Source organism: Rhipicephalus microplus, chromosome 8, assembly GCF_043290135.1.
Source record: "Rhipicephalus microplus isolate Deutch F79 chromosome 8, USDA_Rmic, whole genome shotgun sequence".
Lineage (NCBI taxonomy): Eukaryota > Metazoa > Arthropoda > Arachnida > Ixodida > Ixodidae > Rhipicephalus > Rhipicephalus microplus.
In genome coordinates this window covers 81,005,967-81,514,016 of record NC_134707.1, presented here as the reverse complement: position 1 = coordinate 81,514,016, position 508,050 = coordinate 81,005,967, and the positions used below count along the sequence as shown (strand labels likewise).

The window sequence follows — 508,050 nt, the reverse complement described above, 5'->3', positions numbered from 1 at the left end:
GGGACCAACTGGAACATCTTGCTAACCTGTTGGCTTCCACTTGGTCCCAGCTGTATACAGCCATGGTTCCAGTTAAAGTCAACTGAAACCGTGGAGTCTTTTCACCTGGAAAGGAAAGAATGTAGAAAGTGATGCATCGAAAGACAGAAAAAACAAAGAGAAAAGATAACACAGAGAAAATAACAAAAAAAAGGCGAGCTCTCAATAAGAAAGAGACAGGAAAAGAGAGAAAGAAGGAGGCACACACACCGAACTTTTCTCGCCCCCATTTTTGAGGGCTCCTCGTTTTTTCCATATGCATCACTTTTAAAAATACTATTACCTGGCTAAATTTTCGCTCCTATGCACAGATCGACTGAATTTATGGCGCCCTCAGATTTAGCCTAATTGCTTGTTGTCACATCCTGTCCCAAAATTCTCATGCCTCTTGTGCCAGAAAACAGCTTTGCGATGCAAATCACTATCGTGCGGGTGAGGAGCTGGATCATGCGCATATCATAATGTAAGCCTGATCGCACGAAGTAACGGTAACAACTTAGCAGTACGCCATGCATAATAGAAGCATTGAGTGGGCCCTTAAGTTATGTCGTGTTAACTGCAGAAGTGGAAGATGTGCTTTGCCAGCATATTCTTCAACTATGAGCCATGCACTACAGCTGTGTTTTGTATGAATATAAAAGAGAGTACCGCTTGAAATGTTAAGTACACTGACTATACGATTAAAAGTATGGTAATCAGCATTCCTAAGAGTTACATTTTCTTGTAGAAAACTGACACATACCTATGTCAAGATTCGTGCTGAAAGTATGTCTTGTCCAAGGATATATTTGAAAAATTCAGCAGATTCCACGTAGCTTAGGAATTGACGTTATGCGAAGACCCCGGAGGCATGCTTAGCATGACCATGTAATTTTTTCATAGTGGCACGTCATGAAGTTACGCCAAATATACATCCAAGTATTGCATGCACAGACATACACTGAAGAGTTCCAAGTGTTTATATAACCAGTTGTTTGTACTTGTGCGATGATGAAAACATGAACTTGGGCGTTAGGAACACCAGAAGCAATAAGCTGATATGAAGCGCTGGGGCTAGCGAGGATGGTAGCCCTGGACGCTGCTACATAAGTAAACTTCAGCGCATGGACCTAGCAACAATCGACGTTAACCCGACGTCACAGCTGCATCATAGGTGTACATATGTAATATATATAAAATTGGATAGTTAGCATGGCAACCCTTCAACAACAATTACATTTCATGAGCATATTAAAGTATTGAGCTATCTGAAAAGTAGGTCCGAGATCTGACATGGATTTGAGGTAGAATATGCTTGATTGCCACGCAGAATGCTTGGGTTCGATTACTGCTGGGACCTTGACATTTAGTCTTGGCATTCGTCGTGTTAGCACTGCCGATGTAAGGCTTTTTAGATGCGAAGCATATCTTTGACTCACATGTGCAACGCTGTACGTACGTCCGCGCGAATGCAGCGCGGCGCGTTTTTCTCGCCACAGGTATTGGAGCGGTGCCAAGTAGGTCAAGTCGCAGCTGCGCGTTAACGTCTCGCCCGCAGCAGCTGCCGGCTCCTCCACCCACTCGCAACACACATCTCTCTTGCTTCACTCTTTCCACCGCCCGTAACACTCGACTGCACGTCAAGTGGAAACACTCTTTCAGCTCGTTATCTGCGATGAAACGTACACGAAACCCAACCCGCCTCTCATGTTTTTGCGTTTCAAACAAACTGTAGTGACAAATACGGGCTCTAAGAACGACGAAGAAGACGTTTGTTGTGGCGGAGGCTCGTGCTGCTGCAGCTGCTGCTGAAACCGCTGGTTGCTGTCTCGGTGCTGTTAGGCCCAATAAACGGTTGCTCTACCCCGGCGAGCGTCTAGCAGTATCCTTACATTTGGTGGAGATGCTGGTTGTCTCAAACTAGAACTCCGTTCCCAGACTCTACCTCAGCCCCTCGCCTCGTCAATGCCTGACAACATGACCCAGCCCCCTGCAGTGATAATCCCATCTGTCACCTGTGCCGGAATGCCACGACAGCGAGATCCAGTGATTTTCAACGCGACCGACGACCAAGACACCGAAGACTGGCTGTCGCAGTATGAAGCGGTGAGCGCCCACAATAAGTGGGATGACACAGACAAGCTCGCTTACCTCAATTTCTATCTCACGGGTGTGGCAGAACTGTGGTTTAACAACCACAAAGCGGAAATACCCTCTTGGCCTACCTTAAAGACGCGCTTCGCAGAAGTCTTTGGCCGACCCGCTTTTCGCAATCTCCGCGCCGAACAGCGCCTGCGCTGCCGCGCACAGCGCTCAGGCGAGACCTTTACCTCATATATTGAGAATGTTTTGGACCTCTGCCGTCGTATTGATTCAGAAATGTCTGACACTGACAAAATACGGCACATCATGAAAGGTATCGAGGACAACGCCTTTCACATGCTCGTTGCGAAAAACCCACAAACCGTCGCCCAGCTTATTCAGCACTGTCAGAGTTTCGACGAGCTGCGGAGAGAGCGGATTTCTACTCGACGTCCAAACCTCGATACGACCTCTACATCTGGGTTAACCATTGGCGCCGTTTCCTCCGAACAAACCACGTTAATGCAGCAAAACCAGCAGTTTGTCCGAGAAGAAGTTTCGCGCTAATTGTCTCGTGTGCCGTACGTCCCGACCAGTGAGCACATGCTGACCCCAACGCTCCGCAAGGCAATCAAAGAGCAAGTTTCTGACGCCCTGTATCCCATCCTCCGCCTATCTCCGCCCCTCTCACTTACGCTGAAGCCGCCAGACGATCACCGCCGTCGCTACCAACCGTCATGAATCTTGCTAGACAGCCCCGTCCCCTCTACGCAGCAAGTCCTCCTACCCGTCGCCACCCACATCCTGTTCGCCACCCCACACCACCATCAACAAACCCTTGACGCACTCCAGACAATAGGCCAATTTGCTATTTCTGCCAGATTCCTGGTAATGTAGCACGCTACTGCCGTCGTCGGGATTACAACCCAACTGCTGGTGAGGCGACTTACGACTCCTATCGTCCAGAGCCACTACAGCCGTCTTCGTTCCACCCCACGTCATATCAGTCGCCGCCACGTCACCGCGGCTTCGACAGGAATCGGTCGCCCTCACCACGGCGCCGCTCTATTTCTCCGATGCTTCCTCGATCACCACCCGCCCAAACGGAAAACTGACCATCGCAGTTCCCGAGGCAAGAGCTGCGCATATATCGAAACCTTCAAGGCCTCCGTTTTTACCTGCTAATGAAATAACTGTGCATATTGATGGTGTACCTGCGAAAGCGCTCGTTGATACTGGTGCTGCCGTGTCTGTGTTAAGTGGTGAACTGTGCCGCAAGTTGAAGAAGCTTACGCTGCCACTTACCGATGTCTCTCTCCGCACGGCCACTGCGCATCACATCCAACCTTCTGCGGCGTGCACAGCTCGACTGGTCAACCAAAATATTTTGTATGTAGTCGAATTCGTTGTGTTTTCACCATGCATGTTCACACGATATCATCTTAGGCTGGGACTTCCTCTGCACTCATCATGCCGTCGTTCACTGGGCGCGTGCCGAACTAGAGTTGTCGGCGATGTGTGAACTGCCCCTGTGTGAAGCACCGACGTCTGAAGGACCTTGTTTCAAGCTGCTATCTTCCCGTGTCACCATAGCCGCGGACACTCACATCCCTCCTCTATCCTGTGTTCATGTACCACTCTTCTGCGACGACGCACCCTCTGTCACCGCCCTCTTTACCCCCCCCCCCCCCCGACACCTTCGCCTCTCGCAAAAGCTTCCTTCTCCCATTCGCAGTTGTCACCGTAAAAAACTCACGTGGCTCCATTTATATAACGAGCTCGCTTCCTTCCCCGGTCATATTATTCCGTGGCGAACTCCTCGGTCACCTTGAGGAAATCGATCCAGTCACCTACCTGATGACTTGTCATCATCTCACTTAAACACCATTACCTCTGATACCACCCCATTTCATCTCCGGAGGTTTTTTCCTCATCCATTAACCCTAAACTTCCCGTTGCTCAGCGCACCCAACTCCTGGTTTTACTCGATCGCTTCAAGATGTCATTTGACCATAGCCAACCTTCTTTGGGTCGCACGTCTGCCATCGTTCACAAAATCGGCACCGGTAGCCATGCACCTTTGCGCCAGCGCCCATATCAAGTTTCTCACGCTGAACGCCGCGCCATTGATGATCAGGTGAACGATATGCTTCGACGTGGTGTGATAAAACCTTCAAACAGCCCTTGGGCCTCTCCGGTTGTACTGGTGAAAAAAAAAAAGACGGCGGCATCAGATTTTGCGTTGATTACAGGCGTCTTAACAAGATCACCAGAAAAGATGTTTATCCGCTGCCCAGAATCGATAACGCCCTCGATTGCCTGCAAGGAGCAGAGTTCTTTTCTTCTTTAGATCTTCGATCCGGCTACTGGCAGGTCCCCATGAATGAAGCCGACCGCTCCAAGACTGCGTTTGTAACGCCTGACGGATTGTACGAGTTTAACGTCATGCCATTCGGCCTCTGTAATGCGCCTGCCACCTTCGAGTGTCTCATGGACAACATCCTTAAAGGCTTTAAATGGAACACATGCCTGTGCTATTTGGATGACGTCGTCGTTTTTTCGAAGGACTGCAACTCCCACCTCAGCCGTCTAGCAAGCGTCCTGACTTGTCTTTCGAACGCTGGACTGCAGCTGAATTGGAAGAAATGCCACTTCGCTGCCCGCCAGCTTACCATCTTAGGGCATGTTGTTAGCAAGCATGGTGTCCGTCCTGATCCAGCCAAGCTTCGCGCTGTCGCCGACTTTCCCAGGTCGGCTACACTAAAAGAACTCCGCAGCTTCATCGGGCTCTGCTCATATTTTCGCCGTTTTGTGCGCAATTTCGCCACCATAATCGCACCCCTGACGCAGCTACTTGCCGACAACCAAGACCTCTCGGCGTGGTCCCCAGCATGCGACGAAGCGTTTGCGTCTTTACGCCATCTTCTGACATCCCCACCTATCCTACGCCACTTTGATCCAGATGCTCCAACTGAAATCCATACGGACGCTAGTGGAGTTGGCCTCGGCGCTATTCTTGCTCAGCGTAAATCTGGCTTCGATGAGTATGTTGTGTCCTACGCTAGTCGCACCCTCACTAAAGCGGAAAAGAACTATACAGTCACCGAGAAAGAATGCCTTGCCATTGTTTGGGCAATCACTAAATTCCGACCTTACGTATATGGCCGCCCATTTGATGTCGTGACTGATCACCACGCATTGTGTTGGTTGTCGTCATTAAAAGACCCATCTGGTCGCCTAGCTCGCTGGGCACTACGTCTCCAAGATTACAATATTCGTGTAATTTATCGGTCAGGCCACAAGCATTTGGACGCCGACGCTCTTTCTCGCTCGCCCCTTCCCCACGATTATGTTGCAGCGTCTGTTTCCAGCTGCGAATGTTCCTCACTTGAACAGGCCGACATGTCCGCTGAGCAACGCCAGGATCCATGGATAGCGTCTCTCTTGGAGTACCTGTCTCAGACGTCTCCACGTACCGACAACCGTTTACTTCGACGAACTGCTCGCCATTTTACCATCCGTGACAGTCTTCTGTACCGGCGAAACTACCTATCTGATGGCCGCAAATGGTTGCTGGTAAATGCCTCACCACCTACGTTCTGACGTCTGTGCCTCCTTCCACGCGGATCCGCAATGCGCCCACGCAGGTGTAGTGAAGACGTATGCTCACCTACGAATTTGATATTACTGGCGCGGAATGTACCGCTTTGTTAGGCAGTACGTCCGTTCATGTTCCTTGTGCCAACGCCGGAAGAGCTCCCCTCGCACAACCACAGGGCCACTCCAGCCACTGCCTTGTCCTTCTGGGCCTTTCAGCCGCATTGGAATCGACTTGTACGGTCCCCTACCATACACACCAAATGGAAACCACTGGGTCATCGTAGCCGTGGACCACCTTACGCGCTACGCCGAAACTTCGGCGCTTCCCGAGGCCACTGCGCGTAAAGTCGGCGTGTTCATTCTGCACAACCTCGTCCTTCGGCATGGTGCACCCCGCGAGCTTCTTAGTGACCGTGGGCGTTCTTTCTTGTCGGAAGCTGTAGAAGCCCTCCTACGTGAATGCAACATCGTGCACCGAACGACGACCGCATACCACCCCCAAACCAACGGGATGACTGAGCGATTTAATCGCACGCTGGGTGACATGCTCTCCATGTATGTTTCTGATGACCATACGAACTGGGACCGCATACTGCCATTCGTTACTTACGCTTACAATAGCGCAATTCAATCGACAACTGGATTCTCCCCACTCTTCCTTTTTTATGGTCGAGAACCTTCATCGTTCTGGGACACTATCCTATACCGCCCAGACCCTTCAGAATCGATAACTTTGGCCAAAGCCGCCACATATGCCGAACAATATCGGCAGCTAGCACGTTAGCTAACAACGCAAGATCAGGCTCAACAGAAGCACTCGCATGACCGACGCTCATCCCCTTCGTCATACGCGCCTGGGGCAATCGTGTGGCTCCGCGTGCCATCGTCTGCCCCAGGCCTTTGCTCAAAGTTCATACCCAAGTATGACGGTCCATACCGGATCCTGCGCCAGACTTCACCAGTCAACTACATAGTTGAACCTATTCAGCCACCTACAGATCAACGGCGCCGCGGGCGCGAGACTGTGCACGTCGAGCGTCTAAAACCTCACTACGACCCACCAGTCCTGTCTGTGCCATAGGTCGCCAGGATGGCTTCTTCCGCACCGGGGAGTCAATGTAGTGACAAATACGGGCTCTATAAGGACGACGAAGAAGACGTTTGTTGCGGCGGAGGCTCGTGCTGCTGCAGCTGCTGCTGAAACCGCTGGTTGCTGTCTCGGTGCTGTTAGGCCCAATAAACGGTTGCTCTACCCCGGCGTGCGTCTAGCAGTATTCTTACAAAACGTTTACTCGAGTAAATGTTACACCCAGTTTCGCTTCAAGCCGTTCTTCCAGCACTCGCGTCGACGCCCGTTTCAACTGGGTCAACGCTGTGCGCACCACTGCTGCTTCGCATCCCAGCAGGGTTAACTTCGGGAAATGTTTCATAATTTTGTAATGCTCACTCGTCAAAATTTTCCACGTGTGTTCTCGTCATTCCTGGGTAGATGCAAAAAAATTAAGTGTCAATTACTTGTGGCACATACCCGCCCGCGGGTATGTGTCGCTATTTGGCAAAAAGTGTTTGACGACGCACGTGACAGGATTGTGACCTTATTCATTTCTTAACCAGCACGTCGTATTCGTCAAACTATGGAACCCTCCTATACTAATTTTGGTTCACGCGAAGTTAAGGAGGTGATCACGAGAGCACCCAGACGTAAGCGGCTAGATAGATAGATAGATAGATAGATAGATAGATAGATAGACAGACAGATAGATAGATAGATAGATAGATAGATAGATAGATACGCTCAAAGTCACCGAAGTTCGCTAAATAATGCTTCGCATTTAAAACTCGATAGCAAATACTCGAACTCAAACTCGATGCCGGGTACCCCTAGCTGTAATGCCGGGTACCCCTAGCTGCCCGTAGCACGCGCACGCTATCGCGTTCCTTTGTACTCACCGCCGGAGAATACAAAAGAACGCAAGGGCTCACGTACGCAAGCTGCTTGGAGCCCCCGCACTGAAACTTTGTATTGATAGCCTATTTCGCTCCTGCAAGGGCTGTGTGCCGCAAGGAAAACATGAAGGTGCAAAAGTCCTGCGGCTAGCTCTTACCTCGAATTTTCAGTGACACCCAACGCAACGCTGGCTTTTATTTAATGCTGACGTCGCATCGATACCAGAATTTGCCATGAAAAATTACCAAGGAAGCACCGGACGACCCTGCCCAGCTGCACAGCCATTCCCGTTTAAGGAGTTTTTTAACGCTCATTTAGGAACCAAATATACTGCATCCTGTCTATGGTCGGTGGAGCTATCGGTATGTGTACGTTGCATGCTCACAAACCCGCGTTAGTCTTGCTACAACACGTTCGCGTGCACACGCTACAATAAGGTCCCTAGATGAAACAAGTTTCTTAGGTAGCGACACCCTCCCTTTTCCTCCTCGCTTATTTGCCTGAAGCGCCCCCTAGAAGGTTTCAAACTTTCATCTAAAAGCGAATGTTTGGGTTCTGTTGCTACGGTGAATAGATGTAAATGAAACAAAATGGAACGAAATAAGACGTAGAATAAACAGTTACCTTTATGAACATAAAGAGCACAACACAAGAGCAAGCGGGATGTGCGTTACTCAACCGGCAACGTTGGGCAGTTGTCTACTTTACACCACTAGCCATGGCGTCTCGCGTAGTACATTTTAGTTCCACGGCCGCAGTATTTCGTCCAGTTCTAACTAGTCCACTTCTCCGATTGTGTTTTGTTCGTGCTGTGACACAGTGGACGTGCTTCTTGCTGGATCCTGTAAGTGGCCACAGGGCGTGACGTTGTGACGATTCATTACAACCGGCTTGTGCACATGCAAGAAAAAAAAAACTACGACCAGACTGGTACGAGCACTCGTCTAGCAGCACTGCGACGACGTTTTTTTTTAAATGTGCCCATTTGGACATTCGTGATGCCAAGTGATTCTGATGCGGTGCTGGGAACTTCCTGAAAAGTGAGAGTTCTACTGGTGAGGTGTCTCGAAGCAGCGCGTTTCGGCTCAAGCGGGAACTGGCCAAGAGTGAAATGTTTCTGAAGGTGCGTTGGTTACAACCTACAGCTGTTCTGTATATGTGCATACCCACATGTATTTGTACCAACTGGCATGCACTAGACACGCATTAGACGCGCGCCTGGCGTTTCAATAAAAACCGACAAGTGAACTCGCTTCGCAGATCTGCGTCGACATACGTTGACGGAGTTGCACGAAAGCATTCGCGTGAAATGGTTCATAGTTGCACTTCATGGTGCGCTTCATCTCGGAAAGCACGAGGTAAGTTGAGGAGAGCGAAACCATTTTCTGTTGTTTACGGCAACGCAGCATTGCTGAAAAACGCAGATGTTGCATTGAACAAGCATGGCGAAATAATCTTGGTCGACTTAGCGCACACCGAAACGCTCCTCCTCTTCAGTTTATGTTCTGGCTACGATTTTGTCTTTGGTCACGGCGAGAATCCGGCTGGAGCCATATGCGCATGCGTAGTCGTTTTGAACCTTTTGCATAATAATAAATAACACCACCAGCCATTTGCAAGATCACGTGCAAGTAATGCACCAATTAAAGACGCGGATATCAGAGAAAAACAGGAGTAATCGAGAGAGTGAGGAGGACGGCTCGAGAACAATGAGTGACGCTACCTTGTTTCATCTAGGGACCTTACGCTACAACAGTGCAATACGCTCCCACGCGCTGCAAGCAAGGGTGCAAGCCGAGCAGACGAAACTTCAACGGCCGCAGCCCGGTAGCGGTTTTTGCTGCGCCTTCCCATACTGCCTTCCGCCCGACTTTGGTGCGTGCGCAGAAAGCATAAGGGCAAAAGCTCTCATTTCGAAACTTTGCTGCCTAGCACTGTGCCCTTGTTGTTCAGTGGTGGTCATTTGCGCGGTTGACTGTGCGGATCATTCTAACCGTTGACAGCCGGCGGATTCTGCTACCGTATCGTGTTGGAGTTTGCATGTGATCTTCCAGCTGTGCCTGTCAGTTCTGTTGCACTTTTTGCATTGTAGTTTGTTCGCATTTATTTTCTGTCTATGTGCTTGAAGTGTTCGTGTGCGGCTGCTGAAAAGCCAACCCTAACATGACCCGTGCACTCGTTGCCGGAGGCTCAATGTTGAAGGACCTCGCAGGGTCTTTCGAATTGAGCTCCAGGACACATGTCGAGGTTCGCTCATTCAGCGGTGTGTGGATCGAGAAATTGTTCTCCATAATTGCTCATTCTCTGGAAGATGTGCACATGGTCGTTCTTCACGTTGGCACTAACAATGTCGGCTAAGAACCCCTCGCGCTGATTGCCAGGTTCCGATCACTGATCTCCAGAATTCTCGATGTCAATCCATCAATCCGTGTGGAAGTGTCTGCAATTCCGCCGAGACAAGCGAGTTTGCGCAAGTGCCAGTGGGCGCTGTCTGTCGGAAAATTGGGGGCGTTCAACACGTATGACGGGGAGACGAATCCCACTTTGCAGGCGCTGTGCCACAAGAACGGCTACGGTTTCGTGGACGGCACACGCGAGTTGATGGGGATGCTGAAGCCTGAAGGCGTGCACCCGACGAAACGTGGTAGCCAGGTAAGCAATTAATGTGGATGTTACATAGGCGCTAGCTGCCTAGTCGGTAGCAGCTGCGGACGATCAAAGTTACGGGTTAGCGACAAGTCAACGACACATATTGCAATTGTTGCATTTAGAAGGGACGAATTCAAACCTCCAAGAAAACGCAGGCGTGCTTGCAGCATTACAGTGCACGTGCTTCATCGCAAGTGCCCGCGGAAGATAAAATTAGGCGAAATTAGGCGTTTGTAGCTGTGATAGCCGTCCTACGTATCATTTCCGTGCAGTGTGGTACCACGCGGCGAAGGCCACGTAGACGTGGACGTTAGAAAATTTTGTTGGCGGCATTCTGCCACGGCCTTTTTCGTTTTTTCCCCGAGTTAAATCGTTATGTCGGCACTGCAGATCAACGGACGACCTTTGAACATAAGTTACATGCTTAGACTATCGAAATCGAGCAGCTGCCTGTTGGTCATGTTTTGCACATGTAAAGCCCTCCGAAATGATTTGATTAGAGTGAAATGACGCGTACAGTGGGACTATTTGCGACTTTGGCAACCAATGATATAAGCGGGTTTTACTCTGTTCATTACTACGAGAGGCGCAAACAGGTAAGCATACTGGTGCAGCCATTGTTTCTGGTGCACAGCCCTTATGCAACAGCAGCTTCCTTACTCGGAATTGCAGAATAAGCAAGCTGACAAGAACTACCAAGGAGGCCAGTGAGGTTACCTCTCTTATGTGCATTATCTCTGCCATGAGTTGACAAGCGTCTGGTGTGAATGTGAATTCTCTATTGTGCGTCACAGGAAAGAATAATACTACTATTACTGTTATTGGTATAAACACAGGTCATATTTCATCAAACCCATTTTAGCTTATTTTATACTCTTAATTGAAATACTGAAAATTAGATGTCTGATATGTCTTACTTGTTTGCGAAACGGGGCAGTAATTTGATATATAAAGTGAAAATTCTGCAAGTCATCCATGTAAATGGGTCGTTATACACCGAACGTCCCAGCCATTTTAGCGACCATCTCAAATATATTCGAAAAAAAAAAGAAATCTTGCTGATTCACTGCATTGGAAGCAGTGAACTGGTAGAATTTTTTGAGAGAAAAATTTTTTTAGTCACGTGGCTGCCTTCTGAGTTTCCTGAAAATGTCGCTAGGGTGTTGTTTGTGAAATTTTTTTTTAAAGTACGGGCTTCTTTCTATACCAAATTAGGTCTACACATTAAACAAAGGTGCTTGTGCATGGTGTTTGAAGCTCAGTAATATCAGTGCAATTTCAGAAACGCATACGCCTCCAAAATTTTAGCCAAAATGTCTTATGCTTGCTGTTTTTTTATTGCGATACTGAAGTTTCCCACATGCGGATAAATTTAAAAAAAACCATAAATTTCACAAAATTGTCATTGTTGTCTGTATTCAGATGCAATTTGCACCTTGCTTTGGTAAATTGAAAGTCACCTTTATATTTAAATCAAAAGCAAATAAGCACTTTTGAAATGCCAAAACTGATCATTAAAGCTTTTGTTTTAAGAAAGAAAATAATTTTGGAACTTTCCTATTGACGACAATGTTGAATATCAAAGCTGCAGCAGTCGTATGACCAGATGTGAAGATGGGCTCCAATGGGAAAGTTCAAAAAATTACTTTCTGCCTTAAAAAAATGTAATGATGAAATTTGCATATGAAATAAATGCTTATTTGCTTTTGATTTAGGTATAAAGGTGACCTAATTATAGCACCAGAAGGTGCAAATCGAGTTTCAATATGGACAAAAAGGACGACTTGGAAAATTTGTGTTTTTTTTCTTGTAAAGTTTAGCTGCTTGAAAGGTTTGAAAATATTTTTCCTAAAAATATACCTTTTGTCGACAAAGTATTCACTACTCAGGTATTCCTACAAACTGCAGTATTGCAATAAAAAACTGCAAACATAAGACATTTTTTTTATTTACAGGTACCTTACAGGCCCTTGGTTAGGGCATTGACTAAGGGGGGCTAACGAAGACATGTACAGCAAGTAAAAGGGCGAAAGGTGCCAAAACGTAAGCTCGAGACATGAGTAACAAACAAGAAATAAGTAAGTATAAATTGACATCATACATCGTTACCAAAAAACTAGAAAGATGCAGTTCATGGCACGCAGCAGTTAGGAAGTGTACAATACGTGTAAGTTAAATTGGCACAGATTGTGGTATAATACACTGGGAAAATCATGAAAGCGCTTGCAGGAAGTGTGAACAGTTCGTCCTAAGCAAACAAAAATAAAGCACAAAAAATATGGGGGCAATAAGCGCATTAGAAAAAAACTTTTTTGCACAGCATTATGAATGTCATATACATACAAGAACGAAGCTGTGAACATAAAAATATCAACCAAAATGTAAGACCAATTTGTTGCGGAAGGAAACAGGGTTAGTGTCAGATACCAAGTTATCGGGAAGATCATTCCACAACGTGATGGCACGAGGCAAAGCGGATGCGTTAAAAGAGTTCGTTTTGCCGTACATGCGCGAGAAACTAAGCCGGTTGTGTAGTCTAGTTGATAAATAGGAGGGTCGTTCAATTGGAAGTCTGGTCATTTTAGTGCTATTGACGTATTTATGAAAGAGGCATAAAAGAGAAATATTGCGGCGAGTGGATAATAATTGAAGTGAATAATCCATTTTAAGTTGTGTTACGCTGCAGCAGAAATTATAATTACGAGAAATGAATCGGACTGCCCTATTTTGAACTGCCTCGATCATGTTGGTTAAGTAATTTTGGTGGGGGGACCAGATTGGTGAGACAAATTCAAGTTGAGGTCGAACAAAAGTTTCGTAAGCTAGTTTTCGGACGTTAACGGGGGAGGAATGTAAGTTACGGCGTAGGTATCCCAGTGATCTCGAGGCATTTGCGCAGATGTTAGTGATGTGAGAGGACCACGAAAGATTTTGTGTGAAGTGTAGGCCCAAATATTTGTGTGTGGAAACATGCGAGAGCGGGTCATTATTTATACGGTATGAAAACATGGAGGGGTCATGCTTACGGCTAAATGAGATGGTTTTGCATTTTGATGCGTTTAGGACCATTTGCCACGTCTCACACCATTTCATAATTACATCAAGGTTTTTCTGTAGTGCGTAATGATCGTTAACATTTTTGATAGGGTGGTAGATTATGCAGTCATCGGCAAATATTTGTATGAATGATGTGACGCCATCAGGCAAGTCGTTTATAAATATAAGAAATAGCAGCGGGGCGAGCACGCTGCCCTGTGGCACCCCGGAAGTTACATCGCATATTGACGACGCATCGTTATTGATGACAGTGAACTGTTTCCGCAGAGAAAAAAATTTCGAAGCCATGATAAGGTTAGTGAGTCTAATTGAAGAGCAGATAGCTTTGAGATTAGGCGGCAGTGGGGCACACGGTCAAACGCTTTCGAAAAGTCAAGAAAAATGCAGTCTATTTGGAGGTTATTATTCATGTTCGAGTGAAGGTCAGTCGTGAATTCTAGCAGTTGTGTCTCGCATGACCAACCTTTCCTAAACCCATGTTGATTGCGGAAAAGAACTGGTTAGACTCAAGATGGTTGTAAATGTGCGAAGCGATAATGTGTTCTAATAGCTTGCAGCAAATGGATGTAAGTGAGATTGGATGGTAATTTTGGGGTAGATGTTGGTCTCCAGACTTGAAAACAATGGGGTAACTTTTGCAATTTTCCAGTCGTCAGGTATCTGCCCAGACTCTAAAGATTGTTGAAAAATATAGCACAGAATGTTACTGGTAATGGAAATTGTGTTTTTTAGTACTTTTGAGTTAATATTATCAGCCCCAGCGGAGCTAGACAGCTTCAGCTTAGTTATCAGACATTCTATACCTTTAGCTGTAATTTTGATAGGTTTCATGTACTGGTAATCATAATCGGGCACGTTAGGTAATGTGGATTGGTCTTCCCGAGTAAACATTGAGGCAAAAAAAGAGTTAAAAGCAGAACAACACTGGCTGTTAGAAAGAGGTTCGTGATTCTCATCATGTAAGGTAATGTGGTTAGCATCCCGATTGCGAGATATTTCACGCCAGAATTTTTTTGGGTTTATTTTTAGGAGGGAGCCCAGGTCTGTTGAAAAATATTTAAGTTTAGCAGAACGTAAAGCTGCGCAGTAGGTGTCTAAACACTGCTTATACTTATCCCACGCACTGGCTGTGCGCAGGCGTTTAGCATTTCGGTAGAGACGTTTCTTTTTATTTCTTAGTTGGTTGAGTGACTTAGCGAACCAGGCATTACACTTGTCATTAGATATCGAAATCAAGGGAATGTATTTATTAATCAAGACGGTCATTTTGTCATGGAAAAGTACCCAGTTGTCGTGGACCGAGCGATTGCAAAACGAGGTCAAGAATACCTGGTTAAAGAATATTTCAAGTTCATTGTTGATTTTGGCATAGTTAGCTTTATTATAGTCGCGAATGTTTTTGGTAGTTTTGCCGGAAAACGTTACAGGAAGATCAAGGGTTACTTCAAGAAGTCTGTGATCGCTAAGACCTTCTCGGTAAAGGACTTCCACGACTGTATCAGGGGCTGAGGTCAGTATTAAATCTAAAATATTGTTTCCACGGGTGGGTTTATTGACCACCTGTACAAGATTAAAGTCAAGCGTTAGGCTGATAAACTGGGATGATGTGTTGCAAGGGGAGAATAGAAGGTTCCAATCAATCTGGGGAAGGTGAAGTCTTTAAAAAGAAAGATAGTTTTAGTATGGCACAAGTTAATGGCATCAGTAATACTTTCCCTCAATTCAGCTATGAAACCACTATTGGAATCAGGAGGGCGGTAACAGTTTCCTATCAGAACAACGTTAGTAGGGCTTGTTTTTCAAGCAACCCAAATTATCTCAAGGGCCGATTTTGTGTCGACAACGTAAGAACAAACTGTTTTTCTGATGCCCAAAAGAACACCACCACCTTTTTTATCAGCGCGGTCTTTACGATAGATATTAAAAGTGTTAAAATTTGGTAAAACCTCGTCATCGTTAATATCAGGTTGCAACCACGTCTCAGTAAGCACGAGGACGTCAGATTCGTTGTCATCTAGCAGCGAACCTATTTCTTCTTTTTTAGGCAGTAAACTACGTATGTTTGTAAACGTAAAAGATAATGAAGTTTTGTTAGAAAGGGGGTTATCTTGGAGACACTCTTCCGCGCACGTGTAGCTGCGGTTGTTGATATAGCGCTTTGTAAGAGGCGGAGGATATAAGAGCTATCTTGTCGACAGTACCACTTCGTTCGTAATACTATCAACCACATACGTTTTTTTGTCCATGTGTAAAGTGTCGACGGCTAAGTAGAATCTGGTGTTCTGAGCTTTGGCAAAGTCGTACAATTTTTTTCTTATTTACCTGGTTGTAAAGACGGCTATTTCGGCTATATTCTTGTAGGCGTACGCGCCAGTAATATTGCACTAATATTACTAAGCTTCAAACACCTTACACAGGCACCTTTGTTAACGTGTAGACCAATGTTGGTATAGAAAAAAGGAGCGGTACTTTTAAAATGAACTTTTCACAAACAACACCCAAATGGCATTCCAGGAAACTCCGAAAGCGGCCACGTGACGAAATATTTTTTCTCTCAAAAATTTTAGCAGTTCACTGTTTTCAATGCAGTGAATGAGCACAATCTTTTTTCGAATACATGGAAGATGGTCGCCAAAATGGCTGGGACATTTGGCATAGAATGGCCCAATTGCGATTCTTTGATTTTTTCTGCATGCATATTGTTTCGGCACTAGATATACCACCTGGAAGAGGTAAAAGGTGTATTAATGCCGATGTGCTGAAGAGAAAGTCAAACTAGACCAACAACAGGGAAGGGACTGCTATTTATTTGGAGCAAGTGTGTAAGAATGGGTTACAAGAAATTCCTGTTGTGGGATGCTGTGTGACACATCACAAGAAACTAATACAGGGGAGTCCACATAGCACCAAAATTAAATGATGAGAATCAGAGAGATGAATCAACTTTCATTGAGCCCAACTATTATGGTGGTGCACACGGGCAACAGACGAGGTGGTTGACTGATTACAGGACCCATCCTGTAATCAGTCAGTTCTCAGCAGATCCTGGCCCTTGTTCGTCAGTGCAAGCCGGGCTGGTAGGAGGGGGCTGGATATCAAGGTCTCCCATGCCAAAGAGGTTAGATATTGAGGGTGTTAGGGAAAGGGAAGGAAGGGGGGTCTTGAATTCTGAGTACTCTGCCAAGATATGTGGCAGGAAGCCTTTTTCTTTTTTGTAAAACGGACAGAGCGTGGCATGTTTTGAAGGGCACATGCGGTTCATTTCATTAAGTTAACCTTAGGGTGCATAAAGACTTTACAGAAGGAGTAGGGTTATACAAAAACAAAAAAGGCAACAAACGCAACATAGCAATACAACATATTAATGAAAGTATATGCTCAAACAAATTAAGTTACAATAGGCTGAAGACGTAATCCGTTAGTGCAGCCTTGAATGATGACGCATCCTCCATGTAGGCGATAGAGGGCGGAAGGCGGTTCCACTCAGTGCTCGTTTTTGCTAAAAAGGAGTCTCAAAAAGTTAATGCAGTAAAAAGGAATGAAAATCTTGAGTGAAAAAGGAATGAAGATGCAATAATTTGTATGAAGATGCCGAGATGAGTTCCTGTTTAAGTGAACATTTATGGTAGCTGATCTTTTGAAAACGAAATACATAAGAAATTTTTCTTCGAAGTTTCAAATTTGTTAGTCCAAGGTCTGATTTCGTCAGTGAAATGCTAGCTGAGTGGAAATCGTGTGAGTGTGTGAAACACGCTGAATGTTTCTGAACTGATGTAATTATAGTTGTTAATAATTTTGACGAGATCCCACAGATGAGCAGCATATTCCAGCTGGGTTTAATTAATGTTTTGTAGAGTAGTAATCTTAAATGACATGAAGCTTCAGAACAACTTCTGCAAATGTACCAGAGAGACGTAGGCGTATCAGCAGAGGGGGGGGGGGGCAAGGGGGCACGAGCCTTACCATTAAGAAAACTTGGGGGCTGAGCCCCCTACTTTCAACAGTGGTCACTCATTGCTAATGGTGAGACTGTGTCTTTAAAAGCAATGGTGGAAGTCTCATTCAGTGTGGAAAAAAGTATAGAATACCGCAGCGGCGCTTACACCAGTTGGCAAGGTTACCTGGCTGCGAATGTCGCATTTTGTATTTCTAATAATGAAACTACAACTAGCACTCTTTGCCTTAACACAAGGAACCCCCTACCCCGCCTTCAAGTGCGCGAAGCCACAATAGGTGAGGCCTCGAGTTTTGTGGTGAATAACAAGCAGATACGATTAAAGATAACCAAGCAGTAAACAGAAAAATAAACACTAAGTTAGGCTGCAATAAAAAAACTCGCAGTGTTTTTTCATGGATTCACCCAAGACGACTTGAAGGGGAAAGCAGTTATTGTTTTTTTTATTCAGTCGGCTTATTGGTCCTTTTCTTACTCATCCGAAGGTTTTCTGCACCTAAATTGGCTTTTCACTGGTTCTATGAGCGGAGGCATTCCAAACATTCAGTACTTCACCTGGTTTTTCTCCGTCTCCGTGATTGGTGGGCCGATCACACAGGCAGTGCAATGCGACGATGTCGTGTGATGACGTGATCATTAGGTCATCATGATGACTTTACACATTATGTGTAAAGTCATCATGATGATCGTTACCGAATGTGTAAGGTGTGTGACCGTACACATTCTGTGATCTGTGATGTCACAATGACGTCCTATAGTGACGCGATGACGTTGACGTCACCGCCACGGGATGCCATAGCCACCGACTGAAAATTTTTGTTTTTAGGCGAGAACTGTAGGTGCGTCATAAAACGTTAGACTTGACCGTTTGCGCCCTGCGTCGACGACGTCGAATGATCCGAAAAATCATTACGTGGTGATGACAACATATATGGCGTCAAACACCTCCAAGAATTGCGACATCATTAAAACGTCATGCGACTTCGCGTGATCACGTCATCGCGTGATATCCGAGATTGATAAAGGTGGTCTGATCATGGAGGCAATGCAAAACCTCATTATGTGCAGCATTTGTTAGAAGGGTGGTGTGGATGGTGGTGATCGTGGGCCTTGGCATGGGCCTCGGCATGGGGTTCAAAAGGAGCACTTACCCTACTCAAGGCACGCCAGCACTTGCCCAAGCTACACCAGTGCTCTCCGCCAACCGCAATGCAAGACAGGTTCTCACTCATGGTATCAACCTGCTGACACCCATGGACTGGTGGGGTAGACTCTGCAGATCGAATGACTATAAAAACGAGATGGTGTTCATCTTCGTGTCGTCTTAAATGAATGCGCAAGGGACCCTGTGATTCTATAATGAGGCATATAACAGGGTCGCCTCTATAGCTTCGCGTATTACATGGTATGCAGCGGTAAAACCCCAGCTCCGTAATCACAGTGAGTGAGAACTCAAATATCTTGACAAAGGTCAAAATTAGCTGCAGCATCACCAAAAATTCAAGTCCCAAAGTATCACTGAGCAATGAAACGAAACATCCGGTCTTATGACACCCACGTCTCTGTTCTCTGTTGCTCTGTTCGTGTACGTCTTATGACACCCACGAACAGAGCAAGTTTGTCCGCCGTTTTTCTTCTTCTTGCGCATGTTCTGCGATGATTCTGGATATTTGTGGCGAGCACTACTACCTAGTTGGCGAGCATGAAAGTCAGAGCATTCAGAAGTAGCAGTTTCTTCACAAGAGCAGCACCTTACGCCAGCCAAGACCACTCGCAGTACGCGAAGAAAGCAGGCGAAAGCGGGAAAGCGTCGTCTGCTCAGCCCACCCGGCGCTCCGCTTTCCCATAATGCTCCAGCCATGATCCGCCAGGGGAAGGCGCGGCACTGCAGTTTCCAGAAAGGTCCATTCAATCATATGTATTGCACACTATTGTCGTATATGTGCCCACTCAAGCCACAGGCGATCGCTCAAGTTTTTGAATACTGTTCACTCTCTTTCACCACTTCACAAAGGCATGCATATTTCAAAGGTCATTGAGCTCAACGATTACTAGAAGTGCTCCTGCTGCTGTGTAATCAAGAATAAGTGCTTTCTAAACCTCCTTTTTCAACTTTTGCAAAAACACATTTCTCAAGTTTTTCTGCCCCACAAAGAATTTTAGAATGACATCTTTTGGTCCATGTTATTCAGTGAGATAACTTTCTGCAGGCGTTATTTATTCAAAAAATAATGCAAACCGTTATACTATATGCACCTTGCTTTTAAAAACTAAGTGTTTTGAGGAAGAGTTAATAAGTTGTCATGCCTATAGGTCAATAAAATGAACTGTGTATATAACGGAGGCCAGAAAGTTATAATTTTTGTGGTATATTTTAGAGATCATGAGCATCCTAGCATGTTGCAACCTTTTTAGACGCTTAAGTATACAAATGTATGAAACCTTTTAAAGGGGCCCTAAAGGCATACTGTAGGTGCACTGTTTGTTCAGTGCTAAGAAAATGCCTTGTTTAAAAAGAAGCTATATATTAAGTGGTCAGCATGCTACAACTGGTATTTAAACAACTTTCCAAGTAGGTGTTTTTGACATTTTGTCCCTTAGGTGGCGTGAAATACAGTAGTAGCAGGCGTGGTAGAAGGAAAGTTTAGCTATTATGAGCAGACACCAGTCAGCAGCTTCGGAAAAGCTTCTGTGGCACAGGTAGGTAATTTGAGAGAACTTTCACAGCCTCCCCCCCCCCCCCCCCCGTTTTTGGGGGATGATTGAAGCTAGCCATGAGTCTTGTCAGATTTTGGCACACGTTAAAGAACCCCAGGTGGTAGAAATTTCCGGAGCCCTCCACTACGGCGTCTCTCATAATCATATGCTGGTTTTGAGACGTTAAACCTTACAGATAAAAAATAAGCATTTCATACCAGATTTTAATGCGCTGAAATAATCTTTTCTACTGTGGACAGTTTCAGTAATTACTTTTTCTGGGACTCGACCTTGTCATTTCATAGAGTTACAGAGTTGGCAGAATATTGCATGGGTGCCTCGAGCCTTATCATACATTTACTTCTTTCTTGGTGAACTAAGTCCTGTAGATAATACTGACGTTTAAGCATTCTTATTTCACCCATCATTCAAATGGGAGAAATTTTTTTGCCTTCAACGTCCCTTTCAGATAAAGAAGATTTCTTCCTTTGTGATTGAATTCCTGACTTCATTTTCTAAGCTGTGCTATGTGGAAACACATACTTCGGCAAAATGAAAGCTAATGGCGGCAGCTGGTGAAAATTTACTTTTCCAACTGTAAATGAATTTTATGTGTTTGTATTACAGTGTAAGATGTTCTTAATGCATTACCAATAGTTCATATTCTGAACATTCCCTAGAAAACAGCATCATTTCTAGTACAAGTCTAAATGTTTGCTATGGCAAAGCTTGATTCCAGTAAACAGGCTGCAGTTTGAGGCAGCAGTTCAGCATGGCCTGTATAAGTTTCATACTGTCTAAGTCTCTGGACGGAGCCTGACCGCTACAGAGCGCGTTGTCGGGTGGCAGATAGAGAAACGTTCCATGATGTGAAGTTGCACAAAGCTGCTTCTTATCATGGTACAGGCAGTTGTGCCCGCGGACCAACAGGCATATAGTCATGGTTCAAAGTAGTAACAACCATATTTTTGCTGCTGTTAGTGGCCAGTGGTTTTTACACATCACCTGAATTTAAGTCAGTGCATATACTTAGACATTGTGATGTGCGTGTAACATCAGTGCAGTGCTCATGTTGGTTGCCAGTCACGAGACCATAACAAGGACCTGCTGCCAGCCATCATGTCCTGGTCCTGACTTGCCTTTGGGAGGCTGACTCGGCCGTCTAGGTTAGCGAGCGGGTTTCTGCTTCTGGTCACCAGCCACAATGATGCAGTGACCAGCCATCATGGTGCATGCATGGGTAGATCTGTATAATATAAAGTGTTAATGCAGGCTTGTTAATACATCGTGAACTTGCTATAAACAGCACTACAACTAGACAAAGAAAGAAGAAACAGAAGCTGCAAGGGACATCCTGTCTCTTGCAGCTCTATCTATCAGATGTTCTGAGCCCTCTGCTCACATTTGGAGGTTGTTTTCTCACTATGACTGAAGCGCTTCTGTCCATGACTTATGGGTGAACTGGTCTTCTCATCTACTTCAGCCAACAAATACACCTGCAAAGAGTGAGTCTGCTACTGTGGATGACACCAGCATTGAAACTACTAGCGATTGTTTTTGTTTCAAATGTTCAACAAAACTTCACCTAATTACGAAGCTTTGCTTGTCTTAGTAGTTTGGTAATGGGTGCAGTTTCAGTGTGGTTTTTGCTTTTATTTAAAATTACTTTCGTTTTAAGTGTTTAAAACTTGTGTGTGAAAAACTGGCTCATCCTTTCCTGAAACGAGACCCTGCCTCAGTAAAACAATCCTGCATTGCAGGCATGATGGCTGAATGGCTGCAGTTGCTTCAATGCTGCCCAAGGATGTAGTGTTGATGTTTGAGAGCAGCAGCCATAGGCTGGTAGAAAAAGTGGAACTTATATAAACTCACTTAAGAAAAAAGTTTCACCATGGAAACTCACTCGGACTCAAATTCACTGAAATTTAGCTCAACAGAACTAATTGGGACTCGCTAAACTGTTTGTAAACTACCCTCACTCAGTCTCAAACTTACCAACATATTACTCAGTTCAGCATGCTCAGACTAGCGATTTGACCTGTGTCTGAGTGAGCGAACAGCTGTCACTAGTCGCAATCCAATAAGAATATTTTTATAAAATATGCAGCTCACATCAGAAACTTTTGCCATGAATGTCCCATGAGCGAGTTTGTGAAGGGAGGTCTTGGCGACCCCCTTATCTCCTAACTTGCGCCTCTGTTCAATACCCGCATGAACGGTTGTGTGTTGACGTATGCTTGAACAGACTCGATTACCAATGTAAGCAAATATGACGTCGATAGTAATGCTGATAGGCGGGTATATAGATACATAGGTTAGAAATAAAAGGTGGTGCTCACTAAGGCTCACCCAAGAAATGCACGTTGAGCTTAGGGCTCACCTCCTCAGACTCGCAAATATTTTACTCACTTGGACTCAAGCTCATTATAATTTTCCTTAGCCAGACTCACTCAAACTCAAACACATGTAATATTACTCAGCTGTACTCACTCAAACTCACGGCTCTATTATAGTCCAAGTGAGCCTGGCCCCAGAAACGTCCAACGTGCCATGCTCGAATCAGCCAATCGCTGATACAATGGCTGTGATGGGTAATTTTCGAGCTTGTAGCGCAATTTGTCGAGTGAAAGGAAAGCAATCTTTAGGTGAATTTGAACAATTATTGAGAAATTCTGGCCTCGTGCTGCACAACAATACTTGGCTCACGTGTTCTCGGGAGTCTTGACTACCGATTGGCCGCGTTTTCCGACCATATACAATAAGAGTTGCAGTGCCCCTTAAACTCTGAAGAGGTTTTGCGGCAGTGCGAATTCCCTTGGAAAGGTGCTTTCACGGCATAGCACTCTATGCTCTAGTGAAATTACCTTTACAGGAGGTTATGTGCAGATCAATGTTAACTATTTGTTCATTGCAAATACTTCAAAATTTTCAATAACTTAAAATCGAGTCGAAGCGAGCTTGAATACAGTACTGTTCCTTCAAATATTTGAAGCATTTGAATATTTGCACAAGCCTGCTTTTTTTAGTTAATATATTTGTCTTTTTTGCTCTCTCTGTGCAATTGGTTTCTCCCCTTCTTTTTCTCTCTTTCTCCTCTTTCTAACGGTTCTCCAATCTTCTTTTTCACTCTCTCCTTTGCATCCTCCCTTGCCTTTCCCACCCCCTATACTATTTAAGGCTATGCTTTCTTATGTCACCGTGCGTAAAAACCTGAAGAGTTATAATATTATGCTCACTTTTCAATTGTACGTTCGCTGGTTTGAATATTGCCTCGAGTAAGCAAAAAAAAAAAAAAAAACCAAGAAGTATTCTTGTTTTCTTTCCTTTTGCTGCTAAAAAGTGGTTCATTGCAGATAGGGTCCGTCTTCTAAAGCTGCACAGGCTCGGAGGTGCCAGTTAGCTTGCTAGTATCCATTCAAATGTTATGACTGGCAGTGCAAGGACCCAGTCTGCAATAGACGCTTATTGGCGTACCTGCCAAATGTGCTACGCGTCTAGTAGAAACGCATGAGGTGTCTGGGTGTGCTGCAGGGAACACGCATCAGCGTTGCTGGTACAGACAGTTCGCGTTTGAGGAGAAGCGCATGCACGAACCAAGGATATAAAAAGTGCGTCGCGTGTGCGCTCAGGGCTTTCTCTGTGGCCTTCGTTACGGCCAGTCCTGTCTCCTGTAAAAGCGCATCTCTACGCTTTGTGTTTTTTTACACCTGTAAATATGTAAATAAATCGTGTGTTTCTGTCATCAAGAAGCCTCTCAAAGGTGTCTCCTTTCCCGGCACCTGGGTGAAAACCTGTGCCCCTAACCTCAGTCACATCAAGGTGTGCTTCCCAAAAGTATCGCTGTTGTATGTATTGTGTGCTCACAAATGACAACAATGAAGGCATGGCTAAACTTGTTGCTGGCTTATCATCAGCCTTCTTGCAATATGTGCCTGTTTCAGATATATGAAGGCTAGGTTTTCTTTTTTTTTCAAGTCCTAATTCGTTCGAGATCAAACTACAGCGAATTCAAGACGCTCATGTTTGGAACATTTAAGCAGACTTTCCAGCTGCCCCTCTGCATAGTTGGCACTGCAATTGAGGCATCTGTTTTGGCCTTGTACAACTTTTTTTTATGCCCCCCCCCCCCCCCTCCCCACATTGAAGACAGCCAAGTCAATTCTGTATGCCACTCACTGTCTGTAGATTGTTGTCTACACAACCTGCTTCAATATTTCTATACTGTTTTTACACTTTGCTGTCATTAGGGTTGCTACCTCTTCTCAAACAAAAAACAGGCCCTTCAATGAGGGAAAGAGGGAGAGCCGAGGATACCAGGAGATTAATGTCCAACAATAGACACCATGTCAGGTCTTTGGCATACAGTACCATTTCTAATAATATTGCTTTCTTTGAGTCAAATAAACCTCATGTAAAAGCAAAAATGGCTCACTGAGCTAACCTACTAGTCCAATTGCTGGCATAAAAAATATCCATAGTTAGAATAATGCTTCATTTCTCTCACTTAAAATAGAAACATTGGGGGACCTTTAAGCTTTGCTTTTAAGAATTGAACACGATAACGATACCCTGGCCCTAGATCATCCTTCAAGCACTTAGTGCATGAAATCTTTTCGAACTTGGTATGCACTCACTATGTGGTCTGAAGGAAATGTGTGCAGCAAAACGTGTGCGTTTTGTTATGGCTGGCCACCTTTTAACTATGAAGTCCTTGAGATAATCGCATGTTCTGAAGCCTGATTACAATGCACGCTTGTATCAAGCAATATTACCGTGATATTACATATTGAATTGTGAAGGCTGTATACAGGACACATGTGTTTGCAAAGCCTAACGTTATTTTCACGGCATTTTCAAGCAGAGGAAGTTATTTTCCCTGAATTTCCAAGCAGATGTGTAGCTGTGCGATAGAACGCCTGCTTGCCATGCAAACGGCTTGGGCTCAATCCTCCCGCAAACTGGAAAATTTTTTATTACTTATTTTATTTGCATCTTTCTTGATTTTCCGGTTGCTCACAAGGTTCATCACTCACAATCAACGACGCCCATGAGATTTTTAAAACTATCGCATTAAAACTGGCATAAAAGGGTAACAATGTATGACTGATTGAATAAGCTTTTACAGCCAAATCACATTGGTGTGATGTTGAAATCCCTAGGTTCATTGTTAGACTACCAGATATTATGGCTTTCACTTTTATGTCTGTTTAAGGGTACAGCAATTAACTGGTCAGAAAGTGTGGATAGATCTTTATTTATTTGGAAACATGCAGAAGTATGATAAAATCATGCTTTCTTTCTTTTGAGCAATTCGAGTTGTATATGTATTTTGAAACGGCGTTTGAAAATCACAGCAGCTGTGCCATTGCACCACTTTGTGGCAAAAGCTTAGTATCGAGTTCTGGAGAATTTCTGCACGTTGCCTGCTGCAGCTCAGACAATTGTTAATCTGGCTTAAAATTATATATATATATATATATATATATATATATATATATATATATATATATATATATATATATATATATATATATATATATATATATATATATATATATATATATATATATATATATATATATATATATATATACATATATATTTGCTCATGATGCAGTTTAACTTACGCTTCGTGGGTTCATCGATATTTTTCACATATTAAGAAAAATGTGTAGAACTTCATGCCTAAACTAGTGTGACACAATCTTCACTAAAATATGACCATCAATTTATGAGAAAAAAGTGGGACGCATGTGGCTCATCGACCCGTGAAGCATCTTTGAATAAGTGGGGCAACACCTGTCACATTGTTTCAAGCTGCAATTCTGCTGCCAAATTTCTTGCCCAAAAAGGCCCAATGGAAGCAATACAGAGCAACACTTCTAAAGCTGTGGGAAAAACATTGCAGTGAACCTTAATTTCAGATGTTCTACACAATTCTGCGCCTCTGCCTGTGGCGTTGAGTCTAGCAGCTCTGTCCAAAGGTCTTCACATACACAAACCCTTTCAGCTTGTGTCTGTCTTGCGGGTAGGTGTAGATAATATTGAAACTCAACGAAGAGAAGGAGTAAACAGCAGACACAAAAGAGTGCACGCATTCATAAGAAAATAAAGAAAAAGGAGAATATTGCTTTTCATTCACATTCAACGAAGCTGTGCCTACGCATGTCTTGTCTTGTTTCTGCAACGGATAAGGGCGAACATCTCAGTTAAGCCTTCATTTTCGCACATAATTAAAATTGTGGTAATGAATCATGGCAAGCCACTTCAACGTGGTGTCAATGAACTGAATGCAAGTGCGTTTACAAATGCCGCCAGGTGTGACTTATTTGCTTTTCTCATATATCTTGCATGATTTGATGATCTTGAATATTTGTGTTCTCTTTGGCTTCCTGGCTGTATGAAGCAGCAATTTTGCCATATTTTTCCATTGGCCCGAAATTTCAGCAACAGTGTCTTAGCCACAGCTTTTGATCTCATTGCCTCTCCTTATAATGGTAAAAAAATATGAAAGAATGTGCTGTTTTGTGACGTCCATCAAACATGAAAAAACAGTTATGCGTGTATGCTATGTTGCTGGGCTATGCCAGAAACTGCTCCATTTTTCATTCGAGTGCACTTCCACAACGATTTTAGGCAGATATAATTTTGCAATTTATAAAGATAATCCATAGCAGCACGCTAAAATTATCTAAAAATTCTGAACAGAAGATTACCATAAATTTGGAACTTTAGCTACCTGGTTCGCAATATTACACAGGCTGAAAAAGTATTAACAGAACAAAATGATTTTAAACTCAACGTATCACTGATACCATGCATTGTAAACGGGCTATATATAGTTTCTCAGTTTCTCTAATGTTTCTGGTACACCACAGCTGGAAGGCATTGTGCTGATGGCATCGTAAAGTGGCAGAGAAAGTTTTACTGAGGAAAAAGAGGGATGCATTTATCCTATTAACCCCCAAAAGGTTAAGAAATTGATGCTCAGCAGTGGAGCTTCCTCCACAGCAAAAAAAAAAAAAAACCTGCATTGAACCACAGTGCATGCACGCACCATCTCTTCAGCATTTCGCTCATGCACTCTGTCATGGCAGAATTTGGTACCAATACAGTGAACAGCTGTAGGCCACTGTTTGCAACATGTGTTGCATATAAGACTCCATCAGCAACAACGTTAGGTGAAAACTGTTTCATTGCCTTTTTTGTGTTGCCAATGCGTGATTAAACACTCTGAATTACGAGCTTTCTAGTGACACAAAAAAGTGTACATTAAATAATTGGTTGGCTGTAGGAAATAATCAGGCCATCGAAAGTTACAGAGCCGTTAAGAAAGGGTAAGTATTCATTGGTACAAGCACATTCCTGGAGCTAAGTAGACAGCTGCGCATCCATTTTAATATCATAATGGCACTCAGAGGACGGCGATAATATAATAAATCAATTTCATTTGCAAGTTTCAATGCACTGCACATTTAAAGATTATGCTGCACATAACAAATGTCTGTATGGAGTATAACTATCCCCGACATAGAGAAAAGTATTTTAGTATCTGTATTCCGGAATACTTTTTTTTTGTCTTTTTGCAAAAGTATCGCAGAAATATTATGTCGCAGCAGTTACAAATTTAACTCAGTATCTGTATTTTATGCTTCCAAACCACACATTTCGATATCTGTATTCCAGAATACTTTTTCGGGCATCTCTACCCAGTCCTGAGCACAGATCTACATGGCCTACAATAAGCTGCCAATTTGAGACGTGATTACAGCATCTGATAACATTAGCTCATGCTCTTCTAAGCGCACGTTTATGTAACTCGCCATTTCACCTACATATTCGCAGCCGCAAGACAGTGGAATCCCATAAACCACGCCAGTAGTGCAAGTAGCATATCTGTAAACATGATCGAAGACACATTTGTTCCCTTTCCCTGGCTGCTGACACAACGCTCTATCCACCAAAGTACACACATTATGGACTTTATTACGTGCTGAGAATGACATGTTTATGCCATAACGAGCACCAACATTTTTTAAACCATGCGCTATCCTGTGTGTGTATGGGATAACTGCCTGCCTCTTTTTCTTGCTCATTTCTTGCTCACTAGAATCACAATGATGAAGCTTGAAATAAGTTGAGCTTTGAAATAAGTTTTTCTGACAAGGAGCAAATCACGTCATTCGGAAAGCCAGAATTTGCAAGGCAAGCAACTTGTGAATAAAATGCATGTGCCATAAGGTGCTCGCGTAACTTCTGAAGAGCGGCATCCAGCACAGTTGACGCAATGGCTCCCTGTATGATTTTGAGTGGCCAGAATTAAAATTCAGAATTGGCTTTATGAATCTAGGTTGGTATTGCTACAATTGTGATATTTGACGAAAGCCTGTCTTAAATCGAGAAACTATAGCTCATCAATTTCCTGCAACTCCAAAGTGACATGCTGACATCCCGTTTTCCTTAAAATCTTCCTTTATATTAGCAACCAGTACAGAGCAAACGTTAATGTCCAGTAGATCTAAGAAGTCAAGGACATATCAATCAGGGTGTGATGATAACCAATTGAAATGCTTTTGAAGCTGCCCGTCTACATACCCAATAAAAATAGAACTAATTACAGGTATATTCACAATATTCATAAGTCAATGCAAATGACAGATTTTTGGACAAAATTATTTCCCTTCCAAGACATAACGATAGAATTTAGGTAGCCTTCATGAGCTCTAAAAATGACGCAATAGAAATGCCACACTGGCACTGAAACAACAACTCATCGTTATATTCTCTCATGCACTGCTTTATACACTTCAAACCTTCACATTGGGAAAAACAATAATATAAATAAGTCTATACCGAATGTTTTGCGGCACAAAGTAGGTTGTTCACTTAGTAATAAGATGACAGATTCTGAGATGGAAATTCTTGGCAGATCACAAGTTTTCAAACCCTCCAATTTTCTTTGAATATACTCTGAAACATTTATTTACCAAGTGTCTTTTTGTGAAACAACAGCTCTTAGTGGCAACATGAATCTTCACAGAAATAAAAACTGATAGTTCTTGCCTTTTTGATTTTTTCACACTTGCCGCTACGCGTTCCCAATTAAGCGTTAGTAACAGGGCATGAACTTATTCATTCAGACGCCCGCTTTTTGCATCAACACTTTTTTTTTCATATATACCCTAAAGACCCATTCGAGCATTAGGGGGTTTTAGTTATACAATAAATTTGCAAGCCCCGCCATGGTGGCCTAGTGGCTAAAGTGTTCGGCTGCTGACGCGTAGGTCGCGGCATGGAATGCCGGCTGCGGCGGCCGCATTCCCGATGGAGGCGGAAATGTTGTAGGTCCGTGTGCTCAGATTTGGGTGCACGTTAAAGAACCCCAGGTGGTCGAAATTTTTGGAGTCCTCCACTACGGCGTCTCTCATAATCATATGGTGGTTTTGGGACGCTAAACCCCACAAATCAATCAAATCATCAATAAATTTGCAAATTGGAACATTGTCATTATAAAATTAAAATGGTAAACAAAGTAAAATACAGTTCCATAGACAAAGATGCAAAAGGTGAAAAAAAATGTGGCAGGAATGAAAACTCAGGGAGAGAGACACAGCTATAGTACGAAAAAATATATATACAGAAAATTGCCATGAAAAAAATTGGCCCCGTATCTGCATATTTGACTGAAAATGTCGTCGAAAGACTATCGTCTTTCGCCTGAAAAGAGTGAATAGAATGAAACATTCATTTGATGTTTTGCACGGGAAAACTGGTTAATGGGATCCTGGAGGTGTTGCGTGAGACATGAGCGCCATCTGGCGGTAATCTCAGAAAACGAAAGGATGGCCTTTGTTATAGAGAGCACGCAGTATGCGTGCAATCTTGGAGGCCATATTTCGTAGATTTCAAGATAGGTGGCACATAGTATCGTCTTAGCAAAGCGTAGGAAACTCGCGTTTTCGTGCGAAGCGTCGCATTGTCATCTGCAGTGCTTTGAATTACTTATTTATGCCTTTTCTATTATAAAGAAACACAGTGCAGAATATCGACGTGTTGATATTGTGCCTCAAATATGCTCAATGTTTGCTTTTTATTGACAATCGTACAAGTATGAACGCAGAAAGTTGAGCAATACTGGTGGATGCTGTGGATGTGGTCGTACTTGAGCCTTTTGCTGACAGACAGACCAAAATTTTTGCGTTGAAGTATCCCAAGATAGACTATTATCTTTGGGGAAAGAATACATTTACAATGAAAGAAGAGTAAAAATAAGCACATACATCTACTTACAAACTCACACAGATAGGTAAGTCATATGTGCAAGAAAATATTGAATGGGTTTACAAAAGCGGCATGATCAATGAATCAAGCGATGTCGCGCGGCAGTGTGTTCCAGTGATGTATGGCTCGTAGTAATGGTGAGTGTTGATACATAATTGTGCGTGCCAAAAAAGGCTGCATTTTGAATTCGTGATCAATATGTTTAGAAGTATTATGAGGTGTGTTTGTGCAAGCTTCACGTGGGCAGATTTACTATGATAAAATGTATGAAAATGCAACAGCAGTGACGCCGTGTGCGTTTTTCAAGAAGGGATAATGAAAGTGAGCATGTAATATCTGTAGTGCTGCAGTTACGAGAATACTACTTGGCCATAAATCCTGCTGCTTCATTTTGTATTCACTTTAGTTAATCGATGAGATATGATTGATGTGGGTTCTAGATGATGAATGCTATCTTTGAACGGACAAGTGTAGTGTACGCTAGCATTTTAGTGGTATAGTTCACCAAGTAAAGGTTTCTTTTAATAAATACAAGTGCTTTTGACACCTTACTAGTATTGATGCGCTTATTCTAAGATAAGTCAGAAGATAAATGAATTCCAAGATATTTAAACAGGGATACTTTTTCAATAGAGACAGCTTGAATTTCAGATTGACTCATGTCTGTTTTATGTGCTCTTGTAAATGTGATGGCCTTTGTTTTGGAAGTGTTAATTTGCATTTGCCACTGGTAACACCAAAATGCGACTTTATTAAGGTCCAACTATATTGACTCGTTAGCTTGGGTGCTGTCAATTTTTCTATAAATGATGTAGTTATATGTAAATAATCTGGTAGTAGATGATAAACCATGTCCGATGTCATTGATGTAAATGAGAAACAAAAATGGTCCCAGGATTGATCCCTGGGGAACACCAGACTTTACATGTGAAAGTGAAGATGCGTGTCTATTCAGATAAATTGATTGGTTGCAGTTGCTCAGAAAAGGATTTATTCAGCTTTTTTCCAAACCAGTGGCTACCTTATCATTATACATAGAGCCATCAAGAGTTAAAAAGAAGCCTTCCTTGTCAGCAACCAAAACATGCAACTTAGCTTACAGATGCGTCTCAGACAGCATGAACACCATTGTGAGGAGTGACCATGTATGTACAACAAAGACAAGCTGAAAAAGCCAGTAGACTTTTTTTGTGAAGCTAAGTTGCGTGTTTTGGTTACCTTTGTGGTACCTTCGTTTACGTACTCTTCTATGAATATAATGCTAAAAAAGTACTCATAGATTTATCAACACCATCTGAAGAAAATGAAATGAGAAGAGAGTTTGCTACTCTTGAAAAATCTGCGATAAGTGCATAGCGGAGGACGTTTGCAGCTGCATCGCCAATAATAATAATAGCAGTAACATTATAAAAGACATGACATAGCCCAGCTAACCTCTTATGATGGCAGTTCTAACATAAGCACCTAACTAAAAGGCCTTCAAGCCAAGCCGAAATCGTGGCCACGACAAATATGCAGAAATTTACCGATGTGGGATATGCTGTGCTTGGAAAGTGAGATACGGTATGTGATATGTACAAGGAACATACATCAAAATAGTGCATGTACCAACATGGAAACAAAGGAATGCTTTGGTCAATGGGAAGAACAAGCTGCCGAGTGGAAATTTTCGTAGCCTTGTTAACACTGTAGTCTGCCACGAGTGTTACATGTCAGTCTATGAGACCTGTGATTTCAATGAAAGAGTTAAACAACACGCATATGAAGTCACCAAATCATGGGTGGCCTTGAATGCCTTCGCTGAACATGTGGAATATACAGGCTTTCAAATTGACTGGTGAAGCAACCGTGTTCTGGTCGAAGAAAACAAGCTTGCATCATGCCGGCACCTGGAATCCCAGCACATGCACACAGATGCACGTATCCTCAATAAGATTTATGGAACGCTAACCATATACTTTTGGTGCTTACATCACGCATCTAGTCATACTTAAATACGATGTATTATTCTCATGGCTGTCATTCAGAACAATATCGGGTGCCCAAACGTCAATAAACTGTGCTATTTTGGGCGGTGTATCTTTTTCTTTGTACACTAAGAAGAAACGGTTATGCATTCTCTTTTTCTCAGGCCTCTTCTAGCTGTTCACTAAGCTGCAGTCGAAAGAGTGACCTTTTTATATTGATCAAGGGTAATGCTTATTTTTGTGATGGTGGCAAAGCCTGCCGTCAGTTTCCATGAATTGGCCAGGTTTTACCAAAGTTCCCCCAGTTTTCCAGCAAGGCCCCGATTCCCCGACTTTTCCAAATTGGTAGACACCCTGCACAAATAAAGATAGATGGCAGTTAAATCGCGTCCTCTGTTTCTTGTCTTAGGCGAGTGTCATTCTGCACTTCATTACTTTGGACGTATTTGTTGTTGAGCTGGTTGGTATAACATTATTAGGGGAAATTATAGACGATGCGAATGTGTGGTGCGGTGTAAATATTTTCTGTAGTTCAGTTGGAAGTGACGCTCTTTCCCTGAGCTTTTTAATTTTTCCTGTGGTGCTTAGAATATAGAATTTTCTCTCTTAGCTTAATTACCTCCCTGAAGCTATGCACCCTCTTGCCCATTATCAAACATCGTTAAACGATTGTATGAGGCATTGTTGATTCAAAATAACCTTAGAGTATATGCTAGAGCTCCTGCAGGATCACCGGCTGAATGTGACAACCAGTTCACCATTTATAGGGCACGAAGTACTGACATTTTTAATATATCTGTTTGCACAGTGCTTCATTGGAGTCATGCAAGCTTAAAATATGGTGCTACCACAAAGAAATTTTTCTTCCTGCACTGTGACCAATGGGAAAACTATGTAGACAATAACGAAAAGAGATCACAGCTAGGCTTAGCGGTGCGATGTCTGCCTCAATAAATTGTGCAATAAATTAATGCAAGTGTGCTTATATCACCTTGGTGTTGAAAGTTTATTACAACGTTTGATATCAACATCTGCTCGCTCCATCATGGTGTTCCTGAATGTGTACACAGTCTTACCTCGGAGACAGCATTGTCATAACTAATTTCACTGTCACAATCTTGAACAGATGTGAGACAAGCATGCGCCAGTACAGAGAACACAAGAGAAGTGGTCACTGCTTACATGTTCAAGGTCCTATGCACGCACACTGGGCTATGATTTTGCAGTGTCTTACATTTTGAGAGGAGTATACATCGTGATGGCTGGAGCCAACTCGGTGGGACCAGGTAGACTGTCACAATGTTCATATTGTTGATTGAGACAACTGTTTGGTACAAAAAAAGGGCACCGTGGAAAAAAAATATTTTTAGGCTAATGTAAGGGCTTGTGGTAAGGAGACACTCAAAAGGTATATGGTGCACTATCTTGCAATAGAGAAGCAACATTTATACCGGCTAAACATTGGCCATACAAGCTTGTGGCTAGAGAAGGATGATGTCCAGAAGATACCCTCCTGAAATGTAAACCTGCACCGTCCTCCCTTGCCCTTCTTGGTGCACTGGAAGTTTTGCCCTATAGGTACTGGTTCCTTCAGTGGGTACTCTTGAAGGGCTTGTGAATAAGCTCTCTCTTACCACCTGCTTAATCCAAGGGCCAATCCTGCTGTTGGAACTTGTTTGCTTGGCAGGAATTTCTAACAGGAAAAGAAGCTCCAATCGTTACACAAATAAAGCTACAGCATTGCAAGAATACTATAATATTATGTACATTGCGAGAATACTATGATGTTATGTACTCCCACATACAACTCACTAAAATGTCACCAATTACCTCTCTGGTGAGCCTGATTATGCCTTAAGACAGCATGTAAGTTTCTTGATCCTCTACTTTTTAATCAGTACATGAACCTTGAAAAAACAAGATCGTCACGTGCAGTGCATAAAACCAGTGCTTATGAAGTGCAATAATGCCATCGGAAGCATGAGTAAAAGTAAATTCACGCTGCTAGAAAGCAAATTCAGCATGAAGCCTGTAAATGTACTCTTAACAAAGTCTTCTCGACAACTTCATTACTTCTATTTCTGCAATTTGCATAATCCTGTTTCATGCATACCTTGCTGTCAACCATAAAAAATTATTGACCTCTGAGGTGTTACACAAGTGACCATACTCATTTAACATACCTGTAAGCCTCAGTGCTATGATAATAAAATTGAAGACTTTAATGAAGTAATGCTCTCTGCTACTCACCCCTGAAAAAAAATTTAGCGTCCCGTTTAAACCTGTTTTTTAAAGACTTAACAGGCACAGTGACGTGACTCATGAAAGGCATTTCCGGAGCTTGTGGAGCAACTAAAATCTCCTTGGAGCAGCATAAAAGCCACCTGAAGCTTTTAAGCTAGAGCTGTTGCACCACATGTCACAGGGAATCAGGTCATGAAGCATGCACGCATGCACGTTCACTTGGACATCTGCTCAACATAAACGTAGGCTTTTTGCTTTTCTGCAGACACCTCCAATTTATATCAAGCTACCTAGCACTTTCCGGGAATTCACATGGTATTTGTAAATGACTCTGGCTTTCAGTGATAGATAGTTTAGCTACAATATTGAAGCACGGACTAGTAAGACTTTTTATGCATTCTATTTACTTACCAAAAAAAAAGGAGGTCTGATTATGTTAATGCTTTTATTAGTACAACCTAATCGTTCAACGTGTGGAGAAGTGTTTGCTGTCATCGTTTATGTACAGAATTGTTAGGTTCCTGATTAATGAACGGTTCATAAAAAAAGGGTTTTGTAACTGGTCCTTACTGCCCATTATTTATTATGGCTCGACAAAATTTAGACTTATGGGGGAGTAAGTAGTTACACTTGGCAAACTGTTTGACATGTACAGTCCTCGAGATCAAGAAGCCCAGCCGAGACATATCGGAATAGTGGAACACCATGCCTTCTAGGAGAAGTAACAGTGATTGTACAGCATGCGGTACTGGTGATGAAGTTTGCCCACTGTATGGACTTAAAACTTAACCACCCAGTATGAAATATTTTGAAAATAAACTGTAACAAATAGGACCACAAATTAAAAAAAATATCTAAATGGTCAGTTTGATATGCAGGTACTAAATTACTGTATTTTAATACATTCAGTCAAGCAAGACTGTTGTCCAAGCACAACTAGCTCATTATTACTTTTACCTGACATTAAACACAACAGTTAGAAACCATTTGACTGAAGTCACGTGGTAGCTTTTGTAGTATAAGCGGGTTCGAATTGTTAAGAAACTTTGTGTCCAGCAACTTTTTCAACTACATTGCACATCCACGTCCACTGTGATGACATCTCCAAATCGCAACGGGTAACGTATGGGTTTCAAGCGCATGCCATAAACTTGCTTCCTGAGAGAACACAACAACGAAAAATGCACGCATGCTTGACACAAATAATGAAATTTTTGAAAAAGATGTAGGAGGTTTTGCCTCTTGGTGCAGATCCCTACAGGCACTTACCTAATTACCACCACATTTTGCCAACAAGCAGACCATGTAAGACGTTCGAACATGCACTATCATGTCGGGTCATAACCAGTTTCCTCAAACCAGTTCTGGCACGACATATGTTTCACATTTATTTCTTGTAAACTGTGCGTGTAATTGTGCGTGTATATTTCTAAGTTTCTAAAATATGAGTGGCAATTGAATTGTGAATGGTAATCTACACCCAGCCTTAGTATATATTTCTATTATAATCATTTTGAATTTGAGGCATGGCACAAATTTTGAAGTACGACTGAAGCCTCTTGAATGCATGTTTCGTTTATTTGAAGGTGCCATGCAACCTATTGGAATTAATCCTGCAATGAACTAAAATATGAATGCCCTGCGAATTGCCTGCCACAAAATGTATTTTACTAGGTAAATTGTTCTGGGCTTGGTACACAAGCTGAAGATGATGACAATACTGACTGCCGCATCGTCACTGATTAGGCAGAGGATAGCGCGTGTACAATTTAGGTGCACACACGAGGCCCAATATCAGTGCTACATTTCCAATTTACACACGAGCACGCGCAATATGTATGCTTTACCGCAATACATTGCGTGCACTTCACCGCAAGACACAACTGCCTTGCGGCACTGCTTACTTTCAAGAAGACGCTTAAGGTGGCAATTTTGAGCGGAGATTTATAGTGCTCCCAGCATATTTTTAATTTTATTTCCTTTTTTCTTTGTATCCACCCACAAGAACAGACATAGCTTAGAAAACCGGTTATCGTCATCGGCGACAGCATATTTAAGCCACTTGGAAAATAACGTCGTGCGAACGCCTGCTAATATTCCATCGCTTCCAACTTGTGCATTTCGTATCTGTCTCACGCAGATACGCAAGACGAAGCTTCAATGAAAGTTTTGGCACAAGCATACACTTCACCCAAGCGACACATTGATCCTTGCGCAACACACGCACTTACCAGACATACACGAACGGCATACATCCGCAAGTAGCATAACACACGGTGTTCATGATCGGGCAAGTCGTTACCACATGCTTATAGACAGTAATACAGAATGAGACCACGTATCCATGCGCAGAGGTGGTTCTCGTGAATGCATACGGCTCTCGGCCAAGCAAAGACCACGGACAAATAACCACCGCATGGTAAAGATCCTCACAAGTTAGTGAGGAACCTTACGGTAGACCTTTCGTTCCCACCACCTAAACGTCCCCCAAAAATGTCCAACAGAGTGATTCTGTCGCCGTCTATCCATACATTTTAAGCCAAGTCAAGCTGGTTTTAGGCGGCTTTTGGGTGAACCGGGCGTGTTGGCCCTCAAAAGGTTCGTGCCACCCGGTGGCAGCAGACGTGGCCCCTTTCTAGTCGTTTCGAGAAGTTTATACGACGTTTCGAGTTTCTTGGGTTCTTTGATAGCTTTGCTGCATTTTTAAGTCAGTAAGCTAGCCATAATAACTGCAGTGGGCAGACGACATGGTGCTAATGAATACATGTGGAGGGGCTAAGCACCCTTCCTATTGGCTGAGGGGCCTGTAGCGTCCACAGTGCTGCAGAGAACGTCTGAAGCGTAGTGTTGTTGTAAGGACAAAGATGTCACACGGCAAATATCATGACCCCTCACCGGTTATCCTGTGGAAGGGACTACTCGACCTGGACAGGCCCTGCGGAGCAGTGAGGTTAAACGAAATAGGCTGGCTTTGCGAGGAATATCCAACATGGAACTCAGTGATCCACGCGCTCGACTTGTAGTTGGCCGAGACAGCGCCAGGAACGCTGCGTCTGCGCTTCCATCCAATCTCGCGGAAAGAAGAGATTGTGACCACCACTCGTGAGGTGTCGATTGTGCTCTCGTCGCTCTTGGGTATACACCTTTGCATCCAATAGGTGCACTTGGAATGCGTCATTAGTACTAACACTCCCGCACCACAGCCTCTCTTCCCAATCTCCATGCGGCGTCGTTCTTCGAGGCGGGCTTCTTGCAACCTTCGCACGTTGTGCATCAGCGAAGGTAGCCGTTTGTTATTCCGGTACTGTCCAGCAAAAGCCAGCATTCACCTAGATCTGCGGGTCATGGACGCTCTCACAGGCCTTGAAACGCTGTGCGTCGATGTGGGCCGGTTCAGCCAGTGTTTCGCAGCCGAACTCTATGCTCTCCTGGAGCGCAATCGGAACACACTGAAAAATGTTGAAATCGCCGAGTTTCCACCGGCGCAGAACCAACTCAAAATGGTCGAACATCTGGCAGCCTGCAAGTTTCTGGCACTGAAGTCGTCACAGCTCTCTTATTCAACGCCAGACGTCGCCGGAGTGGTGAGCCTCTTGCGTCGTTCGACTTCCTTGAAAGAACTACCCGTGAAGTTGGTCCTACCACGGCAACTTGTTCTCATCGCCAAAGCTCTTGAAGTTAATTGCTGTCTGACGAGGCTTTCGCTGCACGTTATGATGCGTGAGTCAATCGAAGAATTGTTCGGAGCGCTTGAAGGCAATGAACACTTGAAGGAACTTTTTTTGACCAGCATCCAATTTCAAGATCTTAACAGCATCGGTATGTGAGCCGTGGCGCCTTTGTTGAAGAACAAGTGTCTGCAGACACTATGCATGAGAGCATTCAATTTGCCTGTCAGTAAGGTGGGCCATTGGTCAAGAGCCTTGTAAAAAAATGAGACATCACGACTTCTCTCCATAGACTGCGAGAGCATTCCAATCAGTGCCGTTTCAACGTTGTGCAGTACTCTACGGCTTAACAAGAGGCTCAGAGCATTGGAGCTTTTGCAATATCCGTCACTGGAGGGGTCAGAAGAGGAAAGGCGCGTACAGTTTTTTTTTATTAATCGCCGTACACCGTTGCTGCCATAGTTTCGTCTGGGGGGGGGGGAGGGAGGGGGCAAACATATGTGTCGAGCCGTGGGGGAGAGAGGGGGGAGCTGTGGTGTGACTTGGGTTAAGGCAAGTGTCTTTTTTGCGCATCCCTGTCGACGCCGACGTCGCTGTTTTGTTGTGGGATTGATCACTTTGATGTACGAATGCGAATTGCCTATCTGACTTGAATGCACGCTTGCATCGGATCGTACCGGAAGCGAAGTCTCAAGAATTTAAGTGATGTAAGACACATTATTTAGAAATACAAACTTATTTGGTACGTCACGCGCAAGTGAAGTTTTCGCAGCGTTAAACGAATTATTAGCGAATCATATGATGACATGACGGCGTGTCCCTGTCTTGTCTCTTTTCCTTGTAAATGTTTGATGGTTTACTTACACTGGTGTTGGAAGGTGCACTGCCAATCATGACTAAGCCATATCGTGATCAAGTTGCTCAACAGTGATTGACTCCGTTCTACGGACTGCGCGAGAAGAAGACAATCTCAATTGGCAAATTTGATGTGGAACAGGCATGATCGCGGTCTAAGCGGACACTTTTATGCGAGCCTCGCTTATTCTAAGGCCCACGTATATGTAGCATCCTGATATAGTGCAAGCACGGCCGCTGGATAACAATGAAGGTGATTTTTTTATCCAGTGGTCGTGGTGCCAGACAAAGCATAGATTTTGCGTTTTAGATGAGAAGCAGCTTATGGCGGAGCTCAATTCGGTGTGTGGCGGGACCACCCTTACTGCGCATGCGCCAACTCTTCCCCTCTCCTCGTTGGAGCGCAAGGAGTGGGCAGACTCTCACCTCGCCTCACGCGAGGCGACAGGGAGAGTTGGCACATGCGCAATGGGGGGGAGCGGACGGTAGCCGAGGGTGCTCTCCTCGGTGGAGCTGGGAGGAGGTGGTGGGGAGAAGGCGGTGGAGCAATGCCTCCCCTTCGTTACTCCTCTGCCGTTTATCTCTCCACCGCAGCTGAGCGCTCGCACATAATTCTGCGCCCGCTCGCACCGTTGCACTCTTCCAGTAGCCCCCAGAATTTTGCGGCACACACACGGTAATACACACAAATTGGGGGGGGGGGGGGCGTCGCATAAGCGCTACGCAACCCATGTACAACTGCACATACACGGAAACATACGAATGACAACAACAAATCAAAACACAAGTGAACACCAGCGCTGCTTCGCATCCCACATGGTTCCCTTTAGTTGGGGTGGTGTAATATCTTCGACGAGCGCGTCTCGCCGAGACGTGGTCAGCTTGGGTGCAGAACAATGGCAAAACCATTTGGAAGCACCTTGACGCTCCGCGGATTTCGCAGCAGAGCGAGATATGCGCTTAGAGTCCTACTGCTGGCACGATCTTTCAGCACACGCCCACTACAGTTACCTCTACGTGTTTGTGCGCAAATGACGTCACGCGCATTGCCGTTGAGCATGCAGTCCGGACAGTCTCTGAGCATGCGCTCAGGAACTGTCCGGCAACAGGCTGATCTTTCATGCAGAATGCTGCGTGCAAGCTTCCACCACCATCCCCTAATCTCTATATGCACCTGAGTGAAGGAACGAGGCTTACCTAAACCGTGCCATGGACTTTGTCCTTGAGCGACAGAAAGACAGGCACTGCGTGGAGTGCTTCGAACTGTTCCGCGGCTGTTCCTGATTGATTAGCAATCTGATGGAAGTCGCAGAGATGTCGTAAGCCGAGGCGCAAGTTCTTGTGTTTGCAGCCGAGAACCGTTGGCAGGAGAAAGACCTGAAACTCGCCGGTGTCGTTCAGCGTTCCGTTGTTTGCTGGCCTGCTTACGTCACATAAATTGACGCGCTGAACTGGGAGTGCTGGCGTGCCATTGCACGCTACCTAAAAGTATCCGACATTTGTTTTGAGTAGCCTTGAAGGTGTATCAATTCCTAATAATAAAGAGAGTGCTGATATTGCTGACTGATTCGATTGATTGATATGTTCAATTTAACGTCCCAAAACCACCATATGATTATGAGAGACGTCGTAGTGGAGGGTTTCGGAATTTTCGACCGCCTGGGGTTCGTTAACGTGCACCGAATCTGAGCATGCTGACCATACTAAGAAATGAAGCATGCTAGCGGGTAAAAGTTGTTCATGCTATAACGTTACGTTGTCTCGCAGTTTCGGAAATACACCTTGGTACAGTTTTAGTTTAGTGTAAGCTTAATGACTGGTCTTAAAGGGACAGACGACTTTTTCTCGAGCAGATTTTACGCTATATCGTTGTTTGCTTGTTTCACAGAAATTCCGGTGGCAATGTCGGCGTCGTTGGTTTTCAGCGAAATATCTTCTTCATGACCAAAAAAGAGAGAAAGATGCAAGTAAAATTAGAACGATTTCTTTATTTACACTGTGTTTTGAACCGAGTCAGACCTCGTGGCAGAAAGGTGTTCTACCACAGATCAGCTACGTCATTGCTTAAAGCTGCTTTGGTAAAAAAAATTAAAAAAAGTATGGATGTCATGTAGTCAAATGAGTCCCCTTAACACGTTCCATATTGTGCGGCATAGTCCTATGATCGCACCAGGAGTCAAAACGTACTACAACGTCAAATGAATGCCGAACAGCAGCAAGCCTTAATTCGCAATGGTTAAGTGCGTGCCGTACCATTGACAGGCGCGCGCACCCTGTTCGGCAGCTCTGCGCATATATGAATGCCTAGCTGCTCGTGGTGACAAATGACGGCTCTATGTACCCCTATATACATCACTATATACCATTACGAAGGCTTGCCGCAAGGAGGATTAAAAAAAAATGCCTGGAGTGGAATTGACTGCGCAGAAGTGAAGCTGTTCCTCTGGCAAGATGGTGGCTGTGACAGCCATCTTACTAGGGGCATGATAATTTATCACCACTCAGCGATTTAAAACGAAGCGTTTCCTTTGCAGACCCAACGAGTTTAATGCCAGAACTTTTTCGGACCACATAGTGCTCTAAGTGCGTCTTAGTGTTACTAGTTTTCCTTTTGAGCCTCTAATTGGAGGCAAAGTTCTTCGAAGATTCAGTCATCCATACTAGTTTCTATGTGTCATTTCGTCGAGAACAACTATCTTTTAATACAGAACTAACACAGTATTTACGCAACATATCAAAGTTACTTGATCTTTAAGTGGGCGTTATCAAAAAAGAGCAAGTTTCCGCCATCTTGGCAGCGCAAAACGGTGGCTTCACTTCTGGCAAGGCATTGCTGGAGCTTCAACTCCAGCAATTTTTATTTAATCCTCCTTGGCTTGTCGCTGCTTGGGTTTTATTTGACGCTGGTAGTACAGGCACTCTCGGAATAATACGAAACATCGAATACGCAGCCACGGTCTACCTAGCAAGCAAGTTTATCTTCCCAATGCAACTGATGATATATGGTGTTTTTTGGCGCAAGGGCCATTTGATGGCCAAAGAGCGCCAGTTCATGAGACAGGAATGTGGACAATGGTTGTGATTAGCGGCTGTATAGGGGCCATAAAATTCCTCGCAGTAAAGCGGGTAAAAACATACAAGTAATAAAATCATGACCATGCCGTGAAAAGTGTGTGTGGTGTGAATAGGTGACAAAAGTTGGTGATAATGAAAAACAATGGTGGACATGTATGGCATTAGCACAAGTACCTCACACGTTAGTACCCTTGCGTGCAAGGGCCGTGAGGCAAGTGCTTTTCTGTGTAGCCACCGCAGCAAAAACCTCTCTAGAGAGGTCGTGCTACGGTATGCCCGGGTATATAATATGAAAATTATAAATTTCCTTTAAAAACGCTAATAATGATTTGTGACTAAAAAGCGGTTCCCTACCGACGAACATTGCAGGGTGTAAAGGTATATGTTGTCGGTAGGATAGTGGGAAGTGTTGTCTTCTTAGAGTGTCTAAATGTTTACATTGAATTAAAACGTGAAGAACTGTTAATGTCTCACCACATTTATCACACAATGGTGGATCACCACCGGATAAAAGATGTGTGTGTGTCGTGTATGTGTGTCCTATCCTGAGTCTTGTTAGTGTTACCTCTGTTAGACGTGATTTTGATACTGGTGGCCAATGGCCAAGGTGTGGCTTGATAACGTGTAGTTTGTTTTGTGTGTGTGTATCCCACTTGCTCTGCCAGTAGTCCCTGAGTTTTCGTTTGAGAGAAGGCTTAAGATCAAGGGCCGGGATTGATGTCGGTGTAATGGCGGTGCTTTCGTGGGCGGATGCAGCAAGCTGATCCGCCATCACGTTGCCTTGAATCTCACGGTGCCCTGGCACCCAGCACACAACAACATGTCTGTTGAGTGTGTAGAGGGTGCATAAAATGGAGTAAAGTGAAACGAGGACAGGGTTTTTTTGTTTTTTAAGACTGTGCAGAGCCGTTACCACACTGAGGGAGTCTGTATAAATTACTGCTTTTTGTATTTGTGATTGTTTGATGTGTTTAGCTGCCACAAGTATCGCGTAAGCTTCCGCTGTGAAGATACTTGTGCGTGGATGTAGAGGGCCAGCATCCGAAAAGGATGGGCCGACAGCAGCGTAGGACACAGAGGAGTTGGTCTTGGAGGCATCTGTAAAAAACTTAGGACGTGTGTATTTGTGTTGAAGTTCCAAGAAGTATGTTCGAATATGGGCAATAGGCGCATGTTTAGTAACTTCTAAAAAAGACACATCGCAATCTATAGTCTGCCACTGCCACGGTGGCGGGTATGCTACAGGAGCAATTAAACTGTGTTCGAGTGACACTCCAGTGTCCTCAGCTAGACCCTTCAGGCGAACTGAGAAGGGCTGCCTCATTGAAGGCCTGTTTTGAAAAAGAATGGAGCTCGACAAGTCATTAATTGTAGAGTATGAGGGGTGCCTCTTGTCTGCTTTCACCTTAAGGAAATATACAAAGGACATGTAGGTTCTTTGCAGATGAAGCGACCACTCATTTGACTCAACGTAAAGGCTTTCTACGGGGCTGGTGCGAAAAGCACCCGTAGAAAGGCGGATGCCCGAATGGTGCACGGGATCCAGCATCTTCAAAGCACTTTGAGTCGCTGACTGATAAACAATGGCCCCATAATCTAAGCGGGTGCGAATAAGGCTTCTATACAGGTCCATGAGGCATTTCCTGTCACTACCCCACGTAGTACGTGACAACACTTTTATAACATTCATGGCTTTTAAACATTTTGTTTTTAAATACTTTATGTGGGGTACGAAGGTCAGCTTGTTGTCCCAGATTAAGCCTAAGAATTTATGCTCGGCTTTGACGGACAGACGTTGCCCGTTCAGTTGAATGTCGGGTTCCGAGTGCATGCCTCTCTTTCGAGAGAACAAGACACACGTGCTTTTTTGTGGGTTAAGTCGAAATCCGTTTTCATCTGCCCATTTGGAGACCTTATTTAAACCAAGCTGAACCTGCCGCTCACACATGGCCAAGTTGCATGACTTGAAGCCAAGCTGAACGTCGTCAACATATGTACAATAGAACATATTGCGAGGAATGGACAAGTGCAAAAAATTGATTTTGATAATAAAAAGTGTGCAACTAAGCACGCCACCTTGTGGCACGCCTGTTTCCTGGACAAATGTTTGGGAGAGCACACTGCCCAGACGGACACGGAATGTCCGGTTTGACAGGTAACTTTCGATTATATGAAACATTCTTCCGCGCACACCAAGGTGGGACAGGTCTTTTAGAATTCCGTAACGCCATGTAGTATCATAAGCCTTTTCGATATTGAGGAACACAGAGAGAAAATATTGTTTATGGACGAACGCGTCTCTGATCTGTGCCTCGATACGAACAAGGTGGTCTGTGGTGGATCTACTTTCTCGAAACCCGCACTGAAATGGGTCGAGCAAATTATTTGTTTCAAGAAAATGTACTAGTCGGCAGTTTATCATTTTTTCAAAGACTTTGCACAAGCAGCTTGTAAGTGCTATAGGCCTATAACTCGAGGGTAAAGAAGGGTCCTTGCCCTCTTTCAAAATGGGAATAACAATAGCCTCTTTCCAGACGGTAGGAATAGTGCCAGAAGACCAAATAGCATTGTACAAACAAAGTAAGGTTTTTCGGGTTTCGTTTGGTAGGTTTTTTAACATTTCATACATCACACGGTCAGAACCTGGGGCAGAAGCACTGCAGGAGTTTAGAGATGTTCGGAGCTCAGCTAAACTGAAAGCTTGATTGTATGCTTCGTATCCAGTGGATTTGTGTTCGAGTTTCTGATTTTCTATTCTTGTTCTGTATTTTTGGAAAGTGTCTGTATAGTGGGACGAGCTGGATACCCGTTCAAAGTGTGCACCGAGGAAGTTTGCCTGATCTTCCAAGGTATCACCTTGAGTGTTTACGAGTGGAAGTGTGTGTACTTGTTTTCCTGCTATCCTACCAACCATGTTCCAGACTTTTGCCTCCTGTGTGTATGAATTGATCCCCGACAAAAACTTCTGCCAGCTTTCTCTTCTGGCCTGCCGACGCGTTCTCCTTCCTTGAGACTTTATTTTCTTGAACGTGTCAAGATTTTCCGCTGTTGGCGAGTTGCGCAGCAATCTCCATGCCCTGTTTTGTTCCTTTCGCGCATTACGACAGTCCGTGTTCCACCATGGAACGTGTCGTTTGTCGGGCATTCCAGATGTTTGCGGTATGCACCTGGCTGCTGCGTCAGTTAGAAAAGCTGTGAAATACTGCACAGCTTCATCTATGTTTAACCTACATATGTCTGTCCAACTCAAACGTGTAGTATTATGGAACTGTTCCCAGTCTGCTTTGTTTATCAGCCATTTGGGAACGTGTAGAGGACCTTCATATGTTGTTTGTGAACTCAGCACTACAGGAAAATGGTCACTACCATATAGATTATTTATGGTTTTCCATTTGAGTAGGGGTAGGAGTGAAGGTGATATGATGCTGAGGTCGATAGACGAGTAAGTTTTGTTGGCAACATTATAGTATGTTGGCTCTTTCCTATTCAACAAACAGGCACCGGAAGAGAAGAGAAATTGTTCAATGAGACGACCTCGTGCATCAGAGCGAGAATCGCCCCACAGTCCACTATGTGCATTTAGGTCCCCAAGAAGCAAATAGGGTTCAGGCAGTTCATCTATTAAAGACTGAAATTCACGTCTTTCAAGACGGTGGTGGGGAGGTACATACAAAGAGCAGATGGTGACGAGTTTGTTTAAAAGTACCGCTCGAACAGCCACCGCCTCAAGGGATGTCTGGAGTGGTAAATGTGTACACGCTACTCCTTGGTTAATAATGATGGCTACGCCACCGGATGACGCCACAGCATCATCTCGGTCCTTTCGGTAGATGACGTAAGCACGTAAAAAATTTGTAATGGAGGATTTCAGATGTGTTTCCTGTACACACAGCACTTGAGGTGAGTGTTTGTATAAAAGCTCTTGGACGTCGTCGAGGTTTTTAAGCAGGCCTCTGACGTTCCAATGTATAATTTGTGTTTCCATATTGGAAGTAAAGTAGTGCTGTGTGTACGTTAAGGGAGTGACTTGTTTAAGCTGAAAGGTCGAGCTCAGGTAGCAGGGCTATTATCAGGCCCTGTTATGAGCTTTTTAGTTTTCTTGGCGCGCTCCAGAGAGCCGCGCCGCTCTTTTGGCACCAGAGGTGCCGCCGTATCCATTGCCTCCTCGGAGGCACTGGATGCCCGCTCATGCGAGCTGGTTTTTCGTAGCTTGGGCCTCGCCTGGCGAGGTGAGGCCTTGAGACCCGAGGACCCTGGAGTCCCTGGTCTCTGATCGATAGTAGGCGGAGTAGACTCAACTACTGCCGCCTTGGGGGCAGGCGCCACAGCCAATGGCTCGCTCTGCGCAGGCCGAAGGAGTGGCGAGGGCTGGTGCGACACTGCCCCCTGGCGCGCCGCATCAGCATATGTGGGGCCATAAAATGGCGAAACTCTTTTTCTTGCTTCTTTAAATGTAATGTTTTCTTTTATCTTTAAAGTGATGATCTCTTTTTCTTTTTTCCAGAAAGAACAGGAACGCGAGTACGCGGCATGATTACCACCACAGTTCACGCAGTGTGCAGGTGCTTCGCAGTTGTCGGAGGCATGGCCCACGACTCCACATAGAGCACAAGTTTTCCGGCCACGACAGCTTTGCGAGCCGTGGCCATATCTCTGACATTGGAAGCAACGGCGGGGGTTGGGAATATATGGCCTCACGGATGTCTTTGTATACCCAGTCTGAATGGTTTCCGGCAAATCGCTCGAAGCAAAGGTCAGTACTAAGTGTTTGGTTGGTATTTCTTTTTGATCTCTTCTTATCTTAATACGCTGTACGTTTGTCACGTTCTGGCACTTCCATCCTTCCAGAAGTTCAGCTTCGGTCAGCTCAAGCAAATCTGCGTCCGATACGACCCCGCGAGATGAGTTCATGGACCTGTGTGGCGTAATACTGATGGGTGTGTCTCCAAACGTTGTGAGTGTGTTCAGTTTATCGAATTGGTCTTTGTCACGTATCTCCAGAAGTAGATCTCCGCTGGCCATTTTGGTAACCTTGTACCCAGCACCGAGAGTTTCGGTTAAGCATCTAGCCACTATGAAGGGGGATACAGTTCTGGCTTGCTTGTTAGTTTTTTCACAGTGTATAACTTGGAAACGAGGAAACAATTGTCTTGGCTGGTTGAAAAAATTGATGTCTTCGGTGCGTACCCGCTTTGAGGAGGCACGATCACTAAGTAAAGGAAATCCTTTCTGCATGCTAATTGTATGTTGTTCAGCAGCGTTGGCGGCCACCCACCACGGAGCCCAACGAGGGGACGCTGCAAGTTTGCGGATGCTAAAAGCTTGCAGACGTCAGCCGTACAACCCTGCTATAACCCAATGCGCATAGGCCAAGGTAGGCTATTTGCACAGGGTTAACCCTTGCCGCCGAGAAAATTGGAAGTAAGCAGAAAAGAGAAGTAGACAGGAAAGCTAAAAAAGTAAGAAAGACGAAGATGTAGGGAGAGAGAGATAGGAAAAGGCGACTGCCGATTTCCCCTGGGTGGGTCAGCCCAGGGGTGCCGTCTACGTGAAGCCGGGGCCAAAGGGGTGTGTTGCCTCTGCCAGGGGGCCTTAAAGGTCCAATCACCCATCGTCGGCTCAACCCCCAGGATCCCCTTTTCCCCGGACACGGCAAAGCCACGCACGGCTAGGCGTGGGAGGGAGCCGAAACTCCCCCGTTAGCTCGGGTCCGTGGTGTCGCTACACACCAAACGCCTACTTGCGCAGGCGCCCCTGCGGGGCCCAATGCAACTATATTGGAGTTTTCTCGTTCTCATAGGGCAGCGATAGATGTTCTTCAGCGATACGAGAGCGATGGCTGGATTATAGAGTTTCCTAAAATTAACTAGAGGGGACTTTGGCACTGTGATCATTCAGCTACCATGGGAATGATGGGTAGTACACAGATTTGCCTAGTCTTCGTACTTGCGGGCGAAGAATCGTACTTGCGGGTGAAGAATCGTACTTGCGGCTTGGTTTATCCCTGGTCTCCGATTAGTTTCGAAGGAAAGAACGAACCTTTTTGAATTGCGTGACCCGATTCGAAATGATAAGCCTAAAAGTTTAAGGTGGTGAAGCGCGACTACTGAACATTTCTTGATTTTTTGTTTCGTGAGAAAACAGCTCCAAGCCACACGGAACCAGAAGCAGGCCCTGAAAGTGCTTGAAAACAGCCACGTGATTACACGACAGGAGGCGACCTTGCAACGTCTTGAAGATCAGATTTACATGTGGGGTTTGACGTCCCAAAACCATCATATGATTAAGAGAGTAGCCCTATAGTGGAGGCTCCGGAAATTTCGACTACCGGGGGTTCTTTAACGTGCACCCCAATCTGAGCACACGGGCTCACAGCATTTTCGCCTCCATCCAAAATGCAGCTGGGATTTGATCCCGCGACCTGCGGGTCAGCAGCGGAGTACCTCAGCCACTAGACCAACACGGAGGACCATCTTTAAGATCAGGTTCTCGCACAATTACAACAAAAAGGAGTGCGCTTTTATATCGTACCGGGTGGTTTTTTGCTATCTGCTGCAAAACACACACAATTCAAATATCCAAGCATTGCTATTTTTTTAGCAGTCTAAATACTTGCATACATTTGGTTAATTCTGCAGTTCGTCTTTGGTGCTGCTGGCTGCGGAAACTTTTCGCAAGTGCCATTAGCCGGTGCGTTCACCACTGACCTACAGCCTCGGAAGTGTCCAGCGATGTCACTTCACCTGGATTAGAGTGGCTGCATTCCTGCCGGCACGACCAGCTTCAAGGTCTCCTGCCTTATCTTGCTCTACCTCAACTCGTGGCAGCTGCAGGAACATCGACAGCCCCACCTACGCCTCGTTTAAAACCGAGTGCTGCCCAGTCGCCGCTCAATGGGCATGGAAGCATCATAACGATGGGAGGCTCACCTACGCTGTTGTTCATTCTGCAAGTTAGTTACCAGTCCCAACTACCTTGCCATTGTTTTAAATTGGATGATCCGTTTCTAGTCTTGCTTCCATGCCCTGAAGCCTTGTTTGAACCTTTTTGCTCGCTGATACTGCTTTTGTGTGGGGATGTTGAGTGCAACCCGGGTCCTAATGAATCATCGGCTGCTCTTGCGGAAGTTCTTAAAACTGTCAAATATTTAAATGAGCGATCAATCAGAATGGAAACAGTACAAAAATCAGTTGCTGAAACAGCGTGTGAGCTAAAAGACCAGCAGAAAAACACTTTTCAAGCCACATCTGATATAAAGGCACGGTTAGAGGCTGTTGAAGGCCAGACTTCACTTCTTCAGCAATGTCGGGCCGATTTCAGTGAGCTACATGATGAATTTAATCGACTTGAGTCGAAAGCCTGCGCGCTGCGCCATCGGCTAGACGACGCAGAGGATCGTTCTCGACGAGTTAATCTAGTTTTTTATGGCATAACAGATGTTGAAAACGAGGCGTATACTGAATCTGAAGCTAAAGTTTTGAGCGTCATTAATGATAAACTGAATCTGAGCCTTAACAGCGATAGCATTATACGCACTCACAGGCTCGGTTGGTTTATGAAAATGAAAACACGGCCGATCATTATCAAATTTGCTGCATACAAGCAAAAAAAAAAACGGTTCTTGCTAAGTGTTCCTTGCTTAAAAATAGTGGCTTCGCTCACAGTGAGGATTTTCTGCCGCGCCACGCGCGAAATTAAAAAAAAATTCAAGAGCATGCCAAAAGCCTGCGTACGCCATATAAACTTGGGTACAAAAAACTGCATGTTGGTGGTAAATCCTTTGGCTACAATGACATAGATGACACCATTGTTGAGATCGGTATCTCGAAAGTTGCATCGAATTCGCATGGTACATCATCTCGAGCACTCCGCTCTGGCCGCCTTCTTCAGCATAAAGATCGCTAGGGACACGGGAGGGGAAATGGTGCTACTCGCTCGAGATTAGAATTTTCTATTTTATTTACTAAGATTCGTAGTATCTACCGCAAAAAGAATGAGTTATGTACAGTAATTAACGACATGAAAGCCGATCTCATCGCACTAACTGAAGCATGGCTTAGCAGCAAGATATTTAACACCGAATTGTTTCATTGTGAAAAAAGGTATGTAGTCTACCGCAGTGACCGCTCTGACAGAGAGAGGGGGGGGGGTGGAGTTTTGCTGGCCGTGGACGAGCGTTTTGATTGCTACTGCATACCAATTGTTCCGAACATTGAATCTGTGAGGTGCTGTTTGAATGTAAATTTCAAGAAAGTAATTGTTGGCGTCTGCTATCGCTCCCCATCAAGTGATGCATAATTTTGTGATAGCTTGCACGACTGCTTAAATCAAGTCACGGTTCGTTATCCCATTGCACAACTCATACTAAAGGGGGACTTCAACTACCCGAATATTGATTGGTTGCACGCATGCCCATTTACCAACCCACCGGCAACTGAGGCCAACCAGTTTATCACCACCTTTATGGATTTTGGTTTTAACACAAATCGTCACCTCACCCACACGTGTCACTCATACTTCTTCCCTCATAGACCTAGTACTAACGTCATCAGAGACTTTCACGTCACCCGTATTGCACATGTCTGACCTGAGCGACCATAATATTTTGCATTTCACGTTCGATTTGTCGCATGCACTATCAGTAAAACAGTCCAAGAACATCAGAGACTACAACAAGAGTAACTATCTAGCCATTAATAATGAACTGTGCTCCTTTTTAGACATTTTCTCACCAGGTTATCTTGGGCGCTCAGTAGAAACTAATTGGTGTTTGTTCCGTAATAAAGTGTCTGAACTAATTCATCTCCATATCCCTCTTCGCCGGGTGTACTCCAATAACAAAGCTCCATGGTATAACAGATACTTAAACCAACTTTCTAACAGGAAAAAATACTTTTTAGAATCACTAAGTATTCACTTAAGCCGGCCAACTGGACAAAATACAAGACAGCCTCTTTAGCATATTCGCGAGCGCTAAAGGATACTAAATCCTCGTTCTTCAATGTAACCCTGCCGAACATCCTGAAGACTAACTCTAAACGTTTCTGGAGTATAATGAAACCACTTAGCACCAGTAAAGTATCATTGCTTACACCCACCGGCGATCCTGTTCCCGACCATCTTTGTTCTACTGTGATAAATGATACATTCATTAAGTCGTTTTTTTCATCTAATTATACCTAACGTCCTGAGCTTCAGTCGTACAATCATTTTGTGATTTGTTTGACCCGCATGGCATCGTCACGATTATCGACAACCTGAAACTAACGTCTTCTGATGATATTGATGGAATAGTAAATTTTTAAAGAATACCAAAGAATACAGTTCCATCATCCTGAAACGCATATTTTCATTATTGTATATGATGATGTACTATCTGAAGGCTGGAGAACTGCTGCGATTATTCCAGTACATAAAGGCGGTGATAAACAATGTCCATCTAACTATCGTCCTATATCTCTCACATGTGTACCATGCAAAATAATGGAACATATTTTCTCATCTTGTTAATTTTCTAGAGGATAATAGCTTCTTCTCTTCAACTCAGCATGGCTTTCGAATGATTTTTTCTTGTGATACTCAACTAATTTCTTTTACTATTGATTTGCATTTATCTTTGGACTCTGCTTCTTTAACTGACTGTATATTTCTTGATTTTGCTAAAGCGTTTGATAAAGTTAAACATTCCCTGCTCTTATATGAACTAAGTGTTCTAAAATTTGACCCTGCAGTTTTTAACTGGATTCGTGCATTCCTTTTTTCTCGTGTTTAATTTGTCAGCACTAGCGATGTTAATTCTTCCACTGCACCGGTTTATTCTGGGGTTCCTCAAGGATCAGTACTTGGCCCCTGCTATTTCTAATCTATATAAATGACTTACCTTCTACTGTTACTTCCAAAATTTGTTTGTTCGCTGACGACTGTGTGATTTACCGTAAAATATCTAACGACGATGATATTCATTCTCCGCAGGCTGATCTCAATAACATACTTCATTGGTGTCATATTTGGAAAATGGAACTAAACATTAAAAAATGCAAGTCTATGAGGATTTCTCGGTCGAGTACAACTTGTCCAACTTAATTTCTTCACAGTCACCCCCTTGAAGCTGTAACATCTTACCGGTACCTCGGCGTCCACATAACTAACACTTTGTCCTGGAAATCACATACAGAACATGTAGCGTCCAAAGGTAATAAAACACTGGGTTACCTTCGAAGAAACTTCTTTCTTGCTCCAACGTCTCTAAAGTTATTACTATATACCACATACGTCCGTCCTCAAATGGAATACGCTTCATCTGTTTGGGACTCCTGTCAGGTTACATTATCACACATGTTGGAATCCGTTAAAAATCGCTCATCTCATTTTATTTTGGCTAACTACCATCGTTCAGCTAGTGTCACTCAAATGAAGGCATCTCTAAACCTCATCCCACTAGTTACCCGCCAAAAGTGCACTCGCATTTGCCTGTTTCATAAAATATTTTATCATAATCCAAAACTCCGTTCCCGTTTTATCCATGCTGCTCCCTTCATTTCTCTTCGCCGTGATTACCAACAAAAAGTCACAGTCCCCCATTGCAATACAGTAACATATGCCCAATCATATCTCCCAAGAACTTGTAAGGAATGGAATTCCCTGCCTGCATCAATAACAAGCATCAATGAATCAATTCAATTTAAGAATGTCCTTATAACAATGATTACCTAATTACCCCCTGTATGTTTGTTGAACAGTTTATTTGTATTGCTTTGTGCCTTCACCATGAAATAAAAATAATTAGTGTTATCATTTGCTTTATTATGATGCGAGATGTTAGGAGCATTCATTTTTTTACCCCAGTTAGTGACAATATTTTTATTCCATTTGCTTTGTATTCCTTCTTTTTTCATTGTTGTGCATGACCTTCCCCCCTGAAATGTACTGTGTACCCTGAGGGTAAACTAAAATAAATAAAAATACATTTTCCAAAAAGGTCAAGCGTTCATTCTCGGTATTCGGCGTGTAAACAAGCACTCGCCGCGAATGACAGAAGTCAACAAGCTCTTTCCCTTTTGACATGAAACAACTCTCTCTTCTATTATGTCCAAATTATTTCTAACGAGAACAAAGTGCTTGATTGGGCTGGTTGGTGCAGCATAGTAGACGAAGAATGAAGAAAAGTGCTTAACAGCGAGAACGACAGGAGGGGATAGCACAGACGAGACGGCGCTGAACCAACTGCAGTATATAGGAAACACGATCTGCGCACAACAACGCAACATAAGCAAAATCACACATGCATGCGCCATACGGCATCCATTATTAAGAACCGGTCACATCAGTGGGCCCCAGATAACCAATTTCGCAGCCATGAAGAAAAGGTGATGGTACGCTGACACAGGAAGCACCAAGTTGTTGAATGTGGAAGGCGTCACATTTTCTCGCGCTCGCGCCGATTTCTATATCGCTCCATGACCGCACACTTGTCAAGAATTGGCTGACAACCACACTTTTTACAATGGTGCGCGAAGTGGCTAGGAACGGAGCCTTTTAGAGAGTAAACGTGCTCCCTCAACCAATCATTAATACATCAACCCGTTTGGCCAATGTAACAGATCCCACAAGTAAATAGCACCTTGTAGACAATAGCTAAAACACATTCAACATAGCTTGTAGCGTGTTTCATAGTGCATACTTCTTTTTTAGGTCGTTCGCTGTTGGCCCTGCGACATAGCCCAGCAAGCTTGCCGCGCGCGCACAACACAACTCTTACATATATTTTGCCAGTGACCTTCTTTAGCCTGCGGGAAATCTCGTGTACAGGCTTGGCCACGTCTGTGTATAGCGCGCGAGCAGCCGGCCTTGCTCTGTGGTGCGACACCTTGCGGCCGTTGCGGATTGTGATGTCGCATGCACCATAGCATGCACGGCCTTACAGACATGGAGGCCTGCTCTACACGAGTGAGAACGGTGGAAGGTGTGCCTGTTTAGCCGAAGATCCGTGATCCTTCGGGGAGCTTTCGTGAAATATATTACATAAGACGAAGCGCGTTTCGACTGATAGAATGCGCCCACTGCATCGACGATGCAAGCTTTGTGGCTGTTTTGAAGCATGCGATCATACGAAGATGTGATAATGCCAAGAGGTGTGCAAAAACAAAAAAGAAGTCTAGACGGCCATAGAACCAAAACGGCCCCGAAGAGTGCGTCCTTTTGCAGCGTGTGTTATCAGTCGAAACACGCTTCTTATGAAATGGATATAATGAAAGCACCCTGAGTAAGCGCGGATTTTTTGTTAAACAAGCGCACCTGCCAACATGGTCCCCCGACTGATTGATGATTGATTTGTGAGGTTTAACGTCCCAAAACCACCATATGATTATGAGAGACGCCGTAGTGGAGGGCTCCGGAGATTTCGACCACCTGGGGTTCTTTAACGTGCACCCAGATCTGAGCACACGGGCTTACAACATTTCCGCCTCCATCGGAAATGCAGCCGCCGAAGCCGGGATTTGAACCCGCAACCTGCGGATCAGCAGCCGAGTACCTTAGCCACTAGACCACCGCGGCGGGGCAACGTGGTCACCCGTGCAGAGCAGGACTGCACGTCTGTAGAGCACGCGACGGCACAACCCACAAAGCAAGGCCGGCTGCTCGTGCGCTATACATAGGCATGTCCGCTGCTGTACGTATGGAATAACAGCCGTGGTAACGAAAACGGCACAATACGCTGATGTTCCTACAACGAGCGCTGCATTGTATCAATCATGGAACTGCAGCACAATGCGGTCCGTCTGCTCTTCAAGTTCTCATTTTTGTTTCCCGCACTTCCGTTATGTCAATGCCTGTTAGGAAGAAGTGACCAAGCTAATAGAGAGCTTTAGAATACCGTTTGCAAGCGCTGCGGGCTTAGGGGGCGCCATATGAGATTTAGAATAGCGTTTGCCCTACTGTGATCCTCAACGCACGATCGCAGCGACACCGTAGCCTCGAAACCAGCGCTTGCGGGCCACATGCGGGCCGCCATCACCACCCGTAGTTTCGAAACCAGCGCTTGCGGGCCACATGCGGCCCACCATTACCACACGCAATTTCGGATTTTTCGCGTGCGGTCCGCGAACGCGAACGCCGGCTTGCGTACGGCGCATGCGCAGTGGCAGCGACCGCACCACAAGGGCTCGCGGTGCGCTATTCTAAAACTCCCTAGTATTGCCGCTTTCCGGAATGCAGCTCTCGAACATTTAACATCGCAAAACCAAGTGCAGCGCCGTTCGCCATTGTGACGTTTTTTTTTATGAGAACGAACGGACAGCACGGCACACACCTCGTATACTTGTGCTGTTACCACTACGATGGCTTCTTTTGCTGGAGGTTTATGCAGCCTTACTTAGCCTCATTGAGAAGGTGCAGTTCACGTACCTGTACGTAGCTCCGCATACCTACTTCAAGGGCAGGCTGGTCCTCACTGTGACCTCGGGACGTATCGCGAAGCACAATGGCTCTCGGTTACTTAGGCAGTGGTTTTCCGCCTTTCCATCCCGTGGTAGGTTCGGATTTGGCCTAAACGAGGACCGACGAAAGGTCACCGCCTTTGACGGCGGTCTCTCCAATTAGGCCGGGTTTAGGATTTCACCCGCATCCATCGTTGCGTCGCAATTTCACATGGTGACCGCGTGGCCACATGGTCGTCCCCTTCGATGCGACCTGTGTCGTCGCCTGCAGTCTTTCTTTCCTGGTGTTCTTCCTCTTTTTTACTTTCTTGCTTCTTCACCAGCAGAATTAGCTTTGCCGCTACACGCCCCCATCCTTCGGCAGCACTTCGCTCGCGGCTTTCTCGGCGTGTGCTTCTTCCATGACTAGTTCTGCGGTGTCTTTTCCTCGAGTCAGTTCAGCGATACTTGCGTACGTCTACACGCACTCCCCAATCTCCCCGATTCTATGTATCGCGTGCTTACAGGAGGTTTTCAGAAGCCTAGAATGGGAACAGTTAGGGATAAGAGTTAATGGAGAGTACCTTAGTAACCTGCGTTTTGCTGATGACATTGCATTGCCGAGTAACTCAGGGGACGAATCGCAACTCATGATTACGGAGTTAGACAAGGAGAGCAGAAAAGTGGGTCTTAAAATGAATCTGCAGAAAACGAAAGTAATGTACAACAACATCGGAAAAGAGCAGCGCTTCGAGATAGGTAATAGTGCACTTCAAGTTGTAAAAGACTATGTCTACTTAGGGCAGGTAATAACCGCGGAGCCGAACCACGAGATTGAAGTAACTAGAAGAATAAGAATGGGGTGGAGCACATTTGGCAAGCACTCTCAAATTATGACAGGTAGGTTGCCACTATCCCTCAAGAGGAAGGTATATAACAGCTGTATCTTGCCGGTACTTAGCTACGGAGCAAAAACCTGGAGACTTACAAAGAGGGTTCAGCTTAATTTGAGGACGACGCAGCGAGCAATGGAAAGAAAAATGGCAGGTGTAACCTTAAGAGACAAGAAGAGAGCAGAGTGGATCAGGGAACAAACGGGGCTTAAGGATATCATAGCTGAAATCAAGAAGAAGAAATGAACATGGCCCGGGCATGTAGCGCGTAGACAGGATAACCGCTGGTCGTTAAGGGTAACTAACTGGATTCCAAGAAAAGGCAAGCGGGTTAGGAGGAGACAGAAGGTTAGGTGGGCAGACGAGATTAAGAAGTTTGCGGGTATAAATTTGCAGCAGCAAGCACAGGACCGGGTTAACTGGCGTAACATGGGAGAGGCCTTTGTCCTACAGTGAACGTAGTTAGGCTGATGATGATGATGATGACACGCACTCACTTTCTTCGGACCCGAGGTGGCGGCGATGTGTGCGACGTGAAACCCTACACTCACGCCGAATGTTGCCTTTGCTGAGACGGCGCAGAGACTCTGGCGGTCGTCCTGGAGCAAAATGCCATATCTTCGGTGACGCTCAGCTGGCGCGGAAGGTCTGCAACCTTGGTGCCACCGTGGAGCTTCAGCCGCACTATGCACGTCGTCGACCCTTTGTCCCGAATTTCCTGAGTCCTCTAGTTCTCATTTAGGACGGCTGTCGCCTTTCCATACCGGGCTAGCGTTACATGCACGTCTTCATCCGACACACTGAGCAAAAAACAGTGAAAATTGTCACGTACAGACAGAATCAGACCTGTTTAGAGCAGTCGGCTGCGGACTGCGCAAGCGCCGCGTACCGCAGTAGCTGGGTTAGAGATATGTTGGATAGAAGCGCCAAAAGCCCGCATGCGTGGCACCGTTGCTGGGAACCATTTCTGTTATTGGCCTATCGATTTGTACGAGCGAAGGTGGACAGAAACGGCGCGTATTTTTTGCCTGCTTCGGGGTGTGTAGCCGCCGCCGCAGCTGAGAAATGAAACACGCTTCCACTCATGCATTTCTATCTGACTGAAGTCGAACGATTGTTAGCGTTCAAATCATTTCTATATTTTCTCGCTATCTAGCATACGAAAAGTGCGCAGCAACTTGACGACGCTTAACGCCACAAATAGACCAAGATATGAAACGCCAGAATCAGTAAGGTAAGCATAACTTTCGGGGAGGCAGATTAAAAGCCTGAACCTGGTTATCTGGTGTTTACCATTCCAATGTTCGTGCGGTTTTATGAATTAAAATGTAAAATCTTTAGGTTAGGAAACAGATGTTAACCATAAAGCATGTAGTTTTTTTACCCATTTTGAATAAGAGCATCTATGGTCACAGACAAAGCGAATGATATTTTACCGCATAGACTTTTGAATTAAAAGACTAATTTTAGAATATAGCTTCGGGATAATACAGCTAAACTCTGCAACAATTTCGATTAGACTATTCAGTATGTCGTTAAAATTTATCCTCTTGAGATGCTCTAAAATACGCATTGTGCGAAACAAAGATGGATGCAATGATGCAGCACGATGCTTAACATTACCCAAACCTTTAGTATAGTTCTGGGCTGTATTGATTCAATTTTTTTATAAAACTGGAGGCCCTGATGCTAAAAGTCTTTTCTACCAGCAGGATAGCGCTTTCATTTGCAAATACTCTATGTTTAGCTTGTTGAAAACATACTGTTGTTTCAAAGAGCTGAATGAGGAAAACAAAGTTGGACCTTTGATAAATCCCCCTGAGTGGGTATGAGCCATGACTGTGGAATCATCATCATCATAAAGCTTTATTCTCCTGCCGCAGGAAAATTCCAGATGGTCATCGATTCGCTATCCTGAAAATGTATCGGGCAGTTACTTTGACGAATGAAATAGCGCTGCTCACATGATTCAGCTGGGTGTGTGGCTCATATGATTTATTGAATCTGTGAAGAGAAAAGTAAGTGAAACTAAAATAACAGTTCATTCAATTCGATGAAGTGAAAGTAAAAAAGGCACGAGTGCATCACTGAAATGCACGCACTCAATAAATAAGGTTCGGTTTTCTACTTTCTGGGTAGAAAACCGTAGAGGGAGTTCACATATTCAGGAAGCAGTTGAATTCTCTCCCACTCCTTTTAAATAGCTGCCCAGAGTTCGTCGACTGTAGCAATGGTTAAGCCGGACTGTCTGCTCATTTTTTTTTCATAAGGCCCAAAACATTTTCAATTATGTTTATGTCTGTGCTTCGTGCCGGTCGTTCAAATGAGCGTACGCCCAAGTCATCCAGCAACTCTGACACGCCTGGCTGTGTGTACGGACGCCCCATCTTGCTGTAGCCAAAAGAGGCCACCGGGAAATGGCCCATAAAGCCCGTACGGCAGCGAAGTATACTGAAAGATGTCCATGCAAACATCGGACATCACTGGGCCTGCTATACGGTGAAGTGGTCCGCGAGGCCTATGTGGCTGACAGCACCCCACGCATGGACGCTTGTGCGAACACTGAAACGGACATTCCATATGTATCGATCCTCGAACCTGCAGCACAAAAGTTAAAATCCTCTTTACCGAAACAGCGAAGAGCACACAAATTAATCGAACCCTGTCGGCAGCGAGCAGAGTAACATAGACTGTTACGATCACACTGATGAAGCGAACTTAATGTGGCTTTATTGGCTGCACTGCACTGGTTCTCCTCGTAGATTCCACATCTGTAGCCCCATACGACCGCCTTTAATGTTTTCACATTGTAGTGCAAGGTGAAGGCTCAGCTGTAATCCAAGTAATCAAGTCACACTATTTCGCAAACGGGTTGCGGCTTATGCTACTTGACTAGGTCCGACGTAATTTAGCAAACGAATTGCAGAGCAGCATGTTGGCGGCTAGTAAGTTTGCATAAAATACATAATCATAACGATATAATAGACTCAAAAAACAAAGAAATAGCCGAATGCACAAAGCAAATGACAACTAACCACAGTTAGAGCATGCAAGAAATACAGCAAGTAACTGTGCATCATACTGGTGACGGAAAGCGGAAATTTCGTAGCTGCATCTTGTTTACATAACAAGAAAATAAAAGTTCATGACGATAGCAGCCCCTGCTGCGCTTTTCTCCACTTCGGATCCTGTTCTCAACGTCCCACCAGGTGCAAAACGATGCTTTGTCGGTAAATATATATACTTCACGCCAGTTGCTGGTATTGCACGACTCGCACACGGAGGCGAATTCAAGTCGAGCTATTCTGTGCGATTCTTCCAGCAGAGGTTTTTGGGACGCTAGCCTGCTATGAATTCTAGCTTCGTGGAGGCTCCGCCTTATTGTTGGCAGGCTGACACTTCTCAAGCCGAACTCATCCCTGATTTCTTTCGCACTTTGAAAGGGGTCTGCTGCTGATGCGGCCACAATCAGTGTCTTCTTCATGCGACGTAGTCCTTGCAAGGCGACTCCGTGAAGCGTCTTCAATGCGACCTGTTTCTCGGTACGTCTTCAAGATTCCGCTCACAGTTCCCATCAGAGGTCTTGTAGCATCAAGAATAGCTCTATGGATAATTGTGCATCCCATTATGGCGATCGATCGCCGCTCTTCCTTAGTTAGCCGTGGAGCCATCGCAAAAAAAAGCGTCTTTGCGTCAGTCATCATTTGCGTTTGTAACTCCATGTGCTCATAAGTGTTGACGTCACCGCTCACTGGAACGCCGATACTTCTGTTCAATCACGCGCGGTTGTCAAATCTATCGCGGACATATCTGTGTGCATCCACGCTTATCACTAACAGCGGGGGTTCCACAGGCAATAGCACGCAAAGAAAAAGGAATAGAAAGTAACCCAGATTACTGAATTTCTCTTGCGTCACAAGTCACAGGCTGCTCATCGCATTTAGCCCGCAAGTATACGTGCCACACGCGGGCTTTTGGCGCTTGCATTCAACCAATCTTGAACCCAGCGACAGCCGGCACGTGGCACTTGCGCAGTCCGAAGCCGGCCGCTCGACTACTCTCGACAGGTCTGATTCCGTCTGTACAGCGGCGAGCACTGTTGCAACGAAGACGGCTCAACGTGGCAGCGCTTTGCGGAGCGCCATTGCAGCCGGTGCGGCCGCGCATCGAATCCAAGTGGCGCAGGCGCACACGAGTGTGCCACTCTTGCTGCAGTACAGACAAGCGTAACCGGCGCTTGGCTACTATGAATTTGCACTTCCAAGCGATGTAGCCGACGACGTAAAGCAGCTCCCGTGTGTGCAGGTGCGCATGCGTCGCGACGCTTTGATGTGCGGCCATGCGCTCGTGTGTTCACCCTGTCAGTGCCCACCGCCGTACAGCCACGGCCACGTCTGTGTGGAGCACGCGAGCAGCCAGTTGTTGCTCGGCGGTGCAAAAACTTGAGACAGTTTCAGGCTCTGAAGTGGTGTATCAGGAGCAGGCGTGTTCTATTTGTGAGGCTGACCACACCAGAGACTGATACTGCCTCAAGGTTTCACCCCACAGAGCAAAAACCGGCTGCTTGCGTGCACTACACAGATGTTGCCGCGACCAAACATCACTGGCCTTTCACTTTCATTTCGCCACAGGCCCCAGCTTTCTGTATATCTTACGTGATATTGTATGTCACTGTCGAGACATGACTAACCTGTGACGCCCGAAAGGCTGTATACGAGCAGCAGTGACACACGTGCCAGCGTAACCCGGAAATATTCATCTCGGTGAGGTCTTGCTTTCACGTGCCTATGCAAAAATAAAGTATTCAAAACAGCATTACCTCGAAACACTAGCGTAGCCAAATAACTTCATAGCCGCCGCAGCCTCGCTAATAATTACTTTTATCGCGGCTTTTGCCATCTCCTAAAAGCACGTGATAAACACGTCTGCAGCCTTCAGCAGTCTGAAGTCCAATACAACTAATTGCTCCACTGGGCAAAGCAGTTACGCTGAGGAGCAAGCTGATAACTTCTGTAAAAAAATATTTTTCAACCAGGCAGTCGACAGGTGTAAAAACCCCATGACCTAATTGTAAAACTGATTAAAAGTTATTGCCAGGGTGGGGCTGACACATAAGTACCGTGCGCCAACCAATTGCGCCACTAGGAAATACAGTTGCACGTAGCAGCGGTGCCTTTAGGCATGTTGTCAGCACATAACTCCAGTAAACAAATGTTTTTCGGCCAGAATTGACTATACAACCTCATGCCTAAATCTGAAAATTAACAAAATGTTCATTCCCCAGGTGAGGCTCGAACTCAAAACCCCGGCATAGCTCACGAAAACTGTCGTATAAGTACCGTGCGCTAAAATCGCGCCACTGGGGAATACGGTCGCACGAAGGAGCGGTGCCTTAAAGAATGTTCCCTGCACATAACTCCAGTAAACAAATGCTTTCGAGCCAGGAAGTCGACAGAATTAAAGATACAAGCTCATGGCTAAATCTGAAAACTAATAAAAATTCATTTCCCAGATGAGGCTCGAACTCACAACCCCGGCGTAGCTCACGAGAACTGTCGTATAAGTACCGTGTGCTAACCAATTGCGCCACTGGGGAATACAGTTGCACGAAGGAGCGGTGCCTTAAAGAATGTTCCCTGCACATAACTCCAGTAAACAAATGCTTTCGAGCCAGGAAGTCGACAGAATTAAAGATACAAGCTCATGGCTAAATCTGAAAACTAATAAAAATTCATTTCCCAGATGAGGCTCGAACTCACAACCCCGGCGTAGCTCACGAGAACTGTTGTATAAGTACCGTGTGCTAACCAATTGCGCCACTCGGGAATACGGTCGCACGAAGCAGCGGTGCTTTAAAGAATGTTCCCTGCACATAACTCCAGTAAACAAATGCTTTCGAGCCAGGAAGTCAACAGAATTGAGTATACAACCTCATGGCTAAATCTGAAAACTAATAAAAAGTTCATTCCCCAGGTGAGGCTCGAACTCACAACCCCGGCGTAGCTCACGAGAACTGTCGTAAAAGTACCGTGTGCTAACCAATTGCGCCACTGGAGAATACGGTCGCACGAAGGAGCGGTGCCTTAAAGAATGTTCCTGCACATAACTCCAGTAAACAAATGCTTTCGAGCCAGGAAGTCGACAGAATTGAGTATACAACCTCATAGATAAATCTGAAAACTAATAAAAAGTTCATTCCCCAGGTGAGGCTCGAACTCACAACCCCGGCATAGCTCAGGAGAACTGTCGTATAAGTACCGTGCGCTAACCAATTGCGCCACTGGGGAACACGGGCGCACGAAGAAGCGGTGCCTTAAAAAATGTTCCCTGCACATAACTCCAGTAAACAAATGCTTTGGAGCCAGGAAGTCGACAGAATTAAGGATACAACCTCATGGCTAAATCTGAAAACTAATAGAAGTTCATTCCCCAGGTGAGGCTCGAACTCACAACCCCGGCGTAGCTCACGAGAACTGTCGTAAAAGTACCGTGTGCTAACCAATTGCGCCACTGGAGAATACGGTCGCACGAAGGAGCGGTGCCTTAAAGAATGTTCCTGCACATAACTCCAGTAAACAAATGCTTTCGAGCCAGGAAGTCAACAGAATTGAGTATACAACCTCATGTCTAAATCTGAAAACTAATAAAAAGTTCATTCCCCAGGTGAGGCTCGAACTCACAACCCCGGCGTAGCTCACGAGAACTGTCGTAAAAGTACCGTGTGCTAACCAATTGCGCCACTGGAGAATACGGTCGCACGAAGGAGCGGTGCCTTAAAGAATGTTCCTGCACATAACTCCAGTAAACAAATGCTTTCGAGCCAGGAAGTCGACAGAATTAAGGATACAACCTCATGGCTAAATCTGAAAACTAATAGAAGTTCATTCCCCAGGTGAGGCTCGAACTCACAACCCCGGCGTAGCTCACGAGAACTGTCGTAAAAGTACCGTGTGCTAACCAATTGCGCCACTGGAGAATACGGTCGCACGAAGGAGCGGTGCCTTAAAGAATGTTCCTGCACATAACTCCAGTAAACAAATGCTTTCGAGCCAGGAAGTCGACAGAATTGAGTATAAAACCTCATGGCTAAATCTGAAAACTAATAAAAAGTTCATTCCCCAGGTAAGGCTCGAACTCACAACCCCAGCATAGCTCACGAGAACGGTCGTAGAAGTACCGTGCACTAAGCAATTGCGCCACTGGATTTTTTTCTTTATTCAGCGTTAAGTACATCTTATACACACATTAATACAAACAATTTCGGAAGAAGTACAAACAAGCATTTAAAAACGCCAAACACACTTTGCTTGGTGTAATATCATCAAAAACGTTTAGGCGCGACAAGTTTATTCAATACAGGTAGCCTCTCTGGTTGCTCATCTCCTGCATTTATCATATCTCTTATATAGGCTATGCTTTCAATGAAGTATTCTCTGGCAGAGCGAGCATTAACATCAAGATGACGATATGCCATGCATGCTCTCCAGATAGCGTGCATACTTAACATAAACATATCATACGGTATGCCAGTGCCACTATAAACACGTAGAAAACGGATTCCATAAGGCGTTAAAGGTAGTTTTTTTTAAGTTGTTTGCAGAATGTTCCAAAGAAAAGTAGCGTCCAAACAATCTAAAAAAGTGATCAATGCTCTCTGGCTTGTAACATAAAAGACAAATAACAGACCATGGAACAGATAAACCTTTTTCCTGTAGCCATGATTTTACAGGAAGCGTGCCAGTGTGTAGTTGAAAGAATAATGTCTTTGTTGATGGTCGTACCCCCACTATTTTAACCCTTTTCAGAACGTTTTTGCCAGGAGCTTTTCCGTACATCGTACGGTACATGAGCACAGGTAGCATTACGTCAGTAAGGTCCTTGTATAGTTGTCTTTTGGTCACCCACTTAGATACTGTAAAGAAAACCGTACTTTTAGCATATTGAAAGCAGACATCTCTTCGCGCAGATAACCATGAATGCCTATGCGCCGAGCACATTAGTAAGATACAATACATTCGGGTAGATAACAGCATAATCTAAGTTGAAGCATGGTATGCAGGAAAAGATGCTTCTTATCACGTAAAAAAATAAACCTTGAAACTATTTGCTTGACAAATAAGTGAACTAGTCCCAGCCCATCCACCCTCACTGAGCGGAAAAGATATGTACGGCTCGGGCGTTCCCACTTGGAGGCCCAAACAAAAGTGGCAAAAACTCTGTGTACCTTTTTTATGCTTCAGCGGTTCATGCACAGCCCTTGAAGTACATATCAAATTTCGGCCGCTAGAAATATATTTCAGACCGTTGACCTCGCGAATATCGAAAGGTTTTTCCCTCCCCATTCGTTCAATTTCTTTCTCAAGTTTTCTGTCTCTTCTTTCCAATATTCAGTGGGATCATTATAACTCTGCAATTGCACGCCAAGGTACTTCGTCGGCACGGAGCTCCACTTCACCTTTTCGAAGACGTCAGGCTTTTTGTCCCAGGTTCCATGCCAAAAACCTGCACTCTTGTCTCAATCTAAGGCACTGCCTGACCCCTTGCAGTACTTGTCTGCTACGCCAACTGCTTCACTAATGCTTTCCCTGTCCTTGCAAAACACAGCGACATCGCCTGTGTATGTCAATATTTTGACCTCAGTCGTCATCAACCGAAAGCCACGTATTCTTTCATTGCTACCTATGTTCAAACAAAAGGGCTCCAAATACAAGGCAAATAACAATGTGGAAATTGGACATCCCTGACGAGCACTCCTCGCAACTGGAAAGTTTTCCGCGACTTCCTTGTTGATAACAAGGCTAGCAAAGCAGTTTCTATACGGCATTTTTACGCCATCTAATATAACACTTTCAACATTTACACGTTCCAATATTGAAAATAGTACTGCATGCACAACACGGTCAAAAGCCTTTTCCAGATCTCGTTGCAACATCGCTACTTGGCTGTCCCATACATCGCAGCACTCGAGAGTGCTCCTCGCGGTGTGGATGTTGGTGCCAATTGTTCGACCCTTAATTCCACTTGTTTGGTGCGGTCCTACTAATACCTTTAACACACTTTGTAATCTCTTTGTAAGCACCTTCATAAAAATCTTATAGTCTGTGTTAGTGAGGCTTATAGGGCGATAAGCGCTCACCGATAAGACCTTTACCGGGTCACCACTCTTCGGGATAAGTACAATATGTGACCTTCGAAAGGACGGCGGGATTTCCTTCACTTCATAAGCCTCTGCAACGAGGCCACAAAGTACCCCCGACAGCTCATCTCTGAATGTTTTGTAAAAGACTGCACCTAGTCCATCTGGGCCGGGCGTTTTATCTTCAGACAATTCGTCAATGGCCTTTTCTATTTCACCAACTGAAATTGGCTGCTCCAGGCGTTCGGTTGTCTCCTTATCTAGTGTAGGCATTATTGACAAGAACTCGCCGTCCAAGGATTTTTCTCTTTTGCCGCTGCTGCCCAGCAATCCTTTGTAATAATTGACAAACGCTTGTTTTATCAATTGTTTGTTCGTGGTGGTCACCTCCCCATATCTTAAGCATTTCATTTCATTGCAGCACGCGTAGCGCTTTTCTTCGCTTAGCGAGCGTTTCGTCAGTGTTTCGCCTATCCAGAAGCGCTCTGCTCGTGCGCGTATAACTGCTTCTCTGTACTTTCCTATATCCGCTTTTTCGAGCTGGTTTTTTACTTCTCTTATTTCTTTAACTAAGGTGCCTGGTCGCGTGCTCTCAAGTGACAACAAGAGTTCGAGTTGGCCGTGTAGTTCCTTTTCATTTGTCTTTTCCTTGTAACGCACAGTGCATGATCTTTGAATTGCAGCAATTTTAACTTCTTGCTTGAACTCTTCCCATGCAGCGACCAATCGCCTCGACTCAGTCAAGAGTATTTTATCCATAAGCGTTTTAACCCTGTCCACGAAGACTTCATGATTGATTTGTGGGGTTTAACGTGCCAAAACTACCATATGATTATGAGAGACGCCGTTGTGGAGGGCTCCGGAAATTTCGACCACCTGGGGTTCTTTAACGTGCACCCAAATCTGAGCACACAGGCCTACAACATTTCCGCCTCCATCGGAAATGCAGCGCACGAAGACTTCATCGCTAAGTAATTCATTGTTCATTTTCCACAACTTCCACGGATAGATTGACTTTTTCTTCTTCACACCTATCGTAAACATTACGGCGCTATGGTCACTGAAGGCTACCGGCTTATGCTTATAACTGTTACATAGCGGCGCAAGTGCTTGTGATACGTACGCTCTGCCTAATCGGGCACAACAATCGTGCTGGAAATGCGTGTACCAAAGGCCATTTTTATTTACCATTGCCTACATCTTCCAACTCCCTATCTTGCATAAGCTCTGACAACAACAAGGCACTTTGATCACGTGTGGTTAGCCTTTTGCTCCTATCTTCTCTGAAACACACACAGTTGAAATCGCCCAGAAGTATCACATTTCTTTCACATTTTAAGTACTCTTAGACCCGTGCAAAGAAGGGTAACCGCTCAGTTGCGCTGTTCGGTGCATATACACAAATAATACGTCATTTCACACCAAACCCAACAAAATCACACGAGACAAGGCGGACATTATCGGTAGTATGAACGCATTCTTAAACTAACCCTAAACAATTGCGCAAGAAGAAGGTGCACCCCCCCTCCCCCCCGAGGTACCAACAGAGTGACAAATACAAACATTATAGCGGGGCCTAAAAGGTTCGACCATACAGTCCGCTGGTTCTTTGCTTTCGACCTTCGTTTCCTGTACCGCTACAATATCGAGGTTGTTCTCAAGAAAGAGGCGTTTAACCTGATACTGCTTTCGTCGAGACCGTAGGCCACGCACATTTAAGGTAGCCACACGTAACTCTGTTTCATGCTGTGAAGGCCGTGCGAAGGATAGTGCGGACTGCATGGTTCTTACCTCACCACGTGATACAACCCTGGCTTTCGTTGTTGAATTTGTGGGTATACACGAACAACTCGTGCCCCCTCCACATGCTTTACATAATGATGAAGCCATCTTTGTCACAGTCTTTTTCACCTACTGATGTTGGTTCCTCGTTGAAAGTTTCTCCCCCGTGACTACAAGGGTGGTTTGCGCGGTGGACGCCCGCCCGCCGCGACGTTCAGCTTTAACCTGGAGCTGAGTCACCTGTGTGCATGTGTTTTGGCTGCTGGCTTACTTCCAATCGTTTTCTGTTGTCCTGCGTCTTTTTCAGTGTTTTCCTCGCGCGAACGCTTTGCACATGCCACCCAAATAGTGATGTTTATGACTTCAGGCTGTTCGGTCGACGTCGCGGTATTGTCATTCTTCTCGTCGCGCTTTTTGCCTGACGGTACGATGCTAAAATCCTTGCTCTGTTGTCTGATACGTCCGGTTTGCACCTTCTGAGCTGCTTCGCATTCATCGTCCTTGGAACCCTTAGAGAGGGGCGTGAACACCGGACCCTCAATCTTGCTGCCAGCGACGTCTTCTGCTTCAACTTCGTCTATTAGATATTCCGCGACGCGATCACCAGCCACAGGCGCAGCGACGCTGGCGTAGGTCTGGCCACATTCGCTGTTTTCGTGCCCGTAGCATTTGCACCGGCCGCAGCGAGGTACACGACAGTCCCGGCGTATATGGCCCGTTCGTCGGCACCGTAAGCAAAGTGGCGCCCGTTCTTGCACAACCAAAAGCGTGTTTACGCCACCCAATAGGAGCTGGTGTGGCAAGTCTTCGACGGTCACACAACTTTCAGCTGCAGGTTTACTATCCTGGTCGAGGATACTTTGTCAGCAATTCCATGGACGCGCCATCGTTCTTTCGTCACTTCGGTCACTTTTCCATAATTTACTAGCGTGGTGCGCACGTCTTCGTCCGGTACATAATGTAGTAGCCAATAAAGGCTTAGGCGCACGTCTTGTTTGTTCGGGTCAATGACGATGCACGCTTGCCCTTCATCTTTACGTCGCCAAGTGCTAACATGTTCTTTGTGGCTTGTGCTGTACTGAAAGTCACAGCCCAGACGTGATTTATTTGGAATGCGCCTAAGGCAACTACCTCAGGCAGAATACCCAGGTACACCAAAGCATCGCACACATCTTCAGCACGATAAGGTCTTGCCTTGATATCTCCGTGTAGAAAAATAGTATTCCGAACCCACGCACCAGTAGGCAATTGCGGCAGTACGACTTCGTAATCCTGTTCTTCATCGGCAACAATCCTGTTTCCACGGCCCATCTGGGGCGCTGTAACCGCCCCTACGGAGCACATGATGCACACGTCCGTACACTGTGCTGACCGGAAGTGGAATGCCAATTGCGCCACTGGGGAATATCGCACGTAGGAGCGGTGCCTTGAAGAATGTTCCCTGCACATAACTCCAGTAAACAAATGTTTTCGAGCCAGGAAGTCGACAAACTTAAGAATACAACCTCATGGCTAAATCTTAAAGCTAATAAGAAGTTCATTAACAGCTGAGGCTCGAACTCACTACCCCGGCATTGCTCACGAGAACTGTCGTATAAGTACGGTGCGCTAACCAATTGCGCCACTGGGGAATGCAGTTGCACGTAGGAGCGGTGCCTTAAAGAATATTCTCTGCACATAACTACAGTAAACAGATGTTTTTGAGCCAGGCAGTCGACAGAATTGAGTATAGAACATCATGACTAAATCTTAAAACTAATATCAAATTCGTTCCCCAGGTGAGGCTCGAACTCACAATCCCGGCATTGCATACGAAAACTGTCGTATAAGTACCGTGAGCTAACTAATTGCACCACTGAATTTTTTCTTTTTTGATTTTAATAACTACATGCAAAAGAATTACGCACAAAATATATACACCTATTAAAACACCAGCATCAGCTTGGCCATTGCACGTGGTTTAAAAAGGCTTCACAGAAGCCTATTGGTCGAATACAGGTAACCACTCGGGTGGTTCAGGCTGCGCTTTAAACAGTCTCGTATATACAGCATACTCTCAACAAAATAGTCTCTTGCTGAATGAGCGTCTATACGATTATGTCGAACATCCATTGTTGTCTTCCACATACTATGCATGCAAAGCTACATTAATATGTCACTCGGCACTGCCCCTGCAGCTGTACACGGAAGAAAACGGATTCCGAAAGCGTTTATAGGTATAGATCTTTTTTTAGAGTCCGTTGTTGTACGTCCCACAAAAAACAGCATCATGGCAATCAAGAAAGATATGATTTATCGTTTCTGGTTTGCCGCAGATTAGACAGTTGACGGACCACGGTAGAAAAAACCCTTTACAGTACAGGGAGAGTGCCGGTATGCACTTGAAAGAAGAATGTTTTCACAGCAGGTCTGACTGGCATTCTCTTAACACGCTTTAACACGTCACGCTCAGAACCTAGCTTGTACGGAGCTCGATAGACAGGCACTGGTAAGAAGAAATCAAGCAGGTCATGATACAGTTTCTTTTTAGGCACGCCGGACAAGTATTCGTACGAAAATCTTTCCTTGAGCAGGCGTGTAGCCGTAACTACTTCTCGCAAATAAGGACTGAGTGGCGCATCTTCGAAAGAAAAGGATGACACGACAAAATCAGGTAAGGGGTTCTGCAGTCTTGCTTGGATCACTGCTCTCAAGAAATTATGAGTCTGATCTCGAACAAACATAAATTTGCTCACCAACTGCTTGAATAACAAATGTAAAAGCCCCGGACCACCATATTTTATCATATGAAGTGAATTTCACCGGCTCGTGCGCTCCCACTGCGATCCCCATATAAAGGTCGCGAATACTCGGTACATTTATTGGGCTGAAGTACGCGTCACGGTTAACACCTGTAATACACAGACCACTTTTGACACCAAAAATACATTGCACATGGAAGTTCTGGCGAACATTAAAAAAGTGCGTCTACACCACTTATCAGTACAATTTCTAATGCGTTTATTTTCCTCAGACCAATACTCAGTAGCGTTGCGGTAATGATCCAAAGGCACGCCAAGGTACTTTCCCGGCATGATTTTCCAATTCATGTTACAATAAACTTTAGGTGTGCTTTGCCACTGACCATGCAAAAAGTCCAGGCATTTTGGCCAACTACTTGCACTACCCGTTGCTGCACAAACTTTCCTAGCTATTCGTACAACTTCTTGCACACGTTCTTTGTCACTGCAAAACACTGCAATGTCATCAGCATAAGCTAAAAGTTTAATTTCACTGCTGAGAAACGTATACACCCTTATACTTGGTGTTGCAAGTAATCGCAAACCAAATGGCTCCAAGTAAAGCGCAAAAAGGAGTGGCGACAAAACAAAACCTTACTTCGCGCTCGAGCGCACAGGAATTGGAGCACTTACTTCTATGTTGATTAACAAATTCGCCGTAGAGTCGTGATACATTAATCTAACACCTTCGGTAATGACAGTTCCTTCATTCACATGTTCTAGGAATAAAAACAAAACTTCATGTACAACTTTATCGAACGCTTTATGCAGATCTTCCTGAATCATGGTCACGTGCATGATCATGCTTTGCGTCACAGCATTCTAAAATACTTCTGGCTACGTGTATGTTTGTGAATATGGTTCGGCTCTTAATAACACATGTCTGATGCGGGCCGACAAGAGATGTGACAATGCTTTGAAGCCGTCTTGCTAGAACCTTCATGTATATTTTATAGTCGGTGTTGCTTATACTCATAGGTCGGTAGGATTCCACTGAAAGTAGCTTTGCGGGGTCATCAGTTTTGGGGATTAATACTACGTGTGCTGTCCTAAAAATGAGGTGTTAGCTTCTTCTCGTAGCATTTTTTTGATAACTCGTTGTAAGGCCAGTGACATTTCTGTCTTGAAGCATTTGTATACGGCAGCACCCAGCCCATCTGGCCCTGGTGACTTGCCGTTACTCAGGTTATCTATAGCTGCTTCAATTTCTGCCACAGTGATTTCTACTTCTAGTAGCTCCCGCTCAGAGTCTCCTAATCTCAGCATAAGGGCCAGAAAGTCCTCTTTGTATTGTTTGGGGTTATTAATTGTATTGCTGAGAAGTTTCATATACACTCAACAAAGGCGTGGCTTATCTTTTCGCGGTCCCGGGTAATGTGATTGCGGTATCGAATTTCAGTTATCCCTTTGTCTGCTGCATGTTTCTTTTCTTCACTGAGCACTCACTTAGTGGGCGTTTCGCCCACCCACAGCCCTTCAGTGCGAGCTCTTATCATTGCTCCACGGTACTTTTCTTCGTCGATGAATTCTGGCTTTGCTTTCACCTCCTTTATTTCTTTTTTATATTTTCCCAGCTCTTCATTTTCTACGCCCAACATGTAGTCCAGTTCGCTTTGTGAGTGCTTTTCTTGTTGCCTTTCCTTATTACGTAATACATAGGCTCTCTCTATCACAACCATCTTTATATCACACTTAATTTGCTCCCAAACAGCTATGAAGTTATTGGTCTCCAAACAAACAGCATTTGAAAGGCATTCTTGGGTTTTTGTGATAAATATTTTATCTTGCAGCAGTTTTTCATTCAATTTCCATAGAATCTAATTAAACTTCACGGCCTTACGTTTTTCGCCAATGTTGACCTTGATCAGACAATAATCGCTAAAGCTAAGATGTTGAGTTTCGTAAGGTGAGCATAGTGGTACCAACTTTGCCGACAAACATAATCTGGCTAACCTCGCGTGCGAATGACCTTGAAAGGGCGCGTACCGTACTTCACCTCTTCACGTCATTACATAGCCGATATCTTCCAGTTCTCTCTCATTCACTGTTGTATTCAACAGCTCAGCGCTTCTATCGCACATACTGATGCTCGTTGTTTTATCTTCAGCTCTACAGACACAATTGAAATCTCCCAGAAACAGAACATTCCTCTCTGTTTTCAAAAGCCCTTCAACCGCTCTGAAAAAACTTTCCCTTTTGTGCGATCTGTTTGGTGCATGAACACACTTAGCGTGCCAAGAGATTCCAGAAAAAATGAGATCGCACACAACCAGCCGACCGCTATCGCAGGTAGACACATTTTCAACAACCGCGCTACAACTTCGTATAAAAACGACGCAGCCTCCTGACCACCCAACAGCATGACAAACGCACGTAGAGCGAAAAATTTGAACCATTTGCTCCGTTTGTTTTTCACTTTCCATTTTAGTTTCTTGTACAGGTCTATGTCGTTTTCCAACAAAATGGACTAATCTGGCATTGCCTCCTGCGCGAACAGAGTCCTCGTGAGTTACACGTCACAACGTGAATACCAGTTTTAAAGTTAGTCGCCACATCATGAACGTTGTTTGGCCTGGTGTCGTTCTCACGTCGCTACAGCGGTTATGCTCAGCGTAGAAGGCGTCGGAACGCCTCCTCCGCTACGGGGGAGGTGACGTTTGAGTGCCCCAGCGGTCAGGCGGCAGGTTTGGTCTTGACTTGAAGGTAGGCCACCGACAAATCACCGTCTTTGTGAGGGGATCCCCGGCGGTCGATGAGTCAACATTTGTTGTACTGTCCAGTGTTTCACGAGCTCGCTTTAAAGCGATGTTTCCGGCCTCGGTCATCAAGTCATCCGTTGCTCTCAGGCCGTCCTCTCGCGCAGCTCTAGATGACGTGCTCGCTGCTGTAGCGTCGTCGTCTACTGTTGCCGTGTCTATATTTGTTCCTGGCGCAGCACAGTGCTTGTCGCCTTCTTCGGTCACTTCAAGTGCGGCCCTAGAAGAATGTCAAGGGGGCGTCGCAGAGCCTTTCGCACTGCCGTCTTCCCTGCTCGCTTCTTCGGCATCCATGGCATCGATTATGTGTTCATCCACCTTGTCTTTTCGGCCTGGACCGATAATGCTTGCGTATGACCTCACGCATTGAGCGTCATTGTGGCCTTAGCGACAACAGCGCGGCACGCGGCAATCCCATCCAATGTGACCTATGTCCCGACTTTGGAGGCAGAGTGGTGCTCTGCCCGGGATGACGACGAGCGCGTTGTCTTCCGAAACTCGTAGTTGGTGTGGCAGGTCGTCCACGGAAACGCCCGCGTGTAGCCTCAGCGTAACCGATCGAGTGGTTGATTCTTTGTCATTTTAACCCTGCATCTTCCCCTTTCCTCTGCTTACTTCGGTCACTTTCCCGTAAGGCGCTAAGGCGACTCGCACATCTTCGTCCGGCACGCCGTGAAGAAGCAGGTACAACTTCTGCCGCACACCTCGATCACGGGGGTCAACCACCATACAGTAATAGCCTTTCACGTTGAATGACTCCGCCGCCAGCATCTCCTTTTTGCCCTCATCTTCCTTGAACGTCCCTGCCTAAACGTGATTCTATTGGTATGCCCCAAGGGCAACCACTTTGGGCAACAACGAAAGACGAGCAGAGCTATCTAGGACATGCTTCACTCGATATGGCCTGGCTTTTACCTTTCCGTTCAATAAAACGGTGTGCAAAACAGAATCACCCGATGCCAACTGAGCCAGAAAATCCTGGAAATATTCGCTTGGCTTTTCGGCCCCCCTGATACCACGGCCCACACGGGCCGCTGAAACCACCCCTACACGGGAGCACATGATAGCACGTCCATGCACTGTCGTGGCCGAAAGTGGAATCCAATTGCGCCACTGATGAATGCGGTTGCCCCTAGGAGGTTGCCTTTAGGACTGTTGTCTATACACAACTTCAGTAAACAAATATTTTCCAGCCAGACAGTCGCCAGCATTGAGTATACATTCTCGTGACCAAATATGAAAATTAACAAAAAAATTCATCCCCAGGTGAGGCTCGAACTCACAACCCCGGCATAGCTCACGAGAACTGTTGTTTATGTACCGTGCTGTAACCAATTGCGCCACTGTGGAAAACTGTTGCATGTAGGAGCGGAGCCTTGAAGAATGTTCCCTGCACATACATCCAGCAAACAAATGTTTTCGAGCTAGTAATCGCTTGCATTGAGTATACAATTTACCTCATGAATAATGATGAAAACTAATAAAAATTTCATTCCCCAGGTGAGGCTCGAACTCACACCCCCGGCATAGCTTACGATAACTGTCGTATAAGTCCCGATCACTAACCAACTGAGCCACTGGGGAACACGGTCGCACGTAGGAATGTTGCCTTAAAGAATGTTCCCTGCATATACCTCCAGTAAACAAATGTTTTCGAGCCAGGAAGTCGCCAGTATGAGTACACAACCTCATGACTAAATATGAAAACTAATAAAAAATTCATTCCCCAGGTGAGCCTCGAACTCACAACACAGGCATAGCTCACGATAACTCTCGTATCAGTACCGTGCGCTAACCAATTGCGCCACTGGGAGTACGGTTGCGCGTAGGAGTGTTTCCTTTAGTACTGTTGTCTACACACAACTCCAGTAAACAAATGTTTTTGAGCCAGGCAGTTGCAAGCATTGAGTATACAATTAACATCAAGACTGATTATGAAAACTAATAAAAATTTCATTACCAAGTGGGGCTCGAACTCGCAACCCCGGCAAAGCTCTCGAGAACTATCGTATAAGTACCGTGCGCTAACCAATAGCGTCACTGGAGAATATGATTGCACGTAGGAGCGGTGCAACAATGAATGTTCTCTGTACATACCCCCAGTAAACAAATATTTCGAGCCAGGAAGTCGCCAGTATGAGTACAAGACCTCATGACCAAATACAAAACCTAATAAACATTTCATTCCCCAGGTGATGCTCGAACTCACCACCCAGGCATAGCTCACGATAACTCTCGTATAAGTTCCGTGCGCTAACCAATTGCGCCACTTGGGAACACGGTCGCACGTAGGAGTGGTGCCTTAAAGAATGTTCCCTGCACATACCTCCAGTAAAGAAATGTTTTCGAGCCAGGAAGTCACCAGCATTGAGTGTACAATTAACCTCATGAGTAGTTATGAAAAGTAATAAAAATTTCATTCCCCAGGTGGGGCTCCAACTCACAACTCAGGCATAGCTCACGAAAACTGTCGTATAAGTACCGCGCGCTAACCAATTGCGCCACTTGGGAACAAGGTCGCACGCAGGAGCAGTGCCTTAAAGAATGTTCCCTTCACATACCTCCAGTAAACAAATGTTTTCGGGACAGGAAGTCGCCAGCACTGAGTATACAAACTCATGACTAAATATGAAAACTAATAAAAAATTGTTTCCCCAGGTAAGGCTTGAACTCACATCCCCGGCACAGCTCACGCGAACTGTCGTATAAGTACCGTACGCTAACCAATCGCGCCTCTGGGGACTATGGTTGCACATAGGAGCATTGCCTTAAAGAATGTTCCCTGCACGTACATTTAGTAAACAAATGTATTCCAGCCAGGAAGTCGCCAGCATTGAGTATAAAACCTTATGACTAATGACGAAATCTAATAAATATTTCATTCCCCAGGTGAGACTCGAACTTACAACGCCATCATAGCTCACGATAACTGTCGTATAAGTCCCGATCGCTAACCAATTGCGCCACTGGGAAATACGGTTGCTCAAAAGAGCAGGACCATAAAGAATGCTCCCTGCACATACCTCCAGTAAACAAATGTTTTCCAACCAGGAAGTCGCCAGCTTTGAGTATACAATTAACCTCATGAGTAGTTATGAAAAGTAATAAAAATTACATTTCCTAGGTGGGGCTCCAACTCAGAACCCCGGCATAGCTCAAGAGAACTGTCGAGTAAGTAACGTGCGCTAAGCAATTGCGCCACTGTGGAACACGGTCGCACGTAGGAGTGGTGCCTTCAAGAATGTTCTCGCACATACCCCAATAAACAAATGTTGTCGGGACAGGAAGTCGCCAGCATTGAGTATACAACCTCATGACAAATAATAAGAACTAGTAAAAATTTCATTCCCTAGGTGAGGCTCGAACTCACAACCCAGGCATAGCTCACGTTAACTGTAGTATAAGTATGGTACGCTAACCAATTGCGCCACTGGGGAATACGGTTGCACGTAAAAGTGTTTCCTTTAGTACTGTTGTCTTCACACAACTCCAGTAAACAAGTATTTTCGAGCCAGGAAGTCGCCAGCATTGAGTATACAATCAACCTCATGACTAATGAAAAAACTAATAAAAATTTCATTCCCCAGGTGGGGCTCGACCTCACAACCCCGGCATAGCTCACGATAACTGTCGCATAAGCCCCGTTCGCTAACCAATTGAGCCACTAGGGGATACGGTGGCACCTAGGAGCAGTGCCTTAAAAATGTTCCCTGCACATACCTCCAGTAAACAAATGTTTTCGAGCCAGGAAGTCGCCAGCGTTGAGTATACATTTAACCCCATGACAAAATATTAAAACTAATAAAAGTTTAATTCGCCAGGAGAGGCTCGAACTCATAACCCCGGCATAGCTTACGATAATTGTCGTATAAGTAGCGTGCGCTAAACAATTGCGCCACTGGGTAATAGGGTTGCACGTAGAAGTGTTTGCTTTAGGAGTGTTGTCTACACACAACTCCAGTAAAGAAAAGTTTTCGAGCCAGGCAGTCGCCAGTATTGAGTATACAATTAACTCATGACTATATTTGAAAGCTAATAAAACTCCTTCCCAGTTGAGGCTCGAACTCGCAACTCAGGCATAGCTCACGAGAACTGTCGTATAAAAACCGTGCGCTAACCAATTGCGCCAATGGAGAACACGGTCGCACGTAGGAGCAGTGCTTTAAGATTGTTCCCTGCACATACCTCCAGTAAACAAATGTTTTCGAGCCAGGAGGTCGCCAGCATTGAGTGTACAACCTCATGACTAATGATGAAAACTAATAAAAATTTCATTCCCAAGTGGGGCTTGAACTCAGAACCCTGGCATAGCTCTCGAGAACTGTCGTATAAGTACCGTGTGCTAACCAATTGCGTCACTGTGGAATACGGTGTCACGTAGGAGCGGTGCAAAAATGAATGTTCCCTGTACATACCCCAAGTAAACAAATGTTTTCGAGCCAGGAAGTCGCCAGTATGAGTACAAGACCTCATGACTAAATACAAAAACTAATAAAAAGTTCATTCCCCTGGTGAGGCTCGAACTTAAAACCCACACATAGCTCAAGAAAACTGTCGTATAAGTACGGTGCGCTAACCAATTGCGCCACAGGCGAATACAGTTGCACATAGGAGTGTTTCCTTTAGTATTGTTGTTTACACACAACTCCAGTAAACGAATGTTTTCGAGCCAGGCAGTTGCCAGCATTGAGTTTACAACCTCATGACTAAATATGAGAACTAATAAAAAGTTCATTCCGCAGGTGAGGCTCGAACTCAAAACCCCGGCATAGCTCACGAGAACTGTCGTGTAAGTACCGTCCGCTAAGAAATTGCGCCACTGGGGAACATGATCGCACGTAGGAGTGGTGCCTTCAAGAACGTTTCCTGCACATACCCCCCAGAAAACAAATGTTTTCGGGGCAGGAAGTGGCCAGCATTGAGTATACAACCACATGACAAATAATGAAAACTTATAAAAATTTCATTCCCCAGGTGAGGCTCAAACTCAAAACCCCGGCATAGCTCACGAGAACTGTCGTGTAAGTACCGTGCGCTAACCGATTGCGCCACTGGGGAACACGGTCACACGTAGTAGCGGTGCTTTAAAGAATGGTCCCTGCACATACCTCCAGTAAACAAATGTTTTCGAACCAGCAAGTCGCCAGCATTGAGTATACAATTAACCTCATGCCTAATAATGAAAACTAATAAAAATTTCATTCCCCAGGGAGGCTCGAACTCACAACCCAGGCATAGCTCACGATAATTGTCGTATAAATACGGTGCGCTAACCAATGGCGCCACTGGGGAATACTGTTGCACGTAGGAGTGTTTCCTTTAGTTTTGTTGTCTACACACCACTCCAGTAAACAAAAGTTTTAGAGGCAGGCAGTCGCCAGCATTGAGTATACAAATAACCTCATGACTAAATATGAAAACTAATAAAAATTTTATTCCCAAGGGTGGCTCGAACTCACAAGCACGCCATAGCTAACTAAAACTGTCGTATAAGTATTCTGCGCTAAGCAATTGTGCCGCTGGGGAACAAGGTCGCATGACGGAGCGGTGCCTTAAAGAATGATCCCTGAACATACCTCCAGTAAACAAATGTTTTCGGGACAAGTCGCCAGCTTTGAGTATACAATTAACCTCATGAATAATTATGAAAACTAATAAAAATTTAATTCCCAAGGTGAGGCTCGAACTCAAAACTCCGGCATAGCTCACGAGAACTCTCGTATAAGTATGGTGCGCAAACCAATTGCTCCATTAGGGAATACGGTTGCACGTAGGCGTGTTTCCTTTAGTACTGTTGTCTACACACAACTCCAGTAAACAAGTGTTTTCGAGCCAGGGTGTCGCCAGGATGAGTACACAACCTCATGACTAGATATGAAAAATTATAAAAAACTTATTCCTCAGGTCAGGCTCGAACTCACAGCCCAGGCATGGCTCACGATAACTGTCGTATAAGAAGGGTGCGATAACCAATTGCGCCAATGGGGAATACGGTTGCACGTAAAAGTGTTTCCTTTAGTACTTTTGTCTACACATCACTCCAGTAAACAAGCGTTTTCGAGCCAGGCAGTCGCAAGCATTGAGTATACAATTAACCTCATGACTAATAATGAAAAATAATAAAAATTTCATTCCCCAGGCGAGGCTCGAACTCACAACCAAGGCATAGCTAACGATAACTGTCGTATAAGTACCGTGCGCTAACCAATCGCGCCACTGGGGAACACGGTCGCACGTAGGAGTGGTGCCTTAAAGAATGTTCTCTGCTTATACCTCCAGTAAACAAATGTTGTCGAATCAGGAAGTCACCAGCATTGAGTACACAATTAACCTCGTGACTAAATATTAAAACTAATAAAAGTTTAATTCGCCAGCAGAGGCTAAAACTCACAACCCCGGCATAGCTTACGATAACTGTCGTATAAGTACCGTGCACTAACCGATTGCGCCACTGGAGAACGCGGTCGCACTTAAGAACGGTGCCTTAAAGAATGTTCCCTGCACATACCTCCAGTAAACAAATGTTTTCGAGCCAGGGTGTCACCAGTATGAGTACACAACCTCATGACTAAATATGAAAACTAATAAAAAACTCATTCCCCAGGTGAGGCTCGAACTCACAACCCCGGCATAGCTCCCAAGAACTGTCGTATAAGTACCGTGCGCCAAACAATTGCGTCACTGGGGAATATGGTTGCACGTAGGAGCGCTTCAAGAATGATGTTCGCTGCACATACCTCCAGTAAACAAATGTTTTCGAGCCAGGAACTCCCCAAAATGAGTACACAACCTCATGACTAAACATAAAAACTAATAAAAAGTTTATTCCCCAGGTGATGTTCGAACTCACAACCCAGGCATAGCTCACGATAACTGCCGTATAAGTACGGTGCGCTAACCAATCGCGCCACTGGGGTATTGTGTTTCTCGTAGGAGTGTTTCCTTTAGTACTGTTGTCTACACTCAACTTCAGTAAACAAATGTTTTCGATCTAGGCAGTCGCCAGCATTGAGTATACAATTAACCACATGATTAAATATGCGTACTAATAAAAATTTCATTCTCTAGGTGAGACTCGAACACACAACCCCAGCATAGCTCACGAGAACTGTCGTATAAGTACCGTGCGCTAAGCAATATCGCCACGGGGAACACGGTCGCACGTGGGAGCGGTGCCTTGAAGAATGTTCCCTGCACATACCTTCAGTAAACAAATGTTTTTGGGACAAGAAGTCGCCAGCATTGAGTATACAACCTCAAGACTAATTATGAAAACTAATAAAGATTTCATTCCCCAGGTGAGGCTTGAACTCACAATCCCGGCATAGCTCACGAAATCTGTCGTATAAGTACGGTGCGCTAACTGATTGCGCCACTGGAAACACGGTCGCACGTTGGACTGTTTTCTTTAGTACTGTTGTCTACACACAACTTCAGTAAACAATTGTTTTCGAACCAGGCAGTCGCCAGCATTGAGTATACAATTAACCACATGATTAAATATGCGTACTAATAAAATTTTCATTCTCTAGGTGAGACTCGAACACACAACCCCAGCATAGCTAACGAGAACTGTCGTATAAGTACCATGCGCTAAGCAATTGCGCCACTGGGGAACAAGGTCGCAAGTAGGAGCGGTGCCTTAAAGAATGTTCCCTGCACATACCCCCAGTAAACAAATGTTTTCGGGACAGGAAGTCGCCAGCATTGAGTATACAACCTCATGACAAATGATGAAAACTAATAAAAATTTCATTCCCCAGGTGAGGCTTGAACTCACAACCCCGGCATAGCTCACGATAACTGTCATATAAGTACCGTGCGCTAACCAATTGCGCCACTGGGGAATACGGTCACACGTAGGAGCGCTGCCTTAAAGAATCTTCCCTGCACATACCTCCAGTTAACAAGTATTTTCGAGCCAGGCAGTCGCCAGCATTGAGTATACAATTAACCTCATGACTAAATAGGAAAACTAATAAACATTTCATTTCCCAGGTGAAGCTCGAAGTCTCAACCCCCGCATAGCTCACGATAACTGTCGTATAAGTACCGTGCGCTAACCAATTGAGCCACTGGGGAATACAGTGGCACAAAGGAGCAGTGCCTTAAAAATGTTCCCTGCACATACCTCCAGTAAACAAATGTTTTCGAGGCAGGAAGTCGCCAGCATTGAGTATATAATTAACCTCATGGCTAAATATTAAATCTAATAAAAGTTTCATTCGACAGAAGAGACTCGAACTCACAACCCAAGCATAGCTTACGATAACTGTCGTATAAGTACCGTGCGCTAAATAATTGCGCCACTGGCGAATAGGGTTGCACGTAGAAGTGTTTCCTTTAGGAGTGTTTTCTACACACATCTCCAGTAAAGAAAAGTTTTCGAGCCAGGCAGTCGCCAGTATTGAGTATACAATTAACCTCATGACTAAATTTGAAATCTAATAAAAATCTCATTCCCCAATTGAGGCTCGAACTCGCCACTCAGGCATAGCTCACGAGAACTGTCATATAAAAATCGTGCGCTAACCAATTGCCCCACTCGGGAATACGGTCGCACGTAGGAGCAGTGCTTTAAGAATGTTACCTGCACATACCTCCAGTAAACAAATCTTTTCGAGCCAGGAAGTCGCCAGCATTGAGTATACAACCTCATGACTAATGATGAAAACTAATAAAATTTCTTTCCCCAGGTGAGGCTCGAACTCACAACCCAGGCATTGCTAACGATAATTGTCGTATAAATACGGTGCGCTAACCAATTGCGACACTGGGGATTACGGTTGCACATAGGAGTGTTTCATTTAGTTTTGTTGTCTACACACAACTGCAGTAAACAAATGTTATCGAGCCAGGCAGTCGCCAGCATTGAGTATACAATTAACCTCTTGACTAAATATGAAAACTAATAAAAACTTAATTTCCCAGGCATGGCTCGAACTCACAACCCAGGCATAGCTCACGAGAATTGTCGTATAAGTACCGTGCGCTAACCAATTGTGCCACTGGGGAACACAGTCACACGTAGGAGCGGTGCCTTAAGGAATGTTCCCTGCACAAACCTCCAGTAAACAAATGTTTTCGAAACAGCAAGTCGCCAGCTTTGAGTATACAAATAACCTCATGACTGATTATGGAAACTAATAATAATTTCATTCCCCAGGTGAAGCTCGAACTCACAATCAAGGCTTAGGGCACGTTAACTGTCGTATAAGTATGGTGCGCTAACCAATTGCTCCATTGGGGAATACGGTTGCACGTAGGCGTGTGTCCTTTATACTGTTGTCTACACACAACTCCAGTAAACAAGTGTTTTCGAGTAAGGCAGTCACCAGCATTGAGTATACAATACCTCATGACTAAATATTAAAACTAATAAAAAATTCATCTCAGGTGAGGGTCGAACTCACAACCCAGGCATGGCTCACGATAACTGTCGTATAAGAAAGATGCGATAACCAATTGCGCCACTGGGGAATACGGCTGCACGTAAAAGTGTTTCCTTTAGTACTGTTGTCTACACACAACTCCAGTAAACAAGTGTTTTCGAGCCAGGAAGTCGCCAGCATTAACTATACAATTAACCTCTTGACTAAATATTAAAAGTAATAAAAGGTTATTTGCCAGGAGAGGCTCGAACTCACAACCCCGGCATAGCTTACGATAACTGTCGTATAAGTACCGTGCGCTAAACAATTGAGCCACTGAAGAATAGGGTTGCACGTAGAAGTGTTTCCTTTAGGAGTATTGTCTACACACAACTCAAGTAAAGAAAATTTTCGAGCCAGGCAGTCGCCAGTATTGAGTATACAATTAACCTCATGACTAAATTTGAAAGCTAATAAAAATTTAATTCTCCAGTATAGGCTCGTACTCGCAACTCAGGCATAGCTTACAAGAACTGTCGTATTAAAATCGTGCGCTAACCAATTGCGTCACTGGGGAACACGGTCGCACGTAGGAGCAGTGCTATAAAAATGTTCCCTGCAGATATCTCCAGTAAACAAATGTTTTCGAGCCAGAAAGTCGCCAGCATTGAGTATACAACATCAAGACTAATGATGAAAACTAATAAAAATTTCATTCCCAAGTGGGGCTCGAACTCAGAACCCTGGCATAGCTCTCGAGAACTGTCGTATAAGTACCGTGTGCTAACCAATTGCGTCACTGGGGAATATGGCTGCACGTAGGAGCGGTGCAAGATTGAATGTTCCCTGTACATACCCCCAGTAAACAAATGTTTTCGAGCCAGGAAGTCGCCAGTATAAGACCTCATGAATAAATACAAAAAGTAATAAAAAGTTCATTCTCCTGGTGAGGCTCGAAGTTACAACCCAGGCATAGCTCAAGGAAACCGTCGTATAAGTACGGTGCGCTAACCAATTGCGCCACTGGGGAATACGGTTGTCCGTAGGAGTGTTTCCTTTAGTACTGTTGTCTACACAGAACTCCCGTAAACAAATGTTTTCGAGCCAGGCAGTCGCCAGACTGAGTATACAACCTCATGGCTAAATATGAAAACTAATAAAAAGTTCATTCCGCAGGTGAGGCTCGAACTCACAACCTCGGCATGGCTCACGAGAACTGTCGTGTAAGTACCGTGCGCTAAGCAATTGCGCCACTGGGGAACACAGTCGCACGTAGGAGTGGTGCCTTCAAGAATGTTCCCTGCACATACCTCCAGTAAACAAATGTTTTGGGGACAGGAAGTCGCCAGCATTGAGTATACAACCTCATGACAAATGAGGAAAACTAATAAAGATTTCATTCCCCAGTTGAGGCTCGAACTCACAACCCTGGCATAGCTCACGATAACTGTCGTATAAGTTCCGTGCGCTAACCAATTGCGCCTTTGGGGAACATGGTCACACGTAGGAGCGGTGCCTTAAAGAATGTTCCGTGCACATACCTCCAGTAAACAAATGTTTTCGAACCAGGAAGTCGCCAGCTTTGAGTATACAATTAACTTCATGACTAATTATGGAAACTAATAAAAATTTCATTCCCAAGGTGAGGCTCGAACTCACAACCCAGGCTTAGCTCACGTTAACTGTCGTATAAGTGTGGTGCAATAACCAATTGCGCCTTTGGGGAATACGGTTGCACGTAAGAGTGTTTCCTTTAGTACTGTTGTCTACACACAACTCCAGTAAACAAGCGTTTTCGAACCAGGCAGTTGCCAGCATATAGTATACAATTAACCTCATGACTAAATATGAAAACTAATAAAACTTTTTTCGCCAGGGAGGCTCGAACTCACAAGCACGCCATAGCTAACGAAAACTGTCGTACAAGTACCATGCGCTAAGCAATTGTGCCACTGGGGAACAAGGTCGCACGTAGGAGCGGTGCCTTAAAGAATGATCCCTGAACATACCCTCAGTAAACAAATGTTTTCGGGACAACAAGTCGCTAGCTTTGTGTATGCAATTAACCTCATGATTAATTATGAAAACTAATAAAAATTTCATTCCCAAAGTGAGGCTCGAACTCACAACTCCGGCATAGTTCACGAGAAGTGTCGTATAAGTACCATGCACTAACCCATTGCGCCACTGGGGAACGTGGTCGCACGTAGGAACGGTGCCTTAAAGAATGTTCCCTGCACATACCTCCAGTCAACAAATGTTTTCGAGCCATGGTGTCGCCAGTACGAGTACACAACCTCATGACTAAATATGAAAACTAATAAAAATTTCATTCCCCAGGTGAGGCTCGAACTCACAACCCAGGCATGATTCACGATAACTGTCGTATAAGAAGGGTGCGATAACTAATTTCGCCAATGGGGAATACAGTTGCACATAGGAGTGTTTCCTTTAGTACTGTTGTCTACACACAACTCAACTCCAGTAAACAAATGTTTTCGAGCTAGACAGTCGCCAGCATTGAGTATACAATTAACCTCAAGAATGAATATGAATACTAATAAAAATTTCATTCCCCAAGTGAGGCTCTTACACACAACCCCGGCATAGCTCACGAGAACTATCGTATAAGCATCGTGCGCTACCCAATTGCGCCACTGGCGAATACGGTTGCAAGTTGGAGTGTTTCCTTTAGTACTGTTGTCTACATACAACTCTAGTAAACAAGTGTTTTTGAGCCAGGCAGTCGCCAGCATCGAGTGTACAATTAACCTCATGACTAAATATGAAGACTAATAAATATTTCGTTCCCCTGGTGAGGCTCGAACTCACAACTCGGCATAGCTCCCGAGAACTGTGGTATAAGTACCGTGGGATAACCAATTGCGCCACTGGGAATATGGTTGCACGTAGGAGCGGTGCCTTAAAGAATGTTCCCTGCACATACCTCCAGTAAACAAATGTTTTCGAACCAGGAAGACGCCAGCTTTGAGCATACAAACAACCTGATGTATAATTATGAAAACTAATAAAAATTTCATTCTGAGGTGAGCTCGAACTCACAACCCCGGCATAGCTCACAATAACTGTCGTTTAAGTACGGTGCGCTAACCAATTGCGCCACTGGGGAACACGGTCGCACTTAGGAGTGGTGCCTTAAAGAATGTGCCCTGCACATACGCCCAGTAAACAAACGTTTTCGAGCCAGGAAGTCCCCAGTATGAGTACACAACCTCATGACTAAATATGAAAACTTATAAAAATTTCCTTCCCCACGTGAGGGTCGAACTCGCAACGCAGGCATAGTTCACGATAACTGTCGTATAAGTACGGTGCGCTAACCAATTGCGCTACTGGGGAATACAGTTGTATGTAGGAGTGTTTCCGTAAGTAAAGTTGTGTGCACACAACTCCATTAAACAAATGTTTTCGAGCCAGGCCGTCGCCAGCATTGAGTATACAAATAACCTAAAGACTAAATATGAAAACTAATAAAAATTTTATTCCCCAGGGAGGCTCGAACTCATAAGCACGCCATAGCTGACGAGAATTGTCGTATAAGTACCGTGCGCTAAGCAATTGCGCCACTGTGGAACATGGTCGCACGTAGGAGCGGTGCCTTAAAGAATGTTCCCTGCACATACCTCTAGTAAACAAATGTTTTCGGGACATGAAGTCGCCAGCATTCAGTATACAACCTCATGATAAATGATGAAAACTAATAAAATTTTCATTGTCCAGGTGAGGCTCGAATTCACAACCCCGGCATAGCTCACGATAACTGTCGTATAAGTACCGTGCGCTAGCCAATTGCGCCACTGGGGAACACGGTCACACGTAGGAGCGCTGCCTTAAAGAATGTTCCCTGCACATACCTCGAGTAAACAAACGTTTTCAAACCAGGAAGTCGCCAGCTTTGAGTGTACAATTAACATCATGACTAATATGGAAACTAATAAAAATTTCATTCCCCAGGTGAGGCTCGAACTCACAACCCAGGCTTAGCTCACGTTAACTGTGGTATAAGTATGGTGCGCTAACCAATTGCTGCATTGGAAAATACGGTTGCACGTAGGCGTGTTTCCTTTAGTACTGTTGTCTACACACAACTCCAGTAAACAAGTGTTTTCGAGCCAGGCAGACGCCAGCATTGAGTATACAATTAACCTCATGCCTAATAATGAAAACCAATAAAAATTTCATTCCCCAGGTGAGGCTCGAACTCACAACCCAGGCATAGCTCACGATAATTGTCGTATAAGTACGGTGCGCTAACCGATTGCACCACTGGGGAATAGGGTCGCACGTAGGAATGAGCCTTAAAGAATGTTCCGTGCACATACCTCCAGTAAACAAATGTTTTCGAGCCAGGAAGTCGCCAGCATTGAGTATACAATCAACCTCATGACTAATGAAAAATCTAATAAAAATTTCATTCCTCAGGTGAGGCTCGAGCTCACAACCCCGCCATAGCTCACGATAACTGTCGTATAAGCCCCGTGCGCTAACCAATTGAGCCACTGGGGAATACGGTGGCAAATAGAAGTAATGGCCTAAAAATGTTCCCTGCACATACCTTCAGTAAACAAATGTTTTCGAGCCAGGAAATCGCCAGCCTTGAGTATACAATTAACCTCATGACTAAATAATAAAACTAATAAAAGTTTATTTCGCCAGGAGAGGCTCGAACTCACAACCCCGGCATAGCTTACGATAACTGTTGTATAAGTACCATGCACTAACGAATTGCGCCACTGGAAAACGCGGTCGCACGTAAGAACGGTGCCTAAAAGAATGTTCCCTGCACATACCTCCAGTAAACAAATGTTTTCGAGCCAGGGTGTCGCCAGTATGAGTACACAACCTCATGACTGAATATGAAAACTATTAAAAAAATTATGGCATATTCACGGTGTGAATGATGATGAATGGGCGAAGCTCCGGAAGGATTCATCGGTAAACTGTAAATCTTCCGTGTAATTCGCCCAGTCGATCATCATGTAAAAACCTGAGAAACGCTGTGTGTGTACACAAATCAACTTTATTTGTTCTTAGACGATGGATGGCTTGCGATGTCCCTTCATTATGACGGCTTTATGGTCTGTGAAATGAAGGGAGAGTGGTTTCTGTATGGGTTGCAGTGGGCAATTTGCAAATACTAGGTCTATGCATGTTCCTCGGATTGTGGTAGGTTTCATATGGTCAAACGATATACGTCTGAGTGCATATCTAGAAGCCATATGTTGGATAAGCCAATTATTGTCTACGATAGCCACGTTAAAGTCTCCAAGTAGTACAAATGGTCCATTCTTGTATTTGTTCTCATAATTTCGTAACGCAGTGTCTATGAATGTCTTGATGTTCCCGGTCGACAGGTTGGGTGCGAGGTACATGGTCATGAGGACGATTCCAGAGTCAAAGAGTTTGATGGCTGCATATTCTCCGTTTTGGCTTTGACTCGTGAGTAGTAGTCTGAGATCTTCAGCCATTTCCGTTTGCCTCACGTAGATGGCGACACCACCTGCAGGACGTTCTGATTCATCGGTACACACGACGGGAACGTATCCTTTGATGAACAATCTTGTCACGTTCCACGTCTCGGTAAAGCACAGCACGTCGCCTGCATAACATCTTGCATCTTTTCATCATCAGCTACAAGTACCACCATCTAATAAACAATACAAGAACTAAACGAGAGGTGGCTACATACAAGAGACGGTACCGCCTTCTAGTGAACACTGCAAAAACTAAACTAGAGGTGGCTACATACAGGGGACGGTACCGCCATCTAGTGAACACTGCAAGAACTAAACAAGAGGTGGCTACATACAGGCTACAGGGGACGCACAGCCCACGCCCTAAGGAGCTTCGCCCCTACAAACTCATTCCCCAGGTGAGGCTCGAACTCACAACCCAGGCATGGCTCACGATAACTGTCGTATAAGAAGGGTGCGATAACAAATTGCGCAACTGGGGAATAGGGTTGCACGTAGAAGTGTTTCCTTTAGTACTGTTGTCTACACACAACTCCAGTAAAGAAACGTTTTCGAGCCAGGCAGTCGCCAGTATTGAGTATACAATTAACCTCATGACTAAATTTAAAAGCTAATAAAAATTTCATTCCCCCGTTGAGGCTCGAACTCACAACCCTGGCATAGCTCAAGATTACTGTCGTATAAGTTTCGTGCGCTAACCGATTGCGCCACTGGGGAGCATGGTCACACGTAGGAGTGGTGCCTTAAAGAATGTTCCCTGCACATACCTCCTGTAAAGAAATGTTTTCGAACCAGGAAGTCGCCAGCTTTGAGTATACAATTAACCTCATGACTAATTATGAAAACTAATAAAAATTCAATCCCCAGGTGAGGCTCGAACTCACAACCCCGGCATAGCTCACGAGAACTGTCGTATAAGTACCGTGCGCTAACCCATTGCGCCACTGGGGAATACGGATGCACGTAGGAGTGTTTCCTTTAGTACTGTTGTCTACAACTCCAGTAAACAAATGTTTTCGAGCCAGGCAGTCGCCAGCATTGAGTATACAACCTCATGACTAAATATGAAAACAAATAAAAATTTCATTCTGCAGGTGAGGCTCGAACTCACAACCCCGGCATAGCTCACGAAAACTGTCGTATAAGCACCGTGCGCTAAGCAATTGTGCCACTGGGGAACAAGGCCGCACGTAGGAGCGGTGCCTTAAAGAATGATCCCCGAACATACCTCCAGTAAACAAATGTTTTCGGGACAACAAGTCGCCAGCTTTGAGTATACAATTAACCTCATGATTAATTACGAAAACTAATAAAAATTTATTCTAAGGTGAGCTTGAACTTACAACCCCGGCATAGCTGTCGAGAAGTGTCGTTTAAGTTCCGTGCGCTAACAAATTGCGTCACTGCGGAATATGGTTGCACGTAGGAGCGGTGCAAGAATAGATGTTCCCTGCACATACCTCCAGTAAACAAATGTTTTCGAGCCAGTAAGTCCCCAGTGTGAGTAAACAACCTCATGACTAAATATAAAAACTAATAAAAGTTTCAATTCCCAGGTGAGGCTCGAACTCACAACCCAGACATAGCTCACAATAACTGTCGTTTAAGTACGGTGCACTAACCAATTGCGCCACTGGGGAACACGGTCACACTTAGGAGCGGTGCCTTAAAGAATGTTCCCTGCACATACGTCCAGTGAACAAATGTTTTCGAGCCAGGAAGTCCCCAGTGTGAGTACACAACCTCATGACTAAATATGAAAACTAATAAAATTTTTCTTGCCCAGGTGAGGCTTGAACTCACAACCCAGGCATAGTTCACGATAACTGTCGTATAAGTACGGTGCGCTAACCAATTGCGCCACTGGGGAACACGGTCGCACGTAGGAGCGGTGCCTTAAAGAATGTTCCCTGCACATACCTTCAGTAAACAAATGTTTTCGAGCCAGGAAGTCGCCAGCAATGAGTATACAATCAACCTCATGACTAATAATGAAAACTAATAAAAAATTCATTCCCAAGGTGAGGCTCGAACTCGCAAAGCAGGCATAGCTCACGATAACTGTCGTATAAGTACCGTGCGCTAACCAATTGCGCCACTGGGGAACACGGTCGCACGTAAAAGTGGTGCCTTAAAGAATGTTCCCTGCACATACCTCCAGTAAACAAATGTTTTCGAGCCAGGAAGTCGCCAGCATTGAGTATACAATACACTTCATGACTAATGAAAAAAACTAATAAAAATTTCATTCCCCATGTGAGGCTCGAGCTCACAACCCCGCCATAGCTCACGATAACTGTCGCATAAGCCCCGTGCGCTAACCAATTGAGCCACTGGGAAATACGGTGGCACTTAGGAGTAGTGGCTTAAAAAAGTTCCCTGCACATACCTTTAGTAAGCATATGTTTTCGAGCCAGGAAATCGCCAGCATTGAGTATAAAATTAACCTTATGACTAAATAATAAAACTAATAAAAGTTTTATTCGCCAGGAGAGGCTCGAACTCACAACCCCTGCATAGCTTACGATAACTGTCGTATTAGTACCGTGCACTAACCAATTGCGCCACTGGAGAACGCGGTTGCACGTAAGAACGGTGCCCTAAAAAATGTTCCCTGCACATACCTCCAGTAAACAAATGTTTTCGAGCCAGGGTGTCGCCAGTAGGAGTACACAACCTCATGACTAAATATGAAAACTAATAAAAAACTCATTCCGCAGGTGAGGCTCGAACTCACAACCCAGGCATGGCTTACGATAACTGTCGTATAAGAAGGGTGCGATAACCAATTGCGCCACTGGGGAATAGGGTTGCACGTAGAAGTGTTTCCTTTAGTACTGTTGTCTACACACATCTCCAGTAAAGAAACGTTTTCGAGCCAGGCAGTTGCAGTAATTGAGTATACAATTAACCTCATGACTAAAATTGAAAGCTAATAAAAATTTCATTCCACAGTTGAGGCTCGAACTCGCAACTCAGGAAGGCTCGCGAGAACTGTCGTATAAAAACCATGCGCTAACCACTTCCGCCACTGGGGAACACCTTCGCACGTAGGAGCAGTGCTTTAAGAATGTTCCCTGAGCATACCTCCAGTAAACAAATGTTTTCAAGCCAAGAAGTCGCCAGCATTGAGTATATAACCTCATCACTAATGATGAAAACTAATAAAAATTTCATTCCCAAGTGGGGCTCGAACTCACAACCCATGCCTAGCTCTCGAGAACTGTCGTATAAGTACCGTGCGTTAAGCAATTGCGCCACTGGGGAACATGGTCGCAAGTAGGAGCGGTGCCTTAAAGAATGCTCCCTGCACATAGCCCCAGTAAACAAATGTTCTCGGCACAGTATGTCACCAGCATTGAGTATACAACCTCATGACAAATGATGAAAACTAATAAAATTTCATTCCCCAGTTGAGGATCGAACTCACAAATCTGGCATAGCTCACGATTACTGTCGTATAAGTTTCGTGTTCTAACCAATTGCGCCACTGGGGAATATGGTCACACGTAGGAGCGGTGCCTTAAAGAATGTTCCCTGCACATACGTCCAGTAAACAAATGTTTTCGAGCCAGGAAGTTCTCAGTATGAGTACACAACCTCATGACTAAATATGAAAACTAATAAAATTCACCTTCTCCATGTGAGGCTCGAACTCACAACCCAGGGCTAGTTCACGATAACTGTCGTATAAGTACGGTGCGCTAATCAATTGCGCCACTGGGGTATAGTGTTGCACGTAGGAGTGTTTTCTTTAGGACTGTTGTCTACACACACCTCCAGTAAACAAAGGTTTTCGAGCCAGGCAGTCGCCAGCATCGAGTATACAATTAACCTCATACGAAAACTAATGAAAATTTTATTCCCCAGGGAGGCTCGAACTCACAACCACGCCAAAGCTCACGAGAAATGTCGTATAAGTACCGTGCGCTAAGCAATTGCGCCACTGGGATTACGATTGCACGTAGGAGTGGTGCCTTAAAGAATGTTCCCTGCAAATACCTCCAGTAATGAAATGTTTTTGGGACAAGAGTCGCCAGCATTGAGTAAACAACCTCATGACTAAATATGAAAACTAATAAAAATTTCATTCCCAAGGTGATGCTCGAACTCACAGCAAAGGCATAACTCACGATAACTGTCGTATAAGTACGGTGCGCTAATCAATTGCGCCACTGGGGTATAGTGTTGCACGTAGGAGTGTTTTTTTTCGTACCGTTGTCTACACACAACTCCAGTAAACAAATGTTTTCGAGCTAGGTAGTCGCCAGCATTGAGTATACAATTAACCACATGACTAAATATGAATACTAATAAAAATTTCATTCTCCAGGTGAGACTCGAACACACAACCCCGGCATAGCTCACGAGAACTGTCGTATAAGTATCATGCGCCAACAAATTGCCCCACTGGGGAACACGGTCGCACTTATGAGCGGTGCCTTAAACAATGTTTTCTGAACATGTCTCCAGTAAACAAATGTTTTCGGGAAAGAAGCCGCCAGCATTGAGTATACAAAATCATGAATAATTATGAAAATTTATAAACATTTCATTACCCAGGTGAGGCTCGAACTCAAAATCTAGGCATAGTTCACGATAACTGTCGTATAAGTAGGGTGCGCTAACCAATTGCGCCACTGGGGAATAGCGTTGCACGTAGGAGTGTTTCCTTTATTACTGTTGCCTACACACAACTCCACCAAACAAATGCTTTCTAGCCAGGAAGCTCTCAGTATCAGTACACGACCTCAAGACTAACTATGAATACTAATAAAATTTAATTCCCCAGGTGAGGCTCGTACACACAACCCCGGCATTGCTCACGAGAACTGTCGTATAAGCATCGTGCGCTAACCAATTGCGCCACTGGGGAAGACGGTCGCACTTAGGAGCGGTGCCTTAAAGAATGTTTTCTGCACATACCTCCAGTAAACAAATGTTTTCGGGACAAGAAGTCACCAGCTTTGAGTATACAAATAACTCATGACTACTTATGAAAACTAATTAACTTTCATGCCCCTGGTGGTGCTCGAACTCAAAACCCCGGCATAGCTCCGGAGAACTGTGGTATAAGTACCGTGCGCTAACTAATTGCGCCACTGGGAATACGGTTGCACGTAGGAGCGGTGCCTTAAAGAAGGTTCCCTGCACATACTTCCAGTAATGAAATGTTTTTGGGACAAGAGTCGCCAGCATTGAGTAAAGAACCTCATGACTGAATATAAAAACTAATAAAAATTTCATTCCCCAGGTGATGCTCGAACTCACAGCCCAGGCATAGCTGACGATAACTGTCGTATAAGTACGGTGCGCTAACCAATCTCGCCACTGGGGTATAGTGTTGCACGTAGGAGTGTTTCCTTTATTACTGTTGTCTACACACAACTCCCGTAAATAAATGTTTTCGAGCAAGGCAGTCGCTAGCATTGGGTATACAATTAACCACATGACTAAATATGAATACTAATAAAAATTTCATTGTCCAGGTGAGACTCGAACACACAACCCCGGCATAGCTCACGAGAACTTTCGTATAAGTATCATGCGCTAACAAATTGCGCCACTAGGGAACACGGTCGCACTTAGGAGCGGTGCCTTAAAGAATGTTTTCTGCAGATATCTCCAGTAAACAAATGTTTCGGGACAAGAAGTCGCCAGCATTGAGTATACAACATTATGAATAATTTTCAAAACTAAAAAACATTTCATTACCCAGGTGAGGCTCGAACTCAAAATCCGGGCATAGTTCACGATAACTGTCGTATAAGTAGGGTGCGCTAACCAATTGCGCCACTGGGGAATACAGTTGCACGTCGGAGTGTTTCCTTTAGTACTGTTGTCTACACACAACTTCAGTAAACAAAGGTTTTCGAGCCAGGCAGTCGCCAGCATTGAGTATACAGTTAACCTCATACGAAAACTAATGAAAATTGTATTCGCCAGGGAGGCTCGAACACACAACCACGCCAAAGCACATGAGGAATGTCGTAAAAGTACCGTGCGCTAAGCAATTGCGCCACTGGGAATACGGTTCCACAAAGGAGCGGTGCCTTAAAGAATGTTCCCTGCAAATACCTCCAGTAATGAAATGTTTTCGGGGCAAGAGTCGCCAGCATTGAGTAAAGAACCTCATGACTAAATATGAAAACTAATAAAAATTTCATTCCCCAGGTGATGCTCGAACTCACAGCCCAGGCATAGCTCACGATAACTGTCGTATAAGTACGGTGCGCTAACCAATCGCGCCACTGAGGTATAGTGTTGCACGTAGGAGTGTTTCCTTTATTACTGTTGTCTACACACAACTCCTGTAAACAAATGTTTTCGAGCTAGGCAGTCGCCAGCATTGAGTATACAATTAACCACATGACAAAATATGAATACTAATAAAAATTTCATTCTCCAGGTGAGCCTCGAACACACAACCCCGGCATAGCTCACGAGAACTGTCGTATAAGTATCATGCGCTAACAAATTGCGCCACTGGGGAATACGGTCGCACTTATGAGCGGTGCGTTAAAAAATGTTTTCTGCACATATCTGCAGTAAACAAATGTTTTCGGGAAAGAAGTCGCCAGCATTGAGTATACAACATCATGACTAATTATGAAAACTTATAAACATTTCATTACCCAGGTGAGGCTCGAACTCAATATCCGGGCATAGTTCACGATAACTGTCGTATAAGTAGGGTGCGCTAACCAATTGCGCCACTGGGGAATAGCGTTGCACGTAGGAGTGTTTCCTTTAATACTGTTGCCTACACACAACTCCACCAAACAAATGCTTTCGAGCCAGGAAGCTCTCAGTATGAGTACACGACCTCAAGACTAAATATGAATACTAATAAAATTTAATTCCCCAGGTGAGGCTCGTACACACAACCCCGGCATTGCTCACGAGAACTGTCGTATAAGCATCGTGCGCTAACCAATTGCGCCACTGGGGAAGACGGTCGCACGTAGGAGCGGTGCCTTAAAGAATGTTTTCTGCACATACCTCCAGTAAACAAATGTTTTCGGGACAAGAAGTCACCAGCTTTGAGTATACAAATAACTCATGACTACTTATGAAAACTAATGAAACTTTCATGTCCCTGGTGGTGCTCGAACTCACAACCCCGGCATAGCTCCGGAGAACTGTGGTATAAATACCGTGCGCTAACTAATTGCGCCACAGGGATTACGGTTGCACGTAGGAGCGGTGCCTTAAAGAATGTTCCCTGCACATACTTCCAGTAATGAAATGTTTTTGGGACAAGAGTCGCCAGCATTGAGTAAAGAACCTCATGACTGAATATGAAAACTAATAAAAATTTCATTCCCCAGGTGATGCTCGAACTCACAGCCCAGGCATAGCTCACGATAACTGTCGTATAAGTACGGTGCACTAACCAATTGCGCCACTGGGGAATAGAGTCGCACGTAGGAGTGTTTTATTTAGTACGGTTGTCTACACACAACTCCAGTAAACAAATGTTTTCGAGCCAGGGAGTCGCCAGCATTGAGTATACCATTAACCTCATGACTAAATATGAAAACTGATAAAAGTTTTATTGCCTAGGGAGGCTCGAACTCACAAGCACGCCATAGCTTACGAGAACTGTCGTATAAGTACCATGCGCTAAGCAATATCGCCACTGGGGAACACGGTCGCACGTAGGAGCGGTGCCTTAAAGAATGTTCCCCGCACATACCTCCAGTAAACAAATGTTTTCGGGACAAGAAGTCGCAAGCATTGAGTATACAACCTCATGACTAAATATGAAAACTAATAAAAATTTCATTCCCCAGGTGAGGCTAGAACACACGACCCCGGCATAGCTCGCGAGAACTGTCGTATAAGTACCGTGCACTAACCAATTGCCCCATTGGGGAATACGGTTGCACGTAGGAGTGTTTCCTTTAGTACTGTTGTCTACACACAACCTAACTCCATTAAACAAATGTTTTCGAGCCAGGCAGTCGCCAGCATTCAGTATACAATTAACCTCATGACTAAATACGAAAAGTAATGAAAATTTTAATCCCCAGGGAGGCTCGAACTCACAACCACGCCAAAGCTCACGAAAACTGTCGCATAAGTACCGTGCGCTAACCAATTGCGCCACTGAGGAACACGGTCGCACGTAGGAGCGGTGCTTTAAAGAATGTTCCTGCACATACTTCCAGTAAAAATTTTTTTGGGATAGGAAGTCGCCAACAATGAGTATACAACCTTACGACTAATTATGAAAACTAATAAAAATTTTATTCCCCAGGTGAGGCTCGAACTCACAACCCCGGCATAGCTCACGAAAACTGTCTATAAGTACTGTGCGCTAACCAATTGTGCCACTGGGGAACGCGGTTGCACTTTGGAGCGGTGCCTTAAAGAATTTTTTCTGCACACGCCTCCTGTAAACAAATGTTTTCGAGCTAGGCAGTCGCCAGCATTGAGTGTACAATTAACCACATGACTAAGTATGAATACTAATAAAAATTTCATTCTCCAGGTGAGACTCGAACACACAACCCCGGCATAGCTCACGAGAACTTTCGTATAAGTACCATGCGCTAACAAATTGCGCCACTGGGGAACACGGTCGCAATTAGGAGCGGTGACCTAAAGAATGTTCCTGCACGTACATTCAGTAAACAAATGTTTTCGGGACAGGAAGTCGCCAGCATTGAGTATATAACCTCATGACTAACTAAGAAAACTAAGAAAAATTTCATTCCCCAGGTGAGGCTCGATCTCACAACTCCGGCATAGCTCACAAAAACTGTCGTATAAGTCCTGTGCACTAACCAATGTCGCCACTGGGGAATACGGGTGCACAAAGTAGCAGGGCCTTAAAGAATGTTCCCTGCACATATTTCCAGTAAACAAATGTTTTCGAAACAGGAAGTCGCCAGCTTGGAGTATACAATTAACCTGATGACTAATTATGAAAACTAAAAAAATTTCATTCCACAGGTGAGGCTCGAAATCACAACCCCGGCATAGCTCACGAAAACTGTCGCATAAGTACCGTGCGCTAACCAATTGCGCCACTGAGGAACACGGTCGCACGTAGGAGCGGTGCTTTAAAGAATGTTCCTGCACATACTTCCAGTAAAAATTTTTTTGGGATAGGAAGTCGCCAACAATGAGTATACAACCTTACGACTAATTATGAAAACTAATAAAAATTTTATTCCCCAGGTGAGGCTCGAACTCACAACCCCGGCATAGCTCACGAAAACTGTCTATAAGTACTGTGCGCTAACCAATTGTGCCACTGGGGAACGCGGTTGCACTTTGGAGCGGTGCCTTAAAGAATTTTTTCTGCACACGCCTCCAGTAAACAAATGTTTTCGAACCAGGAAGTTGCCAGCTTTGAGTTTACAACTAACCTCATGACTAATTAAGAAAACTAATAAAAATTTCATTCCCCAGGTGAGGCTCGAACTCACAACCCCGGCATAGCTCACGAAAACTGTCGTATAAGTACCGTGCGCTAACCAATTGCGCCACTGGGGAACACGGTCGCATAGGAGCGGTGCTTTAAAGAATGTTCCCTGCACATACCTCCAGTAAAAAAAATATTTTCGAGCCAGGAAGTCGCCAGTATGAGTACACAACCTCATTACTAAATATAAAAACTAATAAAAATTTCATTCCCGAGGTGAGGCTGGAACTCACAACCCAGGCATAGCTCACGAGAGCTGTCGTATAAGTATCGTGCGCTAAGCAATTGCGCCACTGGGGAACACGGTCGATCTTAGGAGCGGTGCCTTAGAGATTGTTTCCTGCACGTACCTCCAGTAAAAAAAAATGTTTTGGGACAGGAAGTCGCCAACAATGTGTATACAACTTCACGACTAATTATGAAAACTAATGAAAATTTCATTCCCCAGGTGAGGCTCGAACTCACAATCCCGGCATAGCTCACGAAAACTGTCTATAAGTACTGTGCGCTAACCAACTGTGCCACTGGGGGACGCGGTCACACGTAGGAGCGGTGCTTTAAAGAATGTTTCCAGCACATACTTCCAGTAAACAAATGTTTTCGAGCCAGAACATTGCCAGTTTGAGTACACAACCTCATGACTAAATATGAAAACTAATAAAAATTCATTCCACAGGTGAGGCTCGAACTCACAACCCCGGCATAGCTCACGAGAACTGTCGTATAAGTACCGTGCGCTAACCAATCGCGCCACTGGGGAACACGGTCGCATAGGAGCGGTGCTTTAAAGAATGTTCCCTGCACATACCTCCAGTAAAAAAAACATTTTCGAGCCAGGAAGTCGCCAGTATGAGTACACAACCTCATTACTAAATATAAAAACTAATAAAAATTTCATTCCCGAGGTGAGGCTGGAACTCACAACCCAGGCATAGTTCACGATAACTGTCGTATAAGTACGGTGCACTAACCAGTTGTGCCACTGGGAAATATGGTTGCACGTAGGAGTGTTTCCTTTAGTACTGTTGTCTAACACAACTCCAGTAAACAAATGTTTTCGAGCCAGGCAGTCGCCAGCATTGAGTATACAAATAACCTCAGGACTAAATACGAAAAGTAAAGAAAATTTTATTCTCCAGGTGAGACTCGAACACACAACCCCGGCATAGCTCACGAGAACTGTAGTATAAGTATCATGCGCTAACCAATTGCGCCACTTGGGAACACGGTCGCACTTAGGAGCGGTGCCTTAAAGAATGTTCCTGCACGTACATTCAGTAAACAAATGTTTTCGGGACAGGAAGTCGCCAGCTTGAGTATACAACCTCATGACTAACTAAGAAAACTAATAAAAATTTCATTCCCCAGGTGAGGCTCGATCTCACAACCCCGGCATAGCTCACAAAAACTGTCGTATAAGTCCTGTGCACTAACCAATGTCGCCACTGGGGAATACGGGTGCACAAAGTAGCAGGGCCTTAAAGAATGTTCCCTGCACATACCTCCAGTAAACAAATGTTTTCGAAACAGGAAGTCGCCAGCTTGGAGTATACAATTAACCTGATGACTAATTATGAAAAAGAAAATTTCATTCCACAGGTGAGGCTCGAACTCACAACCCCGGCACAGCTCACGAAAACTGTCGCATAAGTACCGCGCGCTAACCAACTGCGCCACTGAGGAACACGGTCGCACGTAGGAGCGGTGCTTTAAAGAATGTTCCTGCACATACCTCCAGTAAAAATTTTTTGGGATAGGAAGTCGCCAACAATGAGTATACAACCTCACGACTAATTATGAAAACTAATAAAAACTTTATTCCCCAGGTGAGGCTCGAACTCACAACCCCGGCATAGCTCACGAAAACTGTCTATAAGTACTGTGCGCTAACCAATTGTGCCACTGGGGAACGCGGTTGCACTTTGGAGCGGTGCCTTAAAGAATGTTTTCTGCACACGCCTCCAGTAAACAAATGTTTTCGAACGAGGAAGTTGCCAGCTTTGAGTTTACAACTAACCTCATGACTAATTATGAAAACTAATAAAAATAATATAATAAATTGTGCCACTGGGGAACAGGAGCGGTGCTTTAAAGAATGTTCCCTGCACATACTTCCAGTAAACAAATGTTTTTGAGCCAGGAAGTCACCAGTATGAGTACACTACCTCATGACTAAATATAAAAACTAATAAAAATTTCATTCCCCAGGTGAGGCTCGAACTCACAACCAAGGCATAGTTCACGATAACTGTCGTATAAGTACGGTGCGCTAACCAGTTGTGCCACTGGGAAAGATGGTTGCACGTAGGAGTGTTTCCTTTAGTACTGTTGTCTAACACAACTCCAGTAAACAAATGTTTTCGAGCCAGGCAGTCGCCAGCATTGAGTATACAATAAGGCTCATGACTAAATGTGGAAACTAATAAAAATTTTATTCCCCAGGGAGGCTAGAACTCACAACCACCCGATAGCTCATGAGAACTGTCGTATAACTACCGTACGCTAATCAATTGCGCCACTGGGGAACACGGTCGATCGTAGGAGCGGTGCCTTAAAGAATGTTCCCTGCACATACCTCCAGTAAACAAATGTCTTCGAACCAGGAAGTCGCGAGCTCTGAGTATACAAATGACTCCTGACTAATTATGAAAATAAATGAATCTTTCATGTCCCAGGTGGTGCTCGAACTCACAACCCGGGCATAGCTCACGAAAACTGTCGTATAAGTACCGTGCGCTAACCAATTGCGCCACTGGGGAACACGGTCGCAAGTAGGAGCGGTGCCTTAAAGAATGTTCCCTGCACATACCCCCAGTAAACAAATGTTTTCGAGCCAGGAAGTCGCCAGTATGAGTACACAACCTAACGAATAAATATAAAACTGATAAAAATTTCATTCCCCAGGTGAGGCTCGAACTCACAACCCAGGCAGAGCTCACGATAACTGTCGTATAAGTGCGGTGCGATAACCAATTGCGCCAATGGGGAATACGGTTGCACGTGGGAGTGTCTCCATTAGTACTGTTGTCTACACACAACTGCAATAAACAAATGTGTTCAAGCCGGGCAGTCGCCAGCATTGAGTATACAATTAACCTCATGACTAAATATGAAAACTAATGGAAATTTTATTCCCCAGGGAGGCTTGAACTCACAAGCATGCCATAGCTAACGAGAACTGTCGTATAAGTACCGTGCGCTAAGCAATTGCGCCACTGGGGAACAAGGTCGCAAGTAACAGCGGTGCCTCAAGAGTGTTCCCTGCACATACCTCCAGTAAACAAATGTTTTCGGGACAGGAAGTCGCCAGTATTCAGTATACAATCTCATGACTAATGATGATAACTAATAAAAATTTCATTCCCCAGGTGAGGCTTGAACTCACAACCTCGGCATAGCTTACGAAAACTGTCGTATAAGTACCGTGCGCTAACCAATTGGGCCACTTGGAAATACTGTTGCTCAAAGGAGCAGGGCCTTAAAGAATGTTTCCTGCTCATAACTCCAGTAAACAAATGTTTTCGAACCAGGAAGTCGCCAGCTTTGAGTACAGAAGTAACTCATCACTAATTATGAAAACTAATGCATCTTTCATGTCCCAGGTGGTGCTCGAACTCACAACCCTGGCATAGCTTTCGAGAACTGTCGTATAAGTACCGTGCGCTAACCGATTGCGTCACTGAGAAATATGGTTGCACGTAGGAGCGGTGCAAGAATGAACGTTCCCTGCACATAATTTTTATTTTTTTATTCAGGTTACCCCTAAAGGCCCTCTAGAAGAGGGTATTACATAGGGGGGGGGGAGGCCAATACAACATGGTTTACAGCAAAATACAGTGAAACCTGACAACCGCAACAAAGCGCAAACCACGAATATGGGCCGCAATTGCAAGGCGTTATACAATAGTTAAAAAACGAAAGAAAACAAAACAACAAAAGCAACGTATCTACAGTAAACAAATGTTTTCGAGTGCGGAATTCGCCAGTATGAGTACAAAACCTCATGACTAAATTTAGAACTAATAAAAACTTCATTCCCCAGGGGAGGCTCAAGCTCGCAACCCAGGCATAGCTCACGATATCTGTCGTAATATACGGTGCGCTAACCAATTGCGCCACTGTCGAATACGGTTGCACGTTGGAGTGTTTCCTTTAGTACTGTTGTCTACACACAACTCCATTGAACAAGTGTTTTTGAGCCAGGCAGTCGCCAGCATTGAGTATACAATTAACCTCATGACTAAATATGAAAAATAATAAATATTTCGTTCCCAAGTGAGGCTCGAACTCACAACCCCGGAATAGCTCCCGAGAACTTTGGTTTAAGTACCGTGCGCTAACCAATTGCGCCCCTTGGAATACGGTTGCACGTAGAAGCGGTGCCTTAAAAAAAGTTCCCTGCACATACCTCCAGTAAACAAATGTATTCGGGACAAGAGTCACCCGCATTGAGTATACAACCTCATGACTAATTATGAAAACTAATAAAAATTTCATTCCCCAGGTGAAGCTCTAACCCGCAACCCCGGCAAAGCTCACGAAAACAGCCGTACAAGAACCGTGCGCTATCCAATCGTGCCACTGGGGAACACTGTCGCACGTAGAAGCGGTGTTTAAAGAATGTTCCCTGCACGTACCTCCAGTGAAGAAATGTTTTCGAGCCAGGAAGTGGTCAGTATGAGTACACAACCTCATCACTGAATATAAAAACTAATAAAAATTTCATTCCCCAGGTGAGGCTCGAACTCACAACTCCGGAATAGCTCACGAAAACTGTCTATAAGTACTGTGCGCTAACCAAATGTGGCACTGGGGAACGCGGTCGCACTTTGGAGCGGTACCTTAAATAATGTTTTCTGCACACGCCTCCAGTAAACAAATGTTTTCGAACCAGGAAGTCGCCAGCTTTGAGTGTAACACTAACCCCATGACTAATTATGAAAACTAATAAAAATTTCATTCCCCAGGTGATGCTCGAACTCACAACCCCGGCTTAGCTCACGAAAACTGTCGTATAAGTACCGTGCGCTGACCAATTGCGCCACTGGGGAACACGGTCGCACGTAGGAGCGGTGCTTTAAAGAATGTTCCCTGCACATACTTCCAGTAAACAAATCTTTTTGAGCCAGAAAGTCGCCAGTTTGAGTACACAACCACATGACTAATTATGAAAACTAATAAAAAATTCATTCCACAGGTGAGGCTCAAACTCACAACCCCGGCATAGCTCACGAGATCTGTCGTATAAGTACCGTGCGCTAACCAATCGCGCCACTGGGGAACACGGTCCCACGTAGGAGCGGTGCTTTAAAGAATGTTCCCTTCACATACCTCCAGTAAAGAAATGTTTTCGAGCCAGGAAGTCACCAGTATGAGTACACTACCTCATGACTAAATATAAAAACTAATAAAAATTTTATCCCCCAGGTGAGGCTCGAACTCACAACCCAGGCATAGTTCACGATAACTGTCGTTGAAGTACGGTGCGTTAACCAGTTGTGCCACTGGGAAATATGGTTGCACGTAGGAGTGTCTCCATTAGTACTGTTGTCTACACACAACTGCAATAAACAAATGTGTTCAAGCCAGGCAGTCGCCAGCATTGAGTATACAATTAACCTCATGACTAAATATGAAAACTAATGGAAATTTTATTCCCCAGGGAGGCTTGAACTCACAAGCACGCCATAGCTAACGAGAACTGTCGTATAAGTACCGTGCGCTAAGCAATTGCGCCACTGGGGAACAAGGTCGCAAGTAGGAGCGGTGCCTAAAGAGTGTTCCCTGCACATACCTCCAGTAAAGAAATGTTTTCGGGACAGGAAGTCGCCAGTATTCAGTATACAATCTCATGACTAATGATGATAACTAATAAACATTTCATTCCCCAGGTGAGGCTCGAACTCACAACCTCAGCATAGCTTACGAAAACTGTCGTATAAGTACCTTGCGCTAACCAATAGTGCCACTTGGAAATACTGTTGCTCAAAGAAGCAGGGCCTTAAAGAATGTTCCCTTCTCATAACTCCAGTAAACAAATGTCTTCGAACCAGGAAGTCGCCAGCTTTGAGTACAGAAGTAACTCATCACTAATTATGAAAACTAATGCATCTTTCATGTCCCAGGTGGTGCTCGAACTCACAACCCTGGCATAGCTTTCGAGAACTGTCGTATAAGTACCGTGCGCTAACCGATTGCGTCACTGAGAAATATGGTTGCACGTAGGAGCGGTGCAAGAATGAATGTTCCCTGCACATACTTTTTATTTTTTTATTCAGGTTACCCCTAAAGGCCCTCTAGAAGAGGGTATTACATAGGGGGGGAGGCCAATACAACATGGTTTACAGCAAAATACAGTGCAACCTGACAACCGCAACAAAGCGCAAACCACGAATATGGGCAGCAATAGCAAGGCGTTATACAATAGTTAAAAAACGAAAGAAAACAAAACAACAAAAGCAACGTATCTCCAGTAAACAAATGTTTTCGAGTGAGGAAGTCGGCAGTATGAGTACAAAACCTCATGACTAAATTTAGAACTAATAAAAACTTCATTCCCCAGGGGAGGCTCAAGCTCGCAACCCAGGCATAGCTCACGATATCTGTCGTACAATACGGTGCGCTAACCAATTGCGCCACTGTCGAATACGGTTGCACGTAGGAGTGTTTCCTTTAGTACTGTTGTCTACACACAACTCCATCGAACAAGTGTTTTTGTGCCAGGCAGTCGCCAGCATTGAGTATACAATTAACCTCATGACTAAATATGAAAACTAATAAATATTTCGTTCCCAAGTGAGGCTCGAACTCACAACCCCGGAATAGCTCCCGAGAACTGTGGTTTAAGTACCGTGCGCTAACCAATTGCGTCCCTTGGAATACGGTTGCACGTTGAAGCGATGCCTTAAAAAAGTTCCCTGCACATACCTCCAGTAAACAAATGTATTCGGGACAAGAGTCGCCCGCATTGAGTATACAACCGCATGACTAATTATTAAAACTAATAAATGTTTCATTCCCCAGGTTAGCCACGAAATTAAAACCCAAGCATAGTTCATGATAACTGTCGTATAAGTACGGGGCGCTAACCAATTGCGCCACTGGAAATACAGTTGCACGTAGGAGTGTTTCCGTTAGTACTGTTGTCTACACACAACTCCAGTAAACAAATTTTTTAGTGCCAGGCAGTCGCCAGCATTGAATATACAACTAACCACATGACTAAATATGAAAACTAATGAAAATTTTATTCCCCAGGGAGGCTTGAACTCACAAGCACGCCATAGCTCACGAGAACAGTCGTATAAGTACCGTGCGCTAAGCCTTTGCCCCACTGGGGAACAAGGTCGCACGTAGGAGCGGTGCCTTAAAAAATGTTCCCTGCACATACCTCCAGTAAACAATTGTTTTCAAGCCAGGAAGTCGCCAGTATGAGTACAGAACCTCAAGACTAAATATGAAAACAAATAAAAATTTCATTTCCCAGGTGAGGCTCGAACTCGAAACCCCGGCATAGCTCACGACTACTGTCGTATAAGTACCGTGCGCTAAGCAAATTGCGCCACTGGGGAACAAAGTCGCACGTAAGAGCGGTACCTTAAAGAATGTTCCCTGCACATACCTCCAGTAAACAAATGTTTTCGGGACAACAAGTCGCCAGCTTTGAGTATACAATTAACCTCACGACAAATTATGAAAACTAATAAAAATTTAATACCCGAAGGTGAGGCTCAAACTCAGAACCCCGGCATAGCTCACGAGAACTGTCGTATAAGTACCGTGCACTAACCAATTGCGCCACTGGGGAACGCGGTCGCTCAAACTCAGAACCCCGGCATAGCTCACGAGAACTGTCGTATAAGTACCGTGGACTAACCAATTGCGCCACTGGAGAACGCGGTCGCACGTAGGAACGGTGCCTTAAAGAATGTTCCCTGCACATACTTCCAGTAAACAAACGTTTTCGAGCCAGGAAGTCGCGTGTATGAGTACACAACCTCATGAATAAATATAAAAACTAATAAATCTTTCATTCCCCAGGTGAGGCTCGAACTCACAAACCCGGCATAGCTCACGAAAACTGTCGTATAAGTACCATGCGCTAACCATTTGCGCCACTGGGAACGCGGCCGCACGTAGGAGCGGTGCCTTAAAGAATGTTCCTGCACATACCTCCAGTAAAAAATTTTTTGGGATAGGAAGTCGCCAACAATGAGTATACAACCTAACGACTAATTATGAAAACTAATAAACATTTTATTCCCCAGGTGAGGCTCGAACTCACAACCCCGGCATAGCTCACGAAAACTGTCTATAAGTACTGTGCTCTAACCAATTGTGCCACGGGGGAACGCGGTTGCACTTTGGAGCGGTGCCTTAAAGAATGTTTTTTGCACACGCCTCCAGTAAACAAATGTTTTCGAACCAGGAAGTTGGCAGCTTTGAGTTTACAACTAACATCATGACTAATTATGAAAACTAATAAAAATTTCATTCCCCAGGGGAGGCTCGAACTCACAAACCCAGCATAGCTCTCGTGAACTGTCGTAAAAGTACCGTGCGCTAACCAATTGCGCCACTGGGGAACACGGTCGCACGTAGGAGCGGTGCTTTAAAGAATGTTCCCTTCACATACCTCCAGTAAAGAAATGTTTTCGCGCCAGGAAGTCACCAGTATGAGTACACTACCTCATGACTAAATATAAAAACTAATAAAAATTTCACTCCCCAGGTGAGGCTCGAACTCGAAACCCAAGCATAGTTCATGATAACTGTCGTATAAATACGGTGCGCCAACCAATTGCGCCACTGGAAATACGGTTGCACGTAGGAGTGTTTACTTTAGTACTGTTGTCTACACACAACTCCAGCAAACAAATGTTTTCGAGCTAGGCAGTCGCCTGCATTGAGTATACAATTAACCTCATGACTAAATACGAAAACTAATGAAAATTTTATTCCCCAGGGAGGCTTGAACTCACAAGCACGCCATAGCTCACGAGAACAGTCGTATAAGTACCGTGCGCTAAGCCTTTGCCCCACTGGGGAACAAGGTCGCACGTAGGAGCGGTGCCTTAAAAAATGTTCCCTGCACATACCTCCAGTAAACAATTGTTTTCAAGCCAGGAAGTCGCCAGTATGAGTACAGAACCTATAGACTAAATATGAAAACAAATAAAAATTTCATTTCCCAGGTGAGGCTCGAACTCGAAACCCCGGCATAGCTCACGATTACTGTCGTCTAAGTACCGTGCGCTAACCAATTGCTCCACTGGGAAACGCGGTCGCACGTAGGAGCGGTGCCTTAAAGAATGTTCCCTGCACATACCTCCAGTAAACAAATGTTTTCGAGCCAGAAAGTCGCCAGTATGCGTACACAACCTCATGACTAAGTATGAAAACAAATAAAAATTTCATTCCCCAGGTGAAGCTCGAACTCACAACCACGCCTTAGCTCACGATAACTTTCGTACAAGTACGGTGCGCTAACCAATTGCACCACTGGCGAATACGGTTGCACGTTGGAGTGTTTCCATTAGTACTGTTGTCTACACACAACTCCTTTAAACAAGTGTTTTCGAGCCAGGCAGTCGCCAGCATTGAGTATACAATCAACCTCAAGACTAAATATGAAAACTAATAAAAATTTTGTTCCCCAGATGAGGCTCGAACTTGCAACCCCGGCATAGCTCCCGAGAACTGTGGTATAAGTACCGTGCGCTAACCAAATGGGCCAGTGGGAATACGGTTGCGCATAGGAGCGGTGCCTTAAAGAATGTTGCCTGCACATACCCCCAGTAAACTAATGTTTTCGTGACAAGAGTCGCCAGCATTCAGTATACAACCTCATGAAGAATTATGAAAACTAATAGAAATTTCATTCCCCAGGTGAGGCTTGAACTCACAACTCCGGCATAGCTCACGAAAACTGTCGTATAAGCATCGTGCGCTAACCAATTGCGCCACTTGAGAACACGGTCGCACTCAGGAACGGTGCCTTAAAGATTGTTCCCTGCACATACCTCCAGTAAACAAATGTTTTCGAACCAGGAAGTCGCCAGCATTAGGTATACAATTAACCTCATGACTAATTATGAAAACTAATAAAAATTTCATTCGCCATGTGAGGCTCGAACTCACAACCCCGGCATAGCTCACGAGAACTGTCGTATAAGTATTGTGCGCTAACCAATTGCGCCACTGGGGAACACGGTCACACGTAGGAGCGGTGCCCTAAAGAATGTTCCCTGCACATACCTCCAGTAAACAAATGTTTTCGAGCCAGGAATTCGCCAGTATGAGTACACAGCCTCATGACGAAATATGAAAACTAATAAAAATTTCATTCCCAGGTGGGGCTCGTACTCACAACCCAGGCATAGCTCACGATAACTGTCGTATAAGTACGGTGCGCTAACCAATGGCGCCACTGGGGAATAGTGTTGCACGTGGGAGTGTTTCCTTTAGTACTGTTGCCAGCACACAACTCCAGCAAACAAGTGTTTTCGAGCTAGGCAGTCGCCAGCATTGAGTATACAATCAACCTCAAGACTAAAGATGAAAACTAATAAAAAGTTCATTCCCCAGGTGAGGCTTGAACTCACAACCTCGGCATAGCTCGCGAAAACTGTCGTATACGCATCTTGCGCTAACCAATTGCGCCACTGGAAAACACGGTCGCACTTAGGAGCGGTGCCTTAAAGAATGTTGCCTGCACATACCCCCAGTAAACTAATGTTTTCGGGACAAGAGTCGCCAGCATTCAGTATACAACCTCATGACTAATGATGAAAACTAATAAAAAATTCATTCCCCCGGTGAGACTCAAACTCACAACCCCGTCATAGCTCACGATAACTGTCGTATAAGTACCGTGCGCTAACCAATTGCGCCACTGGGGAACACGGTCGCACGTAGGAGCGGTGCTTTATAGAATGTTCCCTACACACACCTCCAGTAAACAAATGACTTCGAACCAGGAAGTCGTCAGCTTTGAGTTTACAATTAACCTCATGACTAAATATGAAAACTAATAAACATTTCATTCCCAAGGTGAGGCTTGAACTCACAACCCCGGCATAGCTCACGAGAACTGTCGTATAAATACCGTGCGCTAACCGATATCGCCACTGGGGAACACGGTCGCACGTTGGAGTGTTTCCATTAGTACTGTTGTCTACACACAACACCAGTAAACAAGTGTTTTCGAGCCAGACAGTCGCCAGCATTGAGTATACAATTAACCTCAAGACTAAATATGAAAACTAATACAAATTTCGTTCTCCAGGTGAAAATTGAACTCACAACCCCAGCATAGCGCCCGAGAACTGTGGTATAGGTACCGTGCGCTAACCAATTGCGCCACTGGGAATACGGCTGCGCGTAGGAGCGGTACACTAAAGAATGTTCCCTGCACATACCTCCAGTAAAAAAATGTTTTCGGGACAAGAGTCGCCAGCATTGAGTATACAACCTCATGTATAATTATGAAAACTAATAAAGCTTTCATTCCCAAGGTGAGGCTCGAAATCACAACCCCGGCATAGCTCACGAAAACTCTTGTATAAGTACCGTGCGCTAACCAATTGCGCCACTGGGGAATACAGTCACTCGTAGGAGTGGTGCCTTAAAGAATGTTCCCTGCACACACCTCCACTAAACAAATGTTTTCGAGCCAGGAATTCGCCAGCATGAGTACACAACCTCATGTATAAATATGAAAACTAATAAAAATTTCATTCCGCAGGTGAGGCTCGAACTCACAACCCTGGGATAGTTCACGATAACTGTCGTATAGGTACAGTGCGCTAACCAATTGCGCCACTGGGGAATACAGTTGCACGTAGGAGGGTTTCCTTTTGTTGTGTTGTCTACACACAACTCCAGTAAACAAGTGTTTTCGAGCCAGGCAGCCGCGAACATTGAGTATACAGATAACCTCTTGACGAAATGTGAAAACTAGTGAAAACTTTATTCCCCAGAGAGGTTCGAACTCACAAGCACGCCATAGCTCACGAGAAATATCGTATAGGTACCGTGCGCTAAGCAATTGCGCCACTGGGGAACATAGTCGCAAGTAGGAGCGGTGCCTTAAAGAATGTTCCCTGCACATACCTCCAGTAAACAAATGTTTTTTGGACAGGAAGTCGCCAGCATTGAGTATACAACCTCATGACAAATGAAGAAATATAATTAAAATTTCATTCCCTACGTGAGGCTCGATATGACAACCCCGGCATAGCTCACGATAACTGTCGTATAATCCCGTACGCTAACCAATAGCGCCACCGGGGAATACGGTTGCACAAAGGAGCAGGGCGTAAAAGAATGTTTTCTGCACGTACCTACAGTAAACAAATGTTTTCGAACCAGGAAGTCGCCAGCTTTGAGTATACAATCAACCTCATGACTAATTATGAAAACTAATAAAAATTTCATTCCCCAGGTGAGGCTCGAACTCACCACCCCGGCATAGCTCACGAAAACTGTAGTATAAGTACCGTGCGCTAACCAATTGCGCCACTGGGGAACACGGTCGCACGTAGAAGCGGTGCATTAAAGAATGTTTCCTGCACATACCTTCAGTAAACAAATGTTTCCGAGCCAGGAAGTCGCCAGTATGAGTACACAACCTCATTAATAAATATAAGAGCTAATAAAAAGTTCATTCCACAGATGAGGGTCGAACTCACAACCCAGGCATAGTTCACGATAACGGTCGTGTAAGTACGGTACGCTAACCAATTGTGTCACTGGGGAATGCGGTTGCACGTAGGAGTGTTTCCTTTAGTACTGTTGTCTACACACAACTCAAGCAAACAAATGTTATCGAGCTAGGCAGTCGCCAGCATTGAGTATACAATTAACCTCATGACTAAAAATGAATACTAATAAAAATTTCATTCCCCAGGTGAGGCTCGAACACACAACCCTGGCATAGCGCACGAGAACTGTCGTATAAGTATCGTACGCTGACCCATTGCGCCACTGGGGAACACGGTTGTACTTAGGAGCGGTGCCTTAAAGAGTGTTTTCTGCACATACCTCCAGTAAACAAAACTTTTCAGGAAAAGAAGTCGCCAGCGTTGAGTATACAACCTCATGACTAATGATGAAAACCAATAAAAATTTCATTCCCCAGGTGAGACTCAAACTCACAACCCCGTCATAGCTCACGGTAACTGTCGTATAAGTGCCGTGCGCTAACCAATTGCGCCACTGGGAAACACGGTCACACGTAGGAGCGGTGCCTTATAGAATGTTTCCTGCACACACCTCCAGTAAACAAATGATTTCGAACCAGAAAGTCGTCAGCTTTGAGTTTACAATAACCTCATGACTACTTATGAAAACTAATAAAAATTTCATTCCCCAGGTGAGGCTTGAACTCACAACCCCGGCATAGCTCACGATAACTGTCGATAAAATACGGCGCGCTAACCAATTGCGCCACTTGGGAATAGTTTTGCACGTAGGAGTGTTTCCTTTAGTACTGTTGTCTACACACAACTCAAGCAAACAAGTGTTATCGAGCTAGGCAGTCGTCAGCATTGACTATAAAATTAACCTCATGACTAAAAATGAATACTAATAAAAATTTCATTCCCCAGGTGAGGCTCGAACACACAACCCTGGCATAGCGCACGAGAACTATCGTATAAGTATCGTACGCTGACCCATTGCGCAACTGGGGAACACGGTCGTACTTAGGAGCGGTGCCTTAAAGAGTGTTTTCTGCACATACCTCCAGTAAACAAATGTTTTCGAGCCAGGAAGTCGCCAGCATTGAGTATACAACCTCATGACAAATGATGAAAACTAATAAAAATTTCATTCCCCAGGTGAGGCTCGATCTGAGAACCACGGCACAGCTCACGATAACTTTGGTATAATCCCATGCGCTAACCAATTGCGCCACTGGAGAATACGGTTGCACAAAGGAGCATGGCGTTAAAGAATGTTTTCTGCACATACCTCCAGTAAACAAATGTTTTCGAACCAGGAAGTCGCCAGCTTTGAGTTCAATTAACGTGATGACTAATGATGAAAACTAAAAAAAATTTCATTCCCAGTTGGGGCTCGAACTCACAACCCCAGCATAGCTCTCCAGAACTGTCGTATAAGTCACGTGCGCTAACCAATTACGTCACTGGGGAATATGGTTGCACGTAGGAGCGGTGCAAGAATGGCTGTTCCCTGCACATACCTCCAGTAAACAAATGCTTTCGAGCCAGGAAGTCCCCAGTATGAGTACACAACCTCATGACTAAATATAAAAACTAAAGGAAATTTCAATCCCAGGTGAGGCTCGAACTCACAACCCAGGCATAACTCACGATAAATGTCGATAAAATACGGTGCGCTAACCAATTGCGCCACTTGGGAATAGTTTTGCACGTAGGAGTGTTTCCTTTAGTACTGTTGTCTACACACAACTCAAGCAAACAAATGTTATCGAGCTAGGCAGTCGCCAGCATTCACTATAACATTAACCTCATGAATAAAAATGAATACTAATAAAAATTTCATTCCCCAGGTGAGGCTTGAACACACAACCCTGGCATAGCGCACGAGAATTGTCGTATAAGTATCGTACGTTGACCCATTTAGCAACTCGAGAACACGGTCGTACTTAGGAGCTGTACCTTAAAGAGTGTTTTCTGCACATACCTCCAGTAAACAAAAGTTTTCAGGACAAGAAGTCGCCAGCGTTGAGTATACAACCTAATGACTAATGATGAAAACTAATAAAAATTTCATTCCCCAGGTGAGACTCAAACTCACAACCCCGTCATAGCTCACGATAACTGTCGTGTAAGTACTGTGCGCAAACCAATTGCGCCCCTGGGGAACATTGTCGCACGTAGAAGTGGTGCCTTATAGAATGTTCCCTGCACACACCTCCAGTAAACAAATGATTTCGAAGCAGGAAGTCGTCAGCTTTGAGTTTACAATTTACCTCATGACTAATTATGAAAACTAATAAAAATTTCATTCCCCAGCTGGACTTGAACTCACAACCCCAGCATAGCTCACGAGAACTGTCGTATAAATACCGTGCGCTAACCGATATCGCCACTGGGGAACACGGTCGCACGTTGGAGTGTTTCCATTAGTACTGTTGTCTACACACAACTCCAGTAAACAAGTGTTTTCGTACCAGGCAGTCATCAGCATTGAGTATACAACTAACCTCATGACTAAATATGAAAACTAGTAAAAACTTTATTCCCCAGGGAGGCTCGAACTCACAACCCTGGGATAGTTCACGATAACTGTCGTATAAGTACAGTGCGCTAACCAATAGCGCCACAGGGGAATACAGTTGCACGTAGGAGGGTTTCTTTTACTTGTGTTGTCTACACACAACTGCAGTAAACAAGTTTTTTCAAGCCAGGCAGCCGCGAGCATTGAGTATACAATTAACCTCTTGACAAAATATGAAAACTAGTAAAAACTTTATTCCCCAGGGAGGCTCAAACTCACAAGCACGCCATAGCTCACGAAAACTGTCGTATAAGTACCGTGCGCAAACCAATCGCACCACTGGGGAACACAGTCGCACGTAGGAGCGGTGCCTCAAAAGAACGTTCCCTGCACACACCTCCAGTAAACAAATGTGTTCGAGCAAGGAAGTCGCCAGTATGAGTACACAACCTCATGTATAAGTATGCCCGCAGGGGCGCCTGCGTAAGTAGGCGTTTGGTGTGTAGCGACACCACGGACCCGAGCTAACGAGGGAGTTTTGACTCCCTCCCACGCCTAGCCGTGCGTGGCTTTGCCTTGTCCGGGGAAAAGGGGATCCTGGGGGTTGAGCCGACGCTGGGTGATTGGACCTATAAGGCCCCCCGGCAGAAGCGACACACCCCTTTGGACCCGGCTTCACGTAGACGACACCCCTGGGCTGACCCACCCAGGGGAAATCGGCAGTCGCCTTTTCCTATCTCTCTCTCCCTACATGTTCGTCTTTATCTCTTACTGTTTATCTGTCCTGTCTTCTACTCTCTTCCGTTTACTTCCAAACTTCCTGGCGGCTAGGGTTAACCCTGTGCAAATAGCCTACCTTGGTCTAGGCGCATTGGGTTATAGTGGCGTTGTACGGCTGGCGTCTGCAGGTTTCAGCATCCGCAAACTTGTAGCGTCCCCTCGTTGGGCTCCGTGGTGGGTGGCCGCCAACGCTGCTGAACAAAAATAAGACAGGCATGCACAGAGCATTCCCCTTACTATCTGATCGTACCGGCTTAAAGCGGGTACGCACCGATGATATAAACTTTTTTAACCAGCCTAAAGAAACATATCCTCACTATCATGTTATCCACTGTGAAAAAACTGAAAAGCAAGCCAGAACCGTCTCTCCTTTCCTGGTTTCTAGGTGTCTTACCGAAACTCTTGGCACAGGATACAAGGTAACCAAAATGGCTAGTGGAGACATTCTCCTCGAAATCCGTGACAAAGAACAATTTGAAAAGCTAGACCGTCTTTCAGATTTCGGTGGCATACCAATAACCATAACACCACATAGATCGATGAACACAACTCGCGGAGTGGTATCTGACATGAACTTACTTGACTTGACTGAGACTGAACTTTTGGAGGGGTGGAAGAGCCAAAATGTCACTAATGTACAGAGAATCATCATCAGAAGAGATAATAAGGAAACACCGACAAAACACTTAATACTTACATTTGCATCCAGTAAACTACCGGAATTAATTCAAACAGGGTACACAAAGACATCTATCAGGCCGTACATACCAAACCATCGTTGTTGCTTCCAATGCCAGAGGTATGGCCATGGCTCTAAAACCTGTCGTGGTCGCCAGACTTGTGCACAATGTGGAGTCTTAGGCCACGTGTCTGAGAACTGCAAACAACCGCCACACTGTGTAAACTGCGAAGGAAACCATGCCGCATATTCACGCTCCTGCACATACTGGAAAAAAGAAAAAGAAATAATTACGTTGAAGGTGAAGTAGAACATTACATTTAAGGAAGCACGGCGAAGAGTCGCTCCATTCTATGGACCTACATACGCTGATGCGGCGCGTCAGGGGGCACCGCCGCACCAGCCCTCGCCACCCCTCCGGCCCGCGCATACCGAGCCGGCGGTTGTGGCACCTGCCCCCAAGGCGGCTGTAGCCCAGGCTACACCGCCTACTCCCAAACAGAGACCGGAGACTCCAGGGTCCCCGGGTCTCAAGGCCTCACCTCACCAGGCGAGGCCCGAAATTCGTACAAACAGCCCGCACGTGCGGGCATCCAGTGCCTCCGAGGAGGCAATGGATACGTCGGCACCCTTGGGCCCGAAAGAGCGGCGTGGCTCCTTGGAGCGCGTCAAGAAAACAAAAAAAAAGCAGATAACAGGGCCTGGTGATGGCCCTGTTAGGTGAACTCAAACTCCCCGTCTAAACAGCCACTTGCTTATCGTACACACAGCACTATTTCACATTGACCATGAACACTCAAATTATACAATGGAACGTCAGGGGCCTTCTCAGAAACCTTGACGACATCCAAGAACTCTTACATGAACACTCGCCAAAAGTGCTGTGTGTACAAGAAACACACCTTAATTTAAAACACACAAATTTTCTTCGTAAATACGTTATTTTCCGAAAAGACCGTGTTGATGCTATGACATCATCCGGAGGTGTTGCTATCATAGTGAATCAAGGAATAGCATGCACACACTTACAACTCCAAACACCCCTTGAGGCAGTGGCTGTTCGAGCGGTTCTCTTTGATAAACTGATCCCAATCTGCACTATTTACATTCTTCCTGGTTTTCAGCTGCAAAAACGCGATTTACACTCTCTAATTGATGAACTTCCGGAGCCTTATGTTCTCCTTGGAGACTTTAATGCGCATAGCAGACTATGGGGTGACTCTCGGTATGACGCGCGAGGTCGACTGATCGAACAGTTCCTTATCTCGTCGAGCGCGTGTCTCCTAAATCGAAAAGAATCAACCTATTATAACCTCGCTAATAACACCTACTCCTCCATAGACCTGAGCATAGTATCTCCATCTCTTGTGCCTCTACTCCAGTGGAAAGTCGTCAGTAATCTGTACGGAAGTGACCACTTCCCCGTAGTTTTGAGCACAACGACAGTAATCGAGTGTCCACCAGGTGTTCCCAAGTGGCTCATAAACAGAGCCGACTGGGAACAGTTTCATACTATCGCTTGTCTAGGTTGGAATGACATCTGTACTTTGAACATTGATGTTGCTGTCAACTACTTCACAGCCTTTTTGATTGATGCTGCAACAAAATGCATCCCACAAACAAATGGACACCCTGGAAAACGATGTGTGCCATGGTGGAACTCTGAATGCCGAAACGCGCGCAAACAGCAAAACAGAGCTTGGAGGCTGCTTCGGAACTCACCGACAGCCGAAAATCTTGAAACCTTAAAGAAAATAAAGTCTCAAGGCAGAAGAACGCGTCGGCAGGCCAGAAGAGAAAGCTGGCAGAAGTTTTTGTCAGGGATCAATTCTTACACACAAGAGGCCAAAGTCTGGGACATGGTCGGTAGGATAGCAGGGAAACAAGTACACACACATCCACTCGTAAACACTCAAGGTGATACCTTGGAAGATCAGGCAAACTTCCTCGGGGCACATTTCGAACGGGTATCTAGCTCGTCCCACTATACTGACACTTTCCAAAAATACAGAACAAGAATAGAAAAGCAGAAACTCGAACACAAATCCACTAGTTACGAGACATATAACCAAGCTTTCAGTCTAGCGGAGCTCCGAACATCTCTAAACTCCTGCAGTACTTCTGCCCCAGGTTCTGACCGTGTGATGTATGAAATGTTAAAAAACCTACCAAACGAAACCCGAAAAACCTTACTTTGTTTGTACAATGCTATTTCGTCTTCTGGCACTATTCCTACCTCCTGGAAAGAGGCTATTGTTATTCCCATTTTGAAAGAGGGCAAGAACCCCTCTTTACCCTCGAGTTATAGGCCTATAGCACTTACAAGCTGCTTGTGCAAAGTCTTCGAAAAAATGATAAACTGCCGACTTGTACATTTTCTTGAAACAAATAATTTGCTCGACCCATTTCAGTGCGGGTTTCGAGAAAGTAGATCCACCACAGACCACCTTGTTCGTATCGAGGCACAGATCAGAGACGCGTTCGTCCATAAACAATATTTTCTCTCCGTGTTCCTCGATATCGAAAAGGCTTATGATACTACATGGCGTTACGGAATTCTAAGAGACCTGTCCCACCTTGGTGTGTGCGGAAGAATGTTACATATAATCGAAAGTTACCTGTCAAACCGGACATTCCGGGTCCGTCTGGGCAGTGTGCTCTCCCAAACATTTGTCCAGGAAACAGGCGTGCCACAAGGTGGTGTGCTTAGTTGCACAATTTTTATTATTAAAATGAATTCTTTGCACTTGTCCACTCCCCGCAATATGTTCTATTGTACATATGTCGACGACGTTCAGCTTGGCTTCAAGTCATGCAACTTGGCCATGTGTGAGCGGCAGGTTCAGCTGGGTTTAAATAAGATCTCCAAATGGGCAGATGAAAACGGATTTCGACTTAACCCACAAAAAAGCACGTGTGCCTTGTTCTCTCGAAAGATAGGCATGCACTCGGAACCCGACATTCTACTGAACGGGCAACAACTGTCCGTGAAAGCCGAGCATAAATTCTTAGGCTTAATCTTGGACAACAACTTGGCCTTCGTACCCCACATAAAGTATTTAAAAACAAAATGTTTAAAAGCCATGAATGTTATAAAAGTGTTGTCACGTACTACGTGGGGTAGTGACAGGAAATGCCTCATGAACCTGTATAGAAGCCTTATTCGCACCCGCTTAGATTATGGGGCCATTGTTTATCAGTCAACGACTCAAAGTGCTTTGAAGATGCTGGATCCCGTGCACCATTCGGGCATCCGCCTTTCTACGGGTGCTTTTCGCACCAGCCCCGTAGAAAGCCTTTACGTTGAGTCAAATGAGTGGTCGCTTCATCTGAAAAGAACCTACATGTCCTTTGTATATCTTCTTAAGGTGAAAGCAGACAAGAGGCACCCCTCATACTCTACTAATAATGACTTGTAGATCTCCATTCTTTTTTAAAACAGGTCTTCAATGAGGCAGCCCTTCTCACTTCGCCTGAAGGGTCTAGCTGAGGACACTGGAGTGTCACTCGAACACAGTTTAATGGCCCCTGTAGCATACCCGCCACCGTGGCAGTGGCAGACTATAGAATGCGATGTGTCTTTTTTAGAAGTTACTAAACATGCGCCTATTGCCCATATTCGAACATAATTCTTGGAACTTCAACACAAATACACACGTCCTGAGTTTTTTACAGATGCCTCTAAGTCTAACTCCTCTGTGTCCTACGCTGCTGTTGGCCCTTCCTTTTCGGATGCTGGCCCTCTACATCCAGGCACAAGTATCTTCACAGCGGAAGCTTACGCGATACTTGTGGCAGCTAAACACATCAAACAATCACAAATACAAAAAGCAGTAATTTATACAGACTCCCTCAGTGTGGTAACGGCTCTGCACAGTCTTAAAAAAACAAAAAAACCCTGTCTCATTTCACTTTACTCCATTTTATGCACCCTCTACACACTCAACAGACATGTTGTTGTGTGCTGGGTGCCAGGGCACCGTGAGATTCAAGGCAACGTGATGGCGGATCAGCTTGCTGCATCCGCCCACGAAAGCACCGCCATTACACCGACATCAATCCCGGCCCTTGATCTTAAGCCGTCTCTCAAACGAAAACTCAGGGACTACTGGCAGAGCAAGTGGGATACACACACACAAAACAAACTACACGTTATCAAGCCACACCTTGGCCATTGGCCACCAGTATCAAAATCAAGTCTAACAGAGGTAACACTAACAAGACTCAGGATAGGACACATATACACGACACACACACATCTTTCGTCCGGTGGTGATCCACCATTGTGTGATAAATGTGGTGAGGCATTAACAGTTCTTCACGTTTTAATTCAATGTAAACATTTAGACGCTCTAAGAAGACAACACTTCCCACTATCCTACCGACAACATATACCTTTACACCCTGCAATGTTCGGCGGTAGGGAACCGCTTTTTAGTCACAAATCATTAGTAGCGTTTTTAAAGGAAATTCATTATTTTCATATCATATACCCGGGCATACCGTAGCACGACCTCTCTAGAGAGGTTGTTGCTGCGGTGGCTACACAGGAAAGCACTTGCCTCACGGCCCTTGCACGCAAGGGTACTAACGTGTGAGGTACTTGTGCTTATGCCATACATGTCCACCATCGTTTTTCATTATCACCAACTTTTGTCACCTATTCACACCACACACACCTTTCACGGCATGGTCATGATTTTACTACTTGTATGTTTTTACCCGCTTTACTGCGAGGAATTTTATGGCCCTTATACAGCCGCTAATCACAACCATTGTCCACATTCCTGTCTCATGAACTGGCGCTCTTTGGCCATCAAATGGCCCTTGCGCCAAAAACACCATATATCATCATCATCATCATCATCATCATGTATAAATATGAAAAAATATAAAAATTTCATTCCCCAGGTGAGGCTCGAACTCACAACCCAGGCATAGCTCACGATAACTGTCGTATAAGTACGGTGCGATAACCAATTGTGCCAATGGTGAATACGGTTGCACGTAGGAGTGTTTCCTTTAGTACTGTTGTCTACACACAACTCCAGTAAACAAGTGGTTTCGAGCCAGGCAGTCACCAGCATTGAGTATACAATTAACATCATGACTAAATAAGAAAACTAATGAAAATTTTAATCCCCAGGGAGGCTCGAACTCACAACCACACCATAGCTCACGAGAAATGTCGTATAAGCACCGTGCGCTAAGCAATTGCGCCACTGGGGAACGCGGTAGCAAGTAGGAGCGGAGCCTTAAAAATGTTTTCTGCACATACCTTCAGTAAAGAAATGTTTTCGGGACAGGAAGTCTCCAGCATTCAGTATACAACCTCATAACTAATGATGAAATATAATAAAAATTTCATTCCACAGGTGAGGCTTGATCTGACAACCCCGGCATAGCTCACGATAACTGTCGTATTCTCCCGTGCGCTAACCAATCGCGCCACTGGGGAATACGGTTGCACAAAAAATCAGGGCCTTAAAGAATGTTCCCTGCACATCCCTCCAGTAAACAAATGTTTTTGAGCAAGCAAGTCGCCAGTATGAGTACACAACCTCATGACTAAATATGAAAACTAATAAAAATTTCATTAACCAGCTGAGACTCAAACTCACAACCCCGTCATAGCTCACGATAATTGTCGTATAAGTACCGTGCGCTAACCAATTGCGCCACTGGGGAACACGGTCGCACGTAGGACCGGTGCCTTATAGAATGTTCCCAGCACACACCTCCAGTAAACAAATGATTTCGAACCAGGGAGTCGTCAGCTTTGAGTTTACAATTAACCTCATGACCAATTATGAAAACTAATAAAAGTTTGATTCCCCAGGTGTGGCTTGAACTCACAACCCCGGCATAGCTCACGAAAACTGTCGTATAAGTACCGTGCGCTAACCAATTGCGCCACTGGGGAACACGGTCGCACGTAGGAGCGGTGCTTTAAAGAATGTTCCCTCCACATACCTTCAGTAAGCAAATGTTTTCGAGCCAGGAAGTCGCCAGTATGAGTACAAAACCTCATGAATAAATATAAGAGCTAATAAAAAGTTCATTCCACAGGTGAGGGTCGAACTCACAACCCAGGCATAGTTCACGATAACGTTCGTGTAAGTACGGTACGCTAACCAATTGTGTCACTGGGGAATGTGGTTGCACGTAGGAGTGTTTCCTTTAGTACTGTTGTCTACACACAACTCCAGTGTACAAATGTTTTCAAGCCAGGAAGTCGCCAGCATTGAGTATACAATTAAACTCATGACTAAATATCAAAACTAATAAAAATTTCATTCCCCAGGTGAGGCTCGAACTCACAACCCAGGCATAGCTCACGATAACTGTCGTACAAGTACGGTGCGCTAACCAATTGCGCCACTGGCGAATACGGTTGCAAGTTGGAGTGTTTCCATTAGTACTGTTTTGTACACACTACTCCAGTAAACAAGTGTTTTTGAGCCAGGCAGTCGCCAACATTGAGTATACAACTAACCTCATAACTAAATATGAAAACTAATACAACTATTATTCCCCAGGTGAGGCTCGAACTCACAACCCCGGCATAGCTCACGAAAACTGCCGTATAAGTACCGTGCGCTAAGCAATTGCGCCACTGGGGAACACGGTCGCACGTAGGAGCGGTGCCTTAAAGAATTTTCCCTGCACATACCTCCAGTAAACAAATGTTTTCGAGCCAGGAAGTCGCCAGGGTGAGTACACAACCTCAAGTATAAATATGAAAAAATATAAAAATTTCATTCCCCAGGTGAGGCTCGAACTCACAACCCAGGCATAGTTCACGATAACTGTCGTATAAGTACGGTGCGCTAACCATTTGTGCAATTGGGGAATACAGTTGCACGTAGGAGTGTTTCTTTCTGTTGTGTTGTCTACACACAACTCTAGTAAACAAGTGTTTTCGAGCCAGGCAGTCACCAGCATTGAGTACACAATTAACCTCATGTATAAATATGAAAACTAATAAAAACTTTATTCTTCAGGGAGGCTCGAACTCTCAAGCACGCCATAGCTCAAGAGAACTGTCGTATAAGTACCGTGCGCTAAGAATTTGCGCCACTGGGGAACACGGTCGCACGTAGTAGCGGTGCCTTAAAGAATGTTCCCTGCACATACCTCCAGTAAACAAATGTTTTCGGGACAAGAGGTCGCCAGCTTTGAGTATACAATTAACCTCATTAATAATTATGAAAGCCAATAAAAATTTCATTTCCCAGGTGAGGCTCGAACTCATAACCCCGGCATAGCTCACGATAACTGTCGTGTATGTACCGTGCGCTAACCAATTGCGCCCCTGGGGAATGCGGTCGCACGTAGGAGCGGAGCCTTAAAGAATGTTCCCTGCACACAACTCCAGTAAACAAATGGTTTCGAGCCAGGCAGTCGCCAGCATTGAGTATACAATTACCTCATGACTAAATATGAAAACTAATGAAAATTTCATTCCCCATGTGAGGCTCGATCTGACAACCCCGGCATAGCTCACGATAACTATCGTATGCTCCCGTGCGCTAACCAATTATGCCACTGCGAAATACGGTTGCACAAAGGAGCAGGGCCTTAAAGAATGTTCCCGGCACATACCTCAAGTAAACAAATGTTTTCGAACCAGGAAGTCGCCAGCTTTGACTATACAATTAACGTGATGACTAATTATGAAAACTAAAAAAATTCATTCCCAGCTGGTGCTCGAACTCACAACCCCGGCTCAGCTCACGATAACTGTCGTATAAGTACGGTGCGCTAACCAATTGCGCAACTGGGGAATATAGTTGCAAGTAGGAGTGTTCCCTTTAGTACTGTTGTCTACACACAACTCCAGCAAACAAATGTTATCAAGCTAGGCAGTCGCCAGCAATGAGTATACAATTAACATCATGACTAATGATGAAAACTAATAAAAAATTCATTCCCAGGTGGGGCTCGAACTCACAACCCCGGCATAGCTCTCGAGTACTGTCGTATAAGTACCATGCGATAACCGATTGCGTCACTGGGGAATATGGTTGCACTTAGGACGGGTGCAAGAATGGATGTTCCCTGCGCATACCTCCAGTAAACAAATGCTTTCGAGCCAGGAAGTCCCCAGTATGAGTACACAACCTCATGACTAAATATAAAAACTGATAAAAATTTCATTTTCCAGGTGAGGCTCGAACTCACAACCTAGGCATAGCTCACGATAACTGACGTATAAGTACGGTGCGCTAACCAACTGCGCCACTGAAGAATAGCTTTGCACGTAGGAGTGTTTCCTTTAGTACTGTTGCCTACACACAACTCCAGCAAACAAATGTTTTCGAGCTAGGCAGTCGCCAGCATTGAGTATACAATTAACCTCAAGACTAAATATGAATACTAATAAAAATTTGATTTCCCAGGTAAGGCTCGTACACACAACCCCGGCATAGCTCATGAGAACTGTCGTATAAGCATCGTGCGCTAACCAATTGCGCCACTGGAGAACACGGTCGCACTTAGGAGCGGTGCCTTAAAATATGTTCCCTGCACATACCTTCAGTAAACAAATGTTTTCGAACCAGGAAGTCGCCTGCTTTGAGTATACAATTAACCACTTGACTAATTATGAAAACTTATAAAAATTTCATTCCCCAGGTGAGGCTCGAACTCACAACCCCGGCATAGCTCACGAAAACTGTCGTATAAGTACCATGCGCTAAGCAATTGCGCCACAGGGGAACACGGTCGCACGTAGGAGCGGTGCCTTAAAGAATGTTCCCTGCACATACCTCCAGTAAACAAATGTTTTCGAGCCAGGAAGTCGTCAGTATGAGTACACAACCTCATGACTAAATATGACAACAAATAAAAGTTTCATTCCCCAGGTGAGGCTCGAACTCACAACCCAGGCATAGCTCACGATAACTGTCGTACAAGTATGGTGCGCTAACCTATTGCGCCACTGGCGAATACGGTTGCTCGTTGGAGTATTTTCATTAGTACTGTTGTCTACACGCAACTCTAGTAAAAAGTGTTTTCGAGCCAGGCCGCCGCCAGCATTCAGTATACAATTAACCGCATGACTAAATATGAAAAGTAATAAAAATTTTGTTCCCCAGGTGAGGCTCGAACTCACAACCACGGCATAGCTCCCGAGAACTGTGGTATAAGTACCGTGCGCTAACCATTTGCGCCACTGGGAATACGGTTGCACGTAGGAGCGGTGCCTTAAAGAATGTTCCCTGCACATACATCCAGTAAACAAATGTTTTCGGGACAAGAGTCGCCAGCAGTGAGTATACAACCTCATGACTAATTATGAAAACTAATAAAAATTTCATTCCCCAGGTGAGGCTCGAACTCACAACCCCGGCTTAGCTCACGAAAACTGTCGTATCAGTACCGTGCGATAACCAATTGCGCCACTGGGGAACATGGTCGCACGTAGGAGCGGTGCCTTAAAGAATGTTCCCTGCACATACCTTCAGTAAACAAATGTTTTCGAGCCAGGAAGTCGCCAGCATTGAGTATACAACCTCATGACAAATGATGAAAACTAATAAAAATTTCATTCGCCAGGTGAGGCTCGATCTGACAACCCCGGCATAGCTCACGAAAACTGTCGTATAAGTACCATGCGCTAACCAATTGCGCCACAAGGGAACACGGTCGCACGTAGGAGCGGTGCCTTAAAGAATGTTCCCTGCACATACCTCCAGTAAACAAATGTTTTCGAGCCAGGAAGTCGTCAGTATGAGTACACAACCTCATGACTAATTATGAAAACTAATAAAAACTCATTCCCAAGTGAGGCTCGAACTCACAACCCCGGCTTAGCTCACGAAAACTGTCGTATCAGTACCGTGCGCTAACCAATTGCGCCACTGGGGAACATGGTCGAACGTAGGAGCGGTGCCTTAAAGAATGTTCCCTGCGCATACCTTCAGTAAACAAATATTTTCGAGCCAGGAAGTCGCCAGCATTGAGTATACAACCTCATGACAAATGATGAAAACTAATAAAAATTTCATTCGCCAGGTGAGGCTCGATCTGACAACCCCGGCATAGTTCACGGTAACTGTCGTATAATCCCGTGCGCTAACCAATTGCGCCACTGGGGAATACGGTTGCGCAAAGGAGCAGGGCGTTAAAGAATGTTTTCTGCACATACCTCCAGTAAACAAACGTTTTCGAACTAGGAAGTCGCCAGCTTTGAGTATGCAATTAACGTGATGACTAATTATGAAAACTAAAAAAACTTCATTCCCAGTTGGGGCTCGAACTCACAACCCCGGCATAGCTCTCGAGAACTGTCGTATAAGTACCGTTCGCTAACCAATTACGTCACTGGGGAATATGGTTGCACGGAGGAGCGGTGCAAGAAAGGCTTTTCCCAGTACATACCTCCAGTAAACAAATGCTTTCGAGCCAGCAAGTCCCCAGTATGAGTACACAACCTCATGACTAAATATAAAAACTAATAAAAATTTCAATCCCAGGTGAGGCTCGAACTCACAACCCAGACACAGCTCACGATAACTGTCGTATAAGTACGGTGCGCTAACTAATTGCGCCACTGGGGAATAGTTTTGCACGTAGGAGTGTTTCCTTTAGTACTGTTGTCTACACACAACTCCAGTAAACAAGCGTTTTCGAGCCAGGAAGCCGCCAGCATTGAGTATACAATTAACCTCTAGCTAGAGATGAATACTAATAAAAATTTCATTCCCCAGGTGAATTTTGAACACACAACCCCGGCATAGCTCACGAGAACTGTCGTATAAGTATCGTACGCTGACCCATTGCGCCACTGAGGAACACGGTCGCACTTAGCAACGGTGCCTCAAAGAGTGTTTCCTGCTCACACCTCCAGTAAACAAACGTTTTCAGGACAAGAAGTCGCCAGAATTGAGTATACAACCTCATGACTAATGATGAAAACTAATAAAAATTTCATTCCCCAGGTGAGACTCAAACTCACAACCCATCATAGCTCACGATAACTGTCGTATAAGTACCGTGCTCTAACCAATTGCTCCACAGGGAAACACGGTCGCACGTAGGAGCGGTGCCTTAAAGAATGTTCCCTGCACATACCTCAAGTAAACAAATGATTTCAAACCAGGAAGTCGTCAGCTTTGAGTTTCCAATTAACCTCATGACTAAGTATGAAAACTAATAAAAATTTCATTCCCCAGGTGAGGCTCGTACTCACAACCCCGGCATAGCTCATAGGAACTGTCGTATAAATACCGTGCGCTAACCGATATCGCCACTGAGGAGCACGGTCTCACTTAGGAACGGTGCATTAAAGAGTGTTTTCAGCTCATACCTCCAGTAAACAAAAGTTTTCAGGACAAGAAGTCGCCAGAATTGAGTATACAACCTCATGACTAATGATGAAAACTAATAAAAATTTCATTCCCCAGGTGAGACTCAAACACACAACCCCGGCATAGCTCACGAGAACTGTCGTATAAGTATCGTACGCTGACCCATTGCGCCACTGAGGAACACGGTCGCACTTAGCAACGGTGCCTTAAAGAGTGTTTTCTGCTCATACCTCCAGTAAACAAATGTTTTCAGGACAAGAAGTCACGAGAATTGAGTATACAACCTCATGACTAATGACGAAAACTAATAAAAATTTCATTCCCAAGGTGAGACTCAAACTCACAACCCCGGCATAGCTCACGATAACTGTCGTATGCTCCCGTACGCTAACCAATTGCGCCACTGCGGAATACGGTTGCACAAAGCAGGGCCTTAAAGAATGTTCCCTGCACATACCTCAACTAAACAAATGTTTTCGATCCAGGAAGTCGCCAGCTTTGAGTATACAATTAACGTGATGACTAATTATGAAAACTAAAAAAAAATTCATTCCAGTAGGGGCTCAAACTCTCAACCCCGGCTTAGCTCACGATAACTGTCGTATAAGTACGGTGCGCCAACCAATTGCGCCTCTGGGGAATAGCGCTGCACGTAGGAGTGTTTCCTTTAGTACTGTTGTCTACACACAACTCCAGCAAACAAATGTTATCAAGCTAGGCAGTCGCCAGCAATGAGTATACAATTAACCTCATGACTAAATATGTATACTAACAAAAATTTCATTCCCCAGGTGACACTCGAATACACAACCCCGGCATAGCTCACGAGAACTGTCGTATAAGTATCGTCCGCTAACCAATTGCGCCATTGGGGAACACGGTCGCACTTAAGAGCGGTGCCTTCAAGAATGTTTTCTGCACAAACCTCCAGTGAACAAATGTTTTCGGGACAAGAAGTCGCCAGCTTTGAGTATACATCGTCATGACTAATTAATAAAACTAATAAAAATTCCATTCCCCAGGTGAGGCTCGAACTCACAACCCAGGCATAGTTCATGATAACTGTCGTATAAGTACGGTGCGCTAACCCATTGCGGTACTGGGGAATAAAGTTGCAGGTATGGGAGTGTTTCCTTTAGTACTGTTGTCTACAGACAACTCCAGTAAACAAATGTTTTCGTGCCAGGCAGTCGCCAGTATTGAGTATACAATTAACCCCATGATTAAATATGAATACTAATAAAAATTTCGTTCCCCTGGTGAGGCTCGAACTGACAACTCCAGCATAGCTTATGAGAACTGTCGTATAAATACCGTGCGCTTACCGATTGCGCCACTGGGGAACACGGTCGCACGTAGGAGCGGTGCTTCAAAGAATGTTCCCTGCACATACCTCCAGTACACAAATGTTTCCGAGCCAGGAAGTGGCCAGTATGAGTACAAAACCTTGACTAAATATGAAAACTAATGAAAATTTCATTCCGCAGGTGAGGCTCGAACTCACAACCCAGGCATAGCTCACGATAAGTCTCGTATAAGTACGGTGCGAAAACCAATTGCGCCAATGGGTAATACGGTTGCACGTAGGAGTGTTTTCTTCAGTACTGTTGTCTACACAAAACTCCAGTAAACAAATGTTTTCGAGCGAGGCAGACGCCAGCATTGAGTATACAATTAACCTCATGATAAATATGAAAACTAATGAAACTTTTATTCCCCAGAAAGGCTCGAACTCACAACCACGCCATAGCTCACGAGAAATATCGTATAAGTGCCGTGTGCTAAGCAATTGCGCCACTGGGGAACATGGTCGCAAGTAGGAGCGGTGCCTTAAAGAATGTTCCCTGCACATACCTCCAGTAAACAAATGTTTTCGGGACAGGAAGTCGCCAGCATTGAGTATACAACCTCATGACAATTGATGACAACTAATAACAATTTCATTCCCCAGGTGAGGCTCGAACTCACAACCCCGGCATAGTTCACGAAAACTGTCGTATAAGTACCGTGCGCTAACCAATTGTGCCACTGGGGAACACGGTCACACGTAGGAGCGGTGCCTTAAAGAATGTTCCCTGCACATACCTCTGGTAAACAAATGTTTTCGAGCCAGGAAGTCGCCAAGGTGAGTACACGACTTCATGTATAATAATGAAAAAAATATAAAAATTTCATTCCCCAGGTGAAGCTCTAACTCACAACCCAGGCATAGTTCACGATAACTGTCGTATAAGTACGGTTCGCTCACCAATTGTGCCACTGGGGAATACAGTTGCACGTAGGAGTGTTTCCTTTAGTTGTGTTGTCTACACACAACTCTAGTAAACAAGTGTTTTCGAGCCAGGCAGTCACCAGCATTGAGTATACAATTAACCTCAAGACTAAATATGAAAACTAATAAAAACTTTATTCCCCAGGGAAGCTCGAACTCACAAGCACACCATAGCTCACGAGAACTGTCGTATAAGTACCGTGTGCTAAGCAATTGCGCCACTGGGAAACACGGTTGCACGTAGGAGCGGCGCCTCAAAGAATGTTCCCTGCGCATACCTCCAGTAAACAAATGTTTTCGGGACAGGAAGTCGCCAGCATTGAGTATACAACCTCATGAATAATGAGAAAAACTAATAAAAATATCATTCCCCAAATGAGGCTCGAACTCACAACCCCGGCATAGCTCCCGAGAGCTGTCGTATAAGTACCTTGCGCTAACCAATTGCGCCACTGGGGAACATGGTTGCATGTAGGAGTGGTGCAATAATGAACGTTCCCTGCACACACCTCCAGTAAACAAATGTTTTCGAGCCAGGAAGTCGCCAGTATGAGTACACAACCTCATGACTAAATATGACAACTAATAAAAGTTTCATTCCCCAGGTGAGGCTCGAACTCACAACCCAGGCACAGCTCACGATAACTGTCGTACAAGTATGGTGCACTAACCTATTGCGCCACTGGCGAATACGGTTGCTCGTTGGAGAATTTTTTGATTAGTACTGTTGTCTACACGCAACTCTAGTAAAAAGTGTTTTCGAGCCAGGCCGCCGCCAGCATTCAGTATACAATTAACCGCATGACTAAATATGAAAAGTAATAAAAATTTCGTTCCCCAGGTGAGGCTCGAACTCACAACCCCGGCATAGCTCCCGAGAACTGTGGTATAAGTACCGTGCGCTAACCATTTGCGCCACTGGGAATACGGTTGCACGTAGGAGCGGTGCCTTAAAGAATGTTCCCTGCACATACATTCAGTAAACAAATGTTTTCGGGACAAGAGTCGCCAGCAGTGAGTATACAACCTCATGACTAATTTTGAAAACTAATAAAAATTTCATTCCCGAGGTGAGGCTCGAACTCACAGCTCCGGCATAGCTCACGAGAAATGTATAAGTACCGTGCGCTAAGCAATTGCACCACTGGGGAACACGGTCGCAAGTAGGAGCGGCGCCTTAAAGAATGTTCCCTGCACATTTCTCTAGTAAACAAATGTTTTCGGGACAGGAAGTCGCCAGCATTGAGTATACAACCTCATGACTAATGATGAAAACTAATAAAAATTTCATTCCCCAGTTGAGGCTTGATCTCACAACACCGGCATAGCTCACGATAATTGTCGTATAAGTCCCGTGCGCTAACCACTTGCGCCACTAGGGAATACGGTTGCACGTAGGAGTTTTTCCTTTAGTACTGTTGTCTACACACAACTCCAGTAAACAAATGTTTTCGAGCCAGGCAGTCGCCAGCATTTAGTATACAATTAACCTCATGACTAAGTATGAAAACTAATAAAACTTTTATTCCCCAGGGAGGCTCGAACTCAGAACCATGCCATAGCTCACGAGAACTATCGTATAAGTACTGTGCGCAAAGCAATTGCGCTATTGGGGAACACGGTCGCTCGTAGGAGCGGTGCCTTAAAGAATGTACCCTGCACATACCTCCAGTAAACAAATGTTTTCGGGACAGGAAGTCGCCAGCATTGAGTATACAACCTCATGAATAATGATGAAAACTAATAAAAATTTCATTCCCCTAGTGGGGCTCGAACTCACAACCCCGGCATAGCTCACGAGAACTGTCGTATAAGTACCGTGGACTAACCAATTGCACCACTGGGGAATAAGGTTGCATGTAGGAGTGGTGCAATATTGAATATTTCCTGCACGTACCTCCAGTAAACAAAAGTTTTCGAGCCAGTAAGTCGCCAGCATGAGTACGAAACCTCATGACTAAATATGAAAACTAATAAAAAACTTCATTCCCCAGGTGAGGCTCGAAGTTAGAACCCCGGCATAGCTCACGAGAACTGTCGTATAAGTACCGTGCGCTAACCAATTGCACCACTGGGGAATACGGTTCCTTTTTTTTCTTTATTGCCTGCTTAGACCTACACATAGAAACACAAATACAGTCAGGGATCAAAAGCAATTATGCAAGGCGCATAAGACATAGATACATAAATGGGCATGGGTAAAAGGAGCAACCAAACTTTGGCTGGCGTGTGATGGCTAAAATCGGCTCATGTTTATGAGTTGCTCGATCCTCGATACCCATTCAGGTATCAGGTCTATAGATTTATGTGCTTGCCCACTGATTCGCGGAAGTACTCGTGTGCGGATCTTGTATCTATATCTACATGTCGTGCGGCCATGCAGGCCTTCCAAATGCAGTGCAAACCCAGTACCATAACAGCGTCGAATGGGACACCTTGATTGATTGATATGTGGGGTTTAACGTCCCAAAACCACTTTATGATTATGAGAGACGCCGTAGTGGAGGGCTCCGGAAATTTAGACCACCTGGGGGTTTTTAAAAATGGGACACCTTCTTCGTTGTCCACAGTTAGAAAACGAATTCCTTGTGGGTCTAATGGGAGGTCTTTCTTTAGCGTTCTTTGCAATACATCCTACAAGAACAAGCCTTCCCAGCATTCTAAGAGACCCGCAGGTCGCGGGTTCAAATCCCGGCTGCGGCGGCTGCATTTCCGATGGAGGCGGAAATGTTGTAGGCCCGTGTGCTCAGATTTGGGTGCACGTTAAAGAACCCCAGGTGGTCTAAATTTCCGGAGCCCTCCACTACGGCGTCTCTCATAATCATATGGTGGTTTTGGGACGTTAAACCCCACATATCAATCAATCAATCAATCAATCAATCAATCAATCAATCAATCAATCAATCAATCAATCAATCAATCAATCAATCAATCAATCAATCAATCAATCAATCAATCAATCAAGCATTCTAAGAAGACGTGCTCAATGGTTTCGGGCTTTTTACATAAGAAACAGTGCACACCTCATGGTACATACATTCCTTTTTCCTGTAGCCATGTTTTTACCTTTAGTGTACCGGTGTGCAATCTGAAGAAAAAGGACTTGGCTCCTGGAGCTACATACATATGTTTGACACGCTTCAGGACATCACTTCCAGTCTTGGTACTATATATTGTGCGATACAAAGGCACGGGGAGTAGTATATTCTCAAGATATTTGTATAGCTTCCTTGGTTTCACTCCCGCCATATATTCATATGAGAATCGAGCACGCAGGAACTTATAAGCCGTCACAGCCTCCTTCAAAAAAACCGAAAACACCACCTTCAATACATTCGGTGGATACCACAAAGTTCGGCACATGTTTGCTAAGTCTGGGCTGTAATACCGTGCGCAAAAAGGGTCCTTCACATCCCTGAGGAAGCAGAACTGGTTCACTATTTGCCTCAGGGGTAAGTGCGACAGGCCAAGACCTCCATCACGTACACGTCGGAACAAGTTTATGCGGCTCATCCTTTCCCAAACCGATCCCCAAACAAAAACAGCCAGAATTCTGTGGAGCTTTTGTATGTTAATGCGTGGGCAGTGCAAAACACTCAACACGTACCACAGTTTGGTAATGAAAAACGCATTACACACCATGGTACGTGCAAACATAGACCATTTCGAGCCTTTTGTTCTCTTAATCCTTGCGCGCATTTGCGCAACTTGGTTCTGCCAGTATGATTCTCTGTCATGGTAAAACTCTAAAGGGGCGCCTAAGTATTTCGTTGTAGTGGAAACCCATTGCATGTTAACAAAGGTACTGGGTGTCATTGTCCAAGCTCCATGCCAGATTCCGAGGCTCTTGCCCCAGTTAACTGCACTGCCACTAGTACCACAATAACGCTTCACGATTTTCACAGTTTTCATGATACTGGCGTGGTCCCCACAAAACACCGCGATGTCGTCCGCATAAGCGAGTAGATTTACCTCCACTTGCTGCATTTTAAAGCCATTGATACAGTTAGCCTGTATTACGCTGAGGCACAAGAGCTCGATATATAAAGCGAAAAGTAACGGCGATAGTGGGCATCCCTGGCGCACCGACCGCTGCACTTCGATAAGCTCTCCTACTGACTTATTTATTATCAGCCTTGTCGTGCAACCCCTGTACGCTATTGCGACACCTTCCAGAATAACAGATGCTACGTTCACGTACTTCAGAATGGCAAATAGTATGGCGTGTGGCACCCGGTCGAACACCTTATCCAGATCCAATTGGAGAATTGCGACCTTCTTGCACAATAATTCACAACACTCGAGTGTGCTTCTCGCCGTATGAATGTTTGTGAAAATGGTCCGTTCCTTGATACCGCACGTCTGGTGTGGTGCAACTATATCTTGCACTATTGTTTGCAGTCTTTTAGTCAACACTTTCATGAATATCTTATAGTCGACGTTCGCTAAGCTGATAGGGCGATATGCTGTTACCCGCTTTAATGTGTCGCGATCATCTGTTTTCGGGATAAGAACTGTGTGTGTGGACAGGAAAGAAGGTGGTAGTCGTTTGCGCTCATATGCATTGTCTAAAACTGCAGCCAGTATAGGGGCTACTTCGTACTTGAACGCCTTGTGAAAAACGGCTCCTAGCCCGTCGAGCCCGGGAGATTTCCCACGTTTCAAATCGTCTATCGCACCTGCAACCTCATCGGCCATAACACGGCGCTCTAACATTTCCTTTCAGCTATCGTCAATATTTGGCATTAAAGGCATGAATGCCGTCACGAAACCCTCCGCGTCCACCGGGCAACGCGCGAACAGCTTTCTGTAGAACGTTGTGAACACGTGTTCGATCCCACTCTGTTCATTTAAGATAACACCGTCTTGTTCAACTTCGTAAATCTCGTTCCGGCGGGCCCACTTTCTTTTCTTTGCGAGGGCTCTTTTAGTTGGTGCCTCGCCTGTTATCGTTGCTTCTACTCTAGCTCGCACCAACGCCCCCTGATAGCATTCGATATCGGCCTGGTCAAGTTTTTGCTTCAGTGTGTTAATGTCGTCTTTGAACGTCCCAGGCGGTAGGCTTTCTTTGTATGTTAGCATTTGCAAGCTTTGCCGCAGGTTTTCCTCGTACTTATTCTTTTTGTGCTCTATAGCGCTTGCTCCTTCAAGTGCCTTCAATTTAGCTGTTTGCTTAAATGTTTCCCATTTCTCAGATATTGTTGTGTTTGTCTGGTTCTTTATCTCTTCGAGCAGGGCTAACACTTTCTCACAGAAAACACCATCCTCCAAAACTTTAGCATTAAGTTTCCATAATTCCCACGCAAACTTATTTCGGTTTTTCGCTTTGTCAATAACGTCGAACATGACTAGACAACGGCCACTAAATGCTACCGACTGCACACGATATTCTAGCTCAAGTGCTATCGATTCAGCCGGAGCGTACACTCTGTCCAGTCGGGCGTGGCTGGCTGCTTGGAAATGCGTGAAGCACACAATGCGGTCGTAATCTAAGCATTGTGCCACGTCCTCAAGCTCATATTCATCAATTATTTCGCGAAGCACAGCCGTGCTGGCGTCTCTATACGCTGTACCACTTGATTTATCACGCGCTGCCAGTACACAATTGAAGTCCCCCATCAGTACCAGGTTCCTTTCGACGTTGCAGTAATTTCTGATACTCTCGAAGAAATGTCTTCGTTCGTTGAGTAAATTAGGACCATAAAGGCATATCACTCGCCATTCAACTGAACCATAACGAAAATCACACAAAACCATGCACCCAGCCAAGTCTGACCTCACACCCTTCACTTCAAGGCCCGGGTGTTGGCACACAAAAAGAACGCACCCCGCGGATAGCCCTATGGCGTGACTCACACCCACGTACTACATTGACATGAAAGGTAGCGCCATACTCTTGGTCTCATCATCACTTCCAATTTTGGTTTCTTGTATGGCAATGATGTCTAAATCATGTTCGATCACCAGTCTATACAACGGTCGTTGTTTTCTGCTCGCCGCAAGCCCTCGAACATTGATTGTAGCAAATCGCAAGGGTTTATCGGGCAGCGCCATTGGAATAATTTATAATACAGACCCGTAGTATGGGCCTATGCTCCTGTCGACACATGACCTTGGGGCCGGCAACATTGGTTGGGGTTTCCACAGCTTACTGCTACGTGACTGGTGGCGGTGGCGACGGCATCGTCGTCGCCGTCGGCCTCCGCTCCTGTGGGATGTTCAGCCGTGGCCGCACTATCAGTCGACGTACAGGGGCTGTTTTTGCTAGAGGTTCACCGGGACGGCTTGGGTCGGTAGACTCACTCTCTCCCTCGGCGCCTTCGTGTGATCACTCATTCGTCGTGGTGCCCTCCTTGGAAATGTTCATTTCCTCTACTGCTTCCCTGTTGACCACCTCTGTCATGTTGCTTTTGTCTTCCTGCGTCTGCAGTGCTTCCGTGGAATCATTTTTCATCAACGATGTATCTTCGGCTTTGAGATTCGTCGACTTTACGTGAGCTCTCTCACCTGACATTTGCTCAGCTGGCACGCTGTCCATCGTGGCACTTTCTGCCTCCACTCTCGCTGCTGCCTCAAAATCGGCTTCGTCCATAAGGAGCTCCGACGTGTCGTCGCTCCCCACGGGCCCTGCAACACTGGCGTAGGTACGCACGCATTGCGACTCGTTGTGTCGAAAGCGACGACACAATGTGCACCGTGGTACATCACAGTCCCGACGAATGTGCCCGGTGCACTGGCAACGAAGGCATAGCGGTGCCCTTCCCGGCACCACCACAAGAGCCAGCTCACCAGCAATCCTTATTTGATGGGGCACATCCACTGGCTTGACTCCCGCCTTAAGTGTCATCGTATTATTTCGCGTCATTGACGCCTTGTCAGCCACACCACTGACCTTACACCGTTCCTTGATAATGTCCGTCACTCTGCCATAGTTCAGGAAGGCCGCTCGCACGTCGTCGTCCGGTACAGTAGGCAAGAGCCAGTGCAGCTTCAACCGAAGCTCCTGGTTCGATGGATCGATGAGGACGCAACGCTGGCCCTTTACTTTCACTTCCGCTTTTTCCAGCAGCCTCTTCGCACCTTCGGCACATTTGAACGTGATGCCCAAACGTGGTTCATTTGATACGCCCCCAAGGCCGTAACCACGAGGAGCAGTTTCAAATTACTCAGCGTATTTCTGAAGTATTCTGTGCGGTAAGGCCGTGCCCTCACATCCGCATGCACAAAAATATTCAAAACCATACGTCCTGAAGGCAGACTAGTGAGAACAACGCGATACTCGTTATCCGAGACAGCTAACACCCTGTTTCCGCTGCGAGCAACGGCCGCTGATACCGCTCCGACAGAGCCCATTTCAAATGCGTCCGCTTGCTACAGCGGCCGGAAGTGGAATCGAGGAATACGGTTGCACCTGAAGCAGTGCCTTAAAAAAATGTTACCTGCACATACCTCCAATAAACAAAAGTTTTCGAGCCAGGAAGTCGCCAGCATTGAGTATACAATGACCTTAATGACTGAATATCAAAACTGATGAAAGTTTATTCACCAGGTGAGGCTAGAACTCGCACCCCCGCATAATAACTGTCGTATAAGTACTGTGCGCTAAGAAATTGCGCCACAGGGGAATACGGTTGCACGTAGGAGCGGTGAAATAATTAGTGTTCCCTGCACATACCTTCAGTAAACAAATGTTTTCGAGCCAGGAAGTCGCCAGCATTGAGTACACAACATCATGACTAAATATGAAAAGTAATAAAAATTTCATTCCACAGGTGAGCGTCGAACTCGCAACTGCGGCATAGCTCCCGAGAACTGTCGTATATGTACCTTACGCTAACCAATTGCGCCACTGGGGAATACGGTGGCACATAGCAGCAGCGCCTTAAAAATGTTCCCGCACATACCTCCAGTAAACAAATGTTTTCGAGCCAGGAAGTCGCCAGCATTGAGTATACCATTAACCTCATGACTAAATATGAAAACTAATAAAAGTTTAATTCGCCAGGTGAGGATCTAACTTCCAACCCCAGCATAGCTCACGAAAACTGTCGTATAAGTACCGTGCGCTAACCAATTGCGCCACTGGGGGACACGGTCACACGTAGGAGTCTTTCCTTTAGAACTGTTGTCTGCGCAGAACTCCAGCAAACAAATGTTTTCGAGCCAGGCAGTCGCCAGCATTGAGTATACAATTAACCTCGTGACTAAATATGAAAACTAATAAAATTCTCATTCCCCAGGTGAGGCTCGAACTCACAACCCCGGCATAGCTCACGAGAACTCGTATAAAAGTACCGTGCGCTAACCGATTGCGCGACTGGGGAACACGGTCGCACGTAGGAGCCTTTCCTTTAGGACTGTTGTCTGCGCAAAACTCCAGTAAACAAATGTTTCCGAGCCAGGCAGTCGCCAGCATTCAGTATACAATGAACCTCATGACTAAATATGAAAACTAATAAAAATCTCTTTCCCCAGGTGAGGCTCGAACTCACAACCCGGCATAGCTCACGAGAACTGTCGTATAAGTACCGTGCACTAACCAATTGCGCCACTGGGGAACGCGGTTGCACGTAAGAGTGGTTCCTTTAGGACTGTTGTCTACACACACCTCCAGTAAACAAATGTTTTCGAGCCAGGCAGTCGCCAGCATTGAGTATACAATTAACCTCATGACTAAATAGGAAAACTAATTAAAATTTCATTCCCAAGGTGAGGCTCGAACTCTCAACCCACGCATAGCTCACGAGAACTGTCGTATGAGTACCGTGCGCTAACCAATTGCGCCACTGGGGAACACGGTTGCACGTAAGAGGGTTTCTTTTACGACTGTTGTCTCCACACAACTCCAGTAAACAAATGTTTCCGAGCCAGGCAGTCGCCAGCATTGAGTATACATTATACCTCAAGGCTAAATATGAAAACTAATGAAAATTCCATTCCCCAGGTGAGGCTCAAACTGACAACCCCGGCATAGTTCACGAGAACTTTCGTAAAGGTACCGTGCGCTAACCAATTGCGCCACTGGGGAACACGGTCACACGTAGGAGTCTTTCCTTTAGGACTGTTGTCTGCGCAAAACTCAAGTAAACAAATGTTTTCGAGCCAGGCAGTCGCCAGCATTGAGTATACAATTTACCGCATGACTAAATATGAAAACTAATAAAAATTTCATTCCCCAGGTTAGGCTCAAACTCACAACCCCGGCATAGTTCACGAGAACTTTCGTAAAGGTACCGTGCGCTAACCAATTGCGCCACTGGGGAACACGGTCACACGTAGGAGTCTTTCCTTTAGGACTGTTGTCTACACACACCTCCAGTAAACAAATGTTTTCGAGCCAGTCAGTCGCAAGCATTTAGTATACAATTACACTCATGACTAAATATGAAATCTAATAGAAATTTGATTCTATTGGTGAGGCTCGAACTCACAACCCCGGCATAGCTCACGAAAACTGTCGTATAAGTATCGTGTGCTAAATTATTGCGCCACTGGGGAACACGGTCGCACGTAGGACTCTTTCCTTTAGGACTGTTGTCTACACACAACTCCAGTAAACAAATGTTTTCGAGCCAGGCAGTCACCAATTGAGTATACAATTAACCTCATGACTAAATATGAAAACTAATAAAAATTTCATTCCCCAGGTGAGGCTCGAACTCACAACCCCGGCATAGCTCACGAGAACTGTCGTATAAGTACCGTGCACTAACCAATTGCGCCACTGGGGAACGCGGTTGCACGTAAGAGTGGTTCCTTTAGGACTGTTGTCTACACACACCTCCAGTAAACAAATGTTTTCGAGCCAGTCAGTCGCAAGCATTTAGTATACAATTACACTCATGACTAAATATGAAATCTAATAGAAATTTGATTCCATAGGTGAGGCTCGAACTCACAACCCCGGCATAGCTCACGAAAACTATCGTATAAGTATCGTGTGCTAACTTATTGCGCCACTGGGGAACACGGTCGCACGTAGGACTCTTTCCTTTAGGACTGTTGTCTACACACAACTCCAGTAAACAAATGTTTTCAAGCCAGGCAGTCACCAGCATTGAGTATACAATTAACCGCATGACTAAATATGAAAACTAATAAAAATTTCATTCCCCAGGTGAGGCTCGAACTCAAAACCCCGGCATAGCTCACGAGAACTGTCGTACAGGTACCGTGCGCTAACCAATTGCGCCACTGGGGAACATGGTTGCACGTAAGAGTGTTTCCTTTAGGACTGTTGTCTACACACACCTCCAGTAAACAAATGTTTTCGAGCCAGTCAGTCGCAAGCATTTAGTATACAATTACACTCATGACTAAATATGAAATCTAATAGAAATTTGATTCCATAGGTGAGGCTCGAACTCACAACCCCGGCATAGCTCACGAAAACTGTCGTATAAGTATCGTGTGCTAACTTATTGCGCCACTGGGGAACACGGTCGCACGTAGGACTCTTTCCTTTAGGACTGTTGTCTACACACAACTCCAGTAAACAAATCTTTTCGAGCCAGGCAGTCGCCAGCATTGAGTATACAATTAACCTCATGACTAAATATGAAAACTATTAAAAATTTCATTCCCCAGGGGAGGCTCGAACTCACAACACCGGCATAGCTCACGAGAACTGTCGTATAAGTACCGTGCACTAACCAATTGCGCCACTGGGGAACGCGGTTGCACGTGAGAGTGGTTCCTTTAGGACTGTTGTCTACACACACCTCCAGTAAACAAATGTTTTCGAGCCAGGCAGTCGCCAGCATTGAGTATACAATTAACCTCAAGCTAAATAGGAAAACTAATTAAAATTTCATTCCCCAGGTGAGGCTCGAACTCTCAACCCGCGCATAGCTCACGAGAACTGTCGTATAGGTACCGTGCGCTAACCAATTGCGCCACTGGGGAACACGGTTGCACGTAAGAGGGTTTCCTTTACGACTGTTGTCTCCACACAACTCCAGTAAACAAATGTTTCCGAGCCAGGCAGTCGCCAGCATTGAGTATACAATTAACCTCATAGCTAAATATGAAAACTAATGAAAATTCCATTCCCCAGGTGAGGCTCAAACTCACAACCCCGGCATAGTTCACGAGAACTTTCGTAAAGGTACCGTGCGCTAACCAATTGCGCCACTGTGGAACACGGTCGCACGTAGGAGTCTTTTCTTTAAGACTGTTGTCTACACACAACTCCAGTAAGCAAATGTTTTCGGGCCAGGCAGTCGCCAGCATTCAGTATACAATTACCTCATGGCTAAATATGAAAACTAATAAAATTTCACTCCCCAGGCGAGGCTCAAACTCACAACCCCGGCATAGCTCACGAGAACTGTCGTATAAGTACCGTGCGCTAACCAATTGCGCCACTGGGGAACACGGTCGCACGTAGGAGTCTTTCCTTTAGGACTGTTGTCTGCGCAAAACTCCAGTAAACAAATTTTTTCGAGCCACGCAGTCGCCAGCATTGAGTATACAATTAACCTCATGACTAAATATGAAAACTAACAAAAATTTCATTCCACAGGTGAGTCTCGAACTCACAACCTCGGCATAGCTGACGAGAACTGTCGTATAAGTACCGTGCGCTAACCAATTGCGCCACTGTGGAACACGGTCGTACGTAGGAGTCTTTCCTTTAAGACTGTTGTCTACACACAGCTCCAGTAAACAAATGTTTTCGAGCCAGGCAGTCACCAGCATTGAGTATACAATTAACCGCATGACTAAATATGAAAACTAATAAAAATTTCATTCCCCAGGTGAGGCTCGAACTCAAAACCCCGGCATAGCTCACGAGAACTGTCGTATAAGTACCGTGCGCTAACCAATTGCGCCACTGGGGAACACGGTTGCACGTAAGAGGGTCTCCTTTACGACTGTTGTCTCCACACAACTCCAGTAAACAAATGTTTCCGAGCCAGGCAGTCGCCAGCATTAAGTATAACACTAACCTCAAGGCTAATTATGAAAACTAATGAAAATTTCATTCCCCAGGTGAGGCTCAAACTCACAACCCCGGCATAGCTCACGAGAACTTTCGTGAAGGTACCGTGCGCTAACCGATTGCGCCACTGGGGAACACGGTCGCACGTAGGAGTCTTTCCTTTAAGACTGTTGTCTACACACAACTCCAGTAAACAAATGTTTTCGAGCCAGGCAGTCACCAGCATTGAGTATACAATTAACCGCATGACTAAATATGAAAACTAATAAAAATTTCATTCCCCAGGTGAGGCTCGAACTCAAAACCCCGGCATAGCTCACGAGAACGGTCGTATAAGTACCGTGCGCTGACAAATTGCGCCACTGGGGAACATGGTTGCACGTAAGAGTGTTTCCTTTAGGACTGTTGTCTACACAAACCTCCAGTAAACAAATGTTTTCGAGCCAGGCAGTCGTCAGCATTTCGTATACAATATACCTCATGACTAAATATGAAAACTAATAAAATTTTTATTCCCAAGGTGAGGCTCGGACCCACAACCCCGGCATAGCTCACGAGAACTTTCGTATAAGTACCGTGCCCTAACCAATTGCGCCACTGTGGAACATGGTTGCACGTAAGAGTGTTTCCTTTAGGACTGTTGTCTACACACACCTCCAGTAAACACATGTTTTCGAGCCAGGCAGTCGCCAGCAGTGAGTATACAATTAACCTCGAGACTAAATATGAAAACTAATAAAAATTTTATTCCCCAGGTGCGGCTCGAACTCAGAACCCCGGCATAGCTCACGAGAACTGTCGTATAAGTACCGTGCGCTAACAAATAGCGCCACTGGGGAACACGGTTGCACGTAAGAGTGTTTCCTTTACAACTGTTGTCAACACACTCCTCCAGTAAACAAATGTTTTCGAGCCAGGTAGTCGCCAGCATTGAGTATACTATTAACCTCATGACTAAATCTGAAAACTAATAAAAATGTCATTACCCAGGCGGGGCTCGAACTCACAACCCCGGGATAGCTCACGAGAACTGTCGTATAAGTACCGTGCGCCAACCAATTGCGCCACTGGGGAACACGGTTGCACGTAAGAGTGTTTCTTTTAGGACTGTTGTCTCCACACAACTCCAGTAAAGAAATGTTTTCGAGCCAGGCAGTTGCCAGCACTGAGTATACAATTAACCTCATGTTTAAATATGAAAACTAATGAAAATTTCATTCCCCAGCTGAGGCTCGAACTCACAACCCCGGCATAGCTCACGAGAACTGTCCTATAAATTCAGCGCTAACCAATTGCGCCACTGGGGAACACGGTTGCACGTAAAAGTGTTTCCTTTAGGACTGTTGTCTACACACAACTCAAGTAAACAAATTTTTTCGAGCCAGGCAGTCACCAGCATTGAGTATACATTTAACCTCATGACTAAATATGAAAACTAATAAAAATTTAATTCCACAGGTGAGTCTCGAACTCACAACCTCGGCATAGCTGACGAGAATTGTCGTGTAAATACCGTGCGCTAACCAATTGCGCCACTCGGGAACACGGTTGCACGTAAAAGTGTTTCCTTTAGGACTGTTGTCTACACACACCTCCTGTAAGCAAATGTTTTCGAGCCAGGCAGTCGCCAGCATTGAGTATACAATTAACCTCATGACTAATAATGAAAAGTAATAAAAATTTCATTCCCCAGGTGAGGCTCGAACTCACAACCCCGGCATAGCTCACGAGAACTGTCGTATAAGTACCGTGCGCTAACCAATTGCGCCACTGGGGAACACGGTTGCACGTAAGAGTGTTTTCTTTAGGACTGTTGTCTACACACACCTCCAGAAAACAAATGTTTTCGAGCCAGGCAGTCGCCAGCATTGAGTATACAATTAACCTCATGACTAAATATGAAAACTAATAAAAATTTCATTCCCAAGGTGAGGCTCGAACTCACAACCCCGGCATAGCTCACGAGAACTGTCGTATAAGTACCGTGCGCTAACCAATTCCGCCACTGGGGAACACGGTTGCACGTAAGAGTGTTTCCTTTAGGACTGTTGTCTCCACACAACTCCAGTAAACAAATGTTTCCGAGCCAGACAGTCGCCAGCATTGAGTATACAATTAACCTCAAGGCTAAATATGAAAACTAATGAAAATTCCATTTCCCAGGTGAGGCTCAAACTCACAACCCCGGAATGCTCACGAGAACTTTCGTAAAGGTACCGTGCGCTAACCGATTGCGCCACTGGGGAACACAGTCACACGTAGGAGTCTTTCCTTTAGGACTGTTGTCTGCGCAAAACTCCAGTAAACAAACGTTTTCGAGCCAGGCAGTCGCCAGAATTCAGTATACAATGAACCTCACGACTAAATATGAAAACTAATAAAAATTTCATTCCCCAGGTGAGGCTCGAACTCACAACCCCGGCATAGCTCACGAGAACTGTCGTATAAGTACCGTGCGCTAACCAATTGCGCCACTGGGGAACACGGTCGCACGTAGAAGTCTTTCCTTTAAGACTGTTGTCTACACACAACTCCAGTAAACAAATGTTTTCGAGCCAGCAGTCGTCAGCATTTAGTATACAATTAACCTCATGACTAAATATGAAATCTAATAAAAATTTGATTCCGTAGGTGAGTCTCGAACTCACAACCCCGGCATAGCTCACGAGAACTGCCGTATAAGTACAGTGCGCTAACCAATTGCGCCACTGGGGAACACGGTTGCACGTAAGAGTGTTTCCTTTAGGACTGTTGTCTACACACACCTCCAGTACACAAATGTTTTCGAGCCAGGCAGTCGCCAGCTTTGAGTATACAATTAACCTCATGACTAAATATGAAAACTAATAAAAATTTTATTCCCCAGGTGAGGCTCGAACTCACAACACCGGCATAGCTCACGAGAACTGTCGTATAAGTACCGTGCGCTAACCAATAGCGCCACTGGGGAACACGGTGTCACGTAAGAGTGTTTCCTTTACAACTGTTGTCTACACACTTCTCCAGTAAACAAATGTTTTGGAGCCAGGCAGTCGCCAGCATTGAGTATACTATTAACCTCATGACTAAATATGAAAACTAATAAAAATGTCATTACCCAGGCGGGGCTCGAACTCACAACCCCAGGATAGCTCACGAGAACTGTCGTATAAGTACCGTGCGCTAACCAATTGCGCCACTGGAGAACACGGTTGCACGCAAGAGTGTTTCTTTTAGGACTGTTGTCTCCACACAACTCCAGTAAAGAAATGTTTTCGAGCCAGGCAGTTGCCAGCATTGAGTATAAAATTAACCTCATGACTAAATATGAAAACTAATGAAAATTTCATTCCCCAGGTGAGGCTCGAACTCACAACCCCGGCTTAGCTCACGAGAACTGTCCTATAAATTCAGCGCTAACCAATTGCGCCACTGGGGAACACGGTTGCACGTAAAAGTGTTTCCTTTAGGACTGTTGTCTACACACTCCTCCAGTAAACAAATGTTTTCGAGCCAGGCAGTCGCCAGCATTGAGTATACTATTAACCTCATGACTAAATATGAAAACTAATAAAAATTTTATTCCCCAGGTGAGGCTCGAACTCACAGCCCCGGCATAGCTCACGAGAACTGTCGTATAAGTACCGTGCGCTAACCAATAGCGCCACTGGGGAACACGGTTGCACGTAAGAGTGTTTCCTTTACAACTGTTGTCTACACACTCCTCCAGTAAACAAATGTTTTCGAGCCAGGCATTCGCCAGCATTGAGTATACTATTAACCTCATGACTAAATCTGAAAACTAATAAAAATGTCATTACCCAGGCGGGGCTCGAACTCACAACCCAGAGATAGCTCACGAGAACTGTCGTATAAGTACCGTGCGCTAACCAATTGCGCCACTGGGGAACACGGTTGCACGTAAGAGTGTTTCTTTTAGGACATTTGTCTCCACACAACTCCAGTAAAGAAATGCTTTCGAGCCAGGCAGTTGCCAGCATTGAGTATACAATTAAACTCATTTCTAAATATGAAAACTAATGAAAATTTCATTCCCCACGTGAGGCTCGAACTCACAACCCCGGCATAGCTCACGAGAACTGTCCTATAAATTCAGCGCTAACCAATTGCGCCACTGGGGAACACGGTTGCACGTAAAAGTGTTTCCTTTAGGACTGTTGTCTGCACACAACTCAAGTAAACAAATTTTTTCGAGCCAGGCAGTCGCCAGCATTGAGTATACATTTAACCTCATGACTAAATATGAAAACTAATAAAAATTTCATTCCCCAGGTGAGGCTCGAACTCACAACCTCGGCATAGCTCACGAGAACTGTCGTATAAGTACCGTGCGCTAACCAATTCCGCCACTGGGGAACACGGTTGCACGTAAGAGTGTTTCCTTTAGGACTGTTGTCTACACACACCTCCAGTAAACAAATGTTTTCGAGCCAGGCAGTCGCCAGCCTTGAGTATACAATTAACCTCATGACTAAATATGAAAACTAATAAAAATTTCATTCCCCAGGTGAGGCTTGAACTCACAACCCCGGCATAGCTCACGAGAACTGTCGTATAAGTACCGTGCGCTAACCAACGGCACCACTGGGGAACACGGTTGCACATAAGAGTGTTTCCTTTAGGACTGTTGTCTACACACAACTCCAGTAAACAAATGTTTTTGGGCCAGGCTGTCGCCAGCATTGAGTATACAATTAACCTCATGACTAAATATGAAAACTAATAAAAATTTCATTCCCCAGGTGAGGCTCGAAATCACAACCCCGGCATGGCTCACGAGAACTGTCGTATAAGTACCGTGCGCTGACCAATTGCGCCACTGGGGAACACGGTCGCACGTAGGAGTCTTTCCTTTAAGACTGTTGTCTACACACAACTCCAGTAAACAAATGTTTTCGAGCCAGCAGTCGTCAGCATTTTGTATACAATTAACCTCATGACTAAATATGAAATCTAATAAAAATTTGATTCCGTAGGTGAGTCTCGAACTCACAACCTCGGCATAGCTGACGAGAACTGTCGTATAAGTACCGTGCGCTAACCAATTGCGCCACTGGGGAACACGGTCGCACGTAGGAGTCTTTTCTTTAGGACTGTTGTCTACACACAACTCCAGTAAACAAATGTTTTCGAGCTAGGCAGTCGCCAGCATTGAGTATACAATTAACCTCATGACTAAATATGAAAACTAATGAAAATTTCATTCCCCAGGTGAGGCTCGAACTCTCAACCCGCGCATAGCTCACGAGAACTGTCGTATAAGTACCGTGCGCTAACCAATTGCGCCACTGGGGAACACGGTTGCACGTAAGAGGGTTTCCTTTACGACTGTTGTCTCCACACAACTCCAGTAAACAAATGTTTCCGAGCCAGGCAGTCGCCAGCATTGAGTGTACAATTAACCTCAAGGCTAAATATGAAAACTAATGAAAATTCCATTCCCCAGGTGAGGCTCAAACTCACAACCCCGGCATAGCTCACGAGAACTTTCGTAAAGGTACCGTGCGCTAACCGATTGCGCCACTGGGGAACACAGTCACACGTAGGAGTCTTTCCTTTAGGACTGTTGTCTGCGCAAAACTCCAGTAAACAAATGTTTTCGAGCCAGGCAGTCACCAGCATTGAGTATACAATTAACCGCATGACTAAATATGAAAACTAATAAAAATTTCATTCCACAGGTGAGGCTCGAACTCAAAACCCCGGCATAGCTCACGAGAACTGTCGTATAAGTACCGTGCGCTAACCAATTACGCCACTGGGGAACACGGTCGCACGTAGGAGTCTTTCCTTTAGGACTGTTGTGTACACACAACTCCAGTTAACAAATGTTTTCGAGCCAGGCAGTCGCCAGCATTGAGTATACAATATACCTCAAGACTAAGTATGAAAACTAATAAAAATTTTATTCCCAAGGTGAGGCTCGAACCCACAACCCCGGCATAGCTCACGAGAACTTTCGTATAAGTACCGTGCCCTAACCAATTGCGCCACTGTGGAACATGGTTGCACGTAAGAGTGTTTCCTTTAGGACTGTTGTCTACACACACCTCCAGTAAACACATGTTTTCGAGCAAGGCAGTCGCCAGCATTGAGTATACAATTAACCTCATGACTAAATATGAAAACTAATAAAAATTTTATTCCCCAGGTGAGGCTCGAACTCACAACCCCGGCATAGCTCACGAGAACTGTCGTATAAGTACCGGCGCTAACCAATAGCGCCACTGGGGAACACGGTTGCACGTAAGAGTGTTTCCTTTACAACTGTTGTCAACACACTCCTCCAGTAAACAAAGGTTTTCGAGCCAGGCAGTCGCCAGCATTGAGTATACTATTAACCTCATGACTAAATCTGAAAACTAATAAAAATGTCATTACCCAGGCGGGGCTCGAACTCACAACCCCGGGATAGCTCACGAGAACTGTCGTATAAGTACCGTGCGCTAACCAATTGCGCCACTGGGGAACACGGTTGCACGTAAGAGTGTTTCTTTTAGGACTGTTGTCTCCACACAACTCCAGTAAAGAAATGTTTTCGAGCCAGGCAGTTGCCAGCATTGAGTATACAATTACCCTATGACTAAATATGAAAACTAATGAAAATTTCATTCCCCAGGTGAGGCTCGAACTCACAACCCCGGCATAGCTCACGAGAACTGTCCTATAAATTCAGCGCTAACCAATTGCGCCACTGGGGAACACGGTTGCACGTAAAAGTGTTTCCTTTAGGACTGTTGTCTACACACAACTCAAGTAAACAAATTTTTTCGAGCCAGGCAGTCGCCAGCATTGAGTATACATTTAACCTCATGACTAAATATGAAAACTAATAAAAATTTAATTCCACAGGTGAGTCTCGAACTCACAACCTCGGCATAGCTGACAAGAATTGTCGTATAAATACCGTGCGCTAACCCAATGCGCCACTTGAGAACACGGTCGCACGTAGGAGTCTTTTCTTTAGGACTGTTGTCTACACACAACTCCAGTAAAAAATGTTTTCGAGCCAGGCAGTCGCCAGCATTGAGTATACAATTAACCTCATGACTAAATATGAAAACTAATGAAAATTTCATTCCCCAGGTGAGGCTCGAACTCTCAACCCGCGCATAGCTCACGAGAACTGTCGTATAAGTACCGTGCGCTAACCAATTGCGCCACTGGGGAACACGGTTGCACGTAAGAGGGTTTCCTTTACGACTGTTGTCTCCACACAACTCCAGTAAACAAATGTTTCCGAGCCAGGCAGTCGCCAGCATTGAGTATACAATTAACCTCAAGGCTAAATATGAAAACTAATGAAAATTCCATTCCCCAGGTGAGGCTCAAACTCACAACCCCGGCATAGCTCACGAGAACTTTCGTAAAGGTACCGTGCGCTAACCGATTGCGCCACTGGGGAACACAGTCACACGTAGGAGTCTTTCCTTTAGGACTGTTTGCGCAAAACTCCCGTAAACAAACGTTTTCGAGCCAGGCAGTCGCCAGCATTCAGTATACAATGAACCTCACGACTAAATATGAAAACTACTAAAAATTTCATTCCCCAGGTGAGGCTCGAACTCACAACCCCGGCATAACTCACGAGAACTGTCGTATAAGTACCGTGCGCTAACCAATTGCGCCACTGGGGAACACGGTCGCACGTAGGAGTCTTTTCTTTAGGACTGTTGTCTACACACAACTCCAGTAAACAAATGTTTTCGAGCTAGGCAGTCGCCAGCATTGAGTATAAAATTAACCTCATGACTAAATATGAAAACTAATGAAAATTTCATTCCCCAGGTGAGGCTCGAACTCTCAACCCACGCATAGCTCACGAGAACTGTCGTATAAGTACCGTGCGCTAACCAATTGCGCCACTGGGGAACACGGTTGCACGTAAGAGGGTTTCCTTTACGACTGTTGTCTCCACACACCTCCAGTAAACACATGTTTTCGAGCAAGGCAGTCGCCAGCATTGAGTATACAATTAACCTCATGACTAAATATGAAAACTAATAAAAATTTTATTCCCCAGGTGAGGCTCGAACTCACAACCCCAGCATAGCTCACGAGAACTGTCGTATAAGTACCGGCGCTAACCAATAGCGCCACTGGGGAACACGGTTGCACGTAAGAGTGTTTCCTTTACAACTGTTGTCAACACACTCCTCCAGTAAACAAAGGTTTTCGAGCCAGGCAGTCGCCAGCATTGAGTATACTATTAACCTCATGACTAAAACTGAAAACTAATAAAAATGTCATTACCCAGGCGGGGCTCGAACTCACAACCCCGGGATAGCTCACGAGAACTGTCGTATAAGTACCGTGCGCTAACCAATTGCGCCACTGGGGAACACGGTTGCACGTAAGAGTGTTTCTTTTAGGACTGTTGTCTCCACACAACTCCAGTAAAGAAATGTTTTCGAGCCAGGCAGTTGCCAGCATTGAGTATACAATTAACCTCATGACTAAATATGAAAAGTAATGAAAATTTCATTCCCCAGGTGAGGCTCGAACTCACAACCCCGGCATAGCTCACGAGAACTGTCCTATAAATTCAGCGCTAACCAATTGCGCCACTGGGGAACACGGTTGCACGTAAAAGTGTTTCCTTTAGGACTGTTGTCTACACACAACTCAAGTAAACAAATTTTTTCGAGCCAGGCAGTCGCCAGCATTGAGTATACATTTAACCTCATGACTAAATATGAAAACTAATAAAAATTTAATTCCACAGGTGAGTCTCGAACTCACAACCTCGGCATAGCTGACAAGAATTGTCGTATAAATACCGTGCGCTAACCCAATGCGCCACTTGGGAACACGGTCGCACGTAGGAGTCTTTTCTTTAGGACTGTTGTCTACACACAACTCCAGTAAAAAATGTTTTCGAGCCAGGCAGTCGCCAGCATTGAGTATACAATTAACCTCATGACTAAATATGAAAACTAATGAAAATTTCATTCCCCAGGTGAGGCTCGAACTCTCAACCCGCGCATAGCTCACGAGAACTGTCGTATAAGTACCGTGCGCTAACCAATTGCGCCACTGGGGAACACGGTTGCACGTAAGAGGGTTTCCTTTACGACTGTTGTCTCCACACAACTTCAGTAAACAAATGTTTCCGAGCCAGGCAGTCGCCAGCATTGAGTATACAATTAACCTCAAGGCTAAATATGAAAACTAATGAAAATTCCATTCCCCAGGTGAGGCTCAAACTCACAACCCCGGCATAGCTCACGAGAACTTTCGTAAAGGTACCGTGCGCTAACCGATTGCGCCACTGGGGAACACAGTCACACGTAGGAGTCTTTCCTTTAGGACTGTTTGCGCAAAACTCCAGTAAACAAACGTTTTCGAGCCAGGCAGTCGCCAGCATTCAGTATACAATGAACCTCACGACTAAATATGAAAACTACTAAAAATTTCATTCCCCAGGTGAGGCTCGAACTCACAACCCCGGCATAACTCACGAGAACTGTCGTATAAGTACCGTGCGCTAACCAATTGCGCCACTGGGGAACACGGTCGCACGTAGGAGTCTTTTCTTTAGGACTGTTGTCTACACACAACTCCAGTAAACAAATGTTTTCGAGCTAGGCAGTCGCCAGCATTGAGTATAAAATTAACCTCATGACTAAATATGAAAACTAAAGAAAATTTCATTCCCCAGGTGAGGCTCGAACTCTCAACCCACGCATAGCTCACGAGAACTGTCGTATAAGTACCGTGCGCTAACCAATTGCGCCACTGGGGAACACGGTTGCACGTAAGAGGGTTTCCTTTACGACTGTTGTCTCCACACACCTCCAGTAAACACATGTTTTCGAGCAAGGCAGTCGCAAAAATTGAGTATACAATTAACCTCATGACTAAATATGAAAACTAATAAAAATTTTATTTCCCAGGTGAGGCTCGAACTCACAACCCCAGCATAGCTCACGAGAACTGTCGTATAAGTACCGGCGCTAACCAATAGCGCCACTGGGGAACACGGTTGCACGTAAGAGTGTTTCCTTTACAACTGTTGTCAACACACTCCTCCAGTAAACAAAGGTTTTCGAGCCAGGCAGTCGCCAGCATTGAGTATACTATTAACCTCATGACTAAATCTGAAAACTAATAAAAATGTCATTACCCAGGCGGGGCTCGAACTCACAACCCCGGGATAGCTCACGAGAACTGTCGTATAAGTACCGTGCGCTAACCAATTGCGCCACTGGGGAACACGGTTGCACGTAAGAGTGTTTCTTTTAGGACTGTTGTCTCCACACAACTCCAGTAAAGAAATGTTTTCGAGCCAGGCAGTTGCCAGCATTGAGTATACAATTAACCTCATGACTAAATATGAAAAGTAATGAAAATTTCATTCCCCAGGTGAGGCTCGAACTCACAACCCCGGCATAGCTCACGAGAACTGTCCTATAAATTCAGCGCTAACCAATTGCGCCACTGGGGAACACGGTTGCACGTAAAAGTGTTTCCTTTAGGACTGTTGTCTACACACAACTCAAGTAAACAATTTTTTTCGAGCCAGGCAGTCGCCAGCATTGAGTATACATTTAACCTCATGACTAAATATGAAAACTAATAAAAATTTAATTCCACAGGTGAGTTTCGAACTCACAACCTCGGCATAGCTGACGAGAATTGTCGTATAAATACCGTGCGCTAACCCAATGCGCCACTTGGGAACACGGTCGCACGTAGGAGTCTTTTCTTTAGGACTGTTGTCTACACACAACTCCAGTAAACAAATGTTTTCGAGCTAGGAAGTCGCCAGCATTGAGTATACAATTAACCTCATGTATAACTATGAAAACTAATAAAAATTTCATTCCCCAGGTGGGGCTCGAACTCACAACCCCGGCATAGCTCACGAGAACTGTCGTATAAGTACCGTGCGCTAACCAATTGCGCCACTGGGGAACACGGTTGCACGTAAGAGTGTTTTCTTTAGGACTGTTGTCTACACACACCTCCAGTAAACAAATGTTTTCGAGCCAGGCAGTCACCAGCATTGAGTATACAAATAACCTCATGACTAATAATGAAAACTAATAAAAATTTCATTCCCCAGGTGAGGCTCGAACTCACAACCCCGGCATAGCTCACGAGAACTGTCGTATAAGTACCGTGCGCTAACCAATTGCGCCACTGGGGAACACGGTTGCACATAAGAGTGTTTCCTTTAGGACTGTTGTCTACACACAACTCCTGTAAACAAATGTTTTCGGGCCAGGCTGTCGCCAGCATTGAGTATACAATTAACCTCATGACTAAATATGAAAACTAATAAAAATTTCATTCCCCAGGTGAGGCTCGAAATCACAACCCCGGCATAGCTCACGAGAACTGTCGTATAAGTACCGTGCACTAACCAATTGCGCCACTGGGGAACACGGTTGCACGTAAGAGTGTTTCCTTTAGGACTGTTGTCTACACACACCTCCAGTAAACAAATGTATTCGAGCCAGGCAGTCGCCAGAATTTAGTATACAATTAACCTCATGACTAAATATGAAATCTAATAAAAATTTGATTCTATAGGTGAGGCTCGAACTCACAACCCCGGCATAGCTCACGAGAACTGTCGTATAAGTACCGTGCACTAACCAATTGCGCCACTGGGGAACGCGGTTGCACGTAAGAGTGTTTCCTTTACGACTGTTGTCTACACACATCTCCAGTAAACAAATGTTTTCGAGCCAGGCAGTCGCCAGCATTGAGTATACAATTAACCTCATGGCTAAATAGGAAAAATAATAAAAAATTTATTCCCCAGGTGAGGCTCGAACTCTCAACCCGCGCATAGCTCACGAGAACTGTCGTATAAGTACCGTGCGCTAACCAATTGCGCCACTGGGGAACACAGTTGCACGTAAGAGGGTTTCCTTTACGACTGTTGTCTCCACACAACTCCAGTAAACAAATGTTTCCGAGCCAGACAGTCGCCAGCATTGAGTATACAATTAACCTCAAGGCTAAATATGAAAACTAATGAAAATTCCATTCCCCAGGTGAGGCTCAAACTCACAACCCCAGAATGCTCACGAGAACTTTCGTAAAGGTACCGTGCGCTAACCGATTGCGCCACAGGGGAACACAGTCACACGTAGGAGTCTTTCCTTTAGGACTGTTGTCTGCGCAAAACTCCAGTAAACAAACGTTTTCGAGCCAGGCAGTCGCCAGAATTCAGTATACAATGAACCTCACGACTAAATATAAAAACTAATAAAAATTTCATTCCCCAGGTGAGGCTCGAACTCACAACCCCGGCATAGCTCACGAGAACTGTCGTATAAGTACCGTGCGCTAACCAATTGCGCCACTGGGGAACACGGTCGCACGTAGAAGTCTTTCCTTTAAGACTGTTGTCTACACACAACTCCAGTAAACAAATGTTTTCGAGCCAGCAGTCGTCAGCATTTAGTATACAATTAACCTCATGACTAAATATGAAATCTAATAAAAATTTGATTCCGTAGGTGAGTCTCGAACTCACAACCCCGGCATAGCTCACGAGAACTGCCGTATAAGTACAGTGCGCTGACAAATTGCGCCACTGGGGAACATGGTTGCACGTAAGAGTGTTTCCTTTAGGACTGTTGTCTACACACACCTCCAGTAAACAAATGTTCTCGAGCCAGGCAGTCGTCAGCATTTAGTATACAATTAACCTCATGACGAAATATGAAATATAATAAAAATTTGATTCCATAGGTGAGGCTCGAACTCACAACCCCGGCATAGCTCACGAGAACTGTCGTATAAGTACCGTGTGCTAACTAATTGCGCCACTGGGGAACACGGTCGCACGTAGGAGTCTTTCCTTTAGGACTGTTGTCTACACACAACTCCAATAAACAAATGTTTTCGAGCCACGCAGTCGCCAGCATTGAGTATACAATTAACCTCACGAATAAATATGAAAACTAATCAAAATTTCATTCCCCAGGTGAGGCTCGAACTCACAACCCCGGCATAGCTCACGAGAACTGTCGTATAAGTACCGTGCACTAACCAATTGCGCCATTGGGAACACGGTCGCACGTAGGAGTCTTTCCTTTAAAACTGTTGTCTACACACAACTCCAGTAAACAAATGTTTTCGAGCCAGGCAGTCACCAGCATTGAGTATACAATTAACCGCATGACTAAATATGAAAACTAATAAAAATTCCATTCCCTAGGTGAGGCTCGAATTCAAAACCCCGGCATAGCTCACGAGAACTGTCGTATAAGTACCGTGTGCTAACTAATTGCGCCACTGGGGAACACGGTCGCACATAGGAGTCTTTCCTTTAGGACTGTTGTCTACACACAACTCCAATAAACAAATGTTTTCGAGCCACGCAGTCGCCAGCATTGAGTATACAATTAACCTCACGACTAAATATGAAAACTAATAAAAATTTCATTCCCCAGGTGAGGCTCGAACTCACAACCCCGGCATAGCTCACGAGAACTGTCGTATAAGTACCGTGCACTAACCAATTGCGCCATTGGGAACACGGTCGCACGTAGGAGTCTTTCCTTTAAAACTGTTGTCTACACACAACTCCAGTAAACAAATGTTTTCTAGCCAGGCAGTCACCAGCATTGAGTATACAATTAACCGCATGACTAAATATGAAAACTAATAAAAATTCCATTCCCCAGGTGAGGCTCGAACTCAAAAGCCCGGCATAGCTCACGAGAACTGTCGTATAAGTACCGTGCGCTAACCAATTGCGCCACTGGGGAACATGGTTGCACGTAAGAGTGTTTCCCTTAGGACTGTTGTCTACACAACTTCCAGTAAACAAATGTTTTCGAGCCAGGCAGTCGTCAGCATTTAGTATACAATTAACCTCATGACGCAATATGAAATCTAATAAAAATTTGATTCCATAGGTGAGGCTCGAAGTCACAACCCCGGCATAGCTCACGAGAACTGTCGTATAAGTACCGTGCGCTAACCAATTACGCCACTGGGGAACACGGTCGCACGTAGGAGTCTTTCCTTTAGGACTGTTGTCTACACACAACTCCAGTAAATAAATGTTTTCGAGCCAGGCAGTCGCCGGCATTGAGTATACAATCACCTCATGACTAAATTTGAAAACTAATAAAAATTTCATTTCCCAGGTGAAGCTCGAAGTCTCAACCCCCGCATAGCTCACGAGAACTGTCGTATAAGTACCGTGCGCTAACCAATTACGCCACTGGGGAACACGGTCGCACGTAGGAGTCTTTTTTTAGGACTGTTGTGTACACACAACTCCAGTAAGCAAATGTTTTCGAGCCAGGCAGTCGCCAGCATTGAGTATACAATATACCTCATGACTAAATATGAAAACTAATAAAAATTTTATTCCCAAGGTGAGGCTCGAACCCACAACCCCGGCATAGCTCACGAGAACTTTCGTATAAGTACCGTGCCCTAACCAATTGCGCCACTGTGGAACATGGTTGCACGTAAGAGTGTTTCCTTTAGGACTGTTGTCTACACACACCTCCAGTAAACACATGTTTTCGAGCCAGGCAGTCGCCAGCATTGAGTATACAAATAACCTCATGACTAAATATGAAAACTAATAAAAATTTTATTCCCCAGGTGAGGCTCGAACTCACAACCCCGGCATAGCTCACGAGAACTGTCGTATAAGTACTGGCGCTAACCAATAGCGCCACTGGGGAACACGGTTGCACGTAAGAGTGTTTCCTTTACAACTGTTGTCAACACACTCCTCCAGTAAACAAACGTTTTCGAGCCAGGCAGTCGCCAGCATTGAGTATACTATTAACCTCATGACTAAATCTGAAAACTAATAAAAATGTCATTACCCAGGCGGGGCTCGAACTCACAACCCCGGGATAGCTCACGAGAACTGTCGTATAAGTACCGTGCGCTAACCAATTGCGCCACTGGGGAACACGGTTGCACGTAAGAGTGTTTCTTTTAGGACTGTTGTCTCCACACAACTCCAGTAAAGAAATGTTTTCGAGCCAGGCAGTTGCCAGCATTGAGTATACAATTAACCTCATGACTAAATATGAAAACTAATGAAAATTTCATTCCCCAGGTGAGGCTCGAAATCACAACCCCGGCATAGCTCACGAGAACAGTCGTATAAGTACCGTGCGCTAACCTATTGCGCCACTGGGGAACACGCTTGCACGTAAGAGTGTTTCCTTTAGGACTGTTGTCTACACACACTTCCAGTAAACAAATGTTTTCGAGCCAGGCAGTCGCCAGAATTTAGTATACAATTAACCTCATGACTAAATATGAAATCTAATAAAATTTTGATTCTATAGGTGAGGCTCGAACTCACAACCCCGGCATAGCTCACGAGAACTGTCGTATAAGTACCGTGCACTAACCAATTGCGCCACTGGGGAACGCGGTTGCACGTAAGAGTGTTTCCTTTACGACTGTTGTCTACACACATCTCCAGTAAACAAATGTTTTCGAGCCAGGCAGTCGCCAGCATTGAGTATACAATTAACCTCATGGCTAAATAGGAAAACTAATAAAAAATTTATTCCCCAGGTGAGGCTCGAACTCTCAACCCGCGCATAGCTCACGAGAACTGTCGTATAAGTACCGTGCGCTAACCAATTGCGCCACTGGGGAACACAGTTGCACGTAAGAGGGTTTCCTTTACGACTGTTGTCTCCACACAACTCCAGTAAACAAATGTTTCCGAGCCAGACAGTCGCCAGCATTGAGTATACAATTAACCTCAAGGCTAAATATGAAAACTAATGAAAATTCCATTCCCCAGGTGAGGCTCAAACTCACAACCCCGGAATGCTCACGAGAACTCTCGTAAAGGTACCGTGCGCTAACCGATTGCGCCACTGGGGAACACAGTCACACGTAGGAGTCTTTCCTTTAGGACTGTTGTCTGCGCAAAACTCCAGTAAACAAACGTTTTCGAGCCAGGCAGTCGCCAGAATTCAGTATACAATGAACCTCACGACTAAATATGAAAACTAATAAAAATTTCATTCCCCAGGTGAGGCTCGAACTCACAACCCCGGCATAGCTCACGAGAACTGTCGTATAAGTACCGTGCGCTAACCAATTGCGCCACTGGGGAACACGGTTGCACGTAAGAGTGTTTCCTTTACAACTGTTGTCTACACACTTCTCCAGTAAACAAATGTTTTCGAGCCAGGCAGTCGCCAGCATTGAGTATACTATTAACCTCATGACTAAATATGAAAACTTATAAAAATGTCATTACCCAGGCGGGGCTCGAACTCACAACCCCGGGATAGCTCACGAGAACTGTCGTATAAGTACCGTGCGCTAACCAATTGCGCCACTGGGGAACACGGTTGCACGCAAGAGTGTTTCTTTTAGGACTGTTGTCTCCACACAACTCCAGTAAAGAATTGTTTTCGAGCCAGGCAGTTGCCAGCATTGAGTATACAATTAACCTCATGACTAAATATGAAAACTAATGAAAATTTCATTCCCTAGGTGAGGCTCGAACTCACAACCCCGGCATAGCTCACGAGAACTGTCCTATAAATTCAGCGCTAACCAATTGCGCCACTGGGGAACACGGTTGCACGTAAAAGTGTTTCCTTTAGGACTGTTGTCTACACACTCCTCCAGTAAACAAATGTTTTCGAGCCAGGCAGTCGCCAGCATTGAGTATACTATTAACCTCATGACTAAATATGAAAACTAATAAAAATTTTATTCCCCAGGTGAGGCTCGAACTCACAACCCCGGCATAGCTCACGAGAACCGTCCTATAGATTCAGCGCTAACCAATTGCGCCACTGGGGAACACGGTTGCACGTAAAAGTGTTTCCTTTAGGACTGTTGTCTACACACAACTCAAGTAAACAAATTTTTTCGAGCCAGGCAGTCGCCAGCATTGAGTATACAATTAACCTCATGACTAAATATAAAAACTAATGAAAATTTCATTCCCCAGGTGAGGCTCGAAATCACAACCCCGGCATAGCTCACGAGAACTGTCGTATAAGTACCGTGCACTAACCAATTGCGCCACTGGGGAACACGGTTGCACATAAGAGTGTTTCCTTTAGGACTGTTGTCTACACACACCTCCAGTAAACAAATGTTTTCGAGCCAGGCAGTCGCCAGAATTTAGTATACAATTAACCTCATGACTAAATATGAAATCTAAAAAAATTTGATTCTATAGGTGAGGCTCGAACTCACAACCCCGGCATAGCTCACGAGAACTGTCGTATAAGTACCGTGCACTAACCAATTGCGCCACTGGGGAACGCGGTTGCACGTAAGAGTGTTTCCTTTACGACTGTTGTCTACACACATCTCCAGTAAACAAACGTTTTCGAGCCAGGCAGTCGCCAGCATTGAGTATACTATTAGCCTCATGACTAAATCTGAAAACTAATAAAAATGTCATTACCCAGGCGGGGCTCGAACTCAAAACCCCGGGATAGCTCACGAGAACTGTCGTATAAGTACCGTGCGCTAACCAATTGCGCCACTGGGGAACACGGTTGCACGCAAGAGTGTTTCTTTTAGGACTGTTGTCTCCACACAACTCCAGTAAAGAATTGTTTTCGAGCCAGGCAGTTGCCAGCATTGAGTATACAATTAACCTCATGACTAAATATGAAAACTAATGAAAATTTCATTCCCTAGGTGAGGCTCGAACTCACAACCCCGGCATAGCTCACGAGAACTGTCCTATAAATTCAGCGCTAACCAATTGCGCCACTGGGGAACACGGTTGCACGTAAAAGTGTTTCCTTTAGGACTGTTGTCTACACACTCCTCCAGTAAACAAATGTTTTCGAGCCAGGCAGTCGCCAGCATTGAGTATACTATTAACCTCATGACTAAATATGAAAACTAATAAAAATTTTATTCCCCAGGTGAGGCTCGAACTCACAACCCCGGCATAGCTCACGAGAACCGTCCTATAGATTCAGCGCTAACCAATTGCGCCACTGGGGAACACGGTTGCACGTAAAAGTGTTTCCTTTAGGACTGTTGTCTACACACAACTCAAGTAAACAAATTTTTTCGAGCCAGGCAGTCGCCAGCATTGAGTATACAATTGACCTCATGACTAAATATAAAAACTAATGAAAATTTCATTCCCCAGGTGAGGCTCGAAATCACAACCCCGGCATAGCTCACGAGAACTGTCGTATAAGTATCGTGCACTAACCAATTGCGCCACTGGGGAACACGGTTGCACATAAGAGTGTTTCCTTTAGGACTGTTGTCTACACACACCTCCAGTAAACAAATGTTTTCGAGCCAGGCAGTCGCCAGAATTTAGTATACAATTAACCTCATGACTAAATATGAAATCTAAGAAAATTTGATTCTATAGGTGAGGCTCGAACTCACAACCCCGGCATAGCTCACGAGAACTGTCGTATAAGTACCGTGCACTAACCAATTGCGCCACTGGGGAACGCGGTTGCACGTAAGAGTGTTTCCTTTACGACTGTTGTCTACACACATCTCCAGTAAACAAACGTTTTCGAGCCAGGAAGTCGCCAGCATTGAGTATACTATTAACCTCATGACTAAATCTGAAAACTAATAAAAATGTCATTACCCAGGCGGGGCTCGAACTCACAACCCCGGGATAGCTCACGAGAACTGTCGTATAAGTACCGTGCGCTAACCAATTGCGCCACTGGGGAACACGGTTGCACGTAAGAGTGTTTCTTTTAGGACTGTTGTCTCCACACAACTCCAGTAAAGAAATGTTTTCGAGCCAGGCAGTTGCCAGCATTGAGTATACAATTAACCTCATGACTAAATATGAAAACTAATGAAAACTTCATTCCCCAGGTGAGGCTCGAAATCACAACCCCGGCAAACCTCACGAGAACTGTCGTATAAGTACCGTGCACTAACCAATTGCGCCACTGGGGAACACGGTTGCACGTAAGAGTGTTTCCTTTAGGACTGTTGTCTACACACACCTCCAGTAAACAAATGTTTTCGAGCCAGGCAGTCTCCAGAATTTAGTATACAATTAACCTCATGACTAAATATGAAATCTAATAAAAATTTGATTCTATAGGTGGTACTCGAACTCACAACCCCGGCATTGCTCACGAGAACTGTCGTATAAGTACCGTGCACTAACCAATTGCGCCACTGGGGAACGCGGTTGCACGTAAGAGTGTTTCCTTTACGACTGTTGTCTACACACATCTCCAGTAAACAAATGTTTTCGAGCCAGGCAGTCGCCAGCATTGAGTATACAATTAACCTCATGTCTAAATAGGAAAACTAATAAAAAATTTATTCCCCAGGTGAGGCTCGAACTCTCAACCCGCGCATAGCTCACGAGAACTGTCGTATAAGTACCGTGCGCTAACCAATTGCGCCACTGGGGAACACAGTTGCACGTAAGAGGGTTTCCTTTACGACTGTTGTCTCCATACAACTCCAGTAAACAAATGTTTCCGAGCCAGACAGTCGCCAGCATTGAGTATACAATTAACCTCAAGGCTAAATATGAAAACTAATGAAAATTCCATTCCCCAGGTGAGGCTCAAACTCACAACCCCGGAATGCTCACGAGAACTCTCGTAAAGGTACCGTGCGCTAACCGATTGCGCCACTGGGGAACACAGTCACACGTAGGAGTCTTTCCTTTAGGACTGTTGTCTGCGCAAAACTCCAGTAAACAAACGTTTTCGAGCCAGGCAGTCGCCAGAATTCAGTATACAATGAACCTCACGACTAAATATGAAAACTAATAAAAATTTCATTCCCCAGGTGAAGCTCGAACTCACAACCCCGGCATAGCTCACGAGAACTGTCGTATAAGTACCGTGCGCTAACCAATTGCGCCACTGGGGAACACGGTCGCACGTAGAAGTCTTTCCTTTAAGACTGTTGTCTACACACAACTCCAGTAAACAAATGTTTTCGAGCCAGCAGTCGTCAGCATTTAGTATACAATTAACCTCATGACTAAATATGAAATCTAATAAAAATTTGATTCCGTAGGTGAGTCTCGAACTCACAACCCCGGCATAGCTCACGAGAACTGCCGTATAAGTACAGTGCGCTAACCAATTGCGCCACTGGGGAACACGGTTGCACGTAAGAGTGTTTCCTTTAGGACTGTTGTCTACACACACCTCCAGTAAACAAACGTTTTCGAGGCAGGCTGTCGCCAGCTTTGAGTATACAATTAACCTCATGACTAAATATGAAAACTAATAAAAATTTTATTCCCCTGGTGAGGCTCGAACTCACAACCCCGGCATAGCTCACGAGAACTGTCGTATAACTACCGTGCGCTAACCAATAGCGCCACTGGGGAACACGGTTGCACGTAAGAGTGTTTCCTTTACAACTGTTGTCTACACACTTCTCCAGTAAACAAATGTTTTCGAGCCAGGCAGTCGCCAGCATTGAGTATACTATTAACCTCATGACTAAATCTGAAAACTAATAAAAATTTCATTCCCTAGGTGAGGCTCGAACTCACAACCCCGGCATAGCTCACGAGAACTGTCCTATAAATTCAGCGCTAACCAATTGCGCCACTGGGGAACACGGTTGCACGTAAAAGTGTTTCCTTTAGGACTGTTGTCTACACACTCCTCCAGTAAACAAATGTTTTCGAGCCAGGCAGTCGCCAGCATTGAGTATACTATTAACCTCATGACTAAATATGAAAACTAATAAAAATTTTATTCCCCAGGTGAGGCTCGAACTCACAACCCCGGCATAGCTCACGAGAACTGTCGTATAAGTACCGTGCGCTAACCAATAGCGCCACTGGGGAACACGGTTGCACGTAAGAGTGTTTCCTTTACAACTGTTGTCTACACACTCCTCCAGTAAACAAATGTTTTCGAGCCAGGCATTCGCCAGCATTGAGTATACTATTAAACTCATGACTAAATCTGAAAACTAATAAAAATGTCATTACCCAGGCGGGGCTCGAACTCACAACCCCGGGATAGCTCACGAGAACTGTCGTATAAGTACCGTGCGCTAACCAATTGCGCCACTGGGGAACACGGTTGCACGTAAGAGTGTTTCTTTTAGGACTGTTGTCTCCACACAACTCAAGTAAAAAAATGTTTTCGAGACAGGTAGTTGCCAGCATTGAGTATACAATTAACCTCATGACTAAATATGAAAACTAATGAAAATTTCATTTTCCAGGTGAGGCTCGAACTCACAACCCCGGCATAGCTCACGAGAACCGTCCTATAAATTCAGCGCTAACCAATTGCGCCACTGGGGAACACGGTTGCACGTAAAAGTGTTTCCTTTAGGACTGTTGTCTACACACAACTCAAGTAAACAAATTTTTTCGAGCCAGGCAGTCGCCAGCATTGAGTATACAATTAACCTCATGACTAAATATAAAAACTAATGGAAATTTCATTCCCCAGGTGAGGCTCGAAATCACAACCCCGGCATAGCTCACGAGAACTGTCGTATAAGTACCGTGCACTAACCAATTGCGCCACTGGGGAACACGGTTGCACGTAAGAGTGTTTCCTTTAGGACTGTTGTCTACACACACCTCCAGTAAACAAATGTTTTCGAGCCAGGCAGTCGCCAGAATTTAGTATACAATTAACCTCATGACTAAATATGAAATCTAAAAAAATTTGATTCTATAGGTGAGGCTCGAACTCACAACCCCGGCATAGCTCACGAGAACTGTCGTATAAGTACCGTGCACTAACCAATTGCGCCACTGGGGAACGCGGTTGCACGTAAGAGTGTTTCCTTTACGACTGTTGTCTACACACATCTCCAGTAAACAAACGTTTTCGAGCCAGGCAGTCGCCAGCATTGAGTATACTATTAACCTCATGACTAAATCTGAAAACTAATGAAAATTTCATTCCCCAGGTGAGGCTCGAAATCACAACCCCGGCATAGCTCACGAGAACTGTCGTATAAGTACCGTGCACTAACCAATTGCGCCACTGGGGAACACGGTTGCACGTAAGAGTGTTTCCTTTAGGACTGTTGTCTACACACACCTCCAGTAAACAAATGTTTTCGAGCCAGGCAGTCTCCAGAATTTAGTATACAATTAACCTCATGACTAAATATGAAATCTAATAAAAATTTGATTCTATAGGTGGTACTCGAACTCACAACCCCGGCATTGCTCACGAGAACTGTCGTATAAGTACCGTGCACTAACCAATTGCGCCACTGGGGAACGCGGTTGCACGTAAGAGTGTTTCCTTTACGACTGTTGTCTACACACATCTCCAGTAAACAAATGTTTTGGAGCCAGGCAGTCGCCAGCATTGAGTATACAATTAACCTCATGGCTAAATAGGAAAACTAATAAAAAATTTATTCCCCAGGTGAGGCTCGAACTCTCAACCCGCGCATAGCTCACGAAAACTGTCGTATAAGTACCGTGCGCTAACCAATTGCGCCACTGGGGAACACAGTTGCACGTAAGAGGGTTTCCTTTACGACTGTTGTCTCCACACAACTCCAGTAAACAAATGTTTCCGAGCCAGACAGTCGCCAGCAATGAGTATACAATTAACCTCAAGGCTAAATATGAAAACTAATGAAAATTCCATTCCCCAGGTGAGGCTCAAACTCACAACTCCGGAATGCTCACGAGAACTCTCGTAAAGGTACCGTGCGCTAACCGATGGCGCCACTGGGGAACACAGTCACACGTAGGAGTCTTTCCTTTAGGACTGTTGTCTGCGCAAAACTCCAGTAAACAAACGTTTTCGAGCCAGGCAGTCGCCAGAATTCAGTATACAATGAACCTCACGACTAAATACTAAAACTAATAAAAATTTCATTCCCCAGGTGAGGCTCGAACTCACAACCCCGGCATAGCTCACGAGAACTGTCGTATAAGTACCGTGCGCTAACCAATTGCGCCACTGGGGAACACGGTCGCACGTAGAAGTCTTTCCTTTAAGACTGTTGTCTACACACAACTCCAGTAAACAAATGTTTTCGAGCCAGCAGTCGTCGGCATTTAGTATACAATTAACCTCATGACTAAATATGAAATCTAATAAAAATTTGATTCCGTAGGTGAGTCTCGAACTCACAACCCCGGCATAGCTCACGAGAACTGCCGTATAAGTACAGTGCGCTAACCAATTGCGCCACTGGGGAACACCGTTGCACGTAAGAGTGTTTCCTTTAGGACTGTTGTCTACACACACCTCCAGTAAACAAATGTTTTCGAGGCAGGCAGTCGCCAGCTTTGAGTATACAATTAACCTCATGACTAAATATGAAAACTAATAAAAATTTTATTCCCCTGGTGAGGCTCGAACTCACAACCCCGGCATAGCTCACGAGAACTGTCGTATAACTACCGTGCGCTAACCAATAGCGCCACTGGGGAACACGGTTGCACGTAAGAGTGTTTCCTTTACAACTGTTGTCTACACACTTCTCCAGTAAACAAATGTTTTCGAGCCAGGCAGTCGGCAGGATTGAGTATACTATTAACCTCATGACTAAATATGAAAACTAATAAAAATGTCATTACCCAGGCGGGGCTCGAACTCACAACCCCGGGATAGCTCACGAGAACTGTCGTATAAGTACCGTGCGCTAACCAATTGCGCCACTGGGGAACACAGTTGCACGTAAGAGGGTTTCCTTTACGACTGTTGTCTCCACACAACTCCTGTAAACAAATGTTTCCGAGCCAGACAGTCGCCAGCATTGAGTATACAATTAACCTCAAGGCTAAATATGAAAACTAATGAAAATTCCATTCCCCAGGTGAGGCTCAAACTCACAACCCCGGAATGCTCACGAGAACTCTCGTAAAGGTACCGTGCGCTAACCGATTGCGCCACTGGGGAACACAGTCACACGTAGGAGTCTTTCCTTTAGGACTGTTGTCTGCGCAAAACTCCAGTAAACAAACGTTTTCGAGCCAGGCAGTCGCCAGAATTCAGTATACAATGAACCTCACGACTAAATATGAAAACTAATAAAAACTTCATTCCCCAGGTGAGGCTCGAACTCACAACCCCGGCATAGCTCACGAGAACTGTCGTATAAGTACCGTGCGCTAACCAATTGCGCCACTGGGGAACACGGTCGCACGTAGAAGTCTTTCCTTTAAGACTGTTGTCTACACACAACTCCAGTAAACAAATGTTTTCGAGCCAGCAGTCGTCAGCATTTAGTATACAATTAACCTCATGACTAAATATGAAATCTAATAAAAATTTGATTCCGTAGGTGAGTCTCGAACTCACAACCCCGGCATAGCTCACGAGAACTGCCGTATAAGTACAGTGCGCTAACCAATTGCGCCACTGGGGAACACGGTTGCACGTAAGAGTGTTTCCTTTAGGACTGTTGTCTACACACACCTCCAGTAAACAAATGTTTTCGAGGCAGGCAGTCGCCAGCTTTGAGTATACAATTAACCTCATGACTAAATATGAAAACTAATAAAAATTTTATTCCCCTGGTGAGGCTCGAACTCACAACCCCGGCATAGCTCACGAGAAATGTCGTATAACTACCGTGCGCTAACCAATAGCGCCACTGGGGAACACGGTTGCACGTAAGAGTGTTTCCTTTACAACTGTTGTCTACACACTTCTCCAGTAAACAAATGTTTTCGAGCCAGGCAGTCGCCAGGATTGAGTATACTATTAAACTCATGACTAAATATGAAAACTAATAAAAATGTCATTACCCAGGCGGGGCTCGAACTCACAACCCCGGGATAGCTCACGAGAACTGTCGTATAAGTACCGTGCGCTAACCAATTGCGCCACTGGGGAACACGGTTGCACGCAAGAGTGTTTCTTTTAGGACTGTTGTCTCCACAAAACTCCAGTAAAGAATTGTTTTCGAGCCAGGCAGTTGCCAGCATTGAGTATACAATTAACCTCATGACTAAATATGAAAACTATTGAAAATTTCATTCCCTAGGTGAGGCTCGAACTCACAACCCCGGCATAGCTCACGAGAACTGTCCTATAAATTCAGCGCTAACCAATTGCGCCACTGGGGAACACGGTTGCACGTAAAAGTGTTTCTTTTAGGACTGTTGTCTACACACTCCTCCAGTAAACAAATGTTTTCGACCCAGGCAGTCGCCAGCATTGAGTATACTATTAACCTCATGACTAAATATGAAAACTAATAAAAATTTTATTCCCCAGGTGAGGCTCGAACTCACAACCCCGGCATAGCTCACGAGAACTGTCGTATAAGTACCGTGCGCTAACCAATAGCGCCACTGGGGAACACGGTTGCACGTAAGAGTGTTTCCTTTACAACTGTTGTCTACACACTCCTCCAGTAAACAAATGTTTTCGAGCCAGGCATTCGCCAGCATTGAGTATACTATTAACCTCATGACTAAATCTGAAAACTAATAAAAATGTCATTACCCAGGCGGGGCTCGAACTCACAACCCCGGGATAGCTCACGAGAACTGTCGTATAAGTACCGTGCGCTAACCAATTGCGCCACTGGGGAACACGGTTGCACGTAAGAGTGTTTCTTTTAGGACTGTTGTCTCTACACAACTCAAGTAAAGAAATGTTTTCGAGCCAGGTAGTTGCCAGCATTGAGTATACAATTAACCTCATGACTAAATATGAAAACTAATGAAAATTTCATTCCCCAGGTGAGGCTCGAACTCACAACCCCGGCATAGCTCACGAGAACCGTCCTATAAATTCAGCGCTAACCAATTGCGCCACTGGGGAACACGGTTGCACGTAAAAGTGTTTCCTTTAGGACTGTTGTCTACACACAACTCAAGTAAACAAATTTTTTCGAGCCAGGCAGTCGCCAGCATTGAGTATACAATTAACCTCATGACTAAATATGAAAACTAATAAAAATTTCATTCCCCAGGTGAGGCTCGAACTCACAACCCCGGCATAGCTCACGAGAACTGTCGTATAAGTACCGTGCGCTAACCAATTGCGCCACTGGGGAACACGGTCGCACGTAGAAGTCTTTCCTTTAAGACTGTTGTCTACACACAACTCCAGTAAACAAATGTTTTCGAGCCAGCAGTCGTCAGCATTTAGTATACAATTAACCTCATGACTAAATATGAAATCTAATAAAAATTTGATTCCTTAGGTGAGTCTCGAACTCACAACCCCGGCATAGCTCACGAGAACTGCCGTATAAGTACAGTGCGCTAACCAATTGCGCCACTGGGGAACACGGTTTCATGTAAGAGTGTTTCCTTTAGGACTGTTGTCTACACACTCCTCCAGTAAACAAATATTTTCGAGCCAGGCATTCGCCAGCATTGAGTATACTATTAACCTCATGACTAAATCTGAAAACTAATAAAAATGTCATTTCCCAGGCGGGGCTCGAACTCACAACCCCGGGATAGCTCACGAGAACTGTCGTATAAGTACCGTGCGCTAACCAATTGCGCCACTGGGGAACACGGTTGCACGTAAGAGTGTTTCTTTAAGGACTGTTGTCTCCACACAACTCAAGTAAAGAAATGTTTTCGAGCCAGGTAGTTGCCAGCATTGAGTATACAATTAACCTCATGACTAAATATGAAAACTAATGAAAATTTCATTCCCCAGGTGAGGCTCGAACTCACAACCCCGGCATAGCTCACGAGAACTGTCCTATAAATTCAGCGTTAACCAATTGCGCCACTGGGGAACACGGTTGCACGTAAAAGTGTTTCCTTTAGGACTGTTGTCTACACACAACTCAAGTAAACAAATTTTTTCGAGCCAGGCAGTCGCCAGCATTGAGTATACATTTAACCTCATGACTAAATATGAAAACTAATAAAAATTTCATTCCCCAGGTGAGGCTCAAACTCACACCCTCGGCATAGCTCACGAGAACTGTCGTATAAGTACCGTGCGCTAACCAATTGCGCCACTGGGGAACACGGTTGCACGTAAGAGTGTTTCCTTTAGGACTGTTGTCTACACACACCCAGTAAACAAATGTTTTCGAGCCAGGCAGTCGCCAGCATTGAGTATACAATTAACCTCATGACTAAATATGAAAACTAATAAAAATTTCATTCCCCAGGTGAGGCTCGAACTCACAAGCCCGGCATAGCTCACGGGAACTGTCGTATAAGTACCGTGCGCTAACCAACGGCACCACTGGGGAAAACGGTTGCACATAAGAGTATTTCCTTTAGGACTGTTGTCTACACACAACTCCAGTAAACAAATGTTTTCGGGCCAGGCTGTCGCCAGCATTGAGTATACAATTAACCTTATGACTAAATATGAAAACTAATAAAAATTTCATTCCCCAGGTGAGGCTCGAAATCACAACCCCGGCATGGCTCACGAGAACTGTCGTATAAGTACCGTGCGCTGACCAATTGCGCCACTGGGGAACACGGTTACACGTAAGAGTGTTTCCTTTAGGACTGTTGTCTACACACACCTCCAGTAAACAAATGTTTTCGAGCCAGGCAGTCGCCAGAATTTGGTATACAATTAACCTCATGACTAAATATGAAATCTAATAAAAATTTGATTCTATAGGTGAGGCTCGAACTCACAACCCCGGCATAGCTCACGAGAACTGTCGTATAAGTACCGTGCACTAACCAATTGCGCCACTGGGGAACGCGGTTGCACGTAAGAGTGTTTCCTTTACGACTGTTGTCTACACACATCTCCAGTAAACAAATGTTTTCGAGCCAGGCGGTCGCCAGCATTGAGTATACAATTAACCTCATGGCTAAATAGGAAAACTAATAAAAATTTCATTCCCCAGGTGAGGCTCGAACTCTCAACCCGCGCATAGCTCACGAGAACTGTCGTATAAGTACCGTGCGCTAACCAATTGCGCCACTGGGGAACACGGTTGCACGTAAGAGGGTTTCCTTTACGACTGTTGTCTCCACACAACTCCAGTAAACAAATGTTTCCGAGCCAGGCAGTCGCCAGCATTGAGTATACAATTAACCTAAAGGCTAAATATGAAAACTAATGAAAATTCCATTCCCCAGGTGAGGCTCAAACTCACAACCCCGGCATAGCTCACGAGAACTTTCGTAAAGGTACCGTGCGCTAACCGATTGCGCCACTGGGGAACACAGTCACACGTAGGAGTCTTTCCATTAGGGCTGTTGTCTGCGCAAAACACCAGTAAACAAACGTTTTCGAGCCAGGCAGTCGCCAGCATTCAGTATACAATGAACCTCACGACTAAATATGAAAACTAATAAAAATTTCATTCCCCAGGTGAGGCTCGAACTCACAACCCCGGCATAGCTCACGAGAACTGTCGTATAAGTACCGTGCGCTAACCAATAGCGCCACTGGGGAACACGGTCGCACGTAGGAGTCTTTCCTTTAAGACTGTTGTCTACAGACAACTCCAGTAAACAAATGTTTTCGAGCCAGGCAGTCACCAGCATTGAGTATACAATTAACCGCATGACCAAATATGAAAACTAATAAAAATTTCATACCCCAGGTGAGGCTCGAACTCACAACCCCGGCATAGCTCACGAGAACTGTCGTATAAGTACCGTGCGCTAACCAAATGCGCCACTGGGGAACACGGTTTCACGTAAGAGTGTTTACTTTAGGACTGTTGTCTACACACACCTCCAGTAAACAAATGTTTTCGAGCCAGCAGTCGTCGGCATTTAGTATACAATTAACCTCATGACTAAATATGAAATCTAATAAAAATTTGATTCCGTAGGTGAGTCTCGAACTCACAACCCCGGCATAGCTCACGAGAACTGCCGTATAAGTACAGTGCGCTAACCAATTGCGCCACTGGGGAACACGGTTGCACGTAAGAGTGTTTCCTTTAGGACTGTTGTCTACACACACCTCCAGTAAACAAATGTTTTCGAGGCAGGCAGTCGCCAGCTTTGAGTATACAATTAACCTCATGACTAAATATGAAAACTAATAAAAATTTTATTCCCCTGGTGAGGCTCGAACTCACAACCCCGGCATAGCTCACGAGAACTGTCGTATAACTACCGTGCGCTAACCAATAGCGCCACTGGGGAACACGGTTGCACGTAAGAGTGTTTCCTTTACAACTGTTGTCTACACACTTCTCCAGTAAACAAATGTTTTCGAGCCAGGCAGTCGCCAGGATTGAGTATACTATTAACCTCATGACTAAATATGAAAACTAATAAAAATGTCATTACCCAGGCGGGGCTCGAACTCACAACCCCGGGATAGCTCACGAGAACTGTCGTATAAGTACCGTGCGCTAACCAATTGCGCCACTGGGGAACACGGTTGCACGCAAGAGTGTTTCTTTTAGGACTGTTGTCTCCACACAACTCCAGTAAAGAATTGTTTTCGAGCCAGGCAGTTGTCAGCATTGAGTATACAATTAACCTCATGACTAAATATGAAAACTAATGAAAATTTCATTCCCTAGGTGAGGCTCGAACTCACAACCCCGGCATAGCTCACGAGAACTGTCCTATAAATTCAGCGCTAACCAATTGCGCCACTGGGGAACACGGTTTCACGTAAGAGTGTTTCCTTTAGGACTGTTGTCTACACACTCCTCCAGTAAACAAATATTTTCGAGCCAGGCATTCGCCAGCATTGAGTATACTATTAACCTCATGACTAAATCTGAAAACTAATAAAAATGTCATTACCCAGGCGGGGCTCGAACTCACAACCCCGGGATAGCTCACGAGAACTGTCGTATAAGTACCGTGCGCTAACCAATTGCGCCACTGGGGAACACGGTTGCACGTAAGAGTGTTTCTTTAAGGACTGTTGTCTCCACACAACTCAAGTAAAGAAATGTTTTCGAGCCAGGTAGTTGCCAGCATTGAGTATACAATTAACCTCATGACTAAATATGAAAACTAATGAAAATTTCATTCCCCAGGTGAGGCTCGAACTCACAACCCCGGCATAGCTCACGAGAACTGTCCTATAAATTCAGCGTTAACCAATTGCGCCACTGGGGAACACGGTTGCACGTAAAAGTGTTTCCTTTAGGACTGTTGTCTACACACAACTCAAGTAAACAAATTTTTTCGAGCCAGGCAGTCGCCAGCATTGAGTATACATTTAACCTCATGACTAAATTCGAAAACTAATAAAAATTTCATTCCCCAGGTGAGGCTCAAACTCACACCCTCGGCATAGCTCACGAGAACTGTCGTATAAGTACCGTGCGCTAACCAATTGCGCCACTGGGGAACACGGTTGCACGTAAGAGTGTTTCCTTTAGGACTGTTGTCTACACACACCCAGTAAACAAATGTTTTCGAGCCAGGCAGTCGCCAGCATTGAGTATACAATTAACCTCATGACTAAATATGAAAACTAATAAAAATTTCATTCCCCAGGTGAGGCTCGAACTCACAAGCCCGGCATAGCTCACGAGAACTGTCGTTTAAGTACCGTGCGCTAACCAACGGCACCACTGGGGAAAACGGTTGCACATAAGAGTATTTCCTTTAGGACTGTTGTCTACACACAACTCCAGTAAACAAATGTTTTCGGGCCAGGCTGTCGCCAGCATTGAGTATACAATTAACCTCATGACTAAATATGAAAACTAATAAAAATTTCATTCCCCAGGTGAGGCTCGAAATCACAACCCCGGCATGGCTCACGAGAACTGTCGTATAAGTACCGTGCGCTGACCAATTGCGCCACTGGGGAACACGGTTGCACGTAAGAGTGTTTCCTTTAGGACTGTTGTCTACACACACCTCCAGTAAACAAATGTTTTCGAGCCAGGCAGTCGCCAGAATTTGGTATACAATTAACCTCATGACTAAATATGAAATCTAATAAAAATTTGATTCTATAGGTGAGGCTCGAACTCACAACCCCGGCATAGCTCACGAGAACTGTCGTATAAGTACCGTGCACTAACCAATTGCGCCACTGGGGAACGCGGTTGCACGTAAGAGTGTTTCCTTTACGACTGTTGTCTACACACATCTCCAGTAAACAAATGTTTTCGAGCCAGGCGGTCGCCAGCATTGAGTATACAATTAACCTCATGGCTAAATAGGAAAACTAATAAAAATTTCATTCCCCAGGTGAGGCTCGAACTCTCAACCCGCGCATAGCTCACGAGAACTGTCGTATAAGTACCGTGCGCTAACCAATTGCGCCACTGGGGAACACGGTTGCACGTAAGAGGGTTTCCTTTACGACTGTTGTCTCCACACAACTCCAGTAAACAAATGTTTCCGAGCCAGGCAGTCGCCAGCATTGAGTATACAATTAACCTAAAGGCTAAATATGAAAACTAATGAAAATTCCATTCCCCAGGTGAGGCTCAAACTCACAACCCCGGCATAGCTCACGAGAACTTTCGTAAAGGTACCGTGCGCTAACCGATTGCGCCACTGGGGAACACAGTCACACGTAGGAGTCTTTCCATTAGGGCTGTTGTCTGCGCAAAACACCAGTAAACAAACGTTTTCGAGCCAGGCAGTCGCCAGCATTCAGTATACAATGAACCTCACGACTAAATATGAAAACTAATAAAAATTTCATTCCCCAGGTGAGGCTCGAACTCACAACCCCGGCATAGCTCACGAGAACTGTCGTATAAGTACCGTGCGCTAACCAATAGCGCCACTGGGGAACACGGTCGCACGTAGGAGTCTTTCCTTTAAGACTGTTGTCTACACACAACTCCAGTAAACAAATGTTTTCGAGCCAGGCAGTCACCAGCATTGAGTATACAATTAACCGCATGACCAAATATGAAAACTAATAAAAATTTCATTCCCCAGGTGAGGCTCGAACTCACAACCCCGGCATAGCTCACGAGAACTGTCGTATAAGTACCGTGCGCTAACCAATTGCGCCACTGGGGAACACGGTCGCACGTAGAAGTCTTTCCTTTAAGACTGTTGTCTACACACAACTCCAGTAAACAAATGTTTTCGAGCCAGCAGTCGTCAGCATTTAGTATACAATTAACCTCATGACTAAATATGAAATCTAATAAAAATTTGATTCCTTAGGTGAGTCTCGAACTCACAACCCCGGCATAGCTCACGAGAACTGCCGTATAAGTACAGTGCGCTAACCAATTGCGCCACTGGGGAACACGGTTTCATGTAAGAGTGTTTCCTTTAGGACTGTTGTCTACACACTCCTCCAGTAAACAAATATTTTCGAGCCAGGCATTCGCCAGCATTGAGTATACTATTAACCTCATGACTAAATCTGAAAACTAATAAAAATGTCATTTCCCAGGCGGGGCTCGAACTCACAACCCCGGGATAGCTCACGAGAACTGTCGTATAAGTACCGTGCGCTAACCAATTGCGCCACTGGGGAACACGGTTGCACGTAAGAGTGTTTCTTTAAGGACTGTTGTCTCCACACAACTCAAGTAAAGAAATGTTTTCGAGCCAGGTAGTTGCCAGCATTGAGTATACAATTAACCTCATGACTAAATATGAAAACTAATGAAAATTTCATTCCCCAGGTGAGGCTCGAACTCACAACCCCGGCATAGCTCACGAGAACTGTCCTATAAATTCAGCGTTAACCAATTGCGCCACTGGGGAACACGGTTGCACGTAAAAGTGTTTCCTTTAGGACTGTTGTCTACACACAACTCAAGTAAACAAATTTTTTCGAGCCAGGCAGTCGCCAGCATTGAGTATACATTTAACCTCATGACTAAATATGAAAACTAATAAAAATTTCATTCCCCAGGTGAGGCTCAAACTCACACCCTCGGCATAGCTCACGAGAACTGTCGTATAAGTACCGTGCGCTAACCAATTGCGCCACTGGGGAACACGGTTGCACGTAAGAGTGTTTCCTTTAGGACTGTTGTCTACACACACCCAGTAAACAAATGTTTTCGAGCCAGGCAGTCGCCAGCATTGAGTATACAATTAACCTCATGACTAAATATGAAAACTAATAAAAATTTCATTCCCCAGGTGAGGCTCGAACTCACAAGCCCGGCATAGCTCACGGGAACTGTCGTATAAGTACCGTGCGCTAACCAACGGCACCACTGGGGAAAACGGTTGCACATAAGAGTATTTCCTTTAGGACTGTTGTCTACACACAACTCCAGTAAACAAATGTTTTCGGGCCAGGCTGTCGCCAGCATTGAGTATACAATTAACCTTATGACTAAATATGAAAACTAATAAAAATTTCATTCCCCAGGTGAGGCTCGAAATCACAACCCCGGCATGGCTCACGAGAACTGTCGTATAAGTACCGTGCGCTGACCAATTGCGCCACTGGGGAACACGGTTACACGTAAGAGTGTTTCCTTTAGGACTGTTGTCTACACACACCTCCAGTAAACAAATGTTTTCGAGCCAGGCAGTCGCCAGAATTTGGTATACAATTAACCTCATGACTAAATATGAAATCTAATAAAAATTTGATTCTATAGGTGAGGCTCGAACTCACAACCCCGGCATAGCTCACGAGAACTGTCGTATAAGTACCGTGCACTAACCAATTGCGCCACTGGGGAACGCGGTTGCACGTAAGAGTGTTTCCTTTACGACTGTTGTCTACACACATCTCCAGTAAACAAATGTTTTCGAGCCAGGCGGTCGCCAGCATTGAGTATACAATTAACCTCATGGCTAAATAGGAAAACTAATAAAAATTTCATTCCCCAGGTGAGGCTCGAACTCTCAACCCGCGCATAGCTCACGAGAACTGTCGTATAAGTACCGTGCGCTAACCAATTGCGCCACTGGGGAACACGGTTGCACGTAAGAGGGTTTCCTTTACGACTGTTGTCTCCACACAACTCCAGTAAACAAATGTTTCCGAGCCAGGCAGTCGCCAGCATTGAGTATACAATTAACCTAAAGGCTAAATATGAAAACTAATGAAAATTCCATTCCCCAGGTGAGGCTCAAACTCACAACCCCGGCATAGCTCACGAGAACTTTCGTAAAGGTACCGTGCGCTAACCGATTGCGCCACTGGGGAACACAGTCACACGTAGGAGTCTTTCCATTAGGGCTGTTGTCTGCGCAAAACACCAGTAAACAAACGTTTTCGAGCCAGGCAGTCGCCAGCATTCAGTATACAATGAACCTCACGACTAAATATGAAAACTAATAAAAATTTCATTCCCCAGGTGAGGCTCGAACTCACAACCCCGGCATAGCTCACGAGAACTGTCGTATAAGTACCGTGCGCTAACCAATAGCGCCACTGGGGAACACGGTCGCACGTAGGAGTCTTTCCTTTAAGACTGTTGTCTACAGACAACTCCAGTAAACAAATGTTTTCGAGCCAGGCAGTCACCAGCATTGAGTATACAATTAACCGCATGACCAAATATGAAAACTAATAAAAATTTCATACCCCAGGTGAGGCTCGAACTCACAACCCCGGCATAGCTCACGAGAACTGTCGTATAAGTACCGTGCGCTAACCAAATGCGCCACTGGGGAACACGGTTTCACGTAAGAGTGTTTACTTTAGGACTGTTGTCTACACACACCTCCAGTAAACAAATGTTTTCGAGCCAGCAGTCGTCGGCATTTAGTATACAATTAACCTCATGACTAAATATGAAATCTAATAAAAATTTGATTCCGTAGGTGAGTCTCGAACTCACAACCCCGGCATAGCTCACGAGAACTGCCGTATAAGTACAGTGCGCTAACCAATTGCGCCACTGGGGAACACGGTTGCACGTAAGAGTGTTTCCTTTAGGACTGTTGTCTACACACACCTCCAGTAAACAAATGTTTTCGAGGCAGGCAGTCGCCAGCTTTGAGTATACAATTAACCTCATGACTAAATATGAAAACTAATAAAAATTTTATTCCCCTGGTGAGGCTCGAACTCACAACCCCGGCATAGCTCACGAGAACTGTCGTATAACTACCGTGCGCTAACCAATAGCGCCACTGGGGAACACGGTTGCACGTAAGAGTGTTTCCTTTACAACTGTTGTCTACACACTTCTCCAGTAAACAAATGTTTTCGAGCCAGGCAGTCGCCAGGATTGAGTATACTATTAACCTCATGACTAAATATGAAAACTAATAAAAATGTCATTACCCAGGCGGGGCTCGAACTCACAACCCCGGGATAGCTCACGAGAACTGTCGTATAAGTACCGTGCGCTAACCAATTGCGCCACTGGGGAACACGGTTGCACGCAAGAGTGTTTCTTTTAGGACTGTTGTCTCCACACAACTCCAGTAAAGAATTGTTTTCGAGCCAGGCAGTTGTCAGCATTGAGTATACAATTAACCTCATGACTAAATATGAAAACTAATGAAAATTTCATTCCCTAGGTGAGGCTCGAACTCACAACCCCGGCATAGCTCACGAGAACTGTCCTATAAATTCAGCGCTAACCAATTGCGCCACTGGGGAACACGGTTTCACGTAAGAGTGTTTCCTTTAGGACTGTTGTCTACACACTCCTCCAGTAAACAAATATTTTCGAGCCAGGCATTCGCCAGCATTGAGTATACTATTAACCTCATGACTAAATCTGAAAACTAATAAAAATGTCATTACCCAGGCGGGGCTCGAACTCACAACCCCGGGATAGCTCACGAGAACTGTCGTATAAGTACCGTGCGCTAACCAATTGCGCCACTGGGGAACACGGTTGCACGTAAGAGTGTTTCTTTAAGGACTGTTGTCTCCACACAACTCAAGTAAAGAAATGTTTTCGAGCCAGGTAGTTGCCAGCATTGAGTATACAATTAACCTCATGACTAAATATGAAAACTAATGAAAATTTCATTCCCCAGGTGAGGCTCGAACTCACAACCCCGGCATAGCTCACGAGAACTGTCCTATAAATTCAGCGTTAACCAATTGCGCCACTGGGGAACACGGTTGCACGTAAAAGTGTTTCCTTTAGGACTGTTGTCTACACACAACTCAAGTAAACAAATTTTTTCGAGCCAGGCAGTCGCCAGCATTGAGTATACATTTAACCTCATGACTAAATTCGAAAACTAATAAAAATTTCATTCCCCAGGTGAGGCTCAAACTCACACCCTCGGCATAGCTCACGAGAACTGTCGTATAAGTACCGTGCGCTAACCAATTGCGCCACTGGGGAACACGGTTGCACGTAAGAGTGTTTCCTTTAGGACTGTTGTCTACACACACCCAGTAAACAAATGTTTTCGAGCCAGGCAGTCGCCAGCATTGAGTATACAATTAACCTCATGACTAAATATGAAAACTAATAAAAATTTCATTCCCCAGGTGAGGCTCGAACTCACAAGCCCGGCATAGCTCACGAGAACTGTCGTTTAAGTACCGTGCGCTAACCAACGGCACCACTGGGGAAAACGGTTGCACATAAGAGTATTTCCTTTAGGACTGTTGTCTACACACAACTCCAGTAAACAAATGTTTTCGGGCCAGGCTGTCGCCAGCATTGAGTATACAATTAACCTCATGACTAAATATGAAAACTAATAAAAATTTCATTCCCCAGGTGAGGCTCGAAATCACAACCCCGGCATGGCTCACGAGAACTGTCGTATAAGTACCGTGCGCTGACCAATTGCGCCACTGGGGAACACGGTTGCACGTAAGAGTGTTTCCTTTAGGACTGTTGTCTACACACACCTCCAGTAAACAAATGTTTTCGAGCCAGGCAGTCGCCAGAATTTGGTATACAATTAACCTCATGACTAAATATGAAATCTAATAAAAATTTGATTCTATAGGTGAGGCTCGAACTCACAACCCCGGCATAGCTCACGAGAACTGTCGTATAAGTACCGTGCACTAACCAATTGCGCCACTGGGGAACGCGGTTGCACGTAAGAGTGTTTCCTTTACGACTGTTGTCTACACACATCTCCAGTAAACAAATGTTTTCGAGCCAGGCGGTCGCCAGCATTGAGTATACAATTAACCTCATGGCTAAATAGGAAAACTAATAAAAATTTCATTCCCCAGGTGAGGCTCGAACTCTCAACCCGCGCATAGCTCACGAGAACTGTCGTATAAGTACCGTGCGCTAACCAATTGCGCCACTGGGGAACACGGTTGCACGTAAGAGGGTTTCCTTTACGACTGTTGTCTCCACACAACTCCAGTAAACAAATGTTTCCGAGCCAGGCAGTCGCCAGCATTGAGTATACAATTAACCTAAAGGCTAAATATGAAAACTAATGAAAATTCCATTCCCCAGGTGAGGCTCAAACTCACAACCCCGGCATAGCTCACGAGAACTTTCGTAAAGGTACCGTGCGCTAACCGATTGCGCCACTGGGGAACACAGTCACACGTAGGAGTCTTTCCATTAGGGCTGTTGTCTGCGCAAAACACCAGTAAACAAACGTTTTCGAGCCAGGCAGTCGCCAGCATTCAGTATACAATGAACCTCACGACTAAATATGAAAACTAATAAAAATTTCATTCCCCAGGTGAGGCTCGAACTCACAACCCCGGCATAGCTCACGAGAACTGTCGTATAAGTACCGTGCGCTAACCAATAGCGCCACTGGGGAACACGGTCGCACGTAGGAGTCTTTCCTTTAAGACTGTTGTCTACACACAACTCCAGTAAACAAATGTTTTCGAGCCAGGCAGTCACCAGCATTGAGTATACAATTAACCGCATGACCAAATATGAAAACTAATAAAAATTTCATACCCCAGGTGAGGCTCGAACTCACAACCCCGGCATAGCTCACGAGAACTGTCGTATAAGTACCGTGCGCTAACCAAATGCGCCACTGGGGAACACGGTTTCACGTAAGAGTGTTTACTTTAGGACTGTTGTCTACACACACCTCCAGTAAACAAATGTTTTCGAGCCAGCAGTCGTCGGCATTTAGTATACAATTAACCTCATGACTAAATATGAAATCTAATAAAAATTTGATTCCGTAGGTGAGTCTCGAACTCACAACCCCGGCATAGCTCACGAGAACTGCCGTATAAGTACAGTGCGCTAACCAATTGCGCCACTGGGGAACACGGTTGCACGTAAGAGTGTTTCCTTTAGGACTGTTGTCTACACACACCTCCAGTAAACAAATGTTTTCGAGGCAGGCAGTCGCCAGCTTTGAGTATACAATTAACCTCATGGCTAAATATGAAAACTAATAAAAATTTTATTCCCCTGGTGAGGCTCGAACTCACAACCCCGGCATAGCTCACGAGAACTGTCGTATAACTACCGTGCGCTAACCAATAGCGCCACTGGGGAACACGGTTGCACGTAAGAGTGTTTCCTTTACAACTGTTGTCTACACACTTCTCCAGTAAACAAATGTTTTCGAGCCAGGCAGTCGCCAGGATTGAGTATACTATTAACCTCATGACTAAATATGAAAACTAATAAAAATGTCATTACCCAGGCGGGGCTCGAACTCACAACCCCGGGATAGCTCACGAGAACTGTCGTATAAGTACCGTGCGCTAACCAATTGCGCCACTGGGGAACACGGTTGCACGCAAGAGTGTTTCTTTTAGGACTGTTGTCTCCACACAACTCCAGTAAAGAATTGTTTTCGAGCCAGGCAGTTGCCAGCATTGAGTATACAATTAACCTCATGACTAAATATGAAAACTAATGAAAATTTCATTCCCTAGGTGAGGCTCGAACTCACAACCCTGGCATAGCTCACGAGAACTGTCCTATAAATTCAGCGCTAACCAATTGCGCCACTGGGGAACACGGTTGCACGTAAAAGTGTTTCCTTTAGGACTGTTGTCTACACACTCCTCCAGTAAACAAATGTTTTCGAGCCAGGCAGTCGCCAGCATTGAGTATACTATTAACCTCATGACTAAATATGAAAACTAATAAAAATTTTATTCCCCAGGTGAGGCTCGAACTCACAACCCCGGCATAGCTCACGAGAACTGTCGTATAACTACCGTGCGCTAACCAATAGCGCCACTGGGGAACACGGTTGCACGTAAGAGTGTTTCCTTTACAACTGTTGTCTACACACTTCTCCAGTAAACAAATGTTTTCGAGCCAGGCAGTCGCCAGGATTGAGTATACTATTAACCTCATGACTAAATATGAAAACTAATAAAAATGTCATTACCCAGGCGGGGCTCGAACTCACAACCCCGGGATAGCTCACGAGAACTGTCGTATAAGTACCGTGCGCTAACCAATTGCGCCACTGGGGAACACGGTTGCACGCAAGAGTGTTTCTTTTAGGACTGTTGTCTCCACACAACTCCAGTAAAGAATTGTTTTCGAGCCAGGCAGTTGCCAGCATTGAGTATACAATTAACCTCATGACTAAATATGAAAACTAATGAAAATTTCATTCCCTAGGTGAGGCTCGAACTCACAACCCTGGCATAGCTCACGAGAACTGTCCTATAAATTCAGCGCTAACCAATTGCGCCACTGGGGAACACGGTTGCACGTAAAAGTGTTTCCTTTAGGACTGTTGTCTACACACTCCTCCAGTAAACAAATGTTTTCGAGCCAGGCAGTCGCCAGCATTGAGTATACTATTAACCTCATGACTAAATATGAAAACTAATAAAAATTTTATTCCCCAGGTGAGGCTCGAACTCACAACCCCGGCATAGCTCACGAGAACTGTCGTATAAGTACCGTGCGCTAACCAATAGCGCCACTGGGGAACCCGGTTGCACGTAAGAGTGTTTCCTTTACAACTGTTGTCTACACACTCCTCCAGTAAACAAATGTTTTCGAGCCAGGCATTCGCCAGCATTGAGTATACTATTAACCTCATGACTAAATCTGAAAACTAATAAAAATGTCATTACCCAGGCGGGGCTCGAACTCACAACCCCGGGATAGCTCACGAGAACTGTCGTATAAGTACCGTGCGCTAACCAATTGCGCCACTGGGGAACACGGTTGCACGTAAGAGTGTTTCTTTTAGGACTGTTGTCTCCACACAACTCAAGTAAAGAAATGTTTTCGAGCCAGGTAGTTGCCAGCATTGAGTATACAATTAACCTCATGACTAAATATGAAAACTAATGAAAATTTCATTCCCCAGGTGAGGCTCGAACTCACAACCCCGGCATAGCTCACGAGAACCGTCCTATAAATTCAGCGCTAACCAATTGCGCCACTGGGGAACACGGTTGCACGTAAAAGTGTTTCCTTTAGGACTGTTGTCTACACACAACTCAAGTAAACAAATTTTTTCGAGCCAGGCAGTCGCCAGCATTGAGTATACTATTAACCTCATGACTAAATATGAAAACAATTAAAATGTCATTACCCAGGCGGGGCTCGAACTCACAACCCCGGGATAGCTCACGAGAACTGTCGTATAAGTACCGTGCGCTAACCAATTGCGCCACTGGGGAACACGGTTGCACGCAAGAGTGTTTCTTTTAGGACTGTTGTCTCCACACAACTCCAGTAAAGAATTGTTTTCGAGCCAGGCAGTTGCCAGCATTGAGTATACAATTAACCTCATGACTAAATATGAAAACTAATGAAAATTTCATTCCCTAGGTGAGGCTCGAACTCACCACCCCGGCATAGCTCACGAGAACTGTCGTATAAGTACCGTGCGCTAACCAATTGCGCCACTGGGGAACACGGTTGCACGTAAGAGTGTTTCCTTTAGGACTGTTGTCTACACACACCTCCAGTAAACAAATGTTTTCGAGCCAGGCAGTCGCCAGAATTTAGTATACAATTAACCTCATGACTAAATATGAAATCTAATAAAAATTTGATTCTATAGGTGAGGCTCGAACTCACAACCCCGGCATAGCTCACGAGAACTGTCGTATAAGTACCGTGCACTAACCAATTGCGCCACTGGGGAACGCGGTTGCACGTAAGAGTGTTTCCTTTACGACTGTTGTCTACACACATCTCCAGTAAACAAATGTTTTCGAGCCAGGCAGTCGCCAGCATTGAGTATACAATTAACCTCATGGCTAAATAGGAAAACTAATAAAAAATTTATTCCCCAGGTGAGGCTCGAACTCTCAACCCGCGCATAGCTCACGAGAACTGTCGTATAAGTACCGTGCGCTAACCAATTGCGCCACTGGGGAACACAGTTGCACGTAAGAGGGTTTCCTTTACGACTGTTGTCTCCACACAACTCCAGTAAACAAATGTTTCCGAGCCAGACAGTCGCCAGCATTGAGTATACAATTAACCTCAAGGCTAAATATGAAAACTAATGAAAATTCCATTCCCCAGGTGAGGCTCAAACTCACAACCTCAGAATGCTCACGAGAACTCTCGTAAAGGTACCGTGCGCTAACCGATTGCGCCACTGGGGAACACAGTCACACGTAGGAGTCTTTCCTTTAGGACTGTTGTCTGCGCAAAACTCTAGTAAACAAACGTTTTCGAGCCAGGCAGTCGCCAGAATTCAGTATACAATGAACCTCACGACTAAATATGAAAACTAATAAAAATTTCATTCCCCAGGTGAGGCTCGAACTCACAACCCCGGCATAGCTCACGAGAACTGTCGTATAAGTACCGTGCGCTAACCAATTGCGCCACTGGGGAACACGGTCGCACGTAGAAGTCTTTCCTTTAAGACTGTTGTCTACACACAACTCCAGTAAACAAATGTTTTCGAGCCAGCAGTCGTCAGCATTTAGTATACAATTAACCTCATGACTAAATATGAAATCTAATAAAAATTTGATTCCGTAGGTGAGTCTCGAACTCACAACCCCGGCATAGCTCACGAGAACTGCCGTATAAGTACAGTGCGCTAACCAATTGCGCCACTGGGGAACACGGTTGCACGTAAGAGTGTTTCCTTTAGGACTGTTGTCTACACACACCTCCAGTAAACAAATGTTTTCGAGGCAGGCAGTCGCCAGCTTTGAGTATACAATTAACCTCATGACTAAATATGAAAACTAATAAAAATTTTATTCCCCTGGTGAGGCTCGAACTCACAACCCCGGCATAGCTCACGAGAACTGTCGTATAACTACCGTGCGCTAACCAATAGCGCCACTGGGGAACACGGTTGCACGTAAGAGTGTTTCCTTTACAACTGTTGTCTACACACTTCTCCAGTAAACAAATGTTTTCGAGCCAGGCAGTCGCCAGCATTGAGTATACTATTAACCTCATGACTAAATATGAAAACTAATAAAAATGTCATTACCCAGGCGGGGCTCGAACTCACAACCCCGGGATAGCTCACGAGAACTGTCGTATAAGTACCGTGCGCTAACCAATTGCGCCACTGGGGAACACGGTTGCACGCAAGAGTGTTTCTTTTAGGACTGTTGTCTCCACACAACTCCAGTAAAGAATTGTTTTCGAGCCAGGCAGTTGCCAGCATTGAGTATACAATTAACCTCATGACTAAATATGAAAACTAATGAAAATTTCATTCCCTAGGTGAGGCTCGAACTCACAACCCCGGCATAGCTCACGAGAACTGTCGTATAAGTACCGTGCGCTAACCAATAGCGCCACTGGGGAACACGGTTGCACGTAAGAGTGTTTCCTTTACAACTGTTGTCTACACACTCCTCCAGTAAACAAATGTTTTCGAGCCAGGCATTCGCCAGCATTGAGTATACTATTAACCTCATGACTAAATCTGAAAACTAATAAAAATGTCATTACCCAGGCGGGGCTCGAACTCACAACCCCGGGATAGCTCACGAGAACTGTCGTATAAGTACCGTGCGCTAACCAATTGCGCCACTGGGGAACACGGTTGCACGTAAGAGTGTTTCTTTTAGGAATGTTGTCTCCACACAACTCAAGTAAAGAAATGTTTTCGAGCCAGGTAGTTGCCAGCATTGAGTATACAATTAACCTCATGACTAAATATGAAAACTAATGAAAATTTCATTCCCCAGGTGAGGCTCGAACTCACAACCCCGGCATAGCTCACGAGAACCGTCCTATAAATTCAGCGCTAACCAATTGCGCCACTGGGGAACACGGTTGCACGTAAAAGTGTTTCCTTTAGGACTGTTGTCTACACACAACTCAAGTAAACAAATTTTTTCGAGCCAGGCAGTCGCCAGCATTGAGTATACAATTAACCTCATGACTAAATATAAAAACTAATGAAAATTTCATTCCCCAGGTGAGGCTCGAAATCACAACCCCGGCATAGCTCACGAGAACTGTCGTATAAGTACCGTGCACTAACCAATTGCGCCACTGGGGAACACGGTTGCACGTAAGAGTGTTTCCTTTAGGACTGTTGTCTACACACACCTCCAGTAAACAAATGTTTTCGAGCCAGGCAGTCGCCAGAATTTAGTATACAATTAACGTCATGACTAAATATGAAATCTAAAAAAATTTGATTCTATAGGTGAGGCTCGAACTCACAACCCCGGCATAGCTCACGAGAACTGTCGTATAAGTACCGTGCACTAACCAATTGCGCCACTGGGGAACGCGGTTGCACGTAAGAGTGTTTCCTTTACGACTGTTGTCTACACACATCTCCAGTAAACAAACGTTTTCGAGCCAGGCAGTCGCCAGCATTAAGTATACTATTAACCTCATGACTAAATCTGAAAACTAATAAAAATGTCATTACCCAGGCGGGGCTCAAACTCACAACCCCGGGATAGCTCACGAGAACTGTCGTATAAGTACCGTGCGCTAACCAATTGCGCCACTGGGGAACACGGTTGCACGTAAGAGTGTTTCTTTTAGGACTGTTGTCTCCACACAACTCCAGTAAAGAAATGTTTTCGAGCCAGGCAGTTGCCAGCATTGAGTATACAATTAACCTCATGACTAAATATGAAAACTAATGAAAATTTCATTCCCCAGGTGAGGCTCGAAATCACAACCCCGGCATAGCTCACGAGAACTGTCGTATAAGTACCGTGCACTAACCAATTGCGCCACTGGGGAACACGGTTGCACGTAAGAGTGTTTCCTTTAGGACTGTTGTCTACACACACCTCCAGTAAACAAATGTTTTCGAGCCAGGCAGTCTCCAGAATTTAGTATACAATTAACCTCATGACTAAATATGAAATCTAATAAAAATTTGATTCTATAGGTGGTACTCGAACTCACAACCCCGGCATTGCTCACGAGAACTGTCGTATAAGTACCGTGCACTAACCAATTGCGCCACTGGGGAACGCGGTTGCACGGAAGAGTGTTTCCTTTACGACTGTTGTCTACACACATCTCCAGTAAACAAATGTTTTCGAGCCAGGCAGTCGCCAGCATTGAGTATACAATTAACCTCATGGCTAAATAGGAAAACTAATAAAAAATTTATTCCCCAGGTGAGGCTCGAACTCTCAACCCGCGCATAGCTCACGAGAACTGTCGTATAAGTACCGTGCGCTAACCAATTGCGCCACTGGGGAACACAGTTGCACGTAAGAGGGTTTCCTTTACGACTGTTGTCTCCACACAACTCCTGTAAACAAATGTTTCCGAGCCAGACAGTCGCCAGCATTGAGTATACAATTAACCTCAAGGCTAAATATGAAAACTAATGAAAATTCCATTCCCCAGGTGAGGCTCAAACTCACAACCCCGGAATGCTCACGAGAACTCTCGTAAAGGTACCGTGCGCTAACCGATTGCGCCACTGGGGAACACAGTCACACGTAGGAGTCTTTCCTTTAGGACTGTTGTCTGCGCAAAACTCCAGTAAACAAACGTTTTCGAGCCAGGCAGTCGCCAGAATTCAGTATACAATGAACCTCACGACTAAATATGAAAACTAATAAAAATTTCATTCCCCAGGTGAGGCTCGAACTCACAACCCCGGCATAACTCACGAGAACTGTCGTATAAGTACCGTGCGCTAACCAATTGCGCCACTGGGGAACACGGTCGCACGTAGAAGTCTTTCCTTTAAGACTGTTGTCTACACACAACTCCAGTAAACAAATGTTTTCGAGCCAGCAGTCGTCAGCATTTAGTATACAATTAACCTCATGACTAAATATGAAATCTAATAAAAACTTGATTCCGTAGGTGAGTCTCGAACTCACAACCCCGGCATAGCTCACGAGAACTGCCGTATAAGTACAGTGCGCTAACCAATTGCGCCACTGGGGAACACGGTTGCACGTAAGAGTGTTTCCTTAAGGACTGTTGTCTACACACACCTCCAGTAAACAAATGTTTTCGAGGCAGGCAGTCGCCAGCTTTGAGTATACAATTAACCTCATGACTAAATATGAAAACTAATAAAAATTTTATTCCCCTGGTGAGGCTCGAACTCACAACCCCGGCATAGCTCACGAGAAATGTCGTATAACTACCGTGCGCTAACCAATAGCGCCACTGGGGAACACGGTTGCACGTAAGAGTGTTTCCTCTACAACTGTTGTCTACACACTTCTCCAGTAAACAAATGTTTTCGAGCCAGGCAGTCGCCAGGATTGAGTATACTATTAAAATCATGACTAAATATGAAAACTAATAAAAATGTCATTACCCAGGCGGGGCTCGAACTCACAACCCCGGGATAGCTCACGAGAACTGTCGTATAAGTACCGTGCGCTAACCAATTGCGCCACTGGGGAACACGGTTGCACGCAAGAGTGTTTCTTTTAGGACTGTTGTCTCCACACAACTCCAGTAAAGAATTGTTTTCGAGCCAGGCAGTTGCCAGCATTGAGTATACAATTAACCTCATGACTAAATATGAAAACTATTGAAAATTTCATTCCCTAGGTGAGGCTCGAACTCACAACCCCGGCATAGCTCACGAGAACTGTCCTATAAATTCAGCGCTAACCAATTGCGCCACTGGGGAACACGGTTGCACGTAAAAGTGTTTCCTTTAGGACTGTTGTCTACACACTCCTCCAGTAAACAAATGTTTTCGAGCCAGGCAGTCGCCAGCATTGAGTATACTATTAACCTCATGACTACATATGAAAACTAATAAAAATTTTATTCCCCAGGTGAGGCTCGAACTCACAACCCCGGCATAGCTCACGAGAACTGTCGTATAAGTACCGTGCGCTAACCAATAGCGCCACTGGGGAACACGGTTGCACGTAAGAGTGTTTCCTTTACAACTGTTGTCTACACACTCCTCCAGTGAACAAATGTTTTCGAGCCACGCAGTCGCCAGCATTGAGTATACAATTAACCTCATGGCTAAATAGGAAAACTAATAAAAAATTTATTCCCCAGGTGAGGCTCGAACTCTCGACCCGCGCATAGCTCACGAGAACTGTCGTATAAGTACCGTGCGCTAACCAATTGCGCCACTGGGGAACACAGTTGCACGTAAGAGGGTTTCCTTTACGACTGTTGTCTCCACACAACTCCAGTAAACAAATGTTTCCGAGCCAGACAGTCGCCAGCATTGAGTATACAATTAACCTCAAGGCTAAATATGAAAACTAATGAAAATTCCATTCCCCAGGTGAGGCTCAAACTCACAACCCCGGAATGCTCACGAGAACTTTCGTAAAGGTACCGTGCGCTAACCGATTGCGCCACTGGGGATCACAGTCACACGTAGGAGTCTTTCCTTTAGGACTGTTGTCTGCGCAAAACTCCAGTAAACAAACGTTTTCGAGCCAGGCAGTCGCCAGAATTCAGTATACAATGAACCTCACGACTAAATATAAAAACTAATGAAAATTTCATTCCCCAGGTGAGGCTCGAAATCACAACCCCGGCATAGCTCACGAGAACTGTCGTATAAGTACCGTGCACTAACCAATTGCGCCACTGGGGAACACGGTTGCACGTAAGAGTGTTTCCTTTAGGACTGTTGTCTACACACACCTCCAGTGAACAAATGTTTTCGAGCCAGGCATTCGCCAGCATTGAGTATACTATTAACCTCATGACTAAATCTGAAAACTAATAAAAATGTCATTACCCAGGCGGGGCTCGAACTCACAACCCCGGGATAGCTCACGAGAACTGTCGTATAAGTACCGTGCGCTAACCAATTGCGCCACTGGGGAACACGGTTGCACGTAAGAGTGTTTCTTTAAGGACTGTTGTCTCCACACAACTCAAGTAAAGAAATGTTTTCGAGCCAGGTAGTTGCCAGCATTGAGTATACAATTAACCTCATGACTAAATATGAAAACTAATGAAAATTTCATTCCCCAGGTGAGGCTCGAACTCACAACCCCGGCATAGCTCACGAGAACTGCCCTATAAATTCAGCGTTAACCAATTGCGCCACTGGGGAACACGGTTGCACGTAAAAGTGTTTCCTTTAGGACTGTTGTCTACACACAACTCAAGTAAACAAATTTTTTCGAGCCAGGCAGTCGCCAGCATTGAGTATACATTTAACCTCATGACTAAATATGAAAACTAATAAAAATTTCATTCCCCAGGTGAGGCTCAAACTCACACCCTCGGCATAGCTCACGAGAACTGTCGTATAAGTACCGTGCGCTAACCAATTGCGCCACTGGGGAACACGGTTGCACGTAAGAGTGTTTCCTTTAGGACTGTTGTCTACACACACCCAGTAAACAAATGTTTTCGAGCCAGGCAGTCGCCAGCATTGAGTATACAATTAACCTCATGACTAAATATGAAAACTAATAAAAATTTCATTCCCCAGGTGAGGCTCGAACTCACAAGCCCGGCATAGCTCACGAGAACTGTCGTATAAGTACCGTGCGCTAACCAACGGCACCACTGGGGAAAACGGTTGCACATAAGAGTATTTCCTTTAGGACTGTTGTCTACACACAACTCCAGTAAACAAATGTTTTCGGGCCAGGCTGTCGCCAGCATTGAGTATACAATTAACCTCATGACTAAATATGAAAACTAATAAAAATTTCATTCCCCAGGTGAGGCTCGAAATCACAACCCCGGCATGGCTCACGAGAACTGTCGTATAAGTACCGTGCGCTGACCAATTGCGCCACTGGGGAACACGGTTGCACGTAAGAGTGTTTCCTTTAGGACTGTTGTCTACACACACCTCCAGTAAACAAATGTTTTCGAGCCAGGCAGTCGCCAGAATTTGGTATACAATTAACCTCATGACTAAATATGAAATCTAATAAAAATTTGATTCTATAGGTGAGGCTCGAACTCACAACCCCGGCATAGCTCACGAGAACTGTCGTATAAGTACCGTGCACTAACCAATTGCGCCACTGGGGAACGCGGTTGCACGTAAGAGTGTTTCCTTTAGGACTGTTGTCTACACACACCTCCAGTAAACAAATGTTTTCGAGGCAGGCAGTCGCCAGCTTTGAGTATACAATTAACCTCATGACTAAATATGAAAACTAATAAAAATTTTATTCCCCTGGTGAGGCTCGAACTCACAACCCCGGCATAGCTCACGAGAAATGTCGTATAACTACCGTGCGCTAACCAATAGCGCCACTGGGGAACACGGTTGCACGTAAGAGTGTTTCCTCTACAACTGTTGTCTACACACTTCTCCAGTAAACAAATGTTTTCGAGCCAGGCAGTCGCCAGGATTGAGTATACTATTAAAATCATGACTAAATATGAAAACTAATAAAAATGTCATTACCCAGGCGGGGCTCGAACTCACAACCCCGGGATAGCTCACGAGAACTGTCGTATAAGTACCGTGCGCTAACCAATTGCGCCACTGGGGAACACGGTTGCACGCAAGAGTGTTTCTTTTAGGACTGTTGTCTCCACACAACTCCAGTAAAGAATTGTTTTCGAGCCAGGCAGTTGCCAGCATTGAGTATACAATTAACCTCATGACTAAATATGAAAACTATTGAAAATTTCATTCCCTAGGTGAGGCTCGAACTCACAACCCCGGCATAGCTCACGAGAACTGTCCTATAAATTCAGCGCTAACCAATTGCGCCACTGGGGAACACGGTTGCACGTAAAAGTGTTTCCTTTAGGACTGTTGTCTACACACTCCTCCAGTAAACAAATGTTTTCGAGCCAGGCAGTCGCCAGCATTCAGTATACTATTAACCTCATGACTAAATATGAAAACTAATAAAAATTTTATTCCCCAGGTGAGGCTCGAACTCACAACCCCGGCATAGCTCACGAGAACTGTCGTATAAGTACCGTGCGCTAACCAATAGCGCCACTGGGGAACACGGTTGCACGTAAGAGTGTTTCCTTTACAACTGTTGTCTACACACTCCTCCAGTGAACAAATGTTTTCGAGCCAGGCATTCGCCAGCATTGAGTATACTATTAACCTCATGACTAAATCTGAAAACTAATAAAAATGTCATTACCCAGGCGGGGCTCGAACTCACAACCCCGGGATAGCTCACGAGAACTGTCGTATAAGTACCGTGCGCTAACCAATTGCGCCACTGGGGAACACGGTTGCACGTAAGAGTGTTTCTTTTAGGACTGTTGTCTCCACACAACTCAAGTAAAGAAATGTTTTCGAGCCAGGTAGTTGCCAGCATTGAGTATACAATTAACCTCATGACTAAATATGAAAACTAATGAAAATTTCATTCCCCAGGTGAGGCTCGAACTCACAACCCCGGCATAGCTCACGAGAACCGTCCTATAAATTCAGCGCTAACCAATTGCGCCACTGGGGAACACGGTTGCACGTAAAAGTGTTTCCTTTAGGACTGTTGTCTACACACAACTCAAGTAAACAAATTTTTTCGAGCCAGGCAGTCGCCAGCATTGAGTATACAATTAACCTCATGACTAAATATAAAAACTAATGAAAATTTCATTCCCCAGGTGAGGCTCGAAATCACAACCCCGGCATAGCTCACGAGAACTGTCGTATAAGTACCGTGCACTAACCAATTGCGCCACTGGGGAACACGGTTGCACGTAAGAGTGTTTCCTTTAGGACTGTTGTCTACACACACCTCCAGTAAACAAATGTTTTCGAGCCAGGCAGTCTCCAGAATTTAGTATACAATTAACCTCATGACTAAATATGAAATCTAATAAAAATTTGATTCTATAGGTGGTACTCGAACTCACAACCCCGGCATTGCTCACGAGAACTGTCGTATAAGTACCGTGCACTAACCAATTGCGCCACTGGGGAACGCGGTTCCACGTAAGAGTGTTTCCTTTACGACTGTTGTCTACACACATCTCCAGTAAACAAATGTTTTCGAGCCAGGCTGTCGCCAGCATTGAGTATACAATTAACCTCATGACTAAATATGAAAACTAATAAAAATTTCATTCCCCAGGTGAGGCTCGAAATCACAACCCCGGCATGGCTCACGAGAACTGTCGTATAAGTACCGTGCGCTGACCAATTGCGCCACTGGGGAACACGGTTGCACGTAAGAGTGTTTTCTTTAGGACTGTTGTCTACACACACCTCCAGTAAACAAATGTTTTCGAGCCAGGCAGTCGCCAGAATTTGGTATACAATTAACCTCATGACTAAATATGAAATCTAATAAAAATTTGATTCTATAGGTGAGGCTCGAACTCACAACCCCGGCATAGCTCACGAGAACTGTCGTATAAGTACCGTGCACTAACCAATTGCGCCACTGGGGAACGCGGTTGCACGTAAGAGTGTTTCCTTTACGACTGTTGTCTACACACATCTCCAGTAAACAAATGTTTTCGAGCCAGGCGGTCGCCAGCATTGAGTATACAATTAACCTCATGGCTAAATAGGAAAACTAATAAAAATTTCATTCCCCAGGTGAGGCTCGAACTCTCAACCCGCGCATAGCTCACGAGAACTGTCGTATAAGTACCGTGCGCTAACCAATTGCGCCACTGGGGAACACGGTTGCACGTAAGAGGGTTTCCTTTACGACTGTTGTCTCCACACAACTCCAGTAAACAAATGTTTCCGAGCCAGGCAGTCGCCAGCATTGAGTATACAATTAACCTCATGACTAAATATGAAATCTAATAAAAATTTGATTCTATAGGTGGTACTCGAACTCACAACCCCGGCATTGCTCACGAGAACTGTCGTATAAGTACCGTGCGCTAACCAATTGCGCCACTGGGGAACACAGTTGCACGTAAGAGGGTTTCCTTTACGACTGTTGTCTCCACACAACTCCTGTAAACAAATGTTTCCGAGCCAGACAGTCGCCAGCATTGAGTATACAATTAACCTCAAGGCTAAATATGAAAACTAATGAAAATTCCATTCCCCAGGTGAGGCTCAAACTCACAACCCCGGAATGCTCACGAGAACTTTCGTAAAGGTACCGTGCGCTAACCGATTGCGCCACTGGGGAACACAGTCACACGTAGGAGTCTTTCCTTTAGGACTGTTGTCTGCGCAAAACTCCAGTAAACAAACGTTTTCGAGCCAGGCAGTCGCCAGAATTCAGTATACAATGAACCTCACGACTAAATATGAAAACTAATAAAAATTTCATTCCCCAGGTGAGGCTCGAACTCACAACCCCGGCATAGCTCACGAGAACTGTCGTATAAGTACCGTGCGCTAACCAATTGCGCCACTGGGGAACACGGTCGCACGTAGAAGTCTTTCCTTTAAGACTGTTGTCTACACACAACTCCAGTAAACAAATGTTTTCGAGCCAGCAGTCGTCAGCATTTAGTATACAATTAACCTCATGACTAAATATGAAATCTAATAAAAATTTGATTCCTTAGGTGAGTCTCGAACTCACAACCCCGGCATAGCTCACGAGAACTGCCGTATAAGTACAGTGCGCTAACCAATTGCGCCACTGGGGAACACAGTTTCACGTAAGAGTGTTTCCTTTAGGACTGTTGTCTACACACTCCTCCAGTAAACAAATATTTTCGAGCCAGGCATTCGCCAGCATTGAGTATACTATTAACCTCATGACTAAATCTGAAAACTAATAAAAATGTCATTACCCAGGCGGGGCTCGAACTCACAACCCCGGGATAGCTCACGAGAACTGTCGTATAAGTACCGTGCGCTAACCAATTGCGCCACTGGGGAACACGGTTGCACGTAAGAGTGTTTCTTTAAGGACTGTTGTCTCCACACAACTCAAGTAAAGAAATGTTTTCGAGCCAGGTAGTTGCCAGCATTGAGTATACAATTAACCTCATGACTAAATATGAAAACTAATGAAAATTTCATTCCCCAGGTGAGGCTCGAACTCACAACCCCGGCATAGCTCACGAGAACTGTCCTATAAATTCAGCGTTAACCAATTGCGCCACTGGGGAACACGGTTGCACGTAAAAGTGTTTCCTTTAGGACTGTTGTCTACACACAACTCAAGTAAACAAATTTTTTCGAGCCAGGCAGTCGCCAGCATTGAGTATACATTTAACCTCATGACTAAATATGAAAACTAATAAAAATTTCATTCCCCAGGTGAGGCTCAAACTCACACCCTCGGCATAGCTCACGAGAACTGTCGTATAAGTACCGTGCGCTAACCAATTGCGCCACTGGGGAACACGGTTGCACGTAAGAGTGTTTCCTTTAGGACTGTTGTCTACACACACCCAGTAAACAAATGTTTTCGAGCCAGGCAGTCGCCAGCATTGAGTATACAATTAACCTCATGACTAAATATGAAAACTAATAAAAATTTCATTCCCCAGGTGAGGCTCGAACTCACAAGCCCGGCATAGCTCACGAGAACTGTCGTATAAGTACCGTGCGCTAACCAACGGCACCACTGGGGAAAACGGTTGCACATAAGAGTATTTCCTTTAGGACTGTTGTCTACACACAACTCCAGTAAACAAATGTTTTCGGGCCAGGCTGTCGCCAGCATTGAGTATACAATTAACCTCATGACTAAATATGAAAACTAATAAAAATTTCATTCCCCAGGTGAGGCTCGAAATCACAACCCCGGCATGGCTCACGAGAACTGTCGTATAAGTACCGTGCGCTGACCAATTGCGCCACTGGGGAACACGGTTGCACGTAAGAGTGTTTCCTTTAGGACTGTTGTCTACACACACCTCCAGTAAACAAATGTTTTCGAGCCAGGCAGTCGCCAGAATTTGGTATACAATTAACCTCATGACTAAATATGAAATCTAATAAAAATTTGATTCTATAGGTGAGGCTCGAACTCACAACCCCGGCATAGCTCACGAGAACTGTCGTATAAGTACCGTGCACTAACCAATTGCGCCACTGGGGAACGCGGTTGCACGTAAGAGTGTTTCCTTTACGACTGTTGTCTACACACATCTCCAGTAAACAAATGTTTTCGAGCCAGGCGGTCGCCAGCATTGAGTATACAATTAACCTCATGGCTAAATAGGAAAACTAATAAAAATTTCATTCCCCAGGTGAGGCTCGAACTCTCAACCCGCGCATAGCTCACGAGAACTGTCGTATAAGTACCGTGCGCTAACCAATTGCGCCACTGGGGAACACGGTTGCACGTAAGAGGGTTTCCTTTACGACTGTTGTCTCCACACAACTCCAGTAAACAAATGTTTCCGAGCCAGGCAGTCGCCAGCATTGAGTATACAATTAACCTAAAGGCTAAATATGAAAACTAATGAAAATTCCATTCCCCAGGTGAGGCTCAAACTCACAACCCCGGCATAGCTCACGAGAACTTTCGTAAAGGTACCGTGCGCTAACCGATTGCGCCACTGGGGAACACAGTCACACGTAGGAGTCTTTCCATTAGGGCTGTTGTCTGCGCAAAACACCAGTAAACAAACGTTTTCGAGCCAGGCAGTCGCCAGCATTCAGTATACAATGAACCTCACGACTAAATATGAAAACTAATAAAAATTTCATTCCCCAGGTGAGGCTCGAACTCACAACCCCGGCATAGCTCACGAGAACTGTCGTATAAGTACCGTGCGCTAACCAATAGCGCCACTGGGGAACACGGTCGCACGTAGGAGTCTTTCCTTTAAGACTGTTGTCTACACACAACTCCAGTAAACAAATGTTTTCGAGCCAGGCAGTCACCAGCATTGAGTATACAATTAACCGCATGACCAAATATGAAAACTAATAAAAATTTCATACCCCAGGTGAGGCTCGAACTCACAACCCCGGCATAGCTCACGAGAACTGTCGTATAAGTACCGTGCGCTAACCAAATGCGCCACTGGGGAACACGGTTTCACGTAAGAGTGTTTACTTTAGGACTGTTGTCTACACACACCTCCAGTAAACAAATGTTTTCGAGCCAGCAGTCGTCAGCATTTAGTATACAATTAACCTCATGACTAAATATGAAATCTAATAAAAATTTGATTCCGTAGGTGAGTCTCGAACTCACAACCTCGGCATAGCTGACGAGAACTGCCGTATAAGTACCGTGCGCTAACCAATTGCGCCACTGGGGAACACGGTCGCACGTAGGAGTCTTTTCTTTAGGACTGTTGTCTACACACAACTTCAGTAAACAAATGTTTTCGAGCTAGGCAGTCGCCAGCATTGAGTATACAATTAACCTCATGACTAAATATGAATACTAATAAAAATTACATTCCCCAGGTGAGGCTCGAACTTACAACCCCGGCATAGCTCACGAGAACTGCCGTATAAGTACAGTGCGCTAACCAATTGCGCCACTGGGGAACACGGTTGCACGTAAGAGTGTTTCCTTTAGGACTGTTGTCTACACACACCTCCAGTAAACAAATGTTTTCGAGCCAGGCAGTCGCCAGCTTTGAGTATACAATTAACCTCATGACTAAATAGGAAAACTAATAAAAATTTCATTCCCCAGGTGAGGCTCGAACTCTCAACCCACGCATAGCTCACGAGAACTGTCGTATAAGTACCGTGCGCTAACCAATCGCGCCACTGGGGAACACGGTTGCACGTAAGAGGGTTTCCTTTACGACTGTTGTCTCCACACAACTCCAGTAAACAAATGTTTCCGAGCCAGGCAGTCGCCAGCATTAAGTATACAATTAACATCAAGGCTAAATATGAAAACTAATGAAAATTCCATTCCCCAGGTGAGGCTCAAACTCACAACCCTGGCATAGCTCACGAGAACTTTCGTAAAGGTACCGTGCGCTAACCGATTGCGCCACTGGGGAACATGGTCGCACGTAGGAGTCTTTCCTTTAAGACTGTTGTCTACACACAACTCCAGTAAACAAATGTTTTCGAGCCAGCAGTCGTCAGCATTTAGTATACAATTAACCTCATGACTAAACATGAAATCTAATAAAAATTTGATTCCGTAGGTGAGTCTCGAACTCACAACCCCGGCATAGCTCACGAGAACTGCCGTATAAGTACAGTGCGCTAACCAATTGCGCCACTGGGGAACACGGTTGCACGTAAGAGTGTTTCCTTTAGGACTGTTGTCTACACACACCTCCAGTAAACAAATGTTTTCGAGGCAGGCAGTCGCCAGCATTGAGTATACTATTAACCTCATGACTAAATATGAAAACTAATAAAAATTTTATTCCCCAGGTGAGGCTCGAACTCACAACCCCGGCATAGCTCACGAGAACTGTCGTATAAGTACCGTGCGCTAACCAATAGCGCCACTGGGGAACACGGTTGCACGTAAGAGTGTTTCCTTTACAACTGTTGTCTACACACTCCTCCAGTAAACAAATGTTTTCGAGCCAGGCATTCGCCAGCATTGAGTATACTATTAACCTCATGACTAAATCTGAAAACTAATAAAAATGTCATTACCCAGGTGAGGCTCGAACTCACAACCCCGGCATAGCTCACGAGAACTGTCCTATAAATTCAGCGCTAACCAATTGCGCCACTGGGGAACACGGTTGCACGTAAAAGTGTTTCCTTTAGGACTGTTGTCTACACACAACTCAAGTAAACAAATTTTTTCGAGCCAGGCAGTCGCCAGCATTGAGTATACATTTAACCTCATGACTAAATATGAAAACTAATAAAAATTTCATTCCCCAGGTGAGGCTCGAACTCACAACCCCGGCATAGCTCACGAGAACTGTCCTATAAATTCAGCGCTAACCAATTGCGCCACTGGGGAACACGGTTGCACGTAAAAGTGTTTCCTTTAGGACTGTTGTCTACACACAACTCAAGTAAACAAATTTTTTCGAGCCAGGCAGTCGCCAGCATTGAGTATACATTTAACCTCATGACTAAATATGAAAACTAATAAAAATTTCATTCCCCAGGTGAGGCTCAAACTCACAACCTCGGCATAGCTCACGAGAACTGTCGTATAAGTACCGTGCGCTAACCAATTGCGCCACTGGGGAACACGGTTGCACGTAAGAGTGTTTCCTTTAGGACTGTTGTCTACACACACCTCCAGTAAACAAATGTTTTCGAGCCAGGCAGTCGCCAGCATTGAGTATACAATTAACCTCAAGACTAAATATGAAAACTAATAAAAATTTCATTCCCCAGGTGAGGCTCGAACTCACAAGCCCGGCATAGCTCACGAGAACTGTCGTATAAGTACCGTGCGCTAACCAATGGCACCACTGGGGAAAACGGTTGCACATAAGAGTATTTCCTTTAGGACTGTTGTCTACACACAACTCCAGTAAACAAATGTTTTCGGGCCAGGCTGTCGCCAGCATTGAGTATACAATTAACCTCATGACTAAATATGAAAACTAATAAAAATTTCATTCCTCAGGTGAGGCTCGAAATCACAACCCCGGCATGGCTCACGAGAACTGTCGTATAAGTACCGTGCGCTGACCAATTGCGCCACTGGGGAACACGGTTGCACGTAAGAGTGTTTCCTTTAGGACTGTTGTCTACACACACCTCCAGTAAACAAATGTTTTCGAGCCAGGCAGTCGCCAGAATTTAGTATACAATTAACCTCATGACTAATTATGAAATCTAATAAAAATTTGATTCTATAGGTGAGGCTCGAACTCACAACCCCGGCATAGCTCACGAAAACTGTCGTATAAGTACCGTGCACTAACCAATTGCGCCACTGGGAAACGCGGTTGCACGTAAGAGTGTTTCCTTTACGACTGTTGTCTACACACATCTCCAGTAAACAAATGTTTTCGAGCCAGGCGGTCGCCAGCATTGAGTATACAATTAACCTCATGGCTAAATAGGAAAACTAATAAAAATTTCATTCCCCAGGTGAGGCTCGAAGTCTCAACCCGCGCATAGCTCACGAGAACTGTCGTATAAGTACCGTGCGCTAACCAATTGCGCCACTGGGGAACACGGTTGCACGTAAGAGGGTTTCCTTTACGACTGTTGTCTCCACACAACTCCAGTAAACAAATGTTTCCGAGCCAGGCAGTCGCCAGCATTGAGTATACAATTAACCTCAAGGCTAAATATGAAAACTAATGAAAATTCCATTCCCCAGGTGAGGCTCAAACTCACAACCCCGGCATAGCTCACGAGAACTTTCGTAAAGGTACCGTGCGCTAACCGATTGCGCCACTGGGGAACACAGTCACACGTAGGAGTCTTTCCTTTAGGGCTGTTGTCTGCGCAAAACACCAGTAAACAAACGTTTTCGAGCCAGGCAGTCGCCAGCATTCAGTATACAATGAACCTCACGACTAAATATGAAAACTAATAAAAATTTCATTCCCCAGGTGAGGCTCGAACTCACAACCCCGGCATAGCTCACGAGAACTGTCGTATAAGTACCGTGCGCTAACCAATAGCGCCACTGGGGAACACGGTCGCACGTAGGAGTCTTTCCTTTAAGACTGTTGTCTACACACAACTCCAGTAAACAAATGTTTTCGAGCCAGGCAGTCACCAGCATTGAGTATACAATTAACCGCATGACCAAATATGAAAACTAATAAAAATTTCATACCCCAGGTGAGGCTCGAACTCACAACCCCGGCATAGCTCACGAGAACTGTTGTATAAGTACCGTGCGCTAACCAAATGCGCCACTGGGGAACACGGTTTCACGTAAGAGTGTTTACTTTAGGACTGTTGTCTACACACACCTCCAGTAAACAAATGTTTTCGAGCCAGCAGTCGTCAGCATTTAGTATACAATTAACCTCATGACTAAATATGAAATCTAATAAAAATTTGATTCCGTAGGTGAGTCTCGAACTCACAACCTCGGCATAGCTGACGAGAACTGTCGTATAAGTACCGTGCGCTAACCAATTGCGCCACTGGGGAACACGGTCGAACGTAGGAGTCTATTCTTTAGGACTGTTGTCTACACACAACTCCAGTAAACAAATGTTTTCGAGCTAGGCAGTCGCCAGCATTGAGTATACAATTAACCTCATGACTAAATATGAATACTAATAAAAATTTCATTCCCCAGGTGAGGCTCGAACTCACAACCCCGGCATAGCTCACGAGAACTGCCGTATAAGTACAGTGCGCTAACCAATTGCGCCACTGGGGAACACGGTTGCACGTAAGAGTGTTTCCTTTAGGACTGTTGTCTACACACACCTCCAGTAAACAAATGTTTTCGAGCCAGGCAGTCGCCAGCTTTGAGTATACAATTAACCTCATGACTAAATAGGAAAACTAATAAAAATTTCATTCCCCAGGTGAGGCTCGAACTCTCAACCCACGCAAAGCTCACGAGAACTGTCGTATAAGTACCGTGCGCTAACCAATCGCGCCACTGGGGAACACGGTTGCACGTAAGAGGGTTTCCTTTACGACTGTTGTCTCAACACAACTCCAGTAAACAAATGTTTCCGAGCCAGGCAGTCGCCAGCATTAGGTATACAATTAACATCAAGGCTAAATATGAAAACTAATGAAAATTCCATTCCCCAGGTGAGGCTCAAACTCACAACCCCGGCATAGCTCACGAGAACTGTCGTATAAGTACCGTGCGCTAACCAATTGCGCCACTGGGGAACACGGTTTCACGTAAGAGTGTTTCCTTTAGGACTGTTGTCTACACACACCTCCAGTAAACAAATGTTTTCGAGCCAGCAGTCGTCAGCATTTAGTATACAATTAACCTCATGACTAAATATGAAATCTAATAAAAATTTGATTCCATAAGTGAGTCTCGAACTCACAACCTCGGCATAGCTGACGAGAACTGTCGTATAAGTACCGTGCGCTAACCAATTGCGCCACTGGGGAACACGGTCGCACGTAGGAGTCTTTTTTTTAGCACTGTTGTCTACACACAACTCCAGTAAACAAATGTTTTCGAGCTAGGCAGTCGCCAGCATTGAGTATACAATTAACCCCATGACTAAATATGAAAACTAATAAAAATTTCATTCCCCAGGTGAAGCTCGAACTCACAACCCCGGCATAGCTCACGAGAACTGCCGTATAAGTATAGTGCGCTAACCAATTGCGCCACTGGGGAACACGGTTGCACGTAAGAGTGTTTCCTTTAGGACTGTTGTCTACACACACCTCCAGTAAACAAGTTTTTTCGAGCCAGGTAGTCGCCAGCTTTGAGTATACAATTAACCTCATGACTAAATAGGAAAACTAATAAAAATTTCCCCAGGTGAGGCTCGAACTCTCAACCCACGCATAGCTCACGAGAACTGTCGTATAAGTACCGTGCGCTAACCAATTGCGCCACTGGGGAACACGGTTGCACGTAAGAGGGTTCCCTTTACGACTGTTGTCTCCACACAACTCCAGTAAACAAATGTTTCCGAGCCAGGCAGTCGCCAGCATTAAGTATACAATTAACCTCAAGGCTAAATATGAAAACTAATGAAAATTCTATTCCCCAGGTGAGGCTCAAACTCACAACCCCGGCATAGCTCACGAGAACTTTCGTAAAGGTACCGTGCGCTACCCGATTGCGCCACTGGGGAACACGGTCACACGTAGGAGTCTTTCCTTTAGGACTGTTGTCTGCGCAAAACTCCAGTAAACAAACGTTTTCGAGCCAGGCAGTCGCCAGCATTCTGTATACAATGAACCTCACGACTAAATATGAAAACTAATGAAAATTCCATTCCCCAGGTGAGGCTCAAACTCACAACCCCGGCATAGCTCACGAGAACTTTCGTAAAGGTACCGTGCGCTAACCGATTGCGCCACTGGGGAACACGGTCGCACGTAGGAGTCTTTCCTTTAAGACTGTTGTCTACACACAACTCCAGTGAACAAATGTTTTCGAGCCAGGCAGTCGCCAGCTTTGAATATACAATTAACCTCATGACTAAATAGGAAAACTAATAAAAATTTCATTCCCCAGGTGAGGCTCAAACTCACAACCCCGGCCTAGCTCCCGAGAACTTTCGTAAAGGTACCGTGCGCTAACCGATTGCGCCACTGGGGAACACAGTCACACGTAGGAGTCTTTCCTTTAGGGCTGTTGTCTGCGCAAAACACCAGTAAACAAACGTTTTCGAGCCAGGCAGTCGCCAGCATTCAGTATACAATGAACCTCACGACTAAATATGAAAACTAATAAAAATTTCATTCCCCAGGTGAGGCTCGAACTCACAACCCCGGCATAGCTCACGAGAACTGTCGTATAAGTACCGTGCGCTAACCAATAGCGCCACTGGGGAACACGGTCGCACGTAGGAGTCTTTCCTTTAAGACTGTTGTCTACACACAACTCCAGTAAACAAATGTTTTCGAGCCAGGCAGTCACCAGCATTGAGTATACAATTAACCGCATGACCAAATATGAAAACTAATAAAAATTTCATACCCCAGGTGAGGCTCGAACTCACAACCCCAGCATAGCTCACGAGAACTGTTGTATAAGTACCGTGCGCTAACCAAATGCGCCACTGGGGAACACGGTTTCACGTAAGAGTGTTTACTTTAGGACTGTTGTCTACACACACCTCCAGTAAACAAATGTTTTCGAGCCAGCAGTCGTCAGCATTTAGTATACAATTAACCTCATGACTAAATATGAAATCTAATAAAAATTTGATTCCGTAGGTGAGTCTCGAACTCACAACCTCGGCATAGCTGACGAGAACTGTCGTATAAGTACCGTGCGCTAACCAATTGCGCCACTGGGGAACACGGTCGAACGTAGGAGTCTATTCTTTAGGACTGTTGTCTACACACAACTCCAGTAAACAAATGTTTTCGAGCTAGGCAGTCGCCAGCATTGAGTATACAATTAACCTCATGACTAAATATGAATACTAATAAAAATTTCATTCCCCAGGTGAGGCTCGAACTCACAACCCCGGCATAGCTCACGAGAACTGCCGTATAAGTACAGTGCGCTAACCAATTGCGCCACTGGGGAACACGGTTGCACGTAAGAGTGTTTCCTTTAGGACTGTTGTCTACACACACCTCCAGTAAACAAATGTTTTCGAGCCAGGCAGTCGCCAGCTTTGAGTATACAATTAACCTCATGACTAAATAGGAAAACTAATAAAAATTTCATTCCCCAGGTGAGGCTCGAACTCTCAACCCACGCATAGCTCACGAGAACTGTCGTATAAGTACCGTGCGCTAACCAATCGCGCCACTGGGGAACACGGTTGCACGTAAGAGGGTTTCCTTTACGACTGTTGTCTCCACACAACTCCAGTAAACAAATGTTTTCGAGCTAGGCAGTCGCCAGCATTGAGTATACAATTAACCTCATGACTAAATATGAATACTAATAAAAATTCCATTCCCCAGGTGAGGCTCAAACTCACAACCCTGGCATAGCTCACGAGAACTTTCGTAAAGGTACCGTGCGCTAACCGATTGCGCCACTGGGGAACATGGTCGCACGTAGGAGTCTTTCCTTTGAGACTGTTGTCTACACACAACTCCAGTAAACAAATGTTTCCGAGCCAGGCAGTCACCAGCATTGAGTATACAATTAACCGCATGACTAAATAAAAAAACTAATAAAAATTTCATTCCCCAGGTGAGGCTCGAACTCACAACTCCGGCATAGCTCACGAGAACTGTCGTATAAGTACCGTGCGCTAACCAATTGCGCCACTGGGGAACACGGTTTCACGTAAGAGTGTTTCCTTTAGGACTGTTGTCTACACACACCTCCAGTAAACAAATGTTTTCGAGCCAGCAGTCGTCAGCATTTAGTATACAATTAACCTCATGACTAAATATGAAATCTAATAAAAATTTGATTCCATAAGTGAGTCTCGAACTCACAACCTCGGCATAGCTGACGAGAACTGTCGTATAAGTACCGTGCGCTAACCAATTGCGCCACTGGGGAACACGGTCGCACGTAGGAGTCTTTTTTTAGCACTGTTGTCTACACACAACTCCAGTAAACAAATGTTTTCGAGCTAGGCAGTCGCCAGCATTGAGTATACAATTAACCCCATGACTAAATATGAAAACTAATAAAAATTTCATTCCCCAGGTGAAGCTCGAACTCACAACCCCGGCATAGCTCACGAGAACTGCCGTATAAGTACAGTGCGCTAACCAATTGCGCCACTGGGGAACATGGTTGCACGTAAGAGTGTTTCCTTTAGGACTGTTGTCTACACACACCTCCAGTAAACAAGTTTTTTCGAGCCAGGTAGTCGCCAGCTTTGAGTATACAATTAACCTCATGACTAAATAGGAAAACTAATAAAAATTTCCCCAGGTGAGGCTCGAACTCTCAACCCACGCATAGCTCACGAGAACTGTCGTATAAGTACCGTGCGCTAACCAATGGCGCCACTGGGGAACACGGTTGCACGTAAGAGGGTTCCCTTTACGACTGTTGTCTCCACACAACTCCAGTAAACAAATGTTTCCGAGCCAGGCAGTCGCCAGCATTAAGTATACAATTAACCTCAAGGCTAAATATGAAAACTAATGAAAATTCTATTCCCCAGGTGAGGCTCAAACTCACAACCCCGGCATAGCTCACGAGAACTTTCGTAAAGGTACCGTGCGCTACCCGATTGCGCCACTGGGGAACACGGTCACACGTAGGAGTCTTTCCTTTAGGACTGTTGTCTGCGCAAAACTCCAGTAAACAAACGTTTTCGAGCCAGGCAGTCGCCAGCATTCTGTATACAATGAACCTCACGACTAAATATGAAAACTAATGAAAATTCCATTCCCCAGGTGAGGCTCAAACTCACAACCCCGGCATAGCTCACGAGAACTTTCGTAAAGGTACCGTGCGCTAACCGATTGCGCCACTGGGGAACACGGTCGCACGTAGGAGTCTTTCCTTTAAGACTGTTGTCTACACACAACTCCAGTGAACAAATGTTTTCGAGCCAGGCAGTCGCCAGCTTTGAATATACAATTAACCTCATGACTAAATAGGAAAACTAATAAAAATTTCATTCCCCAGGTGAGGCTCGAACTCTCAACCCACGCATAGCTCACGAGAACTGTCGTATAAGTACCGTGCGCTAACCAATTGCGCCACTGGGGAACACGGTTGCACGTAAGAGGGTTTCCTTTACGAGTGTTGTCTCCACACAACTCCAGTAAACAAATGTTTCCGAGCCAGGCAGTCGCCAGCATTAAGTATACAATTAACCTCAAGGCTAAATATGAAAACTAATGAAAATTCCATTCCCCAGGTGAGGCTCAAACTCACAACCCCGGCATAGCTCACGAGAACTTTCATAAAGGTACCGTGCGCTAACCGATTGCGCCACTGGGGAACACGGTCACACGTAGGAGTCTTTCGTTTAGGACTGTTGTCTGCGCAAAACTCCAGTAAACAAACGTTTTCGAGCCAGGCAGTCGCCAGCGTTCAGTATACAATGAACCTCACGACTTATTATGAAAACTAATGAAAATTTCATTCCCCAGGTGAGGCTAAACTCACAACCCCGGCATAGCTCACGAGAACTTTCGTAAAGGTACCGTGCGCTAACCGATTGCGCCACTGGGGAACACGGTCGCACGTAGGAGTCTTTCCTTTAAGACTGTTGTCTACACACCACTCCAGTAAACAATTGTTTCCGAGCCAGGCAGTCGCCAGCATTGAGTATACAATTAACCTCAAGGCTAAATATGAAAACTAATGAAAATTCCATTCCCCAGGTGAGGCTCAAACTCACAACCCCGGCATAGCTCACGAGAACTTTCGTAAAGGTACCGTGCGCTAACCGATTGCGCCACTGGGGAACACGGTCACACGTAGGAGTCTTTCCTTTAGGACTGTTGTCTGCGCAAAACTCCAGTAAACAAACGCTTTCAAGCCAGGCAGTCGCCAGCATTCAGTATACAATGAACCTCACGACTAAATATGAAAACTAATAAAAATTTCATTCCCCAGGTGAGGCTCGAACTCACAACCCCGGCATAGCTCACGAGAACTGTCGTATAAGTACCGTGCGCTAACCAATTGCGCCACTGGGGAACACGGTCGCACGTAGGAGTCTTTCCTTTAAGACTGTTGTCTACACACAACTCCAGTAAAAAAATGTTTTCGAGCCAGGCAGTCACCAGCATTGAGTATACAATTAACCGCATGACTAAATATGAAAACTAATAAAAATTTCATTCCCCAGGTGAGGCTCGAACTCACAACCCCGGCATAGCTCACGAGAACTGCCGTATAAGTATACTGCGCTAACCAATTTCGCCACTGGGGAACACGGTTGCACGAAAGAGTGTTTCCTTTAGGACTGTTGTCTACACACACCTCCAGTAAACAACTTTTTTCGAGCCAGGCAGTCGCCAGCTTTGAGTATACAATTAACCTCATGACTAAATAGGAAAACTAATAAAAATTTCCCCAGGTGAGGCTCGAACTCTCAACCCACGCATAGCTCACGAGAACTGTCGTATAAGTACCGTGCGCTAACCAATCGCGCCACTGGGGAACACGGTTGCACGTAAGAGGGTTTCCTTTACGACTGTTGTCTCCACACAACTCCAGTAAACAAATGTTTCCGAGCCAGGCAGTCGCCAGCATTAAGTATACAATTAACATCAAGGCTAAATATGAAAACTAATGAAAATTCCATTCCCCAGGTGAGGCTCAAACTCACAACCCCGGCATAGCTCACGAGAACTTTCGTAAAGGTACAGTGCGCTAACCGATTGCGCCACTGGGGAACATGGTCACACGTAGGAGTCTTTCGTTCAGGACTGTTGTCTGCGCAAAACTCCAGTAAACAAACGTTTTCGAGCCAGGCAGTCGCCAGCGTTCAGTATACAATGAACCTCACGACTAAATACGAAAACTAATGAAAATTCCATTCCCCAGGTGAGGCTCAAACTCACAACCCTGGCATAGCTCACGAGAACTTTCGTAAAGGTACCGTGCGCTAACCGATTGCGCCACTGGGGAACATGGTCGCACGTAGGAGTCTTTCCTTTGAGACTGTTGTCTACACACAACTCCAGTAAACAAATGTTTCCGAGCCAGGCAGTCACCAGCATTGAGTATACAATTACCCGATTGACTAAATAAAAAAACTAATAAAAACTTCATTCCCCAGGTGAGGCTCGAACTCACAACTCCGGCATAGCTCACGAGAACTGTCGTATAAGTACCGTGCGCTAAGCAATTGCGCCACTGGGGAACACGGTTTCACGTAAGAGTGTTTCCTTTAGGACTGTTGTTTACACACACCTCCAGTAAACAAATGTTTTCGAGCCAGCAGTCGTCAGCATTCAGTATACAATTACCTCATGACTAAATATAAAATCTAATAAAAATTTGATTCCATAACTGAGTCTCGAACTCACAACCTCGGCATAGCTGACGAGAACTGTCGTATAAGTACCGTGCGCTAACCAATTGCGCCACTGGGGAACACGGTTGCACGTAGGAGTCTTTTTTTTAGCACTGTTGTCTACACACAACTCCAGTAAACAAATGTTTTCGAGCTAGGCAGTCGCCAGCATTGAGTATACAATTAACCCCATGACTAAATATGAAAACTAATAAAAATTTCATTCCCCAGGTGAAGCTCGAACTCACAACCCCGGCATAGCTCACGAGAACTGCCGTATAAGTATAGTGCGCTAACCAATTGCACCACTGGGGAACACGGTTGCACGTAAGAGTGTTTCCTTTAGGACTGTTGTCTACACACACCTCCAGTAAACAACTTTTTTCGAGCCAGGTAGTCGCCAGCTTTGAGTATACAATTAACCTCATGACTAAATAGGAAAACTAATAAAAATTTCCCCAGGTGAGGCTCGAACTCTCAACCCACGCATAGCTCACGAGAACTGTCGTATAAGTACCGTGCGCTAACCAATTGCGCCACTGGGGAACACGGTTGCACGTAAGAGGGTTCCCTTTACGACTGTTGTCTCCACACAACTCCAGTAAACAAATGTTTCCGAGCCAGGCAGTCGCCAGCATTAAGTATACAATTAACCTCAAGGCTAAATATGAAAACTAATGAAAATTCCATTCCCCAGGTGAGGCTCAAACTCACAACCCCGGCATAGCTCACAAGAACTTTCGTAAAGGTACCGTGCGCTACCCGATTGCGCCACTGGGGAACACGGTCACACGTAGGAGTCTTTCCTTTAGGACTGTTGTCTGCGCAAAACTCCAGTAAACAAACGTTTTTGAGCCAGGCAGTCGCGAGCATTCTGTATACAATGAACCTCACGACTAAATATGAAAACTAATGAAAATTTCATTCCCCAGGTGAGGCTAAAACTCACAACCCCGGCATAGCTCACGAGAACTTTCGTAAAGGTACCGTGCGCTAACCGATTGCGCCACTGGGGAACACGGTCGCACGTAGGAGTCTTTCCTTTAAGACTGTTGTCTACACACAACTCCAGTGAACAAATGTTTTCGAGCCAGGCAGTCGCCAGCTTTGAATATACAATTAACCTCATGACTAAATAGGAAAACTAATAAAAATTTCATTCCCCAGGTGAGGCTCGAACTCTCAACCCACGCATAGCTCACGAGAACTGTCGTATAAGTACCGTGCGCTAACCAATTGCGCCACTGGGGAACACGGTTGCACGTAAGAGGGTTTCCTTTACGAGTGTTGTCGCCACACAACTCCAGTAAACAAACGTTTCCGAGCCAGGCAGTCGCCAGCATTAAGTATACAATTAACCTCAAGGCTAAATATGAAAACTAATGAAAATTTCTTTCCCCAGGTGAGGCTCAAACTCACAACCCCGGCATAGCTCACGAGAACTTTCATAAAGGTACCGTGCGCTAACCGATTGCGCCACTGGGGAACACGGTCACACGTAGGAGTCTTTCGTTTAGGACTGTTGTCTGCGCAAAACTCCAGTAAACAAACGTTTTCGAGCCAGGCAGTCGCCAGCGTTCAGTATACAATGAACCTCACGACTAATTATGAAAACTAATGAAAATTTCATTCCCCAGGTGAGGCTAAACGCACAACCCCGGCATAGCTCACGAGAACTTTCGTAAAGGTACCGTGCGCTAACCGATTGCGCCACTGGGGAACACGGTCGCACGTAGGAGTCTTTCCTTTGAGACTGTTGTCTACACACAACTCCAGTAAACAATTGTTTCCGAGCCAGGCAGTCGCCAGCATTGAGTATACAATTAACCTCAAGGCTAAATATGAAAACTAATGAAAATTCCATTCCCCAGGTGAGGCTCAAACTCACAACCCCGGCATAGCTCACGAGAACTTTCGTAAAGGTACCGTGCGCTAACCGATTGCGCCACTGGGGAACACGGTCACACGTAGGAGTTTTTCCTTTAGGACTGTTGTCTGCGCAAAACTCCAGTAAACAAACGTTTTCAAGCCAGGCAGTCGCCAGCATTCAGTATACAATGAACCTCACGACTAAATATGAAAACTAATAAAAATATCATTCCCCAGGTGAGGCTCGAACTCACAACCCCGGCATAGCTCACGAGAACTGTCGTATAAGTACCGTGCGCTAACCAATTGCGCCACTGGGGAACACGGTCGCACGTAGGAGTCTTTCCTTTAAGACTGTTGTCTACACACAACTCCAGTAAAAAATGTTTTCGAGCCAGGCAGTCACCAGCATTGAGTATACAATTAACCGCATGACTAAATATGAAAACTAATAAAAATTTCATTCCCCAGGTGAGGCTCGAACTCACAACCCCGGCATAGCTCACGAGAACTGCCGTATAAGTATACTGCGCTAACCAATTTCGCCACTGGGGAACACGGTTGCACGTAAGAGTGTTTCCTTTAGGACTGTTGTCTACACACACCTCCAGTAAACAACTTTTTTCGAGCCAGGCAGTCGCCAGCTTTGAGTATACAATTAAGCTCATGACTAAATATGAAAACTAATAAAAATTTCCCCAGGTGAGGCTCGAACTCTCAACCCACGCATAGCTCACGAGAACTGTCGTATAAGTACCGTGCGCTAACCAATTGCGCCACTGGGGAACACGGTTGCACGTAAGAGGGTTTCCTTTACGACTGTTGCCTCCACACAACTCCAGTAAACAAATGTTTCCGAGCCAGGCAGTCGCCAGCATTAAATACACAATTAACCTCAAGGCTAAATATGAAAACTAATGAAAATTTCATTCCCCAGGTGAGGCTCAAACTCACAACCCCGGCATAGCTCACGAGAACTTTCGTAAAGGTACCGTGCGCTACCCGATTGCGCCACTGGGGAACACGGTCACACGTAGGAGTCTTTCCTTTAGGATTGTTGTCTGGGCAAAACTCCAGTAAACAAACGTTTTCGAGCCAGGCAGTCGCCAGCGTTCAGTATACAATGAACCTCACGACTTATTATGAAAACTAATGAAAATTTCATTCCCCAGGTGAGGCTAAACTCACAACCCCGGCATAGCTCACGAGAACTTTCGTAAAGGTACCGTGCGCTAACCGATTGCGCCACTGGGGAACACGGTCGCACGTAGGAGTCTTTCCTTTAAGACTGTTGTCTACACACCACTCCAGTAAACAATTGTTTCCGAGCCAGGCAGTCGCCAGCATTGAGTATACAATTAACCTCAAGGCTAAATATGAAAACTAATGAAAATTCCATTCCCCAGGTGAGGCTCAAACTCACAACCCCGGCATAGCTCACGAGAACTTTCGTAAAGGTACCGTGCGCTAACCGATTGCGCCACTGGGGAACACGGTCACACGTAGGAGTCTTTCCTTTAGGACTGTTGTCTGCGCAAAACTCCAGTAAACAAACGCTTTCAAGCCAGGCAGTCGCCAGCATTCAGTATACAATGAACCTCACGACTAAATATGAAAACTAATAAAAATTTCATTCCCCAGGTGAGGCTCGAACTCACAACCCCGGCATAGCTCACGAGAACTGTCGTATAAGTACCGTGCGCTAACCAATTGCGCCACTGGGGAACACGGTCGCACGTAGGAGTCTTTCCTTTAAGACTGTTGTCTACACACAACTCCAGTAAAAAAATGTTTTCGAGCCAGGCAGTCACCAGCATTGAGTATACAATTAACCGCATGACTAAATATGAAAACTAATAAAAATTTCATTCCCCAGGTGAGGCTCGAACTCACAACCCCGGCATAGCTCACGAGAACTGCCGTATAAGTATACTGCGCTAACCAATTTCGCCACTGGGGAACACGGTTGCACGAAAGAGTGTTTCCTTTAGGACTGTTGTCTACACACACCTCCAGTAAACAACTTTTTTCGAGCCAGGCAGTCGCCAGCTTTGAGTATACAATTAACCTCATGACTAAATAGGAAAACTAATAAAAATTTCCCCAGGTGAGGCTCGAACTCTCAACCCACGCATAGCTCACGAGAACTGTCGTATAAGTACCGTGCGCTAACCAATCGCGCCACTGGGGAACACGGTTGCACGTAAGAGGGTTTCCTTTACGACTGTTGTCTCCACACAACTCCAGTAAACAAATGTTTCCGAGCCAGGCAGTCGCCAGCATTAAGTATACAATTAACATCAAGGCTAAATATGAAAACTAATGAAAATTCCATTCCCCAGGTGAGGCTCAAACTCACAACCCCGGCATAGCTCACGAGAACTTTCGTAAAGGTACAGTGCGCTAACCGATTGCGCCACTGGGGAACATGGTCACACGTAGGAGTCTTTCGTTCAGGACTGTTGTCTGCGCAAAACTCCAGTAAACAAACGTTTTCGAGCCAGGCAGTCGCCAGCGTTCAGTATACAATGAACCTCACGACTAAATACGAAAACTAATGAAAATTCCATTCCCCAGGTGAGGCTCAAACTCACAACCCTGGCATAGCTCACGAGAACTTTCGTAAAGGTACCGTGCGCTAACCGATTGCGCCACTGGGGAACATGGTCGCACGTAGGAGTCTTTCCTTTGAGACTGTTGTCTACACACAACTCCAGTAAACAAATGTTTCCGAGCCAGGCAGTCACCAGCATTGAGTATACAATTACCCGATTGACTAAATAAAAAAACTAATAAAAACTTCATTCCCCAGGTGAGGCTCGAACTCACAACTCCGGCATAGCTCACGAGAACTGTCGTATAAGTACCGTGCGCTAAGCAATTGCGCCACTGGGGAACACGGTTTCACGTAAGAGTGTTTCCTTTAGGACTGTTGTTTACACACACCTCCAGTAAACAAATGTTTTCGAGCCAGCAGTCGTCAGCATTCAGTATACAATTACCTCATGACTAAATATAAAATCTAATAAAAATTTGATTCCATAACTGAGTCTCGAACTCACAACCTCGGCATAGCTGACGAGAACTGTCGTATAAGTACCGTGCGCTAACCAATTGCGCCACTGGGGAACACGGTTGCACGTAGGAGTCTTTTTTTTAGCACTGTTGTCTACACACAACTCCAGTAAACAAATGTTTTCGAGCTAGGCAGTCGCCAGCATTGAGTATACAATTAACCCCATGACTAAATATGAAAACTAATAAAAATTTCATTCCCCAGGTGAAGCTCGAACTCACAACCCCGGCATAGCTCACGAGAACTGCCGTATAAGTATAGTGCGCTAACCAATTGCACCACTGGGGAACACGGTTGCACGTAAGAGTGTTTCCTTTAGGACTGTTGTCTACACACACCTCCAGTAAACAACTTTTTTCGAGCCAGGTAGTCGCCAGCTTTGAGTATACAATTAACCTCATGACTAAATAGGAAAACTAATAAAAATTTCCCCAGGTGAGGCTCGAACTCTCAACCCACGCATAGCTCACGAGAACTGTCGTATAAGTACCGTGCACTAACCAATTGCGCCACTGGGGAACACGGTTGCACGTAAGAGGGTTCCCTTTACGACTGTTGTCTCCACACAACTCCAGTAAACAAATGTTTCCGAGCCAGGCAGTCGCCAGCATTAAGTATACAATTAACCTCAAGGCTAAATATGAAAACTAATGAAAATTCCATTCCCCAGGTGAGGCTCAAACTCACAACCCCGGCATAGCTCACAAGAACTTTCGTAAAGGTACCGTGCGCTACCCGATTGCGCCACTGGGGAACACGGTCACACGTAGGAGTCTTTCCTTTAGGACTGTTGTCTGCGCAAAACTCCAGTAAACAAACGTTTTTGAGCCAGGCAGTCGCGAGCATTCTGTATACAATGAACCTCACGACTAAATATGAAAACTAATGAAAATTTCATTCCCCAGGTGAGGCTAAAACTCACAACCCCGGCATAGCTCACGAGAACTTTCGTAAAGGTACCGTGCGCTAACCGATTGCGCCACTGGGGAACACGGTCGCACGTAGGAGTCTTTCCTTTAAGACTGTTGTCTACACACAACTCCAGTGAACAAATGTTTTCGAGCCAGGCAGTCGCCAGCTTTGAATATACAATTAACCTCATGACTAAATAGGAAAACTAATAAAAATTTCATTCCCCAGGTGAGGCTCGAACTCTCAACCCACGCATAGCTCACGAGAACTGTCGTATAAGTACCGTGCGCTAACCAATTGCGCCACTGGGGAACACGGTTGCACGTAAGAGGGTTTCCTTTACGAGTGTTGTCGCCACACAACTCCAGTAAACAAACGTTTCCGAGCCAGGCAGTCGCCAGCATTAAGTATACAATTAACCTCAAGGCTAAATATGAAAACTAATGAAAATTTCTTTCCCCAGGTGAGGCTCAAACTCACAACCCCGGCATAGCTCACGAGAACTTTCATAAAGGTACCGTGCGCTAACCGATTGCGCCACTGGGGAACACGGTCACACGTAGGAGTCTTTCGTTTAGGACTGTTGTCTGCGCAAAACTCCAGTAAACAAACGTTTTCGAGCCAGGCAGTCGCCAGCGTTCAGTATACAATGAACCTCACGACTAATTATGAAAACTAATGAAAATTTCATTCCCCAGGTGAGGCTAAACGCACAACCCCGGCATAGCTCACGAGAACTTTCGTAAAGGTACCGTGCGCTAACCGATTGCGCCACTGGGGAACACGGTCGCACGTAGGAGTCTTTCCTTTGAGACTGTTGTCTACACACAACTCCAGTAAACAATTGTTTCCGAGCCAGGCAGTCGCCAGCATTGAGTATACAATTAACCTCAAGGCTAAATATGAAAACTAATGAAAATTCCATTCCCCAGGTGAGGCTCAAACTCACAACCCCGGCATAGCTCACGAGAACTTTCGTAAAGGTACCGTGCGCTAACCGATTGCGCCACTGGGGAACACGGTCACACGTAGGAGTTTTTCCTTTAGGACTGTTGTCTGCGCAAAACTCCAGTAAACAAACGTTTTCAAGCCAGGCAGTCGCCAGCATTCAGTATACAATGAACCTCACGACTAAATATGAAAACTAATAAAAATATCATTCCCCAGGTGAGGCTCGAACTCACAACCCCGGCATAGCTCACGAGAACTGTCGTATAAGTACCGTGCGCTAACCAATTGCGCCACTGGGGAACACGGTCGCACGTAGGAGTCTTTCCTTTAAGACTGTTGTCTACACACAACTCCAGTAAAAAATGTTTTCGAGCCAGGCAGTCACCAGCATTGAGTATACAATTAACCGCATGACTAAATATGAAAACTAATAAAAATTTCATTCCCCAGGTGAGGCTCGAACTCACAACCCCGGCATAGCTCACGAGAACTGCCGTATAAGTATACTGCGCTAACCAATTTCGCCACTGGGGAACACGGTTGCACGTAAGAGTGTTTCCTTTAGGACTGTTGTCTACACACACCTCCAGTAAACAACTTTTTTCGAGCCAGGCAGTCGCCAGCTTTGAGTATACAATTAAGCTCATGACTAAATATGAAAACTAATAAAAATTTCCCCAGGTGAGGCTCGAACTCTCAACCCACGCATAGCTCACGAGAACTGTCGTATAAGTACCGTGCGCTAACCAATTGCGCCACTGGGGAACACGGTTGCACGTAAGAGGGTTTCCTTTACGACTGTTGCCTCCACACAACTCCAGTAAACAAATGTTTCCGAGCCAGGCAGTCGCCAGCATTAAATACACAATTAACCTCAAGGCTAAATATGAAAACTAATGAAAATTTCATTCCCCAGGTGAGGCTCAAACTCACAACCCCGGCATAGCTCACGAGAACTTTCGTAAAGGTACCGTGCGCTACCCGATTGCGCCACTGGGGAACACGGTCACACGTAGGAGTCTTTCCTTTAGGATTGTTGTCTGGGCAAAACTCCAGTAAACAAACGTTTTCGAGCCAGGCAGTCGCCAGCATTCTGTATACAATGAACCTCACGACTAAATATGAAAACTAATGAAAATTCCATTCCCCAGGTGAGGCTCAAACTCACAACCTCGGCATAGCTCACGAGAACTTTCGTAAAGGTACCGTGCGCTAACCGATTGCGCCACTGGGGAACACGGTCGCACGTAGGAGTCTTTCCTTTAAGACTGTTGTCTACACACAACTCCAGCAAACAAATGTTTTCAAGCCAGGGAGTCGCCAGCATTGAGTATACAATTAACCTCATGACTAAATATGAAAACTAATAAAAATTTCATTCCCCAGGTGAGGCTCGAACTCACAAGCCCGGCATAGCTCACGAGAACTGTCGTATAAGTACCGTGCGCTAACCAATTGCGCCACTGGGGAACGCGGTTGCACGTAAGAGTGTTTCTTTTAGGACTGTTGTCTACACACACCTCAAGTAAACAAATGTTTTCGAGCCAGGCTGTCGCCAGCATTGAGTATACAATTAACCTCATGACTAAATAGGAAAACTAATAAAAATTTCATTCCCCAGGTGAGGTTCGAACTCTCAATCCCCGCATAGCTCAGGAGAACTGTCGTATAAGTACCGTGCGCTAACCAATTGCGCCACTGTGGAACATGGTTGCACGTAGGAGTGTTTCATTTAGGACTGTTGTCTACACACACCTCCAGTAAACAAATGTTTTCGAGCCAGGCAGTCGCCAGCATTGAGTATACAATTAACCTCATGACTAAATATGAAAACTAATAAAAATTTTATTCCCCAGGTGAGGTTCGAACTCACAACCCCGGCATAGCTCACGAGAACTGTCGTATAAATACCGTACGCTAACCAATAGCGCCACTGGGGAACACGGTTGCACGTAAGAGTGTTTTTTTACAACTGTTTTCTACACACTCCTCCAGTAAACAAATGTTTTCGAGCCAGACAGTCACCAGAATTGAGTATACAATTAACCTCATGACAAAATATGAAAACTAATAAAAATGTCATTCCCCAGGTGGGGCTCGAACTCAAAACCCCGGGATAGCTCACGAGAACTGTCGTATAAGTACCGTGCGCTACCCAAATTCCGCCACTGGGGAACACGGTTGCACGTAAGAGTGTTTCCTTTAGGACTGTTGTCTACACACAACTCCAGTAAACAAATGTTTTCGGGCGAGGCATTCGCCAGCATTGAGTATACAATTAACCTCATGACTAAATATGAAAACTAATGAAAATTTCATTCCCCAGGTGAGGCTCGAACTCACAACCCCGGCATAACTCACGAGAACTGTCGTATAAATTCAGCGCTAACCAATTGCGCCACTGGGGAACACGGTTGCACGTAAAAGTGTTTCCTTTAGGACTGTTGTCTACACACAACTCCAGTAAACAAATTTTTCGGGCCAGGCAGTCGCCAGCATTGAGTATACAATTACCTCATGGCTAAATATGAAAACTAATAAAAATTTCACTCCCCAAGCGAGGCTCAAACTCACAACTCCGGCATAGCTCACGAGAACTGTCGTGTAAGTACCGTGCGCTAACCAATTGCGCCACTGGGGAACACGGTCGCACGTAGGAGTCTTTCCTTTAGGACTGTTGTCTGCGCAAAACTCCAGTAAAATTTTTTCGAGCCAGGCTGTCGCCAGCATTGAGTATACATTCAACCTCATGACTAAATATGAAAACTAATAAAAATTTCATTCCACAGGTGAGTCTCGAACTCACAACCTCGGCATAGCTGACGAGAACTGTCGTATAAGTACCGTGCGCTAACCAATTGCGCCACTGGGGAACACGGTCGCACGTAGGAGTCTTTTCTTTAGGACTGTTGTCTACACACAACTCCAGTAAACAAACGTTTTCGAGCTAGGCAGTCGCCAGCATTGAGTATAAAATTAACCTCATGTATAAATATGAAAACTAACAAAAATTTCATTCCCCATGTGAGGCTCAAACTCACAACCCCGCCATAGCTCACGAGAACTGTCGTATAAGTACCGTGCGCTAACCAATTGCGCCACTCGGGAACAGGGTTGCACGTAAAAGTTTCCATTAGGACTGTTGTCTACACACACCTCCAGTAAGCAAATGTTTACGAGTCAGGCAGTCGCCAGCATTGAGTATACAATTAACCTCATGACTAATAATGAAAACTAATAAAAATTTCATTCCCCAGGTGAGGCTCGAACTCACAACCCCGGCATAGCTCACGAGAACTGTCGTATAAGTACCGTGCGCTAACCAATTGCGCCACTGGGAAACACGGTTGCACGTAAGAGTGTTTCCTTTAGGACTGTTGCCTACACACACCTACAGTAAACAAATGTTTTCGAGCCAGGCAGTCGCCAGCATTGAGTATACAATTAACCTCATGACTAAATATGAAAACTAATAAAAATTTCATTCCCCAGGTGAGGCTTGAACTCACAACCCCGGCATAGCTCACGAGAACTGTCGTATAAGTACTGTGCGCTAACCAATTGCGCCACTGGGGAACACGGTTGCACATAAGAGTGTTTCCTTTAGGACTGTTGTCTACACACAACTCCAGTAAATAAATGTTTTCGGGCCAGGCTGTCGCCAGCATTGAGTATACAATTAACCTCATGACTAAATATGAAAACTAATAAAAATTTCATTCCCCAGGTGAGGCTCGAAATCAAAACCTCGGCATAGCTTACGAGAACTGTCGTGTAAGTACCGTGCGCTAACCAATTGCGCCACTGGGGAACACGGTCACACGTAGGAGTCTTTCCTTTAGGACTGTTGTCTGCGCAAAACTCCAGTAAAATTTTTTCGAGCCAGGCAGTCGCCAGCATTGAGTATACATTCAACCTCATGACTAAATATGAAAACTAATAAAAATTTCATTCCCCAGGTGAGGCTCGAACTCACAACCCCGGCATAGCTCACGAGAACTGTCGTATAAGTACTGTGCGCTAACCAATTGCGCCACTAGGGAACACGGTTGCACATAAGAGTGTTTCCTTTAGGACTGTTGTCTACACACAACTCCAGTAAATAAATGTTTTCGGGCCAGGCTGTCGCCAGCATTGAGTATACAATTAACCTCATGACTAAATATGAAAACTAATAAAAATTTCATTCCCCAGGTGAGCCTCGAAATCAAAACCCCGGCATAGCTCACGAGAACTGTCGTGTAAGTACCGTGCGCTAACCAATTGCGCCACTGGGGAACACGGTCGCACGTAAGAGTCTTACCTTTAGGACTGTTGTCTGCGCAAAACTCCAGTAAAATTTTTTCGAGCCAGGCAGTCGCCAGCATTGAGTATACATTCAACCTCATGACTAAATATGAAAACTAATAAAAATTTCATTCCACAGGTGAGTCTCGAACTCACAACCTCGGCATAGCTGACGAGAACTGTCGTATAAGTACCGTGCGCTAACCAATTGCGCCACTGGGGAACAGGGTCGCACGTAGGAGTCTTTTCTTTAGCACTGTTGTCTACACACAACTCCAGTAAACAAATGTTTTCGAGCTAGGCAGTCGCCAGCATTGAGTATACAATTAACACTCATGACTAAATATGAAAACTAATAAAAATTTCATTCCCCAGGTGAGGCTCGAACTCACAACCTCGGCATCGCTCACGAGAACTGCCGTATAAGTATACTGCGCTAACCAATTTCGCCACTGGGGAACACGGTTGCACGTAAGAGTGTTTCCTTTAGGACTGTTGTCTATACACACCTCCAGTAAACAACTTTTTTCGAGCCAGGCAGTCGCCAGCTTTGAGTATACAATTAACCTCATGACTAAATATGAAATCTAATAAAAATTTAATTCCATAGGTGAGGCTCGAACTCACAACCCCGGCATAGCTCACGAGAACTGTCGTATAAGTATCGTGCGCTAACCAATTGCGCCACTCGGGAACAGGGTTGCACGTAAAAGTTTCCATTAGGACTGTTGTCTACACACACCTCCAGTAAGCAAATGTTTACGAGTCAGGCAGTCGCCAGCATTGAGTATACAATTAACCTCATGACTAATAATGAAAACTAATAAAAATTTCATTCCCCAGGTGAGGCTCGAACTCACAACCCCGGCATAGCTCACGAGAACTGTCGTATAAGTACCGTGCGCTAACCAATTGCGCCACTGGGAAACACGGTTGCACGTAAGAGTGTTTCCTTTAGGACTGTTGCCTACACACACCTACAGTAAACAAATGTTTTCGAGCCAGGCAGTCGCCAGCATTGAGTATACAATTAACCTCATGACTAAATATGAAAACTAATAAAAATTTCATTCCCCAGGTGAGGCTTGAACTCACAACCCCGGCATAGCTCACGAGAACTGTCGTATAAGTACTGTGCGCTAACCAATTGCGCCACTGGGGAACACGGTTGCACATAAGAGTGTTTCCTTTAGGACTGTTGTCTACACACAACTCCAGTAAATAAATGTTTTCGGGCCAGGCTGTCGCCAGCATTGAGTATACAATTAACCTCATGACTAAATATGAAAACTAATAAAAATTTCATTCCCCAGGTGAGGCTCGAAATCAAAACCTCGGCATAGCTTACGAGAACTGTCGTGTAAGTACCGTGCGCTAACCAATTGCGCCACTGGGGAACACGGTCACACGTAGGAGTCTTTCCTTTAGGACTGTTGTCTGCGCAAAACTCCAGTAAAATTTTTTCGAGCCAGGCAGTCGCCAGCATTGAGTATACATTCAACCTCATGACTAAATATGAAAACTAATAAAAATTTCATTCCCCAGGTGAGGCTCGAACTCACAACCCCGGCATAGCTCACGAGAACTGTCGTATAAGTACTGTGCGCTAACCAATTGCGCCACTAGGGAACACGGTTGCACATAAGAGTGTTTCCTTTAGGACTGTTGTCTACACACAACTCCAGTAAATAAATGTTTTCGGGCCAGGCTGTCGCCAGCATTGAGTATACAATTAACCTCATGACTAAATATGAAAACTAATAAAAATTTCATTCCCCAGGTGAGCCTCGAAATCAAAACCCCGGCATAGCTCACGAGAACTGTCGTGTAAGTACCGTGCGCTAACCAATTGCGCCACTGGGGAACACGGTCGCACGTAAGAGTCTTACCTTTAGGACTGTTGTCTGCGCAAAACTCCAGTAAAATTTTTTCGAGCCAGGCAGTCGCCAGCATTGAGTATACATTCAACCTCATGACTAAATATGAAAACTAATAAAAATTTCATTCCACAGGTGAGTCTCGAACTCACAACCTCGGCATAGCTGACGAGAACTGTCGTATAAGTACCGTGCGCTAACCAATTGCGCCACTGGGGAACAGGGTCGCACGTAGGAGTCTTTTCTTTAGCACTGTTGTCTACACACAACTCCAGTAAACAAATGTTTTCGAGCTAGGCAGTCGCCAGCATTGAGTATACAATTAACACTCATGACTAAATATGAAAACTAATAAAAATTTCATTCCCCAGGTGAGGCTCGAACTCACAACCTCGGCATCGCTCACGAGAACTGCCGTATAAGTATACTGCGCTAACCAATTTCGCCACTGGGGAACACGGTTGCACGTAAGAGTGTTTCCTTTAGGACTGTTGTCTATACACACCTCCAGTAAACAACTTTTTTCGAGCCAGGCAGTCGCCAGCTTTGAGTATACAATTAACCTCATGACTAAATATGAAATCTAATAAAAATTTAATTCCATAGGTGAGGCTCGAACTCACAACCCCGGCATAGCTCACGAGAACTGTCGTATAAGTACCGGGTGCTAACTAATTGCGCCACTGGGGAACACTGTCGCACGTAGGAGTCTTTCCTTTAGGACTGTTGTCTACACACAACTCCAGTAAACAAATGTTTTCAAGCCAGGCAGTCGCCAGCATTGAGTACACAATTAACCTCATGACTAAATATGAAAACTAATATAAATTTCATTCCCCAGGTGAGGCTCGAACTCACAAGCCCGGCATAGCTCACGAGAACTGTCGTATAAGTACCGTGCGCAAACCAATTGCGCCACTGGGGAACGCGGTTGCACGTAAGAGTGTTTCTTTTAGGACTGTTGTCTACACACACCTCAAGTAAACAAATGTTTTCGAGCCAGGCAGTCGCCAGCATTGAGTATACAATTAACCTCATGACTAAATAGAAAAACTAATAAAAATTTCATTCCCCAGGTGAGGTTCGAACTCTCAATCCCCGCATAGCTCAGGAGAACTGTCGTATAAGCACCGTGCGCTAACCAATTGCGCCACTGTGGAACATGGTTGCACGTAGGAGTGTTTCATTTAGGACTGTTGTCTACACACACCTCCAGTAAACAAATGTTTTCGAGCCAGGCAGTCGCCAGCATTGAGTATACAATAAACCTCATGACTAAATATGAAAACTAATAAAAATTTTATTCCCCAGGTGAGGTTCGAACTCACAACCCCGGCATAGCTCACGAGAACTGTCGTATAAGTACCGTGCGCTAACCAATAGCGCCACTGGGGAACACGGTTGCACGTCAGAGTGTTTTTTTACAACTGTTTTCTACACACTCCTCCAGTAAACAAATGTTTTCGAGCCAGAGAGTCGCCAGAATTGAGTATACAATTAACCTCATGACAAAATATGAAAACTAATAAAAATGTCATTCCCCAGGTGGGGCTCGAACTCAAAACCCCGGGATAGCTCACGAGAACTGTCGTATAAGTACCGTGCGCTACCCAAATTCGGCCACTGGGGAACACGGTTGCACGTAAGAGTCTTTCCTTTAAGACTGTTGTCTACACACAACTCCAGTAAACAAATGTTTTCGAGCCAGGCAGTCGTCAGCATTTAGTATACAATTAACCTCAAGACTAAATATGAAAACTAATGAAAATTTCATTCCCCAGGTGAGGCTCGAACTCACAACCCCGGCATAGCTCACGAGAACTGTCCTATAAATTCAGCGCTAACCAATTGCGCCACTGGGGAACACGGTTGCACGTAAAAGTGTTTCCTTTAGGACTGTTGTCTACACACAACTCCAGTAAAGAAATGTTTTCGAGCCAGGCAGTCGCCAGCATCGAGTATACAATTACCTCATGGCTAAATATGAAAACTAATAAAAATTTCACTCCCCAGACGAGGCTCAAACTCACAACCCCGGCATAGCTCACGAGAACTGTCGTGTAAGTACCGTGCGCTAACCAATTGCGCCACTGGGGAACACGGTCGCACGTAGGAGTCTTTCCTTTAGAACTGTTGTCTGCGCAAAACTCAAGTAAAATTTTTTCGAGCCAGGCAGCCGCCAGCATTGAGTATACATTCAACCTCAAGACTAAATAGGAAAACTAATAAAAATTTCATTCCATATGTGAGTCTCGAACTCACAACCTCGGCATAGCTGACGAGAACTGTCGTATAAGTACCGTGCGCTAACCTATTGCGCCACTGGGGAACACGGTCGCACGTAGGAGTATTTTTTTACAACTGTTTTCTACACACTCCTCCAGTAAACAAATGTTTTCGAGCCAGACAGTCGCCAGCATTGAGTATACAATTAACCTCATGAAAAAATATGAAAACTAATAAAAATGTCATTTCCCAGGTGGGGCTCGAACTCAAAACCCCGGGATAGCTCACGAGAACTGTCGTATAAGTACCGTGCGCTAACCGATTGCGCCACTGGGGAACACGGTTGCACGTAAGAGGGTTTCCTTTACGACTGTTGTCTCCACACAACTCCAGTAAACAAATGTTTCCGAGCCAGCAGTCGTCAGCATTTAGTATACAATTAACCTCATGACTAAATATGAAAACTAATGAAAATTTCATTCCCCAGGTGAGGCTCGAACTCACAACCCCGGCATAGCTCACGAGAACTGTCCTATAAATTCAGCGCTAAACAATTGCGCCACTGGGGAACACGGTTGCACGTAAAAGTGTTTCCTTTAGGACTGTTGTCTACACACAACTCCAGTAAACAAATGTTTCCGAGCCAGCAGTCGTCAGCATTTAGTATACAATTAACCTCATGACTAAATATGAAAACTAATGAAAATTTCATTCCCCAGGTGAGGTTCGAACTCACAACCCCGGCATAGCTCACGAGAACAGCCGTATAAGTATAGTGCGCTAACCAATTGCGCCACTGGGGAACACGGTTGCACGTAAGAGTATTTTTTACAACTGTTTTCTACACACTCCTCCAGTAAACAAATGTTTTCGAGCCAGACAGTCGCCAGCATTGAGTATACAATTACCTCATGGCTAAATATGAAAACTAATAAAAATTTCACTCCCCAGGCGAGGCTCAAACTCACAACCCCGGCATAGCTCACGAGAACTGTCGTGTAAGTACCGTGCGCTAACCAATTGCGCCACTGGGGAACAAGGTCGCACGTAGGAGTCTTTCCTTTAGGACTGTTGTCTGCGCAAAACTCCAGTAAAATTTTTTCGAGCCAGGCAGTCGCCCGCATTGAGTATACATTCAACCTCATGACTAAATATGAAAACTAATAAAAATTTCATTCCACAGGTGAGTCTCGAACTAGCAACCTCGGCATAGCTGACGAGAACTGTCGTATAAGTACCGTGTGCTAACCCATTGCGCCACTGGTGAACACGGTCGCACGTAGGAGTCTTTTCTTTAGGACTGTTGTCTACACACAACTCCAGTAAACAAACGTTTTCGAGCTAGGCAGTCGCCAGCATTGAGTATACAATTAACCTCATGTATAAATATGAAAACTAATAAAAATTTCATTCCCCATGTGAGGCTCGAACTCACAACCCCGCCATAGCTCACGAGAACTGTCGTATAAGTACCGTGCGCTAACCAATTGCGCCACTGGGGAACACGGTTGCACGTAAGAGTGTTTCCTTTAGGACTATTGTCTACACACACCTCCAGTAAACAAATGTTTTCGAGCCAGGCAGTCGCCAGCATTGAGTATACAATTAACCTCATGACTAATAATGAAAACTAATAAAAATTTCATTCCCCAGGTGAGGCTCGAACTCACAACCCCGGCATAGCTCACGAGAACTGTCGTATAAGTACCGTGCGCTAACCAATTGCGCCACTCGGGAACACGGTTGCACGTAAAAGTGTTTCCTTTAGGACTGTTGTCTACACACACCTCCAGTAAGCAAATGTTTTCGAGTCAGGCAGTCGCCAGCATTGAGTATACAATTAACCTCATGACTAATAATGAAAACTAATAAAAATTTCATTCCCCAGGTGAGGCTCGAACTCACAACCCCGGCATAGCTCACGAGAACTGTCGTATAAGTACCCTGCGCTAACCAATTGCGCCACTGGGGAACACGGTTGCACGTAAAAGTGTTTCCTTTAGGACTGTTGCCTACACACACCTACAGTAAACAAATGTTTTCGAGCCAGGCAGTCGCCAGCATTGAGTATACAATTAACCTCAAGACTAAATATGAAAACTAATAAAAATTTCATTCCCCAGGTGAGGCTTGAACTCACAACCCCAGCATAGCTCACGAGAACTGTCGTATAAGTACTGTGCGCTAACCAATTGCGCCACTGGGGAACACGGTTGCACGTAAAAGTGTTTCCTTTAGGACTGTTGTCTACACACACCTCCCGTAAACAACTTTTTTCGAGCCAGGCAGTCGCCAGCTTTGAGTATACAATTAACCTCATGACTAAATAGGAAAACTAATAAAAATTTCCCCAGGTGAGGCTCGAACTCTCAACCCACGCATAGCTCACGAGAACTGTCGTATAAGTACCGTGCGCTAACCAATTACGCCACTGGGGAACACGGTTGCACGTAAGAGGGTTTCCTTTACGACTGTTGTCTCCACACAACTCCAGTAAACAAATTTTTTCGAGCCAGGCAGTCGCCAGCATTAAGTATACCATTACCTCAAGGCTAAATATGAAAACTAATGAAAATTCCCTTCCCCAGGTGAGGCTCAAACTCACAACCCCGGCATAGCTCACGAGAACTTTCGTAAAGGTACCGTGCACTAACCGATTGCGCCACTGGGGAACACGGTCACACGTAGGAGTCTTTCCTTTAGGACTGTTGTCTACACACAACTCCAGTAAACAAATGTTTTCGAGCCAGGCAGTCGTCAGCATTTAGTATACAATTAACCTCATGACTAAATAAGAAATCTAATAAAAATTTAATTCCATAGGTGAGGCTCGAACTCACAACCCCGGCATAGCTCACGAGAACTGTCCTATAAATATAAGCGCTAACCAATTGCGCCACTGGGGAACACGGTTGCACGTAAAAGTGTTTCCTTTAGGACTTTTGTCTACACACAACTCCAGTAAAGAAATGTTTTCGGGCGAGGCAGTCGCCAGCATTGAGTATACAATTACCTCATGGCTAAATATGAAAACTAATAAAAATTTCACTCCCCAGACGAGGCTCAAACTCACAACCCCGGCATAGCTCACGAGAACTGTCGTGTAAGTACCGTGCGCTAACCAATTGCGCCACTGGGGAACACGGTCGCACGTAGGAGTCTTTCCTTTAGAACTGTTGTCTGCGCAAAACTCAAGTAAAATTTTTTCGAGCCAGGCAGCCGCCAGCATTGAGTATACATTCAACCTCAAGACTAAATATGAAATCTAATAAAAATTTCATTCCATAAGTGAGTCTCGAACTCACAACCTCGGCATAGCTGACGAGAACTGTCGTATAAGTACCGTGCGCTAACCAATTGCGCCACTGGGGAACACGGTCGCACGTAGGAGTCTTTTCTTTAGCACTGTTGTCTACACACAACTCCAGTAAACAAATGTTTTCAAGCTAGGCAGTCGCCAGCATTGAGTATACAATTAACCTCATGACTAAATATGAAAACTAATAAAAATTTCATTCCCCAGGTGAGGCTCTAACTCACAACCCCGGCATAGCTCACGAGAACAGCCGTATAAGTATAGTGCGCTAACCAATTGCGCCACTGGGGAACACGGTTGCACGTAAGAGGGTTTCCTTTACGACTGTTGTCTGCGCAAAACTCAAGTAAACAAACGTTTTCGAGCCAGGCAGTCGCCAGCATTCTGTATACAATGAACCTCACGACTAAATATGAAAACTAATGAAAACTCCATTCTTCAGGTGAGGCTCAAACTCACAACCCCGGCATAGCTCACGAGAACTTTCGTAAAGGTACCGTGCGCTAACCGATTGCGCCACTGGGGAACACGGTCGCACGTAGCAGTCTTTCCTTTAAGACTGTTGTCTACACACAACTCCAGTGAACAAATGTTTTCGAGCCAGGCAGTCGCCAGCTTTGAGTATACAATTAACCTCATGACTAAATAGGAAAACTAATAAAAATTTCATTCCCCAGGTGAGGCTCGAACTCTCAACCCACGCATAGCTCACGAGAACTGTCGTATAAGTACCGTGCGCTAACCAATTGCGCCACTGGGGAACACGGTTGCACGTAAGAGGGTTTCCTTTACGACTGTTGTCTCCACACAACTCCAGTAAACAAATGTTTCCGAGCCAGGCAGTCGCCAGCATTGAGTATACAATTAACCTCAAGGCTAAATATGAAAACTAATGAAAATTCCATTCCCCAGGTGAGGCTCAAACTCACAACCCCGGCATAGCTCACGAGAACTTTCGTAAAGGTACCGTGCGCTAACCGATTGCGCCACTGGGGAACACGGTCACACGTAGGAGTCTTTCCTTTAGGACTGTTGTCTGCGCAAAACTCCAGTAAACAAACGTTTTCGAGCCAGGCAGTCGCCAGCATTCAGTATACAATGAACCTCACGACTAAATATGAAAACTAATAAAAATTTCATTCCCCAGGTGAGGCTCGAACTCACAACCCCGGCATAGCTCACGAGAACTGTCGTATAAGTACCGTGCGCTAACCAATTGCGCGACTGGGGAACACGGTCGCACGTAGGAGTCTTTCCTTTAAGACTGTTGTCTACACACAACTCCAGTAAACAAATGTTTTCGAGCCAGGCAGTCACCAGCATTGAGTATACAATTAACCGCATGACTAAATATGAAAACTAATAAAAATTTCATTCCCCAGGTGAGGCTCGAACTCACAACCCCGGCATAGCTCACGAGAACTGTCGTATAAGTACCGTGCGCTAACCAATTGCGCCATTGGGGAACACAGTCGCACGTAGGAGTCTTTTCTTTAGCACTGTTGTCTACACACAACTCCAGTAAACAAATGTTTTCAAGCTAGGCAGTCGCCAGCATTTAGTATACAATAACCCTCATGACTAAATATGAAAACTAATAAAAATTTCATTCCCCAGGTGATGCTCGAACTCACAACCCCGGCATAGCTCACGAGAACTGCCGTATAAGTATAGTGCGCTAACCTATTGCGCCACTGGGGAACACGGTTGCACGTAAAAGTGTTTCCTTTAGGACTGTTGTCTACACACACCTCGAGTAAACAACTTTTTTCGAGCCAGGCAGTCGCCAGCTTTGAGTATACAATTAACCTCATGACTAAATAGGAAAACTAATAAAAATTTCCCCAGGTGAGGCTCGAACTCTCAACCCACGCATAGCTCACGAAAACTGTCGTATAAGTACCGTGCGCTAACCAATTGCGCCACTGGGGAACACGGTTGCACGTAATAGGGTTTCCTTTACGACTGTTGTCTCCACACAACTCCAGTAAACAAATGTTTCCGAGCCAGGCAGTCGCCAGCATTAAGTATACAATTAACCTCAAGGCTAAATATGAAAACTAATGAAAATTCCATTCCCCAGGTGAGGCTCAAACTCACAACCCCGGCATAGCTCACGAGAACTTTCGTAAAGGTACCGTGCGCTACCCGATTGCGCCACTGGGGAACACGGTCACACGTAGGAGTCTTTCCTTTAGGACTGTTGTCTGCGCAAAATTCCAGTAAACAAACGTTTTCGAGCCAGGCAGTCGCCAGCATTCTGTATACAATGAACCTCACGACTAAATATGAAAACTAATGAAAATTCCATTCCCCAGGTGAGGCTCAAACTCACAACCCCGGCATAGCTCACGAGAACTTTCGTAAAGGTACCGTGCGCTAACCGATTGCGCCACTGGGGAACACGGTCGCACGTAGGAGTCTTTCCTTTAAGACTGTTGTCTACACACAACTCCAGTGAACAAATGTTTTCGAGCCAGGCAGTCGTCAGCATTTAGTATACAATTAACCTCATGACTAAATATGAAATCTAATAAAAATTTAATTCCCCAGGTGAGGCTCGAACTCACAAGCCCAGCATAGCTCACGAGAACTGTCGTATAAGTACCGTGCGCTAACCAATTGCGCCACTGGGGAAGGCGGTTTTACGTAAGAGTGTTTCTTTTAGGACTGTTGTCTACACACACCTCCAGTAAACAAATGTTTTCGAGCCAGGCAGTCGCCAGCATTGAGTATACAATTAACCTCATGACTAAATAGGAAAACTAATAAAAATTTCATTCCCCAGGTGAGGTTCGAACTCTCAATCCCCGCATAGCTCAGGAGAACTGTCGTATAAGTACCGTGCGCTAACCAATTGCGCCACTGTGGAACATGGTTGCACGTAAGAGTGTTTCCTTTAGGACTGTTGTCTACACACACCTCCAGTAAACAAATGTTTTCGAGCCAGGCAGTCGCCAGCATTGAGTATACAATTAACCTCATGACTAAATATGAAAACTAATAAAAATTTTATTCCCCAGGTGAGGTTCAAACTCACAACCCCGGCATAGCTCACGAGAACTGTCGTATAAGTACCGTGCGCTAACCAATAGCGCCACTGGGGAACACGGTTGCACGTAAGAGTGTTTTTTACAACTGTTTTCTACACACTCCTCCAGTAAACAAATGTTTTCGAGACAGACAGTCGCCAGCATTGAGTATACAATTAACCTCATGACAAAATATGAAAACTAATAAAAATGTCATTTCCCAGGTGGGGCTCGAACTCAAAACCCCGGGATAGCTCACGAGAACTGTCGTATAAGTAACGTGCGCTACCCAAATTCCGTCACTGGGGAACACGGTTGCACGTAAGAGTGTTTCCTTTAGGACTGTTGTCTACACACAACTCCAGTAAACAAATGTTTTCGGGCGAGGCATTCGCCAGCATTTAGTATACAATTAACCTCATGACTAAATATGAAAACTAATGAAAATTTCATTCCCCAGGTGAGGCTCGAACTCACAACCCCGGCATAGCTCACGAGAACTGTCCTATAAATTCAGCGCTAAACAATTGCGCCACTGGAGAACACGGTTGCACGTAAAAGTGTTTCCTTTAGGACTGTTGTCTACACACAACTCCAGTAAACAAATGTTTTCAGGCCAGGCAGTCGCCAGCATTGAGTATACAATTACCTCATGGCTAAATATGAAAACTAATAAAAATTTCACTCCCCAGGCGAGGCTCAAACTCACAAGCTCAGCATAGCTCACGAGAACTGTCGTATAAGTACCGTGCGCTAACCAATTGCGCCACTGGGGAACGCGGTTGCACGTAAGAGTGTTTCTTTTAGGACTGTTGTCTACACACACCTCCAGTAAACAAATGTTTTCGAGCCAGGCAGTCGCCAGCATTGAGTATACAATTAACCTCATGACTAAATAGGAAAACTAATAAAAATTTCATTCCCCAGGTGAGGTTCGAACTCTCAATCCCCGCATAGCACAGGAGAACTGTCGTATAAGTACCGTGCGCTAACCAATTGCGCCACTGTGGAACATGGTTGCACGTAAGAGTGTTTCCTTTAGGACTGTTGTCTACACACACCTCCAGTAAACCAAAGTTTTCGAGCCAGGCAGTCGCCAGCATTGAGTATACAATTAACCTCATGACTAAATATGAAAACTAATAAAAATTTTATTCCCCAGGTGAGGTTCGAACTCACAACCCCGGCATAGCTCACGAGAACTTTCGTAAAGGTACCGTGCGCTACCCGATTGCGCCACTGGGGAACACGGTCACACGTAGGAGTCTTTCCTTTAGGACTGTTGTCTGCGCAAAACTCCAGTAAACAAACGTTTTCGAGCCAGGCAGTCGCCAGCATTCTGTATACAATGAACCTCACGACTAAATATGAAAACTAATGAAAATTCCATTCCCCAGGTGAGGCTCAAACTCACAACCCCGGCATAGCTCACGAGAACTTTCGTAAAGGTACCGTGCGCTAACCGATTGCGCCACTGGGGAACACGGTCGCACGTAGGAGTCTTTCCTTTAAGACTGTTGTCTACACACAACTCCAGTGAACAAATGTTTTCGAGCCAGGCAGTCGTCAGCATTTAGTATACAATTAACCTCATGACTAAATATGAAATCTAATAAAAATTTAATTCCATAGGTGAGGCTCGAACTCACAACCCCGGCATAGCTCACGAGAACTGTCGTATAAGTACCGGGTGCTAACTAATCGCGCCACTGGGGAACACGGTCGCACGTAGGAGTCTTTCCTTCAGGACTGTTGTCTACACACAACTCCAGTAAACAAATGTTTTCGAGCCAGGCAGTCGCCAGCATTGAGTATACAATTAACCTCATGACTAAATATGAAAACTAATAAAAATTTCATTCCCCAGGTGAGGCTCGAACTCACAAGCCCAGCATAGCTCACGAGAACTGTCGTATAAGTACCGTGCGCTAACCAATTGCGCCACTGGGGAACGCGGTTGCACGTAAGAGTGTTTCTTTTAGGACTGTTGTCTACACACACCTCCAGTAAACAAATGTTTTCGAGCCAGGCAGTCGCCAGCATTGAGTATACAATTAACCTCATGACTAAATAGGAAAACTAATAAAAATTTCATTCCCCAGGTGAGGTTCGAACTCTCAATCCCCGCATAGCTCAAGAGAACTGTCGTATAAGTACCGTGCGCTAACCAATTGCGCCACTGTGGAACATGGTTGCACGTAAGAGTGTTTCCTTTAGGACTGTTGTCTACACACACCTCCAGTAAACAAATGTTTTCGAGCCAGGCAGTCGCCAGCATTGAGTATACAATTAACCTCATGACTAAATATGAAAACTAATAAAAATTTTATTCCCCAGATGAGGTTCAAACTCACAACCCCGGCATAGCTCACGAGAACTGTCGTATAAGTACCGTGCACTAACCAATAGCGCCACTGGGGAACACGGTTGCACGTAAGAGTGTTTTTTACAACTGTTTTCTACACACTCCTCCAGTAAACAAATGTTTTCGAGCCAGACAGTCGCCAGCATTGAGTATACAATTAACCTCATGACAAAATATGAAAACTAATAAAAATGTCATTTCCCAGGTGGGGCTCGAACTCAAAACCCCGGGATAGCTCACGAGAACTGTCGTATAAGTAACGTGCGCTACCCAAATTCCGCCACTGGGGAACACGGTTGCACGTAAGAGTGTTTCCTTTAGGACTGTTGTGTACACACAACTCCAGTAAACAAATGTTTTCGGGCGAGGCATTCGCCAGCATTGAGTATACAATTAACCTCATGACTAAATATGAAAACTAATGAAAATTTCATTCCCCAGGTGAGGCTCGAACTCACAACCCCGGCATAGCTCACGAGAACTGTCCTATAAATTCAGCGCTAAACAATTGCGCCACTGGAGAACACGGTTGCACGTAAAAGTGTTTCCTTTAGGACTGTTGTCTACACACAACTCCAGTAAACAAATGTTTTCAGGCCAGGCAGTCGCCAGCATTGAGTATACAATTACCTCATGGCTAAATATGAAAACTAATAAAAATTTCACTCCCCAGGCGAGGCTCAAACTCACAAGCTCGGCATAGCTCACGAGAACTGTCGTATAAGTACCGTGCGCTAACCAATTGCGCCACTGGGGAACGCGGTTGCACGTAAGAGTGTTTCTTTTAGGACTGTTGTCTACACACACCTCCAGTAAACAAATGTTTTCGAGCCAGGCAGTCGCCAGCATTGAGTATACAATTAACCTCATGACTAAATAGGAAAACTAATAAAAATTTCATTCCCCAGGTGAGGTTCGAACTCTCAATCCCCGCATAGCACAGGAGAACTGTCGTATAAGTACCGTGCGCTAACCAATTGCGCCACTGTGGAACATGGTTGCACGTAAGAGTGTTTCCTTTAGGACTGTTGTCTACACACACCTCCAGTAAACCAATGTTTTCGAGCCAGGCAGGCGCCAGCATTGAGTATACAATTAACCTCATGACTAAATATGAAAACTAATAAAAATTTTATTCCCCAGGTGAGGTTCGAACTCACAACCCCGGCATAGCTCACGAGAACTGTCGTATAAGTACCGTGCGCTAACCAATAGCGCCACAGGGGAACACGGTTGCACGTAAGAGTATTTTTTTACAACTGTTTTCTACACACTCCTCCAGTAAACAAATGTTTTCGAGCCAGACAGTCGCCAGCATTGAGTATAGAATTAACCTCATGACAAAATATGAAAACTAATAAAAATGTCATTTCCCAGGTGGGGCTCGAACTCAAAATTCCGGGATAGCTCACGAGAACTGTCGTATAAGTACCGTGCGCTACCCAAATTCCGCCACTGGGGAACACGGTTGCACGTAAGAGTGTTTCCTTTAGGACTGTTGTCTACACACAACTCCAGTAAACAAATGTTTTCGGGCGAGGCATTCGCCAGCATTGAGTATACAATTAACCTCATGACTAAATATGAAAACTAATGAAAATTTCATTCCCCAGGTGAGGCTCGAACTCACAACCCCGGCATAGCTCACGAGAACTGTCCTATAAATTCAGCGCTAAACAATTGCGCCACTGGGGAACACGGTTGCACGTAAAAGTGTTTCCTTTAGGACTGTTGTCTACACACAACTCCAGTAAACAAATGTTTTCGGGCCAGGCAGTCGCCAGCATTGAGTATACAATTACCTCATGGCTAAATATGAAAACTAATAAAAACTTCATTCCCCAGGTGAGGCTCGAACTCACAACCCCGGCATAGCTCACGAGAACTGTCGTATAAGTACCGTGCGCTAACCAATTGCGCCACTGGGGAACACAGTTGCACGTAAAAGTGTTTCCTTTAGGACTGTGTCCTACACACACCTACAGTAAACAAATGTTTTCGAGCCAGGCAGTCGCCAGCATTGAGTATACAATTAACCTCAAGACTAAATATGAAAACTAATAAAAATTTCATTCCCCAGGTGAGGCTTGAACTCACAACCCCAGCATAGCTCACGAGAACTGTCGTATAAGTACTGTGCGCTAACCAATTGCGCCACTGGGGAACACGGTCACATAAGAGTGTTTCCTTTAGGACTGTTGTCTACACACAACTCCAGTAAATAAATGTTTTCGGGCCAGGCTGTCGCCAGCATTGAGTATACAATTAACCTCATGACTAAATATGAAAACTAATAAAAATTTCATTCCCCAGGTGAGGCTCGAAATCACAACACCGGCATAGCTCACGAGAACTGTCGTGTAAGTACCGTGCGCTAACCAATTGCGCCACTGGGGAACACGGTCGCACGTAGGAGTCTTTCCTTTAGGACTGTTGTCTGCGCAAAACTCCAGTAAAATTTTTTCGAGTCAGGCAGTCGCCAGCATTGAGTATACATTCAACCTCATGACTAAATATGAAAACTAATAAAAATTTCATTCCACAGGTGAGTCTCGAACTCACAACCTCGGCATAGCTGACGAGAACTGTCGTATAGGTACCGTGCGCTAACCAATTGCGCCACTGGGGAACACGGTCGCACGTAGTAGTCTTTTCTTTAGGACTGTTGTCTACACACAACTCCAGTAAACAAACGTTTTCGAGCCAGGCAGTCGCCAGCATTGAGTATACAATTACCTCATGGCTAAATATGAAAACTAATAAAAATTTCATTTCCCAGGTGAGGCTCGAACTCACAACCCCGGCATTGCTGACGAGAACTGTCGTATAAGTACCGTGTGCTAACCCATTGCGCCACTGGTGAACACGGTCGCACGTAGGAGTCTTTTCTTTAGGACTGTTGTCTACACACAACTCCAGTAAACAAACGTTTTCGAGCTAGGCAGTCGCCAGCATTGAGTATACAATTAACCTCATGTATAAATATGAAAACTAATAAAAATTTCATTCCCCATGTGAGGCTCGAACTCACAACCCCGCCATAGCTCACGAGAACTGTCGTATAAGTACCGTGCGCTAACCAATTGCGCCACTGGGGAACACGGTTGCACGTAAGAGTGTTTCCTTTAGGACTATTGTCTACACACACCTCCAGTAAACAAATGTTTTCGAGCCAGGCAGTCGCCAGCATTGAGTATACAATTAACCTCATGACTAATAATGAAAACTAATAAAAATTTCATTCCCCAGGTGAGGCTCGAACTCACAACCCCGGCATAGCTCACGAGAACTGTCGTATAAGTACCGTGCGCTAACCAATTGCGCCACTCGGGAACACGGTTGCACGTAAAAGTGTTTCCTTTAGGACTGTTGTCTACACACACCTCCAGTAAGCAAATGTTTTCGAGTCAGGCAGTCGCCAGCATTGAGTATACAATTAACCTCATGACTAATAATGAAAACTAATAAAAATTTCATTCCCCAGGTGAGGCTCGAACTCACAACCCCGGCATAGCTCACGAGAACTGTCGTATAAGTACCCTGCGCTAACCAATTGCGCCACTGGGGAACACGGTTGCACGTAAAAGTGTTTCCTTTAGGACTGTTGTCTACACACAACTCCAGTAAACAAATGTTTTCGAGCTAGGCAGTCGCCAGCATTGAGTATACAATTAACCTCATGACTAAATATGAAAACTAATAAAAATTTCATTCCCCAGGTGAGGCTCGAACTCACAACCCCGGCATAGCTCACGAGAACTGCCGTATAAGTACAGTGCGCTAACCAATTGCGCCACTGGGGAACGCGGTTGCACGTAAGAGTGTTTCCTTTAGGACTGTTGTCAACACACAACTCCAGTAAACAAATGTTTTCGAGCTAGGCAGTCGCCAGCATTGAGTATACAATTAACCTCATGACTAAATATGAAAACTAATAAAAATTTCATTTCCCAGGTGAGGCTCGAACTCACAACCCTGGCATTGCTCACGAGAACTGCCGTATAAGTACAGTGCGCTAACCAATTGCGCCACTGGGGAACACGGTTGCACGTAAGAGTGTTTCCTTTAGGACTGTTGTCTACACACACCTCCCGTAAACAACTTTTTTCGAGCCAGGCAGTCGCCAGCTTTGAGTATACAAATAACCTCATGACTAAATAGGAAAACTAATAAAAATTTCCCCAGGTGAGGCTGGAACTCTCAACTCACGCATAGCTCACGAGAACTGTCGTATAAGTACCGTGCGCTAACCAATTACGCCACTGGGGAACACGGTTGCACGTAAGAGGGTTTCCTTTACGACTGTTGTCTCCACACAACTCCAGTAAACAAATTTTTTCGAGCCAGGCAGTCGCCAGCATTAAGTATACCATTACCTCAAGGCTAAATATGAAAACTAATGAAAATTCCCTTCCCCAGGTGAGGCTCAAACTCACAACCCCGGCATAGCTCACGAGAACTTTCGTAAAGGTACCGTGCACTAACCGATTGCGCCACTGGGGAACACGGTCACACGTAGGAGTCTTTCCTTTAGGACTGTTGTCTACACACAACTCCAGTAAACAAATGTTTTCGAGCCAGGCAGTCGTCAGCATTTAGTATACAATTAACCTCATGACTAAATAAGAAATCTAATAAAAATTTATTTCATAGGTGAGGCTCGAACTCACAACCCCGGCATAGCTCACGAGAACTGTCCTATAAATTCAGCGCTAACCAATTGCGCCACTGGGGAACACGGTTGCACGTAAAAGTGTTTCCTTTAGGACTGTTGTCTACACACAACTCCAGTAAAGAAATGTTTTCGGGCCAGGCAGTCGCCAGCATTGAGTATACAATTACCTCATGGCTAAATTTGAAAACTAATAAAAATTTCACTCCCCAGACGAGGCTCAAACTCACAACCCCGGCATAGCTCACGAGAACTGTCGTGTAAGTACCGTGCGCTAACCAATTGCGCCACTGGGGAACACGGTCGCACGTAGGAGTCTTTCCTTTAGAACTGTTGTCTGCGCAAAACTCAAGTAAAATTTTTTCGAGCCAGGCAGCCGCCAGCATTGAGTATACATTCAACCTCAAGACTAAATATGAAATCTAATAAAAATTTCATTCCATAAGTGAGTCTCGAACTCACAACCTCGGCATAGCTGACGAAAACTGTCGTATAAGTACCGTGCGCTAACCAATCGCGCCACTGGGGAACACGGTCGCACGTAGGAGTCTTTTCTTTAGCACTGTTGTCTACACACAACTCCAGTAAACAAATGTTTTCAAGCTAGGCAGTCGCCAGCATTGAGTATACAATTAACCTCATGACTAAATATGAAAACTAATAAAAATTTCATTCCCCAGGTGAGGCTCTAACTCACAACCCCTGGCATAGCTCACGAGAACAGCCGTATAAGTATAGTGCGCTAACCAATTGCGCCACTGGGGAACACGGTTGCACGTAAGAGGGTTTCCTTTACGACTGTTGTCTGCGCAAAACTCAAGTAAACAAACGTTTTCGAGCCAGGCAGTCGCCAGCATTCTGTATACAATGAACCTCACGACTAAATATGAAAACTAATGAAAACTCCATTCTTCAGGTGAGGCTCAAACTCACAACCCCGGCATAGCTCACGAGAACTTTCGTAAAGGTACCGTGCGCTAACCGATTGCGCCACTGGGGAACACGGTCGCACGTAGGAGTCTTTCCTTTAAGACTGTTGTCTACACACAACTCCAGTGAACAAATGTTTTCGAGCCAGGCAGTCGCCAGCTTTGAGTATACAATTAACCTCATGACTAAATAGGAAAACTAATAAAAATTTCATTCCCCAGGTGAGGCTCGAACTCTCAACCCACGCATAGCTCACGAGAACTGTCGTATAAGTACCGTGCGCTAACCAATTGCGCCACTGGGGAACACGGTTGCACGTAAGAGGGTTTCCTTTACGACTGTTGTCTCCACACAACTCCAGTAAACAAATGTTTCCGAGCCAGGCAGTCGCCAGCATTGAGTATACAATTAACCTCAAGGCTAAATATGAAAACTAATGAAAATTCCATTCCCCAGGGGAGGCTCAAACTCACAACCCCGGCATAGCTCACGAGAACTTTCGTAAAGGTACCGTGCGCTAACCGATTGCGCCACTGGGGAACACGGTCACACGTAGGAGTCTTTCCTTTAGGACTGTTGTCTGCGCAAAACTCCAGTAAACAAACGTTTTCGAGCCAGGCAGTCGCCAGCATTCAGTATACAATGAACCTCACGACTAAATATGAAAACTAATAAAAATTTCATTCCCCAGGTGAGGCTCGAACTCACAAACCCGGCATAGCTCACGAGAACTGTCGTATAAGTACCGTGCGCTAAACAATTGCGCGACTGGGGAACACGGTCGCACGTAGGAGTCTTTCCTTTAAGACTGTTGTCTACACACAACTCCAGTAAACAAATGTTTTCGAGCCAGGCAGTCACCAGCATTGAGTATACAATTAACCGCATGACTAAATATGAAAACTAATAAAAATTTCATTCCCCAGGTGAGGCTCGAACTCACAACCCCGGCATAGCTCACGAGAACTGTCGTATAAGTACCGTGCGCTAACCAATTGCGCCACTGGGGAACACGGTTTCACGTAAGAGTGTTTCCTTTAGGACAGTTGTCTACACACACCTCCAGTAAACAAATGTTTTCGAGCCAGCAGTCGTCAGCATTTAGTATACAATTAACCTCATGACTAAATATGAAATCTAATAAAAATTTGATTTCATAAGTGAGTCTCGAACTCACAACCTCGGCATAGCTCACGAGAACTGTCGTATAAGTACCGTGCGCTAACCAATTGCGCCATTGGGGAACACGGTCGCACGTAGGAGTCTTTTCTTTAGCACTGTTGTCTACACACAACTCCAGTAAACAAATGTTTTCGAGCTAGGCAGTCGCCAGCATTTAGTATACAATTAACCTCATGACTAAATATGAAAACTAATAAAAATTTCATTCCCCAGGTGATGCTCGAACTCACAACCCCGGCATAGCTCACGAGAACTGCCGTATAAGTATAGTGCGCTAACCAATTGCGCCACTGGGGAACACGGTTGCACGTAAAAGTGTTTCCTTTAGGACTGTTGTCTACACACACCTCGAGTAAACAACTTTTTTCGAGCCAGGCAGTCGCCAGCTTTGAGTATACAATTAACCTCATGACTAAATAGGAAAACTAATAAAAATTTCCCCAGGTGAGGCTCGAACTCTCAACCCACGCATAGCTCACGAAAATTGTCGTATAAGTACCGTGCGCTAACCAATTGCGCCACTGAGGAACACGGTTGCACGTAAGAGGGTTTCCTTTAGGACTGTTGTCTGCGCAAAACTCCAGTAAACAAACGTTTTCGAGCCAGGCAGTCGCCAGCATTAAGTATACAATTAACCTCAAGGCTAAATATGAAAACTAATGAAAATTCCATTCCCCAGGTGAGGCTCAAACTCACAACCCCGGCATAGCTCACGAGAACTTTCGTAAAGGTACCGTGCGCTACCCGATTGCGCCACTGGGGAACACGGTCACACGTAGGAGTCTTTCCTTTAAGACTGTTGTCTACACACAACTCCAGTGAACAAATGTTTTCGAGCCAGGCAGTCGTCAGCATTTAGTATACAATTAACCTCATGACTAGATATGAAATCTAATAAAAATTTAATTCCATAGGTGAGGCTCGAACTCACAAGCCCAGCATAGCTCACGAGAACTGTCGTATAAGTACCGTGCGCTAACCAATTGCGCCACTGGGGAACGCGGTTGCACGTAAGAGTGTTTCTTTTAGGACTGTTGTCTACACACACCTCCAGTAAACAAATGTTTTCGAGCCAGGCAGTCGCCAGCATTGAGTATACAATTAACCTCATGACTAAATAGGAAAACTAATAAAAATTTCATTCCCCAGGTGAGGTTCGAACTCTCAATCCCCGCATAGCTCAGGAGAACTGTCGTATAAGTACCGTGCGCTAACCAATTGCGCCACTGTGGAACATGGTTGCACGTAAGAGTGTTTCCTTTAGGACTGTTGTCTACACACACCTCCAGTAAACAAATGTTTTCGAGCCAGGCAGTCGCCAGCATTGAGTATACAATTAACCTCATGACTAAATATGAAAACTAATAAAAATTTTATTCCCCAGGTGAAGTTCAAACTCACAACCCCGGCATAGCTCACGAGAACTGTCGTGTAAATACCGTGCGCTAACCAATAGCGCCACTGGGGAACACGGTTGCACGTAAGAGTGTTTTTTACAACTGTTTTCTACACACTCCTCCAGTAAACAAATGTTTTCGAGCCAGACAGTCGCCAGCATTGAGTATACAATTAACTTCATGACAAAATATGAAAACTAATAAAAATGTCATTTCCCAGGTGGGGCTCGAACTCAAAACCCCGGGATAGCTCACGAGAACTGTCGTATAAGTAACGTGCGCTACCCAAATTCCGCCACTGGGGAACACGGTTGCACGTAAGAGTGTTTCCTTTAGGACTGTTGTCTACACACAACTCCAGTAAACAAATGTTTTCGGGCGAGGCATTTGCCAGCATTGAGTATACAATTAACCTCATGACTAAATATGAAAACTAATGAAAATTTCATTCCCCAGGTGAGGCTCGAACTCACAACCCCGGCATAGCTCACGAGAACTGTCCTATAAATTCAGCGCTAAACAATTGCGCCACTGGAGAACACGGTTGCACGTAAAAGTGTTTCCTTTAGGACTGTTGTCTACACACAACTCCAGTAAACAAATGTTTTCAGGCCAGGCAGTCGCCAGCATTGAGTATAAAATTACCTCATGGCTAAATATGAAAACTAATAAAAATTTCACTCCCCAGGCGAGGCTCAAACTCACAAGCCCGGCATAGCTCACGAGAACTGTCGTATAAGTACCGTGCGCTAACCAATTGCGCCACTGGGGAACGCGGTTGCACGTAAGAGTGTTTCTTTTAGGACTGTTGTCTACACACACCTCCAGTAAACAAATGTTTTCGAGCCAGGCAGTCGCCAGCATTGAGTATACAATTAACCTCATGACTAAATAGGAAAACTAATAAAAATTTCATTCCCCAGGTGAGGTTCGAACTCTCAATCCCCGCATAGCACAGGAGAACTGTCGTATAAGTACCGTGCGCTAACCAATTGCGCCACTGTGGAACATGGTTGCACGTAAGAGTGTTTCCTTTAGGACTGTTGTCTACACACACCTCCAGTAAACCAATGTTTTCGAGCCAGGCAGTCGCCAGCATTGAGTATACAATTAACCTCATGACTAAATATGAAAACTAATAAAAATTTTATTCCCCAGGTGAGGTTCGAACTCACAACCCCGGCATAGCTCACGAGAACTGTCGTATAAGTACCGTGCGCTAACCAATAGCGCCACTGGGGAACACGGTTGCACGTAAGAGTATTTTTTTACAACTGTTTTCTACACACTCCTCCAGTAAACAAATGTTTTCGAGCCAGACAGACGCCAGCATTGAGTATAGAATTAACCTCATGACAAAATATGAAAACTAATAAAAATGTCATTTCCCAGGTGGGGCTCGAACTCAAAATCCCGGGATAGCTCACGAGAACTGTCGTATAAGTACCGTGCGCTACCCAAATTCCGCCACTGGGGAACACGGTTGCACGTAAGAGTGTTTCCTTTAGGACTGTTGTCTACACATAACTCCAGTAAACAAATGTTTTCGGGCGAGGCATTCGCCAGCATTGAGTATACAATTAACCTCATGACTAAATATGAAAACTAATGAAAATTTCATTCCCCAGGTGAGGCTCGAACTCACAACCCCGGCATAGCTCACGAGAACTGTCCTATAAATTCAGCGCTAAACAATTGCGCCACTGGGGAACACGGTTGCACGTAAAAGTGTTTCCTTTAGGACTGTTGTCTACACACAACTCCAGTAAACAAATGTTTTCGGGGCCAGGCAGTCGCCAGCATTGAGTATACAATTACCTCATGGCTAAATATGAAAACTAATAAAAACTTCACTCCCCAGGCGAGGCTCAAACTCACAACCCCGGCATAGCTCACGAGAACTGTCGTGTAAGTACCGTGCGCTAACCAATTGCGCCACTGGGGAACAAGGTCGCACGTAGGAGTCTTTCCTTTAGGACTGTTGTCTGCGCAAAACTTCAGTAAAATTTTTTCGAGCCAGGCAGTCGCCAGCATTGAGTATACGTTCAACCTCATGACTAAATATGAAAACTAATAAAAATTTCATTCCACAGGTGAGTCTCGAACTAGCAACCTCGGCATAGCTGACGAGAACTGTCGTATAAGTACCGTGTGCTAACCAATTGCGCCACTGGGGAACACGGTCGCACGTAGGAGTCTTTTCTTTAGGACTGTTGTCTACACACAACTCCAGTAAACAAACGTTTTCGAGCTAGGCAGTCGCCAGCATTGAGTATACAATTAACCTGATGTATAAATATGAAAACTAATAAAAATTTCATTCCCCATGTGAGGCTCGAACTCACAACCCCGGCATAGCTCACGAGAACTGTCGTATAAGTACCGTGCGCTAACCAATAGCGCCACTGGGGAACACGGTTGCACGTAAGAGTATTTTTTTACAACTGTTTTCTACACACTCCTCCAGTAAACAAATGTTTTCGAGCCAGACAGTCGCCAGCATTGAGTATACAATTAACCTCATGACAAAATATGAAAACTAATAAAAATGTCATTTCCCAGGTGGGGCTCGAACTCAAAACCCCGGGATAGCTCACGAGAACTGTCGTATAAGTACCGTGCGCTACCCAAATTCCGCCACTGGGGAACACGGTTGCACGTAAGAGTGTTTCCTTTAGGACGGTTGTCTACACACAACTCCAGTAAACAAATGTTTTCGGGCGAGGCATTCGCCAGCATTGAGTATACAATTAACCTCATGACTAAATATGAAAACTAATGAAAATTTCATTCCCCAGGTGAGGCTCGAACTCACAACCCCGGCATAGCTCACGAGAACTGTCCTATAAATTCAGCGCTAAACAATTGCGCCACTGGGGAACACGGTTGCACGTAAAAGTGTTTCCTTTAGGACTGTTGTCTACACACAACTCCAGTAAACAAATGATTTCGGGCCAGGCAGTCGCCAGCATTGAGTATACAATTACCTCATGGCTAAATATGAAAACTAATAAAAATTTCACTCCCCAGGCGAGGCTCAAACTCACAACCCCGGCATAGCTCACGAGAACTGTCGTGTAAGTACCGTGCGCTAACCAATTGCGCCACTGGGGAACAAGGTCGCACGTAGGAGTCTTTCCTTTAGGACTGTTGTCTGCGCAAAACTTCAGTAAAATTTTTTCGAGCCAGGCAGTCGCCAGCATTGAGTATACATTCAACCTCATGACTAAATATGAAAACTAATAAAAATTTCATTCCACAGGTGAGTTTCGAACTAGCAACCTCGGCATAGCTGACGAGAACTGTCGTATAAGTACCGTGTGCTAACCAATTGCGCCACTGGGGAACAAGGTCGCACGTAGGAGTCTTTTCTTTAGGACTGTTGTCTACACACAACTCCAGTAAACAAACGTTTTCGAGCTAGGCAGTCGCCAGCATTGAGTATACAATTAACCTCATGTATAAATATGAAAACTAATAAAAATTTCATTCCCCATGTGAGGCTCGAACTCACAACCCCGCCATAGCTCACGAGAACTGTCGTATAAGTACCGTGCGCTAACCAATTGCGCCACTGGGGAACACGGTTGCACGTAAGAGTGTTTCCTTTAGGACTATTGTCTACACACACCTCAAGTAAACAAATGTTTTCGAGCCAGGCAGTCGCCAGCATTGAGTATACAATTAACCTCATGACTAGTAATGAAAACTAATAAAAATTTCATTCCCCAGGTGAGGCTCGAACTCACAACCCCGGCATAGCTCACGAGAACTGTCGTATAAGTACCGTGCGCTAACCAATTGCGCCACTCGGGAACACGGTTGCACGTAAAAGTGTTTCCTTTAGGACTGTTGTCTACACACACCTCCAGTAAGCAAATGTTTTCGAGTCAGGCAGTCGCCAGCATTGAGTATACAATTAACCTCATGACTAATAATGAAAACTAATAAAATTTTCATTCCCCAGGTGAGGCTCGAACTCACAACCCCGGCATAGCTCACGAGAACTGTCGTATAAGTACCGTGCGCTAACCAATTGCGCCACTGGGGAACACAGTTGCACGTAAAAGTGTTTCCTTTAGGACTGTTGCCTACACACACCTACAGTAAACAAATGTTTTCGAGCCAGGCAGTCGCCAGCATTGAGTATACAATTAACCTCAAGACTAAATATGAAAACTAATAAAAATTTCATTCCCCAGGTGAGGCTTGAACTCACAACCCCAGCATAGCTCACGAGAACTGTCGTATAAGTACTGTGCGCTAACCAATTGCGCCACTGGGGAACACGGTCACATAAGAGTGTTTCCTTTAGGACTGTTGTCTACACACAACTCCAGTAAATAAATGTTTTCGGGCCAGGCTGTCGCCAGCATTGAGTATACAATTAACCTCATGACTAAATATGAAAACTAATAAAAATTTCATTCCCCAGGTGAGGCTCGAAATCACAACACCGGCATAGCTCACGAGAACTGTCGTGTAAGTACTGTGCGCTAACCAATTGCGCCACTGGGGAACACGGTCGCACGTAGGAGTATTTCCTTTAGGACTGTTGTCTGCGCAAAACTCCAGTAAAATTTTTTCGAGTCAGGCAGTCGCCAGCATTGAGTATACATTCAACCTCATGACTAAATATGAAAACTAATAAAAATTTCATTCCACAGGTGAGTCTCGAACTCACAACCTCGGCATAGCTGACGAGAACTGTCGTATAGGTACCGTGCGCTAACCAATTGCGCCACTGGGGAACACGGTCGCACGTAGTAGTCTTTTCTTTAGGACTGTTGTCTACACACAACTCCAGTAAACAAACGTTTTCGAGCCAGGCAGTCACCAGCATTGAGTATACAATTAACCTCATGACTAATATTGAAAACTAATAAAAATTTCATTCCTCAGGTGAGGCTCGAACTCACAACCCCGGCATAGCTCACGAGAACTGTCGTATAAGTACCGTGCGCTAACCAATTGCGCCACTCGGGAACACGGTTGCACGTAAAAGTGTTTCCTTTAGGACTGTTGTCTACACACACCTCCAGTAAGCAAATGTTTTCGAGTCAGGCAGTCGCCAGCATTGAGTATACAATTAACCTCATGACTAATAATGAAAACTAATAAAAATTTCATTCCCCAGGTGAGGCTCGAACTCACAACCTCGGCATAGCTCACGAGAACTGTCGTATAAGTACCGTGCGCTAACCAATTGCGCCACTGGGGAACACGGTTGCACGTAAGTGTGTTTCCTTTAGGACTGTTGCCTACATGCACCTACAGTAAACAAATGTTTTCGAGCCAGGCAGTCGCCAGCATTGAGTATACAATTAACCTCATGACTAAATATGAAAACTAAAAAAAATTTCATTCCCCAGAAGAGGCTCGAACTCACAACCCTGGCATAGCTCACGAGAACTGTCGTATAAGTGCCGTGCGCTAACCAATTGCGCCACTGGGGAACACGGTTGCACATAAGAGTGTTTCCTTTAGGACTGTTGTCTACACACAACTCCAGTAAATAAATGTTTTCGGGCCAGGCTGTCGCCAGCATTGAGTATACAATTAACCTCATGACTAAATATGAAAACTAATAAAAATTTCATTCCCCAGGTGAGGCTCGAAATCACAACCCCGGCATAGCTCACGAGAACTGTCGTATAAGTACCGTGCGCTAACCAATTGCGCCACTGGCGAACACGGTTGCACGTAAGAGTGCTTCCTTTAGGACTGTTGTCTACACACACCTCCAGTAAACAAATGTTTTCGAGCCAGGCGGTCGCCAGAATTTAGTATACAATTAACCTCATGACTAAATATGAAATCTAATAAAAATTTGATTCTATAGGTGAGGCTCGAACTCGCAACCCCGGCATGGCTCACGAGAACTGTCGTATAAGTACCGTGCGCTAACCAATTGCGCCACTGGGGAACACGGTTTCACGTAAGAGTGTTTCCTTTAGGACTGTTGTCTACACACACCTCCAGTAAACAAATGTTTTCGAGCCAGCAGTCGTCAGCATTTAGTATACAATTAACCTCATGACTAAATATGAAATCTAATAAAAATTTGATTTCATAAGTGAGTCTCGAACTCACAACCCCGGCATAGCTCACGAGAACTGTCCTATAAATTCAGCGCTAACCAATTGCGCCACTGGGGAACACGGTTGCACGTAAAAGTGTTTCCTTTAGGACTGTTGTCTACACACAACTCCAGTAAACAAATGTTTTCGGGCCAGGCAGTCACCAGCATTGAGTATACAATTACCTCATGGCTAAATAGGAAATCTAATAAACATTTCCCCATGTGAGGCTCGAACTCTCAACCCACGCATAGCTCACGAGAACTGTCGTATAAGTACCGTGCGCTAACCAATTGCGCCACTGGGGAACACGGTTGCACGTAAGAGGGTTTCCTTTACGACTGTTGTCTCCACACAACTCCAGTAAACAAATTTTTTCGAGCCAGGCAGTCGCCAGCATTAAGTATACAATTACCCTCAAGGCTAAATATGAAAACTAATGAAAATTCCATTCCCCAGGTGAGGCTCAAACTCACAACCCCGGCATAGCTCACGAGAACTTTCGTAAAGGTACCGTGCACTAACCGATTGCGCCACTGGGGAACACGGTCACACGTAGGAGTCTTTCCTTTAGGACTGTTGTCTGCGCAAAACTCCAGTAGACAAACGTTTTCGAGCCAGGCAGTCGCCAGCATTCTGTATACAATGACCCTCACGACTAAATATGAAAACTAATGAAAATTCCATTCCCCAGGTGAGGCTCAAATTCACAACCCCGGCATAGCTCACGAGAACTTTCGTAAAGGTACCGTGCGCTAACCGATTGCGCCACTGGGGAACACGGTCGCACGTAGGAGTCTTTCCTTTAAGACTGTTGTCTACACACAACTCCAGTAAACAAATGTTTTCGAGCCAGGCAGTCGTCAGCATTTAGTATACAATTAACCTCATGACTAAATATGAAATCTAATAAAAATTTAATTCCATAGGTGAGGCTCGAACTCACAACCCCGGCATAGCTCACGAGAACTGTCCTATAAATTCAGCGCTAACCAATTGCGCCACTGGGGAACACGGTTGCACGTAAAAGTGTTTCCTTTAGGACTGTTGTCTACACACAACTCCAGTAAACAAATGTTTTCGGGCCAGGCAGTCACCAGCATTGAGTATACAATTACCTCATGGCTAAATATGAAAACTAATAAAACTTTCACTCCCCAGACGAGGCTCAAACTCACAACCCCGGCATAGCTCACGAGAACTGTCGTGTAAGTACCGTGCGCTAACCAATTGCGCCACTGGGGAACACGGTCGCACGTAGGAGTCTTTCCTTTAGAACTGTTGTCTGCGCAAAACTCAAGTAAAATTTTTTCGAGCCAGGCAGTCGCCAGCATTGAGTATACTTTCAACCTCATGACTAAATACGAAAACTAATAAAAATTTCATTCCACAGGTGAGTCTCGAACTCACAACCTCGGCATAGCTGACGAGAACTGTCGTATAAGTACCGTGCGCTAACCAATTGCGCCACTGGGGAACACGGTCACACGTAGGAGTCTTTTCTTTAGGACTGTTGTCTACACACAACTCCAGTAAACAAACGTTTTCGAGCTAGGCAGTCACCAGCATTGAGTATACAATTAACCTCATGTATAAATTTGAAAACTAATAAAAAATTCATTCCCCAGGTGAGGCTCGAACTCACAACCCCGGCATAGCTCACGAGAACTGTCGTATAAGTACCGTGCGTTAACCAATTGCGCCACTGGGGAACACGGTTGCACGTAAGAGTGTTTCCTTTAGGACTGTTACCTACACACACCTACAGTAAACAAATGTTTTCGAGCCAGGCAGTCGCCAGCATTGAGTATACAATTAACCTCATGACTAAATATGAAAAATAATAAAAATTTCATTCGCCAGGTGAGGCTCGAACTCACAATCCCGGCATAGCTCACGAGAACTGTCGTATAAGTACCGTGCGCTAACCAATTGCGCCACTGGGGAACACGGTTGCACGTATGAGTGTTTCCTTTAGGACTGTTGTCTACACACACCTCCAGTAAACAAATGTTTTCGAGCCAGGCGGTCGCCAAAATTTAGTATACAATTAACGTCATGACTAAATATGAAAGCTAATAAAAATTTGATTCTATAGGTGAGGCTCGAACTCACAACCCCGGCATAGCTCACGAGAACTGTCGTATAAGTACCGTGCATTAACCAATTGCGCCACTGGGGAACGCGGTTGCACGTAAGAGTGTTTCCTTTAGGACTGTTGCCTACACCCACCTACAGTAAACAAATGTTTTCGAGCCAGGCAGTCGCCAGCATTGAGTATACAATTAACCGCATGACTAAATATGAAAACTAATAAAAATTTCATTCCCCAGGTGAGGCTCGAACTCTCAACCCCCGCATAGCTCACGAGAACTGTCGTATAAGTACCGTGCGCTAACCAATTACGCCACTGGGGAACACGGTCGCACGTAGGAGTCTTTCCTTTAGGACTGTTGTGTACACACAACTCCAGTAAACAAATGTTTTCGAGCCAGGCAGTCGCCAGCATTGAGTATACAATTAACCTCATGACTAATAATGAAAACGAATAAAAATTTCATTCCCCAGGTGAGGCTCGAACTCAACACCCCGGCATAGCTCACGAGAACTGTCGTATAAGTACCGTGCGCTAACCAATTGCGCCACTGGGGAACACAGTTGCACGTAAGAGTGTTTCCTTTAGGACTGTTGCCTAGACACACCTACAGTAAACAAATGTTTTCGAGCCAGGCAGTCGCCAGCGTTGAGTATACAATTAACCTCATGACTAAATATGAAAACTAATAAAAATTTCATTCCCCAGGTGAGGCTCGAAATCACAACCCCGGCATAGCTCACGAGAACTGTCGTATAAGTACCGTGCACTAACCAATTGCGCCACTGGGGAACGCGGTTGCACGTAAGAGTGTTTCCTTTAGGACTGTTGTCTACACACACCTCCAGTAAACAAATGTTTTCGAGCCAGGCAGTCGCCAGCATTGAGTATACTATTAACCTCATGACTAAATAGGAAAACTAATAAAAATTTCATTCCCCAGGTGAGGCTCGAACTCTCAACCCGCGCATAGCTCACGAGAACTGTCGTATAAGTACCGTGCGCTAACCAATTGCGCTACTGGGGAACACGGTTGCACGTAAGAGGGTTTCCTTTACGACTGTTGTCTCCACACAACTTCAGTAAACAAATGTTTCCGAGCCAGGCAGTCGCCAGCATATAGTATACAATTAACCTCAAGGCTAAATATGAAAACTAATGAAAATTCCATTCCCCAGGTGAGGCTCAAAATCACAACCCCGGCATAGCTCACGAGAACTTTCGTAAAGGTACCGTGTGCTAACCGATTGCGCCACTGGGGAACGCGGTTGCACGTAAGAGTGTTTCCTTTAGGACTGTTGTCTACACACACCTCCAATAAACAAATGTTTTCGAACCAGGCAGTCGCCAGCATTGAGTATACAAAAAACCTCATGACTAATAATGAAAACTAATAAAAATTTCATTCCCCAGGTGAGGCTCGAACTCACAACCCCGGCATAGCTCACGAGAACTGTCGTATAAGTACCGTGCGCTAACCAATTGCGCCAATGGGGAACACGGTTGCACGTAAGAGTGTTTCCTTTAGGACTGTTGCCTACACACAGCTACAGTAAACAAATGTTTTCGAGCCAGGCAGTCGCCAGCATTGAGTATACAATTAACCTCAAGACTAAATATGAAAACTAATAAAAATTTCATTCCCCAGGTGAGGCTTGAACTCTCAACCCCCGCATAGCTCACGAGAACTGTCGTATAAGTACCGTGCGCTAACCAATTGTGCCACTCGGGAACACGGTTGCACGTAAAAGTGTTTCCTTTAGGACTGTTGTCTACACACACCTCCAGTAGTCGCCAGCATTGAGTATACAATTAACCTCATGACTAATTATGAAAACTAATAAAAATTTCATTCCCCAGGTGAGGCTCGAACTCACAACCCCGGCATAGCTTACGAGAACTGTCGTATAAGTACCGTGCGCTAACCAATTGCGCCACTGGGGAACACGGTCGCACGTAGGAGTCTTTTCTTTAGGACTGTTGTCTACACACAACTCCAGTAAACAAATGTTTTCGAGCTAGGCAGTCGCCAGCATTAAGTATACAATTAACCTCATGTAAAAATATGAAAACTAATAAAAACTTCATTCCCCAGGTGAGGCTCGAACTCACAACCCCGGCATAGCTCACGAGAACTGTCGTATACGTACCGTGCGCTAACTATTTGCGCCACTGGGGAACACGTTTGCACGTAAGAGGGTTTCCTTTACGACTGTTGTCTCCACACAACTCCAGTAAACAAATGTTTCCGAGCCAGGCAGTTGCCAGCATTGAGTATATAATTAACCTCATGACTAAATAGGAAAACCAATCAAAATTTCATTCCCCGGGTGAGGCTCGAACTCTCAACCCCCGCATAGCTCACGAGAACTGTCGTATAAGTACCGTGCGCTAACCAGTTACGCCACTCGGGAACACGGTCGCACATAGGAGTCTTTCCTTTAGGACTGTTGTGTACATACAACTCCAGTAAACAAATGTTTTCGAGCCAGGCAGTCGCCAGAATTTAGTATACAATTAACCTCATGACTAAATATGAAATCTAATAAAAATTTCATTCTATAGGTGAGGCTCGAACTCACAACCCCGGCATAGCTCACGAGAACTGTCGTATAAGTACCGTGCACTAACCAATTGCGCCACTGGGGAACGCGGTTGCACGTAAGAGTGTTTCCTTTAGGACTGTTGTCTACACACACCTCCAGTAAACAAATGTTTTCGAGCCAGGCAGTCGCCAGCATTGAGTATACAATTAACCTCATGACTAAATAGGAAAACTAATAAAAATTTCATTCCCCAGGGGAGGCTCGAAGTCACAACCCCGGCATAGCTCACGAGAACTGTCGTATAAGTACCGTTCGCTAACCAATTGCGCCACTGGGGAACACGGTTGCATGTAAGAGTGTTTTTTTTAGGACTGTTGTCTACACACACCTCCAGTAAACAAATGTTTTCGAGCCAGGCAGTCGCCAGCATTGAGTATATAATTAACCTCATGACTAAATAGGAAAACCAATCAAAATTTCATTCCCCGGGTGAGGCTCGAACTCTCAACCCCCGCATAGCTCACGAGAACTGTCGTATAAGTACCGTGCGCTAACCAGTTACGCCACTCGGGAACACGGTCGCACATAGGAGTCTTTCCTTGAGGACTGTTGTGTACATACAACTCCAGTAAACAAATGTTTTCGAGCCAGGCAGTCGCAAGCATTGAGTATAGAATATACCTCATGACTAAATATGAAAACTAATAAACATTTCATTCCCCAGGTGAGGCTCGAACTCACAACTCCGGCATAGCTCACGAGAACTGTCGTATAAGTACCGTGCGCTAACCGATTGCTCCACTGGGGAACACGGTTGCACGTAAGAGTGTTTCCTTTAGGACTGTTGTCTACACACAACTCCAGTAAACAAATGTTTTGGGGCCAGGCTGTCGCCAGCATTGAGTATACAATTAACCTCATGACTAAATATGAAAACTAATAAAAATTTCATTCCCCAGGTGAGGCTCGAAATCACAACCCCGGCATAGCTCACGAGAACTGTCATATAAGTACCGTGCGCTAACCAATTGCGCCACTGGGGAACACGGTTGCACGTAAGAGTGTTTCCTTTAGAACTGTTGTCTACACACACCTCCAGTAAACAAATGTTTTCGAGCCAGGCAGTCGCCAGAATTTAGTATACAATTAACCTCATGACTAAATATGAAATCTAATAAAAATTTGATTCTATAGGTGAGGCTCGAACTCACAACCCCGGCATGGCTCACGAGAACTGTCGTATAAGTACCGTGCACTAACCAATTGCGCCACTGGGGAACGCGGTTGCACGTAAGACTGTTTCGTTTAGGACTGTTGTCTACACACACCTCCAGTAAACAAATGTTTTCGAGCCAGGCAGTCGCCAGCATTGAGTATACAATTGACCTCATGACTAAATAGGAAAACTAATAAAAGTTTCGTTCCCCAGGTGAGGCTCGAACTCTCAACCAGCGCATAGCTCACGAGAACTGTCGTATAAGTACCGTGCGCTAACTATTTGCGCCACTGGGGAACACGTTTGCACGTAAGAGGGTTTCCTTTACGACTGTTGTCTCCACACAACTCCAGTAAACAAATGTTTCCGAGCCAGGCAGTTGCCAGCATTGAGTATACAATTACCCTCAAGGCTAATTATGAAAACTAATGAACATTCCATTCCCCAGGTGAGGCTCAAACTCACAACCCGCGCATAGCTCACGAGAACTGTCGTATAAGTACCGTGGAAAACCAATTGCGCCACTGGGGAACACGGTTGCACGTAAGAGTGTTTCCTTTAGGACTGTTGTCTACACACACCTCCAGTAAACAAATGTTTTCGAGCCAGGCAGTCGCCAGCATTGAGTATACAATTAACCTTATGACTAAATAGGAAAACTAATAAAAATTTCATTCCCCAGGTGAGGCTCGAAGTCACAACCCCGGCATAGCTCACGAGAACTGTCGTATAAGTACCGTTCGCTAACCAATTGCGCCACTGGGGAACACGGTTGCATGTAAGAGTGTTTTTTTAGGACTGTTGTCTACACACACCTCCAGTAAACAAATGTTTTCGAGCCAGGCAGTCGCCAGCATTGAGTATATAATTAACCTCATGACTAAATAGGAAAACCAATCAAAATTTCATTCCCCGGGTGAGGCTCGAACTCACAACCTCGGCATAGCTCACGAGAACTGTCGTATAAGTACCGTGCGCTAACCAATTGCGCCACTGGGGAACACGGTTGCACGTAAGTGTGTTTCCTTTAGGACTGTTGCCTACATGCACCTACAGTAAACAAATGTTTTCGAGCCAGGCAGTCGCCAGCATTGAGTATACAATTAACCTCATGACTAAATATGAAAACTAAAAAAAATTTCATTCCCCAGAAGAGGCTCGAACTCACAACCCTGGCATAGCTCACGAGAACTGTCGTATAAGTGCCGTGCGCTAACCAATTGCGCCACTGGGGAACACGGTTGCACATAAGAGTGTTTCCTTTAGGACTGTTGTCTACACACAACTCCAGTAAATAAATGTTTTCGGGCCAGGCTGTCGCCAGCATTGAGTATACAATTAACCTCATGACTAAATATGAAAACTAATAAAAATTTCATTCCCCAGGTGAGGCTCGAAATCACAACCCCGGCATAGCTCACGAGAACTGTCGTATAAGTACCGTGCGCTAACCAATTGCGCCACTGGCGAACACGGTTGCACGTAAGAGTGCTTCCTTTAGGACTGTTGTCTACACACACCTCCAGTAAACAAATGTTTTCGAGCCAGGCGGTCGCCAGAATTTAGTATACAATTAACCTCATGACTAAATATGAAATCTAATAAAAATTTGATTCTATAGGTGAGGCTAGAACTCGCAACCCCGGCATGGCTCACGAGAACTGTCGTATAAGTACCGTGCGCTAACCAATTGCGCCACTGGGGAACACGGTTTCACGTAAGAGTGTTTCCTTTAGGACTGTTGTCTACACACACCTCCAGTAAACAAATGTTTTCGAGCCAGCAGTCGTCAGCATTTAGTATACAATTAACCTCATGACTAAATATGAAATCTAATAAAAATTTGATTTCATAAGTGAGTCTCGAACTCACAACCCCGGCATAGCTCACGAGAACTGTCCTATAAATTCAGCGCTAACCAATTGCGCCACTGGGGAACACGGTTGCACGTAAAAGTGTTTCCTTTAGGACTGTTGTCTACACACAACTCCAGTAAACAAATGTTTTCGGGCCAGGCAGTCACCAGCATTGAGTATACAATTACCTCATGGCTAAATAGGAAATCTAATAAACATTTCCCCATGTGAGGCTCGAACTCTCAACCCACGCATAGCTCACGAGAACTGTCGTATAAGTACCGTGCGCTAACCAATTGCGCCACTGGGGAACACGGTTGCACGTAAGAGGGTTTCCTTTACGACTGTTGTCTCCACACAACTCCAGTAAACAAATTTTTTCGAGCCAGGCAGTCGCCAGCATTAAGTATACAATTACCCTCAAGGCTAAATATGAAAACTAATGAAAATTCCATTCCCCAGGTGAGGCTCAAACTCACAACCCCGGCATAGCTCACGAGAACTTTCGTAAAGGTACCGTGCACTAACCGATTGCGCCACTGGGGAACACGGTCACACGTAGGAGTCTTTCCTTTAGGACTGTTGTCTGCGCAAAACTCCAGTAGACAAACGTTTTCGAGCCAGGCAGTCGCCAGCATTCTGTATACAATGACCCTCACGACTAAATATGAAAACTAATGAAAATTCCATTCCCCAGGTGAGGCTCAAATTCACAACCCCGGCATAGCTCACGAGAACTTTCGTAAAGGTACCGTGCGCTAACCGATTGCGCCACTGGGGAACACGGTCGCACGTAGGAGTCTTTCCTTTAAGACTGTTGTCTACACACAACTCCAGTAAACAAATGTTTTCGAGCCAGGCAGTCGTCAGCATTTAGTATACAATTAACCTCATGACTAAATATGAAATCTAATAAAAATTTAATTCCATAGGTGAGGCTCGAACTCACAACCCCGGCATAGGTCACGAGAACTGTCCTATAAATTCAGCGCTAACCAATTGCGCCACTGGGGAACACGGTTGCACGTAAAAGTGTTTCCTTTAGGACTGTTGTCTACACACAACTCCAGTAAACAAATGTTTTCGGGCCAGGCAGTCACCAGCATTGAGTATACAATTACCTCATGGCTAAATATGAAAACTAATAAAACTTTCACTCCCCAGACGAGGCTCAAACTCACAACCCCGGCATAGCTCACGAGAACTGTCGTGTAAGTACCGTGCGCTAACCAATTGCGCCACTGGGGAACACGGTCGCACGTAGGAGTCTTTCCTTTAGAACTGTTGTCTGCGCAAAACTCAAGTAAAATTTTTTCGAGCCAGGCAGTCGCCAGCATTGAGTATACTTTCAACCTCATGACTAAATACGAAAACTAATAAAAATTTCATTCCACAGGTGAGTCTCGAACTCACAACCTCGGCATAGCTGACGAGAACTGTCGTATAAGTACCGTGCGCTAACCAATTGCGCCACTAGGGAACACGGTCACACGTAGGAGTCTTTTCTTTAGGACTGTTGTCTACACACAACTCCAGTAAACAAACGTTTTCGAGCTAGGCAGTCACCAGCATTGAGTATACAATTAACCTCAAGTATAAATTTGAAAACTAATAAAAAATTCATTCCCCAGGTGAGGCTCGAACTCACAACCCCGGCATAGCTCACGAGAACTGTCGTATAAGTACCGTGCGTTAACCAATTGCGCCACTGGGGAACACGGTTGCACGTAAGAGTGTTTCCTTTAGGACTGTTACCTACACACACCTACAGTAAACAAATGTTTTCGAGCCAGGCAGTCGCCAGCATTGAGTATACAATTAACCTCATGACTAAATATGAAAACTAATAAAAATTTCATTCGCCAGGTGAGGCTCGAACTCACAATCCCGGCATAGCTCACGAGAACTGTCGTATAAGTACCGTGCGCTAACCAATTGCGCCACTGGGGAACACGGTTGCACGTATGAGTGTTTCCTTTAGGACTGTTGTCTACACACACCTCCAGTAAACAAATGTTTTCGAGCCAGGCGGTCGCCAAAATTTAGTATACAATTAACGTCATGACTAAATATGAAAGCTAATAAAAATTTGATTCTATAGGTGAGGCTCGAACTCACAACCCCGGCATAGCTCACGAGAACTGTCGTATAAGTACCGTGCATTAACCAATTGCGCCACTGGGGAACGCGGTTGCACGTAAGAGTGTTTCCTTTAGGACTGTTGCCTACACCCACCTACAGTAAACAAATGTTTTCGAGCCAGGCAGTCGCCAGCATTGAGTATACAATTAACCGCATGACTAAATATGAAAACTAATAAAAATTTCATTCCCCAGGTGAGGCTCGAACTCTCAACCCCCGCATAGCTCACGAGAACTGTCGTATAAGTACCGTGCGCTAACCAATTACGCCACTGGGGAACACGGTCGCACGTAGGAGTCTTTCCTTTAGGACTGTTGTGTACACACAACTCCAGTAAACAAATGTTTTCGAGCCAGGCAGTCGCCAGCATTGAGTATACAATTAACCTCATGACTAATAATGAAAACGAATAAAAATTTCATTCCCCAGGTGAGGCTCGAACTCAACACCCCGGCATAGCTCACGAGAACTGTCGTATAAGTACCGTGCGCTAACCAATTGCGCCACTGGGGAACACAGTTGCACGTAAGAGTGTTTCCTTTAGGACTGTTGTCTACACACACCTCCAGTAAACAAATGTTTTCGAGCGAGGCAGTCGCCAGCATTGAGTATACTATTAACCTCATGACTAAATAGGAAAACTAATAAAAATTTCATTCCCCAGGTGAGGCTCGAACTCTCAACCCGCGCATAGCTCACGAGAACTGTCGTATAAGTACCGTGCGCTAACCAATTGCGCTACTGGGGAACACGGTTGCACGTAAGAGGGTTTCCTTTACGACTGTTGTCTCCACACAACTTCAGTAAACAAATGTTTCCGAGCCAGGCAGTCGCCAGCATATAGTATACAATTAACCTCAAGGCTAAATATGAAAACTAATGAAAATTCCATTCCCCAGGTGAGGCTCAAAATCACAACCCCGGCATAGCTCACGAGAACTTTCGTAAAGGTACCGTGTGCTAACCGATTGCGCCACTGGGGAACGCGGTTGCACGTAAGAGTGTTTCCTTTAGGACTGTTGTCTACACACACCTCCAATAAACAAATGTTTTCGAGCCAGGCAGTCGCCAGCATTGAGTATACAAAAAACCTCATGACTAATAATGAAAACTAATAAAAATTTCATTCCCCAGGTGAGGCTCGAACTCACAACCCCGGCATAGCTCACGAGAACAGTCGTATAAGTACCGTGCGCTAACCAATTGCGCCAATGGGGAACACGGTTGCACGTAAGAGTGTTTCCTTTAGGACTGTTGCCTACACACAGCTACAGTAAACAAATGTTTTCGAGCCAGGCAGTCGCCAGCATTGAGTATACAATTAACCTCAAGACTATATATGAAAACTAATAAAAATTTCATTCCCCAGGTGAGGCTTGAACTCTCAACCCCCGCATAGCTCACGAGAACTGTCGTATAAGTACCGTGCGCTAACCAATTGTGCCACTCGGGAACACGGTTGCACGTAAAAGTGTTTCCTTTAGGACTGTTGTCTACACACACCTCCAGTAGTCGCCAGCATTGAGTATACAATTAACCTCATGACTAATTATGAAAACTAATAAAAATTTCATTCCCCAGGTGAGGCTCGAACTCACAACCCCGGCATAGCTTACGAGAACTGTCGTATAAGTACCGTGCGCTAACCAATTGCGCCACTGGGGAACACGGTCGCACGTAGGAGTCTTTTCTTTAGGACTGTTGTCTACACACAACTCCAGTAAACAAATGTTTTCGAGCTAGGCAGTCGCCAGCATTAAGTATACAATTAACCTCATGTAAAAATATGAAAACTAATAAAAACTTCATTCCCCAGGTGAGGCTCGAACTCACAACCCCGGCATAGCTCACGAGAACTGTCGTATACGTACCGTGCGCTAACTATTTGCGCCACTGGGGAACACGTTTGCACGTAAGAGGGTTTCCTTTACGACTGTTGTCTCCACACAACTCCAGTAAACAAATGTTTCCGAGCCAGGCAGTTGCCAGCATTGAGTATATAATTAACCTCATGACTAAATAGGAAAACCAATCAAAATTTCATTCCCCGGGTGAGGCTCGAACTCTCAACCCCCGCATAGCTCACGAGAACTGTCGTATAAGTACCGTGCGCTAACCAGTTACGCCACTCGGGAACACGGTCGCACATAGGAGTCTTTCCTTTAGGACTGTTGTGTACATACAACTCCAGTAAACAAATGTTTTCGAGCCAGGCAGTCGCCAGAATTTAGTATACAATTAACCTCATGACTAAATATGAAATCTAATAAAAATTTCATTCTATAGGTGAGGCTCGAACTCACAACCCCGGCATAGCTCACGAGAACTGTCGTATAAGTACCGTGCTCTAACCAATTGCGCCACTGGGGAACGCGGTTGCACGTAAGAGTGTTTCCTTTAGGACTGTTGTCTACACACACCTCCAGTAAACAAATGTTTTCGAGCCAGGCAGTCGCCAGCATTGAGTATACAATTAACCTCATGACTAAATAGGAAAACTAATAAAAATTTCATTCCCCAGGTGAGGCTCGAAGTCACAACCCCGGCATAGCTCACGAGAACTGTCGTATAAGTACCGTTCGCTAACCAATTGCGCCACTGGGGAACACGGTTGCATGTAAGAGTGTTTTTTTTAGGACTGTTGTCTACACACACCTCCAGTAAACAAATGTTTTCGAGCCAGGCAGTCGCCAGCATTGAGTATATAATTAACCTCATGACTAAATAGGAAAACCAATCAAAATTTCATTCCCCGGGTGAGGCTCGAACTCTCAACCCCCGCATAGCTCACGAGAACTGTCGTATAAGTACCGTGCGCTAACCAGTTACGCCACTCGGGAACACGGTCGCACATAGGAGTCTTTCCTTTAGGACTGTTGTGTACATACAACTCCAGTAAACAAATGTTTTCGAGCCAGGCAGTCGCAAGCATTGAGTATAGAATATACCTCATGACTAAATATGAAAACTAATAAAAATTTCATTCCCCAGGTGAGGCTCGAACTCACAACTCCGGCATAGCTCACGAGAACTGTCGTATAAGTACCGTGCGCTAACCGATTGCTCCACTGGGGAACACGGTTGCACGTAAGAGTGTTTCCTTTAGGACTGTTGTCTACACACAACTCCAGTAAACAAATGTTTTGGGGCCAGGCTGTCGCCAGCATTGAGTATACAATTAACCTCATGACTAAATATGAAAACTAATAAAAATTTCATTCCCCAGGTGAGGCTCGAAATCACAACCCCGGCATAGCTCACGAGAACTGTCATATAAGTACCGTGCGCTAACCAATTGCGCCACTGGGGAACACGGTTGCACGTAAGAGTGTTTCCTTTAGAACTGTTGTCTACACACACCTCCAGTAAACAAATGTTTTCGAGCCAGGCAGTCGCCAGAATTTAGTATACAATTAACCTCATGACTAAATATGAAATCTAATAAAAATTTGATTCTATAGGTGAGGCTCGAACTCACAACCCCGGCATGGCTCACGAGAACTGTCGTATAAGTACCGTGCACTAACCAATTGCGCCACTGGGGAACGCGGTTGCACGTAAGACTGTTTCGTTTAGGACTGTTGTCTACACACACCTCCAGTAAACAAATGTTTTCGAGCCAGGCAGTCGCCAGCATTGAGTATACAATTGACCTCATGACTAAATAGGAAAACTAATAAAAGTTTCGTTCCCCAGGTGAGGCTCGAACTCTCAACCAGCGCATAGCTCACGAGAACTGTCGTATAATTACCGTGCGCTAACTATTTGCGCCACTGGGGAACACGTTTGCACGTAAGAGGGTTTCCTTTACGACTGTTGTCTCCACACAACTCCAGTAAACAAATGTTTCCGAGCCAGGCAGTTGCCAGCATTGAGTATACAATTACCCTCAAGGCTAATTATGAAAACTAATGAACATTCCATTCCCCAGGTGAGGCTCAAACTCACAACCCGCGCATAGCTCACGAGAACTGTCGTATAAGTACCGTGGAAAACCAATTGCGCCACTGGGGAACACGGTTGCACGTAAGAGTGTTTCCTTTAGGACTGTTGTCTACACACACCTCCAGTAAACAAATGTTTTCGAGCCAGGCAGTCGCCAGCATTGAGTATACAATTTATCTCATGACTAAATATGAAAACTAATAAAAATTTCACTCCCCAGGTGAGGCTCGAACTCACAACCCCGGCATAGCTCACGAGAACAGTCGTATAAGTACCGTGCGCTAACCAATTGCGCCACTGGGGAACATGGTTGCACATAAGAGTGTTTCCTTTAGGACTGTTGTCTACACACAACTCCAGTAAACAAATGTTTTCGGGCCAAGCTGTCCCCAGCATTGAGTATACAATTAACCTCATGACTAATTATGAAAACTAATAAAAATTTCATTCCCCAGGTGAGGCTCGAAATCACAACCCCGGCATAGCTCACGAGAACTGTCGTATAAGTACCGTGCGCTAACCAATTGTGCCACTGGGGAACACGGTTGCACGTAAGAGTGTTTCCTTTAGGACTGTTGTCTACACACACCTCCAGTAAACAAATGTTTTCGAGCCAGGCAGTCGCCAGAATTTAGTATACAATTAACCTCATGACTAAATATGAAATCTAATAAAAATTTGATTCTATAGGTGAGGCTCCAACTCACAACCCCGGCATAGCTCACGAGAACTGTCGTATAAGTGCCGTGCTCTAACCAATTGCGCCACTGGGGAACGCGGTTGCACGTAAGAGTGTTTCGTTTAGGACTGTTGTCTACACACACCTCCAGTAAACAAATGTTTTCGAGCCAGGCAGTCGCCAGCATTGAGTATACAATTAACCTCATGACTAAATAGGAAAACTAATAAAAATTCCATTCCCCAGGTGAGGCTCGAACTCTCAACCCGCCCATAGCTCACGAGAACTGTCGTATAAGTACCGTGCGCTAACCAATTGCGCCACTGGGGAACACGTTTGCACGTAGGAGTCTTTCCTTTAGGACTCTTGTCTGCGCAAAACTCCAGTAAACAAACGTTTTCGAGCCAGGCAGTCGCCAGCATTCAGTATACAATGAACTTGACGACTAAATATGAAAACTAACAAAAATTTCATTCCCCAGGTGAGGCTCGAACTCACAACCCCGGCATAGCTCACGAGAACTGTCGTATAAGTACCGTGCGCTAACCAATTGCGCCACTGGGGAAGACGGTCGCACGTAGGAGTCTTTCCTTTAGGACTGTTGTGTACACACAACTCCAGTAAACAAATGTTTTCAGGCTAGGCTGTCACCAGCATTAAGTATACAATTACCTCATGGCTAAATATGAAAACTAATAAAAATTTCACTCCCCAGGCGAAGCTCAAACTCACAACCCCGGCATAGCTCACGAGAACTTTCGTAAAGGTACCGTGCGCTAACCGATTGCGCCACTGGGGAACACGGTCACACGTAGGAGTCTTTCCTTTAGGACTGTTGTCTACACACAACTCCAGTAAACAAATGTTTTCGAGCCAGGCAGTCACCAGCATTGAGTATACAATTAAACGCATGACTAAATAGGAAAACTGATAAAAATTTCATTCCCCGGGTGAGGCTCGAACTCTCAACCCCCGCATAGCTCACGAGAACTGTCGTATAAGTACCGTGCGCTAACCAATTACGCCACTGGGGAACAAGGTCGTACGTAGGAGTCTTTCCTTTAGGACTGTTGTGTACACACAACTCCAGTAAACAAATGTTTTCGAGCCAGGCAGTCGCCAGCATAGAGTATACAATATACCTCATGTATAAATATGAAAACTAATAAAAATTTCATTCCCCAGGTGAGGCTCGAACTCACAACCCGGGCATAGCTCACGAGAACTGTCGTATAAGTACCGTGCGCTAACCAGTTACGCCACTCGGGAACACGGTCGCACATAGGAGTCTTTCCTTTAGGACTGTTGTGTACATACAACTCCAGTAAACAAATGTTTTCGAGCCAGGCAGTCGCAAGCATTGAGTATAGAATATACCTCATGACTAAATATGAAAACTAATAAAAATTTCATTCCCCAGGTGAGGCTCGAACTCACAACTCCGGCATAGCTCACGAGAACTGTCGTATAAGTACCGTGCGCTAACCGATTGCTCCACTGGGGAACACGGTTGCACGTAAGAGTGTTTCCTTTAGGACTGTTGTCTACACACAACTCCAGTAAACAAATGTTTTGGGGCCAGGCTGTCGCCAGCATTGAGTATACAATTAACCTCATGACTAAATATGAAAACTAATAAAAATTTCATTCCCCAGGTGAGGCTCGAAATCACAACCCCGGCATAGCTCACGAGAACTGTCATATAAGTACCGTGCGCTAACCAATTGCGCCACTGGGGAACACGGTTGCACGTAAGAGTGTTTCCTTTAGAACTGTTGTCTACACACACCTCCAGTAAACAAATGTTTTCGAGCCAGGCAGTCGCCAGAATTTAGTATACAATTAACCTCATGACTAAATATGAAATCTAATAAAAATTTGATTCTATAGGTGAGGCTCGAACTCACAACCCCGGCATGGCTCACGAGAACTGTCGTATAAGTACCGTGCACTAACCAATTGCGCCACTGGGGAACGCGGTTGCACGTAAGACTGTTTCGTTTAGGACTGTTGTCTACACACACCTCCAGTAAACAAATGTTTTCGAGCCAGGCAGTCGCCAGCATTGAGTATACAATTGACCTCATGACTAAATAGGAAAACTAATAAAAGTTTCGTTCCCCAGGTGAGGCTCGAACTCTCAACCAGCGCATAGCTCACGAGAACTGTCGTATAATTACCGTGCGCTAACTATTTGCGCCACTGGGGAACACGTTTGCACGTAAGAGGGTTTCCTTTACGACTGTTGTCTCCACACAACTCCAGTAAACAAATGTTTCCGAGCCAGGCAGTTGCCAGCATTGAGTATACAATTACCCTCAAGGCTAATTATGAAAACTAATGAACATTCCATTCCCCAGGTGAGGCTCAAACTCACAACCCGCGCATAGCTCACGAGAACTGTCGTATAAGTACCGTGGAAAACCAATTGCGCCACTGGGGAACACGGTTGCACGTAAGAGTGTTTCCTTTAGGACTGTTGTCTACACACACCTCCAGTAAACAAATGTTTTCGAGCCAGGCAGTCGCCAGCATTGAGTATACAATTTATCTCATGACTAAATATGAAAACTAATAAAAATTTCACTCCCCAGGTGAGGCTCGAACTCACAACCCCGGCATAGCTCACGAGAACAGTCGTATAAGTACCGTGCGCTAACCAATTGCGCCACTGGGGAACATGGTTGCACATAAGAGTGTTTCCTTTAGGACTGTTGTCTACACACAACTCCAGTAAACAAATGTTTTCGGGCCAAGCTGTCCCCAGCATTGAGTATACAATTAACCTCATGACTAATTATGAAAACTAATAAAAATTTCATTCCCCAGGTGAGGCTCGAAATCACAACCCCGGCATAGCTCACGAGAACTGTCGTATAAGTACCGTGCGCTAACCAATTGTGCCACTGGGGAACACGGTTGCACGTAAGAGTGTTTCCTTTAGGACTGTTGTCTACACACACCTCCAGTAAACAAATGTTTTCGAGCCAGGCAGTCGCCAGAATTTAGTATACAATTAACCTCATGACTAAATATGAAATCTAATAAAAATTTGATTCTATAGGTGAGGCTCCAACTCACAACCCCGGCATAGCTCACGAGAACTGTCGTATAAGTGCCGTGCTCTAACCAATTGCGCCACTGGGGAACGCGGTTGCACGTAAGAGTGTTTCGTTTAGGACTGTTGTCTACACACACCTCCAGTAAACAAATGTTTTCGAGCCAGGCAGTCGCCAGCATTGAGTATACAATATACCTCATGTATAAATATGAAAACTAATAAAAATTTCATTCCCCAGGTGAGGCTCGAACTCACAACCCGGGCATAGCTCACGAGAACTGTCGTATAAGTACCGTGCGCTAACCGATTGCGCCACTGGGGAACACGGTCACAAGTAGGAGTCTTTCCTTTAGGACTGTTGTCTACACACAACTCCAGTAAACAAATGTTTTCGAGCCAGGCAGTCACCAGCATTGAGTATACAATTAAACGCATGACTAAATAGGAAAACTGATAAAAATTTCATTCCCCGGGTGAGGCTCGAACTCTCAACCCCCGCATAGCTCACGAGAACTGTCGTATAAGTACCGTGCGCTAACCAATTACGCCACTGGGGAACAAGGTCGTACGTAGGAGTCTTTCCTTTAGGACTGTTGTGTACACACAACTCCAGTAAACAAATGTTTTCGAGCCAGGCAGTCGCCAGCATTGAGTATACAATATACCTCATGTATAAATATGAAAACTAATAAAAATTTCATTCCCCAGGTGAGGCTCGAACTCACAACCCGGGCATAGCTCACGAGAACTGTCGTATAAGTACCGTGCGCTAACCAATTGCGCCACTGTGGAACATGGTTGCACGTAAGAGTGTTTCCTTTAGGACTGTTGTCTACACACACCTCCAGTAAACAAATGTTTTCGAGCCAGGCAGTCGCCAGCATTGAGTATACAATTAACCTCATGACTAAATATGAAAACTAATAAAAATTTTATTCCCCAGGTGAGGCTCGAACTCACAACCCCGGCATAGCTCACGAGAACTGTCGTATAAGTACCGTGCGCTAACTAATAGCGCCACTGGGGAACACGGTTGCACGTAAGAGTGTTTCCTTTACAACTGTTGTCTACACACTCCTCCAGTAAACAAATGTTTTCGAGCCAGGCAGTCGCCAGCATTGAGTATACAATTAACCTCATGACTAAATATGAAAACCAATAAAAATGTTATTCCCCAGGTGGGGCTACGAACTCACAACCCCGGGATAGCTAACGAGAACTGTCGTATAAGTACCGTGCGCTAACCAATTGCGCCACTGGAGAACACGGTTGCACGTAAGAGTGTTTCCTTTAGGACTGTTGTCTCCACACAACTCTAGTAAACAAATGTTTTCGAGCCAGGCAGTCGCCAGCATTGAGTATACAATTAACCTCATGACTAAATAGGAAAACTAATGAAAATTTCATTCCCCAGGTGAGGCTCGAACTCACAACCCCAGCATGGCTCACGAGAACTGTCCTATAAATACAGCGCTAACCAATTGCGCCACTGGGGAACACGGTTGCTTGTAAAAATGTTTCCTTTAGGACTGTTGTCTACACACAACTCCAGTAAACAAATGTTTTCAGGCTAGGCAGTTGCCAGCATTGAGTATACAATTACCTCATGGCTAAATATGAAAATTAATAAAAATTTCACTCCCCAGGCGAGGCTCAAACTCACAACCCCGGCATAGCTCACAAGAACTGTCGTGTAAGTACCGTGCGCTAACCAATTGCGCCACTGCGGAACACGGTCGCACGTAGGAGTCTTTCCTTTAGGACTGTTGTCTGCGCAAAACTCCAGTAAACAAATTTTTTCGAGCCAGGCAGTCGCCAGCATTGAGTATACAATTAACCTCATGACTAAATATGAAAACTAATAAGAATTTCATTCTACAGGCGAGTCTCGAACTCACAACCTCGGCATAGCTGACGAGAACTGTCGTATAAGTACCGTGCGCTAACCAATTGCGCCACTGGGGAACACGGTCGCACGTAGGAGTCTTTTCTTTAGGACTGTTGTCTACACACAACTCCAGTAAACAAATGTTTTCGAGCTAGGCAGTCACCAGCATTAGGTATACAATTAACCTCATGTAAAAATATGAAAACTGATAAAAGCTTCATTCCCCAGGTGAGGCTCGAACTCACAACCCCGGCATAGCTCACGAGAACTGTCGTATACGTACCGTGCGCTAACCAATTGCGCCACTGGGGAACACGGTTGCACGTAAGAGTGTTTCCTTTAGGACTGTTGTCTGCACACACCTCCAGTAAACAAATGTTTTCGAGCCAGGCAGTCGCCAGCATTAAGTATACAATTAACCTCATGACTAATAATGAAAACTAATAAAAATTTCATTCCCCAGGTGAGGCTCGAACTCACAACCCCGGCATAGCTCACGAGAACTGTCGTATAAGTACAGTGCGCTAACCAATTGCGCCACTGGGGAACACGGTTGCACGTAAGAGTGTTACCTTTAGGACTGTTGTCTACACACACCTCCAGTAAACAAATGTATCGAGCCAGGTAGTCGCCAGCATTGAGTATACAATTAACCCCATGACTAATAATGAAAACTAATAAAAATTTCATTCCCCAGGTGAGGCTCGAACTCACAACCCCGGCATAGCTCACTAGAACTGTCGTATAAGTACCGTGCGCTCACCAATTGCGCCACTGCGAACACGGTTTCACGTAAGAGTGTTTCCTTTAGGACTGTTGTCGACACACACCTCCAGTAAGCAAATGTTTCGAGCCAGGCAGTCGCCAGCATTGAGTATACAATTAACCTCATGACTAATAATGAAAACTAATAAAAATTTCATTTCCCAGGTGAGGCTCGAACTCACAACCCCGGCATAGCTCACGAGAACTGTCGTATAAGTACCGTGCGCTAACCAATTTCGCCACTGCGAACACGGTTTCACGTAAGAGTGTTTCCTTTAGGACTGTTGTCTACACACACCTCCAGTAAACAAATGTTTTCGAGCCAGGCAGTCGCCAGCATTGAGTATACAATTAACCTCATGACTAATAATGAAAACTAATAAAAATTTCATTCCCCAGGTGAGGCTCGAAATCACAACCCCGGCATAGCTCACGAGAACTGTCGTATAAGTACCGTGCGCTAACCAATTGCGCCACTGGGGAACACGGTTGCACGTAAGAGTGTTTCCTTTAGGACTGTTCTCTACACACACCTCCAGTAAACAAATGTTTTCGAGCCAGGCAGTCGCCAGCATTGAGTATACAATTAACCTCATGACTAAATATGAAAACCAATAAAATTTTCATTCCCCAGGTGAGGCTCGAACTCACAACGTTGCATAGCTCACGAGAACTGTCGTATAAGTACCGTGCGCTAACCAATTGCGCCACTGGGGAACACGGTTTCACGTTAGAGTGTTTCCTTTACGACTGTTGTCTACACACACCTCCAGTAAACAAATGTTTTCGAGCCAGGCAGTCGCCAGCATTGCGTATACAGTTGACCTTATGACTAAATATGAAAACTAATAAAAATTTCATTACCCAGGTGATGCTCGAACTCACAACCCCGGGATAGCTCACGAGAACTGTCGTATAAGTATGGTGCGCTAACCAATTGCGCCACTGGGGAACACGGTTGCACGTAAGAGTGTTTCCTTTAGGACTGTTGTCTACACACACCTCCAGTAAACAAATGTTTTCGAGCCAGGCAGTCGCCAGCATTGAGTATACAATTAACCTCATGACTAAATATGAAAACTGATAAAAATTTCATTCCCCAGGTGAGGCTCGAACTCACAACCCCGGCATAGCTCACGAGAACTGTCGTATACGTACCGTGCGCTAACCAATTGCGCCACTGGGGAACACGGTTGCACGTAAAAGTGTTTCCTTTAGGATTGTTGTCTACACACACCTCCAGTAAGCAAATGTTTTCGAGCCAGGCAGTCGCCAGCATTGAGTATACAATTAACCTCATGACTAAATATGAAAACTAATAAAAATTTCAATCCCCAGGTGAGGCTTGAACTCACAACCCCGGCATAGCTCACGAGAACTGTCGTATAAGTACCGTGCGCTAACCACTTGCACCACTGTGGAACATGGTTGCACGTAAGAGTGTTTCCTTTAGGACTGTTGTCTACACACACCTCCAGTAAACAAATGTTTTCGAGCCAGGCAGTCGCCAGCATTGAGTATACAATTAACCTCAAGACTAAATATGAAAACTAATAAAAATTTAATTCCCCTGGTGAGGCTCGAACTCACAACCCCGGCATAGCTCACGAGAACTGTCGTATAAGTACCGTGCGCTAACTAATGGCGCCACTGGGGAACACGGTTGCACGTAAGGGTGTTTCCTTTACAACTGTTGTCTACACACTCCTCCAGTAAACAAATGTTTTCGAGCCAGGCAGTCGCCAGTATTCAGTATACAATTAACCTCATGACTAAATATGAAAACCAATAAAAATGTTATTCCCCAGGTGGGGCTACGAACTCACAACCCCGGGATAGCTCACGAGAACTGTCGTATAAGTACCGTGCGCAAACCAATTGCGCCACTGGAGAACACGGTTGCACGTAAGAGTGTTTCCTTTAGGACTGTTGTCTCCACACAATTCTAGTAAACAAATGTTTTCGAGCCAGGCAGTCGCCAGCATTGAGTATACAATTACCTCATGTAAAATTATGAAAACTAATAAAAACTTCATTCCCCAGGTGAGGCTCGAACTCACAACCCCGGCATAGCTCACGAGAACTGTCGTATACGTACCGTGCGCTAACCAATTGCGCCACTGGGGAACACGGTTGCACGTAAAAGTGTTTCCTTTAGGACTGTTGTCTACACACACCTCCAGTAAGCAAATGTTTTCCAGCCAGGCAGTCGCCAGCATTGAGTATACAATTAACCTCATGACTAATAATGAAAACTAATAAAAATTTCATTTCCCAGGTGAGGCTCGAACTCACAACCCCGGCATAGCTCACGAGAACTGTCGTATAAGTACCGTGCGCTAACCAATTACGCCACTGCGAACACGGTTTCACGTAATAGTGTTTCCTTTAGGACTGTTGTCTACACACACCTCCAGTAAACAAATGTTTTCGAGCCAGGCAGTCGCCAGCATTGAGTATACAATTAACCTCATGACTAATATTGAAAACTAATAAAAATTTCATTCCCCAGGTGAGGCTCGAACTCACAACCCCGGCATAGCTCACGAGAACTGTCGTATAAGTACCGTGCGCTAACTAATAGCGCCACTGGGGAACACGGTTGCACGTAAGAGTGTTTCCTTTACAACTGTTGTCTACACACTCCTCCAGTAAACAAATGTTTTCGAGCCAGGCAGTCGCCAGCATTGAGTATACAATTAACCTCATGACTAAATATGAAAACCAATAAAAATGTTATTCCCCAGGTGGGGCTACGAACTCACAACCCCGGGATAGCTAACGAGAACTGTCGTATAAGTACCGTGCGCTAACCAATTGCGCCACTGGAGAACACGGTTGCACGTAAGAGTGTTTCCTTTAGGACTGTTGTCTCCACACAACTCTAGTAAACAAATGTTTTCGAGCCAGGCAGTCGCCAGCATTGAGTATACAATTACCTCATGTAAAATTATGAAAACTAATAAAAACTTCATTCCCCAGGTGAGGCTCGAACTCACAACCCCGGCATAGCTCACGAGAACTGTCGTATACGTACCGTGCGCTAACCAATTGCGCCACTGGGGAACACGGTTGCTTGTAAAAGTGTTTCCTTTAGGACTGTTGTCTACACACAACTCCAGTAAACAAATGTTTTCAGGCTAGGCAGTTGCCAGCATTGAGTATACAATTACCTCATGGCTAAATATGAAAACTAATAAAAATTTCACTCCCCAGGCGAGGCTCAAACTCACAACCCTGGCATAGCTCACAAGAACTGTCGTGTAAGTACCGTGCGCTAACCAATTGCGCCACTGCGGAACACGGTCGCACGTAGGAGTCTTTCCTTTAGGACTGTTGTCTGCGCAAAACTCCAGTAAACAAATTTTTTCGAGCCAGGCAGTCGCCAGCATTGAGTATACAATTAACCTCATGACTAAATATGAAAACTAATAAAAATTTCATTCCACAGGCGAGTCTCGAACTCACAACCTCGGCATAGCTGACGAGAACTGTCGTATAAGTACCGTGCGCTAACCAATTGCGCCACTGGGGAACACGGTCGCACGTAGGAGTCTTTTCTTTAGGACTGTTGTCTACACACAACTCCAGTAAACAAATGTTTTCGAGCTAGGCAGTCGCCAGCATTAAGTATACAATTAACCTCATGTAAAAATATGAAAACTAATAAAAACTTCATTCCCCAGGTGAGGCTCGAACTCACAACCCCGGCATAGCTCACGAGAACTGTCGTATACGTACCGTGCGCTAACCAATTGCGCCACTGGGGAACACGGTTGCACGTAAGAGTGTTTCCTTTAGGACTGTTGTCTGCACACACCTCCAGTAAGCAAATGTTTCGAGCCAGGCAGTCGCCAGCATTGAGTATACAATTAACCTCATGACTAATAATGAAAACTAATAAAAATTTCATTTCCCAGGTGAGGCTCGAACTCACAACCCCGGCATAGCTCACGAGAACTGTCGTATAAGTACCGTGCGCTAACCAATTGCGCCACTGCGAACACGGTTTCACGTAAGAGTGTTTCCTTTAGGACTGTTGTCTACACACACCTCCAGTAAACAAATGTTTTCGAGCCAGGCAGTCGCCAGCATTGAGTATACAATTAACCTCATGACTAATAATGAAAACTAATAAAAATTTCATTCCCCAGGTGAGGCTCGAAATCACAACCCCGGCATAGCTCACGAGAACTGTCGCATAAGTACCGTGCGCTAACCAATTGCGCCACTGGGGAACACGGTTGCACGTAAGAGTGTTTCCTTTAGGACTGTTCTCTACACACACCTCCAGTAAACAAATGTTTTCGAGCCAGGCAGTCGCCAGCATTGAGTATACAATTAACCTCATGACTAAATATGAAAACCAATAAAATTTTCATTCCCCAGGTGAGGCTCGAACTCACAACGTTGCATAGCTCACGAGAACTGTCGCATAAGTACCGTGCGCTAACCAATTGCGCCACTGGGGAACACGGTTTCACGTTAGAGTGTTTCCTTTACGACTGTTGTCTACACACACCTCCATTAAACAAATGTTTTCGAGCCAGGCAGTCGCCAGCATTGCGTATACAGTTGACCTTATGACTAAATATGAAAACTAATAAAAATTTCATTCCCCAGGTGAGGCTCGAACTCACAACCCCGGGATAGCTCACGAGAACTGTCGTATAAGTATGGTGCGCTAACCAATTGCGCCACTGGGGAACACGCTTGCACGTAAGAGTGTTTCCTTTAGGACTGTTGTCTACACACACCTCCAGTAAACAAATGTTTTCGAGCCAGGCAGTCGCCAGCATTGAGTATACAATTAACCTCATGACTAAATATGAAAACTGATAAAAATTTCATTCCCCAGGTGAGTCTCGAACTCACAACCCCGGCATAGCTGACGAGAACTGTTGTATAGGTACCGTGCGCTAACCGATTGCACCACTGGGGAACACGGTCGCACGTAGGAGCCTTTTCTTTAGGACTGTTGTCTCCACACAACTCCAGTAAACAATAGTTTTCGAGCTAGGCAGTCGCCAGCATTGAGTATACAATTAACCTCATGGCTAAATATGAAAACTAATAAAAATTTCACTCCCCAGGTGAGGCTCAAACTCACAACCCCGGCATAGCTCACGAGAACTGTCGTATAAGTATGGTGCGCTAACCAATTGCGCCACTGGGGAACACGGTTGCACATAGGAGTCTTTCCTTGAGGACTGTTGTCTGCGCAAGACTCCAGTAAACAAATGTTTTCGAGCCAGGCAGTCGCCAGCATTGAGTATTGTGGTGTACACGTATCCCGAAGGAGTACGGCCACCAGCGTGGGTCCGGTCTCAGCGAGCCGCAGGGCACGCATTAACCGTCGCCGTGGCGGGAAACACGATACTGCTCAAGTCGCAACACTTTATTGTGGCAACACCAAACGCAGTACAGCCCGTTGCAAAAAAGGCGCGGCGGGAAAGCAAGTAGGCTTATCCACGCCACGGGCACAAAGTACTACACAGGGGTGCCACGAGCACGTCTCCGCGGTAAAGCCGATCCACGGAGACACCGGAGCAAAGGCCCGGTTGCTCGAGCGAGGGCAAAGGCGCTCGCGTTGGCTTCGAAGGGAGACGGGTCGGCGTAGCGAGGCCACGCACTAGGACACCGTACCGCCCTTCGGCCGTGCGTACGCAGCGGGGCAAACAGCGGGTGAGCGTTCGCCTTGGGCGCGAGGCGCCGTCAGCGAAGTCCGACGAGCCCCCGACTGACGGGAGTCGACGGACGAAAAGATAGCGTGGCTCACCGTTTGCTGTCCCGGAGAGTATCTGACCGCTCCCGACGCAGCGCGCGAAAACCTCTCTTGGGAGTCCCCGCGCGCGGCGCCACCGCCAACATCCGCTACCGGGTGAGGGAGTTAAACGTCACTCCGCTCTCCCACCACGGCAGACAGCGAAGGAGGGCAGACATGTCGGGACATGAGAACGGCAGAAAAGGCGGGAAAGCCCGCTGCCTCGTCCGGCAGAAAGGCGGGAAAGCCCGCGTAAAGGCAGCGGGCCAGCCTCAATTCCCACATCCCCCTCTCCTAAATTTGCCCTTTACCGGTCTGCAAAAGGCAGCCGGGCGTTACTCATGCAGTTAAAAAAAAATGACACCGCTATGAGCAACACAGTGGCCTCTCCCGACCCAGTTGCTGCAGCACAAACTACAATGAAACGCTTTAAAGGAAAAACATAAGCTTTATGTTCAAGAAAAAAAGGAAGGGGAAAGAAAAAACGAGTAGCGAAAGTACAATACATGACCGAACACGGGTAACACAAAAACACACACACACACAAAGTCAAATAAAGTCGTCATCAAAAGTGACAAGAAAGTCTGTGCTGGTGTCGCCGTTACCGCCCGGCGCATATGCGTCAGTGGACGGAATCCCTGGGTCAACGAGGGCCGCGAAGCCCGGGTTCTTCCGCATTCTCTCTCGGCAGAGAGCAGCCAAGTCTTCGTCGGGGAGCGCCGTGGGTGGCACGGACGAGGCCGGCGTAGACTTCTTACACCCGGAGGCTCGCGCCGCCTGGGCTCTTCCCGCGTGGAGGCTTCCCCGAAAATGGCTCTCTGCGTAAATGTTGACCCCGCACAGCGAGCACTCACGCACCCCAGGTGGGTCTGGCAGCCGGGCACCTCGCGCGAGCACGTCGCGCTCCGTGATGGTGTGGCCGCGGAACGGCAATGGCACCTTATCACTGGCAGTCTCACGTCGTACTCGCCGCTGTGCCTTCCACGGCAAATCGCTTACAAACCACCCGGGCGCATCTTGGTTTTCTTGGCACGTCCAAGTGGCCACGCTACGTGCTTGCCTCTTCGCGCATGGAGGCGCCGGGGCCGCGGGCTCGGGTGGTTTGCGCGCCCGCCGCGTTCCCGCCTTCTGCCGGCGGGCAGGCGATCTCGACTTTGCCGGAACTGCAGACATGCCGGAAGGAGGAACGGGAAGACACCACTTGTGGCCAGGGTCGTCGACTGCACACTGAGGGGCCGCACTGTTGGCGCGCAGACTCGCAGCCGTGGTGACCAACCCGCCCCCGATTTGTCAGCGATCAAACTCCACTCACAGCGCGCACCAACACTTACGTCACTTCACATCACGCCCTCTTCCCAATCACGGCACCACAACACCCGCCACTGACACTGATTCGTCGTTTCGTTGGTCCCCCTTCACCCCCACATCGCGCTCGCCAGTGGAGACAGTTCAGCGCACGGCGTGGAGAGCAAAAAAAAAAGGAAAAAAAAATAACACGAGGGGAAAGAGAAAAAAAAGAAAGAAAAACGCACGCATTCGTGCAGAAGAGGCGCGTTCTTAGAGCGATGGATGCAAAAAAACAAAAAAAAAACTAACACATGAACGCTAGACAGGAATGAAGACAAAAAATGAAACACTTGCAGCAACTGGCGGGGGCCGGCTTCTTTCCGATCAGTGGACTGAAAGAAGCCAGCCTACAGAGACCAAACTGTAAAACTGAGGGCCTTCGGTTGCGGAGAAGTCCGCCGTCCGGCGCGAGATCACAAAGGTGACCGCTTCCTCAGATTATACCGGCGCGGGGTCCGAATGCGATCCGCCGCTCCGGGTGTGCCTCGTTGCTGGCGCGAAGTGCCGCAGGGCTCTTGCGCGAGCTCGTCAGACCGTGATACAAAGGGTTTCAGGTCTGCGATATGGGCACGGCTGAGTTTTTCCCGTCTGGGGATCTTTCAGCAAGTACGCGAGTGGAGTGCAAGCTTTCTCCACTCGGTACGGACCAAGCCACTTAGGAGCGAGCGAGGTTGAGAACCCCTTACTGGCATCGCTAAGGGCGTGGTTGCGCTTCAGGACAAGATCGCCCACCTCAAAAACTAGGTCGCGATGCTTGCGGTCATATTGGGCCTTCTGCTGAGCCCTGGCCGACGCCACACTTTGCCTTGCTTTGCAGAAAGCTCGACAAAGCCTGTCCCGAAGTGCCGACGCGTAAGCAGAGCAGTCTGCCGGCGCCTCCTCGTCCTCGAGCTGGCATTGGGCGACGCTGGTCACCGGATTTGCCAACTCCCTTCCAAAATTTAAGAAGGCGGGCGAGAAACCAGTTGAGCGACTCTCGGATGTTCGAATAGCGAACGCGAGCTCACTCAAATGGTCTGCCCAGTCCCTTTGACTTTCGGCAAAGGCCGCCAACATCGGTTTGAGCGTACGATTGACGCGCTCCGTCAAATTGGACTGGGGATGGTAGGGTGAAGTGGTGCAGTGATCAATTCCGAGGGAACGGCACGTGACACCAAACACCCGAGCGGTGAAATACGAAGCATTGTCAGTGATGAGCCTTTCCGGGAAGCCGAACCGGCAAAACACTTCCTGCAGCTTCTCAAGCACCGCTCGCGCTGTCACCTTCCGAAGTGGGAAAAGTTCCACCCATTTCGAAAAGTGATCAGCGACTACCATCAGGTGAATGAACCCCTGCTTACTTCTGGGAAATGGTCCCATTAGATCGCAGGTGGCCACTTGCCACGGACGCTCACTGACAATCGGTTTCATCAGACCGGGCGGTTTGCCACCCCTTGATTTCACCGTTTGACAGACGCGGCAAGAACGGCAGTAGCGAAAAATGTCTCGCTTCATGCCGGGCCAGGTCACAACGCGGCTCAGTTTTGCAAAAACCTTCGAGCCACTCAGGTGACCAGCCATGGGTTCGTCGTGAGAGGATCGCAACAGTGCGGCTCTCAGACTTTTGGGCATAACCACCTTAAACGGGTCTATGGACTCGTCGTCAGTGGCTATATACTTCAGCAGGAGCCCGTCATGGTCCAGCAAATATGAATCCGCCGGGGACTCAGCGACACACGCTGGTTCGAGCCCCCTATTCGCGCCCGCTGCAGGGCAAGCAGCGTCACGGCGCTCCGTCTCGTCGAGACAGTCGTTATCGGCGCCCGCTGCAGGACAAGCAGCGTCACGGCGCTCCATCTCTCTGAGACCGTCGCACATTTCGCGACAAAACGGGTCACTTTGCTGGGCCTTCAGAAGCTCTTCTCTGCTGAAAGCGATGCCCATTCTCCCAAAATGGGGGAGTCTGGTATCGCGCCCACTCAGGACCGCAGCAACAACCGCTTGAGTCGGCGTTACGGGTTCGCTCTCGGCCTCGTGGCCTTCGGAAAGCTCCCCCACTCGGCCGCTTCGCGGTGCGCCGCTTACCTGGTTAGCATCCAAGGTTTGTCCGCATGGGGACTCACCCTTCACGCCGAACGGCGGCGAAGCTGCTGTTTCGCCCCCGACGCTTGCAAGTGCTAAGGCACCGCTAGCGGCGGTCGCACCGGGATCAAGGTCCTCGGCCGACAGTGGGGCACGAGATAGCGCGTCAGCTACCACGTTGGTGCTCCCCTTTCGATACTGCACCGAAAAGTCATAGTGCTGTATCAGGAGAGCCCAGCGCGCCAGCCTGCCGGCAGGCTCACGGAGCCGCATCAGCCAGCTGAGCGCACTGTGATCCGTTTGCACTACGAATTTCGTCCCATCAAGATAGACGTCAAACTTCCGCAGTGCAAACACGATGGCGAGGCACTCCTTTTCGGTCACGGAATAATTTTTCTCCGCAGAGACCAAGGAGCGGCTGGCAAAGGCCAACGGCTGCAACACGCCATCGTATTCCTGTAGGAGAACAGCTCCTAAACCCAGATCGCTCGCATCAGTCTGTACAACGAACGGTCTGGTCAGGTCGGGGAGCTTGAGCTGCGCTGTCTCCGCTATGGCGTTAGACAGTCGGCAAAACGCCTCCTGCTGCTCAAGTCCCCATTGCCACTCGGCAGACTTACCCAAGAGTTTGCTCAAGGGCGCCTGCAGTCGGGCACAGGACGGAATGAAGGAACGGTAAAAGTTGACCATTCCTAGAAAGCGGCGAAGGCCACGTACGTCCTTGGGCACGGGAAATTCGAGAATAGCTCGAAGTTTCTCCCGATCCGGCTCTATGGAGCCTTCGCCCAGCGTAAACCCGAGCAACTGAACACGGGTCTGCGCTAATTGGACCTTAGCGGGGTTAAGTGTCATCCCGGCGGTCCTCACCCTCTCGAGTACATCGGCAACATGGGCCAAGTGCTCTTCGAAGGTTCGTGAATAAATCACGATGTCGTCGAGGTAGCACATGCAGTATGACCACTTTGCTTCCCCGAGGACGCGGTCCATGAGTCTTTGAAACGTCGCAGGAGCATTGCAAAGACCAAAGGGCATACGAGTAAACTCGAACAACCCTCTGTGGGACGTGAACGCAGTTTTACACTGGTCACGGGTACCCATCCGGACCTGTAGATAACCTTTAGAGGCGTCAAGCGTGGTAAAGTACCGTGCATCACCCAGGTTATCTACGATGGAGTTTATCGTGGGGAGCGGATAGGCATCCTTACGAGTCACTCCATTCAGACGGCGATAGTCGACGCACAGGCGATGACTGCCATCTTTCTTAGGCACCAGCACAATTGGAGACGCCCAGGAGCTAGACGAGCGGCGAATAATGCCAGCCGCAAGCATATCATCTAGCAACCCATCGATAATCTGCCTTTTGGCGAGACTGACGGGCCTGGGGTTACACTTCAAAGGAAGCGCGTCACCAGTTTCGATCACGTGGCTCACAAAATCGGTGCAGCCAGGTTGATCGGTGAAGAGCTCGTCGTACTGACGTAACAGTGTCGACAGACGAGCCTTCTGTGCTTCATCCAACTGAGTCGCGCAGGCGACCAAAGGATGTAGTGCCTCTTCGTGTCGTGCCGGTCGATCCAAGCAGGGGTTTCGAGCCGACGAGCGCGGAACGCCAGGGTACGACCCCGGAGTTGGCGCACGACACGGTTCGTGCCGCGACTCTCGTTCCCAAAGGGGACTGTGAGAGGGCAAATGCGGTGAGCGGGGGCTTGGCCCCGAACTCTGCGCAGGGCACGTTTCCGACGCTTCTGCCGCAAAGGCGACGGTAAGCGCCGGCGGGCTGATGAACGGCTTGAGTTGGCAAAATGGGCCATCACGATAGCCGCCATTCGCAATGTCCACAACGATACCGGTTTTAAGGAGAAAGTCCCGACCGAGAATCACTGGAACATTGAGCCCTGGAAGATGAATAAGACGGCAGCGTCTCATTCGATCTCCCCATCGGACAGTCAACCTTGCAGCGCCCGCCGAATGGGCCACGCCTTTCGCAAGGGTGAATGTCGTTCGGCTGTCCCGCAAGCGCACCGAGTGCTTCTGCAAGTGGGACAACACCTGTTCGCCAAACAACGAGGCGCTAGCGCCCGTGTCCAGCAAAGCCGAAAATTCACGGCCGGCAATGGTGACCGGAATGAACGGCGCGTGCGTATCGGCAAGAAAAGTGCTTGCCCTGCACGCAGAGGGAAGAAGCAAAGGTTGGGTCGGTCGTGCATTCACGAACGACCCGGAAGCCCGTTTCCCTGCCTCGCAGGAGGCCTGGATCCGGTGCATTCCCTTGCTATGTGCCCTCTTTCACGGCAGCGGTAACAGCGCACTCCATCACGGTCTGTATTCCCAGACGGAGCAGCTTCGAGCTGTCGTGATCGGCTCGCTACGTTATCGTAGGATACGTTTCTGCGAGCCGCACCTCCCACATTACGTTGGGTCGAAAAGCGTCCCTGCGTGGAGGTTTCAGGTGGAGCAGCGCAGGCTGCCCACCTTTCATGCGTAAAGGGGTCAAGAGCGCGATCGCTCAACTCCCACGCACAGCCGGTTGCAGCCGCAAAGGCGGCGCGGAGAGGCTGTTGCCGTTGGGGAAGGGTCATGGCCCCTCTCCAAGCGCAGCGCGGCTCAAGGGCGTCGCTGGCTGGCGGCGGCGGGCGATAGGCACGCGCGGCGAGAATGTCGCCTTGGATGCGCTTCGCCTCGGCGGCCAACGCTTCCAAATCACTGAAGCGGCCGCCGCGCAGGTAAGCCGAAAAAGTCGGATGTGCCTGCCGTATCACCCGTTCGACGCGTTCCTCGTTCGAGGCTCGGGGCTCAGCGATAGAAATAAGTTCATCCATCGCCCGTACATACTCCTGTAAAGACTCGTCAGGAGCTTGTGTACGGAGCTCGAGCTCTCGCCGCATCCTACTTTCGTAGTCAGCGGGTAGGAATTCGCGCAAAAAGACCGCACGAAATTCCTCGAGGTTTGCTGCACGGTAACCGGAAAGCCGATACCATCGCGCCGCCGTGTCAGTCAGTGCAGCTGGAACAACACGTTCGAGCACCACCTTATCATCCAAACCCATCGCTCTCTGATAACGTGACAGAGAGTCGAGGTAATCTCGGGCGGTGAGCTGATCACCGTATCCGCTGTAGGTTGGCACAGGCAACATAACAGCGGGGTGACCGCTTTTCGGAACAGCCGAAAGCGTTTGCACAGCTCCCGAGAGTGCTTGGATCATCTGCACGGCGTTTTGCAGCAAAGTCTGCGTCGTCGCACCGGCTTCGTAGGAAACCGTTGGTGCGTTAGCGGCGCGGTCGAGCGAAGGCGAGCAGTCGCCCAGCTCGATCAGTGGGGCGGTTTCAAACAGACCACCGCCCGGCGCGCCATTCCCAGAGCAAAATAGGCTCCTTGTGGGATATGCCTGTTGTCGAACCAAAGGCGCACTTGGTGCGGCTACCATCGACAATTCAGGCGCCTGCGCAGCGTGCGGTCGAAGTGTCGGTTGCACGGCTGATAGCGGGCAAAAGTCGGCGAGGGCCCCGTCAATTCCGCAGGGAACCGACTGCGAGCGCTGTGCCGACGAACTGCCATGCATGCCAAAGGGCGCATTAGCAGTCGGAGGCGCTTGTGCGTAACGTTCGGGTAGGGCAAGAGGCCCATTCCGAAGCGACGCGCCATCTCCAAAGGGAGCGGCTAGGCGCCTCGTGTCGTCACCGCAATAGGGGGTGCCGACACGGACGGGTGCAGAAGGGTTCCCGTTCATAGAGGCAATGGCCTCCGTGTGCAACGCGGCATCCGCTAAAAGGGACAGCGGACAAAAGTCCCGCGAAGCAGCCATGTTGCGACGAGCCCGAATCGCGCAGGCGAACTGACTCGCTAAGAGCAATCAAAAGCTAGAGCTTTTGATACCGCGTTGGGCGCCAGTGTGGTGTACACGTATCCCGAAGGAGTACGGCCACCAGCGTGGGTCCGGTCTCAGCGAGCCGCAGGGCACGCGTTAACCGTCGCCGTGGCGGGAAACACGATACTGCTCAAGTCGCAACACTTTATTGTGGCAACACCAAACGCAGTACAGCCCGTTGCAAAAAAGGCGCGGCGGAAAGCAAGTAGGCTTATCCACGCCACGGGCACAAAGTACTACACAGGGGTGCCACGAGCACGTCTCCGCGGTAAAGCCGATCCACGGAGACACCGGAGCAAAGGCCCGGTTGCTCGAGCGAGGGCAAAGGCGCTCGCGTTGGCTTCGAAGGGAGACGGGTCGGCGTAGCGAGGCCACGCACTAGGACACCGTACCGCCCTTCGGCCGTGCGTACGCAGCGGGGCAAACAGCGGGTGAGCGTTCGCCTTGGGCGCGAGGCGCCGTCAGCGAAGTCCGACGAGCCCCCGACTGACGGGAGTCGACGGACGAAAAGATAGCGTGGCTCACCGTTTGCTGTCCCGGAGAGTATCTGACCGCTCCCGACGCAGCGCGCGAAAACCTCTCTTGGGAGTCCCCGCGCGCGGCGCCACCGCCAACATCCGCTACCGGGTGAGGGAGTTAAACGTCACTCCGCTCTCCAACCACGGCAGACAGCGAAGGAGGGCAGACATGTCGGGACATGAGAACGGCAGAAAAGGCGGGAAAGCCCGCTGCCTCGTCCGGCAGAAAGGCGGGAAAGCCCGCGTAAAGGCAGCGGGCCAGCCTCAATTCCCACAGTATACAATTAACCTCATGACTAAATATGAAACCTAATAAAAATTTCATTCCACAAGTGAGTCTCGAACTCACAACCCCGGCATAGCTGACGAGAACTGTTGTATAAGTACCGTGCGCTAACCGATTGCGCCACTGGGGAACACGGTCGCACGTAGGAGTCTTTTCTTTAGGACTGTTGTCTCCACACAACTCCAGAAAACAATAGTTTTCGAGCTAGGCAGTCGCCAGCATTGAGTATACAATTATCCTCATGGCTCAATATGAAAACTAATAAAAATTTCACTCCCCAGGTGAGGCTCAAACTCACAAACCCGGCATAGCTCACGAGAACTGTCGTATAAGTACCGTGCGCTAACTAATTGCGCCACTGGGGAACACGGTCGCACGTAGGAGTCTTTTCTTTAGGACTGTTGTCTACACACAACTCCAGTAAACAAATGTTTTCGAGCCAGGCAGTCGCCAGCATTGAGTATACAAATAACCTCATGACTAAATATGAAAACTAATTAAAATTTCATTCCACAGGTGAGTCTCGAACTCACAACCCCGGCATAGCTGACGAGAACTGTCGTATAAGTACCGTGCGCTAACCAATTGCGCCACTGGGGAACACGCTCGCACGTAGGAGTCTTTTCTTTAGGACTGTTGCCTACACACAACTCCAGTAAACAAATGTTTTCGAGCTAGGCAGTCGCCAGCATTGAGTATACAATTAACCTCATGACTAAATATGAAAACTAATAAAAATTTCAATCCCCAGGGGAGGCTCGAACTCACAACCCCGGCATAGCTCACGAGAACTGTCGTATAAGTACCGTGCGCTAACCAATTGCGCCACTGGGGAACACGGTTGCACTTAAGAGTGTTTCCTTTAGGACTGTTCTCTACACACAACTCCAGTAAACAAATGTTTTCGGGCCAAGCTGTCGCCAGCATTGAGTATACAATTAACCTCATGACTAAATATGAAAACTAATAAATATTTCATTCCCCAGGTGAGGCTTGAACTCAAAACCCCGGCATAGCTCACGAGAACTGTCGTATAAGTACCGTGCGCTAACCAATTGCGCCACTGGGGAACATGGTTGCACGTAAGAGTGTTTCCTTTAGGACTGTTGTCTACACACACCTCCAGTAAACAAATGTTTTCGAGTCAGGCTGTAGTCAGCATTTAGTATACAATTAACCTCATGACTAAATATGAAATCTAATAAAAATTTGATTCCATAGGTGAGGGACGAACTCACAACCCCGGCATAGCTCACGAAAACTGTCGTATAAGTACCGTGCACAAACCAATTGCGCCACTGGAGAACGCGGTTGCACGTAAGAGTGTTTCCTTTAGGACTGTTGTCTACACACACCTCCGGTAAACAAATGTTTTCGAGCCAGGCAGTCGCCAGCAATGAGTATACAATTAACCTCATGTAAAAATATGAAAACTGATAAAAACTTCATTCCCCAGGTGAGGCTCGAACTCACAACCCCGGCATAGCTCACGAGAACTGTCATATAAGTACCGTGCGCTAACCAATTGCGCCACTGGGGAACACGGTTGCTTGTAAAAGTGTTTCCTTTAGGACTGTTGTCTACACACAACTCCAGTAAACAAATGTTTTCAGGCTAGGCAGTTGCCAGCATTGAGTATACAATTACCTCATGGCTAAATATGAAAACTAATAAAAGTTTCACTCCCCAGGCGAGGCTCAAACTCACAACCCCGGCATAGCTCACAAGAACCGTCGTGTAAGTACCGTGCGCTAACCAATTGCGCCACTACGGAACACGGTCGCACGAAGGAGTCTTTCCTTTAGGACTGTTGTCTGCGCAAAACTCCAGTAAACAAATTTTTTCGAGCCAGGCAGTCGCCAGCATTGAGTATACAATTAACCTCATGACTAAATATGAAAACTAATAAAAATTTCATTCCACAGGCGAGTCTCGAACTCACAACCTCGGCATAGCTCACAAGAACTGTCGTGTAAGTACCGTGCGCTAACCAATTGCGCCGCTGCGGAACACGGTCGCACGTAAGAGTCTTTCCTTTAGGACTGTTGTCTGCGCAAAACTCCAGTAAACAAATTTTTTCGAGCCAGGCAGTCGCCAGCATTGAGTATACAATTAACCTCATGACTAAATATGAAAACTAATAAAAATTTCATTCCACAGGCGAGTCTCGAACTCACAACCTCGGCATAGCTGACGAGAACTGTCGTATAAGTACCGTGCGCTAACCAATGGCGCCACTGGGGAACACGTTTGCACGTAAGAGTGTTTCCTTTAGGACTGTTGTCTACACACACCTCCAGTAAACAAATGTTTTCGAGCCAGGCAGTCGCCAGCATTGAGTATACAATTAACCTCATGACTAAATATGAAAACTGATAAAAATTTCATTCCCCAGGTGAGGCTCGAACTCACAACCCCGGCATAGCTCACGAGAACTGTCGTATACGTACCGTGCGCTAACCAATTGCGCCACTGGGGAACACGGTTGCACGTAAAAGTGTTTCCTTTAGGACTGTTGTCTACACACACCTCCAGTAAGCAAATGTTTTCGAGCCAGGCAGTCGCCAGCATTGAGTATACAATTAACCTCATGACTAAATATGAAAACTAATAAAAATTTCAATCCCCAGGTGAGGCTTGAACTCACAACCCCGGCATAGCTCACGAGAACTGTCGTATAAGTACCGTGCGCTAACCACTTGCACCACTGTGGAACATGGTTGCACGTAAGAGTGTTTCCTTTAGGACTGTTGTCTACACACACCTCCAGTAAACAAATGTTTTCGAGCCAGGCAGTCGCCAGCATTGAGTATACAATTAACCTCATGACTAAATATGAAAACTAATAAAAATTTTATTCCCCAGGTGAGGCTCGAACTCACAACCCCGGCATAGCTCACGAGAACTGTCGTATAAGTACCGTGCGCTAACTAATGGCGCCACTGGGGAACACGGTTGCACGTAAGGGTGTTTCCTTTACAACTGTTGTCTACACACTCCTCCAGTAAACAAATGTTTTCGAGCCAGGCAGTCGCCAGTATTCAGTATACAATTAACCTCATGACTAAATATGAAAACCAATAAAAATGTTATTCCCCAGGTGGGGCGACGAACTCACAACCCCGGGATAGCTCACGAGAACTGTCGTATAAGTACCGTGCGCAAACCAATTGCGCCACTGGAGAACACGGTTGCACGTAAGAGTGTTTCCTTTAGGACTGTTGTCTCCACACAATTCTAGTAAACAAATGTTTTCGAGCCAGGCAGTCGCCAGCATTGAGTATACAATTACCTCATGTAAAATTATGAAAACTAATAAAAATGTTATTCCCCAGGTGGGGCTACGAACTCACAACCCCGGGATAGCTAACGAGAACTGTCGTATAAGTACCGTGCGCTAACCAATTGCGCCACTGGAGAACACGGTTGCACGTAAGAGTGTTTCCTTTAGGACTGTTGTCTCCACACAACTCTAGTAAACAAATGTTTTCGAGCCAGGCAGTCGCCAGCATTGAGTATACAATTACCTCATGTAAAATTATGAAAACTAATAAAAACTTCATTCCCCAGGTGAGGCTCGAACTCACAACCCCGGCATAGCTCACGAGAACTGTCGTATACGTACCGTGCGCTAACCAATTGCGCCACTGGGGAACACGGTTGCTTGTAAAAGTGTTTCCTTTAGGACTGTTGTCTACACACAACTCCAGTAAACAAATGTTTTCAGGCTAGGCAGTTGCCAGCATTGAGTATACAATTACCTCATGGCTAAATATGAAAACTAATAAAAATTTCACTCCCCAGGCGAGGCTCAAACTCACAACCCTGGCATAGCTCACAAGAACTGTCGTGTAAGTACCGTGCGCTAACCAATTGCGCCACTGCGGAACACGGTCGCACGTAGGAGTCTTTCCTTTAGGACTGTTGTCTGCGCAAAACTCCAGTAAACAAATTTTTTCGAGCCAGGCAGTCGCCAGCATTGAGTATACAATTAACCTCATGACTAAATATGAAAACTAATAAAAATTTCATTCCACAGGCGAGTCTCGAACTCACAACCTCGGCATAGCTGACGAGAACTGTCGTATAAGTACCGTGCGCTAACCAATTGCGCCACTGGGGAACACGGTCGCACGTAGGAGTCTTTTCTTTAGGACTGTTGTCTACACACAACTCCAGTAAACAAATGTTTTCGAGCTAGGCAGTCGCCAGCATTAAGTATACAATTAACCTCATGTAAAAATATGAAAACTAATAAAAACTTCATTCCCCAGGTGAGGCTCGAACTCACAACCCCGGCATAGCTCACGAGAACTGTCGTATACGTACCGTGCGCTAACCAATTGCGCCACTGGGGAACACGGTTGCACGTAAGAGTGTTTCGTTTAGGACTGTTGTCTGCACACACCTCCAGTAAACAAATGTTTTCGAGCCAGGCAGTCGCCAGCATTAAGTATACAATTAACCTCATGACTAATAATGAAAACTAATAAAAATTTCATTCCCCAGGTGAGGCTCGAACTCACAACCCCGGCATAGCTCACGAGAACTGTCGTATAAGTACCGTGCGCTAACCAATTGCGCCACTGGGGAACACGGTTGCACGTAATAGTGTTACCTTTAGGACTGTTGTCTACACACACCTCCAGTAAACAAATGTATCGAGCCAGGTAGTCGCCAGCATTGAGTATACAATTAACCCCATGACTAATAATGAAAACTAATAAAAATTTCATTCCCCAGGTGAGGCTCGAACTCACAACCCCGGCATAGCTCACTAGAACTGTCGTATAAGTACCGTGCGCTAACCAACTGCGCCACTGGGGAACACGGTTGCACGTAAAAGTGTTTCCTTTAGGACTGTTGTCTACACACACCTCCAGTAAGCAAATGTTTCGAGCCAGGCAGTCGCCAGCATTGAGTATACAATTAACCTCATGACTAATAATGAAAACTAATAAAAATTTCATTTCCCAGGTGAGGCTCGAACTCACAACCCCGGCATAGCTCACGAGAACTGTCGTATAAGTACCGTGCGCTAACCAATTGCGCCACTGCGAACACGGTTTCACGTAAGAGTGTTTCCTTTAGGACTGTTGTCTACACACACCTCCAGTAAACAAATGTTTTCGAGCCAGGCAGTCGCCAGCATTGAGTATACAATTAACCTCATGACTAATAATGAAAACTAATAAAAATTTCATTCCCCAGGTGAGGCTCGAAATCACAACCCCGGCATAGCTCACGAGAACTGTCGCATAAGTACCGTGCGCTAACCAATTGCGCCACTGGGGAACACGGTTGCACGTAAGAGTGTTTCCTTTAGGACTGTTCTCTACACACACCTCCAGTAAACAAATGTTTTCGAGCCAGGCAGTCGCCAGCATTGAGTATACAATTAACCTCATGACTAAATATGAAAACCAATAAAATTTTCATTCCCCAGGTGAGGCTCGAACTCACAACGTTGCATAGCTCACGAGAACTGTCGCATAAGTACCGTGCGCTAACCAATTGCGCCACTGGGGAACACGGTTTCACGTTAGAGTGTTCCTTTACGACTGTTGTCTACACACACCTCCATTAAACAAATGTTTTCGAGCCAGGCAGTCGCCAGCATTGCGTATACAGTTGACCTTATGACTAAATATGAAAACTAATAAAAATTTCATTCCCCAGGTGAGGCTCGAACTCACAACCCCGGGATAGCTCACGAGAACTGTCGTATAAGTATGGTGCGCTAACCAATTGCGCCACTGGGGAACACGGTTGCACGTAAGAGTGTTTCCTTTAGGACTGTTGTCTACACACACCTCCAGTAAACAAATGTTTTCGAGCCAGGCAGTCGCCAGCATTGAGTATACAATTAACCTCATGACTAAATATGAAAACTGATAAAAATTTCATTCCCCAGGTGAGTCTCGAACTCACAACCCCGGCATAGCTGACGAGAACTGTTGTATAGGTACTGTGCGCTAACCGATTGCACCACTGGGGAACACGGTCGCACGTAGGAGCCTTTTCTTTAGGACTGTTGTCTCCACACAACTCCAGTAAACAATAGTTTTCGAGCTAGGCAGTCGCCAGCATTGAGTATACAATTAACCTCATGGCTAAATATGAAAACTAATAAAAATTTCACTCCCCAGGTGAGGCTCAAACTCACAACCCCGGCATAGCTCACGAGAACTGTCGTATAAGTATGGTGCGCTAACCAATTGCGCCACTGGGGAACACGGTTGCACATAGGAGTCTTTCCTTGAGGACTGTTGTCTGCGCAAGACTCCAGTAAACAAATGTTTTCGAGCCAGGCAGTCGCCAGCATTGAGTATACAATTAACCTCATGACTAAATATGAAACCTAATAAAAATTTCATTCCACAAGTGAGTCTCGAACTCACAACCCCGGCATAGCTGACGAGAACTGTTGTATAAGTACCGTGCGCTAACCGATTGCGCCACTGGGGAACACGGTCGCACGTAGGAGTCTTTTCTTTAGGACTGTTGTCTCCACACAACTCCAGAAAACAATAGTTTTCGAGCTAGGCAGTCGCCAGCATTGAGTATACAATTATCCTCATGGCTCAATATGAAAACTAATAAAAATTTCACTCCCCAGGTGAGGCTCAAACTCACAAACCCGGCATAGCTCACGAGAACTGTCGTATAAGTACCGTGCGCTAACTAATTGCGCCACTGGGGAACACGGTCGCACGTAGGAGTCTTTTCTTTAGGACTGTTGTCTACACACAACTCCAGTAAACAAATGTTTTCGAGCCAGGCAGTCGCCAGCATTGAGTATACAAATAACCTCATGACTAAATATGAAAACTAATAAAAATTTCATTCCACAGGTGAGTCTCGAACTCACAACCCCGGCATAGCTGACGAGAACTGTCGTATAAGTACCGTGCGCTAACCAATTGCGCCACTGGGGAACACGGTCGCACGTAGGAGTCTTTTCTTTAGGACTGTTGCCTACACACAACTCCAGTAAACAAATGTTTTCGAGCTAGGCAGTCGCCAGCATTGAGTATACAATTAACCTCATGACTAAATATGAAAACTAATAAAAATTTCAATCCCCAGGGGAGGCTCGAACTCACAACCCCGGCATAGCTCACGAGAACTGTCGTATAAGTACCGTGCGCTAACCAATTGCGCCACTGGGGAACACGGTTGCACTTAAGAGTGTTTCCTTTAGGACTGTTCTCTACACACAACTCCAGTAAACAAATGTTTTCGGGCCAAGCTGTCGCCAGCATTGAGTATACAATTAACCTCATGACTAAATATGAAAAATAATAAATATTTCATTCCCCAGGTGAGGCTTGAACTCAAAACCCCGGCATAGCTCACGAGAACTGTCGTATAAGTACCGTGCGCTAACCAATTGCGCCACTGGGGAACATGGTTGCACGTAAGAGTGTTTTCTTTAGGACTGTTGTCTACACACACCTCCAGTAAACAAATGTTTTCGAGTCAGGCTGTAGTCAGCATTTAGTATACAATTAACCTCATGACTAAATATGAAATCTAATAAAAATGTGATTCCATAGGTGAGGGACGAACTCACAACCCCGGCATAGCTCACGAAAACTGTCGTATAAGTACCGTGTGCTAACTAATTGCGCCACTGGGGAACACGGTCGCACGTAGGAGTCTTTCCTTTAGGACTGTTGTCTACACACAACTCCAGTAAACAAATGTTTTCGAGCCAGGCAGTCGCCAGCATTGAGTATACAATTAACCTCATGACTAAATATGAAAACTAATAAAAATTTCATTCCCCAGGTGAGGCTCGAACTCACAACCCCGGCATAGCTCACGAGAACTGTCGTATAAGTACCGTGCGCTAACCAATTGCGCCACTGGAGAACGCGGTTGCACGTAAGAGTGTTTCCTTTAGGACTGTTGTCTACACACAACTCCAGTAAACAAATGTTTTCGAGCCAGGCAGTCGCCAGCATTGAGTATACAATTAACCTCATGACTAAATATGAAAACTAATAAAAATTTCATTCCCCAGGTGAGGCTCGAACTCACAACCCCGGCATAGCTCACGAGAACTGTCGTATAAGTACCGTGCACTAACCAATTGCGCCACTGGAGAACGCGGTTGCACGTAAGAGTGTTTCCTTTAGGACTGTTGTCTACACACACCTCCGGTAAACAAATGTTTTCGAGCCAGGCAGTCGCCAGCATTGAGTATACAATTAACCTCATGTAAAAATATGAAAACTGATAAAAACTTCATTCCCCAGGTGAGGCTCGAACTCACAACCCCGGCATAGCTCACGAGAACTGTCGTATAAGTACCGTGCGCTAACCAATTGCGCCACTGGGGAACACGGTTGCTTGTAAAAGTGTTTCCTTTAGGATTGTTGTCTACACACAACTCCAGTAAACAAATGTTTTCAGGCTAGGCAGTTGCCAGCATTGAGTATACAATTACCTCAAGGCTAAATATGAAAACTAATAAAAATTTCACTCCCCAGGCGAGGCTCAAACTCACAACCCCGGCATAGCTCACAAGAACCGTCGTGTAAGTACCGTGCGCTAACCAATTGCGCCACTGCGGAACACGGTCGCACGAAGGAGTCTTTCCTTTAGGACTGTTGTCTGCGCAAAACTCCAGTAAACAAATTTTTTCGAGCCAGGCAGTCGCCAGCATTGAGTATACAATTAACCTCATGACTAAATATGAAAACTAATAAAAATTTCATTCCACAGGCGAGTCTCGAACTCACAACCTCGGCATAGCTCACAAGAACTGTCGTGTAAGTACCGTGCGCTAACCAATTGCGCCGCTGCGGAACACGGTCGCACGTAAGAGTCTTTCCTTTAGGACTGTTGTCTGCGCAAAACTCCAGTAAACAAATTTTTTCGAGCCAGGCAGTCGCCAGCATTGAGTATACAATTAACCTCATGACTAAATATGAAAACTAATAAAAATTTCATTCCACAGGCGAGTCTCGAACTCACAACCTCGGCATAGCTGACGAGAACTGTCGTATAAGTACCGTGCGCTAACCAATGGCGCCACTGGGGAACACGTTTGCACGTAAGAGGGTTTCCTTTACGACTGTTGTCTCCACACAACTCCAGTAAACAAATGTTTCCGAACCAGGCAGTCGCCAGCATTGAGTATACAATTAACCTCAAGCCTAAATATGAAAACTAATGAAAATTCCATTCCCCAGGTGAGGCTCAAACTCACAACCCCGGCATAGCTCACGAGAACTTACGTAAAGGTACCGTGCGCTAACCGATTGCGCCACTGGGGACACGGTCACACGTAGGAGTCTTTCCTTTAGGACTGTTGTCTGCGCAAAACTCCAGTAAACAAACGTTTTCGAGCCAGGCAGTCGCCAGCATTCAGTATACAATGAACCTCACGACTAAATATGAAAACTAATAAAAATTTCATTCCCCAGGTGAGGCTCGAACTCACAACCCCGGCATAGCTCACGAGAACTGTCGTATAAGTACCGTGCGCTAACCAATTGCGCCACTGGGGAAGACGGTCGCACGTAAGAGTGTTTCCTTTAGGACTGTTGTCTACACACACCTCCAGTAAACAAATGTTTTCGAGCCAGGCAGTCGCCAGCATTGAGTATACAATTAACCTCAAGACTAAATATGAAAACTAATAAAAATTTCATTCCCCAGGTGAGTCTCGAACTCACAACCCCGGCATAGCTGACGAGAACTGTTGTATAGGTACCATGCGCTAACCGATTGCGCCACTGGGGAACACGGTCGCACGTAGGAGTCTTTTCTTTAGGACTGTTGTCTCCACACAACACCAGTAAACAATAGTTTTCGAGCTAGGCAGTCGCCAGCATTGAGTATACAATTAACCTCATGGCTAAATATGAAAACTAATAAAAATTTCACTTCCCAGGTGAGGCTCGAACTCACAATCCCGGCATAGCTCACGAGAACTGTCGTATAAGTACCGTGCGCTAACCAATTGCGCCACTGGGGAACACGGTTGCACGTAAGAGTGTTTCCTTTAGGACTGTTGTCTACACACAACTCCAGTAAACAAATGTTTTCGGGCCAGGCTGTCGCCAGCATTGAGTATACAATTAACCTCATGACTAAATATGAAAACTAATAAAAATTTCAATCCCCAGGGGAGGCTCGAACTCACAACCCCGGCATAGCTCACGAGAACTGTCGTATAAGTACCGTGCGCTAACCAATTGCGCCACTGGGGAACACGGTTGCACATAAGAGTGTTTCCTTTAGGACTGTTCTCTACACACAACTCCAGTAAACAAATGTTTTCGGGCCAAGCTGTCGCCAGCATTGAGTATACAATTAACCTCATGACTAAATATGAAAACTAATAAATATTTCATTCCCCAGGTGAGGCTTGAACTCAAAACCCCGGCATAGCTCACGAGAACTGTCGTATAAGTACCGTGCGCTAACCAATTGCGCCACTGGGGAACATGGTTGCACGTAAGAGTGTTTCCTTTAGGACTGTTGTCTACACACACCTCCAGTAAACAAATGTTTTCGAGTCAGGCAGTCGTCAGCATTTAGTATACAATTAACCTCATGACTAAATATGAAATCTAATAAAAATTTGATTCCATAGGTGAGGGACGAACTCACAACCCCGGTATAGCTCACGAGAACTGTCGTATAAGTACCGTGTGCTAACTAATTGCGCCACTGGGGAACACGGTCGCACGTAGGAGTCTTTCCTTTAGGACTGTTGTCTACACACAACTCCAGTAAACAAATGTTTTCGAGCCAGGCAGTCGCCAGCATTGAGTATACAATTACCCTCATGACTAAATATGAAAACTAATAAAAATTTCATTCCCCAGGTGAGGCTCGAACTCACAACCCCGGCATAGCTCACGAGAACTGTCGTATAAGTACCGTGCACTAACCAATTGCGCCACTGGAGAACGCGGTTGCACGTAAGAGTGTTTCCTTTAGGACTGTTGTCTACAGACACCTCCGGTAAACAAATGTTTTCGAGCCAGGCAGTCGCCAGCATTGAGTATACAATTAACCTCATGTAAAAATATGAAAACTAATAAAAACTTCATTCCCCAGGTGAGGCTCGAACTCACAACCCCGGCATAGCTCACGAGAACTGTCGTATAAGTACCGTGCGCTAACCAATTGCGCCACTGGGGAACACGGTTGCTTGTAAAAGTGTTTCCTTTAGGACTGTTGTCTACACACAACTCCAGTAAACAAATGTTTTCAGGCTAGGCAGTTGCCAGCATTGAGTATACAATTACCTCATGGCTAAATATGAAAACTAATAAAAATTTCACTCCCCAGGCGAGGCTCAAACTCACAACCCCGGCATAGCTTACAAGAACCGTCGTGTAAGTACCGTGCGCTAACCAATTGCGCCACTGCGGAACACGGTCGCACGTAGGAGTCTTTCCTTTAGGACTGTTGTCTGCGCAAAACTCCAGTAAACAAATTTTTTCGAGCCAGGCAGTCGCCAGCATTGAGTATACAATTAACCTCATGACTAAATATGAAAACTAATAAAAATTTCATTCCACAGGCGAGTCTCGAACTCACAACCTCGGCATAGCTCACAAGCACTGTCGTGTAAGTACCGTGCGCTAACCAATTGCGCCACTGCGGAACACGGTCGCACGTAGGAGTCTTTCCTTTAGGACTGTTGTCTGCGCAAAACTCCAGTAAACAAATTTTTTTCGAGCCAGGCAGTCGCCAGCATTGAGTATACAATTAACCTCATGACTAAATATGAAAACTAATAAAAATTTCATTCCACAGGCGAGTCTCGAACTCACAACCTCGGCATAGCTGACGAGAACTGTCGTATAAGTACCGTGCGCTAACCAATTGCGCCACTGGGGAACACGTTTGCACGTAAGAGGGTTTCCTTTACGACTGTTGTCTCCACACAACTCCAGTAAACAAATGTTTCCGAACCAGGCAGTCGCCAGCATTGAGTATACAATTAACCTCAAGCCTAAATATGAAAACTAATGAAAATTCCATTCCCCAGGTGAGGCTCAAACTCACAACCCCGGCATAGCTCACGAGAACTTACGTAAAGGTACCGTGCGCTAACCGATTGCGCCACTGGGGACACGGTCACACGTAGGAGTCTTTCCTTTAGGACTGTTGTCTGCGCAAAACTCCAGTAAACAAACGTTTTCGAGCCAGGCAGTCGAAAGCATTCAGTATACAATGAACCTCACGACTAAATATGAAAACTAATAAAAATTTCATGCCCCAGGTGAGGCTCGAACTCACAACCCCGGCATAGCTCACGAGAACTGTCGTATAAGTACCGTGCGCTATCCAATTGCGCCACTGGGGAAGACGGTCGCACGTAAGAGTGTTTCCTTTAGGACTGTTGTCTACACACACCTCCAGTAAACAAATGTTTTCGAGCCAGGCAGTCGCCAGCATTGAGTATACAATTAACCTCATGACTAAATATGAAAACTAATAAAAATTTCATTCCCCAGGTGAGTCTCGAACTCACAACCCCGGCATAGCTGACCAGAACTGTTGTATAGGTACCGTGCGCTAACCGATTGCGCCACTGGGGAACACGGTCGCACGTAGGAGTCTTTTCTTTAGGACTGTTGTCTCCACACAACACCAGTAAACAATAGTTTTCGAGCTAGGCAGTCGCCAGCATTGAGTATACAATTAACCTCATGGCTAAATATGAAAACTAATAAAAATTTCACTCCCCAGGTGAGGCTCAAACTCACAAACCCGGCATAGCTCACGAGAACTGTCGTATAAGTACCGTGCGCTAACTAATTGCGCCACTGGGGAACACGGTCGCACGTAGGAGTCTTTTCTTTAGGACTGTTGTCTACACACAACTCCAGTAAACAAATGTTTTCGAGCCAGGCAGTCGCCAGCATTGAGTATACAAATAACCTCATGACTAAATATGAAAACTAATAAAAATTTCATTCCACAGGTGAGTCTCGAACTCACAACCCCGGCATAGCTGACGAGAACTGTCGTATAAGTACCGTGCGCTAACCAATTGCGCCACTGGGGAACACGGTCGCACGTAGGAGTCTTTTCTTTAGGACTGTTGCCTACACACAACTCCAGTAAACAAATGTTTTCGAGCTAGGCAGTCGCCAGCATTGAGTATACAATTAACCTCATGACTAAATATGAAAACTAATAAAAATTTCAATCCCCAGGGGAGGCTCGAACTCACAACCCCGGCATAGCTCACGAGAACTGTCGTATAAGTACCGTGCGCTAACCAATTGCGCCACTGGGGAACACGGTTGCACATAAGAGTGTTTCCTTTGGGACTGTTCTCTACACACAACTCCAGTAAACAAATGTTTTCGGGCCAAGCTGTCGCCAGCATTGAGTATACAATTAACCTCATGACTAAATATGAAAACTAATAAATATTTCATTCCCCAGGTGAGGCTTGAACTCAAAACCCCGGCATAGCTCACGAGAACTGTCGTATGAGTACCGTGCGCTAACCAATTGCGCCACTGGGGAACATGGTTGCACGTAAGAGTGTTTCCTTTAGGACTGTTGTCTACACACACCTCCAGTAAACAAATGTTTTCGAGTCAGGCAGTCGTCAGCATTTAGTATACAATTAACCTCATGACTAAATATGAAATCTAATAAAAATTTGATTCCATAGGTGAGAGACGAACTCACAACCCCGGCATAGCTCACGAGAACTGTCGTATAAGTACCGTGTGCTAACTAATTGCGCCACTGGGGAACACGGTCGCACGTAGGAGTCTTTCCTTTAGGACTGTTGTCTACACACACCTCCAGTAAGCAAATGTTTCGAGCCAGGCAGTCGCCAGCATTGAGTATACAATTAACCTCATGACTAATAATGAAAACTAATAAAAATTTCATTTCCCAGGTGAGGCTCGAACTCACAACCCCGGCATAGCTCACGAGAACTGTCGTATAAGTACCGTGCGCTAACCAATTGCGCCACTGCGAACACGGTTTCACGTAAGAGTGTTTCCTTTAGGACTGTTGTCTACACACACCTCCAGTAAACAAATGTTTTCGAGCCAGGCAGTCGCCAGCATTGAGTATACAATTAACCTCATGACTAATAATGAAAACTAATAAAAATTTCATTCCCCAGGTGAGGCTCGAAATCACAACCCCGGCATAGCTCACGAGAACTGTCGCATAAGTACCGTGCGCTAACCAATTGCGCCACTGGGGAACACGGTTGCACGTAAGAGTGTTTCCTTTAGGACTGTTCTCTACACACACCTCCAGTAAACAAATGTTTTCGAGCCAGGCAGTCGCCAGCATTGAGTATACAATTAACCTCATGACTAAATATGAAAACCAATAAAATTTTCATTCCCCAGGTGAGGCTCGAACTCACAACGTTGCATAGCTCACGAGAACTGTCGCATAAGTACCGTGCGCTAACCAATTGCGCCACTGGGGAACACGGTTTCACGTTAGAGTGTTTCCTTTACGACTGTTGTCTACACACACCTCCATTAAACAAATGTTTTCGAGCCAGGCAGTCGCCAGCATTGCGTATACAGTTGACCTTATGACTAAATATGAAAACTAATAAAAATTTCATTCCCCAGGTGAGGCTCGAACTCACAACCCCGGGATAGCTCACGAGAACTGTCGTATAAGTATGGTGCGCTAACCAATTGCGCCACTGGGGAACACGGTTGCACGTAAGAGTGTTTCCTTTAGGACTGTTGTCTACACACACCTCCAGTAAACAAATGTTTTCGAGCCAGGCAGTCGCCAGCATTGAGTATACAATTAACCTCATGACTAAATATGAAAACTGATAAAAATTTCATTCCCCAGGTGAGTCTCGAACTCACAACCCCGGCATAGCTGACGAGAACTGTTGTATAGGTACTGTGCGCTAACCGATTGCACCACTGGGGAACACGGTCGCACGTAGGAGCCTTTTCTTTAGGACTGTTGTCTCCACACAACTCCAGTAAACAATAGTTTTCGAGCTAGGCAGTCGCCAGCATTGAGTATACAATTAACCTCATGGCTAAATATGAAAACTAATAAAAATTTCACTCCCCAGGTGAGGCTCAAACTCACAACCCCGGCATAGCTCACGAGAACTGTCGTATAAGTATGGTGCGCTAACCAATTGCGCCACTGGGGAACACGGTTGCACATAGGAGTCTTTCCTTGAGGACTGTTGTCTGCGCAAGACTCCAGTAAACAAATGTTTTCGAGCCAGGCAGTCGCCAGCATTGAGTATACAATTAACCTCATGACTAAATATGAAACCTAATAAAAATTTCATTCCACAAGTGAGTCTCGAACTCACAACCCCGGCATAGCTGACGAGAACTGTTGTATAAGTACCGTGCGCTAACCGATTGCGCCACTGGGGAACACGGTCGCACGTAGGAGTCTTTTCTTTAGGACTGTTGTCTCCACACAACTCCAGAAAACAATAGTTTTCGAGCTAGGCAGTCGCCAGCATTGAGTATACAATTATCCTCATGGCTCAATATGAAAACTAATAAAAATTTCACTCCCCAGGTGAGGCTCAAACTCACAAACCCGGCATAGCTCACGAGAACTGTCGTATAAGTACCGTGCGCTAACTAATTGCGCCACTGGGGAACACGGTCGCACGTAGGAGTCTTTTCTTTAGGACTGTTGTCTACACACAACTCCAGTAAACAAATGTTTTCGAGCCAGGCAGTCGCCAGCATTGAGTATACAAATAACCTCATGACTAAATATGAAAACTAATAAAAATTTCATTCCACAGGTGAGTCTCGAACTCACAACCCCGGCATAGCTGACGAGAACTGTCGTATAAGTACCGTGCGCTAACCAATTGCGCCACTGGGGAACACGGTCGCACGTAGGAGTCTTTTCTTTAGGACTGTTGCCTACACACAACTCCAGTAAACAAATGTTTTCGAGCTAGGCAGTCGCCAGCATTGAGTATACAATTAACCTCATGACTAAATATGAAAACTAATAAAAATTTCAATCCCCAGGGGAGGCTCGAACTCACAACCCCGGCATAGCTCACGAGAACTGTCGTATAAGTACCGTGCGCTAACCAATTGCGCCACTGGGGAACACGGTTGCACTTAAGAGTGTTTCCTTTAGGACTGTTCTCTACACACAACTCCAGTAAACAAATGTTTTCGGGCCAAGCTGTCGCCAGCATTGAGTATACAATTAACCTCATGACTAAATATGAAAACTAATAAATATTTCATTCCCCAGGTGAGGCTTGAACTCAAAACCCCGGCATAGCTCACGAGAACTGTCGTATGAGTACCGTGCGCTAACCAATTGCGCCACTGGGGAACATGGTTGCACGTAAGAGTGTTTCCTTTAGGACTGTTGTCTACACACACCTCCAGTAAACAAATGTTTTCGAGTCAGGCAGTCGTCAGCATTTAGTATACAATTAACCTCATGACTAAATATGAAATCTAATAAAAATTTGATTCCATAGGTGAGAGACGAACTCACAACCCCGGCATAGCTCACGAGAACTGTCGTATAAGTACCGTGTGCTAACTAATTGCGCCACTGGGGAACACGGTCGCACGTAGGAGTCTTTCCTTTAGGACTGTTGTCTACACACACCTCCAGTAAGCAAATGTTTCGAGCCAGGCAGTCGCCAGCATTGAGTATACAATTAACCTCATGACTAATAATGAAAACTAATAAAAATTTCATTTCCCAGGTGAGGCTCGAACTCACAACCCCGGCATAGCTCACGAGAACTGTCGTATAAGTACCGTGCGCTAACCAATTGCGCCACTGCGAACACGGTTTCACGTAAGAGTGTTTCCTTTAGGACTGTTGTCTACACACACCTCCAGTAAACAAATGTTTTCGAGCCAGGCAGTCGCCAGCATTGAGTATACAATTAACCTCATGACTAATAATGAAAACTAATAAAAATTTCATTCCCCAGGTGAGGCTCGAAATCACAACCCCGGCATAGCTCACGAGAACTGTCGCATAAGTACCGTGCGCTAACCGATTGCACCACTGGGGAACACGGTCGCACGTAGGAGCCTTTTCTTTAGGACTGTTGTCTCCACACAACTCCAGTAAACAATAGTTTTCGAGCTAGGCAGTCGCCAGCATTGAGTATACAATTAACCTCATGGCTAAATATGAAAACTAATAAAAATTTCACTCCCCAGGTGAGGCTCAAACTCACAACCCCGGCATAGCTCACGAGAACTGTCGTATAAGTATGGTGCGCTAACCAATTGCGCCACTGGGGAACACGGTTGCACATAGGAGTCTTTCCTTGAGGACTGTTGTCTGCGCAAGACTCCAGTAAACAAATGTTTTCGAGCCAGGCAGTCGCCAGCATTGAGTATACAATTAACCTCATGACTAAATATGAAACCTAATAAAAATTTCATTCCACAAGTGAGTCTCGAACTCACAACCCCGGCATAGCTGACGAGAACTGTTGTATAAGTACCGTGCGCTAACCGATTGCGCCACTGGGGAACACGGTCGCACGTAGGAGTCTTTTCTTTAGGACTGTTGTCTCCACACAACTCCAGAAAACAATAGTTTTCGAGCTAGGCAGTCGCCAGCATTGAGTATACAATTATCCTCATGGCTCAATATGAAAACTAATAAAAATTTCACTTCCCAGGTGAGGCTCAAACTCACAAACCCGGCATAGCTCACGAGAACTGTCGTATAAGTACCGTGCACTAACTAATTGCGCCACTGGGGAACACGGTCGCACGTAGGAGTCTTTTCTTTAGGACTGTTGTCTACACACAACTCCAGTAAACAAATGTTTTCGAGATAGGCAGTCGCCAGCATTGAGTATACAATTAACCTCATGACTGATAATGGAAACTAATAAAAATTTCATTCCACAGGTGAGTCTCGAACTCACAACCCCGGCATAGCTGACGAGAACTGTCGTATAAGTACCGTGCGCTAACCAATTGCGCCACTGGGGAACACGGTCGCACGTAGGAGTCTTTTCTTTAGGACTGTTGCCTACACACAACTCCAGTAAACAAATGTTTTCGGGCCAGGCTGTCGCCAGCATTGAGTATACAATTAACCTCATGACTAAATATGAAAACTAATAAAAATTTCAATCCCCAGGGGAGGCTCGAACTCACAACCCCGGCATAGCTCACGAGAACTGTCGTATAAGTACCGTGCGCTAACCAATTGCGCCACTGGGGAACACGGTTGCACGTAAGAGTGTTTCCTTTAGGACTGTTGTCTACACACAACTCCAGTAAACAAATGTTTTCGGGCCAGGCTGTCGCCAGCATTGAGTATACAATTAACCTCATGACTAAATATGAAAACTAATAAAAATTTCAATCCCCAGGGGAGGCTCGAACTCACAACCCCGGCATAGCTCACGAGAACTGTCGTATAAGTACCGTGCGCTAACCAATTGCGCCACTGGGGAACACGGTTGCACATAAGAGTGTTTCCTTTGGGACTGTTCTCTACACACAACTCCAGTAAACAAATGTTTTCGGGCCAAGCTGTCGCCAGCATTGAGTATACAATTAACCTCATGACTAAATATGAAAACTAATAAATATTTCATTCCCCAGGTGAGGCTTGAACTCAAAACCCCGGCATAGCTCACGAGAACTGTCGTATGAGTACCGTGCGCTAACCAATTGCGCCACTGGGGAACATGGTTGCACGTAAGAGTGTTTCCTTTAGGACTGTTGTCTACACACACCTCCAGTAAACAAATGTTTTCGAGTCAGGCAGTCGTCAGCATTTAGTATACAATTAACCTCATGACTAAATATGAAATCTAATAAAAATTTGATTCCATAGGTGAGAGACGAACTCACAACCCCGGCATAGCTCACGAGAACTGTCGTATAAGTACCGTGTGCTAACTAATTGCGCCACTGGGGAACACGGTCGCACGTAGGAGTCTTTCCTTTAGGACTGTTGTCTACACACACCTCCAGTAAGCAAATGTTTCGAGCCAGGCAGTCGCCAGCATTGAGTATACAATTAACCTCATGACTAATAATGAAAACTAATAAAAATTTCATTTCCCAGGTGAGGCTCGAACTCACAACCCCGGCATAGCTCACGAGAACTGTCGTATAAGTACCGTGCGCTAACCAATTGCGCCACTGCGAACACGGTTTCACGTAAGAGTGTTTCCTTTAGGACTGTTGTCTACACACACCTCCAGTAAACAAATGTTTTCGAGCCAGGCAGTCGCCAGCATTGAGTATACAATTAACCTCATGACTAATAATGAAAACTAATAAAAATTTCATTCCCCAGGTGAGGCTCGAAATCACAACCCCGGCATAGCTCACGAGAACTGTCGCATAAGTACCGTGCGCTAACCAATTGCGCCACTGGGGAACACGGTTGCACGTAAGAGTGTTTCCTTTAGGACTGTTCTCTACACACACCTCCAGTAAACAAATGTTTTCGAGCCAGGCAGTCGCCAGCATTGAGTATACAATTAACCTCATGACTAAATATGAAAACCAATAAAATTTTCATTCCCCAGGTGAGGCTCGAACTCACAACGTTGCATAGCTCACGAGAACTGTCGCATAAGTACCGTGCGCTAACCAATTGCGCCACTGGGGAACACGGTTTCACGTTAGAGTGTTTCCTTTACGACTGTTGTCTACACACACCTCCATTAAACAAATGTTTTCGAGCCAGGCAGTCGCCAGCATTGCGTATACAGTTGACCTTATGACTAAATATGAAAACTAATAAAAATTTCATTCCCCAGGTGAGGCTCGAACTCACAACCCCGGGATAGCTCACGAGAACTGTCGTATAAGTATGGTGCGCTAACCAATTGCGCCACTGGGGAACACGGTTGCACGTAAGAGTGTTTCCTTTAGGACTGTTGTCTACACACACCTCCAGTAAACAAATGTTTTCGAGCCAGGCAGTCGCCAGCATTGAGTATACAATTAACCTCATGACTAAATATGAAAACTGATAAAAATTTCATTCCCCAGGTGAGTCTCGAACTCACAACCCCGGCATAGCTGACGAGAACTGTTGTATAGGTACTGTGCGCTAACCGATTGCACCACTGGGGAACACGGTCGCACGTAGGAGCCTTTTCTTTAGGACTGTTGTCTCCACACAACTCCAGTAAACAATAGTTTTCGAGCTAGGCAGTCGCCAGCATTGAGTATACAATTAACCTCATGGCTAAATATGAAAACTAATAAAAATTTCACTCCCCAGGTGAGGCTCAAACTCACAACCCCGGCATAGCTCACGAGAACTGTCGTATAAGTATGGTGCGCTAACCAATTGCGCCACTGGGGAACACGGTTGCACATAGGAGTCTTTCCTTGAGGACTGTTGTCTGCGCAAGACTCCAGTAAACAAATGTTTTCGAGCCAGGCAGTCGCCAGCATTGAGTATACAATTAACCTCATGACTAAATATGAAACCTAATAAAAATTTCATTCCACAAGTGAGTCTCGAACTCACAACCCCGGCATAGCTGACGAGAACTGTTGTATAAGTACCGTGCGCTAACCGATTGCGCCACTGGGGAACACGGTCGCACGTAGGAGTCTTTTCTTTAGGACTGTTGTCTCCACACAACTCCAGAAAACAATAGTTTTCGAGCTAGGCAGTCGCCAGCATTGAGTATACAATTATCCTCATGGCTCAATATGAAAACTAATAAAAATTTCACTCCCCAGGTGAGGCTCAAACTCACAAACCCGGCATAGCTCACGAGAACTGTCGTATAAGTACCGTGCGCTAACTAATTGCGCCACTGGGGAACACGGTCGCACGTAGGAGTCTTTTCTTTAGGACTGTTGTCTACACACAACTCCAGTAAACAAATGTTTTCGAGCCAGGCAGTCGCCAGCATTGAGTATACAAATAACCTCATGACTAAATATGAAAACTAATAAAAATTTCATTCCACAGGTGAGTCTCGAACTCACAACCCCGGCATAGCTGACGAGAACTGTCGTATAAGTACCGTGCGCTAACCAATTGCGCCACTGGGGAACACGGTCGCACGTAGGAGTCTTTTCTTTAGGACTGTTGCCTACACACAACTCCAGTAAACAAATGTTTTCGAGCTAGGCAGTCGCCAGCATTGAGTATACAATTAACCTCATGACTAAATATGAAAACTAATAAAAATTTCAATCCCCAGGGGAGGCTCGAACTCACAACCCCGGCATAGCTCACGAGAACTGTCGTATAAGTACCGTGCGCTAACCAATTGCGCCACTGGGGAACACGGTTGCACTTAAGAGTGTTTCCTTTAGGACTGTTCTCTACACACAACTCCAGTAAACAAATGTTTTCGGGCCAAGCTGTCGCCAGCATTGAGTATACAATTAACCTCATGACTAAATATGAAAAATAATAAATATTTCATTCCCCAGGTGAGGCTTGAACTCAAAACCCCGGCATAGCTCACGAGAACTGTCGTATAAGTACCGTGCGCTAACCAATTGCGCCACTGGGGAACATGGTTGCACGTAAGAGTGTTTTCTTTAGGACTGTTGTCTACACACACCTCCAGTAAACAAATGTTTTCGAGTCAGGCTGTAGTCAGCATTTAGTATACAATTAACCTCATGACTAAATATGAAATCTAATAAAAATGTGATTCCATAGGTGAGGGACGAACTCACAACCCCGGCATAGCTCACGAAAACTGTCGTATAAGTACCGTGTGCTAACTAATTGCGCCACTGGGGAACACGGTCGCACGTAGGAGTCTTTCCTTTAGGACTGTTGTCTACACACAACTCCAGTAAACAAATGTTTTCGAGCCAGGCAGTCGCCAGCATTGAGTATACAATTAACCTCATGACTAAATATGAAAACTAATAAAAATTTCATTCCCCAGGTGAGGCTCGAACTCACAACCCCGGCATAGCTCACGAGAACTGTCGTATAAGTACCGTGCGCTAACCAATTGCGCCACTGGAGAACGCGGTTGCACGTAAGAGTGTTTCCTTTAGGACTGTTGTCTACACACAACTCCAGTAAACAAATGTTTTCGAGCCAGGCAGTCGCCAGCATTGAGTATACAATTAACCTCATGACTAATTATGAAAACTAATAAAAATTTCATTCCCCAGGTGAGGCTCGAACTCACAACCCCGGCATAGCTCACGAGAACTGTCGTATAAGTACCGTGCACTAACCAATTGCGCCACTGGAGAACGCGGTTGCACGTAAGAGTGTTTCCTTTAGGACTGTTGTCTACACACACCTCCGGTAAACAAATGTTTTCGAGCCAGGCAGTCGCCAGCATTGAGTATACAATTAACCTCATGTAAAAATATGAAAACTGATAAAAACTTCATTCCCCAGGTGAGGCTCGAACTCACAACCCCGGCATAGCTCACGAGAACTGTCGTATAAGTACCGTGCGCTAACCAATTGCGCCACTGGGGAACACGGTTGCTTGTAAAAGTGTTTCCTTTAGGATTGTTGTCTACACACAACTCCAGTAAACAAATGTTTTCAGGCTAGGCAGTTGCCAGCATTGAGTATACAATTACCTCATGGCTAAATATGAAAACTAATAAAAATTTCACTCCCCAGGCGAGGCTCGAACTCACAACCCCGGCATAGCTGACGAGAACTGTTGTATAAGTACCGTGCGCTAACCGATTGCGCCACTGGGGAACACGGTCGCACGTAGGAGTCTTTCCTTTAGGACTGTTGTCTGCGCAAAACTCCAGTAAACAAATTTTTTCGAGCCAGGCAGTCGCCAGCATTGAGTATACAATTAACCTCATGACTAAATATGAAAACTAATAAAAATTTCATTCCACAGGCGAGTCTCGAACTCACAACCTCGGCATAGCTCACAAGAACTGTCGTGTAAGTACCGTGCGCTAACCAATTGCGCCGCTGCGGAACACGGTCGCACGTAAGAGTCTTTCCTTTAGGACTGTTGTCTGCGCAAAACTCCAGTAAACAAATTTTTTCGAGCCAGGCAGTCGCCAGCATTGAGTATACAATTAACCTCATGACTAAATATGAAAACTAATAAAAATTTCATTCCACAGGCGAGTCTCGAACTCACAACCTCGGCATAGCTGACGAGAACTGTCGTATAAGTACCGTGCGCTAACCAATGGCGCCACTGGGGAACACGTTTGCACGTAAGAGTGTTTCCTTTAGGACTGTTGTCTACACACACCTCCAGTAAACAAATGTTTTCGAGCCAGGCAGTCGCCAGCATTGAGTATACAATTAACCTCAAGACTAAATATGAAAACTAATAAAAATTTCATTCCCCAGGTGAGTCTCGAACTCACAACCCCGGCATAGCTGACGAGAACTGTTGTATAGGTACCATGCGCTAACCGATTGCGCCACTGGGGAACACGGTCGCACGTAGGAGTCTTTTCTTTAGGACTGTTGTCTCCACACAACACCAGTAAACAATAGTTTTCGAGCTAGGCAGTCGCCAGCATTGAGTATACAATTAACCTCATGGCTAAATATGAAAACTAATAAAAATTTCACTTCCCAGGTGAGGCTCGAACTCACAATCCCGGCATAGCTCACGAGAACTGTCGTATAAGTACCGTGCGCTAACCAATTGCGCCACTGGGGAACACGGTTGCACGTAAGAGTGTTTCCTTTAGGACTGTTGTCTACACACAACTCCAGTAAACAAATGTTTTCGGGCCAGGCTGTCGCCAGCATTGAGTATACAATTAACCTCATGACTAAATATGAAAACTAATAAAAATTTCAATCCCCAGGGGAGGCTCGAACTCACAACCCCGGCATAGCTCACGAGAACTGTCGTATAAGTACCGTGCGCTAACCAATTGCGCCACTGGGGAACACGGTTGCACATAAGAGTGTTTCCTTTAGGACTGTTCTCTACACACAACTCCAGTAAACAAATGTTTTCGGGCCAAGCTGTCGCCAGCATTGAGTATACAATTAACCTCATGACTAAATATGAAAACTAATAAATATTTCATTCCCCAGGTGAGGCTTGAACTCAAAACCCCGGCATAGCTCACGAGAACTGTCGTATAAGTACCGTGCGCTAACCAATTGCGCCACTGGGGAACACGGTTGCACGTAAGAGTGTTTCCTTTAGGACTGTTGTCTACACACAACTCCAGTAAACAAATGTTTTCGGGCCAGGCTGTCGCCAGCATTGAGTATACAATTAACCTCATGACTAAATATGAAAACTAATAAAAATTTCAATCCCCAGGGGAGGCTCGAACTCACAACCCCGGCATAGCTCACGAGAACTGTCGTATAAGTACCGTGCGCTAACCAATTGCGCCACTGGGGAACACGGTTGCACATAAGAGTGTTTCCTTTAGGACTGTTCTCTACACACAACTCCAGTAAACAAATGTTTTCGGGCCAAGCTGTCGCCAGCATTGAGTATACAATTAACCTCATGACTAAATATGAAAACTAATAAATATTTCATTCCCCAGGTGAGGCTTGAACTCAAAACCCCGGCATAGCTCACGAGAACTGTCGTATAAGTACCGTGCGCTAACCAATTGCGCCACTGGGGAACATGGTTGCACGTAAGAGTGTTTCCTTTAGGACTGTTGTCTACACACACCTCCAGTAAACAAATGTTTTCGAGTCAGGCAGTCGTCAGCATTTAGTATACAATTAACCTCATGACTAAATATGAAATCTAATAAAAATTTGATTCCATAGGTGAGGGACGAACTCACAACCCCGGTATAGCTCACGAGAACTGTCGTATAAGTACCGTGTGCTAACTAATTGCGCCACTGGGGAACACGGTCGCACGTAGGAGTCTTTCCTTTAGGACTGTTGTCTACACACAACTCCAGTAAACAAATGTTTTCGAGCCAGGCAGTCGCCAGCATTGAGTATACAATTACCCTCATGACTAAATATGAAAACTAATAAAAATTTCATTCCCCAGGTGAGGCTCGAACTCACAACCCCGGCATAGCTCACGAGAACTGTCGTATAAGTACCGTGCACTAACCAATTGCGCCACTGGAGAACGCGGTTGCACGTAAGAGTGTTTCCTTTAGGACTGTTGTCTACAGACACCTCCGGTAAACAAATGTTTTCGAGCCAGGCAGTCGCCAGCATTGAGTATACAATTAACCTCATGTAAAAATATGAAAACTAATAAAAACTTCATTCCCCAGGTGAGGCTCGAACTCACAACCCCGGCATAGCTCACGAGAACTGTCGTATAAGTACCGTGCGCTAACCAATTGCGCCACTGGGGAACACGGTTGCTTGTAAAAGTGTTTCCTTTAGGACTGTTGTCTACACACAACTCCAGTAAACAAATGTTTTCAGGCTAGGCAGTTGCCAGCATTGAGTATACAATTACCTCATGGCTAAATATGAAAACTAATAAAAATTTCACTCCCCAGGCGAGGCTCAAACTCACAACCCCGGCATAGCTTACAAGAACCGTCGTGTAAGTACCGTGCGCTAACCAATTGCGCCACTGCGGAACACGGTCGCACGTAGGAGTCTTTCCTTTAGGACTGTTGTCTGCGCAAAACTCCAGTAAACAAATTTTTTCGAGCCAGGCAGTCGCCAGCATTGAGTATACAATTAACCTCATGACTAAATATGAAAACTAATAAAAATTTCATTCCACAGGCGAGTCTCGAACTCACAACCTCGGCATAGCTCACAAGCACTGTCGTGTAAGTACCGTGCGCTAACCAATTGCGCCACTGCGGAACACGGTCGCACGTAGGAGTCTTTCCTTTAGGACTGTTGTCTGCGCAAAACTCCAGTAAACAAATTTTTTTCGAGCCAGGCAGTCGCCAGCATTGAGTATACAATTAACCTCATGACTAAATATGAAAACTAATAAAAATTTCATTCCACAGGCGAGTCTCGAACTCACAACCTCGGCATAGCTGACGAGAACTGTCGTATAAGTACCGTGCGCTAACCAATTGCGCCACTGGGGAACACGTTTGCACGTAAGAGGGTTTCCTTTACGACTGTTGTCTCCACACAACTCCAGTAAACAAATGTTTCCGAACCAGGCAGTCGCCAGCATTGAGTATACAATTAACCTCAAGCCTAAATATGAAAACTAATGAAAATTCCATTCCCCAGGTGAGGCTCAAACTCACAACCCCGGCATAGCTCACGAGAACTTACGTAAAGGTACCGTGCGCTAACCGATTGCGCCACTGGGGACACGGTCACACGTAGGAGTCTTTCCTTTAGGACTGTTGTCTGCGCAAAACTCCAGTAAACAAACGTTTTCGAGCCAGGCAGTCGAAAGCATTCAGTATACAATGAACCTCACGACTAAATATGAAAACTAATAAAAATTTCATGCCCCAGGTGAGGCTCGAACTCACAACCCCGGCATAGCTCACGAGAACTGTCGTATAAGTACCGTGCGCTATCCAATTGCGCCACTGGGGAAGACGGTCGCACGTAAGAGTGTTTCCTTTAGGACTGTTGTCTACACACACCTCCAGTAAACAAATGTTTTCGAGCCAGGCAGTCGCCAGCATTGAGTATACAATTAACCTCATGACTAAATATGAAAACTAATAAAAATTTCATTCCCCAGGTGAGTCTCGAACTCACAACCCCGGCATAGCTGACCAGAACTGTTGTATAGGTACCGTGCGCTAACCGATTGCGCCACTGGGGAACACGGTCGCACGTAGGAGTCTTTTCTTTAGGACTGTTGTCTCCACACAACACCAGTAAACAATAGTTTTCGAGCTAGGCAGTCGCCAGCATTGAGTATACAATTAACCTCATGGCTAAATATGAAAACTAATAAAAATTTCACTTCCCAGGTGAGGCTCAAACTCACAAACCCGGCATAGCTCACGAGAACTGTCGTATAAGTACCGTGCACTAACTAATTGCGCCACTGGGGAACACGGTCGCACGTAGGAGTCTTTTCTTTAGGACTGTTGTCTACACACAACTCCAGTAAACAAATGTTTTCGAGATAGGCAGTCGCCAGCATTGAGTATACAATTAACCTCATGACTGATAATGGAAACTAATAAGAATTTCATTCCCGAGGTGAGGCTCGAACTCACAATCCCGGCATAGCTCACGAGAACTGTCGTATAAGTACCGTGCGCTAACCAATTGCGCCACTGGGGAACACGGTTGCACGTAAGAGTGTTTCCTTTAGGACTGTTGTCTACACACAACTCCAGTAAACAAATGTTTTCGGGCCAGGCTGTCGCCAGCATTGAGTATACAATTAACCTCATGACTAAATATGAAAACTAATAAAAATTTCAATCCCCAGGGGAGGCTCGAACTCACAACCCCGGCATAGCTCACGAGAACTGTCGTATAAGTACCGTGCGCTAACCAATTGCGCCACTGGGGAACACGGTTGCACATAAGAGTGTTTCCTTTGGGACTGTTCTCTACACACAACTCCAGTAAACAAATGTTTTCGGGCCAAGCTGTCGCCAGCATTGAGTATACAATTAACCTCATGACTAAATATGAAAACTAATAAATATTTCATTCCCCAGGTGAGGCTTGAACTCAAAACCCCGGCATAGCTCACGAGAACTGTCGTATGAGTACCGTGCGCTAACCAATTGCGCCACTGGGGAACATGGTTGCACGTAAGAGTGTTTCCTTTAGGACTGTTGTCTACACACACCTCCAGTAAACAAATGTTTTCGAGTCAGGCAGTCGTCAGCATTTAGTATACAATTAACCTCATGACTAAATATGAAATCTAATAAAAATTTGATTCCATAGGTGAGAGACGAACTCACAACCCCGGCATAGCTCACGAGAACTGTCGTATAAGTACCGTGTGCTAACTAATTGCGCCACTGGGGAACACGGTCGCACGTAGGAGTCTTTCCTTTAGGACTGTTGTCTACACACACCTCCAGTAAGCAAATGTTTCGAGCCAGGCAGTCGCCAGCATTGAGTATACAATTAACCTCATGACTAATAATGAAAACTAATAAAAATTTCATTTCCCAGGTGAGGCTCGAACTCACAACCCCGGCATAGCTCACGAGAACTGTCGTATAAGTACCGTGCGCTAACCAATTGCGCCACTGCGAACACGGTTTCACGTAAGAGTGTTTCCTTTAGGACTGTTGTCTACACACACCTCCAGTAAACAAATGTTTTCGAGCCAGGCAGTCGCCAGCATTGAGTATACAATTAACCTCATGACTAATAATGAAAACTAATAAAAATTTCATTCCCCAGGTGAGGCTCGAAATCACAACCCCGGCATAGCTCACGAGAACTGTCGCATAAGTACCGTGCGCTAACCAATTGCGCCACTGGGGAACACGGTTGCACGTAAGAGTGTTTCCTTTAGGACTGTTCTCTACACACACCTCCAGTAAACAAATGTTTTCGAGCCAGGCAGTCGCCAGCATTGAGTATACAATTAACCTCATGACTAAATATGAAAACCAATAAAATTTTCATTCCCCAGGTGAGGCTCGAACTCACAACGTTGCATAGCTCACGAGAACTGTCGCATAAGTACCGTGCGCTAACCAATTGCGCCACTGGGGAACACGGTTTCACGTTAGAGTGTTTCCTTTACGACTGTTGTCTACACACACCTCCATTAAACAAATGTTTTCGAGCCAGGCAGTCGCCAGCATTGCGTATACAGTTGACCTTATGACTAAATATGAAAACTAATAAAAATTTCATTCCCCAGGTGAGGCTCGAACTCACAACCCCGGGATAGCTCACGAGAACTGTCGTATAAGTATGGTGCGCTAACCAATTGCGCCACTGGGGAACACGGTTGCACGTAAGAGTGTTTCCTTTAGGACTGTTGTCTACACACACCTCCAGTAAACAAATGTTTTCGAGCCAGGCAGTCGCCAGCATTGAGTATACAATTAACCTCATGACTAAATATGAAAACTGATAAAAATTTCATTCCCCAGGTGAGTCTCGAACTCACAACCCCGGCATAGCTGACGAGAACTGTTGTATAGGTACTGTGCGCTAACCGATTGCACCACTGGGGAACACGGTCGCACGTAGGAGCCTTTTCTTTAGGACTGTTGTCTCCACACAACTCCAGTAAACAATAGTTTTCGAGCTAGGCAGTCGCCAGCATTGAGTATACAATTAACCTCATGGCTAAATATGAAAACTAATAAAAATTTCACTCCCCAGGTGAGGCTCAAACTCACAACCCCGGCATAGCTCACGAGAACTGTCGTATAAGTATGGTGCGCTAACCAATTGCGCCACTGGGGAACACGGTTGCACATAGGAGTCTTTCCTTGAGGACTGTTGTCTGCGCAAGACTCCAGTAAACAAATGTTTTCGAGCCAGGCAGTCGCCAGCATTGAGTATACAATTAACCTCATGACTAAATATGAAACCTAATAAAAATTTCATTCCACAAGTGAGTCTCGAACTCACAACCCCGGCATAGCTGACGAGAACTGTTGTATAAGTACCGTGCGCTAACCGATTGCGCCACTGGGGAACACGGTCGCACGTAGGAGTCTTTTCTTTAGGACTGTTGTCTCCACACAACTCCAGAAAACAATAGTTTTCGAGCTAGGCAGTCGCCAGCATTGAGTATACAATTATCCTCATGGCTCAATATGAAAACTAATAAAAATTTCACTCCCCAGGTGAGGCTCAAACTCACAAACCCGGCATAGCTCACGAGAACTGTCGTATAAGTACCGTGCGCTAACTAATTGCGCCACTGGGGAACACGGTCGCACGTAGGAGTCTTTTCTTTAGGACTGTTGTCTACACACAACTCCAGTAAACAAATGTTTTCGAGCCAGGCAGTCGCCAGCATTGAGTATACAAATAACCTCATGACTAAATATGAAAACTAATAAAAATTTCATTCCACAGGTGAGTCTCGAACTCACAACCCCGGCATAGCTGACGAGAACTGTCGTATAAGTACCGTGCGCTAACCAATTGCGCCACTGGGGAACACGGTCGCACGTAGGAGTCTTTTCTTTAGGACTGTTGCCTACACACAACTCCAGTAAACAAATGTTTTCGAGCTAGGCAGTCGCCAGCATTGAGTATACAATTAACCTCATGACTAAATATGAAAACTAATAAAAATTTCAATCCCCAGGGGAGGCTCGAACTCACAACCCCGGCATAGCTCACGAGAACTGTCGTATAAGTACCGTGCGCTAACCAATTGCGCCACTGGGGAACACGGTTGCACTTAAGAGTGTTTCCTTTAGGACTGTTCTCTACACACAACTCCAGTAAACAAATGTTTTCGGGCCAAGCTGTCGCCAGCATTGAGTATACAATTAACCTCATGACTAAATATGAAAAATAATAAATATTTCATTCCCCAGGTGAGGCTTGAACTCAAAACCCCGGCATAGCTCACGAGAACTGTCGTATAAGTACCGTGCGCTAACCAATTGCGCCACTGGGGAACATGGTTGCACGTAAGAGTGTTTTCTTTAGGACTGTTGTCTACACACACCTCCAGTAAACAAATGTTTTCGAGTCAGGCTGTAGTCAGCATTTAGTATACAATTAACCTCATGACTAAATATGAAATCTAATAAAAATGTGATTCCATAGGTGAGGGACGAACTCACAACCCCGGCATAGCTCACGAAAACTGTCGTATAAGTACCGTGTGCTAACTAATTGCGCCACTGGGGAACACGGTCGCACGTAGGAGTCTTTCCTTTAGGACTGTTGTCTACACACAACTCCAGTAAACAAATGTTTTCGAGCCAGGCAGTCGCCAGCATTGAGTATACAATTAACCTCATGACTAAATATGAAAACTAATAAAAATTTCATTCCCCAGGTGAGGCTCGAACTCACAACCCCGGCATAGCTCACGAGAACTGTCGTATAAGTACCGTGCGCTAACCAATTGCGCCACTGGAGAACGCGGTTGCACGTAAGAGTGTTTCCTTTAGGACTGTTGTCTACACACAACTCCAGTAAACAAATGTTTTCGAGCCAGGCAGTCGCCAGCATTGAGTATACAATTAACCTCATGACTAATTATGAAAACTAATAAAAATTTCATTCCCCAGGTGAGGCTCGAACTCACAACCCCGGCATAGCTCACGAGAACTGTCGTATAAGTACCGTGCACTAACCAATTGCGCCACTGGAGAACGCGGTTGCACGTAAGAGTGTTTCCTTTAGGACTGTTGTCTACACACACCTCCGGTAAACAAATGTTTTCGAGCCAGGCAGTCGCCAGCATTGAGTATACAATTAACCTCATGTAAAAATATGAAAACTGATAAAAACTTCATTCCCCAGGTGAGGCTCGAACTCACAACCCCGGCATAGCTCACGAGAACTGTCGTATAAGTACCGTGCGCTAACCAATTGCGCCACTGGGGAACACGGTTGCTTGTAAAAGTGTTTCCTTTAGGATTGTTGTCTACACACAACTCCAGTAAACAAATGTTTTCAGGCTAGGCAGTTGCCAGCATTGAGTATACAATTACCTCATGGCTAAATATGAAAACTAATAAAAATTTCACTCCCCAGGCGAGGCTCAAACTCACAACCCCGGCATAGCTCACAAGAACCGTCGTGTAAGTACCGTGCGCTAACCAATTGCGCCACTGCGGAACACGGTCGCACGAAGGAGTCTTTCCTTTAGGACTGTTGTCTGCGCAAAACTCCAGTAAACAAATTTTTTCGAGCCAGGCAGTCGCCAGCATTGAGTATACAATTAACCTCATGACTAAATATGAAAACTAATAAAAATTTCATTCCACAGGCGAGTCTCGAACTCACAACCTCGGCATAGCTCACAAGAACTGTCGTGTAAGTACCGTGCGCTAACCAATTGCGCCGCTGCGGAACACGGTCGCACGTAAGAGTCTTTCCTTTAGGACTGTTGTCTGCGCAAAACTCCAGTAAACAAATTTTTTCGAGCCAGGCAGTCGCCAGCATTGAGTATACAATTAACCTCATGACTAAATATGAAAACTAATAAAAATTTCATTCCACAGGCGAGTCTCGAACTCACAACCTCGGCATAGCTGACGAGAACTGTCGTATAAGTACCGTGCGCTAACCAATGGCGCCACTGGGGAACACGTTTGCACGTAAGAGTGTTTCCTTTAGGACTGTTGTCTACACACACCTCCAGTAAACAAATGTTTTCGAGCCAGGCAGTCGCCAGCATTGAGTATACAATTAACCTCAAGACTAAATATGAAAACTAATAAAAATTTCATTCCCCAGGTGAGTCTCGAACTCACAACCCCGGCATAGCTGACGAGAACTGTTGTATAGGTACCATGCGCTAACCGATTGCGCCACTGGGGAACACGGTCGCACGTAGGAGTCTTTTCTTTAGGACTGTTGTCTCCACACAACACCAGTAAACAATAGTTTTCGAGCTAGGCAGTCGCCAGCATTGAGTATACAATTAACCTCATGGCTAAATATGAAAACTAATAAAAATTTCACTTCCCAGGTGAGGCTCGAACTCACAATCCCGGCATAGCTCACGAGAACTGTCGTATAAGTACCGTGCGCTAACCAATTGCGCCACTGGGGAACACGGTTGCACGTAAGAGTGTTTCCTTTAGGACTGTTGTCTACACACAACTCCAGTAAACAAATGTTTTCGGGCCAGGCTGTCGCCAGCATTGAGTATACAATTAACCTCATGACTAAATATGAAAACTAATAAAAATTTCAATCCCCAGGGGAGGCTCGAACTCACAACCCCGGCATAGCTCACGAGAACTGTCGTATAAGTACCGTGCGCTAACCAATTGCGCCACTGGGGAACACGGTTGCACATAAGAGTGTTTCCTTTAGGACTGTTCTCTACACACAACTCCAGTAAACAAATGTTTACGGGCCAAGCTGTCGCCAGCATTGAGTATACAATTAACCTCATGACTAAATATGAAAACTAATAAATATTTCATTCCCCAGGTGAGGCTTGAACTCAAAACCCCGGCATAGCTCACGAGAACTGTCGTATAAGTACCGTGCGCTAACCAATTGCGCCACTGGGGAACATGGTTGCACGTAAGAGTGTTTCCTTTAGGACTGTTGTCTACACACACCTCCAGTAAACAAATGTTTTCGAGTCAGGCAGTCGTCAGCATTTAGTATACAATTAACCTCATGACTAAATATGAAATCTAATAAAAATTTGATTCCATAGGTGAGGGACGAACTCACAACCCCGGTATAGCTCACGAGAACTGTCGTATAAGTACCGTGTGCTAACTAATTGCGCCACTGGGGAACACGGTCGCACGTAGGAGTCTTTCCTTTAGGACTGTTGTCTACACACAACTCCAGTAAACAAATGTTTTCGAGCCAGGCAGTCGCCAGCATTGAGTATACAATTACCCTTATGACTAAATATGAAAACTAATAAAAATTTCATTCCCCAGGTGAGGCTCGAACTCACAACCCCGGCATAGCTCACGAGAACTGTCGTATAAGTACCGTGCACTAACCAATTGCGCCACTGGAGAACGCGGTTGCACGTAAGAGTGTTTCCTTTAGGACTGTTGTCTACAGACACCTCCGGTAAACAAATGTTTTCGAGCCAGGCAGTCGCCAGCATTGAGTATACAATTAACCTCATGTAAAAATATGAAAACTAATAAAAACTTCATTCCCCAGGTGAGGCTCGAACTCACAACCCCGGCATAGCTCACGAGAACTGTCGTATAAGTACCGTGCGCTAACCAATTGCGCCACTGGGGAACACGGTTGCTTGTAAAAGTGTTTCCTTTAGGACTGTTGTCTACACACAACTCCAGTAAACAAATGTTTTCAGGCTAGGCAGTTGCCAGCATTGAGTATACAATTACCTCATGGCTAAATATGAAAACTAATAAAAATTTCACTCCCCAGGCGAGGCTCAAACTCACAACCCCGGCATAGCTTACAAGAACCGTCGTGTAAGTACCGTGCGCTAACCAATTGCGCCACTGCGGAACACGGTCGCACGTAGGAGTCTTTCCTTTAGGACTGTTGTCTGCGCAAAACTCCAGTAAACAAATTTTTTCGAGCCAGGCAGTCGCCAGCATTGAGTATACAATTAACCTCATGACTAAATATGAAAACTAATAAAAATTTCATTCCACAGGCGAGTCTCGAACTCACAACCTCGGCATAGCTCACAAGCACTGTCGTGTAAGTACCGTGCGCTAACCAATTGCGCCACTGCGGAACACGGTCGCACGTAGGAGTCTTTCCTTTAGGACTGTTGTCTGCGCAAAACTCCAGTAAACAAATTTTTTTCGAGCCAGGCAGTCGCCAGCATTGAGTATACAATTAACCTCATGACTAAATATGAAAACTAATAAAAATTTCATTCCACAGGCGAGTCTCGAACTCACAACCTCGGCATAGCTGACGAGAACTGTCGTATAAGTACCGTGCGCTAACCAATTGCGCCACTGGGGAACACGTTTGCACGTAAGAGGGTTTCCTTTACGACTGTTGTCTCCACACAACTCCAGTAAACAAATGTTTCCGAACCAGGCAGTCGCCAGCATTGAGTATACAATTAACCTCAAGCCTAAATATGAAAACTAATGAAAATTCCATTCCCCAGGTGAGGCTCAAACTCACAACCCCGGCATAGCTCACGAGAACTTACGTAAAGGTACCGTGCGCTAACCGATTGCGCCACTGGGGACACGGTCACACGTAGGAGTCTTTCCTTTAGGACTGTTGTCTGCGCAAAACTCCAGTAAACAAACGTTTTCGAGCTAGGCAGTCGAAAGCATTCAGTATACAATGAACCTCACGACTAAATATGAAAACTAATAAAAATTTCATGCCCCAGGTGAGGCTCGAACTCACAACCCCGGCATAGCTCACGAGAACTGTCGTATAAGTACCGTGCGCTATCCAATTGCGCCACTGGGGAAGACGGTCGCACGTAAGAGTGTTTCCTTTAGGACTGTTGTCTACACACACCTCCAGTAAACAAATGTTTTCGAGCCAGGCAGTCGCCAGCATTGAGTATACAATTAACCTCATGACTAAATATGAAAACTAATAAAAATTTCATTCCCCAGGTGAGTCTCGAACTCACAACCCCGGCATAGCTGACCAGAACTGTTGTATAGGTACCGTGCGCTAACCGATTGCGCCACTGGGGAACACGGTCGCACGTAGGAGTCTTTTCTTTAGGACTGTTGTCTCCACACAACACCAGTAAACAATAGTTTTCGAGCTAGGCAGTCGCCAGCATTGAGTATACAATTAACCTCATGGCTAAATATGAAAACTAATAAAAATTTCACTTCCCAGGTGAGGCTCAAACTCACAAACCCGGCATAGCTCACGAGAACTGTCGTATAAGTACCGTGCACTAACTAATTGCGCCACTGGGGAACACGGTCGCACGTAGGAGTCTTTTCTTTAGGACTGTTGTCTACACACAACTCCAGTAAACAAATGTTTTCGAGATAGGCAGTCGCCAGCATTGAGTATACAATTAACCTCATGACTGATAATGGAAACTAATAAGAATTTTATTCCCGAGGTGAGGCTCGAACTCACAATCCCGGCATAGCTCACGAGAACTGTCGTATAAGTACCGTGCGCTAACCAATTGCGCCACTGGGGAACACGGTTGCACGTAAGAGTGTTTCCTTTAGGACTGTTGTCTACACACAACTCCAGTAAACAAATGTTTTCGGGCCAGGCTGTCGCCAGCATTTAGTATACAATTAACCTCATGACTAAATATGAAAACTAATAAAAATTTCAATCCCCAGGGGAGGCTCGAACTCACAACCCCGGCATAGCTCACGAGAACTGTCGTATAAGTACCGTGCGCTAACCAATTGCGCCACTGGGGAACACGGTTGCACATAAGAGTGTTTCCTTTGGGACTGTTCTCTACACACAACTCCAGTAAACAAATGTTTTCGGGCCAAGCTGTCGCCAGCATTGAGTATACAATTAACCTCATGACTAAATATGAAAACTAATAAATATTTCATTCCCCAGGTGAGGCTTGAACTCAAAACCCCGGCATAGCTCACGAGAACTGTCGTATGAGTACCGTGCGCTAACCAATTGCGCCACTGGGGAACATGGTTGCACGTAAGAGTGTTTCCTTTAGGACTGTTGTCTACACACACCTCCAGTAAACAAATGTTTTCGAGTCAGGCAGTCGTCAGCATTTAGTATACAATTAACCTCATGACTAAATATGAAATCTAATAAAAATTTGATTCCATAGGTGAGAGACGAACTCACAACCCCGGCATAGCTCACGAGAACTGTCGTATAAGTACCGTGTGCTAACTAATTGCGCCACTGGGGAACACGGTCGCACGTAGGAGTCTTTCCTTTAGGACTGTTGTCTACACACAACTCCAGTAAACAAATGTTTTCGAGCCAGGCAGTCGCCAGCATTGAGTATACAATTAACCTCATGACTAAATATGAAAACTAATAAAAATTTCATTCCCCAGGTGAGGCTCGAACTCACAACCCCGGCATAGCTCACGAGAACTGTCGTATAAGTACCGTGCGCTAACCAATTGCGCCACTGGAGAACGCAGTTGCACGTAAGAGTGTTTCCTTTAGGACTGTTGTCTACACACAACTCCAGTAAACAAATGTTTTCGAGCCAGGCAGTCGACAGCATTGAGTATACAATTAACCTCATGACTAAATATGAAAACTAATAAAAATTTCATTCCCCAGGTGAGGCTCGAACTCACAACCCCGGCATAGCTAACGAGAACTGTCGTATAAGTACCGTGCGCTAACCAATTGCGCCACTGGAGAACGCGGTTGCACGTAAGAGTGTTTCCTTTAGGACTGTTGTCTACACACAACTCCAGTAAACAAATGTTTTCGAGCCAGGCAGTCGCCAGCATTGAGTATACAATTAACCTCATGACTAAATATGAAAACTAATAAAATTTCATTCCCCAGGTGAGGCTCGAACTCACAACCCCGGCATAGCTCACGAGAACTGTCGTATAAGTACCGTGCACTAACCAATTGCGCCACTGGAGAACGCGGTTGCACGTAAGAGTGTTTCCTTTAGGACTGTTGTCTACACACACCTCCGGTAAACAAATGTTTTCGAGCCAGGCAGTCGCCAGCATTGAGTATACAATTAACCTCATGTAAAAATATGAAAACTAATAAAAACTTCATTCCCCAGGTGAGGCTCGAACTCACAACCCCGGCATAGCTCACGAGAACTGTCGTATAAGTACCGTGCGCTAACCAATTGCGCCACTGGGGAACACGGTTGCTTGTAAAAGTGTTTCCTTTAGGACTGTTGTCTACACACAACTCCAGTAAACAAATGTTTTCAGGCTAGGCAGTTGCCAGCATTGAGTATACAATTACCTCATGGCTAAATATGAAAACTAATAAAAATTTCACTCCCCAGGCGAGGCTCAAACTCACAACCCCGGCATAGCTCACAAGAACCGTCGTGTAAGTACCGTGCGCTAACCAATTGCGCCACTGCGGAACACGGTCGCACGTAGGAGTCTTTCCTTTAGGACTGTTGTCTGCGCAAAACTCCAGTAAACAAATTTTTTCGAGCCAGGCAGTCGCCAGCATTGAGTATACAATTAACCTCATGACTAAATATGAAAACTAATAAAAATTTCATTCCACAGGCGAGTCTCGAACTCACAACCTCGGCATAGCTCACAAGCACTGTCGTGTAAGTACCGTGCGCTAACCAATTGCGCCACTGCGGAACACGGTCGCACGTAGGAGTCTTTCCTTTAGGACTGTTGTCTGCGCAAAACTCCAGTAAACAAATTTTTTCGAGCCAGGCAGTCGCCAGCATTGAGTATACAATTAACCTCATGACTAAATATGAAAACTAATAAAAATTTCATTCCACAGGCGAGTCTCGAACTCACAACCTCGGCATAGCTGACGAGAACTGTCGTATAAGTACCGTGCGCTAACCAATTGCGCCACTGGGGAACACGTTTGCACGTAAGAGGGTTTCCTTTACGACTGTTGTCTCCACACAACTCCAGTAAACAAATGTTTCCGAACCAGGCAGTCGCCAGCATTGAGTATACAATTAACCTCAAGCCTAAATATGAAAACTAATGAAAATTCCATTCCCCAGGTGAGGCTCAAACTCACAACCCCGGCATAGCTCACGAGAACTTACGTAAAGGTACCGTGCGCTAACCGATTGCGCCACTGGGGACACGGTCACACGTAGGAGTCTTTCCTTTAGGACTGTTGTCTGCGCAAAACTCCAGTAAACAAACGTTTTCGAGCCAGGCAGTCGCCAGCATTCAGTATACAATGAACCTCACGACTAAATATGAAAACTAATAAAAATTTCATTCCCCAGGTGAGGCTCGAACTCACAACCCCGGCATAGCTCACGAGAACTGTCGTATAAGTACCGTGCGCTAACCAATTGCGCCACTGGGGAAGACGGTCGCACGTAAGAGTGTTTCCTTTAGGACTGTTGTCTACACACACCTCCAGTAAACAAATGTTTTCGAGCCAGGCAGTCGCCAGCATTGAGTATACAATTAACCTCATGACTAAATATGAAAACTAATAAAAATTTCATTCCCCAGGTGAGTCTCGAACTCACAACCCCGGCATAGCTGACCAGAACTGTTGTATAGGTACCGTGCGCTAACCGATTGCGCCACTGGGGAACACGGTCGCACGTAGGAGTCTTTTCTTTAGGACTGTTGTCTCCACACAACACCAGTAAACAATAGTTTTCGAGCTAGGCAGTCGCCAGCATTGAGTATACAATTAACCTCATGGCTAAATATGAAAACTAATAAAAATTTCACTTCCCAGGTGAGGCTCAAACTCACAAACCCGGCATAGCTCACGAGAACTGTCGTATAAGTACCGTGCACTAACTAATTGCGCCACTGGGGAACACGGTCGCACGTAGGAGTCTTTTCTTTAGGACTGTTGTCTACACACAACTCCAGTAAACAAATGTTTTCGAGCTAGGCAGTCGCCAGCATTGAGTATACAATTAACCTCATGACTGATAATGGAAACTAATAAGAATTTTATTCCCGAGGTGAGGCTCGAACTCAATATCCCGGCATAGCTCACGAGAACTGTCGTATAAGTACCGTGCGCTAACCAATTGCGCCACTGGGGAACACGGTTGCACGTAAGAGTGTTTCCTTTAGGACTGTTGTCTACACACAACTCCAGTAAACAAATGTTTTCGGGCCAGGCTGTCGCCAGCATTGAGTATACAATTTACCTCATGACTAAATATGAAAACTAATAAAAATTTCAATCCTCAGGGGAGGCTCGAACTCACAACCCCGGCATAGCTCACGAGAACTGTCGTATAAGTACCGTGCGCTAACCAATTGCGCCACTGGGGAACACGGTTGCACATAAGAGTGTTTCCTTTGGGACTGTTCTCTACACACAACTCCAGTAAACAAATGTTTTCGGGCCAAGCTGTCGCCAGCATTGAGTATACAATTAACCTCATGACTAAATATGAAAACTAATAAATATTTCATTCCCCAGGTGAGGCTTGAACTCAAAACCCCGGCATAGCTCACGAAAACTGTCGTATGAGTACCGTGCGCTAACCAATTGCGCCACTGGGGAACATGGTTGCACGTAAGAGTGTTTCCTTTAGGACTGTTGTCTACACACACCTCCAGTAAACAAATGTTTTCGAGTCAGGCAGTCGTCAGCATTTAGTATACAATTAACCTCATGACTAAATATGAAATCTAATAAAAATTTGATTCCATAGGTGAGGGACGAACTCACAACCCCGGCATAGCTCACGAGAACTGTCGTATAAGTACCGTGTGCTAACTAATTGCGCCACTGGGGAACACGGTCGCACGTAGGAGTCTTTCCTTTAGGACTGTTGTCTACACACAACTCCAGTAAACAAATGTTTTCGAGCCAGGCAGTCGCCAGCATTGAGTATACAATTAACCTCATGACTAAATATGAAAACTAATAAAAATTTCATTCCCCAGGTGAGGCTCGAACTCACAACCCCGGCATAGCTCACGAGAACTGTCGTATAAGTACCGTGCGCTAACCAATTGCGCCACTGGAGAACGCGGTTGCACGTAAGAGTGTTTCCTTTAGGACTGTTGTCTACACACAACTCCAGTAAACAAATGTTTTCGAGCCAGGCAGTCGCCAGCATTGAGTATACAATTAACCTCATGACTAAATATGAAAACTAATAAAAATTTCATTCCCCAGGTGAGGCTCGAACTCACAACCCCGGCATAGCTCACGAGAACTGTCGTATAAGTACCGTGCACTAACCAATTGCGCCACTGGAGAACGCGGTTGCACGTAAGAGTGTTTCCTTTAGGACTGTTGTCTACACACACCTCCGGTAAACAAATGTTTTCGAGCCAGGCAGTCGCCAGCATTGAGTATACAATTAACCTCATGTAAAAATATGAAAACTAATAAAAACTTCATTCCCCAGGTGAGGCTCGAACTCACAACCCCGGCATAGCTCACGAGAACTGTCGTATAAGTACCGTGCGCTAACCAATTGCGCCACTGGGGAACACGGTTGCTTGTAAAAGTGTTTCCTTTAGGACAGTTGTCTACACACAACTCCAGTAAACAAATGTTTTCAGGCTAGGCAGTTGCCAGCATTGAGTATACAATTACCTCATGGCTAAATATGAAAACTAATAAAAATTTCACTCCCCAGGCGAGGCTCAAACTCACAACCCCGGCATAGCTCACAAGAACCGTCGTGTAAGTACCGTGCGCTAACCAATTGCGCCACTGCGGAACACGGTCGCACGAAGGAGTCTTTCCTTTAGGACTGTTGTCTGCGCAAAACTCCAGTAAACAAATTTTTTCGAGCCAGGCAGTCGCCAGCATTGAGTATACAATTAACCTCATGACTAAATATGAAAACTAATAAAAATTTCATTCCACAGGCGAGTATGGAACTCACAACCTCGGCATAGCTCACAAGAACTGTCGTGTAAGTACCGTGCGCTAACCAATTGCGCCACTGCGGAACACGGTCGCACGTAAGAGTCTTTCCTTTAGGACTGTTGTCTGCGCAAAACTCCAGTAAACAAATTTTTTCGAGCCAGGCAGTCGCCAGCATTGAGTATACAATTAACCTCACGACTAAATATGAAAACTAATAAAAATTTCATTCCACAGGCGAGTCTCGAACTCACAACCTCGGCATAGCTGACGAGAACTGTCGTATAAGTACCGTGCGCTAACCAATGGCGCCACTGGGGAACACGTTTGCACGTAAGAGGGTTTCCTTTACGACTGTTGTCTCCACACAACTCCAGTAAACAAATGTTTCCGAACCAGGCAGTCGCCAGCATTGAGTATACAATTAACCTCAAGCCTAAATATGAAAACTAATGAAAATTCCATTCCCCAGGTGAGGCTCAAACTCACAACCCCGGCATAGCTCACGAGAACTTACGTAAAGGTACCGTGCGCTAACCGATTGCGCCACTGGGGACACGGTCACACGTAGGAGTCTTTCCTTTAGGACTGTTGTCTGCGCAAAACTCCAGTAAACAAACGTTTTCGAGCCAGGCAGTCGCCAGCATTCAGTATACAATGAACCTCACGACTAAATATGAAAACTAATAAAAATTTCATTCCCCAGGTGAGGCTCGAACTCACAACCCCGGCATAGCTCACGAGAACTGTCGTATAAGTACCGTGCGCTAACCAATTGCGCCACTGGGGAAGACGGTCGCACGTAAGAGTGTTTCCTTTAGGACTGTTGTCTACACACACCTCCAGTAAACAAATGTTTTCGAGCCAGGCAGTCGCCAGCATTGAGTATACAATTAACCTCATGACTAATTGTGAAAACTAATAAAAATTTCATTCCCCAGGTGAGTCTCGAACTCACAACCCCGGCATAGCTGACGAGAACTGTTGTATAGGTACCGTGCGCTAACCGATTGCGCCACTGGGGAACACGGTCGCACGTAGGAGTCTTTTCTTTAGGACTGTTGTCTCCACACAACACCAGTAAACAATAGTTTTCGAGCTAGGCAGTCGCCAGCATTGAGTATACAATTAACCTCATGGCTAAATATGAAAACTAATAAAAATTTCATTCCCCAGGTGAGGCTCGAACTCACAATCCCGGCATAGCTCACGAGAACTGTCGTATAAGTACCGTGCGCTAACCAATTGCGCCACTGGGGAAGACGTTTGCACGTAAGAGGGTTTCCTTTACGACTGTTGTCTCCACACAACTCCAGTAAACAAATGTTTCCGAACCAGGCAGTCGCCAGCATTGAGTATACAATTAACCTCAAGCCTAAATATGAAAACTAATGAAAATTCCATTCCCCAGTTGAGGCTCAAACTCACAACCCCGGCATTGCTCACGAGAACTTTCGTAAAGGTACCGTGCGCTAACCGATTGCGCTACTGGGGACACGGTCACACGTAGGAGTCTTTCCTTTAGGACTGTTGTCTGCGCAAAACTCCAGTGAACAAACGTTTTCGAGCCAGGCAGTCGCCAGCATTCAGTATACAATGAACCTCACGGCTAAATATGAAAACTGATAAAAATTTCATTCCCCAGGTGAGGCTCGAACTCTCAACCCCCGCATAGCTCACGAGAACTGTCGTATAAGTACCGTGCGCTAACCAATTACGCCACTGGGGAACAAGGTCGCACGTAGGAGTCTTTCCTTTAGGACTGTTGTCTCCACACAATTCTAGTAAACAAATGTTTTTGGAGCCAGGCAGTCACCAGCATTGAGTATACAATTACCTCATGTAAAATTATGAAAACTAATAAAAACTTCATTCCCCAGGTGAGGCTTGAACTCAAAACCCCGGCATAGCTCACGAGAACTGTCGTATAAGTACCGTGCGCTAACCAATTGCGCCACTGGGGAACATGGTTGCACGTAAGAGTGTTTCCTTTAGGACTGTTGTCTACACACACCTCCAGTAAACAAATGTTTTCGAGTCAGGCAGTCGTCAGCATTTAGTATACAATTAACCTCATGACTAAATATGAAATCTAATAAAAATTTGATTCCATAGGTGAGGGACGAACTCACAACCCCGGCATAGCTCACGAGAACTGTCGTATAAGTACCGTGTGCTAACTAATTGCGCCACTGGGGAACACGGTCGCACGTAGGAGTCTTTCCTTTAGGACTGTTGTCTACACACAACTCCAGTAAACAAATGTTTTCGAGCCAGGCAGTCGCCAGCATTGAGTATACAATTAACCTCATGACTAAATATGAAAACTAATAAAAATTTCATTCCCCAGGTGAGGCTCGAACTCACAACCCCGGCATAGCTCACGAGAACTGTCGTATAAGTACCGTGCGCTAACCAATTGCGCCACTGGAGAACGCGGTTGCACGTAAGAGTGTTTCCTTTAGGACTGTTGTCTACACACAACTCCAGTAAACAAATGTTTTCGAGCCAGGCAGTCGCCAGCATTGAGTATACAATTAACCTCATGACTAAATATGAAAACTAATAAAAATTTCATTCCCCAGGTGAGGCTCGAACTCACAACCCCGGCATAGCTCACGAGAACTGTCGTATAAGTACCGTGCACTAACCAATTGCGCCACTGGAGAACGCGGTTGCACGTAAGAGTGTTTCCTTTAGGACTGTTGTCTACACACACCTCCGGTAAACAAATGTTTTCGAGCCAGGCAGTCGCCAGCATTGAGTATACAATTAACCTCATGTAAAAATATGAAAACTAATAAAAACTTCATTCCCCAGGTGAGGCTCGAACTCACAACCCCGGCATAGCTCACGAGAACTGTCGTATAAGTACCGTGCGCTAACCAATTGCGCCACTGGGGAACACGGTTGCTTGTAAAAGTGTTTCCTTTAGGACTGTTGTCTACACACAACTCCAGTAAACAAATGTTTTCAGGCTAGGCAGTTGCCAGCATTGAGTATACAATTACCTCAAGGCTAAATATAAAAACTAATAAAAATTTCACTCCCCAGGCGAGGCTCAAACTCACAACCCCGGCATAGCTCACAAGAACCGTCGTGTAAGTACCGTGCGCTAACCAATTGCGCCACTGCGGAACACGGTCGCACGTAGGAGTCTTTCCTTTAGGACTGTTGTCTGCGCAAAACTCCAGTAAACAAATTTTTTCGAGCCAGGCAGTCGCCAGCATTGAGTATACAATTAACCTCATGACTAAATATGAAAACTAAGAAAAATTTCATTCCACAGGCGAGTCTCGAACTCACAACCTCGGCATAGCTCACAAGCACTGTCGTGTAAGTACCGTGCGCTAACCAATTGCGCCACTGCGGAACACGGTCGCACGTAGGAGTCTTTCCTTTAGGACTGTTGTCTGCGCAAAACTCCAGTAAACAAATTTTTTCGAGCCAGGCAGTCGCCACCATTGAGTATACAATTAACCTCATGACTAAATATGAAAACTAATAAAAATTTCATTCCACAGGCGAGTCTCGAACTCACAACCTTGGCATAGCTGACGAGAACTGTCGTATAAGTACCGTGCGCTAACCAATTGCGCCACTGGGGAACACGTTTGCACGTAAGAGGGTTTCCTTTACGACTGTTGTCTCCACACAACTCCAGTAAACAAATGTTTCCGAACCAGGCAGTCGCCAGCATTGAGTATACAATTAACCTCAAGCCTAAATATGAAAACTAATGAAAATTCCATTCCCCAGGTGAGGCTCAAACTCACAACCCCGGCATAGCTCACGAGAACTTACGTAAAGGTACCGTGCGCTAACCGATTGCGCCACTGGGGACACGGTCACACGTAGGAGTCTTTCCTTTAGGACTGTTGTCTGCGCAAAACTCCAGTAAACAAACGTTTTCGAGCCAGGCAGTCGCCAGCATTCAGTATACAATGAACCTCACGACTAAATATGAAAACTAATAAAAATTTCATTCCCCAGGTGAGGCTCGAACTCACAATCCCGGCATAGCTCACGAGAACTGTCGTATAAGTACCGTGCGCTAACCAATTGCGCCACTGGGGAAGACGTTTGCACGTAAGAGGGTTTCCTTTACGACTGTTGTCTCCACACAACTCCAGTAAACAAATGTTTCCGAACCAGGCAGTCGCCAGCATTGAGTATACAATTAACATCAAGCCTAAATATGAAAACTAATGAAAATTCCATTCCCCAGGTGAGGCTCAAACTCACAACCCCGGCATAGCTCACGAGAACTTACGTAAAGGTACCGTGCGCTAACCGATTGCGCCACTGGGGACACGGTCACACGTAGGAGTCTTTCCTTTAGGACTGTTGTCTGCGCAAAACTCCAGTAAACAAACGTTTTCGAGCCAGGCAGTCGCCAGCATTCAGTATACAATGAACCTCACGACTAAATATGAAAACTAATAAAAATTTCATTCCCCAGGTGAGGCTCGAACTCACAACCCCGGCATAGCTCACGAGAACTGTCGTATAAGTACCGTGCGCTAACCAATTGCGCCACTGGGGAAGACGGTCGCACGTAAGAGTGTTTCCTTTAGGACTGTTGTCTACACACACCTCCAGTAAACAAATGTTTTCGAGCCAGGCAGTCGCCAGCATTGAGTATACAATTAACCTCATGACTAATTATGAAAACTAATAAAAATTTCATTCCCCAGGTGAGTCTCGAACTCACAACCCCGGCATAGCTGACGAGAACTGTTGTATAGGTACCGTGCGCTAACCGATTGCGCCACTGGGGAACACGGTCGCACGTAGGAGTCTTTTCTTTAGGACTGTTGTCTCCACACAACACCAGTAAACAATAGTTTTCGAGCTAGGCAGTCGCCAGCATTGAGTATACAATTAACCTCATGACTAAATATGAAAACTAATAAATATTTCATTCCCCAGGTGAGGCTTGAACTCAAAACCCCGGCATAGCTCACGAGAACTGTCGTATGAGTACCGTGCGCTAACCAATTGCGCCACTGGGGAACATGGTTGCACGTAAGAGTGTTTCCTTTAGGACTGTTGTCTACACACACCTCCAGTAAACAAATGTTTTCGAGTCAGGCAGTCGTCAGCATTTAGTATACAATTAACCTCATGACTAAATATGAAATCTAATAAAAATTTGATTCCATAGGTGAGGGACGAACTCACAACCCCGGCATAGCTCACGAGAACTGTCGTATAAGTACCGTGTGCTAACTAATTGCGCCACTGGGGAACACGGTCGCACGTAGGAGTCTTTCCTTTAGGACTGTTGTCTACACACAACTCCAGTAAACAAATGTTTTCGAGCCAGGCAGTCGCCAGCATTGAGTATACAATTAACCTCATGACTAAATATGAAAACTAATAAAAATTTCATTCCCCAGGTGAGGCTCGAACTCACAACCCCGGCATAGCTCACGAGAACTGTCGTATAAGTACCGTGCGCTAACCAATTGCGCCACTGGAGAACGCGGTTGCACGTAAGAGTGTTTCCTTTAGGACTGTTGTCTACACACAACTCCAGTAAACAAATGTTTTCGAGCCAGGCAGTCGCCAGCATTGAGTATACAATTAACCTCATGACTAAATATGAAAACTAATAAAAATTTCATTCCCCAGGTGAGGCTCGAACTCACAACCCCGGCATAGCTCACGAGAACTGTCGTATAAGTACCGTGCACTAACCAATTGCGCCACTGGAGAACGCGGTTGCACGTAAGAGTGTTTCCTTTAGGACTGTTGTCTACACACACCTCCGGTAAACAAATGTTTTCGAGCCAGGCAGTCGCCAGCATTGAGTATACAATTAACCTCATGTAAAAATATGAAAACTAATAAAAACTTCATTCCCCAGGTGAGGCTCGAACTCACAACCCCGGCATAGCTCACGAGAACTGTCGTATAAGTACCGTGCGCTAACCAATTGCGCCACTGGGGAACACGGTTGCTTGTAAAAGTGTTTCCTTTAGGACAGTTGTCTACACACAACTCCAGTAAACAAATGTTTTCAGGCTAGGCAGTTGCCAGCATTGAGTATACAATTACCTCATGGCTAAATATGAAAACTAATAAAAATTTCACTCCCCAGGCGAGGCTCAAACTCACAACCCCGGCATAGCTCACAAGAACCGTCGTGTAAGTACCGTGCGCTAACCAATTGCGCCACTGCGGAACACGGTCGCACGAAGGAGTCTTTCCTTTAGGACTGTTGTCTGCGCAAAACTCCAGTAAACAAATTTTTTCGAGCCAGGCAGTCGCCAGCATTGAGTATACAATTAACCTCATGACTAAATATGAAAACTAATAAAAATTTCATTCCACAGGCGAGTATGGAACTCACAACCTCGGCATAGCTCACAAGAACTGTCGTGTAAGTACCGTGCGCTAACCAATTGCGCCACTGCGGAACACGGTCGCACGTAAGAGTCTTTCCTTTAGGACTGTTGTCTGCGCAAAACTCCAGTAAACAAATTTTTTCGAGCCAGGCAGTCGCCAGCATTGAGTATACAATTAACCTCATGACTAAATATGAAAACTAATAAAAATTTCATTCCACAGGCGAGTCTCGAACTCACAACCTCGGCATAGCTGACGAGAACTGTCGTATAAGTACCGTGCGCTAACCAATGGCGCCACTGGGGAACACGTTTGCACGTAAGAGGGTTTCCTTTACGACTGTTGTCTCCACACAACTCCAGTAAACAAATGTTTCCGAACCAGGCAGTCGCCAGCATTGAGTATACAATTAACCTCAAGCCTAAATATGAAAACTAATGAAAATTCCATTCCCCAGGTGAGGCTCAAACTCACAACCCCGGCATAGCTCACGAGAACTTACGTAAAGGTACCGTGCGCTAACCGATTGCGCCACTGGGGACACGGTCACACGTAGGAGTCTTTCCTTTAGGACTGTTGTCTGCGCAAAACTCCAGTAAACAAACGTTTTCGAGCCAGGCAGTCGCCAGCATTCAGTATACAATGAACCTCACGACTAAATATGAAAACTAATAAAAATTTCATTCCCCAGGTGAGGCTCGAACTCACAACCCCGGCATAGCTCACGAGAACTGTCGTATAAGTACCGTGCGCTAACCAATTGCGCCACTGGGGAAGACGGTCGCACGTAAGAGTGTTTCCTTTAGGACTGTTGTCTACACACACCTCCAGTAAACAAATGTTTTCGAGCCAGGCAGTCGCCAGCATTGAGTATACAATTAACCTCATGACTAATTATGAAAACTAATAAAAATTTCATTCCCCAGGTGAGTCTCGAACTCACAACCCCGGCATAGCTGACGAGAACTGTTGTATAGGTACCGTGCGCTAACCGATTGCGCCACTGGGGAACACGGTCGCACGTAGGAGTCTTTTCTTTAGGACTGTTGTCTCCACACAACACCAGTAAACAATAGTTTTCGAGCTAGGCAGTCGCCAGCATTGAGTATACAATTAACCTCATGGCTAAATATGAAAACTAATAAAAATTTCATTCCCCAGGTGAGGCTCGAACTCACAATCCCGGCATAGCTCACGAGAACTGTCGTATAAGTACCGTGCGCTAACCAATTGCGCCACTGGGGAAGACGTTTGCACGTAAGAGGGTTTCCTTTACGACTGTTGTCTCCACACAACTCCAGTAAACAAATGTTTCCGAACCAGGCAGTCGCCAGCATTGAGTATACAATTAACCTCAAGCCTAAATATGAAAACTAATGAAAATTCCATTCCCCAGTTGAGGCTCAAACTCACAACCCCGGCATTGCTCACGAGAACTTTCGTAAAGGTACCGTGCGCTAACCGATTGCGCTACTGGGGACACGGTCACACGTAGGAGTCTTTCCTTTAGGACTGTTGTCTGCGCAAAACTCCAGTGAACAAACGTTTTCGAGCCAGGCAGTCGCCAGCATTCAGTATACAATGAACCTCACGGCTAAATATGAAAACTGATAAAAATTTCATTCCCCAGGTGAGGCTCGAACTCTCAACCCCCGCATAGCTCACGAGAACTGTCGTATAAGTACCGTGCGCTAACCAATTACGCCACTGGGGAACAAGGTCGCACGTAGGAGTCTTTCCTTTAGGACTGTTGTCTCCACACAATTCTAGTAAACAAATGTTTTTGGAGCCAGGCAGTCACCAGCATTGAGTATACAATTACCTCATGTAAAATTATGAAAACTAATAAAAACTTCATTCCCCAGGTGAGGCTTGAACTCAAAACCCCGGCATAGCTCACGAGAACTGTCGTATAAGTACCGTGCGCTAACCAATTGCGCCACTGGGGAACATGGTTGCACGTAAGAGTGTTTCCTTTAGGACTGTTGTCTACACACACCTCCAGTAAACAAATGTTTTCGAGTCAGGCAGTCGTCAGCATTTAGTATACAATTAACCTCATGACTAAATATGAAATCTAATAAAAATTTGATTCCATAGGTGAGGGACGAACTCACAACCCCGGCATAGCTCACGAGAACTGTCGTATAAGTACCGTGTGCTAACTAATTGCGCCACTGGGGAACACGGTCGCACGTAGGAGTCTTTCCTTTAGGACTGTTGTCTACACACAACTCCAGTAAACAAATGTTTTCGAGCCAGGCAGTCGCCAGCATTGAGTATACAATTAACCTCATGACTACATATGAAAACTAATAAAAATTTCATTCCCCAGGTGAGGCTCGAACTCACAACCCCGGCATAGCTCACGAGAACTGTCGTATAAGTACCGTGCGCTAACCAATTGCGCCACTGGAGAACGCGGTTGCACGTAAGAGTGTTTCCTTTAGGACTGTTGTCTACACACAACTCCAGTAAACAAATGTTTTCGAGCCAGGCAGTCGCCAGCATTGAGTATACAATTAACCTCATGACTAAATATGAAAACTAATAAAAATTTCATTCCCCAGGTGAGGCTCGAACTCACAACCCCGGCATAGCTCACGAGAACTGTCGTATAAGTACCGTGCACTAACCAATTGCGCCACTGGAGAACGCGGTTGCACGTAAGAGTGTTTCCTTTAGGACTGTTGTCTACACACACCTCCGGTAAACAAATGTTTTCGAGCCAGGCAGTCGCCAGCATTGAGTATACAATTAACCTCATGTAAAAATATGAAAACTAATAAAAACTTCATTCCCCAGGTGAGGCTCGAACTCACAACCCCGGCATAGCTCACGAGAACTGTCGTATAAGTACCGTGCGCTAACCAATTGCGCCACTGGGGAACACGGTTGCTTGTAAAAGTGTTTCCTTTAGGACTGTTGTCTACACACAACTCCAGTAAACAAATGTTTTCAGGCTAGGCAGTTGCCAGCATTGAGTATACAATTACCTCAAGGCTAAATATGAAAACTAATAAAAATTTCACTCCCCAGGCGAGGCTCAAACTCACAACCCCGGCATAGCTCACAAGAACCGTCGTGTAAGTACCGTGCGCTAACCAATTGCGCCACTGCGGAACACGGTCGCACGTAGGAGTCTTTCCTTTAGGACTGTTGTCTGCGCAAAACTCCAGTAAACAAATTTTTTCGAGCCAGGCAGTCGCCAGCATTGAGTATACAATTAACCTCATGACTAAATATGAAAACTAAGAAAAATTTCATTCCACAGGCGAGTCTCGAACTCACAACCTCGGCATAGCTCACAAGCACTGTCGTGTAAGTACCGTGCGCTAACCAATTGCGCCACTGCGGAACACGGTCGCACGTAGGAGTCTTTCCTTTAGGACTGTTGTCTGCGCAAAACTCCAGTAAACAAATTTTTTCGAGCCAGGCAGTCGCCACCATTGAGTATACAATTAACCTCATGACTAAATATGAAAACTAATAAAAATTTCATTCCACAGGCGAGTCTCGAACTCACAACCTCGGCATAGCTGACGAGAACTGTCGTATAAGTACCGTGCGCTAACCAATTGCGCCACTGGGGAACACGTTTGCACGTAAGAGGGTTTCCTTTACGACTGTTGTCTCCACACAACTCCAGTAAACAAATGTTTCCGAACCAGGCAGTCGCCAGCATTGAGTATACAATTAACCTCAAGCGTAAATATGAAAACTAATGAAAATTCCATTCCCCAGGTGAGGCTCAAACTCACAACCCCGGCATAGCTCACGAGAACTTACGTAAAGGTACCGTGCGCTAACCGATTGCGCCACTGGGGACACGGTCACACGTAGGAGTCTTTCCTTTAGGACTGTTGTCTGCGCAAAACTCCAGTAAACAAACGTTTTCGAGCCAGGCAGTCGCCAGCATTCAGTATACAATGAACCTCACGACTAAATATGAAAACTAATAAAAATTTCATTCCCCAGGTGAGGCTCGAACTCACAATCCCGGCATAGCTCACGAGAACTGTCGTATAAGTACCGTGCGCTAACCAATTGCGCCACTGGGGAAGACGTTTGCACGTAAGAGGGTTTCCTTTACGACTGTTGTCTCCACACAACTCCAGTAAACAAATGTTTCCGAACCAGGCAGTCGCCAGCATTGAGTATACAATTAACCTCAAGCCTAAATATGAAAACTAATGAAAATTCCATTCCCCAGTTGAGGCTCAAACTCACAACCCCGGCATTGCTCACGAGAACTTTCGTAAAGGTACCGTGCGCTAACCGATTGCGCTACTGGGGACACGGTCACACGTAGGAGTCTTTCCTTTAGGACTGTTGTCAGCGCAAAACTCCAGTGAACAAACGTTTTCGAGCCAGGCAGTCGCCAGCATTCAGTATACAATGAACCTCACGACTAAATATGAAAACTGATAAAAATTTCATTCCCCAGGTGAGGCTCGAACTCTCAACCCCCGCATAGCTCACGAGAACTGTCGTATAAGTACCGTGCGCTAACCAATTACGCCACTGGGGAACAAGGTCGCACGTAGGAGTCTTTCCTTTAGGACTGTTGTCTCCACACAATTCTAGTAAACAAATGTTTTTGGAGCCAGGCAGTCACCAGCATTGAGTATACAATTACCTCATGTAAAACTATGAAAACTAATAAAAACTTCATTCCCCAGGTGAGGCTCGAACTCACAACCCCGGCATAGCTCACGAGAACTGTCGTATACGTACCGTGCGCTAACCAATTGCGCCACTGGGGAACACGGTTGCACGTAAAAGTGTTTCCTTTAGGACTGTTGTCTACACACACCTCCAGTAAGCAAATGTTTTCGAGCCAGGCAGTCGCCAGCATTGAGTATACAATTAACCTCATGACTAAATAAGAAAACTAATAAAAATTTCAATCCCCAGGTGAGGCTCGAACTCACAACCCCGGCATAGCTCACGAGAACTGTCGTATAAGTACCGTGCGCTAACCACTTGCACCACTGTGGAACATGGTTGCACGTAAGAGTGTTTCCTTTAGGACTGTTGCCTACACACACCTCCAGTAAGTAAATGTTTTCGAGCAAGGCAGTCGCCAGCAGTGAGTATACAATTAACCTCATGACTGATAATGGAAACTAATAAGAATTTCATTCCCGAGGTGAGGCTCGAACTCACAATCCCGGCATAGCTAACGAGAACTGGCGTATAAGTACCGTGCGCTAACCAATTGCGCCACTGGGGAACACGGTTGCACGTAAGAGTGTTTCCTTTAGGACTGTTGTCTACACACAACTCCAGTAAACAAATGTTTTCGGGCCAGGCTGTCGCCAGCATTGAGTATACAATTAACCTCACGACTAAATATGAAAACTGATAAAAATTTCATTCCCCAGGTGAGGCTCGAACTCTCAACCCCCGCATAGCTCACGAGAACTGTCGTATAAGTACCGTGCGCAAACCAATTGCGCCACTGGGGAACACGGTCGCACGTAGGAGTCTTTTCTTTAGGACTGTTGCCTACACACAACTCCAGTAAACAAATGTTTTCGAGCTAGGCAGTCGCCAGCATTGAGTATACAATTAACCTCATGACTAATAATGAAAACGAATAAAAATTTCATTCCCAAGGTGAGGCTCGAACTCACAACCCCGGCAAAGCTCACAAGAACTGTCGTATAAGTACCGTGCACTAACCAATTGCGCCACTGGGGAACACGGTTGAACGTAAGAGTGTTTCCTTTAGGACTGTTGTCTACACACACATCCAGTAAGCAAATGTTTTCGAGTCAGGCAGTCGTCAGCATTTAGTATACAATTAACCTCATGACTAAATATGAAATCTAATAAAAATTTGATTCCATAGGTGAGGCTCGAACTCACAACCCCGGCATAGCTGACGAGAACTGTCGTATAAGTACCGTGTGCTAACTAATTGCGTCACTGGGGAACAAGGTCGCACGTAGGAGTCTTTCCTTTAGGACTGTTGTCTACACACAACTCCAGTAAACAAATGTTTTCGAGCCAGGCAGTCGCCAGCATTGAGTATACAATTAACGTCATGACTAAATATGAAAACTAATAAAAATTTCAGTCCCCAGGTGAGGCTCGAACTCACAACCCCGGCATAGCTCACGAGAACTGTCGTATAAGTACCGTGCGCTAACCAATTGCGCCACTGGAGAACGCGGTTGCACGTAAGAGTGTTTCCTTTAGGACTGTTGTCTCCACACAATTCTAGTAAACAAATGTTTTTGGAGCCAGGCAGTCACCAGCAATGAGTATACAATTACCTCATGTAAAATTATGAAAACTAATAAAAACTTCATTCCCCAGGTGAGGCTCGAACTCACAACCCCGGCATAGCTCACGAGAACTGTCGTATAAGTACCGTGCGCTAACCAATTGCGCCACTGGGGAACACGGTTGCACGTAAAAGTGTTTCCTTTAGGACTGTTGTCTACACACACCTCCAGTAAGCAAATGTTTTCGAGCCAGGCAGTCGCCAGCATTGAGTATACAATTAACCTCATGACTAAATAAGAAAACTAATAAAAATTTCAATCCCCAGGTGAGGCTCGAACTCACAACCCCGGCATAGCTCACGAGAACTGTCGTATAAATACCGTGCGCTAACCACTTGCACCACTGTGGAACATGGTTGCACGTAAGAGTGTTTCCTTTAGGACTGTTGCCTACACACACCTCCAGTAAGTAAATGTTTTCGAGCAAGGCAGTCGCCAGCAGTGAGTATACAATTAACCTCATGACTAAATATGAAAACTAATAAAAATTTCATTCCACAGGTGAGTCTCGAACTCACAACCCCGGCATAGCTGACGAGAACTGTCGTATAAGTACCGTGCGCAAACCAATTGCGCCACTGGGGAACACGGTCGCACGTAGGAGTCTTTTCTTTAGGACTGTTGCCTACACACAACTCCAGTAAACAAATGTTTTCGAGCTAGGCAGTCGCCAGCATTGAGTATACAATTAACCTCATGACTAATAATGAAAACGAATAAAAATTTCATTCCCCAGGTGAGGCTCGAACTCACAACCCCGGCAAAGCTCACAAGAACTGTCGTATAAGTACCGTGCGCTAACCAATTGCGCCACTGGGGAACACGGTTGAACGTAAGAGTGTTTCCTTTAGGACTGTTGTCTACACACACATCCAGTAAGCAAATGTTTTCGAGCAAGGCAGTCGCCAGCAGTGAGTATACAATTAACCTCATGACTGATAATGGAAACTAATAAGAATTTGATTCCATAGGTGAGGCTCGAACTCACAACCCCGGCATAGCTGACGAGAACTGTCGTATAAGTACCGTGCGCTAACCAATTGCGCCACTGGGGAACACGGTTGCTTGTAAAAGTGTTTCCTTTAGGACTGTTGTCTACACACAACTCCAGTCAACAAATGTTTTCAGGCTAGGCAGTTGCCAGCATTGAGTATACAATTACCTCATGGCTAAATATGAAAACTAATAAAAATTTCACTCCCCAGGCGAGGCTCAAACTCACAACCCCGGCATAGCTCACAAGAACTGTCGTGTAAGTACCGTGCGCAAACCAATTGCGCCACTGCGGAACACGGTCGCACGTAGGAGTCTTTCCTTTAGGACTGTTGTCTGCGCAAACCTCCAGTAAACAAATTGTTTCGAGCCAGGCAGTCGCCAGCATTGAGTATACAATTAACCTCATGACTAAATATGAAAACTAATAAAAATTTCATTCCACAGGCGAGTCTCGAACTCACAACCTCGGCATAGCTGACGAGAACTGTCGTATAAGTACCGTGCGCTAACCAATTGCGCCACTGGGGAACACGGTCGCACGTAGGAGTCTTTTCTTTAGGACTGTTGTCTACACACAACTCCAGTAAACAAATGTTTTCGAGCTAGGCAGTCGCCAGCATTAAGTATACAATTAACCTCATGTAAAAATATGAAAACTAATAAAAACTTCATTCCCCAGATGAGGCTCGAACTCACAACCCCGGCATAGCTCACGAGAACTGTCGTATACGTACCGTGCGCTAACCAATTGCGCCACTGGGGAACACGGTTGCACGTAAGAGTGTTTCCTTTAGGACTGTTGTCTGCACACACCTCCAGTAAACAAATGTTTTCGAGCTAGGCAGTTGCCAGCATTGAGTATACAATTACCTCATGGCTAAATATGAAAACTAATAAAAATTTCACTCCCCAGGCGAGGCTCAAACTCACAACCCCGGCATAGCTCACAAGAACTGTCGTGTAAGTACCGTGCGCTAACCAATTGCGCCACTGCGGAACACGGTCGCACGTAGGAGTCTTTCCTTTAGGACTGTTGTCTGCGCAAAACTCCAGTAAACAAATTTTTTCGAGCCAGGCAGTCGCCAGCATTGAGTATACAATTAACTTCATGACTAAATATGAAAACTAATAAAAATTTCATTCCACAGGCGAGTCTCGAACTCACAACTTCGGCATAGCTGACGAGAACTGTCGTATAAGTACCGTGCACTAACCAATTGCGCCACTGGGGAACACGTTTGCACGTAAGAGGGTTTCCTTTACGACTGTTGTCTCCACACAACTCCAGTAAACAAATGTTTCCGAACCAGGCAGTCGCCAGCATTGAGTATACAATTAACCTCAAGCCTAAATATGAAAACTAATGAAAATTCCATTCCCCAGTTGAGGCTCAAACTCACAACCCCGGCATTGCTCACGAGAACTTTCGTAAAGGTACCGTGCGCTAACCGATTGCGCTACTGGGGACATGGTCGCACGTAGGAGTCTTTCCTTTAGGACTGTTGTCTGCGCAAAACTCCAGTGAACAAACGTTTTCGAGCCAGGCAGTCGCCAGCATTCAGTATACAATGAACCTCACGACTAAATATGAAAACTGATAAAAATTTCATTCCCCAGGTGAGGCTCGAACTCTAAACCCCCGCATAGCTCACGAGAACTGTCGTATAAGTACCGTGCGCTAACCAATTACGCCACTGGGGAACAAGGTCGCACGTAGGAGTCTTTCCTTTAGGACTGTTGTCTCCACACAACTCTAGTAAACAAATGTTTTCGAGCCAGGCAGTCGCCAGCATTGAGTATACAATTACCTCATGTAAAATTATGAAAACTAATAAAAACTTCATTCCCCAGGTGAGGCTCGAACTCACAACCCCGGCATAGCTCACGAGAACTGTCGTATACGTACCGTGCGCTAACCAATTGCGCCACTGGAAAACACGATTGCACGTAAAAGTGTTTCCTTTAGGACTGTTGTCTACACACACCTCCAGTAAGCAAATGTTTTCGAGCCAGGCAGTCGCTAGCATTGAGTATACAATTAACCTCATGACTAAATATGAAAACTAATAAAAATTTCAATCCCCAGGTGAGGCTCGAACTCACAACCCCGGCATAGCTCACGAGAACTGTCGTATAAGTACCGTGCGCTAACCACTTGCACCACTGTGGAACATGGTTGCACGTAAGAGTGTTTCCTTTAGGACTGTTGTCTACACACACCTCCAGTAAACAAATGTTTTCGAGCCAGGCAGTCGCCAGCATTGAGTATACAATTAACCTCATGACTAAATATGAAAACTAATAAAAATTTTATTCCCCAGGTGAGGCTCGAACTCACAACCCCGGCATAGCTCACGAGAACTGTCGTATAAGTACCGTGCGCTAACTAATGGCGCCACTGGGGAACACGGTTGCACGTAAGGGTGTTTCCTTTACAACTGTTGTCTACACACTCCTCCAGTAAACAAATGTTTTCGAGCCAGGCAGTCGCCAGCATTCAGTATACAATTAACCTCATGACTAAATATGAAAACCAATAAAAATGTTATTCCCCAGGTGGGGCTACGAACTCACAACCCCGGGATAGCTCACGAGAACTGTCGTATAAGTACCGTGCGCTAACCAATTGCGCCACTGGAGAACACGGTTGCACGTAAGAGTGTTTCCTTTAGGACTGTTGTCTCCACACAATTCTAGTAAACAAATGTTTTCGAGCCAGGCAGTCGCCAGCATTGAGTATACAATTACCTCATGTAAAATTATGAAAACTAATAAAAACTTCATTCCCCAGGTGAGGCTCGAACTCACAACCCCGGCATAGCTCACGAGAACTGTCGTATACGTACCGTGCGCTAACCAATTGCGCCACTGGGGAACATGGTTGCACGTAAAAGTGTTTACTTTAGGACTGTTGTCTACACACACCTCCAGTAAGCAAATGTTTTCCAGCCAGGCAGTCGCCAGCATTGAGTATACAATTAACCTCATGACTAATAATGAAAACTAATAAAAATTTCATTTCCCAGGTGAGGCTCGAACTCACAACCCCGGCATAGCTCACGAAAACTGTCGTATTAGTACCGTGCGCTAACTAATTACGCCACTGCGAACACGGTTTCACGTAAGAGTGTTTCCTTTAGGACTGTTGTCTACACACACCTCCAGTAAACAAATGTTTTCGAGCCAGGCAGTCGCCAGCATTGAGTATACAATTAACCTCATGACTAATATTGAAAACTAATAAAAATTTCATTCCCCAGGTGAGGCTCGAACTCACAACCCCGGCATAGCTCACGAGAACTGTCGTATAAGTACCGTGCGCTAACTAATAGCGCCACTGGGGAACACGGTTGCACGTAAGAGTGTTTCCTTTACAACTGTTGTCTACACACACCTCCAGTAAGCAAATGTTTCGAGCCAGGCAGTCGCCAGCATTGAGTATACAATTAACCTCATGACTAATAATGAAAACTAATAAAAATTTCATTTCCCAGGTGAGGCTCGAACTCACAACCCCGGCATAGCTCACGAGAACTGTCGTATAAGTACCGTGCGCTAACCAATTGCGCCACTGCGAACACGGTTTCACGTAAGAGTGCTTCCTTTAGGACTGTTGTCTACACACACCTCCAGTAAACAAATGTTTTCGAGCCAGGCAGTCGCCAGCATTGAGTATACAATTAACCTCATGACTAATAATGAAAACTAATAAAAATTTCATTCCCCAGGTGAGGCTCGAAATCACAACCCCGGCATAGCTCACGAGAACTGTCCTATAAGTACCGTGCGCTAACCAATTGCGCCACTGGGGAACACGGTTGCACGTAAGAGTGTTTCCTTTAGGACTGTTCTCTACACACACCTCCAGTAAACAAATGTTTTCGAGCCAGGCAGTCGCCAGCATTGAGTATACAATTAACCTCATGACTAAATATGAAAACCAATAAAATTTTCATTCCCCAGGTGAGGCTCGAACTCACAACGTTGCATAGCTCACGAGAACTGTCGCATAAGTACCGTGCGCTAACCAATTGCGCCACTGGGGAACACGGTTTCACGTTAGAGTGTTTCCTTTACGACTGTTGTCTACACACACCTCCAGTAAACAAATGTTTTCGAGCCAGGCAGTCGCCAGCATTGCGTATACAGTTGACCTTATGATTATATATGAAAACTAATAAAAATTTCATTCCCCAGGTGAGGCTCGAACTCACAACCCCGGGATAGCTCACGAGAACTGTCGTATAAGTATGGTGCGCTAACCAATTGCGCCACTGGGGAACACGGTTGCACGTAAGAGTGTTTCCTTTAGGACTGTTGTCTACACACACCTCCAGTAAACAAATGTTTTCGAGCCAGGCAGTCGCCAGCATTGAGTATACAATTAACCTCATGACTAAATATGAAAACTGATAAAAATTTCATTCCCCAGGTGAGTCTCGAACTCACAACCCCGGCATAGCTGACGAGAACTGTTGTATAGGTACCGTGCGCTAACCGATTGCGCCACTGGGGAACACGGTCGCACGTAGGAGCCTTTTCATTAGGACTGTTGTCTCCACACAACTCCAGTAAACAATAGTTTTCGAGCTAGGCAGTCGCCAGCATTGAGTATACAATTAACCTCATGGCTAAATAAGAAAACTAATAAAAATTTCACTCCCCAGGTGAGGCTCAAACTCACAACCCCGGCATAGCTCACGAGAACTGTCGTATAAGTATGGTGCGCTAACCAATTGCGTCACTGGGAAACACGGTTGCACATAGGAGTCTTTCCTTGAGGACTGTTGTCTGCGCAAGACTCCAGTAAACAAATGTTTTCGAGCCAGGCAGTCGCCAGCATTGAGTATACAATTAACCTCATGACTAAATATGAAACCTAATAAAAATTTCATTCCACAAGTGAGTCTCGAACTCACAACCCCGGCATAGCTGACGAGAACTGTTGTATAAGTACCGTGCGCTAACCGATTGCGCCACTGGGGAACACGGTCGCACGTAGGAGTCTTTTCTTTAGGACTGTTGTCTCCACACAACTCCAGAAAACAATAGTTTTCGAGCTAGGCAGTCGCCAGCATTGAGTATACAATTAACCTCATGGCTCAATATGAAAACTAATAAAAATTTCACTCCCCAGGTGAGGCTCAAACTCACAAACCCGGCATAGCTCACGAGAACTGTCGTATAAGTACCGTGCGCTAACTAATTGCGCCACTGGGGAACACGGTCGCACGTAGGAGTCTTTTCTTTAGGACTGTTGTCTACACACAACTCCAGTAAACAAATGTTTTCGAGCCAGGCAGTCGCCAGCATTGAGTATACAAATAACCTCATGACTAAATATGAAAACTAATAAAAATTTCATTCCACAGGTGAGTCTCGAACTCACAACCCCGGCATAGCTGACGAGAACTGTCGTATAAGTACCGTGCGCTAACCAATTGCGCCACTGGGGAACACGGTTGCACATAAGAGTGTTTCCTTTAGGACTGTTCTCTACACACAACTCCAGTAAACAAATGTTTTCGGGCCAAGCTGTCGCCAGCATTGAGTATACAATTAACCTCATGACTAAATATGAAAACTAATAAATATTTCATTCCCCAGGTGAGGCTTGAACTCAAAACCCCGGCATAGCTCACGAGAACTGTCGTATAAGTACCGTGCGCTAACCAATTGCGCCACTGGGGAACATGGTTGCACGTAAGAGTGTTTCCTTTAGGACTGTTGTCTACACACACCTCCAGTAAACAAATGTTTTCGAGTCAGGCTGTAGTCAGCATTTAGTATACAATTAACCTCATGACTAAATATGAAATTTAATAAAAATTTGATTCCATAGGTGAGGGACGAACTCACAACCCCGGCATAGCTCACGAGAACTGTCGTATAAGTACCGTGTGCTAACTAATTGCGCCACTGGGGAACACGGTCGCACGTAGGAGTCTTTCCTTTAGGACTGTTGTCTACACACAACTCCAGTAAACAAATGTTTTCGAGCCAGGCAGTCGCCAGCATTGAGTATACAATTAACCTCATGACTAAATATGAAAGCTAATAAAAATTTCATTCCCCAGGTGAGGCTCGAACTCACAACCCCGGCATAGCTCACGAGAACTGTCGTATAAGTACCGCGCGCTAACCAATTGCGCCACTGGAGAACGCGGTTGCACGTAAGAGTGTTTCCTTTAGGACTGTTGTCTACACACAACTCCAGTAAACAAATGTTTTCGAGCCAGGCAGTCGCCAGCATTGAGTATACAATTAACCTCATGACTAAATATGAAAACTAATAAAAATTTCAATCCCCAGGTGAGGCTCGAACTCACAACCCCGGCATAGCTCACGAGAACTGTCGTATAAGTACCGTGCGCTAACCACTTGCACCACTGTGGAACATGGTTGCACGTAAGAGTGTTTCCTTTAGGACTGTTGTCTACACACACCTCCAGTAAACAAATGTTTTCGAGCCAGGCAGTCGCCAGCATTGAGTATACAATTAACCTCATGACTAAATATGAAAACTAATAAAAATTTTATTCCCCAGGTGAGGCTCGAACTCACAACCCCGGCATAGCTCACGAGAACTGTCGTATAAGTACCGTGCGCTAACTAATGGCGCCACTGGGGAACACGGTTGCACGTAAGGGTGTTTCCTTTACAACTGTTGTCTACACACTCCTCCAGTAAACAAATGTTTTCGAGCCAGGCAGTCGCCAGCATTCAGTATACAATTAACCTCATGACTAAATATGAAAACCAATAAAAATGTTATTCCCCAGGTGGGGCTACGAACTCACAACCCCGGGATAGCTCACGAGAACTGTCGTATAAGTACCGTGCGCTAACCAATTGCGCCACTGGAGAACACGGTTGCACGTAAGAGTGTTTCCTTTAGGACTGTTGTCTCCACACAATTCTAGTAAACAAATGTTTTCGAGCCAGGCAGTCGCCAGCATTGAGTATACAATTACCTCATGTAAAATTATGAAAACTAATAAAAACTTCATTCCCCAGGTGAGGCTCGAACTCACAACCCCGGCATAGCTCACGAGAACTGTCGTATACGTACCGTGCGCTAACCAATTGCGCCACTGGGGAACATGGTTGCACGTAAAAGTGTTTACTTTAGGACTGTTGTCTACACACACCTCCAGTAAGCAAATGTTTTCCAGCCAGGCAGTCGCCAGCATTGAGTATACAATTAACCTCATGACTAATAATGAAAACTAATAAAAATTTCATTTCCCAGGTGAGGCTCGAACTCACAACCCCGGCATAGCTCACGAAAACTGTCGTATTAGTACCGTGCGCTAACTAATTACGCCACTGCGAACACGGTTTCACGTAAGAGTGTTTCCTTTAGGACTGTTGTCTACACACACCTCCAGTAAACAAATGTTTTCGAGCCAGGCAGTCGCCAGCATTGAGTATACAATTAACCTCATGACTAATATTGAAAACTAATAAAAATTTCATTCCCCAGGTGAGGCTCGAACTCACAACCCCGGCATAGCTCACGAGAACTGTCGTATAAGTACCGTGCGCTAACTAATAGCGCCACTGGGGAACACGGTTGCACGTAAGAGTGTTTCCTTTACAACTGTTGTCTACACACACCTCCAGTAAGCAAATGTTTCGAGCCAGGCAGTCGCCAGCATTGAGTATACAATTAACCTCATGACTAATAATGAAAACTAATAAAAATTTCATTTCCCAGGTGAGGCTCGAACTCACAACCCCGGCATAGCTCACGAGAACTGTCGTATAAGTACCGTGCGCTAACCAATTGCGCCACTGCGAACACGGTTTCACGTAAGAGTGCTTCCTTTAGGACTGTTGTCTACACACACCTCCAGTAAACAAATGTTTTCGAGCCAGGCAGTCGCCAGCATTGAGTATACAATTAACCTCATGACTAATAATGAAAACTAATAAAAATTTCATTCCCCAGGTGAGGCTCGAAATCACAACCCCGGCATAGCTCACGAGAACTGTCCTATAAGTACCGTGCGCTAACCAATTGCGCCACTGGGGAACACGGTTGCACGTAAGAGTGTTTCCTTTAGGACTGTTCTCTACACACACCTCCAGTAAACAAATGTTTTCGAGCCAGGCAGTCGCCAGCATTGAGTATACAATTAACCTCATGACTAAATATGAAAACCAATAAAATTTTCATTCCCCAGGTGAGGCTCGAACTCACAACGTTGCATAGCTCACGAGAACTGTCGCATAAGTACCGTGCGCTAACCAATTGCGCCACTGGGGAACACGGTTTCACGTTAGAGTGTTTCCTTTACGACTGTTGTCTACACACACCTCCAGTAAACAAATGTTTTCGAGCCAGGCAGTCGCCAGCATTGCGTATACAGTTGACCTTATGATTATATATGAAAACTAATAAAAATTTCATTCCCCAGGTGAGGCTCGAACTCACAACCCCGGGATAGCTCACGAGAACTGTCGTATAAGTATGGTGCGCTAACCAATTGCGCCACTGGGGAACACGGTTGCACGTAAGAGTGTTTCCTTTAGGACTGTTGTCTACACACACCTCCAGTAAACAAATGTTTTCGAGCCAGGCAGTCGCCAGCATTGAGTATACAATTAACCTCATGACTAAATATGAAAACTGATAAAAATTTCATTCCCCAGGTGAGTCTCGAACTCACAACCCCGGCATAGCTGACGAGAACTGTTGTATAGGTACCGTGCGCTAACCGATTGCGCCACTGGGGAACACGGTCGCACGTAGGAGCCTTTTCATTAGGACTGTTGTCTCCACACAACTCCAGTAAACAATAGTTTTCGAGCTAGGCAGTCGCCAGCATTGAGTATACAATTAACCTCATGGCTAAATAAGAAAACTAATAAAAATTTCACTCCCCAGGTGAGGCTCAAACTCACAACCCCGGCATAGCTCACGAGAACTGTCGTATAAGTATGGTGCGCTAACCAATTGCGTCACTGGGAAACACGGTTGCACATAGGAGTCTTTCCTTGAGGACTGTTGTCTGCGCAAGACTCCAGTAAACAAATGTTTTCGAGCCAGGCAGTCGCCAGCATTGAGTATACAATTAACCTCATGACTAAATATGAAACCTAATAAAAATTTCATTCCACAAGTGAGTCTCGAACTCACAACCCCGGCATAGCTGACGAGAACTGTTGTATAAGTACCGTGCGCTAACCGATTGCGCCACTGGGGAACACGGTCGCACGTAGGAGTCTTTTCTTTAGGACTGTTGTCTCCACACAACTCCAGAAAACAATAGTTTTCGAGCTAGGCAGTCGCCAGCATTGAGTATACAATTAACCTCATGGCTCAATATGAAAACTAATAAAAATTTCACTCCCCAGGTGAGGCTCAAACTCACAAACCCGGCATAGCTCACGAGAACTGTCGTATAAGTACCGTGCGCTAACTAATTGCGCCACTGGGGAACACGGTCGCACGTAGGAGTCTTTTCTTTAGGACTGTTGTCTACACACAACTCCAGTAAACAAATGTTTTCGAGCCAGGCAGTCGCCAGCATTGAGTATACAAATAACCTCATGACTAAATATGAAAACTAATAAAAATTTCATTCCACAGGTGAGTCTCGAACTCACAACCCCGGCATAGCTGACGAGAACTGTCGTATAAGTACCGTGCGCTAACCAATTGCGCCACTGGGGAACACGGTTGCACATAAGAGTGTTTCCTTTAGGACTGTTCTCTACACACAACTCCAGTAAACAAATGTTTTCGGGCCAAGCTGTCGCCAGCATTGAGTATACAATTAACCTCATGACTAAATATGAAAACTAATAAATATTTCATTCCCCAGGTGAGGCTTGAACTCAAAACCCCGGCATAGCTCACGAGAACTGTCGTATAAGTACCGTGCGCTAACCAATTGCGCCACTGGGGAACATGGTTGCACGTAAGAGTGTTTCCTTTAGGACTGTTGTCTACACACACCTCCAGTAAACAAATGTTTTCGAGTCAGGCTGTAGTCAGCATTTAGTATACAATTAACCTCATGACTAAATATGAAATTTAATAAAAATTTGATTCCATAGGTGAGGGACGAACTCACAACCCCGGCATAGCTCACGAGAACTGTCGTATAAGTACCGTGTGCTAACTAATTGCGCCACTGGGGAACACGGTCGCACGTAGGAGTCTTTCCTTTAGGACTGTTGTCTACACACAACTCCAGTAAACAAATGTTTTCGAGCCAGGCAGTCGCCAGCATTGAGTATACAATTAACCTCATGACTAAATATGAAAGCTAATAAAAATTTCATTCCCCAGGTGAGGCTCGAACTCACAACCCCGGCATAGCTCACGAGAACTGTCGTATAAGTACCGCGCGCTAACCAATTGCGCCACTGGAGAACGCGGTTGCACGTAAGAGTGTTTCCTTTAGGACTGTTGTCTACACACAACTCCAGTAAACAAATGTTTTCGAGCCAGGCAGTCGCCAGCATTGAGTATACAATTAACCTCATGACTAATAATGAAAACTAATAAAAATTTCATTCCCCAGGTGAGGCTCGAAATCACAACCCCGGCATAGCTCACGAGAACTGTCGTATAAGTACCGTGCGCTAACCAATTGCGCCACTGCGAACACGGTTTCACGTAAGAGTGTTTCCTTTAGGACTGTTGTCTACACACACCTCCAGTAAACAAATGTTTTCGAGCCAGGCAGTCGCCAGCATTGAGTATACAATTAACCTCATGACTAATAATGAAAACTAATAAAAATTTCATTCCCCAGGTGAGGCTCGAAATCACAACCCCGGCATAGCTCACGAGAACTGTCGTATAAGTACCGTGCGCTAACCAATTGCGCCACTGGGGAACACGGTTGCACGTAAGAGTGTTTCCTTTAGGACTGTTCTCTACACCCACCTCCAGTAAACAAATGTTTTCGGGCCAGGCAGTCGCCAGCATTGAGTATACAATTAACCTCATGACTAAATATGAAAACCAATAAAATTTTCATTCCCCAGGTGAGGCTCGAACTCACAACGTTGCATAGCTCACGAGAACTGTCGCATAAGTACCGTGCGCTAACCAATTGCGCCACTGGGGAACACGGTTTCACGTTAGAGTGTTTCCTTTACGACTGTTGTCTACACACACCTCCAGTAAACAAATGTTTTCGAGCCAGGCAGTCGCCAGCATTGCGTATACAGTTGACCTTATGACTAAATATGAAAACTAATAAAAATTTCATTCCCCAGGTGAGGCTCGAACTCACAACCCCGGGATAGCTCACGAGAACTGTCGTATAAGTATGGTGCGCTAACCAATTGCGCCACTGGGGAACACGGTTGCACGTAAGAGTTTTTCCTTTAGGACTGTTGTCTACACACACCTCCACTAAACAAATGTTTTCGAGCCAGGCAGTCGCCAGCATTGAGTATACAATTAACCTCATGACTAAATATGAAAACTGATAAAAATTTCATTCCCCAGGTGAGTCTCGAACTCACAACCCCGGCATAGCTGACGAGAACTGTTGTATAGGTACCGTGCGCTAACCGATTGCGCCACTGGGGAACACGGTCGCACGTAGGAGCCTTTTCTTTAGGACTGTTGTCTCCACACAACTCCAGTAAACAATAGTTTTCGAGCTAGGCAGTCGCCAGCATTGAGTATACAATTAACCTCATGGCTAAATAAGAAAACTAATAAAAATTTCACTCCCCAGGTGAGGCTCAAACTCACAACCCCGGCATAGCTCACGAGAACTGTCGTATAAGTATGGTGCGCTAACCAATTGCGCCACTGGGGAACACGGTTGCACATAGGAGTCTTTCCTTGAGGACTGTTGTCTGCGCAAGACTCCAGTAAACAAATGTTTTCGAGCCAGGCAGTCGCCAGCATTGAGTATACAATTAACCTCATGACTAAATATGAAACCTAATAAAAATTTCATTCCACAAGTGAGTCTCGAACTCACAACCCCGGCATAGCTGACGAGAACTGTTGTATAAGTACCGTGCGCTAACCGATTGCGCCACTGGGGAACACGGTCGCACGTAGGAGTCTTTTCTTTAGGACTGTTGTCTCCACACAACTCCAGAAAACAATAGTTTTCGAGCTAGGCAGTCGCCAGCATTGAGTATACAATTAACCTCATGGCTCAATATGAAAACTAATAAAAATTTCACTCCCCAGGTGAGGCTCAAACTCACAAACCCGGCATAGCTCACGAGAACTGCCGTATAAGTACCGTGCGCTAACTAATTGCGCCACTGGGGAACACGGTCGCACGTAGGAGTCTTTTCTTTAGGACTGTTGTCTACACACAACTCCAGTAAACAAATGTTTTCGAGCCAGGCAGTCGCCAGCATTGAGTATACAAATAACCTCATGACTAAATATGAAAACTAATAAAAATTTCATTCCACAGGTGAGTCTCGAACTCACAACCCCGGCATAGCTGACGAGAACTGTCGTATAAGTACCGTGCGCTAACCAATTGCGCCACTGGGGAACACGGTCGCACGTAGGAGTCTTTTCTTTAGGACTGTTGCCTACACACAACTCCAGTAAACAAATGTTTTCGAGCTAGGCAGTCGCCAGCATTGAGTATACAATTAACCTCATGACTAAATATGAAAACTAATAAAAATTTCAATCCCCAGGGGAGGCTCGAACTCACAACCCCGGCATAGCTCACGAGAACTGTCGTATAAGTACCGTGCGCTAACCAATTGCGCCACTGGGGAACACGGTTGCACATAAGAGTGTTTCCTTTAGGACTGTTCTCTACACACAACTCCAGTAAACAAATGTTTTCGGGCCAAGCTGTCGCCAGCATTGAGTATACAATTAACCTCATGACTAAATATGAAAACTAATAAATATTTCATTCCCCAGGTGAGGCTTGAACTCAAAACCCCGGCATAGCTCACGAGAACTGTCGTATAAGTACCGTGCGCTAACCAATTGCGCCACTGGGGAACATGGTTGCACGTAAGAGTGTTTCCTTTAGGACTGTTGTCTACACACACCTCCAGTAAACAAATGTTTTCGAGTCAGGCTGTAGTCAGCATTTAGTATACAATTAACCTCATGACTAAATATGAAATCTAATAAAAATTTGATTCCATAGGTGAGGGACGAACTCACAACCCCGGCATAGCTCACGAGAACTGTCGTATAAGTACCGTGTGCTAACTAATTGCGCCACTGGGGAACACGGTCGCACGTAGGAGTCTTTCCTTTAGGACTGTTGTCTACACACAACTCCAGTAAACAAATGTTTTCGAGCCAGGCAGTCGCCAGCATTGAGTATACAATTAACCTCATGACTAAATATGAAAACTAATAAAAATTTCATTCCCCAGGTGAGGCTCGAACTCACAACCCCGGCATAGCTCACGAGAACTGTCGTATAAGTACCGTGCGCTAACCAATTGCGCCACTGGAGAACGCGGTTGCACGTAAGAGTGTTTCCTTTAGGACTGTTGTCTACACACAACTCCAGTAAACAAATGTTTTCGAGCCAGGCAGTCGCCAGCATTGAGTATACAATTACCCTCATGACTAAATATGAAAACTAATAAAAATTTCATTCCCCAGGTGAGGCTCGAACTCACAACCCCGGCATAGCTCACGAGAACTGTCGTATAAGTACCGTGCACTAACCAATTGCGCCACTGGAGAACGCGGTTGCACGTAAGAGTGTTTCCTTTAGGACTGTTGTCTACACACACCTCCGGTAAACAAATGTTTTGGAGCCAGGCTGTCGCCAGCATTGAGTATACAATTAACCTCATGTAAAAATATGAAAACTAATAAAAACTTCATTCCCCAGGTGAGGCTCGAACTCACAACCCCGGCATAGCTCACGAGAACTGTCGTATAAGTACCGTGTGCTAACTAATTGCGCCACTGGGGAACACGGTCGCACGTAGGAGTCTTTCCTTTAGGACTGTTGTCTACACACAACTCCAGTAAACAAATGTTTTCGAGCCAGGCAGTCGCCAGCATTGAGTATACAATTAACCTCATGACTAAATATGAAAACTAATAAAAATTTCATTCCACAGGTGAGTCTCGAACTCACAACCCCGGCATAGCTGACGAGAACTGTCGTATAAGTACCGTGCGCTAACCAATTGCGCCACTGGGGAACACGGTTGCACATAAGAGTGTTTCCTTTAGGACTGTTGTCTACACACACCTCCAGTAAACAAATGTTTTCGAGTCAGGCTGTAGTCAGCATTTAGTATACAATTAACCTCATGACTAAATATGAAATTTAATAAAAATTTGATTCCATAGGTGAGGGACGAACTCACAACCCCGGCATAGCTCACGAGAACTGTCGTATAAGTACCGTGTGCTAACTAATTGCGCCACTGGGGAACACGGTCGCACGTAGGAGTCTTTCCTTTAGGACTGTTGTCTACACACAACTCCAGTAAACAAATGTTTTCGAGCCAGGCAGTCGCCAGCATTGAGTATACAATTAACCTCATGACTAATTATGAAAACTAATAAAAATTTCATTCCCCAGGTGAGGCTCGAACTCACAACCCCGGCATAGCTCACGAGAACTGTCGTATAAGTACCGCGCGCTAACCAATTGCGCCACTGGAGAACGCGGTTGCACGTAAGAGTGTTTCCTTTAGGACTGTTGTCTACACACAACTCCAGTAAACAAATGTTTTCGAGCCAGGCAGTCGCCAGCATTAAGTATACAATTAACCTCATGTAAAAATATGAAAACTAATAAAAACTTCATTCCCCAGGTGAGGCTCGAACTCACAACCCCGGCAAAGCTCACGAGAACTGTCGTATAAGTACCGTGCGCTAACCAATTGCGCCACTGCGAACACGGTTTCACGTAAGAGTGTTTCCTTTAGGACTGTTGTCTACACACACCTCCAGTAAACAAATGTTTTCGAGCCAGGCAGTCGCCAGCATTGAGTATACAATTAACCTCATGACTAATAATGAAAACTAATAAAAGTTTCATTCCCCAGGTGAGGCTCGAAATCACAGCCCCGGCATAGCTCACGAGAACTGTCGTATAAGTACCGTGCGCTAACCAATTGCGCCACTGGGGAACACGGTTGCACGTAAGAGTGTTTCCTTTAGGACTGTTCTCTACACACACCTCCAGTAAACAAATGTTTTCGAGCCAGGCAGTCGCCAGCATTGAGTATACAATTAACCTCATGACTAAATATGAAAACCAATAAAATTTTCATTCCCCAGGTGAGGCTCGAACTCACAACGTTGCATAGCTCACGAGAACTGTCGCATAAGTACCGTGCGCTAACCAATTGCGCCACTGGGGAACACGGTTTCACGTTAGAGTGTTTCCTTTACGACTGTTGTCTACACACACCTCCAGTAAACAAATGTTTTCGAGCCAGGCAGTCGCCAGCATTGCGTATACAGTTGACCTTATGACTAAATATGAAAACTAATAAAAATTTCATTCCCCAGGTGAGGCTCGAACTCACAACCCCGGGATAGCTCACGAGAACTGTCGTATAAGTATGGTGCGCTAACCAATTGCGCCACTGGGGAACACGGTTGCACGTAAGAGTTTTTCCTTTAGGACTGTTGTCTACACACACCTCCAGTAAACAAATGTTTTCGAGCCAGGCAGTCGCCAGCATTGAGTATACAATTAACCTCATGACTAAATATGAAAACTGATAAAAATTTCATTCCCCAGGTGAGTCTCGAACTCACAACCCCGGCATAGCTGACGAGAACTGTTGTATAGGTACCGTGCGCTAACCGATTGCGCCACTGGGGAACACGGTCGCACGTAGGAGCCTTTTCTTTAGGACTGTTGTCTCCACACAACTCCAGTAAACAATAGTTTTCGAGCTAGGCAGTCGCTAGCATTGAGTATACAATTAACCTCATGGCTAAATAAGAAAACTAATAAAAATTTCACTCCCCAGGTGAGGCTCAAACTCACAACCCCGGCATAGCTCACGAGAACTGTCGTATAAGTATGGTGCGCTAGCCAATTGCGCCACTGGGGAACACGGTTGCACATAGGAGTCTTTCCTTGAGGACTGTTGTCTGCGCAAGACTCCAGTAAACAAATGTTTTCGAGCCAGGCAGTCGCCAGCATTGAGTATACAATTAACCTCATGACTAAATATGAAACCTAATAAAAATTTCATTCCACAAGTGAGTCTCGAACTCACAACCCCGGCATAGCTGACGAGAACTGTTGTATAAGTACCGTGCGCTAACCGATTGCGCCACTGGGGAACACGGTCGCACGTAGGAGTCTTTTCTTTAGGACTGTTGTCTCCACACAACTCAAGAAAACAATAGTTTTCGAGCTAGGCAGTCGCCAGCATTGAGTATACAATTAACCTCATGGCTCAATATGAAAACTAATAAAAATTTCACTCCTCAGGTGAGGCTCAAACTCACAAACCCGGCATAGCTCACGAGAACTGTCGTATAAGTACCGTGCGCTAACTAATTGCGCCACTGGGGAACACGGTCGCACGTAGGAGTCTTTTCTTTAGGACTGTTGTCTACACACAACTCCAGTAAACAAATGTTTTCGAGCCAGGCAGTCGCCAGCATTGAGTATACAAATAACCTCATGACTAAATATGAAAACTAATAAAAATTTCATTCCACAGGTGAGTCTCGAACTCACAACCCCGGCATAGCTGACGAGAACTGTCGTATAAGTACCGTGCGCTAACCAATTGCGCCACTGGGGAACACGGTTGCACATAAGAGTGTTTCCTTTAGGACTGTTCTCTACACACAACTCCAGTAAACAAATGTTTTCGGGCCAAGCTGTCGCCAGCATTGAGTATACAATTAACCTCATGACTAAATATGAAAACTAATAAATATTTCATTCCCCAGGTGAGGCTTGAACTCAAAACCCCGGCATAGCTCACGAGAACTGTCGTATAAGTACCGTGCGCTAACCAATTGCGCCACTGGGGAACATGGTTGCACGTAAGAGTGTTTCCTTTAGGACTGTTGTCTACACACACCTCCAGTAAACAAATGTTTTCGAGTCAGGCTGTAGTCAGCATTTAGTATACAATTAACCTCATGACTAAATATGAAATTTAATAAAAATTTGATTCCATAGGTGAGGGACGAACTCACAACCCCGGCATAGCTCACGAGAACTGTCGTATAAGTACCGTGTGCTAACTAATTGCGCCACTGGGGAACACGGTCGCACGTAGGAGTCTTTCCTTTAGGACTGTTGTCTACACACAACTCCAGTAAACAAATGTTTTCGAGCCAGGCAGTCGCCAGCATTGAGTATACAATTAACCTCATGACTAAATATGAAAACTAATAAAAATTTCATTCCCCAGGTGAGGCTCGAACTCACAACCCCGGCATAGCTCACGAGAACTGTCGTATAAGTACCGCGCGCTAACCAATTGCGCCACTGGAGAACGCGGTTGCACGTAAGAGTGTTTCCTTTAGGACTGTTGTCTACACACAACTCCAGTAAACAAATGTTTTCGAGCCAGGCAGTCGCCAGCATTAAGTATACAATTAACCTCATGTAAAAATATGAAAACTAATAAAAACTTCATTCCCCAGGTGAGGCTCGAACTCACAACCCCGGCAAAGCTCACGAGAACTGTCGTATAAGTACCGTGCGCTAACCAATTGCGCCACTGCGAACACGGTTTCACGTAAGAGTGTTTCCTTTAGGACTGTTGTCTACACACACCTCCAGTAAACAAATGTTTTCGAGCCAGGCAGTCGCCAGCATTGAGTATACAATTAACCTCATGACTAATAATGAAAACTAATAAAAATTTCATTCCCCAGGTGAGGCTCGAAATCACAACCCCGGCATAGCTCACGAGAACTGTCGTATAAGTACCGTGCGCTAACCAATTGCGCCACTGGGGAACACGGTTGCACGTAAGAGTGTTTCCTTTAGGACTGTTCTCTACACCCACCTCCAGTAAACAAATGTTTTCTGGCCAGGCAGTCGCCAGCATTGAGTATACAATTAACCTCATGACTAAATATGAAAACCAATAAAATTTTCATTCCCCAGGTGAGGCTCGAACTCACAACGTTGCATAGCTCACGAGAACTGTCGCATAAGTACCGTGCGCTAACCAATTGCGCCACTGGGGAACACGGTTTCACGTTAGAGTGTTTCCTTTACGACTGTTGTCTACACACACCTCCAGTAAACAAATGTTTTCGAGCCAGGCAGTCGCCAGCATTGCGTATACAGTTGACCTTATGACTAAATATGAAAACTAATAAAAATTTCATTCCCCAGGTGAGGCTCGAACTCACAACCCCGGGATAGCTCACGAGAACTGTCGTATAAGTATGGTGCGCTAACCAATTGCGCCACTGGGGAACACGGTTGCACGTAAGAGTTTTTCCTTTAGGACTGTTGTCTACACACACCTCCACTAAACAAATGTTTTCGAGCCAGGCAGTCGCCAGCATTGAGTATACAATTAACCTCATGACTAAATATGAAAACTGATAAAAATTTCATTCCCCAGGTGAGTCTCGAACTCACAACCCCGGCATAGCTGACGAGAACTGTTGTATAGGTACCGTGCGCTAACCGATTGCGCCACTGGGGAACACGGTCGCACGTAGGAGCCTTTTCTTTAGGACTGTTGTCTCCACACAACTCCAGTAAACAATAGTTTTCGAGCTAGGCAGTCGCCAGCATTGAGTATACAATTAACCTCATGGCTAAATAAGAAAACTAATAAAAATTTCACTCCCCAGGTGAGGCTCAAACTCACAACCCCGGCATAGCTCACGAGAACTGTCGTATAAGTATGGTGCGCTAACCAATTGCGCCACTGGGGAACACGGTTGCACATAGGAGTCTTTCCTTGAGGACTGTTGTCTGCGCAAGACTCCAGTAAACAAATGTTTTCGAGCCAGGCAGTCGCCAGCATTGAGTATACAATTAACCTCATGACTAAATATGAAACCTAATAAAAATTTCATTCCACAAGTGAGTCTCGAACTCACAACCCCGGCATAGCTGACGAGAACTGTTGTATAAGTACCGTGCGCTAACCGATTGCGCCACTGGGGAACACGGTCGCACGTAGGAGTCTTTTCTTTAGGACTGTTGTCTCCACACAACTCCAGAAAACAATAGTTTTCGAGCTAGGCAGTCGCCAGCATTGAGTATACAATTAACCTCATGGCTCAATATGAAAACTAATAAAAATTTCACTCCCCAGGTGAGGCTCAAACTCACAAACCCGGCATAGCTCACGAGAACTGCCGTATAAGTACCGTGCGCTAACTAATTGCGCCACTGGGGAACACGGTCGCACGTAGGAGTCTTTTCTTTAGGACTGTTGTCTACACACAACTCCAGTAAACAAATGTTTTCGAGCCAGGCAGTCGCCAGCATTGAGTATACAAATAACCTCATGACTAAATATGAAAACTAATAAAAATTTCATTCCACAGGTGAGTCTCGAACTCACAACCCCGGCATAGCTGACGAGAACTGTCGTATAAGTACCGTGCGCTAACCAATTGCGCCACTGGGGAACACGGTCGCACGTAGGAGTCTTTTCTTTAGGACTGTTGCCTACACACAACTCCAGTAAACAAATGTTTTCGAGCTAGGCAGTCGCCAGCATTGAGTATACAATTAACCTCATGACTAAATATGAAAACTAATAAAAATTTCAATCCCCAGGGGAGGCTCGAACTCACAACCCCGGCATAGCTCACGAGAACTGTCGTATAAGTACCGTGCGCTAACCAATTGCGCCACTGGGGAACACGGTTGCACATAGGAGTGTTTCCTTTAGGACTGTTCTCTACACACAACTCCAGTAAACAAATGTTTTCGGGCCAAGCTGTCGCCAGCATTGAGTATACAATTAACCTCATGACTAAATATGAAAACTAATAAATATTTCATTCCCCAGGTGAGGCTTGAACTCAAAACCCCGGCATAGCTCACGAGAACTGTCGTATAAGTACCGTGCGCTAACCAATTGCGCCACTGGGGAACATGGTTGCACGTAAGAGTGTTTCCTTTAGGACTGTTGTCTACACACACCTCCAGTAAACAAATGTTTTCGAGTCAGGCTGTAGTCAGCATTTAGTATACAATTAACCTCATGACTAAATATGAAATCTAATAAAAATTTGATTCCATAGGTGAGGGACGAACTCACAACCCCGGCATAGCTCACGAGAACTGTCGTATAAGTACCGTGTGCTAACTAATTGCGCCACTGGGGAACACGGTCGCACGTAGGAGTCTTTCCTTTAGGACTGTTGTCTACACACAACTCCAGTAAACAAATGTTTTCGAGCCAGGCAGTCGCCAGCATTGAGTATACAATTAACCTCATGACTAAATATGAAAACTAATAAAAATTTCATTCCCCAGGTGAGGCTCGAACTCACAACCCCGGCATAGCTCACGAGAACTGTCGTATAAGTACCGTGCGCTAACCAATTGCGCCACTGGAGAACGCGGTTGCACGTAAGAGTGTTTCCTTTAGGACTGTTGTCTACACACAACTCCAGTAAACAAATGTTTTCGAGCCAGGCAGTCGCCAGCATTGAGTATACAATTACCCTCATGACTAAATATGAAAACTAATAAAAATTTCATTCCCCAGGTGAGGCTCGAACTCACAACCCCGGCATAGCTCACGAGAACTGTCGTATAAGTACCGTGCACTAACCAATTGCGCCACTGGAGAACGCGGTTGCACGTAAGAGTGTTTCCTTTAGGACTGTTGTCTACACACACCTCCGGTAAACAAATGTTTTGGAGCCAGGCTGTCGCCAGCATTGAGTATACAATTAACCTCATGTAAAAATATGAAAACTAATAAAAACTTCATTCCCCAGGTGAGGCTCGAACTCACAACCCCGGCATAGCTCACGAGAACTGTCGTATAAGTACCGTGTGCTAACTAATTGCGCCACTGGGGAACACGGTCGCACGTAGGAGTCTTTCCTTTAGGACTGTTGTCTACACACAACTCCAGTAAACAAATGTTTTCGAGCCAGGCAGTCGCCAGCATTGAGTATACAATTAACCTCATGACTAAATATGAAAACTAATAAAAAATTCATTCCACAGGTGAGTCTCGAACTCACAACCCCGGCATAGCTGACGAGAACTGTCGTATAAGTACCGTGCGCTAACCAATTGCGCCACTGGGGAACACGGTTGCACATAAGAGTGTTTCCTTTAGGACTGTTGTCTACACACACCTCCAGTAAACAAATGTTTTCGAGTCAGGCTGTAGTCAGCATTTAGTATACAATTAACCTCATGACTAAATATGAAATTTAATAAAAATTTGATTCCATAGGTGAGGGACGAACTCACAACCCCGGCATAGCTCACGAGAACTGTCGTATAAGTACCGTGTGCTAACTAATTGCGCCACTGGGGAACACGGTCGCACGTAGGAGTCTTTCCTTTAGGACTGTTGTCTACACACAACTCCAGTAAACAAATGTTTTCGAGCCAGGCAGTCGCCAGCATTGAGTATACAATTAACCTCATGACTAAATATGAAAACTAATAAAAATTTCATTCCCCAGGTGAGGCTCGAACTCACAACCCCGGCATAGCTCACGAGAACTGTCGTATAAGTACCGCGCGCTAACCAATTGCGCCACTGGAGAACGCGGTTGCACGTAAGAGTGTTTCCTTTAGGACTGTTGTCTACACACAACTCCAGTAAACAAATGTTTTCGAGCCAGGCAGTCGCCAGCATTAAGTATACAATTAACCTCATGTAAAAATATGAAAACTAATAAAAACTTCATTCCCCAGGTGAGGCTCGAACTCACAACCCCGGCAAAGCTCACGAGAACTGTCGTATAAGTACCGTGCGCTAACCAATTGCGCCACTGCGAACACGGTTTCACGTAAGAGTGTTTCCTTTAGGACTGTTGTCTACACACACCTCCAGTAAACAAATGTTTTCGAGCCAGGCAGTCGCCAGCATTGAGTATACAATTAACCTCATGACTAATAATGAAAACTAATAAAAATTTCATTCCCCAGGTGAGGCTCGAAATCACAGCCCCGGCATAGCTCACGAGAACTGTCGTATAAGTACCGTGCGCTAACCAATTGCGCCACTGGGGAACACGGTTGCACGTAAGAGTGTTTCCTTTAGGACTGTTCTCTACACACACCTCCAGTAAACAAATGTTTTCGAGCCAGGCAGTCGCCAGCATTGAGTATACAATTAACCTCATGACTAAATATGAAAACCAATAAAATTTTCATTCCCCAGGTGAGGCTCGAACTCACAACGTTGCATAGCTCACGAGAACTGTCGCATAAGTACCGTGCGCTAACCAATTGCGCCACTGGGGAACACGGTTTCACGTTAGAGTGTTTCCTTTACGACTGTTGTCTACACACACCTCCAGTAAACAAATGTTTTCGAGCCAGGCAGTCGCCAGCATTGCGTATACAGTTGACCTTATGACTAAATATGAAAACTAATAAAAATTTCATTCCCCAGGTGAGGCTCGAACTCACAACCCCGGGATAGCTCACGAGAACTGTCGTATAAGTATGGTGCGCTAACCAATTGCGCCACTGGGGAACACGGTTGCACGTAAGAGTTTTTCCTTTAGGACTGTTGTCTACACACACCTCCAGTAAACAAATGTTTTCGAGCCAGGCAGTCGCCAGCATTGAGTATACAATTAACCTCATGACTAAATATGAAAACTGATAAAAATTTCATTCCCCAGGTGAGTCTCGAACTCACAACCCCGGCATAGCTGACGAGAACTGTTGTATAGGTACCGTGCGCTAACCGATTGCGCCACTGGGGAACACGGTCGCACGTAGGAGCCTTTTCTTTAGGACTGTTGTCTCCACACAACTTCAGTAAACAATAGTTTTCGAGCTAGGCAGTCGCCAGCATTGAGTATACAATTAACCTCATGGCTAAATAAGAAAACTAATAAAAATTTCACTCCCCAGGTGAGGCTCAAACTCACAACCCCGGCATAGCTCACGAGAACTGTCGTATAAGTATGGTGCGCTAACCAATTGCGTCACTGGGAAACACGGTTGCACATAGGAGTCTTTCCTTGAGGACTGTTGTCTGCGCAAGACTCCAGTAAACAAATGTTTTCGAGCCAGGCAGTCGCCAGCATTGAGTATACAATTAACCTCATGACTAAATATGAAACCTAATAAAAATTTCATTCCACAAGTGAGTCTCGAACTCACAACCCCGGCATAGCTGACGAGAACTGTTGTATAAGTACCGTGCGCTAACCGATTGCGCCACTGGGGAACACGGTCGCACGTAGGAGTCTTTTCTTTAGGACTGTTGTCTCCACACAACTCCAGAAAACAATAGTTTTCGAGCTAGGCAGTCGCCAGCATTGAGTATACAATTAACCTCATGGCTCAATATGAAAACTAATAAAAATTTCACTCCCCAGGTGAGGCTCAAACTCACAAACCCGGCATAGCTCACGAGAACTGTCGTATAAGTACCGTGCGCTAACTAATTGCGCCACTGGGGAACACGGTCGCACGTAGGAGTCTTTTCTTTAGGACTGTTGTCTACACACAACTCCAGTAAACAAATGTTTTCGAGCCAGGCAGTCGCCAGCATTGAGTATACAAATAACCTCATGACTAAATATGAAAACTAATAAAAATTTCATTCCACAGGTGAGTCTCGAACTCACAACCCCGGCATAGCTGACGAGAACTGTCGTATAAGTACCGTGCGCTAACCAATTGCGCCACTGGGGAACACGGTTGCACATAAGAGTGTTTCCTTTAGGACTGTTCTCTACACACAACTCCAGTAAACAAATGTTTTCGGGCCAAGCTGTCGCCAGCATTGAGTATACAATTAACCTCATGACTAAAAATGAAAACTAATAAATATTTCATTCCCCAGGTGAGGCTTGAACTCAAAACCCCGGCATAGCTCACGAGAACTGTCGTATAAGTACCGTGCGCTAACCAATTGCGCCACTGGGGAACATGGTTGCACGTAAGAGTGTTTCCTTTAGGACTGTTGTCTACACACACCTCCAGTAAACAAATGTTTTCGAGTCAGGCTGTAGTCAGCATTTAGTATACAATTAACCTCATGACTAAATATGAAATCTAATAAAAATTTGATTCCATAGGTGAGGGACGAACTCACAACCCCGGCATAGCTCACGAGAACTGTCGTATAAGTACCGTGTGCTAACTAATTGCGCCACTGGGGAACACGGTCGCACGTAGGAGTCTTTCCTTTAGGACTGTTGTCTACACACAACTCCAGTAAACAAATGTTTTCGAGCCAGGCAGTCGCCAGCATTGAGTATACAATTAACCTCATGACTAAATATGAAAACTAATAAAAATTTCATTCCCCAGGTGAGGCTCGAACTCACAACCCCGGCATAGCTCACGAGAACTGTCGTATAAGTACCGTGCGCTAACCAATTGCGCCACTGGAGAACGCGGTTGCACGTAAGAGTGTTTCCTTTAGGACTGTTGTCTACACACAACTCCAGTAAACAAATGTTTTCGAGCCAGGCAGTCGCCAGCATTGAGTATACAATTAACCTCATGACTAAATATGAAAACTAATAAAAATTTCATTCCCCAGGTGAGGCTCGAACTCACAACCCCGGCATAGCTCACGAGAACTGTCGTATAAGTACCGTGCACTAACCAATTGCGCCACTGGAGAACGCGGTTGCACGTAAGAGTGTTTCCTTTAGGACTGTTGTCTACACACACCTCCGGTAAACAAATGTTTTCGAGCCAGGCTGTCGCCAGCATTGAGTATACAATTAACCTCATGTAAAAATATGAAAACTAATAAAAACTTCATTCCCCAGGTGAGGCTCGAACTCACAACCCCGGCATAGCTCACGAGAACTGTCGTATAAGTACCGTGCGCTAACCAATTGCGCCACTGGGGAACACGGTTGCTTGTAAAAGTGTTTCCTTTAGGACTGTTGTCTACACACAACTCCAGTAAACAAATGTTTTCAGGCTAGGCAGTTGCCAGCATTGAGTATACAATTACCTCATGGCTAAATATGAAAACTAATAAAAATTTCACTCCCCAGGCGAGGCTCAAACTCACAACCCCGGAATAGCTCACAAGAACCGTCGTGTAAGTACCGTGCGCTAACCAATTGCGCCACTGCGGAACACGGTCGCACGAAGGAGTCTTTCCTTTAGGACTGTTGTCTGCGCAAAACTCCAGTAAACAAATTTTTTCGAGCCAGGCAGTCGCCAGCATTGAGTATACAATTAACCTCATGACTAAATATGAAAACTAATAAAAATTTCATTCCACAGGCGAGTCTCGAACTCACAACCTCGGCATAGCTCACAAGAACTGTCGTGTAAGTACCGTGCGCTAACCAATTGCGCCACTGCGGAACACGGTCGCACGTAAGAGTCTTTCCTTTAAGACTGTTGTCTGCGCAAAACTCCAGTAAACAAATTTTTTCGAGCCAGGCAGTCGCCAGCATTGAGTATACAATTAACCTCATGACTAAATATGAAAACTAATAAAAATTTCATTCCACAGGCGAGTCTCGAACTCACAACCTCGGCATAGCTGACGAGAACTGTCGTATAAGTACCGTGCGCTAACCAATGGCGCCACTGGGGAACACGTTTGCACGTAAGAGGGTTTCCTTTACGACTGTTGTCTCCACACAACTCCAGTAAACAAATGTTTCCGAACCAGGCAGTCGCCAGCATTGAGTATACAATTAACCTCAAGCCTAAATATGAAAACTAATGAAAATTCCATTCCCCAGGTGAGGCTCAAACTCCCAACCCCGGCATAGCTCACGAGAACTTACGTAAAGGTACCGTGCGCTAACCGATTGCGCCACTGGGGACACGGTCACACGTAGGAGTCTTTCCTTTAGGACTGTTGTCTGCGCAAAACTCCAGTAAACAAACGTTTTCGAGCCAGGCAGTCGCCAGCATTCAGTATACAATGAACCTCACGACTAAATATGAAAACTAATAAAAATTTCATTCCCCAGGTGAGGCTCGAACTCACAACCCCGGCATAGCTCACAAGAACTGTCGTATAAGTACCGTGCGCTAACCAATTGCGCCACTGGGGAAGACGGTCGCACGTAAGAGTGTTTCCTTTAGGACTGTTGTCTACACACACCTCCAGTAAACAAATGTTTTCGAGCCAGGCAGTCGCAGCATTGAGTATACAATTAACCTCATGACTAAATATGAAAACTAATAAAAATTTCATTCCCCAGGTGAGTCTCGAACTCACAACGCCGGCATAGCTGACGAGAACTGTTGTATAGGTACCGTGCGCTAACCGATTGCGCCACTGGGGAACACGGTCGCACGTAGGAGTCTTTTCTTTAGGACTGTTGTCTCCACACAACACCAGTAAACAATAGTTTTCGAGCTAGGCAGTCGCCAGCATTGAGTATACAATTAACCTCATGGCTAAATATGAAAACTAATAAAAATTTCACTTCCCAGGTGAGGCTCAAACTCACAAACCCGGCATAGCTCACGAGAACTGTCGTATAAGTACCGTGCACTAACTAATTGCGCCACTGGGGAACACGGTCGCACGTAGGAGTCTTTTCTTTAGGACTGTTGTCTACACACAACTCCAGTAAACAAATGTTTTCGAGCTAGGCAGTCGCCAGCATTGAGTATACAATTAACCTCATGACTGATAATGGAAACTAATAAGAATTTTATTCCCGAGGTGAGGCTCGAACTCACAATCCCGGCATAGCTCACGAGAACTGTCGTATAAGTACCGTGCGCTAACCAATTGCGCCACTGGGGAACACGGTTGCACGTAAGAGTGTTTCCTTTAGGACTGTTGTCTACACACAACTCCAGTAAACAAATGTTTTCGGGCCAGGCTGTCGCCAGCATTGAGTATACAATTAACCTCATGACTAATTATGACAACTAATAAAAATTTCAATCCCCAGGGGAGGCTCGAACTCACAACCCCGGCATAGCTCACGAGAACTGTCGTATAAGTACCGTGCGCTAACCAATTGCGCCACTGGGGAACACGGTTGCACATAAGAGTGTTTCCTTTAGGACTGTTCTCTACACACAACTCCAGTAAACAAATGTTTTCGGGCCAAGCTGTCGCCAGCATTGAGTATACAATTAACCTCATGACTAAATATGAAAACTAATAAATATTTCATTCCCCAGGTGAGGCTTGAACTCAAAACCCCGGCATAGCTCACGAGAACTGTCGTATAAGTACCGTGCGCTAACCAATTGCGCCACTGGGGAACATGGTTGCACGTAAGAGTGTTTCCTTTAGGACTGTTGTCTACACACACCTCCAGTAAACAAATGTTTTCGAGTCAGGCAGTCGTCAGCATTTAGTATACAATTAACCTCATGACTAAATATGAAATCTAATAAAAATTTGATTCCATAGGTGAGGGACGAACTCACAACCCCGGCATAGCTCACGAGAACTGTCGTATAAGTACCGTGTGCTAACTAATTGCGCCACTGGGGAACACGGTCGCACGTAGGAGTCTTTCCTTTAGGACTGTTGTCTACACACAACTCCAGTAAACAAATGTTTTCGAGCCAGGCAGTCGCCAGCATTGAGTATACAATTAACCTCATGACTAAATATGAAAACTAATAAAAATTTCATTCCCCAGGTGAGGCTCGAACTCACAACCCCGGCATAGCTCACGAGAACTGTCGTATAAGCACCGTGCACTAACCAATTGCGCCACTGGAGAACGCGGTTGCACGTAAGAGTGTTTCCTTTAGGACTGTTGTCTACACACACCTCCGGTAAACAAATGTTTTCGAGCCAGGCAGTCGCCAGCATTGAGTATACAATTAACCTCATGTAAAAATATGAAAACGAATAAAAACTTCATTCCCCAGGTGAGGCTCGAACTCACAACCCCGGCATAGCTCACGAGAACTGTCGTATAAGTACCGTGCGCTAACCAATTGCGCCACTGAGGAACACGGTTGCTTGTAAAAGTGTTTCCTTTAGGACTGTTGTCTACACACAACTCCAGTAAACAAATGTTTTCAGGCTAGGCAGTTGCCAGCATTGAGTATACAATTAACCTCATGACTAAATATGAAAACTAATAAAAATTTCATTCCACAGGCGAGTTTCGAACTCACAACCTCGGCATAGCTCACAAGCACTGTCGTGTAAGTACCGTGCGCTAACCAATTGCGCCACTGGGGAACACGTTTGCACGTAAGAGGGTTTCCTTTACGACTGTTGTCTCCACACAACTCCAGTAAACAAATGTTTCCGAACCAGGCAGTCGCCAGCATTGAGTATACAATTAACCTCAAGCCTAAATATGAAAACTAATGAAAATTTCATTCCCCAGGTGAGGCTCAAACTCACAACCCCGGCATAGCTAACGAGAACTTACGTAAAGGTACCGTGCGCTAACCGATTGCGCCACTGGGGACACGGTCACACGTAGGAGTCTTTCCTTTAGGACTGTTGTCTGCGCAAAACTCCAGTAAACAAACGTTTTCGAGCCAGGCAGTCGCCAGCATTCAGTATACAATGAACCTCACGACTAAATATGAAAACTAATAAAAATTTCATTCCCCAGGTGAGGCTCGAACTCACAACCCCGGCATAGCTCACGAGAACTGTCGTATAAGTACCGTGCGCTAACCAATTGCGCCACTGGGGAAGACGGTCGCACGTAAGAGTGTTTCCTTTAGGACTGTTGTCTACACACACCTCCAGTAAACAAATGTTTTCGAGCCAGGCAGTCGCCAGCATTGAGTATACAATTAACCTCATGACTAAATATGAAAACTAATAAAAATTTCATTCCCCAGGTGAGTCTCGAACTCACAACCCCGGCATAGCTGACGAGAACTGTTCTATAGGTACCGTACGCTAACCGATTGCGCCACTGGGGAACACGGTCGCACGTAGGAGTCTTTTCTTTAGGACTGTTGTCTCCACACAACACCAGTAAACAATAGTTTTCGAGCTAGGCAGTCGCCAGCATTGAGTATACAATTAACCTCATGACTAAATATGAAAACTAATAAAAATTTCATTCCACAGGCGAGTCTCGAACTCACAACCTCGGCATAGCTCACAAGCACTGTCGTGTAAGTACCGTGCGCTAACCAATTGCGCCACTGCGGAACACGGTCGCACGTAGGAGTCTTTCCTTTAGGACTGTTGTCTGCGCAAAACTCCAGTAAACAAATTTTTTTGAGCCAGGCAGTCGCCAGCATTGAGTATACAATTAACCTCATGACTAAATATGAAAACTAATAAAAATTTCATTCCCCAGGTGAGGCTCGAACTCTCAACCCCCGCATAGCTCACGAGAACTGTCGTATAAGTACCGTGCGCTAACCAATTACGCCACTGGGGAACAAGGTCGCACGTAGGAGTCTTTCCTTTAGGACTGTTGTGTACACACAACTCCAGTAAACAAATGTTTCGAGCCAGGCAGTCGCCAGCATTGAGTATACAATTAACCTCATGACTAATAATGAAAACTAATAAAAATTTCATTCCCCAGGTGAGGCTCGAAATCACAACCCCGGCATTGCTCACGAGAACTGTCGTATAAAAACCGTGCGCTAACCAATTGCACCACTGGGGAACACGGTTGCACGTAAGAGTGTTTCCTTTAGGACTGTTCTCTACACACACATCCAGTAAACAAATGTTTTCGAGCCAGGCAGTCGCCAGCATTGAGTATACAATTAACCTCATGACTAAATATGAAAACCAATAAAATTTTCATTCCCCAGGTGAGGCTCGAACTCACAATGTTGCATAGCTCACGAGAACTGTCGTATAAGTACCGTGCGCTAACCAATTGCGCCACTGGGGAACACGGTTGCACGTAAGAGTGTTTCCTTTAGGACTGTTGTCTACACACACCTCCAGTAAACAATTGTTTTCGAGCCAGGCAGTCGCCAGCATTGAGTATACAATTAACCTCATGACTAAATATGAAAACTAATAAAAATTTCATTCCCCAGGTGAGTCTCGAACTCACAACCCCGGCATAGCTGACGAGAACTGTTGTATAGGTACCGTGCGCTAACCGATTGCGCCACTGGGGAACACGGTCGCACGTAGGAGTCTTTTCTTTAGGACTGTTGTCTCCACACAACTCCAGTAAACAATAGTTTTCGAGCTAGGCAGTCGCCAGCATTGAGTATACAATTAACCTCATGGCTAAATATGAAAACTAATAAAAATTTCACTCGCCAGGTGAGGCTCAAACTCACAACCCCGGCATAGCTCACGAGAACTGTCGTATAAGTATGGTGCGCTAACCAATTGCGCCACTGGGGAACACGGTTGCACATAGGAGTCTTTCCTTGAGGACTGTTGTCTGCGCAAGACTCCAGTAAACAAATGTTTTCGAGCCAGGCAGTCGCCAGCATTGAGTATACAATTAACCTCATGACTAAATATGAAACCTAATAAAATTTTCGTTCCACAAGTGAGTCTCGAACTCACAACCCCGGCATAGCTGACGAGAACGGTTGTATAAGTACCGTGAGCTAACCGATTGCGCCACTGGGGAACACGGTCGCACGTAGCCGTGTTTCCTTTAGGACTGTTCTCTACACACAACTCCAGTAAACAAATGTTTTCGGGCCAAGCTGTCGCCAGCATTGACTATACAATTAACCTCATGACTAAATATGAAAACTAATAAATATTTCATTCCCCAGGTGAGGCTTGAACTCAAAACCCCGGCATAGCTCACGAGAACTGTCGTATAAGTACCGTGCGCTAACCAATTGCGCCACTGGGGAACATGGTCGCACGTAAGAGTGTTTCCTTTAGGACTGTTGTCTACACACACCTCCAGTAAACAAATGTTTTCGAGTCAGGCAGTCGTCAGCATTTAGTATACAATTAACCTCATGACTAAATATGAAATCTAATAAAAATTTGATTCCATAGGTGAGGGACGAACTCACAACCCCGGCATAGCTCACGAGAACTGTCGTATAAGTACCGTGCGCTAACCAATTGCGCCACTGGAGAACGCGGTTGCACGTAAGAGTGTTTCCTTTAGGACTGTTGTCTACACACAACTCCAGTAAACAAATGTTTTCGAGCCAGGCAGTCGCCAGCATTGAGTATACAATTAACCTCATGACTAAATATGAAAACTAATAAAAATTTCATTCCCCAGGTGAGGCTCGAACTCACAACCCCGGCATAGCTCACGAGAACTGTCGTATAAGTACCGTGCGCTAACCAATTGCGCCACTGGAGAACGCGGTTGCACGTAAGAGTGTTTCCTTTAGGACTGTTGTCTACACACAACTCCAGTAAACAAATGTTTTCGAGCCAGGCAGTCGCCAGCATTGAGTATACAATTAACCTCATGACTAAATATGAAAACTAATAAAAATTTCATTCCCCAGGTGAGGCTCGATCTCACAACCCCGGCATAGCTCACGAGAACTGTCGTATAAGTACCGTGCACTAACCAATTGCGCCACTGGGGAACACGGTCGCACGTAGGAGTCTTTCCTTTAGGACTGTTGTCTACACACAACTCCAGTAAACAAATGTTTTCGAGCCAGGCAGTCGCCAGCATTGAGTATACAATTAACCTCATGACTAAATATGAAAACTAATAAAAATTTCATTCCCCAGGTGAGGCTCGAACTCACAACCCCGGCATAGCTCACGAGAACTGTCGTATAAATACCGTGCGCTAACCAATTGCGCCACTGGAGAACGCGGTTGCACGTAAGAGTGTTTCCTTTAGGACTGTTGTCTACACACAACTCCAGTAAACAAATGTTTTCGAGCCAGGCAGTCGCCAGCATTGAGTATACAATTAACCTCATGACTAAATATGAAAACTAATAAAAATTTCATTCCCCAGGTGAGGCTCGAACTCACAACCCCGGCATAGCTCACGAGAACTGTCGTATAAGTACCGTGCACTAACCAATTGCGCCACTGGAGAACGCGGTTGCACGTAAGAGTGTTTCCTTTAGGACTGTTGTCTACACACACCTCCGGTAAACAAATGTTTTCGAGCCAGGCAGTCGCCAGCATTGAGTATACAATTAACCTCATGTAAAAATATGCAAACTAATAAAAACTTCATTTCCCAGGTGAAGCTCGAACTCACAACCCCGGCATAGCTCACGAGAACTGTCGTATAAGTACCGTGCGCTAACCAATTGCGCCACTGGGGAACACGGTTGCTTGTAAAAGTGTTTCCTTTAGGACTGTTGTCTACACACAACTCCAGTAAACAAATGTTTTCAGGCTAGGCAGTTGCCAGCATTGAGTATACAATTACCTCATGGCTAAATATGAAAACTAATAAAAATTTCACTCCCCAGGCGAGGCTCAAACTCACAACCCCGGCATAGCTGACGAGAACTGTTGTATAGGTACCGTGCGCTAACCGATTGCGCCACTGGGGAACACGGTCGCACGTAGGAGTCTTTTCTTTAGGACTGTTGTCTCCACACAACTCCAGTAAACAATAGTTTTCGAGCTAGGCAGTCGCCAGCATTGAGTATACAATTAACCTCATGGCTAAATATGAAAACTAATAAAAATTTCACTCCCCAGGTGAGGCTCAAACTCACAACCCCGGCATAGCTCACGAGAACTGTCGTATAAGTATGGTGCGCTAACCAATTGCGCCACTGGGGAACACGGTTGCACATAGGAGTCTTTCCTTGAGGACTGTTGTCTGCGCAAGACTCCAGTAAACAAATGTTTTCGAGCCAGGCAGTCGCCAGCATTGAGTATACAATTAACCTCATGACTAAATATGAAACCTAATAAAATTTTCGTTCCACAAGTGAGTCTCGAACTCACAACCCCGGCATAGCTGACGAGAACGGTTGTATAAGTACCGTGCGCTAACCGATTGCGCCACTGGGGAACACGGTCGCACGTAGGAGTCTTTTCTTTAGGACTGTTGTCTCCACACAACTCCAGTAAACAATAGTTTTCGAGCTAGGCAGTCGCCAGCATTGAGTATACAATTAACCTCATGGCTCAATATGAAAACTAATAAAAATTTCACTTCCCAGGTGAGGCTCAAACTCACAAACCCGGCATAGCTCACGAGAACTGTCGTATAAGTACCGTGCACTAACTAATTGCGCCACTGGGGAACACGGTCGGACGTAGGAGTCTTTTCTTTAGGACTGTTGTCTACACACAACTCCAGTAAACAAATGTTTTCGAGCCAGGCAGTCTCCAGCATTGAGTATACAAATAACCTCATGACTACATATGAAAACTAATAAAAATTTCATTCCACAGGTGAGTCTCGAACTCACAACCCCGCCATAGCTGACGAGAACTGTCGTATAAGTACCGTGCGCTAACCAATTGCGCCACTGGGGAACACGGTCGCACGTAGGAGTCTTTTCTTTAGGACTGTTGCCTACACACAACTCCAGTAAACAAATGTTTTCGAGCTAGGCAGTCGCCAGCATTGAGTATACAATTAACCTCATGACTAATAATGAAAACGAATAAAAATTTCATTCCCCAGGTGAGGCTCGAACTCACAACCCCGGCATAGCTCACGAGAACGGTCGTATAAGTACCGTGCGCTAACCAATTGCGCCACTGGGGAACACGGTTGCACGTAAGAGTGTTTCCTTTAGGACTGTTGCCTACACACACCTCCAGTAAGCAAATGTTTTCGAGCAAGGCAGTCGCCGGCAGTGAGTATACAATTAACCTCATGACTAAATATGAAAACTTATAAAAATTTCATTCCGCAGGTGAGTCTCGAACTCACAACCCCGGCATAGCTGACGAGAACTGTCGTATAAGTACCGTGCGCAAACCAATTGCGCCACTGGGGAACACGGTCGCACGTAGGAGTCTTTTCTTTAGGACTGTTGCCTACACACAACTCCAGTAAACAAATATTTTCGAGCTAGGCAGTCGCCAGCATTGAGTATACAATTAACCTCATGACTAATAATGAAAACGAATAAAAATTTCATTCCCCAGGTGAGGCTCGAACTCACGACCCCGGCAAAGCTCACAAGAACTGTCGTATAAGTACCGTGCGCTAACCAATTGCGCCACTGGGGAACACGGTTGAACGTAAGAGTGTTTCCTTTAGGACTGTTGTCTACACACACCTCCAGTAAGCAAATGTTTTCGAGCAAGGCAGTCGCCAGCAGTGAGTATACAATTAACCTCATGACTAAATATGAAAACTAATAAAAATTTCATTCCACAGGCGAGTCTCGAACTCACAACCTCGGCATAGCTGACGAGAACTGTCGTATAAGTACCGTGCACTAACCAATTGCGCCACTGGGGAACACGTTTGCACGTAAGAGGGTTTCCTTTACGACTGTTGTCTCCACACAACTCCAGTAAACAAATGTTTCCGAACCAGGCAGTCGCCAGCATTGAGTATACAATTAACCTCAAGCCTAAATATGAAAACTAATGAAAATTCCATTCCCCAGTTGAGGCTCAAACTCACAACCCCGGCATAGCTCACGAGAACTTTCGTAAAGGTACCGTGCGCTAACCGATTGCGCTACTGGGGACACGGTCACACGTAGGAGTCTTTCCTTTAGGACTGTTGTCTGCGCAAAACTCCAGTGAACAAACGTTTTCGAGCCAGGCAGTCGCCAGCATTCAGTATACAATGAACCTCACGACTAAATATGAAAACTGATAAAAATTTCATTCCCCAGGTGAGGCTCGAACTCTCAACCCCCGCATAGCTCACGAGAACTGTCGTATAAGTACCGTGCGCTAACCAATTACGCCACTGTGGAACATGGTTGCACGTAAGAGTGTTTCCTTTAGGACTGTTGTCTACACACACCTCCAGTAAACAAATGTTTTCGAGCCAGGCAGTCGCCAGCATTGAGTATACAATTAACCTCATGACTAAATATGAAAACTAATAAAAATTTCATTCCCCAGGTGAGGCTCGAACTCACAACCCCGGCATAGCTCACGAGAACTGTCGTATAAGTACCGTGCGCTAACTAATGGCGCCACTGGGGAACACGGTTGCACGTAAGAGTGTTTCCTTTACAACTGTTGTCTACACACTCCTCCAGTAAACAAATGTTTTCGAGCCAGGCAGTCGCCAGCATTCAGTATACAATTAACCTCATGACTAAATATGAAAACCAATAAAAATGTTATTCCCCAGGTGGGGCTACGAACTCACAACCCCGGGATAGCTCACGAGAACTGTCGTATAAGTACCGTGCGCTAACCAATTGCGCCACTGGAGAACACGGTTGCACGTAAGAGTGTTTCCTTTAGGACTGTTGTCTCCACACAATTCTAGTAAACAAATGTTTTCGAGCCAGGCAGTCGCCAGCATTGAGTATACAATTACCTCATGTAAAATTATGAAAACTAATAAAAACTTCATTCCCCAGGTGAGGCTCGAACTCACAACCCCGGCATAGCTCACGAGAACTGTCGTATACGTACCGTGCGCTAACCAATTGCGCCACTGGGGAACACGGTTGCACGTAAAAGTGTTTCCTTTAGGACTGTTGTCTACACACACCTCCAGTAAGCAAATGTTTTCCAGCCAGGCAGTCGCCAGCATTGAGTATACAATTAACCTCATGACTAATAATGAAAACTAATAAAAATTTCATTTCCCAGGTGAGGCTCGAACTCACAACCCCGGCATAGCTCACGAGAACTGTCGTATAAGTACCGTGCGCTAACCAATTACGCCACTGCGAACACGGTTTCACGTAAGAGTGTTTCCTTTAGGACTGTTGTCTACACACACCTCCAGTAAACAAATGTTTTCGAGCCAGGCAGTCGCCAGCATTGAGTATACAATTAACCTCATGACTAATAATGAAAACTAATAAAAATTTCATTCCCCAGGTGAGGCTCGAACTCACAACCCCGGCATAGCTCACGAGAACTGTCGTATAAGTACCGTGCGCTAACCAATTGCGCCACTGGGGAACACGGTTGCACGTTAGAGTGTATCCTTTAGGACTGTTGTCTACACACACCTCCAGTAAACAAATGTTTTCGAGCCAGGCAGTCGCCAGCATTGAGTATACAATTAACCTCATGACTAAATATGAAAACCAATAAAAATTCCATTCCCCAGGTGAGGCTAACTCACAACCCTGGCATAGCTCACGAGAACTGTCGTATAAGTACCGTGCGCTAACCAATTGCGCCACTGGGGAACACGGTTTCACGTTAGAGTGTTTCCTTTACGACTGTTGTCTACACACACCTCCAGTAAACAAATGTTTTCGAGCCAGGCAGTCGCCAGCATTGCCCATACAGTTGACCTTATGACTAAATATGAAAATGAATAAAAATTTCATTCCCCAGGTGAGTCTCGAACTCATAACCCCGGCATAGCTGACGAGAACTGTTGTATAGGTACCGTGCACTAACCGATTGCGCCACTGGGGAACACGGTCGCACGTAGGAGTCTTTTCTTTAGGACTGTTGTCTCCACACAACTCCAGTAAACAATAGTTTTCGAGCAAGGCAGTCGCCAGCATTGAGTATACAATTAACCTCATGGCTAAATATGAAAACTAATAAAAATTTCACTTCAGGTGAGGCTCAAACTCACAACCCCAGCATAGCTCACGAGAACTGTCGTATAAGTATGGTGCGCTAACCAATTGCGCCACTGGGGAACATGGTTGCACGTAGGAGTCTTTCCTTGAGGACTGTTGTCTGCGCAAAACTCCAGTAAACAAATGTTTTCGAGCCAGGCAGTCGCCAGCATTGAGTATAAAATTAACCTCATGACTAAATATGAAACCGATTAAAAATTTCATTCCACAAGTGATTCTCGAACTCACAACCCCGGCATAGCTGACGAGAACTGTTGTATAAGTACCGTGCGCTAACCGATTGCGCCACTGGGGAACACGGTCGCACGTAGGAGTCTTTTCTTTAGGACTGTTGTCTCCACACAACTCCAGTAAACAATAGTTTTCGAGCTAGGCAGTCGCCAGCATTGAGTATACAATTAACCTCATGGCTCAATATGAAAACTAATAAAAATTTCACTCCCCAGGTGAGGCTCAAACTCACAAACCCGGCATAGCTCACGAGAACTGTCGTATAAGTACCGTGCGCTAACTAATTGCGCCACTTGGGAACACGGTCGCACGTAGGAGTCTTTTCTTTAGGACGGTTGTCTACACACAACTCCAGTAAACAAATGTTTTCGAGCCAGGCAGTCGCCAGCATTCAGTATACAAATAACCTCACGACTAAATATGAAAACTAATAAAAATTTCATTCCACAGGTGAGTCTCGAACTCACAACCCCGGCATAGCTGACGAGAACTGTCGTATAAGTACCGTGCGCTAACCAATTGCGCCACTGGGGAACACGGTCGCACGTAGGTGTCTTTTCTTTAGGACTGTTGCCTACACACAACTCCAGTAAACAAATGTTTTCGAGCTAGGCAGTCGCCGGCATTGAGTATACAATTAACCTCATGACTAATAATGAAAACGAATAAAAATTTCATTCCCCAGGTGAGGCTCGAACTCACAACCCCGGCATAGCTCACGAGAACTGTCGTATAAGTACCGTGCGCTAACCAATTGCGCCACTGGGGAACACGGTTGCACGTAAGAGTGTTTCCTTTAGGACTGTTGTCTACACACACCTCCAGTAAGCAAATGTTTTCGAGCAAGGCAGTCGCCAGCAGTGAGTATACAATTAACCTCATGACTAAATATGAAAACTAATAAAAATTTCATTCCCCAGGTGATGCTTGAACTCAAAACCCCGGCATAGCTCACGAGAACTGTCGTATAAGTACCGTGCGCTAACCAATTGCGCCACTGGGGAACATGGTTGCACGTAAGAGTGTTTCCTTTAGGACTGTTCTCTACACACACCTCCAGTAAACAAACGTTTTCGAGTCAGGCAGTCGTCAGCATTTAGTATACAATTAACCTCATGACTAAATATGAAATCTAATAAAAATTTGATTCCATAGGTGAGGCTCGAACTCACAACCCCGGCATAGCTCACGAGAACTGTCGTGTAAGTACCGTGTGCTAACTAATTGCGCCACTGGGGAACACGGTCGCACGTAGGAGTCTTTCCTTTAGGACTGTTGTCTACACACAACTCCAGTAAACAAATGTTTTCGAGCCAGGCAGTCGCCAGCAATGAGTATACAATTAACCTCATGACTAAATATGAAAACTAACAAAAATTTCATTCCCCAGGTGAGGCTCGAACTCACAACCCCGGCATAGCTAACGAGAACTGTCGTATAAGTACCGTGCGCTAACCAATTGCGCCACTGGAGAACGCGGTTGCACGTAAGAGTGTTTCCTTTAGGACTGTTGTCTACACACACCTCCGGTAAACAAATGTTTTCGAGCCAGGCAGTCGCCAGCATTGAGTATACAATTAACCTCATGTAAAAATATGAAAACTAATAAAAACTTCATTCCCCAGGTGAGGCTCGAACTCACAACCCCGGCATAGCTCACGAGAACTGTCGTATAAGTACCGTGCGCTAACCAATTGCGCCACTGGGGAACACGGTTGCTTGTAAAAGTGTTTCCTTTAGGACTGTTGTCTACACACAACTCCAGTAAACAAATGTTTTCAGGCTAGGCAGTTGCCAGCATTTAGTATACAATTACCTCATGGCTAAATATGAAAACTAATAAAAATTTCACTCCCCAGGCGAGGCTCAAACTCACAACCCCGGCATAGCTCACAAGAACTGTCGTGTAAGTACCGTGCGCTAACCAATTGCGCCACTGCGGAACACGGTCGCACGTAGGAGTCTTTCCTTTAGGACTGTTGTCTGCGCAAACCTCCAGTAAACAAATTTTTTCGAGCCAGGCAGTCGCCAGCACTGAGTATACAATTAACCTCATGACTAAATATGAAAACTAATAAAAATTTCATTCCACAGGCGAGTCTCGAACTCACAACCTCGGCATAGCTGACGAGAACTGTCGTATAAGTACCGTGCGCTAACCAATTGCGCCACTGGGGAACACGGTCGCACGTAGGAGTCTTTTCTTTAGGACTGTTGTCTACACACAACTCCAGTAAACAAATGTTTTCGAGCTAGGCAGTCGCCAGCATTAAGTATACAATTAACCTCATGTAAAAATATGAAAACTAATAAAAACTTCATTCCCCAGTTGAGGCTCAAACTCACAACCCCGGCATAGCTCACGAGAACTTTCGTAAAGGTACCGTGCGCTAACCGATTGCGCTACTGGGGACACGGTCACACGTAGGAGTCTTTCCTTTAGGACTGTTGTCTGCGCAAAACTCCAGTGAACAAACGTTTTCGAGCCAGGCAGTCGCCAGCATTCAGTATACAATGAACCTCACGACTAAATATGAAAACTGATAAAAATTTCATTCCCCAGGTGAGGCTCGAACTCTCAACCCCCGCATAGCTCACGAGAACTGTCGTATAAGTACCGTGCGCTAACCAATTACGCCACTGGGGAACAAGGTCGCACGTAGGAGTCTTTCCTTTAGGACTGTTGTGTACACACAACTCCAGTAAACAAATGTTTTCGAGCCAGGCAGTCGCCAGCATTGAGTATACAATATACCTCATGACTAAATATGAAAACTAATAAAAATTTCAATCCCCAGGTGAGGCTCGAACTCACAACCCCGGCATAGCTCACGAGAACTGTCGTATAAGTACCGTGCGCTAACCACTTGCGCCACTGTGGAACATGGTTGCACGTAAGAGTGTTTCCTTTAGGACTGTTGTCTACACACACCTCCAGTAAACAAATGTTTTCGAGCCAGGCAGTCGCCAGCATTGAGTATACAATTAACCTCATGACTAAATATGAAAACTAATAAAAATTTTATTCCCCAGGTGAGGCTCGAACTCACAACCCCGGCATAGCTCACGAGAACTGTCGTATAAGTACCGTGCGCTAACTAATGGCGCCACTGGGGAACACGGTTGCACGTAAGAGTGTTTCCTTTACAACTGTTGTCTACACACTCCTCCAGTAAACAAATGTTTTCGAGCCAGGCAGTCGCCAGCATTGAGTATACAATTAACCTCATGACTAAATAGGAAAACTAATGAAAATTTCATTCCCCAGGTGAGGCTCGAACTCACAACCCCAGCATGGCTCACGAGAACTGTCCTATAAATACAGCGCTAACCAATTGCGCCACTGGGGAACAGGGTTGCTTGTAAAAGTGTTTCCTTTAGGACTGTTGTCTACACACAACTCCAGTAAACAAATGTTTTCAGGCTAGGCAGTTGCCAGCATTGAGTATACAATTACCTCATGGCTAAATATGAAAACTAATTAAAATTTCACTCCCCAGGCGAGGCTCAAACTCACAACCCCGGCATAGCTCACAAGAACTGTCGTGTAAGTACCGTGCGCTAACCAATTGCGCCACTGCGGAACACGGTCGCACGTAGGAGTCTTTCCTTTAGGACTGTTGTCTGCGCAAAACTCCAGTAAACAAATTTTTTCGAGCCAGGCAGTCGCCAGCATTGAGTATACAATTAACCTCATGACTAAATATGAAAACTAATAAAAATTTCATTCCACAGGCGAGTCTCGAACTCACAACCTCGGCATAGCTGACGAGAACTGTCGTATAAGTACCGTGCACTAACCAATTGCGCCACTGGGGAACACGTTTGCACGTAAGAGGGTTTCCTTTACGACTGTTGTCTCCACACAACTCCAGTAAACAAATGTTTCCGAACCAGGCAGTCGCCAGCATTGAGTATACAATTAACCTCAAGCCTAAATATGAAAACTAATGAAAATTTTATTCCCCAGGTGAGGCTCGAACTCACAACCCCGGCATAGCTCACGAGAACTGTCGTATAAGTACCGTGCGCTAACTAATGGCGCCACTGGGGAACACGGTTGCACGTGAGAGTGTTTCCTTTACAACTGTTGTCTACACACTCCTCCAGTAAACAAATGTTTTCGAGCCAGGCAGTCGCCAGCATTGAGTATACAATTAACCTCATGACTAAATAGGAAAACTAATGAAAATTTCATTCCACAGGTGAGGCTCGAACTCACAACCCCAGCATGGCTCACGAGAACTGTCCTATAAATACAGCGCTAACCAATTGCGCCACTGGGGAACAGGGTTGCTTGTAAAAGTGTTTCCTTTAGGACTGTTGTCTACACACAACTCCAGTAAACAAATGTTTTCAGGCTAGGCAGTTGCCAGCATTGAGTATACAATTACCTCATGGCTAAATATGAAAACTAATTAAAATTTCACTCCCCAGGCGAGGCTCAAACTCACAACCCCGGCATAGCTCACAAGAACTGTCGTGTAAGTACCGTGCGCTAACCAATTGCGCCACTGCGGAACACGGTCGCACGTAGGAGTCTTTCCTTTAGGACTGTTGTCTGCGCAAAACTCCAGTAAACAAATTTTTTCGAGCCAGGCAGTCGCCAGCATTGAGTATACAATTAACCTCATGACTAAATATGAAAATAATAAAAATTTCATTCCACAGGCGAGTGTCGAACTCACAACCTCGGCATAGCTGACGAGAACTGTCGTATAAGTACCGTGCGCTAACCAATTGCGCCCCTGGGGAACACGGTCGCACGTAGGAGTCTTTTCTTTAGGACTGTTGTCTACACACAACTCCAGTAAACAAATGTTTTCGAGCTAGGCAGTCACCAGCATTAAGTATACAATTACCCCATGTAAAAATATGAAAACTAATAAAAACTTCATTCCCCAGGTGAGGCTCGAACTCACAACCCCGGCATAGCTCACGAGAACTGTCGTATACGTACCGTGCGCTAACCAATTGCGCCACTGGGGAACACGGTTGCACGTAAGAGTGTTTCCTTTAGGACTGTTGTCTGCACACACCTCCAGTAAACAAATGTTTTCGAGCCAGGCAGTCGCCAGCATTAAGTATACAATTAACCTCATGACTAATAATGAAAACTAATAAAAATTTCATTCCCCAGGTGAGGCTCGAACTCACAACCCCGGCATAGCTCACGAGAACTGTAGTATAAGTACCGTGCGCTAACCAATTGCGCCACTGGGGAACACGGTTGCACGTAAGAGTGTTACCTTTAGGACTGTTGTCTACACACACCTCCAGTAAACAAATGTATCGTGCCAGGTAGTCGCCAGCATTGAGTATACAAATAACCCCATGACTAATAATGAAAACTAATAAAAATTTCATTCCCCAGGTGAGGCTCGAACTCACAACCCCGGCATAGCTCACTAGAACTGTCGTATAAGTACCGTGCGCTAACCAACTGCGCCACTGGGGAACACGGTTGCACGTAAAAGTGTTTCCTTTAGGACTGTTGTCTACACACACCTCCAGTAAGCAAATGTTTCGAGCCAGGCAGTCGCCAGCATTGAGTATACAATTAACCTCATGACTAATAATGAAAACTAATAAAAATTTCATTTCCCAGGTGAGGCTCGAACTCACAACCCCGGCATAGCTCACGAGAACTGTCGTATAAGTACCGTGCGCTAACCAATTGCGCCACTGCGAACACGGTTTCACGTAAGAGTGTTTCCTTTAGGACTGTTGTCTACACACACCTCCAGTAAACAAATGTTTTCGAGCCAGGCAGTCGCCAGCATTGAGTATACAATTAACCTCATGACTAATAATGAAAACTAATAAAAATTTCATTCCCCAGGTGAGGCTCGAAATCACAACCCCGGCATAGCTCACGAGAACTGTCGTATAAGTACCGTGCGCTAACCAATTGCGCCACTGGGGAACACGGTTGCACGTAAGAGTGTTTCCTTTAGGACTGTTCTCTACACACACCTCCAGTAAACAAATGTTTTCGAGCCAGGCAGTCGCCAGCATTGAGTATACAATTAACCTCATGACTAAATATGAAAACCAATAAAATTTTCATTCCCCAGGTGAGGCTCGAACTCACAACGTTGCATAGCTCACGAGAACTGTCGCATAAGTACCGTGCGCTAACCAATTGCGCCACTGGGGAACACGGTTTCACGTTAGAGTGTTTCCTTTACGACTGTTGTCTACACACACCTCCAGTAAACAAATGTTTTCGAGCCAGGCAGTCGCCAGCATTGCGTATACAGTTGACCTTATGACTAAATATGAAAACTAATAAAAATTTCAATCCCCAGGTGAGGCTCGAACTCACAACCCCGGGATAGCTCACGAGAACTGTCGTATAAGTATGGTGCGCTAACCAATTGCGCCACTGGGGAACACGGTTGCACGTAAGAGTGTTTCCTTTAGGACTGTTGTCTACACACACCTCCAGTAAACAAATGTTTTCGAGCCAGGCAGTCGCCAGCATTGAGTATACAATTAACCTCATGACTAAATATGAAAACTGATAAAAATTTCATTCCCCAGGTGAGTCTCGAACTCACAACCCCGGCATAGCTGACGAGAACTGTTGTATAGGTACCGTGCGCTAACCGATTGCGCCACTGGGGAACACGGTCGCACGTAGGAGCCTTTTCTTTAGGACTGTTGTCTCCACACAACTCCAGTAAACAATAGTTTTCGAGCTAGGCAGTCGCCAGCATTGAGTATACAATTAACCTCATGGCTAAATATGAAAACTAATAAAAATTTCACTCCCCAGGTGAGGCTCAAACTCACAACCCCGGCATAGCTCACGAGAACTGTCGTATAAGTATGGTGCGCTAACCAATTGCGCCACTGGGGTACACGGTTGCACATAGGAGTCTTTCCTTGAGGACTGTTGTCTGCGCAAGACTCCAGTAAACAAATGTTTTCGAGCCAGGCAGTCGCCAGCATTGAGTATACAATTAACCTCATGACTAAATATGAAACCTAATAAAAATTTCATTCCACAAGTGAGTCTCGAACTCACAACCCCGGCATAGCTGACGAGAACTGTTGTATAAGTACCGTGCGCTAACCGATTGCGCCACTGGGGAACACGGTCGCACGTAGGAGTCTTTTCTTTAGGACTGTTGTCTCCACACAACTCCAGAAAACAATAGTTTTCGAGCTAGGCAGTCGCCAGCATTGAGTATACAATTAACCTCATGGCTCAATATGAAAACTAATAAAAATTTCACTCCCCAGGTGAGGCTCAAACTCACAAACCCGGCATAGCTCACGAGAACTGTCGTATAAGTACCGTGCGCTAACTAATTGCGCCACTGGGGAACACGGTCGCACGTAGGAGTCTTTTCTTTAGGACTGTTGTCTACACACAACTCCAGTAAACAAATGTTTTCGAGCCAGGCAGTCGCCAGCATTGAGTATACAAATAACCTCATGACTAAATATGAAAACTAATAAAAATTTCATTCCACAGGTGAGTCTCGAACTCACAACCCCGGCATAGCTGACGAGAACTGTCGTATAAGTACCGTGCGCTAACCAATTGCGCCACTGGGGAACACGGTCGCACGTAGGAGTCTTTTCTTTAGGACTGTTGCCTACACACAACTCCAGTAAACAAATGTTTTCGAGCTAGGCAGTCGCCAGCATTGAGTATACAATTAACCTCAGGACTAAATATGAAAACTAATAAAAATTTCAATCCCCAGGGGAGGCTCGAACTCACAACCCCGGCATAGCTCACGAGAACTGTCGTATAAGTACCGTGCGCTAACCAATTGCGCCACTGGGGAACACGGTTGCACATAAGAGTGTTTCCTTTAGGACTGTTCTCTACACACAACTCCAGTAAACAAATGTTTTCGGGCCAAGCTGTCGCCAGCATTGAGTATACAATTAACCTCATGACTAAATATGAAAACTAATAAATATTTCATTCCCCAGGTGAGGCTTGAACTCAAAACCCCGGCATAGCTCACGAGAACTGTCGTATAAGTACCGTGCGCTAACCAATTGCGCCACTGGGGAACATGGTTGCACGTAAGAGTGTTTCCTTTAGGACTGTTGTCTACACACACCTCCAGTAAACAAATGTTTTCGAGTCAGGCAGTCGTCAGCATTTAGTATACAATTAACCTCATGACTAAATATGAAATCTAATAAAAATTTGATTCCATAGGTGAGGGACGAACTCACAACCCCGGCATAGCTCACGAGAACTGTCGTATAAGTACCGTGTGCTAACTAATTGCGCCACTGGGGAACACGGTCGCACGTAGGAGTCTTTCCTTTAGGACTGTTGTCTACACACAACTCCAGTAAACAAATGTTTTCGAGCCAGGCAGTCGCCAGCATTAAGTATACAATTAACCTCATGACTAAATATGAAAACTAGTAAAAATTTCATTCCCCAGGTGAGGCTCGAACTCACAACCCCGGCATAGCTCACGAGAACTGTCGTATAAGTACCGTGCGCTAACCAATTGCGCCACTGGAGAACGCGGTTGCACGTAAGAGTGTTTCCTTTAGGACTGTTGTCTACACACAACTCCAGTAAACAAATGTTTTCGAGCCAGGCAGTCGCCAGCATTGAGTATACAATTAACCTCATGACTAAATATGAAAACTAATAAAAATTTCATTCCCCAGGTGAGGCTCCAACTCACAACCCCGGCATAGCTCACGAGAACTGTCGTATAAGTACCGTGCGCTAACCAATTGCGCCACTGGGGAACACGGTTGCTTGTAAAAGTGTTTCCTTTAGGACTGTTGTCTACTCACAACTCCAGTAAACAAATGTTTTCAGGCTAGGCAGTTGCCAGCATTGAGTATACAATTACCTCATGGCTAAATATGAAAACTAATAAAAATTTCACTCCCCAGGCGAGGCTCAAACTCACAACCCCGGCATAGCTCACAAGAACCGTCGTGTAAGTACCGTGCGCTAACCAATTGCGCCACTGCGGAACACGGTCGCACGTAGGAGTCTTTCCTTTAGGACTGTTGTCTGCGCAAAACTCCAGTAAACAAATTTTTTTGAGCCAGGCAGTTGCCAGCATTGAGTATACAATTAACCTCATGACTAAATATGAAAACTAATAAAAATTTCATTCCACAGGCGAGTCTCGAACTCACAACCTCGGCATAGCTCACAAGAACTGTCGTGTAAGTACCGTGCGCTAACCAATTGCGCCACTGCGGAACACGGTCGCACGTAATAGTCTTTCCTTTAGGACTGTTGTCTGCGCAAAACTCCAGTAAACAAATTTTTTCGAGCCAGGCAGTCGCCAGCATTGATTATACAATTAACCTCATGACTAAATATGAAAACTAATAAAAATTTCATTCCACAGGCGAGTCCCGAACTCACAACCTCGGCATAGCTGATGAGAACTGTCGTATAAGTACCGTGCGCTAACCAATTGCGCCACTGGGGAACACGTTTGCACGTAAGAGGGTTTCCTTTACGACTGTTGTCTCCACACAACTCCAGTAAACAAATGTTTCCGAACCAGGCAGTCGCCAGCATTGAGTATACAATTAACCTCAAGCCTAAATATGAAAACTAATGAAAATTCCATTCCCCAGGTGAGGCTCAAACTCACAACCCCGGCATAGCTCACGAGAACTTACGTAAAGGTACCGTGCGCTAACCGATTGCGCCACTGGGGACACGGTCACACGTAGGAGTCTTTCCTTTAGGACTGTTGTCTGCGCAAAACTCCAGTAAACAAACGTTTTCGAGCCAGGCAGTCGCCAGCATTCAGTATACAATGAACCTCACGACTAAATATGAAAACTAATAAAAATTTCATTCCCCAGGTGAGGCTCGAACTCACAACCCCGGCATAGCTCACGAGAACTGTCGTATAAGTACCGTGCGCTAACCAATTGCGCCACTGGGGAAGACGGTCGCACGTAAGAGTGTTTCCTTTAGGACTGTTGTCTACACACACCTCCAGTAAACAAATGTTTTCGAGCCAGGCAGTCGTCAGCATTGAGTATACAATTAACCTCATGACTAAATATGAAAACTAATAAAAATTTCATTCCCCAGGTGAGTCTCGAACTCACAACCCCGGCATAGCTGACGAGAACTGTTGTATAGGTACCGTGCGCTAACCGATTGCGCCACTGGGGAACACGGTCGCACGTAGGAGTCTTTTCTTTAGGACTGTTGTCTCCACACAACTCCAGTAAACAATAGTTTTCGAGCTAGGCAGTCGCCAGCATTGAGTATACAATTAACCTCATGGCTAAATATGAAAACTAATAAAAATTTCACTTCCCAGGTGAGGCTCAAACTCACAAACCCGGCATAGCTCACGAGAACTGTCGTATAAGTACCGTGCACTAACTAATTGCGCCACTGGGGAACACGGTCGCACGTAGGAGTCTTTTCTTTAGGACTGTTGTCTACACACAACTCCAGTAAACAAATGTTTTCGGGCCAGGCTGTCGCCAGCATTGAGTATACAATTAACCTCATGACTAAATATGAAAACTAATAAAAGTTTCAATCCCCAGGGGAGGCTCGAACTCACAACCCCGGCATAGCTCACGAGAACTGTCGTATAAGTACCGTGCGCTAACCAATTGCGCCACTGGGGAACACGGTTGCACATAAGAGTGTTTCCTTTAGGACTGTTCTCTACACACAACTCCAGTAAACAAATGTTTTCGGGCCAAGCTGTCGCCAGCATTGAGTATACAATTAACCTCATGACTAAATATGAAAACTAATAAATATTTCATTCCCCAGGTGAGGCTTGAACTCAAAACCCCGGCATAGCTCACGAGAACTCTCGTATAAGTACCGTGCGCTAACCAATTGCGCCACTGGGGAACATGGTTGCACGTAAGAGTGTTTCCTTTAGGACTGTTGTCTACACACACCTCCAGTAAACAAATGTTTTCGAGTCAGGCAGTCGTCAGCATTTAGTATACAATTAACCTCATGACTAAATATGAAATCTAATAAAAATTTGATTCCATAGGTGAGGGACGAACTCACAACCCCGGCATAGCTCACGAGAACTGTCGTATAAGTACCGTGTGCTAACTAATATCGCTACTGGGGAACACGGTCGCACGTAGGAGTCTTTCCTTTAGGACTATTGTCTACACACAACTACAGTAAACAAATGTTTTCGAGCCAGGCAGTCGCCAGCATTGAGTATACAATTAACCTCATGACTAAATATGAAAACTAATAAAAATTTCATTCCCCAGGTGAGGCTCGAACTCACAACCCCGGCATAGCTCACGAGAACTGTCGTATAAGTACCGTGCGCTAACCAATTGCGCCACTGGAGAACGCGGTTGCACGTAAGAGTGTTTCCTTTAGGACTGTTGTCTACACACAACTCCAGTAAATAAATGTTTTCGAGCCACGCAGTCGCCAGCATTGAGTATACAAATAACCTCATGACTAAATATGAAAACTAATAAAAATTTCATTCCCCAGGTGAGGCTCGAACTCACAACCCCGGCATAGCTCACGAGAACTGTCGTATAAGTACCGTGCACTAACCAATTGCGCCACTGGAGAACGCGGTTGCACGTAAGAGTGTTTCCTTTAGGACTGTTGTCTACACACACCTCCGGTAAACAAATGTTTTCGAGCCAGGCAGTCGCCAGCATTGAGTATACAATTAACCTCATGTAAAAATATGAAAACTAATAAAAACTTCATTCCCCAGGTGAGGCTCGAACTCACAACCCCGGCATAGCTCACGAGAACTGTCGTATAAGTACCGTGCGCTAACCAATTGCGCCACTGGGGAACACGGTTGCTTGTAAAAGTGTTTCCTTTAGGACTGTTGTCTACACACAACTCCAGTAAACAAATGTTTTCAGGCTAGGCAGTTGCCAGCATTGAGTATACAATTACCTCATGGCTAAATATGAAAACTAATAAAAATTTCACTCCCCAGGCGAGGCTCAAACTCACTACCCCGGCATAGCTCACAAGAACCGTCGTGTAAGTACCGTGCGCTAACCAATTGCGCCACTGCGGAACACGGTCGCACGTAGGAGTCTTTCCTTTAGGACTGTTGTCTGCGCAAAACTCCAGTAAACAAATTTTTTCGAGCCAGGCAGTCGCCAGCATTGAGTATACAATTAACCTCATGACTAAATATGAAAACTAATAAAAATTTCATTCCACTGGCGAGTCTCGAACTCACAACCTCGGCATAGCTCACAAGAACTGTCGTGTAAGTACCGTGCGCTAACCAATTGCGCCACTGCGGAACACGGTCGCACGTAGGAGTCTTTCCTTTAGGACTGTTGTCTGCGCAAAACTTCAGTAAACAAATTTTTTCGAGCCAGGCAGTCGCCAGCATTGAGTATACAATTAACCTCATGACTAAATATGAAAACTAATAAAAATTTCATTCCACAGGCGAGTCTCGAACTCACAACCTCGGCATAGCTGACGAGAACTGTCGTATAAGTACCGTGCGCTAACCAATTGCGCCACTGGAGAACACGTTTGCACGTAAGAGGGTTTCCTTTACGACTGTTGTCTCCACACAACTCCAGTAAACAAATGTTTCCGAACCAGGCAGTCGCCAGCATTGAGTATACAATTAACCTCAAGCCTAAATATGAAAACTAATGAAAATTCCATTCCCCAGTTGAGGCTCAAACTCACAACCCCGGCATAGCTCACGAGAACTTACGTAAAGGTACCGTGCGCTAACCGATTGCGCCACTGGGGACACGGTCACACGTAGGAGTCTTTCCTTTAGGACTGTTGTCTGCGCAAAACTCCAGTAAACAAACGTTTTCGAGCCAGGCAGTCGCCAGCATTCAGTATACAATGAACCTCACGACTAAATATGAAAACTAATAAAAATTTCATTCCCCAGGTGAGGCTCGAACTCACAACCCCGGCATAGCTCACGAGAACTGTCGTATAAGTACCGTGCGCTAACCAATTGTGCCACTGGGGAAGACGGTCGCACGTAGGAGTCTTTCCTTTAGGACTGTTGTGTACACACAACTCCAGTAAACAAATGTTTTCAGGCTAGGCAGTCACCAGCATTGAGTATACAATTAAACGCATGACTTAATAGGAAAACTGATAAAAATGTCATTCCCCAGGTGAGGCTCGAACTCTCAACCCCCGCATAGCTCACGAGAACTGTCGCATAAGTACCGTGCGCTAACCAATTACGCCACTGGGGAACAAGGTCGCACGTAGGAGTCTTTCCTTCAGGACTGTTGTGTACACACAACTCCAGTAAACAAATGTTTCGAGCCAGGCAGTCACCAGCATTGAGTATACAATTAACCTCATGACTAATAATGAAAACTAATAAAAATTTCATTCCCCAGGTGAGGCTCGAAATCACAACCCCGGCATTGCTCACGAGAACTGTCGTATAAGTACCGTGCGCTCACCAATTGCGCCACTGGGGAACACGGTTGCACGTAAGAGTGTTTCCTTTAGGACTGTTCTCTACACACACCTCCAGTAAACAAATGTTTTCGAGCCAGGCAGTCGCAGGCATTGAGTATACAATTAACCTCATGACTAAATATGAAAACCAATAAAATTTTCATTCCCCAGGTGAGGCTCGAACTCACAATGTTGCATAGCTCACGAGAACTGTCGTATAAGTACCGTGCGCTAACCAATTGCGCCACTGGGGAACACGGCTGCACGTAAGAGTGTTTCCTTTAGGACTGTTGTCTACACACACCTCCAGTAAACAAATGTTTTCGAGCCAGGCAGTCGCCAGCATTGAGTATACAATTAACCTCATGACTAAATATGAAAACTAATAAAAATTTCATTCCCCAGGTGAGTCTCGAACTCACAACCCCGCATAGCTGACGAGAACTGTTGTATAGGTACCGTGCGCTAACCGATTGCGCCACTGGGGAACACGGTCGCACGTAGGAGTCTTTTCTTTAGGACTGTTGTCTCCACACAACTCCAGTAAACAATAGTTTTTGAGCTAGGCAGTCGCCAGCATTGAGTATACAATTAACCTCATGGCTAAATATGAAAACTAATAAAAATTTCACTCCCCAGGTGAGGCTCAAACTCACAACCCCAGCATAGCTCACGAGAACTGTCGTATAAGTATGGTGCGCTAACCAATTGCGCCACTGGGGAACACGGTTGCAAATAGGAGTCTTTCCTTGAGGACTGTTGTCTGCGCAAGACTCCAGTAAACAAATGTTTTCGAGCCAGGCAGTCGCCAGCATTGAGTATACAATTAACCTCTTGACTAAATATGAAACCTAATAAAATTTTCATTCCACAAGTGAGTCTCGAACTCACAACCCCGGCATAGCTGACGAGAACGGTTGTATAAGTACCGTGCGCTAACCGATTGCGCCACTGGGGAACACGGTCGCACGTAGGAGTCTTTTCTTTAGGACTGTTGTCTCCACACAACTCCAGTAAACAAATGTTTCCGGGCCAGGCTGTCGCCAGCATTGAGTATACAATTAACCTCATGACTAAATATGAAAACTAATAAAAATTTCATTCCCCAGGGGAGGCTCGAACTCACAACCCCGGCATAGCTCACGAGAACTGTCGTATAAGTACCGTGCGCTAACCAATTGCGCCACTGGGGAACACGGTTGCACATAAGAGTGTTTCCTTTAGGACTGTTGTCTACACACAACTCCAGTAAACAAATGTTTTCGGGCCAAGCTGTCGCCAGCATTGAGTATACAATTAACCTCATGGCTAAATATGAAAACTAATAAAAATTTCATTCCCCAGGTGATGCTTGAACTCAAAACCCCGGCATAGCTCACGAGAACTGTCGTACAAGTACCGTGCGCTAACCAATTGCGCCACTGGGGAACATGGTTGCACGTAAGAGTGTTTCCTTTAGGACTGTTCTCTACACACACCTCCAGTAAACAAATGTTTTCGAGTCAGGCAGTCGTCAGCATTTAGTATACAATTAACCTCATGACTAAATATGAAATCTAATAAAAATTTGATTCCATAGGTGAGGCTCGATCTCACAACCCCGGCATAGCTCACGAGAACTGTCGTATAAGTACCGTGTGCTAACTAATTGCGCCACTGGGGAACACGGTCGCACGTAGGAGTCTTTCCTTTAGGACTGTTGTCTACACACAACTCCAGTAAACAAATGTTTTCGAGCCAGGCAGTCGCCAGCATTGAGTATACAATTAACCTCATGACTAAATATGAAAACTAATAAAAATTTCAGTCCCCAGGTGAGGCTCAAACTCACAACCCCGGCATAGCTCACGAGAACTGTCGTATAAGTACCGTGCGCTAACCAATTACGCCACTGGAGAACGCGGTTTGCACGTAAGAGTGTTTCCTTTAGGACTGTTGTCTACACACACCTCCGGTAAACAAATGTTTTCGAGCCAGGCAGTCGCCAGCATTGAGTATACAATTAACCTCATGTAAAAATATGAAAACTAATAAAAACTTCATTCCCCAGGTGAGGCTCGAACTCACAACCCCGGCATAGCTCACGAGAACTGTCGTATAAGTACCGTGCGCTAACCAATTGCGCCACTGGGGAACACGGTTGCTTGTAAAAGTGTTTCCTTTAGGACTGTTGTCTACACACAACTCCAGTAAACAAATGTTTTCAGGCTAGGCAGTTGCCAGCATTGAGTATACAATTACCTCATGGCTAAATATGAAAACTAATAAAAATTTCACTCCCCAGGCGAGGCTCAAACTCACAACCCCGGCATAGCTCACAAGAACTGTCGTGTAAGTACCGTGCGCTAACCAATTGCGCCACTGCGGAACACGGTCGCACGTAGGAGTCTTTCCTTTAGGACTGTTGTCTGCGCAAACCTCCAGTAAACAAATTTTTTCGAGCCAGGCAGTCGCCAGCATTGAGTATACAATTAACCTCATGACTAAATATGAAAACTAATAAAAATTTCATTCCACAGGCGAGTCTCGAACTCACAACCTCGGCATAGCTGACGAGAACTGTCGTATAAGTACCGTGCGCTAACCAATTGCGCCACTGGGGAACACGGTCGCACGTAGGAGTCTTTTCTTTAGGACTGTTGTCTACACACAACTCCAGTAAACAAATGTTTCCGAACCAGGCAGTCGCCAGCATTGAGTATACAATTAACCTCAAGCCTAAATATGAAAACTAATGAAAATTCCATTCCCCAGGTGAGGCTCAAACTCACAACCCCGGCATAGCTCACGAGAACTTACGTAAAGGTACCGTGCGCTAACCGATTGCGCCACTGGGGACACGGTCACACGTAGGAGTCTTTCCTTTAGGACTGTTGTCTGCGCAAAACTCCAGTAAACAAACGTTTTCGAGCCAGGCAGTCGCCAGCATTCAGTATACAATGAACCTCACGACTAAATATGAAAACTAATAAAAATTTCATTCCCCAGGTGAGGCTCGAACTCACAACCCCGGCATAGCTCACGAGAACTGTCGTATAAGTACCGTGCGCTAACCAATTGCGCCACTGGGGAAGACGGTCGCACGTAGGAGTGTTTCCTTTAGGACTGTTGTCTACACACACCTCCAGTAAACAAATATTTTCGAGCCAGGCAGTCGCCAGCATTGAGTATACAATTAACCTCATGACTAAATATGAAAACTAATAAAAATTTCATTCCCCAGGTGAGTCTCGAACTCACAACCCCGGCATAGCTGACGAGAACTGTTGTATAGGTACCGTGCGCTAACCGATTGCGCCACTGGGGAACACGGTCGCACGTAGGAGTCTTTTCTTTAGGACTGTTGTCTCCACACAACTCCAGTAAACAATAGTTTTCGAGCTAGGCAGTCGCCAGCATTGAGTATACAATTAACCTCATGGCTAAATATGAAAACTAATAAAAATTTCACTTCCCAGGTGAGGCTCAAACTCACAAACCCGGCATAGCTCACGAGAACTGTCGTATAAGTACCGTGCACTAACTAATTGCGCCACTGGGGAACACGGTCGCACGTAGGAGTCTTTTCTTTAGGACTGTTGTCTACACACAACTCCAGTAAACAAATGTTTTCGGGCCAGGCTGTCGCCAGCATTGAGTATACAATTAACCTCATGAGTAAATATAAAAACTAATAAAAATTTCAATCCCCAGGGGAGGCTCGAACTCACAACCCCGGCATAGCTCACGAGAACTGTCGTATAAGTACCGTGCGCTAACCAATTGCGCCACTGGGGAACACGGTTGCACATAAGAGTGTTTCCTTTAGGACTGTTCTCTACACACAACTCCAGTAAACAAATGTTTTCGGGCCAAGCTGTCGCCAGCATTGAGTATACAATTAACCTCATGACAAAATATGAAAACTAATAAATATTTCATTCCCCAGGTGAGGCTTGAACTCAAAACCCCGACATAGCTCACGAGAACTCTCGTATAAGTACCGTGCGCTAACCAATTGCGCCACTGGGGAACATGGTTGCACGTAAGAGTGTTTCCTTTAGGACTGTTGTCTACACACACCTCCAGTAAACAAGTGTTTTCGAGTCAGGCAGTCGTCAGCATTTAGTATGCAATTAACCTCATGACTAAATATGAAATCTAATAAAAATTTGATTCCATAGGTGAGGGACGAACTCACAACCCCGGCATAGCTCACGAGAACTGTCGTATAAGTACCGTGTGCTAACTAATTGCGCCACTGGGGAACACGGTCGCACGTAGGAGTCTTTCCTTTAGGACTGTTGTCTACACACAACTCCAGTAAACAAATGTTTTCGAGCCAGGCAGTCGCCAGCATTGAGTATACAATTAACCTCATGACTAAATATGAAAACTAATAAAAATTTCATTCCCCAGGTGAGGCTCGAACTCACAACCCCGGCATAGCTCACGAGAACTGTCGTATAAGTACCGTGCGCTAACCAATTGCGCCACTGGAGAACGCGGTTGCACGTAAGAGTGTTTCCTTTAGGACTGTTGTCTACACACAACTCCAGTAAACAAATGTTTTCGAGCCAGGCAGTCGCCAGCATTGAGTATACAATTAACCTCATGACTAAATATGAAAACTAATAAAAATTTCATTCCCCAGGTGAGGCTCGAACTCACAACCCCGGCATAGCTCACGAGAACTGTCGTATAAGTACCGTGCACTAACCAATTGCGCCACTGGAGAACGCGGTTGCACGTAAGAGTGTTTCCTTTAGGACTGTTGTCTACACACACCTCCGGTAAACAAATGTTTTCGAGCCAGGCAGTCGCCAGCATTGAGTATACAATTAACCTCATGACTAAATATGAAAACTAATAAAAATTTCATTCCCCAGGTGAGGCTCGAACTCACAACCCCGGCATAGCTCACGAGAACTGTCGTATAAGTACCGTGCGCTAACCAATTGCGCCACTGGAGAACGCGGTTGCACGTAAGAGTGTTTCCTTTAGGACTGTTGTCTACACACAACTCCAGTAAACAAATGTTTTCGAGCCAGGCAGTCGCCAGCATTGAGTATACAATTAACCTCATGACTAAATATGAAAACTAATAAAAATTTCATTCCCCAGGTGAGGCTCGAACTCACAACCCCGGCATAGCTCACGAGAACTGTCGTATAAGTACCGTGCACTAACCAATTGCGCCACTGGAGAACGCGGTTGCACGTAAGAGTGTTTCCTTTAGGACTGTTGTCTACACACACCTCCGGTAAACAAATGTTTTCGAGCCAGGTAGTCGCCAGCATTGAGTATACAATTAACCTCATGTAAAAATATGAAAACTAATAAAAACTTCATTCCCCAGGTGAGGCTCGAACTCACAACCCCGGCATAGCTCACGAGAACTGTCGTATAAGTACCGTGCGCTAACCAATTGCGCCACTGGGGAACACGGTTGCTTGTAAAAGTGTTTCCTTTAGGACTGTTGTCTACACACAACTCCAGTAAACAAATGTTTTCAGGCTAGGCAGTTGCCAGCATTGAGTATACAATTACCTCATGGCTAAATATGAAAACTAATAAAAATTTCACTCCCCAGGCGAGGCTCAAACTCACTACCCCGGCATAGCTCACAAGAACCGTCGTGTAAGTACCGTGCGCTAACCAATTGCGCCACTGCGGAACACGGTCGCACGTAGGAGTCTTTCCTTTAGGACTGTTACCTGCGCAAAACTCCAGTAAACAAATTTTTTCGAGCCAGGCAGTCGCCAGCATTGAGTATACAATTAACCTCATGACTAAATATGAAAACTAATAAAAATTTCATTCCACTGGCAAGTCTCGAACTCACAACCTCGGCATAGCTCACAAGAACTGTCGTGTAAGTACCGTGCGCTAACCAATTGCGCCACTGCGGAACACGGTCGCACGTAGGAGTCTTTCCTTTAGGACTGTTGTCTGCGCAAAACTTCAGTAAACACATTTTTTCGAGCCAGGCAGTCGCCAGCATTGAGTATACAATTAACCTCATGACTAAATATGAAAACTAATAAAAATTTCATTCCACAGGCGAGTCTCGAACTCACAACCTCGGCATAGCTGACGAGAACTGTCGTATAAGTACCGTGCGCTAACCAATTGCGCCACTGGGGAACACGTTTGCACGTAAGAGGGTTTCCTTTACGACTGTTGTCTCCACACAACTCCAGTAAACAAATGTTTCCGAACCAGGCAGTCGCCAGCATTGAGTATACAATTAACCTCAAGCCTAAATATGAAAACTAATGAAAATTCCATTCCCCAGGTGAGGCTCAAACTCACAACCCCGGCATAGCTCACGAGAACTTACGTAAAGGTACCGTGCGCTAACCGATTGCGCCACTGGGGACACGGTCACACGTAGGAGTCTTTCCTTTAGGACTGTTGTCTGCGCAAAACTCCAGTAAACAAACGTTTTCGAGCCAGGCAGTCGCCAGCATTCAGTATACAATGAACCTCACGACTAAATATGAAAACTAATAAAAATTTCATTCCCCAGGTGAGGCTCGAACTCACAACCCCGGCATAACTCACGAGAACTGTCGTATAAGTACCGTGCGCTAACCAATTGTGCCACTGGGGAAGACGGTCGCACGTAGGAGTCTTTCCTTTAGGACTGTTGTGTACACACAACTCCAGTAAACAAATGTTTTCAGGCTAGGCAGTCACCAGCATTGAGTATACAATTAAACGCATGACTTAATAGGGAAACTGATAAAAATGTCATTCCCCAGGTGAGGCTCGAACTCTCAACCCCCGCATAGCTCACGAGAACTGTCGCATAAGTACCGTGCGCTAACCAATTACGCCACTGGGGAACAAGGTCGCACGTAGGAGTCTTTCCTTCAGGACTGTTGTGTACACACAACTCCAGTAAACAAATGTTTCGAGCCAGGCAGTCACCAGCATTGAGTATACAATTAACCTCATGACTAATAATGAAAACTAATAAAAATTTCATTTCCCAGGTGAGGCTCGAACTCACAACCCCGGCATAGCTCACGAGAACTGTCGTATAAGTACCGTGCGCTAACCAATTGCGCCACTGGGGAAGACGGTCGCACGTAAGAGTGTTTCCTTTAGGACTGTTGTCTACACACACCCCCAGTAAACAAATGTTTTCGAGCCAGGCAGTCGCCAGCATTGAGTATACAATTAACCTCATGACTAAATATGAAAACTAATAAAAATTTCATTCCCCAGGTGAGTCTCGAACTCACAACCCCGGCATAGCTGACGAGAACTGTTGTATAGGTACCGTGCGCTAACCGATTGCGCCACTGGGGAACACGGTCGCACGTAGGAGTCTTTTCTTTAGGACTGTTGTCTCCACACAACTCCAGTAAACAATAGTTTTCGAGCTAGGCAGTCGCCAGCATTGAGTATACAATTAACCTCATGGCTAAATATGAAAACTAATAAAAATTTCACTTCCCAGGTGAGGCTCAAACTCACAAACCCGGCATAGCTCACGAGAACTGTCGTATAAGTACCGTGCACTAACTAATTGCGCCACTGGGGAACACGGTCGCACGTAGGAGTCTTTTCTTTAGGACTGTTGTCTACACACAACTCCAGTAAACAAATGTTTTCGGGCCAGGCTGTCGCCAGCATTGAGTATACAATTAACCTCATGACTAAATATGAAAACTAATTAAAATTTCAATCCCCAGGGGAGGCTCGAACTCACAACCCCGGCATAGCTCACGAGAACTGTCGTATAAGTACCGTGCGCTAACCAATTGCGCCACTGGGGAACACGGTTGCACATAAGAGTGTTTCCTTTAGGACTGTTCTCTACACACAACTCCAGTAAACAAATGTTTTCGGGCCAAGCTGTCGCCAGCATTGAGTATACAATTAACCTCATGACTAAATATGAAAACTAATAAATATTTCATTCCCCAGGTGAGGCTTGAACTCAAAACCCCGGCATAGCTCACGAGAACTCTCGTATAAGTACCGTGCGCTAACCAATTGCGCCACTGGGGAACATGGTTGCACGTAAGAGTGTTTCCTTTAGGACTGTTGTCTACACACACCTCCAGTAAACAAATGTTTTCGAGTCAGGCAGTCGTCAGCATTTAGTATACAATTAACCTCATGACTAAATATGAAATCTAATAAAAATTTGATTCCATAGGTGAGGGACGAACTCACAACCCCGGCATAGCTCACGAGAACTGTCGTATAAGTACCGTGTGCTAACTAATATCGCTACTGGGGAACACGGTCGCACGTAGGAGTCTTTCCTTTAGGACTATTGTCTACACACAACTACAGTAAACAAATGTTTTCGAGCCAGGCAGTCGCCAGCATTGAGTATACAATTAACCTCATGACTAAATATGAAAACTAATAAAAATTTCATTCCCCAGGTGAGGCTCGAACTCACAACCCCGGCATAGCTCACGAGAACTGTCGTATAAGTACCGTGCGCTAACCAATTGCGCCACTGGAGAACGCGGTTGCACGTAAGAGTGTTTCCTTTAGGACTGTTGTCTACACACAACTCCAGTAAACAAATGTTTTCGAGCCAGGCAGTCGCCAGCATTGAGTATACAAATAACCTCATGACTAAATATGAAAACTAATAAAAATTTCATTCCCCAGGTGAGGCTCGAACTCACAACCCCGGCATAGCTCACGAGAACTGTCGTATAAGTACCGTGCACTAACCAATTGCGCCACTGGAGAACGCGGTTGCACGTAAGAGTGTTTCCTTTAAGACTGTTGTCTACACACACCTCCGGTAAACAAATGTTTTCGAGCCAGGCAGTCGCCAGCATTGAGTATACAATTAACCTCATGTAAAAATATGAAAACTAATAAAAACTTCATTCCCCAGGTGAGGCTCGAACTCACAACCCCGGCATAGCTCACGAGAACTGTCGTATAAGTACCGTGCGCTAACCAATTGCACCACTGGGGAACACGGTTGCTTGTAAAAGTGTTTCCTTTAGGACTGTTGTCTACACACAACTCCAGTAAACAAATGTTTTCAGGCTAGGCAGTTGCCAGAATTGAGTATACAATTACCTCATGGCTAAATATGAAAACTAATAAAAATTTCACTCCCCAGGCGAGGCTCAAACTCACTACCCCGGCATAGCTCACAAGAACCGTCGTGTAAGTACCGTGCGCTAACCAATTGCGCCACTGCGGAACACGGTCGCACGTAGGAGTCTTTCCTTTAGGACTGTTGTCTGCGCAAAACTCCAGTAAACAAATTTTTTCGAGCCAGGCAGTCGCCAGCATTGAGTATACAATTAACCTCATGACTAAATATGAAAACTAATAAAAATTTCATTCCACTGGCGAGTCTCGAACTCACAACCTCGGCATAGCTCACAAGAACTGTCGTGTAAGTACCGTGCGCTAACCAATTGCGCCACTGCGGAACACGGTCGCACGTAGGAGTCTTTCCTTTAGGACTGTTGTCTGCGCAAAACTTCAGTAAACAAATTTTTTCGAGCCAGGCAGTCGCCAGCATTGAGTATACAATTAACCTCATGACTAAATATGAAAACTAATAAAAATTTCATTCCACAGGCGAGTCTCGAACTCACAACCTCGGCATAGCTGACGAGAACTGTCGTATAAGTACCGTGCGCTAACCAATTGCGCCACTGGAGAACACGTTTGCACGTAAGAGGGTTTCCTTTACGACTGTTGTCTCCACACAACTCCAGTAAACAAATGTTTCCGAACCAGGCAGTCGCCAGCATTGAGTATACAATTAACCTCAAGCCTAAATATGAAAACTAATGAAAATTCCATTCCCCAGTTGAGGCTCAAACTCACAACCCCGGCATAGCTCACGAGAACTTACGTAAAGGTACCGTGCGCTAACCGATTGCGCCACTGGGGACACGGTCACACGTAGGAGTCTTTCCTTTAGGACTGTTGTCTGCGCAAAACTCCAGTAAACAAACGTTTTCGAGCCAGGCAGTCGCCAGCATTCAGTATACAATGAACCTCACGACTAAATATGAAAACTAATAAAAATTTCATTCCCCAGGTGAGGCTCGAACTCACAACCCCGGCATAGCTCACGAGAACTGTCGTATAAGTACCGTGCGCTAACCAATTGTGCCACTGGGGAAGACGGTCGCACGTAGGAGTCTTTCCTTTAGGACTGTTGTGTACACACAACTCCAGTAAACAAATGTTTTCAGGCTAGGCAGTCACCAGCATTGAGTATACAATTAAACGCATGACTTAATAGGAAAACTGATAAAAATGTCATTCCCCAGGTGAGGCTCGAACTCTCAACCCCCGCATAGCTCACGAGAACTGTCGCATAAGTACCGTGCGCTAACCAATTACGCCACTGGGGAACAAGGTCGCACGTAGGAGTCTTTCCTTCAGGACTGTTGTGTACACACAACTCCAGTAAACAAATGTTTCGAGCCAGGCAGTCACCAGCATTGAGTATACAATTAACCTCATGACTAATAATGAAAACTAATAAAAATTTCATTCCCCAGGTGAGGCTCGAAATCACAACCCCGGCATTGCTCACGAGAACTGTCGTATAAGTACCGTGCGCTCACCAATTGCGCCACTGGGGAACACGGTTGCACGTAAGAGTGTTTCCTTTAGGACTGTTCTCTACACACACCTCCAGTAAACAAATGTTTTCGAGCCAGGCAGTCGCAGGCATTGAGTATACAATTAACCTCATGACTAAATATGAAAACCAATAAAATTTTCATTCCCCAGGTGAGGCTCGAACTCACAATGTTGCATAGCTCACGAGAACTGTCGTATAAGTACCGTGCGCTAACCAATTGCGCCACTGGGGAACACGGCTGCACGTAAGAGTGTTTCCTTTAGGACTGTTGTCTACACACACCTCCAGTAAACAAATGTTTTCGAGCCAGGCAGTCGCCAGCATTGAGTATACAATTAACCTCATGACTAAATATGAAAACTAATAAAAATTTCATTCCCCAGGTGAGTCTCGAACTCACAACCCCGCATAGCTGACGAGAACTGTTGTATAGGTACCGTGCGCTAACCGATTGCGCCACTGGGGAACACGGTTGCAAATAGGAGTCTTTCCTTGAGGACTGTTGTCTGCGCAAGACTCCAGTAAACAAATGTTTTCGAGCCAGGCAGTCGCCAGCATTGAGTATACAATTAACCTCATGACTAAATATGAAACCTAATAAAATTTTCATTCCACAAGTGAGTCTCGAACTCACAACCCCGGCATAGCTGACGAGAACGGTTGTATAAGTACCGTGCGCTAACCGATTGCGCCACTGGGGAACACGGTCGCACGTAGGAGTCTTTTCTTTAGGACTGTTGTCTCCACACAACTCCAGTAAACAAATGTTTCCGGGCCAGGCTGTCGCCAGCATTGAGTATACAATTAACCTCATGACTAAATATGAAAACTAATAAAAATTTCATTCCCCAGGGGAGGCTCGAACTCACAACCCCGGCATAGCTCACGAGAACTGTCGTATAAGTACCGTGCGCTAACCAATTGCGCCACTGGGGAACACGGTTGCACATAAGAGTGTTTCCTTTAGGACTGTTGTCTACACACAACTCCAGTAAACAAATGTTTTCGGGCCAAGCTGTCGCCAGCATTGAGTATACAATTAACCTCATGGCTAAATATGAAAACTAATAAAAATTTCATTCCCCAGGTGATGCTTGAACTCAAAACCCCGGCATAGCTCACGAGAACTGTCGTACAAGTACCGTGCGCTAACCAATTGCGCCACTGGGGAACATGGTTGCACGTAAGAGTGTTTCCTTTAGGACTGTTCTCTACACACACCTCCAGTAAACAAATGTTTTCGAGTCAGGCAGTCGTCAGCATTTAGTATACAATTAACCTCATGACTAAATATGAAATCTAATAAAAATTTGATTCCATAGGTGAGGCTCGATCTCACAACCCCGGCATAGCTCACGAGAACTGTCGTATAAGTACCGTGTGCTAACTAATTGCGCCACTGGGGAACACGGTCGCACGTAGGAGTCTTTCCTTTAGGACTGTTGTCTACACACAACTCCAGTAAACAAATGTTTTCGAGCCAGGCAGTCGCCAGCATTGAGTATACAATTAACCTCATGACTAAATATGAAAACTAATAAAAATTTCAGTCCCCAGGTGAGGCTCAAACTCACAACCCCGGCATAGCTCACGAGAACTGTCGTATAAGTACCGTGCGCTAACCAATTACGCCACTGGAGAACGCGGTTTGCACGTAAGAGTGTTTCCTTTAGGACTGTTGTCTACACACACCTCCGGTAAACAAATGTTTTCGAGCCAGGCAGTCGCCAGCATTGAGTATACAATTAACCTCATGTAAAAATATGAAAACTAATAAAAACTTCATTCCCCAGGTGAGGCTCGAACTCACAACCCCGGCATAGCTCACGAGAACTGTCGTATAAGTACCGTGCGCTAACCAATTGCGCCACTGGGGAACACGGTTGCTTGTAAAAGTGTTTCCTTTAGGACTGTTGTCTACACACAACTCCAGTAAACAAATGTTTTCAGGCTAGGCAGTTGCCAGCATTGAGTATACAATTACCTCATGGCTAAATATGAAAACTAATAAAAATTTCACTCCCCAGGCGAGGCTCAAACTCACAACCCCGGCATAGCTCACAAGAACTGTCGTGTAAGTACCGTGCGCTAACCAATTGCGCCACTGCGGAACACGGTCGCACGTAGGAGTCTTTCCTTTAGGACTGTTGTCTGCGCAAACCTCCAGTAAACAAATTTTTTCGAGCCAGGCAGTCGCCAGCATTGAGTATACAATTAACCTCATGACTAAATATGAAAACTAATAAAAATTTCATTCCACAGGCGAGTCTCGAACTCACAACCTCGGCATAGCTGACGAGAACTGTCGTATAAGTACCGTGCGCTAACCAATTGCGCCACTGGGGAACACGGTCGCACGTAGGAGTCTTTTCTTTAGGACTGTTGTCTACACACAACTCCAGTAAACAAATGTTTCCGAACCAGGCAGTCGCCAGCATTGAGTATACAATTAACCTCAAGCCTAAATATGAAAACTAATGAAAATTCCATTCCCCAGGTGAGGCTCAAACTCACAACCCCGGCATAGCTCACGAGAACTTACGTAAAGGTACCGTGCGCTAACCGATTGCGCCACTGGGGACACGGTCACACGTAGGAGTCTTTCCTTTAGGACTGTTGTCTGCGCAAAACTCCAGTAAACAAACGTTTTCGAGCCAGGCAGTCGCCAGCATTCAGTATACAATGAACCTCACGACTAAATATGAAAACTAATAAAAATTTCATTCCCCAGGTGAGGCTCGAACTCACAACCCCGGCATAGCTCACGAGAACTGTCGTATAAGTACCGTGCGCTAACCAATTGCGCCACTGGGGAAGACGGTCGCACGTAAGAGTGTTTCCTTTAGGACTGTTGTCTACACACACCTCCAGTAAACAAATATTTTCGAGCCAGGCAGTCGCCAGCATTGAGTATACAATTAACCTCATGACTAAATATGAAAACTAATAAAAATTTCATTCCCCAGGTGAGTCTCGAACTCACAACCCCGGCATAGCTGACGAGAACTGTTGTATAGGTACCGTGCGCTAACCGATTGCGCCACTGGGGAACACGGTCGCACGTAGGAGTCTTTTCTTTAGGACTGTTGTCTCCACACAACTCCAGTAAACAATATGATTTGTGGGGTTTAACGTCCCGAAACCACCATTTGATTATGAGAGACGCCGTAGTGGAGGGCTCCGGAAATTTTGACCACCTGGGGTTCTTTAACGTGCACCCAAATCTGAGTACACGGGCCTACAACATTTCCGCCTCCATCGGAAATGCAGCCGCCGCAGCCGGGAATCGAACCCGCGACCTGCGGGTCAGCAGCCGAGTACCTTAGCCAACTCCAGTAAACAATAATAGTTTTCGAGCTAGGCAGTCGCCAGCATTGAGTATACAATTAACCTCATGGCTAAATATGAAAACTAATAAAAATTTCACTTCCCAGGTGAGGCTCAAACTCACAAACCCGGCATAGCTCACGAGAACTGTCGTATAAGTACCGTGCACTAACTAATTGCGCCACTGGAGAACACGGTCGCACGTAGGAGTCTTTTCTTTAGGACTGTTGTCTACACACAACTCCAGTAAACAAATGTTTTCGGGCCAGGCTGTCGCCAGCATTGAGTATACAATTAACCTCATGAGTAAATATAAAAACTAATAAAAATTTCAATCCCCAGGGGAGGCTCGAACTCACAACCCCGGCATAGCTCACGAGAACTGTCGTATAAGTACCGTGCGCTAACCAATTGCGCCACTGGGGAACACGGTTGCACATAAGAGTGTTTCCTTTAGGACTGTTCTCTACACACAACTCCAGTAAACAAATGTTTTCGGGCCAAGCTGTCGCCAGCATTGAGTATACAATTAACATCATGACAAAATATGAAAACTAATAAATATTTCATTCCCCAGGTGAGGCTTGAACTCAAAACCCCGACATAGCTCACGAGAACTCTCGTATAAGTACCGTGCGCTAACCAATTGCGCCACTGGGGAACATGGTTGCACGTAAGAGTGTTTCCTTTAGGACTGTTGTCTACACACACCTCCAGTAAACAAGTGTTTTCGAGTCAGGCAGTCGTCAGCATTTAGTATGCAATTAACCTCATGACTAAATATGAAATCTAATAAAAATTTGATTCCATAGGTGAGGGACGAACTCACAACCCCGGCATAGCTCACGAGAACTGTCGTATAAGTACCGTGTGCTAACTAATTGCGCCACTGGGGAACACGGTCGCACGTAGGAGTCTTTCCTTTAGGACTGTTGTCTACACACAACTCCAGTAAACAAATGTTTTCGAGCCAGGCAGTCGCCAGCATTGAGTATACAATTAACCTCATGACTAAATATGAAAACTAATAAAAATTTCATTCCCCAGGTGAGGCTCGAACTCACAACCCCGGCATAGCTCACGAGAACTGTCGTATAAGTACCGTGCGCTAACCAATTGCGCCACTGGAGAACGCGGTTGCACGTAAGAGTGTTTCCTTTAGGACTGTTGTCTACACACAACTCCAGTAAACAAATGTTTTCGAGCCAGGCAGTCGCCAGCATTGAGTATACAATTAACCTCATGACTAAATATGAAAACTAATAAAAATTTCATTCCCCAGCTGAGGCTCGAACTCACAACCCCGGCATAGCTCACGAGAACTGTCGTATAAGTACCGTGCACTAACCAATTGCGCCACTGGAGAACGCGGTTGCACGTAAGAGTGTTTCCTTTAGGACTGTTGTCTACACACACCTCCGGTAAACAAATGTTTTCGAGCCAGGCAGTCGCCAGCATTGAGTATACAATTAACCTCATGTAAAAATATGAAAACTAATAAAAACTTCATTCCCCAGGTGAGGCTCGAACTCACAACCCCGGCATAGCTCACGAGAACTGTCGTATAAGTACCGTGCGCTAACCAATTGCGCCACTGGGGAACACGGTTGCTTGTAAAAGTGTTTCCTTTAGGACTGTTGTCTACACACAACTCCAGTAAACAAATGTTTTCAGGCTAGGCAGTTGCCAGCATTGAGTATACAATTACCTCATGGCTAAATATGAAAACTAATAAAAATTTCACTCCCCAGGCGAGGCTCAAACTCACTACCCCGGCATAGCTCACAAGAACCGTCGTGTAAGTACCGTGCGCTAACCAATTGCGCCACTGCGGAACACGGTCGCACGTAGGAGTCTTTCCTTTAGGACTGTTACCTGCGCAAAACTCCAGTAAACAAATTTTTTCGAGCCAGGCAGTCGCCAGCATTGAGTATACAATTAACCTCATGACTAAATATGAAAACTAATAAAAATTTCATTCCACTGGCAAGTCTCGAACTCACAACCTCGGCATAGCTCACAAGAACTGTCGTGTAAGTACCGTGCGCTAACCAATTGCGCCACTGCGGAACACGGTCGCACGTAGGAGTCTTTCCTTTAGGACTGTTGTCTGCGCAAAACTTCAGTAAACACATTTTTTCGAGCCAGGCAGTCGCCAGCATTGAGTATACAATTAACCTCATGACTAAATATGAAAACTAATAAAAATTTCATTCCACAGGCGAGTCTCGAACTCACAACCTCGGCATAGCTGACGAGAACTGTCGTATAAGTACCGTGCGCTAACCAATTGCGCCACTGGGGAACACGTTTGCACGTAAGAGGGTTTCCTTTACGACTGTTGTCTCCACACAACTCCAGTAAACAAATGTTTCCGAACCAGGCAGTCGCCAGCATTGAGTATACAATAACCTCAAGCCTAAATATGAAAACTAATGAAAATTCCATTCCCCAGGTGAGGCTCAAACTCACAACCCCGGCATAGCTCACGAGAACTTACGTAAAGGTACCGTGCGCTAACCGATTGCGCCACTGGGGACACGGTCACACGTAGGAGTCTTTCCTTTAGGACTGTTGTCTGCGCAAAACTCCAGTAAACAAACGTTTTCGAGCCAGGCAGTCGCCAGCATTCAGTATACAATGAACCTCACGACTAAATATGAAAACTAATAAAAATTTCATTCCCCAGGTGAGGCTCGAACTCACAACCCCGGCATAGCTCACGAGAACTGTCGTATAAGTACCGTGCGCTAACCAATTGTGCCACTGGGGAAGACGGTCGCACGTAGGAGTCTTTCCTTTAGGACTGTTGTGTACACACAACTCCAGTAAACAAATGTTTTCAGGCTAGGCAGTCACCAGCATTGAGTATACAATTAAACGCATGACTTAATAGGGAAACTGATAAAAATGTCATTCCCCAGGTGAGGCTCGAACTCTCAACCCCCGCATAGCTCACGAGAACTGTCGCATAAGTACCGTGCGCTAACCAATTACGCCACTGGGGAACAAGGTCGCACGTAGGAGTCTTTCCTTCAGGACTGTTGTGTACACACAACTCCAGTAAACAAATGTTTCGAGCCAGGCAGTCACCAGCATTGAGTATACAATTAACCTCATGACTAATAATGAAAACTAATAAAAATTTCATTTCCCAGGTGAGGCTCGAACTCACAACCCCGGCATAGCTCACGAGAACTGTCGTATAAGTACCGTGCGCTAACCAATTGCGCCACTGGGGAACACGGTTGCACGTAAGAGTGTTTCCTTTAGGACTGTTCTCTACACACACCTCCAGTAAACAAATGTTTTCGAGCCAGGCAGTCGCCAGCATTGAGTATACAATTAACCTCATGACTAAATATGAAAACCAATAAAATTTTCATTCCCCAGGTGAGGCTCGAACTCACAATGTTGCATAGCTCACGAGAACTGTCGTATAAGTACCGTGCGCTAACCAATTGCGCCACTGGGGAACACGGTTGCACGTAAGAGTGTTTCCTTTAGGACTGTTGTCTACACACACCTCCAGTAAACAAATGTTTTCGAGCCAGGCAGTCGCCAGCATTGAGTATACAATTAACCTCATGACTAAATATGAAAACTAATAAAAATTTCATTCCCCAGGTGAGTCTCGAACTCACAACCCCGCATAGCTGACGAGAACTGTTGTATAGGTACCGTGCGCTAACCGATTGCGCCACTGGGGAACACGGTCGCACGTAGGAGTCTTTTCTTTAGGACTGTTGTCTCCACACAACTCCAGTAAACAATAGTTTTTGAGCTAGGCAGTCGCCAGCATTGAGTATACAATTAACCTCATGGCTAAATATGAAAACTAATAAAAATTTCACTCCCCAGGTGAGGCTCAAACTCACAACCCCGGCATAGCTCACGAGAACTGTCGTATAAGTATGGTGCGCTAACCAATTGCGCCACTGGGGAACACGGTTGCACATAGGAGTCTTTCCTTGAGGACTGTTGTCTGCGCAAGACTCCAGTAAACAAATGTTTTCGAGCCAGGCAGTCGCCAGCATTCAGTATACAATTAACCTCATGACTAAATATGAAACCTAATAAAATTTTCATTCCACAAGTGAGTCTCGAACTCACAACCCCGGCATAGCTGACGAGAACGGTTGTATAAGTACCGTGCGCTAACCGATTGCGCCACTGGGGAACACGGTCTCACGTAGGAGTCTTTTCTTTAGGACTGTTGTCTCCACACAACTCCAGTAAACAATAGTTTTCGAGCTAGGCAGTCGCCAGCATTGAGTATACAATTAACCTCATGGCTCAATATGAAAACTAATAAAAATTTCACTTCCCAGGTGAGGCTCAAACTCACAAACCCGGCATAGCTCACGAGAACTGTCGTATAAGTACCGTGCACTAACTAATTGCGCCACTGGGGAACACGGTCGGACGTAGGAGTCTTTTCTTTAGGACTGTTGTCTTCACACAACTCCAGTAAACAAATGTTTTCGAGCCAGGCAGTCTCCAGCATTGAGTATACAAATAACCTCATGACTAAATATGAAAACTAATAAAAATTTCATTCCACAGGTGAGTCTCGAACTCACAACCCCGCCATAGCTGACGAGAACTGTCGTATAAGTACCCTGCGCTAACCAATTGCGCCACTGGGGAACACGGTCGCACGTAGGAGTCTTTTCTTTAGGACTGTTGCCTACACACAACTCCAGTAAACAAATGTTTTCGAGCTAGGCAGTCGCCAGCATTGAGTATACAATTACCTCATGACTAATAATGAAAACGAATAAAAATTTCATTCCCCAGGTGAGGCTCGAACTCACAACCCCGGCATAGCTCACGAGAACGGTCGTATAAGTACCGTGCGCTAACCAATTGCGCCACTGGGGAACACGGTTGCACGTAAGAGTGTTTCCTTTAGGACTGTTGCCTACACACACCTCCAGTAAGCAAATGTTTTCGAGCAAGGCAGTCGCCAGCAGTGAGTATACAATTAACCTCATGACTAAATATGAAAACTAATAAAAATTTCATTCCACAGGTGAGTCTCGAACTCACAACCCCGGCATAGCTGACGAGAACTGTCGTATAAGTACCGTGCGCAAGCCAATTGCGCCACTGGGGAACACGGTCGAACGTAGGAGTCTTTTCTTTAGGACTGTTGCCTACACACAGCTCCAGTAAACAAATGTTTTCGAGCTAGGCAGTCGCCAGCATTGAGTATACAATTAACCTCATGACTAATAATGAAAACGAATAAAAATTTCATTCCCCAGGTGAGGCTCGAACTCACAACCCCGGCAAAGCTCACAAGAACTGTCGTATAAGTACCGTGCGCTAACCAATTGCGCCACTGGGGAACACGGTTGAACGTAAGAGTGTTTCCTTTAGGACTGTTGTCTACACACACCTCCAGTAAGCAAATGTTTTCGAGCAAGGCAGTCGCCAGCAGTGAGTATACAATTAACCTCATGACTGATAATGGAAACTAATAAGAATTTCATTCCCGAGGTGAGGCTCGAACTCACAATCCCGGCATAGCTCACGAGAACTGTCATATAGGTACCGTGCGCTAACCAATTGCGCCACTGGGGAACACGGTTGCACGTAAGAGTGTTTCCTTTAGGACTGTTGTCTACACACAACTCCAGTAAACAAATGTTTTCAGGCCAGGCTGTCGCCAGCATTGAGTATACAATTAACCTCATGACTAAATATGAAAACTAATAAAAATTTCATTCCCCAGGGGAGGCTCGAACTCACAACCCCGGCATAGCTCACGAGAACTGTCGTATAAGTACCGTGCGCTAACCAATTGCGCCACTGGGGAACACGGTTGCACATAAGAGTGTTTCCTTTAGGACTGTTGTCTACACACAACTCCAGTAAACAAATGTTTTCGGGCCAAGCTGTCGACAGCATTGAGTATACAATTAACCTCATGGCTAAATATGAAAACTAATAAAAATTTCATTCCCCAGGTGATGCTTGAACTCAAAACCCCGGCATAGCTCACGAGAACTGTCGTATAAGTACCGTGCGTTAACCAATTGCGCCACTGGGGAACATGGTTGCACGTAAGAGTGTTTCCTTTAGGACTGTTCTCTACACACACCTCCAGTAAACAAATGTTTTCGAGTCAGGCAGTCGTCAGCATTTAGTATACAATTAACCTCATGACTAAATATGAAATCTAATAAAAATTTGATTCCATAGGTGAGGCTCGATCTCACAACCCCGGCATAGCTCACGAGAACTGTCGTATAAGTACCGTGTGCTAACTAATTGCGCCACTGGGGAACACAGTCGCACGTAGGAGTCTTTCCTTTAGGACTGTTGTCTACACACAACTCCAGTAAACAAATGTTTTCGAGCCAGGCAGTCGCCAGCATTGAGTATACAATTAACCTCATGACTAAATATGAAAACTAATAAAAATTTCAGTCCCCAGGTGAGGCTCGAACTCACAACCCCGGCATAGCTCACGAGAACTGTCGTATAAGTACCGTGCGCTAACCAATTGCGCCACTGGAGAACGCGGTTGCACGTAAGAGTGTTTCCTTTAGGACTGTTGTCTACACACACCTCCGGTAAACAAATGTTTTCGAGCCAGGCAGTCGCCAGCATTGAGTATACAATTAACCTCATGTAAAAATATGAAAACTAATAAAAACTTCATTCCCCAGGTGAGGCTCGAACTCACAACCCCGGCATAGCTCACGAGAACTGTCGTATAAGTACCGTGCGCTAACCAATTGCGCCACTGGGGAACACGGTTGCTTGTAAAAGTGTTTCCTTTAGGACTGTTGTCTACACACAACTCCAGTAAACAAATGTTTTCAGGCTAGGCAGTTGCCAGCATTGAGTATACAATTACCTCATGGCTAAATATGAAAACTAATAAAAATTTCACTCCCCAGGCGAGGCTCAAACTCACAACCCCGGCTTAGCTCACAAGAACTGTCGTGTAAGTACCGTGCGCTAACCAATTGCGCCACTGCGGAACACGGTCGCACGTAGGAGTCTTTCCTTTAGGACTGTTGTCTGCGCAAACCTCCAGTAAACAAATTTTTTCGAGCCAGGCAGTCGCCAGCATTGAGTATACAATTAACCTCATGACTAAATATGAAAACTAATAAAAATTTCATTCCACAGGCGAGTCTCGAACTCACAACCTCGGCATAGCTGACGAGAACTGTCGTATAAGTACCGTGCGCTAACCAATTGCGCCACTGGGGAACACGGTCGCACGTAGGAGTCTTTTCTTTAGGACTGTTGTCTACACACAACTCCAGTAAACAAATGTTTTCGAGCTAGGCAGTCGCCAGCATTAAGTATACAATTAACCTCATGTAAAAATATGAAAACTAATAAAAACTTCATTCCCCAGGTGAGGCTCGAACTCACAACCCCGGCATAGCTCACGAGAACTGTCGTATACGTACCGTGCGCTAACCAATTGCGCCACTGGGGAACACGGTTGCACGTAAGAGTGTTTCCTTTAGGACTGTTGTCTGCACACACCTCCAGTAAACAAATGTTTTCGAGCTAGGCAGTTGCCAGCATTGAGTATACAATTACCTCATGGCTAAATATGAAAACTAATAAAAATTTCACTCCCCAGGCGAGGCTCAAACTCACAACCCCGGCATAGCTCACAAGAACTGTCGTGTAAGTACCGTGCGCTAACCAATTGCGCCACTGCGGAACACGGTCGCACGTAGGAGTCTTTCCTTTAGGACTGTTGTCTGCGCAAAACTCCAGTAAACAAATTTTTTCGAGCCAGGCAGTCGCCATCATTGAGTATACAATTAACCTCATGACTAAATATGAAAACTAATAAAAATTTCATTCCACAGGCGAGTCTCGAACTCACAACCTCGGCATAGCTGACGACAACTGTCGTATAAGTACCGTGCACTAACCAATTGCGCCACTGGGGAACACGTTTGCACGTAAGAGGGTTTCCTTTACGACTGTTGTCTCCACACAACTCCAGTAAACAAATGTTTCCGAACCAGGCAGTCGCCAGCATTGAGTATACAATTAACCTCAAGCCTAAATATGAAAACTAATGAAAATTCCATTCCCCAGTTGAGGCTCAAACTCACAACCCCGGCATAGCTCACGAGAACTTTCGTAAAGGTACCGTGCGCTAACCGATTGCGCTACTGGGGACACGGTCACACGTAGGAGTCTTTCCGTTAGGACTGTTGTCTGCGCAAAACTCCAGTGAACAAACGTTTTCGAGCCAGGCAGTCGCCAGCATTCAGTATACATTGAACCTCACGACTAAATATGAAAACTGATAAAAATTTCATTCCCCATGTGAGGCTCGAACTCTCAACCCCCGCATAGCTCACGAGAACTGTCGTATAAGTACCGTGCGCTAACCAATTACGCCACTGGGGAACAAGGTCGCACGTAGGAGTCTTTCCTTTAGGACTGTTGTGTACACACAACTCCAGTAAACAAATGTTTTCGAGCCAGGCAGTCGCCAGCATTGAGTATACAATATACCTCATGACTAAATATGAAAACTAATAAAAATTTCAATCCCCAGGTGAGGCTCGAACTCACAACCCCGGCATAGCTCACGAGAACTGTCGTATAAGTACCGTGCGCTAACCACTTGCGCCACTGTGGAACATGGTTGCACGTAAGAGTGTTTCCTTTAGGACTGTTGCCTACACACACCTCCAGTAAACAAATGTTTTCGAGCCAGGCAGTCGCCAGCATTGAGTATACAATTAACCTCATGACTAAATATGAAAACTAATAAAAATTTTATTCCCCAGGTGAGGCTCGAACTCACAACCCCGGCATAGCTCACGAGAACTGTCGTATAAGTACCGTGCGCTAACTAATGGCGCCACTGGGGAACACGGTTGCACGTAAGAGTGTTTCCTTTACAACTGTTGTCTACACACTCCTCCAGTAAACAAATGTTTTCGAGCCAGGCAGTCGCCAGCATTCAGTATACAATTAACCTCATGACTAAGTATGAAAACCAATAAAAATGTTATTCCCCAGGTGGGGCTACGAACTCACAACCCCGGGATAGCTCACGAGAACTGTCGTATAAGTACCGTGCGCTAACCAATTGCGCCACTGGAGAACACGGTTGCACGTAAGAGTGTTTCCTTTAGGACTGTTGTCTCCACACAATTCTAGTAAACAAATGTTTTCGAGCCAGGCAGTCGCCAGCATTGAGTATACAATTACCTCATGTAAAATTATGAAAACTAATAAAAACTTCATTCCCCAGGTGAGGCTCGAACTCACAACCCCGGCATAGCTCACGAGAACTGTCGTATACGTACCGTGCGCTAACCAATTGCGCCACTGGGGAACACGGTTGCACGTAAAAGTGTTTCCTTTAGGACTGTTGTCTACACACACCTCCAGTAAGCAAATGTTTTCCAGCCAGGCAGTCGCCAGAATTGAGTATACAATTAACCTCATGACTAATAATGAAAACTAATAAAAATTTCATTTCCCAGGTGAGGCTCGAACTCACAACCCCGGCATAGCTCACGAGAACTGTCGTATAACTACCGTGCGCTAACCAATTACGCCACTGCGAACACGGTTTCACGTAAGAGTGTTTCCTTTAGGACTGTTGTCTACACACACCTCCAGTAAACAAATGTTTTCGAGCCAGGCAGTCGCCAGCATTGAGTATACAATTAACCTCATGACTAATAATGAAAACTAATAAAAATTTCATTCCCCAGGTGAGGCTCGAACTCACAACCCCGGCATAGCTCACGAGAACTGTCGTATAAGTACCGTGCACTAACTAATTGCGCCACTGGGGAACACGGTTGCACGTTAGAGTGTATCCTTTAGGACTGTTGTCTACACACACCTCCAGTAAACAAATGTTTTCGAGCCAGGCAGTCGCCAGCATTGAGTATACAATTAACCTCATGACTAAATATGAAAACCAATGAAAATTTCATTCCCCAGGTGAGGCTCGAACTCACAACCCTGGCATAGCTCACGAGAACTGTCGTATAAGTACCGTGCGCTAACCAATTGCGCCACTGGGGAACACGGTTTCACGTTAGAGTGTTTCCTTTACGACTGTTGTCTACACACACCTCCAGTAAACAAATGTTTTCGAGCAAGGCAGTCGCCAGCATTGCCTATACAGTTGACCTTATGACTAAATATGAAAACTAATAAAAATTTCATTCCCCATGTGAGGCTCGAACTCACAACCCCGGGATAGCTCACGAGAACTGTCGTATAAGTATGGTGCGCTAACCAATTGCGCCACTGGGGAACACGGTTGCACGTAAGAGTGTTTCCTTTAGGACTGTTGTCTACACACACCTCCAGTAAACAAATGTTTTCGAGCCAGGCAGTCGCCAGCATTGAGTATACAATTAACCTCATGACTAAATATGAAAATTAATAAAAATTTCATTCCCCAGGTGAGTCTCGAACTCACAACCCCGGCAGAGCTCACGAGAACTGTCGTATAAGTACCGTGCGCTAACCAATTGCGCCACTGCGAACACGGTTTCACGTAAGAGTGTTTCCTTTAGGACTGTTGTCTACACACACCTCCAGTAAACAAATGTTTTCGAGCCAGGCAGTCGCCAGCATTGAGTATACAATTAACCTCATGACTAATAATGAAAACTAATAAAAATTTCATTCCCCAGGTGAGGCTCGAAATCACAACCCCGGCATTGCTCACGAGAACTGTCGTATAAGTACCGTGCGCTCACCAATTGCGCCACTGGGGAACACGGTTGCACGTAAGAGTGTTTCCTTTAGGACTGTTCTCTACACACACCTCCAGTAAACAAATGTTTTCGAGCCAGGCAGTCGCCAGCATTGAGTATACAATTAACCTCATGACTAAATATGAAAACCAATAAAGTTTTCATTCCCCAGGTGAGGCTCGAACTCACAATGTTGCATAGCTCACGAGAACTGTCGTATAAGTACCGTGCGCTAACCAATTGCGCCACTGGGGAACACGGTTGCACGTAAGAGTGTTTCCTTTAGGACTGTTGTCTACACACACCTCCAGTAAACAAATGTTTTCGAGCCAGGCAGTCGCCAGCATTGAGTATACAATTAACCTCATGACTAAATATGAAAACTAATAAAAATTTCATTCCCCAGGTGAGTCTCGAACTCACAACCCCGCATAGCTGACGAGAACTGTTGTATAGGTACCGTGCGCTAACCGATTGCGCCACTGGGGAACACGGTCGCACGTAGGAGTCTTTTCTTTAGGACTGTTGTCTCCACACAACTCCAGTAAACAATAGTTTTTGAGCTAGGCAGTCGCCAGGATTGAGTATACAATTAACCTCATGGCTAAATATGAAAACTAATAAAAATTTCACTCCCCAGGTGAGGCTCAAACTCACAACCCCGGCATAGCTCACGAGAACTGTCGTATAAGTATGGTGCGCTAACCAATTGCGCCACTGGGGAACACGGTTGCACATAGGAGTCTTTCCTTGAGGACTGTTGTCTGCGCAAGACTCCAGTAAACAAATGTTTTCGAGCCAGGCAGTCGCCAGCATTCAGTATACAATTAACCTCATGACTAAATATGAAACCTAATAAAATTTTCATTCCACAAGTGAGTCTCGAACTCACAACCCCGGCATAGCTGACGAGAACGGTTGTATAAGTACCGTGCGCTAACCGATTGCGCCACTGGGGAACACGGTCTCACGTAGGAGTCTTTTCTTTAGGACTGTTGTCTCCACACAACTCCAGTAAACAATAGTTTTCGAGCTAGGCAGTCGCCAGCATTGAGTATACAATTAACCTCATGGCTCAATATGAAAACTAATAAAAATTTCACTTCCCAGGTGAGGCTCAAACTCACAAACCCGGCATAGCTCACGAGAACTGTCGTATAAGTACCGTGCACTAACTAATTGCGCCACTGGGGAACACGGTCGGACGTAGGAGTCTTTTCTTTAGGACTGTTGTCTACACACAACTCCAGTAAACAAATGTTTTCGAGCCAGGCAGTCTCCAGCATTGAGTATACAAATAACCTCATGACTAAATATGAAAACTGATAAAAATTTCATTCTCCATGTGAGGCTCGAACTCTCAACCCCCGCATAGCTCACGAGAACTGTCGTATAAGTACCGTGCGCTAACCAATTACGCCACTGGGGAACAAGGTCGCACGTAGGAGTCTTTCCTTTAGGACTGTTGTGTACACACAACTCCAGTAAACAAATGTTTTCGAGCCAGGCAGTCGCCAGCATTGAGTATACAATATACCTCATGACTAAATATGAAAACTAATAAAAATTTCAATCCCCAGGTGAGGCTCGAACTCACAACACCGGCATAGCTCACGAGAACTGTCGTATAAGTACCGTGCGCTAACCACTTGCGCCACTGTGGAACATGGTTGCACGTAAGAGTGTTTCCTTTAGGACTGTTGCCTACACACACCTCCAGTAAACAAATGTTTTCGAGCCAGGCAGTCGCCAGCATTGAGTATACAATTAACCTCATGACTAAATATGAAAACTAATAAAAATTTTATTCCCCAGGTGAGGCTCGAACTCACAACCCCGGCATAGCTCACGAGAACTGTCGTATAAGTACCGTGCGCTAACTAATGGCGCCACTGGGGAACACGGTTGCACGTAAGAGTGTTTCCTTTACAACTGTTGTCTACACACTCCTCCAGTAAACAAATGTTTTCGAGCCAGGCAGTCGCCAGCATTCAGTATACAATTAACCTCATGACTAAATATGAAAACCAATAAAAATGTTATTCCCCAGGTGGGGCTACGAACTCACAACCCCGGGATAGCTCACGAGAACTGTCGTGTAAGTACCGTGCGCTAACCAATTGCGCCACTGGAGAACACGGTTGCACGTAAGAGTGTTTCCTTTAGGACTGTTGTCTCCACACAATTCTAGTAAACAAATGTTTTCGAGCCAGGCAGTCGCCAGCATTGAGTATACAATTACCTCATGTAAAATTATGAAAACTAATAAAAACTTCATTCCCCAGGTGAGGCTCGAACTCACAACCCCGGCATAGCTCACGAGAACTGTCGTATACGTACCGTGCGCTAACCAATTGCGCCACTGGGGAACACGGTTGCACGTAAAAGTGTTTCCTTTAGGACTGTTGTCTACACACACCTCCAGTAAGCAAATGTTTTCCAGCCAGGCAGTCGCCAGAATTGAGTATACAATTAACCTCATGACTAATAATGAAAACTAATAAAAATTTCATTTCCCAGGTGAGGCTCGAACTCACAACCCCGGCATAGCTCACGAGAACTGTCGTATAACTACCGTGCGCTAACCAATTACGCCACTGCGAACACGGTTTCACGTAAGAGTGTTTCCTTTAGGACTGTTGTCTACACACACCTCCAGTAAACAAATGTTTTCGAGCCAGGCAGTCGCCAGCATTGAGTATACAATTAACCTCATGACTAATAATGAAAACTAATAAAAATTTCATTCCCGAGGTGAGGCTCGAACTCACAACCCCGGCATAGCTCACGAGAACTGTCGTATAAGTACCGTGCGCTAACTAATTGCGCCACTGGGGAACACGGTTGCACGTTAGAGTGTATCCTTTAGGACTGTTGTCTACACACACCTCCAGTAAACAAATGTTTTCGAGCCAGGCAGTCGCCAGCATTGAGTATACAATTAACCTCATGACTAAATATGAAAACCAATAAAAATTTCATTCCCCAGGTGAGGCTCGAACTCACAACCCTGGCATAGCTCACGAGAACTGTCGTATAAGTACCGTGCGCTAACCAATTGCGCCACTGGGGAACACGGTTTCACGTTAGAGTGTTTCCTTTACGACTGTTGTCTACACACACCTCCAGTAAACAAATGTTTTCGAGCAAGGCAGTCGCCAGCATTGCCTATACAGTTGACCTTATGACTAAATATGAAAACTAATAAAAATTTCATTCCCCATGTGAGGCTCGAACTCACAACCCCGGGATAGCTCACGAGAACTGTCGTATAAGTATGGTGCGCTAACCAATTGCGCCACTGGGGAACACGGTTGCACGTAAGAGTGTTTCCTTTAGGACTGTTGTCTACACACACCTCCAGTAAACAAATGTTTTCGAGCCAGGCAGTCGCCAGCATTGAGTATACAATTAACCTCATGACTAAATATGAAAATTAATAAAAATTTCATTCCCCAGGTGAGTCTCGAACTCACAACCCCGGCATAGCTCACGAGAACTGTGGTATAAGTACCGTGCGCTAACCAATTGCGCCACTGCGAACACGGTTTCACGTAAGAGTGTTTCCTTTAGGACTGTTGTCTACACACACCTCCAGTAAACAAATGTTTTCGAGCCAGGCAGTCGCCAGCATTGAGTATACAATTAACCTCATGACTAATAATGAAAACTAATAAAAATTTCATTCCCCAGGTGAGGCTCGAAATCACAACCCCGGCATTGCTCACGAGAACTGTCGTATAAGTACCGTGCGCTCACCAATTGCGCCACTGGGGAACACGGTTGCACGTAAGAGTGTTTCCTTTAGGACTGTTCTCTACACACACCTCCAGTAAACAAATGTTTTCGAGCCAGGCAGTCGCCAGCATTGAGTATACAATTAACCTCATGACTAAATATGAAAACCAATAAAATTTTCATTCCCCAGGTGAGGCTCGAACTCACAATGTTGCATAGCTCACGAGAACTGTCGTATAAGTACCGTGCGCTAAATAATTGCGCCACTGGGGAACACGGTTGCACGTAAGAGTGTTTCCTTTAGGACTGTTGTCTACACACACCTCCAGTAAACAAATGTTTTCGAGCCAGGCAGTCGCCAGCATTGAGTATACAATTAACCTCATGACTAAATATGAAAACTAATAAAAATTTCATTCCCCAGGTGAGTCTCGAACTCACAACCCCGCATAGCTGACGAGAACTGTTGTATAGGTACCGTGCGCTAACCGATTGCGCCACTGGGGAACACGGTCGCACGTAGGAGTCTTTTCTTTAGGACTGTTGTCTCCACACAACTCCAGTAAACAATAGTTTTTGAGCTAGGCAGTCGCCAGCATTGAGTATACAATTAACCTCATGGCTAAATATGAAAACTAATAAAAATTTCACTCCCCAGGTGAGGCTCAAACTCACAACCCCGGCATAGCTCACGAGAACTGTCGTATAAGTATGGTGCGCTAACCAATTGCGCCACTGGGGAACACGGTTGCACATAGGAGTCTTTCCTTGAGGACTGTTGTCTGCGCAAGACTCCAGTAAACAAATGTTTTCGAGCCAGGCAGTCGCCAGCATTCAGTATACAATTAACCTCATGACTAAATATGAAACCTAATAAAATTTTCATTCCACAAGTGAGTCTCGAACTCACAACCCCGGCATAGCTGACGAGAACGGTTGTATAAGTACCGTGCGCTAACCGATTGCGCCACTGGGGAACACGGTCTCACGTAGGAGTCTTTTCTTTAGGACTGTTGTCTCCACACAACTCCAGTAAACAATAGTTTTCGAGCTAGGCAGTCGCCAGCATTGAGTATACAATTAACCTCATGGCTCAATATGAAAACTAATAAAAATTTCACTTCCCAGGTGAGGCTCAAACTCACAAACCCGGCATAGCTCAGGAGAACTGTCGTATAAGTACCGTGCACTAACTAATTGCGCCACTGGGGAACACGGTCGGGCGTAGGAGTCTTTTCTTTAGGACTGTTGTCTACACACAACTCCAGTAAACAAATGTTTTCGAGCCAGGCAGTCTCCAGCATTGAGTATACAAATAACCTCATGACTAAATATGAAAACTAATAAAAATTTCATTCCACAGGTGAGTCTCGAACTCACAACCCCGCCATAGCTGACGAGAACTGTCGTATAAGTACCCTGCGCTAACCAATTGCGCCACTGGGGAACACGGTCGCACGTAGGATTCTTTTCTTTAGGACTGTTGCCTACACACAACTCCAGTAAACAAATGTTTTCGAGCTAGGCAGTCGCCAGCATTGAGTATACAATTACCTCATGACTAATAATGAAAACGAATAAAAATTTCATTCCCCAGGTGAGGCTCGAACTCACAACCCCGGCATAGCTCACGAGAACGGTCGTATAAGTACCGTGCGCTAACCAATTGCGCCACTGGGGAACACGGTTGCACGTAAGAGTGTTTCCTTTAGGACTGTTGCCTACACACACCTCCAGTAAGCAAATGTTTTCGAGCAAGGCAGTCGCCAGCAGTGAGTATACAATTAACCCCATGACTAAATATGAAAACTAATAAAAATTTCATTCCACAGGTGAGTCTCGAACTCACAACCCCGGCATAGCTGACGAGAACTGTCGTATAAGTACCGTGCGCAAGCCAATTGCGCCACTGGGGAACACGGTCGAACGTAGGAGTCTTTTCTTTAGGACTGTTGCCTACACACAACTCCAGTAAACAAATGTTTTCGAGCTAGGCAGTCGCCAGCATTGAGTATACAATTAACCTCATGACTAATAATGAAAACGAATAAAAATTTCATTCCCCAGGTGAGGCTCGAACTCACAACCCCGGCAAAGCTCACAAGAACTGTCGTATAAGTACCGTGCGCTAACCAATTGCGCCACTGGGGAACACGGTTGAACGTAAGAGTGTTTCCTTTAGGACTGTTGTCTACACACACCTCCAGTAAGCAAATGTTTTCGAGCAAGGCAGTCGCCAGCAGTGAGTATACAATTAACCCCATGACTAAATATGAAAACTAATAAAAATTTCATTCCACAGGTGAGTCTCGAACTCACAACCCCGGCATAGCTGACGAGAACTGTCGTATAAGTACCGTGCGCAAGCCAATTGCGCCACTGGGGAACACGGTCGAACGTAGGAGTCTTTTCTTTAGGACTGTTGCCTACACACAACTCCAGTAAACAAATGTTTTCGAGCTAGGCAGTCGCCAGCATTGAGTATACAATTAACCTCATGACTAATAATGAAAACGAATAAAAATTTCATTCCCCAGGTGAGGCTCGAACTCACAACCCCGGCAAAGCTCACAAGAACTGTCGTATAAGTACCGTGCGCTAACCAATTGCGCCACTGGGGAACACGGTTGCACATAAGAGTGTTTCCTTTAGGACTGTTGTCTACACACACCTCCAGTAAGCAAATGTTTTCGAGCAAGGCAGTCGCCAGCAGTGAGTATACAATTAACCTCATGACTGATAATGGAAACTAATAATAATTTCATTCCCGAGGTAAGGCTCGAACTCACAATCCCGGCATGGCTCACGAGAACTGTCGTATAAGTACCGTGCGCTAACAAATTGCGCCACTGGGGAACACGGTTGCACGTAAGAGTGTTTCCTTTAGGACTGTTGTGTACACACAACTCCAGTAAACAAATGTTTTCGAGCCAGGCAGTCGCCAGCATTGAGTATACAATATACCTCATGACTAATTATGAAAACTAATAAAAATTTCATTCCCCAGGTGAGGCTCGAACTCACAACCCCGGCATAGCTCACGAGAACTGTCGTATAAGTACCGTGCGCTAACCAATTGCGCCACTGGGGAACACGGTTGCACGTAAGAGTGTTTCCTTTAGGACTGTTGTCTACACACACCTCCAGTAAACAAATGTTTTCGAGCCAGGCAGTCACCAGCATTGAGTATACAATTAACCTCATGACTAAATATGAAAACTAATAAAAATTTTATTCCCCAGGTGAGGCTCGAACTCACAACCCCGGCATAGCTCACGAGACTTGTCGTATAAGTACCGTGCGCTAACCAATAGCGCCACTGGGGAACATGGTTGCACGTAAGAGTGTTTCCTTTACAACTGTTGTCTACACACAACTCCAGTAAACAAATGTTTTCGAGCCAGGCAATCGCCAGCATTGAGTATACAACTAACCTCATGACTAAATATGAAAACTAATAAAAATTTCATTCCACAGGTGAGTCTCGAACTCACAATTCCGGCATAGCTGACGAGAGCTGTCGTATAAGTACCGTGCGCTAACCAATTGCGCCACTGGGGAACACGGTCGCACGTAGGAGTCTTTTCTTTAGGACTGTTGTCTACACACAACTCCAGTAAACAAATGTTTTCGAGCCAGGCAGTCGCCAGCATTGAGTATACACTTAACCTCATGACTAAATATGAAAACTAATAAAAATTTCATTCCACAGGTGAGTCTCGAACTCACAATCCCGGCATAGCTGACGAGAACTGTCGTATAAGTACCGTGCGCAAACCAATTGCGCCACTGGGGAACACGGTCGCACGTAGGAGTCTTTCCTTTAGGACTGTTGTCTACACACAACTCCAGTAAACAAATGTTTTCAGGCCAGGCAGTCGCCTGCATTGAGTATACAATTACCTCATGGCTAAATATGAAAACTAATAAAAATTTCACTCCCCAGGCGAGGCTCAAACTCACAAACCCGGCATAGCTCACGAGAACTGTCATGTAAGTACCGTGCGCTAACCAATTGCGCCACTGCGGAACACGGTCTCACGTAGGAGTCTTTCCTTTAGGACTGTTGTCTGCGCAAAACTCCAGTAAACAAATTTTTTCGAGCCAGGCAGTCGCCAGCATTGAGTATACAATTAACCTAATGTATAAATATGAAAACTAATAAAAACTTCATTCCCCAGGTGAGGCTCGAACTCACAACCCCGGCATAGCTCACGAGAACTGTCGTATACGTACCGTGCGCTAACCAATTGCGCCACTGGGGAACACGGTTGCACGTAAGAGATTTTCCTTTAGGACTGTTGTCTACACACACCTCCAGTAAACAAATGTTTTCGAGCCAGGCAGTCGCCAGCATTGAGTATACAACTAACCTCATGACTAATAATGAAAACTAGTGAAATTTTATTCCCCAGGTGAGGCTCGAACTCACAACCCCTGCATAGCTCACGAGAACTGTCATGTAAGTACCGTGCGCTAACCAATTGCGCCACTGCGGAACACGGTCTCACGTAGGAGTCTTTCCTTTAGGACTGTTGTCTGCGCAAAACTCCAGTAAACAAATTTTTTCGAGCCAGGCAGTCGCCAGCATTGAGTATACAATTAACCTAATGTATAAATATGAAAACTAATAAAAACTTCATTCCCCAGGTGAGGCTCGAACTCACAACCCCGGCATAGCTCACGAGAACTGTCGTATACGTACCGTGCGCTAACCAATTGCGCCACTGGGGAACACGGTTGCACGTAAGAGATTTTCCTTTAGGACTGTTGTCTACACACACCTCCAGTAAACAAATGTTTTCGAGCCAGGCAGTCGCCAGCATTGAGTATACAATTAACCTCATGACTAATAATGAAAACGAATAAAAATTTCATTCCCCAGGTGAGGCTCGAACTCACAACCCCGGCATAGCTCACGAGAACTGTCGTTTAAGTACCGTGCGCTAACCAATTGCGCCACTGGGGAACACGGTTGCACGTAAGAGTGTTTCCTTTAGGACTGTTGTCTGCACACACCTCCAGTAAGGAAATGTTTTCGAGCAAGGCAGTCGCCAGCAGTGAGTATACAATTAACCACATGACTAAATATGAAAACTTATAAAAATTTCATTCCACAGGTGAGTCTCGAACTCACAACCCCGGCATAGCTGACGAGAACTGTCGTATAAGTACCGTGCGCTAACCAATTGCGCCACTGGGGAACACGGTCGCACGTAGGAGTCTTTTCTTTAGGACTGTTGCCTACACACAACTCCAGTAAACAAATGTTTTCGAGCTAGGCAGTCGCCAGCATTGAGTATACAATTAACCTCCAGACTAATAATGAAAACGAATAAAAATTTCATTCCCCAGGTGAGGCTCGAACTCACAACCCCGGCATAGCTCACGAGAACTGTCGTATAAGTACCGTGCGCTAACAAATTACGCCACTGGGGAACACGGTTGAACGTAAGAGTGTTTCCTTTAGGACTGTTGTCTACACACACCTCCAGTAAGCAAATGTTTTCGAGAGAGGCAGTCGCCAGCAGTGAGTATACAATTAACCTCAAGACTGATAATGGAAACTAATAAGAATTTCATTCCTGAGGTAAGGCTCGAACTCACAATCCCGGCATGGCTCACGAGAACTGTCGTATAAGTACCGTGCGCTAACAAATTGCGCCACTGGGGAACACGGTTGCACGTAAGAGTGTTTCCTTTAGGACTGTTGTGTACACACAACTCCTTTAAACAAATGTTTTCGAGCCAGGCAGTCGCCAGCATTGAGTATACAATATACCTCATGACTAATTATGAAAACTAATAAAAATTTCATTCCCCAGGTGAGGCTCGAACTCACAACCCCGGCATAGCTCACGAGAACTGTCGTATAAGTACCGTGCGCTAACCAATTGCGCCACTGGGGAACACGGTTGCACGTAAGAGTGTTTCCTTTAGGACTGTTGTCTACACACACCTCCAGTAAACAAATGTTTTCGAGCCAGGCAGTCACCAGCATTGAGTATACAATTAACCTCATGACTAAATATGAAAACTAATAAAAATTTTATTCCCCAGGTGAGGCTCGAACTCACAACCCCGGCATAGCTCACGAGACTTGTCGTATAAGTACCGTGCGCTAACCAATAGCGCCACTGGGGAACATGGTTGCACGTAAGAGTGTTTCCTTTACAACTGTTGTCTACACACAACTCCAGTAAACAAATGTTTTCGAGCCAGGCAATCGCCAGCATTGAGTATACAACTAACCTCATGACTAAATATGAAAACTAATAAAAATTTCATTCCACAGGTGAGTCTCGAACTCACAATTCCGGCATAGCTGACGAGAGCTGTCGTATAAGTACCGTGCGCTAACCAATTGCGCCACTGGGGAACACGGTCGCACGTAGGAGTCTTTTCTTTAGGACTGTTGTCTACACACAACTCAAGTAAACAAATGTTTTCGAGCCAGGCAGTCACCAGCATTGAGTATACAATTAACCTCATGACTAAATATGAAAACTAATAAAAATTTCATTCCACAGGTGAGTCTCGAACTCACAACCCCGGCATAGCTGACGAGAACTGTCGTATAAGTACCGTGCGCTAACCAATTGCGCCACTGGGGAACACGGTCGCACGTAGGAGTCTTTCCTTTAGGACTGTTGTCTACACACAACTCCAGTAAACAAATGTTTTCAGGCCAGGCAGTCGCCTGCATTGAGTATACAATTACCTCATGGCTAAATATGAAAACTAATAAAAATTTCACTCCCCAGGCGAGGCTCAAACTCACAAACCCGGCATAGCTCACGAGAACTGTCATGTAAGTACCGTGCGCTAACCAATTGCGCCACTGCGGAACACGGTCTCACGTAGGAGTCTTTCCTTTAGGACTGTGTTCGGCGCAAAACTCCAGTAAACAAATTTTTTTGAGCCAGGCAGTCGCCAGCATTGAGTATACAATTAACCTAATGTATAAATATGAAAACTAATAAAAACTTCATTCCCCAGGTGAGGCTCGAACTCACAACCCCGGCATAGCTCACGAGAACTGTCGTATACGTACCGTGCGCTAACCAATTGCGCCACTGGGGAACACGGTTGCACGTAAGAGATTTTCCTTTAGGACTGTCGTCTACACACACCTCCAGTAAACAAATGTTTTCGAGCCAGGCAGTCGCCAGCATTGAGTATACAACTAACCTCATGACTAATAATGAAAACTAGTAAAAATTTTATTCCCCAGGTGAGGCTCGAACTCACAACCCCGGCATAGCTCACGAGAACTGTCGTATAAGTACCGTGCGCTAACCAATTGCACCACTGGGGAACACGGTTGCACGTAAGAGTGTTTCCTTCAGGACTGTTGTCTACACACACCTCCAGTAAACACATGTTTTCGAGCCAGGCAGTCACCAGCATTGAGTATACAATTAACCCCATGACTAATAATGAAAACTAATAAAAATTTCATTCCCCAGGTGAGGCTCGAACTCACAACCCCGGCATAGCTCACGAGAACTGTGGTATAAGTACCGTGCGCTAACCAACTGCGCCACTGGGGAACACGGTTGCACGTAAAAGTGTTTCCTTTAGGACTGTTGTCTACACACACCTCCAGTAAACAAATGTTTTCGAGCCAGGCAGTCGCCAGCATTGAGTATACAATTAACCTCATGACTAAATATGAAAACCAATAAAAATTTCATTCCCCAGGTGAGGCTCGAACTCACAACCCCGGCATAGCTCACGAGAACTGTCGTATAAGTACCGTGCGCTAACCAATTGCGCCACTGGGGAACACGGTTTCACGTTAGAGTGTTTCCTTTACGACTGTGTTCTACACACACCTCCAGTAAACAAATGTTTTCGAGCCAGGCAGTCGCCAGCATTGCGTATACAGTTAACCTCATGACTAAATATGAAAACTAATAAAAATTTCATTCCCCAGGTGAGGCTCGAACTCACAACCCCGGAATAGCTCACGAGAACTGTCGTATAAGTATGGTGCGCTAACCAATTGCGCCACTGGGGAACACGGTCGCACGTAGGAGTCTTTTCTTTAGGACTGTTGTCTCCACACAACTCCAGTAAACAAATGTTTTCGAGCTAGGCAGTCGACAGCATTGAGCATACAATTAACCTCATGACTAAATAGGAAAACTAATAAAAATTTCATTCCCCAGGTGAGGCTCGAACTCTGAACCCCCGCATAGCTCACGAGAACTGTCGTATAAGTACCGTGCGCTAACCAATTGCACCACTGGGGAACACGGTTGCACGTAAGAGTGTTTCCTTTAGGAATGTTGTCTACACACACGTCCAGTAAGCAATTGTTTTCGAGCCAGGCAGTCGCCAGCATTGAGCATACAAATAACCTCATGACTAATAATGAAAACTAATAAAAATTTCATTCCCCAGGTGAGGCTCGACCTCACAACCCCAGCATAGCTCACGAGGACTGTCGTATAAGTACCGTGCGCTAACCAATTGCGCCACTGGGGAACACGGTCGCACGTAGGAGTCTTTCCTTTAGGACTGTTGTCTACACACACCTCCAGTAAAGAAATGTTTTCGAGCCAGGCAGTCGCCAGCATTGAGTATACAATTAACCTCATGACTAATAATGAAAACAAATAAAAATTTCATTCCCCAGGTGAGGCTCGAACTCACAACCCCGGCATAGCACACGAAAACTGTCGTATAAGTACCGTGCGCTAACCAATTGCGCCACTGGGGAACACGGTTTCACGTTAGAGTGTTTCCTTTACGACTGTTGTCTACACACACCTCCAGTAAACAAATGTTTTCGAGCCAGGCAGTCGCCAGCATTGCGTATACAGTTAACCTCATGACTAAATATGAAAACTAATAAAAATTTCATTCCCCAGGTGAGGCTCCAACTCACAACCCCGGCATAGCTCACGAGAACTGTCGTATAAGTACCGTGCGCTAACCAATTGCGCCACTGGGGAACACGGTTGCACGTAAGAGTGTTTTCTTTAGGACTGTTGTCTACACACACCTCCAGTAAAGAAATGTTTTCGAGCCAGGCAGTCGCCAGCATTGAGTATACAATTAACCTCATGACTAAATATGAAAACCAATAAAAATTTCATTCCCCAGGTGAGGCTCGAACTCACAACCCCGGCATAGCTCACGAGAACTGTCGTATAAGTACCGTGCGCTAACCAATTGCGCCACTGGGGAACACGGTTTCACGTAAGAGTGTTTCCTTTAGGACTGCTGTCTACACACAACTCTAGTAAACAAATGTTTTCGGGCCAGGCTGTCGCCAGCATTGAGTATACAATTAACCTCATGACTAAATATGAAAACTATAAAAAATTTCATTCCCCAGGTGAGGCTCGAACTCACAACCCCGGCATAGCTCACGAGAACTGTCGTATAAGTACCGTGCGCTAACCAATTGCGCCACTGGGGATCACGGTTGCACGCAAGAGTGTTTCTTTTAGGACTGTTGTCTACACACACCTCCAGTAAACAAATGTTTTCGACCCAGGCAGCCGCCAGCATTGAGCATACAATTAACCTCATGACTAATAATGAAAACTAATAAAAATTTCATTCACGAGGTGAGGCTCGAACTCACAACCCTTGCATAGCTCACGAGAACTGTCGTATAAGTTCCATGCGCTAACCAATTGCGCCACTGGGGAACACGGTTGAACGTAAGAGTGTTTCCTTTAGGACTGTTGTCTACACACACCTCCAGTAAACAAATGTTTTCGAGCCAGGCAGTCGCCAGCATTGAGTATACAATTAACCTTATGACTAAATATGAAAACTAATAAAAATTTCATTCCCCAGGTGAGGCTCGAACTCACAACCCCGACATAGCTCACGAGAACTGTCGTATAAGTACCGTGCGCTAACCAATTGCGCCACTGGGGAACACGGTTGCACGTAAGAGTGTTTCCTTTAGGACTGTTGTCTACACACAACTTCAGTAAACAAATGTTTTCGGGCCAGGCTGTCGCCAGCATTGAGTATACAATTAACCTCATGACTAATAATGAAACCTAATAAAAATTTCATTTTCCAGGTGAGGCTCGAACTCACAACCCTGGCATAGCTCACGAGAACTGTCGTATAAGTACCGTGCGCTAACCAATTGCGCCACTGGGGAACACGGTCGCACGTAAGAGTGTTTCCTTTAGGACTGTTGTCTACACACACCTCCAGTAAATAAATGTTTTCGAGCCAGGCAGTCGCAGGCATTGAGTATACAATTAACCTCATGACTAAATATGAAAACTAATAAAAATTTCATTCCCCAGGTGAGGCTCGAACTCACAACGCCGGCATAGCTCACGAGAACTGTCGTATAAGTACCGTGCGCTAACCAATTGCGCCACTGGGGAACACGGTTGCACGTAAGAGTGTTTCCTCTAGGACTGTTGTCTACACACAACTTCAGTAAACAAATGTTTTCGAGCCAGCAAGTCGCCAGCATTGAGTATACAATTAACCTCATGACTAATTATGAAAACTAATAAAAGCTTCATTCCCCAGGTGATGCTCGAGCTCACAACCCCGGCATAGCTCACGATAACGGTCGTATAAGTACCGTGCGCTAACCAATTGCGCCACTGGGGAATACGGCTGCCCGTAGGAGTGTTTCCTTTTGGACTGTTGTCTACACACCACTCCAGGTAACAAATGTTTTTGAGCCAGGAAGTCGCCAGCATTGAGTATACAAGCTCATGAGTAAACATGAAAAGTAATAAAAATTCATTACCCAGGTGAGGCTCGAACTCACAACGCCGGCTTAGCTGACGAAAACTGTCGTATAATTACCATGCGCTAACCCATTGCGCCACTGGTTTTCTTTTCTTTATTTAAAACCTGTTCATAGCTATACAGACATTAGACAGCCGAGATGGTATCAGCCCCAGCCGAAAAATTAAAATGTGCAATGTGCGAGTGTATCTTGTTGATAGTATAAATTAGTAATATTTGATCGCAGCTTATTGTTCAAAGACAGGTAACCACTCTGGTGGTTCAATAAAAGATTTGAACAGTTCTATAATGAACAGAATGTTTTCTTTAAAATATTCACTAGCAGGCCTTACATTTACATCTAGATTTTGAAAAGCCATTAGTGTTTTCTACACACTATGCATGCACAGTAGCATCACCATGTCGTAGGGCACCCATCCTGTACCTTCGAATGGTAAAAACCGGATACTGAGTTGAGGTAATGGGAATTCCTTTTTGAATGTCTCTTGCAGAATATTCCAAAGGAAGACAGAGAACGAGAAATCCAGGAAACTATAATCAATTGTTTCCGGTTTTTGCGGATGTAGCAGTTTACGCCCCAAGGTAAAAATATTCCCTGGTCTTTAACCACGGTTTTACAGGAAGCGTGCCTGTGTGTAGCATGAAGAAACATGTTTTTGTGGTAGCTCTCACTGGCATTCGTTTAACTCTCTGTAAAACATTCTTTTCGTTACCCAGTAAATATCTTGCCTTGTATCTTGGAACAGGACATGTAACATCAACCAAATCTCTGTACAATTGCTTTTTTCTGACAGAAATCAAATATTTTAGCAAAAATGTGCTCTCACGAATCGATAAGCACCTGTAATTTCAAATCAAAACCCTTTCATTGACACTAGTGTAAACTAGTCGAAATCCATTCACCAGGTGAGGCTTCAACTCACATTCCCCGCCACGGTGGTCTTCTGCCTAAGGTACTCGGCTGCTGACCCGCAGGTCGTGGGATCAAATCGCGGCTGTGGCGGCTGCATTTCTGATGGAGGCGGAAATGGTGTAGGCCCGTGTACTCAGATTTGGGTGCACGTTAAAGAACCCCAGGTGGTCGAAATTTCCGGAGCGCTCCACTACGGCGTCTCTCATAATCATATGGTGGTTTTGGGACGTTAAACCCCACAAATCAATCAACTCACAGCTCCGGCATAGCTCACGAGAACGGTCGTATAAGACCCGTGCGCTAACCAATTGCGCCACTGGAGATTTTTTTCTTTATTGCCTGGTTTATTAGCACAAAATACACAGCACACAGGGATTCATATCTTTGAATTTATCATTTCACAAGACATGTATATGTACAATCTAAAAACGGGAACGACAGCATGTCCCGTGTTACATAGTCAGAAATATTTCACTATCAGCAATTTGTCAAGTGTGGGTGACCAGTGAGGTGGTTTGCGTAGATCAAGTAACACAGTTCTAATCTATAGCAGATATCCATGTAAATACTCCTTAGCAGCTTTTCTATCTTCTTGCTCTAGCCTAATATCCATTCTTGTTTGCCTCATGCTATGCATATTGATATGCATTATCAGATCACATGGCACGTCATCTGCTAGTTCCCAGGGCAAGAAGCGGATGCCGAATGGCGTGAGCTGTAAGTGTTTCTTGATCGTCCTCTGGAGGACGTCCCACCGGAACACTGAGTCATAGCACTCTAGACAGATGTGATAGATTGTTTCGGGCCTCCTGCAAATGTTCGAATAGGCGATGGTTATAGCGCGAGATCAGAGAACATATGACTGGTGCAAACAATATATTCATAAGATGCTTATCATGTGAGAACATGACTACACGCCACAGTTACGGCGTCAATACATTTAGACGAGACACGGTGCGTGGGCTCGCCGGCGTTCGTTTTGGCGCGTCACGCCAACGTTAGCACGCCAGGCGCCGGTGCTGCCATTTATTCGCCGGCGCCCCGTGCTGCATTACTTTGGCGCATGCGCGTTTCAGCGCGTCCGGCGTCCCGACGTCACGAAAAGAGGGAGACGTAGTGTCGTCTATGTAATGTATCGGCGCGTAATGTAGCATTTCGCATTTCGCACCGGTTGCCGTCTGGTAGCGCCGACAGATGCTGGTCTCGCCTGGTGTCAGATTATAGAGTGCTCGCGTTTTGCTAACGCAGCGTCGCTGTGCGCAGCGTGCGTGCGCGTCAACGCTACATTGGAATATATTGGGCCTTTCATTATACGCTCACGGCAGTTTTGCTGGCACCACATATACCAAATTTAGTGTTACGTAACGTCAATGAATGACAAAATTGATTGATTGATTGATTTGTGGGGTTTAACGTCCCAGAACCACCATATGATTATGAGAGACGCCGTAGTGGAGGGCTCTGGAAATTTCGACCACCTGGGGTTCTTTAACGTGCACCCAAATCTGAGCACACGGGCCTACAACATTTCCGCTTCCATCGGAAATGCAGCTGCCGCAGCCGGGATTCGAACCCGCGACCTGCGGGTCAGCATCCGAGTACCTTAGCCACTAGACCACCGCGGCGGGGCAATGAATGACAAAATTTATGACTAGTGCAAACATAATAATCCTGACACGCGGGTCATGTAAGAACATGACAACATACCGCGCTCATAGCGTGCTAGCGGGTGTTTCGCTAGCTCCACATATACTGAATTTGGTATCACATGACGTGAATAGATGACGAAGGCAAACGACACATCCAAACATGATAATCATGACATGGAAGTCATGTACAGCATCATTTACCTGCACCTCGTAACGTTGTGCTGATTTTAAAGTGACATATCAACATTTCTCTTTCGTGCTTCGCATATTATCGATTCCCGCTGTATGTGGGATCTGCCAAATTTTATTTTTGCTTTTCTTTATATCTTACCGCTCCTGCTCTCCTAATTGCATACATTTTAACTTCAATTTTAAATTGTTCCCCGACTTCTATAGCGCTTGCTTTCTCTTTTAACAGAGCATCCTGAGCCTTCTGGCTTACCACTTTCACGAAAGTCTCGTCTCTTAATTCGTTTAACTTCCAGAAGTTCCTGTTAAACTTGGCATTTCTCTTTTCCCTGCCAACTTCGAGCATTACAAGACTATGATCACTACAGCTAACATGTTTTATGGTACAATTCGCACATACAGGCACGATATTTTCAACCACATTTATATGACCTAGTCTAGCATGACTTTGATGCTGAAAATGTGTATATTGCCTATAGCTGCCTCGGATAACATCACCAATGTCTACTTTACCACACTCTTCAGTTATTGCACACCACTGTAGGGCACGTTTATGGCAAACTGGTGCGTTCTTTACACTATCCTCGGGCATGCAAATACAATTGAAGTTCTTGAGCAATACAACAACTCTATTACACTTTAGAAACGTGGCTACATAATAATAAAAAACATTTCCTGTCGGGGGCTATATTTGGCGTGTACACACAAACGATTCGCCATTCTTTCCCGCATAAAGCAAAATCACACAGAACTAATCTTCCATCATCAGAAGTGACGACTCTTTCTTCAACGATACCAAAAAATTCTTTAAATACAAAATGCAGCCCTCAGACTTCCCAACGGCATGGCATACACATACATTATAATATGCCTTAAAAAGGTTCACTATGCGATCTGCCTGCTCAACGCTCTCAATCCTACATTTTTGCAATGCTTATACGTCTACGCCATTTTCGATTAGCATTCTCTTTAACTGCGTTTGCCTTTTTTGCACCGCTAACCCTCGTGTATTTAATGTGCCTATCTTCGGTGCAAAGCCTGAATTCGAAGAACCCGAGAGCGGTGAGGCTTGTTTCTCGCATTGTGCCTGTTTCATATTATCGGGTGACTGACTTTGATCTTGTCGCTCTGCTTGAAGTGGCCTGGCCTTCTCAGGCCTGGCCCAAGTGTTTTTTTCTGGCGGTGCAAATTTTTACCTTTCGACACTGCACGTCTATCTCCAGCTCCATCTGGAAGTCTCACAAGCCAACATACCCACTAAGCGGGTCTGCTGGCGATGCCTTTTTTTTCTGATGATGATGCAGACCTATCGGGCGGCACCTTGGGTTGTATCTTCAAGGTTGGTCACCTGACGAATGGCGCTTTTGGAAGTGGTTCACCAGTGGAAGCTGCCCCTGTGTCACTTCCTTGATTTACCTCAAGCGGCCTCTTAACGATCAGTTACGAAGAGTTTCGGTCGTACTCCCTGTAGGTGGGGTCTTTAGCTGGTCCGTCCACACCGGGCTCGCTAATTTACTAGTGAAAGTTCTTCTTCGCTGTGTTCTTGTCCCCCTCCAATGCCTCCTTTATGCTGGCGGCGGGTACAGCCCCACCTTTGTTTTTGTCCTTGTTCTCACCGGATGGTGTCATCTGCTGTTTACCTTCAGTCCTCACTGAGTCTCCGCCCCCCATGACGATTGCCTCCGCGTCAGGCTGGTCCATAAAGTGCTCTTCCATAGCTTCGCTACGTCCGGAGCCTGTCATGTTTGCGTAACTGCGCACGCACTGGGTTTCGTCATGGCCGAAGCGATGGCAGAGCCCGCAACGTGGTACTCGGCACTCGCGCCGTATGTGTCCGGTGCCGCGGCACGGTGGCAAAGCGGTGGTCGGCCTGGAACGTTCACGAGCGCATGGTCTTCTCTAATGCAAAGTTCATGCTGCAAATATTCTAAGGTGTATCCGGGCTTCAAACGCAGAGACACCTAATCCGTGTGCGACCCTTTGTCTACGCAGCCTTGTACACGCCATTTATCCCGGGAAGTTTCGCTGACATTTCCGAAACTCAACAGGGCGGTCCTTATGGCTTCGTCCAGAGTAGTATACAAAAGCCAATATAACTTCATACGAATATCTTGATTGCATGGTTCTATCACCACACATAGTTCAGATCCTTGACACTGAAAGTTGGACTTGAAAGAATCTTCTTCTTGGCGTTTCCGTCCTTGAACGTTATCGCCCACACGTGGTTCATCTGATAGGCCCCAAGGGCCAACACCTCCGGCATAAGCTGTAGTATGCTCAAAGCATCTCGGAAATTTTCAACTTGGTAAGGTCTGGCCTTTCCGACAGTGTGCAAAAATACCGTTGTGGTTACGGTCGTACCTGTAGGCAACTGGGGCAACATAAGCTGGTAGTCTCGTGTCGAAGTCGTGTCGTTGAACCTGATAACGCGGCCCAGCCTGGGCGCTCAAACCGCCCCTTTCAAGGAGCACAATATTCCGCGTCCGATCACTGCGGTGCCCGGAAGTGGAATGACTTTGCACCACTGGCGAATACGGTTGCACGTAGGAGCGGTGCCTTAATGACTGTTCTCTGCACATAACTTCACTAAACAAATGTTTTTGAACCAGTCAGTCGATAGGTTAGGGCTCTTATACAATTCGCGTTGATACGTTACGGTAGCACATCTTTGCTTCTTCCAATAAGACGGAACCTGTATACATTGGCGTGTTCTGTGACAAGGAAAGCAATGGCATGTGTTAGCTTATCAAAAGGCTTCTCCGAGTCTAGTCATACTACTGCTACTTCTTGCAAGAAGGCATCGCAGCACTCGAGCATTGTACTCGCAACGTGAATATTTGTTATGGAATTCCTCCTCATCTCGCACTTTTAGCGGTGACCTACTATTTGTCGCACTACATTTTGCAACCTGCTTGCTGATACGTTCGCATGTATCTTGTGGTGTTTCTAATTTGTAGTGTAACGTCCGTTTGTCCATGCATCTGTCTCCTGGTGAAGAGAAAAGAAGCGCGCCAAAAGCGAGGATGGATGGATGGATGGATAGATGTATCCGGCTGTGCCGTTTAGATCGGGCGGTAGCTCACGCCACCTAGCCATAAAGTTAAGTACTATCACTATGTGTTTAAGGATTGGATTTCAATCGCGCCTTGATTGCAGCTGCCTATTAGTTAGCCTACTCCTGGCTATTTCTACCCGTTTAAAGTCTATTGTGCCTTCACTATTCCTAAACCCCTATGCTTTAAAAAATTCCGCGCCATTATCTTAGACTATAGAGTAGATGATGATGATATATGGTGTTTTTGGCGCAAGGGCCATTGGATGGCCAAAGAGCGCCAGTTTGTGGGATAAGAAATGTGGACAATGATTGTGATTAGCGGCTGTATAAGGGCCATAAAATTCCTCGCGGTAAGGGGGGTAAAATCATACAAGTAATAAAATCATGACCATGCCGTGAAAGGTGTGTGGTGCGAATAGATGACAAAAGTTGGTGATGATAAAAACGATGGCGGACCTGTATGGCATTAGCACAAGTGCCTCACTCGTTCGTACCCTTGCGTCCAAGGGCCGTGAGGCAAGTGCTTTGTTGTGTAGCCACCGCAGCAAAAACCTCTCTGGAGAGGTCGTGCTACGGAATGCCCGGGTATATTATATGAAAATTATGAATTTCTTTTAAAAATGCTAACAATGATTTATAACTAAAAAGCGGTTCCCTACCAACGAACATTGCAGGGTGTAAAGGTAAATGTTGTCGGTAGGGTAACGGAAAGTGCTGTTTCCTTAGAGATTCTAAGTGTTTGCTCTGAATTAACATGTGAAGGACTATCAATGCTTCACCACATCTGTCACACAGTGGTGGATCGCCACCGGACAAAAGATATGTGTGTGTCGTGTATGTGTGTCCTACCCTGAGTCTCGTTAGTATTACCTCTGTATGACGCGATTTTGATACTGGCAGCCAATGACCAAGGTGTGGCTTAATAATGTGTAGTTTGTTTTTTGTGTGTGTATCCCACTTGCTCTGCCAGTATACCCTGAGGTTTCGTTTGAGAGACGGCTTAAGATCAAGGGCCGGGATTTATATGGGTGTAGGGGCAGTGCTTTTGTGGACGGATGCAGCGAGCTGATCCGCCCTCACGTTGCCTTGATTCTCTCGGTGCCCTGGCACCCAGCACACTAAAACATGTTGGTTGAGTGTGTAAAGTGTGCATAAAATGGAGTAAAGTGAGACGAGGACCGGTTTTTTTGTTTTTATGACTGTGCAGAGCCGTTACCACACTGATGGAGTCTGTAAAAATTACTGCTTTTTGTATTTGTAATTGTTTGATGTGTTTAGCTGCCACAAGTATCGCGTAAGCTTCCGCTGTGAAGATACTTGTGCCTGGATGTAGAGGGTGTTATGCCTGCGAGTCCACAGCGGACGTCCGTGCCTCTGAAAAAGGCAATCTGTGTCAAGGCCAGCCCGCCTGACGCGAACAACTCAACGGCGTGAACACGCGCGGCGCCTTTGTCGCCCACGTGCAGTGAGTCAGCGCAGCCAGCGAAACCGTCGAGTAAACAACCGGCGTCCTCCTGTCGGGGGGGGGGGGGGGTGGGGGGTGACGCAATGCGTGGCAACGTCACTCGTCCTTGGGTGCAGCCACCTGCAGCGCAGCCTCTCCAGATTCGATGAGAAAGAAGGACGTGGCCCAGCGGTGCCCTCATTACAGGATTCTGACCTCGCGACCAGCGACGCTTCGGGTTGGACATTTGGGTTGGATCCGGGGCATATAAAAGAAGCCCTGCGGCGCGTCAAGAGAGACCCCTTTGACAGCGGACCCATCTGAGAGCAGAGCTCTGTGTTAGAGGGAAGAGCTCGGCTCTTCGCGTCTCTGTCGGCCCCAGTGCCGAAATTGTAACGCCTCTGTATATATGCTCGACATAAACCTTGTTTAACTCACCGTCGTCTCGTCCGCTCGTCTATCAGCTCTGCGCAGAAGCAGTCGCGAGCTGAGAAACCTACGCTACCAAACGGCTGGTGACCTTCCCTGCGGAGTTCGAAGCAGTGGCGCCTTCGGGACCGTGTTGGCGTCACCGTGTTTTGAAACAGTGGTTGCAGCGGTGAGATTTCGAGGCGCCCTTCGTAACGTCGTCGGAGGCGCGCTTCGCAACAGTGGTTGGCAATTGCGGGATCGGCCGGCGTCAGCGACATCTATGCGGTGAGTGCCTGATGTTTTCCCCTCAGTTCACCAAACTACTCTAGCTCAGGTTGTAGTAGTTTAGGGAAGGGCTGTGTGAAGCATTGAAGTGAGCTTTGATTGTTTCAAGCCAAGTCGAAGCGCTTTGAAACCAAAGGTAATGCGGAGGGTGTAAACACGGTAGTGTTTAAAATTGCTTGCGCGTCTTGCTAGTAGGCTTATAGTGGGTACGGCAAGTAGATTCTTAACAGGGGCAAACAGCAAGAGGCTAGTGTGTACGATGGAGAACCTTAGAGTGAAGGAACTCATCGAAATTTGTGAGGAACTCGGCATTACTTTGGGCCGTGCGAAACGAAAGCAAGCGATCCTTGAGATCATGAAGGATGGGGGAGTGTCGGCTGAGGAAGTTGATGAGGCCTGGGTGGATATCAAAGCACGCCGCGAGGAGCCTGAAAGGCGAGAAGCACGCGAACGTGAAGAGGCTGAAAGGCGAGAAGCTCGCGAACGTGAAGAAGCTGAACGGTGAGAAGCTCGCGAACGTGAAGAAGCTGAAAGGCGAGAAGCTCGCGAACGTAAAGAAAGGCGAGAAGCTCGCGAACGTGAAGAGGCTGAAAGGCGAGAAGCTCGCGAACATGAAGAAGCTGAAAAGCGAGAACGTCGCGAGCGCGAGGAGGCCGAGAGACAGGAGCGCCTCGAGTTGAAACGAATAGAATTGGCAATCCTACAGTGTTCGCAGGCGCCTAGCGTAGCTTCTCCGACGATTCAGGTCAGCGGTTTTAGAATTCGGGACCAACTGCCACCGTTCGTAGTAGGCGAGGACATGGCGAAGTATCTCGTCGAGTTTGAACACGTCTGTGAGCGAAACGCTTTGGAGCGGTCTCTTTGGGCGCGGAACCTGTTAGCTCTTCTTCCCGGCGAAGTGTCCGACGCGATAACTTGCTTGTCGAGGGAAGCGTTTGAGAGCTATGACGAGGTTAAGGAAGTGCTCTTGAGACGTTATAAGTTGTCACCCGAGGCTTTCAGGCAAAGATACCGGTATGCTAAAAAGGGGAATGAGTCACGTTGACTTCTCGTTTCGTCTTAAAGCCGATTTAATTGAATGGCTCAAGGGCGAAGGTGTTTATGACGACCGCGATAAAGTGGTGGAATGCGTTGCATTGGAGCAATTCTACCGCTGCATCGAGGAGGATGTCAAACTTTGGCTGCAGGACAAAATTGGTGAAGTACAGCTAAACAAGGCAGCAGAGATGCTGAGGACTATTATACTCGCCGAAAGTTGCGTAGCAGGGCAGTGCGCGTTGAAAAGGATGAAAGAAAAGAGGGCTTTTCAAAGAAACCTGATCAACGGAAACCCGCTCCGCACCGTAATTTCAAGAAGGACCCGTCTCTTACGAAGGACAGTGAAGGGGAAGGGCAAACAGAAGCGGAGAAATCGAGTGAGGTTCCTAAACAACGCACTGATACCACACAGGCGTTTGAATCACGGAAGCCACTAATCTGCTACAACTGCAAAAAGGAAGGGCACATCGCGATAAACTGTAAGCAAAAGTTTGCTTTTGCAACAATCCGAGAATCGGAAAAGAACATGCGGTTGTTGAAGCCGTATATCCAAGAACTTAGTGTGAATGGGCAAACGTGTCGAGCACTTCGTGACTCAGCGGCAACCATGGATGTTGTCCATCCTTTATTGGTGTCTCCGGATGACTTTACAGGAGAATGCGCGTGGATCAGGCAAGTCGCCGAGGAGCAGAGTGCTTGCTTACCAATCGCCACGGTTCATTGAAGGCCCGTTCGGTAAGCTTCGCACCGAAGCGGCTGTGTCTGCCGCGCTTCTCGATCGTTTTCCTTATCTTTTCTCTAACAACTCAGAGCAGCTTCTCAAAGAGCAGGGTAAATCGTTCTTCCCCAACTTAGCGTACATGGCCCTCACGCGATCGCAAGCGAGGAAGCTTTCGCAGGAGCTTGATCTTGTTCAATGCGGTGAACTCTCAAGCGACCTTGCAGGCGGGTCGACGGAACCTCAGAGAGGAAATTTTCCGCGTGTGTCATGTGATCAGTCACGCGAGCGGCCCGTCGCCGAAGCGACTGGCGCAGTTTCCGTAGCAAGGGGAGACGACATGGCGCCAGTGAATCAGAGCGAGAGGGCTGCAACGCTCTCGCCTGTAGCGGAAAGTTGGAGTGAGCTGTGGAGGGTTGATCGAGAAACGCTCATTCGAGAGCAACGTGAGGACCTCTCGATTAAAGCGCTAATGAAAAGCGTGAACTTGGGAAAAAAGAAAAAGAATGTTTCTTTTTTTGAGAAAGCAGGGCTTTTGTATCGGAGCTACACAAATGCGCAAGGTCGCAAGTATGAGCAGCTCTTGGTGCCACAAAAGTATCGTCGCCAATTATTGGAACTGGCGCATGAAAACACATGGGCAGGGCATCTCGGCATAAAAAAAAGCAAGGCTAGAGTTTCCCTTGAGTTTTATTGGCCTAAATGCTGGAAGGATATCGAAGACTTTGTACGCTCATGCGACACTTGTCAGAGAGCGGGAAAATCCACGGACAAGTGGAAGGCACCCATGAAGCTTGTGCCAAATATAACAGAACCTTTTCGGCGCCTAGTAATTGATATAGTAGGGCCATTGCCAGAGTCAAGGCAAGGTTGTCGGTACATCCTGACGGCTCTCTGTGTAGCCACAAAATTTCCGGAAGCGATACCACTTAAGGAGCTCAATTCTCCTCATGTCGTGGATGCACTGCTATCTATATTTGCACGCGTCGGATTTCCTTCTGAAATCCAATGCGACAATGGTAGTGTCTTCACCAGCTGCCTTACCTCTACCTTTATGGTAAATGTGGAATAAAAGTAGTGCACAGCTCGATCCATCACCCGCAATCTAATCCGGTAGAGCGTATGCATTCCGTTCTGAAACGGATACTGAGAGCTCTCTGCTACGAGCACAAATGCGACTGGGAAGCGTGTATTCCTCCCGCTATGTTCGCTTTGAGATCAGCTCCTCATGAAAACACTGGTTTTAGCCCTGCAGAGCTTTTAAATGGCAGGAGTTTGAGAACACCATTGCGAATGCTAAGCGAGTCCTGGGAGAGATTCGATGAGGACCCTAATGTAGTTGCGTATGTTTTAGATTTCCTTCAGAGGCTTGGAAAAACGAAAGATCTTGTGGAAAGCCACATGAAGGCTGCACAAGTGTTGTCGAAGGAGTACTACGACAAATCGGCGAAAAAGCGCACATTTGAAGTTGGTAGTCAAGTAATGCTGCTGCGGCCGTCCAAAAAGAACAAGCTTGAGGTTCATTGGGAAGGGCACGCCAAAGTAATATCGAAGCTTTCTGATACTAATTATGAAGTGAAGTTAGGAAGGCTGCCTAACAAACTTTACCACAGTAACTTGATGAAACCATACGTTCAACGTCAAGCGGTCGTAAATCTGCTGTTGAATGCTTCAGAGGAAGAGGGAGAAGAAATTTTGAGTTCTAGTGGTGTAATCGAAAGGGGATCGGAGGTAATCTTGGAGTAGTTGAACCTAGAGCCTAGGTTAAGTGAAGTCCAGAAGGAGGACCTGAGAAGGATGGTCTCCGAGTTTCGAGACGTGTTTTCGGACCGTCCCGGAAACACGACGGTGATCGAGCACGATATCGAGCTAACTTGTGAGGAGCCAATCCGTAGCAAGCCGTATCGTTGTTCCCCCATGCAAAAGCAGATCATGAAAGAGGAGATCGATAAAATGATGGAGTTGGGAGTCATAGTACCGGGTGAGAGTGACTATACATCCCCTCTAATATTGGTTCAGGTGCCAGGAAAAGATCCGAGGCCATGCATCGATTACCGGCGTCTTAACGCAATAACTCGAGACCAACCTTACCCGATACCAAACCTAGAGGAGAGGGTGGAAACTGTGTCACAGTCCAGCTATATTTCCACGTTAGACCTCGTGCGAGGGTATTGGCAAGTCCCCCTTACAGAGCGTGCTAGCCGATATGCCAAACTTGTTTCTTCATTTGGAACGTATCGTCCACTTAAGCTGAGCTTTGGATTGAAAATTGCACCATTTTGTTTTTCAGGCTTAATGGACCGCGTTCTTAAAGGCCTCCCCGAGTTCGCTCTGCCGTATCTTGACGATGTCGCCATCTTCTCCAACAACTGGGAAGAACATGTCGAGCATTTACGCGTCGTGCTGAACAGGTTGAGAGAGGCTGGCCTTACCGTGAAACCTACTAAATGTCACCTAGGGTGTGGCGAGGTGTCTTACCTAGGGCACGTTGTGGGGTGTGGCTGGCGTAGACCTTCAGAAATTAAGGTAGCCGCTGTCGTGAACTATCCACAACCAACCACAAAATCTGAGATAAGGGCATTCTTGGGCTTGGCTGGATACTATCAGCATTACGTGCAAAATTACTCTAGCATTGCCAACCCTCTAACTGACGCACTTCGAAAATCCGAGCCGGTTAAAGTAGTATGGGACTCAGAAAAGGAGAATGTGTTTTGCCAGCTAAAACAGGCCCTAAGCGAAAAGCCTGTTCTCGTGGCACCCGATTTCTCTAAGAGATTTGTGATTCATTGCGACGCGAGTGATCGCGGCATGGGAGCTGTATTGTGCCAGGAAGACAATGCTGGTAACGAAAGGCCAGTTTTGTATTTAAGTCAAAAACTCAGCGGCAGGGTAGAGGCGTACAGTACCTCTGAAAAGAAATGCGCTTGCCTCGTGTGGGCCGTTCAAAAGATAGCTTGTTATGTCTCCGGTTCGAGGTTTGTGGTTGAAACGCACCACTGTCCTCTAACCTGGTTAAATAACATGTCGCCTAAAAGTGGCCGGTTACTAAGGTGGAGCATGATACTCCAACAGCACAACTTTGACGTTCGCTACAAAAAAGGAAAGCTAAACGCTAATGCAGACGCATTAAGCCGTGCGTTTCATCATCATCATCATCAGCCTGACTACGTCCACTGCAGGACAAAGGCCTCTCCCATGTTCCGCCAGTTAACCCGGTCCTGTGCTTGCTGCTGCCAATTTATACCCGCAAACTTCTTAATCTCATCTGCCCACCTAACCTTCTGTCTCCCCCTAACCCGCTTCCCTTCTCTGGGAATCCAGTCAGTTACCCTTAATGACCAGCGGTTATCCTGTCTACGCGCTACATGCCCTGCCCATGTCCATTTCTTCTTCTTGATTTCAGCTATGATATCCTTAACCCCCGTTTGTTCCCTAATCCACTCTGCTCTCTTCTTGTCTCTTAAGGTTACACCTACCATTTTTCTTTCCATTGCTCGCTGCGTCGTCCTCAATTTGAGCTGAACCTTCTTTGTAAGTCTCCAGGTTTCTGCTCCATAGCTAAGTACCGGCGAGATACAGCTGTTATATACCTTCCTCTTGAGGGATTGTGGCAATCTACCTGTCATAATTTGAGAGTGCTCGCCGAATGTGCTCCACCCCATTCTTATTCTTCTAGTTACTTCAATCTCGTGGTTCGGCTCTGCGGTTATTACCTGCCCTAAGTAGACATAGTCTTTTACAACTTCAAGTGCACTATTACCTATCTCGAAGCGCTGCTCCTTGCCGAGGTTGTTGTACATTACTTTTGTTTTCTGCAGATTAATTTTAAGACCCACCTTTCTGCTCTCCTTGTCTAACTCCGTAATCATGAGTTGCAATTCGTCCCCCGAGTTACTCAGCAATGCAATGTCATCGGCGAAGCGCAGGTTACTAAGGTATTCTCCATTGACTCTTATCCCTAACTGTTCCCATTCTAGGCTTCTGAAAACTTCCTGTAAGCACGCGGTAAATAGCATTGGGGAAATTGTGTCGCCCTGCCTTACACCCTTTTTGATTGGTATTCTGTTGCTTTCTTTATGAAGCACTATGGTAGCAGTTGATCCCCTGTAGATTTCTTCCAGAATGTTTATATATACTTCATCTACGCCCTGATTCCGCAGTGCTTGCATGACGGCTGATATTTCTACTGAATCGAACGCCTTCTCGTAATCTATGAAGGCTATGTATAGTGGTTGGTTATACTCTGAGCATTTCTCTATTACCTGATTGATAGTATGAATGTGGTCAATTGTTGAGTAGCCTGTTCGAAATCCTGCTTGTTCCTTTGGTTGATTGAATTCTAATGTTTTCTTTACTCTGTTAGCAATTACCTTTGTAAATAGCTTGTATACTACAGAGAGCAAGCTGATCGGCCTGTAATTTTTCAAGTCCTTGTCATCTCCTTTCTTATGTATTAAGATGATGTTAGCGTTCTTCCAAGACTCTGGTACTCTTCCTGTCAGGAGACACCTTGTAAACAGGGTGGCTAGTTTTTCTAACACAATCTGTCCTCCATCTTTCAGCAGATCTGATGTTACCTGATCCTCACCAGCAGCTTTGCCCCTTTGCATGCTCTCCAAAGCTTTTCTGACTTCTTCTATCATTACTGGTGGGGTGTAATCTGGGTTACTGCTAGTTCTTATAGTATTAAAGTCGTCGTTGTCTCGGCTACTGTACAGATCTCTGTAAAACTCCTCCGCTATTTTACCTATCCTATCCATATTGGTAGTTATTTTGCCTTCTTTGTCCCTTAGTGCATACATCCGACTTTTGCCTATCCCAAGTTTCCTCTTCAATGCTTTGACACTTCCTCCGTTTTTCAGAGCGTGTTCAATTCTCTCCATGTTATACCTTCTTACATCGCATACCTTACGTCTATTAATCAACTTCGAAAGCTCTGCCAGTTCTATTTTGTCTGTTGTACTTGACACTTTCATGATTTGACGCTTCTTAATTAGGTTCTTCGTTTCCTGGGAAAGCTTGCCAGTGTCCTGTCTAACTACCCTGCCTCCAACTTTCACTGCACACTCCGTAATGATACTCGTCAGATTATCATTCATTGTATCTACGCTAAGGTTGGTTTCCTCACTAAGAGCTGAGTACCTGTTCTGCAGCGACACTCTGAATTCCTGTACTTTCCCTCTCAGTGCTAGCTGATTGATTGGCTTCTTGCGTATCAGTTTCTGTCGTTCCTTCTTCAAGTCTAGGCGAATGCGAGACCGTACCATTCTATTGTCACTGCATCGTACCTTGCCAATCACTTCCACATCCTGCACGATTCCAGGGTGTGCACTCATTATAAAGTCTATTTCGTTCTTATTTTCGCCATTAAGGGCTCCTCCATGTCCACTTGCGGTTTTCTCGTTTTCGGTAGAAGGTATTCAAAATCCGTAAATTATTGCGTTCTGCGAATTCTACTAGTAGCTCTCCTCTGGCGTTTCTAGTACCGATGCCATAATCTCCTACTGCCTGGTCTCCAGCCTGCTTCTTCCCTACTTTTGAATTAAAGTCGCCCATCACTATAGTATACTGTGTTTTTACCTTACTCATTGCCGATTCCACGTCTTCATGGAAGCTTTCAACTGAAGCGTCATCATGGCTGGATGTGGGCGCGTAGGCCTGTACTATCTTGATTTTGTATCTTTTTTTCAGTTTAATTACGATACCTACCACCCTTTCATTAATGCTATAGTATTCCTCTATGTTGCCAGCTATGTTTCTGTGAATTAGGAACCCCACTCCCAGTTCTCTTCTGTCTGCCAAGCCCCTGTAGCAAAGGACGTGCCCATTCTGCAGCACCGTATAGGCTTCATCTGTCCTCCTAACCTCACTGAGCCCTATTATATCCCATTTAACACCCTCTAGCTCTTCGAATAGTACAGCTAGACTTCCCTCACTAGATAAGGTTCTAGCGTTAAACGTTGCCAAGTTCAGGTTCCAATGGCGGCCTGTCCGGATCCAGAGATTCTTAGCACCCTCTGCTGCGTTGCAGATCTGACCGCCGCCGTGGTCAGTTGCTTCGCAGCTGCTGGGGACTGAGGGCCGTGAGTTATTTGACGTAAGCATGTGGGACGTAGTGGCCAGATACTGCACCAGGGTGGCCAATCCTTCTCTGGTGAGGGAGTGCGTTCTCGGCGGTGTTTGCCGGTGAGGCCGCACCCCAGGCCTCTTAATGCAGTTCCATCAACACGCGGATTTTTTTTTGTTTTTTTTATCCGGTTGGGAACTGCGCGGTACCGGGATTTGAACCACGGACCTCTTGCATGCGAGGCGGATGCTCTAAACACTACGCCATCGCCGCACCCCGCCCCATCGCCGCACCCCGACCGTGCGTTTAGTTAGTATCTTCTCGACCTTTCGGTTTCTCGCTGGCGATTCGGGGCAAAATTTTGACGTCATCACGATCTGAGCTGAGCGCTCTCGTCCAGAATGAGCTCAAGGAGCCAACTTTATGTTCTATTCTAATTCGTTAAGTCATTGTACGTGTAAAAATTTGAGTTTTCATTTTAAGAGTCTTGTGTCCCACATGTGCCTCTTGATGTAGAGGGAACGAAATTCCGAAAGACACGTAGCTATAGGTATATGTTGTACTATACTTTGTCTGGTGTTCTGTCGGGTGACCGAGGGCACTTGCTTGTGTCGTGTGTTGTCTGTTGTCGAACCGTTCGTGACAGGTTGCAGAACCATTGACAAGTGCTGAAACCAAGGATCGTCAGAAGACACGACCGAAGCTGGTCGACAAGTTGTGGCGACAAGCCAGTGGAACTGCGATCCGTGCTCAAGAATGGGATGTGTTCCCGGAATAGAGTCTGGAGCTGCATTTTCCACATGACCCTGGAGACGAACCTGGTGGGACCTGGCGAACGAGCGCGCCTGACATCCGAGCCACGTGGAAGCAGCTCGTCTTTTCGGCGCATTGTCTGGCGGCAGAGGGGCTGTTATGCCTGCGAGTCCACAGCGGACGTCCGTGCCTCTGAAAAAGGCAATCTGTGTCAAGACCAGCCCGCCTGACGCGAACAACTCAACGGCGTAAACACGCGCGGCGCCTTTGTCGCCCACGTGCAGTGAGTCAGCGCAGCCAGCGAAACCATCGAGTAAACAACCGGCGTCTTCCTGTCGGGGGAGGGGGGGGGGGGTGGCGCAATGCGCGGCGACGTCACTCGTCCTTGGGTAGAGACACCTGCAGCGCAGCCTCTCCAGATTCGATGAGAAAGAAGGACGCAGCCCAGCGGTGCCCTCATTGGAGGATTCTGACCTCGCGACCAGCGGCGCTTCGGGTTGGACATTTGGGTTGGACCCGGGGCATATAAAAGAAGCCCTGCGGCGTGTCTAGAGAGACCCCTTTGACAGCGGACCCATTTCAGAGCAGAGCTCTGTGTTAGAGGGAAGAGCTCGGCTCTTCGCTTCTCTGTCGGCCCCAGTGCCGAAATCGTAACGCCTCTGTATATATGCTGTACATAAACCTTGTTTAACTCACCGTCGTCTCGTCCGCTCGTCTATCAGCTCTGCGCACAAGCAGTCGTGAGCTGAGAAACCTTCGCTACCAAACGGCTGGTGACCTTCCCTGCGGAGTTCGAAGCAGTGGCGCCTTCGGGACCGTGTTGGCGTCACCGTCTTTCGAAACAGTGGTTGCAGCGGTGAGAGTTCGAGGCGCCCTTCGTAACGTCGTCGGAGGGGCGCTTCGCAACAAGGGCAAGCATCCGAAAAGGATGGGCCGACAACAGCGTAGGACACAGAGGAGTTGGACTTGGAGGCATCTGTAAAGAACTCAGGACGTGTGTATTTGTGTTGAAGTTCCAGGAAGTATGTTCGAATATGGGCAATAGGCGCATGTTTTGTAACTTCAAGAAAGGACACATCGCAGTCTATAGTCTGCCATTGCCACGGTGGCGGGTATGCTACAGGAGCCATTAAACTGTATTCAAGTGAGACTCCAGTTTCCTCAGCTAGACTTTTCAGTCGAACTGAGAAGGGCTGCCTCATCAAAGGCCTGTTTTGAAACAGAATGGAGCTCGACAAATCATAAATAGTAGAGTATGAGGGGTGCTTCTTATCTGCTTTCACCTTAAGGAAATAAACAAAGGACATGTAAGTTCTCTGCAGATGTAGCAATCACTCATTTGACTCAACATAAAGGCTTTCTACGGGGCTGGTGCGAAAAGCACCCGTAGAAAGGCGGATGCCCAAATGGTGCACGGGGTCCAGCATCTTCAAAGCACTTTGAGTTGCAGACTGATAAACAACGGCCCCATAATCTAAGCGGGTGCGAATGAGGCTTCGATACAGATTCATGAGACGTTGCCTGTCACTACCCCACGTAGTACGTGACAACACTTTTAAAATATTCATGGCCTTTAAGCATTTTGTTTTTAAATACTTGATATGTGGTACGAAGGTCCACTTGTTGTCCAATATTATTCCTAAGAATATATGCTCCGCGTTAACAGACAAACGTTGACCGTTCAGTTCAATGTCGGGTTCTAAGTGCATGCCTCTCTTTCGAGAGAACAAGACACGCGTGCTTTTTTGTGGGTTCAGTCGGAATCCGTTTTCCTCTGCCCATTGGGAGACCTTGTTTAACCTAAATGAACCTGCCACTCACACATTGCCAGATTTCAAGACCTAAAGCCGAGCTGGACGTCATCGACATATGCAGAATAAAATATATTGCGAGGGATGGTCAAGCGCAAGGAATTCATTTTTATGAGAAAAAGTGTGGAGCTAAGTACGCCACCTTGTGGCACGCCTGTTTCCTGGACAAATGTTTGGGAAAGAACCGTGCCCACACGGACACAAAATGTCCGGTTTGACAGGTAACATTCGATTATGTGAAACATTCTTCCGCGCACGCCAAGGTGGGACAGGTCTCTTAGAATTCCGAAATGCCATGTTGTATCATAAGCCTTTTTGATATCGAGGAACACAGAGAGAAAATATTGTTTATGGACGAAAGCGTCTCTGATCTGTGCCTCGATACAAACAATGTGGTCTGTGGTAGATCTACTTTCTCGAAACCTGCACTGAAATGGGTCGAGCAAACTATTTGTGTCAAGAAAATGTACAAGTCGGCAGTTTATCCTTTTTTCGAAGACTTTGCACAAGCAGCTTGTAAGTGCTATAGGCCTATAACTCGAGGGTAAAGAAAAGTCCTTGCCCTCTTTCAAAAAGGGAATAATAATAGCCTCTTTCCAGGAGGTAGGGATAGTGCCAGAAAACCAGATAGCATTGTACAAACAAAGTAAAGTTTTTCGTGTTTCGATTGGTATGTTTTTTAACATTTCATACACCACACGGTCAGAACCTGGGGCAGAAGTACTGCAGGAGTTTAGAGACATTCGCAACTCAGCTAGACTGGAAGCTTGGTTATATGCCTCGGATCTAGTGCATTTGTGTTCGAGTTTCTGCTTTTCTATTCTTGTTCTGTATTTTTGGAAAGTGTCAGTATAGTGGGATGAGCTGGACACCTGTTCGAAGTGTGCACCGAGGAAGTTTGCCTGATCTTCCAAGGTATCACCCTGAGTGTCCACAAGTGGAAGTGTGTGTACTTGTTTTCCTGCTATCCTACCGACCATGTTCCAGACTTTAGCCTCCTGTGTGTATGAATTGACCCCTGATAAAAATTTCTGCCAGCTTTCTCTTCCAGCCTGCCGACGCGTTCTCCTGCCTTGAGACTTTATTTTCTTGAAGGTGTCAAGATTTTCGGCTGTCGGTGAGTTCCGAAGCAGCCTCCAAGCTCTGTTTTGCTGTTTGCGTGCGTTTCGGCATTCAGAGTTCCACCATGGCACACGCCGTTTTCCTGGGTGTCCATTTGTTTGTGGGATGCATTTTGTTGTTGCAGCATCAATCAAAAAAGCTGTAAAGTAGTCGACAGCAACATCAATGCTTAAAGTACATATGTCACTCCAATCTATACGAGCGATGGTATAAAACCGTTCCCAGTTGGCTCTGTTTATGAGCCATTTGGGAACACGGGGTGGACACTCAGTTGCTGTAGTTGTGCGTAAAACTGCGGGAAAGTGGTCGCTTCCGTACAGATTACTGACGACTTTCCACTGGTGTAGAGGCAGAAGAGATGGAGATACTATGCTTAGGTCTATGGAGGAGTAAGTGTTATGTGCGAGATTATAATAGGTTGGTTCTTTTCTATTTAGGAGACATGCATTCGACGAGAGAAGGAACTGTTCAATCGGTCGACCTCGCGCGTCGCAATGAGAGTCTCCCTATAGCCTGCTATGCGCATTGAAGTATCCAAGGAGAACATAAGGCTCCGGAAGTTCATCAATTAAATTTAAATCACGTTTTTGCAGCTGATAGCTAGGAGGAATGTAAATAGTGCAGATTGTGATCAGTTTATCAAAAAGAACCACTCGAACAGCCACTGCCTCAAGGGATGTTTGGAGTTGTAAGTGTATGCATGCAATTCCTTGATTCACTATGATGACAACACCTCCGGATGATGTCATGGCATCATCACGGTCTTTTCGAAAAATAACGTACTTACGAAGAAAATTTGTGTGTTTTGAATTAAGGTGTGTTTCTTGTACATACAGCACTTTTGGTGAGTGTTCGTGTAAGAGCTCTTGGATGTCGTCAAGGTTTCTGAGAAGCCCCTGACGTTCCATTGTATAATTTGAGTATTCATGGTGAATGTAAAATAGTGCTGTGTGTACGAAACGCGAGTGGCTGTTTAGACGGAGAATTTGAGTTCACTTAACAGGGCCGTCACCAGACCCTGTTATTTGCTTTTTTGTTTTCTTGGCGCGCTCCAAGGAGCCACACCGCTCTTTCGGCACCAAGGGTACCGACGTATCCATTGCCTCCTCGGAGGCACTGGACGCCCGCACAAGCGGGATGTTCAGATTTCGGGCCTCGCCTGGTGAGGGGAGGCCTTGAGACCCGAGGACTCTGAAGTCTCCAGTCTCTGTTTGAAAGTAGGCGGTGTAGCCTGGGCTACAGCCGCCTTGGGGGCAGGTGCCACAACCGCCGGCTCCGTATGCGCGGGCCGAAGGAGTGCCGAATGCTGGTGCGGCGGTGCCCCCTGACGCGCCGCATCAGCGTATGTAGGTCCATAGAATGGAGCGACTCTTCGCCGTGCTTCCTTAAATGATATGTTCTCCTTCACCTTTAATGTAATTATTTCTTTTTCTTTTTTCCAGTATGTGCAGGACCGTGAATATGCGGCATGGTTTCCTTCGCAGTTTACACAGTGTGGCGGTTGTTTGGAGTTCTCAGACACGGGGCCTAGGACTCCACATTGTGCACAAGTCTGGCGACCACGACAGGTTTTAGAGCCATGGCCATACCTCTGGCATTGGAAGCAACGACGAGGGTTTGGTATATACGGCCTGATAGATGTTTTCGTGTACCCTGTTTGAATGGAATCTGGTAGTTTACTGGATGCAAACGTGAGTATTAAGTGTTTCGTTGGTATTTCCTTATTATCTCTTCTAATGATAATTCTCTGTACATTATTGACATTTTGGCTCTTCCACCCTTCCGAAAGTCCAGTTTCGGTCAAGTCAAGTAAGTCTGCGTCAGATACCACTCCGCGAGTGATGTTCATAGATCTGTGTGGTGTTACGGTGATCGGTACGTCACCAAATGTTGAGAGGCTGTCTAGCTTTACAAATTGTGCTTTGTCTCGAATTTCTAGAAGAAGGTCTCCACTAGCCATTTTGGTTACTTTGTATCCAGCCCCGAGCGTTTCCGTAGGACACCTGGCATCTACGAAAGGAGATACGGTCCTGGCTTGCTTTCCGGTTTTTTCACAGTGAATGACGTGGAAGTGGGGAAAGTTTCTATTCGCTGGTTGAAGAGATTTATGTCGTCGGTGCGTACCTGCTTTAGGCCGGTACGATCAGATAGTAGAGGGAAGGTGCCATGCATTCCGGTCTTATTTTTGTTCAGCAGCGTTGGCGGCCACCCACCATGGAGCTCAATAAGGAGACACTTCAAGTTTACAGGTGCTGAAAGCTTGCAGACGTCAGCCGTACAACACTGCCATAACCCAATGCGCCTAGACCAAGGTAGGCTATTGGCACAGGGTTAACCCTTGCCACCAGGAAAATTGGAAGTAAACAGAAGAGAGTAGAAGACAGGACAGATAGATAGTGAGAGATAAAGACGAAGTTGTAGGCAGAGAGAGATAGGAAAAGGCGACTGCCGATTTCCCCTGGGTGGGTCAGCCCAGGGGTGCCGTCTACGTGAAGCCGGGGCCAAAGGGGTGTGTTGCCTCTGCCAGGGGGCCTTAAAGGTCCAATCACACAGCGTCGGCTCAACCCCCAGGATCCCTTTTTCCCCGGACACGGCAAAGCCACGCACGGCTAGGTGTGGGAGGGAGTAGCAACTCCCCCGTTAGCTCGGGTCCGTGGTGTCGCTACACACCAAACGCCTACTTGCGCAGGCGCCCCTGCGGGGGGACTATAGAGTAGAGCCATTTACAGAAGATTATCAAATGTTCAGTCGTTTCTTCCTCCCCTCCACACGCACTACACATTGTGCCTGTGCCTTCGTATTTGGCTTGGTACGTCTTGGTCCGCAATACTACCGTTCTGACCTCGAACAGCAGAGAACTACCCCGAGAATCATCGTAGATTTTTTTCTTTTTCAATTTCCAGCTTGAAAGTTCGGTAGGGCTGCAGTGATGATTTCGTAAGCATTCCAATCTTCCACGTGTCCCTCTCTGTTTCCTTCAGCTTCTTCTTAACGAATATTTCCTTTTTGCTTGGTATTCTGCTGTCGAAATACTTACTCGATAATTTTCGAGTTAGGTTTCTCCACTTAGTATCGAGATTCTTCATGTATAAGTAGCTGAAAACTTTCCTAACCCAACGCTCCTATTCTAATGTTCTCAATCACTTCTCAAGTTCGATGTCGCTGCTAGCTTCCCTGCACTCAAACGATGACCATCCCATGTCACCCTGTACCTCTCTGATTTAAGGTATTCCCGTGTGCTCCCCAAGCAAGTTTAACTATGCCACGTTGTTTAATTTCCAATCTTGCTTGAACCTCTAATTTCATTCACAAGACCACATTGCTGAACGTCAAACCCGAAACTATGACACCTTTCTAAATCCCTACATACAACTACGATGGTATACCGGCATTGCAAGCATTTGAAGGCGATGCCCAGATTAGGAGGCGTTTCAAGAAGAGCTGGAAAAGACTTGTAGCTCGATAGTATCTCCGACAGAAATTGAAGAAAGAATTGCCACAGCAGTACAAACCGTTACACGTGTTGTCACATCTAATTCCAGGAAGCCAGTTGATGTGGTATAGGAAGAGCTGCGGGCAGTTAGTCGTCGAGCTGAACGCAAATACAGGTGAACGAAATCAATCACAAACCTGAGGACCTCTCGTAACGCTCAAAAGAAAAGTCAGAGGTACTTAGAAAAACTGGAAGTCATTTTGCACCACCCTGGGCCCACGAAAGCCACTTTCTAAGGTATGGAACGTCGTACGAGCTCTACCATCTGCTCTTCAGCAACTGCGTCCTTTCCTTGCACTGGCCACCATAAGAACATGCAGCGAGAAACAGATCGCCGAAGAATTTTGCATGCGCTTTTCTGGCTCTGCAACAACGAATGGCTCACTGCTTCGGTGCGCACCCCCTACGGAAGACGTCTGTCTCGACCATCTTTTCAGGCTCTAAGAGCTTCGTGCGGCTATGTCCACTTCGCAACGTTCCAGTGCACCTGGGCCTGACGAAATAACCTATGCTACCCTGCATTCCCTTGGTCCTCGGGCAACCGAAGAACTGCTGTGTTTGTACAACCTCTCTTGGGCATCTGTAACTGTACCGGTACACTGGAAAACTAGCAAGATCGTGGCATTGCTGAAACCAAGCAATCTCCCAGTGATATGCTATCCTACAGACCTGTGGCGCTAGCAATTTCTGAAGGAAAACTGATGGAACGAATGATTCTGAAGCGCTTGGAATGGTTCCTAGTTAAGCAAAGAGTATATCCAGACGCCTTTACAGGCTTCCGGAAGGGACGGTCATCAATTGACTGTGTGACTCATTTGGCAACAACCGTTGCACATCAGAAACGGCGCCGCCGATTAACGGCTGCAGTACTTCTTGATATCAAAGGTTCATTCGACAATGTTCGGCATGTCGCCATTCTAAATGATTTTGAAGACTATAGCATTGGCGGCCGCATGCATCAATGAATAGCCAGCTATCTTCAAGAACGAACTATATTCATGTCTACTGCCGACGGTGACACTAATAAGCATCCCGTCTATCGTGGCGTGCCTCAAGGCGGAGTCGTGAATCCAACATCATTTAATATTGTCCTTGTTGGCCTCGGTAAAAAGCTCGTTAAACTAGGAGGCGAAATCTCGGTGTCTGTGTGAGCACAGATGACATTTGAATTTGGACCACGAGTCTAACACATTTGCAAGTACAAAAGAAACTACAACGCGCAGTATGGACAACTTCCGCATTCCTCAGTAGCTGCGAACTGCAACTGTCACCGACGAAAAGTGCAACCCTGCTATTTACGAGAAAGTTCATGGCTTGCTACCTCATAGTGATCGATGGGACCTTAATACCATCGGTAACTCATCACAAGTTCTTCAGAGTTATCATCGATCGTTATTTGTCTTGGTCAAAGCACATCTCATCGCTAAGAAAAAAAACTAGACAGCCTTGTCCAGGTCATTTTCCGTATCTCTGGAAAATCATGGGGATCATCGAAATCATCTCTAATGCAGCTATACCAGGCACTTTTTATTGGATACCTTCGATACAGTGTTCCTGTTCTTTCCCGTGCTCACACATCGGCTGTACGCACACTCGAGGGAGCTCAGGCGCAGGCCCTAATAATTTGCCTAGTAGTACATCGATGTACTTCTGCTGGCTATTGCAGAAGCACGTCATTGTCCAGCTCGTGTTTATCTTCAACACAAACCCCTACGAGTAAATCTGACGCTACTGACAAGGCATCGAGACCATTCACTGGCCGACACTTTTAACATAAGACCCAAAGGTGCATACTCAGAAGCTATGATGTCTCAACGAGATCTGCTGCCTTAAAATTATGCACCACATGTTATCTCCGACATACCACTCTGGACGATTCCTAAGCCGATCATGCGACTTTCGATCTCAGGGATAACAAAGAAGAAAAAAATACTAACTGCTGGTCTTAAGCATTTCAATTCTGTAGTATATTGACTATATGTACGGATATACAGTACAAATTTTTGCAGATGGCTCTGTCACGCAGACCTCCTCAGCAACAGCTTTCACTGTACCTCGAATCGGAATCACTCAACGCTTCAAAATAGCACACCGGACATCATCTACTGCCACCGAGCTGACCGGCGTCCGACAAGCTGCGTGCTACATTTTACGGCAGAGACCAGCGAAATTGACATTACTTTGCGACTCCAAGCCGGCCCTTCAGCTAATAAAAAACTACATGCAACAAGACTTTGGATACAGTGCTCTGATGTGTGGCATAATAAATATGTTGAATGAGGCATTTCAATAAGGACATACCGTTGCGTCGCAATGAATTCCCAGTCATTGTGACATAACTGGGAGTGAACAAGCTGATGCAGAAGCGAAAATGGCGCACACTAGTGACGAAGTGATATCAATTCACTTTTCCCGATATAACATCAACGTCTTGCTGTCTAAAGGTATGACGACACTTATGCAAGGACTATGGAATGATCCGGTTTATCGCCACGAGCGCATCAACTTGCTTGACTCTTATCGCGCTTTTCGCTTTCTGTTCTGACTAAGAAGAGACCAAGAAACGCTACTACATGGACTGCGGCTGGGTGTTGCATACACGCGACGATACTTATGCAAGATTGGACGAGAGCAAAATCCCAACTGCCACTTGTGTAACAAGGCAGATACTATTAATCACACCCTGTTTGTGTGCCATTTATACGTAGTTGAAAGGCAGTCTCTTAAGCGCCTCGCAGATGACCTAGACTGGTGACCATTTTCTGATGATGATTGATTTGTGGGGTTTAACGTCCCAAAACCACCGCATGATTATGAGAGACGCCGTAGTGGGGGGCTCCGGAAATTTCTACCACCGGCGGTTGTTTAACGTGCACCCAAATCCGAGTACACGGGCCTACAACATTTCCGCCTCCATCGGAAATGCAGCCGCCACAGCCGGGATTTGATCCCACGACCTGAGGGTCAGCACCCTCGTACCTTAGCCACTAGGCCACCGTGGTGGGGCGACCCTTTTGTTTCAGAAGAGAAACGTTTGGGTGCTTGGGAACGTGTGGATCACGTCCAACGCAGTTTAAAGGGCGGCTCGCATTTCTAAGCAAGACAGGTTTTGATTTTTGTATTCAGAGCATCTGATAATTTAGAGACTTTTGTGCGTGTACTACACAAAACGAAACATTGTCTGCAGTGATTCATTGTGCTATACTACCACAATCACCCCTCATGATACCTTCCTCTTTCTTTACCTTTTCCCCTTACCGCCGTGAGGAGTAGCAGGCCAGAAACCCTCTTTGAAGGCCGACCTCTTCTCCTTCTTCTCATTAAACACGTCCTTCTTCTTTCTCTCACAACGTCATATCTATTGTAGTTCCACAGTGCCCTATTTTTCATTACAGCTTCATTCCTGTCATCACGTATCTTTAGTACTCCCTTAGGTACTCAGCCCCGTTATTTTTTCATACGCCCAAATATTTGTATTTAGCCACTATTTCTTGTGTCACTTCTTGTATCTTATGCTAACTGCCTTTGTTATCATTAAAGTCATGATTGCCAATTTTTTCCCTGCTGAACTTCAAATTTACCCTATCTCCCACATTACCAAAGACGTCTATCAATCACTGCAGATCTTCCTTGTCGGCTAGTGAAACTATATCATCTGCATACATGAATGTTCATAATGACTGTTCAATGCATTTTTCTTGCTTAACAAAAGAGGCTGAAGCCGAGTCGACTTTCCTCTAATTTGGCTTCTAGTTCTGATTGATTGATTTGTGGGGTTTAATGTCCCAAAACCACTATCTGATTATGAGAGACGCCGTAGTGGAGGGCTCCGGAAATTTTGACCACCTGAGGTTCTTTAACGTGCACCCAAATCTGAGTACACGGGCCTACAACATTTCCGCCTCCATCGGAAATGCAGCCACCACAGCCGGTATTTGATCCCGCGACCTGCGGTGGCTTCTAGTTCTGTAGATAGAGCATAAATAACAAAGGTGATAACGGACATCCCTGTCGAAGCCCGCGTTTATTTCTATAGGTTCAAATACCTGTTCTTCCCATTTCATAACTACCTTGTTATTTTCCTAGATATCCTTTAAAAGATTACGTATTCAATCTTCCACATCTAGTGTATCCAGTATTCCCACAAGTCTTCTTGAATCACACTGTCGTAAGCTCCCTTGATATCTAGAAATGCCAGCCACACAGGCCTCCGTTCTTTTCCCGCTAATTCAATACACTGCATCAATTAAAACAGACTGTCATCAAGCCTCCTTCGTTTGCGGAACCCATTCTGTAGTTCTTGCAGAACCCCCTCACTCTCCACCCATGTCTGTAGCCTTTCCTTTACTATCTGCATCACCAGCCTGTAAACTACTGATGTCAATGTTATAGGACGGTAGTTGTTTATATCGGATTTTTCCCCTTTTCCTTTACAGATCATGCTCATTCTGCTTAGTTTCCACCCATTGGGGGCTTACCATCCATTACTGCTTTGCTCGCTGCCTCTCTTGATGTTTGCTTAGAGTTTGGTCCTAGTTTCTCTATTAGGATAATTGGGATGCTGTCAGGGCCTGTTGATGTGCTATTAGGAACCCTTTTCTCTGCCCTTCCCCACTTTCGTTGTCCCAGTGGAGCCACTTCACTAATTGGTTCATCCTCATCTGGTACGGTGCATGAAGCGCTCACTTTTCTGTCATTACTTTCTGACCCCTTGAACTGTAGTTATATACCCCTGTTCATTGTTTGTCTTACTACACAGAGAATTTAGATGTTTCCAAAACTTTACAGCTGCCTTTCTGTCCTTTTTGTTTACTTCCGCCATCCATTTTAGGCCCCCCCTTCTTCAAATCTTTTCACTGACCCAATCGGACGCTTCCCTTCTGAAGCTCAAAAAGTTATCCCATTTTCTTCTGACATCATCTTCCGGTTCACCACTCTGTTTAGCATACCCGTGTTCCCTGGAGGCTTCCTGACGTGTTAGTATGGCTCGCTTGACTTTCTCATCCCACCAACTCTTGGGTTTGTGTCTCTCTTTCCCGGTAGGTTTGACTCGTACCTTACCAAGTTCTAACTCAAACAATCCAGTTAGATTTGTGTACGTCCACTCTTTTTTAGTATCCTTGGTGATCATATTCTCAATCTCCTTAGTTGCTGTTTCTGTTTGCCTTTCTGAATAAATATAACCGCGTGGTTGCTCACAATGCCTTGTTTTCATTTTCCGTTCCCTTCCAAAACTCAGCTTGATACGTTTGTGATCACTACCTAAGCTTATGGACTCATATTCATATCTATGTTCGTCACCCTTAGCCGATCATACATCCTATGTGGCATCATTGCGTAATCTATAGTCGACTGCAGCCTTCCCACCACCCATATTATCTTACCTTCGCATTTCTCGGTGCGATATGAATTTCATGCCTTTCACACATATCCATTAGCATTCTGCTAATTGTGCCAGCATATCCATCCAAATATTCTATGTGCACATTCATATCTTCTAATATAATTACCTCGCACTTTTCTCCCAGTTTGTCAATGTCATTTTATATGCACTGCACTATTTCTTGGTTTTGCTCTCTGACTTTTACCCCAGTCCACAGGTATACAAAACCCAGGAGCGTCATGTGCCCTGCCACTTTCCCTTTCAGTCATAAATTTTCCCTGCACTCCTGCTTGACCCTTTCCCAGTGTGTACTTGTATGAATGAATGCCCCAATACCCACCCCCCTTTCTGCTGCTTTCTGTTCTATTACAATATTCCCATGCGTAGTCCGGATCGCTAGGTGGTTGTTCCATGTTCCGTAAGACGCGTTTCAACAAACCCTTGTACCACCAGCTTCTCCTCCCTTAGTTGTTCTTCTATCTCTCCCCACTTCAGCCTATTCCTGCCGCCCTGCATGTTAATAACACCCTACGTCTCAATTGGCTCGGTCCTCGTGGCTACGTCGATTTCTGCCCCGGACTCTACGTGTCTTAGATATTGGTGCCACTTTGAAATCGTATCTGCCTATACCACCTTTCAAAAAGCCCCCCGGTCGTTTTCCTCGTTACCAGCCATCTTGGAGCCCGAAGGGCCTGCGTGCCCTCCCCAAAAGTTACTGCGCGTCCCGCGGCGAGTCACCAACCCACCTCATGACCTAGCCTCCATTCGAAGTGAATTCTATCTCGCTGACAAACCACCCCACCGATGCGCCTCTGTGTTTATTTCCGCTACCTCAAAGCCTTTCTCTTGACTCATCTGCCATATCTCTTTGTTTGCGTTGACAACCACTTTTTGCAGGTGGCCGTCACGCACCGGTACATCCGGTATCGTGGACATTACTACCTGTGCCTTGGGTAAAATGGCGCGCATGTCATCGACCCCTTTCGGCAGTGTGGTCACTTGTCCTGCCGAATCTTCATTTAGACATCGTTTAAACAACCCGCATTTATTACGAGGTTTCGTCTATCAGCTTTAGTTGTGAGTTTCGTGCTTGTTCGCCTTATGCCTGCTTCCAGCTTACATCCTATGCTTTGTATAGGAGCGCCATCTAGTGAGAATTGCTGAAATCAGAGTAAAAGCTGCGCCTTTAGTGGTCATTTTTAGAACTGAGGTTAAGGGCGGGGACTTTGCTCCAGTCTAATAACCTGGCGAGCCAGCTCCTGAAACATGAAGAAGGACTTTTCATCAACTAACGTACCGAAAAGGTAACGTAACTTCACTGCTTCAGTGATTTCCTGTTTACTTTTATTATGCACCAGATTTAAAAACGACGTGTTGTAAAGAACAGCTTGCTCGGTAACATAAACTGCGCGTCAAAAACTAACGTGGTGGGTAATTCTTTTCGTTGAAAACAGCGCGAATGAACAGTTGTTTGAAAGTTTTTACGTTTCTTGTTGGCGATTTTTGCCCTAATTTGTGCGGCCTATCATAAAACATGTGTATGTTACGGCCCACCAGAAAACTATCATTAACATAAAGAGTATGTTACGCATAATTTGGGTAAATGGAGAATGACCTTTCATCAATTACTCGTTTCTTGACAATCCCCTAGAATGAATGTGAGCCATGAAATAAGCCCATAATCATCATCATTAGGGTAAATCCCACAGCTAACCAATAAAAATGAAGGCAGCGATCACCTCAGTAAATGATTACGAAGCGACTGCGTCAAGCTGAAGTCTTCGAATACCTACAACGAGAGAGTGCTCGGGAACGGAAAGGGCAAAGGCGGCTGAGAAACCTCGAAGCGATAAAAGGCCCACACCAACAACGACGCGCCCATAAACCTACGAGAGGTGCTAACGCTCAGATTTGTCGCGAGGTTCTGGCTCTGGAGTTTGGGCATCCATCTTGCGTCTGTGACACTGCCGGTTTTAGTCGAAACTTTTTGCGCTGAGAATCAACGTAGACACAACCTAGGCTCACCTGGCTAGAGCCTAACACTAATATAGAAGCAACCTAGAAGCAACCTGCATCAGCTAGCTAACGCCCGCAAACAATCCAGGAGCAACCTAATTAGTCTTCAGAATCGTCTCTATTCGTTGTTTCACGCCTTGGCTGACTTTGTGTAGGCTTCAAGTTTTTTGAGGCCTCTCTTTTTCTTCTTTCCCCTTCCATTGTTTTTATGTCTTGTCTTTCCTGAAAAATTTTATACTGCACCAGATTACTTTGTATGGTAATGCACGAACTCCCTCAACTAGGTCGTCATATTTTTGACCAATATTTACTGTATTACGATATCTTGCCGCGCTTCTTTACATGCACCTTTTGTGTGCACATCACTTTAACAAGACTCTAGACAACACATTGGCTCAGTCATTGGAGAGCCCCTCGGACATCCGAAACTATTGCGAAACGTCGGCGAATGACGCAGCGCAGCGTTAACATCCGAAGGTGACATAGTTACAGGGAGTCTACCACACTTGTCGTACACCCACATTAGGTACACCAACTGAACGATCGATATTTTGGTATTGTTCACCATTTGTATCGTGTTCCACTGAGGTTCCACGATATCATCGACGGCGGTCGGTACCGCCAAAGCGGCTGTGGCAGTCTTCACGGGGTCTTCACCGGTAGATCCGTTCGCATGCTTTTTACTGAAACACTGCAGGCTCGCTTTAATGTTCTCGCGAGTCTTCGGGGGCCATGGTTTCTTCAGCAGGAAAGTCCACATCTGGGTGGCTATCTGCACTCCGAAGGTGGGAATGACCAGCGGACTTGTGACATTGGGTTCCTTATTGAGTAAAACGTACAAGTTTGTCGGGAAGTAGATAACGTTACCGAATCTTACGAGAGACGGCAAGAAGAGACTGTCTGCGCTGGGGATGTCTCGAGCAACTTTGGCCGTCCGCACGTCGTAAGCGTAGGAACGCGCTTTGAGCAGGTTGGTAGCGAAAGTCTTCGATACGGTCGGGATCGGAACGTCCGAGGCGACGATTTCCAGAGGAAGCATTAGTTTGAGCTTGCTCATTTCGTTGGTGAGCTCTTGCTCCGACGTCGCTTCAAACATGGGATGCCGCTTCGCGCGCTGGATTACGTCGGCGCGTGTCTTAGAAAACACGAATAGGATGTGGCTGTCCATGCGGGAACTACGCACCATGTCAGTCACGAGCCTGTCCTCGAGTTCGCAGACCTGAAGCACCTGGCACGGAACATCCGTCATCTGTCCAGGAGCGTCTTCCTCAATTGCGTCACGGGTCGTCAGGGCAGTGCACATGATAGCATACACCACCGTCAGATGTTGTGGCGACTTGTCAATTAGGGCGCTGAATAGCTCGTTTATTCTGTCTTTCTTTTGCATTACCACAACCGTAAGGTTGGGGTACGCCGGCAAGATCAGGTCCCTCAATATAGTAGCCCACTCGGTTTCGAGTAATGAAGTAAACGGGGATTCATGCAGCCCGTGGGATATTGTTTTGGAAGCGCTTGTGGACGACTGCTTGGTCAAGTTGCTTGCTACTTGTGTGAGCTGATCGAAGGTTACCGAAACGTTGAGTGCCTTATTGAGAGCTTCAAGACCTCGGATAAGGATTCTTTTGTAGCCGTCACCCGCGATGCAGTCGTTTCTGTCGATCGCAAGGGACGTGCCTGCTTTGCTGACCGAGAAAAAAATAACTGCCGGCAGACCATACCTGATACTTAATTCGACGAAGAAGCGAGCCATTGCGGACGAATTCATACGCTTATCGGCAAGTCCGGTGTCCAAGATGGCCATCGCGAAGTCTGCAACGTCTTCGTCGAAAGGTGTGTCGTCGCTAAGAAAGCGGTCGTTCAGTGATTCGAGCAGTCGGCCGGCGGCAGTTCTGTCCGATCCAAGGGCGCTCGATTCCAGGAGCCTTCGGTTCGTGGCGACCCGAAACGCTGGAGACAGGTAGTACACCGCCTCTTCATCGACCCTGGAGCACACGTGAGCGTAGAAGTCCTCGCAAGGGGAGATGCTGGAGTTGACGACGCTCAGCACTACGAGGGCTTCGTTGACACAGCAGAAGGAGCTGGCGTTGCCCGATGAGTGTCCTGCCTTGGCGCTCCCGAAGAGAGCGACGACCACGAGGGCGAGCATGAAGACTGAAAAAGCGGCGCCCAGGAAGACCGCCACCACCAGTAGAGTGCCCGACCGTTGCTCGACCCTGACCTGCTCGGCCGGTGAAGCGATTTGCGATATGGGAGGTGGTAGTGCGGTGGCTGTCTCGGTGGTTTCTGGGGCAGCATGTTGCACGGTGGCTGGCTGAGAACATGGTACGTCGGTTTGTACCACCGGTATTGGATTCGACGTGCGTGAAGACTTGTGCTTGACACTGCTCTTGCTCATGGCGGATAGTCGACGGTTAGGGGTGATTGGTTGTTACGATGTTGATTGCGATGAGGAATCGCATTCATGGCAGATACCCCCTGCGGTCGGATGCGGGTGAAGAATTGGGCCGTAAGCCATTGCTTTCAATTAGTCCCTAAGCTTCGAGGAAGGAGCGAAAGTCACCACCGAACCATATCAAGATTTGTTTATTCATTCACTTACTTCATTATATCTAAACCTCAAATGCCCCTTCGTAGGCTCGCTAAGTACATTCACTATTCGATGGTGATGACCAAAGGCCGGATTATAGGCAAATGCCTGTTTTGTACTTTGCGTTCCTATCGGGCGATTTTTATATATGAGCATGAATGAGAGGTTAAGAAGAGCTGTCATACTGTTTTGATAGTGCATATAAATGCCTGTTTTCGACGTTGGTGCGTAAACCAATGAAAGTACCTACAAATGCCTATTTTAATAATCGGTACCTATATGAACGCTATTTAACACCAAATATCGCTTTTTAGTACAATAGGAGATTACTATTGACGTTACCAGGCAAAACCGAGCTTTTGAAATTGTATGGTATGCAAGCTTTTCACTCGAGACTCTCTGGGTGCCGCCATAGTCCTCTCTGGGCTGTAGTACGCATGACCCCCGAAAAATGCACTGCCGAGGCTGCGACGTTGACTTTTGTACTAGTGCAACAGCACAGAAAGAGGCAAATCCTCCTCTCCATAAAAAAACGTCCATACTCCACATCACAAGTTCGTTTCAGAAACTTCAAGGCTACAAATCCTCTTTGTCAATAGGAACGCTGATTAGCTTCTACAGCTTCTACAGATGTATTCATCCGCGTCGCGTCGTCTGTTCATCTTTTAACGCAATAAGGGACACAGACACAGACACTAGAACAGATGTGTCAACACCAGGTTGCAAGAACATAGGAGACCGTTGGACACAAATAATAGTTCACACTTGCCCAACATTGCAGCTCCTACATTTGCAAGCCCTTTTTTGTGATGCTATTGTTTTATCAAAACACCCAGATCGGACCACCAGAGAGCTGATGGAGGCGTTTCACATTAAGAGAAGTGGGAAAAATTGCGTTAGCGCACCGTCCATCATGTCAACAGAAAAAAAAATCATATTTCATCAGCACTCTGCGGATATGATATGAGGCACGTGTTTTATAGCCCCATCTTTTTAAAATGCGGTTTGGCTTGCCACTATGCGACAGAAGTGACATATATGTAGCTGCCTTTCTTTCGAATAAACTTTAGTTGCGAGTAGGCGCTCTTGTGTAGTGTAATTTCCTGTTCAAGTGTCCGTGTCTGTGTGCGCGCCCTTATTGCGTTAAAATATGAACCAATACCAACTATCCCAATTATCTTTGTTACTGCGTCGTCTGCTCGGCATCTCCCTGAAATTTGTTCGCATGCGCAGGGAACAGGAGAGAGAGAGAAACTTTTTAATCGAAAAACAATTTTTTGCTGGCACATATATTCCAATGCGTGCTACTCTGTATAGGACGGGGAAGGAGACTAAACGATTTCAGAAGAGAGGGAAGAAAAAATGAGAAAAAGACTATATACAAATACGAAATGTACAAACTAACATGATAAAAGTTTATTAACAGCTAGCGTGACAAGTAATAAAGTCTTTCTGATGTGAATTGTCATATCACTTCATCTTTTCGACTTGGCTGAATTCGAAGAGGTAATTCTGTAGTGAACGCACTACCCGACGCTTTTTTGAAGGTCCCGGTACTAAACATAGCATGTTTAGGGAAGAAGATGTGCTTGTGTGCAGCCGCAGGATGATGAAGAGCGAAAGAAAAACAATAGAGTTGCATCAGGGGAATGTAGTATAGATAAACAATATGTCCACGTTGTTTTTGTTTCGTTGTTATTTACTTCTTAAACGGTGCTTCACTGGGTCATATGGAAAATTTTACTTAGGCACTGAAAGTTTTTACGTGCTCAATGAAAGGCTTTGTACCGATACAGTTTTTTTAAATTGTTCCTAACGAGGCGCGAAAGCATGATGCGAGGATATGAGCTTGAAGGCTTTGCCACTGGCCCGGTGTAGACTTGGCAAGCCAAATTTCTTCCGCGCCCTTTACGGTATCGGAGTAACGCGCAGCCGGAAGATCACACGACGCAGTCGCATCAACACGTCATGCGCACCCACGGTTACATTCCCGTGACATGCCCATGCCAGGTCGTGCACGCAAGTGGTGTTGTGTCGTTTCGGCGTTCTCTGTATTGCACTGCCTGTTTCTGTGGGGTGGATGCGTGCACGTTTGAAGAGGCTAGCACGGATCACGTGTCCTTACCACGATACACAGCGTGGCACTGCTGGAGCTGCTCTAATGAACGATGCACCTCAAATATGTGGAGCGTTAATTGTGAATGCTGGCACCGGCACGATGCGAGAACGGTGAGAACACCAACGCAAACAAAATAGAGGCAGCATCCCGCTCGATAAGAATAAAAGAAACAGATGTAGTGCGCATACATTCTGTTTGTATGTTTCAATATTTCTCTCAACCTTCACACTTCTGTTCAGGCAACAGAGTACACAAATTGCACACGTGGCTTCGAAAAATTTGCGCAGTGTCACGTACTACTTCGACGTACGCAGGATCATTCCTTGTTTTATACGTTAGCACGGAAATGGCGGGGCGCGCGCCAGTGAGATGAAGTTCAAGCGGCATTCAGTCTGACATTTGCGGGGCGCGTAGCATTCCAAATATCGGCTGTTAAGATCGTGAGCGCCCAGAGCATGCAGTGCCCGCGCGGAATTCTCGGGCCTGCTGAAGGGTCCTTTAAGGTGTTCAAAGGTAGAAGAGAAATTGACCCTGCACGGTTAGGCCAAGTTAATACGAGGCGAAAAGATAATCTTCTGTCCTATTAGTCCTCTGACTATTAGCGGTAGTGTTGCCCTTCTCAGCCATGCCGGACAGAAAGAGCTCCAGAAGCGTGTTTATTCGACGGTGGACACTTCACTCACCATGCTGCACTAGAAAAGGAGATATAGCACTTCTGCAAACCATGCGAAAAAAAGGGCATGGCTATGCTAAATTAAGGGCGCCTTTGTACCATCAATAACTTAAACAATTTGGTTTGCTTTCCTGTCGGTGACGCATATTGCACACATATTTCCTCAAAATTTTGAACTTTCTCAAAATTTATTGCGCCTATACTCACGCTTTTGGGGACCTAAAACAATGTTTTGACCGCCTACTTCTGGCGCCTGTAACCTGGTTTCTTAGTGCTCATAAATCCGGCCTCTACTTATCATAATCATCAGCAGCAAAAACAAACAAGCTAGTGCACTGGCGTAACGCAAACAAAACCAAGCACGGATAAAAATATATATATATAAACAGGAAGCTATGAGGAAGCTAGCGCTAAATAGGAAGAAAAGGAAAAGAAAAAAAATACGGCGAAAAATAAAGAAGCAAGAAAGAGAAAGAAGTAGGCAAAAAGACGAAGAAATAAATAGAAATAAAGACAGAAAGAAACGAGAGTGAAAACAGAACGAAGAAAAGGGAAAAAAAGAAAAGAGCCACACAGAAAATGGTATAAGATATATATCGCAAATAATCGTGTTATGTAAACTCAATTGTCTGGTCGGCTCCAAAAAATAGATTATCTTCATTGTAATAACTAATAACGCTTGTTTGCTTTTTTCGCTTCTCACTTTCTAGCACTTTATTTTTGTAATGTTTTCTTTCTTTTACATTATTTTCGTTGGTAAGCAATAGTGCACTTACCTTACATAGGCTACTGTACCTTCCCTTGTACCTTCTCCAGCGTGGGTATGTGCCATGGTATTGAGGCTACAAGTAAACGAACAAATGCTGTGCAGCTCTGTAGTTCCGGCTTATCAAGCCTAGTGCGAAGCTAAACTTTTAAAAACTTTACATCACAGTTAAACAGAGTTAGAAATGCGGCTGTACAGGCGATTTACTGGAGTGCACAGCTGAAACCGAACGATTCCATTTCTTGATTGGTGTTTTCACCTTTCGATCTGCAGTATTTTTAATGCGAAGTATTTCTTAGCGAAATCAGCGACTTTGAGCGTATATATCTATCTATCTATCTATCTATCTATCTATCTATCTATCTATCTATCTATCTATCTATCTATCTATCTATCTATCTATCTATCTATCTATCGATCGATCTATCTATCTATCTATCTAGCCACCTACGACTTTTAGCTCTCCTGGCCGTCTCTATAATGGTATCGATACCAAAATTGATATCACATAGCATGACTGTATGACAAGCATAACTGACTAGCCAAACATGAAAATCATGACACATATTTCATGAATGTCATAATTTACATTTCATCGTCTTCCTGCTCTTGCGGTGGTTTCGCTCACAAGACATTTTGCAAAACTGGTATGCTATGACGTGACTGCATAGCGAACATAAGCGACAGACCCTAATGCGGCAATCATGACATGCTTGTCATGATATTCATGTTCTGGCTAGTCATGACTATACACGCCACGCTCATGGTGCGCTCGCGGTCGTTTCGCTAGTTTCACATATACCAAATTTGGTGTTACAGGGCGTGAATGGATGGCAAAAGTACAAGACTGGTGCAAACGTGATAATAATGAAATGCATGTTATGTAATAACATCCCAACATGGGACGCTCACGATGCGCTCGCGGGCCTTTCGCTTGCTTCACAAATACCAAATTTGGTATTACGTGACGAGAATGGATGTGGAGGTAAATGACACGTCCAAACTTAATAATCATGACATGCATGCCATGTAAAACATGACTACGCAATACGCTCATAGCGCACTCACAGCCGTTTTGATAGCTCTACATATACTAAATTTGATATTACGTGACATGAACAGACGACAAACATAAATGACACTTTGAAACGGGATAATCACGGCATGGTAGTCATGTACGGCGTAATTTACGCCCTCTTCGTAACGCTCTGCTAAATTTAAAGTGACATATGAACCTTCCTCATTCGTGCTTCGCATATCATCGATTGCCAAAGTACGTGAGATCTACCTTTTTTGTGCAATGCTTTGCATGATGAGATTTTGCAGTGTGCAGACATCATTCACAATTGCGTGTTTTGCAGCATGCATTACACGCCGCACAAAAGTATTTAATGGTGACCGTGCTTGCAAGTATCTACGTCAATGTCTTCCAGAAATGACGTCGCAATGGAGCTGACAGTGAAGCCTCGTTGGTTGCTGCGTGCAAGGAAGGGGTTTGCGTGACGTCTCGTTTCAAGTTTTTCGGCAAATGTTGTGACTAACACCCCGCACAGAGTGCATGGTGGCTGAAACTTTAACCATCTTTACCGGCTCACAAACATGCCATACGATTCAACTTTCATATTCTTGTTCCCCGGATCAGCAAACCCGTATCTTGGCTAGTCTATAGCGTGCGTGCATGTGCTGCGAGAAAAGCTTGCTTGAACCTCTACTTTCGCTCGAACCCACTACGGGTGATTGGCTGTTAAACCAGCGATTAAAAAAAGAGATTAAACATTTAGATGCAGAAAAACAGATGAATCATTGTCTAGGGAGTATAAAAAGGAAGATTGATGATGTTACGTACGAATAAATATTTATAAAAGCATTATTCAAACCTCGATGAGGTCACGAAGAAGAAGCTGACGACGGTCTGGAAGGCGGATTCTAGAGTTCGTAATAAGTACTTGTCAAGTCGCAGCTGCCGTCCTTGTGACGACTTCCAGGTGCAATGGCGACACAGACGAAGCCACTCGACCATCGACGACGCTGTCCTCGGTGGCTGCAAGACAACTGGAGGCGTATCGTGCTGGTTCTGGTTCCGACGCTTCTCACACCTGCTTTCATGTACATGTCGCCCGTGAGTGCATTTATCGTTCCTCTCGGAACCAAGCTCACGATTTCATGCATGCCATGTAAGCTCTCACTTAGCCGGGTACATTATCCGACTGTTAGTTTATTATTGCACGTCATAGCACAAAAACATTTGGGGGAGAGACAAAGGCAACACGAACAAGCTTTGGCTTATGTCCTTCGGCCAAAAAAGGTTTTCCGACATGACGTATTATCAGGCTCTCACTGTCGACCTGAGCAATATTTTATTCACAGACCGTGAAAATTTTAATTAAAAAAAATGCTATTGAAAGAATATCAATTAGAAATTATGATGTTCTTCCGCGCTGTGGCAAGATAACACCGTTGAACGGCAGTATTTCTTTCTGTAAAAGTTGATTGTTGTAAAATGTTGTGACGAACAATTAGTAAAGATACGGGGTAAAATTACACGCATGTGCGCTCGTACTGTGCAGTTTCGTTCATATATAAAGTTCGCGCTATTTTTCATATTAATTGGCATACCATACCTAGTTACCCGCTTTTTCCAGATGGTATTGTGGGGATATGGCTTAAACGCCAATAAAAAACTGTGGCGGCATTCACACAATACACGAACGCCAGCATTGTAAGTTCACGTGCATTTTTAATGAGTGGATGACCACTGTCGTGTGCTATGGTAAAAAACCTGCTATCACCAGTGATGCCTATTATGTTAAGTTCATTGAAGATCCCTTGAATTAGCTAGATTATTGGGCCATTACTTTGAAGTCTTCCAAGTTTTCTTTTACTTGGAGGCAGTTTTTTTTTTCAAAGTTAAGCCGCTAGAGGCGTGATAGACTGTCTATTTTTTTTACTTTCTCTTTGCCCGTGGTTGCCCACGTCATTGTGACTGGTTTCTTCTGCACACTTCGGCTGTTGATCACCACGGCCGTCCTGCACCCAAGCAGCAGTTGCGATGCGTCTTCGAGATCTGTGTGCTCAACTGCTTCTTGCTGGTCAGCGAGATTCCCGCTGCGATCAGTGCCCTGCTTCCCGTGCTCCTGGTGCCCTTACTAGGACCAATGTCCACTTCAGAAGTATGCGCAATCTACTTTGGTGTAAGTACAGCAGAATTGGCGTAATTCGACTATTTCAATTTATATGTGCATTTACACACACTACAGCCTTTCAAAGGGCCATTGCAGGAGCAGGGGAATACATACCAAGAACATGAACATGTGGAACACCTAACGACAATCACTAACTTTTTCCTCTGCCAAGTGACTGCCTCACCAGGCATCGTTCTGAGATTCTGTAGTCCCGAGAGATCCCAGCAGCGGCGATCACACTGCGGTGGAGACAAAATGGTAGAGCCCACCTGGTCGTGTGCTCTGTGATGTCGGTGCACGTCGAGGAACACCTGATGGTTCAAATTTCCGGAGCCCTGCACTACAGTGTCCCTCGTGATCACATCGTGGTTTTGAGACGTTAGAACTCCGGATAGTCTTATATTAGTCTCGGATAAAAACATGAGAGTATAAGTGCCGTGAACAAGGACCAAAAGTTTAGTTTATTACTACTCCTTGTGACCGTAGGGGTCTTGCACGTGACACACGAGTATTAGGGGATGAGCGGTGTGATGGGCGAAAAAAACTAGTGCTAGCGTTCCGAAGATTAAGTGTGGTGAGGGTGGTGTACGAGGAGTTAAACCAAGCAGATCTAAATTAGATGAAAACAAAAAAAGTTATCTCATAGCGAGAATGATATTACAGTGAATAATTTTTTTATGCTGTGATGGGTAGTGTAACTCTGCAGTGTTCTTTATATACGAAGTGTCTATTGATGGGAAGAAAACCAGAATGCTGGAAGAACGCCCACACCATCCTAATCTATAGGAAAAGAGACTTCAAGAACTTGAAAAATTACAGGTCCGTTCTCCGCAAACTATTTGGAAAAAATGGCTAATAGAATTAAAGTGACATTAGAGTTCAATCAACCAAAGGACCAAGCAGGATTTCGTACAGGCTACTGTACAATTGACCATAATCATACTATCAATCAGGCAATAAAGACATGCGCGGAATACAACCAGCCTCTATACATCGCCTTCATAGATTACGAAAAGCCGTCAACTCAGTCGAGACATCAGCAGTAATGCAGGCACTACGGAACCAGGGCTTCGAAGAAACCTACATAAACATACTGGAAGAAATCTCAATAAATTCGCAGCCACCATAATTATTCTTAAAGAAAGCGACAGAATCCCTATACAGAAGGGTACAGGGCAGTGAGACAAGATCTCTCCAATGCTATTCACCGCGTATTTAAAGGAGGTTTTGAGGGCCATATATTGCGAACAGTTAGGGATTAAAGTTAATGGAGAGTATCTTAGTAACGTGCGATTCACTGATGACATTGCCTTGATGAGTAACTCAGGGGATGAACTACAGATCATGAATATTGAACGGGACATGTAAAAGAGAAAAGCAGTTCTGAAAATAAAATGTAAAAAGCTAAAGTAATGTGCAACAGTCTCGGCAGAAAACATCGCTTTGCGATAGGTGGAGAGACGCTGGGACATGTAAAGAAATTTGTCTACTTAGGACAGGTAGCAATAGCGAAGCTGGACCATGAGAATGCAATATCTAAAAGTATAAAGGTGGAATGGTTAATATTCGGCAAGCGTACTAGAACCATGAATGGTAATCAACCACTAAAACTCAAAAAGAAGGTATATAACAGCTGCATATTGCCGGTACTTATCTACGGAGCAGAAGCCACGAGGGTTACAGAGAGCGTTCAGCCTAAATTGACGACGACGCTTCGAGCGATGGAAATGAAAACGATAGGTGTAACCTTAAGAGACAAGAAGAGAGAAGAGCAAGTCAGGTAACAAACCGGGGTTAAGGATATTATAATTGAAATCAAGAAGAAGGAATGGACATAGGCCAGGCACGTAGTACGTAGGGCGGATACCCACTGGTCATGAAGGGTAACTGACCGGATTCCCACGGACGGCAAACGCACGAAAGGGAGACAAGTTAGGGGAGCCGATGAGATGAAAAAGTTTGCAGGTTTAACGTGGCAACGGAAAGCACAAGACTAGGTTGAGTGGCGGATCACGGGAGAGGTCTTTGTCCAGCAGTGGGCGCAGTCAGGCTGGCAGTGATGATGATGAATTCTGTGCAACATTTATCAGCTGTAAATTGAGTAATCCAGTGAATTACTTCGAGGGAGTACTTTCAAGAAAATTGCAGATTACATTGCATTTACGTTTTAGTAAAATACAGCATATATGCGTATCTTGTGTAAAACAAATTGACCAAAGCAAGCAAAGGAAAATAGCAAGGAAATATGAGTGCCAAACCTCAAGCGTGGAAAGAGCCCTGAGATATCAACGTAGTACGTGTGCCTTAATTACAGTGTACATCAGTTATGCAAGAATGAATAACTTTTGTTGATCATTCTTCCAAACCTACTCTGACTTTTGAAATTTATGCCGAAGTCTCTACACGTGACGTCACGAATTTCGATGTGACGTACTTTTGCGACATTGGCCGACGAAGCTTTCTGAAACTTGGTACGTTCTGTCTAAGGTCTTATGAGAGCGCAATGTAGTTCTCGTCTACTTATTACGAACGACGTACGATTTAGTAAAGCTGTGACGTCACTGTGAGTGGTGCGAAAAATAAAGGTGGTGTTGACACCCGGATTTTTTTCTAGCGCATTTTTTCCTTCAACAAGAATCCAGTCACTGCAAGCTTAGAAACTTTGGTATTGAGAAGGTAATCTTCTGATATAATGATCGTTTTTTTTAATACCCTTTTAGGCTTTGCCCGGTTTCTAGAAAAGGGAAGTCAGGGCGCTATATCGGCAACTTAAATTCCTAAAAAGAGGGAGTTTTGTATATTCTTTTTTGTAGTCAAAATCATACCTTGTCTTTTTTACTGATGCTTTTCTACCCACAATGAGCTCATACTTTCTTACAGCCCTCGCAGCTGTACTTCGTATCGGCCACGACCATCGCTGCAGCTATGGCCGAGTCGACGCTGGCGAGGCGCGCTGCACTACACCTGCTTGTCAGGCTCGGACCTGGCACCCTCAGGTCTCTGCGAATCATTTTATCGAATAAGTTTGCCTGAACTCTTGCTGTTGAGCCAGACCTACCTACCTACCTACCTACCTACCTACCTACCTACCTACCTACCTACCTACCTACCTACCTACCTGCGTGCCTACCAACCTACCTACCTACCTACCTACCTACCTACCTGCGTGCCTACCTACCTACCTACCTACCTACCTACCTACCTACCTATCTACCTACCTACCTACCTACCTACCTACCTACCTACCTGACTGCCTGCCTGCCTATCTATCTATCTATCTATCTATCTATCTATCTATCTATCTATCTATCTATCTATCTATCTATCTATCTATCTATCTATCTATCTATCTATCTATCTCCCTGAAGGCAGAACAATGGACAATAACCACTCAGCTACCACTGGGCATGCCCCGCCACGGTGGTCTAGTGGCTAAGGTACTCGGCTGCTGACTCGCAGGTCGCGGGATCAAATCCCGTCTGCGGCGCCTGCACTTCCGATGGAGGCGGAAATGTTGTAGGCCCGTGTGCTCAGATTTGGGTGCACGTTAAAGAACCCCTGGAGGTCGAAAATTCCGGAGTCCTCCCCTACGGCGTCTATCATAATCATATGGTTGTTTTCGGACGTTAAACCCTGCTTATCAATCAAAACCTCTGGGCAAACACGTTTAACTTGTTTTACCAATACTTATAGCAGAAAGATCACCCATGCTTTTTTTTATCCAGTCTGCTGACGGCTGCTGCTCTCGGTAGCGTGCTCCTGTGTTTCGTCTTCCACTCCCTGGTGACGACACTTCTGTTGGTCTCGGTTGTGGACGGTGTGTGCGACGAACTCTGCCTTGTGCTCCTGGATCCCACAATCAAGCGTGAGTCTACGATACTAGGATAGCTCAGCTGGATTGCGTTAAGCTTTAGACGCCGACTCACAAGCATGTTATCGAAGGAGGTAAGCATAGAAGCCGATGCAATCATCTGGCTTCTACACTCGCAGAACAATCTTGCGCTAGAATTGTTTATAAAAAGACTGTTGTCACCGATCATCCCGGTGCGCATTAGCGATAAAATGGATAACTGGGTAGCCGATATCCTGGTGCATATTAAAAAAATGGACATGGGCAGGCCACTTAATTAGATGTACAGGCAACAGATGGTCGGTTAGGACACAAAAATGAGTACTGTGACATGTTGATGACGATGACATTGATGATAAACGGTGCTCTTTTGCACGTTCGATAAGAAGCACCAGTTCGCAATATATATAATGTGATCAGTTATGACGACTAGAGGCTTATGTGGTACCACGATAAGCGCGATACTGAATGACCAACAGTTAGGTGCAGGGTCAAAATTATTTATACGGTACGTCATAATGGAACTAGACCGTGCAGTACAGGTTGTGTTGGGAATCATTGAGACATGGGGTGTGTTCCAATACTCACCGTAGACGGCTAAGTAGACGGCTAAATTGACGATGGTCATCTTAAGTCCCATTCAATTCTCACGTAGCCGGGAAAATAGACAGCTCCGAGCAGACTGCATTGTAGACAAATACGATGCACGCTACTTTGCTGTCTCAACAAGATGTCGGCTCAACGAATCGCTCAGATCAGCTCAGATAGATCGGATCTCGCCGGTATAGTCGGTTCAGTAGCTCAATGCAAGTAACGCTTAATTTTTTCAGATTTTAATGCGAAATAAACCAGAAATTAGTGCTGTTACGTTTGTTTATTTTGGCTTTCTCTTCTCGATGCGAGGTGGCGCCTCGTCGCGTAACAGCCGTCTAAACGTTTTCCGATTCTCGGACAGCATGGGCTCGGTGCTGTCTTCTAAGCAGTCTGCGTTGACTGTCTATGTGCTGTCTATGAATTGGAACACAGCAATGGTCTCGTCTTGCAGCGGAAATAAGACAGGCTGATGATGATGGCTATCGAAGGAAACGCTTTTTAAAGACAATAGTCTTTCTTGGGGACCTTTGACGCAAAAATGTTAGTCTGTCTGTCTGTTTGTCCACTTTTACCGACATCTGGTGCTTGAAACGGCCGACTCCATCCGCAGCGACCACCAATGTTGCTCAAAGTTGAGCGTTCATGCTTGTGCAATTGTCAAATAAAAAGCAAATATTGCGCATTTTTGTGGCGCCATAACAACACGCATATATTCTGCATATGCATCTCTTACTAGAAAACGCGTACATAAGTAATTTTAAGGACCGTAGCGCTTATCACACTCAGCTTACCATGCAACACTTGCAACACTTGCACGGAACGGGGAGTGTTTCCAACGCTTTGCTAAGACGAGGTGGTGATGGAACCTACTCGTCGCCTCGCGTTCTACAGCTTATCACCTCTGAGACGGGCGCGCACGGCCACGCGCTTTGCTTTCCAAAAGAAACTGCCAGATGTCGCTCATGTCTCACGTGTGACGTGACTTGATGCGCTCGTTCACCTCCGCTGCACGCTCGACGCACTCTAACGCAGCGTCTCCGGAATACCATTCACCGATTTTCTTACGCAGAACATCAGATGTTTTGGTCACTCTCTCCACACGGAAGACTATCGTCTTTCGACGACATTTGCAGATTACATGCAGATACGGGGCCAATTTCTTTTAGGGGCGAAGCTCCTTAGGGCGTGGGCTGTGCGTCCCCTGTAGCCTGTATGTAGCCACCTCTAGTTTAGTTCTTGCAGTGTTCACTAGATGGCAGTACCGTCCCCTGTATGTAGCCACCTCTAGTTTAGTTCTTGCAGTGTTCACTAGATGGCGGTACCGTCCCCTGTATGTAGCCACCTCTAGTTTAGTTCTTGCAGTGTTCACTAGATGGCGGTACCGTCTCCTGTATGTAGCCACCTCTCGTTTAGTTCTTGTAGTGTTTACTAGATGGTGGTACTTGTAGCTGATGATGAAAAGATGCAAGATGTTATAAACTAGAAAGCGGTACTTACTTATAGTTGATGAAAGACGCGAGATCTTATAAAATAGGAATGATGTCACATATGGCGCGTGTCATTGGTTGAAGGCAATCGTTCGATTTAGTGCGGCGACGTACGCTAGGGGGAGCGTTGTAATAAAATCCGTTCGCTGTTGGCGCCCGCTCGGAGTCGCCGGATGGATAAGGCTGCACAGTGGAGAGAGCGCAAGGCGGCAGCAGCGCGCGCTCGCAGACAGAATCCCGATGTGCGAGCGCGCGAGGCAAGGGATATCGCAAGCCATCCATCGTCTAAGAACAAATAAAAGTTGATTTGTGTATATACACACACAGCGTTTCTCACGTCTTTACATGATGATCGACTGGGTGAATTACACGGAAGATTCACAGTTTACCGATGAATCCCTCCGGAGCTTCGCCCATTCATCATCATTCACCCCGTGAATATGCCGTAATTTTTTTCTAACAAGAGGTGCTCGGTGTTTTGCGACCTAGTACTAAACAGAGACTACGGAAATGGAAAGCGCCATTTTTATGTCCAGCGTTGCCCGATACCAGGAGCGACATGATGGCTGAACCAACGCGCGCCGAGAAGGCACCCACGACGGAGACGACGCGAGCAGGCAGCATCGACACCCAGAGGGCTTCCGTCACGGACAAGTCGGTTCAGGAAGCTGCCGCCATCCAGCATCCGCCATCCTTGAACACCCTTGAGGTATTCGGAACAATCGACAATCCTGCAGGCGTGCACATAGTTGTCCATCAAATGATACTCGGAGTTCGGTGGCACTTCAGTTTATTCGTAGTAGCACTAACGAGGTTGTGGTGGGGGGGGGGGGGCAAATTTTACCGTAATGCCTTGCTCCTGCATCTGGTGGTCGAGTACAAAATTAGACAAGCTTAACAATAGAGTGAGAATTGAAGATGAGGTGATGACGGGCTTCCCACAACAGCCAGCCTTCGGTGCCCGGCTTTCGGCAGTTAAAGTGTGATATAAAGAACCTTTAAAAAAAGACCGAAAGACGAGCTTGTTGGTGCGAATAAAGCTTGCGAACTTTTGTGTGCGAACTAAGACAGGACAACACGCTCGTGTCGTTTCCTCCCTTTTTATGCCTGCACTAATTCGGGCTCGAAAGTTCCTATGTTCTTAGAATTTAGCCCCAGAGGCTCCCAGCCGTCAAAAGGTTTAAAAATCTGCGTCATATTAACTCAGTAGGATGAACGGTGAAAAGCTACGTTTGACTGAATAAGAGTATAGAGCTGCCTTAGTATCCCTCTTTGGATGATTAAGAAGGGTCGATGAAGGCACCCCTCATGCGCTCGCCTGTGAACAAGCCTGTCGCCATGCTAACAACGAGGGTATGGTTAGCACTGCTACAGGAGGTTGAATAAAGGTGACTTCGCCGGTAGAGTAGGGCCAAAAGAAAGGCTTCAATGACTCGTACGACAAAGCACTTCCATATCTCGCAAACTTTAGGTTCACCACACCAGGAACAAACTCTCCTCTCGTGCCCACACTTCATTCTCTTCTTCTTTCTTGACATACACATACTGCGGTGGCTGCATTTTAGATGGAGGCGAGAATGCTGTAGGGATGTGTACTCAGATTCGGGTGCACGCTGGCCCCGCAGTGGTGGTCTAGTGGCTAAGATACTCGCCTGCTGACCCGAAGGTCACGAGATCAAATCCCGGCATCGGCTGCTGCATTTCCGATGGAGGCGGAAATGTTGTAGGCCCGTGTGCTCTGATTTGAGGGCATGTTAAAGAACCCCAGGTGGTGGAAATTTCCGGAGCCCTCCACTACGGCGTCTCTTATAATCATGCGGTGGTTTTGGGACGTTAAACCACACATATCAATCAATTGACACACATATTGAACAACATTTAACGCAATCTAATCCCTAAGTCACGAAGCGCGAGGGTGAGATAACCGTTGGACATTAAGGATCACAGAATGGATTCTAAGAGAAGGCAAGTGGGTGAAGGGTTGATTGAAATGTGGGGTTTAACGTCCCAAAATCACCATGTGATTGAGATACGCCGTAGTGGAGGGCTCTGGAAATTTCGACCACCTGGAGACCTTCAATGAAATGGAATGGGAAAACTTTATTTTGGAGATCTTTGACATGAACCCAAATCTGAGCACACAGGTACACAGCATTTTCGTCCGCATCGAAAATGCAGCTGCCACAGCAGAGATTCGATCCAGTAAACTGCGGGTCAGCAGCCGACCGAGTACCTTAGCCACAAGACCACCGCGGCTAGGCAGCGGGAAACAAAGGTAGCTGGGCAGGTGAGGTTAGGAAGTTCGCGGGTATAAAATGGCAGCACCAAGCACAGGACAGACTTGGGCGGCGGAATATGGGAGAAGCCTTTGTCCTGCAGTGGGCGTAGTCAGGCTGATGATGATAACAATGAAGCCAATGGCTTAAAATTAGTTCGGGGGGGGGGGGGTGCACGGGCCTGTTGTGCTACTCCTTGGCTACACCTGGCCCTGATGTGGCCACAATAGTTTAGCACTTGTGACCTGGTCTGATCTCCAAAACTGCAGCATCGCATGACTCCAAAAGCATGAACGGCCACTAAAAGGATCGTGTGAAACTTGCGCTCTTTTGAAAGTGTTTTAGCCAATTCTTGTTCTTCGATGTGGACGTTCTCTCGCCTAATTTATCAAAGCATTGACTTGCGTGAGCTGGCCAGTGTGGTAAATCTCTTATCACCTCGAGCCTGGGACGTCCAGAAGTGGGCGAGTGAAGCGCGATACTTGGAGTACGTAGCTGCAGGCGGTGTGGGCGACAGTTACGGCGAGAGCATTCGCAACGCAATTGCGCCATAGAGAAATATTGCACTGTATTTTGTACTCAGTCGTTCCTTCTGTGGTTCAATCAATCAATCAATCAGCGTTTATTCAATGAACTGAATACAAAAGTGGTTACAAAATATTTGGACCATTAGCCTGTGGGGCTAGTTAGCAGCCCAATCTAATACATGAATATGTTTCACATGTCTGGAGCAGAGGAGCACATGATATGATTATGAATCTTTATACAAGTTTACTGATTGAATAGCTTCAAACATACAATATATATAATGAAACGCAGATGACAATAAATACGAAATTGCTGCTAAGTACTAAGTACAAAAGTAATAAAAAAGAACTCTTGGCATACATTGTGTAAAAAGTAAAAAAGACGGGGCACCAAAATGAATGCACAAAATTTTCGCATAAGGCTGCCTTGAAGAATAAATAACAGGCGTACTTCAATCAGAACCAAGAAGAAAAAAAAACAAGAAAGGGAGAGATATGTACCAGGTGAGCATAACAAATTATGTGCGTGATCTTCACTGTGGTCAAGCAGACGACTGATTGACGAAGTGTATTTTGCAAGTCAACTTAAATTTTCGGGCAAGTTTCTCTTCAGTTGAAATTGTGTTCCAGATGTTTAAGCACCAATGAACTGAATCAACCGTTTGCCATATAGATTTCTACAATTGAAAAGGTTAAAGTTGCCATTGCCTGCACGCCTTGTGTTGCGGGCACGTGCAGACAACGTACTCACGTGTAGTGGAAAGTTGGTGTTAATTGAATTTCTTAACACCGCGGTTTTATAATTTCGCTGAGATGTGAAAGGCAGTATCCGAGTATAGGAAAACAGATCCGAGCTTGTGGTAGAAGACGTAATGATACGTAGGGCACGTTTTTGTAACCGTACGATCGGTTCGATGTAGGTTGGTTAAGTAAAGCGCCATACCTCGCTACAATAACTGATTTGAGAGTAAAATATAGAGAAGTGTAATGATCGAAGCACGTTATATGGAAAGCAACATCTGGCTTTAATAAGCGTGAAGCATTTCCGATTTCTGTTTTAGTCTATATTTGAACCCCCAAATATTTAAACGTGGAAACTCGCTCAGTGGGCGAGTTGTTGATTTCCAAGTGCATATGGCTGTAATCTAGATTTTTTTTTCTCCTGGAATAAAACATAACGTCCTTAGTTTTGCCTATATTTATTGCAAGCTTGTTGCGGGCGAACCATGTGGAAATATGTGATAACTCTGCTGTGACTTGTTCTTTTAGCGAACGGAGATAGTTACCTCAAAAAAGTAATGTGGTGTCATCAGCGTGCATTATGGTTTTAATGAAAGTACAGATGGTAGGTCAATTATGTATAACGAAAATAACGTAGGGCCTAGCACGTTTCCCTGGGGGTTCTCGATATATTGCCGGTGGATCGCTGGCAACCCTTCGTAGCACGCCCCATCAGGCTCTGCAGCCGCATCTTACGGCGAGGCACGTGCAAGCCATTGCTAGCGGTGTTCCGCCAGCGCCAAGAACACTAGACCGAACGGCTGCCTTCCGAAGGCGTCGCAGACGCTTTCGCTGCGACCATTACCGCCGTCAGACACGCGACCCAAGTATCGCGGATTAGCCCACGTGTCTGCGATATGTGCACCTGAACTGGCATGATTGCATCGGGAACCACGGTTCCAATTCCACTATGTAGTAGTGTATATCATTTTTTCTGTGAAGAGTTATGTCGTGCGGACAAAGTCTGGTACTTGTCTATGTATACATTTCGCAAAGCGCTTAATGACGAGAAAAATGAAGATTCGCATCTATTTCGTCAGAAAGACTTCATTTCACAGCCACATTACTTATCGCACCGTGTAAACCATCGCTTCCAAGTCGGAAATCAAGCAGGAAATACCAACACCTTCCGCCCTTCCTTTTTTTCCTAAAACATCTTGGCAATAAAGGCACCTTCCCAATTACACATATAGTCACCATCATTGACAAAAAATTTTTTTCGCAAGGTTATAGCTAACATTGTTTAACTAGGTATTCATGACGTCTTGTTATTGTTGTCGTAAAGCTGTATAAACAGGGATAAATGTCATGTTACCTTGTTTGTTCATATTACTAATTGCAAAGCATTTCCTTACTACATTGTATGTACTGCTATTTCTAGTTTATTATTTTATTACACTGTTGAGTTATGTTCTTGTTGTGTTATTTACTACCCGATTTTGTACAATTTCTCGTTCCCCACTCTTTGCTGTAATGTCCTGAGGTTTCGAGGGCACAATAAATGAATAGATAAGTAAAATATCAACTAACTAATTAACTAACTAAATAAGTAAATAAAAAGGCGACGCAAGCGTTGCCAATGACCGGATGCGTGCTTCAAGCATAAACGCAGTGTATGTCACCCAATAGGATTAATGCAGACGCACGAGCCGATGTCTTTTTGTGGTGTACGTCGCTGCAGGCAACCTGCCCGCTTCCCAGGAGCGGCACTGCCTCTCCAGTGACGCACAACCATCGCGACGAGCATAGCTCTACGCTGTATGTCACGGCCGAAGATAGCGTGCTCTCGGAGAACCATCGCAGCGCTTTTCGACAGCGTATGCGCGAGCAAGCACTGATGCCGGAAGGAAATATGCACGTCATGTGAGTGTACACAAGTAATCGTTGTAGTTGATAGGTGTGGTGACACTGCTGACACAGTGACGTGGCTTAAAATTGTGATATTTGGCGGTATTTAACATTCCAATGCACAATTTCATTATGAAAGACGCTGAAGTCACACCTGAGCGCGAGTTTTGCTAGGGCCTCTCCACAATGCCGAAGTGAGCTGCCATGCGATTTTCACGACACAGATATCACTGATGGGCCTGCTCAGTTACTGAGGCTAAAGTCCGAGAGACCTCACTAAACAGGAAACTTGACTGTCGGTGAGGGCGGCGTCAGCACGATTGATGCTAAACAAATTATGTAAAGATGTCATTATGACGTCACGTATAGCAAAATGCTGTGACGTCGTCACATCCTAACTATGACGCCACAAGATAACGTCATCGTCTGGTCAAAGACGGGCCGATCAAGGAGGCAGCCGAAAACCAGGGGAGAGGCAGAACGGTTCTCATGTTACGATTGCGGAGGCGTAGCGAAACCATAGTGGGGGCGTACAAAGTTTTCAGGAGAAGAGGGGTTCAGTATATTGAACGAGAAGAGAAAGAAGAATTCCGTCCATCGAGTCGTCTCAGGCAAAATCATGGGGAGCCTGTGATCTTTTTGACAACATGTCTGAGCGATGAGCCGTCCAAATTATTAGAGCGACATGACATTTTATTCACTGCTATGATGACGCGAATAAAATAACACAGTTATCAGTCCGTGACTGGCACAGAATAGCCTTAGAAAGCCAGTAAGTGCACGGATACGAGTAAAAAAAATAAAGACGACACACAAATGCTCTGTGCGTCGTCTCGTTGTTCTCGCCGTCGGGCACTTACTGGTTTCATAACGTCACTGTACATCAACTAGTTCAAACCCAGCCTCTGACATAGCTTTAGTCTCTGTGGGGATAGTGAACTCAACTCAACTAGCTGAAATATTACAGTGTCTGGAATCGAAAGCATCAAGAGTGCATAATCAAGGAGCTGATCTACACTTTAAGGAGCAGCGGTTTGTATTGTTCAAGCATTCAGAGCCATTTCTATGTATTTATAAAATTAAGCGTTCCCGAAAGCTTGGACTGGCCGGTGAAGTTACGGTAACCAACAACATTTCGTACTTGTGATTGTGAAATTAACCTAATTTCTGTGGTTTATTTGGTTTCCTCCATGTAGACCTACAGATCACGCAAGGTACTAACCGCCACCCTTCATTATTGCGTGTGTGACGTAATTTGCGTAAACGTATATAACCGTAACGAACAGTGGCATCTCGAAGGCTAATGAAGAAGGCTGAAAGAATGTGAAGCAAGACCACATGGCCTAATTGATGCTCTGCTAAATAAAGTATTCTGCGTTCACTAAAAGGAGGCAGAGCACTAGCACCGGTGTAGATTTTCAAACTATATCAATAGCGTACACATCTTACGCATCACGTATATTACAGCCATAATCTCAGGCAATGTTATAGTCTCAAAATGTTACAGGTGCCATCAACACGTAAAATAAGTTAGCTCAAGTGCGTAAGAGAGAGAATTCTGCGCGGTATCAATAGCTTTTCAATATTTTCATTTTTAGTCATAAAGCTGCCGGAGGTGCTCTTTAATATAAGGTAAAGTTCAAGCAATAAAAAGTACAAGTGTTAGCATGGGCGATAAGAAGCAAGTGTCACGGATCTACCATTCTGTCCAATTTTATTTGTCTTCAGGAAGTACCGCCAAAGACTACGCCGCTGCCTCCTTACGATGGTAATCTACGGCTCGACACTGGCTTCGACGGCACAGCTCCACTCTGCGGCCTTCAGCGACCTGCTGGCATTCATGGCTAAGTGAGAAGAAAAGGTCACTTTACCTAACTAATGCACGACACAGAACACGACTACTGTTGTTCAGAAAACAAATCCATTTTGACGAGAATGAAACATTCGAGAATGAATGACGAGAATGGTCGGCGTACTTCTTTTCCTTCATTATGTTTCATCCCGACCAGCCGGGTTCCCGTTATATTTGAAATATAATGACCATTATATTTCTGTTAGCCAGCTGAAAGTACTGCCATAAAAGCAGCCTTAATCGTATACAACTTTGCTTAACAATGCTGACTTCTTTTGTTTTATCTTGCTGCCACATTTTCAGGGAGTATCCAGAGTACCATGTTCTCGGAAGTTTCACCTTCACGTTCTACTCACTGCCGACCATTCTCCTGTGCTCCCTCTACCTCTGGTGTTGCTTGCTGAGGAGGATGAGGACTGAGCGGTGAGCAGCATTACCGCCATCTCTGAGATTCCGATATTTTGTCACCATGCACGTGGCTTTGACAGCGTGAGTTATCATCAGTCCCTAATGTCAGCCAATCGTGGGTGCAGATGTGAAGTCACAGAAAAGAATGCAGTTTGAGACAGACTTGAACCCTGGTACGTGGCAGTCTGGTATTTTACCGCAGAGCCAATCCGGTGCTCGGAAGTTTGCAAGAAAGGCCTCCTACAGGCTCCAAGTCGGACGAGAAATCACAATATAACGATCAGGGTTTTACGTCCTGACACGCGATACGATTACCAGTGCTTCAGAATAACGACGATGACGACGACGACGGCGACAACAACAGTATTAATGATACTATGTGACTTCTCGTTAGCAGCCAGTTAATGTAGTCGTGAATTTGCCAACGAATGTCGTGATATCATTGACAAAAAAACACTCAATTCATGGCCGCTTCTTGCTTACCTCATTACCATTTATGGTGCACAAGTTACTGTTTACATTTTCATTACCTGTCTAAAGTTTTGTAACTTTCATACAGGCGAACCAAACAGCACACCTTAAGTCGAAAGCTTTCAATGTCTTATCCTCATGTGCGACCGTCCATCCGTACGCCCGTGCCCAGATATGTCTGAACCCGTGATGATACAGACCCAGCATTGTGTTCCTGGTTTTATTTCAGAAACTTGATTGTCGTCCTGATGAATACAGTTCGACATTCTGTCATCAGTCAAACACATTATTACAAACAACATATTAATATGGGTATATTATTATGAACGACGATTGTTTAATTAAGGTACGTAGTGCCTATATTCACTGACAAACGGTACTTCTGAATTGAGCGAGAACTAGCTAGCGCGGATGTTTATCTCATGAGAGGGGCAGGCACACGGGCAAGCGATTCCGTGGCAAGCGCTTCGGAGAGGCGCCCCAAGAATGTGAGTTCCCCGAATACCAAACACAATACCGTTGAATGAGAGACAGAGACAAGGACATGGTAAAGTTGGTTCAATGGCTCGAGGCTTTCGCTAAACACACTGCATGGAATTTACTAAGTGTCCTTCATTTTTTTTAAACTTCTTGTTCCGAACGAAACTATCAGCTTTCGCTTTATAAAAAATACTGTCTCCCTTCCATCTCTTGGTGTGTTACAAGATTCAACGTGTGCTGCTTCCTCAGTCAACACTAGCGAACTCACCCGTTGCTTTCTTCGTGATGGCCACCCTTACAAGTCGTTCTGTGATCGATAAAATGTGATACTGCAAGCATCTGCGGTTTTGCCCTGGAAGTAATGAAGCAAAGCGTCATGTTTTCTGCGCACCTAGTGCGAGTGGTCCGTTAAAGTTGCGTTGCGCGTTTTACAATTCCTTATACGGTTTCTTTCTTTTCGCGTTCTTTCAGTGCGAAGATTCGTCCCGAAGAGCGCAGGCTGCCGACTGGAGTGTTCGAGAACAGGCTAACTCTGCACGGGCCCTGGACGTGAGTCGTTTACGTTTTCTTTGACATTGTTCAAAACTGCACTTACAAACCCGGTTAAGGCACGCAACCTTATCTGCAAAACTATTTGACTCATTCTCCAATTTTCAACAAGTGTCAAATTTCTTAGTGTTTGAGGAATGGTGGTGGTAGCGCTAGAGAGAAAGTCGCTATACTCAAGTTCAGGGTGATTAAATGTTCTTACTAATCGATGCATATCCTTTCTCGTTTCTTCCAAAGTGCTACTGAAGCAATCGCCCGTACGTCCTTTGAAAACGCCTTCCACGATAGCTGCAGAATTTGTGGATCGTTTTAATAATGTCAATTGAGTGCCAGTGTTTTAGCAAAGATGTCACTGCCATAGAGAGCTGTGTGTAAATATTACTTGTTTTCGTGAACTCACCGTTCTACAATTATTTCGTACTAGGCTAGATGGGGCGTTGCTTTTCGGAAAGATTTATTTATTTATTTATTTATTCATTTATTTATTTATTTATTTATTTATTTATTTATTTATTTATTTATTTATTTATTTATTTATTTATTGTACCCTCAGGGCCAGAGGCATTGAAGAGGGGAGTGGGTTTACAAAAAATGGATTCAGAAGGTGAGTAAAGGGGAGTACAGGATTCAACGTTTACTAAATAATCAATTTTAGCTGATAACAAAGTTAGGACACAAAAGTAGAACAAAAGAGATCTGGTGTACATATTTTAAATAATCCTAGTATACAATTCTAGCTACAAAACACATCAGAACACGCAAGAACATAAAAAACGAAAAAGGCACACGTAATAAGTAACCTCAGTTTACAATGTTTGTTAGTGCAGCGCGAAACAGCTGATAATCAGTAATCGCAGCAGTCGCTCCAGGAAGCTGGTTCCAGTCTTTGCTGGTGCGTGGGACAAAAGATTCTGAACACGTAATTGTTTGGCATATAGGTATACCAACTTTGTGCGCATGATCGATGCGAGAGGACACGTAGGACGGTGAAAGAAAAAGATTAGCACGAAGGTGGGGGCTATTATGGAAGATTTTATGAAAAAGGCACAGGCGAAAAAACTTACGACGAGAAGAAAGGGAAGTCAGCTGCAACGAGTTTTTCATAGCTGTAACGCTTGCTGTTCGATCGTAATCGTGTAGGATAAACCGGGCAGAGTTATTTTGGACCAGTTCGAGGGCTTTGATCAGATAAACCATGCTGGGATCCCAAACTGAAGCAGCATATTCTAATTTACTTCTAACCAAGTTCTTATACATCAGTAGTTTTAGAGAGGCAGATGAAGAAGAAAAATTGCGACGAAGATAGCCTAACATACGGTTTGCATTGTTAATAATGTTGCTTATGTGAACGGACCATGTCAGGCAAGAAGTAATGTGCACACCTAAGTACCGGTAGGATGAAACACCATCGAGTAGAACATTATTAAGATGGTACGAGGCGGGAGTGGTTGAACTTCGACATACGCGTAAAACTTTACATACACTTTTTAATATTAAGGTTCATTGGCCAAAGACTGCACCAGTTTGAAATAGCGTTAAGGTCGTTTTGTATAATACTAACATCGCTTGTGTCGTTAATTTCACGAAATATCACACAATCGTCAGCGAACAGGTGTATGTTTGATGAAACGCAATCAGTGAGGTCATTGATGTAAATTAAAAATAAGAGGGGGCCCAGGACTGAGCCTTGGGGTACGCCCGAAGTAACAGAACATTCTGGGGAATTATATGAGTTGGCTGCAACAAACTGTGTACGGCCACACAAAAAGTGTTCAAGCCATTTGAACACATCACGATCAAGGTTAAGTCTGCTAAGTTTCAGGAGCAGGAGATTATGGGACACTTTCTCAAAGGCTTTTGCAAAATCTAAAAAAATACAGTCTGCTTTAGAACGACGGTCAAGAATGCGGTGAAGCTGGTGTGTAAAAGAAAGTAATTGGGTTTCACATGAAAACCCCTTTCGAAAACCAAGTTGTGCATCCGTGAAAAATGAATTGGATTCGAGAAACGTTACGATGCTTGTGTACAAGACATGCTCCAAGACTTTACAAGGAATGCTCGTAAGGGATATAGGGCGGTAATTTAAAGGAGATTCTTTGCTACCTGATTTGTGAACGGCGACCACCTTACCAATTTTCCACTGGATGGGTAGGGACCCGCTGTCAATGGATTGTTGAAAAAGTTTGGTAAGAAGAATTGAAGAATACGAGGCCGTACCTTGAAGAAATTTAGAAGTTATAAGATCGACACCTGGGCTTGAAGAGGGCTTAAGTGACTGTATTATTTTAGAAATTCCCCGAGTGTCAATAATAATTGAATTCTTGAGTGGATAATCGTGCAGCTTTGGGGAAGGAATAGATGTACTGGAAGAAACCACAAAATTACTACAAAAAAACCTGTTCAGGACAACCGGACACTCATTGTCGGGAATGGATTCGTCATTATGGTCCAGCAGTTTAATTGACTCAGTCGTGCTTGGATTAATTACACGCCAAAAGCTTTGAGGATTGTTTAGAAGCAGGCTAGGTAAGGTACTCTGGAAAAAGTTGGATTTTGCATTTTTGACAGCGGATACATAGGAATTGTTGGCTACTTTGTATGCAACCCACCGAGCGTTCGTGGGCAGCAGTTTCGCTTTACGGTAAAGGCGCTTCTTGCGGTTTGATAGACGTTTTAAGTAGGCATTGTACCATGGAGCTCTGGCATGCGAAGAGATTTTGCGAAGCGGGATGTATTTGTTGGTTAGCTCGTCGACTTTTCGCAGGAATAAGTTCCAGTTAGCTTCAACTGTACGATTGTCAAAATTGTCTAGAAAAATGTCAAGAAAAGTGGACAGTTCAGTGTTAATGGCATCGAAATTTGCTTTCTTATAATCACAAATTTGCTTAGTTGTCTTACGTGTTACTAGAGCTGGTACTGAGATGTCGAAAGAAAGGATTAAATGATCAGATAAACCGGGTAAATATGTCATGCACGAGACAGAGTCGGGGCGTGAGGTAAGTACGAGGTCTAGTACCGTTGCTGTGCTGTCTGTTATTCTCGTCGGCTGGGTAACTAGTTGGGTAAGGGTGAAGGTTGAGCAAAGGTTCAGAAAGTCGCTAACTTGTGAGGAACTTGAATTAAACATGGGCGATTCGGAGGACCACATAATTTGAGGAAAATTAAAGTCACCTAATAAAAAAATCGGGGCGCTTGGCAGACGAGTTACTACGGTATTAAGAACATCGTGTAAGGAGGTAGTAAAAGTTGGCGGGGCGTTAGGGGGGCGATAACATGCCGCAAAAATGAATTTCTGGTACGCCACCTCAACACACGATAAGATAATTTCAATATCGGTTTCAACAGCAACCTGGTAATAATCGTGTGCATTCAAAACAGCAAGCATAACGCCACCGCCTTGGCGAAGGGTACGGTCACAACGGTAAATTGTGTAGCGGGACGCATCGTAAAAAATTTCCGTGTTCCGAATGTTATTATTCAGCCAAGTTTCGGTTAACGCGATAACATTAGGTCTGCACGTGTCTACAATAGAGTTAAAAGAGTCAAGTTTATTAAGCACACTCCTGACGTTCGCAAGAAGTACAGATAAGCGTGACGGGGGCGGCAATCGCCCACATCCCCTCGCGTTTTCCTATCGTGTCTCTAGGTTTGCTGTTTGCGTAGCGTCTAGGCCGTTGTTTTGCGATGCTTTGCGTTGATGCGTTTCAGGGTGGGGAAAGTTACTCGTTTCTGTTACAGTATCGGTTAAAGAGTCATATACGTAGCATTGTTGGTTGACATACAGTTTCGAGTAGCGCAATTTGAATTTCGGGGATCCAGGTAGACCCTTAGCGAATGCAGGCAGTTTCTTTCGTGCCTCACGAGTCGCAGGCGAAAAGTCTTCGGATACCGAAATACCGGATTCTTTAAGTTTAGCGCGCGCTGATAATACCTTATCTCGGGTTTTAAAGGAACAAAATTTCATTATAATGGGGCGGGGTTTGGATGCAGATAGCGTCCCTATACGGTGAGCTCTTTCAACGTCTGAGGGGGGTATTTCGACGCCAAGTGCGGAGTGTAACGCGGCAAGTGCTTTCTCCTCCGTATCGTTCCACGTTTCTTTCGAATCTGATATACCATGAATAACGACGTTATTTCGTCTGGAGCGATCCTCTAAGTCATCCAATCGCGTCTATTAAACACGCAAGCAGACACGAATGTGGATTAAACACGCAAGCAGACATGAATGTGGATATATTCGCAAGCAGATTAAACACACAAGCAGACATGAATGTGGATATATACAGGACAGTCGTTAACTGCCAGCCACATTTGTTCGCCGCTCCGCCAGCAAGTAATTAAAGGAAAAGATACATGCCCAGTATGACTTTAATAGTAATACCACTCATGCTCTGCGGAAACCGATCTACAATTATTACCGAGTAATCACAAGGATTTACTCAAAGAAGCAGCTGCTTCAAGAATTTATACAGTTGAGCCCACTTATAAGGACACCACTTTTAACAAAATATCGGCTATAGCTATCAGAAGCTGCTGCACCATCAAATTTTAGGTGCTCTCTGTGGTTCATTACCCCGCTTACAGCAATGTCACCGGGCCGAATCATCAGTTACAACAATGAATATGGCTGCTGAGTTTCCGCGCCAAAAGGGGTTGGAGCTCGGAATCCTCGAAGAAAAATAAGAAAGCGACAAACTCAGGCTGCTTGACTCCCGCCCACAACTTCAACGGGATCCAGCGCGCCTTCAAACTCGCGGCATGCTTCAGCTCATGGTGTTTTGGCACTGCGACAGCGCTGACTTTCCAAATCCACTACGGCGCGAGAAATGCAGCGGCTTCAGGTCATGCACACTTCGACATACAATTTCAGTAAAAGGCTCAGGCTTGAAAAATTTTCAGCATCCCGAAACTTCAAAAGTTTTCATTTACATTGTCTCTTGGACCTGTGTCGTTCCCGCGAAAGCATCTGAATTTTCAAACATGTCAAAAAAAAATCGGCAGCTTTGTCATTCTTAGTAACAGTTATGTCTGTCGGCATGTATTGCAACTTTTTTCGCAATAAGCTGCCTTCCCCGTATTTTAGTTTTCGTGAAACCCGTTTATAGTAGCTATCCGTTATAAAAACAAAATTTTTTGTGGCATTAGAGTATTGTTATCAGGGGGTTCAACTGATTAAAGGGCGGCTTCCTATGTACTCACGTATTTGTACAGCTGGTATAATGATACATGTGCACCAGTGATTTCAAACGTAGATTGTATGTTGCATCCACGTAATCATACGTGCTTCTGCGTTATTTACTTTTCGCATCGCAGTTTCCGGGAACTCTGCACAATGGTAGTGGCTGTGATGGCCTTGGTGGTCTCTTCCATTCCCAAGACAGCGTGGACGTTCGTATTCACCAGAAGGTCGCTGATCATCTTTGTGACTTCTGCGTCGTTATACGTGCGAAAGCTGGTTGCTTCTTTTAACGCTTAAATGCCTGACCCGCTTGGTAACCGCTACTTTCTCATTTAATAATAATTGGTGGAGTTTAAAGTCTTGAAGCCACTATATGATTGTGTGAGACGCCGTAGTCGAGGGCTCCGTAAATGTTGACCACGTGGGTTTTTTTTTTTTAACGTGCAGCTAAATCTAAGCACTTGGGCCTCAAACATTTTCGCCTCCATCGAAAACGTGGCCGCCACAGCCGGGACGATCCCGCGACCTGCGGGTCAGGAGTCGAGTGCCTTATAGGCACTAGACCACCATGGCAAGTGCTCTTTTCTCATTTAACCATCAGAAAAATTAGCACATATTTCAGTTGAGGTTATCTCCCTGGACAACATTACTTTACGTTAATAGGCCTAATAGTTCATGTTTTGACGAAATTATACAAACTCTTGCTGCGGTCTCGGCATTGTCTGCTGTCACGATAATAAATAGCCATATGCAGGCCATGCGCGGAAAGTTGGGAAGATTTTTTTCGTGTGGACGCAACCCTCTTACATCCAAAAGCAGACGAAACACCGCTCTGGTTTTTCTGCAAAGGTGGTTGAGCTTATCGAGAGAGTTTTTCCACGTGGCAATGTTAACGTTTAGGCAAGGAACCTCTGCGTGCCTGCCGTGAATCTGGAAACATATAAAAGCGCAAGCATGGAGCGAGCACGCGCCGTTTAAGAGGAACATTTCAGTGATTCGAATGTCGATCTGAGCGCTCATGTACGTTCTTTCACGGTAGAAAGTCCGACAGGGCTTCCAGTGTACTGCGAACTATTTTATGCTAAGAACGCCAGTATCACGAGTCCCGACCCATATGTATGCTGTAGGAAAGATGCAGAACATTTTTTTACAGGATTTGTGCCGATGCACCTAACTGAACGCGTGTGCAGCCGCTGACAAGGCAAGCCTCTGGTTGAGACATAACATTTGGCATGAGCGGGCCTTTTTTTTATAGTTTTTATAGTTATAGTTTTTTTTTCACTTCTTTTTATAGTTTACATCAATGACCTAGTAAATATCTACAGTGATGCGAAATACGTTATGTACGCTGACGACGCTAGCCTATTTTTTTCGTCACCTGAACTTGGTAGCCTTCAGAATAACACCAACACTGCTCTAAGGGCGCTCCAAGAAAGGTCAGCAGCAAACGTTTTGCAAATTAATACTAAAAAGACAAAAGCCGTGATTTTCAGACCAAAATCTAAGCAGATAACCTGCGATCACATCACCCTTCTTTACACAAATGAAGCAATAGAAATAGTGAGTAGTGTGAAAATACTGGGAGTTACCTTCACACAAAATATGCTTTGGGATTTACACATCGAATCAGTTTTAGGCAAGCTATCTCGTGTGGTTGGTATGATGGCGCGTCACAGATTGATATTACCTTTTAAAATAAAGCTTCTTGTTTACAATGCGCTCTTTTTTTCTTCCTTGTATTATTGTTTTTTGGTATGGGGTACGACGACATATACAAATCTTGAAAGACTTCATGTACTGCAGAAAAAATTTCTACGTGCGCTTTTCAATGTACCCTACAATTCCCATACTTCAGATTTATTCTTGAAGGGAAATGTCATCCGCGTGTTTACCCTATACAATTACAAGTTAAGTATAGCGTTCAAACGAGAGATAAAAGAAAACCTAAAGTTTTTCCACGAGTTATCTCATCTTGCCAAAAACACCCATTCATACGGCACTCGTTACATAGAACAGTGGAAGGTGGTCACTGCGCGGACAAGCTATTCTATGCAGAAGCTATCATACACGCTGCCAACCCTTTTAAATTCATTTCATAAATTACACATTGAATTGAAAATAACTTCTGCACGAACACTGCGCGAGCATTTCATCAATTCATGCTAACATAGTAAATAGTGTAAAATATTGCTTTTTTTTTCATTCTTCCTTACTGATGTGTTTTTTTAGACATATCTGTATTCCGAATATGTGTTTCTTGTGATTTTTTTTTCTCTTTATGTGAATGTTTGCCATCGCTGCCTGCACTGTAGGGGTGGCTGCGGGCCTCTGTCAAGTTGCTTGTGCCTTCAGGCAACTTTTACCCGCAGTCTCCTCCATCGCTGATGGAAATAAAAATTATTATTATTATTATTATTATTATTATTATTATTATTTTTATTCTCGTGGAGAACGTGCAGTAGGCGATGGCATCGTGGCAGCGTCGAAGAATGCAATTTTCCTCCCGGCTGCATACACCCCGTAAATATTAGTTTCCAATCCGCACAATATACTGGCGTATGGGGTGCATTAACTTCTTTCCTGTGTCTTGCAGAGTCCGCCATTGTGGAACAGTGACTACGGTGCTTGGCTGCTGATCCGAAAGTCGCGGGTTTGATCCCGGCCACGGCAGTCGCTTTTCGATTACGGTGAAATTGTGTAGGCCCGTGTACAGTACGATGTCATTGCACATTAAGTCATTGCACCAAGATTTTCGGAGCCCTTCACGATATACGGCGTCTCTCATAGTTATACGGACGTTCTAGGTCGTAAAACCCCATGTAATAATATTATGTGTCTTGAGTTATCCCAGTTTCTTACTTGTTCCCGTTTCTGAGAAGCTGCGCATACAAAAGCACCTAACATTCGGGACACTTCAGGGAAAACAAGTCCCAAGAAGATTGATGTGAGACTGTACCTAAGTGGCACTTAACATAAATTCAAAAAAGGTATCACGAAGAGTGTGCTTGTGAGTGGTTTATTCGACACCTAAAAGCTCTCTGAATTATTTACCGGAGATGTCAGCAAGGCTCTCCCGCCATTGCGTAATCATTCTTTATTGAAACGATCCGCATGTGATGTCTAATAATTGCATATGTTTCCGTAAGAATCTTACGGAAATATATGGAAAATATATAGGAAACATGTATTCTTACGGAAACACGCGGAATTATTGGACATCGCATACGGAGTGTTTCAGTAGGGATCACCGTAAGAAATTCGTTGAGTGTGCTATGGGAGCTCTTTACAGCATAACTTTCTCTTGTAGGTGCAGTAATGTTGGCCAGAAGGGTGGGCGCCTTAACCTAAGGCTACAGGAACAGTGTCTAGAGCATCGAAAACATGGGTTGGAAAGGATTCTAGGGTACCGATTGTCCCGAATTTGATTGCAAGCCTTTTAGAAAACACGAGTTTTGCGACTCACCCCATGAAAGCACCAGGATCTTCAGTGAGGGTTGCTTGTTAACTTGATCTGATTTATTGATTGTTATAATGCATCGAGGGTCCCGTTACAGTTTTTAACTTTGGGACCCTCGTCTGTATATTAATATTACTGTACTACTTTTTTAAAATGAATAATAAACTGAAACTGAAACTGAATGATGGCACAAGGAAGCTATATCAGTAAACGGTGAATATTCTTATCGGAAAAAAAAACGGGCCAATCGAGATTGATTGGCACGTCGTGATCCGGAGTACTTAGTTCTTTTATCTAAATCACCTCTCTGCCATTCAAATAATTGCCACCTCTTGAATCCCCTTCGTGCAGCCAAGTGACCCCCGAAACCTTGGTCCTGCTGCTCTCCCTGTCATTGTTCTCACTTCCTGCTGAACCGGGCACATCGTTGACAGCTCCGGTGCTGCCCTGGACGGCAGCCAGGACACGCTTTCCCTGGAGCTGCATGGCGCTCACCGCCTGCGGGCAGGTGCACGTTGCCTTGTTCCAGGTCAGCACTCCACAAGTCTTCATTGACAAAGTGCACTGCGCGAACACTCATACGGTCATTGCTACTTTGACAAAGAGGTTATGCCGTCTTGTATAGTTGAGGAACCAACTTGCTAGTTGTTTTTGAAGACGCGAAGCTGTTCGAAATGTAACGAGATTCAGATTGACTTTAGTGATATACCAGCAGTTTGCCTGATAAAAAAAGCCCAGAAGAAGCAAACGTACGGAGTGAACATAATTAACGTGGACACCATACGTTGGAGCTTTGATGGAAAAGTCTGGGAGGGGGGATAATTTTTTTATTGTAATGTCTAGGTAAGTGGTCATTTCTGAATGTCAAGGTAATGTAAGGGAACCGAGGGGATTAGCTTGTAAACCAGCCGGCGGTAGCTACAAGTACAAGCTCTTATTGCTAATGCCTGGGTTTACTAATTCTGCGGTACATTTTTCGCATAATATTCCCTCAGGAATAAGATTGCAACGATCATTACAGTTTAAGGGCAGCGCTACAATTCCAATGCTACTCAGTGAAAAGCGGAATATCAAAACATTATGGATATGCATACGTTGACATTGAAACTACTTTGCTTTTGCTGCATTGCATGTAACTCCGACTACCCTGTGGGCACGTCGTCAGCGTTCAGGCATGAACGACGTGCTGGTCTCGTGGGTGAAGTACATTTCCGGGAAGACGTCGCAGGGCTTCCTCCCCCTGCTTGGAATCCTCTCCATGCTTACGGCCGAGCTGACCAGCAAGGACAAGGGCGTCTCCTTCCTCTTGCCCACACTGGACGCAATCGTAAGAATCGCTACGCCCTGGAAAAAAAAAGAGCGATTAAAAAGGGTGTCGTTTAGTTTTTTAACAAGAATCGTCATCTGGCTTGCGTGCGATTTCCTTCTTGAAAACTCGGTGCTGGGCTACTTTCGTATCAACAGTGCTATGTCACGAATGTCGTTCGTGACCTGAAACAGCCGGGTGCGCGGCGACAATGCGAGGGAAGGAACGCCAGATAGATGCCGATAGTCGCTGCGAAACGACAAAGACACCCTTTTTACTCGACTATTTCTTTAAGAGTAGCGCGATAACTTCACTGCACGACACGCCGTAATTTAGTTTAAAGAACCAGTGCCTCCTTACTCTTAAATGATCCGCGACACGAAGCTCTTCCGCTACTCAGCGAAGCTGAGCGGAACATTCTTCCGAGAATTACTACCGCGTGCTGTCAATAGGACCTTTAAGCAAGCTACGGATATACGGTACGCAAACATTGTCAGGCAGTACGATATACCGCTCTTCCTTTCCAGTGACGGTGCGTTCACTGGACGACAGGTTTCTCGTTCACCATGCGTAGGCTGAGAGTCCACAACGAGGCGTGACAACGCCGCCATAATTTTTGAAAACGCTCTTGCTTTGTTGGGATGCCATCAATAAAGAATGGTCAATGACCGGGAAGCGAGGAGCGGTACGGTAATATCGTATCGTATATCTGTAATTTTCTAAACGACCCTAATGAGGTACCAGTAACTTCTTGTCTCAAAAGCGGCGTTATCGTTCTTCGCGCTAAGTTCCTTATTTTCCCGAGGCGAGTAGTTCATGTATTTGAGCATGAAAATAAGTGTTGTCAGTTTTTCTCTCAATATAGCAATACCTCTGTCTTAAGATGTTTACGCATTGTTACCTGAGAGATGTTTTTGCGTTTTGTTCGTTTTTTTCTTCAAATCTTGCCTGTGGTATATCTCGATTGGCTTCTTCAGTTATGTTAGTTGAAACAAAGAGCTTACCTAATGGAAAGACGCATTAAACGGCTGATTTAACATTGACCCACTACCACTAATTATTTATTTATTTAGGTGCGGCTGTTTAGCAGTGCTTAAGTTATATGCGAACTCAAAATATCAACTACTACTTGCGCAACATTTTTGAGACAACGGACGAAACAGACATGAATAGGCGCTGGCTCGTGTCTGTTTCGTTCGTTGTCCAAAAACGTTTGCGCGAGTAGTAGCTGATCATGGAGTACCAACTGAGCTCGAACCCATACCTTCGAAATATAGGGTCGCGGACGTCTACCATCAATTATTTCAGTACGTCTACTTTGAGGTAATATACTGCCAATAACCGACATCATTAAAAATAAAGATAATCAGGCTGTAGAAGTCGGTATTCTTAGCCGAATTACTGGAAGAACACCTCCAGTCAGTGATGCCTTAGAGCGGCTGTCGGCAACCATTCGGTGTGGAGGACCCTGAGTTGTATGATCTACACTGTGGGGGTCGAACGAATAATAAAAGGTTGGTGGAATGAGGTGAATCTATAACAATGCACAAAACAGGAATAGAAATCAGGCTTATTTTCAGCACGCATGTCACAAGGATGAAATTCACTAACAGGGTATAGGCAACCAGCACACTTGAGGTCAAAAGTGCCATGTCAGCCTCCACATGAGACGTGACAAGGAGAGCGGTCGTTGCTCCGACTTCGCGCTGTCGGCCACGTATCACTGCTCTGCGGACCGCACGCCGACAGGTGCTTTAGATAACAAATTTCGTACGAAAAGCAAGCACCGAGGCCAAAGCGTGCATACAGGCGTTGTCACTGGTGATGTTTATTTGAAATGTAGTAGTAATGACATTAAAAAAAAACCTAGATCATAACTGAAAAAAAAAGTACAGGCGCATTGTTCCCTCCGGGCGTTTCGGGGCTTTACGGCACAATTCGTGCCCCGCCGCGGTGGTCTAGTGGCTAAGGTACTCGGCTGCTGACCAGCAAGTCGCGGGATCAAATCTCGGCAGTGGCGACTGCATTTTCGATGGACGCGAAAACGCTATAGGCCCATGTGCCCAGATTTGGGTGCACGTTAATGAAGGTGGTGGTAAAAATTTCTGGAGTCCTCCACTGCAGCGTCTTTCATAATAATATGGTGGTTTCGGGCCGTTAAACCCCACATATCAGTCAATCAATCGGTACAATTCGTGGCGCCAGATGTTCGTTCACGTGACATACGGATAAGACAAGCTCTCGATTGGGCTGATATACGAAAGGTATCTGTTGCGAATGGTCGCAACAGATACCTCTATGAACCAGCGATGAAAATTCGGGCCTTGCACTTTCCAACCAGTGTCATCAATTGACCTCTTGCAGTTCTTATATTGGGTCCGTGCCATGGCATCTTCACCTTCCTTAGAGTTTCGGCTAGGTGTAGGCTTATTATAGAAATGTGGGAGCCGGTGTCCACAAGAGCCGTCACTTGGTGGCCGTCAATGTGAACGACGAGGTGAGTGCTGATAACGTCGGTTACGTCGGCAGTTGTCTCATTCGTCGAATTAGTCGTTGCTGTCGTCTTCTTCGGCATCGGTGGTTTCGAGTTGTCATTGAAGTCGCGCGAACTATGAAGTCACATTAACGGTCTGCTTCGTCTCACATGACTGTATTCCGTGTGCGATGAACTAATTTTACTTCGTTTCCTGCATTTGTGACGGCGCAAGCGGAGATGGTAGCGTGAAGTCAAAATGCACGAAATCCTGATAGGCTTACTCCCATATTCACAAACGCTCCTCGACTTGATCTTCACCATTCACTTGACAGAGTTGAGCACTGCGCCACAGCTCGGCTCAAAAATGACGCTGCGCTACTGAAGAATTGCAGCAAGTTATCGTTGATATGTAGTGACTTGCCGTGCCTAGAGACCGCGCTCCCATCGGGTTTCTCAAGTGAAGGTGAAGCGCTGAGCGAAGGGACGTTCTTGAATACGGGGGTTAATGGTTAGTTCTTACATTCCATGTGTTTTCTGAAGAAGTAAGTGGCGAGGAGAAGGGAGCGCTTGTAGCAAGAGTAGTCAAGATGACGACGAAGCTACTGTCTCGCCTTTGAACTCGGTGTGGTTTAGTGACCTTTTAAAGTAAGCGAAAGGGGTCAGACAAAAAAAAAACGCCAGGCCTGCGCGGTAGGCGCAGCGCAGTCACAGCGAAAGCTAGAAGTGCGGCCTTTCAGAGCATTTTCAAAACACCCATTGGGTAACTACTGCGAGAACACTTGGTTGGTACCCACAAGAGCACTATTAAAAGACAGCAACATTTGGGTGGTAGGCCAGCATTTGCAAATTTTCGTCATTCTTCTGATAAGCGTGGTATCCGCTAAACACTTGCAAGAAATTTTGTGCCAATTGTCCATGCAGTGGCTGACGACGATGAGGAATTCTGGCTGAAGTGGGTGTGCGCCACAGTTGATAAGGGAACAGGAACAAGCTTTTACAATCGTTTGTAGCATTGGACGGCCCACTCGTTACGCTATTCGCATTTCGACGAATGTTTTTTTTTTGTCGCTGTTTTAAAAAGCTTTATAAGTCGTAATAACGCGATTGTTTTCCCGAGATCGTGCCAGTCTAAGGTAAGTTTGACAACAAGTCACAAGCACCGGTGTAGATCAGTGGTTGAATATAGGGCTGGCACCCAGCGGACTCGGGTTCAAGCCCCACAGTGCCATTGGTGCAAGGTCATGCCTGCCTAAGGCAAGTTTGACAACAAGTCGCAATCACCAGTGTAGATCAGTGGTTGAATACTGGACTGGCACCCAGTGGACCCGGGTTCAAGCCCCACTGTGTCATTGGTGCAAGGTTTTTTTCTAATTTCGCGCAATTTTGTTATGGACACAGGTGGCGGCGGCGGACAACAACTGCACGTGACCCGAAAAGTGATCTAAGAACCGCTTTCGCTGTAAAACTCGTCAGCAAGGTTAAACACCCTGTATCCTTCGAATTACGTGTGCGGTGCGTCGCAAATTTACGAACTGCGCAACAGTACACCTGCCCACTTTCTGTATGCGCACGAGACTCGTCGGGATGGTGTTGGCCAGCGTCGCTCAAGTGAAGTCACAAGCTCGAGTCACAAGCTCAAGAAGCGTCACTGTGCGTGTGTACGCGCGTGCAGATCCCGGTGCTTTATATGTCACGCAGTGATGTTTCGTGCAGTAAATTTTCCCTTTGCGGGGACTTCCCACGTGAAAATTTGAGTTAAAGGGAAAAAGGGAATCTTCGTGATACTGCAGTGAATTTCCGAAATGTTTATATTCTTCTATTATGACCGATAATTAGCGGTCACAGTGTGCCTTCATCTGCTGTATTCGGTTCTGACGCATGCACCACGCAAGCATAGCCTTTGAGATTTGTTTCTGAAATTTACGCAGAGCAATTTCTAGTTTACTAGAGGTGCTAGACTTGAAGCTCACAATGTGCACACAAGATTGAAGCTCATAATGTGCAGTGTACTAACAACATATGAATTAATAAAGTCATGCTTTCGTTGTGCAGCAGTGGAGGGGCTAGTCATGATTTCATAAGTCACCAGTACGTGAGAAACGTGTAGTTATAGTATGTGTGTGCGTAGGTGAGGGCAGCAATTAGTACTTTTGTGCTGGGAATTTCGTCAGCGTTTGCAGGGAAAATTCTCCAAAATAGGGAAGTTTCATGTATCTGAATGGGAAATCTCCGGCGCACTAGGGAACACCGCTGTATATGCGCAGTCTTAATTGACCCCATATAAACTGCTAACATGTCCATATAGTGCTGATCTATAATACTAACGCTCATGACTTGTCACGCTATGTTTGGACGCGCTTCAAGAAAGCTTCGAAGTGCGTTCTCAAAGCGTGCTTATCGCGTGCTTATCGATAACCGCGATGCCGTACCGCTTAGATCCGTGCCCAGAAGGTGAACCCGTTGACGCTGATGCTGCCCGCGACCCGGCTGTCCTCGGCCACCTTCTCCATCTCAACGTCGTCGCAGAATAACGCTTTGCTCAGAGACTGCGGTGGGCTCTCAGCTCTCGACATGGTGAGTAGTTACGAAATATTACGAAGTGCAATAAGTTTGAGCGCTGGGCTAGATTGTGACTCTTCAATAGTGATTAGTCATTGAGTGTGCGAAAACATTGTTGATTGTTAATTCTTTTCTGTGTAGCTCGGGGGTGCATGGGCGCATATAGTAGATTTTTTCTAAATTAAATTCAGTTACGAGTGCGCCGAACATCTTTCCTTCTTGTCTCCGTCCTTGTCTCCTTTGTCTTCGTCTAAAGTGCGCTACTTCACCCACACGGTATAGTGATGAGTTGCAGCAATGCTATTATTGTAATAACAATATCTGGGTGTTTCGTCACAAAACCACCACATGAGTATCGGAGACTGCCTTAGTGGAGCGCCCTTACCATTTCGGTCACCTGGTATTCTTTTAACATGCACCCACATAATTAGCACACGAACATTCAGAATTTTCGCCTCCATCGAAACATTCGGCACACGTGGGGTGGAGATTTGATCCTGTCACCTTTGGGTCAGCACTCATGCTCCACAACCACCAGACCACCGGGATGGTCAAGTAGTTATGGAATAGTCCCTGCTTGTAGTAGTGTACTTGTACTCCACTTTACCGCGTCCATTACGAGCTCGGTTCACGGTGTTTTGTGCATCAGCGCAGTGAAACCAAGTTTTTTGTCTGCATGGTCAATTTTATAACGTGAATGCAATGCAGCAAAGTGGGGCTGGGGGGCGAAAACAGTTCGCTACACCGCATTGTGTGGGCTTAGTTAGAAAAAGTCGGAGACGAAAGTTAACGAAGCTTAGCAATAAAAGCAATCAAGTTGCTGCCAATAATAAACGTATTAGACGTATAATATTCTTTTGTATTCCAGTGTCCACATGAATAGGCATGAAATACCAGCCAATTCTGATTAAGCTAGCCATCGCTTTTCCCCAAAATCTTACTTTCTTAAGAGCAAGAAGTTGACCAGTTGAAGCACAGTGTGCTAGTATGTTTAGTCCACACATGAGGACGCTGCTATACAAAGGGTTAAACGTTTCAAGTGTAGGGCAGCGTGATGAATGGTGAGGGCAAGATAAATAATAAGCATCCCGACTAAACCAGCAGTTCGGACGGCACCTGCGCGCCACGCCCTGTGTTAATCTTTTGGCATCAATTGAATTTTCTTGACTACATGCAGCTCTTTTTGGTTGTGAGCTAACATGCTTCACAATCATAAGGCCGAAGGGCGAAAATTAGTCACAGCGCCCCCCCCTAACACGTCAATGTGTCAGTCCTCGTCCCTATTAGCTGAATGTATGGGGCCGATATTGCGCATCCTTTTTTAGGTGATTGGGGGGAGGGGGGGGCGGACACCTGCCGCCCTCGCGTGCACGCTCACGTTCACAACCGCATCTCACTGCTGTTTTTATTATTCATTCCATGCCTCTTAATTTCCCGCTAATTGCAGCTCGTGTTAGCAAGGCTTGGAAAACCAACAACATAAGTGGTATTCATAGCTAAGGAACTTGCGCAACAAAAACGTGGACGAGAAAAGGGACAGACACCAACATTTGTAGCGCAAGCTCTAGCTCTGAATCAGTGCCAACTCTTCCAACTTTCAATACTCTGAAATGTAATATTGCTGCAATACCATTTGTTACATTTTTTTCTATTTTCCTTTTGTCCTCGTGAAGGCAAAGATTAAAATCTTCTTCAGCGGCTGCATATCTTCCCTAAAGGCGCTAGCTGTTTCACATATGCTATGCTTGGGGCTAAAAGTGCGCCACTATAAATGGGTACGCCGGCAGCCTTTCTTCGCATTACGTTTCCTCTCATTATTTAGTCGAGTTTCACCTCTGTAGTACACAGCGGTTAGGATACTTCCATGCTTACCCAATAGTGGCAGCTTTGCCCCTGTCACGGCGGTCGCATTTCCATGGGAACAAAAGGCTTTGGTCCTTGTGCGGTACGATGTCAGTGCACGTAACAGCGTGCCCCCTATTTATAAAGTGGTTTTGGCACGTGAGACCTAATATGTTATTTTTAAGCCGAGGGCCCTCAGTATACGTGTCTTAGCAGTGATAAGCCAACTACACGCGACATGTAGATGAAGTATCTTGGTGAGCCTTAACAATGTATATGGGCCCAGACTTAGGTTATTTTCAAGCCGAGGGCCTTAAGCATACGTGTCTTAGCAGTGATAAGCCTACTTCACATGACATCTAGACGAAGTATCTTAGTAAGTCTTAACTATGAATAGGGGCCCACACTTATGTAGAGTTTTTTGTTGGGCTAGTGGGTGCTTGTTTTACGGAACGAATAATGCACAAACGAGACGAGTTCAATAAGAAGCCTGGACGAACGCCTGCAAACAACTGATTTTATTCGCAGGAAAGGGGAATACATACAGGCCCTGATGTCGACAGCGCTAATCACATTGTGTTTTTCAAAGCAATACATGTTGGACGTGATGACGTATGTTCGGCAATAGAGGAAATATGATCAATGACACGTGGTGTATAAGGCCAATGTTACATGAAAATGAAGCATAAATAGCATGGCGATTGCAGCAACAAAATCTTCCGACATAAAACCATTAACTTTGGCCTTATACAACACGTGTCATTGATGATATTTCCTTTTTTTTTTGTCAAAGATACGCCATCACATACCAATTTTATCGGTTTTAGGAACACCATATGATCAGTGCCGTCGAAATGAGGGCTTGTACATACTTCCTTTTCCTGCGAATAAAATCGGGCTGTTTGCAGACGTTCGTTCATGTGTTTTTTCTTGTGTTCGTCTGGTTTAAGCCTCATTCCTTCCGTGAAACCCAGACTTTATAATCTGCATAAATGAATGAATCCCACCGTCCTTCCAGATTACCATAGGAGGTCAGCTGCACGTGGTGTTCGCTGCCCTGGAACTTCTCAGCGTCCTGACTGTCGGCGACGCCATGTTCAACCTCGATTCCTTTCCCTACTGGGCACTTCCTAATGCAACCCGAACCACTTCGAAGATGTGATGAACTAACGCATCCAGTGGCTTTGCGGCTTTGCGAATTTCTTTGAGTTAGTCGGCTGGACAATGATGATGGCTTGAACGTTTTTTAACAAGTTGCACTGTATGATTTTTTTTAAATTCGTGGACCAGTTTTTCTATGAAGAAGCTGAAGATATATAGCACAAATAAGACATAGAGAATGTCAGACTGTGTACAGTTTTTTTTTTTGGCTTCTGATGCAGCGCCATCTTTTTGTCCTCGTCTTTCATACACTAAATCAATCGAAATAGCGTGAGGTGCTATTTAATGGCATTTGGGCTTAGGCGGCCTTGCGAGTGCACGTCGTCTTGCCTCGCTCAAGACCTTTCACCCTTCAATGTTGTAAAACTCAACGTAGGTTAACTTTTATTACCGCTGCTACTCTGCACGTTGCCACTGTTACGTTAAGTATACATAGGTGTTTGTCTCGATGCCATCGACATTTTGCCTCATTTGCATTGTTCGCATAAAATAATATACTAACCACATCTTGTCAAGGACATGAGCTCGAAGTCCAGCACTCCTTAAAAAAATTGAGGGGCTGTTCCACGCACTGTAGGTCTGTTAGGTCATTCCGTGCTGCAATAATTACGTAATCTTGCGGTTCACTATAGGGTCGCGGACGTGGGTTCAATTTATGGCCGTGGTGACCCGAGTCCAAACCACAGAATATTAAAACCTAACAAACACCATTGCGCTATTGATATGTGGGTATGTGCTACAAGTGAGGTCATTCCGTGCTGCAATAATTACGTAATCTTGCGGTTTACTATAGGGTCGCGGACGTGGGTTCAATTTATGGCCGTGGTGACCCGAGTCCTAACCACAGCATATTAAAACGTAACAAACACCATTGCGCTTTTGATATGTGGGTATGTGCTACAAGTGATTGACACTTCGTATGTACCCAGGAACGGCGAAAACACACACGAATAATTTCAACGCGTGAACGTTAAATAAGCTTACATCAGCAACATTTGCACAATGAATGCAAAGAATAAATTTAAGGGTCCCAGCAGGCATCAAACTAAAGCATTCTGCACGGCAATCAAGTATACCACAGAGCCACGCCAGGTCTAATAACTACTTTTTAACTAGATCCTAATGTTCGTGAAGCGCCAATTGCGGTTCCAGTAACTGGCTATCAAATTTTATAAACAATGCGTATACGTACTTCTACAATACAGCCGTCACGTTGAATTAACGTGAATTGTAGTTAGGTACCATCCATTGAACTTTATTTATGTAGCAGTGTCCAGGGCTACCATCCTCGCAGCACCAACACTTCATTATCCCATCTGGTGTTGCTAATACTCGTGTTCCTGTTGGCACCATTGCGCAAGTGCTAACAACTATTTATACAAACATATGCAATTCTTCAGCATATGTCGGTACTAGCAACATTTGTACATATAATTAGCGTGATTTCATAACGTGTCTTTCAATAAAAAATTAGAACACAGTCACTGTCCCTCAGCACGCTTCGCAAAACGTTTATTCCCAAGGTACGTAGAATCTGCAGAACTTTTTCTTCTCTGTGTTTCCTTTGCGCTACATCTGCAAAAGCGACCGGTTGCGTTCCACATCGGAGGATTGACGGAAGTCGCATGGCATGGTCGGTGACGTTGCAAGCACACCGGGTTGCCAAGAAGCACTTGAGCATGCACCTGTGAGATTGGCATCGCAGCAAGGTGCGCGAAAACGTAAGCAGCCTTCAATACAGACCCACCCATCGCTCATCGGGAATGCGATTGCGGTGGACCACTGTTGTGCGCTGCGCAACTTGAACGCAACTCGCACCTACTTGAGAAGAGGAACACGACATTGCAGTTGCGTACCTTGCTCACTACTCAATTGCTCCTCGCTAAATGACGCCCAGTCGCTGAGTGGCAATGACCAACGAGCCGGTGGTTAAAGCAAGGCGGAAGTTTATAAAAAATGAAATACGGGAAGAAAAAAAAAAGAGTAAGAAAGGTGAATGCTCACTATTACCACAGTTACACCCTGTGTGAAATCAGCTGATGCGCGTTTCCCGTGTTTTATCTCTTAAAATTTTCTGAGATGTGATGTGGTTTTGTGAGGATACCCGCACCTTTTATGGCCATAACAATAACTTTATACTGACCGTTTCATTGTGCCGCAAACACTTCATCCACGGAAGAGGCAATTACACAGCTGCACAGGTGTTCTTAGAAGAATCTCTCAACAATAACGGCCACTTGCTTTTACGTGGCGCAACCATGTATTGATAGGTGGAGTATGTGCAGACATGTGCGTCAGTTGGTCTTCGTCATGGCTATGGAACAGTGCTGGCAAACAAGAACAAATATGCCAACAACGCCGGCGGTGCTTGTGTCTGGTGCCGTCGGTGTCTCTCTCTTCGTCCATGCCCTTGTTTTCCGCTATCTTGTTATACAGCTGGTGTTACCTTTTCGTAGATGCAATTTTAGTTCTTGAAATCAATTCACCTTGGCCAAGTCGTGTTCCGATGACATGACGATCAAGCCTCAATATATCAATTTGGTGACCAATATTGTCGTATTTCCGTTATTTGGATCGACAGCCAACAGCTCATTTGCCGTTGTCGTCTTTACGTCATCCCTACCACGTCTGTTTCTTGGCATCACTTGTGCGTCATACCAAATTAACATTAGGCGTAGAACAAGTTCTCAAGGATTTCTTGCTCTTGGGAATTCCTGACCTATAATGGTGTAATGCACAGTCAGCCAAAACATTAACTATTGTGCACAGCGGCCACATTTTGCTATCAGCGCCGTATTTTGGAACGAAGTTAAAAAATTGCTTTGTGGACATGTGCTTCGTGGGCATACACTAATCCCCAGTTTTTTTTTTAAGATTTCAGTCGTACGGTGAAAGTACACACACAAAAAAAATCTGCCACTCATGCACAACAGCTGAAAAATTGGCCGATTGTTTGTGGTCGTTTTAAGTTAACCTCGGCGGATATAGTTAAAACACATCAATTTCAATAGCGTGATTACGATTTATCTCATATCGTCGCACATTACACGACATATATTATGCTGCGCACTCTTTCAACGGCTGCGGAAATACTTGTGTTATTCCACGCTACCACAATATCGAACAATCAATCGTAAATTTTTATAACGCAATGTTTACATATTCTCCCCATGCTCCCACGGGCAGGTAACCAAACAGCATGTCGGAACAGCGCACCTCGAAGCAATACACACTCGATGCATTTCCCGCTTGCTCGTATCACTGGACACCGAGTGAGGGCTCGACGTCGTGGAGTGCCAGAAACTGCATCACCTGCTCCGGTACGGCAACGAGCGCCTCTCGCGGCAGCAGGTGCATACGGTCGCGGTACGGCGCGACTTCAACCACGTGCACGCACTCGCGTAGACCCGCCTGACGGCGTGAGAGCAGGTCTCTGCGGAGTGCGCGGCTGCAGCCTTCCTCGCCTATGACCAGAAGCACGACGGACACGGCGCAGGCGGACGCCTTCGACAAGCAGTCCAGCGTGCTGAGCCCGTAGTCGAGCCTGCCATCGGTGAGTACCAGTACCACGTAATAGTGGGCCGGTTGCGCCAGCTGGGCCACGTACGTCAGGGACGGACCAAGCTCCGATGGTTCCGAAGAGAACAGGCGTTCCAGGCTTTGCGCGTACGCCTCCAATACGCCTTGCACACCGTTGACCCGAGGCTCGCCCTTGCCGGAAAGAAAAATGTATGGCTGACTCATCAAACCAGCCGAAGTGCGTGCACCGAACGCCAAGGCCGGCAGGAGCTGGTCCTCATCGAACTGCTGCACCACCTCATCGAACGCGAAGATGACCGACTCATACTCGCGTCGCATGTCGCTTCCGGGCCTCAGGTCACCGTTGGAGGAGCTCAGGTCGATGATGAAGGCGAAGTGAAGCGAGAAGTCGCCATGCAGGTAGTCTATGAGCGTCCAGGGAAACTGGCGACACCGCTCGACGAGCAGCGATGGTCGCTCGTCATCGACCGAATTGGGCTCGAGGCCCGCGGCCGCCACTTCAGGCGCCTCGAGCGGAAGCATGGTGCCGACTTCCACTTCGTCCAGTAGGACGGTCGCCTCCCCGACGAAGGTTCGCTCTCCCGTCAGATTGACGTCATAGCATCGGGCTTTGAGTACGCCGCCCGGAAAGCGGTCCGAGTTGATCACCTGAGGTTTCCAGCGCGGCGTCCGATTTCGCGAGACGACCTCGGTGACGAGGACCGCGTTGCCGTCCTGCGCGCAGAGCTCGAGCATGGGATCGCTCGAACGGAACAGCTTCTTGACCGGAAGCGAGCGGGCAGAAAATTCGAGAGCGACGAAGCCTCCCGGCTGGCTGACGGCACGTGGCATCACCGTGATGCTTCCGGGTACCTTGGCTCCCTTGCGGTCCACCAGAGTTCGAATGTAGGGAGTGTCCAGATAGACGAGCATGTCGACCGCGCCGCACACAGCGCGGCCGAGCGGCTCGCTCGCTTTGGTGATGCGGTTCACGCTGAATAGTTCGAAGAGGAGCAGGTGCGTCTCGCCGAACCGGTACGAGGTGGCGAAGACGGCCGCACAGTCCTTGCCTGGTTTGGTGCGGTCCAACTCGCGGAACGCGGCTCGGTCAGGGCCGTCACTCACCGAGTAGACGGCGAACGTGTCCAACCACGAGCCCGTGTTGCTGCGTCGGTCGCGCACGCCCTCCCAGGTGACTTCGAGGCGGATATCGAGCGCTTCGCTCGACGTCGACGCCTCGAACGCCATTTTGCTTGCTTCCGCCTCGTTCCTTGGCTGCTACCCACAACGGGGCACCGGCCATGAATATGATGGTGCTTCTGAGATGATTGGCACCTATGCGCTTAGGGGGATCGGCCAAGATCCTGGTGATTCATGTAGACCAGGTGTCACTAACTCAGTTTAGGCGAAAAGCCGCAGTCACAGAATGCAGCCCCGCAAAGGGCCGGGTCGAGAAAGAAGGTAAGAGGGTAGGCAGGGAGGGGGGGGGGGGTGAGTCGTACATATACCATTCACGTACACAAACGATACCATGCAATAGAAACCCTTTCCCGCATATCAAATACGGGTGACTGCTGAAGATTTCAGGCTAAAATTACATCCAACGACATGTCGATACCATTCTCCAAAATGAGTTAAATCTAGACTCCGATTCTGGCATGCTGCTTTTTTTTGTCAGTTACACTTTAACACATGGTGACTTTATTGGGCTGCCTTACGAAAACAACGCTTTAAACCAGATATGCCTGAGTAGCTCACGCTCATGCTTTTCATGAAAATAAAAATAAATGTGGGGTGAAGACAGCAATGTCCAGGTCGCGGGCCACTTGTTTGAGGTCACTGATATATTTTACGAATGGGTCCAAGTGCGGCCATATTGTGCTGTTAACATTTGTGTCTTGCAGCTTTAACAAATAAACTAAAAATATTATGGTAGACATATTCACACGAAAACGGCAGGATTGGTACATATGATGTTTCATAACCCCGCGGCGCTGGCCACTTTCCTGTCGGGAATGCTATGCCACACTGATAACGCGCGCGCCGTTCGCGACCACGAACTACCGGAACCGTGGGGATAGCGCGAGGAAAGTACTCGAAGTAGATGACGATTTATTGTTGTGTAGCAGAGACACTCTTGTCAATTTTTTAGAGTGAATAACCACATATGGTGTAGCCAAGATAAATACCCATACAAAGTAAACCCTTGCCGCCAGAAAAAAAAATATGAGTGAACAGAAAAGAGGAGTGGATAGGAAAAATTGAAAGTAACAGAAGATTAACACGTGAGAACATATAGACAAAAAATGCAACTGCCCATTTTCCCTTGTTTGGTCAGCACAAGGGTGTCGTTTATGCGAAGCAACAGACGAAGAGGCACGTTGCCTTTTCCGGGGGCCCTCAAAGGTGCTAGCTACCAGCATCGGTTCAATCCCCAGAGTCTCTCTTTTTCCCTGGCCCCACCGTGGTTGTCTAGTGGCTAAGGTTCTCGGCTGCTAACCCGCAGGTCGCGGGTCGAATCCCGGCTGCGGCGGCTGCATTTCTGATGGAGGCGGAAATGTTGTAGGCCCGTGTGCTCAGATTTGGGTGCACGTCAAAAAACCCCAGGTGGTCGAAATTCCGGGAGCCCTCCACTATAGCGTCTCTCATAATCATATGGCGGTTTAGGGACGTTAAACCCCACATATCCATCTCTTTTCCCTGACACAGCTAAGCAACGCATGGCGAGGCGTCGGCGGGGGTCCTAGCTCGGGTCCATGATGGCACTACTGACCACATTTCTATCGAATAAGACGTCCCTGCAGAGGCATGATCTTTTGAGAACTTACAAATGTTTTCGTATCGACGATGTAGGGGTGATGTCACCCCTGTAAGGTCGTTTGCGCGCGCGCGGTAGGCCACATTTAGGTTCAACAGCCACCGAGCTGGAGGTGGCGCTGCGGTCGAGCGGAATTGTCATCAACATTATGGTAGTAGTGGAAGTCCCAGAAACGCCACCCAGCGGCGAGGCTGGGTAATAATGATAACTGTTAGGGGTTAACGTCTCGAAACCACCATATGATGATGAGAGACGCCGAAGTGGAGAGCTCCGGAAATTTTGACCCCCTGGTGTTCACTAACAAGCACAAGTATTTTCGCCTCCACCGGAAATGGGGCCGCCACAGCTGGGACTCGATCTCGCGACCTGCAGGTCAGCAGCCGAATGCCTTAGCCACCAGACCACCGTGGCAAGTGACGACGCAAGGTGGCAGCGCATAAAATATTGGAGAGTATCTTTGACATTGTGGCGACGACCGTGATTGGCGTCTACCACGGTGGGTCCGCAGGAGCCGGCAACCGCGGGTCGGCTCTCGTGGACCCATCGTGTTGCGTCGTATCTCAGAGACGCCGCGTCCGTAGTACCTTTGTTACGAGTGACGTTCGTTTCACCTTGTTGTTGTTTGTTTGAGTGTAGTATTGGTAATGTTGTACAAAGTTGTTCAGCGTGTCTCTAGCGACGTGTTCGATTCGGCCGGCGATATTGTCGTTTGTAAAAGTAGTTGAGCGAATGTACACGAAGTTTGGTTCGACCACTTCTGCTGCGTCCATGCGTTCCGAGGCCGGCGTTTCCTTTCGAGATCCCAAAACGTATAAAACATAGCCCCATCATGTTCACAACACCATGTTTCTTGAGTGAAAAATCTAATCGACCATGAACATGTATGACAGCCATTTAACATCGCAGAGCCAGTTTATTTCGGCAAGGGTGCACGTTGATACTTCTTGGGTGTATGCACCTGTCCAAGCCGCTTTCTGCTGCGAACGTCATTCAGATAACTCAACCTGCCAAGAAAAAAGAACCACATGGAGTTCTATATCGCAACAGTAAAGAAGGAAAAGAACACAAATAGCAGCAAGAACAATGATAAGTTACAAAAATACACGCAATGATTTCGGTTTAATGATATGCAAATGCTTCTCGAAATTATTAGAAAAGGTTCTTCAGCAGCCACTCGTTGTGTTAAAAGTATTTCATACTCTGAAAGTGATTTTGTACCTGTGAGGTTGAAAATTTACCTCTGCAGTAGAACAGGACATTCTAAAGGAAGCTCGCGTTTTTTATTAGTCTAGCACGTGCACCGCCGTAAAATGCAGACACACCATGTATATTTAGAGTACGCCTACCTTTCTGTAAGAACATTCGCACGCTTAAGGATCAATCTTGTTCTGAAGCAGTAATCATCGCCTATATAGCTTGTGCGCCTTTCTTTCTGCCATGCTGCGTGCCCAGTCCGTGTATATCAAGAAATGAATGCGCATTGTAGTCGTTACGTGCATTATTTTACGGAAATATACCACGCGATAGTTGGTCGAGAAAGAAGTCAAGCAAGACAACCAACGATTAATTCTTGGGAAGGTTAAACTTTTTCGGTTGAACGTTTACGATTCACTCACGGAGGCAGGCGATCTCGCACTCTCTCATGGTTTCGTATCGGTTCTGGTTGCCGCCGCAGCCTCCGTAGATGAACTGCTTGCATTCGCCGGCAGTCACGTCGAAATACCAGCGAACGAAGGAAGCTTTGCACAGACCGGTTACAGGTGCCGGTCGGCAGCCCGCTTGGAAGTCCACGCCATGGTACCAGTCCTTGACGTCCACCTGTGCCGAGGCCATTGCTGTGAAAGACGTAACGAAAGCGAAACCGTTGAGTACAGTACATGAGGACAGGTTCTGCCAGACGCTAACTTGCAGCTAAGCTTTATGTAAACGACCACTAAAAAGGGGAGTGGGAGCGCATGCGTCGTAACAAACTGAACTCGCATAAAAACACTGAAAAGTTTCTGATATGTTAATGCCTTGCGAAATCGCGTAGTCCTTAGTCCGTACGGCAGTGATAACGTGCCACGATTCGAAAACATTTCTGCGTAGCTAGTAGCTAGATGGCACACAAACGAATATAAGCAGGGTGAGCAATATAGATCTTGCATACTGAAACAGCCACGTGCCGACCACCAGGGTAACACTATTGAGGCACTTACCGTACAAACAATTGGTGGTATACTAGAACACGTTAGTACAGATCATGGCGCTCGTATACCGTGCACTGAGTCATCTTTGTCACTGTCTTGCTTCTCCGTGTTCTCCACATTGAGTTACAGATCAGCTTGCCTAATTCAAAATCCCGCTTAATGTGATAAAATCTGTCACAATCACAAATAAACTTTTATCGCCAAAATAAAACTTGAAAAAAAAAATTCTTGATCCAGCACGTTACGTTAGGATTGCACACAGTTCGCATAGTTGGTATGAATTGACGATATACAAAAAGGAATACAAGACGGAGGTATAAGGACGACACAAACGACATTGGTGTTGCGCTGACTTTTTTCTTGCGTTCACATTTACATGCTTACAGCATTTCATCAAGAACATGACGTCAGCAGGAGCTCGCTCGGAAATCGGTGCGTTTCACCGCAAGCATTATGAGGACTCATTTCCCCGAGTTTAGCCTTTCTTGCCCACTACGCATGATAAGTGGAACTCATTCTAGTGGTCCTTGGTTGAAGTTGAGAATTTGGGACATGTCCCCGTGGATAACAGACATAAAGATAAAATAGCGAAACTCTGTTAAGCATTCAACATTTCACTGCATTTAATCTTGTAAATGATTTAGCCTATTCACGCTAATTTACGCGATGAAAAAAGCAATGCGATCTACTAAAGCATGTTAATGAAAACTGACAAAACGTGGTGGTGTTGACCGGGGAACCCTGGTGCACCGTTTCGTCCAATCATCGTAGCGCCTGGGCACGGACCAATGCGATTTTTAGAAGATGCTAGAAGTCCTCCTTGTATAGTGACGTGCGAATCATATTTTAAAAAATTTGAATAACAATTACTACAGGCAAACACTATGATCTAAGCCTGCAGTACGTGTAAGCCAACGCACAGGACGTTTTATGGCACTGTAATTAAATTCTTTTTATCTTAATGGTCCTAGCGCGCTGTACGACGCGGACATGCAGATGTCACTCCAAGAAAAAAAAAAAGAAAACAGAAAAGATGAAAAAACGTCAAGGAGGAATGTGTCGAACAATGAGCATCACTTCCGCATCGTGTTTGACAGGTATTTTGACGCAACTGCTCGACCACTGATTTAATTTTGCAATAAGTTACAACGTGAAAATAAGTGAAAGCTCCGCATCTCGAACTATGGCGCGCTTGCCACTGATCTGTGCAAGAGTCGGGCTAAGTACTTCCAGTTGAAACAGTAGGTACTTTTCACTAGTTAATGTAAGTGTGCGTGCATTAAGTAAGGTTCATCATTCGTATACTTGATATCCTACGTTTGTCTAGCCAGTCTTGTCAGAATGTTTCCTAAAACTTGGCACAGAGTCCAACCTTTCAACCCAAACCTAGCGACACGAATATGTGTCTGTAAGGAGAAGTCACCAATTCTAAATACGTGAAAGGTGTTGTCGTCACGGAAATGAGCCAATGCGATTAACAGAGCATCTGCACAATTCTTTTCATGGGTGCGACAGCGACGGCAATAGGTGTAGCTTACGTTGCCAATACTAAACTTGTAGTCGACTACAGTCCCTGGTATTGCAACGCTGACGGAAGCGCATCCGGACAGAAACATCGTCGCGATGGTGAACAATAACGAAACCCCCCCGTACAGTCTTTTATATATACACTACATGGAACTCTGGCGCTAGTGTAGAAAGGAGCTGCACCGTACGGCGCTTCAGCCAACATGGAAATGATGGGTATAGTGCACGAATGTATACAAACTTCGTACTTTCTGCTCCAATTGGCTTTACATGGCTTCAAGCTGCTTCGTCATGAGACGATCATCAGCAAATGTTCAACAGTTGCACCTCACCACATTAGCCTTTTAGACTCACCAATTCAAAGCATCCCGCGAAGTTCCCAACGTTTCACCCTTTTATTTGAAACAAGCCCGAAACGCAACAATAAACAAAGCCACAAGTGTGTTTGAAGCCCGCGAGCACGAAGACTAAGCCAATCTGTGTACTACGCATCATTCATATGGTTACTGAACGATCGCAGCGCCAGAGTCCCCTGTATTGATTGGTATGTGGAATTTAACGTCCCAAAACGACCATATGATTGTGAGACACGCCGTAATGAAGGGCTCCGGAAATTTCCACCACCTGGGGTTCTTTAACGTGCACCCAAATCTAAGCACACGGGCTTACAGAATTTCCGTCTCCATTGGAAATGCAGCCGCTGCAGCCGGGATCTGATCCCGTGACCTGCGGGTCAGCAGCCGAGTACCTTAGCCACTAGACCACCGCGGCGCGGCAGAGTCCCCTCTACATAATTTTATGAAACTTTGTAGGCCTTTTCAAGCTGATGAATCGTCGAACCGGCTTACCAGAAAAGACGATGGTCAGAAGGCAAAAAATCATGGCAGCATTCATTCTTAAATGCGTTCGGCTCACTTGAAACAAGCTCCCACAACAACGTCGCCTGACGTATAGACATCGACGACACCTGAAAAGCTTTTATACACCAAGAAAACGTGAGAGCGGTGGAACTCAACGCAGCTGCGACTCACGGACTGCCGATAATGCACGCGTGGGTCAATGATCCGGATTGAGGCCGGTAACAAACTGCAAAAGCTGATGGGAATGGGGTATCTGACTAGGAAGGAAAGATAAGCGATTCGCAGCTTTAGGTTGAACAGGTGCGTGACCGCAAATAAGTAAGGGTGAATGCGAAGCGTTAACTCGTATTTGGATAATACACTTTCACAAAAATACAATGGTAGTCAGGTACCTGACGCTTTCCCTGCAGAGAAACGCTACGTCGAGGCGGAAATGCTCTACTGCTGCTAAATTCTCACGGAAAGACATATTTACACAACTTCTCAATTAGCTTTTTTTTAATTTCTTGAGATATTTCACGTTTACGGGGGAAAGTTGCGAGATGCCACATAACGTTTCATGTAAATTTTAAATAGATAGGCAGAAAATTGCACGCAGCGCACAGATATTCGGCTTCTAAATTTAGCACTCCGATTCAGGAGATGTCAGAAGTGGGCAAGCACTGAAGGCAACCGCTCTGCTACGTTAGATCAGGACTTCCCGAGGGTATAATAATTGACGAACACTGAATTAAGGCGGCCCGCGGCAGTACTGTGTCGTGGGAAGCAGCAAGTCGTCTCATTTGTGACAGCGGATCACCTTAATTACGTCTGAACGGCCACAGTGGTAAGACGGTAAGTTGGGCCAGTTGGTTCTCTTTTGCTCCTTCCCTGTCCAGTATTTTTTCTGGTGTTGCGCTGCAAGTAAGTTCACGATGGCCACAGTGGTCTGTGTATTGCCTGCTATATGCATATGGTGCGGGCTGGGGATTTTTTTTTCCAACCTCACAATAAAGAATATAGTGGTTATGGTAATCCACTGCTAACCCGAAGGTCACAGGATTAACCTGATTTCTGTAGCACATACCCCATTACAATTGGTGTTGCCACGGCGGCGAACGAGAAAGCCTCGACTTATAACATCTCCGCGTTATTTGAAGGTCGCAGGTTCAGATCCTGCCAGCGGCAAGTTACTTTTTCATCCACTTTCCTTTCTTCTAGATCATTTACATACAATTACATCTGATAACATCCCCTTCACTTTCTCTCGCATTATTGTCTGTTAGTTCTCGTTAATGTTGTGTCAAAGAAAGACTAGCCCTTGATTTACCCTTTCTTCCGCTGTCGAAATAATTTGTTTTCTCGCGCGCCACCCTGTAATACGAACATGCAAAAATCAAAGCCTTGCTGCACGCAGGTTTCGGTACTCAGAACCGACGCGATTGAAGGTGTGATGCCGCGGTGTGAGACCACGCGCAAGTGATGAATGAAGATGAAGAGCCTGCAAAAATTAAATCTAAAAGGCTATGCAGTGATTCAATCACACCCTAGTTTTTATACGGGCGATGTTTGTATCAAACACATGGTTAAACAGATGGATACACGGATTTCAGAAGTTTTAGATGTCAAGCCACGATGTGACTGTGAGCGTAGAGGGGAACTTTCAGTATGACGTGAGGGTATGTCCCGTAAATAAGTAGCTTTAATATATGAGCATGCAGAGAGGCAATCGCGAAGCCTTCCGAACATTGCGACGCGATCTGCGCCTCGCGTTACAGCTTTCGTGGATGAAAAACAAAGCAAGAAACGGGTGTGGCAATATTATAAAGAAATTAACGCGCACGCACAAAACATCATTTGGGGGAAAACGCACTTGTAACCCTACCGTCGAGTTTCCAATCGAAGTGGATTACATCGCACTGTGTAGACGCTGGGAGCCGCAGCTGTTAAGTTACTGGTACTGTTCAGCCATACCATTGTTTAAGATCTGTGATTACCCAAGTTCGAACATTTGGGGCAAATGATCAAAGTATATGTTTTGTCTTTTCTTGAATACAGGCGTAGCTCCGTTGATGACGATGGTGGGTTTTGGCGCAAGGAAATAGGCGACCAATGAACGCCACATATTTTCACTTAGCTTTATGATTGATTGATTTGCGGGGTTTAACGTCACAAAACCACCATTTGATTATGAGAGACGCCGTAGTGGAGGGCTCCGGAAATTTTGACCACCTGGGGTTCTTTAACGTGCACCCAAATCTGAGCACACGGGCCTACAACATTTCCGCCTCCATCAGAAATGCAGCCGCCGCAGCCGGGAATCGAACCCACGATCTACGGGTCAGCAGCCGAGTACCTTAGCCACTAGACCACCGCGGCGGGGCCACTTAGCTTTATCGAAGTGGGTTCTCCCCTAACAGGCATCACTCAATGTTCTCATTATACATCTATCTGGTCTCTTGCTAAACTCCTCAGTGAATGGTCTGTAGTGGGCACAGGCCAAAAAAATTTCAGGGAGAAGAGGTTCCTAGCCACCGCCCACCGTTCTGTTCGGGACCAGGAACAAGTGCCGCACGCAGCGTTAAAAGACAGCCACCAAGCTGAAGTATCGGATAAAGTCAGTGTCAAGAAACGCAGCCGTGAAGGAAGATACGGCTAGCCCGGTCAGGTATGCAGCTCATCAGCCAGGACAGCAAGATCTCCGATCAGTCGCCGGCTTCCAACTCGCGTGGTGGCGGCTTCATTGGCGATCAGGTGGCGGTCAGGCAAAGCTCGAACCCCACCGTGCTCGTGGTGTCCACCTTCCTCGGCGTCGCGTTCTCCGCTGCTCTGCTCGGTCTCCTGCTCCTCGCTACTTTCGGCCGGCCGAGCGTGAGCCGGTCTTCCGAGAACACCAGCTCCTTCTGCTGCCCCGATGAGGCCCGCGCCGTGCTGCGAGGCGTCAACGCCAGCGTCGATCCCTGCGAAGACTTCTACGGCTACGTCTGCTCCATGGCCGACGGCGGCACCAGAGTCCGCCTCTCGCCGACAGTCCGCGTCGCCGTAATGCGAAGGCGTCTAGAACTGGCCGCCGTCGGGGCCGGGACGACAGCGGCCGGCCGGATGCTTGCCTCTATCAAGAAACACCTCCTGGAAAAAGAGGAACCTCTGCAAAAAGACATCGCAGATTTTGTGGCTGCCATCCTAGCCACGGGACTCACGAACGGACGCATGAACTCTTCCAGTATGGTCCGCTTCTTCGCTCAGCTCAGCTTCAGGTACGGCCTGCCTGGAGTTCTGTCGTTCTTCGTGCCCCAAGTAGGCACCACTCTCGTTATTGAAAGGAATGACCACTGCTTTCTAGATGACGACCACAGCTTCGTCGAACCAGCCGTTTACAACGTCAACGGTGCGCTCAAGACATCCGTCACAGTCGATCAGCTAGCACAGCTCGAAAAACGCCTGCCCGCAAGGCAGCACGTCAATGCTTCACACACTCATTCCCAAGCGCTTGCCATTTCTCCTTTCTCTGCCCTCTCCAAAGGTGACTGGGCTGTCATCGTGGATGACATCATCAAGCCAGTGTACTCGAACCTAACCGATACAGCCACGCGGGCAGAAGAGAGACTAAG

General features: G+C 45.5%; 3 protein-coding genes and 512 non-coding genes across 515 annotated transcripts; 1 reads left to right on the top strand and 514 right to left on the bottom strand.

Moving 5' to 3' along the window:
• Positions 1-62,599: 62,599 nt before the first annotated feature.
• On the bottom strand, positions 62,600-62,691 carry TRNAI-UAU (transfer RNA isoleucine (anticodon UAU)). The gene is given in 2 exon segments: positions 62,600-62,635; positions 62,654-62,691. It is a non-coding gene; the product is annotated as a tRNA-Ile (tRNA).
• A 17,922-nt stretch (positions 62,692-80,613) lies between these two features.
• Positions 80,614-80,705, bottom strand: TRNAI-UAU (transfer RNA isoleucine (anticodon UAU)). The gene is given in 2 exon segments: positions 80,614-80,649; positions 80,668-80,705. It is a non-coding gene; the product is annotated as a tRNA-Ile (tRNA).
• A 7,878-nt stretch (positions 80,706-88,583) lies between these two features.
• Positions 88,584-88,675, bottom strand: TRNAI-UAU (transfer RNA isoleucine (anticodon UAU)). The gene is given in 2 exon segments: positions 88,584-88,619; positions 88,638-88,675. It is a non-coding gene; the product is annotated as a tRNA-Ile (tRNA).
• Positions 88,676-95,979: 7,304 nt separating this feature from the next.
• Positions 95,980-96,070, bottom strand: TRNAI-UAU (transfer RNA tyrosine (anticodon AUA)). The gene is given in 2 exon segments: positions 95,980-96,015; positions 96,033-96,070. It is a non-coding gene; the product is annotated as a tRNA-Ile (tRNA).
• An 835-nt stretch (positions 96,071-96,905) lies between these two features.
• TRNAI-UAU (transfer RNA isoleucine (anticodon UAU)) lies at positions 96,906-96,996 on the bottom strand. The gene is given in 2 exon segments: positions 96,906-96,941; positions 96,959-96,996. It is a non-coding gene; the product is annotated as a tRNA-Ile (tRNA).
• Positions 96,997-97,139: 143 nt separating this feature from the next.
• On the bottom strand, positions 97,140-97,231 carry TRNAI-UAU (transfer RNA isoleucine (anticodon UAU)). Its single transcript is given in 2 exon segments — positions 97,140-97,175; positions 97,194-97,231. It is a non-coding gene; the product is annotated as a tRNA-Ile (tRNA).
• Positions 97,232-97,828: 597 nt separating this feature from the next.
• On the bottom strand, positions 97,829-97,920 carry TRNAI-UAU (transfer RNA isoleucine (anticodon UAU)). The gene is given in 2 exon segments: positions 97,829-97,864; positions 97,883-97,920. It is a non-coding gene; the product is annotated as a tRNA-Ile (tRNA).
• An 831-nt stretch (positions 97,921-98,751) lies between these two features.
• TRNAI-UAU (transfer RNA isoleucine (anticodon UAU)) lies at positions 98,752-98,843 on the bottom strand. Its single transcript is given in 2 exon segments — positions 98,752-98,787; positions 98,806-98,843. It is a non-coding gene; the product is annotated as a tRNA-Ile (tRNA).
• A 135-nt stretch (positions 98,844-98,978) lies between these two features.
• On the bottom strand, positions 98,979-99,069 carry TRNAI-UAU (transfer RNA isoleucine (anticodon UAU)). The gene is given in 2 exon segments: positions 98,979-99,014; positions 99,032-99,069. It is a non-coding gene; the product is annotated as a tRNA-Ile (tRNA).
• Positions 99,070-109,597: 10,528 nt separating this feature from the next.
• On the bottom strand, positions 109,598-109,689 carry TRNAI-UAU (transfer RNA isoleucine (anticodon UAU)). Its single transcript is given in 2 exon segments — positions 109,598-109,633; positions 109,652-109,689. It is a non-coding gene; the product is annotated as a tRNA-Ile (tRNA).
• A 9,968-nt stretch (positions 109,690-119,657) lies between these two features.
• Positions 119,658-119,749, bottom strand: TRNAI-UAU (transfer RNA isoleucine (anticodon UAU)). The gene is given in 2 exon segments: positions 119,658-119,693; positions 119,712-119,749. It is a non-coding gene; the product is annotated as a tRNA-Ile (tRNA).
• Positions 119,750-120,357: 608 nt separating this feature from the next.
• On the bottom strand, positions 120,358-120,449 carry TRNAI-UAU (transfer RNA isoleucine (anticodon UAU)). The gene is given in 2 exon segments: positions 120,358-120,393; positions 120,412-120,449. It is a non-coding gene; the product is annotated as a tRNA-Ile (tRNA).
• Positions 120,450-122,455: 2,006 nt separating this feature from the next.
• On the bottom strand, positions 122,456-122,547 carry TRNAI-UAU (transfer RNA isoleucine (anticodon UAU)). Its single transcript is given in 2 exon segments — positions 122,456-122,491; positions 122,510-122,547. It is a non-coding gene; the product is annotated as a tRNA-Ile (tRNA).
• Positions 122,548-122,919: 372 nt separating this feature from the next.
• Positions 122,920-123,011, bottom strand: TRNAI-UAU (transfer RNA isoleucine (anticodon UAU)). The gene is given in 2 exon segments: positions 122,920-122,955; positions 122,974-123,011. It is a non-coding gene; the product is annotated as a tRNA-Ile (tRNA).
• Positions 123,012-127,084: 4,073 nt separating this feature from the next.
• On the bottom strand, positions 127,085-127,176 carry TRNAI-UAU (transfer RNA isoleucine (anticodon UAU)). The gene is given in 2 exon segments: positions 127,085-127,120; positions 127,139-127,176. It is a non-coding gene; the product is annotated as a tRNA-Ile (tRNA).
• Positions 127,177-127,780: 604 nt separating this feature from the next.
• Positions 127,781-127,872, bottom strand: TRNAI-UAU (transfer RNA isoleucine (anticodon UAU)). Its single transcript is given in 2 exon segments — positions 127,781-127,816; positions 127,835-127,872. It is a non-coding gene; the product is annotated as a tRNA-Ile (tRNA).
• Positions 127,873-128,246: 374 nt separating this feature from the next.
• TRNAI-UAU (transfer RNA isoleucine (anticodon UAU)) lies at positions 128,247-128,338 on the bottom strand. Its single transcript is given in 2 exon segments — positions 128,247-128,282; positions 128,301-128,338. It is a non-coding gene; the product is annotated as a tRNA-Ile (tRNA).
• Positions 128,339-135,645: 7,307 nt separating this feature from the next.
• TRNAK-UUU (transfer RNA isoleucine (anticodon UAU)) lies at positions 135,646-135,737 on the bottom strand. The gene is given in 2 exon segments: positions 135,646-135,681; positions 135,700-135,737. It is a non-coding gene; the product is annotated as a tRNA-Lys (tRNA).
• A 143-nt stretch (positions 135,738-135,880) lies between these two features.
• On the bottom strand, positions 135,881-135,971 carry TRNAI-UAU (transfer RNA isoleucine (anticodon UAU)). Its single transcript is given in 2 exon segments — positions 135,881-135,915; positions 135,934-135,971. It is a non-coding gene; the product is annotated as a tRNA-Ile (tRNA).
• Positions 135,972-137,052: 1,081 nt separating this feature from the next.
• On the bottom strand, positions 137,053-137,144 carry TRNAI-UAU (transfer RNA isoleucine (anticodon UAU)). The gene is given in 2 exon segments: positions 137,053-137,088; positions 137,107-137,144. It is a non-coding gene; the product is annotated as a tRNA-Ile (tRNA).
• Positions 137,145-138,694: 1,550 nt separating this feature from the next.
• Positions 138,695-138,786, bottom strand: TRNAI-UAU (transfer RNA isoleucine (anticodon UAU)). Its single transcript is given in 2 exon segments — positions 138,695-138,730; positions 138,749-138,786. It is a non-coding gene; the product is annotated as a tRNA-Ile (tRNA).
• Positions 138,787-138,929: 143 nt separating this feature from the next.
• Positions 138,930-139,021, bottom strand: TRNAI-UAU (transfer RNA isoleucine (anticodon UAU)). Its single transcript is given in 2 exon segments — positions 138,930-138,965; positions 138,984-139,021. It is a non-coding gene; the product is annotated as a tRNA-Ile (tRNA).
• Positions 139,022-139,164: 143 nt separating this feature from the next.
• TRNAI-UAU (transfer RNA isoleucine (anticodon UAU)) lies at positions 139,165-139,256 on the bottom strand. Its single transcript is given in 2 exon segments — positions 139,165-139,200; positions 139,219-139,256. It is a non-coding gene; the product is annotated as a tRNA-Ile (tRNA).
• Positions 139,257-139,399: 143 nt separating this feature from the next.
• TRNAE-UUC (transfer RNA glutamic acid (anticodon UUC)) lies at positions 139,400-139,491 on the bottom strand. The gene is given in 2 exon segments: positions 139,400-139,435; positions 139,454-139,491. It is a non-coding gene; the product is annotated as a tRNA-Glu (tRNA).
• Positions 139,492-141,042: 1,551 nt separating this feature from the next.
• TRNAI-UAU (transfer RNA isoleucine (anticodon UAU)) lies at positions 141,043-141,134 on the bottom strand. The gene is given in 2 exon segments: positions 141,043-141,078; positions 141,097-141,134. It is a non-coding gene; the product is annotated as a tRNA-Ile (tRNA).
• A 612-nt stretch (positions 141,135-141,746) lies between these two features.
• Positions 141,747-141,838, bottom strand: TRNAI-UAU (transfer RNA isoleucine (anticodon UAU)). Its single transcript is given in 2 exon segments — positions 141,747-141,782; positions 141,801-141,838. It is a non-coding gene; the product is annotated as a tRNA-Ile (tRNA).
• A 377-nt stretch (positions 141,839-142,215) lies between these two features.
• On the bottom strand, positions 142,216-142,307 carry TRNAI-UAU (transfer RNA isoleucine (anticodon UAU)). Its single transcript is given in 2 exon segments — positions 142,216-142,251; positions 142,270-142,307. It is a non-coding gene; the product is annotated as a tRNA-Ile (tRNA).
• A 611-nt stretch (positions 142,308-142,918) lies between these two features.
• Positions 142,919-143,010, bottom strand: TRNAI-UAU (transfer RNA isoleucine (anticodon UAU)). The gene is given in 2 exon segments: positions 142,919-142,954; positions 142,973-143,010. It is a non-coding gene; the product is annotated as a tRNA-Ile (tRNA).
• Positions 143,011-143,621: 611 nt separating this feature from the next.
• On the bottom strand, positions 143,622-143,713 carry TRNAI-UAU (transfer RNA isoleucine (anticodon UAU)). The gene is given in 2 exon segments: positions 143,622-143,657; positions 143,676-143,713. It is a non-coding gene; the product is annotated as a tRNA-Ile (tRNA).
• Positions 143,714-143,856: 143 nt separating this feature from the next.
• TRNAI-UAU (transfer RNA isoleucine (anticodon UAU)) lies at positions 143,857-143,948 on the bottom strand. Its single transcript is given in 2 exon segments — positions 143,857-143,892; positions 143,911-143,948. It is a non-coding gene; the product is annotated as a tRNA-Ile (tRNA).
• Positions 143,949-144,091: 143 nt separating this feature from the next.
• TRNAI-UAU (transfer RNA isoleucine (anticodon UAU)) lies at positions 144,092-144,183 on the bottom strand. The gene is given in 2 exon segments: positions 144,092-144,127; positions 144,146-144,183. It is a non-coding gene; the product is annotated as a tRNA-Ile (tRNA).
• A 612-nt stretch (positions 144,184-144,795) lies between these two features.
• On the bottom strand, positions 144,796-144,887 carry TRNAK-UUU (transfer RNA lysine (anticodon UUU)). The gene is given in 2 exon segments: positions 144,796-144,831; positions 144,850-144,887. It is a non-coding gene; the product is annotated as a tRNA-Lys (tRNA).
• Positions 144,888-146,670: 1,783 nt separating this feature from the next.
• On the bottom strand, positions 146,671-146,762 carry TRNAK-UUU (transfer RNA lysine (anticodon UUU)). The gene is given in 2 exon segments: positions 146,671-146,706; positions 146,725-146,762. It is a non-coding gene; the product is annotated as a tRNA-Lys (tRNA).
• A 140-nt stretch (positions 146,763-146,902) lies between these two features.
• On the bottom strand, positions 146,903-146,994 carry TRNAI-UAU (transfer RNA isoleucine (anticodon UAU)). Its single transcript is given in 2 exon segments — positions 146,903-146,938; positions 146,957-146,994. It is a non-coding gene; the product is annotated as a tRNA-Ile (tRNA).
• Positions 146,995-148,543: 1,549 nt separating this feature from the next.
• TRNAK-UUU (transfer RNA lysine (anticodon UUU)) lies at positions 148,544-148,635 on the bottom strand. Its single transcript is given in 2 exon segments — positions 148,544-148,579; positions 148,598-148,635. It is a non-coding gene; the product is annotated as a tRNA-Lys (tRNA).
• Positions 148,636-148,775: 140 nt separating this feature from the next.
• Positions 148,776-148,867, bottom strand: TRNAI-UAU (transfer RNA isoleucine (anticodon UAU)). Its single transcript is given in 2 exon segments — positions 148,776-148,811; positions 148,830-148,867. It is a non-coding gene; the product is annotated as a tRNA-Ile (tRNA).
• A 1,315-nt stretch (positions 148,868-150,182) lies between these two features.
• Positions 150,183-150,274, bottom strand: TRNAI-UAU (transfer RNA isoleucine (anticodon UAU)). The gene is given in 2 exon segments: positions 150,183-150,218; positions 150,237-150,274. It is a non-coding gene; the product is annotated as a tRNA-Ile (tRNA).
• A 143-nt stretch (positions 150,275-150,417) lies between these two features.
• On the bottom strand, positions 150,418-150,509 carry TRNAI-UAU (transfer RNA isoleucine (anticodon UAU)). The gene is given in 2 exon segments: positions 150,418-150,453; positions 150,472-150,509. It is a non-coding gene; the product is annotated as a tRNA-Ile (tRNA).
• A 1,082-nt stretch (positions 150,510-151,591) lies between these two features.
• On the bottom strand, positions 151,592-151,683 carry TRNAI-UAU (transfer RNA isoleucine (anticodon UAU)). The gene is given in 2 exon segments: positions 151,592-151,627; positions 151,646-151,683. It is a non-coding gene; the product is annotated as a tRNA-Ile (tRNA).
• A 2,721-nt stretch (positions 151,684-154,404) lies between these two features.
• TRNAI-UAU (transfer RNA isoleucine (anticodon UAU)) lies at positions 154,405-154,496 on the bottom strand. The gene is given in 2 exon segments: positions 154,405-154,440; positions 154,459-154,496. It is a non-coding gene; the product is annotated as a tRNA-Ile (tRNA).
• Positions 154,497-155,343: 847 nt separating this feature from the next.
• TRNAI-UAU (transfer RNA isoleucine (anticodon UAU)) lies at positions 155,344-155,435 on the bottom strand. Its single transcript is given in 2 exon segments — positions 155,344-155,379; positions 155,398-155,435. It is a non-coding gene; the product is annotated as a tRNA-Ile (tRNA).
• A 3,657-nt stretch (positions 155,436-159,092) lies between these two features.
• TRNAI-UAU (transfer RNA isoleucine (anticodon UAU)) lies at positions 159,093-159,184 on the bottom strand. The gene is given in 2 exon segments: positions 159,093-159,128; positions 159,147-159,184. It is a non-coding gene; the product is annotated as a tRNA-Ile (tRNA).
• An 845-nt stretch (positions 159,185-160,029) lies between these two features.
• On the bottom strand, positions 160,030-160,121 carry TRNAI-UAU (transfer RNA isoleucine (anticodon UAU)). The gene is given in 2 exon segments: positions 160,030-160,065; positions 160,084-160,121. It is a non-coding gene; the product is annotated as a tRNA-Ile (tRNA).
• Positions 160,122-162,140: 2,019 nt separating this feature from the next.
• TRNAI-UAU (transfer RNA isoleucine (anticodon UAU)) lies at positions 162,141-162,232 on the bottom strand. The gene is given in 2 exon segments: positions 162,141-162,176; positions 162,195-162,232. It is a non-coding gene; the product is annotated as a tRNA-Ile (tRNA).
• A 1,081-nt stretch (positions 162,233-163,313) lies between these two features.
• Positions 163,314-163,405, bottom strand: TRNAI-UAU (transfer RNA isoleucine (anticodon UAU)). Its single transcript is given in 2 exon segments — positions 163,314-163,349; positions 163,368-163,405. It is a non-coding gene; the product is annotated as a tRNA-Ile (tRNA).
• A 1,080-nt stretch (positions 163,406-164,485) lies between these two features.
• On the bottom strand, positions 164,486-164,577 carry TRNAI-UAU (transfer RNA isoleucine (anticodon UAU)). Its single transcript is given in 2 exon segments — positions 164,486-164,521; positions 164,540-164,577. It is a non-coding gene; the product is annotated as a tRNA-Ile (tRNA).
• A 611-nt stretch (positions 164,578-165,188) lies between these two features.
• On the bottom strand, positions 165,189-165,280 carry TRNAI-UAU (transfer RNA isoleucine (anticodon UAU)). Its single transcript is given in 2 exon segments — positions 165,189-165,224; positions 165,243-165,280. It is a non-coding gene; the product is annotated as a tRNA-Ile (tRNA).
• Positions 165,281-166,125: 845 nt separating this feature from the next.
• Positions 166,126-166,217, bottom strand: TRNAI-UAU (transfer RNA isoleucine (anticodon UAU)). Its single transcript is given in 2 exon segments — positions 166,126-166,161; positions 166,180-166,217. It is a non-coding gene; the product is annotated as a tRNA-Ile (tRNA).
• Positions 166,218-166,593: 376 nt separating this feature from the next.
• TRNAI-UAU (transfer RNA isoleucine (anticodon UAU)) lies at positions 166,594-166,685 on the bottom strand. The gene is given in 2 exon segments: positions 166,594-166,629; positions 166,648-166,685. It is a non-coding gene; the product is annotated as a tRNA-Ile (tRNA).
• Positions 166,686-167,298: 613 nt separating this feature from the next.
• Positions 167,299-167,390, bottom strand: TRNAK-UUU (transfer RNA lysine (anticodon UUU)). Its single transcript is given in 2 exon segments — positions 167,299-167,334; positions 167,353-167,390. It is a non-coding gene; the product is annotated as a tRNA-Lys (tRNA).
• A 143-nt stretch (positions 167,391-167,533) lies between these two features.
• Positions 167,534-167,625, bottom strand: TRNAI-UAU (transfer RNA isoleucine (anticodon UAU)). Its single transcript is given in 2 exon segments — positions 167,534-167,569; positions 167,588-167,625. It is a non-coding gene; the product is annotated as a tRNA-Ile (tRNA).
• Positions 167,626-167,768: 143 nt separating this feature from the next.
• Positions 167,769-167,860, bottom strand: TRNAI-UAU (transfer RNA isoleucine (anticodon UAU)). The gene is given in 2 exon segments: positions 167,769-167,804; positions 167,823-167,860. It is a non-coding gene; the product is annotated as a tRNA-Ile (tRNA).
• Positions 167,861-169,408: 1,548 nt separating this feature from the next.
• On the bottom strand, positions 169,409-169,500 carry TRNAI-UAU (transfer RNA isoleucine (anticodon UAU)). The gene is given in 2 exon segments: positions 169,409-169,444; positions 169,463-169,500. It is a non-coding gene; the product is annotated as a tRNA-Ile (tRNA).
• A 376-nt stretch (positions 169,501-169,876) lies between these two features.
• On the bottom strand, positions 169,877-169,968 carry TRNAI-UAU (transfer RNA isoleucine (anticodon UAU)). The gene is given in 2 exon segments: positions 169,877-169,912; positions 169,931-169,968. It is a non-coding gene; the product is annotated as a tRNA-Ile (tRNA).
• A 613-nt stretch (positions 169,969-170,581) lies between these two features.
• Positions 170,582-170,673, bottom strand: TRNAK-UUU (transfer RNA lysine (anticodon UUU)). The gene is given in 2 exon segments: positions 170,582-170,617; positions 170,636-170,673. It is a non-coding gene; the product is annotated as a tRNA-Lys (tRNA).
• Positions 170,674-170,816: 143 nt separating this feature from the next.
• Positions 170,817-170,908, bottom strand: TRNAI-UAU (transfer RNA isoleucine (anticodon UAU)). The gene is given in 2 exon segments: positions 170,817-170,852; positions 170,871-170,908. It is a non-coding gene; the product is annotated as a tRNA-Ile (tRNA).
• A 143-nt stretch (positions 170,909-171,051) lies between these two features.
• On the bottom strand, positions 171,052-171,143 carry TRNAI-UAU (transfer RNA isoleucine (anticodon UAU)). Its single transcript is given in 2 exon segments — positions 171,052-171,087; positions 171,106-171,143. It is a non-coding gene; the product is annotated as a tRNA-Ile (tRNA).
• Positions 171,144-171,988: 845 nt separating this feature from the next.
• TRNAI-UAU (transfer RNA isoleucine (anticodon UAU)) lies at positions 171,989-172,080 on the bottom strand. The gene is given in 2 exon segments: positions 171,989-172,024; positions 172,043-172,080. It is a non-coding gene; the product is annotated as a tRNA-Ile (tRNA).
• A 376-nt stretch (positions 172,081-172,456) lies between these two features.
• Positions 172,457-172,548, bottom strand: TRNAI-UAU (transfer RNA isoleucine (anticodon UAU)). The gene is given in 2 exon segments: positions 172,457-172,492; positions 172,511-172,548. It is a non-coding gene; the product is annotated as a tRNA-Ile (tRNA).
• Positions 172,549-173,161: 613 nt separating this feature from the next.
• Positions 173,162-173,253, bottom strand: TRNAK-UUU (transfer RNA lysine (anticodon UUU)). Its single transcript is given in 2 exon segments — positions 173,162-173,197; positions 173,216-173,253. It is a non-coding gene; the product is annotated as a tRNA-Lys (tRNA).
• A 143-nt stretch (positions 173,254-173,396) lies between these two features.
• On the bottom strand, positions 173,397-173,488 carry TRNAI-UAU (transfer RNA isoleucine (anticodon UAU)). The gene is given in 2 exon segments: positions 173,397-173,432; positions 173,451-173,488. It is a non-coding gene; the product is annotated as a tRNA-Ile (tRNA).
• Positions 173,489-173,631: 143 nt separating this feature from the next.
• Positions 173,632-173,723, bottom strand: TRNAI-UAU (transfer RNA isoleucine (anticodon UAU)). The gene is given in 2 exon segments: positions 173,632-173,667; positions 173,686-173,723. It is a non-coding gene; the product is annotated as a tRNA-Ile (tRNA).
• Positions 173,724-175,271: 1,548 nt separating this feature from the next.
• On the bottom strand, positions 175,272-175,363 carry TRNAI-UAU (transfer RNA isoleucine (anticodon UAU)). The gene is given in 2 exon segments: positions 175,272-175,307; positions 175,326-175,363. It is a non-coding gene; the product is annotated as a tRNA-Ile (tRNA).
• Positions 175,364-175,739: 376 nt separating this feature from the next.
• TRNAI-UAU (transfer RNA isoleucine (anticodon UAU)) lies at positions 175,740-175,831 on the bottom strand. The gene is given in 2 exon segments: positions 175,740-175,775; positions 175,794-175,831. It is a non-coding gene; the product is annotated as a tRNA-Ile (tRNA).
• A 613-nt stretch (positions 175,832-176,444) lies between these two features.
• On the bottom strand, positions 176,445-176,536 carry TRNAK-UUU (transfer RNA lysine (anticodon UUU)). The gene is given in 2 exon segments: positions 176,445-176,480; positions 176,499-176,536. It is a non-coding gene; the product is annotated as a tRNA-Lys (tRNA).
• A 143-nt stretch (positions 176,537-176,679) lies between these two features.
• On the bottom strand, positions 176,680-176,771 carry TRNAI-UAU (transfer RNA isoleucine (anticodon UAU)). The gene is given in 2 exon segments: positions 176,680-176,715; positions 176,734-176,771. It is a non-coding gene; the product is annotated as a tRNA-Ile (tRNA).
• Positions 176,772-176,914: 143 nt separating this feature from the next.
• Positions 176,915-177,006, bottom strand: TRNAI-UAU (transfer RNA isoleucine (anticodon UAU)). Its single transcript is given in 2 exon segments — positions 176,915-176,950; positions 176,969-177,006. It is a non-coding gene; the product is annotated as a tRNA-Ile (tRNA).
• A 1,783-nt stretch (positions 177,007-178,789) lies between these two features.
• TRNAI-UAU (transfer RNA isoleucine (anticodon UAU)) lies at positions 178,790-178,881 on the bottom strand. The gene is given in 2 exon segments: positions 178,790-178,825; positions 178,844-178,881. It is a non-coding gene; the product is annotated as a tRNA-Ile (tRNA).
• An 845-nt stretch (positions 178,882-179,726) lies between these two features.
• On the bottom strand, positions 179,727-179,818 carry TRNAI-UAU (transfer RNA isoleucine (anticodon UAU)). Its single transcript is given in 2 exon segments — positions 179,727-179,762; positions 179,781-179,818. It is a non-coding gene; the product is annotated as a tRNA-Ile (tRNA).
• An 847-nt stretch (positions 179,819-180,665) lies between these two features.
• TRNAI-UAU (transfer RNA isoleucine (anticodon UAU)) lies at positions 180,666-180,757 on the bottom strand. Its single transcript is given in 2 exon segments — positions 180,666-180,701; positions 180,720-180,757. It is a non-coding gene; the product is annotated as a tRNA-Ile (tRNA).
• A 3,193-nt stretch (positions 180,758-183,950) lies between these two features.
• On the bottom strand, positions 183,951-184,042 carry TRNAI-UAU (transfer RNA isoleucine (anticodon UAU)). The gene is given in 2 exon segments: positions 183,951-183,986; positions 184,005-184,042. It is a non-coding gene; the product is annotated as a tRNA-Ile (tRNA).
• A 1,080-nt stretch (positions 184,043-185,122) lies between these two features.
• On the bottom strand, positions 185,123-185,214 carry TRNAI-UAU (transfer RNA isoleucine (anticodon UAU)). Its single transcript is given in 2 exon segments — positions 185,123-185,158; positions 185,177-185,214. It is a non-coding gene; the product is annotated as a tRNA-Ile (tRNA).
• A 1,315-nt stretch (positions 185,215-186,529) lies between these two features.
• Positions 186,530-186,621, bottom strand: TRNAI-UAU (transfer RNA isoleucine (anticodon UAU)). Its single transcript is given in 2 exon segments — positions 186,530-186,565; positions 186,584-186,621. It is a non-coding gene; the product is annotated as a tRNA-Ile (tRNA).
• A 376-nt stretch (positions 186,622-186,997) lies between these two features.
• On the bottom strand, positions 186,998-187,089 carry TRNAI-UAU (transfer RNA isoleucine (anticodon UAU)). Its single transcript is given in 2 exon segments — positions 186,998-187,033; positions 187,052-187,089. It is a non-coding gene; the product is annotated as a tRNA-Ile (tRNA).
• Positions 187,090-188,170: 1,081 nt separating this feature from the next.
• TRNAI-UAU (transfer RNA isoleucine (anticodon UAU)) lies at positions 188,171-188,262 on the bottom strand. Its single transcript is given in 2 exon segments — positions 188,171-188,206; positions 188,225-188,262. It is a non-coding gene; the product is annotated as a tRNA-Ile (tRNA).
• Positions 188,263-189,343: 1,081 nt separating this feature from the next.
• On the bottom strand, positions 189,344-189,435 carry TRNAI-UAU (transfer RNA isoleucine (anticodon UAU)). Its single transcript is given in 2 exon segments — positions 189,344-189,379; positions 189,398-189,435. It is a non-coding gene; the product is annotated as a tRNA-Ile (tRNA).
• Positions 189,436-190,517: 1,082 nt separating this feature from the next.
• On the bottom strand, positions 190,518-190,609 carry TRNAI-UAU (transfer RNA isoleucine (anticodon UAU)). Its single transcript is given in 2 exon segments — positions 190,518-190,553; positions 190,572-190,609. It is a non-coding gene; the product is annotated as a tRNA-Ile (tRNA).
• Positions 190,610-191,454: 845 nt separating this feature from the next.
• On the bottom strand, positions 191,455-191,546 carry TRNAI-UAU (transfer RNA isoleucine (anticodon UAU)). Its single transcript is given in 2 exon segments — positions 191,455-191,490; positions 191,509-191,546. It is a non-coding gene; the product is annotated as a tRNA-Ile (tRNA).
• Positions 191,547-191,922: 376 nt separating this feature from the next.
• TRNAI-UAU (transfer RNA isoleucine (anticodon UAU)) lies at positions 191,923-192,014 on the bottom strand. The gene is given in 2 exon segments: positions 191,923-191,958; positions 191,977-192,014. It is a non-coding gene; the product is annotated as a tRNA-Ile (tRNA).
• A 613-nt stretch (positions 192,015-192,627) lies between these two features.
• Positions 192,628-192,719, bottom strand: TRNAK-UUU (transfer RNA lysine (anticodon UUU)). The gene is given in 2 exon segments: positions 192,628-192,663; positions 192,682-192,719. It is a non-coding gene; the product is annotated as a tRNA-Lys (tRNA).
• Positions 192,720-192,862: 143 nt separating this feature from the next.
• On the bottom strand, positions 192,863-192,954 carry TRNAI-UAU (transfer RNA isoleucine (anticodon UAU)). The gene is given in 2 exon segments: positions 192,863-192,898; positions 192,917-192,954. It is a non-coding gene; the product is annotated as a tRNA-Ile (tRNA).
• Positions 192,955-193,097: 143 nt separating this feature from the next.
• On the bottom strand, positions 193,098-193,189 carry TRNAI-UAU (transfer RNA isoleucine (anticodon UAU)). Its single transcript is given in 2 exon segments — positions 193,098-193,133; positions 193,152-193,189. It is a non-coding gene; the product is annotated as a tRNA-Ile (tRNA).
• A 377-nt stretch (positions 193,190-193,566) lies between these two features.
• TRNAI-UAU (transfer RNA isoleucine (anticodon UAU)) lies at positions 193,567-193,658 on the bottom strand. The gene is given in 2 exon segments: positions 193,567-193,602; positions 193,621-193,658. It is a non-coding gene; the product is annotated as a tRNA-Ile (tRNA).
• Positions 193,659-194,505: 847 nt separating this feature from the next.
• Positions 194,506-194,597, bottom strand: TRNAI-UAU (transfer RNA isoleucine (anticodon UAU)). The gene is given in 2 exon segments: positions 194,506-194,541; positions 194,560-194,597. It is a non-coding gene; the product is annotated as a tRNA-Ile (tRNA).
• A 609-nt stretch (positions 194,598-195,206) lies between these two features.
• Positions 195,207-195,298, bottom strand: TRNAI-UAU (transfer RNA isoleucine (anticodon UAU)). Its single transcript is given in 2 exon segments — positions 195,207-195,242; positions 195,261-195,298. It is a non-coding gene; the product is annotated as a tRNA-Ile (tRNA).
• A 378-nt stretch (positions 195,299-195,676) lies between these two features.
• TRNAI-UAU (transfer RNA isoleucine (anticodon UAU)) lies at positions 195,677-195,768 on the bottom strand. Its single transcript is given in 2 exon segments — positions 195,677-195,712; positions 195,731-195,768. It is a non-coding gene; the product is annotated as a tRNA-Ile (tRNA).
• A 613-nt stretch (positions 195,769-196,381) lies between these two features.
• Positions 196,382-196,473, bottom strand: TRNAK-UUU (transfer RNA lysine (anticodon UUU)). Its single transcript is given in 2 exon segments — positions 196,382-196,417; positions 196,436-196,473. It is a non-coding gene; the product is annotated as a tRNA-Lys (tRNA).
• A 143-nt stretch (positions 196,474-196,616) lies between these two features.
• Positions 196,617-196,708, bottom strand: TRNAI-UAU (transfer RNA isoleucine (anticodon UAU)). The gene is given in 2 exon segments: positions 196,617-196,652; positions 196,671-196,708. It is a non-coding gene; the product is annotated as a tRNA-Ile (tRNA).
• Positions 196,709-196,851: 143 nt separating this feature from the next.
• On the bottom strand, positions 196,852-196,943 carry TRNAI-UAU (transfer RNA isoleucine (anticodon UAU)). Its single transcript is given in 2 exon segments — positions 196,852-196,887; positions 196,906-196,943. It is a non-coding gene; the product is annotated as a tRNA-Ile (tRNA).
• A 377-nt stretch (positions 196,944-197,320) lies between these two features.
• TRNAI-UAU (transfer RNA isoleucine (anticodon UAU)) lies at positions 197,321-197,412 on the bottom strand. Its single transcript is given in 2 exon segments — positions 197,321-197,356; positions 197,375-197,412. It is a non-coding gene; the product is annotated as a tRNA-Ile (tRNA).
• Positions 197,413-197,790: 378 nt separating this feature from the next.
• Positions 197,791-197,882, bottom strand: TRNAI-UAU (transfer RNA isoleucine (anticodon UAU)). Its single transcript is given in 2 exon segments — positions 197,791-197,826; positions 197,845-197,882. It is a non-coding gene; the product is annotated as a tRNA-Ile (tRNA).
• An 843-nt stretch (positions 197,883-198,725) lies between these two features.
• Positions 198,726-198,817, bottom strand: TRNAK-UUU (transfer RNA lysine (anticodon UUU)). The gene is given in 2 exon segments: positions 198,726-198,761; positions 198,780-198,817. It is a non-coding gene; the product is annotated as a tRNA-Lys (tRNA).
• Positions 198,818-198,960: 143 nt separating this feature from the next.
• On the bottom strand, positions 198,961-199,052 carry TRNAK-UUU (transfer RNA lysine (anticodon UUU)). Its single transcript is given in 2 exon segments — positions 198,961-198,996; positions 199,015-199,052. It is a non-coding gene; the product is annotated as a tRNA-Lys (tRNA).
• A 378-nt stretch (positions 199,053-199,430) lies between these two features.
• On the bottom strand, positions 199,431-199,522 carry TRNAI-UAU (transfer RNA isoleucine (anticodon UAU)). The gene is given in 2 exon segments: positions 199,431-199,466; positions 199,485-199,522. It is a non-coding gene; the product is annotated as a tRNA-Ile (tRNA).
• Positions 199,523-200,134: 612 nt separating this feature from the next.
• On the bottom strand, positions 200,135-200,226 carry TRNAI-UAU (transfer RNA isoleucine (anticodon UAU)). Its single transcript is given in 2 exon segments — positions 200,135-200,170; positions 200,189-200,226. It is a non-coding gene; the product is annotated as a tRNA-Ile (tRNA).
• Positions 200,227-200,839: 613 nt separating this feature from the next.
• TRNAI-UAU (transfer RNA isoleucine (anticodon UAU)) lies at positions 200,840-200,931 on the bottom strand. The gene is given in 2 exon segments: positions 200,840-200,875; positions 200,894-200,931. It is a non-coding gene; the product is annotated as a tRNA-Ile (tRNA).
• A 376-nt stretch (positions 200,932-201,307) lies between these two features.
• Positions 201,308-201,399, bottom strand: TRNAI-UAU (transfer RNA isoleucine (anticodon UAU)). The gene is given in 2 exon segments: positions 201,308-201,343; positions 201,362-201,399. It is a non-coding gene; the product is annotated as a tRNA-Ile (tRNA).
• A 374-nt stretch (positions 201,400-201,773) lies between these two features.
• TRNAK-UUU (transfer RNA lysine (anticodon UUU)) lies at positions 201,774-201,865 on the bottom strand. Its single transcript is given in 2 exon segments — positions 201,774-201,809; positions 201,828-201,865. It is a non-coding gene; the product is annotated as a tRNA-Lys (tRNA).
• Positions 201,866-202,008: 143 nt separating this feature from the next.
• TRNAK-UUU (transfer RNA lysine (anticodon UUU)) lies at positions 202,009-202,100 on the bottom strand. The gene is given in 2 exon segments: positions 202,009-202,044; positions 202,063-202,100. It is a non-coding gene; the product is annotated as a tRNA-Lys (tRNA).
• A 378-nt stretch (positions 202,101-202,478) lies between these two features.
• Positions 202,479-202,570, bottom strand: TRNAK-UUU (transfer RNA lysine (anticodon UUU)). Its single transcript is given in 2 exon segments — positions 202,479-202,514; positions 202,533-202,570. It is a non-coding gene; the product is annotated as a tRNA-Lys (tRNA).
• Positions 202,571-202,947: 377 nt separating this feature from the next.
• TRNAK-UUU (transfer RNA lysine (anticodon UUU)) lies at positions 202,948-203,039 on the bottom strand. The gene is given in 2 exon segments: positions 202,948-202,983; positions 203,002-203,039. It is a non-coding gene; the product is annotated as a tRNA-Lys (tRNA).
• Positions 203,040-203,182: 143 nt separating this feature from the next.
• On the bottom strand, positions 203,183-203,274 carry TRNAI-UAU (transfer RNA isoleucine (anticodon UAU)). Its single transcript is given in 2 exon segments — positions 203,183-203,218; positions 203,237-203,274. It is a non-coding gene; the product is annotated as a tRNA-Ile (tRNA).
• A 2,013-nt stretch (positions 203,275-205,287) lies between these two features.
• TRNAK-UUU (transfer RNA lysine (anticodon UUU)) lies at positions 205,288-205,379 on the bottom strand. Its single transcript is given in 2 exon segments — positions 205,288-205,323; positions 205,342-205,379. It is a non-coding gene; the product is annotated as a tRNA-Lys (tRNA).
• A 613-nt stretch (positions 205,380-205,992) lies between these two features.
• TRNAK-UUU (transfer RNA lysine (anticodon UUU)) lies at positions 205,993-206,084 on the bottom strand. Its single transcript is given in 2 exon segments — positions 205,993-206,028; positions 206,047-206,084. It is a non-coding gene; the product is annotated as a tRNA-Lys (tRNA).
• A 377-nt stretch (positions 206,085-206,461) lies between these two features.
• Positions 206,462-206,553, bottom strand: TRNAK-UUU (transfer RNA lysine (anticodon UUU)). Its single transcript is given in 2 exon segments — positions 206,462-206,497; positions 206,516-206,553. It is a non-coding gene; the product is annotated as a tRNA-Lys (tRNA).
• A 143-nt stretch (positions 206,554-206,696) lies between these two features.
• Positions 206,697-206,788, bottom strand: TRNAI-UAU (transfer RNA isoleucine (anticodon UAU)). Its single transcript is given in 2 exon segments — positions 206,697-206,732; positions 206,751-206,788. It is a non-coding gene; the product is annotated as a tRNA-Ile (tRNA).
• A 608-nt stretch (positions 206,789-207,396) lies between these two features.
• TRNAK-UUU (transfer RNA lysine (anticodon UUU)) lies at positions 207,397-207,488 on the bottom strand. The gene is given in 2 exon segments: positions 207,397-207,432; positions 207,451-207,488. It is a non-coding gene; the product is annotated as a tRNA-Lys (tRNA).
• A 377-nt stretch (positions 207,489-207,865) lies between these two features.
• On the bottom strand, positions 207,866-207,957 carry TRNAK-UUU (transfer RNA lysine (anticodon UUU)). Its single transcript is given in 2 exon segments — positions 207,866-207,901; positions 207,920-207,957. It is a non-coding gene; the product is annotated as a tRNA-Lys (tRNA).
• A 143-nt stretch (positions 207,958-208,100) lies between these two features.
• TRNAI-UAU (transfer RNA isoleucine (anticodon UAU)) lies at positions 208,101-208,192 on the bottom strand. Its single transcript is given in 2 exon segments — positions 208,101-208,136; positions 208,155-208,192. It is a non-coding gene; the product is annotated as a tRNA-Ile (tRNA).
• A 2,013-nt stretch (positions 208,193-210,205) lies between these two features.
• On the bottom strand, positions 210,206-210,297 carry TRNAK-UUU (transfer RNA lysine (anticodon UUU)). Its single transcript is given in 2 exon segments — positions 210,206-210,241; positions 210,260-210,297. It is a non-coding gene; the product is annotated as a tRNA-Lys (tRNA).
• A 613-nt stretch (positions 210,298-210,910) lies between these two features.
• Positions 210,911-211,002, bottom strand: TRNAK-UUU (transfer RNA lysine (anticodon UUU)). The gene is given in 2 exon segments: positions 210,911-210,946; positions 210,965-211,002. It is a non-coding gene; the product is annotated as a tRNA-Lys (tRNA).
• A 377-nt stretch (positions 211,003-211,379) lies between these two features.
• TRNAK-UUU (transfer RNA lysine (anticodon UUU)) lies at positions 211,380-211,471 on the bottom strand. Its single transcript is given in 2 exon segments — positions 211,380-211,415; positions 211,434-211,471. It is a non-coding gene; the product is annotated as a tRNA-Lys (tRNA).
• A 143-nt stretch (positions 211,472-211,614) lies between these two features.
• Positions 211,615-211,706, bottom strand: TRNAI-UAU (transfer RNA isoleucine (anticodon UAU)). Its single transcript is given in 2 exon segments — positions 211,615-211,650; positions 211,669-211,706. It is a non-coding gene; the product is annotated as a tRNA-Ile (tRNA).
• Positions 211,707-212,314: 608 nt separating this feature from the next.
• Positions 212,315-212,406, bottom strand: TRNAK-UUU (transfer RNA lysine (anticodon UUU)). Its single transcript is given in 2 exon segments — positions 212,315-212,350; positions 212,369-212,406. It is a non-coding gene; the product is annotated as a tRNA-Lys (tRNA).
• A 143-nt stretch (positions 212,407-212,549) lies between these two features.
• TRNAK-UUU (transfer RNA lysine (anticodon UUU)) lies at positions 212,550-212,641 on the bottom strand. The gene is given in 2 exon segments: positions 212,550-212,585; positions 212,604-212,641. It is a non-coding gene; the product is annotated as a tRNA-Lys (tRNA).
• A 143-nt stretch (positions 212,642-212,784) lies between these two features.
• TRNAI-UAU (transfer RNA isoleucine (anticodon UAU)) lies at positions 212,785-212,876 on the bottom strand. The gene is given in 2 exon segments: positions 212,785-212,820; positions 212,839-212,876. It is a non-coding gene; the product is annotated as a tRNA-Ile (tRNA).
• Positions 212,877-213,254: 378 nt separating this feature from the next.
• Positions 213,255-213,346, bottom strand: TRNAI-UAU (transfer RNA isoleucine (anticodon UAU)). The gene is given in 2 exon segments: positions 213,255-213,290; positions 213,309-213,346. It is a non-coding gene; the product is annotated as a tRNA-Ile (tRNA).
• Positions 213,347-214,187: 841 nt separating this feature from the next.
• TRNAI-UAU (transfer RNA isoleucine (anticodon UAU)) lies at positions 214,188-214,279 on the bottom strand. Its single transcript is given in 2 exon segments — positions 214,188-214,223; positions 214,242-214,279. It is a non-coding gene; the product is annotated as a tRNA-Ile (tRNA).
• Positions 214,280-214,655: 376 nt separating this feature from the next.
• Positions 214,656-214,747, bottom strand: TRNAI-UAU (transfer RNA isoleucine (anticodon UAU)). The gene is given in 2 exon segments: positions 214,656-214,691; positions 214,710-214,747. It is a non-coding gene; the product is annotated as a tRNA-Ile (tRNA).
• Positions 214,748-214,890: 143 nt separating this feature from the next.
• On the bottom strand, positions 214,891-214,982 carry TRNAI-UAU (transfer RNA isoleucine (anticodon UAU)). Its single transcript is given in 2 exon segments — positions 214,891-214,926; positions 214,945-214,982. It is a non-coding gene; the product is annotated as a tRNA-Ile (tRNA).
• A 375-nt stretch (positions 214,983-215,357) lies between these two features.
• On the bottom strand, positions 215,358-215,449 carry TRNAI-UAU (transfer RNA isoleucine (anticodon UAU)). Its single transcript is given in 2 exon segments — positions 215,358-215,393; positions 215,412-215,449. It is a non-coding gene; the product is annotated as a tRNA-Ile (tRNA).
• Positions 215,450-215,824: 375 nt separating this feature from the next.
• Positions 215,825-215,916, bottom strand: TRNAI-UAU (transfer RNA isoleucine (anticodon UAU)). Its single transcript is given in 2 exon segments — positions 215,825-215,860; positions 215,879-215,916. It is a non-coding gene; the product is annotated as a tRNA-Ile (tRNA).
• A 612-nt stretch (positions 215,917-216,528) lies between these two features.
• Positions 216,529-216,620, bottom strand: TRNAI-UAU (transfer RNA isoleucine (anticodon UAU)). The gene is given in 2 exon segments: positions 216,529-216,564; positions 216,583-216,620. It is a non-coding gene; the product is annotated as a tRNA-Ile (tRNA).
• A 143-nt stretch (positions 216,621-216,763) lies between these two features.
• TRNAI-UAU (transfer RNA isoleucine (anticodon UAU)) lies at positions 216,764-216,855 on the bottom strand. The gene is given in 2 exon segments: positions 216,764-216,799; positions 216,818-216,855. It is a non-coding gene; the product is annotated as a tRNA-Ile (tRNA).
• A 375-nt stretch (positions 216,856-217,230) lies between these two features.
• Positions 217,231-217,322, bottom strand: TRNAI-UAU (transfer RNA isoleucine (anticodon UAU)). Its single transcript is given in 2 exon segments — positions 217,231-217,266; positions 217,285-217,322. It is a non-coding gene; the product is annotated as a tRNA-Ile (tRNA).
• A 375-nt stretch (positions 217,323-217,697) lies between these two features.
• Positions 217,698-217,789, bottom strand: TRNAI-UAU (transfer RNA isoleucine (anticodon UAU)). The gene is given in 2 exon segments: positions 217,698-217,733; positions 217,752-217,789. It is a non-coding gene; the product is annotated as a tRNA-Ile (tRNA).
• Positions 217,790-218,403: 614 nt separating this feature from the next.
• On the bottom strand, positions 218,404-218,495 carry TRNAI-UAU (transfer RNA isoleucine (anticodon UAU)). Its single transcript is given in 2 exon segments — positions 218,404-218,439; positions 218,458-218,495. It is a non-coding gene; the product is annotated as a tRNA-Ile (tRNA).
• A 378-nt stretch (positions 218,496-218,873) lies between these two features.
• On the bottom strand, positions 218,874-218,965 carry TRNAI-UAU (transfer RNA isoleucine (anticodon UAU)). Its single transcript is given in 2 exon segments — positions 218,874-218,909; positions 218,928-218,965. It is a non-coding gene; the product is annotated as a tRNA-Ile (tRNA).
• Positions 218,966-219,575: 610 nt separating this feature from the next.
• Positions 219,576-219,667, bottom strand: TRNAV-UAC (transfer RNA valine (anticodon UAC)). Its single transcript is given in 2 exon segments — positions 219,576-219,611; positions 219,630-219,667. It is a non-coding gene; the product is annotated as a tRNA-Val (tRNA).
• An 840-nt stretch (positions 219,668-220,507) lies between these two features.
• On the bottom strand, positions 220,508-220,599 carry TRNAI-UAU (transfer RNA isoleucine (anticodon UAU)). The gene is given in 2 exon segments: positions 220,508-220,543; positions 220,562-220,599. It is a non-coding gene; the product is annotated as a tRNA-Ile (tRNA).
• Positions 220,600-220,739: 140 nt separating this feature from the next.
• On the bottom strand, positions 220,740-220,831 carry TRNAV-UAC (transfer RNA valine (anticodon UAC)). The gene is given in 2 exon segments: positions 220,740-220,775; positions 220,794-220,831. It is a non-coding gene; the product is annotated as a tRNA-Val (tRNA).
• Positions 220,832-221,206: 375 nt separating this feature from the next.
• Positions 221,207-221,298, bottom strand: TRNAI-UAU (transfer RNA isoleucine (anticodon UAU)). The gene is given in 2 exon segments: positions 221,207-221,242; positions 221,261-221,298. It is a non-coding gene; the product is annotated as a tRNA-Ile (tRNA).
• Positions 221,299-221,441: 143 nt separating this feature from the next.
• TRNAI-UAU (transfer RNA isoleucine (anticodon UAU)) lies at positions 221,442-221,533 on the bottom strand. Its single transcript is given in 2 exon segments — positions 221,442-221,477; positions 221,496-221,533. It is a non-coding gene; the product is annotated as a tRNA-Ile (tRNA).
• Positions 221,534-221,676: 143 nt separating this feature from the next.
• On the bottom strand, positions 221,677-221,768 carry TRNAI-UAU (transfer RNA isoleucine (anticodon UAU)). Its single transcript is given in 2 exon segments — positions 221,677-221,712; positions 221,731-221,768. It is a non-coding gene; the product is annotated as a tRNA-Ile (tRNA).
• A 143-nt stretch (positions 221,769-221,911) lies between these two features.
• On the bottom strand, positions 221,912-222,003 carry TRNAI-UAU (transfer RNA isoleucine (anticodon UAU)). Its single transcript is given in 2 exon segments — positions 221,912-221,947; positions 221,966-222,003. It is a non-coding gene; the product is annotated as a tRNA-Ile (tRNA).
• Positions 222,004-222,844: 841 nt separating this feature from the next.
• On the bottom strand, positions 222,845-222,936 carry TRNAV-UAC (transfer RNA valine (anticodon UAC)). Its single transcript is given in 2 exon segments — positions 222,845-222,880; positions 222,899-222,936. It is a non-coding gene; the product is annotated as a tRNA-Val (tRNA).
• A 1,080-nt stretch (positions 222,937-224,016) lies between these two features.
• TRNAK-UUU (transfer RNA lysine (anticodon UUU)) lies at positions 224,017-224,108 on the bottom strand. Its single transcript is given in 2 exon segments — positions 224,017-224,052; positions 224,071-224,108. It is a non-coding gene; the product is annotated as a tRNA-Lys (tRNA).
• A 143-nt stretch (positions 224,109-224,251) lies between these two features.
• TRNAI-UAU (transfer RNA isoleucine (anticodon UAU)) lies at positions 224,252-224,343 on the bottom strand. Its single transcript is given in 2 exon segments — positions 224,252-224,287; positions 224,306-224,343. It is a non-coding gene; the product is annotated as a tRNA-Ile (tRNA).
• A 143-nt stretch (positions 224,344-224,486) lies between these two features.
• TRNAI-UAU (transfer RNA isoleucine (anticodon UAU)) lies at positions 224,487-224,578 on the bottom strand. Its single transcript is given in 2 exon segments — positions 224,487-224,522; positions 224,541-224,578. It is a non-coding gene; the product is annotated as a tRNA-Ile (tRNA).
• Positions 224,579-225,187: 609 nt separating this feature from the next.
• TRNAK-UUU (transfer RNA lysine (anticodon UUU)) lies at positions 225,188-225,279 on the bottom strand. Its single transcript is given in 2 exon segments — positions 225,188-225,223; positions 225,242-225,279. It is a non-coding gene; the product is annotated as a tRNA-Lys (tRNA).
• A 143-nt stretch (positions 225,280-225,422) lies between these two features.
• TRNAK-UUU (transfer RNA lysine (anticodon UUU)) lies at positions 225,423-225,514 on the bottom strand. Its single transcript is given in 2 exon segments — positions 225,423-225,458; positions 225,477-225,514. It is a non-coding gene; the product is annotated as a tRNA-Lys (tRNA).
• Positions 225,515-225,657: 143 nt separating this feature from the next.
• Positions 225,658-225,749, bottom strand: TRNAI-UAU (transfer RNA isoleucine (anticodon UAU)). The gene is given in 2 exon segments: positions 225,658-225,693; positions 225,712-225,749. It is a non-coding gene; the product is annotated as a tRNA-Ile (tRNA).
• Positions 225,750-227,298: 1,549 nt separating this feature from the next.
• Positions 227,299-227,390, bottom strand: TRNAK-UUU (transfer RNA lysine (anticodon UUU)). Its single transcript is given in 2 exon segments — positions 227,299-227,334; positions 227,353-227,390. It is a non-coding gene; the product is annotated as a tRNA-Lys (tRNA).
• Positions 227,391-227,533: 143 nt separating this feature from the next.
• Positions 227,534-227,625, bottom strand: TRNAK-UUU (transfer RNA lysine (anticodon UUU)). The gene is given in 2 exon segments: positions 227,534-227,569; positions 227,588-227,625. It is a non-coding gene; the product is annotated as a tRNA-Lys (tRNA).
• Positions 227,626-228,003: 378 nt separating this feature from the next.
• On the bottom strand, positions 228,004-228,095 carry TRNAI-UAU (transfer RNA isoleucine (anticodon UAU)). The gene is given in 2 exon segments: positions 228,004-228,039; positions 228,058-228,095. It is a non-coding gene; the product is annotated as a tRNA-Ile (tRNA).
• A 1,549-nt stretch (positions 228,096-229,644) lies between these two features.
• On the bottom strand, positions 229,645-229,736 carry TRNAI-UAU (transfer RNA isoleucine (anticodon UAU)). The gene is given in 2 exon segments: positions 229,645-229,680; positions 229,699-229,736. It is a non-coding gene; the product is annotated as a tRNA-Ile (tRNA).
• A 610-nt stretch (positions 229,737-230,346) lies between these two features.
• Positions 230,347-230,438, bottom strand: TRNAI-UAU (transfer RNA isoleucine (anticodon UAU)). Its single transcript is given in 2 exon segments — positions 230,347-230,382; positions 230,401-230,438. It is a non-coding gene; the product is annotated as a tRNA-Ile (tRNA).
• Positions 230,439-230,581: 143 nt separating this feature from the next.
• On the bottom strand, positions 230,582-230,673 carry TRNAI-UAU (transfer RNA isoleucine (anticodon UAU)). Its single transcript is given in 2 exon segments — positions 230,582-230,617; positions 230,636-230,673. It is a non-coding gene; the product is annotated as a tRNA-Ile (tRNA).
• Positions 230,674-230,814: 141 nt separating this feature from the next.
• On the bottom strand, positions 230,815-230,906 carry TRNAV-UAC (transfer RNA valine (anticodon UAC)). The gene is given in 2 exon segments: positions 230,815-230,850; positions 230,869-230,906. It is a non-coding gene; the product is annotated as a tRNA-Val (tRNA).
• A 140-nt stretch (positions 230,907-231,046) lies between these two features.
• Positions 231,047-231,138, bottom strand: TRNAI-UAU (transfer RNA isoleucine (anticodon UAU)). The gene is given in 2 exon segments: positions 231,047-231,082; positions 231,101-231,138. It is a non-coding gene; the product is annotated as a tRNA-Ile (tRNA).
• A 377-nt stretch (positions 231,139-231,515) lies between these two features.
• On the bottom strand, positions 231,516-231,607 carry TRNAI-UAU (transfer RNA isoleucine (anticodon UAU)). Its single transcript is given in 2 exon segments — positions 231,516-231,551; positions 231,570-231,607. It is a non-coding gene; the product is annotated as a tRNA-Ile (tRNA).
• Positions 231,608-231,750: 143 nt separating this feature from the next.
• TRNAI-UAU (transfer RNA isoleucine (anticodon UAU)) lies at positions 231,751-231,842 on the bottom strand. Its single transcript is given in 2 exon segments — positions 231,751-231,786; positions 231,805-231,842. It is a non-coding gene; the product is annotated as a tRNA-Ile (tRNA).
• Positions 231,843-231,985: 143 nt separating this feature from the next.
• TRNAI-UAU (transfer RNA isoleucine (anticodon UAU)) lies at positions 231,986-232,077 on the bottom strand. Its single transcript is given in 2 exon segments — positions 231,986-232,021; positions 232,040-232,077. It is a non-coding gene; the product is annotated as a tRNA-Ile (tRNA).
• A 143-nt stretch (positions 232,078-232,220) lies between these two features.
• Positions 232,221-232,312, bottom strand: TRNAI-UAU (transfer RNA isoleucine (anticodon UAU)). Its single transcript is given in 2 exon segments — positions 232,221-232,256; positions 232,275-232,312. It is a non-coding gene; the product is annotated as a tRNA-Ile (tRNA).
• A 143-nt stretch (positions 232,313-232,455) lies between these two features.
• TRNAI-UAU (transfer RNA isoleucine (anticodon UAU)) lies at positions 232,456-232,547 on the bottom strand. Its single transcript is given in 2 exon segments — positions 232,456-232,491; positions 232,510-232,547. It is a non-coding gene; the product is annotated as a tRNA-Ile (tRNA).
• Positions 232,548-233,386: 839 nt separating this feature from the next.
• TRNAV-UAC (transfer RNA valine (anticodon UAC)) lies at positions 233,387-233,478 on the bottom strand. Its single transcript is given in 2 exon segments — positions 233,387-233,422; positions 233,441-233,478. It is a non-coding gene; the product is annotated as a tRNA-Val (tRNA).
• A 1,551-nt stretch (positions 233,479-235,029) lies between these two features.
• Positions 235,030-235,121, bottom strand: TRNAI-UAU (transfer RNA isoleucine (anticodon UAU)). The gene is given in 2 exon segments: positions 235,030-235,065; positions 235,084-235,121. It is a non-coding gene; the product is annotated as a tRNA-Ile (tRNA).
• Positions 235,122-235,964: 843 nt separating this feature from the next.
• On the bottom strand, positions 235,965-236,056 carry TRNAK-UUU (transfer RNA lysine (anticodon UUU)). The gene is given in 2 exon segments: positions 235,965-236,000; positions 236,019-236,056. It is a non-coding gene; the product is annotated as a tRNA-Lys (tRNA).
• Positions 236,057-237,138: 1,082 nt separating this feature from the next.
• TRNAI-UAU (transfer RNA isoleucine (anticodon UAU)) lies at positions 237,139-237,462 on the bottom strand. The gene is made up of 2 exons: positions 237,425-237,462; positions 237,139-237,174 (listed from the first exon to the last, which is right to left on the bottom strand). It is a non-coding gene; the product is annotated as a tRNA-Ile (tRNA).
• Positions 237,463-237,840: 378 nt separating this feature from the next.
• Positions 237,841-237,932, bottom strand: TRNAI-UAU (transfer RNA isoleucine (anticodon UAU)). Its single transcript is given in 2 exon segments — positions 237,841-237,876; positions 237,895-237,932. It is a non-coding gene; the product is annotated as a tRNA-Ile (tRNA).
• Positions 237,933-238,543: 611 nt separating this feature from the next.
• Positions 238,544-238,635, bottom strand: TRNAV-UAC (transfer RNA valine (anticodon UAC)). The gene is given in 2 exon segments: positions 238,544-238,579; positions 238,598-238,635. It is a non-coding gene; the product is annotated as a tRNA-Val (tRNA).
• A 1,077-nt stretch (positions 238,636-239,712) lies between these two features.
• TRNAV-UAC (transfer RNA valine (anticodon UAC)) lies at positions 239,713-239,804 on the bottom strand. The gene is given in 2 exon segments: positions 239,713-239,748; positions 239,767-239,804. It is a non-coding gene; the product is annotated as a tRNA-Val (tRNA).
• Positions 239,805-240,179: 375 nt separating this feature from the next.
• Positions 240,180-240,271, bottom strand: TRNAI-UAU (transfer RNA isoleucine (anticodon UAU)). The gene is given in 2 exon segments: positions 240,180-240,215; positions 240,234-240,271. It is a non-coding gene; the product is annotated as a tRNA-Ile (tRNA).
• Positions 240,272-240,414: 143 nt separating this feature from the next.
• Positions 240,415-240,506, bottom strand: TRNAI-UAU (transfer RNA isoleucine (anticodon UAU)). Its single transcript is given in 2 exon segments — positions 240,415-240,450; positions 240,469-240,506. It is a non-coding gene; the product is annotated as a tRNA-Ile (tRNA).
• Positions 240,507-240,649: 143 nt separating this feature from the next.
• TRNAI-UAU (transfer RNA isoleucine (anticodon UAU)) lies at positions 240,650-240,741 on the bottom strand. The gene is given in 2 exon segments: positions 240,650-240,685; positions 240,704-240,741. It is a non-coding gene; the product is annotated as a tRNA-Ile (tRNA).
• Positions 240,742-240,884: 143 nt separating this feature from the next.
• TRNAI-UAU (transfer RNA isoleucine (anticodon UAU)) lies at positions 240,885-240,976 on the bottom strand. The gene is given in 2 exon segments: positions 240,885-240,920; positions 240,939-240,976. It is a non-coding gene; the product is annotated as a tRNA-Ile (tRNA).
• A 373-nt stretch (positions 240,977-241,349) lies between these two features.
• TRNAI-UAU (transfer RNA isoleucine (anticodon UAU)) lies at positions 241,350-241,441 on the bottom strand. Its single transcript is given in 2 exon segments — positions 241,350-241,385; positions 241,404-241,441. It is a non-coding gene; the product is annotated as a tRNA-Ile (tRNA).
• A 143-nt stretch (positions 241,442-241,584) lies between these two features.
• On the bottom strand, positions 241,585-241,676 carry TRNAI-UAU (transfer RNA isoleucine (anticodon UAU)). Its single transcript is given in 2 exon segments — positions 241,585-241,620; positions 241,639-241,676. It is a non-coding gene; the product is annotated as a tRNA-Ile (tRNA).
• Positions 241,677-241,819: 143 nt separating this feature from the next.
• TRNAI-UAU (transfer RNA isoleucine (anticodon UAU)) lies at positions 241,820-241,911 on the bottom strand. Its single transcript is given in 2 exon segments — positions 241,820-241,855; positions 241,874-241,911. It is a non-coding gene; the product is annotated as a tRNA-Ile (tRNA).
• Positions 241,912-243,923: 2,012 nt separating this feature from the next.
• Positions 243,924-244,015, bottom strand: TRNAV-UAC (transfer RNA valine (anticodon UAC)). Its single transcript is given in 2 exon segments — positions 243,924-243,959; positions 243,978-244,015. It is a non-coding gene; the product is annotated as a tRNA-Val (tRNA).
• A 140-nt stretch (positions 244,016-244,155) lies between these two features.
• Positions 244,156-244,247, bottom strand: TRNAI-UAU (transfer RNA isoleucine (anticodon UAU)). The gene is given in 2 exon segments: positions 244,156-244,191; positions 244,210-244,247. It is a non-coding gene; the product is annotated as a tRNA-Ile (tRNA).
• Positions 244,248-244,390: 143 nt separating this feature from the next.
• TRNAI-UAU (transfer RNA isoleucine (anticodon UAU)) lies at positions 244,391-244,482 on the bottom strand. Its single transcript is given in 2 exon segments — positions 244,391-244,426; positions 244,445-244,482. It is a non-coding gene; the product is annotated as a tRNA-Ile (tRNA).
• Positions 244,483-244,625: 143 nt separating this feature from the next.
• On the bottom strand, positions 244,626-244,717 carry TRNAI-UAU (transfer RNA isoleucine (anticodon UAU)). Its single transcript is given in 2 exon segments — positions 244,626-244,661; positions 244,680-244,717. It is a non-coding gene; the product is annotated as a tRNA-Ile (tRNA).
• Positions 244,718-245,330: 613 nt separating this feature from the next.
• On the bottom strand, positions 245,331-245,422 carry TRNAI-UAU (transfer RNA isoleucine (anticodon UAU)). The gene is given in 2 exon segments: positions 245,331-245,366; positions 245,385-245,422. It is a non-coding gene; the product is annotated as a tRNA-Ile (tRNA).
• An 848-nt stretch (positions 245,423-246,270) lies between these two features.
• On the bottom strand, positions 246,271-246,362 carry TRNAI-UAU (transfer RNA isoleucine (anticodon UAU)). Its single transcript is given in 2 exon segments — positions 246,271-246,306; positions 246,325-246,362. It is a non-coding gene; the product is annotated as a tRNA-Ile (tRNA).
• Positions 246,363-246,717: 355 nt separating this feature from the next.
• Positions 246,718-246,809, bottom strand: TRNAI-UAU (transfer RNA isoleucine (anticodon UAU)). The gene is given in 2 exon segments: positions 246,718-246,753; positions 246,772-246,809. It is a non-coding gene; the product is annotated as a tRNA-Ile (tRNA).
• Positions 246,810-248,362: 1,553 nt separating this feature from the next.
• TRNAI-UAU (transfer RNA isoleucine (anticodon UAU)) lies at positions 248,363-248,454 on the bottom strand. Its single transcript is given in 2 exon segments — positions 248,363-248,398; positions 248,417-248,454. It is a non-coding gene; the product is annotated as a tRNA-Ile (tRNA).
• A 1,081-nt stretch (positions 248,455-249,535) lies between these two features.
• Positions 249,536-249,627, bottom strand: TRNAI-UAU (transfer RNA isoleucine (anticodon UAU)). Its single transcript is given in 2 exon segments — positions 249,536-249,571; positions 249,590-249,627. It is a non-coding gene; the product is annotated as a tRNA-Ile (tRNA).
• A 2,012-nt stretch (positions 249,628-251,639) lies between these two features.
• On the bottom strand, positions 251,640-251,731 carry TRNAV-UAC (transfer RNA valine (anticodon UAC)). Its single transcript is given in 2 exon segments — positions 251,640-251,675; positions 251,694-251,731. It is a non-coding gene; the product is annotated as a tRNA-Val (tRNA).
• Positions 251,732-251,871: 140 nt separating this feature from the next.
• On the bottom strand, positions 251,872-251,963 carry TRNAI-UAU (transfer RNA isoleucine (anticodon UAU)). The gene is given in 2 exon segments: positions 251,872-251,907; positions 251,926-251,963. It is a non-coding gene; the product is annotated as a tRNA-Ile (tRNA).
• A 143-nt stretch (positions 251,964-252,106) lies between these two features.
• TRNAI-UAU (transfer RNA isoleucine (anticodon UAU)) lies at positions 252,107-252,198 on the bottom strand. Its single transcript is given in 2 exon segments — positions 252,107-252,142; positions 252,161-252,198. It is a non-coding gene; the product is annotated as a tRNA-Ile (tRNA).
• Positions 252,199-252,341: 143 nt separating this feature from the next.
• TRNAI-UAU (transfer RNA isoleucine (anticodon UAU)) lies at positions 252,342-252,433 on the bottom strand. The gene is given in 2 exon segments: positions 252,342-252,377; positions 252,396-252,433. It is a non-coding gene; the product is annotated as a tRNA-Ile (tRNA).
• Positions 252,434-253,046: 613 nt separating this feature from the next.
• TRNAI-UAU (transfer RNA isoleucine (anticodon UAU)) lies at positions 253,047-253,138 on the bottom strand. The gene is given in 2 exon segments: positions 253,047-253,082; positions 253,101-253,138. It is a non-coding gene; the product is annotated as a tRNA-Ile (tRNA).
• A 613-nt stretch (positions 253,139-253,751) lies between these two features.
• On the bottom strand, positions 253,752-253,843 carry TRNAI-UAU (transfer RNA isoleucine (anticodon UAU)). The gene is given in 2 exon segments: positions 253,752-253,787; positions 253,806-253,843. It is a non-coding gene; the product is annotated as a tRNA-Ile (tRNA).
• A 355-nt stretch (positions 253,844-254,198) lies between these two features.
• Positions 254,199-254,290, bottom strand: TRNAI-UAU (transfer RNA isoleucine (anticodon UAU)). Its single transcript is given in 2 exon segments — positions 254,199-254,234; positions 254,253-254,290. It is a non-coding gene; the product is annotated as a tRNA-Ile (tRNA).
• Positions 254,291-255,843: 1,553 nt separating this feature from the next.
• Positions 255,844-255,935, bottom strand: TRNAI-UAU (transfer RNA isoleucine (anticodon UAU)). Its single transcript is given in 2 exon segments — positions 255,844-255,879; positions 255,898-255,935. It is a non-coding gene; the product is annotated as a tRNA-Ile (tRNA).
• An 847-nt stretch (positions 255,936-256,782) lies between these two features.
• Positions 256,783-256,874, bottom strand: TRNAI-UAU (transfer RNA isoleucine (anticodon UAU)). Its single transcript is given in 2 exon segments — positions 256,783-256,818; positions 256,837-256,874. It is a non-coding gene; the product is annotated as a tRNA-Ile (tRNA).
• A 143-nt stretch (positions 256,875-257,017) lies between these two features.
• On the bottom strand, positions 257,018-257,109 carry TRNAI-UAU (transfer RNA isoleucine (anticodon UAU)). The gene is given in 2 exon segments: positions 257,018-257,053; positions 257,072-257,109. It is a non-coding gene; the product is annotated as a tRNA-Ile (tRNA).
• Positions 257,110-257,722: 613 nt separating this feature from the next.
• Positions 257,723-257,814, bottom strand: TRNAI-UAU (transfer RNA isoleucine (anticodon UAU)). The gene is given in 2 exon segments: positions 257,723-257,758; positions 257,777-257,814. It is a non-coding gene; the product is annotated as a tRNA-Ile (tRNA).
• A 1,082-nt stretch (positions 257,815-258,896) lies between these two features.
• TRNAI-UAU (transfer RNA isoleucine (anticodon UAU)) lies at positions 258,897-258,988 on the bottom strand. The gene is given in 2 exon segments: positions 258,897-258,932; positions 258,951-258,988. It is a non-coding gene; the product is annotated as a tRNA-Ile (tRNA).
• An 847-nt stretch (positions 258,989-259,835) lies between these two features.
• On the bottom strand, positions 259,836-259,927 carry TRNAI-UAU (transfer RNA isoleucine (anticodon UAU)). Its single transcript is given in 2 exon segments — positions 259,836-259,871; positions 259,890-259,927. It is a non-coding gene; the product is annotated as a tRNA-Ile (tRNA).
• Positions 259,928-260,070: 143 nt separating this feature from the next.
• TRNAI-UAU (transfer RNA isoleucine (anticodon UAU)) lies at positions 260,071-260,162 on the bottom strand. Its single transcript is given in 2 exon segments — positions 260,071-260,106; positions 260,125-260,162. It is a non-coding gene; the product is annotated as a tRNA-Ile (tRNA).
• Positions 260,163-260,540: 378 nt separating this feature from the next.
• On the bottom strand, positions 260,541-260,632 carry TRNAI-UAU (transfer RNA isoleucine (anticodon UAU)). The gene is given in 2 exon segments: positions 260,541-260,576; positions 260,595-260,632. It is a non-coding gene; the product is annotated as a tRNA-Ile (tRNA).
• Positions 260,633-262,418: 1,786 nt separating this feature from the next.
• Positions 262,419-262,510, bottom strand: TRNAI-UAU (transfer RNA isoleucine (anticodon UAU)). Its single transcript is given in 2 exon segments — positions 262,419-262,454; positions 262,473-262,510. It is a non-coding gene; the product is annotated as a tRNA-Ile (tRNA).
• Positions 262,511-262,653: 143 nt separating this feature from the next.
• On the bottom strand, positions 262,654-262,745 carry TRNAI-UAU (transfer RNA isoleucine (anticodon UAU)). Its single transcript is given in 2 exon segments — positions 262,654-262,689; positions 262,708-262,745. It is a non-coding gene; the product is annotated as a tRNA-Ile (tRNA).
• Positions 262,746-262,887: 142 nt separating this feature from the next.
• On the bottom strand, positions 262,888-262,979 carry TRNAI-UAU (transfer RNA isoleucine (anticodon UAU)). Its single transcript is given in 2 exon segments — positions 262,888-262,923; positions 262,942-262,979. It is a non-coding gene; the product is annotated as a tRNA-Ile (tRNA).
• A 375-nt stretch (positions 262,980-263,354) lies between these two features.
• Positions 263,355-263,446, bottom strand: TRNAI-UAU (transfer RNA isoleucine (anticodon UAU)). The gene is given in 2 exon segments: positions 263,355-263,390; positions 263,409-263,446. It is a non-coding gene; the product is annotated as a tRNA-Ile (tRNA).
• Positions 263,447-264,058: 612 nt separating this feature from the next.
• TRNAI-UAU (transfer RNA isoleucine (anticodon UAU)) lies at positions 264,059-264,150 on the bottom strand. The gene is given in 2 exon segments: positions 264,059-264,094; positions 264,113-264,150. It is a non-coding gene; the product is annotated as a tRNA-Ile (tRNA).
• Positions 264,151-264,998: 848 nt separating this feature from the next.
• Positions 264,999-265,090, bottom strand: TRNAI-UAU (transfer RNA isoleucine (anticodon UAU)). The gene is given in 2 exon segments: positions 264,999-265,034; positions 265,053-265,090. It is a non-coding gene; the product is annotated as a tRNA-Ile (tRNA).
• Positions 265,091-265,233: 143 nt separating this feature from the next.
• On the bottom strand, positions 265,234-265,325 carry TRNAI-UAU (transfer RNA isoleucine (anticodon UAU)). The gene is given in 2 exon segments: positions 265,234-265,269; positions 265,288-265,325. It is a non-coding gene; the product is annotated as a tRNA-Ile (tRNA).
• A 612-nt stretch (positions 265,326-265,937) lies between these two features.
• TRNAI-UAU (transfer RNA isoleucine (anticodon UAU)) lies at positions 265,938-266,029 on the bottom strand. Its single transcript is given in 2 exon segments — positions 265,938-265,973; positions 265,992-266,029. It is a non-coding gene; the product is annotated as a tRNA-Ile (tRNA).
• Positions 266,030-266,406: 377 nt separating this feature from the next.
• TRNAI-UAU (transfer RNA isoleucine (anticodon UAU)) lies at positions 266,407-266,498 on the bottom strand. Its single transcript is given in 2 exon segments — positions 266,407-266,442; positions 266,461-266,498. It is a non-coding gene; the product is annotated as a tRNA-Ile (tRNA).
• Positions 266,499-266,641: 143 nt separating this feature from the next.
• On the bottom strand, positions 266,642-266,733 carry TRNAI-UAU (transfer RNA isoleucine (anticodon UAU)). Its single transcript is given in 2 exon segments — positions 266,642-266,677; positions 266,696-266,733. It is a non-coding gene; the product is annotated as a tRNA-Ile (tRNA).
• A 142-nt stretch (positions 266,734-266,875) lies between these two features.
• On the bottom strand, positions 266,876-266,967 carry TRNAI-UAU (transfer RNA isoleucine (anticodon UAU)). Its single transcript is given in 2 exon segments — positions 266,876-266,911; positions 266,930-266,967. It is a non-coding gene; the product is annotated as a tRNA-Ile (tRNA).
• A 142-nt stretch (positions 266,968-267,109) lies between these two features.
• Positions 267,110-267,201, bottom strand: TRNAI-UAU (transfer RNA isoleucine (anticodon UAU)). The gene is given in 2 exon segments: positions 267,110-267,145; positions 267,164-267,201. It is a non-coding gene; the product is annotated as a tRNA-Ile (tRNA).
• A 10,112-nt stretch (positions 267,202-277,313) lies between these two features.
• On the bottom strand, positions 277,314-277,405 carry TRNAI-UAU (transfer RNA isoleucine (anticodon UAU)). Its single transcript is given in 2 exon segments — positions 277,314-277,349; positions 277,368-277,405. It is a non-coding gene; the product is annotated as a tRNA-Ile (tRNA).
• Positions 277,406-277,548: 143 nt separating this feature from the next.
• Positions 277,549-277,640, bottom strand: TRNAI-UAU (transfer RNA isoleucine (anticodon UAU)). Its single transcript is given in 2 exon segments — positions 277,549-277,584; positions 277,603-277,640. It is a non-coding gene; the product is annotated as a tRNA-Ile (tRNA).
• A 143-nt stretch (positions 277,641-277,783) lies between these two features.
• Positions 277,784-277,875, bottom strand: TRNAI-UAU (transfer RNA isoleucine (anticodon UAU)). Its single transcript is given in 2 exon segments — positions 277,784-277,819; positions 277,838-277,875. It is a non-coding gene; the product is annotated as a tRNA-Ile (tRNA).
• Positions 277,876-278,253: 378 nt separating this feature from the next.
• On the bottom strand, positions 278,254-278,345 carry TRNAI-UAU (transfer RNA isoleucine (anticodon UAU)). Its single transcript is given in 2 exon segments — positions 278,254-278,289; positions 278,308-278,345. It is a non-coding gene; the product is annotated as a tRNA-Ile (tRNA).
• Positions 278,346-279,192: 847 nt separating this feature from the next.
• TRNAI-UAU (transfer RNA isoleucine (anticodon UAU)) lies at positions 279,193-279,284 on the bottom strand. The gene is given in 2 exon segments: positions 279,193-279,228; positions 279,247-279,284. It is a non-coding gene; the product is annotated as a tRNA-Ile (tRNA).
• A 1,083-nt stretch (positions 279,285-280,367) lies between these two features.
• Positions 280,368-280,459, bottom strand: TRNAI-UAU (transfer RNA isoleucine (anticodon UAU)). Its single transcript is given in 2 exon segments — positions 280,368-280,403; positions 280,422-280,459. It is a non-coding gene; the product is annotated as a tRNA-Ile (tRNA).
• Positions 280,460-280,836: 377 nt separating this feature from the next.
• On the bottom strand, positions 280,837-280,928 carry TRNAI-UAU (transfer RNA isoleucine (anticodon UAU)). Its single transcript is given in 2 exon segments — positions 280,837-280,872; positions 280,891-280,928. It is a non-coding gene; the product is annotated as a tRNA-Ile (tRNA).
• Positions 280,929-281,071: 143 nt separating this feature from the next.
• On the bottom strand, positions 281,072-281,163 carry TRNAI-UAU (transfer RNA isoleucine (anticodon UAU)). Its single transcript is given in 2 exon segments — positions 281,072-281,107; positions 281,126-281,163. It is a non-coding gene; the product is annotated as a tRNA-Ile (tRNA).
• Positions 281,164-281,306: 143 nt separating this feature from the next.
• On the bottom strand, positions 281,307-281,398 carry TRNAI-UAU (transfer RNA isoleucine (anticodon UAU)). The gene is given in 2 exon segments: positions 281,307-281,342; positions 281,361-281,398. It is a non-coding gene; the product is annotated as a tRNA-Ile (tRNA).
• A 142-nt stretch (positions 281,399-281,540) lies between these two features.
• TRNAI-UAU (transfer RNA isoleucine (anticodon UAU)) lies at positions 281,541-281,632 on the bottom strand. Its single transcript is given in 2 exon segments — positions 281,541-281,576; positions 281,595-281,632. It is a non-coding gene; the product is annotated as a tRNA-Ile (tRNA).
• Positions 281,633-281,774: 142 nt separating this feature from the next.
• On the bottom strand, positions 281,775-281,866 carry TRNAI-UAU (transfer RNA isoleucine (anticodon UAU)). Its single transcript is given in 2 exon segments — positions 281,775-281,810; positions 281,829-281,866. It is a non-coding gene; the product is annotated as a tRNA-Ile (tRNA).
• A 142-nt stretch (positions 281,867-282,008) lies between these two features.
• On the bottom strand, positions 282,009-282,100 carry TRNAI-UAU (transfer RNA isoleucine (anticodon UAU)). Its single transcript is given in 2 exon segments — positions 282,009-282,044; positions 282,063-282,100. It is a non-coding gene; the product is annotated as a tRNA-Ile (tRNA).
• Positions 282,101-283,651: 1,551 nt separating this feature from the next.
• TRNAI-UAU (transfer RNA isoleucine (anticodon UAU)) lies at positions 283,652-283,743 on the bottom strand. The gene is given in 2 exon segments: positions 283,652-283,687; positions 283,706-283,743. It is a non-coding gene; the product is annotated as a tRNA-Ile (tRNA).
• A 143-nt stretch (positions 283,744-283,886) lies between these two features.
• TRNAI-UAU (transfer RNA isoleucine (anticodon UAU)) lies at positions 283,887-283,978 on the bottom strand. The gene is given in 2 exon segments: positions 283,887-283,922; positions 283,941-283,978. It is a non-coding gene; the product is annotated as a tRNA-Ile (tRNA).
• Positions 283,979-284,121: 143 nt separating this feature from the next.
• Positions 284,122-284,213, bottom strand: TRNAI-UAU (transfer RNA isoleucine (anticodon UAU)). The gene is given in 2 exon segments: positions 284,122-284,157; positions 284,176-284,213. It is a non-coding gene; the product is annotated as a tRNA-Ile (tRNA).
• A 378-nt stretch (positions 284,214-284,591) lies between these two features.
• Positions 284,592-284,683, bottom strand: TRNAI-UAU (transfer RNA isoleucine (anticodon UAU)). The gene is given in 2 exon segments: positions 284,592-284,627; positions 284,646-284,683. It is a non-coding gene; the product is annotated as a tRNA-Ile (tRNA).
• Positions 284,684-284,826: 143 nt separating this feature from the next.
• TRNAI-UAU (transfer RNA isoleucine (anticodon UAU)) lies at positions 284,827-284,918 on the bottom strand. The gene is given in 2 exon segments: positions 284,827-284,862; positions 284,881-284,918. It is a non-coding gene; the product is annotated as a tRNA-Ile (tRNA).
• Positions 284,919-285,061: 143 nt separating this feature from the next.
• On the bottom strand, positions 285,062-285,153 carry TRNAI-UAU (transfer RNA isoleucine (anticodon UAU)). The gene is given in 2 exon segments: positions 285,062-285,097; positions 285,116-285,153. It is a non-coding gene; the product is annotated as a tRNA-Ile (tRNA).
• Positions 285,154-286,000: 847 nt separating this feature from the next.
• Positions 286,001-286,092, bottom strand: TRNAK-UUU (transfer RNA lysine (anticodon UUU)). The gene is given in 2 exon segments: positions 286,001-286,036; positions 286,055-286,092. It is a non-coding gene; the product is annotated as a tRNA-Lys (tRNA).
• Positions 286,093-286,234: 142 nt separating this feature from the next.
• Positions 286,235-286,326, bottom strand: TRNAI-UAU (transfer RNA isoleucine (anticodon UAU)). The gene is given in 2 exon segments: positions 286,235-286,270; positions 286,289-286,326. It is a non-coding gene; the product is annotated as a tRNA-Ile (tRNA).
• A 143-nt stretch (positions 286,327-286,469) lies between these two features.
• On the bottom strand, positions 286,470-286,561 carry TRNAI-UAU (transfer RNA isoleucine (anticodon UAU)). The gene is given in 2 exon segments: positions 286,470-286,505; positions 286,524-286,561. It is a non-coding gene; the product is annotated as a tRNA-Ile (tRNA).
• A 143-nt stretch (positions 286,562-286,704) lies between these two features.
• On the bottom strand, positions 286,705-286,796 carry TRNAI-UAU (transfer RNA isoleucine (anticodon UAU)). Its single transcript is given in 2 exon segments — positions 286,705-286,740; positions 286,759-286,796. It is a non-coding gene; the product is annotated as a tRNA-Ile (tRNA).
• A 143-nt stretch (positions 286,797-286,939) lies between these two features.
• On the bottom strand, positions 286,940-287,031 carry TRNAI-UAU (transfer RNA isoleucine (anticodon UAU)). The gene is given in 2 exon segments: positions 286,940-286,975; positions 286,994-287,031. It is a non-coding gene; the product is annotated as a tRNA-Ile (tRNA).
• Positions 287,032-287,174: 143 nt separating this feature from the next.
• On the bottom strand, positions 287,175-287,266 carry TRNAI-UAU (transfer RNA isoleucine (anticodon UAU)). The gene is given in 2 exon segments: positions 287,175-287,210; positions 287,229-287,266. It is a non-coding gene; the product is annotated as a tRNA-Ile (tRNA).
• A 378-nt stretch (positions 287,267-287,644) lies between these two features.
• Positions 287,645-287,736, bottom strand: TRNAI-UAU (transfer RNA isoleucine (anticodon UAU)). The gene is given in 2 exon segments: positions 287,645-287,680; positions 287,699-287,736. It is a non-coding gene; the product is annotated as a tRNA-Ile (tRNA).
• Positions 287,737-287,879: 143 nt separating this feature from the next.
• TRNAI-UAU (transfer RNA isoleucine (anticodon UAU)) lies at positions 287,880-287,971 on the bottom strand. Its single transcript is given in 2 exon segments — positions 287,880-287,915; positions 287,934-287,971. It is a non-coding gene; the product is annotated as a tRNA-Ile (tRNA).
• Positions 287,972-288,348: 377 nt separating this feature from the next.
• On the bottom strand, positions 288,349-288,440 carry TRNAV-UAC (transfer RNA valine (anticodon UAC)). Its single transcript is given in 2 exon segments — positions 288,349-288,384; positions 288,403-288,440. It is a non-coding gene; the product is annotated as a tRNA-Val (tRNA).
• Positions 288,441-288,584: 144 nt separating this feature from the next.
• On the bottom strand, positions 288,585-288,676 carry TRNAI-UAU (transfer RNA isoleucine (anticodon UAU)). Its single transcript is given in 2 exon segments — positions 288,585-288,620; positions 288,639-288,676. It is a non-coding gene; the product is annotated as a tRNA-Ile (tRNA).
• Positions 288,677-288,819: 143 nt separating this feature from the next.
• On the bottom strand, positions 288,820-288,911 carry TRNAK-UUU (transfer RNA lysine (anticodon UUU)). The gene is given in 2 exon segments: positions 288,820-288,855; positions 288,874-288,911. It is a non-coding gene; the product is annotated as a tRNA-Lys (tRNA).
• Positions 288,912-289,053: 142 nt separating this feature from the next.
• TRNAI-UAU (transfer RNA isoleucine (anticodon UAU)) lies at positions 289,054-289,145 on the bottom strand. Its single transcript is given in 2 exon segments — positions 289,054-289,089; positions 289,108-289,145. It is a non-coding gene; the product is annotated as a tRNA-Ile (tRNA).
• Positions 289,146-289,288: 143 nt separating this feature from the next.
• TRNAI-UAU (transfer RNA isoleucine (anticodon UAU)) lies at positions 289,289-289,380 on the bottom strand. Its single transcript is given in 2 exon segments — positions 289,289-289,324; positions 289,343-289,380. It is a non-coding gene; the product is annotated as a tRNA-Ile (tRNA).
• Positions 289,381-289,758: 378 nt separating this feature from the next.
• On the bottom strand, positions 289,759-289,850 carry TRNAI-UAU (transfer RNA isoleucine (anticodon UAU)). Its single transcript is given in 2 exon segments — positions 289,759-289,794; positions 289,813-289,850. It is a non-coding gene; the product is annotated as a tRNA-Ile (tRNA).
• Positions 289,851-289,993: 143 nt separating this feature from the next.
• Positions 289,994-290,085, bottom strand: TRNAI-UAU (transfer RNA isoleucine (anticodon UAU)). The gene is given in 2 exon segments: positions 289,994-290,029; positions 290,048-290,085. It is a non-coding gene; the product is annotated as a tRNA-Ile (tRNA).
• Positions 290,086-290,697: 612 nt separating this feature from the next.
• Positions 290,698-290,789, bottom strand: TRNAI-UAU (transfer RNA isoleucine (anticodon UAU)). The gene is given in 2 exon segments: positions 290,698-290,733; positions 290,752-290,789. It is a non-coding gene; the product is annotated as a tRNA-Ile (tRNA).
• Positions 290,790-290,931: 142 nt separating this feature from the next.
• On the bottom strand, positions 290,932-291,023 carry TRNAI-UAU (transfer RNA isoleucine (anticodon UAU)). Its single transcript is given in 2 exon segments — positions 290,932-290,967; positions 290,986-291,023. It is a non-coding gene; the product is annotated as a tRNA-Ile (tRNA).
• Positions 291,024-292,575: 1,552 nt separating this feature from the next.
• Positions 292,576-292,667, bottom strand: TRNAI-UAU (transfer RNA isoleucine (anticodon UAU)). Its single transcript is given in 2 exon segments — positions 292,576-292,611; positions 292,630-292,667. It is a non-coding gene; the product is annotated as a tRNA-Ile (tRNA).
• Positions 292,668-292,810: 143 nt separating this feature from the next.
• TRNAI-UAU (transfer RNA isoleucine (anticodon UAU)) lies at positions 292,811-292,902 on the bottom strand. Its single transcript is given in 2 exon segments — positions 292,811-292,846; positions 292,865-292,902. It is a non-coding gene; the product is annotated as a tRNA-Ile (tRNA).
• A 612-nt stretch (positions 292,903-293,514) lies between these two features.
• On the bottom strand, positions 293,515-293,606 carry TRNAI-UAU (transfer RNA isoleucine (anticodon UAU)). Its single transcript is given in 2 exon segments — positions 293,515-293,550; positions 293,569-293,606. It is a non-coding gene; the product is annotated as a tRNA-Ile (tRNA).
• Positions 293,607-294,688: 1,082 nt separating this feature from the next.
• On the bottom strand, positions 294,689-294,780 carry TRNAI-UAU (transfer RNA isoleucine (anticodon UAU)). The gene is given in 2 exon segments: positions 294,689-294,724; positions 294,743-294,780. It is a non-coding gene; the product is annotated as a tRNA-Ile (tRNA).
• Positions 294,781-294,923: 143 nt separating this feature from the next.
• Positions 294,924-295,015, bottom strand: TRNAI-UAU (transfer RNA isoleucine (anticodon UAU)). Its single transcript is given in 2 exon segments — positions 294,924-294,959; positions 294,978-295,015. It is a non-coding gene; the product is annotated as a tRNA-Ile (tRNA).
• Positions 295,016-295,158: 143 nt separating this feature from the next.
• TRNAI-UAU (transfer RNA isoleucine (anticodon UAU)) lies at positions 295,159-295,250 on the bottom strand. The gene is given in 2 exon segments: positions 295,159-295,194; positions 295,213-295,250. It is a non-coding gene; the product is annotated as a tRNA-Ile (tRNA).
• A 612-nt stretch (positions 295,251-295,862) lies between these two features.
• TRNAI-UAU (transfer RNA isoleucine (anticodon UAU)) lies at positions 295,863-295,954 on the bottom strand. Its single transcript is given in 2 exon segments — positions 295,863-295,898; positions 295,917-295,954. It is a non-coding gene; the product is annotated as a tRNA-Ile (tRNA).
• A 142-nt stretch (positions 295,955-296,096) lies between these two features.
• Positions 296,097-296,188, bottom strand: TRNAI-UAU (transfer RNA isoleucine (anticodon UAU)). Its single transcript is given in 2 exon segments — positions 296,097-296,132; positions 296,151-296,188. It is a non-coding gene; the product is annotated as a tRNA-Ile (tRNA).
• A 1,552-nt stretch (positions 296,189-297,740) lies between these two features.
• On the bottom strand, positions 297,741-297,832 carry TRNAI-UAU (transfer RNA isoleucine (anticodon UAU)). The gene is given in 2 exon segments: positions 297,741-297,776; positions 297,795-297,832. It is a non-coding gene; the product is annotated as a tRNA-Ile (tRNA).
• A 143-nt stretch (positions 297,833-297,975) lies between these two features.
• TRNAI-UAU (transfer RNA isoleucine (anticodon UAU)) lies at positions 297,976-298,067 on the bottom strand. The gene is given in 2 exon segments: positions 297,976-298,011; positions 298,030-298,067. It is a non-coding gene; the product is annotated as a tRNA-Ile (tRNA).
• A 143-nt stretch (positions 298,068-298,210) lies between these two features.
• TRNAI-UAU (transfer RNA isoleucine (anticodon UAU)) lies at positions 298,211-298,302 on the bottom strand. Its single transcript is given in 2 exon segments — positions 298,211-298,246; positions 298,265-298,302. It is a non-coding gene; the product is annotated as a tRNA-Ile (tRNA).
• Positions 298,303-298,680: 378 nt separating this feature from the next.
• On the bottom strand, positions 298,681-298,772 carry TRNAI-UAU (transfer RNA isoleucine (anticodon UAU)). Its single transcript is given in 2 exon segments — positions 298,681-298,716; positions 298,735-298,772. It is a non-coding gene; the product is annotated as a tRNA-Ile (tRNA).
• Positions 298,773-298,915: 143 nt separating this feature from the next.
• On the bottom strand, positions 298,916-299,007 carry TRNAI-UAU (transfer RNA isoleucine (anticodon UAU)). Its single transcript is given in 2 exon segments — positions 298,916-298,951; positions 298,970-299,007. It is a non-coding gene; the product is annotated as a tRNA-Ile (tRNA).
• Positions 299,008-299,150: 143 nt separating this feature from the next.
• TRNAI-UAU (transfer RNA isoleucine (anticodon UAU)) lies at positions 299,151-299,242 on the bottom strand. The gene is given in 2 exon segments: positions 299,151-299,186; positions 299,205-299,242. It is a non-coding gene; the product is annotated as a tRNA-Ile (tRNA).
• A 142-nt stretch (positions 299,243-299,384) lies between these two features.
• Positions 299,385-299,476, bottom strand: TRNAI-UAU (transfer RNA isoleucine (anticodon UAU)). Its single transcript is given in 2 exon segments — positions 299,385-299,420; positions 299,439-299,476. It is a non-coding gene; the product is annotated as a tRNA-Ile (tRNA).
• Positions 299,477-300,089: 613 nt separating this feature from the next.
• TRNAI-UAU (transfer RNA isoleucine (anticodon UAU)) lies at positions 300,090-300,181 on the bottom strand. The gene is given in 2 exon segments: positions 300,090-300,125; positions 300,144-300,181. It is a non-coding gene; the product is annotated as a tRNA-Ile (tRNA).
• A 143-nt stretch (positions 300,182-300,324) lies between these two features.
• On the bottom strand, positions 300,325-300,416 carry TRNAI-UAU (transfer RNA isoleucine (anticodon UAU)). Its single transcript is given in 2 exon segments — positions 300,325-300,360; positions 300,379-300,416. It is a non-coding gene; the product is annotated as a tRNA-Ile (tRNA).
• A 143-nt stretch (positions 300,417-300,559) lies between these two features.
• TRNAI-UAU (transfer RNA isoleucine (anticodon UAU)) lies at positions 300,560-300,651 on the bottom strand. The gene is given in 2 exon segments: positions 300,560-300,595; positions 300,614-300,651. It is a non-coding gene; the product is annotated as a tRNA-Ile (tRNA).
• A 143-nt stretch (positions 300,652-300,794) lies between these two features.
• TRNAI-UAU (transfer RNA isoleucine (anticodon UAU)) lies at positions 300,795-300,886 on the bottom strand. The gene is given in 2 exon segments: positions 300,795-300,830; positions 300,849-300,886. It is a non-coding gene; the product is annotated as a tRNA-Ile (tRNA).
• A 143-nt stretch (positions 300,887-301,029) lies between these two features.
• Positions 301,030-301,121, bottom strand: TRNAI-UAU (transfer RNA isoleucine (anticodon UAU)). The gene is given in 2 exon segments: positions 301,030-301,065; positions 301,084-301,121. It is a non-coding gene; the product is annotated as a tRNA-Ile (tRNA).
• A 143-nt stretch (positions 301,122-301,264) lies between these two features.
• TRNAI-UAU (transfer RNA isoleucine (anticodon UAU)) lies at positions 301,265-301,356 on the bottom strand. Its single transcript is given in 2 exon segments — positions 301,265-301,300; positions 301,319-301,356. It is a non-coding gene; the product is annotated as a tRNA-Ile (tRNA).
• Positions 301,357-301,734: 378 nt separating this feature from the next.
• On the bottom strand, positions 301,735-301,826 carry TRNAI-UAU (transfer RNA isoleucine (anticodon UAU)). The gene is given in 2 exon segments: positions 301,735-301,770; positions 301,789-301,826. It is a non-coding gene; the product is annotated as a tRNA-Ile (tRNA).
• A 143-nt stretch (positions 301,827-301,969) lies between these two features.
• On the bottom strand, positions 301,970-302,061 carry TRNAI-UAU (transfer RNA isoleucine (anticodon UAU)). The gene is given in 2 exon segments: positions 301,970-302,005; positions 302,024-302,061. It is a non-coding gene; the product is annotated as a tRNA-Ile (tRNA).
• A 377-nt stretch (positions 302,062-302,438) lies between these two features.
• TRNAV-UAC (transfer RNA valine (anticodon UAC)) lies at positions 302,439-302,530 on the bottom strand. Its single transcript is given in 2 exon segments — positions 302,439-302,474; positions 302,493-302,530. It is a non-coding gene; the product is annotated as a tRNA-Val (tRNA).
• Positions 302,531-302,674: 144 nt separating this feature from the next.
• TRNAI-UAU (transfer RNA isoleucine (anticodon UAU)) lies at positions 302,675-302,766 on the bottom strand. The gene is given in 2 exon segments: positions 302,675-302,710; positions 302,729-302,766. It is a non-coding gene; the product is annotated as a tRNA-Ile (tRNA).
• Positions 302,767-302,909: 143 nt separating this feature from the next.
• TRNAK-UUU (transfer RNA lysine (anticodon UUU)) lies at positions 302,910-303,001 on the bottom strand. The gene is given in 2 exon segments: positions 302,910-302,945; positions 302,964-303,001. It is a non-coding gene; the product is annotated as a tRNA-Lys (tRNA).
• Positions 303,002-303,143: 142 nt separating this feature from the next.
• Positions 303,144-303,235, bottom strand: TRNAI-UAU (transfer RNA isoleucine (anticodon UAU)). Its single transcript is given in 2 exon segments — positions 303,144-303,179; positions 303,198-303,235. It is a non-coding gene; the product is annotated as a tRNA-Ile (tRNA).
• Positions 303,236-303,378: 143 nt separating this feature from the next.
• On the bottom strand, positions 303,379-303,470 carry TRNAI-UAU (transfer RNA isoleucine (anticodon UAU)). The gene is given in 2 exon segments: positions 303,379-303,414; positions 303,433-303,470. It is a non-coding gene; the product is annotated as a tRNA-Ile (tRNA).
• Positions 303,471-303,848: 378 nt separating this feature from the next.
• Positions 303,849-303,940, bottom strand: TRNAI-UAU (transfer RNA isoleucine (anticodon UAU)). Its single transcript is given in 2 exon segments — positions 303,849-303,884; positions 303,903-303,940. It is a non-coding gene; the product is annotated as a tRNA-Ile (tRNA).
• Positions 303,941-304,083: 143 nt separating this feature from the next.
• On the bottom strand, positions 304,084-304,175 carry TRNAI-UAU (transfer RNA isoleucine (anticodon UAU)). The gene is given in 2 exon segments: positions 304,084-304,119; positions 304,138-304,175. It is a non-coding gene; the product is annotated as a tRNA-Ile (tRNA).
• A 612-nt stretch (positions 304,176-304,787) lies between these two features.
• Positions 304,788-304,879, bottom strand: TRNAI-UAU (transfer RNA isoleucine (anticodon UAU)). Its single transcript is given in 2 exon segments — positions 304,788-304,823; positions 304,842-304,879. It is a non-coding gene; the product is annotated as a tRNA-Ile (tRNA).
• Positions 304,880-305,021: 142 nt separating this feature from the next.
• Positions 305,022-305,113, bottom strand: TRNAI-UAU (transfer RNA isoleucine (anticodon UAU)). Its single transcript is given in 2 exon segments — positions 305,022-305,057; positions 305,076-305,113. It is a non-coding gene; the product is annotated as a tRNA-Ile (tRNA).
• Positions 305,114-306,665: 1,552 nt separating this feature from the next.
• TRNAI-UAU (transfer RNA isoleucine (anticodon UAU)) lies at positions 306,666-306,757 on the bottom strand. The gene is given in 2 exon segments: positions 306,666-306,701; positions 306,720-306,757. It is a non-coding gene; the product is annotated as a tRNA-Ile (tRNA).
• A 143-nt stretch (positions 306,758-306,900) lies between these two features.
• TRNAI-UAU (transfer RNA isoleucine (anticodon UAU)) lies at positions 306,901-306,992 on the bottom strand. Its single transcript is given in 2 exon segments — positions 306,901-306,936; positions 306,955-306,992. It is a non-coding gene; the product is annotated as a tRNA-Ile (tRNA).
• A 143-nt stretch (positions 306,993-307,135) lies between these two features.
• TRNAI-UAU (transfer RNA isoleucine (anticodon UAU)) lies at positions 307,136-307,227 on the bottom strand. Its single transcript is given in 2 exon segments — positions 307,136-307,171; positions 307,190-307,227. It is a non-coding gene; the product is annotated as a tRNA-Ile (tRNA).
• A 378-nt stretch (positions 307,228-307,605) lies between these two features.
• On the bottom strand, positions 307,606-307,697 carry TRNAI-UAU (transfer RNA isoleucine (anticodon UAU)). Its single transcript is given in 2 exon segments — positions 307,606-307,641; positions 307,660-307,697. It is a non-coding gene; the product is annotated as a tRNA-Ile (tRNA).
• Positions 307,698-307,840: 143 nt separating this feature from the next.
• TRNAI-UAU (transfer RNA isoleucine (anticodon UAU)) lies at positions 307,841-307,932 on the bottom strand. The gene is given in 2 exon segments: positions 307,841-307,876; positions 307,895-307,932. It is a non-coding gene; the product is annotated as a tRNA-Ile (tRNA).
• A 143-nt stretch (positions 307,933-308,075) lies between these two features.
• TRNAI-UAU (transfer RNA isoleucine (anticodon UAU)) lies at positions 308,076-308,167 on the bottom strand. The gene is given in 2 exon segments: positions 308,076-308,111; positions 308,130-308,167. It is a non-coding gene; the product is annotated as a tRNA-Ile (tRNA).
• An 847-nt stretch (positions 308,168-309,014) lies between these two features.
• TRNAI-UAU (transfer RNA isoleucine (anticodon UAU)) lies at positions 309,015-309,106 on the bottom strand. Its single transcript is given in 2 exon segments — positions 309,015-309,050; positions 309,069-309,106. It is a non-coding gene; the product is annotated as a tRNA-Ile (tRNA).
• A 143-nt stretch (positions 309,107-309,249) lies between these two features.
• Positions 309,250-309,341, bottom strand: TRNAI-UAU (transfer RNA isoleucine (anticodon UAU)). Its single transcript is given in 2 exon segments — positions 309,250-309,285; positions 309,304-309,341. It is a non-coding gene; the product is annotated as a tRNA-Ile (tRNA).
• Positions 309,342-309,484: 143 nt separating this feature from the next.
• Positions 309,485-309,576, bottom strand: TRNAI-UAU (transfer RNA isoleucine (anticodon UAU)). The gene is given in 2 exon segments: positions 309,485-309,520; positions 309,539-309,576. It is a non-coding gene; the product is annotated as a tRNA-Ile (tRNA).
• A 143-nt stretch (positions 309,577-309,719) lies between these two features.
• On the bottom strand, positions 309,720-309,811 carry TRNAI-UAU (transfer RNA isoleucine (anticodon UAU)). Its single transcript is given in 2 exon segments — positions 309,720-309,755; positions 309,774-309,811. It is a non-coding gene; the product is annotated as a tRNA-Ile (tRNA).
• Positions 309,812-310,189: 378 nt separating this feature from the next.
• Positions 310,190-310,281, bottom strand: TRNAI-UAU (transfer RNA isoleucine (anticodon UAU)). Its single transcript is given in 2 exon segments — positions 310,190-310,225; positions 310,244-310,281. It is a non-coding gene; the product is annotated as a tRNA-Ile (tRNA).
• A 143-nt stretch (positions 310,282-310,424) lies between these two features.
• On the bottom strand, positions 310,425-310,516 carry TRNAI-UAU (transfer RNA isoleucine (anticodon UAU)). Its single transcript is given in 2 exon segments — positions 310,425-310,460; positions 310,479-310,516. It is a non-coding gene; the product is annotated as a tRNA-Ile (tRNA).
• Positions 310,517-310,893: 377 nt separating this feature from the next.
• On the bottom strand, positions 310,894-310,985 carry TRNAV-UAC (transfer RNA valine (anticodon UAC)). Its single transcript is given in 2 exon segments — positions 310,894-310,929; positions 310,948-310,985. It is a non-coding gene; the product is annotated as a tRNA-Val (tRNA).
• Positions 310,986-311,129: 144 nt separating this feature from the next.
• On the bottom strand, positions 311,130-311,221 carry TRNAI-UAU (transfer RNA isoleucine (anticodon UAU)). The gene is given in 2 exon segments: positions 311,130-311,165; positions 311,184-311,221. It is a non-coding gene; the product is annotated as a tRNA-Ile (tRNA).
• Positions 311,222-311,364: 143 nt separating this feature from the next.
• On the bottom strand, positions 311,365-311,456 carry TRNAK-UUU (transfer RNA lysine (anticodon UUU)). The gene is given in 2 exon segments: positions 311,365-311,400; positions 311,419-311,456. It is a non-coding gene; the product is annotated as a tRNA-Lys (tRNA).
• Positions 311,457-311,598: 142 nt separating this feature from the next.
• TRNAI-UAU (transfer RNA isoleucine (anticodon UAU)) lies at positions 311,599-311,690 on the bottom strand. Its single transcript is given in 2 exon segments — positions 311,599-311,634; positions 311,653-311,690. It is a non-coding gene; the product is annotated as a tRNA-Ile (tRNA).
• Positions 311,691-311,833: 143 nt separating this feature from the next.
• Positions 311,834-311,925, bottom strand: TRNAI-UAU (transfer RNA isoleucine (anticodon UAU)). The gene is given in 2 exon segments: positions 311,834-311,869; positions 311,888-311,925. It is a non-coding gene; the product is annotated as a tRNA-Ile (tRNA).
• Positions 311,926-312,303: 378 nt separating this feature from the next.
• TRNAI-UAU (transfer RNA isoleucine (anticodon UAU)) lies at positions 312,304-312,395 on the bottom strand. The gene is given in 2 exon segments: positions 312,304-312,339; positions 312,358-312,395. It is a non-coding gene; the product is annotated as a tRNA-Ile (tRNA).
• A 143-nt stretch (positions 312,396-312,538) lies between these two features.
• On the bottom strand, positions 312,539-312,630 carry TRNAI-UAU (transfer RNA isoleucine (anticodon UAU)). Its single transcript is given in 2 exon segments — positions 312,539-312,574; positions 312,593-312,630. It is a non-coding gene; the product is annotated as a tRNA-Ile (tRNA).
• A 613-nt stretch (positions 312,631-313,243) lies between these two features.
• Positions 313,244-313,335, bottom strand: TRNAI-UAU (transfer RNA isoleucine (anticodon UAU)). The gene is given in 2 exon segments: positions 313,244-313,279; positions 313,298-313,335. It is a non-coding gene; the product is annotated as a tRNA-Ile (tRNA).
• Positions 313,336-313,478: 143 nt separating this feature from the next.
• On the bottom strand, positions 313,479-313,570 carry TRNAI-UAU (transfer RNA isoleucine (anticodon UAU)). Its single transcript is given in 2 exon segments — positions 313,479-313,514; positions 313,533-313,570. It is a non-coding gene; the product is annotated as a tRNA-Ile (tRNA).
• A 142-nt stretch (positions 313,571-313,712) lies between these two features.
• TRNAI-UAU (transfer RNA isoleucine (anticodon UAU)) lies at positions 313,713-313,804 on the bottom strand. Its single transcript is given in 2 exon segments — positions 313,713-313,748; positions 313,767-313,804. It is a non-coding gene; the product is annotated as a tRNA-Ile (tRNA).
• Positions 313,805-313,947: 143 nt separating this feature from the next.
• Positions 313,948-314,039, bottom strand: TRNAI-UAU (transfer RNA isoleucine (anticodon UAU)). The gene is given in 2 exon segments: positions 313,948-313,983; positions 314,002-314,039. It is a non-coding gene; the product is annotated as a tRNA-Ile (tRNA).
• Positions 314,040-314,416: 377 nt separating this feature from the next.
• Positions 314,417-314,508, bottom strand: TRNAV-UAC (transfer RNA valine (anticodon UAC)). The gene is given in 2 exon segments: positions 314,417-314,452; positions 314,471-314,508. It is a non-coding gene; the product is annotated as a tRNA-Val (tRNA).
• A 143-nt stretch (positions 314,509-314,651) lies between these two features.
• TRNAI-UAU (transfer RNA isoleucine (anticodon UAU)) lies at positions 314,652-314,743 on the bottom strand. The gene is given in 2 exon segments: positions 314,652-314,687; positions 314,706-314,743. It is a non-coding gene; the product is annotated as a tRNA-Ile (tRNA).
• Positions 314,744-314,886: 143 nt separating this feature from the next.
• TRNAK-UUU (transfer RNA lysine (anticodon UUU)) lies at positions 314,887-314,978 on the bottom strand. The gene is given in 2 exon segments: positions 314,887-314,922; positions 314,941-314,978. It is a non-coding gene; the product is annotated as a tRNA-Lys (tRNA).
• Positions 314,979-315,120: 142 nt separating this feature from the next.
• TRNAI-UAU (transfer RNA isoleucine (anticodon UAU)) lies at positions 315,121-315,212 on the bottom strand. Its single transcript is given in 2 exon segments — positions 315,121-315,156; positions 315,175-315,212. It is a non-coding gene; the product is annotated as a tRNA-Ile (tRNA).
• Positions 315,213-315,355: 143 nt separating this feature from the next.
• Positions 315,356-315,447, bottom strand: TRNAI-UAU (transfer RNA isoleucine (anticodon UAU)). The gene is given in 2 exon segments: positions 315,356-315,391; positions 315,410-315,447. It is a non-coding gene; the product is annotated as a tRNA-Ile (tRNA).
• Positions 315,448-316,060: 613 nt separating this feature from the next.
• TRNAI-UAU (transfer RNA isoleucine (anticodon UAU)) lies at positions 316,061-316,152 on the bottom strand. Its single transcript is given in 2 exon segments — positions 316,061-316,096; positions 316,115-316,152. It is a non-coding gene; the product is annotated as a tRNA-Ile (tRNA).
• A 613-nt stretch (positions 316,153-316,765) lies between these two features.
• Positions 316,766-316,857, bottom strand: TRNAI-UAU (transfer RNA isoleucine (anticodon UAU)). The gene is given in 2 exon segments: positions 316,766-316,801; positions 316,820-316,857. It is a non-coding gene; the product is annotated as a tRNA-Ile (tRNA).
• Positions 316,858-317,000: 143 nt separating this feature from the next.
• On the bottom strand, positions 317,001-317,092 carry TRNAI-UAU (transfer RNA isoleucine (anticodon UAU)). The gene is given in 2 exon segments: positions 317,001-317,036; positions 317,055-317,092. It is a non-coding gene; the product is annotated as a tRNA-Ile (tRNA).
• A 143-nt stretch (positions 317,093-317,235) lies between these two features.
• On the bottom strand, positions 317,236-317,327 carry TRNAI-UAU (transfer RNA isoleucine (anticodon UAU)). The gene is given in 2 exon segments: positions 317,236-317,271; positions 317,290-317,327. It is a non-coding gene; the product is annotated as a tRNA-Ile (tRNA).
• A 377-nt stretch (positions 317,328-317,704) lies between these two features.
• On the bottom strand, positions 317,705-317,796 carry TRNAV-UAC (transfer RNA valine (anticodon UAC)). Its single transcript is given in 2 exon segments — positions 317,705-317,740; positions 317,759-317,796. It is a non-coding gene; the product is annotated as a tRNA-Val (tRNA).
• Positions 317,797-318,174: 378 nt separating this feature from the next.
• On the bottom strand, positions 318,175-318,266 carry TRNAK-UUU (transfer RNA lysine (anticodon UUU)). Its single transcript is given in 2 exon segments — positions 318,175-318,210; positions 318,229-318,266. It is a non-coding gene; the product is annotated as a tRNA-Lys (tRNA).
• A 142-nt stretch (positions 318,267-318,408) lies between these two features.
• TRNAI-UAU (transfer RNA isoleucine (anticodon UAU)) lies at positions 318,409-318,500 on the bottom strand. The gene is given in 2 exon segments: positions 318,409-318,444; positions 318,463-318,500. It is a non-coding gene; the product is annotated as a tRNA-Ile (tRNA).
• A 143-nt stretch (positions 318,501-318,643) lies between these two features.
• Positions 318,644-318,735, bottom strand: TRNAI-UAU (transfer RNA isoleucine (anticodon UAU)). The gene is given in 2 exon segments: positions 318,644-318,679; positions 318,698-318,735. It is a non-coding gene; the product is annotated as a tRNA-Ile (tRNA).
• A 143-nt stretch (positions 318,736-318,878) lies between these two features.
• Positions 318,879-318,970, bottom strand: TRNAI-UAU (transfer RNA isoleucine (anticodon UAU)). The gene is given in 2 exon segments: positions 318,879-318,914; positions 318,933-318,970. It is a non-coding gene; the product is annotated as a tRNA-Ile (tRNA).
• Positions 318,971-319,582: 612 nt separating this feature from the next.
• On the bottom strand, positions 319,583-319,674 carry TRNAI-UAU (transfer RNA isoleucine (anticodon UAU)). Its single transcript is given in 2 exon segments — positions 319,583-319,618; positions 319,637-319,674. It is a non-coding gene; the product is annotated as a tRNA-Ile (tRNA).
• Positions 319,675-320,052: 378 nt separating this feature from the next.
• TRNAI-UAU (transfer RNA isoleucine (anticodon UAU)) lies at positions 320,053-320,144 on the bottom strand. Its single transcript is given in 2 exon segments — positions 320,053-320,088; positions 320,107-320,144. It is a non-coding gene; the product is annotated as a tRNA-Ile (tRNA).
• A 143-nt stretch (positions 320,145-320,287) lies between these two features.
• On the bottom strand, positions 320,288-320,379 carry TRNAI-UAU (transfer RNA isoleucine (anticodon UAU)). The gene is given in 2 exon segments: positions 320,288-320,323; positions 320,342-320,379. It is a non-coding gene; the product is annotated as a tRNA-Ile (tRNA).
• Positions 320,380-320,522: 143 nt separating this feature from the next.
• On the bottom strand, positions 320,523-320,614 carry TRNAI-UAU (transfer RNA isoleucine (anticodon UAU)). The gene is given in 2 exon segments: positions 320,523-320,558; positions 320,577-320,614. It is a non-coding gene; the product is annotated as a tRNA-Ile (tRNA).
• A 377-nt stretch (positions 320,615-320,991) lies between these two features.
• Positions 320,992-321,083, bottom strand: TRNAV-UAC (transfer RNA valine (anticodon UAC)). The gene is given in 2 exon segments: positions 320,992-321,027; positions 321,046-321,083. It is a non-coding gene; the product is annotated as a tRNA-Val (tRNA).
• Positions 321,084-321,461: 378 nt separating this feature from the next.
• On the bottom strand, positions 321,462-321,553 carry TRNAK-UUU (transfer RNA lysine (anticodon UUU)). The gene is given in 2 exon segments: positions 321,462-321,497; positions 321,516-321,553. It is a non-coding gene; the product is annotated as a tRNA-Lys (tRNA).
• A 142-nt stretch (positions 321,554-321,695) lies between these two features.
• TRNAI-UAU (transfer RNA isoleucine (anticodon UAU)) lies at positions 321,696-321,787 on the bottom strand. The gene is given in 2 exon segments: positions 321,696-321,731; positions 321,750-321,787. It is a non-coding gene; the product is annotated as a tRNA-Ile (tRNA).
• Positions 321,788-321,930: 143 nt separating this feature from the next.
• Positions 321,931-322,022, bottom strand: TRNAK-UUU (transfer RNA lysine (anticodon UUU)). The gene is given in 2 exon segments: positions 321,931-321,966; positions 321,985-322,022. It is a non-coding gene; the product is annotated as a tRNA-Lys (tRNA).
• Positions 322,023-322,164: 142 nt separating this feature from the next.
• On the bottom strand, positions 322,165-322,256 carry TRNAI-UAU (transfer RNA isoleucine (anticodon UAU)). The gene is given in 2 exon segments: positions 322,165-322,200; positions 322,219-322,256. It is a non-coding gene; the product is annotated as a tRNA-Ile (tRNA).
• A 143-nt stretch (positions 322,257-322,399) lies between these two features.
• TRNAI-UAU (transfer RNA isoleucine (anticodon UAU)) lies at positions 322,400-322,491 on the bottom strand. Its single transcript is given in 2 exon segments — positions 322,400-322,435; positions 322,454-322,491. It is a non-coding gene; the product is annotated as a tRNA-Ile (tRNA).
• Positions 322,492-323,104: 613 nt separating this feature from the next.
• Positions 323,105-323,196, bottom strand: TRNAI-UAU (transfer RNA isoleucine (anticodon UAU)). The gene is given in 2 exon segments: positions 323,105-323,140; positions 323,159-323,196. It is a non-coding gene; the product is annotated as a tRNA-Ile (tRNA).
• Positions 323,197-323,339: 143 nt separating this feature from the next.
• On the bottom strand, positions 323,340-323,431 carry TRNAI-UAU (transfer RNA isoleucine (anticodon UAU)). Its single transcript is given in 2 exon segments — positions 323,340-323,375; positions 323,394-323,431. It is a non-coding gene; the product is annotated as a tRNA-Ile (tRNA).
• Positions 323,432-323,574: 143 nt separating this feature from the next.
• Positions 323,575-323,666, bottom strand: TRNAI-UAU (transfer RNA isoleucine (anticodon UAU)). The gene is given in 2 exon segments: positions 323,575-323,610; positions 323,629-323,666. It is a non-coding gene; the product is annotated as a tRNA-Ile (tRNA).
• Positions 323,667-324,043: 377 nt separating this feature from the next.
• On the bottom strand, positions 324,044-324,135 carry TRNAV-UAC (transfer RNA valine (anticodon UAC)). The gene is given in 2 exon segments: positions 324,044-324,079; positions 324,098-324,135. It is a non-coding gene; the product is annotated as a tRNA-Val (tRNA).
• A 378-nt stretch (positions 324,136-324,513) lies between these two features.
• TRNAK-UUU (transfer RNA lysine (anticodon UUU)) lies at positions 324,514-324,605 on the bottom strand. Its single transcript is given in 2 exon segments — positions 324,514-324,549; positions 324,568-324,605. It is a non-coding gene; the product is annotated as a tRNA-Lys (tRNA).
• A 142-nt stretch (positions 324,606-324,747) lies between these two features.
• TRNAI-UAU (transfer RNA isoleucine (anticodon UAU)) lies at positions 324,748-324,839 on the bottom strand. The gene is given in 2 exon segments: positions 324,748-324,783; positions 324,802-324,839. It is a non-coding gene; the product is annotated as a tRNA-Ile (tRNA).
• A 143-nt stretch (positions 324,840-324,982) lies between these two features.
• On the bottom strand, positions 324,983-325,074 carry TRNAI-UAU (transfer RNA isoleucine (anticodon UAU)). Its single transcript is given in 2 exon segments — positions 324,983-325,018; positions 325,037-325,074. It is a non-coding gene; the product is annotated as a tRNA-Ile (tRNA).
• A 143-nt stretch (positions 325,075-325,217) lies between these two features.
• On the bottom strand, positions 325,218-325,309 carry TRNAI-UAU (transfer RNA isoleucine (anticodon UAU)). The gene is given in 2 exon segments: positions 325,218-325,253; positions 325,272-325,309. It is a non-coding gene; the product is annotated as a tRNA-Ile (tRNA).
• A 612-nt stretch (positions 325,310-325,921) lies between these two features.
• Positions 325,922-326,013, bottom strand: TRNAI-UAU (transfer RNA isoleucine (anticodon UAU)). The gene is given in 2 exon segments: positions 325,922-325,957; positions 325,976-326,013. It is a non-coding gene; the product is annotated as a tRNA-Ile (tRNA).
• Positions 326,014-326,391: 378 nt separating this feature from the next.
• TRNAI-UAU (transfer RNA isoleucine (anticodon UAU)) lies at positions 326,392-326,483 on the bottom strand. The gene is given in 2 exon segments: positions 326,392-326,427; positions 326,446-326,483. It is a non-coding gene; the product is annotated as a tRNA-Ile (tRNA).
• A 143-nt stretch (positions 326,484-326,626) lies between these two features.
• On the bottom strand, positions 326,627-326,718 carry TRNAI-UAU (transfer RNA isoleucine (anticodon UAU)). Its single transcript is given in 2 exon segments — positions 326,627-326,662; positions 326,681-326,718. It is a non-coding gene; the product is annotated as a tRNA-Ile (tRNA).
• Positions 326,719-326,861: 143 nt separating this feature from the next.
• On the bottom strand, positions 326,862-326,953 carry TRNAI-UAU (transfer RNA isoleucine (anticodon UAU)). The gene is given in 2 exon segments: positions 326,862-326,897; positions 326,916-326,953. It is a non-coding gene; the product is annotated as a tRNA-Ile (tRNA).
• A 377-nt stretch (positions 326,954-327,330) lies between these two features.
• TRNAV-UAC (transfer RNA valine (anticodon UAC)) lies at positions 327,331-327,422 on the bottom strand. The gene is given in 2 exon segments: positions 327,331-327,366; positions 327,385-327,422. It is a non-coding gene; the product is annotated as a tRNA-Val (tRNA).
• Positions 327,423-327,565: 143 nt separating this feature from the next.
• TRNAI-UAU (transfer RNA isoleucine (anticodon UAU)) lies at positions 327,566-327,657 on the bottom strand. Its single transcript is given in 2 exon segments — positions 327,566-327,601; positions 327,620-327,657. It is a non-coding gene; the product is annotated as a tRNA-Ile (tRNA).
• Positions 327,658-327,800: 143 nt separating this feature from the next.
• On the bottom strand, positions 327,801-327,892 carry TRNAK-UUU (transfer RNA lysine (anticodon UUU)). Its single transcript is given in 2 exon segments — positions 327,801-327,836; positions 327,855-327,892. It is a non-coding gene; the product is annotated as a tRNA-Lys (tRNA).
• Positions 327,893-328,034: 142 nt separating this feature from the next.
• Positions 328,035-328,126, bottom strand: TRNAI-UAU (transfer RNA isoleucine (anticodon UAU)). The gene is given in 2 exon segments: positions 328,035-328,070; positions 328,089-328,126. It is a non-coding gene; the product is annotated as a tRNA-Ile (tRNA).
• Positions 328,127-328,738: 612 nt separating this feature from the next.
• Positions 328,739-328,830, bottom strand: TRNAI-UAU (transfer RNA isoleucine (anticodon UAU)). Its single transcript is given in 2 exon segments — positions 328,739-328,774; positions 328,793-328,830. It is a non-coding gene; the product is annotated as a tRNA-Ile (tRNA).
• A 378-nt stretch (positions 328,831-329,208) lies between these two features.
• TRNAI-UAU (transfer RNA isoleucine (anticodon UAU)) lies at positions 329,209-329,300 on the bottom strand. The gene is given in 2 exon segments: positions 329,209-329,244; positions 329,263-329,300. It is a non-coding gene; the product is annotated as a tRNA-Ile (tRNA).
• Positions 329,301-330,148: 848 nt separating this feature from the next.
• TRNAI-UAU (transfer RNA isoleucine (anticodon UAU)) lies at positions 330,149-330,240 on the bottom strand. The gene is given in 2 exon segments: positions 330,149-330,184; positions 330,203-330,240. It is a non-coding gene; the product is annotated as a tRNA-Ile (tRNA).
• Positions 330,241-330,383: 143 nt separating this feature from the next.
• On the bottom strand, positions 330,384-330,475 carry TRNAI-UAU (transfer RNA isoleucine (anticodon UAU)). Its single transcript is given in 2 exon segments — positions 330,384-330,419; positions 330,438-330,475. It is a non-coding gene; the product is annotated as a tRNA-Ile (tRNA).
• Positions 330,476-331,088: 613 nt separating this feature from the next.
• On the bottom strand, positions 331,089-331,180 carry TRNAI-UAU (transfer RNA isoleucine (anticodon UAU)). The gene is given in 2 exon segments: positions 331,089-331,124; positions 331,143-331,180. It is a non-coding gene; the product is annotated as a tRNA-Ile (tRNA).
• A 612-nt stretch (positions 331,181-331,792) lies between these two features.
• On the bottom strand, positions 331,793-331,884 carry TRNAI-UAU (transfer RNA isoleucine (anticodon UAU)). The gene is given in 2 exon segments: positions 331,793-331,828; positions 331,847-331,884. It is a non-coding gene; the product is annotated as a tRNA-Ile (tRNA).
• Positions 331,885-332,027: 143 nt separating this feature from the next.
• On the bottom strand, positions 332,028-332,119 carry TRNAI-UAU (transfer RNA isoleucine (anticodon UAU)). Its single transcript is given in 2 exon segments — positions 332,028-332,063; positions 332,082-332,119. It is a non-coding gene; the product is annotated as a tRNA-Ile (tRNA).
• A 2,020-nt stretch (positions 332,120-334,139) lies between these two features.
• TRNAI-UAU (transfer RNA isoleucine (anticodon UAU)) lies at positions 334,140-334,231 on the bottom strand. The gene is given in 2 exon segments: positions 334,140-334,175; positions 334,194-334,231. It is a non-coding gene; the product is annotated as a tRNA-Ile (tRNA).
• Positions 334,232-334,842: 611 nt separating this feature from the next.
• TRNAI-UAU (transfer RNA isoleucine (anticodon UAU)) lies at positions 334,843-334,934 on the bottom strand. The gene is given in 2 exon segments: positions 334,843-334,878; positions 334,897-334,934. It is a non-coding gene; the product is annotated as a tRNA-Ile (tRNA).
• Positions 334,935-335,076: 142 nt separating this feature from the next.
• TRNAI-UAU (transfer RNA isoleucine (anticodon UAU)) lies at positions 335,077-335,168 on the bottom strand. Its single transcript is given in 2 exon segments — positions 335,077-335,112; positions 335,131-335,168. It is a non-coding gene; the product is annotated as a tRNA-Ile (tRNA).
• Positions 335,169-335,780: 612 nt separating this feature from the next.
• TRNAI-UAU (transfer RNA isoleucine (anticodon UAU)) lies at positions 335,781-335,872 on the bottom strand. Its single transcript is given in 2 exon segments — positions 335,781-335,816; positions 335,835-335,872. It is a non-coding gene; the product is annotated as a tRNA-Ile (tRNA).
• An 848-nt stretch (positions 335,873-336,720) lies between these two features.
• On the bottom strand, positions 336,721-336,812 carry TRNAI-UAU (transfer RNA isoleucine (anticodon UAU)). The gene is given in 2 exon segments: positions 336,721-336,756; positions 336,775-336,812. It is a non-coding gene; the product is annotated as a tRNA-Ile (tRNA).
• Positions 336,813-336,955: 143 nt separating this feature from the next.
• TRNAI-UAU (transfer RNA isoleucine (anticodon UAU)) lies at positions 336,956-337,047 on the bottom strand. Its single transcript is given in 2 exon segments — positions 336,956-336,991; positions 337,010-337,047. It is a non-coding gene; the product is annotated as a tRNA-Ile (tRNA).
• A 378-nt stretch (positions 337,048-337,425) lies between these two features.
• On the bottom strand, positions 337,426-337,517 carry TRNAI-UAU (transfer RNA isoleucine (anticodon UAU)). The gene is given in 2 exon segments: positions 337,426-337,461; positions 337,480-337,517. It is a non-coding gene; the product is annotated as a tRNA-Ile (tRNA).
• An 848-nt stretch (positions 337,518-338,365) lies between these two features.
• Positions 338,366-338,457, bottom strand: TRNAI-UAU (transfer RNA isoleucine (anticodon UAU)). Its single transcript is given in 2 exon segments — positions 338,366-338,401; positions 338,420-338,457. It is a non-coding gene; the product is annotated as a tRNA-Ile (tRNA).
• Positions 338,458-339,068: 611 nt separating this feature from the next.
• On the bottom strand, positions 339,069-339,160 carry TRNAI-UAU (transfer RNA isoleucine (anticodon UAU)). Its single transcript is given in 2 exon segments — positions 339,069-339,104; positions 339,123-339,160. It is a non-coding gene; the product is annotated as a tRNA-Ile (tRNA).
• A 142-nt stretch (positions 339,161-339,302) lies between these two features.
• On the bottom strand, positions 339,303-339,394 carry TRNAI-UAU (transfer RNA isoleucine (anticodon UAU)). The gene is given in 2 exon segments: positions 339,303-339,338; positions 339,357-339,394. It is a non-coding gene; the product is annotated as a tRNA-Ile (tRNA).
• Positions 339,395-340,006: 612 nt separating this feature from the next.
• On the bottom strand, positions 340,007-340,098 carry TRNAI-UAU (transfer RNA isoleucine (anticodon UAU)). The gene is given in 2 exon segments: positions 340,007-340,042; positions 340,061-340,098. It is a non-coding gene; the product is annotated as a tRNA-Ile (tRNA).
• An 848-nt stretch (positions 340,099-340,946) lies between these two features.
• On the bottom strand, positions 340,947-341,038 carry TRNAI-UAU (transfer RNA isoleucine (anticodon UAU)). The gene is given in 2 exon segments: positions 340,947-340,982; positions 341,001-341,038. It is a non-coding gene; the product is annotated as a tRNA-Ile (tRNA).
• A 143-nt stretch (positions 341,039-341,181) lies between these two features.
• TRNAI-UAU (transfer RNA isoleucine (anticodon UAU)) lies at positions 341,182-341,273 on the bottom strand. Its single transcript is given in 2 exon segments — positions 341,182-341,217; positions 341,236-341,273. It is a non-coding gene; the product is annotated as a tRNA-Ile (tRNA).
• A 378-nt stretch (positions 341,274-341,651) lies between these two features.
• TRNAI-UAU (transfer RNA isoleucine (anticodon UAU)) lies at positions 341,652-341,743 on the bottom strand. Its single transcript is given in 2 exon segments — positions 341,652-341,687; positions 341,706-341,743. It is a non-coding gene; the product is annotated as a tRNA-Ile (tRNA).
• Positions 341,744-342,120: 377 nt separating this feature from the next.
• On the bottom strand, positions 342,121-342,212 carry TRNAI-UAU (transfer RNA isoleucine (anticodon UAU)). Its single transcript is given in 2 exon segments — positions 342,121-342,156; positions 342,175-342,212. It is a non-coding gene; the product is annotated as a tRNA-Ile (tRNA).
• A 612-nt stretch (positions 342,213-342,824) lies between these two features.
• Positions 342,825-342,916, bottom strand: TRNAI-UAU (transfer RNA isoleucine (anticodon UAU)). Its single transcript is given in 2 exon segments — positions 342,825-342,860; positions 342,879-342,916. It is a non-coding gene; the product is annotated as a tRNA-Ile (tRNA).
• Positions 342,917-343,764: 848 nt separating this feature from the next.
• Positions 343,765-343,856, bottom strand: TRNAI-UAU (transfer RNA isoleucine (anticodon UAU)). Its single transcript is given in 2 exon segments — positions 343,765-343,800; positions 343,819-343,856. It is a non-coding gene; the product is annotated as a tRNA-Ile (tRNA).
• Positions 343,857-343,999: 143 nt separating this feature from the next.
• Positions 344,000-344,091, bottom strand: TRNAI-UAU (transfer RNA isoleucine (anticodon UAU)). Its single transcript is given in 2 exon segments — positions 344,000-344,035; positions 344,054-344,091. It is a non-coding gene; the product is annotated as a tRNA-Ile (tRNA).
• A 143-nt stretch (positions 344,092-344,234) lies between these two features.
• On the bottom strand, positions 344,235-344,326 carry TRNAI-UAU (transfer RNA isoleucine (anticodon UAU)). The gene is given in 2 exon segments: positions 344,235-344,270; positions 344,289-344,326. It is a non-coding gene; the product is annotated as a tRNA-Ile (tRNA).
• A 378-nt stretch (positions 344,327-344,704) lies between these two features.
• Positions 344,705-344,796, bottom strand: TRNAI-UAU (transfer RNA isoleucine (anticodon UAU)). Its single transcript is given in 2 exon segments — positions 344,705-344,740; positions 344,759-344,796. It is a non-coding gene; the product is annotated as a tRNA-Ile (tRNA).
• Positions 344,797-344,939: 143 nt separating this feature from the next.
• TRNAI-UAU (transfer RNA isoleucine (anticodon UAU)) lies at positions 344,940-345,031 on the bottom strand. The gene is given in 2 exon segments: positions 344,940-344,975; positions 344,994-345,031. It is a non-coding gene; the product is annotated as a tRNA-Ile (tRNA).
• A 378-nt stretch (positions 345,032-345,409) lies between these two features.
• TRNAI-UAU (transfer RNA isoleucine (anticodon UAU)) lies at positions 345,410-345,501 on the bottom strand. The gene is given in 2 exon segments: positions 345,410-345,445; positions 345,464-345,501. It is a non-coding gene; the product is annotated as a tRNA-Ile (tRNA).
• Positions 345,502-345,879: 378 nt separating this feature from the next.
• On the bottom strand, positions 345,880-345,971 carry TRNAI-UAU (transfer RNA isoleucine (anticodon UAU)). Its single transcript is given in 2 exon segments — positions 345,880-345,915; positions 345,934-345,971. It is a non-coding gene; the product is annotated as a tRNA-Ile (tRNA).
• A 377-nt stretch (positions 345,972-346,348) lies between these two features.
• TRNAI-UAU (transfer RNA isoleucine (anticodon UAU)) lies at positions 346,349-346,440 on the bottom strand. Its single transcript is given in 2 exon segments — positions 346,349-346,384; positions 346,403-346,440. It is a non-coding gene; the product is annotated as a tRNA-Ile (tRNA).
• A 612-nt stretch (positions 346,441-347,052) lies between these two features.
• On the bottom strand, positions 347,053-347,144 carry TRNAI-UAU (transfer RNA isoleucine (anticodon UAU)). Its single transcript is given in 2 exon segments — positions 347,053-347,088; positions 347,107-347,144. It is a non-coding gene; the product is annotated as a tRNA-Ile (tRNA).
• An 848-nt stretch (positions 347,145-347,992) lies between these two features.
• On the bottom strand, positions 347,993-348,084 carry TRNAI-UAU (transfer RNA isoleucine (anticodon UAU)). Its single transcript is given in 2 exon segments — positions 347,993-348,028; positions 348,047-348,084. It is a non-coding gene; the product is annotated as a tRNA-Ile (tRNA).
• Positions 348,085-348,227: 143 nt separating this feature from the next.
• Positions 348,228-348,319, bottom strand: TRNAI-UAU (transfer RNA isoleucine (anticodon UAU)). The gene is given in 2 exon segments: positions 348,228-348,263; positions 348,282-348,319. It is a non-coding gene; the product is annotated as a tRNA-Ile (tRNA).
• Positions 348,320-348,697: 378 nt separating this feature from the next.
• Positions 348,698-348,789, bottom strand: TRNAI-UAU (transfer RNA isoleucine (anticodon UAU)). The gene is given in 2 exon segments: positions 348,698-348,733; positions 348,752-348,789. It is a non-coding gene; the product is annotated as a tRNA-Ile (tRNA).
• Positions 348,790-349,166: 377 nt separating this feature from the next.
• TRNAI-UAU (transfer RNA isoleucine (anticodon UAU)) lies at positions 349,167-349,258 on the bottom strand. Its single transcript is given in 2 exon segments — positions 349,167-349,202; positions 349,221-349,258. It is a non-coding gene; the product is annotated as a tRNA-Ile (tRNA).
• Positions 349,259-349,870: 612 nt separating this feature from the next.
• Positions 349,871-349,962, bottom strand: TRNAI-UAU (transfer RNA isoleucine (anticodon UAU)). Its single transcript is given in 2 exon segments — positions 349,871-349,906; positions 349,925-349,962. It is a non-coding gene; the product is annotated as a tRNA-Ile (tRNA).
• An 848-nt stretch (positions 349,963-350,810) lies between these two features.
• TRNAI-UAU (transfer RNA isoleucine (anticodon UAU)) lies at positions 350,811-350,902 on the bottom strand. Its single transcript is given in 2 exon segments — positions 350,811-350,846; positions 350,865-350,902. It is a non-coding gene; the product is annotated as a tRNA-Ile (tRNA).
• Positions 350,903-351,045: 143 nt separating this feature from the next.
• Positions 351,046-351,137, bottom strand: TRNAI-UAU (transfer RNA isoleucine (anticodon UAU)). The gene is given in 2 exon segments: positions 351,046-351,081; positions 351,100-351,137. It is a non-coding gene; the product is annotated as a tRNA-Ile (tRNA).
• Positions 351,138-351,280: 143 nt separating this feature from the next.
• TRNAI-UAU (transfer RNA isoleucine (anticodon UAU)) lies at positions 351,281-351,372 on the bottom strand. Its single transcript is given in 2 exon segments — positions 351,281-351,316; positions 351,335-351,372. It is a non-coding gene; the product is annotated as a tRNA-Ile (tRNA).
• Positions 351,373-351,750: 378 nt separating this feature from the next.
• On the bottom strand, positions 351,751-351,842 carry TRNAI-UAU (transfer RNA isoleucine (anticodon UAU)). The gene is given in 2 exon segments: positions 351,751-351,786; positions 351,805-351,842. It is a non-coding gene; the product is annotated as a tRNA-Ile (tRNA).
• Positions 351,843-351,985: 143 nt separating this feature from the next.
• On the bottom strand, positions 351,986-352,077 carry TRNAI-UAU (transfer RNA isoleucine (anticodon UAU)). Its single transcript is given in 2 exon segments — positions 351,986-352,021; positions 352,040-352,077. It is a non-coding gene; the product is annotated as a tRNA-Ile (tRNA).
• A 378-nt stretch (positions 352,078-352,455) lies between these two features.
• On the bottom strand, positions 352,456-352,547 carry TRNAI-UAU (transfer RNA isoleucine (anticodon UAU)). Its single transcript is given in 2 exon segments — positions 352,456-352,491; positions 352,510-352,547. It is a non-coding gene; the product is annotated as a tRNA-Ile (tRNA).
• A 378-nt stretch (positions 352,548-352,925) lies between these two features.
• TRNAI-UAU (transfer RNA isoleucine (anticodon UAU)) lies at positions 352,926-353,017 on the bottom strand. The gene is given in 2 exon segments: positions 352,926-352,961; positions 352,980-353,017. It is a non-coding gene; the product is annotated as a tRNA-Ile (tRNA).
• A 377-nt stretch (positions 353,018-353,394) lies between these two features.
• Positions 353,395-353,486, bottom strand: TRNAI-UAU (transfer RNA isoleucine (anticodon UAU)). Its single transcript is given in 2 exon segments — positions 353,395-353,430; positions 353,449-353,486. It is a non-coding gene; the product is annotated as a tRNA-Ile (tRNA).
• Positions 353,487-354,098: 612 nt separating this feature from the next.
• TRNAI-UAU (transfer RNA isoleucine (anticodon UAU)) lies at positions 354,099-354,190 on the bottom strand. Its single transcript is given in 2 exon segments — positions 354,099-354,134; positions 354,153-354,190. It is a non-coding gene; the product is annotated as a tRNA-Ile (tRNA).
• An 848-nt stretch (positions 354,191-355,038) lies between these two features.
• On the bottom strand, positions 355,039-355,130 carry TRNAI-UAU (transfer RNA isoleucine (anticodon UAU)). The gene is given in 2 exon segments: positions 355,039-355,074; positions 355,093-355,130. It is a non-coding gene; the product is annotated as a tRNA-Ile (tRNA).
• A 143-nt stretch (positions 355,131-355,273) lies between these two features.
• Positions 355,274-355,365, bottom strand: TRNAI-UAU (transfer RNA isoleucine (anticodon UAU)). The gene is given in 2 exon segments: positions 355,274-355,309; positions 355,328-355,365. It is a non-coding gene; the product is annotated as a tRNA-Ile (tRNA).
• A 378-nt stretch (positions 355,366-355,743) lies between these two features.
• TRNAI-UAU (transfer RNA isoleucine (anticodon UAU)) lies at positions 355,744-355,835 on the bottom strand. Its single transcript is given in 2 exon segments — positions 355,744-355,779; positions 355,798-355,835. It is a non-coding gene; the product is annotated as a tRNA-Ile (tRNA).
• A 143-nt stretch (positions 355,836-355,978) lies between these two features.
• On the bottom strand, positions 355,979-356,070 carry TRNAI-UAU (transfer RNA isoleucine (anticodon UAU)). The gene is given in 2 exon segments: positions 355,979-356,014; positions 356,033-356,070. It is a non-coding gene; the product is annotated as a tRNA-Ile (tRNA).
• Positions 356,071-356,213: 143 nt separating this feature from the next.
• On the bottom strand, positions 356,214-356,305 carry TRNAI-UAU (transfer RNA isoleucine (anticodon UAU)). Its single transcript is given in 2 exon segments — positions 356,214-356,249; positions 356,268-356,305. It is a non-coding gene; the product is annotated as a tRNA-Ile (tRNA).
• Positions 356,306-356,682: 377 nt separating this feature from the next.
• On the bottom strand, positions 356,683-356,774 carry TRNAV-UAC (transfer RNA valine (anticodon UAC)). Its single transcript is given in 2 exon segments — positions 356,683-356,718; positions 356,737-356,774. It is a non-coding gene; the product is annotated as a tRNA-Val (tRNA).
• Positions 356,775-357,386: 612 nt separating this feature from the next.
• TRNAI-UAU (transfer RNA isoleucine (anticodon UAU)) lies at positions 357,387-357,478 on the bottom strand. The gene is given in 2 exon segments: positions 357,387-357,422; positions 357,441-357,478. It is a non-coding gene; the product is annotated as a tRNA-Ile (tRNA).
• A 142-nt stretch (positions 357,479-357,620) lies between these two features.
• Positions 357,621-357,712, bottom strand: TRNAI-UAU (transfer RNA isoleucine (anticodon UAU)). Its single transcript is given in 2 exon segments — positions 357,621-357,656; positions 357,675-357,712. It is a non-coding gene; the product is annotated as a tRNA-Ile (tRNA).
• A 378-nt stretch (positions 357,713-358,090) lies between these two features.
• On the bottom strand, positions 358,091-358,182 carry TRNAI-UAU (transfer RNA isoleucine (anticodon UAU)). Its single transcript is given in 2 exon segments — positions 358,091-358,126; positions 358,145-358,182. It is a non-coding gene; the product is annotated as a tRNA-Ile (tRNA).
• Positions 358,183-358,325: 143 nt separating this feature from the next.
• On the bottom strand, positions 358,326-358,417 carry TRNAI-UAU (transfer RNA isoleucine (anticodon UAU)). Its single transcript is given in 2 exon segments — positions 358,326-358,361; positions 358,380-358,417. It is a non-coding gene; the product is annotated as a tRNA-Ile (tRNA).
• A 143-nt stretch (positions 358,418-358,560) lies between these two features.
• TRNAI-UAU (transfer RNA isoleucine (anticodon UAU)) lies at positions 358,561-358,652 on the bottom strand. The gene is given in 2 exon segments: positions 358,561-358,596; positions 358,615-358,652. It is a non-coding gene; the product is annotated as a tRNA-Ile (tRNA).
• Positions 358,653-359,265: 613 nt separating this feature from the next.
• On the bottom strand, positions 359,266-359,357 carry TRNAI-UAU (transfer RNA isoleucine (anticodon UAU)). The gene is given in 2 exon segments: positions 359,266-359,301; positions 359,320-359,357. It is a non-coding gene; the product is annotated as a tRNA-Ile (tRNA).
• Positions 359,358-359,500: 143 nt separating this feature from the next.
• TRNAV-UAC (transfer RNA valine (anticodon UAC)) lies at positions 359,501-359,592 on the bottom strand. Its single transcript is given in 2 exon segments — positions 359,501-359,536; positions 359,555-359,592. It is a non-coding gene; the product is annotated as a tRNA-Val (tRNA).
• A 143-nt stretch (positions 359,593-359,735) lies between these two features.
• TRNAK-UUU (transfer RNA lysine (anticodon UUU)) lies at positions 359,736-359,827 on the bottom strand. Its single transcript is given in 2 exon segments — positions 359,736-359,771; positions 359,790-359,827. It is a non-coding gene; the product is annotated as a tRNA-Lys (tRNA).
• Positions 359,828-359,969: 142 nt separating this feature from the next.
• TRNAI-UAU (transfer RNA isoleucine (anticodon UAU)) lies at positions 359,970-360,061 on the bottom strand. The gene is given in 2 exon segments: positions 359,970-360,005; positions 360,024-360,061. It is a non-coding gene; the product is annotated as a tRNA-Ile (tRNA).
• Positions 360,062-360,204: 143 nt separating this feature from the next.
• Positions 360,205-360,296, bottom strand: TRNAI-UAU (transfer RNA isoleucine (anticodon UAU)). Its single transcript is given in 2 exon segments — positions 360,205-360,240; positions 360,259-360,296. It is a non-coding gene; the product is annotated as a tRNA-Ile (tRNA).
• Positions 360,297-360,439: 143 nt separating this feature from the next.
• On the bottom strand, positions 360,440-360,531 carry TRNAV-UAC (transfer RNA valine (anticodon UAC)). Its single transcript is given in 2 exon segments — positions 360,440-360,475; positions 360,494-360,531. It is a non-coding gene; the product is annotated as a tRNA-Val (tRNA).
• An 846-nt stretch (positions 360,532-361,377) lies between these two features.
• TRNAI-UAU (transfer RNA isoleucine (anticodon UAU)) lies at positions 361,378-361,469 on the bottom strand. Its single transcript is given in 2 exon segments — positions 361,378-361,413; positions 361,432-361,469. It is a non-coding gene; the product is annotated as a tRNA-Ile (tRNA).
• A 613-nt stretch (positions 361,470-362,082) lies between these two features.
• On the bottom strand, positions 362,083-362,174 carry TRNAI-UAU (transfer RNA isoleucine (anticodon UAU)). Its single transcript is given in 2 exon segments — positions 362,083-362,118; positions 362,137-362,174. It is a non-coding gene; the product is annotated as a tRNA-Ile (tRNA).
• A 378-nt stretch (positions 362,175-362,552) lies between these two features.
• TRNAI-UAU (transfer RNA isoleucine (anticodon UAU)) lies at positions 362,553-362,644 on the bottom strand. The gene is given in 2 exon segments: positions 362,553-362,588; positions 362,607-362,644. It is a non-coding gene; the product is annotated as a tRNA-Ile (tRNA).
• Positions 362,645-362,787: 143 nt separating this feature from the next.
• TRNAI-UAU (transfer RNA isoleucine (anticodon UAU)) lies at positions 362,788-362,879 on the bottom strand. The gene is given in 2 exon segments: positions 362,788-362,823; positions 362,842-362,879. It is a non-coding gene; the product is annotated as a tRNA-Ile (tRNA).
• Positions 362,880-363,022: 143 nt separating this feature from the next.
• On the bottom strand, positions 363,023-363,114 carry TRNAI-UAU (transfer RNA isoleucine (anticodon UAU)). Its single transcript is given in 2 exon segments — positions 363,023-363,058; positions 363,077-363,114. It is a non-coding gene; the product is annotated as a tRNA-Ile (tRNA).
• A 143-nt stretch (positions 363,115-363,257) lies between these two features.
• On the bottom strand, positions 363,258-363,349 carry TRNAI-UAU (transfer RNA isoleucine (anticodon UAU)). Its single transcript is given in 2 exon segments — positions 363,258-363,293; positions 363,312-363,349. It is a non-coding gene; the product is annotated as a tRNA-Ile (tRNA).
• Positions 363,350-363,492: 143 nt separating this feature from the next.
• On the bottom strand, positions 363,493-363,584 carry TRNAI-UAU (transfer RNA isoleucine (anticodon UAU)). The gene is given in 2 exon segments: positions 363,493-363,528; positions 363,547-363,584. It is a non-coding gene; the product is annotated as a tRNA-Ile (tRNA).
• A 1,317-nt stretch (positions 363,585-364,901) lies between these two features.
• Positions 364,902-364,993, bottom strand: TRNAI-UAU (transfer RNA isoleucine (anticodon UAU)). Its single transcript is given in 2 exon segments — positions 364,902-364,937; positions 364,956-364,993. It is a non-coding gene; the product is annotated as a tRNA-Ile (tRNA).
• A 378-nt stretch (positions 364,994-365,371) lies between these two features.
• TRNAI-UAU (transfer RNA isoleucine (anticodon UAU)) lies at positions 365,372-365,463 on the bottom strand. Its single transcript is given in 2 exon segments — positions 365,372-365,407; positions 365,426-365,463. It is a non-coding gene; the product is annotated as a tRNA-Ile (tRNA).
• A 1,317-nt stretch (positions 365,464-366,780) lies between these two features.
• On the bottom strand, positions 366,781-366,872 carry TRNAI-UAU (transfer RNA isoleucine (anticodon UAU)). The gene is given in 2 exon segments: positions 366,781-366,816; positions 366,835-366,872. It is a non-coding gene; the product is annotated as a tRNA-Ile (tRNA).
• Positions 366,873-367,015: 143 nt separating this feature from the next.
• TRNAI-UAU (transfer RNA isoleucine (anticodon UAU)) lies at positions 367,016-367,107 on the bottom strand. Its single transcript is given in 2 exon segments — positions 367,016-367,051; positions 367,070-367,107. It is a non-coding gene; the product is annotated as a tRNA-Ile (tRNA).
• A 142-nt stretch (positions 367,108-367,249) lies between these two features.
• On the bottom strand, positions 367,250-367,341 carry TRNAI-UAU (transfer RNA isoleucine (anticodon UAU)). The gene is given in 2 exon segments: positions 367,250-367,285; positions 367,304-367,341. It is a non-coding gene; the product is annotated as a tRNA-Ile (tRNA).
• Positions 367,342-368,655: 1,314 nt separating this feature from the next.
• TRNAI-UAU (transfer RNA isoleucine (anticodon UAU)) lies at positions 368,656-368,747 on the bottom strand. The gene is given in 2 exon segments: positions 368,656-368,691; positions 368,710-368,747. It is a non-coding gene; the product is annotated as a tRNA-Ile (tRNA).
• A 143-nt stretch (positions 368,748-368,890) lies between these two features.
• Positions 368,891-368,982, bottom strand: TRNAI-UAU (transfer RNA isoleucine (anticodon UAU)). Its single transcript is given in 2 exon segments — positions 368,891-368,926; positions 368,945-368,982. It is a non-coding gene; the product is annotated as a tRNA-Ile (tRNA).
• A 613-nt stretch (positions 368,983-369,595) lies between these two features.
• TRNAI-UAU (transfer RNA isoleucine (anticodon UAU)) lies at positions 369,596-369,687 on the bottom strand. The gene is given in 2 exon segments: positions 369,596-369,631; positions 369,650-369,687. It is a non-coding gene; the product is annotated as a tRNA-Ile (tRNA).
• Positions 369,688-369,830: 143 nt separating this feature from the next.
• TRNAI-UAU (transfer RNA isoleucine (anticodon UAU)) lies at positions 369,831-369,922 on the bottom strand. The gene is given in 2 exon segments: positions 369,831-369,866; positions 369,885-369,922. It is a non-coding gene; the product is annotated as a tRNA-Ile (tRNA).
• A 377-nt stretch (positions 369,923-370,299) lies between these two features.
• TRNAI-UAU (transfer RNA isoleucine (anticodon UAU)) lies at positions 370,300-370,391 on the bottom strand. The gene is given in 2 exon segments: positions 370,300-370,335; positions 370,354-370,391. It is a non-coding gene; the product is annotated as a tRNA-Ile (tRNA).
• A 2,719-nt stretch (positions 370,392-373,110) lies between these two features.
• TRNAI-UAU (transfer RNA isoleucine (anticodon UAU)) lies at positions 373,111-373,202 on the bottom strand. The gene is given in 2 exon segments: positions 373,111-373,146; positions 373,165-373,202. It is a non-coding gene; the product is annotated as a tRNA-Ile (tRNA).
• A 143-nt stretch (positions 373,203-373,345) lies between these two features.
• On the bottom strand, positions 373,346-373,437 carry TRNAI-UAU (transfer RNA isoleucine (anticodon UAU)). Its single transcript is given in 2 exon segments — positions 373,346-373,381; positions 373,400-373,437. It is a non-coding gene; the product is annotated as a tRNA-Ile (tRNA).
• A 142-nt stretch (positions 373,438-373,579) lies between these two features.
• Positions 373,580-373,671, bottom strand: TRNAI-UAU (transfer RNA isoleucine (anticodon UAU)). Its single transcript is given in 2 exon segments — positions 373,580-373,615; positions 373,634-373,671. It is a non-coding gene; the product is annotated as a tRNA-Ile (tRNA).
• Positions 373,672-373,813: 142 nt separating this feature from the next.
• Positions 373,814-373,905, bottom strand: TRNAI-UAU (transfer RNA isoleucine (anticodon UAU)). The gene is given in 2 exon segments: positions 373,814-373,849; positions 373,868-373,905. It is a non-coding gene; the product is annotated as a tRNA-Ile (tRNA).
• Positions 373,906-374,047: 142 nt separating this feature from the next.
• TRNAI-UAU (transfer RNA isoleucine (anticodon UAU)) lies at positions 374,048-374,139 on the bottom strand. Its single transcript is given in 2 exon segments — positions 374,048-374,083; positions 374,102-374,139. It is a non-coding gene; the product is annotated as a tRNA-Ile (tRNA).
• A 612-nt stretch (positions 374,140-374,751) lies between these two features.
• On the bottom strand, positions 374,752-374,843 carry TRNAI-UAU (transfer RNA isoleucine (anticodon UAU)). Its single transcript is given in 2 exon segments — positions 374,752-374,787; positions 374,806-374,843. It is a non-coding gene; the product is annotated as a tRNA-Ile (tRNA).
• An 848-nt stretch (positions 374,844-375,691) lies between these two features.
• Positions 375,692-375,783, bottom strand: TRNAI-UAU (transfer RNA isoleucine (anticodon UAU)). The gene is given in 2 exon segments: positions 375,692-375,727; positions 375,746-375,783. It is a non-coding gene; the product is annotated as a tRNA-Ile (tRNA).
• A 143-nt stretch (positions 375,784-375,926) lies between these two features.
• TRNAI-UAU (transfer RNA isoleucine (anticodon UAU)) lies at positions 375,927-376,018 on the bottom strand. The gene is given in 2 exon segments: positions 375,927-375,962; positions 375,981-376,018. It is a non-coding gene; the product is annotated as a tRNA-Ile (tRNA).
• Positions 376,019-376,161: 143 nt separating this feature from the next.
• Positions 376,162-376,253, bottom strand: TRNAI-UAU (transfer RNA isoleucine (anticodon UAU)). Its single transcript is given in 2 exon segments — positions 376,162-376,197; positions 376,216-376,253. It is a non-coding gene; the product is annotated as a tRNA-Ile (tRNA).
• A 378-nt stretch (positions 376,254-376,631) lies between these two features.
• On the bottom strand, positions 376,632-376,723 carry TRNAI-UAU (transfer RNA isoleucine (anticodon UAU)). The gene is given in 2 exon segments: positions 376,632-376,667; positions 376,686-376,723. It is a non-coding gene; the product is annotated as a tRNA-Ile (tRNA).
• Positions 376,724-376,866: 143 nt separating this feature from the next.
• On the bottom strand, positions 376,867-376,958 carry TRNAI-UAU (transfer RNA isoleucine (anticodon UAU)). The gene is given in 2 exon segments: positions 376,867-376,902; positions 376,921-376,958. It is a non-coding gene; the product is annotated as a tRNA-Ile (tRNA).
• A 377-nt stretch (positions 376,959-377,335) lies between these two features.
• TRNAV-UAC (transfer RNA valine (anticodon UAC)) lies at positions 377,336-377,427 on the bottom strand. The gene is given in 2 exon segments: positions 377,336-377,371; positions 377,390-377,427. It is a non-coding gene; the product is annotated as a tRNA-Val (tRNA).
• A 378-nt stretch (positions 377,428-377,805) lies between these two features.
• On the bottom strand, positions 377,806-377,897 carry TRNAK-UUU (transfer RNA lysine (anticodon UUU)). The gene is given in 2 exon segments: positions 377,806-377,841; positions 377,860-377,897. It is a non-coding gene; the product is annotated as a tRNA-Lys (tRNA).
• Positions 377,898-378,039: 142 nt separating this feature from the next.
• Positions 378,040-378,131, bottom strand: TRNAI-UAU (transfer RNA isoleucine (anticodon UAU)). Its single transcript is given in 2 exon segments — positions 378,040-378,075; positions 378,094-378,131. It is a non-coding gene; the product is annotated as a tRNA-Ile (tRNA).
• Positions 378,132-378,274: 143 nt separating this feature from the next.
• Positions 378,275-378,366, bottom strand: TRNAI-UAU (transfer RNA isoleucine (anticodon UAU)). The gene is given in 2 exon segments: positions 378,275-378,310; positions 378,329-378,366. It is a non-coding gene; the product is annotated as a tRNA-Ile (tRNA).
• Positions 378,367-378,744: 378 nt separating this feature from the next.
• Positions 378,745-378,836, bottom strand: TRNAI-UAU (transfer RNA isoleucine (anticodon UAU)). The gene is given in 2 exon segments: positions 378,745-378,780; positions 378,799-378,836. It is a non-coding gene; the product is annotated as a tRNA-Ile (tRNA).
• Positions 378,837-378,979: 143 nt separating this feature from the next.
• TRNAI-UAU (transfer RNA isoleucine (anticodon UAU)) lies at positions 378,980-379,071 on the bottom strand. Its single transcript is given in 2 exon segments — positions 378,980-379,015; positions 379,034-379,071. It is a non-coding gene; the product is annotated as a tRNA-Ile (tRNA).
• Positions 379,072-379,449: 378 nt separating this feature from the next.
• TRNAI-UAU (transfer RNA isoleucine (anticodon UAU)) lies at positions 379,450-379,541 on the bottom strand. Its single transcript is given in 2 exon segments — positions 379,450-379,485; positions 379,504-379,541. It is a non-coding gene; the product is annotated as a tRNA-Ile (tRNA).
• Positions 379,542-379,684: 143 nt separating this feature from the next.
• On the bottom strand, positions 379,685-379,776 carry TRNAI-UAU (transfer RNA isoleucine (anticodon UAU)). The gene is given in 2 exon segments: positions 379,685-379,720; positions 379,739-379,776. It is a non-coding gene; the product is annotated as a tRNA-Ile (tRNA).
• Positions 379,777-379,919: 143 nt separating this feature from the next.
• Positions 379,920-380,011, bottom strand: TRNAI-UAU (transfer RNA isoleucine (anticodon UAU)). Its single transcript is given in 2 exon segments — positions 379,920-379,955; positions 379,974-380,011. It is a non-coding gene; the product is annotated as a tRNA-Ile (tRNA).
• A 1,081-nt stretch (positions 380,012-381,092) lies between these two features.
• Positions 381,093-381,184, bottom strand: TRNAI-UAU (transfer RNA isoleucine (anticodon UAU)). The gene is given in 2 exon segments: positions 381,093-381,128; positions 381,147-381,184. It is a non-coding gene; the product is annotated as a tRNA-Ile (tRNA).
• A 377-nt stretch (positions 381,185-381,561) lies between these two features.
• On the bottom strand, positions 381,562-381,653 carry TRNAI-UAU (transfer RNA isoleucine (anticodon UAU)). The gene is given in 2 exon segments: positions 381,562-381,597; positions 381,616-381,653. It is a non-coding gene; the product is annotated as a tRNA-Ile (tRNA).
• Positions 381,654-382,734: 1,081 nt separating this feature from the next.
• Positions 382,735-382,826, bottom strand: TRNAI-UAU (transfer RNA isoleucine (anticodon UAU)). Its single transcript is given in 2 exon segments — positions 382,735-382,770; positions 382,789-382,826. It is a non-coding gene; the product is annotated as a tRNA-Ile (tRNA).
• An 849-nt stretch (positions 382,827-383,675) lies between these two features.
• On the bottom strand, positions 383,676-383,767 carry TRNAI-UAU (transfer RNA isoleucine (anticodon UAU)). The gene is given in 2 exon segments: positions 383,676-383,711; positions 383,730-383,767. It is a non-coding gene; the product is annotated as a tRNA-Ile (tRNA).
• Positions 383,768-384,144: 377 nt separating this feature from the next.
• Positions 384,145-384,236, bottom strand: TRNAI-UAU (transfer RNA isoleucine (anticodon UAU)). The gene is given in 2 exon segments: positions 384,145-384,180; positions 384,199-384,236. It is a non-coding gene; the product is annotated as a tRNA-Ile (tRNA).
• Positions 384,237-384,379: 143 nt separating this feature from the next.
• Positions 384,380-384,471, bottom strand: TRNAK-UUU (transfer RNA lysine (anticodon UUU)). Its single transcript is given in 2 exon segments — positions 384,380-384,415; positions 384,434-384,471. It is a non-coding gene; the product is annotated as a tRNA-Lys (tRNA).
• A 142-nt stretch (positions 384,472-384,613) lies between these two features.
• Positions 384,614-384,705, bottom strand: TRNAI-UAU (transfer RNA isoleucine (anticodon UAU)). Its single transcript is given in 2 exon segments — positions 384,614-384,649; positions 384,668-384,705. It is a non-coding gene; the product is annotated as a tRNA-Ile (tRNA).
• Positions 384,706-384,848: 143 nt separating this feature from the next.
• Positions 384,849-384,940, bottom strand: TRNAI-UAU (transfer RNA isoleucine (anticodon UAU)). The gene is given in 2 exon segments: positions 384,849-384,884; positions 384,903-384,940. It is a non-coding gene; the product is annotated as a tRNA-Ile (tRNA).
• Positions 384,941-385,318: 378 nt separating this feature from the next.
• Positions 385,319-385,410, bottom strand: TRNAI-UAU (transfer RNA isoleucine (anticodon UAU)). Its single transcript is given in 2 exon segments — positions 385,319-385,354; positions 385,373-385,410. It is a non-coding gene; the product is annotated as a tRNA-Ile (tRNA).
• A 613-nt stretch (positions 385,411-386,023) lies between these two features.
• TRNAI-UAU (transfer RNA isoleucine (anticodon UAU)) lies at positions 386,024-386,115 on the bottom strand. The gene is given in 2 exon segments: positions 386,024-386,059; positions 386,078-386,115. It is a non-coding gene; the product is annotated as a tRNA-Ile (tRNA).
• A 143-nt stretch (positions 386,116-386,258) lies between these two features.
• TRNAI-UAU (transfer RNA isoleucine (anticodon UAU)) lies at positions 386,259-386,350 on the bottom strand. Its single transcript is given in 2 exon segments — positions 386,259-386,294; positions 386,313-386,350. It is a non-coding gene; the product is annotated as a tRNA-Ile (tRNA).
• A 143-nt stretch (positions 386,351-386,493) lies between these two features.
• TRNAI-UAU (transfer RNA isoleucine (anticodon UAU)) lies at positions 386,494-386,585 on the bottom strand. The gene is given in 2 exon segments: positions 386,494-386,529; positions 386,548-386,585. It is a non-coding gene; the product is annotated as a tRNA-Ile (tRNA).
• Positions 386,586-386,728: 143 nt separating this feature from the next.
• TRNAI-UAU (transfer RNA isoleucine (anticodon UAU)) lies at positions 386,729-386,820 on the bottom strand. The gene is given in 2 exon segments: positions 386,729-386,764; positions 386,783-386,820. It is a non-coding gene; the product is annotated as a tRNA-Ile (tRNA).
• A 143-nt stretch (positions 386,821-386,963) lies between these two features.
• On the bottom strand, positions 386,964-387,055 carry TRNAI-UAU (transfer RNA isoleucine (anticodon UAU)). The gene is given in 2 exon segments: positions 386,964-386,999; positions 387,018-387,055. It is a non-coding gene; the product is annotated as a tRNA-Ile (tRNA).
• A 612-nt stretch (positions 387,056-387,667) lies between these two features.
• Positions 387,668-387,759, bottom strand: TRNAI-UAU (transfer RNA isoleucine (anticodon UAU)). The gene is given in 2 exon segments: positions 387,668-387,703; positions 387,722-387,759. It is a non-coding gene; the product is annotated as a tRNA-Ile (tRNA).
• Positions 387,760-387,902: 143 nt separating this feature from the next.
• On the bottom strand, positions 387,903-387,994 carry TRNAK-UUU (transfer RNA lysine (anticodon UUU)). The gene is given in 2 exon segments: positions 387,903-387,938; positions 387,957-387,994. It is a non-coding gene; the product is annotated as a tRNA-Lys (tRNA).
• Positions 387,995-388,136: 142 nt separating this feature from the next.
• TRNAI-UAU (transfer RNA isoleucine (anticodon UAU)) lies at positions 388,137-388,228 on the bottom strand. Its single transcript is given in 2 exon segments — positions 388,137-388,172; positions 388,191-388,228. It is a non-coding gene; the product is annotated as a tRNA-Ile (tRNA).
• Positions 388,229-388,605: 377 nt separating this feature from the next.
• TRNAI-UAU (transfer RNA isoleucine (anticodon UAU)) lies at positions 388,606-388,697 on the bottom strand. The gene is given in 2 exon segments: positions 388,606-388,641; positions 388,660-388,697. It is a non-coding gene; the product is annotated as a tRNA-Ile (tRNA).
• Positions 388,698-388,840: 143 nt separating this feature from the next.
• On the bottom strand, positions 388,841-388,932 carry TRNAI-UAU (transfer RNA isoleucine (anticodon UAU)). The gene is given in 2 exon segments: positions 388,841-388,876; positions 388,895-388,932. It is a non-coding gene; the product is annotated as a tRNA-Ile (tRNA).
• A 378-nt stretch (positions 388,933-389,310) lies between these two features.
• On the bottom strand, positions 389,311-389,402 carry TRNAI-UAU (transfer RNA isoleucine (anticodon UAU)). The gene is given in 2 exon segments: positions 389,311-389,346; positions 389,365-389,402. It is a non-coding gene; the product is annotated as a tRNA-Ile (tRNA).
• A 143-nt stretch (positions 389,403-389,545) lies between these two features.
• TRNAI-UAU (transfer RNA isoleucine (anticodon UAU)) lies at positions 389,546-389,637 on the bottom strand. The gene is given in 2 exon segments: positions 389,546-389,581; positions 389,600-389,637. It is a non-coding gene; the product is annotated as a tRNA-Ile (tRNA).
• Positions 389,638-390,015: 378 nt separating this feature from the next.
• On the bottom strand, positions 390,016-390,107 carry TRNAI-UAU (transfer RNA isoleucine (anticodon UAU)). The gene is given in 2 exon segments: positions 390,016-390,051; positions 390,070-390,107. It is a non-coding gene; the product is annotated as a tRNA-Ile (tRNA).
• Positions 390,108-390,250: 143 nt separating this feature from the next.
• On the bottom strand, positions 390,251-390,342 carry TRNAI-UAU (transfer RNA isoleucine (anticodon UAU)). Its single transcript is given in 2 exon segments — positions 390,251-390,286; positions 390,305-390,342. It is a non-coding gene; the product is annotated as a tRNA-Ile (tRNA).
• Positions 390,343-390,485: 143 nt separating this feature from the next.
• Positions 390,486-390,577, bottom strand: TRNAI-UAU (transfer RNA isoleucine (anticodon UAU)). Its single transcript is given in 2 exon segments — positions 390,486-390,521; positions 390,540-390,577. It is a non-coding gene; the product is annotated as a tRNA-Ile (tRNA).
• A 1,081-nt stretch (positions 390,578-391,658) lies between these two features.
• TRNAI-UAU (transfer RNA isoleucine (anticodon UAU)) lies at positions 391,659-391,750 on the bottom strand. Its single transcript is given in 2 exon segments — positions 391,659-391,694; positions 391,713-391,750. It is a non-coding gene; the product is annotated as a tRNA-Ile (tRNA).
• A 377-nt stretch (positions 391,751-392,127) lies between these two features.
• Positions 392,128-392,219, bottom strand: TRNAI-UAU (transfer RNA isoleucine (anticodon UAU)). Its single transcript is given in 2 exon segments — positions 392,128-392,163; positions 392,182-392,219. It is a non-coding gene; the product is annotated as a tRNA-Ile (tRNA).
• An 846-nt stretch (positions 392,220-393,065) lies between these two features.
• On the bottom strand, positions 393,066-393,157 carry TRNAI-UAU (transfer RNA isoleucine (anticodon UAU)). The gene is given in 2 exon segments: positions 393,066-393,101; positions 393,120-393,157. It is a non-coding gene; the product is annotated as a tRNA-Ile (tRNA).
• An 849-nt stretch (positions 393,158-394,006) lies between these two features.
• On the bottom strand, positions 394,007-394,098 carry TRNAI-UAU (transfer RNA isoleucine (anticodon UAU)). Its single transcript is given in 2 exon segments — positions 394,007-394,042; positions 394,061-394,098. It is a non-coding gene; the product is annotated as a tRNA-Ile (tRNA).
• Positions 394,099-394,475: 377 nt separating this feature from the next.
• On the bottom strand, positions 394,476-394,567 carry TRNAI-UAU (transfer RNA isoleucine (anticodon UAU)). The gene is given in 2 exon segments: positions 394,476-394,511; positions 394,530-394,567. It is a non-coding gene; the product is annotated as a tRNA-Ile (tRNA).
• A 143-nt stretch (positions 394,568-394,710) lies between these two features.
• On the bottom strand, positions 394,711-394,802 carry TRNAK-UUU (transfer RNA lysine (anticodon UUU)). Its single transcript is given in 2 exon segments — positions 394,711-394,746; positions 394,765-394,802. It is a non-coding gene; the product is annotated as a tRNA-Lys (tRNA).
• Positions 394,803-394,944: 142 nt separating this feature from the next.
• TRNAI-UAU (transfer RNA isoleucine (anticodon UAU)) lies at positions 394,945-395,036 on the bottom strand. Its single transcript is given in 2 exon segments — positions 394,945-394,980; positions 394,999-395,036. It is a non-coding gene; the product is annotated as a tRNA-Ile (tRNA).
• Positions 395,037-395,179: 143 nt separating this feature from the next.
• TRNAI-UAU (transfer RNA isoleucine (anticodon UAU)) lies at positions 395,180-395,271 on the bottom strand. Its single transcript is given in 2 exon segments — positions 395,180-395,215; positions 395,234-395,271. It is a non-coding gene; the product is annotated as a tRNA-Ile (tRNA).
• Positions 395,272-395,882: 611 nt separating this feature from the next.
• TRNAI-UAU (transfer RNA isoleucine (anticodon UAU)) lies at positions 395,883-395,974 on the bottom strand. Its single transcript is given in 2 exon segments — positions 395,883-395,918; positions 395,937-395,974. It is a non-coding gene; the product is annotated as a tRNA-Ile (tRNA).
• A 613-nt stretch (positions 395,975-396,587) lies between these two features.
• On the bottom strand, positions 396,588-396,679 carry TRNAI-UAU (transfer RNA isoleucine (anticodon UAU)). The gene is given in 2 exon segments: positions 396,588-396,623; positions 396,642-396,679. It is a non-coding gene; the product is annotated as a tRNA-Ile (tRNA).
• A 378-nt stretch (positions 396,680-397,057) lies between these two features.
• Positions 397,058-397,149, bottom strand: TRNAI-UAU (transfer RNA isoleucine (anticodon UAU)). The gene is given in 2 exon segments: positions 397,058-397,093; positions 397,112-397,149. It is a non-coding gene; the product is annotated as a tRNA-Ile (tRNA).
• Positions 397,150-397,761: 612 nt separating this feature from the next.
• TRNAI-UAU (transfer RNA isoleucine (anticodon UAU)) lies at positions 397,762-397,853 on the bottom strand. Its single transcript is given in 2 exon segments — positions 397,762-397,797; positions 397,816-397,853. It is a non-coding gene; the product is annotated as a tRNA-Ile (tRNA).
• Positions 397,854-397,995: 142 nt separating this feature from the next.
• TRNAK-UUU (transfer RNA lysine (anticodon UUU)) lies at positions 397,996-398,087 on the bottom strand. The gene is given in 2 exon segments: positions 397,996-398,031; positions 398,050-398,087. It is a non-coding gene; the product is annotated as a tRNA-Lys (tRNA).
• Positions 398,088-398,229: 142 nt separating this feature from the next.
• TRNAI-UAU (transfer RNA isoleucine (anticodon UAU)) lies at positions 398,230-398,321 on the bottom strand. Its single transcript is given in 2 exon segments — positions 398,230-398,265; positions 398,284-398,321. It is a non-coding gene; the product is annotated as a tRNA-Ile (tRNA).
• Positions 398,322-398,698: 377 nt separating this feature from the next.
• Positions 398,699-398,790, bottom strand: TRNAI-UAU (transfer RNA isoleucine (anticodon UAU)). The gene is given in 2 exon segments: positions 398,699-398,734; positions 398,753-398,790. It is a non-coding gene; the product is annotated as a tRNA-Ile (tRNA).
• Positions 398,791-400,340: 1,550 nt separating this feature from the next.
• On the bottom strand, positions 400,341-400,432 carry TRNAI-UAU (transfer RNA isoleucine (anticodon UAU)). Its single transcript is given in 2 exon segments — positions 400,341-400,376; positions 400,395-400,432. It is a non-coding gene; the product is annotated as a tRNA-Ile (tRNA).
• Positions 400,433-400,810: 378 nt separating this feature from the next.
• Positions 400,811-400,902, bottom strand: TRNAI-UAU (transfer RNA isoleucine (anticodon UAU)). Its single transcript is given in 2 exon segments — positions 400,811-400,846; positions 400,865-400,902. It is a non-coding gene; the product is annotated as a tRNA-Ile (tRNA).
• Positions 400,903-401,280: 378 nt separating this feature from the next.
• TRNAI-UAU (transfer RNA isoleucine (anticodon UAU)) lies at positions 401,281-401,372 on the bottom strand. The gene is given in 2 exon segments: positions 401,281-401,316; positions 401,335-401,372. It is a non-coding gene; the product is annotated as a tRNA-Ile (tRNA).
• Positions 401,373-401,985: 613 nt separating this feature from the next.
• On the bottom strand, positions 401,986-402,077 carry TRNAI-UAU (transfer RNA isoleucine (anticodon UAU)). Its single transcript is given in 2 exon segments — positions 401,986-402,021; positions 402,040-402,077. It is a non-coding gene; the product is annotated as a tRNA-Ile (tRNA).
• A 143-nt stretch (positions 402,078-402,220) lies between these two features.
• Positions 402,221-402,312, bottom strand: TRNAI-UAU (transfer RNA isoleucine (anticodon UAU)). The gene is given in 2 exon segments: positions 402,221-402,256; positions 402,275-402,312. It is a non-coding gene; the product is annotated as a tRNA-Ile (tRNA).
• A 377-nt stretch (positions 402,313-402,689) lies between these two features.
• Positions 402,690-402,781, bottom strand: TRNAI-UAU (transfer RNA isoleucine (anticodon UAU)). Its single transcript is given in 2 exon segments — positions 402,690-402,725; positions 402,744-402,781. It is a non-coding gene; the product is annotated as a tRNA-Ile (tRNA).
• A 143-nt stretch (positions 402,782-402,924) lies between these two features.
• Positions 402,925-403,016, bottom strand: TRNAI-UAU (transfer RNA isoleucine (anticodon UAU)). Its single transcript is given in 2 exon segments — positions 402,925-402,960; positions 402,979-403,016. It is a non-coding gene; the product is annotated as a tRNA-Ile (tRNA).
• Positions 403,017-404,802: 1,786 nt separating this feature from the next.
• TRNAI-UAU (transfer RNA isoleucine (anticodon UAU)) lies at positions 404,803-404,894 on the bottom strand. Its single transcript is given in 2 exon segments — positions 404,803-404,838; positions 404,857-404,894. It is a non-coding gene; the product is annotated as a tRNA-Ile (tRNA).
• A 377-nt stretch (positions 404,895-405,271) lies between these two features.
• TRNAI-UAU (transfer RNA isoleucine (anticodon UAU)) lies at positions 405,272-405,363 on the bottom strand. Its single transcript is given in 2 exon segments — positions 405,272-405,307; positions 405,326-405,363. It is a non-coding gene; the product is annotated as a tRNA-Ile (tRNA).
• Positions 405,364-405,506: 143 nt separating this feature from the next.
• TRNAI-UAU (transfer RNA isoleucine (anticodon UAU)) lies at positions 405,507-405,598 on the bottom strand. Its single transcript is given in 2 exon segments — positions 405,507-405,542; positions 405,561-405,598. It is a non-coding gene; the product is annotated as a tRNA-Ile (tRNA).
• Positions 405,599-406,210: 612 nt separating this feature from the next.
• Positions 406,211-406,302, bottom strand: TRNAI-UAU (transfer RNA isoleucine (anticodon UAU)). Its single transcript is given in 2 exon segments — positions 406,211-406,246; positions 406,265-406,302. It is a non-coding gene; the product is annotated as a tRNA-Ile (tRNA).
• A 2,256-nt stretch (positions 406,303-408,558) lies between these two features.
• On the bottom strand, positions 408,559-408,650 carry TRNAI-UAU (transfer RNA isoleucine (anticodon UAU)). Its single transcript is given in 2 exon segments — positions 408,559-408,594; positions 408,613-408,650. It is a non-coding gene; the product is annotated as a tRNA-Ile (tRNA).
• A 612-nt stretch (positions 408,651-409,262) lies between these two features.
• TRNAI-UAU (transfer RNA isoleucine (anticodon UAU)) lies at positions 409,263-409,354 on the bottom strand. Its single transcript is given in 2 exon segments — positions 409,263-409,298; positions 409,317-409,354. It is a non-coding gene; the product is annotated as a tRNA-Ile (tRNA).
• Positions 409,355-409,966: 612 nt separating this feature from the next.
• On the bottom strand, positions 409,967-410,058 carry TRNAI-UAU (transfer RNA isoleucine (anticodon UAU)). The gene is given in 2 exon segments: positions 409,967-410,002; positions 410,021-410,058. It is a non-coding gene; the product is annotated as a tRNA-Ile (tRNA).
• Positions 410,059-411,608: 1,550 nt separating this feature from the next.
• Positions 411,609-411,700, bottom strand: TRNAI-UAU (transfer RNA isoleucine (anticodon UAU)). Its single transcript is given in 2 exon segments — positions 411,609-411,644; positions 411,663-411,700. It is a non-coding gene; the product is annotated as a tRNA-Ile (tRNA).
• Positions 411,701-412,078: 378 nt separating this feature from the next.
• On the bottom strand, positions 412,079-412,170 carry TRNAI-UAU (transfer RNA isoleucine (anticodon UAU)). The gene is given in 2 exon segments: positions 412,079-412,114; positions 412,133-412,170. It is a non-coding gene; the product is annotated as a tRNA-Ile (tRNA).
• Positions 412,171-412,548: 378 nt separating this feature from the next.
• Positions 412,549-412,640, bottom strand: TRNAI-UAU (transfer RNA isoleucine (anticodon UAU)). Its single transcript is given in 2 exon segments — positions 412,549-412,584; positions 412,603-412,640. It is a non-coding gene; the product is annotated as a tRNA-Ile (tRNA).
• A 378-nt stretch (positions 412,641-413,018) lies between these two features.
• Positions 413,019-413,110, bottom strand: TRNAI-UAU (transfer RNA isoleucine (anticodon UAU)). The gene is given in 2 exon segments: positions 413,019-413,054; positions 413,073-413,110. It is a non-coding gene; the product is annotated as a tRNA-Ile (tRNA).
• A 143-nt stretch (positions 413,111-413,253) lies between these two features.
• On the bottom strand, positions 413,254-413,345 carry TRNAI-UAU (transfer RNA isoleucine (anticodon UAU)). Its single transcript is given in 2 exon segments — positions 413,254-413,289; positions 413,308-413,345. It is a non-coding gene; the product is annotated as a tRNA-Ile (tRNA).
• An 847-nt stretch (positions 413,346-414,192) lies between these two features.
• TRNAI-UAU (transfer RNA isoleucine (anticodon UAU)) lies at positions 414,193-414,284 on the bottom strand. Its single transcript is given in 2 exon segments — positions 414,193-414,228; positions 414,247-414,284. It is a non-coding gene; the product is annotated as a tRNA-Ile (tRNA).
• Positions 414,285-414,661: 377 nt separating this feature from the next.
• On the bottom strand, positions 414,662-414,753 carry TRNAI-UAU (transfer RNA isoleucine (anticodon UAU)). The gene is given in 2 exon segments: positions 414,662-414,697; positions 414,716-414,753. It is a non-coding gene; the product is annotated as a tRNA-Ile (tRNA).
• Positions 414,754-414,896: 143 nt separating this feature from the next.
• Positions 414,897-414,988, bottom strand: TRNAL-UAA (transfer RNA leucine (anticodon UAA)). The gene is given in 2 exon segments: positions 414,897-414,932; positions 414,951-414,988. It is a non-coding gene; the product is annotated as a tRNA-Leu (tRNA).
• Positions 414,989-415,131: 143 nt separating this feature from the next.
• On the bottom strand, positions 415,132-415,223 carry TRNAI-UAU (transfer RNA isoleucine (anticodon UAU)). Its single transcript is given in 2 exon segments — positions 415,132-415,167; positions 415,186-415,223. It is a non-coding gene; the product is annotated as a tRNA-Ile (tRNA).
• Positions 415,224-415,366: 143 nt separating this feature from the next.
• TRNAI-UAU (transfer RNA isoleucine (anticodon UAU)) lies at positions 415,367-415,458 on the bottom strand. Its single transcript is given in 2 exon segments — positions 415,367-415,402; positions 415,421-415,458. It is a non-coding gene; the product is annotated as a tRNA-Ile (tRNA).
• Positions 415,459-415,836: 378 nt separating this feature from the next.
• On the bottom strand, positions 415,837-415,928 carry TRNAI-UAU (transfer RNA isoleucine (anticodon UAU)). The gene is given in 2 exon segments: positions 415,837-415,872; positions 415,891-415,928. It is a non-coding gene; the product is annotated as a tRNA-Ile (tRNA).
• A 143-nt stretch (positions 415,929-416,071) lies between these two features.
• On the bottom strand, positions 416,072-416,163 carry TRNAI-UAU (transfer RNA isoleucine (anticodon UAU)). The gene is given in 2 exon segments: positions 416,072-416,107; positions 416,126-416,163. It is a non-coding gene; the product is annotated as a tRNA-Ile (tRNA).
• Positions 416,164-416,541: 378 nt separating this feature from the next.
• Positions 416,542-416,633, bottom strand: TRNAI-UAU (transfer RNA isoleucine (anticodon UAU)). The gene is given in 2 exon segments: positions 416,542-416,577; positions 416,596-416,633. It is a non-coding gene; the product is annotated as a tRNA-Ile (tRNA).
• Positions 416,634-417,010: 377 nt separating this feature from the next.
• On the bottom strand, positions 417,011-417,102 carry TRNAI-UAU (transfer RNA isoleucine (anticodon UAU)). Its single transcript is given in 2 exon segments — positions 417,011-417,046; positions 417,065-417,102. It is a non-coding gene; the product is annotated as a tRNA-Ile (tRNA).
• A 143-nt stretch (positions 417,103-417,245) lies between these two features.
• On the bottom strand, positions 417,246-417,337 carry TRNAI-UAU (transfer RNA isoleucine (anticodon UAU)). The gene is given in 2 exon segments: positions 417,246-417,281; positions 417,300-417,337. It is a non-coding gene; the product is annotated as a tRNA-Ile (tRNA).
• Positions 417,338-417,480: 143 nt separating this feature from the next.
• Positions 417,481-417,572, bottom strand: TRNAI-UAU (transfer RNA isoleucine (anticodon UAU)). The gene is given in 2 exon segments: positions 417,481-417,516; positions 417,535-417,572. It is a non-coding gene; the product is annotated as a tRNA-Ile (tRNA).
• Positions 417,573-417,715: 143 nt separating this feature from the next.
• On the bottom strand, positions 417,716-417,807 carry TRNAI-UAU (transfer RNA isoleucine (anticodon UAU)). The gene is given in 2 exon segments: positions 417,716-417,751; positions 417,770-417,807. It is a non-coding gene; the product is annotated as a tRNA-Ile (tRNA).
• A 613-nt stretch (positions 417,808-418,420) lies between these two features.
• TRNAI-UAU (transfer RNA isoleucine (anticodon UAU)) lies at positions 418,421-418,512 on the bottom strand. Its single transcript is given in 2 exon segments — positions 418,421-418,456; positions 418,475-418,512. It is a non-coding gene; the product is annotated as a tRNA-Ile (tRNA).
• A 143-nt stretch (positions 418,513-418,655) lies between these two features.
• On the bottom strand, positions 418,656-418,747 carry TRNAI-UAU (transfer RNA isoleucine (anticodon UAU)). The gene is given in 2 exon segments: positions 418,656-418,691; positions 418,710-418,747. It is a non-coding gene; the product is annotated as a tRNA-Ile (tRNA).
• Positions 418,748-418,890: 143 nt separating this feature from the next.
• On the bottom strand, positions 418,891-418,982 carry TRNAI-UAU (transfer RNA isoleucine (anticodon UAU)). The gene is given in 2 exon segments: positions 418,891-418,926; positions 418,945-418,982. It is a non-coding gene; the product is annotated as a tRNA-Ile (tRNA).
• A 143-nt stretch (positions 418,983-419,125) lies between these two features.
• Positions 419,126-419,217, bottom strand: TRNAI-UAU (transfer RNA isoleucine (anticodon UAU)). The gene is given in 2 exon segments: positions 419,126-419,161; positions 419,180-419,217. It is a non-coding gene; the product is annotated as a tRNA-Ile (tRNA).
• Positions 419,218-419,360: 143 nt separating this feature from the next.
• TRNAI-UAU (transfer RNA isoleucine (anticodon UAU)) lies at positions 419,361-419,452 on the bottom strand. Its single transcript is given in 2 exon segments — positions 419,361-419,396; positions 419,415-419,452. It is a non-coding gene; the product is annotated as a tRNA-Ile (tRNA).
• Positions 419,453-419,830: 378 nt separating this feature from the next.
• Positions 419,831-419,922, bottom strand: TRNAI-UAU (transfer RNA isoleucine (anticodon UAU)). The gene is given in 2 exon segments: positions 419,831-419,866; positions 419,885-419,922. It is a non-coding gene; the product is annotated as a tRNA-Ile (tRNA).
• A 378-nt stretch (positions 419,923-420,300) lies between these two features.
• TRNAI-UAU (transfer RNA isoleucine (anticodon UAU)) lies at positions 420,301-420,392 on the bottom strand. The gene is given in 2 exon segments: positions 420,301-420,336; positions 420,355-420,392. It is a non-coding gene; the product is annotated as a tRNA-Ile (tRNA).
• Positions 420,393-485,371: 64,979 nt separating this feature from the next.
• LOC119165075 (Na(+)/citrate cotransporter) lies at positions 485,372-493,666 on the top strand. Its single transcript, XM_037417267.2, has 3 exons — positions 485,372-485,530; positions 490,422-490,559; positions 493,405-493,666. Exons 1-3 carry the CDS (start codon positions 485,378-485,380, stop codon positions 493,546-493,548), a joined length of 435 nt encoding a protein of 144 aa, XP_037273164.2. The 5' UTR covers positions 485,372-485,377; the 3' UTR covers positions 493,549-493,666.
• A 3,139-nt stretch (positions 493,667-496,805) lies between these two features.
• On the bottom strand, positions 496,806-498,314 carry LOC142768294 (copine-4-like). The gene has a single exon (XM_075870254.1). It carries the CDS (start codon positions 498,312-498,314, stop codon positions 496,806-496,808), a length of 1,509 nt encoding a protein of 502 aa, XP_075726369.1.
• Positions 498,315-500,777: 2,463 nt separating this feature from the next.
• LOC119165644 (PI-actitoxin-Aeq3b) lies at positions 500,778-504,556 on the bottom strand. Its single transcript, XM_037417750.2, has 3 exons — positions 504,449-504,556; positions 501,501-501,719; positions 500,778-500,888 (listed from the first exon to the last, which is right to left on the bottom strand). Exons 1-3 carry the CDS (start codon positions 504,492-504,494, stop codon positions 500,884-500,886), a joined length of 270 nt encoding a protein of 89 aa, XP_037273647.2. The 5' UTR covers positions 504,495-504,556; the 3' UTR covers positions 500,778-500,883.
• Positions 504,557-508,050: the final 3,494 nt, after the last annotated feature.

Bases quoted from the DNA above. Each gene is read 5' to 3' on its own strand.
- LOC142768294 (XM_075870254.1), bottom strand. From the start codon at position 498,314: ATGGCGTTCGAGGCGTCGACGTCGAGCGAAGCGCTCGATATCCGCCTC.
- LOC119165644 (XM_037417750.2), bottom strand. From the start codon at position 504,494: ATGAATGCTGCCATGATTTTTTGCCTTCTGACCATCGTCTTTTCTG. The intron at 501,720-504,448 runs GTAAGCCGGTTC...CGTCTTTCACAG, and splicing joins TCTGACCATCGTCTTTTCTG to CAATGGCCTCGGCACAGGTG.
- LOC119165075 (XM_037417267.2), top strand. From the start codon at position 485,378: ATGAACGACGTGCTGGTCTCGTGGGTGAAGTACATTTCCGGGAAGACG. The intron at 485,531-490,421 runs GTAAGAATCGCT...CGTACCGCTTAG, and splicing joins TGCCCACACTGGACGCAATC to ATCCGTGCCCAGAAGGTGAA. The intron at 490,560-493,404 runs GTGAGTAGTTAC...CCGTCCTTCCAG, and splicing joins GGCTCTCAGCTCTCGACATG to ATTACCATAGGAGGTCAGCT.